General features: G+C 45.2%; 8 protein-coding genes and 1 long non-coding RNA gene across 18 annotated transcripts; 6 read left to right on the top strand and 3 right to left on the bottom strand.

Annotated features, from left to right (window-relative positions):
- Positions 1-50583: 50583 nt before the first annotated feature.
- On the top strand, positions 50584-199939 carry Epb41l4b (erythrocyte membrane protein band 4.1 like 4B). 5 transcript variants are annotated; one of them, XM_059254382.1, is made up of 26 exons: positions 50584-50889; positions 93753-93857; positions 105020-105062; positions 106111-106189; positions 108120-108164; positions 110379-110431; positions 115755-115875; positions 117592-117679; positions 117837-117925; positions 118243-118312; positions 118404-118573; positions 121483-121592; positions 123593-123623; positions 127063-127096; positions 130918-130982; positions 154214-154416; positions 156641-156759; positions 161592-161717; positions 166192-166259; positions 169493-169591; positions 173873-174050; positions 176939-177016; positions 184066-184182; positions 186667-186738; positions 194333-194478; positions 198507-199939. In XM_059254382.1, exons 1-26 carry the CDS (start codon positions 50584-50586, stop codon positions 198574-198576), a joined length of 2685 nt encoding a protein of 894 aa, XP_059110365.1. In that variant the 3' UTR covers positions 198577-199939. The 5 variants fall into 5 exon arrangements, with proteins under 5 accessions (XP_059110365.1, XP_059110367.1, XP_059110366.1 ...); XM_059254384.1 differs by lacking the exon at positions 184066-184182; XM_059254383.1 differs by lacking the exon at positions 184066-184182 and having other exon boundaries at positions 173864-174050.
- A 4089-nt stretch (positions 199940-204028) lies between these two features.
- Frrs1l (ferric chelate reductase 1 like) lies at positions 204029-235740 on the top strand. Its single transcript, XM_059254381.1, has 5 exons — positions 204029-204281; positions 216556-216640; positions 219790-219928; positions 225174-225420; positions 229926-235740. The coding sequence occupies exons 1-5, from the start codon at positions 204044-204046 to the stop codon at positions 230096-230098; spliced, it is 882 nt and encodes a 293-aa protein (XP_059110364.1). The 5' UTR covers positions 204029-204043; the 3' UTR covers positions 230099-235740.
- A 7037-nt stretch (positions 235741-242777) lies between these two features.
- Positions 242778-321169, top strand: Tmem245 (transmembrane protein 245). 2 transcript variants are annotated; one of them, XM_059254379.1, is made up of 18 exons: positions 242778-243344; positions 255018-255135; positions 256591-256692; positions 266664-266780; positions 269600-269836; positions 271620-271789; positions 276709-276813; positions 280065-280147; positions 283737-283827; positions 289859-289957; positions 291749-291880; positions 293230-293265; positions 299004-299126; positions 299268-299413; positions 308586-308686; positions 310633-310807; positions 314256-314450; positions 320630-321169. In XM_059254379.1, the coding sequence occupies exons 1-18, from the start codon at positions 242778-242780 to the stop codon at positions 320673-320675; spliced, it is 2643 nt and encodes an 880-aa protein (XP_059110362.1). In that variant the 3' UTR covers positions 320676-321169. The 2 variants fall into 2 exon arrangements, with proteins under 2 accessions (XP_059110362.1, XP_059110363.1); XM_059254380.1 differs by lacking the exon at positions 293230-293265.
- Positions 321170-327176: 6007 nt separating this feature from the next.
- Positions 327177-383421, top strand: Ctnnal1 (catenin alpha like 1). 2 transcript variants are annotated; one of them, XM_059254377.1, is made up of 19 exons: positions 327177-327414; positions 342022-342211; positions 347735-347922; positions 351766-351885; positions 354174-354263; positions 355349-355519; positions 358568-358768; positions 359766-359852; positions 363255-363413; positions 364963-365055; positions 366539-366689; positions 371866-371903; positions 376343-376393; positions 376490-376644; positions 377571-377619; positions 379614-379670; positions 380961-381074; positions 381661-381744; positions 381867-383421. In XM_059254377.1, the coding sequence occupies exons 1-19, from the start codon at positions 327274-327276 to the stop codon at positions 381924-381926; spliced, it is 2199 nt and encodes a 732-aa protein (XP_059110360.1). In that variant the 5' UTR covers positions 327177-327273; the 3' UTR covers positions 381927-383421. The 2 variants fall into 2 exon arrangements, with proteins under 2 accessions (XP_059110360.1, XP_059110361.1); XM_059254378.1 differs by lacking the exon at positions 381867-383421 and having other exon boundaries at positions 381565-381672.
- A 5121-nt stretch (positions 383422-388542) lies between these two features.
- Abitram (actin binding transcription modulator) lies at positions 388543-392519 on the bottom strand. Its single transcript, XM_059254376.1, has 6 exons — positions 392314-392519; positions 391171-391222; positions 390534-390663; positions 389032-389108; positions 388863-388932; positions 388543-388783 (listed from the first exon to the last, which is right to left on the bottom strand). Exons 1-6 carry the CDS (start codon positions 392426-392428, stop codon positions 388649-388651), a joined length of 579 nt encoding a protein of 192 aa, XP_059110359.1. The 5' UTR covers positions 392429-392519; the 3' UTR covers positions 388543-388648.
- Positions 392520-392640: 121 nt separating this feature from the next.
- Positions 392641-456237, top strand: Elp1 (elongator acetyltransferase complex subunit 1). Of its 3 annotated transcripts, none has more exons than XM_059254374.1 (37): positions 392641-392765; positions 395521-395683; positions 397369-397521; positions 401686-401767; positions 402794-402874; positions 405043-405128; positions 408886-408982; positions 409238-409328; positions 410226-410349; positions 411070-411163; positions 413834-414064; positions 415176-415346; positions 416174-416273; positions 419645-419827; positions 422219-422325; positions 423092-423195; positions 425765-425818; positions 425909-426014; positions 426993-427108; positions 427458-427531; positions 427800-427878; positions 427968-428047; positions 429276-429413; positions 429518-429603; positions 430024-430172; positions 431577-431700; positions 432837-432934; positions 434781-434982; positions 436945-437006; positions 443761-443823; positions 444365-444425; positions 446452-446565; positions 447270-447366; positions 448180-448307; positions 449112-449266; positions 451739-451844; positions 455701-456237. In XM_059254374.1, the coding sequence occupies exons 2-37, from the start codon at positions 395534-395536 to the stop codon at positions 455766-455768; spliced, it is 4014 nt and encodes a 1337-aa protein (XP_059110357.1). In that variant the 5' UTR covers positions 392641-392765; positions 395521-395533; the 3' UTR covers positions 455769-456237. The 3 variants fall into 3 exon arrangements, with proteins under 3 accessions (XP_059110357.1, XP_059110358.1, XP_059110356.1); XM_059254375.1 differs by having other exon boundaries at positions 392715-392878; positions 395524-395683; XM_059254373.1 differs by having other exon boundaries at positions 392715-392878.
- Positions 456238-463027: 6790 nt separating this feature from the next.
- Actl7a (actin like 7A) lies at positions 463028-465590 on the bottom strand. Of its 2 annotated transcripts, none has more exons than XM_059254370.1 (2): positions 465570-465590; positions 463028-464521 (listed from the first exon to the last, which is right to left on the bottom strand). In XM_059254370.1, the coding sequence occupies exon 2, from the start codon at positions 464479-464481 to the stop codon at positions 463159-463161; it is 1323 nt and encodes a 440-aa protein (XP_059110353.1). In that variant the 5' UTR covers positions 464482-464521; positions 465570-465590; the 3' UTR covers positions 463028-463158. The 2 variants fall into 2 exon arrangements, with proteins under 2 accessions (XP_059110353.1, XP_059110354.1); XM_059254371.1 differs by lacking the exon at positions 465570-465590 and adding an exon at positions 465112-465183.
- Positions 465591-469658: 4068 nt separating this feature from the next.
- Actl7b (actin like 7B) lies at positions 469659-471105 on the top strand. The gene has a single exon (XM_059255768.1). It carries the CDS (start codon positions 469760-469762, stop codon positions 471011-471013), a length of 1254 nt encoding a protein of 417 aa, XP_059111751.1. The 5' UTR covers positions 469659-469759; the 3' UTR covers positions 471014-471105.
- Positions 471106-500506: 29401 nt separating this feature from the next.
- On the bottom strand, positions 500507-505665 carry LOC131904713 (uncharacterized). Its single transcript, XR_009377807.1, has 3 exons — positions 505391-505665; positions 503057-503155; positions 500507-500686 (listed from the first exon to the last, which is right to left on the bottom strand). It is a non-coding gene; the product is annotated as an uncharacterized LOC131904713 (long non-coding RNA).
- Positions 505666-524620: the final 18955 nt, after the last annotated feature.

Here is a 524620-nt window from a genome sequence, read left to right as displayed (position 1 = left end):
TGAAAACGAATGGTAAGTTCTCACATCATTTATACAGAGCAGTGAAGTGGACACGGGAGGCAGCCATTGAAGCTATGGGTGAGCAGGCAGCCTGGAGTCACTGTCCTACATTGTCAGCAAGCCCCACCACCACACGGGAAGAGCAGGGCTCTCTGGCAGTGGCCAGTCCCTTAAACAGAACCTGACAGTCCAGTACTGCCCTCTGGAAGGATTCCTGCCCTTCCACAGTCACATTCAGAATGAGACTCGCAAATGGTGGCCTTGGGTCCAGCACAGATTTTCTAACTTGCCCACTTTTGAGGAAGACTTGGAGGTTCATCCCAGCTGCTCTCAGCGTTCTGGAAAACAGGGCTTTCAGATTTTTCACAGCCAAAGGTCTGGTCTTGATCTCATCCCGGATCCTCTAGCTGTGCCTCCTCCATTTGAAGTTGGTGGCCTCCTGAAAGCTCAGGTTGACAGGTGTGGCTTTGGAGCTACAAGGCTCCCACATTTTGACTGGAAAACCTTGCTTACTGCCCTTGTCTGGAGTCTTCCCACTTCAAGGCCGTTGCTATTGATGGCCACACTGGGGAGGACAGAGGAATTGGCACTTTCCAGTGTTTGGAGAAGTTAATCAGCTCCAAGTGCAGGCAGACTACCAACGGCCAGCTCCAGAGCAAAGCGCGACTCCTTCCTGTCTCTGACTGGCTTTAGTTCCTCTCACTTTCATGGGACCTTGTGAAAAGCGAAAAGGATCGACATCCACGCTTCTGCATCCTGCCACCATTGTCTCTGTTGCTGTGGTCTTAATATGTAGCCTACTTTCAGGGTGGCACAGAAACTGATTTCATCGTATGTATTTTGACATTGCTGACCTGCCAAGCCCATGAAGCCCCTGGCACATTGTAGATGTGATTTATAACGTTTTTTTGTTTGTTTTTGTTTTTTACATATCCAAAAACCAAAGCAAAGGTGGCTGGAGCTAAGTAGTTTACTTCTTACAAACTGGGGTTCCTGGGATTAGAAGGGGTTGTGAGCCACCCAATATGGTATTAGGAACCAAACTCAGGACCTCTGAAAGCAGCAAGTGCTCTTAACTGCTGAGCCATCCAAACGGCTGAGCCAGCCCTAAAATTTGGTTCTGTTGAATAGAGGGATGGTTATGGAGGCACAATTGGCAGCCTCCCCTGGAAACACCAGTCTCTTTCCATCCTCTACGCCAACTTACAAGAGTCAGTCTACATTTCTGACCACAGCCAAACCCTGGCTGGCCCAGGCCTTCCAAACCAGAGACAAGCATAGGACGGGCCTATGGGGAATTGGCAGCAAAGGTCCCCAGAAAGATAGATAGTAGCAGAAGGGATGGAGGTAAGCTGGCACCGCTTGTACCTGTTTCTAAGGAAGGAGTGATGGCCAGTCTGCCCCCTGGCTGGCAGGTGCTCAGAGGGAGAAGCTAACAACAGGACTATTTCTGGATGGCAGCTGGGTGGATGTGGATGCCGTAGACAAGAACTAGATCCTGGGAGGAGCTGCGTTGCCCTTTGGACCTGAATCTAAACTAAGGACTTGTGTAGCTCATCTCTGGAGCCTCAGTCAGCCATCTTTACATGAAACTCTCACTATAAACACTTCTGGGTGGTGTTCACCCCGGTTGGCCCCAGAGGTGATTTTTGCACCATTCTTACTTACATATTAATCTATTCAAATGGTGTTGATAGCCAAATCTAGCGATTAAAATGCCTCTCTCATAGGGGTGGAGAGATGGCTCGGTGGTTAAGGATGCTTGCTGCCCTTCCAGAGGACCCCGTTCAGTTCCCAGCACACACATCAGGCGGCTCACAACCTCCTTTAACTCATCTCCAGAGGTTCTGATGTCCTCTTCTCTCACACATGCTGCTCTTGGCCCCAGTTCTAGTCCCAGCACCCATGTTGGGTGGCTTACAACCTGTAACTCCAGATCCAGGGGATCTGACCACTCTGGCCTCCCATAGGCACTTGCCGTTAGATGCACATGCACAAAAATAAATAAAACACTTTAAAATGTAACGCAGCCTCTTTAGTGGATATGTAGTTGTCTTACTTGAAGAAGGCCTGCTGTAACAAAAATACCGGAGCTAGGTGCCTTGCGCAGTAGACACTGATTTCTCATCTTTCTAGAGGTTAGGAAGAGCCGGCTGGTTGTTCCCTGGCCGGCAGAATGCAGCCTTCACGCAGCATCCTTAAGTGTCAGTGAGAACCCATCTTGGTCTTTTCCTTTTCTTTTAAGGCTGCTCAGACCATCGTGAGGGCCCTACCCTACAACCTCATCTGACCTGTTCCTTCCCAGAGGCTCCATCCCAGAGCCGGTCTGTCTTAGTTACTCTCCTGTTGCTATGATGGAAATAGCCTGACAAAAGCATCATAAGGGGCAAAGTGTATTTGGTTCACAGCTTCAGGTTGTTGCTGGGAAGTCAGGGCAACAGGCACTGGTCATATTACATCTGCAGTCAGGAAAAAAAAAAGCAGTAAATGCATGTATGCTATACTCAGCACTCTCCTTTTCATTTAATACAGGAGCCTCAGCCCAGTTAAGAAAACCCACGGGTCAAACTAATCAAACTAGACAATTCCTCACACTGAGACTCCCATCTAAGTGGGAGATAGCTTCCATGTATGAGTTGATCAGTCTTCTAGCTTTTCTTAGTTATCCTAGTTATCTCTAGAGGCCCAGATTCTCTCTGACCTTCCTCTCCCCACCTCACCTCTGGGTACTGGAACTCCTAGAGGCTTCACAAGTGCTTGGGCGTAGGGCTCACAAGTCGACAGCAGGTGGGGTTCTTAGCCTGGGTCCTGATGTCCTCTGTTGACTGACAGTCTTGGCACATGCACTCTGTGAAGTTTTTTTTTTTTCTGATAATGCTCAGTTTCCAGTGTAGACGACCATATTTTCTTCCCCTGTGGGGGTGTAGGTGCATGCTCTCCCACCCCACCCCTGCCTGGTCTAAGTTATGGTCTCTATCCCAGACAAGTGGCCCCATGGCCAGCCTCACATTCTCACCATCTCTATTCTTCATAGACAACATTATGAATGTTGTCCCCCAGAGCTATGCAAGGTGACAGCTTCCTCACAGAGACCGTAAGAGGTACTAGGTCATAACCTGAGCTGTCCTGGAACCCACAGATGACTCAAGAGAGCTGGAGGGCTCTCCGGCCTAAAGAACTTAGACCTTTTGCCCCAGCTGGAAGGCCATTCATTTTGTTAATGAAAGGCTACTTCCCCACCCCCTGCATGCCTGAGGTTTGTTTTTGTTTGTTTGATTGTCTTTATGTGTATTTGTGTGATATGCGTGCTTGTATACATGTTCACACGGATGTGGGCACACCCATGTGAGCAGATGCACAAGTTTGTGTATGTGAACATGTGGAGGCCTGAGTTTGAACTTGGTAGCAGAAGTCTTGCTCAATCACTCTCCACCATATTCACTGAGACAGGATCTCTCATCGGAACCCTGAGAGATCTAGTCTAGCAAGCCAGCTTGCTCAGGAGATCCCTTGTCTCTTGCCTTCGCAGCACTGGAATTAGAGGCAGACCATCATGTCAGCCTGACACGATGTGGGTTCTGAAGAGCCAAACTCCAATCACTTGCATGGCCAATGCTTTCTCCAGAGTAGTCTCCCCAGCCCCTCAAATGTGTGTTAGTTAGTTTGTTTGTTTTAAAGATTGATTTTTGTAATATGTGTGAATGTTTGCCGTATGTGTGTCTATGTAGCACACGAATGCCTGGTGCCCAAGGAGGCTAGAAGAGAGCATTAGATCTCTGGAATCTGGAATTAGAGATGACTGTGAGCTGCCATGTGGGTGCTAGGAATGAACCCCAGGTCCTCTGGAGAACAGCCAGTGCTCTTCTTACCTGCTGAGCCATCTCTCCAGCCCTGCCTTCCATTATTTTTCATGTAGCCCATTCTGCCCTTGAACGGGTGGTAATTCTCCTGCCATTACTTCCCAAGTGCCAATGTGCCACCCTGCCCCGCCTTGATGGAAGGGGCTTTGAGGTCTTGATTGGTACTTGCCAATCTTTCAGAACTGGCAGTTGACCACAGCAGGTCCACAGTCCCAGCAGGCGTCTGCAGGATATTAGATCATTCCTGGCAACTTTAGCGTGCATTCCCCCATTCTGTGCCAGGCAGACGAATGCCAATAACATGAGGAACTTGTTTCCCCTGCCCTCTTCCATCTCAACAAACTAAATGGGCATGCCTAGGAAGGGACTTCTAGAGTGGTGTAGCCAGGAACAATGCCAGACCTGTTCCTAAGCCAGGAGCCCATGTCACTACCCCTAGCCACAGAGTATCGTGTGGACCACTGACACCTCCAGGCCGACCCTGCTGCAGACATGGAGAACTGTCCCAACATCTGCCCTCTTACTGTACACAGCTGCCACAGCTCCTGCTTCTTGTCACCCCTGAGTTCTGGTCAGAATTTGGGGGCAGGCATTTGTCATCAGCACCCGCTTACCTGCAATGGATACTGAAAATTCAGGCACTCACATTTCAGCATCTGTGATGGGAGCTATGGAAGGTGATTTCCACCCGTAGAGTTTCACCAGATGCAGAAGCTAGATCACCAAAAACCAATGTCCCTAGAGTCCCCCCTTTTTCTTTGTCCATTAGGCTATTGGTTCTGAAGTGTAGGAATGATTCTGACATAGAACCTTATATGAAATGGAAATCCATTTCCCCAAAGACCCAATGAAACCTCACCAATGACAATATCTGTCAACCCCAGAACTCTGTTTTTCTATGTGTTCGTAATACTGTCTCGTTTTCTTGTGCTTCATAACCTGAATTGCACAGCTGATAAAACAGTGAAAAGGAGAGGAAATACAAGAAAAAATACGCCTGACATTGCCAGGAGAAGACAAGGAGAAGAGCCCAGTGGGAAGGGCACTGGCTGGAGCAGGGCAGCTGCCGGGCTGTGTCCCCAGTATGACATCACTCTGGCCTAACACTGGCACTCTGGGAAGGAACTCTGGTCTTAGATTTCACTGAGACTGTAGAGAGAGGCCTGTCTGGCGAGCTTTGGGCATGTGGAAATGAGAAGGAGCATGATAGAGATCAAGGCCAGAAGTCAGGTTTCTAAACAAAACCCATACTACTTATGAGCCACCATTAAACCCGCCGTAACATGAACAGGAGAGTCTAGAGAAACACTTCCTTTTGTTTGTTTTTTTTTTTTTTTTTTGGTTTTTTTGGTCTTTCTTTGGTCCAGTAATTCCTCATTATGCTTGCTTCCCTATGTTTTGGAATGGGAATGTATATCCTGTGCCATTATATGTTAGAACTATGTGATTTTTTTATTTTGATTTTATAGGGATTACTGTTGTACCCAGATCTCAGGGGCCCCCAAAAGAACACCATGTAGACTGAATCCCACGTGTAAAAGCAAAGAGACTTTATTTCAAGCTCGAGCTTGAACTCTCTGTCTGCCTGACTCAGCAATGAGAGTAGAGTTGAGAAACACTTTCTTAAAAGTACTGAAACCCTAGGCCTTCCACAGTCTGTTGCTTGCACCCAGTCTATGTTGGGCTTAATTACAGCTAGCTTGTAGGAATTCTGCCTTTGACTTGGGTCAACGTTATCCAGAAGCATGGGAGTTCAGAGGCCTAAGAGCTGGCCTTTCCTTTGTAAGCACCACCCCCTACACCAACCTCTTGTGTTTCTCCTAACTTACTTAAGCACATCATCCTCAGGTAAGTCCTCCCAGGGGTGTGTGTGTGTGTGTGTGTGTGTGTGTGTGTGTGTGTGTGCCCATCTGTCTGTCTGTCTGTCCTACTGTGTGTACTTTTAAGCCTTTCTCATCCAGGAGAAAACTCTCCCCTCTGCTTTCTTCACACTATTTAAGAACAAAGGAAGATGTTCATAGCAAGATGCTTTGTTGTGGTGATATTTTATTTGTGCTGAAATGTGGTGATATTTTATTTGTGCTTTAATAAATAAAGCTTGCCTGGAGATCAGAGAAAAAAAAAAAAAAAGCATTATAAGTAAACAAAGAAGTCGGGCAACCGTAAAACATGCCCTTAATCCTATCACTTGGCTGGCAGGGATCTGTCTGGATCTGTGTGAATTCAAAGCCACACTAGAGAGAGAGCCAGGTGTGGTGGCACACGCCTTAAATTCCAACACTAGTTAACCATGGAGGTCTGGAGGTCTGTATAGACAGACAGGAAGTGACAGAGTTGGGCAGGAAGAGGAAGTGATGTAGCTGGACAGAAAGTACAAATCAGATGGCAGAACAGCAAGCCATATAGGCGTGGGTAGACAGGAAATATCTCGCATTTAGAAGCTGCCGAGTTGGTGAGGTAAAGTTAGCTGTGGCTTTCCCTAATTCTCTGATCTCTCTCAGGCTTTCACCCCTATATCTGGCTCCATGTTTTTTATTTAATAAGATCATTTAGAAATTCATCTACAGTTTGTAATGGCCCCCCAAAATGGAAACAACCCACCCATCCTCCAGTTGGTGAATTAGTAAATAAGACACAGTGAGTCTACTCAGTGGGGTGTCATTGCCTGGTCATTAAGAGCAATGGAATGCTGATCCATGTCACATGGACTGACCTTAAAAACATTTTCAAGGCCTGGGAAGATGGCGTAGTGAGTAAGAGTGCTTACGACCCAAACACGTGGACCTGAGTTCTAGTCCCCAGCACCCATGTAAAAACCTAGGTGTGGTCACATGTGCTTGTAATCCCAGCTCTGTGTGGGTGCAGAGACAGGAGGATTATTGGACTTTCTGGCTGCCAGCCTAGCTCCAGGTTCAGTAAAAGACCTTGTCTCAAGGGACTATGACAGAGACTAAACCCTTGATGTCCTCCTCCTGGCCTCCATTCATGCATACAAATGAAGCTCAAAATTAATTAATTATTTTTAAAAACATATTAAGTGAAAGAAGCCAGTCACAAAAGGTCACATGCTTTCATTTATAATAACTTGTCCAGAATAAACAAATTTAAGAGCTGCAGCGGTATCTCAGTGATTAAGAGCATTTGCTGATCTTCCAGAAGACCTGAGTTCGGGTTCCTAAATCCATGACAGGTGGTTCACACCACCTATAATCTCTAGGGGATCTAATGCCTTCTCCTGGCCTCTGTGGGCACACATACACACACACACACACAAACACACACACACACACACACACACACACACACACACACACACACACACGGCATACACAGACATATACATATAACTAAAATTTTGTAATGTTAAAAATGTAAGAATAATTTTAAAAATATTAAGAAAAATCAAACCCATGGGGACAGAGAGTGGCACAGTGGTTGCAAAGGACGCTAAAGAGCAAATTCATAACCAATAATCCCACATTTAAGGGTCTGACCCAAAGGAACTATGGTGATGTTTTATTTGTGCTGAAATGCGATTTTATTTGTATGTTAATAAAGTTGCCTGGGGATCAGCGCTAAGAGCAAGCCATTAAGCAGAAGTCTGGTAGTGGTAGCACACGCCCTTAATCCAATCACATGGCAGGCAAAGTCTGTGTGTTCAAGGACACAGCCAGCTTGGTGACACACACCTTTAATCCCAGTACTAACCATAGAGACCTGGAGGTCTGTATAGACAGGCAGTGACGAGGAGGTCATGTGGTTGGGTTTAGAACCAATGGGAAGGCAGAACAGAAAGGCAATAAAAAGACAGGACACAGGAAGAAGGTCTCTCTCGGGGAAGGACAGCAGCGAGTGGTAAGATAAGGCGGTCTTAGCTCTTGGCGACTGCTGGATCTCTGGGCTTTTAACTCTTTATTTGGCTCTGTGTTTCTTATTTAATAAGACCGTTTATAATTACATCTACAGGAACAACTATAGTGTTTGCCTTACGACACAAGGACAGTGTTTATTTTTAACTGTGTGTTTGTGTGAGTGCACATGTGTGTGGATTCCACAGGGGCCAGAAGGGGGCATCGGCTCCCAGGCAGTTGTGAGCTTCTGGGTTCTAGACCCACCTCCATAGAACATGACTGGAAGATGGACACAGAGAAGCTGGTGCTCAGAAGGAGGGAGGGCTCTTGTAGCTGGACTAGGTCCTAAGGGCCCTGACATTTTGCTCTGTCCTTCTGTGAGCCCAACACTGGCCAAAGCACCTTGGCACCCTCTCTCATTGCATAAGACCCTGGAGAGTACCCAGAAGCCGCTCCTCCAGCTGTAAGAGTTATCCTGGTCCTGGCCTGTACTATTTGCATGCAGATTCTATTACCCCAAGGACAAGTCTTCAAAAGGGACAGATTTTTTTTCATTCTGTGTCCCCCTTTGATTTATATTCCTACTGCAAATGTGATTATGAATTAAATGAATACTTCAATTTGGAGAGTGGAGGTCAAACCTTCAAATGGCCTCTTTTACCCCAGCTCTCTTTGCAAGGCGGAGAAAGCTTACATCTGCCAATACTTTAAGGATAAGTATTCTGGCCAGTACCCCACAGTATCTCCTTGCCCCTGTCCTACAAAGAATGTGACGGTGAATATCCTCAGGATGTCCTCTGCTGTGTCTTCTTTCCTCATATTCACATGTCCCATGCCAGCCTGGCCATCCAGGTCCAACTCAGATGCCTCCTCCTCTAGGAAGCCTTCCTTGCCTGCACTTTTCTTCAGCCGAAGATCTCTGGGTATCTACACCAACTCATGTTCAACTTCTCTCCCGCCTAGTAAGAGAACCATCTGTACCTAACCCCTGCCACACACACACACACACACACACACACACACACACACACACACACCCCTAATAAATGTCTACCAGATGCATGTAGGCTGCTATGTAGCAGAGGGTGACCTTGAACTTCTGACCCAGCTGCCTCCACTAACGGCTTGCTCCACCATGTCTGGTTTGTGCAGTACTGGGGATTGAAGCCAAGGTTTTCAAGCATGCCGAGCTCTATCAACTCTATTAACTAAGGTCAGCTCCAAGGCCATGATCTTTGTTTTCAATGTTATTTAACACTCTGTCTCCACTGGGAGACATTTTTAAGAGCCATGATAAGATAAAAGAACATGGTTTCTAAATCTGACCTCATCAACATTCAGAACACCACAAATACACGAAAAAGTCATCAAGAGACTAAGAAAAATATTTGCAGCCAATATGACAAATTAAAATGAGATTTTTTTTTTTTAGCTTAGACTTGGCAAAAACTGAAACTCGCGTTTTTGAAGCATAGTCAATGACAATTTCATGGAAAATATTTGGATTTTAAAAAGCTGCAAAGCAGCAATATTAAACCCAAACTGTGCGATGAGGGGCGTTTACTCTCCGTTTTGCTTTGCTGGTGAGATCAGGTCTCTCTACATGGCCCAGGCTAGCCTCAACTCATGATCCCTTTGCTTCATACCCCAGGTGCTAGGATTTGGGTCATGCCCTACCCGAGGGTTTACACTTTGTTCGAAGTTTTGTTATTTTACAATTGACTTTCAGAACAAACAAGCATTATACATATAACTAGAAGCAGAACTTGACAGAGTCAGGCTTGGCGGTGTATACCTGTGGTCCAGGCTACTCGGGAGGCTGAGGCAGGAGGATCACTTGTACTTAGAGTTCAAGACCATCTTAGGCAAGATAGACTCCATCTAAAAATCAAACAAATCACCTTTACTGATAAAACTCAGTATTGGTTAAGAAGTGAGAGGGTGGGCTGATTGGAACATAAATTGGCACAACCTTCTAGGAGGGCGATCTGTTTATTGCTTGATTGATTGATTGATTGATTGATTGATTTATAGTTTTTCGAGACAGGGTTTCTCTGTCTAGCCTGGGCTGTCCTGGAAATAGCTCTTTAGACCAGGCTGGCCTTGAACTCAAACTCGCAGTGATCTGCCTGCCTCTGCCTCCTGCATGCTGGGATTAAAGGCATGCACCATCATGCCTGTCAGTATTTTATTTTTTAGTTGTTTGTTTTTAAGAGAATCTCACTATGCAAACCAAGCTGGCCTCAGAAATGAGGCCATCCTTCTAGTTCCGCCTTCTTGGTGCTGAAATTACAGGCGTGTACAACTGTTTCCAGTTTAGGAAGGCAAATTAACAGTACTTATTAAGCACTTTGAAGATATTTACATTGCCTAATCCAACTTGTAGTCATTGACCCTAATAGCCCGATTAGAATATGGATAAGAACATTGTCTAGTGAGTTATTCTAATTACTAGAAGAAAAATGACTAAAGAATAAAGCAAATTTGAACAGTGATGTGCACCCAGACACTCAAGGCAGAGGCTTCTAAAGTATTGAAAAACAATGTAAGTGATTGATTAGTTAACTGAGAATTGTTATTTATTTCTTATTAATAAAGATGTAAGTTGATAAATTATGATGTGGTCAAGTAGTAAAAGATTATTGAAATCCTGAAAATACTTCATAGGTAGAATATTTAAGGAAAAAAGGAAAGTGGGGCAATGATGTAAAATTTAGAGTAACAATCTAGATTTCTTTTTTTTTTTTTTTTTTTTTTTTTTTTTTTGGTTTTTCGAGACAGGGTTTCTCTGTGTAGCTTTGCGCCTTTCCTGGAACTCACTTGGTAGTCCAGGCTGGCCTCGAACTCACAGAGATCCGCCTAGCTCTGCCTCCCGAGTGCTGGGATTAAAGGCGTGCGCCGCCACCGCCCGGCAACAATCTAGATTTCTAAAAGCAGGAAACGAGTGGGAGGCCCTAGGTGTGTACGTATGTGTACATGGACTCAGAGGCTTACAGCGATATGTAATGGTGAATACAGCTTCATTCATTCATAACTCTAGAGGAAGATGTGTGTCTTTTTACACACAATTGCCGGGTGTTTGTGAGTGCGTGCATGTTCATGTAGGGGGGATATACATGTGTATGTAGGGCAAAGAACAATCTTGAGTGTTACTCATCAGTCATCTGTAGCTAGAGTTTTCCTGCCTGGCCCACAGTCAGGACAAATCTCTCTCACCCGCCAGTCCCACGGCCGCTCAGACCCGACCAAGTAAACACAGAGACTTATATTGGTTACAAACTGTATGGCCGTGGCAGGCTTCTTGCTAACTGTTCTTACAGCTTAAATTAATTCATTTTTATAAATCTATACCTTGCCACATGGCTCGTGGCTTACCGGCATCTTCACATGCTGTTTCTCATCATGGCGGCTGGCAGTGTCTCTCTAACTCAGCCTTCCACTTCCCAGCTTTATTCTCCTCCTTGTCCCGCCTATACTTCCTACCTAGCCAACGGCCAATCAGTGATTTATTTACTGACCAATCAGCAACACACTTGACATAGAGACCATCCCACAGCAGTCATCACTTTTTTATTTATTTTATCTTGTTTTTTGGAGGCAGGGTCTGTGGTGGTTTGAATGAAAATGGCCCCCTTAGGCTCACAGGGAGTGGCACTATCAGGAAACATGGCTTTGTTGGAATAGGTGTGGCCATGTTAGAAGTGCGTCACTGGGGGTGGCTTTGAGGTTTCAGAAGCTCAAGCCAGGCCCTTAGGCTCACTTGCTCTGCCTGCTGCCTGCTGATCCTGATGTGGAACTCTCAGCTACCTCTCCAGCACCATGTCTGCCTGCATGCCACTGTGTTCCCTGCCACGATGACAATGGACTAACCTCTGAGCTGTAAGCCAGCCCCAAATAATGTTTTCCTTATAAAAGTTGCTGTGGTCATGGGGTCTCTTCTCAGCAGCAGAAACCCTAAGACAGGATATCTCATTGGCCTATAATTCATCAAGTAGGCTAGACTGGCTAGCCAGGCATTTGCCTGTCTCCATCTCTGCAGCATGGGGACACTGGGGACCACTATACTGGGTTCTGGGAATCTAACTCAGGTCTTTGAACTTGCAAGGCAAATGCTTTACCACCTGAGCCATTTCCTATTTCCCATTTCTTTGCCAAGGTTTTTGTTTGTTTGATCACCAAGGGCCAGATCCCTTTTTAAAAGGTCTCCGTGCCTTTTAAATAGTGACAGAGTCAGCTGACATCACTAACACACTAGACTTTGACCCCGCAACCCAACCACCAGGAACCTTGTGAGGTGGACCCAGCTGTTCACTGCAGCCCTGGGCTGGCAGCAGATTGGAAGCAACCCGATGCTCATCACCCAGATCTAAAAATATTTTTTATGGTTGTGTTGTGAGAGTTTGAATCCAGGACCTTGAATAGGCTGAGAACTCACCCTACCACTGAGTCAAATCAGTAAGGACTCAGACCTATACTAGAACACTCTGTCCTCACAAACAAGCCTGAGGAAACTTTTTCAGATTTTATCATGATTATTCTAAACTAATTATTGGTTAATAATCATAACTCTCCTATGAGGGTTAGTCACAGCTACCAAATGTTCTTGAAGAGAGTAACAAATGAAACGCCAAAACATAACACAAAGGGTAGAGGAAGTTTGTAAGTGTGTTGAGAAAATATCATCTGTGTAGGCAGATGTCCGTAGCTCCAGCCGTGGACACTCTCTTCTGTAGGTGTAATTAACTGGAAGGTCACGTGAGGCTGAATAGGCGAGGGACTGTTTTGACTCAGTCCATGACTATATCCAGTGACTCGTAATGCTAGACACTAGAATCACAATGGACAACTACAGGCTCTTGAGCATCCTGAGAAGCTTGGACAGTGTATCCAACTTGCCTTGACTTAAACCCTAAGTGCTTGACAACTTTCTAGACAGCAGAGAAATGAGGGCTGTAAGCTCAGTACCCTCATCCACAAGATGGAGATGATGTGACAGCGCCATAGAGTACCTGTGGAATGAGCCACATAAAATATTTTTGTTTCTATGTAACAATGCTAACAGTATTATTAGTCCATTGACTGTCCTGAAGATGGACACTTCTCGGGTCCATTAGAAAGACCCTGCCTGTGCATTCCAGGCTAGCCTGAACTACACAGGAAGAAACCCTGTCTCAAAAAAAAAAAAGTAAATAAATACCTAAGTTTAAAAGAACACAGAACTTCAAAGAGCCACTATTGAAGATCGAGTGTGCATAGATTTGCAAAGTATTCGTAGATCTAGGCTTGCAGAAGGCTCAGAAATGTCGTGAACAGAACACTTGAAAAAGGCCAAGTTCATTTTTCTCTCCCGTTTCTGATTTATGGGCTCCTTTTATTTTGATAATTGTTTATATCTTTCCTAGAATTTCTATGTAAATCGATTTTTTTTTTTTTGGAGTTGTTTTCAAGCTTGTCTGTTTTCATACTGTTCGGCTCTTGCCTTAAGGCTTGAGGCACTGCTTATCTCTTCAAAGATTTCAAACATGCTGGTTTCTAGTTCTCAAGATTCAAGATCTAATTGTCCCTGCTGCCAAATGTGTGTGCTTTATTTCTTCACACGGTTGTGTAAATGTATTGCACACTCATCTTTGCAGGCTTTATTCTTTCTTTCTCCCTTCCTTCCTTCCTTTCTTTCTTTCTTTCTTTCTTTCTCTCTTTCTTTCTTCCTTCTTTCTTTTTCTTCTTTCTTTCCTTCCTTCCTTTCTTTCTTTCTTTCTTTCTTTCTTTCTTTCTTTCTTTCTTTCTTTCTTCCTTCCTTCCTTCCTTCCTTCCTTCCTTTCTTGCTTTCTTTCTCTTTCATTTACTTATTTCTTTGGGAAGGAAGAAGATGTGCCATAATAAGCTTGTGGAGGTCAGAGGACAACTTTCAGGTGTCACTTTTCTTCCACTATGTGAGTTCTGGGGAATCGAACTCAGGTTGTCAGGCTTAGCAGCAAGCTGCTTGAATCTTCTTGACGGCCCTTTTCCTCAGATTTCTGTGAGTACCTATAAGCCCTGACAGGGAGTGACTTGGCTCAGTGAGTCTCTGAGCCAAGCAAACACCATCTTGTCGGGGAGGCATGGGGTTCAACTGCAGAGGATCATCCCAGATGGGCTTGTCATGAGCTCCCCCTGAGGAGCCAACCACTCCCCACCTTTAACCTGTTGTAGGCAACTCTGCCTTAATTGTATACGGCCTCAGGGAGGGGCTCATGACAAGGCTGGGCAGAGGTGGACCTCTATCTCTGTAGCTATGGGGAAGCCCTCATCCTTGCTGGGTAAAGGCTTTCCAGGTTTGGCCTGCTGTTGGGGGAGCACCCACACCCCCGTAAGTGACCCTCACTTATGCTCTGTCAGGAAGTCCAGTGAAGTCAAACTTTCTCCAAAATGAGCTTTGGCAGAATTGTGTCTCCGTTTGTTGTTGGGACCTAAGGAGATAGGGTAGATGTCGCTTACATCTCGCCCTGGGAAAGAATTTTAACAACCATCCTTATCTAGTGGCTTCATAGACCCTCAGGTCCTCTCAGTTTTATCTGCTCTGATCAAGTGGTTACTTTTTTTTTTTTTTCACTTAGAATCCCTATGTCACACAGCAAGTATGAATTCAGACCCCACATCTGTACATGGTCTGGAATAAATACATGGAGTTTTTTTTTTCTTGTCCTTCCTTTTTTCCTCACTAGACAACTCCCAATTCCCATCTTCCTAGGCAACCCCAGAGCCCAAGGCTGGATTTCTCTTACACAGAGATAGAAAATAGTTGCAACCACTCAGCTTTCATAGCCCATGCCCCCCTGGTTCAACATTGATGCCTTCTTCTTTTTTTTTAATTTTTTTATTGATTCTTTGTGGATTTCACATCATGCATCCCAAACCTACATTTTTTCACTGTCTTTTCCTAGTGGGAAGGAGGAATTCGAGTCTTCTCAGCTCTAATCCTGTTGATGTTGGCCCCACCCTCCTGACCAAATCACCTCCCAAAGCCCCACTTCCTAACACCGTGATGGTGTAGGACACAGGGATGTGCGGAGCACACAACCTCCAGACACTTCATCCAAACGTTTGATGAGTGAGGAAAGTGTCCCTGAACTCCAGACTGCCCTGATATTTGTAGAGAGAAATGGACCCTAAGGCTTTGAGATAAGACTAGGGAAAGAAAACAGAAAGCTTGGGACCTAAGTAAGTCGCTTCCTGGAAAATCAGTCTTCAAAAATGAATTTCACAACCCTTCAGAAAAAGAAAAACTCTGTATTGAAAGGCATGGAAGGAAAAAGCCAAGAGGGGCCGTGCTGGCTTTCGTGTTGAGGAATGCCTTTTCCTTTTCACCTTTCAACAATTTCTATTCCTTTTATCTGGAGGGGAAAATTCATAAGCCATTTTAGTGTGGTTTCCCAATCAGCTGGAAGATGACAAATAGGGACTCTTTCTTTCTGTCAGAGGTTGGTGACAAAGAGTGACAGCCACGGGAAGTGCCTGGGTATGGTCTGTGTTTGGAATTCCTGGAATTTGTTGGCATACCCATGGAAGTAACATACTCTAAGAACTTCCTTCTCCTCGTCTCCTGACGGAGATGTGTGTGTCAGTCATTCTTCTCATGTTTCTTGAACACGTGATCATGCCCTGCACTACTATAGCTCCTGTGGCTAAACAGAATTTTATCGCGATGGATGGACATGTCCCATATCTGTTCTTTCTAAGGTGGTAGCTTCAAGCCGTGCCTGCTCACTGAGCACTTGAAATATAGCATGATTGGCCGACAGATTTTTAAAATTTAAATGTTATTAAAAGACCAGTGGCTTCCACGTTGGGCAGCATCTCAAACAGCAAATAGTACCTCTGCCCCTGTCTCATAGAGTGAGAATTCTTGTGAGAACATTGAGGCAGTGCAGAAACAGGACTGTGGGGTATGTGGCTGTTTCATGCCGTTTGAGCAAAACCAGTCATGAGACAGCACTCAGCCAGAAGGATTTGGAAGGTCTGTGGCTGTAATGAGTGGGCATGGAGAGGTAATGGAAACACCCGTCGGCTGGGCACTGAAGCTATGGTAACTAAGTCCTGGCCCATGATCTGGAGCACCTGCTTTTTGATCTAGGGGCAACCTGAGGGCTGTGCATGAAGTACACATTGCAGGGGAAGGAACAGCAGGTTTGGCCCATGACACCTGGCTGAGGGCACGCTCCTTCTCTCCTGAAGTCTGCCCCATGGCCCTCTGCTGCTTCCCTCCCATGCTCCTCAGGCATCTGGAGTTCAAGTTCCCTTGAAACTAAGCAGGGCTACCACAGAGCTTCATTTTGAACATGCTCCCTTCTACTCTGCCTCTGTGAAACTTTCCTTCCAAATCAAACTGGATTTTTCCCTAACTGAGAACAGAAGGGCAGAGCCCTGACTCCTCACTAGGCCTGATGTAGCATTCTGATGCCTTCTTTTTCTTTTCACACTTTTTTTTTAGTGACTTCACTCACTCTGAAACCATCCTTTAAAATATACGGAGCCTCTTCCTCACATTTCCCCTCCTGCTGTTGTCCACAACACAGCTGACTGGCCTACAGGCAAGTCCCTGAATGAGATACCAGCTTCTGACCTGGAGGTGGTGGTGCACACCTTTAATCCCAGCACTCGGGAGGCAGAGGCAGGCGGATCTTTGTGAGTTCGAGGCCAGTCTGATCTACAGAGCGAGATCCAGGAAAGGCGCAAAGATACACAGAGAAACCCTGTCTCGAAAACCCAAAAAAAAAAAAAAAAAAAAGATGCCAGTTTCTAAGATGGCAGACAGTGGATTGACTTGCTAAGCCTGTCTTGCTCTCTTGCAAAAAACCCAAAGAAGAAGAGAGTCTTGAGAGACAAAATTGAAAAGTGTTTTAAAGGTGGCATTGGCACAACCAGAGGTCGTGAAAGCTGGACTTGACAGGAAGCAGTGGTGCAGAGGTGAAACAGGGAAGTATGGGGGGGGGGGGGCAATTCACTCAATGGTGCTCTAGCTCTGGCTCCAGTTGTAGTGACTGAAGACACGGAGAAACCACTTGGAAGGCCCTGGGATAGAAACCAAAGTACCAAGTGGAGGGAAGTACTTGATGCCCAGTACTAAATGGAGGGCCTATCATACATCTTATACTAAGTCTTCTCTCTGCTTCCCTCCCTCCATCCCTTCTACCTTTCCCTTCTTCTCATAAAAGCACACAAGTCAATCATGGGGGTGCCACCCTAATGACCTAGGCTGACATCACTTTCCAAAGTCCCCAGCTCTAAGCAGCATAGTTGGAATAGGTTGCCAACTTCAATACTTCACAAGGGGATTAGATTTCTGTACAAGAAGCTTTGGAGGACCCTCATCCAGACCATAGCAGAGTCCGAAGGAAGTAACAAAGGGACAGGTAAGTAGCCTTAGAGACAGATTGTAATTATATAATGTAGAGAGGAAAGTTAAAGAAGCAAGCAGTCATCAGAATATCAAGTGCCTGTTAAATGCTGTCAATATATGTCTATACATACATGTAACTGTGATACCAACATATCTGGTTGATGAGTTTGAAAGTGAAGTCCCAGACATAGAAGAAAGAAAGAGAATGGAAGAGAAAAAAAAATTTGAAGAGAATTTCAAAAAACGTCTAAATTTAAGTTACTGGATGGACACAAAGCAAGATGAGCCCAAGTGCGGCCTGTCGCTCCATGAACAAGGTGCAGAGCTTGATATGAAAGACAAGCACATCCTGGAAGGAGCGGAAGGGCCCCCCGGATTCCACTCCAGGACTTATGACTGGAGAAATGGCAGGCTTCCCATGCAGAGCTACGGTGGTCAGCACAGTGGAAAACACCTTCACAGCGGCTGCGGGAAAAACAACCCTCCCGAGACTCAGGCAGGAGCATTGAGCCTGCGGTAGTTAGAAGACCCTGTTCCAAAGAAAACACAGTACTATTCTTACGTGTCAAAAGATGGCTTCCTCCAGGCAAGTCTGTACTGTGGGGAATGCTAAGAGAAACTCAGACCTACATGAAAGATGAAATCTCAAATCCTAGGAAGGAAAAAAAAAAAAAAAAACCTTTCTGGGGTGGGGGAAAGTGGAAGCGGGAGCAGAGTTGGAAACTGAAAGAAAGAATGAAAACTCTAGAAGGAACACTTTCTTCCCTGGTACTGGGGATCACACCCAGGGCCTTGAGACTCAAGCATAGTCGGCAAACACTCTACCACTGAGCCACATCCCCAGCCATAAAACAAAGATATGCAAAGCTCATCTTTGCATCTGGAATGGCCGTGGTGTGTGTGTGTGTGTGTGTGTGTGTGTGTGTGTGTGTGTGTGTGTTATTTTAAATGTGTGTGCTTGAGTAATATGTGTGTGTGCCATGTGTACAGGAGCCCAAAGAGGTCAGAAAAGACACAGGATCCCCTGGAAGTGGAGTTACAGACAGTCGTGAGCTGTCAGCTGGGAACTGAACTTGGGTCCTTTGCAAGAGCAGCGAGTGCTCTTAACCATGGAGCAATCTCTCTAGCTCTGGTCTTGGTCTTTTTATTCATTTAACAAACTCCCATCTTAACATTCAAACTCAGAACCATGCTGGCTGCTAATGTACATCTTTAAAAAGATAAATAAATATTTAAAGAAAAAACTCCAAGATAGGCATTTACTCTGTGTTTCCTCCCTCTTTCCTTAATATAAAGCAAGTCCCCTGTTCAGGGACCCTCAGCTCCCTAAAGAATATCTCTGAAAAGACAGTCACCTCCTTTTATCCTCAGAGTGCCTCAGAGGCCGGAGACAATGTTTTCTGGCTTTCCATTTCCTGATTCTAAGCCCTTCTCTAAGCTCAGTTGTATTTCTAGAAATTGATTACCAATGATACCCTCAAACAAGCTATTAACACAGTTCAGCAGGTGAAGTCCCACGTGGTGGAAGGAGAGAACTAACTCTGGCAAATGTCCACTGACCTCCACACAGACAGTGGCAAGCGTGTGCCTCCCCCACCGAAGAAAGAAATTCTATAAGACAACCCCCAAACCCTTGAAATCTCTATGATTTCTTGTTCTATTTACCTTAACTCAAACCGGTTACTTCCATCCAGAGTCGTACTGGACATACTGGCCTTGCTTACTGAGGCCACAGCTTTACTGGCAGGGCCCCAAACAGTCAATGATCTTGAGTACCTGTGAGATTCCCTCCATTTCCCAGCCTCGATCAAAGTCAGTTCAGGGCTGGCCACGTGATCAGCTCTAGTCAGTGGAACATGAATGGAAGTGATATGTTTCACTCCGGGGCCCAGTTAAGAGCCAACGCATCTCCCCTACCTCTCTCTATCTATCGCAACAATGACGCACTCATTCCTACATGGTGTGGCTGGAAGAAGGAAAAGAGTTCCTAACCTACACTGGACTTGGCATGAACAAAAAACACACAAATAAGCCTTTTGTGTGTGTGTGAGAAGCCTTTGAGACTGGGGGGACGGGCTGCTTGCTGCAGTGCCTACTATTAATTACACTAACTATTATACACATTAAATTATAGGTAAGTTACTAATCCCTTTCATTAGAATCTGTTTAAGGTCAGGAGCAGGTGTGTGCCTCATAACTCTACCACTCAGCTGCTACAGGGCCTGGAACATGAAGTAGGCTCATTAAATACGTGTTGATTGAATTATGAGTCAATGAATCATTCCACTTGATGTTTCCGCACCTACAGCAAACACGCACTAAAACTCAAGAAGGAATCTAGAAACTTCTAGAGCTGGAACTTGAACCCAGAATCTTCTAATTCCAAGCCCAAGGGGTTTTGCATATCACCGTGGTGAATGAATGGTGGGAACTGTGAACGAACCCCAGTATGTGGCCGTTCGGTAGACAGACGGCCTGTGTGTAGCTTTCTATGACAATTATTCTGGAAAGGCATTTCTGGGAAAGCGCCCAAGAACTTACATACAGCAGAGAAAAAGACTTCTTTGGACAATGACTGTCATCATCGCCCTGGTCCTGAAAGGCTGAAAATAACGCAAGTCAGAAGCATCCTTGGGGACAGGGAGCATCTGTCTGTTCACAAATGTCAACATTCCTACTAAACAATTCCTCGGAAATTAGCAAAAGGGAAGCTGGGCGGGGCGGGGGGGGGGGGAATGCTTAGAATCCCACAATGGGGCTCAAAAAGTCAGCGCAAGTTCAGCGTGGGGAAGACATTTTGTGACAGCTTGTGTGACTGTCTGATTAACTGCAGGCTCAGAAATAGTAAAGATAAGTCTGTTTTGTGCTTGTCAGAGGGCGCAGAACTGAACTCCTCTGTCTTGAACTGAAGTGAGGAGGTGTTACTGCCATCCACATTTTATAAATAGAGAAACGGGGTTCATAGTAATTAGACTGCTTACACAAAGCCACCTAGTTAGAACGTGGTTGGTTCAAAATTCAAACGCCAGATGCTCTCCGTTGTCCAATGTGGTCAATGTGATTCTCTCATTTAGGAGTCTCAGAAACCCATTGAGAAACTGGTTTAGACAAAGAGACTTATTATTGACTCCCAGATTCCAGGAAGGATTGAATGACGGTCCCCTGGAAGGGCACTGATGGCACGAGGCTTCCACAGCACCGGCAACCAGACACCTGAATCCCACCCTCAGTCCTCTCTCTCCACTTTCTGCTCCTCTCTATCGCCGCCATTCACCTTCCTGTCCACGTCTTTCTGCACACAGGAGAAAGCAAGTCTGCCAATATCTCCCCTTCCTCGTAGCGCTCAGCTCCTGCCAGGGCTGAAGAGCATCTGACGTGCTTCAAGGCACCAGCCTGGGGGTCCAGCTTTGGTCTAGTGGTCCAGCTTTGTGGTGATACAACCTAGCCATGGGGATGGCTCATCTCAGAACAAGTCAGACCCTGGTTTGAAAGGAGGAGGGCACCTTAACAAACAGAAATGGTCACGGGAAGAATAAACGCTTTGCATGGAACAGAAAACATATGGGGGCAGGATTTTCATTCTCTTCAAACCACCATGAGGAAGAGTATTCTGGAAAAGATGGAGGATGTGCTCTGGCTCATTATGGGACCACTACATAGAAGCTTCAGGAAAAGCCAGCTGTGGTGGCTTGGGTCTAAAATCCTAGCACCTGGTAGGCTGAGGCAGGAGGATTGCTAGTTTAAGACCAGCCTGGGATGCTAAGTGGAACCCTGTCTTGAGAGAAAAAAAAAAGATCTTTTAAGCCTCTGGGAGCTAGGTTTTAGGTTCAGGTTCAATGGCATCACCAAGTGCCTCCTGTGCCAACTACTTTCAAGTTTCTTCCCCTCCACCGTGTCTCCTAAATGACCAAACAAATCTGTCATGAGAGAAATTTCCATGTGAGAAACGGACCAAAATTTTTAAAAATCCTGTTAGAATTATTTTATTTTAGATGTATAAATGTTCCATCTGCATGTATGTGTGTATACCATATGTGTGCCTAGGTGCCTATTGAGACCAGAAGGGGGTGTCAGACCCCCTAAAACTGGAGTTACAGATGACTGTGAACCACCGTGTGGGTACTGGGAACTGAACCAGGGTCCTCTGTAAGCGCAGACAGTGCTCTTAACCACTGAGCCATCTCTCCAGTTCTATTAATAATCATTTCTAAACCAAAAAAAAAAAAAAAAGCACTTGGGAGGCAGAGCCAGGTGGATCTCTGTGAGTTCGAGGCCAGCCTGGGCTACCAAGTGAGTTCCAGGAAAGGCGCAAAGCTACACAGAGAAACCCTGTCTCGAAAAAAAAACCAAAATAATAATAATAATAATAATAATAATTTATACGTGAAGAGTTGGACATTTCCAGGAGCAGGGAGCTGCCCATACCTAAAAGGGCCCCCCAGAAGTCAAATGGCCATTCTCCCAGGATTTAACAATGGTGTAGTCAAACTTTTATTTATTTTATTATAACCTATGTATTTATTTTTATATTTTTGAGACAGGGCCTCTCTATATCACTCTGGCTGTCCTAGAACTCAGTATGTAGACCAGACTGGCCTTGAACTCACAGGGCCTTACCTGTGTCCTTGCCTCCAGAGTGCTGGAATTAAAGGCATGTACCACCATGTCCAGTACAACCTACTTTTTAAATGAGTAAATTTTTATTTAGAACTTTTTTTTATTTAAAAATATGTGCACTTATACCTCAAAATATGTTTCTGTTTTGATGATATATGGATTCAAATTTCTGATCATAGTCATTGTTCTGGCACAGTCTACTTATGTATTATTATTAATTATTATTAGTAGTAGTATTTATCGTGTGTATGGTCTATGTATATGAATGTGTCTGTGTGCACCGAGGTGAGTACGTAGAGGAGTTAGTTCTCTTCTACTTTATGAGTGTTCTGGAGACTGAACTCAGGTTGTCACGTTCACACAGCAAGCACCTTTCCACTAAGTCACCTCCGCAGCCCAATGACACACTTCAAAATGGGACATAGGGGCGGACTAGAACTCCCTCAAGACACATTCCAATGTGGACTTAGTAATTCCCCAAGCATTCACAAATTCTTTTTTAAAAAACTCCTTTAATGGGCCGGGGAGATGGCTCGGTGCATAAAATCACTTGCTGCACAAGGCGCGAGGGCCTGAGTTTAGATTCTCAGAACCCACATTTAAAAAACAGACTGAGTGGCACAAGGGCCCGTGACGTCAGCACTGTGTCAACGGGCAGAGGGAGGCAGAGACAGGAAGATCTCTGGGGCTTGCTGGCTGCCTGCCTAGCTCAAGGCTTAGTGTGAGACCTTTTCTCAGGGAAATAAAGCAGAGTGTGACATCTAGGTTCTTTTTGTGGTCTTCAGGCTTGGGCACCGCCCTGAGAACCTGCACATGTACATGTGTATCACACGCGTGTGCGCACTCAACTTTGGACATCCTCTGTATACCACTCTCTCCCTTCATTTGCCTTTTGTACTCTGCTCTGGACCACACAGAGCAGACCCATATGCACTGCATCACAGTCTCCTGTCTGCGGGCTCCGAGTAGGGAGTCCCAGTGAGATCGGAGTTGGGAGGCCAGTGACTCTGTGAGATCACCTGTGACTGACTGGTTCCCCAATGGAAGGTCACTCACTATGACTGGGTTTAGACAATTCTTGCTCTTCCTAGGTTTAGCTAACCCTTTCCTTGCCTCTCCTTTTCGGTCTTCGATGGTCCTAGCTCTTGGGCTGCTGTAGCAATGGTCCCAGCATCCCTGTGGCTCCACCACACACTCATCTTGTTATTTACTCATCCCTTTATCACAAACCTTCTGAAGACCTTTCTGGTTTGACGATACTGTTGTTTCCTAGGAGACCCTGAGTGATACGACTTTTTCTTGATTTTAAAGTTGTACCCTAGTTACATTTTTCTGCATGTTCAGCATAGATTTTTCAGATATAGACTAAAAATTAAAGCCATCTATACCTATGTGTAGAAAGAGCTAACATTTTGGAACGTTTCTTTTCAATGTTTCCTCAGGCACACCCTGATATAGATTTTTATTGTATACATACAAGTTCAACAACACAATTGTGTTACAGGCATTCTCTCAGAGACTTGAGTATCATCATGTTTCATACCTGAATATTATAATGCATTGTGATTATTATTCCATGTCCATACTTAGGTATGTGTCAAATACCACTGCTATGATGACCATAATTCCAAAATCTTATAATCCAAATCTCTAATTCTCTCCATTGGTCTTTTAAAATTTTGATGCCTGAGTGATGCCCAATATATTGTCTACACTAGGGGGCGCTTTTGGGTTCTCCGGAACAATGGTTTTCTGTGGCCTGGTGAAGAATGAAAAGAACCTGCCAGGACTGGCAGAAATATTAAAGGCATTTAAGGGTTTCCCTCTGCCGCTGGGAAAGCTAAGCTTGATCTCATAGTAAAACAATGTGGGCATTCTCTTCCCAGGTCTGGATCCATCTTGGGTCAGGAACAGAGTTTGTTATTGTGGCTGACACAAGTGTGGTCAGGAATCTTTAGATCTGCAGATGACCAACGGGAGACTGCCAAGGCTACACTGGCTGACTGAAGAACGTCCCTGTGAGGAGGCCCTTGAAAGGAGCCCCACCCTAGCCCTAGGCAGTCACAGTCCCCAGCCCAGAGTGAATTCTCAGAGCTCAAGGCCAGACCTTGTTGTGGAACTCGCTGTACAAGTTCTTGGCAGCTGCTTGAGGGACTGTAGTGGGTAATTGTCCTTAGCCAAGGCACAGGGTCACCAGCAAACAAGTGGGTGGCAAGTCATGACCAGGACAGTGCTGAGGAGGAGGTGGGGGGAGAGGCCCCGGCTCCTGAGGTTGGGTTCCCCTCCCACTTGCTTTGAGATGACTCTTACAGAAGGTTCTGGTAAAGGGAGTATCTGCCATAGCCCATGGTCACTTGAAGACACAGTGGCAGGGCAAGTGCAGAAAAGAGTCGGGGTGGGGGTGGGGGCCGGGGCCCTCATCAAGTGACCTAGGGTGTGGGCTACTGGTGTGTTATCATGTATCTCCCGAGGATGAAGATGGCCTTATCCGTGACCTTTGGACTAAGCATTTTACCCTCTCCCCTGGATCCGTTTTCCCCGGCAGGAGCCCTTCCTGGTCTCAGCGTATTTCATTTGCTCATTTGTGTGGAAGACACACTAAAAGTGTTTCCCTTAAAACTAGAGTCATAGGAAGGGTCTGGGTTGTGTGCCAGATTATTTAGGTGGCCAAGGAAAGCAGTGGGATTTTCATAGTTGGCAAAATGGTCAGTAGTTAATGCAGAGACTCACAATTGGTCGAAGTGCGGAGAATAAGCCACTATTGAATATTCCGCCCTGATGGGGATGTCTATATTAACTCCTGTCCCAAGGCTCAGGGAACAAGGAAGAGGGATCGAAAAGAACGGAAGGACCAGAGGATTGGGAGGAGTGCTGTGGCATGCTGTCCTCTGGACACGACATGGCCTTCGCACTCAGGAACGAACGCACGGCAACTATGGTGACCTGCACAGGATCAATCAACGTTCCGACAGGCAGCACTGACTGGACTCAGTGGATGGCCAAGAAAAAGGGAGGGGCTGTGAGGAGGGGAGGGGCTGTGAGACAGGGGGAGGGGCTGTGAGACAGGGGAGGGGCTGTGAGACAGGGGAGGGGCTTGAGACAGGGGGAGGGGCTGTGAGACAGGGGGAGGGGCTGTGAGACAGGGGGAGGGGCTGTGAGACAGGGGAGGGGCTGTGAGACAGGGGAGGGGCTTGAGACAGGGGGAGGGGCTGTGAGACAGGGGGAGGGGCTGTGAGACAGGGGGAGGGGCTGTGAGACAGGGGGAGGGGCTGTGAGACAGGGGGAGGGGCTGTGAGACAGGGGGGGGCTGTGAGACAGGGGGAGGGGCTGTGAGACAGGGGGGGGCTGTGAGACAGGGGGAGGGGCTGTGAGGAGGGGAGGGGCTGTGAGACAGGGGAGGGGCTGTGAGACAGGGGGAGGGGCTGTGAGGCAGGGGAGGGGCTGTGAGACAGGGGGAGGGGCTGTGAGACAGGGGAGGGGCTGTGAGGCAGGGGAGGGGCTGTGAGGCAGGGGGAGGGGCTGTGAGGAGGGGAGGGGCTGTGAGACAGGGGAGGGGCTGTGAGACAGGGGAGGGGTGTGAGGCAGGGGAGGGGTTGTGAGACAGGGGAGGGGCTGTGAGACAGGGGGAGGGGCTGTGAGACAGGGGAGGGGCTGTGAGGCAGGGGAGGGGCTGTGAGACAGGGGAGGGGCTGTGAGACAGGGGGAGGGGCTGTGAGGCAGGGGAGGGGCTGTGAGACAGGGGAGGGGCTGTGAGGCAGGGGATGGGCTGTGAGACAGGGGAGGGGCTGTGAGACAGGGGAGGGGCTGTGAGGAGGGGAGGGGCTGTGAGACAGGGGAGGGGCTGTGAGACAGGGGAGGGGCTGTGAGGCAGGGGAGGGTCTGTGAGACAGGGGGAGGGGCTGTGAGGAGGGGAGGGGCTGTGAGACAGGGGAGGGGTGTGAGGCAGGGGAGGGGTTGTGAGGCAGGGGAGGGGATGTGAGGCAGGGGAGGGGATGTGAGACAGGGGAGGGGCTGTGAGACAGGGGAGGGGCTGTGAGGCAGGGGAGGGGCTGTGAGACAGGGGAGGGGCTGTGAGGCAGGGGAGGGGCTGTGAGGAGGGGAGGGGCTGTGAGACAGGGGAGGGGCTGTGAGACAGGGGAGGGGCTGTGAGGCAGGGGAGGGGCTGTGAGACAGGGGGAGGGGCTGTGAGGAGGGGAGGGGCTGTGAGACAGGGGAGGGGTGTGAGGCAGGGGAGGGGTTGTGAGGTAGGGGAGGGGATGTGAGGCAGGGGAGGGGTTGTGAGGCAGGGGAGGGGTTGTGAGACAGGGGAGGGGCTGTGAGACAGGGGAGGGGCTGTGAGGCAGGGGAGGGGTTGTGAGGCAGGGGAGGGGATGTGAGACAGGGGAGGGGTTGTGAGACAGGGGAGGGGCTGTGAGACAGGGGAGGGGCTGTGAGGCAGGGGAGGGGTTGTGAGGCAGGGGAGGGGATGTGAGGCAGGGGAGGGGATGTGAGACAGGGGAGGGGCTGTGAGACAGGGGAGGGGTTGTGAGACAGGGGAGGGGCTGTGAGACAGGGGAGGGGCTGTGAGGCAGGGGAGGGGTTGTGAGGCAGGGGAGGGGATGTGAGGCAGGGGAGGGGATGTGAGGCAGGGGAGGGGTTGTGAGGCAGGGGAGGGGTTGTGAGGCAGGGGAGGGGATGTGAGACAGGGGAGGGGCTTGAGACAGGGGAGGGGTTGTGAGACAGGGGGAGGGGCTGTGAGACAGGGGAGGGGCTGTGAGGCAGGGGAGGGGTTGTGAGGCAGGGGAGGAGCTGTGAGACAGGGGAGGGGCTTGAGACAGGGGAGGGGTTGTGAGACAGGGGGAGGGGCTGTGAGACAGGGGAGGGGTTGTGAGGCAGGGGGAGGGGCTATGAGGAGGGGCGGGGCTGTGAGGCAGGGGAGGGGCTGTGAGGCAGGGGAGGGGCTGTATGGCAGAGCTCAGATGGAACAGGACCAGGGAGTAGGGAGTTGGGAGTGAATATGATCAAGGTAATTGTTTACATGTATGAAACTCCAAGAATTAACTTAATTCTAATTTTTGAAAAAGGTAAGATTTGGAAACAGTGGGTAGACAAATTCCATCAATATAACAGATATCTGAGATAACTTATACGGAGGTCTGTTTTAACTCACAGTTCTGGGGGTTTCAGACCATTACTAACTAGTCTTGTCGCTTTGGGTCTATGGTGGCCCATTATGGCCAGAACATGTGACCAAACAAAGCATTTCACCGTCTGATTCAAGGGGCTAGAATCCTACTATGTCCCTTTAAGGTTATGCTCACAATTACTGGCAGACCTCCTACTAAGGCACCTTCTTGAAATTTCCACCACTTCCTGGTAATTCTAAACTGGGGACTAAGCCTTTAACATATAGTTCTCTGTGGGACAGTTAAGATTCAAATCGCCGAGCCATGCGTGGAGGCACAGATCTGTAATCTCAATACTCTGAAAGCTGAAGAAGAACTTCTTTCTTTCTTTTTCTTTTTCGTTTTTTCTTCTTTCTTTCTCTCTTTCTCTCTTTCTCTTTCTTTCTTTCTTTCTTTCTTTCTTTCTTTCTTTCTTTCTTTCTTCCTTCCTTCCTTCCTTCCTTTCTTTCTTTCTTTCTTTCTTTCTTTCTTTCTTTCTTTCTTTCTTTCTTTTTTTCTTTTTGAGGTAGGGTTTCTCTTGTGTAACAGTCCTAGCTGTTCTGAAACTTGCTTTTGTAGACCTGGCTGGCTTCAAACTCACAGAGATCTGCCTGCCTCTGCCTCCTGAGTGCTGGGTTTAAAGGCGTGTGCCACCACTGCAGCCTGGCTAAGAAGGATTTCCTTCCTTCTTTTTTTAGATAGGGTCTCACTCATCCCAGACTGGCCTTACACTTACTATGTAGTCGATGACCTTGAACTCCTAATCTTCCGGCTCCCACCCTTCCCCCCTGTGCTGAGATCATGTGTGGCCTGTCACTCCAGGTTCCTGCAGTGCTGGGGACTGAACCCAGGACTTTGTGCACGCTAGGCAAGCACCCCACCGACTGAGCTACATCCCCAGCTTGGTTCTCAATCTTAGTTGTGCATAAAATCACTTTTAAAAAAATCACATGATTAGAAAGCAACTGTGTCAAAACCTTGGGAGATGGGACTCAGGCTTCAGCGTCTTTTAGAATACCAGGTGATTTCCACATGTAGCCAAAGTGGAGAGCCACTGGCCTTAAAGTGCTAGTGAAAGACAGCCAAGGCTTTAATGCATCAGTAGTCCTATAAATTTAATGGCCATATGTCCTGTCTGTACTTGGGTGTTTTATTTCTTTAAATCTTAAAATGCATTCTGGCCACCATTTAGAAAGCCATTTAGAGGTCTATAAATAAGTTATCATTTCAGCACTTAAGTTTAATGAGGAAAAAAATCCTGTTACTTGTGCTCGGTGAGCTTCATCTGCTAGAGGAACATTTCACTGGCTGACAAACCCAAGGCTACTTTTTTTTTTTTGCAACTGACCATATGGATGGCCTGAAAGAATGAGAAGGTCAGAGTTCATCAAAGCGAAAACTCAAAGACAACGTGTAAAAGCCGATGGGTGTTTAGAGAAGCTTTAAGCACCAAATTCCACATTTTGGTTATAGGCAGCACCATAGCCTACAGGAGCTGGGAGTATGAAAGGGTCGGAGGTCACCCGGATGCTGCACCGACACTGAGCAGCTCCTCGGAGTGGGCTTTGGTTATAGGCAGGAAAGTCAAGGGTCATCCAGTCCCAGGGCCTCCGTTCAACCCTCTACATTCTGTCTCAGCCCTCCTCTGGGCTTTAAGAGGGAGGCATGTGAGGAACAGAAGGAGCAAGGAGCTTATAGCTGAGCAGATGTTAACTCACAGCTTGGCTCCATCCCTCGATGGCTGTTGGGTGGTCACAGGATCGATCTCAAGCTCTTATCACTTCATTTTGTATCCGTGAGCTCATCAAGTGTCCTGAGAGCATGCCGTGCCTCTGTGCTGACTCTGCCTTGTCCGTGGATTAGGACACCACCAGCTGTTCTCCTCAGGCCAAGGATTTTGTCTCTTCCACCTGGTTTCATCTTCCCCGGGTTTGACCTCTCCCGGCAACCATATTTGACGAGTTTATTTATGCAAAAGACCAAATCAAATAAACACTTGGGCTGAGGCAAGAGGGACCCATCTCCCTGCTCCTACCCCCTCCTCCCACCTGGTTCCTTTGACTACTGAGTAGAGCATTGTTGGTAAAGAACCTGCCGCTTGGAACTACTTCCTTTCCTAGACCACAATATGTGAGCCAAGATCCCTAATTCCCAGTCTAATTCAGACTGAGCTGTAGTGGGTAGCCATTCCAGCTTTGACCTGGAAGTTCCAACCCCCATTGAGGCTTCGGTAACTGTCATGCCTACAAGGCGGGGCCGAGAGAGGACGCTGAAGACCTGAGATCCAGATGCGCCGGCCTACTCTCTTGGTTCCTGGACCCTGAACGCTGGAGGTAGACCGAGCAGAGTTCTCCAGAGAATACCGCCGGACTGCGCCACACCTTTCCCAGACCCTGTAACCTATCCCTTCACTTGTAAGTTGCCCCACAAAATAAACCTCCCTTTTAACTATGTGGAGTGGCCTTACTAATTTCCCCAATACTGAGCCACTGGGAGCCGTGAGGACTGGTCCCACATTCATCTTCTTAAGGCTAGATGACACTGCCTGCCCTGGACTCAAAAGTGGGGCAGTGACTGGAGAGGTCACCACGATGGAGGTGGTCAGAGCAAGGGCATCCTACATCAGCACACTTGTCCTGGGTTGGTTCGAGATGTACTCAGGACCAAGAAGAGAGGCAGGAGCTCTCACTGCCTAGACGCAGCCAGCATAGAACTGGATGAAATCAACTGGATTTGAAGCTCGGTGGGGTGGTGGTGCACACTTGTTGGTACCACCACTCAGGAGGCTGGGGCAGGAGAGTCACCATAAGTTTGAGGCCAGCCTGGGCTTCAGAGTAGGATCCTGTCTGACAAAGTGTATGAATGTACACACAAGTAGATGCTCAGTAGCGATTACTTTTGCCTTCCTGGTTCATCAATACCATTTCTTAAAACATGAAGTTGTGAAAGAATTTCTTTCTTAGTGGGCCCCACCTCCTCTGCTTTGTCCAGAGTCGCTTTCCACTGTGTAGACTCACTGGAACTAGCTGATGAGGTGCCAGGCCTTTCCACTGAGATACTGATTAGTCAGTTGACTGGCCAAACAAAGCTCCCATGCCAAGCAGGAAGGCCAAGGCCCCTTCTGAAGTGCTTCTCGGGGAGGTAACCTTAGCGTGGGTGGGGCTTCCAGGCCTTCCAGCAAGACCTGGGGAGAGAAAACTGTGGGTATTGGGGGCTGGGATGATCTTTTTTTGGACACTGAAACCTGTCTGCTGAGGTACAGTGACCCGAACTTAAGAACGGTACCTGGAAAACCTGCCATGCTTCCTCAAGGGCGAGGGAAGGGCGAGGGGAGGAGGGAGAGGGCCCACTTACCTCAGTGGTCTAGTCCCCAGAGAAGCCAGGCTTCTCTGATAAGTTGGAACCAGCTAAACTGGTTCACTGTGGAGAGTGTATCTCAGACTTGTTGCCAGGCATAGACTGAGAGCTTTGAAAGTACCCGTCTAGTTTCTGCATTTTAAATAGTAGGATTATGCTAAGTAGTTCGAGAACAGGGCTGGGTAAGGGAAGGTGGAGGGGGCAGAATTTGCAAAGCACCACGGGCACAGAAGAGGTCCTGCACGTCGAAAGACAGTGAGCGGTGAACCCCAAAATGAGCAGAGGGTGGCAGGAAAAGCCTGGGGGCCGTGCAGAAATGACCTCTGGCACACTGATGTCACTTCATGGGTGACAGATGAGAATGCTCTTCAAATGACTTCATTAGAAAAGCCATCTTTAGATTTGGGGGAATTTCAAAACTGTGGTTTCTGAATGTTGACTATTTAATGTGTGTGTGTGTGTGTGTGTGTGTGTGTGTGTGTAAAATCTCTTGATTAAAATTTGAGTTTATCTGCTCTCTATATTTTTAAAAAACTATTTATTTACATTTATTTTATGGACATTGGTGTTTTTCCTGCATGTTATATCTGTGTTGGAACCCCTGGAACTCTAATTACAGACAGGTGTGAGCTGCTATGCTGGGACTTGAACCCAGGTCCTCTGGAAGAGCAGCCAGTGCTGTCAACTGATACTTTATTACATTTATTTATGTTATGTATGTTGGACCTCTTGATTAAAAATTGAATTTATCTATTATCCATATTTTAATCTGCCAAAGACACAAATTTGTTTCAAAATAAAGAAAAAAAATTTAATTAATTACAGTTATTTATGTTGGTGTGTGTGTGTGTGTGTGTGTGTGTGTGTGTGTGTATACTAACACATAATTTTGTGTATGTGAGTGCAGGTGCCCACAGAAACCAGAAGGGGGTGTCAGATCCCCTGGAACTGGAGTTATGGGTGGTTATGAGCCTCCTGACACGGCGCTGGGAGCAAAATGTGGGTGCTCTTAACCACTGAACCATCTCCCCAGCCCCTCTCCCAACCCTGAGCAAATGCTTCGAAGGCAGAAATTCATTTGTGAAGTTTGGTAATCCACCTAGTCCTAAAATAGAGCTTGTTGAGAAAAATCACCGCTCAATGAAGCACAGTGGAAACCTCAGCAAACTGAATAAATAAATCAATACTATTGCAAACACTTTCACCCCACTGACAGGCCCATGAGACCTGTAATTCTCAGAAAGGTGATACCGGCAGCTCTGAGCCCAGCCCTGCAGGGCAACTTCTTAAAGATCAGTCACACCCACAGTGCAGGAACATGTTCCCATCTGTTCTCTGACAAATTTTATCCAACGGGCCTGAGGATTAGCCACGCAGTGAATTCACCTCCAAGCCCATCCTCACCTCACACCGGCACACTTGATTTTGACGCTTGATTTTGACTCTGGCTTGCCCCTTGTGAATGTCACGTTGGCTCATTTCAATGAAGAAACACTGGTCCTTTTATACTTCAGGTCTGTACAAATGCAACATTGTTTATTTGCCAAATCCCCGAGAGACTCGAAGAACTAATTAATCTATTAAAGCTTCTCTTGGAAAAAAATCAACCCTTTCAGATGGGAAACCTGGGTGGGTACCATCAGGGTGTTTTGCAATGGGGCTGGCCAGATTGCCGCAAACGATTCAGACGGCGCTGCTCCTCGCGTCTGGAGGCTCATCGGGATGGGAGCACAGGCTAGGAATGCAAATGAGAAAGCAGCTGTTTTGAGGATCCAACAAGGGAGAGGAGAAGGGCTGGCAGTCTCCACCCGGCCAGTGACCATTGTCCTCTGCAGTGGGACAGTAGGCCAAGGCCTGTAGAACTCCACTAGAATAGAGGGGTGGTAGCAGCAGGTGGGACCTTGGAACCCCAGGGCCTGTCCCTGTAACCTTCCAAACAACACAGTTGAAGGTGGGGCTTAGCTCAGGTCAGAGAAGCTCCTATGGGTGGCTTTTGCTGGAGGCCACTGCTGATCTTGGTAGGAGGCTCACATGGTCCTGACAGAAAGTCTCCCAGGGATGATAAATCTACTGTCAGAGACTGACTGGTGAGGTAGGCTTAGTTTTGCTTATTTGTGTGTTTATTATTTTTCAGGGAGTTTTATTTTTGTTTCTTTCGAGACAGAGTCTCACTTGTAGCCCTGACTGGCCTGGAACTTGTTATATAGACCAGGTGGGGCTGAAACTCACAGAGACCTCCTCGCCAAATGTTGATATTAAAGGTACGTGTGTGAGCCATACCGGGCTTATTATTTTTGAGACAAGGTTTCTAGCCCAGGCTGGCTTGAACTTGCTATCCAGCCAAGAATGACCTTGAACTTCTGATCCTTCTACCTCTACCTCTTGAGCCCTGGGTTTATGGGCACTGCATCACCACACTAGTTTACGCAGTGCTGGGGATCAAATCCATGCCTCTACATGCTAGACAAGCACCCTACCAGGTTTTTTTTTTTTTTTAAGCTACAATCTTCCTTGCTTTCTCCAAACCTTAAAGGCATAAGAATCCTGGAAAGTTTCTCCCTTTCAAGACTTGACAGGGGCAAAGAAACAGCCAGCCAGCTCAGCCATCTCCGTTGAAAGGCTGATGACGGCCAGGTGCTGGCAGCGACAGAAATCAGGGGACCACTGTCCATCCTTGTCTCTGCAGAGGAAGAAAGCGTCATGAGAGCTTTCTCCAGGTTCCCTCCAGGGAACCTCCCGGTGGCACCTTCATGGAAAGGTGCAATGCTCTTCAGAGGACTAGATTATGTAGTTTGGGTCTCTTATGGCTGTAGTTGGGTTTTTGTTTGTTTGTTTGTTTTGTTCTCTCTTTTGGCTCTTTGAGGGGCCTGAGACCCAGCTCCCAAATAATCACACAGAGACTTAGTCTTTCTTATGAATGCCTGGCCTTAGCTTGGCTTATTTCTAGCCAGTTTTTCTTAACTTAAATTATCCCATTTATCTTTTGCCTCTGGACTTTTACCTTTCTCTATGTCTGTATATCTTATCTTATTCAGTGACTGGCTGTGTGGCTGAGTGGCTGGCCCCTAGCATCCTCCTCTCCTTCTTTTCTGGTCTTCTTGATCCTCCCTCTTCTCCTTTTCTCCTTCTATTTATTCTCTCTGCCTGGCAGCCCCACCTGTCCACCCCTGCCTAGCTATTGGCTGTTCAGCTCTTTACGAGCCCCACTAGGTGTTTTAGACAGGAAAGTGACACAGCTTCACAGAGCTAAACAAATGTAACATAAAAGAATGCAGCACATCTTTGCATTATTAAACAAATATTCCACAGCATAAACAAATGTAACACATCTTAAAATAATATTTCACAACATATGGCACCCAAGTTCAAATCTAAATTGCTCAGTGATCTCTAGATGGTTTTTTTTGTTTTTTGGTTTTTTTTTTTTTGGTTTTTTTTTTTTGGTTTTTCAAGATAGGGTTTCTCCATGTAGCTTTGTGCCTTTCCTGGAACTCACTCTGTAGCCCAGGCTGGCCTCAAACTCACAGAGATCCGCCTGGCTCTGCCTCCCAAGTGCTGGGATTAAAGGCATGCGCCACCAATGCCTGGCTGGGTTTTCTTTGTCTGTAAGATGGGCACAGTGCATAACATGTTAGGGAGACTACTGCTCATGAGTTCTGCCCAGAGGCTCTCTCTGCAGCAAGGAACTGACTGCTCCCACCTGCGCTGTCTCATACAGCATCCCCCAGACAGGAGTGGTGACTGCACACAGGATGCTGTCTTGGGGAACAGAGGAATGGAAGTTTACATTTTTGTTCCATTTAAGAGAAGGCAATGAGTCTAGAAAGATGGCTCAGTGGTTAAGAGTAACTTCTAGAGGCCTCAGCTTTGACTACCAGCTTGCACACGGTGGCTCAGAACTGTCTGTAACTGCAGTTCCAGGGAATCTGACACCCTTTCCTGGCATCTAAGGGCACCAGGCATGCAAGTGGTGCGCAGACATACACGCAGGCAAAACACCAATGCACATACGATAAAAATAAGTAAATAACTAAAATAAATAAATAGATTAGTTACAATGGCATGGCCTCTGTTGTTGTTTTTTTTTAATTGTTTATTTCAATTACATAAATAGCTAGTTGTGGAGGTGGCACGCAGCGGTAACTCCAGCACTCCCAAGAGACAGAGGCAAGAGGGTTGCTGCAAGATGAGGCCAGTTTTGTGAGTTCCAGGCCAGCCAGGACTAGTGACACCTTGTCTCACAAAACGGGCCTGCACCCCAAGTGCTTCCTTCCTTGATGGTCATAGGTGGTAAGTGAATGTCACACTCACACTGTAGGAAGTCTGCTTGCTTTGTGATGCTTCAGAAGGGCTCAACAGCATTTTTGTTTCTTCTTAGATTCTCCTTTTCCTTGCATCTTGGTCATTCCAGCTTCTTTGTGCCCGGCAGCTCCACTGCAGAAGGCCTCTCCTCAGTTAACCAGACTACGTTGGCCAGACTTCAGCAGGAAGACACATTGCACTATCCGCATCCAAAAGACTGCCTCTGAGCAGGATGAGGTTGGCATGGATCGCTGAAGTGGAGTGTGAGATTGCAAACTGCTAATTTGCTAAAATAATTTGGGAAAGTGCTACTTAAAAACCTGACAGGAGAAGAGGCAGCATTTCTGAGATTTGTGGGAGGCCAAAGTCCAGGCCCCTGGAGGTCATGTTTGCTAATTGCCTCAGTGGCTGTTGGCCACAGAATATTTATTTCTCTCTTGGCCCAGGAAGCCAGCCTTATTCGCTGAGAGTTTTCTGCCATCACTCAAGCTGAACTTTGGGTTTGATTTCTTGTCAACTAGAAATTTGGGGATCATAATCTTCCCCCTCATCAAGGATTCACGGGAGATTTTCATGATTGTGCTTGTAACCCAGGCCGATTTTCCGGTTCACAGGCCCCTAGGAGAAGAGAGGCAGGGAAGCGATGGAGATTGTATTCTGGACTACAGCCCAGGTACCTACAGCTGGTAAGATTAGGGCTGAGCACTGACCCCAGATCAGCCAGTTCCGTCAGCTGACCAGTGACCTATGACTTGGCACAACAGAATGTCTCTCATTTTGGTCACAGTCATCCTCTCTAGACCTTAAGTGGGGAGAATCTGACAGAACAGTTGAGGACAAGAGCAGGGAAAGCCAAATATAACAATTTAGGGAGTTCTGGGCCTGTATGGCTTTATGTCAACTTGACCCAAGGCAGGGTCATCTGAGAGGAAGGAATCTTAATCGAGAAAATGCTTCTGTGGGACTGGCCTGTAGGCAACTCTGCAGAGTGTTTTTTTGATTGATGCCATCGCAGGCACGTGGTCCTGTGGTGTCTAAGAAAGCAAAGCGAGCGAGCCGTGAAAACATGTGGTAAGCAGCACTCTTCCAGAGGCCTTAGCTTCAGATACTGCCTCCAAGGTTCCTGCCTTGAGTTCCTGCCCCAACTTCTCTCGGTAATGAAGTGTGGCCTGAGAGTTTTAACCTGAAATGAACCCTTTCCTCCCCAAGTTGTTTATGGTCACAGTGTTTCATTGCAACAATAGAAACCCTCCCTAAGACAGGGCCAGAGGCTGATTTTTATATAAATTGGATAGAGCCTGAGACGTTGTAATTTTCAGATACCTCAAGTAACTCAAACATATGACTATCCACCCAATTTAATTTAATATATACTTGATCACTTTGGACAAGGCACTTCTACCTCCCCTCATACCTCCCACTTGAAACTTTATCCTCTGCTGTGTCCTGGGCTATGCTATTGATGGGTGGTATTTGGTACACCAGAGTCAGCTTCCTATTCAATATTTTCTTAGGTAGATTGCTAGCACAGGGATTACCAAACCAAAGAGGTAGTTATCTTTCTGTTTATTACCTCCTGTTGCCTTCTATTGGGTTATATAAACCTAGTATCACTGATTAACTGGGGATGTCAGTTTCACCCCAGCACTATCAGCACTGGGAATACTATTTGGGGGCTGGGGAGATGACTCAGTGGAAAAGCCTTTACCCAGAATACAAGAGGCCGTGGGTTTGATCCCCAGTACTGATTCAAAAAGAAGAAAAAAAAGGAGTCAGGCTTGGTAGCATAGCACATAGCACATTACACACATAATAGTAGCATGCTGGAGGCAGAGGCAGAATCATGAGTTCAAGGCCAGCCTGGGCTATATAGCAACACCCCAACTCAATAACAAAACAAAACAAAAAGTCAGGCCTGGTGCAAGCCTGTCATCTCAGCTACTCCAGAAATGGAAACATGACTATCTCAAGTTCAAGGCCGGTTTGGACAACTTAATGAGACTTGGATGGAAAACAAAAAGCTAAAAGAGGACTGGGATATAGCTTAATGGTGGGCCTTGCCTAGCACTTTCCAGACCCTGGGCTCAGTCTTAATTCTGAAAAAACAAGCAAAGCCACCATAGGACATGTAAGAAACAACCTCATTTGTATTTAGTTAAAAAAAAGAACACACACAAGCCGAGCCGTGGTGGCACACGCCTTTAATTCCAGCACTTGGAAGGCAGAGTCAGGCAGATCTCTGTGAGTTCGAGGCCAGCCTGGTCTACAGAGCAAGATCCAGGACAGGTACCAAAACTACACAGAGAAACCCTGTCTCGAAACCCCCCCCCAAAAAAAAAAGAACGAACACACACACACACACACACACACACACACACACACAAAAAAAAAAAAAAAGCCTTATTATTATTTATTTCTTTTTAACCCCCACTACCAACAGAATATAAGTGTCCGAGGGCAGGAATGTCAATCCACACAGGTTGTTTTTCATTGGCTTAAAGTTATAGAATATGGGCTGGAGAGACGGCTCAACGGTTAAGAGCACTGGCTGCTCTTCCGGAGGACCTGGGTTCGTTCCCCAGCACCCACATGGCAGCTCACACCCATCTGCAACTCCATTTCCAAAGCCTCTTCTGGCCTCCAAGGGCACTGCACCACTCAGTACACAGACACACACACAGTCAAAACCTCCACATCCGTAAAATAACAAAGCTTTTTATAGGGTAGAGACTATGTAGATATAATAGACGACCCTTTGGTCTGCACTGTCGGGTTTTCTATTTTTAAATGTGTGTTTGAAATGTTCACCGTACACTTTTTTTTGTTTTTATTTATAGAATGCTATTTTCTTAAAACGATGTATGAGTGAAATATTTGAAAAGAGTTATAGTTGACCCTCATAACCACAGATTTCATATCCAAAGACGTAACCAGTTTGGAATAAAAAAAAAATTCAGAGAGGCAGGGCAGAGTACGTGCTTAGTACAGACAAGGCCCTGGGTTCTACCTCGGTACCCAAAAAGTTGTTTTTTATTTTCGGGGAAAAAATGTGTCTTACTTATAGACATAATGTATAGACATTATTTTTTGGTCATTATTGACTAGACAATTCAGTATAATAACTATTTATATGGTACCTATATTTTACTAGGTTCTATGTACCATCCAAGGATGACACTGTAGGAGAGGGTGTGTGGGCTATATGCAATACTGTACAGTTTTGAATTTTAGGTGTTCTTTCTATATATTCCTTTTTTTTTTTTAAAGCATATGTGGATGGTTTGCCTACACGTGTATGCATCACCTGCATACACTTCCTTGGAAGCCAGAAGAGGGCATCAGATCCCCTGGGACAGAGTTATAGACAGTTCTGAGCTGCTATGCAGGTGCTGGAAGTCAAACTCTGGTCCTCTGTAAGCAGTTTAGTGTTCTTAACTGCTGAGACATTTCTCTAACCCCTACATACATTCTTCATATACACATATATGTTCTGGGTGTTCATTTCTTTTGAAGCATGTATTTGCAAATATTTCTCGTCTTCTCTGGGCTGTCTTTTCACTTTTCACTTGGTGTACAAAAGTTTATCATTTTAACGTGGTTAATTTCTTTTTCTGTTCTTGTTGTTGTTTTTCACACGTACTTCTGGTGTCATATCCAAGAAATCACTGCCAAATCTGGTGTCAAGAACATCTTCTGCTGACGGGCTTTCTCCTAAGGCTTAGTGTTTACGTGTAGACCACTGACTCATTTAGAGTCAGTTTTTGCATATGGGATTAGGTGAGGATATGATAGTGTTCCACACACAGTTTGCTCAAGAGACTGTCCCTTTCCTGTTGAGTGATCCTGGCACCTGTAGCTGGAAGTTTTCCTGTGCCCTGCAGCCACTCGGTCCCAAATAAACACACAGGGGCTTATATTAATTACAAACTGTTTGGTCTATGGCTGAGGCTTATCGCTAACTCTTTTATCTTAAATTAACCCATTTTTATTAATCTATGTGTTGCCACGTGTCTCGTGGCTTTACCTGTGTTCTATTACGTTTTGCTCCCTCCCCGCAGTGGTGATGGGGAAGGGGGTGGAAGGCTGCAGTGGTTCCCTTGACTCTGCCTCCCTTCTCCCTGTATCTTTGCTTGGATTTCCCACCTGGCTCTAACCTGTCTTGCCATAGGCCAAAGCAGCTTCTTTATTAACCAATGGTAGCAACACATATTCACAGCATACAGAAAAACCATCCCACAGCAGGCACCCTTGTTGGAAAAGGGCTTCAACTATGCTTCTCAGGGACTTAGGTGAGAAAGCAAATCTGCAATTGAGTGTGGGCCGCAGTTGTCTCTAAAGCATTCATTGTCTCCTTCCCAGAGCCAGAAGGGTGGGGTGGGACCCCTGACAGCACCTCCCAGGTAGAAGAGGCCTCAGGCAGCACCCAAGGGCTCTGTGCTGGGCCAGGCTGCTCCCTCTGGATGCCAGCCCAAACAGCCTGGCTTGGGACTGCCCAGACCGGTTTGTAGGCTTCTGTTCCTTGGAGCTGGCTCACTTAGCCACAGCCTACAACCAGCACCACCCCCCTTCTTTCTCTTTCTCTCTGCTTCTTCCCCACTCTCACTTCTTCCTTTTCTCAATTCTTTTCTCTTAGCCCCAATGTAGCTGGTTCTCACCACACACCCCAGACCCAAGGTCCTGAGACGCTGACCTTTGTACTATCCTGCCTATCTGTGTGCCCTTCTTCCCCTGGGCCCCTTGCCAGGACAGTCAGGCTCCAACCAGAAGGTTCCTATGTTTTTAGTGGATATAAAATTATCGATAATAACACAACCAGTAGCACTAACAATAACAATTGCCATTTATTGGGTACTTACCAAACATAGTTTACATGCTTCGCATCGTTAACTACCCACAGCAGACCTGTGAGGTCAATGTTATTATCATATTCCTGTAACAGATGAGAAACTAAGTCAAGGGCTCACATTCTGTGCCCAAGGTCACACAGCCAGTGCGTGGCACAGTCAGGATTCATAAGTTGCCTGCCACTAATGTTTCTGGCCTAGACTCTGATGCCCACCCTCACTGCCTGACTTTGGATACAGCTCTGTTTGAGAGCCACTGTGTCAGTCAGTGTGTGTGTGTGTGTGTGTGTGTGTGTGTGTGTGTGTGTAAGAGAGTTGGGAGAGAGCTCCACCAGAGATAAGTGCCTAGACTTTCTAGTCCCCGCTAGACACTGACAGTCTCTTGAGGGGGCCATGAAAGGCTAGAGAGCAGACAGAGTTAGGCAGCCAACAACTGAAATTTCTGGAACACAGCACCCCACCACTCTCAGGCTGGGCTTGATTCTCTGCCCCTCCTGGCTAGACTCACTGATACTGCCTTCCCGGCAGGTTCGAGCCTGCCCGTTCTGAAGGAATTCCCTCCACTAGGCCTGTGTACAGCAGGGAATAAAGACATAAATAAGAGAAGCTTCCCCTTCAAAGCCCTGGTTCTACTTTGCTTTCTATTGCAGTGATAAACACCATGACCAAAAGCCACTTGGAGAAAAAAGGGTTTATTTTTCTCTTACCTCTTACAGTCCATCGTGAAGTAAAAGTTAGGGCGGGAACTCAAGGCAGGCATCTGGAGACAGGAACTAAAACATGCCCTGGAGGAATGCTGTTTACTGGCTTTCTTTCTTTTTTTCCCATTTTTTGAGACAGGGTCTTTCTACATAGTCCTGGCTGTCCCAGAACTCGATCTGTAAACCAGTCTGGCCTGGAACTCATAGAAATCCACCTGCTTCTGCCTCCAGAGTGTTGAGATCAAAGGTATGCACCACCACCACCACACTCAGTGTTGGCTTGCTCTCTTATACAGGACCTCCTGCCCAGGAGTGGCACCACCTGAAATGGTTTGGGCCCTCCCATATCAACTATGAATCAAGAAAATGCCCACAGACTTGTCTACAGGATAGTCTAATGGGCAAATCTTCTCAAAGGAAGTTCCTTCTTCGCAGATGACCCTAGCTTGATCATGTTGACAGAAAACCAATTACCAAAGTCCTCTTGATCTGAGTAGATCTGAGTAGAAACAGTGTAGGCAGCTATTGAGGAGGAGAGCATGGAGCCATGTTATACCTGCCTCCCTGACCCCCTGCAGACCATCCATTGCCATGTGATATGTGTGTGTGGGAACGCCTCCTTCCTTCTCTGCAGTAGTTCAAGACTCACCCTCTGTGACGGCTGAACACTGTCACCTCTTAGGACAGAATAGCAGCCTGATGTACACAGGAGATGCGTGTGTACATGGTACTGACAATACCACATACTGACCCGGAGAGGGCTTTCCCTGGGTCCAAAAGGTGAATAAGAATTTACTGTGGGAAGAAGAGAAACTGTATTTGAGAGGGCCCAGATTCACATGGAATGGCTGGGAAGGCGTCTTAGTGTGACTGAAGAACAACAATTTAGAGTTTAGGATGGGGTAAATGGTAGAGCCAAGTCCATAGCAACATCGCCAGACTAAGAAGGCCTTTTCCCCAAGGGTAGGTTAAGGGAGTGTCATCTAAACACAGGCCTCCAAGAGTGGGACGAGCCCTACCTTAAACTGTGTTCTGTCTCCTGGGGAAATGCAGGCCAGCTAAAATTCCATGTGGCTTTTGTCCAGTTGGCAACAGACAGCCCAGGTCCCCCTTCCAGACTACTACAACTCTGTCATCTTCATTGTGTCCCTGTACCTGCCCCATTGAATGACTGTGGGTAGGAGACTAGATTGGTCCATTTCCCTGGGGGGAAGGAAGAGATGATGGGCAATGGATAAGTTAGAAGGAAGAGAAGATGGGGAGGAGGGGGTTACAGTGGTCCAGGAGACCAAGCAGAGGTGTTGAAAATGCTAGGGGTGGGTATATAGAGGCTGGAGAATGAGGGAGAAGGAGAGAGAGAGATGTTTCTAGCTTAGCTTCAACTGTTGACAGAAAGGCTATGCCCAACTCCCCACAGCAGCAAGGACTCCTGCCCACCTCTCAGCTCTTCTTAAGAGGAGAGAACGTTAATCTGATGGGTTGGATGCCAGCACCAGGGTGAGGCCAAGTTTACCTGTGAGCTGGGTCACTAAGCGTAAAGGAAAAATGGCATTCAAGAATGTGGCCCTCTGTTCCTCACACCCACACCTGAGTACACTCGCCTCTGCTCTCCTAGCAGCTACTGACTGGAGGAGGAACCAGCCCCAAAGCGAAGGAAAGGTCAGAGACTGGGGAAGGGCACGGGGCAGATGCAGATCAACAGCACCGGTGTATCTGGTTGCTGCAGCCCACAGTGCCTTGGTCCCTTGGGAATCCCAAGGGCAGAGCAGGGAGTGACAGGGCAAAGCTGTCCTGCAGTGGCTCCCATTTAGTCTCATCAGCACGCCTGCCTTTATTTCTAACAGCTCAGACAGACAAAGAGAAAACAAGGCTGGAGAGATGAAGGGCCCTGTTTTCAGGGCAGGAAAGAGTGGTGCCTTCCAGGCCAGAAACTGGCTCCGGGGAGCAAAGAACCGGCCCCCATCCCCTCCCAATGAGTCAGTGCGGGAGGAGCTGGGTGTGGCCCCTGAAAGAGCCTGGTTTCAGTTTAGAGAGGCCACAGGCAGGGAAGGAGGCCCAGATACATGGCTGTGGGACTGAAGGACTCCCAAGCCAGCCTGCTGCTGCTTGGTAGCTGTGTGACCTGGGGCATCCACTGCAGCTCTGAGCACCAGTTTCTCGGTAGACGCCTCCCTGCTGGGATGGGGGATGGGGTGGGAAGAGTAATTAAGCCTGGCAATAAGTATCTGTGACAGCCCTTAATGAGCCATAAATCTCTGAAGGAATACAGAGGTGTTATCCTTTTTGTTCGTCCCTTGGGAATGAAAAAACAAAACACCTCTGATAAGCATTTGTCAGGGTCCAGTGCCACCCATCTCCTCTAGCCTGTCCTCCCTCCAGCTTCGGGGAAACACCACTCCTGTCCCCTAAGGCCCAGCCAGCCCCACGACTGTTTGTTAGAAAACCATCTCTTGCCGGGCGGTGGTGGCGCACGCCTTTAATCCCAGCACTCGGGAGGCAGAGCCAGGCGGATCTCTGTGAGTTCGAGGCCAGCCTGGACTACCAAGTAAGTTCCAGGAAAGGCGCAAAGCTACACAGAGAAACCCTGTCTCGAAAAACCAAAAATGAAAAAAAAAAGGAAAAAAAAAAAAAAAAAAAAAAAAAGAAAACCATCTCTTCCACTTTGATACCTTCTAAAATGTATTGGCCTTGTACATACTAAAATTAAAACCATGCCCAAACCTTTGCCCAGTCTTTGAGGCCCATCTGGGTGCTCTGTACCCATTTCTCCTGGGCTTACATTTGTATAGAGCTTTGGAGGTCTCGGTGTTAGCATTCAGGCATCTGTACTGGCCTGCCCTTAGGGTCCCGACAGGACATGTCCTCAGCTGCAGCCACTAAGAGCATCCCCTGTGCACATTCGCTACCTTCCCTTATAAAAGGCAGGCCCGGCCCACCTCCTGTCTCTTTCTCTTCCGCTGCTCTTATCCCCAGGGACCAGTCTCTGCCCCTTCTCTCTCCTCTTCCAATAAACCTCCCATGTGAGCCCTGTTGTATGGCATGACTCCTTCCCGCCGTTTTAAAATTATAACACATGGAACACTTATTTGGGGCCTTGGTTATCTGTTTGGCCATATAGTGACATCATAAAGAAACAATAAACTTGGTGGGATTATTTGACCATTTTATGTCTGACTGGAATCGGCAGGAAGTTCCTGTTCTTTTTTTCAGACCCTTCAGGCCTCGAACCTCAGCGATGCCTCCCTTTGATGTCAAGATGTTTGAGTGGTCTGGATCTACCGTCTACACTGCCCGTCTCTAGTATATCTCGAGTCACACCGTGCAGCAGGCCAAGCACAGGGTGCCTAGCAGGACTACTTCCGGGCTCTTCGTAGACCTGGTGCCCGTCAGTGCTTCCACAGACTGCGTCTGACTCTACCGGCCTCCTCCTCTTCCTCCAGCTTCTTTCGCTTCTTGACTTGAAGAACTTGAGGTCTCCAGTGGAGTCAGATGGGGAAGGTTGCTTCTGGATCTGTGTCGCCTACTCAGATACAGTGTGGCTGTGTCACCTGGGCTCGGGCCTCTGGAGATGGCATGCTGCTTCCATTGGGAGCTCTGACTGAGACAACAGTTCAAGCATCTCCCAGCAGCAGCAGCAGCAACAGCAGCAGCTGAGATGCTGAGGGCCTCCCAGAACAAGGGTCACCTTGTTTTGGGACTAAGTTGACAGCAGTTGGTGTGTGATTAAAAAAATATATAAATAAAAGTTATGTTGTTGTTGTTTTTTTTTTTCCAGTACTGGGTGTTAAGCCCAGGGCTGTGCATATTCGAGGTAAGTGCTTTATTAAGAGTATCCATAGCCTTTTTTCTTTTGATGTTACAGTCAAAGTTACCCAGACTGGACTCAAACTTACAATTTTGTTGCCCCAGTGCCCGCATAGCTGAGGTTAGAGGCCTGAACCACCGTGGCCGAGTAATCTGATACCAGGATTTTTTGTCTTATGACTTGGCCAGGCATCTGAAGGCTAATGTCAGCACCAAGGATCCCGTAAAAGGGATAACTACCTGGATCTAGACCCTTCCAACTGGAGTGGATCAAAGGCAAGGGGAATTATTTCATCTAAAGGTAATAGGATGAGGTGCTACGTAAGCCTGCTTTGACCAATATGATGACCAAGTTATTTGCGACTATTTAAGTTTAAATGAGATCAGATTAATATTTAGTACCTTAGTCATATTAGCAACTTCCCAGTGCTCAATGGTCATTTACAAATGGCTCTTAGGAGCTGGTGAGGTGGCTCAGTGGGAAAGGGAGCTTGCTACCCATCTTGATGACCTGGGTTCAGTCCCTGGAACCTACAAGGTGGAAGGAGAGAATCAGCTCTCCCTAAAGTTGTGCTCTGAGTTCCACATGCATGCTGTGGCACATATGTTGGTAACGCGCGCGCGCGCGCGCGCGCGCACACACACACACACACACACACTAAATAAATAAGTAAATGTAAAAAAAAAAAAAAAGGAGTGATTTTTTGTTTAGCTGGGGCTGAGGAGTTGACTCTGTGGGTTGGAGTACTTGCTACACAGGCATGAAACACCCAAGTTTGGATCTTAAGCTCCCACATAAAAAGCCAGGGCTTGGCAGCACACATCTATAACTCCACCTTTGGGGATGGGGTGGGGCAGGAGGCAGCTAGATCCTCGGGGCTTGCTGGTCAGCCGGTCTAGCTGAAAAACCCCCGAGCTTTAGGATCAACGAGAGATCCTGACTCAAGGGAATAAGATGGCGTGAGAAAGAAGGATGTCTGATGTCCCTCTCTGGCTTCGACACGTATGTGCATGGTGTTTGTACTACCCACAACATGTGCTCCCCCTGCGGACCCCCCTCCCCCCCCACCAGCTCTACCTGCTGCAGAGAATTCTATTGGGCAACACTGATTTTAGTCCAATGGATGGAAAAGAAGCAAAGGCAGAAAGTATTCTGAGAAAGAGCAAATGTTGTGTAGCGATTTTCTCCAGACTTAACCATTCCCTCCTGGAGGGAGAAGGGCACCTCCTAAGACTCAGAAAGCTAAGGCAACTTTACAAGGCTTTTGTGCTCAGAGAGTTAGAAGCAGAAAACAGTGGCTGGAGGCTGGGGATGGGCGCGGAGCTCCAGGGACGCAGCTTTCATGAGTTGTGACCTGTGCTGAGGTAGCTCTTCGGTGAGGCAGCTGCCTTTGAATCCCATGGAAGCAACCCCAATAAACTCACTGGTCTACCAAGCCCGACTTGGGTGGGATCATTTTCCTTAGTCTGCCCTCAGTATCTTTTCTAGGGTGAAAGACATTTGTTCACGTCTCCCCAGCCAGAGCCACACATCAGTAAGGGACAGGAGAGTTCACGAGACTTGTCTAGCAGGAGGGAGCCTAGCTTGGGCGACCCAAGGGCAGGGCGTATTGGATAGGGTGGCGGGGAGGCAGCAGGGTGAGCAGGCACTGTAATAAATGCCTTCTTTGACTCTCTTCGAACCTTGGGTTAGCCTGGAGGAGCCATCCCATCAGAGCCATGGGTGTTTCCCCAAAGCAGTATGCATAACCTTCAGGGAAGAAATGGCTCCTCAGTTGGGAAACCCATGCTCAGGCTGCCAGCAGGCAAAGAACAGGCACCATTGCCTTCCAGATGTGATCTCTCATGTCTAGACCTGGGGCTAGATAATAGGTGTTTGTAGTGGAGATCTAGGGCTTAGATGTTGAGGCAGAAATCCCAAATGTGATGTGGAGCAGGAGGAAAAGATGGGCCCAAAGCATGGATCTGGACTTAGTTCCAGACACCTGAGTCCTTCTGTCACATCTACTTCTGGATTAAAAGCTTAAGTGACTTATAACTACTCATTCAGTTCTTCACGATTCAGTGACGGGAGGTGCTGATTATTTGCTTGCAGTCAGGTTCTTCAAAGACTGAACAAACTGAATACATCTTTGAATTAATGACTATGACATCTGAGGCAGAAGATGGAGTCAGAGTCATCTGGACCAGTGGTTCTCAACTTGTGGGTCACAACCCCCCACTGAGGTCATCTATCCAATATTGTGCATATCAGATACTTACATTACAATTCATAACAGTAACAAAATTACAGTTATAACGTAGCAACAAAATAATTCTATGGTGGGGTCACCACAACATGAGGAACTGTATTAAGGGGTTGCAGAATTAGGAAGGTTGAGAACCACGGCTCTAGATCTTTAAGCCTTTGAGTCAGGACAGAATGGTTCTGCATGGCAACCAACTCAAGGAAGAAAACTGGACATTAGGTTGGTAGAAAGCATAGCTGTCCGTTACATGCTCCCACATGAAAGATTTTGTGGGAGCTGGGGAGAGAGCTCAGTTGGTAAAGTTCTCGCTTGTCCTGCAAGCACAAGGACCTGAATTTGATTTCCAGACCTACATTAAAGAAAATTTAAAAAGCCAGCAGTGGTAGCAAGTGCTAGTAACTCCAGTAGTGGGGACGTGGATCCCTTGGCCTCATTGGTCAGCCATCCTAGCCCAATCAGCAAGTTGCAGGACAGTGAGACAGTGTTTCAAGTGGACACTGTCTGAGGAATGGCGTGCAGTTGATCTCTGGCATAACCACCCCTCAAAGGCCCCGTCTTATGAGTTTTAAAAGGACACAGGCATCGGGGTTCTGAGGACTAGTTTAAGGATGAAAACGTCATTCAAGAGTGATGTGTTGGGGAGCAGAAGAAGTGGCTCAGGGCAAAGTGCTTGCCACATAGGCATGAGGACCTGACTTTAATCCCCAGAGGCTGTACAGAAAAGCCACGCATGGCAGTACCCGCCTGTAACCTCGGTGCCAGGGACGTTGCGAAGACAGGATCCCTGGGACTTCCTGGCTACTCAGTCTATCTCAGTCAGTGAGCTTCAGGTCCGGTCAGACAGCATCTCAAATTAGGAAGAGAGTGACTTAGAAAAACTGACATCAGCCTCTGGCTTCTGCATGCATACACATATGTACACACACATATGTACACACACATATGTACACACACATATGTGCACACACAAATATGTCCACACAAATAGATAAAAAAAAAAAAAGAAGGTGCACTCATATGCAGGCAGCTAGGGCTGACTCATATTACTCATAAGGGGGGGGGTCCAAGAAAAGACTATTAAAATCTTTGAGGGGCTGCTTACAGACTTTAGATAAAATAGTTAGGGACTTGAGGGTCTGCAGGCAACCACCGAGAAAGAGCAGCTGTTAGAACACACGGTCCTGTAACTGAGAAATGCAAGTTTGCTCACTGAATGTTGAAACTCTGAGGTTGAAATGTCAGTGACAAGAACTGCTGTTAAAGTAATGCCTGGATATCTTATTTCTCCACCATGTAAGAGCTAAATGGAATGAGATCCATTAGAGGGCAGGCCCTGATATATAGGAATCCCCATGCAATTCAGGATGACACTGTCAGTAGCCATTAGATCTGAACGGAGTCACAAGTGTGGGAATCTAGGCTCTCTTCGCCTTCATCTTCCACATCTCTAAGAGGAAATAGCATAGTGTACCCTACAGAAGCACTAGGAAGAAGAAGTGGGATCCTGTGGCCGTTCAACAAGCATTTGATGAGTGCTTACTACTTACCAGCCTGGGCTAGGTGCTGGGTGGGGATATACAGATAATAAGAAAAAGTTTTGCTTTAGTGGAGCCTGGAGTCCAACAGGAGAGAGGCTCTTAAAACCCACACACCCATACAATGCTCACGAGATGGGTGGCTTTGAAAGTTGTGATGCCCCAAACTTTCAAGTAGTACACCTGCTTCTGTTCCTACTTGGCTGACATAAAGATATGTATAGATAGCCGGGTGGTGGTGGCGCACGCCTTTAATCCCAGCACTCGGGAGGCAGAGGCAGGCGGATCTTTGTGAATTCGAGGCCAGCCTGGTCTCCAAAGCGAGTTCCAGGAAAGGCGCAAAGCTACACAGAGAAACTCTGTCTCGAAAAACCAAAAAAAAAAAAGATATGTACAGATACAGTGGTTTAAGACAACATGAAAAATGTTATTTTACCATTCTGGAGCCTGAGATGGATCTTACAGGCTGAAACCAACATTACATTCCTTCTAGACTCTAGGGCATAACTCATTCCCTTTTTAATCTTCTAGAAGAATGGTTCTCAACCTTCCTGCTGCTGTGACCCTTTAATAGGTTCCTCACGTTGTGGTGACCCCAACCATAAAATTATGTTCATTGCTATTTCATAACTGTAATTTTGCTACTGTTATGAGTTGTTATATAAACATCTAATATGTGACCCAAGGGGTCATGGCCCACAGGCTGAGAAACACTATTCTAGATGGTGCCTGTATCCCTTAACATCCGGACCCTTATTTGGACAATTGTTGCCTCTGTCACGGTCCTTCTCTCACTCCGACTTTCCTGTCTCCTAATAAAACCCCCTTTGATTCCGCCGGTTATAATAGTGAGCTAATCCCCCCCCTCCTTTAGCCTTTTTAACTCAATCATAGACTAAAGCCCCCTCGTGCCACGTCTGGTGAAACCCAACAATGCAAATGTAAAACGCAAAGGTGGACATCTCTGCGTGGCTATTATTCATTCTACCGCAGCATTCCTGGAGCCGTCCTCAGAAACCAGTCAGCTGACCCAGGCTACACCAGCTTGTGAATAATCTCTGTTAAATCTGTCATGGAGGGGGGAGCAGAGTGGATATCTAATGGCTCATTGTAGATGCCTCTCAGAGTAGACTGTCACATGGCTGGTCCCCATAATATCATAGAATGAATGCCAGGCAGCGCTCAGAGCCTGAGCAAGCATATTACATACCTAAGCTCCAAAAGCCGTCTACGTGAATGGCGATAAATGGAACTGTCTGGGAGAGTTGGAATGAGGATTAATGAAGACGCGAATGATGAAGTCACCTAGACAATGCCTGGTTTTCAATAAACGTCTGTTCTGGAATGACTCCTACATTCGGCCCTTGTCTTCTCTGTTTTGCTGAGGCCACTGCTTCCCCAACTGTCTCTCCAAAACTGTCACTTGCTTGCCAGTCATGTTACATGTCGCACTGACAGCTCTGAAGCCCAGTCAATGAGTCTGTATGACGGTCTCTTCAGCTCTCTAAACCTCAGTTTCCACCTTTGTACAACCGGGATTATAACCTGCATGCAAGCAGGCTAAATTAAGACGTATGGGAAGGGCTTAGTGTCGTGTCTGGCACAAAATTAGGGCCTGATAAACAGTAGCGTTATTCTCCCCAAAGGCCTGGCCTCCTTTCAGCCTCATTTCCCACATTCCTCGTTCAGCAGCACGGGACAACCCAACTTGTCTGCGGGCAAACGCTAAACCTGTGGGCATTGCTCCTTAGCAATTCGCTCTGTCTCCAGTTTCCTCCATGCGCCCTGTGCAATTCATTCTCATAGCCCCAGTTCTACCTCGCTTCCCAGAAGTCTATCCAACCTTGACCAACCTTCTCAGTAGCAATTGTTTATGCAGGCCCTTGCCTCAATTCTGGGCATGAGCGAGGTCCTTAAAGCAGGGTGTCTCCTAAGGAGTTCGGAAAAGTACTTCCCTTCCTCGTAGGCCTTAGTTTTCTCTTTTGGAGCGAGTCCACTGGAGTGGAAGGTTAAACTCACAGCCATGGCTGAGATTTTTAAACTGATAGGAGCAGGGGACCCTCTAGGTCGCCTACTCCACATCTTCTGCAGAAGGGGAAACTGAGTGCTGTTGTGTTTTCATTTTTCCTTTCACAAAGAGACGTGTTGTTCTCTGCCCCAGGAACAAGTTTTCCCAGGAAGGAGGCAGCCTTGTTTTCTTTATCCGATCAAGGAGGGGGAAACTCTGGGACTTCTCAGGGGGTCCTGTGCGCCCGGAAACACGTGTGTGCTCACCTACGTGTACACACGTGAGCGCACCTACAGCAGCAGGGGGCACTCGGGCCGGCAGGGGGCAGCACAGGCCCGCCCGGCGCAGCCCCGGGGGAGGAGGGCGTGCTGCAGTGCCGGCGGCGGCGGCGGTGGCGGCTGGAGGTGCAGCCCTCCCAGGTGGGAGGCGGGGGCTGCGGGCGCAGGAAAAGGCGCCCCGGGAGCGGGCGTTCGGCGGGGGCCTCCTCGGGCCGGGCGCGGCGCGAGTGGGAGCGAGCGCGCCGGGAGCACGCAGGCGCTCTGCTCCAGCTGGCCCTCGGCCGGCGCGCCGCGCGGGAGCAGCCCGTAGCCGGGTCCCCCTGCAGGGCTCTTCGGGGGGGACAGCGGCTACGCAGTAGCCGGCACCGACCGCCCGCCCCTTCAAGCGCGCAGCGGCGACAGCAGCGGGACGGTCCCCCGAGCCGCTCGCGCGCGCTCTCTGCCGCGCAGCTCCTCGCGGCGGGCGCTGGCTGGGCCGACGCGCCCCGCGGGCGGCCGGAGCGCGGCCTCGGCCTCGGCTGGGGCGGGAGCGAGCCCCGGGCCGCAGCCCGCGGGAGGCGGCGCAGCGCGGCGGGGACTGACGGCGGCGCCGGGCGCTCCCGGGCGGCGGCGCGGCGGCAGCGCAGGGGGCGGAGGCAGGGGGCGCCCCCGGCCAGGATGCTGCGGTTCCTGCGCCGGACCTTTGGCCGCCGCTCCATGCAGCGCTACGCGCGGGGCGCGGCGGGGCGCGGGGCCGCCGGGCTGGGGGACGAGCGCGACGGGGGGCCGCGAGGGGGCCCGGCCGCCGCCGTCAGCTCCTCGGTGCTGCCCGCCGCGCCCGGGGGCAGCGTGTTCCCGGCCGGCGGCGGGCCCCTGCTCACGGGCGGCGCGGCTGTGCACATCTCCGCCTCTGGAGCGGCCAAGGCCACCCTCTACTGCCGTGTCTTCCTGCTCGACGGAACCGAAGTGAGCGTGGACCTGCCGGTGAGTGACGCGGCGGGGCACTGGTAGTCTGCGCCCCTTGGGGCAGAGCCCCCTGTCCCAGTGTTTCCCTCTGGGAAGCTTCCCGGGCCGCTCTTGGGGGACCCCTCCCCCATCTTCTATCAGTACTCCGGGTCTGAACCCTCCAGGACCGCCAAGCCCGCGTATGTTGTGGGGCCCAGTCTTTGGCACCTTGCACCGCAGGGTTGCGTCTTCTTTGGTGCCCACCTAGGTTTTTGGGCCTCACCCCTACCCCATTGCACACTGTCCCCACATCCCGCGTCCCCTCCCCTTGGCGCAGGTGGCTGGCATTCCCTGCCAGGGTTGGCCTTCCGATGCTGGCTGGGTTAAGTAGAATTTTTTAAGCGATGCAGGGCTGCTCGGGGTATCTCGCTTTTGGTGTCAGGCCTTGATGAGACACTGGAGAAGAAATCTTTGCCTGCTGCCCAGCAGGTGCCCCAAGTTTGGAAAGAGGGTTAGGGAACAGTTTGCCTCTCTGTCCTCTGCTGATCCCTTATGGATGGCCTCCACTCCTATCCCAAAGAGCCCCCTGCCTCACAACCTCGCGGGGGGGGGGGTGGCGACTTGGGAGACAACTCTCAGGCCAGGTCAACTTTGAACCGGCAGGGGCCTTGGCCCCAGCCCCCTCTGGATTGGCCTTCCAACTCACTCCCACACCCGGCAATGTGCGTGGGACGCGCAGGACATCCCGGGGTGGCAGCGCCGGGGCCTGTGTCCGGGCCACACACCCACACAGGTGGTTGCACCGGGGCCCAGTTCCAGTGGCAAGCTAGGCCAGCGCCAGTATCTCCGGCAGGGAGTCCAGCCACCAAAAGAGTCTTTCTGGCCAGAGGGGCCAGTCAGATCCAATCAAACCGATGCACTAACGGGGCGCCCACTGTGCACTCGGCGCTGCGGCAGACAGTGCCTTCGGGAATCTTTGGCATGACAGAAGACACCGCAGTAATTGAGCCTTAGATGGGTTACAGATTGTCCGGAGCGTTTAGGCCTTCCTGGGTGGCAGGAATTGTTTAGATTTAAAGAGAGAACTCTTTAACCTGTAAGGGTTTCCGATGGCAAAAAATCAGCCTACCTGGCCTGGGCTCTAATGCTTCTTCGTGTGGGTTTAATTTGGAGACAGTTTCAATTTATGGTAGTTTAATTTTGTGGTTCTTGTGCTCCGTAGGAGAGCATTTTGTCATAAAAATATCCTTGCGGGGCCTTTTCATAGAAAAGGTGCCAACATTCCCCAGCCCAGAGCTGTTGTCTTTTCCAAAGCGTTCTTGTCACTGCTGCCCAAGAATGAGGCTCTCCAGCTCTGATGCAGCTGGGGAGAGGCAGCCTGAGATCGGGGAGCAGAGGCGAGGTGAGTGGGCAGCTTGGGTTGGGAGAGGATGTGGCGCAGTTTGCATCTGGCAAAGGAATGCTATCCTTGGGAACTTTGCTGGTGCTCCTTGCCGGGTGGCTTTCTTGTCTGGTCCCCAGGGATAATTGGCTTATAAAATGTATTGCTACTGTCAGGTTTGTGCGACAGGCTTAAGTGGTGTTTCTGAGATGAAAAATTGCACATGGAGTAAAGTGCCTGTGTGCTAAATAGATCCAAACAGGTACACAAATGAACAGGTTGGGATGCTGGCTTACCGCAGCTGGTGGGGCCGTGGGGGATGGGAACACAGGCGTCCTAAAAGGTTCCTTACCTTTTTATAAAAGGGCACAGAAGAATTCCTCCATCCCGGGTTTCCTTTTGATGGCAGATATTTTTGATGCGTTTTAAAAAGATGTGTGATTTAGTGAGCTCCGGCTTTTATTTATACATACAGACGTGAAAACCATGCACCGGGTCCATAGGCAGATAAAAAGCCAATGCTGGCTTTGTTGTGTGAGCTTTCAGGGAGGACAGATGAAGAAAAATTACCAGTAAACATGGCTCATTGATTTAAAGATTTATTAGATATTAGAATTGCATCACTCAGTCTCCTCCACCAATCTTCCCCGAGCTGAGTGTAAGTTCCTGTAATTAATTCTCCCAGTTCGGAGGTTTAGCGCCAGGCAGCTGGCTCCCTTGTGGATTTGTAGTGTTTGTGCTGTACCTTAGATCCACTTTCCCGGATTCCCTCTCTATGCCTCCTTCTAGGCATCTGACCCCACTGGGGCTTGCTCTGCTGTTTCTGGATTTTTACTACTTCCTGGGCTCTGGCCTTGCCTGGCTGCTTGTCCCACAGACAGGATTTACCTTTGACCTGATACCTCTAAGCTTCCTTCTGTATTGGATCACTTCCATAGAGACCCGGCTGGGGACCGGGCCAGTCTGACTACGACTCCTTTGTAATTAAAACCCTCGGGTGGCTTTAGCTTCAAGAATTCCTTTGCTCACCATGCAAAAGTGGTGATGTGCTGTCATAAACCTCTTTATTAGTCCCTCTCAGGACAGACGCGTGTGTTCTAAAATGGCCTCAAACACAGTAACACCCTGAGTATGACCAGGCTGTGGCACCTCAGTGCAGTTACTCATCATTTATGGGGTGTCTCGAATGGGCTAAACTACTTGTTGTGAACACAAAGGTCAGTGAAGTATGGCCTGGAGGCTCTTGGAAGACACATTTGGAAAGATAGTTTTGTGTTCTGAGTGATGCTAATAGGAGAAACACTCCCTAATGGGATGTTCCAGAAGGTTGAAGTGGGGTGTGTGGGGTGTGGGGTCAGAAGGACTTCCTGAAGTTTTTGACGCTTGGAATGATAGGATCTTAAATCCACTGTCACTTGGCAATGCCGTGGTCCAGTTGTCTTAGTTAATAAAGGAAGATGCCACGGTCCTTTTCCTGGTGAGCCCCCTCCAACAGACTTGGAGTTGGGTTGGTCTGGTCGGTTGAATCTGCTGGCATTTCTGGTTGTTCTGAGCCCTTCATGTAGATAGTCAGTACTTTCTCAGTTGTGGATAAAACATTGACAAGAAGGTCTTTAAAAGCCCCACCTATAACGTGCCGTCCAACGCGGGCTTGGGGTACAGGCCCAGCCTCCAGGTGACACTCAGAGGGCCACCCTGAGCCATTTCTTTTCAGAAGCCTGGCTCTGCCATGGAGGGCACCTCCCTCCCATTCGTCCAGCCGTGCAGCAGCCGTCCGGTGTGGTCTGGTCTGAGGGAGCCAGGCACTTTCCTTCTATGAATGTGGCTGCAGATGCCACTGATGGGTGTGCTTGGCAGTGTGGCACCGGTTGTTGACTCGTATTAGCTCTCTGTTGACTAAAACCCTGGCATCGCTTGTGCCCGGGCCGCTTGTGCTCAGCCCCGCCTCTGTTGCCTCGTGTGTGTGTGTGTGTGTGTGTGTGTGTGTGTGTGTGTGTATGCCTCCGCCTCCGTTCCATCTTTCAGCAGCCCTGTGTGCAAAGCTGTTGGGACAGTGGCCTGCCAGCTCGCACTCCCGCCATGCCCTGCAGGGGAAGGCTGGTTGGCCAGTGTAGCGCTTGGCGCGGTCGCTCTCACTGTGTCTGGAACTTGGCATCGACTCATTAGGGTACTGTGTAAACGTGGAGAATTTCAGTGTTACCTTAGAGCGTCACCGTGCCACCTTGGGCAGCTTCAGCTCTTCAGTGTTGGTTTCCCTGTTTTTTTTTTTTTTTTAAATGGGAAGGTGAAATGATTAAAAACAAATTACAGTGCCTCAGTAAGCCACGAGACACTAGAGGATTGCTAGAAAGTGATAATTTTATAAACTTCTCATCTTTTTCTTTGGGACGTGGAGAAGTCTTTTTAAAAATTGTAATATGGACTTTAGAAAAACACACGTGAGCTATACCAGGCAGGCTTCCCATTGTTTAGTGGAATTGGAAGCTGGATGATGCTATATGAGGGATGCTTTTTAAAACAACAACAACAACAAACTTCACTCTGGAAGAGAAAAGACGCCTCTGCACAGCCTCTTAGGGGCCCGCTGGAACAAACGTGCTACAGCATAACGATCACATGCCTTATTTGGGAATTGAAAGTATATACCCATCCAATGCATGATGGGCGACTGAATTCAGAGGGCATAAAGTGACCTCCCTTCAGTCGCTCCCTGAAGAGCTGCAGTGGGCTGCTCTGGGAAGGCACAGAGCAAGCTGGGTTGTAGGATGCAGGCATTGGTGGCACCTCCTCACCCATGCAGGACGGGGTGAGATGTGTTTCTGATGGTTAGAAGTAAGGCATGTTTTCTCATTCCCTGTAAAATTCTAGCAAAATGACTCTCTAACTTCAACACATGTGAAGTTCATCAGGTCCCAGTGATTCTCCTGCCTCAGCCTTCCTTGGTGCTGGGACTGCAGCCATGTCTTAACTGTTCTCAGTTCCTCTGAAGGGAGTGGTGCGTGCGTGCGTGCGTGCGTGCGTGCGTGCGTGCGTGCCTGCCTGCCTCCCTCCCTTCCTTCTTTCCTTCCTTTCTGTTTTCTTTCTCAAATAAAATTTTCAGAGCCCTTGGAGCTGGAGATGCTTCAGCAGAGGACCCAGCAGAGGTTTGATTCCCAGCATCTACCCGGCAGCTCACAACTCTGTAACTCCGGTTCTAGGGACCCACAGCACTCACTTGGGACACAAATGATGCAGAGACATACATGCAGGCAAAACACCTGTACTAATAAAATAATTAAAAATAAAATCCACAGAGTTCACCGCTAGCATTTGTGGTTCAGTGTTTCAGGGAACAGAGCTCCTGGCTGTTCATGGTCCTCCACTGCAGGTGAGGCTGATGACTGCTGTCCTTCACACCTTCCAGTAGACTCTGACTCTGGTGACAGACAAAGGCAACTGCACTGTGCATTAAATCCACTGTGGGCATGCATGCATGCATGCATGCGTGCGTGCGTGCGTGCGTGCATGCGTGCATGTGGTGGAGGTGGGGCAGTCTTGACCTGGGTATTGGCCTGTGCTGCAGAGAGCCTGCTTTTGCTAGAGTGGAGTGGAGGCTCGGCTGGAGGATGGGCTTGATACCAGCTATGCTGTGGCAGTACTGCGGGGGAAGGGTGAGGAGGGTGTGGCTGGGAGGAGGAGGGCGTGGCTGGGAGAGGGGGCAGAGGGCCCCGGGGCAGGTCACAGGTGGAATCAGGTGAGTATATGGGGAAAGGGCCAGGTGCCAACGTGGAGCATATGTGGAGGACAGGTCTCCCCTCAGCACAAAGGAACCCCCCAGGTCTGACTGCCTCAAGTGCCTTGCCTGGACCAGGTCTTTTCCTGTAAATAGACGTTGATGAGTCGTGGCCCTGAGGCACTTGTCCCGTCCTTTGCCACACCTTCAGTGGGACTCTGGGGAGCCTTGGGTGTCTGTCCACATGGGTCATGAGTTTGTGTTGTTTCTGTAAAGGATGCCTCTGTTATAAAAGGTGAGCTGAGTTGGGAATGAGAGAAGTGAGTGGTAGGCATCTTTCTCTGGCAGGATGTGGTAGAGACTAGATCCTAGAAGCTGGTGCCACACTGGTCAGTGTGAGGAAGTGGAGGGGGGTGAGTGTTGAGTCGGAGCTCCCCTGGTCTCTTCCAGAGCCAGTAACATGACTCCCCAGAGGTACAAAGCTCTGAACAAACATTAACTTGCTAAGTACTTCCATGTGCGTCCACTCACTGAATTCTGTCCCTGGTTTTGAAATAGCAGAAGGCCATGGGGGTGAGCTTTCCCCTTTACATTCTTGTGTGGAAACTTAGAAAAATTTCTAGCCTGGTAACCACAGAGATCCTCCTCCTCCACCAATATGTGTTCTTCCCACTACTGGACCTCTTTGGCTGGCTGGCTACAGATGGCTCCTTCTGCTACACTGCTCTACCCAGAGAAAACCCCTCTTCAGAAGGGGTCTACACTCTCTGTCCCTCACTCCCCTGGACAGCTTTCTGCTGCCAGGGTCACCTGCTGATTCTTCAGGGTATCTCCTCGGGCTGGTGCGTAGGTCCCACCCCCTCCTTCATCTCATATTTAGAACAGGTTGCCAGCGGAAGGATTAGAAAATGTGGAGAAGCCAAAGATGGTAAAACAGATTCTCAGATTTCATGAGAGGTTGGAACCACTGGGAACATTGTCCCGGGTCTCCGTCTTTGCTTTTTAATCTTTATATTCATATGGAAATGTGTAGTTTGGGTGATGAACTTAAATGGGCCAGTTGGAAAGGGTCCCTTGACCCTGATCTTGCAGTGGGCTCTGTACCTCCTCTTGTCACAGTCCAGGAATGTACTGCAGTGTGGTCGGTCCTTGGAGCTCACTCCCTGGGTGAGCAGCAAGCTTGGAGCCCTCCTGGTCTCCCACTCCTCCTCCTGTTGGCTGCTTAAAGGTTTTAGTGATACAGTCTCCAGTTCCTCGCCTCAGGGATCAGTGGGGAGAGGGTGATGGTTACTTTTAATTGTTAACTGACACAATGTTGAACAACCTGGGAGGAGCTCTCAGTGAGAGATTGTCTGGATTGGCTTGACCTGGGGGCCTGACAAGGGGAGGGGGATGAGGGGGACAGGGGGAGGGGGGAACACAGGAGGGGGGAGGAAGGGGGGAATTGCCTTGCTTACATTAATTTGATGCAGGAAGACCGGCCTAAATGTGGACAGCACTGTTCCCTGGATTTGGGTCCTGAACTGCGTGAGCGGAAGCAGTAAGCATGCTCCGGACTGTGCGTGGGACTAGTTGCTTCAAGTTCCTGTAACCTGGAATTGTGAATGAAACAAATCCTTTCTCTCCTAAACTGTTTTTGGTTCCTTAACCTGTCAGCTAAGCCCCGATGCTCTCCTGGAAAACTCAGGGATAATGACAGGCAGCCTTTGTGAGCATTCTGAAGGATAATCCCAGGACCCCTGAGCACGGAGCCAGGGAACAGAAGTGCCACTAGGCTAGGGAGGGCACAGTGTGTCAGCAATGCCCTGAAAAGCTCCAGCTAGAGCTGCTCTGTTGGGTGTGCCCCCTGCACCCCAGTGGCTCGAATCTTGTATCTTCTGCAGCCTCAGTGGTTCCTCTCCAGCTAACTGTGTCATCTCACCTGGCTACTTGATTTTAATGTGCATTTATGAAAATTGTTTTCCTACGTGTTTTTGCTCGCGTAGGGCACATTTTCTAGAGTCAACAAAGGCCTACGGAGCTCTTCCAGTGTGTTGGGGGAGGGGTGTTTCTTGGGTTCCCAGTCGTGGTGGACATGTAACCCCATAGGAAGCAGGGCAAGGGAGGAGCCACTGAACTGTGTGGGAGAGGTGGAAAAGCTTTGACGCCCACAGTGACTGGGGCTGTCCCAAAGGATGCACCAGTACAGCTGGTGTCCTTTGCTGGAAGGTCTCTTGGCAGCAGGTGCAAATGCATGTGGAATGGGAGGGGGAAGGGGGAAGTCACTCTTGGGGGGGCAGGTATGGAGGGCTGTGAACTCTGACTGTGTCCCTGGGTTTTAAAGGAGTGTGTGAGAGGCGTTTGAAGTCCATGAGAGCCTGCATCTGTGCTCAGGGCTTCTGGGATTATCCTTCTGGAAACTCACAAAGACTGACTGTTTCCCCCAGAGTTTTACAGGAGAGCCAGGCTTAGCTGGCAAGTTAAGAAACCTGCCTGAAGCCACACAGCTAGCAAGGTCCAGGTTCAGACACAGACTGGAGGAAATGTTCATCTGAGAACTCTGGCAGCTCACCTGGACATGGAATGAGTGAATGGCTCTGAGCCTGCCCCAGGGGTCCACAGGTGCCTGGGGACCCCAGGGTCTCATGAAGATTCCTGCTTTTGAAGGCCGCTTGGCACCTCCAGAACTTAGATTCACATTTGTGCTACACTGATGGAGTACAGTTTCTTAAAGATGCATTCTGACTTGAATGCCATCCTTCAACACCTGGGTCAAAAAGCAGTCTTCATGAAGAAGAGCCTAGTAGAGCAACATTAACACTGTCATCCAGAAAACCGGCTCCATCTCCCCGTCCTGCTGCTGTGTAGCAACTGTTGGGGTGCCCTTTGCTCGCTTCGGTCTTTGTGCTTCTGTATACGCGTTGATAAGCACGGCAGCTTTTGTTTTGATTTGTTTTGTAGCCTGGGAGTTGAACCCACGGCCCTGAGCGTGGCTAGGCAGGTAGTCTCCATTGCCAAACCTGCCCTTTTCTTAGCAAAATATTTTCCAGCTGTGCAGGTTTCCCGAGCTTCTCACCCTCTTGGTGCTGCTCTGGCTGACTTAAATCCACCCTGCCTCTCTCTGTGTGTGGCAAGTGAGTAATACCTGCCTCTGCCTTCTCCGTCTCCGGGGGTTGGAGGGTGATGTGTGGAGCATCTGCTCTCCTGCCTGTTAAGCACCCTGCCTCCCAAGCTCAAGGAATTTGTGTCATTTCTTTAACGGCCTTGTCTGGCAAGGCATTACCTTCGCCTTCCAGGGGGTCTCCAGAGAGCAGATGGCCACAGGCCATGTGCCTGGTAAATGTGGTCCATTCAGATTCTGTCTAGGTTTCCGGGCTCCTTTGACCTTGTTTCTCCAGCTCAGGTGCACAAGCGTGGCTCTTGTTTCCTCACTGTTTCTGGGTAGTGAACGCCCCTAGCTCTGCCTCGCCGCTCTGTCTTTCTTGCTCTGGAGTTTGGGTTCAGTGTGCTGCTTCTGAGCAGGTTTTTTTTTTTTTTTTTTCCTGGATCTTTCCCCTAGTCCTAGCTGGCGGTGTGTGCAGCATGTTCTTCTGATAGTTAAGAACTGGAAGAGTCGTCGGGACCCCCCCAGTGATTCCTTGGCACCCAGAGTTGGGCTTGGTCCTAGTGTGGGGTCATCCCCCTTGCTGTCCTCTCTGAGCATACCGTCCACAAGTGCCTGCAGAGGTGACATCCCTCGGTGCGGAGATGCTCTTCCAGGCCCAGAGCCCCGTCTGAATGTTGTCCTCCGCGCCATGGTCTTAGCTTTTGACAGGCCCGGAAGTGCCTATTCCCTGTCTGCTTCCTTCTTCAGCTTCACCCGCCCTGACTGGAACTTTTCAGAACTCATAAAGCAACAGAGAGCTAACCGTTTGAACAGTTTTTACATGTGTAGCCATTATATCATCCATCTCTAGAGCTTTTTAAAAATCTTCTTAAATGGAAACTCCAGCCCCATTTGAATACTAACTCTTCATCTCCCCCTCTCTCCTCTTCCTTTTCCCTCCCTCCCCCTCTTCCTGCTTATAGGTGCTGTTGAGATACTGGAAAACAACTTGGCATAGTATTTAAAAGGCCAAGCTTACCCTTCCTAGCTCCCAGGCCTGTATCCCAACTCCTTTCTACTTTTTGTCCTTTTGAAGTTGACTGCTCTCGTGTCCTTAAGTGGACCCTACAGCATTTGCTCTTCTGTGTCAGGCTTCTGTCACTTAGCAGTGACCTTCCCAGTTGTAGCCTGTACAGGCATGGCATACTGTTTATCCTTTTATCCAAATCAGAGAATTGTATGGGTTTTGGACCTCTCAGCCCTCCCATTCAGTAGTGCCACTGTCTTTGGAGCTGTGGATGCCCTTAACTCCTGTTTTTATTTGATTTTAAGTAACTAATTATTTTGTATGTGTTTGGGCATGAGAGGGTAGGCACACGCCATGGTGCATGTCTGGCAGGCAGAAGACTTCCTGCAGGAATGGGTTCTCTGCTTCTACCTTGGGGGTCCTGGGGATCAAAATCAGATCATCAGGCTTGGCATCAGCCACCTCCACCTGCTGTGCCCTTCCCTCCTGGTTGGTGGACTTCGGGCATCTATCTCCCTGGGGGCCTGCTCTGTTCTCATTCTCTTCTAACACTGTCTCAGTCGGGTGGTGGCGGGAGGTGGCGAGCCGGTTTCCTTACACACTTTTGTCAGGCTTGCCTGGGATCGGCAAGTCTTCTCTCGAGCACATTCAAGAATGAAATATAACTCCAAGAGGCGTTTCCTTTTGGCTTTTTGAGACAGGGTCTCACTCTAGCCCAGGTTGACCCAGAGCTCACTGTGTAGCCCATTCTGGTCTCAAACTCACATCAGTCCTCCTATAACCTATCCTCCCCAATGCTAGGCTTGTAGGTGAGAGGCACCATGCCTGGCCAGACATCCCATAACAGGAAGGATCTGAATGAAAACAGTGCAGTAAAGATCCTTCTGCTACCACCCAGCTTAAGCACAGACTGGTCCCCAGTTTGCATGGCTCTGCAACGCTTTGCTTGCGGACCGACTACATTCCTTCTTTCCCTCCCGAAGCTCGCCTTTCATCCTTCTTTTTGTTTAAGGACTTTCCCTAAGCAGTACATTGTTAGTTTCTTGTGCTGTGAGCTGAGGTGGTTTTTCATTTAGCCTGTGCGCATGAGACCCATCCATGATGATGAGGTACCTGGGGTGCTAACTGCTCTAAGTTACTCTGTTGCATAACTGTAATGGAATCCGTTTATCCTCTGGAGATATTTGGAATGTTTTCAGTTTAGAGCTATGTGGGAAAAAACAAAACAACACACACTTGGTCAGAGTTACCTTGGTCCCCAGGTAAGCATGTGCAAGTGTTTCCTGCAGGAGGCGTGGCTAGCAGGGAGGGTGGGCTGGGCCTCTTACTACTATGCCAAGTTGTTTGCCAGCATCCCAAGAGCATCTAAAGGCATCCGTGATCCTCCTTCTCTACCGTCACGTGTTCTGTAGCTTTTTGTTTTATGTCTGCAGTCTAGGGGGAGTGACAGCAATGTTTGGGGTCTTCCTTCTGTGGAGCTGGGGACTGAACCAGGTCCTCATGAATGCTGGGCAGGCATCCTGCTACTGGGCCAGGCTCACCCCCTTCCCCCCTCCCTCCACGTTCCCCAGTGATTGGTGGGATTAAGCTTCCAACGGTTGTTAGTCACGTGGACTCCTGCTGGAAGGCGCCGTGATTTCTGTCCGCCTTTGGTATCATTGTGCTTTCCCATTGTGTTGTGATCTTTCACCTTCATGCCAACTCCTCAGGGAGATTGTCTGCTAATCCCTTCCCTCGGAGAACACAACCGTGGACAAGCTTCCTTGGCGGCTTCTCCTCATGGAGGAGTTGTCACTGTTTGACTCCAGTGTCGCTCAGAATGAGCTGCTTTAGCAGCTGCTGGGGGCTTCGGGGGAGCAGTGGTGACACATAGAGTCTTGGCTTCATTCTGCAGCGTGTGTGTGTGTGTGCGTGTGTGTGTGTGTGTGTGTGTGTGTGCGCGCGTGTGTGTACATGAGTGCACCTGTATGTGGAGGAGACCAGAGGATAATTTAGGGTGCTATTTCTCAGGTGCCATCTACGTCTTGTTCTTTTTAAAAAAATGTTCTTTCTCTCTTCCCCCTCTACCTCCCCCTTCCCTCTTCCCTCGCGCGCGCGCGCGCGCGCGCGCGTGTGTGTGTGTGTGTGTGTGTGTGTGTGTGTGTGTATGATGTGTGAGCGCATGTGACGCAGCAAGTGTGTGGAGTGTGGAGGTCAGAGGACAACTCTGTGGACTCAGTTCTCCCTTTTGTGTTTACGTGGGTTCTGGGATCAAACCTTCAAGCAGGTCCCAGGCTTGCATAGTAAGCACCTTTACCCAGTGAGCCAGCTCTGAGGCCACAGTCTCTTATTGGCCTATATTCTCTTAATCTGGCTGGACAAGGAGCCCCCAGGACCCATACTTAGCTTTTTATACGTGGGTCTGGAGATTGAATTTTAGATCCTCATGCTTTTAAGGTAAGCGCCGTGCTGACTGACCTGTCACCCCAGAACTGTATAATGGACTCTAAGTGTATATCATGAGAATTCGGTGTTTACCCAGGTATACTGTTACTCGTTTATACCTATAGCTCTGGCCCTCCCCAGAGACTCTACAATAAGTTTCACATATGCCATTTCAAGCATATACTTCATTAGGTGTCTCTGGAAGAGAAGGCTATACTTTAAAAGGTATCCACAAGTCTGCTGAAGCATCTCAAAGTAACAATTGCATTTTAGTATCACGTATTTAGCTAATGTCAAGATTTTCCTTGGGTTTTTAGCAAGGTCTGTTTATTGCATTTTGTTGACAGTCTCCGTGAGGCAGTTGTTTAGACCTTTCTCCTCTTTCAGTTTTCATATTTCAGCATGTATCTGTTGAAGAAGCCGAGACATCTGTCCTATGTATGTCCCTTGTTTTCTGGATTTTGCTATATTCGGTCACCCTGGCAACGGGTTGCATTTGAAGCACCTGAGCCAGGACATGTACATCATTAGGATAAGTTTCTGATGCTCAGAAAGGGTGAGTGGAGATCAGTAACTACACCTGATGTAGATGCTCAGGGGGAAGGCCTAGGGTGGGCCTGCAGGATGAGAGAAGACTCCCGGATGAATGGAAAATACCACCGAGAAGCTTGGGGCCCTGAAGGCAAGCAGGGGATCAGCTTTCTTGGTGGCTGGAACAGCATATGCAAAGGCACTGAGGCTGGAAAGAACATGTCCAAGGTTCTGCTCCTTGCTGTACGCTTAACCATCTCCCACTGATCTTGCCTCATGGAAGAGGTCCAAATTCCTCTCGGTAGATGTGAGGAAGGAATGTTTTCGTTTCTTCTGTCTACTTTGGGTTTCATCACCAGCTCCTTGACACAAGGCACTCCTTTATCCTGTTCTCTCCTGTCTGGGTACCCTTTACCCTCCCAGGATGCCCTCTGCAAGCCCTTTCTGTCTCTCCCAGCTGGATACGCCAGCGTGTTTCCGGGAACACAGAGCAAAAGAACACTCCAGGGAGAATGAAAGCAGCTAACTACAGGATAGTTGGAATAACCGAGTGGTAGGCTTCATGGAGCCAGTGGAGACCACTTGGTCCAAAGCCTGGTTCTAGGTTGGATTCACTTTTCCAGCCACCTAGGAATGCTCACTGCTCTCGCCAGCCCATGATGAGAGTGTAAACAGAGTAGCTTCGGGCAGGTGGGTCTCTCAGATTTTCTTGGTGACACTCACTCACTCAGCCTCTCCGAGGCTCCACTGTCTGCCTCTTCTAAAGCAGGCAGGGTTCTTCCCAGCCATGGAAGGGTTCTCCAGCCTATGATATGGACACAGGCTTCCTCCAGGCACCTGATATTTGGTAAAGGCTCAGGAGGGTTAGTTATTAACCTGCCGGGAACCCTCAGCTGCCCATCCCAGGTGTTTCATCAGCCGCTAGCCTTTTATTGCTCCTGGCCTGAGCAACCCAGTCTGTATCTGTTAGTCAGCATCAGTACCTCTTTGATGACAGCGAGGGTGGCTGGTCAGAGTTCAGGGAGGGGCCCAGCTGGCTTGGAACTGGGGTCCAGGTCAGGCCATCACTGGCAGATCCAGTAGGATGAGAAGACTGTGGGATCAAGACTGTCTTAATGGGAACAGGAGGAATCTAAGGTTGGAAATGTTTTCCCAGGATACACTACTATTCGAGAGCTAGGGATTTGTTCAGCTTTGAACCCAGAAACCTCAGCAGTTTGGGGAGTGGAGAGACTCATTGCTCCCCCTTATTTTGCGGCTGAGCAAAATGATTCTGTAGCCTCAGCCAAGTGTGGAGGTGCATGCCTGTGATCTCAGTCCTGAGGAGGCTGAGGCAGGAGGACCATTCATTACACATTCTGGGGTAGCCTTAATGACATCGGGAGACCCAGTCTCTAAAAGTAGCGACATCTAAAGTAAAATCTACAGTCCCTTCATTAAAGAGGCTGCTAAAGGAAAGCAGAACGCTTGGGTGCTGTGTGTGTGTGTGTGTGTGTGTGTGTGTGTGTGTGTGCGTGTGTGTGCTCTGTGTGTTGTATGTGTGTGCTGTGTGAGCTGTGTGTATGTGTGCTCTGTGTGTGTGTGTGTGTGTGTGTGTGTGTGTGTGTGAGAGAGAGAGAGAGAGAGAGAGAGAGAGAGAGAGAGAGAGAGAGAGAGGGGTGCCCGTGGAGGTCAGAGGACAACCTGGGGTACTGGTTCTTGCCCTTCACCTTGTTTGAGGCAGAAACTCTTTACTGTTTGCTGTGTGTCTGTCAGGCTAGCTGGCCTGTGAGCTTCCTGGGGCTCTGTCTCTGCCTCCCCTCTCTCTGAGGGAGTGTTGGAATTGCAGGTATGTGCTCCTCTGCCTCTGCTTTTTCACGTGGGTTCTGAGCATTTCAACTTGGGTCCTGACACTGGCACAGTAAGAACGTTACCTACTGAGCCCTTTCCTACTTTGTGTTCTCTTTAAAAAAAAAAAAAAAGGATTGGCTGTGCTAGAATTACTGTAATGTGCCACTTAGTTTATTCACTCATGGAGAGATGAGCCTTTCCCATTCAGGAGTTGCCCAGATGGCCAGTGTATTCCATTTACCAAAGAGACCTGTTCTATTTTAGCTATCTCATTTATCAGAAGAAACAAGCCTCAGAGCCCCTCGCTTATGTAAGACCCTCTGTGGGGATGGCAGATGCTCAGAAACAGGGCTCTACTCTCCAGGAGCTCACGTAGGGCAGGGTCCAGGATTGTCCTTGACATGCTTTGTACATTCTCTGCCCCTCCTAAAGAGGAGGCCGGATGACTTGCCTTGATGTCCTAGGTGAATCTGTCCCAGACTCCAGGACTCTAGGTCTTCACTGAAAGGACAGAGCTCAGTGGTGGGTCTCCCCTTCCTAGTTGTCCCAGACTTCAGATGGTCTGGGCTCTTGGGTCATCTCCGTACAGTGTGCCAGCCTTCAGAGCAGCATGGCCTCAGTCCTTGCTTTTTCTGGAGCTAATGAGTTAGTTATGATGATATTGCTTACAATTTTATTTATTTATTTTATGTGTATGGGTATTTTGCCTACATGTATGTCTGTGCATCATGGGCATGCCTGGTGCCTGTGAAGGCCAGAAAGTGTGGAATTCCCTGGTACTGGAGTTACAGATAGTTGTGAGCTGCCATGTGGGTGCTGGGAATTGAACCTGAGTCCTTTGGAAGAGCAGCCAGTGGCCTTAACCACTGAGCTACCCCTCCAACCTCTGATTTTTTTTAAAGTTTCTTACATCCTAGACTCTCCTGGGAAGCTTTTCAAAGTCCACCTTGTGGAACACACCCCAGGTTCTTGGTAACCCCCAGGATGACTGGGGCAGGATGCTGTCCTCAGAATGTTTCAAGGCTTCTAGGCAATTTCTTGCACATCATTAAAATGAGAACTAGTGTTAGACAGGTCCACATTCCTTGCAGTTCTCTCTCTCTCTCTCTCTCTCTCTCTCTCTCTCTCTCTCTCTCTCTCTCTGTGTGTGTGTGTGTGTGTGTGTGTGTGTGTGTATCAGGTTCTCACCTTTCCCAGTTTTATTTTGTACTCATGGTATCTCTTTGGCAGAGTTGTGGATGTTCTAATTTTAGAGAGCACTCCGCAGTAAGAATTTGGCCCCATATCCCACAGCTGGAACCAGCAGAACCAGACCTGAAGCATTTTCAGATGCACAATCAGCAGCCCCATGGTCTCTGCCCGTCACCCCGAAGCCCCTGAGCAAGTTCCTGCTCCTCACCCAGCCTTGCTTTTGGTCTCTCTTTTACTGCCTGCCTTTCTCCTCTTCTTCCTTTTGGGAAAAGGTTTTGCTGTGTAGCTTAAGGCTGGCCTGGAAATCACTGTGTTATCTCAGGCTGGCTCTTAAGTCATGGCAATCCTCCTGCCTCAGCCTCCTGGGTGCTGGGATTCAGAGATCTATCACTGCAACTGGTGTTGACTTCTTTTCAGTTGCTTCTTCACGGCCCAGGCACGTCTCCAGGCTCATCTCAGATGCTGCCACGTTGATGGAGCTTGTCACTTGCCCACCTCGCTTGCTGCTTCCCTTTCCTGCCTGGGAACTTGCAGGATACTTTTGCTACAGGCAGACCTCACACTTTCCATACACTAGTTGTTCTTTATGTAGTGATTAGAATAGTATATAGCATTACTGGCCTTTTATTTTTGCAAATGATTTCTCATTGTGACAAAACTGGTATGACATAAAACTTGCTGTGAATGACATCTATTATATTCAATGTTGTGTACCTTGTACCCATTAAGCGGGCACTCCCTGGTGCTCCTTTGCTCTAGGCAACCTAATCTTTTGTCTTTGTAGATTTGCTGATGTTGGGCATTTAAGTAGAATCCTACAATGGGTAGCAGTTTCTGTCTGCCTGCCTTGACTTAGCACAATGGTTTTAAGGGGTACCAGCCATTTTCCTTGTTCAACCTCCCCTGCTTTTCTTCTGGCTTAGCGTAGTCCTGTGCCTCAGCTAGTCCTACTGGCACCCTTATTGTACACGTGAGGAGATGGAAGCATGGGGCAGTTAAGTGGCTCCTAGAACGCACAGAGTGAGCACACATAGTAGTGAGGGTCCCTGGCTCCTGCACTGACCTGCTGGTGTCTCCTTCTAGCCTTGACCCTTTGAGCCTGGGCCAGCTTTGGCGCTGTAAGCTCAGCATTTAAAGTTGAAAGGTAAGAATGAAACTCTGAAGAGAGACTCTGTAGCCTACACATAGCATATGATACAGCTCTGGGAGGAGAAATCACCCGCCATGTCCTGCAGGGAGCTGCTGAGAGAACTGTCAATTCAAGTTCGTGGATGGGGTCACTTTTGTTATAAGTGTTCCTCCAAGTGTTCGTTGTGGAACATTGAGCTCTGTGCGTCGTGTGGTAAGCCAGCTGGTTTGGAAAAGCACCGAGTGTTGAAAATGAGTGGGGAGGGCTCCTGAGAGGTAGAGGTTACCCCATAAAGGGTGTCTCCTGAAATCTGTGTTTGCTCTGTATCAGCAGAGCTCCAAGCAGTATGCAGATCCATCCTAGAGTCACTCCATAGCCTTCCAGTGCTTTGCAAGGCAGTGCATCCCTGTTTTATGGATGAGGCACCAGAGGTGTCCAATAGCGAAGAGTCTTACCTGGGATCTTGCCTCTAGAATGGGATTGGGCCCAGGAAGCCTGGCTCCAGCTTTTTGGGCTTTATCTTTAATTATTTTCTTTTAAAATTCTGGGAGGAGTTGGGTGATGTAGCTCAGTCCACAAAAGCAGTGGTTCTCAACCTGTGTGGGTCGTGACCCCCACAGGGGTCGCATATCAGATATCCTGCATTTCAGATATTTACATTATGATTCATCACAGTAGCAAAATTACAGTTATGAAGTAGCAATGAAATAATTTTGTGGTTTTTGCGGGGGTTCACCACAACATGAGGAACTGTATTAAAGGGTCGAAGTATTAGGAAGGTTGAGGACCACTGCAGGTGTTTGCTAAGTGAGTGTGAGAACCTGGATTTGGATCCACGATGCTGTGTAAAAAGCACAGGAGCGCCTGTCTGCAATCTCAGTGCCAGGAAGCCAGAGACAGCCATCCCTGGAGCTCTCTGGCCACCAGCCTAGATGACTCGGGGACCTGCAGGTTTAGTGAGAGAGCTCGAGTGGGCAGCACATTAGAGCCAACCCCACTGGCAGAGGTGTGGGTGAGCCAGTCCTGATATTGTGAGCATGGAAGAGCTGTCCCCATTACTCTCCTGTCATGTGGGGGCATGAGCAGGAGAGAGATGTCATCCCTCCCTCCTTGCCCATCAGTGCCCGAAGCCGGTGGGAGATCTGACCCTGAGGTCCTAAGAGTGGGAAAACCAGTCCTGCCTCTCATCAGCTGCAGTACTCGGGAGAGTGGCCCCTGTGCCATGCCTGGGCAACACAGTACAGCTGGCCCTGAAGGTGTAGCTGTGGGAGATCCAACTCTGAGTACATGAAAGCAGGAACACCAGCCCCACCCCTTACTCATCTCTGCAAAGGGTGAACTCACCCAGGCAATGCAAGAGAGTTCATCCTGGTGGTGAGGACAAGGGATAGCTGGTGGGCTGATCAACCCTGCAACTGCTCAGACCCAGAACCAGGGTTATGGCTTGGCCCATCCCAGTATCCACCCCACCTGTGATTGGCTGAAGCACGTGAAGGGACCAGCCCCGCAGACCAAAAGCTGCAGGATCTCCACAACACAGGGCAACAGCAAGATAACCAAGAGGAGTCCCAGTGAGGGCCCAGCATCGACAGTGTAGCAGAAACCAGAGGCCTCGAACCAGACCAATGGCTCTTTGTAATGAACACCTGCGGGTAAAGATATATGGATAAAAGGGTTTACTGTGTGACTCACTGTGTCACACTACAGCTTCCATGATGAGATCCCTCCTTTTTTCTTTTCTTTTTTTCTCTTAAATTTTATTTGGTGGTGGGGGGGGATGGGGGGGTGGAGCTGCAAGGGCAGAAGGCAGATACACAGGGAGGGGAAATGAATGGGACAGAGATGCATGATGTGAAAGACACAAAGAATAAATAAAAAGGAAGTTTAAAAAAGGCACAGGTTGAGAAATAAAGCAGGTAATGAGGAAGGGTGGGGTGGAGGGTGGGTGTGGCTAAAGGATGGGCAGAGGACATAGAGGAGATGAAAGAGGAGGCGAGACTGAGGGCCTATGAAGGGAAAGATGAAAGGGGAAGATGACCTACCAAAACATATTTGTTAAAAAATTTGTAAAGATGGGGCTGGAGAGACGGCTCAGCAGTCCCCGCCCCCAGAGGACTCAGGGCCTTTTCCCAGCACCCACATGGTGGGCTCACAGCCATCTCTAACTCTAGCACCACTGACTGACGTCACTGGGTGCCAGGCATGCACATGGTGCACATACATGCATGCAGGCAGAATGATCATACACATAGTAAGTAATTCTAAAATGTTAAAGGAAATGCCCTAATTATATCTAATACTTGGTATGATAATTTAAAAATAATGAAACCGAGTTTAAGAAGCGATGGAGGAAGAGACCTGATGTCGTAGTCTGACCTCCACATCCACATCCACCCGCAGTCCCCACATTTTTTCATACACCTACACATACATGACCATCCTCCAGCCCCCTTTGGGTAATAACATACATTCCTAAGACCATGAGAATAGAGCAGTCTGGTTGCTTACTAGAAAAAGGAGGAAAGGCCGGGTGGTGGTGGCGCACGACTTTAATCCCAGCACTCGGGAGGCAGAGGCAGGCGGATCTCTGTGAGTTCGAGGCCCGCCTGGGCTACCAAGTGAGTTCCAGGAAAGGCGCAAAGCTACACTGAGAAACCCTGTCTCGAAAAACAAAAACAAAAACAAAAAAAAGAAAAAAAAAAAAAGAAAAAGAAAAAGGAGGAAAATACTGCTTCCTATTAAAAGAGATGTTTATCCCATCATGACAGTTCTGTGCTTTTAAATCAAGAGGAAGAACATTTTCCCTCAGGATTACAAAACATGCAACCAGTCCTCCTGTTTATACCTTTAAGAAGTTAACTCATGGCAGCACATGCTGGCTGTCTTCATACTGCACTGCCTCTTGTAGTTTTGGAAAAGCTGAGGGAGTCTGGTCCTTGTCATGGAGAAGTGACCTTTGACTTGTCTCTAGTGATGCAGGAATCCAAAGGGGCCCTGGTAGAAAGGACACTTACTGGGTGCATATGACGCACAGTAGGGCAGAGGGTTGGCCTGCAGCCTACAAGTTTCTGTGGATCTTCCTGAGTGCTTGCAGCCCTCCTCCTGAGAAACCCATGAGGCACAGAGCACTCACTGTTACTCCCATTTGGCTGAGGAGGTCGCTGTCATGAGCTGAATCAAGCCTCTTCCTTCTCTCTCACGTTCATACATTGACATCCAAGTCCCCGTTCCTTAGGGGATAAGGTCCTTAAAGAGGCCATGTTGTTAAAATGAGGGTGTGGGGACAGTCCTCAGTCCATGACTGTTGTCCTCATTCGAAGAGGGGATCAGGACACAGACACTCAGGGACCAGTGTGTGAGCATTCAGGAGGAGGATGGGCTTCTTTAAGGCAAGGAAAGAAGCCCCCAAACTAGCCCTGTTTCCACCTTGAATAGGCAAGAAATACATTTCTGCTGTTTGAACCACAAGTCTGTGTTATTTTATTCTAACAGCTTGAGCAATCTTGAGCAAACTAGTACAGAGGCGGAGACCTGTATTCTCTAACTCCTGTGACTTGTGGGCTAGCTCTTTGGCATGTCACTGTGCTTTTCCGATGACCACAGCATGAAGCAGAGTGACAAGTACTGTCCCAGGTGGACAAATGAAGCTTTGTGGAATTCAGTGGAAGAAAAAGAGGCTTTGATCGGGGATAGTTTTTAGGGGCACGTGACAGAGCCGATGGTCCAGGCAGGTGTGGCCTCTCCGAGGAGACCATGTAGTAGTGCCTCCTGGAATCCCGAGGCTGGCGAGACGGGAAGGCAGGCAGTGGCCACGCACTGTTGTAGAGCAGTGGAGTTAGGAGTCCCAGGGTGCTAGGAAGCAGGCAGTCACGGTTGAGCTGATTGCAGTTGTCAATTAGTCTGGTGCTGGAAGGGTGGGTGTTTAGGGGTTATGGACTTGGAAGCCAGTGGATTTGGTGACAGCAGTTAGTGGTGGAACTTCCAGCAAAGGGCAGACGTCACCCTATGTTTTGCGCGTGGTAAGTTGCTGAGATTGAGAGCCCAGAGAAGGAACACCCTAAAGAAGGGTCCACTGGATCTTAGTTTTTATAGTTTGATGTGTGTGTGTGTGTGTGTGTGTGTGTGTGTGTGTGTGTGTGTGTGTGTGGTGTGTATGATATACACACATACATTTACTTAAGGTGTCACAAACCCTGGGTTTATACCTGGTTGGTTTACATGAGGACAGCAGGTCAGTGGAGGAAATGGAACCGGCACAACCAGAGCCGATGTTGTGAGACGCTCGCTCCCTGTCGGGCGCCGCCTAGCTGCCTCCTGTGACCTCTGAGCCCGGGGACCTGAACACAGGTGTCATGTCACCAGCTGGTACAGGTGATCAAAGAGAGGCTGTTTCTGCTCTCCGCTCTGTTGCCTTCAACCTGTCGACACTTTCCAAAGAGAGAGAGAAAACCAGACAGATATTTATTGAGTGGTGCGGTGTACGCAGAATCAAGCCAGGTACCAAACCGAGTCAAGGCTGGCTCTGTAAGGTTCATCTTTTCCCCCAAGTTACTGCCAATTTGTGAGAAACAGTGCCTTCTGCAATTGTAGAGAGCACTTTGGGTTTTATATGGTTTTACCTGTGAATTGCTGAGACAGAACACCAGAGGGAAAGAGACCATAACAGTCAACTTTGCTTTTTTGAGGATGGCAGAATCAGCTCTGTCAGAGTGCCGGGACAGATGCTCATGGGCGCCGCAGGTGCAGAAGCTGGAGTCTGACATAGACACAGGGAAGGCGTCTAGCTCTCGCGGTTCACTAAGAACCGTGCCTCTGAGTCCCAGTGGGGATTCTTCCTATCTGAACTGTGGATTTCAAGGCTTTATAGGTATTTATAGAGGTAAGCACAGGAAGGTGGTAGAGATGAGCTGATGCTAGCTTGGCTTAAACGCAATCTTGTCTTCCTTCCTTTCTTTTTTTAAAAATAAGACATATGCCGGGCGGTGGCGGCACATGCCTTTAATCCTAGCACTCAGGAAGCAGAGGCAGGCGGATCTCTGTGAGTTCCAGGCCAGCCTGGTCAACAGAGTGAGATCCAGGACAGCCAGGACTGTTATATAGAGAAATCTTGTCTCAGAGAACAAACAAACAAAAACAAAAACAAAACAAACAAACAAAAAAGATGTATGTTTCATTGTGTTGCCTAGGCTGGGCCCACGCGGTCATCCTGCCTTGGCTTCTATGGCTGGCGTACACCACTGTGCCTAGGCCAGAATGAATCTGAAAACTCATTTAGGTATTCATGCCATGGTACTGAGTGAAAGTGACCTAACTGGAAGGGTTAGCCTGATTCCATTTCTGTGTGGTTCTGAAGAGACAGAACTCATCTGTGGAGGAAGCTAATCAGAATAGCTTTGCCTCTGGGTGGATTGGGGAGTGAGGGTTACACAGATGTTTGCATTTGTCAGGCAGCTCAGATGTGTGCATTTCTATAGAAACACGACTCAGTGCCCATCCCAAAAAAGAAATGTTAAAAAAAAAAATCTCAATGGAGGGACAGGGGAAGAAATGATGGCGTGGAATGGTGACCGTGGCTAAAAGCCCAGGGACTGGTGTTTACTCTTCCGTTGACCTTTTGTCTGAAATTGTCCATGAGGTAAATTTTTTTAGTGGTGTAAACAGAGGCGGTTTATTAGGAAAGGAGAAATGCGGCCTCCCTGAGGGTGGGAGTGGGCTAGTGAGCAGGGAAGACAAACCCAGAGGAGCCAGTGAGAAGCTTTCGTGAGAAATAAGCAGTCCTCCACGGACTCCTCCCCGGAAACCTGCCTGCTGTCCCCAGAGGAGGGGTCATGCCAGTCTCCCTGGCTGTGCTCTGGGTTTGCTTGCTTTCTGCCTTCCTGGGCACCGTGAACTTTGCCCTCTTTCCACTGTCATCTGCCACTGCCCGGGCCTTTTTCTGTCCCTTTGATCAGGCACCAGACTCTCCCTGCGTTGACTTTGACCGCTGCACCACCCATCAATCTAGTCTCCTTATCTCCTCCCTGCTCTGCGGTTCCAGGTCTTTCTCATCAGCGGCTGAGCACACAAAGGGTGGATTCACTGGATCTCATGTCTCTTCCTTTTAGAATTGTGAAGTGCCACCTGTGCCTTAGGTCACGGATGCAGGCTGGGCTGGGGATCCGAGGGTGCTCTCCCTGCCTTCTGGGGGAAAGATAAAGGCCCTGTGACTCCGTGGACACTGACTTCAGATATAATGCCTCTCTGGTCCTGAGAGAAGGCAGGGAGGGATGGGACCTGGGACGAGGCACATGGAAGCCTCCAGCGTGTTGAAGTTAAGCTGGGGAAGGTTTTGGTTCCTGTCCTAGAGGGTGGCTACCCAGGGTGTTCACACTGGGGAAGGTATAGGAGTGCACCTATACATTTTCTATTCTATGTATTTCAGCTTTTTAGAAAAGTCAACTAAAGGTCTAAGCAAAATTTTTTTTAATTATCCATTTTATATGAAAATTTGTATTTCTAGATTTTCTTCAAACACTGGGAATATGTGATATGTCTGTTGCATTGCCTCAGAGTGGCAGTTGACTAGGTCTGTGTGGTGACCCCCTCCCATCCCTTCAGATCAGTTTTCTGTCTCTGCACCGTCCACTAGAAGTTGCTCAGAATGTGTGACAACTGTATTATTGATTGTCCCCTGTAGCTGGAGTTTTTCTCTCCGAGTCCCGCCAAGCCCCAGTAGTCCCGTAGCCCACTTATAAAATAAACACACAGATGCTTATATTATTTAAACTGTTTGGCCTAATGGCTCAGGCTTCTTGCTATCTAGTTCCTATATCTCAAATTAACCCCTTTCTATAACTCTATACCTTGCCACATGGCTCGTGGCTTACCAGTATCTTACATGTTGGTACTCATGGCAGCAGCTGGCAGCCTCTTCTGACTCAGCCTTCCTGTTCTCAGAGTTTTCTTCTCTGCTTGTCCCACCTATACTTCCTGCCTGGCTACTGGCCAATCAGCATTTTATTTTATTTTATTTATTTATTTATTTATTTTTTGGTTTTTCGAGACAGGGTTTTTCTGTGTAGCTTTGCGCCTTTTCCTGGAACTCACTCGGTAGCCCAGGCTGGCCTCGAACTCACAGAGATCCGCCTGGCTCTGCCTCCCAAGTGCTGGGATTAAAGGCGTGAGCCACCACCGCCCGGCCAGCATTTTATTTATACAGAGCGATATCCACAGCAGTCCCCCCCCCCCTAGGTTTCTTTTTGTTTTATTTTGGTTTGGTTTGGTTTTTCGAGACAGGATTTCTCCGTGTAGTTTTGGTGCCTGTCCTGGAGCTCGCTCTGTAGACCAGGCTGGCCTTGAACTCACAGAGATCTGCCTGGCTCTGCCTCCCAAGTGCTGAGATTAAAGGTATGTGCCACCACTGCCTGGCTTCTCTAGGTTTCTTAGAAGGCATGGGTGTGGGGGTGGTTCAAGTCTGGTTTGGTGCCAGGACCTCGGGGACCCATGCCATTCCAGGTATGTTCTGCCCAAACTGGTGGAAGTTGAGGTTAGTTTATGACCAACCCGGTCCGTTACTATATTTATTCTTAGGTGTTCAGTTCTGTCAATAATTTCCTACATGTGCATTCTATTTTAAAGTCACATTTCACAAATAGTCCTAGTTTAAGCTCGTGCCCTGCTTGGCATTCCATTGTCCCTTACAAAAATGCATATATAATTGGGATGTGTTTTGTCCTCCTTAATGGCCGGGCAAGGCTGACTTTGTTTGGTGAACTTGCAGCCAAGATTTTAATCACAGCAGCTCACATTAATTGCGAACCACATGCCCCAGGAAGACATTTTGATGCTCTCCGTGTAGACCCAAACCTAAGGGGAGACTCTGAGTCTCACACCTTCCTTTCCTTTTCTCCATTTGGACATGTGATTCTCTGTGCTCTACCACTGAGCTACACTCCTGGCTCCTCTCTGCCTTCTGCTAGATGGGTAGTAACTTTTTTTTTTGTTTGTTTGTTTGTTTTTATTGAAACAAGCTGTCCCCATGTAGCTCTGGCTGGCCTGGAACTTGCTAAATAGACCAGGTGGGCCTTGAACTCCCAAGAGATCTATCTGCTTCTGCCTCCCAAGTGCTGGGATTAAAGGCATGTGTCACCACCACCTGGGTACTTTTTTCAGTTTTTAAAGATTTATTTATTCTTATTTTATGTGTATACATGTTTGGTTGCTTGTATGTGAGTATACCACATGCATGGCTGGTGGAGGTCTGGAGAGGTTAGAGGGTCCTCTGGAACTGGAGTTACAGGTAGTTGTAAGCTGCCATGTGTGTGCTGGGAACTGAATTTGGGTCCTCTACAAGAGCACCAGGTTCTCTTAACAGCAGTCACCTCCAGCCCCTGCATTAAATAAACAAACAAACAAACAAACAAACAAAAAAACACTACAGATTCACCACTACCCACCCGAGAAAGAAAGATCAAACGTTAAAGCCCATCTATAAAAACAGCTTCATGTGTGTGTGCCTCCATCAGATGAATGGATAGAGATGCCTCTGGTAGTTTAAGTCTGTTTTAATAGCCAAGCTCACCACAGACAGTGTTAAAGGGAGAAATTCATGGGCTTCCCCACTCATTAACCTTTTTGAAACTTTTACTCACATACTCGGTACTGAGTAAACCACTCTAAATTCTGCATAACAATTGGCGTGATTCTGAGAGGACTAAATACAGGCTAACTTGACCACTGTGTTTATTACTCTCTTTTATATGGTATCAGAGAGCCAAGGAGCATCGTGTCCATCGTAGTCCTTCCTCCCCCTCTTCTCCAGGATTTCCTGAGGTCCTCCTGATGTTTGACTGTGGGTCTCTGCATTCGTTTCCATCGGTTGCTGGGTGAAGTCTCTTAACAGTTGGGCTAGGCACCGATCTCTGAGTATAGCAGGATGTCGTTAGGAATCCTTTCATTGACTGTTTTTTTCCTTTTTCCAGTCACATTTGGTTCTATCCTAGGTCTCCGGGCTGTCCAGCCTCCGGGTCCTGACCCTCCAGGCTACATCAGGGGTGGGTTCCCTCTCATGGTATAGGTCTCAAGCTGTATCAGTCATTGGTTGGCCACTCCCATAGTTCCCGTGCCACCTTTGTCCCAGCATATCTTGTAGGCAGGACAAATTGTAGATCAGATGTTACGTGGCTGGGGTGGTGTCCCAATTCCTCCACTGGAAGTCTTGCTTGGTTACAGAGATGGCCACGTCAGCTACATATCCACTAGTTGGCTAGGGCAGCCATAGCGATGTGCCGCCTGCTGGGAACCTTAAACCATAGAAGTCCACTCTCTTCCAATTCTGGGGCCCGGAGTTAAGACCACTGTTGAGAGCAGGGTTTCCTTCAGCTCCTTGTCCGGGATGGCTACTCCTACTGCCTTTTCCTGTCTTCCCAGGCGCTTTCCTCAGCTCGTGTACATCCCTGTGTCTCCCTGTGTGTGTCCTGTCCTGTCTTGTTCTACCCACACTTCTCCCTTTTTTCACACATACTTACTAATTTAATTTATGTGGTGTGTGTGTGTGTGTGTGTGTGTGTGTGTGTGCGTGTGCGCACAAGTACACCACAGCATACGTGCAGAGGTCAGAGAACAACTCTGGGGAAAAAGTTTTTTCCTTCCACCATGTGGGTTCTGAGGATTGAAATCAGGTCACCAGGCTTAACAGCAAGACCTCTATCTGTTGAGTCATCTTACCAGCCTGTCTCCTCTTTCTATAGACACACCAGTCAGGTGGAATAGGGCTCATCGTGATAGCCTATTCTAACCTAACTACTACTTTAAACGCTCTGTTTCCAAATACTGTGGCATTCTGAGGCCCAGGCTTTAGTGTAAGAATTTGAAGGGGTCAAAGTGCAGTTTGGCCCACAACACTGCTCAGTCACATAACCTTAAGAAGCATGTCCCCACCCTCTGCTGATAGACATGCTACCTGAGGTGTGTCCTGTGGGTAAACTCTGGGCAAGGCCCTGTTAAATTCATCACCTAGCTTCACAGAGTTGTTAGAACATCTTTACTGGCTATCAGACTCCACCCAAGCTGAACAAGAGTCAGGACTCAAAACCTAAGCCCATGTCCTCATTGCCCTGTGTTACTAGGCATTCAGTCAGATCTGAAAATCTTCCTTCACAGTTGAAAAGCGTGGTTGGACTCAGGGGTGGGGTTCCTGTGAGGCTGGGTTTAGGGAGTGCCGGGTATGAGGTGCCTTACTTTGTGTGTGTGCGCGCGCGCTTGTGCCTGCGTGCGCTTGTGCGTGCGTGCGTGCGTGCGTGCGTGCGTGCGTGCGTGCGTGTGTGTGTGTGTGTGTGTGTGTGTGTGATAGCCAGTAGTTGATGTCTGGTACCTTTCCTATAATGGTTCTCCAACTTTTTAGTAATTTTAACTTTTTAGACAGTGTCTCCCACTGAACCTTAAACTCAACAATTTCGTGAGGCTGCCTGATGAGCTTTGGGGATCCACCTGTCCCTGATCCACATTCCACACCCCGACCCCAGTGCTAGGGTGGCGTGGATGTACCTGGCTTCTTTTTTCCTTGTGCCTGCAGTACAGGCGCTTCACCGGCCAAGCCATCTCCGTAGCCCTCACAGCACATTTCCCTAGGCCTGAGTTGCAGGTCCGTTTGAGGAGACATCTACATCCACCACAACTTGGTTCTTTCCGCTCACGATTCTTGGCTGGCTTCTGTGGGGGATACGCTAGATATTTATTGATGTGGAGCTATTTGCTTGCAGAATTGCATGGGGAGGGAAGTGTCTGCAATCTGGCAGCAAAAAGTACTTCTGCAGTTTATTCTTGGGGCTGACCCTCTCCCAGCAGCTTGTTCCTGCCCCCCACGCCAAGCCGTAAAAAGACATCCATCATTTTAATTGCATGTTACTCTTCCATTGGGCACCAATTTATTTCATTTTATTTTTGCTTTTTCCTGTGGTGGTAGGTTGGCTGCCTCCCCTTGCCCTGCCTGCTGCTTGGGTGGGGTAGGGGGGAGGAGAGGAGAGGAGAGAAGGGGGAAAGTAGTTCTCCAAATCAAGCACTTCTTATAGTGATAGAGTTTTTAGCACCGAGTATCTGGTTTTCCAGTGTCCCATGTTTGGTTCTTAACCTCTTGGGAGCAGAAGGCAGAGAATACCTCTTGCCTGGCTGACCTAGGTAGCACAGTGTAGACTGTTGAAGACAGTCTTAAGAAAGGCTCTTGGTATCCTCAGAAGGCTTGCTTTCTATTCTTGGCTCCGAAGTAGCTACCTGGAAACTGTGGCCTACCTGCCTTCTAGGCTTTGTCTGTCCCATCTGTCAAATGCAAGTTTCTAGATCACTCCTGGGTTCTTAAGCTGGTAACTTGGTTGTTAGACCCAGGCCCAGATACTGTGGCCCTCCAAAGCTGCCCTCATGGGACCTTGTCCTGTTACACCTCATGATGTCTTACTCTATTTCATGAAGGATGATTGTACTTTAGTTCAGAAAGGTCAGAAGTCAGTCTTACATCCTTCAGAACTGTTCTGAGGGAGAAAGACATTGATTCCATGATAGGAGGGATAAGGAAAGGTAAACCCCATTGTGTCCAAAGCTAAACATTTATTGCTCTGCGTACTTCCTGTAACAGGACTTCATTTTGTGTTTGTGAAATTAAGCACAAAGTGTACAGTGGATCACTTGAATAGGCTGCACAAGGCAGTGGGCAGTGGATGGAATGTGACTTGAGGTACATTCTTGGGTGTGCATTCTTAGGTGTACATTCTTGGGTGCTAAGTTAGGTCCTCATGGAAGTCTTTGTACTATATTTTGTTATGATGATACGGAGTCAGATGAATTGTTCACAGCTTGGAGTAATTTTTCCTACCGGCATCCTACAACCTGCTCATCTTCACAGTGGTTATGGGAATCTCTTTTCCCAACCAGTGGCCCTGATGCTCCAAGACAGGGCTCAGCCTCCGGTTGCGGCCACAATCCAATCTCTAGCTCTGTTGTACCTGGTGAGATTTTGTTTAAATTCTTGCTCTGGGAAAATCTGAATATAAATAGAGACTACAGGGAAGTAACTATAATCTGCAGAATCTCATTTCTTATTTCCTGAATTGATTGATTTTGCAGCACTAGGAATCAAAACCATCCTACACAAGCCCCTCTACCTCTGTATCCACACCCCTGGCCCAGTTTCTGCACTATTTTAAAGCAAATCTCATAATTTGTTTAGCCTTTTATTTCTTAATTGGTCACTTCTAACAAACATATATGCAATAGATGCATCCATATGTCATTATCATGTTCAATACAAAATAGTGACTTCTTTTTTTTGGGGGGGGGGAGGGTTTGAGACAGAGTTTCTCTTTGTAGCCCTGACTGTCTTGGAACTCACTCTGTAGACCAGGCTGGCCTTGAACTCACAGTGGTCTGCCTGCCTCTGCCTCCCAAATGCTGGGATTAAAGGTGTGCACCACCACCACCTGGCCAAAATAGTGATTTTTTTAATGTCGCACAGCAAATAAAAACTTAAGCAGTCTTCTACGTTTGTCTACAAAAACCTTCTTACTGTTTTAGTTTTTTCCCCCCACTTGATTCAGAAGCCACTGTAGGTCACACGTTGTGTTTGGTAGATCTGTCTCTGTTAGCTGGTGCAGCATTCCAATTTATCAAGCTCTTTCCCTGGAGCTGGCTCATCGTGTATCTAAGGCAGCCACAGATAGTCAGCAGTTTTCTCCTAACCAGAGTTAGTGGCCTTCAAAAAGGTTCCTAGTTTCTCTTTTCTTTTCTCTTTTTTTAAGTATAAGTTTGTTTATCTTACTCTCCTTTGTTTCCAAGCAGGTGATACTCGAGTTAGCCTCACCATATGGTGTTTCTTGAGAAACTTGGCTTTAAATTTGAAAAAGAGTTGATAGGTATGAAATCTTTCCTATACACACATATGCCACACACACATGCTGTGTCTGTGTCTGGTTTTTGCTCCACTTATCATCTGTTATATAATAAACTTCACAGAGTGCTTTGAGCCTTAAATGGCCATTTCTTATGGGTCTTTTTTGTGGATTATGGTGGTCAAGAACCGAAGCAGAACTCAGCTGGCAGTACCTTCTGTTCCTCGAGAAATCTGCTAAGGCCCCTTCAAGATGCTCAGTTGAATGTTAGACCAGGATGGGGTGGGACCCTCATGTGTTTGGATGACTGGAAGGCTGACCTGTAGTCAGAAGGTTTCTCCAGTCCTGCCAAACCCCCACAGTCCTGTGGCCCACTTATAAAATAATCACTCAGAAGTTTATATTAGTTATAACTGCTCGGCCATTAGCTCAGGCTTATTACTGATTAGCTCTTACTTTTAAATTAACCCATAATTCTTATTTATGTTTAGCCGCGTGGCTTGGTACCTTTTTCTGAGTTCTGCCTTGTCATCTTGCTTCCTCTGTTCCTGGCTGGCGACCCCTGATTCTGCCCTTCCCCTTCCCAGCATTCTTCTCATCTGCTTTCCCTGCCTATACTTCCTGTCTGGCTACTGGCCAATCAGCATTTTATTTATCACCCAATCAGAGCAACACATATTCACAGCATACAGAAAGACATCCTCGACACTGGCCCAGCTGGGATAGTTGACAGGAACATCTAGATGTGGCCTGGTGAGCATGGCAGCCTCAGGGTAGGTAGACTTTTTACATGCTAGATGCATCTTCCTTCAGAGTAAGCATCCCAGAGGGGCTGTTACTTCACTTTGGAAAACACAAAACATCCATAATACCATGTTCATTTTGTTTGAAGCTGTGCCAGGTTCTTCCAGATTCAAGGGAAGCATTCAAAGGCCCTTTCTTTTTTTTTTTTTTTTTCTTTTTTTTTTGGACAGGGTTTCTCTGTGTAACAGCTCTGACTGTCCTGGAACTCTGGAACTCACTTTGTAAACCAGGCTGGCCTCGAATTCACAGAGATTTGCCCGCCTCTGTCTCCCAAGTGCTGGGATTAAAGGCGTGCACCACCTCCGCCTGCTCAGCTTCAAGGGCCCCTTCTTGATAGGAGTGGTATGAGAGAATTTGTAGCCAGGTTATAAGTACTACCATTTGGAAGGAGAACACAAAAACTGATACTGAGGTCCTTGCCACTTGGTACTTTTCAAGTCCCCATGTACTTTGCTCATCTTATTGTAGCTATTGTTGATGTTTTGAGACAGGATCTCCCTGTGTAGCCCAGGCTGGTCTCAAACCCCAGCTCTTAGGTCTCCAGCCTCTGGAGCACAGGGTCTACAAACACTGTCATGCCTGCTACTTGCTTGTGTTTTTTTGTGAATAGCATCGTGGCCTAAAACTAGGGACAGTCTTCCTGCCTCACCCTTTTGTGTCCAGACTTTTACCTGTCTTTTGGCAGAAGATAGAAACCCCTGTGTGGGAGGCATTGGCCTTAAGGTTACTCAGAGCATCTCCTGTCCCTGTCCCATTTGCTAGGGGACTGAGAGAAGCACTGTGGCAGTGACATGATATCAAGCAAATGGAATGCCCCCAGGCCATGGTGTTAGGGAGGTCTCTGTCAGTGGGGTAGTGTATTAGGTAGTGAGGAGTCCACGGGCAGTATGACAATCCTTCTGGAGAGTAGAAAGCATATTTGAAGTGTTTCAGGGCATTCCAAAAAAAAAATGAGCTTTGGGAATCCTTTACCCTTTTCCAGCATCTTGAGGAATAAGTAGGAGGCCCATTCCTCAGACTAACTCAGGATTTATGCACAGCATTTCTGGATGGAAGTATAGGCAGACAGACGTGGAGCTCACCAAAAGACATTATATGTCCTCATGGATTGAAAGAAGGCTCAGTGGGTTGGAGGTGTGGCTCAGTGAAGAACATTTGCTTTGAATATATGAGACCCTTAGTTTGATCCCTGACCCCCCACTCCCACCTCCCATCCAAGAAAATATCCATAGGATCCAGGCCAGTAGAATACTGTGGTCCTCACTGCATCTTGTGAGGGAGATGCAAAGGGAAGAGCCTAGAGCTTTGAATCTCTGCCCAGATCTAAATACAGCTTGGCCCAAAGACAGCTTATCAGCTGGGAACAGGCCGGTCAATAGTTGGTCGATAATACAACACAAAGCCTCCGTGTTCTCTATTGATCTCTCCATTAGTTGATGCTAGCATGGCTGAGGGTCTGTGGTAGGACAGCTCCCAGTCCCTGTCCAGACTCCCTAGCTCATCGAGGGCCTCATAGTGGCCCAAGAAGGTCACGTGGACCTGGCACCAATCCCCTTCCACTGACTGGCTGGCCAAAATGAAAGCTCTTTTAAAAGGATTCTTACTTCCTTGTTGTTCAAAATTAAGAGCAGTTGGTAATGCTGTTTCCTCTGATTTCTAAGAGATTGGTAGCCAGGCAAATCAGGAAATTAATAACATGTGCTCTGCTTTACCAGAATTCAATTTCTAGGAGCCACCCAGACGGTTGATGCTCAGTTCCCTGCAGTGTCTCGACTTCTGTGTCTGTGTGTGAGCAGATAATCTACTTTCTACACTGCTGTGACTTTCCAGCTGTACAAAGGGGAGTTTCCTTTCCTACCCTGAGATCCGTCTTTGTCCCAATAGAGCCAGACTCCTGTTTGCCGGTAGCATTTGGTATTCATGTATTGAATTGGGCTCAAGAAAAATTTCTGGTTTACTTCTTTTTCTTTACTTAAAAAAAAAAAAATCGGGGCTGGAGAGATAGCTCAGCAGTTAAGAGCACTGGCTGCTCTTCCAGAGGTCCTGAGTTCAATTCCCAGCAACCATATGGTGGCTCACAACCATCTGTTATGAGATCTAATGCCCTCTGCTGGCCTGCAGGCATACATGCAGACAGAACACTATACATAATCAATCAATCAACCAATTAATCAATCAATCAATCTCCTTTTCTTTTTAAGGCAGTCTTACTGTGTAGTCCAGATTGGCCTCAAACATGTGATCCTTCTGTGTAGCCCGCTGAGTACTGGTATTAAAGGCATGCACTACCATGCTCGTCAATAAATATTTCTTGTTTGCAGGATACTTAGCATGCATTCAGAGTCAAGGTGGTGAATCAGATGGCCCAGGAAGCTGTGGGTTAAGATAAAAGAACTCTGCACTTAAAGCCAGGAAGCCTTGGGTTCCAAGGCTTGTTTTGCCAGTTGGAAGCTGTATAAGCTGGCCATGTGACTTGTATGAGGCCCGGTCTCCTTTTTGTGGGGAGGCATTATTTTGAGAGAGGGTGGCCTGGAATTTGGGAACTTCCTGCTTTCTAAGTGCAGTGATTGCAGGTGTACAGCTTTCACTGGCTTAAAATCCAGTTTTTAGTCACCAGAACTTGCTAATGGCTGAAATAATAGTTTTCTTCTTTTTTTGAAATAATGACTTTGTTTTTTATTTTATGTGTTTGTCACACATGCATGCGCGCGCACACACCCACACACCCACACACACACATACACACAGACACAGACACACACAGACACACAGACACACACACAGACACACACACACACACACACACACACACACACACACACACCATGTGCATGTTTGGTGCTTTCAGAGGCCAGGAAAGGGCATTGTATTTCCTGGAACTAGAGTTTATAGACAGTTGTGAGCCACCATGTGGATGCTAGGAAACAAACCTGGGTCCTCTCTGCAAGAGCAGCCAGTGCTCTTAATCTCTGAGCCATCTCTCTAGTTGTTGAGATGGTATTTCTTCCTCCAAGGTGATTTATTTGGTAATTTTAGTTGTTTGTGTTTATGACATCCTTATCTTCTTTGTTTATGATAGCATAGCTATATTGACAACAGGGACTTTTCTAGTTGTTATATGTTATTACCACAAAATACTCAAAGTAATTACTTGCAGAAGAAAAAGCTCTGGTTTGGCCTGTGTTTGTGCAGGTTATAGTCCCAGAGCAGCTGGTCCCATTGCTTTGGGCCTGTAGTTAGCAGGTGCATGTCATGAGGATCAGGTGGCAGAGAAAAAACCCTTTCTATCATGAGACAGAAAGCAAAACCAATGGGAGTGAGTGAGGTAGGGTTCCATAAACTCCTTCAAGGGCAGGTCCCCAGTGACCTGAGGACTCCTGTCTGGGTGTCAAACCGACCCCCCCCCCCCACAAAGCCCTAAAGGTAAGCTGCTTCTAACAGTGTCACTCTGGGAGCCAAGTCCTTAACACATGGGAGAACATGTGTTTAGGGGACATGCCTAGGCCATTTGGGATGCGTGTGTCTCTAACAGAGAGCTAGTTTCTCACAAAGGTTCCTAGAAAACTGGTAAACTGGGGCTCAGTGGTGCTAGAACATCTGTCTAGCAGGTACAAGACCCTGGGTCAAGGCATCACACTCAAAAGGAAAATGGGGGGGGCATTGTAACTGTCTTGGCAGAAATGGAGATTCCTGAAGAGACATTCTGGCCTCTCTTTGGCCACCAGACTATTAAAATAGTGATCCCTAGGAGTTAGAATTTCCCCAGGAAGCTCAGGCTGGGAGAAGGAAAATGTTGAAGCCAGTGCCAGCCAGGGGAGGAGCTTGTGTCTACTCAGAAGACATTTCATACCTTTCTGACAATGCCTGGCAGGAGAGACTGTCCAACCCAGGGTGGGTCGATGGTGGGTGGGACCACATTTGACCAGATCTGCTTGGCTGTGGATAATTCTTGCCTCCCTACCCTATTTAAACCTAAATCTTATGTCAGGATCCTGAAGATGGATTTGGGGTGGAGGTAGGCAGTGTCACTGGTGCGCTCTGTTCTGATTAGCAGTGTGGCTACAATGAAGAAATCTCCTTTTTTAGGTGAGCTTGTTAGGGCCACTTGGGATCTGTGTGTCTAACAGAGAGCTAGTTTCTTACCCTAACAGCTCTGCTAACAGAAGGCAGGCAGGAAAGACAAGCAGACAGAGAAAGAAAACGGACAAGTATGGCAGAGGTTGGGAGGGCCCGTGACTAACCATGAAAGGCGTACTTCCCAGAAACTGTGGCCTCTAGCCTTGAGGCAGGGGCCTTCTGGGAACTACTAGCTCTGAAGCCAACTACGGTCCCAGGTAGGGCTCTGAGACAGGTTTAGACTGGGGGTATTAATGTGTTAGAAAAGGAAACTGATCTTTAGAGATCAAGGTAGGTTTACAAACATCCCAAACTGGACAAACCTCACTCTTTCTTTGGATGGGATTGCTAGACCTCAGGTACCTTGGGTTGTAGTATTTAACTAAAAGCACGTGGTGTTAGGCCTGTGTCCTGGCAGGGGACGGAGGTTTGGGTGAAAGTACTGCTCTGTTGGGGGGTGGGGCAGCACATGACATGCATGCCCACTTGCTTTTTTGTTGATCCAGCCATTGAGCAAGGTTGACAGAGCAGGTGAGAACATTGCCATCTTCTCCAGAGTGGCACAGGTCGTGTTCAGTGTGCTGGAGGGGGTCACAGAACTGAGATTCTGATCCAGCGTGTGACCCCACAGAGGCACAAGGCACAGGCCTATGTAGAACAACTGTGCATATCTATAACGGGGCTGGAAGCCCCTCACCACACAGGTGCCCTTAATGAGGCACTGTGGGCCCAGTACTCCAGTACTCCCACCCAGGCCTGCCTATGGCACTTCCACAATAGAAGAGTGAAATAGATAACCGAGAGATGGAGTAACGGGCCCCAACTCTTAATGTACTTAACATATAACAGGTCTCAGGCCAATTTCAGGATGAAACTTAATGGGAGCAAATTTGAAAACAAACAAACCAGCTGTTCATAGGTTCAGAAATCATGAGCATAGGGGCTGGGATGCAGCTCAGTAGAGCGCTTGCCTGGTTTGTTCAGGGCCCTGGGTTTGAGCTCCAGCATTGCAAAATTATATTTTAAAGGCTTTATTTTGTTATTTTGTTTTGTTTGTTTTAACCCTTGCATGGGAGCCTAAAATTTATTTCTATTTTGTATTTAAAAGAACAAGGTGGCACATGGCCGTAATCTTGGCACCTGGTGAGTGGAGGCAGGAGCAACATAGTTTCCTCCTGGACTACATAGTAACACCTGTCTAAATAAAAGAAAAGAAGGCATTTCCTGGCATGTGTAAGGCCCTGGATTTGATCCCCAGTTCAGTTCCACTCCCAGAACCACCCCCAAACAGATAAATAAACAGGAAATATGTAAATATTAGGAGAGGCCACATGGGATATGATTTTTGTTTGTTTGTTTTTAAGACAGTGTTTCTATGTGTAGCCCTGGCTATCCTGGAACTTGCTGTGTAGACCAGGCTGGCCTCAAACTCAAGAGATCCACCTGCCTCTGCCTCCAAGTGCTGGGATTAAAGGTGTGCGCCACCACTGCCCAGTGGGATATGATTTATAAAACACCCGTGTCATAATGTGTGTTAGCGATGACTGGGGTTCTGTGGTGGGGGGTGATGGTTGTACAAGAGTTTTACTCTCAGGTCCCAGCCAGCTATAGAAAATTCATAAGAGAATTGGAATAGGGAGATCAGACTTCTGAAACAATGGGTCATTTGAAAGTTTTTTTGGGGACTGGGGATTCTCCTTAATCTATAGCTAATGCGTGTGTTCACCTCCGCACGCCAGAGGGCAGTGGAGCGAATGATGACCAGGGAAGGGTGCTGGCCCCAGGGTTTGACTTGCTGTGGGTGAGGATGGGAATGGGGTAGGAGAGCACCTGAGGTCATGGAGGGGCGCAAGTCTGGCTGTACAGGTAGGGGCTGCTGTGGAAGGTGGTATGGATATTGTGTTTGGAGGGCATCAGACTTCAGAACTTGGCTGGAATTCAGGGTACTTGTAGGGCCCTAGGGAGAGGCAGAACTTGTTAGAATTTAAGCCCCTGATCAGGCTGGAGGGCACCCACACTTGCTTCCGTGGTGGGTACTTTGGAGCAGAGAAGGATGTCTTGAATAATGGCTTCTCTCAGAGACTCAGAGAAAAAGGGCGGTAGTGGGCAGACGCAACACTAGAGGTGTAGGGACCATTATTGTCTGGGTATGCAGTGATGCGCTCCTGCCTGGGACGGAGATGGAGGGGAAGAAGGGCACACAGGGACGTACCATGTGATGGATGTGGGGCAGGTGCATTGAGAGGGCTCCCGCAGTCGCTTTTGTCATTTAGACCCTGTGCTTTTCCCATTTGGCTCACCACTAGAACGCACACACTTAACTGAGCGTGCATGGCGTAGCTTACCTCTTCCTTTCAAGTCTTCCTGGGAAGCCTGGCATTTTCTGTTTTGGAGATGAATGAGATTCCGATGGTTGGCTCCTGCCATCTTTGTTCTACAACTGGGTTTGGCCTGTTTGCATTGCGGCTGGGGCAGGATGCAGTAAGACATTGCCAGTGGTATCTTATCTCAGGTCACGCAGTTCCTTTATTTAGGGCATGCAGTGAAGACATGGGCCGTCCAGCAGTCTCCCTTATCAGAAACAGGGCTGGGAACCAGTGAGTCAGCACAGTAGCCTCCCGACTGGCTAGCAGAGACAGCACAGAGTCCCTGCCTTTCCCTAGTAGCTGTCTGTTTGCCTGCCCACCCCAACTTTGGCTGGCAACTGTGGACTCTTAGGCAGCTTTTAACAAGCTTGTTATTTTCAGCTCCTGTCAAATCAGAGAGAGCTGCTACAAAGAGGCATACTGATCAAAGCTGCTGGTCCTTGGGAAAAATCATACATTGAGATGGGAGGCATAAGAATTAGGGCTGCAGGAACTCAAGGCAGAGCTTGCTACAGCCTGCTGGGGGGCAGCTTGGCATGGAAGCCTGGTGATAGGCACAGCATCACTGTATTCTAGAACCACAGGCCTGGCTACGGCCTCCCTTTCCGGACGTGCAGCCTCAGAGGGCAGGAGGTCCATGCTGTGTGAGTCCTAAGCTGCTTTGCATGACTTAGCTTCTCAGCAGGTGCTCATTCACCGAGGACTTCCTGCGGGGAGCAGGGAATAGCTATCCCCAGTTCAGACTATTTATTTAGGCTTTGAAAAAAGTTCCATTTTTTAAAAAAAATTTCTTATTATATGTGTGCCTGAGTGTAGGTTTGTGCATGTGAGTGCATTACCTACGGAGGCCAGAAGAGGGTGTTGGATCACCAGGAGCTGGAGTTGAAGGCACTTGTAAGCTCCCCAACATAGGTGCTGGGAACAAACTCAAACTCATATATTCTGGAAGAGCTGCAAGTGATCTTAAATTTGCTGAGCCATCTCTCTAGCTTGGGGTTTTAAGGTTTTTTTTTTGTTTGTTTTTTTTTAATTTTGTGACAGGGTCTTACTGTGTAGTCCTTGCTGGTGTGGAACTTGCTCTGTAGACCAGGCTGGTCCACAGATCCACCAGCCTCTGCCATACAGATACCCAGATACTGGGAATAAGGGTATTCACCACTGTGCTGCCCCCCCCCCTTTTTTTTTTTTTTTAGACATGATCTCCTGTAGCCCTGTCTGGCCTAGAACTTCTAGCAGAGCATGGCCTTGAGCTTTTGATTCCCCTGCCTCCACCACCCAGGTTAGATTACAGATGTACACAATCACACTCTCAACTTTCTAACCCCCGCTATATCTCCAGGACTTGGAAGGGTGGTTGGAAGTTGATGAACGATCAGCAAATGCTTGTTAAATGAGTGAATGACTGAATCTGGCACAGATGGGAGACTTCGTTTACTCTAAAGCATCAAGAATGACTTCCACAGTAACTCATCTCCTATGGTAACCGTTAGACAGCACTTCACATAATTGCAGCAAAATTGTGTTTAGGTAAATGGCCTTGCAAGTGCAGTTGGTTCCCTAGGTGCTGGTTGGCGGAATACAGAATTTGAAAATATTGTAGTGAGCATATTCTCGTGTTTAGATGTGCCGCTTATGATGCACCATTGGTCTGTGGTTGGTGCTGTAGCACAGCCCATCCGCTGCATTTCCTTCTTGATCCCAGACCCCACCATACACCTCCCTGGTTATCCACCTAGACATCACCTGTGTAGGTTAGGATATGTGACAGCTAGGCTCTATGCCTTGAAGGGATAGGGATGTGGTTACTCAGGTGAGCATGACTAGACTCTGTCCTCAGGGAGTGCTCACTTGGAAGGAGGAGTGCAATGGGTGGGGGGCGTAGACAGCTGCACCCCGAAAGTGATCCTATGTAAAGTTACAGGCATGCACCTACCTATGGGGTTGAGAGGAAGGAGCGTATTCTTTGCTCCATGTGATGAGATGTTTGACAGTAAAGAGAAACTTAGTTTTCTGGAGCCTCTTTGAGGTTTGAGAGCTGAATTTGCAGGGTAGGAGGTCTGAGAGGTAGTGGGGCTCCAGTACAGTGGCCTCAACCCTCCCATCTGGGTCCTTCTAGTGACCCTCTGAGCATCTGCTTTGAGGACCCCTCCAACCTCGCCTTCATTTTACCTCTCTCTGTGAAGCTGGCAAGGGCTGCTGGGAATTCATTATTCCAGAAGAAGATGTAGTAAGGAGCACAGTTGATTGTTTGCAGTACACAGGAGGCAGCCATGAGTCCACCAAGGGAGGGTCTGGTATGACAAAGGACCGCTTTCCCGTGGAAAGGTTCCTTCCCTGCCTCTACCTAAAGGCTCGAGGAGGAATAGTGTTCGGAACGAAGTAGAGTGGTGGTGTGCACTGACCCTCTTCACTGTGCATCATCAGTTCATAATCGGTGATTGATGAAATCATATATTGGAGGGTAAGTCTTGAACCCAAGGAGAGAGGCACAGGTCGGGGAGCAGACTGGATCTGGGGCTGCTTTAGTTCTGTGGCCATGCAGATACGTACAGGACAAGTTTGGGTTGGGGATAGGGGTTTGGAGGGGATTATGAACTGCTTCATGTCACAGTGGGTAGTCCATCTGGGCCCCAAGCACAGTCTCTTGCTTCCTCCCAGCCTAGGTCTTCTGCCATGTCCTGCTGCTAAAGCCTTTCTTAACTAGCCCTGTCCCACTAGGACACTCCTTAATGAAGCATCCGCTTCACAATAGCAGGTGGTGCTTGGGGCTGGCTGCATTGGAGAGCAACAGGGAATGTAGCCTGAGGGTTGTTGTTCACGGGCAAGAAGGCAGAGTGCCAGAGTTCCCCCCCACCAATCATATTTGTTGTCTGACGATTGTCCACAGGTCAGTTTTAAAGAGAAGTTCACAAGGAAAATACCCACCGTTTTCCATTTGAATATGTCTGGTTTTGTTTCAGCAAATACCCGGTTTTTACAAAGCAGTTCATAATAATACAGTGCATATGTTTTAACATGTTGTTTATGATTGTACATGCCTGCTGCACGTGTGGAAGCCGGAGGGCAGTTCTGTGGAGATGAGTCTCTCCTTCCACCTTCACTTGGGTTCCAGAGCTCTAACGCAGGACGTCAGACTCGTGTGGCAAGTGCCTTGACCCACTGAGCCATTTGCCAGTCTACGGCACACATGCTTTTCTGTAGTTGGAATCAAAGCTTATTTACTTCTTTCCACTGATCTCTCTCGTTGTAATCGTCCTCTCTACTGGTAGGGCCGTGTCTGGAGTGTTGGCATGCCACTGTTCTTTGTCCTTGTGCTTGGGGCATTAGCTGGCTTGTTCTCTCCGGTGGCATACGCTGTAGAGCACTTCAACGTACACTGAGCCTTCGGCTTCTCTTGCCATTCTCAGAGGAGCTGATCCAGAAAGGAGTGTGCAGTCTGTAGTCTTGCGGTAGATGCTGAGGATTGGAACCCAGGACCGTATGGTAGTGTTCTTTCCCCCGACAATGAAGCTTCATCCCTGCCCTTGAGTTTTTACTTTGGATATGCCCTGTAGATGGAGATGTGCAGATAAAACTGGGGTATAGTTTGATGAGTTATCAGAACACAAACACCCTGTCTCCTGAGGTAGAATGCTGCTTGCTGGTCAGACATGTCCTCCCGACCCCCTACCCCTGACCCTTGCGTGCCCTTCCCTTCGCGAGCAGCAGCTACCCTGACTTTATTGTGGTCGCTTCCTTATTCGCTGCAAGTTTCCTCAGCCAAGTGTGTATCCTAGACAGTGTGTGTCCATGTGTCTGTCCTGGGCATTGTGGTTTGACCTTGCCTTTTGGAAGACCGTCTTTTAGATCTTTGAACCTCGGGCTGCCTCTCCACACCTTGTCTCTTCTCCTTCCTATACTAGAAATGGGATAGTTTGCATTATGGGGTTTCTAGAGGTTTTTTTTTTTTCTAGGCTGGATCTTGTGGAGAGACTGTGAAGCAATTTGTTGACTCAGGAGGTGAGATGTTCTGCCACAGGGACACAGTGACTGGTTACCTGATGGGATGGGAGTTGCCATTCTGCTATTATTTAGGCTGTGAGATGTTGATGTTGCAACTTTCCCATTCCTAATTATTTTACATGTTGGTATTCTTTAATAAAGAAAACATACATTTAGTATGTGTAATAGCTTTGCTGGGGTTTACATGCTGTACATCACCTTCTAATTGTCCAGTCTGGAGGCTTTTAATAGATGCAGAATTCTGCATCTGTCAACACAGTCAGTTGTAGGACATTTCATTGGTAAAATACCAGCCTCGCTATCAACTCTCAGCTCCCTCAGTCCTAAGCAACCAACCCCTGGTCTAGTTTCTGTCTCTGTGGTTTGTCCACTCTGACATTTCTTAGGATAAGGCTGTACATGCTTGGTGCTTTGTGATCTCCTGGGACTGAAGCGGAAGGTTTTCTGAGTCCAACCCTGTGGTAGCATACATCAGTATTCCAGTCCTTTTCGTGGTGAAGTAATAGTCCACCAAATGAATATTCTGTATTTTGATCGTCAGTTGATGGCCATTTCCGTTGTTTCTGCCTTTTTGGTATAATGAATAAAGTTGCGAACAGCCCTGTATGTACAACATTTTCATGAGCATGCATTTTTATTTTTCTTGGATCTAGACCTCGAGGTTAGAATTCCAGTGTGGTTGCAATCCGTTACTCCATCAGCAGTATGTGAGGAGTCCAGTGTACCCACCACTTGTTGTTAGGTCTTTTTCCTCCCGGCCATCTGAGTGGGCATGGAGCGGGTCTGGTTGTTGCTGTGGTTTCCTGGGCTCTGTGGCTGCTCATGCTGCTCACCTTCCCAGGTGCTTACTGAACCCTTGCATGTCTTCAGAGCACCGTATGCGCCCTTCTGCTGGTTCTTAATTGGATACTTGTCTTTCCATTATTGAATTGTAATAGTTCTTTTATTTATTCCGGATAAAAGTCTCTATCAGGCATGGTTGGCCCTTTACATCAACTGACGACTGGAGCAAAACTACTGAAAAAAAATTGTGTCAGTACTGAACATGTATAGATGCTTCTATACATTCTATACATTTAGGTCATTCCCTAGACAGCACAGTGAAGCAAGAACAGCTCTTCACATAACATCTGTAGTGTCTCAGGTGTCATGAGTCCTCTAGAAGATTTAAGTCACGTGAGAGGATGTGCATAACTTATTTGCCATGTGTATGAGGGATTTGAGCATCTGTGCATTTCGGTCTTCTTGAGTGGTGCTGGAACATTTCCCCACAGGCTGGAGTGACGACTGTATGTGACTTACAAACTTCCCCCATGTTCTGGATTGCCTTTGCACATTTTTGACATCTCATTGCCTTTGAAGCACCGACGCTTCATACGTGAATATACAGTTCATTGTTCTCTGGTCACTTGGTTCATACTGTTATTGCCATCTCTCGTCAACTGCCGCCGACCCCACGCTCACGAAGTGCCTACATATCATCGGAAGTTTCATATTTCTCCCTCTTCCCCTGAGGCCTGGTCTGTCTTGAGCTAATTTGTGTGTTCACTACTACCTACCTACTCTTCCCCACTTCCCCATTGACTGCCAGTGTTGGTAACAAGGAGTGAGTTCTCCAGTCACTGTATGGAGTTGCTGTTTGTTTTCTTTGACACCTAGTTTAAATGTATTTGCTGTGGTGTAGATTTTATCAGAGACACATGCCTGCATTCTGCTCTGATGAGTACTAATAAGCCTCCTCGTTAGTTAGTCGGAGGTCTGAGTCTTCTTGCAGTAGCTTTCCAATGGAGAGCCCCTCCGTCTTCCTGAAGAGGCGGGGAAAGCATCTGCTGCCAGCCTGTTTTGCAAGGCAGAAGGAGAAGCAAGTTGCAGCTTTCCAAGGTCATGCCTGCTTCTAAGTAGCAGGTGTGGCTGCTGCCTGTGACTCCTCTTGTGTTCATGCTCCATCCGTGAACCACACAGAGCCCTGGAGGGAGTGACCCCGGGGTTTGGGTTTGAGTCCTAGCTGGATGGCTGTGCACTGTGGCAGATCTTCTGTCTTTCCTGGGCTCTGGTGGATTGCCCTGTAAAACCAGAAGGCTGGCCAGGCCATTTGACAAGAACTAGCAGAGTTGCTAAGGTGGCCTGCCTTGACATCCAGCCCAGGGGTGACTGTGCTGGAGCAGAGCCCACCACACCTCTTTGCAGGGTGCCTGGTCTGGGCAAAGCTTGCTATGGCATCAAGTCCTTCATCCAGAAGGCCTCCTTCTTGTAAGGAGAGAAGGGAGAGGGTGGACAGTGTTCATCTGGGTCTTTAACCTGATAGGATTGCATGGTATTTGAGAGTATCTTTAATTACACATTCTTACTTCACTTAAAACAAATTTGTATGCATGTATGCAATTGATGGAGAGAAAAGGACTTTTAAAAATGTTTTTGTTTCTTATCCATCTATCGTACCTTTAATTTCCACGTCCCCGTTTGTCTTCCAGAAACATGCCAAAGGCCAGGATTTGTTTGACCAGATTGTGTACCACTTGGACCTGGTGGAAACAGATTATTTTGGTCTGCAGTTCCTCGACTCCGCCCAGGTCACGGTATGTCTCGCTGTGATTCATTTCAAGAACGATTGGTTCTTCGCGCTAATTGCAGTGTCACAGCCGCTCACTACACACTGATAGAGAAAAGAGTGAAATTGAGATATTGTGCCAGTGATGAGCTTGGCAGGCGGTGCTGGTGCCTGAATGAAATGCATGCAGGATGCTCGTCAGCTCCTCCCACCCTTGAGGTAGCCACTGACCAGGAGGCTCTGCACAGAATGCCTTCTGGAAACACGGTTGAACACAGGGGCACGTGATAGGCACATGGCTAATGTAGGGGTGGAAGAAGAAATCACTTTGACATCTTTTCAGCGGTGGGTCTCGAGGATCCATCACCTTCTTGCCGATGGCAGGTGCTGTTAGCACAGCTGAACGGGAGGAGGGCTGGAGGGGATGATCAGAGCAGGCCTTCACTCTGGGAGGAGGTATTGGAAAGTCAGAACAGACTCACCTCACTCTCTGGAGACAGATGCTAGAGTGAATGACCTCCACAAGGCTCAGAGCAGTTCTTTCTTTTTAAATTAATTGTTTATTTAAAAGCTATTTATTTTATGTGGTATGGATGTTTTGTCTGTGTACCAGGTGCATACAATGCCCAAGGCCAGAGAGGGCATTGGATCCCCTGGGACTGGAGTTACAGACTGTCGTGAGCAGCCATGTGGGTGCTGGGACTGGAACCCAGGTCCTCTGAAAGAGCAGCTAGTGCTTCTGACCACTGAACCATCTGTCCAGCCCTCATACTTCTCTTTCTAAGAGCAGGAATGACTTTGTAGTGCTTCTTCCCAACAAGATACACCTTTGGGTTTCAAAGATAATGTATTCGGCACTCTAGACGTGTTTGCTAAGGGACTACTATACACCGAGCTCTATTCTAAGCATTGAAAGAAGATGGTGAATACAGTTGATGTAACGAACATGGCAGGGGGTGGAGAGTTAAAACTAATTAAGGATCCAGGGAGGTAGTTCAGCAGTGCAAATGTGAGGACCTGAGTGTGGATCTCCTCACCCATGTTGAGCAGTGTGACAGCGCATGTCTATAACCCAGCAATGCTATATCCCGGGGGAGGTGGAGAGAGTTGCACCCTGGAGCTTGCTAGTCATCTAGCGTAGTTAATCTGTGAGCTCCAGGCCCAGTGATAAAACCCGTCTCCAACAATAAGGTGAAGAACGACCGAAGAATAAACCCATCAGCTTCTACCCGCCACGTGTGTGCTGTGTGCACAGGTGTACATGTGCACGGACACATACCTACCACACACGGACTAAAACTAGAAGAAGTGTGGGGCAGGAGGACTAGGCTGCTAGGTGAGACAGTGTCGTGGAAGCTGGTTTTTCTGGGAACAGGTTTGAGCTGGAGAGCTGAAGCTCTTTGTACGTGGCAGACACTTAGCAGATGTTTCCTGGGGATAGCTATAAGCTGTAGCTGCTCAAAACTGGTGCCTGGTAAATGGGTTTGCTGGAGACTCTCAGGGGATGCTGAGCCCCGAGGAGATAGAATCTGGCTGTTGGTGCTCCTGGCTCCATCCTCCTGAGGGGCCGGCCATCTCTTGGGTGTCTGTGCACACCACCACCACTTCCCTTTGCACCTTAGGACTTCTGTCAGCTCTCAGTATAGTCCTTACCTTGCAACAACTGTTGCCTCCTTGACTGTCTGATTCCTTCTGTTTCTCAACTGGAGACTCCCTTAACCCCCAAGTTCCAGGGAGGCATCCCACCTTCTCCCTTTCTGCCTCCCTAGCCCAGTCTACTTCCTTAAATTGAGGTCTGCCCTCATGGCTGGCCTTCACATCCACCGAGGCCTCTCTATTTTTTTTTTTTTTTCTTCACCTGCATGAACTCAGGACTCAGTTGCTGGCTCTGACCATATTCTAGATACTGTTTTCCTCTCCTTTAAACCTCATTTCAGCAAACCTCACAGCTTCCCTTGTTCCTGTCCTTCTGACCATCTCCCATCCCCCAGTCTCCTCTTTTTCTTGTCTTCTTCCCTGCCCTGGAGGAAGCAGGCTTTAGTCCCCACTCAGTGTTTGGTCCTCCTGCCCCCGTGGGTGTTCCCTGGCCTCCCCTTGGCAACCAGGCCCATCTGTTTTCTCTGGGACTCTTCCCAGGCTGCCAAGCACTGCTGGAGATGAGCGCCTGTGTCTTTTGTCCGCCCCAGAAATGACAGGTTCAACCAAGTCCAAGCCTCCAAGCTGTGCCCAGGAGGGTGAGCTTCTCACTGATGCCTCGGTGCCCCTTGGTTCCTTTTCTGGTTCCTACCTCAGAACTCTAGTCATATCCTCACCACTTATGTCTAGCAGCTGTTCACCTGCAGAGAAGATGGAGGCCATCTGCCCCGAACTCCTGTGCTTTTTGCCCTGCACCTCCAAGCCTCTCTCTCTTCCCGTCTATTCTTACTCCATCTTTGGGTAAAGGGGTTGGCCTGCCCCTGCGTTGTCCTCCTTCTGCAGCGGCACCCCCAGTTCCTTTCCAGTGGCTTCCTGAGAACCACTGTCTTAGTTTAGGGTTACTATTGCTGTGATAAAACACTATGACCAAAAGCAGACTTTGCCATGAATCCCTGCTGACTTGGCTGGCAGGCAGTCCCATCATTGTGCCCTTTCACCATGGAGAAGGAGGGATGCTCACAGCAGGACCCAGGTGTCCTGCCCAGACTAGACACCCGCAAATGTCTTGGCTCTGCTGGTCCTGAAGACTCTCCAGCATCCTGCTCTGCAGATGTGAGAAACTTCCTGTAAGGCAGCTGTGGGATCCCCATCTGCTTTCAAGTCCAAGGATGTAAGAGGTGTGCTGCCGCCTCCAGGGCCCTTCCTTTTGCCCCTGTATTTGGTTTTTCAGATGATGCTGTCACAGACTGGTCCTGATTGTGCCAGCCCACATCTGTGCCATTCCACTGGGCCCTTCCCCCCACTGATACATCTCACCACTTAAACTCTGGATGGCCCTCTAGATTATATCCACAGACCAGCTCATGGTTCATGAAGTACGTCCTTAGCTCGCTGAATGTTTTTCCTCTATGTAAACCTTGGAGCTCATTTGCCTTCCCTGAAGCCTCATTACATGTCCTTGGGCTTGGTATTTGTAGATATAAACAAATGGGGCCGGGGACGTGGTTCAGCAGTTAAGAACACTTCCTGCTCTTTCAGAGGACCAGCTCCCACATGCGGTGGTTCCTAACCACTTATAATTCCAGTTCTAGAGGATCCTCTTCTGGTCTGTGGTACACCATAGGTACACATAATGTGTACACATATCATGTGCTACACATAATATATGCAAGCACTCACCATACACATAAAAGAAAAGTTAAATAGATCTTTCTGATTAATTCCTGAGACTTAATGACTTCCTCTTCTTTATTTGGGAGCAAGGCACATACCCGCTAGTGGCCATCATAGAAGAGGCATTTGTAGTTTTTTTTTTTTTTTGTGGTGGAAAGCCTTTAACAAAATACTTGATTCAGGATACTTTATAAAGGCAACAGGTTTATTTATTGCACGGTCTTAGACACTGAAAGTCCAGTGTGGGGTGGTTCTATCTGCATGGCTTCTCAAAGAGGGAAATGGTTGCATGCAGAAAAGGCCATGGGTGTGGGTGGTCTTGCTTTAGTTATAACGACACAGAATTGATTCAGTCCCCAGGAACTCAACCCAGAGAAGGTGGGACTCTGTAACCTAATTTCTTCCCACCAGGCTCTACCCCTTAAAGGTTCCGGTACCTCAACTCCACCACACTGAAGACCAAGCCTCCAGCACATAAGCCTCTTTGCTCTGGCTGGGTAGGGTTGGAGTGGGGCACTGGGAAGGAATGATTCATTGGAGAGGACATATTGCCCTCCGTTCAAGGCTCCCTCAATATTCCCACCCAGCCCCTGACATAAGCATTCGAGGGCTGGCAGTGGCGGGGCTTTGGGTACAGTTCTGTGTATACCAAGCTTATATCCCTAGCTCCTTGAAAAGAGCCAAGCCTGGTTTCCATGGTACCCTGCCCAGCCCTGAAGCAACTGTCAAATCCTGTTGGCATCGCCTATTTTTAGCAGTTGGAGCTGGGACCTCCTGTTTCCCTTTTCTGTGTCATAGGAAGGCCACCCAGGGACCCACTCTGCAGATCTACACTTGGGATCAGCTTAGAGCAGAGATTGGGAGTGTGAGTTTATGTAACAGAGCTTTCTGCAGAGAGCCAGGGCCTCTGGCCTGCGCTCCGGCCTTTCTGCTACCTGGTCAGGGTAGCTGCTATTGACTGAGTTCCCACTCTGATCTCACATTAATGACTTCTGCTCAGCATTCATAATCCATCTATGAAGCTGACCACAGAGCAGACTCATTTTACAGCGGGATGAATCTAAGGCTCAGATAAATTGGAAACTTTGTAAACAATAAAGTGAGGATAAAGCCAGCATCCAAAATTTGATCTTACTCCAAAGTCCAGTACTTTCCACTGGACTATAGAGTTATTTGTTCTTCACACAGTAAATACACAAATGTGCTCGCGCGCGCGCGCACACACACACACATATTCACACAGGCACACATGGAAAGAGAACATTTGCTAACCTTGACTTAGGGCATTTCAGGGTCAAGCTCTTTGGTTGCAGACATATCTGGACATTGTACCTGCCTGGTGCATCTGGTCATGGAGACAGATGAAGTTTCCCATGGAATAATACAGTGTGGTCAGTCCTCCAGCAGGAGGTGGCCAGGCTCACAGAGGAGAGAGTACCTGAGCATCAGATAGTACAAGAGGAGGAATAGGCATTCATGTGTCAACAGAATAGGAGAGGCGTTTTCTAAGCAGAGGGTAAACAGGGATTAGGGACAGGACTTGTAACAACAGTGTAGTTGGAAGTTTTCTCTGGCTCCTGCCAAGCCCCCATAGTCCTGCGGCCCGCTTATAAAATAATCACTCAGAAGCTTATATTAATTAAAACTGCTTGGCCATTAGCTCAGGCTAACTGCTGACTAGCTCTTACACTTACACTCAGCCCATTTCTGTTAATCTGTGTATCATCACATGTTCTATGGCTTTATCTATGTGCCATTACATGCTGCTCCCTGGACGGCGGGCTAGCATCTCCTGACTCAGCCTTCCATTTCCCATAATTCTCCTTATCTGTTTATCCCACCTATACTTGCTGCCTGACTACTAGCCAGTCAGCGTTTTATTTATCAACCAATCAGAGCAACACATTCATCACATACAAAAAGACATTCCCCATCACAATGGTCTTCACAGGAGCTGCCTCCCTTCCTATCCAAAGGGCAAGTGCTGTATAGGACATGTGTGGCCCTGGAGTCTCCTTCACTGGCTCCTTCCCAACAGGAATAGGGCCTTTTTAGTGGCAGTACGTTCTGCAGTATGAGAGCCAGGAAAGACAGTTTTGGCCTTTCCTTCCAGACAGTCCATGTGTTGTTTTTCTGTTCTTTCTGGCTTTGAATCTGGCAGGTGAGAGGCAGGTCTGTGCAGCAGAGTTAACACACAGTTGTGCTGGCTGCTGGAGATGCTGCAGGGCCTCTGGCTTCATGCTGCCCATGTCTCAGAAGGTCATTACAAGTACCTGTGCCAACACTACTGCACCTCAGGACACTTTGGAGCAGGGCTGAGGCTGTAGCCCAGGGGTAAAGAATTTGCTCAACATGTAAAAGGCCCTGGGTTTGAGCCCTTACCACTTGCCAAAAAAAAAAAAAAAAAAAAAAAAAAGAAAAAAGAAAGAAAGAAGAAATGGTTGTGTTTGAATGTGATCTGCGGGTAATATGTGACTATTGCAGACAATCAGACAGAACCTGTTCTTCTAACTGTTGAAATGGGTTGATCCCATAGACATATTGGGGAGCAGCACATGTTGAGAAAGATGAAAGAAGGGGTAAGGGAGAGACTTAGTTGTGACCACACACCAGAAAGTTGCAAAGCAGGAAAGGAACTCTGACCTGCCTCCATCTGTGGTAGAGCAGAGAAGTGTCCTATGGGCTGAGGGAGTGCCGCAGGCTTCCGGGAGCCCATCCCTGAGTATCAGCAGTGAGGAGCAGGTGTACATGTGCAGAGAGCAGTGCTTAGTGGAAAGCCATTGCGGGAAGACTTTGGCTCAACCCCAGGGAAACCTCCAGTCACCACTGTGAGTCTGAGGGGCTCCACTCTGGATGACGAGGAAGGGTGACCCCTCCCGCATGTAGGTAGAGATGGTGCTTAGCACCCATTTGGAATGTGATGGGCCTTGAGTTGGGGACGCTGACACTAACAACAGTGGGTTTGAATCTCATCATGGCCTCTTTATTCCCTTATCCCCACCCTATCCCCAGCCCTGAGTCAGATTTGGATAGTGAATCCCTAGTGTTCTTTCCCTCCCTTCTGTCTTCATCCTGGATATGATTTCCTCTTCAGATCCCTCTGGTTCCAGTGTCAAGGCAAAGTAGATACTCCTTATAAGCCAAGGAAATTTGTAGCTACTAGACCATGAGTCCCGTTGCTCAGCCTGCATGGCAGGATACTAACTAGACCATGAGTCCTGTCGCTCAGCCTTCATGGTGGGGTACTAGACCATGAGTCCCATTGCTCAGCCTTCATGGTGGGGTACTAGGTTATGAGTCTCATTGCTCAGCCTTCATGGTGGGGTACTAGAGTCCCATTGCTCAGCCTTCATGGCGGGGTACTAGACCATGAGCCCCATCACTCAGCCTTCATGGCAAAGGCTCCATGAACAGAGATTTTAGACTCTCTTTAACCTCTGAGCTTCAGTGCTTCCCATGAGGACTCGGAGCATTAAATTCTACGGCCAGCCTATGCTGGTCGTATTTTCAGACTGATGCTGTAGTAGAACAGATGGGCTCTGCCTGGATCACGTCCCACATCTTGATTTATGGACAGGGCTTTGCCAGATGGACTAGCATGACAAATTCAGACAAGAAATCACCTTGCTAACACCCGCTAGAGAGTTGAGTTCAGTGTCTTGCCATTTGAACTCAGAAATGCATCAGTCCGCCTGCGGTGACTGGTTTAATGGTCTGTGGAGGCGCTCAGGGGCTGTCTGCCTTCACCTTCACTGATGGTGGTCTGCTTTATTTAGCTAAGATGCAGGTGAACACACCTGACAGGTCTTGCTGCTTCTGGATACAGCTCTCAAGCTAACATGGGATATAATTCTAAATGCCAGGTCTGGCTTTTGTGGCCTTGGTATTCGAGTCACAGGGTGTGGGATTCTTGGGAGACACAGTGATCCAGCAGCTGGTAAGCCTTTGCAGTGGTGAAGAAAACCAGGTCGTTTTGAGCTGGTTGGACACAAGATAAGCTTTGTCATCTCTGCTTCAGAATCATGATAGGTTTCTTGTTGCCTCTAATGGAGCTACCAACTCCTCCTGTTCTGAAAATCCCCATGGGTCTGGGAGCTTCAGAATAATGATAATCACTTTTGATTCTTTTCTTGGCTTCAAAAGCCCCAAATATTTCGTGGCCTCTGTCTTGGCAAGCCTTGCTTTAGATACAAAGGATGAAGCCCCATAAAGATAGATAAAAGGATCCCCATTAGCAGTGAGGCCCCAGGGCAGAGCTGATTGCTGCCCTTAAGAGCATCTGGCATCCATCTGCCCTTATGTTAGCCCCGGCTGTGGACATTTGGCCATTTCACCTCTTGGGCTGGCCCATAAACCCTGGAATTGTTTGAGATTTTATAGACCTCACATAGAGCTGTGGACATTTTAAGATCCATAGAACATCTTCCTGTAGAGGAGGCTATGGAAGACTGAGTAGTAAATATTGAACAGGCCTACTAGGCACATCTGTGAAATGGATGCTTTGCAAGCGTGGCTGATGGGTCTTGGGTGACTCCTGGGTACCAACGTCCTTATTTTAGTTCTTCCATCATTATATTGTGCAATCAGTTTCCTTCAGGCCAAGGAAACCACACAAGTTGAACTTGGATGGAGAGGACAGTGGAAGGAGAGGGAAGGTGGTTTTGAACTTGGTCTACTCAGAATAATGGTAAGGAGACCTGAGAGAGGAAGGAAGAGTGGGTTTCTTTAAGCTGTGAGTGTCTGGAGCTGCCTAGACCAGAAGGCTAGCTGCAGAAGAACTCTCTGTGCCTGGGAATGGTGAATTCATTTAAGCACAGGTTTGGTCAGACATTAGCATGGTACTTGGCAGGAGCATAAATATGCTTCTGTCCTCTCTGTGTCTGTCCTTCCCAGAATGAGATTAGGGGTTTTCAGCATGCTTAAGGGCAGTGGTGAGGTCTGATTCTTGTCCTGCAAATTCCTAATCAAAATTGCCTAGCACAGAGCCGAGGATATAGCATCTTCATTAGTGTGCTTACCCTGGATGCACATGCAGTCTGGGTGTGGTGGTGCATATCTCCATTTCCAGAACTCAGGAGGTAGAAGAAAGGTGATCAGAAGTTCATGGTCATCCTTGGCTACATAGAGAGCTTGAGGCCAGGCTGAGATACATGAGATTCTGTCTCAGGAAACAGAACAAGTGTTCCTAGTAGGCAAACAATGAATAAATACAAAATGGACAACCAGCCCCTCCAATTAATAATCTCATTAAAATAAAGGGCTGTTCAGAAAAGCAAAAGAAAATGGCATTCATATTATTGTTATCCCTCCCCACCCCACCCCCAAATCCCCAACAAATCTTTCTGGACATATCTTGAGAGAAAATAATAATTCTCTATAAACAGGATCCTACCTGATTTATTTTTCTACCTTAACATTGTGCTGTGGCTCCCTTGTCACATCAGTAAATATCAGCCTACATCCTTTTAAAATAGTATTGCATTATACAGATGAGCCATTTTTGAATCCGTCTTTGTTGATGGACATTTAGGTCATTGCCAATTCAAAGCTATTAACAATGAGATGTAGCATCCCAGCCATGTGCCTTTGAGATAGGCATCCTGCTGTGGTGATCCGGTTTTATTACCCAGCCTAGGCAGTGTGGAGATGACAAAGGCCGACATCCTCCTCTCCTTAGCACTGCCCGCACGCTAATTGTATTCTAATTCATCTGTTATGTGCTTTTTTGTGTTTCCACCTCCCCCTCCTCCTACACAGTCCTCTCAGGCTTTGTGGTTAGGTGTGGAATACACTGTGCTCATTCAGCCCCGCCCTTTCTCATTAGTAACATGCGCATGGTGTAGATTGCTTCTGCAAGTCCCTGGCAGTCAGCAGAATTAGCCTCTGGTTCAGAACAGCTGGAGAGAAACCTACTTTGCCTGTTTCATTCCAGTTCTTTTTATAACAGTGAAGTTCTGGTGTGCATTGAGTTTACCTAACAGTGATGGTGAACATGTCTAACGCGCCCCCCCCCCCCTTTAAAAAAACAATTTACACTTTGGGCTGGGGAGTTGGCTTAGCAGTTAAGAGCACTGGCTGACATTCCAGAGGATTCAATTCCCCACACCCACATGGCAGCTCACAGCCATCTGTAACCTCAGTTCTGGGGGGCCAATGCCCGCGTCTAGCCTCATGGCGTACACATGGTGCGGACTTGTGTGCACCGTGCAAGCAGAATGCCCATACATATAAAATAAAATTCTTTTGAAAGTCACACTTAATATTTCTCAGTGTAATAAGAACATGCTGAGTACCACACCTGGAACCTCTTACAGGAAACACAGAAGCCATCAGCCACATGGTCCCTCGCCATTAGGGTTTGATCTGAGAGACTCAGAGTACAGCCAAGCCAGCTCCTGACTCGTGATAGTTCACCTTTATGATGGTACGAGGTTGATAAGCAGTCAGTGGAGACCAGACCTCAGGTTTTGATTTTTGACCTCTCCTGGGTTGTTGATTGGTAGTACTGTTCTGTCGTGAGATCCCAGGCACAACCAGGCAGTCATAGTTACTGCATAAATGAATAACATTCCATGGTCTGCTGTGTAGCCAAGCAGGATGCATGGGCCAGAGGGATAAAATGCATTTTTAATTCACAATGTTCTCTCTTTAGGATGGGTTTATCTGGATGTTATACCTCTATGGGAATCTCATATGTAGCTTTCTGGAGAAGTTAAGCTGCTGAGCATATGTCAGCAATCTTGACATAAATGTTTATATGAGAGAAGTGGCTTTGTAAACTCCTTAGGCAGATAAAACTGAAGTGGGTTTTATGGTAAATGTGAGGAGCAGTTGAAATGCCCTCACTGGCCGCAATGGAACCATCTGCCTCTCTTTCTCTCAGTGGTGGAGGCCAGGGGTGTAAAAGAGTAAAGGGTCCTGATCTCAGAGTTGAGGGAGTCAGAACCCAAGGCTGATGGATAATCAGAGCTTAGCATGGGAGTTTGTACTCTCTGCTAGATTAGTGGAGACCAGAGTTACCAGGCACCATCAGCAGCATAATGTATCATCAGTAGTGTCAGCCACCCAGAATTTTTAGAAGGGACTTTACAGATCAAATTTTTAGGGGTTTTAGAGCTTCCTGAACTCTGTTTAAAAGCTTAGGGAAAGTTTAGCTGTAAGAAAAATGCACTTACATAGACAAGCAAATTACTCGTTTTTCTGTTTACATGTGTGGTTCCTGTGTGTGTGTGTGTGTGTGTGTGTGTGTGTGTGTGTGTGTGTGTGCGCGCATGTTTGCATATGTGGGGGCACATATGGAGGGTTGATATTGCTTTACCACCTCATTCATTGAGGCAGGGGCTCCCAGTCAAACCCAGAGCTCACTGATACTGCCAATCTCATCAGCTAGCTTACTCTGGGAATCCTCTCTCTGCCTTCCTAAACTGGAATTACAGGCAACCACTACACATCTGCCTGGCTTTTACGTAGGTTCTGGGGATCCAAACTCGTACCCCTAGAGCAAGTACTTCAAATGTTTGTTTATTTTTATTTTATGGATATGGGTGTTTTGCTTGAGTATGTATGTCATGCACCATATGAGTACAGTGCTCACAGAGGTCAGAAGAGGGTGTTGAATCCCCTGGAATTGGATTTACAGATGGTTGTGAGCCACCATGTGGGTGCTAGGAAATGTAGCCAGTGTTCTTAACTACTGAGCCACCTCTCCGGAGTGAGCAAAGAATTTTTAATACCATACCTAGCGGCTTGCGGATCTCCAGTTAGGAATCCAAGGTCTGACTCGGTCTCAGGTCTTTGTGAGGGGAGTCACCCAGGTTTGTAGAGGAGGGGAGGTTGAGGGGCACATGCTTAGTTCCTAAAGATACCTCTTCTTTCTTTCAGCACTGGCTGGATCATTCGAAACCCATAAAGAAACAGATGAAAGGTAAGGCATAGACTCCCATCCACTCATGTTGTCTCTCTCCTTCCTTTCTTTCTTTCTTTCTTTCTTTCTTTCTTTCTTTCTTTCTTTCTTTCTTTCTCTCTCTCTCTCTCTCTCTCTCTCTCTCTCTCTCTCTTCTTTCTTTCTTTCTTGAAACGTGTCAGTGAACTCTTTTGTCAAAATTTTTGAGATCTTTTGATTTGTAAATAGATCCGATGTTAAATGGATGATTTTTACTCCTTTAAACTGGCCAGAGAGTAGAGCTTTAAGACTGAATGAGTGTTTTGGGTAGATCTTGAACCCCCCCTGTGCTCCCATTTCACACCAGACACCCCTGCCAATGAAAACTGACTAATGTACTATTCAGAAACCTGACACCCACTTTACTCACTTCCAAGTAAGTTTCACAGCAGACTCAGAGCAGAGAGTAGGAAGCAGGAGGGCTCCAGCTCATTGCTCACAGGTGTAGTAACTATATTTTTCTAATGCTGCTTATGCTTAGATCATTTGGAAATTACATTCTCTCTTTTTTTTTTTGTTTTTTTGTTTTGTTTTGTTTTGTTTTGTTTTGTTTTTCGAGACAGGGTTTCTCTGTGTAGCTTTGCGCCTTTCCTGGAACTCACTTTGGAGACCAGGCTGGCCTCGAACTCACAGAGATCCGCCTGCCTCTGCCTCCCGAGTGCTGGGATTAAAGGCGTGCACCACCACTGCCCGGCACATTCTCTTAAAAATACCTTAAGATATTTTTACTGTGTTTTGACTGGGCAGAACACTTTGCCTCCAGCCCACTTTGTACTTTGTAAAACATGGGTGCCAGTTTGGAGTAATCCCATCAGAGGATTACAAAATGCCAGCTCTTTTACCCACCCAGACCCTCAGGGGTTTCTGCCAGAGTGAAGTTCCCAGCTAAGCCATCCCGGTCAACCTAAAAGTTTGGTTCCATTTTTCCAGCTCCAGATGGAGCAGTGAGCCTGCTGTCTGTCTTTGTGATGTGTTTCCTTTTGTCTGATGGGAGACAAACAACTTTACCTTTCTGTCTCCAAATGTTTAGTTGGACCTGCCTATGCTTTGCACTTTCGAGTCAAATACTATTCTTCAGAACCAAACAACCTTCGAGAGGAATTTACAAGGTAGGCCATCACACAGGCGATTCTGTCCAGCAGATTTGCCTCAGCCAGATTTTGGGGTGAGGGGAGTCTTTTCAGTCGAAGACTCGATTCCTTTTTAGTTCTCTGTGTTTCTAAGCAAAAGTTACTAGCACTTTCCCCAGGCTTCTCTGCCCTGTTGAAAACCCACCAGTGTGCTTAATTTGATAATTTTCATAGGAATCTAATTAGATGGATTTTTCTTGGATCTTGGGAAAATGAAGGGTTCATCTATGGCATTTTGCCTTTGTCTCCATTACAAAAAAACAGAAGGAGATATTGGGAGAAGGCTTCTTAGTCAAGAATAGCTTTTTTTTTTGGGGGGGGGGTGTTGCAAAACAATTCTGATTGTTCAGTGGAAGGAGCCCTTCACTTCATACCACAGATTTTGTTAGGCCCCTCCTATAGCTCTCAGCCCCACTAGATGTTTTTATGTTGTAGGTGCCTATGTTTATCCTTTGAATTTCCGAAGCAATATAGAAGAAAAAAAGAATATAAACAGGGATTGGAGTTTGGAGCTTCCTTTCCGTTCATGGAATGCTTTGTCGAGTTCTTAATATCACCAGAGTGTCCTTGTCACTGGCTTTGTGTGTGATGCAGTGTACATTGATGAACGGTCTACAACTTGGAGAGGACCACCTAAGTGGCATTTGAAAAGCTATCACTAGTGCCCATGACAAGGGCCTTAGTGGCTTCTTCCGTTGGGTTTCCCTATGAGAATCAGAACTTTTGGCCACATGGACACCATGTGCAAATAACGCATGTCTGTGTCCTAAATGTCAGGAGTGGAAGTTCAGTTCTAGTTAAGGACCTGTGTGGAAGCGGAAACCTTCTGGAATGAGGTAGAACCTTTAGCCTCCCTGCCCACTTTGATTGCTGGTCATCCAAAGTGTGTGGCCTTTCTACAGGAAAGGACTGCCCACATGGCTCCCAAGGGTCAACTCATGAAGGAACTTCAGTGTTTCTCTTTGGAGGTCCTCAGGAAATGTGTTGTCCCTTGCTGTCACGAAAGCTAGTCGTTTTTAAGCCAGGCGTGTGAATCAAAAACACTAGGAAGTTTTTGGACAAATGGGGTTCCTGGGGACCACTCTGGCGTGTAGGATTCTGACTCCGTAGGCCTGGAGTAGAGTGTGGGAGGCTTTGGTTGGTACAGAGTGGTTCTGGTGCCCACATCTTCCTGGAAGGAAAAGGCTTTTTACTTAAGACTAAGACATTTCTTTTTTAGCGTGGTAAGCCCTGCTTAGGTTTTTTGCTACTTTCCTTCCTGTTTCTTATTATCCCTGTAATTATCTGTAGTGTAATTCTAGGATTTTTCGTGTGTGTGTGTGTGTGTGTGTGTGTGTGTGTGTGTGTGTGTGTATGTGTGTGTGTGTGTTGCATGGTTTGCATGTGTGTTTGGTTGGTGTGTTTTAAAGACAGAGTGGGCAGTTTAACTGCCCCAGGAAGAAAAGCCCCAAGTGGTTTCCAGCAGATGCTGCAGTCAGCTGCAGACTCTTTGAGAGAGTACTGGAATCTGCTAGGTGTAACTGGCCAAGTGCCGGCCCAGTGGTTCCATCCTGCCCATCTTCTTGGGTGCACTGCTTGCCTGTGTGTGAGTTCTGTGTGCCTGTTGGGCTAGTTTCTCCTGCACCAAAGCCATCCTGCAAGTCACATCAGACCGCTTGGTGTTGCATCCATATTCCATCCTACAAGTATCTTGCAAACTCCCCATATACATTTTCCTGCCCAGTGAGACCTTGGTTGCTTTTCCACAGGCTCAGAAGGAGGCTCCCACCTCCTCATTTGTTGGGACTCCCTTTTGACAGTGCAGAACGCCAGGGCATGTGCAGGGGTATTTGCGATGGGAGGCTGGGGATTGGAGGCGGCTGGGAAAGGCAAGGGTTCCCCTCTGTTGACTTTTGTATATGTTTGTCAGGTACCTGTTTGTTTTACAACTCAGGCATGACATTCTTTCTGGAAAGTAAGTATGTTTTCGTTCTCTTAACCCAGCATAGAGCATAGTATGCCTCAGTAACTCACTGTTTTAACTCTTTTACGCTTTGTCCTCTTTACCAAATTCAAAAAAAGTGCACCAGGTCTTGTCATGTGAATCAGATACTTGCACTGCTGTCATTTTTGTCCTGGTGTAAAATGACTTCTATATGGCTTGGAGCATTTCCAAGAGCATTGACTTTCTTGAATGATGTGTATTTGGGAACCACTTTCCCGCTGTCACATCACTGCCCCATTCATACTGGCTTCTTTTGTATTCGCAAGCAGCACACATTGTTAACATGTATACATGTACAAGCATTTGTGCAGTTTAAAAAGTCTCACCCTTTTACTGAAGCAGTGTAAAGAGGTCCTTATCTGACTGCTAAGAAGAGTGGTAGACCCCTCCTCTCACTTCCTGTCCCATCTTAACAGTGTTATTTAAACTCAAGGTATTGGGCTTATAGTGATCATTAACAAAACACATGATCATGTTATCACAAAACAGCATTGTGTGGTTGGTTTTGAGGGAGCGTTAATAGAGAAAGAAGGCTGACAAACTGACTTGGCAGGTGAAGGCTCTTGCACCCAGGCCAAATGACCTGAGTTCGATCCCCAGGACCTGAAAGTTGTCCTCTGACCTCCATACACATGCTGTGTGGCATGTACAGTCCCCCCTAACATCTGATCAAGTGTATACACACACACACACACACACACACACACACACACACACACACACACAATCATATCTATATATGTATAAATAAATATAAATATAAAATTAGCTTTCATCATTTTCCATTAAGAGTTATTGAATATTTTCTGTTACATTAAAAAAAACCGAGGTTGTATTAAGACTAAGAAGCAGTACCTGATGTTACCAATAGGAATATGTTCTGATTTTGAATGTAATCTGGAGGAAGTTTAATGGGTGATTTCTGCCATTTGTGGTGGTCCACACATCTAATCACAGAGCTGCGGAGACAGAGGCAGGTGGATCTCAGTGAGTTTGAGGCCAGCCTGGTCTACCTAGTGAGTTCCAGGACAGGCCAGAGCTACATAGTAAGACCCTGTCTCAAACAACAAAACCAAGTATAAATCAATTCTATAAATAAAAATGTAAATGTAATATATAGATAAGATGTAATTTCTGTGTTTGCAAATTCTTAATAGAAAATGCCCTCTAAAAATTTCAGTGTCAGGTAGGCCATAGGAGGAGTAGACTGTACAGTGTATACATTGGTCTTACTCAGCCATGCAGTACAGGATTTGATTGGTGTGTGTGCTGAGCATGTGTGTATTTTATCACTGTCGATTCTGTGCTCCTCATACTAAAGGCCCCGTAACTGTAGCATTTGTCTCCAGTTTGGCGAACGTTGCTGACAGTACTTCATGTATGTCTGGGCCTTTGCATTTTGTCTCCACTCCCACCCAACTTACCTCCTAACAAAAACAGTGCTCTGAGGCCAGCGTTGCCTCCTGTCAGCTGGAAGACCTGGGCCGAGATGCTGAAGACTCACTTTCTCATCTGGAAAATGAGAAGTTGGGTGGGGGGCACTGGCTACACCCATCCTTAGAGTTTACAGACTACACATTGACTCAACATGTAATACATGAGAAGACCTTAAGAACTATGAAGTTCTGTGCCAATGACCATCATTACTATTTTCCCAACTCACTTTGGAATTTGAATTATGAGTGAAATCACTGTATTTGCAAGAGTGCTTTCCTGTGGTCCTGCCTCAGTTGGACCTGTTAGAATGCTGAGCATATCTAATGGTCCTGGAAGTAGTATATACAGTGTTCGTGTGCTTATTTTTACTGTCCTGACTGTTTCAAGGAAGATTGAAGGCAGCTTGTATAGTCTAATGGACTGTATCAAGAGAAAATAAGTCTAGGATAACTAAACATTCCGAGCTCTTTTCAAATTCAGTACAAGTGTCTGCATGGCTGGTAGAACGTATACTTGGATAGTTTTGTCATATGTGGAGAACTGCCCTGGGAAATTTGTAGTGTATGTTAGTTTGTGTTCTTTAACATAGACACCAAAAATAAAAACCACTAGCATCAGAAGCCTTATGTAGACACGGCTGCCTTTTACACGGTGGTTTTTTTTTTCTTCTGATGTTTGTTACATAGTTCCAAATGTAGAGCTTCCTATTAGTGTTAATTTCTCTCTCTTTTTCTTTCTTTTCCCAAGACTGAAGTGCCCCTATGAAACGGCTGTGGAGCTAGCTGCCCTCTGTCTGCAAGGTACATTCCTCTTTAAAATCTTAAAGTTACTGCTTTCGTTTCAGTAAGAGAGACTCCCTGTATACCAGGCCCAGGGTCCTGCTTTCTCCCAGGATGTAAAGCAATATGATGTGACCTCAGTCCCAAGGAGCTTGCGGTCTGGTGGGGAAAATGCACAGAGCATATGGCCGTTTTCTAGCAACAGCAACACAGAGGAGGCTTGGGAGAGGGGGGCATTGGGGGACCGTGGCAAGGAAGGTGACTGGAAGAACCAAGGATTCTGAAAGTGTGAGGAGGAGGGGAGATGCAGCTCTTGCTTGGTGTGCACACAGCCCTGGGCTCCATCCTTAGTTCTTCAAGTGCCGGGTGGGGGTTTGTGTAATGAGGGGCTGATACAGACATCAGTCGGTTGAGTAGTGTGCACCACATAAAACCAGATGCGATAGTGCACACCAGTCATCCCAGAATCAGAAGTTCAAGGTCATCCTTAACTAGATACAAGTTTGAGGCCAGCCGGGGCTACATGAGGCCCTGTCTCAGAAAAAACAAAACAAAACAAAAAGCAAACAACAATAAAGTCACAGAGATAGTAATGGCAGTGTGAAATTCAAGAAACTGGATTGCCTTTGGCCCCACTTAAAGAATATGAACTTGGTGGGGTCAGCAGCAGTTCTTCGCATTAAGGAGGCAGGCCTGGGTGGTGGGGATTTGGGAAAGAAGGCATTGGAGTGGGGCTGATCATGGGCCAGAGAAGAGTGAGGGCTGTTACTGTAACAGAGATAGTAAGGAGCTGAGCAGGGCAGGTGGGTGTGCACACAGTGAGTGCAGCCGTGGTGGTGCCGGAGCAGGATTCCCTGATGAGCCCTAATGTGAGAAGGGAGTCGGGCATGACTCAGGCTGCTGCTGGGGGTAGGTGGTGGCATCGCTGAGTGAGCAGAGGAGAAGGAGGTTCCCGGGGAGTGAGTGGCCAGTGTGGACCTCGGCCAAGAGGTGCTGAAGTCACCAGCTTGCACGTGGGAACTGGGTGGCAGGAGTCCTGCCTGTAGGACCATCCATCCGCGTTGACTGTTCATCTGTGGGAGGTGCTGGTGGATCTTCATTTTAAATGCATGAGAAACACTTGCTTAATTCTCCAGCACTAATTAAGAGAATGGGGTTTCATTAGCATGTGCTTAGCAGAGTGCATTCGCTGGGTTATGATGTGTGACATACCCACTCATAGTATTTGTGAACACCCTAAGATTTTGCTTTGACAATTTTTTTATATTTATTTATTTGTGTGTGTGTGTGTGTGTGTGTGTGTGTGTGTGTGTGTGTGTGACAGTGTAAGTGTGGTGGGTTGTTGGACAGCTTTGGAGAGTGGTTTTTTCCTTTCATGTGTGGGTTCTGGACATTCAGCTCAGCATGTCAGGCTTAGTAGCAAGTGTCTAGATCTGCTGAGCCATCTCACCAGCTTATATTTTACTAATTTAAGAAAAGCTGATCTGAGAAGTGTCACAAGGTCGATCACATGATTACAGACTCTGGGTAGGACAGCACAGCAGTCAGGCAGGTCAAAGAAAGCACGTGACGTCCCATCTGCCACCCACCAGCACCTACATCCTCTGTTAATGAGTTTAGATTGATATTTTGTTGTTGTTGTTTTGTTTTGTTTTGTTTTTCGAGACAGGGATTCTATGTGTAGTCCAGGTTGTCCTGGAACTCACTTTGTAGACCAGGCTGGCCTCAAACTCACAGAGATCGACCTGCCTCTGCCTCCTAAATGCTGGGATTAAAGGCTTGTGCCACCACCGCCTGGCTTAGATTCTTTTTTTTTTTTTTTTTTTTTTTTAAAGAAATGTAGTTCGGATTATCAGAAATCTTTGTGTGTAGTTTCCTAGTATTTTTGTTACATTTTAATTTAGTGTGTATGCGTGCACGCACAAATACAAGTGTGCATGCTTTCGAAGAGATCAGAGAACAACTTGCAGAAGTTGGTTCTCTTCTTCCACTGTGTGGGTCATGGGGCTCGAACTCAGGTCATCAGTTATCTGCTGAGGCATCCCACTGGCCCTGCTTGCTGTTTTTAGTCATTGTATGTTGTCACATTGATAACCTGTTAAGATGTTTTGTTGGTAGTGGGTGTAGTCCCGGTCCTGGATACTTCCGGTCCTTTGTCACCTCCTCACGGATGCTCAGTTAGTGCAGAAGGAGGAGAGGAGTGAGCTTGGAGCCGACTGTGACGTACAGGGCAGCATGCTTCCCCTCCCTGTATAGTCTGATGCAGCAGGTCTCCTGGTGAGTGCCATGGTGTAGGCAGAATTGGAGACATGGCGGAGGCTCCTGGCTCCTTGTGTTGGCCAGATGCAGATTTTACCAGCGTAGACAGTAACCTTCATCTGCACTGGTTCCTGAGCTTTTCAAGAGGCCTAGTCAGGCTTGGCAGCCCCGAAGAATCTGTCAGGGTAGTGTTAATGAAAGGAAAGCACCCAAGCACCCGTGTCAGGCCTGGGGCCATTAATCACTGCAGAAGCTTCCTCCTGAGGCTATTGGCATAGTGTTTCAAGCCTGTCCTGTTGTCCTGAATGATTAGAAGAGGAGGCATGCCTCTGCCCTCGATGGTCCCGCTGTCCAGAGACTGTGAAAGCAGCCTGGCGAAGAGTACAACCACCCATAGCTGTAGGAAGATTTAAGGTGCAATCCTTATGTCAGGTACAGATAAATCCTGGGAAGACTGAGGGGGACACACGGGGAAAGCCTCATCACATTGTCATTCCGTTCCCGTGGTCTCACCAACTTTCCTCTGAAGCCCAGCCTGGAGCCTGCACTGGGATAACTGGCCTCGCTGTCGGTGTGAATAAAGTGAAGGGCAGAGTTTCCTCTGGTGGTTGAGCCTTTAAGGCATATCTTACTGTTGCTTTTGAATTAATAGTGCCCCCTGAGTTGAGCGACTGTGGCCTTCCACGGAGGATGTGCTCTTTGGGGAATACATTTGTGGTGCATTTGAAAATCAATCCAAGTGAAAGGGTAAAAGGGATTTGAGATCGTCTGTGGCATGGTATGTTCCAGTTTGGTCCATGTAATAACTCCCCTGTCTCAGGTAGAGATCACAGACCTGGAGCAGCTCAGTGATTTGCCCCGGGACCCACAGATAGGTACAGCAGGCAGGGTGGGAGCTTAGTCAGTCTTACAGCTGAGCCATTTCCCTTCCACAGTCTCCACGGAGCCAGAGCCTGGCTGCAGAACTGGGAGATTCTTGGAGTGCCAAGTTCTTTCAGCATGTTCTTGGAAGACACTGGTGTCCCAGGTGCTGCTCAGGCCTGCTTCAGGCCAGCAAAGGCTGGAAGGGACACTGGCCTCTTCCTCACTGGTGTCTTTGGCATTCTTAATCTTGACAGTTTAGGCCACCACTGAACACAGGGTCCTATTGAGTCATATTTGCCCGTGGGTACATGAAATACCATAGGAATCTCCTTTCAGACTGTACAAAGCTTAGTTAGCGCTTGCCAGGCGCTCACTGCACAGTGACCTCTAGGACTGAGGTCAGTGGTGGTCTCTGGCTTGGGGAACCCAATCCCACTCCCTTTCTGGCTATAGATTGTTTCTAGAACAGAATTTCATGTGTGTGCCCCTGCCCAGGGTCAAAGGCTGCTGCATGCCCTGACCCAGACTCTTCTACATCTTGGTCTAAGGGATGTGAAGGATGGCATTCAAGTGGAAAGGTATTTACCAGGTCACTTCTCTCTGTCAGACATTGCCTTGTAAAGGCAGAGTCTCCTTGAATTTGGTTTTATTGCTTCCTCTGCATGAACAAGAACTGTTTGGGTTTAGTGTTTTGAGACTGGGTCTCACTTTGTCTAGCCCAGACCTTGACCAAGAGAACCTCCTACCATAGCTTATCTCATTGACACACCACACTTGACCACAAGGACGTGTATCCATTCTGCACATCAAATGAAGTCCCTCTCCTGGAAAGTTGGGCCATGAGATTTGGGTCCTCAGAAGCCACATGCTGGCCATGCGTGGCCTAATGGGGTGGTAAGGTGGTCGTATATAGTGAGCTGCTGCTGTCCCTGCAGGTTCCTGAGCGTGTGTGGCTCCATCCACTGGTAGATTCGATGTCTGAGACAGCAGGTTCCAGGCTTTCTCCCATTAGCAGGCTAGCTATGTCAGCATCACATGGGAATTGGTTAGAATACAAATCAGATGGAATAGGAATATAGCCCAGTGGGTAGAGTGCTTGCCCAGCATGTCTGAAGTCCTGAGTTTCAACCCCCCCCCACACACACACACACATACAATCAGCCATAGTGGTGCACTCGAGGTGAAGGTAGGAGGATCAGAAGTTGAAGGTCACCCACAGTTACGTTCAGTTCTGGGCCTGGCTCCACATCAAGATCAGCAAATCTGGGTGTGGGGCCCAGTGATGTTCTGTTTTCATGAGCCCACCAAATGACGTTTTTTGCACTCTTAAGTTCAAAAACAACTGTTGGGGATCCCTGCCTTTCCAAGGAAAGTGCCCCAATCCCCAAGGGTCTTGTGAAATGGCAGGCAGTGACGACTGGGCTGTTCCTGGATGGGCATGCAAGTCTGCACGGTGATCCAGCCCCTAGGTGGCATCTCCTCGTGCTAACCCGAAGCCCACACTTACTGTAACCAGGTTGTAGAGGAAACTGGGGGATTCCTTCTTATTCTGAAGTCTGGAGGGGTCGAGTGGATTTTCTCGTTCATGCTTCAGAGGGATAGGGCCACCTGTCCTTGGGCCCTCTTGTTTTGCGGCTTGGCAAGAGTGAGAACCATGCAGTGTGCGTTGGGCTCTTCGCCGGGAAGGTTCCTGTTGCTATCCATCCCTCTGTCCCCCTTCTCCCCTTCTCTGTTCTGCCTGACTCATGGCTGCAGTTGCTCCTGCAGCCTGCTCACCACCCCTCCCTGCTTCTTTAGCCCTCCCTCAGATTCTGCATGCACCAAATTCATGATCCACCCTTCCCAGCCCTGCACATGCTAAAACATTGCTCTGACCCATGCTTAACAAGAGCCCTGTGCAGAGGAGGCTCTCGGGCAGATCCTCCTTGCCTGCAAACACCTTTTATTGCAAGTTTCCACTTCCCGGGGAAATGTGAGCCAGGCCTCCTTACTGGGAGAAGAAGTGAGGAGAAAGCCAGTAATGACTAAGGTGATGGTGTACTTTTCTATTGGAGGGTGTTAGAATGACTTCCAGGGATGCTGAGGGAAGCTGATAACAAGAGGGCTCTACCTCAGGGGCACCCGTACTTTCTGATCAGAAAGAATGCCCGTGGGTTCAGTCGCAGCCATAACCCCAAGTGCTCAGTGTCTTCTGTTTTCCTCCCTTTTATAAACTGCGCAGCGGAGCTGGGGGAGTGTGAGCTCCCGGAACACACACCGGAGCTTGTGTCTGAGTTTCGGTTCATCCCAAATCAGACAGAAGCCATGGAGTTCGATATCTTCCAGAGATGGAAAGAGTACAGGTACCTCAATGAACCTCTTTCGTGGTCTGAACTGCTTGTTTACTTGTCCTATGTGCTCGTCAGTCCCTTCTGAAAAACCGTTGCATGACCTTGTGCAGCACAGCATGCCCTTTGCCTAGCAGAGAGGTGTTCAGTTCATGACCGGGTTGTAGCCTCGCCCCTGAGCTTCACACCTGTTTCCAAAAGGCCCCCATGTCACCTCTCTTCTGAGAAATGTGCAAAGGTCAAGCCATGCTATTTTCTGTCACTGAAACACATAGTTTCTGTCTGATTTGATTGTTTCTTATCAGTGACACCCCAGGTGTGGATAAAACACTGCGCTTACAAGGTCCTGTCCCTCCCGAGCAGTCGTTCTCAACCTTCCTAATGCTATGACCCTTATACAGTTCATATTATGTGATCCCTAACTGTAAAATTATTTCATTGCTACATTGTAACTGTAATTTTGCTATTGTTATGAATGGTAATGTAAATATCTGATATGCAGGGTATCTGCTATGTGACCCCCAAAGGGGTCTCGACCCACAGATTGAGAACCACTGTTCTAGAGCAAACTTTTTAAAAAATACAGGTGGAGCATCCCTAACTCTCAAATACTGAATCTAAAATGTAAAACTTTTGAGCATTAACCTGGTGATACATTTGAAAAATGCACACCAGGCCTTATGGGGCAGGCTGAAGTCTGGTCATAGGGACAGTTTTTAAATACGTATGACATCAGCTCCAGGACCTTTATGGATCAGATGAATGTGACATAAGTGACTTATCCTTCAGAGTATCTCACTGTCTTCACGCTAGTTTTGAAAATCTGGGAAAGGAAAAAAAAAAAAAAAGGACCACAGATACTTTTGGTCTCACACATTCTGGGTCAGGAGGACCTAGCCTGTCACCCTACGGTGAAATGGTAAGACCATATGACATGCAGTATTCTTATATGTCCAAAAGGTGTGGTGTTTATGTCTTCCCTAATCTAACATACTTGTTTTTGTTTTGCCTGGACTAGTAAGGCAGTTTGCCAGTGATGTACACACACGCATGCACACACACACACACACACACACACACACACACACACACACACACGTTTGCGCGTGAGCAAACACACATCACAAAGCACCTGTTCCTAGTTACTCTTGGACCTGACTTAGTGTGACCTTCTATTGTCCCTCAGTCCTCCGATGACTTTTAAAATAAAAGATGGTATAAATGTCATTATCAAATGATAGGGAAGTTTGCAGATGTGTAGGGAACGTGTCCCACCTACTCTCATGTGCAACCTCCTTTCTCCCAGAGGAAGGCCAGGAGGGACAATCTTTCCCTTTGCCTTAGAGCACACTCTTGTTTTCTTTTTCTTTTTTTTTGTTTGTTTTTTTGTTTTTTTGAGATAGGGTTTCTCTGTGTAGCCCAGGCTGGCCTGGGACCCACTCTGAAGCCCAGGCTGTCCTGGAACTCACAGAGATGTGCCTGCCTCTGCCTCCCGAGTGCTGGAATTAAAGGTGTGCCACTGCCCAGTATACACTCTGGTTTTCCTAGGAAACACCATCCTGTGGTCTTCCTGTTCAGCTGCCATGGGTTCTTAGAGGTCGTTTCTGTCCTTACAAACTCGCGTTCTCCATTGCTGTAACTGTTGTATGACCTGCAGCTCAGGGGTCTCCTCAGACCCCGCGGGTGTGTGGGGCCCAGTTTACATGTGTCTCCGTTGGTTTGTTTTCTAAGGGGAAAGAGCCCTGCCCAGGCAGAACTCTCCTATCTCAACAAAGCAAAGTGGCTGGAAATGTATGGGGTGGACATGCACGTCGTCAGGGTAAGAGCTCTGTGTGTTTTCGTCATTTTATCTGGCTGTTTCTGAGAAATGCATAGTGTGCCAACCAAGTAAATGGTGGCGAGGAAACTGTGTTTGCATTCTTCTCTGTGACGACCTGTTAGAACCCTCTACCGACTGTCACTTCGTTTGTTTGTAGGGAAGAGATGGCTGTGAATATTCTCTTGGACTGACCCCGACAGGCATATTAATCTTTGAAGGAGCTAACAAAATAGGCTTATTCTTTTGGTAATTTTAGTTTTGTCTAATATTAAAAATGTCTTTTCCTATTTTGTGTTGGAAAGTCTATATGTGATGGATGATTCTGAGGGGTATTTGCAACACCCAGATTCGCTTTAAAAAAAAAAAAAATCACACCATCCCAGTGTCATTGTGCGTGTGTGGCCGATGCACTGAACCTCTCGATAATCCTGTTTAAATGAATGAATGATGATTTCCTTTTCTTAGCCAATCTAAACTGTCATAAGTAGAAAGGAGACTGTTGGATGTGTAGACGGCAGTTCGGCTGTCGACTGCCCTTTTTAAAACGCTTTCTCTCTGGCCAGGCCTAAGATTACCAAAATGGACTTTAAAAAGAGCAAACTGACCCTCGTAGTCGTGGAGGATGACGACCAGGTAGGCTGTGCTCCCCCGTGTCCTCCCTGTGGCCACTCACCCACGCCCCTGTGACACGGGCCCCCACGAGGACCTGTGCTTCCTCCCCCAGGGGCGCGAGCAGGAGCACACGTTCGTGTTCAGGCTGGACAGCGCACGCACCTGCAAGCACTTGTGGAAGTGCGCCGTGGAGCACCACGCCTTCTTCCGCCTGTGCACGCCGAGCAACAGCAAGTCCACCAGATCGGACTTCATCCGGCTGGGTTCCCGCTTCCGGTTCAGGTTGGCAGTTGCTTTAGGACATGGGCCAGGTGTTTCAGAGAGTGACAGCTCCTCTTTCCTGTGTGTGAATGTAGCAGTGGATTTGTGTGTGTCCATCTGTCCGTCCGTCCGTCCGTCTGTCCGTCCGTCTGTCGGTCTGTCCGTGTGTGTTGTTTGCCCCACCCCCACTTCCTTGTCAAGGCCTGCCCTTTAAGTCCAGTCACAGCCTCTTTTGGCTTCCGTCACTTTACTGATCACATGGAACTGATGTGGGGTGAAATCCTTGGTGCCGGGAACGTTTTGATGTTGACATTTTTCTCAGCTTGGAACTGTTTGCCAGTATTTGAGCTTAGGGCCCTGAACGTTTTGGATTGGGGGGTGAAGTGTGCTCAACATGTAATAACAAAATTTCCGGGCCTGTACCTATAGCTAGAGTCGTGCTGTCCGGTGCAGTGGCCACTAGCTACGTGGCAGCTACTGGAGTTGAAAACTATAGTGTGTTGGTCTCACCCAGCCTTGTCTCCAGTGTGCAGTGACCACATGAGGTGGTGGCTGCCTGTGAGTAGGGCAGACGCAGCGCATAGAGTCATTGGAGGAGGTTCTGTTGGATTCTGCCTTACTAGAACTCCTCACAACCCACTCTTAACCCTAGAGGCAGCCTTAACAAGGCCGATCAAGTGTCCCTGTTTTCCGGACTACACTGGGCTCAAACTCTCTGCCTGCCAAATGGATTAGAAGTGTGCCCCGCACACCTGGCCTCGGTGCTTCTATTTGTGTGCATGCGTATGTGCAGTGTGGTTTGCACGTCCTTCACGTGCAAGTTTTCATAGAGACCTGAGAGTGGCCTAAGTGTCTTCCTCCACTGCTCTCCATCTCATTTCCTGAGACAGGGTCTCTTACTGAGTCGTAGCTCACTGAGAGCTAGGCTGCTGCTGACCTCCACAGATCTACTTATTTCCACCTTCCCAGTGCTAGGATTACAGATTGCAAGACAGCACCCTGCTGTTGAGACGGGTGTGGGGATCTGAACTTGGATCTTCATGCATGTGTCAGTACTTCACCGACATCATCTTCCCAGCCCTGGTTCTTAAATTTCTCACTCAGTTCTTCACTGCCTAAACATCTTCCCAGCCCTCGTTCTTTCTTTCTTTCTTTCTTTCTTTCTTTCTTTCTTTCTTTCTTTCTTTCTTTCTTTCTTTCTTTCTTTCTTTCTTTCTTTTTGTTTCTCAAGACAGGGTTTCTCTGTGTGGTTTTGGTGCCTGTCCTGGATCTTGCTCTGTAGACCAGGCTGGCCTCGAACTCACAGAGATCTGCCTGACTCTGCCTCCCGAGTGCTGGGACTTAAGGCGTGCACCACCACCGCCCGGCCCAGCCCTGGTTCTTAAATTTCTCACCATTGCTAAGAGATTTGGTAATGATTAAGGATGAGAGCACTGTATGTGTGTGTGTATTTGAATCTGAAAAGAGCCTGAATAAATAGCTTATTCTCACATATTTTTACTTTTGAGTTTAAGACTAGCTCATGCGAACTCCTGGGGCATCTTTAAAAATGAAGATACACGGCCTCTTAACCAGAGTCTGTGAATGTGTGCATGTGGGTGTCAGCCCTTGGAATATGAATTTTCTTTCTTTTCTTTTTTTTAAATTTTATTTGTTTATGTGTATGGGTGTTTTGTCTACATGTATGTTTGTGCACCGTGAAGAGGCCAGAGAAGGTGTCAGATGTCCTAAAACTAGAGTGACAGACGATTGTGAGCTGCTATGTGGGTGCTAGAAATTGAACCTGGGTCCCCTGGAAAAGCAGCCCACAGAGCCATCTCTCCAGCCTGAAATGCACATTTTAAATACACTCCTGAGTCTGAGAATCTCAGTTACATGGTAGAGAACTTCACTTGGTTTCATAACCTCTGCCCACACGTGGCATGTCCCTGAACTCTGTTGAAAATGCCAGAAGTGTTGCTCACTTCAGATTTATCTACCGTGCAAGGAAGTGGCTGTGCATTTCTGTTTAAAGAATAGTTTTTGTTTGAGTGTATTTTTTTAAATGCTCTAAGGAAGGGAAAAAGAAGAGCAAGTCCTTGAGGAAAAAGAATCACATCTCCAGGCCCTGGGAGGATGGGCATGTCAGTGTGGCAAAGGTTTGCAGAACCACCGCAGTCTGCCCATACCCATGTGGATTTGGAGTTGGGTGGAGAGGGCAGTCGAGGAGATTGCCAAAATAAGTAGGCTTCTCCTTCCTGGGGAGATGCTCCAGGGATTGGCTTAGACCTAGTGACCTTTGTTCCTCAAGGAGAAATGAAGAAGGAAGGGAAGTTTGGAGGTGAGGCTGCCCTGGGAGGCATCTGGAGCAGGTAGCATTTGGATCCTTCCATCTGAAAAACCAGCCAAAAGCTGCTGGACTGGAGCAATGATGGGTGGATCAGCAAAACACAGCTTCCCCCACTGGAGCTGCAGCTGGCTTCACAGTGGTTGGGCCTGGAAAGCCAAAGAAGTTGGAGACATTTCCTTTGGCGCCTTGCAAAGGAGGCCAAGGTTTAGGGGCCTGCTACAACAGCCTCAGAGGCGATGTGAAATGCTGAGTGTCTCTATGGTGTTCCTTGAGAGGTTATTCCATGTCTAATCAATAATCTTCATCGAGTGATCCAAGTACTCGGACCTATTTGGTTTGTGCAACCAAGTGGTTGGTACTTAAATTGTAGGTTTTACCCTTTGGTAGAAGGAGATTTTTGCCCCTGTGCCTGGCTTGGCAAAGGAGACTGTATTTCCAAATAGAAGCTTTAAAATTAGCATGTCTTTACCAGGTGAGTTCATGCTAAGTTGAAATGCATGCTGGAGCTCTTGAAAAAAATGAAAATATTCACTTGCACTAGCTGTGGTATGTTGAGAGCTTGTATTGGCGCTAACGTGCACATCAAATATTTCCTTCCCAGCGGGCGGACAGAATACCAGGCGACACACGGCTCCAGATTGCGAAGAACCAGCACCTTTGAGAGGAAGCCTAGCAAACGTTACCCGTCCCGGCGACATTCCACATTCAAAGGTTATACAGTGTTCCTTCCTTGCGGACGTGTTGCAGTAGCGCTTGGTGGGTCGGTTGTCTAGGGGAGGAGTTACTGCCGGTACCGGTACCCTCTGGTGTTGGAAAGCTGTTGGAAAAGAATGTCCCGAGTCTTGGTGGACCTCGCCCTCCTGCTGTAATCTTTCTCCGACCCAGTGTGCTCCTCTGCCTCTCCTTGTCTGTCTTCCTTCAACTGTGCCTCTCCACCTCCTTTAGGCCTGGATCCTCAACAGTCTCTCACCCTTGTCCATAGAAGGTACTGCGTCCATTGTCTCCACTACCTTGCCATTCCTGGTGGGGACATCGGGCGCATGCTCACCAGAATTGTGGCCACAGAAGAATGGATGCAGAACCTGCAGAGACGTAGTTCAGGTCCCCCGTGGTCAGTCCCCCGTCCCTGAATACAGCTGCACCCTGTGGCGCTGCTCCCCTGCTCAGAGTTCCCTGACCCTCATGTCTGTTACGGCTCCCACCCGTGTGAGGCCTGAGACCAGGATGTGTCAGGCAGTACATGAGCACTCAATTCTACTTAAGCTGGGTTTCGTAATCGTAGCTTGAAGTCCCGTGCAGCTCACTTCTCTACACGGATTGCTCCTCCTGCGGGCACACTCCAGTTAGCACTGAATTGTTGGTCCTTTTTCACAGCAGGGCCACGGCACCCAGCCTCTGTCACCCTCCTAAACTTGGTATTCTGTACATTTTTCTTGCACAGCCAGGGATTTAATGGGCCTCTGTGGAAACCTGCTTATATACCTGAGCCTTCTAGAATCTTCATCCTTTGTCTCCCTCTACCCTGCTTCCTAATATTATGAGTTAGTAGCACAGTATGAGGACAGACAACAGGTCTTAAGTCATTCTCAGCTGCTTTAGTGGAGAAAAAAAAAGCCAAGAGCCCCCAAAATACGGCCTTAACTTTAAGAGAGACCAGGCAGCCAGGCTGTGGTGGCGCACACCTTTAATCCCGGCACTTGGGAGGCAGAAGCAGTCAGATCTGCTTTGTGAGTTGGAGGCCAGTTGGTCTACAGAGTGACTTCTAGAACAGCCAGGGGTACACAGAGAAAGCCTGTCTTGAAAAAAAACCAAACCAAACTAACAAACAAAAATCACAAAAAACAAGGGAGGTGGGTGGAGGGAAGGAGAGGAAACAGGGAGGGGAGGCTGCAGACGGGATGTAAAATAAATGAAAATTTTTCATTAATAAAAAAGAAAAGAAAAATTCACAAGCAAAAAGAGAGGCCGGGGGCTGGGAACATGTTCAAAGAGAAGGTGATACCTGATAAAGGGTGACTACGGGAAGCATCGGGCAGGTCTAAGGGAGCAGCAGGGGGCGAGAACTCAAACAGGACCATTGTCTCCCTTAGCAGAACCACACTTGCCTGATCAGAAGTTCAATGTGACCCTCAGCTGCATAGCATTTGAGGCCGGCCAGAGCAATAAAAAACTCTGCCCCCCTCAAAAGAAGAAAAGTGTGTAGGGCAAGTTAGGGATATAGCTCAGTGGTAGCAAGGCTATGGGTTCAATTCCCAGCATCACACAAAAAGAAAAGAAGTGTAGTTGAATAAATGTCTTTGTTATGCAGGCTCTGCCTCTGCCCCATCAAAAGTGCCTGCTCCAAGTTCTTCCCTAGATGTTGCTGGCATTTCATCCTTCATCATGTTATATTGCTTTTCCGTCTCTACCCAGGAACCCCAGCTCCTCGGGTGCAAGGACCGCCCTGTGGTTACCTCCTGGTGCTCTGTGGGCATACCGGCACACCCAGCCCTGGGAGCCTGCTTCTAGAGTTGTCTAGAGGACTAGGGAGGAACAGCGCGTATTAGCAGGAGGGCTCAAGTCCTCAGGAAAGACTAGCCAGAGTTCAGGACTGCCTGGTGTGAGATGAGGGCTGTGCCCTGATAGAGTGGTCTCTGCCCAGTCATTCTCCCGGTGTTATTGGGTAGCGAATGTTTTCAAGTTCTGCATAACTTCCCATCCTTTCTTTACAGCAAGCAACCCCGTGATTGCTGCTCAGCTCTGGTGAGTACCCCCAGACTCCCCAGCACAGCTCTCCCCTCTAATCACCACATGTGTTAGTAGTGTTGACTTTCTCCTTAATACAATTAAATCCAAGTGACTCACCTGATAACTTTTTTTTTCCTTTTTCTGCTGCCTGGCTACACCATCCTCCCAGCTTTCAAAAAGCATACAACAGAATGTTCCAAGGCTTTCTTGTTGCAAAACAGCTATTTTGTTTGAGTAGCATAGTGCTTTGTTTGTTGTCACTGTGGTAAGGTGGCAGCCAGGCATGCGTGCGGCACGTGCAGTAATCGTGCGGCAGGCGAGGGTGGGGACCGAAGGCCCCGCTGCTGAGCAAAGGTTCCCAGCAGCAGGTGCCGCCTTGTCCAGTGACCTGCAGGTGCTAGGAGACATGAAACACCTCCGGAGGGCTGGAGAGGTGGCTCTGTGGGTAAAGGCGTTTGCTATGCAAGCCGTGAGACTTGCTGTGCAAGCCGTGAGACCCGTATAAAGGTGGAAAGAGAGCTGGCTCCACAGAACTGCCCTCTGACCTGACCTCCACACGCGCACCGTGGCACACACACACACATCATGCACACAGACATACGATGACAATAAAAGCAAGCCAACAAATAAATAAGCCACCTCTAAGAGTTTCTGCAGGATAATAACTGTGTCACGAGACTGAAAACCTCCCGTATGGGACTTTGCAAGCTTCTCATTGTGGAGCAGATTGGAAATATTTTGAATTCTGGGCTGCGACATGTCTTTCAGAACTATTCAGTGCTGCTGTAGCAACACTGAAGCAGCTGTCGACAATATGCAAACGGATGAGCATGGCTGTGATTCAATAAAACTTTATTCATAAGTACCAGTCAGCCACATTTGGCCCTTGGGTCGAATTAGCTGCCTCTTCCCTAGCGTGACCCTGCCCCTGTGTCTGGAATTCCCTGATAAGCTATGAAACATCCCCCTTGGGCAGGACAGCCTTGGGCCATATGAATACTTATACACATGTGGGACATGGGCATTTGTCCTTCAAAGCTTCCCTGGTAAGGTTCGCGTGGCCCCTGGTAAGGGGAGAGCCACTGCTATACCTGTTACCTGCCTTCTCTGCCCTGTCTGGAACCAGTCCTCTTCCTCTGTAAGCGTGACATGCTAGGAGCAGCTGCCATGTGAGAGAGCAGCTGGTAGATCATTGGTTCTGAACTGCAGGCTGAGGCCTCAAATCTGATAGGGCAAAGGTGGTGGTGGCTGTTGAGATGGGTACACACGGCCTGTGCTGTGTACTCTCATCCTGGCAGACAGGGCATGAGGTCAGGGTCATCACTGCCCTGGCTAGCCTCCAGAGCTCCACCCGAGGCCTCAGGAGCCCTCTCCATAACAGCTTTTTCCAATACATGCCGGGCCCTCTGGCCTTCTACCCGCTTTGCTTCCATTTTTCTCATTTGCAGGCAAGGAGCTTGGACTAGGTCTGTGTTCTCCCCAGGTTTTTTTTTTTTAGCTTCTGATTTTTACCCTCTACCACCATCCCCAATAAGCCTGACTTAAAAAGCAAACAAAACAGACAAGCAAACAAAACAGACTTGTGGGTAGGGAAGGACTAAGGCCCACCTGTTCATTGGCTTCCTCCCCACTTCAGGAAGTACTGAGATCCCCTTCAAGGAACCTCAGGTTCTGGAGAGCAGAAGTTAGCATAGCCTCAGGTTCCAGGGTGTGTTTGCAGACAGGCTGGCCTGGCCATGCTGCCTGCCTTCTGCATCTGATGAAGGGGTGGGAGAATCCTCCTGAATGCTGCCCATAGTCCTCCGTGGTGGGGGGTATGGGGTGTGATACAGTGTTCTCAGGTCTGCAGGTGTGCCCTCTGCCTCGGGGTCTCTGGCAGTTAGGGTCTGAGCAGCATGCTGAAAACTGCTGACGGTTTTCAGCCCGACAGGTCCTGTTTTGAATTCTCAGGAGATTGTAAGCTACAGTATTTCTTGCTTCCTTAGGAGGTGATTATTTTGTTTGTTTGTATTTCCCTGATAAAGTGACATTTCCCTCTTAGAATCTAGGGGAGATTATACACGGGGGAATAAAAACAAACATAAAAAACAATCGCCACACACACACTAAAGTGTCAGTAAATATACCCTGTAGGAACAAATGAGTTAATAACCGCTGTTCACAGCTGTTCAATTGCTCTTCCCAGCCTGTGGGATCCTGGGTGAGTAGAATTGCTGTGGGCACTGTGGAGGAAGTTGTGCTGGGAACCTCAAAGGTACTGCTGGAAAAAGAGCACCTTGTGGAGCACTTTACCCACCTGCTGGGCCAGCCTAAGCTCTGGCGTAGAGCCTGGCTTCACTGCCAGTCCTCTCTGAAAACTGAATGCAGACCCAGTGTAGGACTCAGAACAAAGATGCCCCCCTCCTCTCTTAGAGATGCAATAAACCTTGATTCCAGGCACCCTAGCAACAGTGACTGCCCAGTGATTGTTCTGGGCTTGGGAGGTTTCCAGTAGGTACTGAGCTCGCATCTTATGCAACAAACGTTCTCTCTCTCTCTCTCTCTCTCTCTCTCTCTCTTTCTCTCTCTCACATTCTCTCTCCCTCTCTCCTTCTCTCTCCTCTCCCTGTGTGTGTTTGTGTATGTATATACATATATACACTACATATATATATATATATATACATTCATATATTTCACACCCATATTTATGCATGCATATGTGTTTATATATTTGCCAAACCAGTTCTAACTAAGATTCTAGTCAAATTAGACCCCACTTGAACTCTGAACTTTTCCACAGACCCTCCAAGAGCCCACTAGATTTGGTGGAAAGAAAACAGGGTTTGGGTCTGAGCAGATGTTGAATCAGCCCTGGCTCAGCCATTGACTGACCAGGTTAGGTTTCCTAACTCTCTGTGAAGCTACTGTTCCTTTGGCTGTGGGTTGAGGTGGTAGGAAACACCACGGACTTTGTCACCCCGATAAGTAGATGAGTGACAGGGCAGAGGCTTGACATGAATGAACATTCCCCACCAGTGCCCAGATCAGCTGCAGTGTCGTTGTGGGCCAGGGGCTCGTGTGGGATTCCTCCTCACAGTGGCTGTGGTAGGTGTCTCGGAGAAGCTGGTACCTCTCCCTTCAGCTGCCAGAGGCTCTGTGCCATCGCTAGAGCGCTAGCCTCTGGGGCAGTGCCAGGGAGGGCCTGCGGTGGGAAGGAAACCCACAATGTCACAGCTACACTTTGGCGTATTCCTGGGGTATTTATGCTGGTGAGCCTTAAGCTGGTGAGTGGAAGTCGCTGTGGTTTCCTGGATTATCTATGTTCATGTAAGTTCTAGGAACCAGAAAAGAAGTGGTGTGCAGACGTTCCTAATGGAGTAGAGAGTCTGTGGGATTAGTTATAGCTGTTAAATAGATCTATCGTAATGCCTCCTTACAACTGATAAAACGATGTTTTTCTTTTTCTTTTTAGCTCCAAAGCAAATCCTGAAGTCCATAATTACCAGGTGAGATGCTGTATTTGAGATGTTTCTGAAAGTTTCTGAATTCTGTGCAACGAGCAGTATGTAGGAACAACATATGCTTGTTAGGTTTTGGTTCACTCTTCTTGTTTCCCAGAAAACTTAGAGACAGATCCTCCTGCCCTGACCCCTGTTCCCTCCTAGTCATCCGAAGTGCCTGGTTTAACCTTGTTAACTTGCAAGTGCCAGGGACATGTAGTTATGTTTCTGGTTGGAGGCCCAGCCTCTCAGCAGCATTCAAGTGCATGCCTTTGTGAAAGCATTCTGTGGGCCTAGCGAAGGAGGCCTTTGAGACAGGCTTCCAGAAGGGAAGATTCTGCCTCTTCTTCTTGTGTCTTCCTGGGCCTGACTGTGCCTGCTGAGGTGCCAAAAGATTGAGGAAACTTGCAGGAAGGACGTTTGGCTTGTTGTTGCTGTTTTGAGACAGTCTGGCTCTGGCTGTCCTGGAACTCACTTGTGTAGAGTAGTGAGTTCTAGTCTTTAACTCACAGAAATCCTCCTGCCTCTGCCTCTCATGGGCTGGGATCAAGGGCCTGCACCACCACTCCCAGCAGGTGTTTTTTGTTTTGCTTTGTTCTGATTGGTCCTTCCCCCCACCCCTTTTCATGGCAAACCCCCTCAGACCAGTGGAGGCTTCATTTATTTCTAGAACCCATGTGTCAAACAGCAGACCTGTCGCATTCGGGGTCCATGTCCAGTGGTGTGTCATTTCACAGCAGTGCCGAACCGGAGCCCATGCCTCCTGCCTGCCCACCTGCTACAGCCGAAGCCCTCTCGGTAGCCCAGCCTGTAGTGAGCCAGCCCCTCCACAGCTGCTGTGGGCGGCCCTCTCTAGGCTTCCAGAGCCTGTCCTGACTTCTTACGCCCCTTCCCACGGTCACGAGCCTGTGTTGAGCTAGCTCCCAGCAGCTGCAGAGTGCTTGCCTTTAGGTTCTTGCTGGTGCTGCCTTGCCCATGCTCATGTGCCTGGAGTCCTTTGCAAACTCTTACCCGCTTGCTACAGTAGCCTCCACCTTGGTACTCAGCAGTCCCCGCCTCCTTTTTTCTTGTAAGTCGGAAGCTCCCAGCTCCAGTAGGATTCAGCCCTGCACCTTAAAACAATGTGGCCAGCATTAAAAGAATAAGCAGCAGTCTCATCCCTTAAGAGTTGAGCAGAAACTTGAGGAGGAGGAACTTGGCATCCATCCATAGACTTCAGAGATCCTAAGGTGGCGCTAATGAACAGACACTGGGGACTCTGGGAGGATGGTATGGGCCTTGCTTCCCAGGTGGTCCTTTGTTTCTGCTTAAAGGCTGAGAGACCCATGTCTGATGACTTCTAACTTGGAGCTCTATATTAGTCTTTTTTTTTTCTTCTGTTGCTGTGACAAAATACCCAGCACTGTGTACTTTATAAAGTAAAATAAGTTCATTTAATTCATGGCTTTGAAGGTTCAAAAGTACAGTACTGGCTTCCGCTCAGCTCTGGTGAGGGATTTGTGGCATAAGAGCAGGAGAATGTACATGGAGGGAGAGGTTGCCTGGTGAGATGGGGCCAGGGCAAGGGGTGGGACTGTACTGCTCTTCTCAGGAGAACTAGCCAGGGTCCCTCTCTGAAGACCCCCAAAGACCTCCTCACCTCCCACAGTGTCGTATTGTTGACCAACCTTGTCCTGGGCCAGTGCCTGAAGCAGGTGGTCCTCCCAGTGTCTGCCCTGATGGGTGGCTGTGAGTGTCACAAGTGACATTGCTGTTCCATAAACAATTTCAGTGTGAACCTTGTCCTCTTCCCTAGTCTTTCGCTGTTGTAGATACCACTTCTGCAGATGATGAAGATGCCCGTGTTTGTTATCCTTAGGAGGTTCCCAGATGGTTTCTGAAGAACTCCTGTGCAGGAAGTCACACTCCTAGCGAGCGGAGTGAGGAACCGGGGCTTTTGGGTAGAAGGGACTCTGAACCCGGTAGAAGGAAAATCATTTCCCCTGTCATCTTCCTTAGGGTCCTGGGCTTCTTATTCACACACTGCTTTTTGTTTAGGGATGTCAGGTGCAACTGGAGTGTTGTAGGGAAGAAAAAGAGCTGGTGTTGGCCAGCCAGTGCTTGGAGGAGAGAGAATGAGAGCGGAGGAAGTCAGGCAGCCCGCCTGCCGGGACCCCTGTCCTCTTCTGCTTCCTGGGTGCCTTCTGCTTACAGTGAACCAAGGCTGTGCTTGTTCACAGCAGATGTCCTGGCACTCTGGGCATGGATCTCTCCACACTGCCGCTGGGAGCTCCTTGTGCTTGGCCAGTCTTAGCGGCCCTGTGTTGCCCCATCCAAGTTTGGATGTAAGTGGACTGGAAGAGGGTGGCCCGATGAGTGGCCCGATCACATCATGGTGCTGTGAAGGATTGTCGGGAAGGTGACATGGCGGCATTAGCTCATTCTGCAGCGTCAGCCAGCTGCAGAGGATGGATAGCCGTGTTCTCCATGAGGACACTTGTCATTTGAGGTGGGGCAGTTCTTCATTGTCCCTGGAATGCCAGTAAATTTGGCCCCCCTTTTCCCTGTTATTGTGACAAGCAAAGAGATCCATATGTATTCCTCATTGTTGACAGAGCACCCGAGTTAACATTAAAGTACTTGAGAGTGTAGAATATGAACGAATTACCAGAGAAGATATACCAAGGAAGGTTCTGGAATTTTTCCAAGTCTGTGGATGAGGTTTCTACCCCTTTGGTGAATCTGGGCATATTTAAAAACAAAAGACTAGAGGGCCCAGTTGTAGGGTAGTCGTTCTCTTTTGTGGAGACTGCACCACGTCAGCGCGCATACCCTCCCGCACACCGACCCCTACAGGTTCTGCCCCCCACACTGTGTCCCCTGGGGGTGCAGCCTCGGCCGGCTGACAGGCACTTTGAAGAAGAAAAGAAAGACTACTGGAATACAGAATAGGCTGCGTGAGGGCATCTCGGGGCCATGAAAATTGGAGTTTCTGTAACAGAAAGCAGGCCACTGCTTAGTAACCACAGCAGCGGGGGTCAGGAGGAGGAAGGGAAGAAATAATTAGAAGATTAATAGTGGTGTGATTGCAGTGACCTTCGTGGGCGGGGTGCACATTTGCCCCATAGCTAGTTTAGCCTTGAGAAGCCCGTGGCTTCTGGCAGTGTCTGGGGCTGCTGCCCTCTGCAGGTGAGAAGTGGAATGGCAGCTGGCTACCCTGCCAGGCCGATCCGGGCTTCACACTGGTCTACTTTCTTATCTTCTTACAGCTTCCCACCTTCCTTCCTTCAGTCCATCTGTGCATCTCTCCAGTCTCTCTGGAACAATAGGTCTTCCTGATGATATTCCGGCTTATACACCCACAACGCCGTTGCTTTCATTTACCCTGTTCTTCCGGCCCTTGTCTGCATGCCAGTGTAACTCAGCTGTTACGCATGCCTGTCGTCATTTCAGAACCAACAAAAGTGGCTTCTGAAGAGGGAAGCCACTCACCCCATCTTCCTGGCACTTGCTTCCTTGAGAGAGAGGTGTTGTCTGACCAGGGCATGTTGGGTAGCCTCCTTTCAGTCAGATGTGGCACCTTGCCTCCCAGCCCCTGCTCTGGAGATGGTATTTGGTGAGCCAGACACTAGGTTCCAACCCCCCAATCCCCAGCCTTTGTTAGTGGGAGAAACAAGATCATCTGGGAAAGATCCAGCCGCCCCTGCCCCCAGGGCTTGGTTACAGCTTTCCCATTCACGGCCCCCTGGACTCCCGAGGTGGGTGCCATCGCAAGAGAAAGCAAATGACATGGCAGCCATTGAAATCCAAAGGTCACTGAGTAATCCAGTTTGGTGTTTCCTTTCCAGCCTCAGTACCATCCGAACGTCCACCCCAGCCAGCCCCGGTGGCATCCTCACTCTCCAAATGTCAGGTGAGTTGGTGAGCTTCTGGAGCCCTGCTTTGGGGAGTTCTCCTGTCCCCTCAAGTCCCCACTCTAGGCTGCAGGAAAAACCGTGCAGTGGGGCATGACCAGGGCAGAAACCTACGCTTTTCAAAGCAAAGGAAGCCAGTGACCAGTCTTTGCGAAATAACAGATTTAAAAAAAATATATATTCTGACCGCAAATATTTTGGTTTGGTTTTTATATCAGAGATGTTGCTTAAGGTTTCCAAGTTAATATTTTCTTATTCTGAGAATTTATTTTTATCTTCTTGGAATGTAATTAAAGCTTGGAGATTAGGGTTCCTTTTTTTTTTTTTTTTTAAGGGTTTTTACCCCTTAGGAATGAGGGCACTGTTAGCTTTGGTGGCTGGGGGCCTTTTTTCTCCTACTTAGGGGTTATTAGACTTTTTCAGCAAAGGAGAATCTCTATTTTCAGCTTTGTGGTCATTGTCTGAAGACAACAAACAGTGAGAACTTGCATAAGAATGCATGACCGTATTCCAGTGAAACTTAATTTACAAAATAAGTGGGGTTTGTCCCGATGGCTGTCAGTATCTCCTGCCACTGCCCTGGCACCTGCTGTTTGGAGTCAGGGCGACCCCTGGGAAGCAGCCATGTCCTTAAGACTTGCATTTTTGATGAGTCTTAATTGGCATTTTTGTGTCCGGCTATTTCAAAAGAATAGTTGGTGAATTCAGGTTGACCAAGGTGGAGCTGTGGGCCTTGCTCCTTGAGGGAGCCTGTAGAATCGGGTGGTAGAAGGAAATGTACCTTGAGCAAGTTAGGTAAACGTTTATGGGGCCCTTGTAACACAGCAGTGCAGTCTGACATTATTAACACTTTGGTACTCATGTGGCATTTTAGGGCAAGTCAGGTCAGTGATAATTCTAAAGCTTCGCAACATCCAAATGTAGTTTATTTTTCAGACACGACAAGTAGGTGAGGCTTAGACAGACTATCATCCTGTTAACAGTGCTTTAAGCAGACGTTATATCTAGTATTGCCTATTTTCTCAGTGTTTTCCCTCTGTAGCATGCCCTAGCCGCCTCTTCACCCAGAGGCAACTTTCCCTCAGAGATGGCCCTGCTGATGCTTCAGTGTCCCCTGAGAACCACTACTTAGCCCCATCCCAGAGCTGTAGCTGAACCCAGGTGGCACCCAGCACTCTGTGTGTTCTCGAGCTCTCTGGAGGTGCATCCCGAGGAAAGTTGATTGCTCCACTCTTGTGGCAGATGCAATCCAAAACCATCACCATGCACATCTGGTTTATGGAAGCTGTCCCCTCAGCTAGCTTTCCTTGGACTGCCCTGACCACCACACACCCCTTGCAAAACCCTGACTTGTCCAGAAACAGAGCTTTTCTCTGCTTTGAAGTTGGGCGATGATCACATGGGAGTTTTTAAAATCCTGAAGTCACCAGGCCACTCAGGTGCCAGGCGCCCCACTCGCTCTCCCCACCGCCCCCCATTCCCTTTGATGTGGTTGGCCTCACTCCGTTCTGAATTGTCTTCCATTCTCCCAGTAACCATTCCATCTGCAAACAAAACAGGCCGTCTTATCTGGATGACAGGCCGCACTGGAAAGCCTCAGCCAGTGGAGATGACGGCCACTTTGACTATGTCCACGACCAGAACCAGAGGAACTTAGGAGGGACCTACAGTGTCACATACCGGGACAAACTCATGACTGCCCTTTGAGAAACTGAAGTGCCTTACTTCCTGTCACCACCATGGTGTCTTTGCATTCCATGAGAAGCATCCTGACGTCACACGGGCGTCCTTGCACGAGTGTTGTTAAGTAGCGCGTTTAGTGTCCGAGTCAACATTTGAAGAGAACTGCCCTAGGTAGCCGTGATTTGCTGTGGACTGCATTCTCAATCAAATGAAGGTAGCTAAAGGCTCAGGAATCATTTTGATATTCTGATTTTAAAACTGAAGTGAAAGTTCCTATCATCATGCGGTGTACCTGACAATCTTGTGATTTAACCAGGGGGACCACATACAGCAAACCAACAAACCAAAAGCTTGGGGGAATAGCTGGGCCCATGGTACTGTTGTAGGTTTGGAGATTGCCAGGGCCCAGCCTCCGTTGCTGTGTGACCTTGGCTAGGTCATTCCCCTTTCAGTGGTTTCATTTCCTCCCTGAAAATAATGGGCTGGACTCAGTGATCTCCAGGGTCCTTTCTGTTCTGTGATTTATTAAGATTTCATTTCTCATCTGGGCTGAAAACATGCATTCAGACCAACTCCCCATAAAGACAACTGTAATACCCCTTCTGTAACAGAAGCTTGATGAAGATTATAAAACTCATTAGATATGACATCAGTACAGGGAGACTTGGAATTTTGCATCTTTAAGTGGGTTAGCGAGTATGGATTTAGGCCTCCATGCTAATCACCAGCTGCATAGCATGTTTTACTAGAATTTACTTCTCAAATGTAAGAATGATTTGCAACTTGCCTTAATGATTGGTGCTGCTAACCCGTGTGATTTCCGAAGACATCACTGTGACTACTGTCGGGGTTGAGGCTGGATTTCACTTGAGATGTAACGTCTTTGAAAAGCAGCATGCAGTCGAGATGAAGTGAGGGAGTGCACAGGAGAGCCTTCCAGCTTTCTGGAGGTTGTGCCAAAGCAGTCTGTCGCACAGAGGGATGCACGTGGCCCCTTCTTTCTGTAGAACCCCAGAGCAACATGCTGTCTTTTAGGGTGAAGCTTGTACCAAAATATTTATTGACCCCATTTCAAGTGGTGCACCAAACCTCTTTTTCTCTTGCTAGGCAGTCCCAGGATGTGCTTTCCTTTGTGGTTTTGTGCAATCAGTTAATTTCATGTCACTCTGATAGATGTGATTATAATTTGGTCCCCTTTAAACCCTTGGACATGTGTTAACATCCTTCCTTGATAAAACCTGGCCTTTTTGGTTCTATAAAAGTCTTGAGGAGGGAATCCTCTGCACACTTGCACAGGGGAGGAGACAGCCTACTTATCAACTCCCCCCAAGATGCTTGTTTACGGGTGTGTTCTGATCCCCAGGGTATGTACTGCATCTGAATAAACGTGTTCTGGTCTCTTCATCTTAACTGCGAACATTTTTACAGTGTGTCTCCACGTAAAGAATAAAGATTATTCTTACTTTTTCCTTTTTTTGGACTCCATCTTCATTTCATTGATTCTTCTGCCCAGAAGCCTCGCTTGGATCTCACTCATGGTACAGTTGACTCCCGGTGTCCGAAGGTGAACCTTCAGTTCCGTGGGATGGGACGGGACCATCCTACACTGAGGCTCTTCTTGGCACAGTGGCTGAGGTGTTTCTTCATCTGGGGTGACTCTGGCAGAGGTTGTAACACCTGGCTTCAGGTGGAAGCAGGGTGTTCCCTGATAACAGTCCCATAGCGATGGGCACATGCCCTTATGGTCACTTACCTCTTCCTGGCTGTGTCTGTGGCCTCTTAAAGATGATTCAGGACCCCCAATAAAAGCCTTTCTGCTTAAGCTAATGAGTAGATGGAGTTAGCTGCTTCCACAGTCTGCCTGTGAAGTGAAGTGGGCCTTTACCCCGCGTGGTGACTCCGTTCTTGCAACCTCATCTTCCTGGTCCCACCTGACATTGGGGTCTCTCAGGGGTCTCTTCTCTGCTCGCTCCTTTTCTCACTGAACCAGTCTGGAATCGCTGCCCCGTTCTGTCCTGTTTTATAATGCTGTTGACTCCGAAAGCCATTATCTTCAACTCAGACTCTCTGTATGAGTTTCTGTATTGTCACTTCAGCGTGGATGTCTGTCCCATGTGGAGTCCAAACTCCACGTGACAGAAATCAAATTTATCGTTGACCGTCTCTCCTGGAATGCACACTTTTCTTTCCCCCTCCAGTTCTCTTGGGCTGAGTGAGGATGCCACGGCTCTTCTCTCTCTTGCCGCCCATGTCCAGGCAGTCCACAGTTCTACTGAATTCTGCCTCCTTCACGGTTCTCCCCAGCACTGTCTTACAGGAATGTCTTCCCCCTTGTCAGGGGTGCCCGCTTTGGTTTCCACAAGCCTCGCCAAGCTTACTCTTGTCTCTCTGCAGCCATATCTGACTGTGTGTCATTCCAGTGCTGGCCGCTCTGCCTCTGTCTCTCTGCTCTAGCATGTTCCATCCGGACCCCTCACCTTTCCGAGCAAACAGTAATACCAACCTGCACGCGCCATGCCTCATGACTGTGCCTTCGCAAATGCTGTTCCTTCTGCCTAGATTTCTGTCACTCCCAACTCCCGCTTAGCCTCTAAGCCTCCGCTCAGACGTCATCTTCTCCAGGGACTCTCTTGACGGCCCCCACCTCTGCAAATTGGGTTAATTTCTGTGTTCTGTGTTCTACTACTGCCTCCCCCTTCCACCCCCAGATACGGGAACATTGTACTCACAACTTTCTATTAACACGACTTCTTTTGTTCGTCTCCTCTCGGAGCCTTAGATTCCTCAATACGAGCTGTGCCTTTGTTCCCTGGTGCCTGACAGATAGCAAATGCTCACTGGATGTCTGCTCAGAGAATGGATTCATCCCAAAGGGAATTTCTAACCAGGTAGCAGGCAATGATACGTCACCCCTGGTCTGGTCTGAAGGGTTCTGATGTACACCATCCAGTCTGGAGCATCACATTTTGAGGAGGACGTGGACCAGCCTGTCGTTTGTAGACTCAGCTTCATCGTGTGGACACTATTCAGTGTGTCTCATTTGAAACATTGGTGTGGTGTTGACCAGGGCAGAGGACCCACTGGACATCTGACATTGAAAACCCCATTAGGTGGGAATGATCTATTGTCATACGGAGGGGTTAATGGCCAATTTCATCCTCCGCATGTGTCATGTCATTTTATCATCCTGGTCACTCTGCAAGGTGGGTAATATCGTGCTAATAGGGAAGCTCAGGACTGGGGTTCTGTCAAGCAGTGCGTACATGTCATACAGCAGGTAAGTGGCAGCCTCTGGGCTCTCATGACTCAGTCCCCTGTCATCACCCTGTTGATCCACATCCCAGCGAGACTATTAGACCATAGGGCAGTTCACTACGTTGAAGTCTAACTGCTGCCTAGAGAGCTGCCCTCCTCTGCCAGCAACCTAGTAACACCGTCTGCCTTCTCCACCATCCCTACCGTCAGTGGGCGAGTATCTGCCTGCACCCACCAGAGACTAGGAACCCCATTCATAACCAGGACCGTCATAACAGCATGCACCCCCTACTTGTCTAATAACCCTCTCCATGCCTCATCCCACTGGGGTCCAGCAGCCCACACTACTACTGCAGTTCTCCGTTATCAAAGGAGCAGAGATGGAGTGTTATTTCTAATGAGGCATCGCTATGTGAGATGTTCCACATATTTCTTCCCAATAATTCATGATTTTTATTTTTTTTTGGACCATCAGGTGCCAGCAATATCAAGCCCACTTTTCCACAACTAATTAATGTTTTCTGGTTTTGGAATTCACAAGCTTAACCTCACGCCTCTCTCATCCTTTCGGGTTTGGTGTCAGTGTATGGTGTGGCTCATGGTAGTTACCCATCTTGGAAGTCTGCTGGGGCTTACATGCTGTATCCAGAACCATCTTGCTTCATTGCTTGCTCAGCCATTCCCACAGAAGTGGGCTCTCTTTAGCAGCAAAGACGGAATCAGGACAGTGCTGGGGTCCCTTCTGACTCTCTTGCCTGTTAAAACCATCCACTATCCTTCCAGGTCGGTGACTTCAGCCTCCTGGGTCCAGCTTGGGACACAACAAATAACAGCCTTTTTGGTGCACTTGACTTTGCAGCTTTTACCTAGTCCTTTAAAATCCGAGTTCATCAAAGAACTCTCTGGACAGCCATATTGATCTTTTTTAGATCAATATTTCTCAAACCGGGCTCGAAGTCAATTCTCTGACTGGCCAACTTTCTCAAGTGCTCCAGGTAAATACCACAAATTGGCCCAGGGTGACTGATTTCTGCCTCTCCCACCAGGAGGCCATGGGCAAACAGGAGCCAGGCCTGGGGGTTGTGGGTTGGAGAAAAGCCAATTGCTGTAAAGGAAAACTGGCACATTTTAAGAAGCCCCTGGGGTACCTAAAAGGCAAACAGAGTCGAAACTGGTGCTCAGCTGAGCCTAGGCAAAAGAAATCAATAATTCTGGAAATAGGTCCGCTTCTCTCCAAATTAGAAACCAAATGATAGCTCAGACAATTTATTTAAAAACGTTGAGCTTTGGGCCTGGAGAGATGGCTCAGCAGTTAAGAGTTCTTGCTGCTTTTTCAGAGGACCCAGATTTGGTTCCTAGCACCCACATTGAGCAGCTCACAACTGCATCTAACACCAGCTGCAAAGGGTCCAGCACCCCTCTTCTGTCTTTCATGGGCATCTGCATACACATGGTGCACAATAAAACTAAAACAAGCTCACTTCTTTTAAAATGATGGTTGCTGGTGAGACTGTAGGAAAATTTAAGCCAGTCCTTCTACATAGCCTGACTGCCCTGGAACTCTATGTAGACCAGGCTGGCCTCAAACTTAGAGAGATCTGCCTGCCTCTGCCTCCTGTGTGCTGGGATTAAAGTCACGTGCCACTGCACCAGGCTTAGGACTTACATTTTAACCATCAATGGATGGGGGTGAGCAGGGGTGAGAGCTTCTCTTAGTTAATGACATTTCTTGGTTTAATGATTTGATTTTAACTTTCACTGGTGGCAGTGGAAGTGTGTATAATTTAAGTAGACAGGAGGCTAAAATGTAAACAGATGGCCCCCCGAGATGTGTGTCGGTAGTAGAGCCCTTGTCCAGTATGGACAAGGCTCTGGCTTGAATCCTTAGCACTGAACCCTCCATCTGCCTAGTTAATGTTCTTTTCCGCTTCTGAATACATGGGGAGGCAAGAAGAAGTTGGATTCTAATTGCTTCTTATGTGGCACGAATTTCACCGTCCCCTCCCTTGGTCTATCAGGCCATTTGCTGACCATTGTTCTGCACTCCTCCAGAGACAGTGCTAGTGAAGTCCAACCATGGGACAAGGTGAGCCACATGACCACACCTGGCTAAGGACCTGCCTCAGAGTGAGAGCCCGTTCATGGGAACGGGTGCAAGATTGCAGAAGCTTGAAGACAGACATTTCGAGCCAGATGAGAGACAGACTAGAGGCCCACAATGTGGCCTTCTGGTGGTTCTGGGGGAAGAGACTCACGGGTCTCTGGTGAGATTAAATGTGGGAACTTTGAGTCTCACATACTTTGAACCACTCAGCTTTGCCACTAGCCATGTGACCCTTGCCAGTTTTCCCAACTTGTTTCATTTTCTTCATTCCAAAAAGAAACGAAACAGTGTCTTGCTCTTAAGGAGCTCAGGGCTGGGGAGATGGCTCAGTCAGTCAGGTGCTTGTTGCATGAACAAGAAGACCTAAGTTGGGATCCCTGGCACCCCCACAGGTTCATGGTCTAGAGAATGATCTATGATAGAGCTATACTTTTGGTTTCCCACGAGTGAGTTTATTAAGCATGTAGCAAGCAAAAAGTAAAAGAATAAATAACAAGTGACAGATAGGTAGGAACAGCAGATAGAGGGCAAAATAGGAACTCTGATGCTAAAAACATCCAGCAGAAACTGATCAGAGAAGCCTCATTGAGGCAGCCAGCTGTAGTTCCCAATAGAGAGTCTCTTCCAGTGAGGCTTCCAGGGAGGAGAACAAATAACAGCAGAAAAATAACATCATCGCATCAAGGGTTTGCAAACATCCCGTGCACACCAACTGGGGAAGCCCCCTGAGGCAGCCAGCTGGGGGTCCCAGTCGAGAGAGACCGTCCCTGGCAAGTGTCACCTCCAGATTGAGGTAACATCAAATAGATGCTTGGGGAAGTTGGAGTGACTGCTGGAGCTTTCCCTGGGTGAGCTTGCTACTGCAGAACTCCTGGCTTTTCTTTTCCCACTGCAGGCATCTTTTAGATCGTGGGACCGAGAATAGTAACATCTTTTGGAAGTGATTTGCCTTCTAGCTTTCTCAAGGACACCGTGTTTTTACTCTTGGGATGTTTTGCGGTTCTCTTTCTTCCCTGTTACAGAGTCAGGAGAGGTACAGCCCATTCCCGGACAAGGTGCCTGAGAAGACAAACATACTCAGGTCTGGAATGGTGGGGGCAACCCTGTTTCCAGAGCCAGCTTCTCCATGAGCTCAAATGACACATGACAATTTATCAATATAATGTACATTGTACCATGTGAAGAGCTGGATGTGGTGGCACACATCTGTAACTCTAGTGCTGGGGTTGGGGGCAGGGCAGAGACAGACATATCTCTGGGACTCATTGGCCAGTCAGCCAGCTAAACTGGCGAGCTCAAGTTCGGTGAGAGACCCTGTCTTCAAAAGATTAAAAAAAAGAATGATGGAGGACTTTAGTCCTTGACCTCTGACCTCAACACACATGTACAACACCTATGATATCTATGCCCTCACACACAAAGAACCAAATAACATTATGTTGTTAAGGTGTTGTGTACAGTGTTTAAGGCTACCTGGTACTATTTTCAGTGGGTTTTTGAACAGTAACATGTTGGCAGTCCATATAGACAGAAAAAGAACAAAGATAGTGTCTAGCTCAAGAAATGATGTGTCTCCTGGGCCAATGGGAGAGCTGTATATTCTAAGTTTAGCAACAGAGAGGGATGCCTGGTTCCAGGGGAAAGATAAAATGGAAGAGGGTTCACAGTGAAGAAAGACACCGCTCTTTGAAACAGCCTAAGAGCAGAAATGCCATGGGGATCTTTTGAGAAGGGATAAAAGGAGAAATGGAGATGGTATTTCTGTCTGAGACTCCTAGGAGCTAACTGCCCAGGCGCGGCATGTGACAACAATACTGTCCTCTTGTAAATGGCAAAGCTGATCTAGGGTGAAGGGTAGGTGAGAGGCGAGAATGCATTCTGCTGGTCCGGTAGGTCTTGAAAGTTTGGAGAGCTGAAAATGTCTGTGTGCTTCCCAAGTTATCTAATTTGGGGTTTCATCTCTGACAAAGCCAAGAGAGTGTTGCCCTGCCAGTACACTGAACAGTGTCACCAGGGAGCTGAGGAGATGGCTCCCTTGGTAAAGTGCCTGCCATGCAAATGTGACAAGCTGTCTTAGGGTCCAGGACTCACTGAGGCCTGACAGTAACCCCAGTGCGGGGTGGCAGGGGCAGGAGAATCTCTGCAGCAGACTCACTGTCCAGCCAGCCTGGCTGTTTCAGTGAGCTCCAGGTTCAGTGAAAGACTGTCCCAAAAAGAGGGTGGAGAGCAGCTGAGGCAGACACCCAACATTGACATGCAGGCACACCCACATATGTGCATACATCAATTTAGTAATAAAGGGAACCATTGTGCTCTTTTTAAAACAGGCGGTGCACACAGCGGTAAAAACTCAAAACGATGGCTGGGGAGATGCTTCCGTGGGTAAAGTGCTTGCCTGTAATCATAAGGACTTCGCTTTTGGTCCCCAGAAACTTGGAAAGTCAAATACCATAGCACACATATATAATCCCTGTGCTCCTACGACAGGATAGGAGGCAGCCAGGAGAATCCCCAGCTCACAGGCTAACCTGCCATATGCCAGAAACAAAGGAGACCCTGTCGCAAAGTGCAAGGTGTAGCCTGACACCTGACCTCTGCACACGTGACACGCTGCATTCATGCTTGCACTCAGACACACACAAAGAAAAGATGTTAAGCCTCAAAAATATCTGTTACTGCTTTGTATTCCCCAGTTCCCCAGTTCTGAGCTGCAAATACCATTGCCGTTTTTTGTCCACCTCAAGCCAGTCTACATATAAAGAGGCACGTATATTTACTTAACCAGTCAATACTGATAGACACACACACTTCATCCACTGTCCACGAGAACTGGCTGCCGTGCTTGGCATTCAGTTTGTGCACTTGAACAAATGAACTCTATAGGATAAATCCCCAGGGAGTACACTTGCTGAGCCCAAAGGCGAGTGCATTATAAGTCGAGCATTTTTATGTTGCTCCAATGCTCAGCATTTTGTATTCCCCCTGAGGAGATGTCATATGTTTGTTCCCTCTGCACGTAGGTGTGAGGACGGACAGAAGCAAGCTCACAGCCTTTGCTAACTTTGAGCCATTTTTGTTAGTCCGATGGGTAAAAGCCAGGGTTTCTGTCTTTATTGTATCTCTCAGTGGGCAAGGTTGTTCCCCTTTCACTGTTTATTTTATTGAGGTTTAGTCTTACTGCACAGCCCCTGATAACCTCAGACTCACTACGTAGCTTAGGCTGGCCTTGAACTTGTGAAGTTGATTTTCTGTGATCCTCTGGATCTTCTGTTGTTCATTCATGCTCTTTAATCAAAATCAGTTGGTAAAGTGACTGCTAGACAAGCATGAGGACCTGAGTTTGGCTCCCCAGAATTCGTATAGAAGAGCCAAGCATGGTGGCACATGCTTATAATCCCAGTAATAGGGAGGTGAAAACAAGCAGATCCCTGAGGCTTGCTGGCCAGCTAGCACATGCACACACATGCGTCTGCAGGCATGCACACACCGCACAAAAGCATGCATGCACGCACAAGTTCAGGCTGCTGAAGCAACATGAAGTGTGCCCGCTTAGCGTTGATGATAATGAGAAAGCTGGGAGTTGTTGATCATTACTAGATCTTTCTTGAAATTGATTTCGAGACATTCAGATGACCATCAGCATGCTGCCACCCTGGAGAACGGAGCGGGGACCATAGATAACATAAAAGTAGCTGAGATGAGGGAATTGATTTCAAGTGTCCGTGTTTCCTTTCCTGCTGGGGGTTCTGTTGAGAGCTTTCCACACAGACTGCTCACTCAGATGTGGTGACCTATCTGTGCCTTTGACCAAGGAAGGAGCTGCTTATAGTTATGATTTCATTTCTGATAAATGCAATTCAAAATTGCAGGTGCATCCCAGGGCTGTGAGTGGTTTTAATGGAAGGAAGACTGAAGCTCTTAAAAAATACCACAGTTGTCGTCTAGGCAACCCACTAAAAGGGGTTAGGATAATTAGAAGGACACCCCCTCACAGAAACCCACCTAATCGCTCCCTGCCTAAAGGGATAGTTCGAACATCCTCTTTGGTGGCTAAGACCTCATCAACAAGAGTTGCTGTGCTAATGACCCAGCCAGCCTTCCCTGGCTGCGTGATGAACATTGTGCCTGGAATACAGGCAATTAAGCCCAAAGCTCTGAACCCCAGCCAGTGTCTGGTCTCAGAGGCTAAGGATGCCGAAGATAGACACTTCTAAAGAGCCTATGAGAACTGGGGAAGGGATGGAGACTCATTTGAGATTTTTGTGCACTAATGAATACCAAAACAGACTCAGCCTCCTTTCTGTCTGCTCCAACACATACCCCCAGGTTTCAGCTCCAGTTCCAGCTCACACTGCTACATCCGGTAATTACACTGTCTAACCCCTGCCCTCCACCCGTTATATATTTTATTCATCTAACCGGAACTTTAATTCAGAATGAATCATGTTTTAATTTCATTCATTTGGTGAATTGGATGGTGTCCAAGGATTGGAAAAATATCACTCCCAGCTCATGGCCCAGTCTCCTATGGCTCAGGTAGCCAGGATGGTGAGAAATGGGCTGTTCAGAGGATTTTTTTTTACACTCTAGTGACCCAGACAATGATTAGTTGCATTAGGGCACCTCGAGAGTTGCTGTGTAATGGGGGCTTTTAAAGCAGCCACTGGGGACAAGTGTATTCATGCTGCTGCTCCCCAAAAGGATTTCACTTCAAGCAAAGAGCAGAGGCAGCGGGATTTAGAATGGGAAAGAGGTGGAAAGAGTAGAGAAGCCAGGGAGGGAAAACACAGTTACGTGCATTAGAAGTAATGCTGTAGGCAGAGCAACCCCACAGGAGCCTTTGTTTTCAGGACAAAAAAGACTGAATCAACTCCGAGTCGTGGGCCCCTGAGTGAAAATGAACTCATGAAATGGTCATTCTCTGGATCAGACCCTGGAATGCATCTGGAATTGCCAATACCTCGAGATGTCCCCCCAAAGTCATATGCAGCCCTTCCTGGAAGCCTTGTGCCACCTTAGTGGCCTGTGTACTTGCACAGGCGCACATCCATATGCAAACACACACACACATACACACCTGTGTGCACCCATGAAGACACACAGACATAAAAAAGACATTAGGAAGGATAATACCAAGACCAAATGCGTTTTCTGAGAGAAAAAATGTCAAGGACCCAGTGTTTACACTATTCATTGAAGTCAGTTGAAGTAACTGATTTCATCCATTGAAAGATGAATGTGCCTATCCTATGCCCCCTCATGTAGGACCATGGAATCTTCTAGGCTGTCCCTAAGATGAGCAGTGTTTTACTCTACAATTTGCAGGTGTAAATTAATGGTGTTACAAGCAACTAGGGAACTCGTAAGCAAAATGAGACCTTTACGAATAGACACTTGAAAATTACCTAAAGAAAATTAAAATCTAATGCCTTGGAACAAGTTCATTGAGCAAGCATTTACTAGACATCTACACTCTCCCACTACTACTGTGTTGAAAAAGACACTGTCTTTAACTCCAGATTGCTAAAATACTGGTTAAATTAAGAATCCCCCCCCCACACACCACCTAATTTGGAGCCACACATCACCCATGCTAATAGAATTAATTTGGAAAGTTGATTATTTGGAAATTTTCTTGAAAGAATTACAATTTGGGAAAATTCCCCTCTACCAGTGAGGGGTCTGTGTAAAGGAATTGAAGGCACATTTTAAAATGTAATGGGGAACTGGGTGTGGTGGCTCACCCCTTTAATCCCAGAAATTTGGAAGGCAGAGGCAAGTGGATCTCTGCAGCAAGTTCCAGGCAGCCTGGTCTACATAATGAGACTCTTGTCAAAAACAAAACAAAACAAAAGCCACAATGATGAGAGTGGAGGGATGGCTCAGTTGTTAGGAGTGCTGGCTGCTCTTGCAGAGGTTCTGAGTTCAGTTCCCAACACCCACGTCATGGCTCACTGGAACTCCAGTTCCAAAGGCATCTAGCCTCCTTCTAGACTCAGCAGACACTTGCGCGCGCGCGTGCACACACACACACACACACACACACACACGTGTACATATAGACAAGCAGACATACATACACACAAATACAAATAAAAATGTAATAAGTGGGAGAGAGGCACCAGGGATAGAACCCAGGGTTTTATGCACACGCACGCACACACACACACACACACACACACACACACACACACACACACACAGAGGGAGAGAAAGGGGGGGTGACCTTTCTAGTCTTTTTCCCTTTAACAAATGAAACTAAGTTTCTGTAAGAAATCACGTTAATGAACGCTCCTAACATTTGTAATGTGTCTCTCTGTAAGACCTTGAGAGTTTTCTCTTCAAACCCATTATGCACAGACTACAGTATTGCAATTATGCATTCTACCGCAACCCAAGTACACTTACTCTGACTTCAGTGAGAACTTTGTAACCCTGTGTTGTTCAGGTGATCACATGCCCCTTCTGCCGTCTCCGGTGGACACAGCAGTGAGCACACGAGTGACCAGAAAAACAAATGAGCCCCTTGGAGTGACATGAGTTCCATGAACTCATAGCACACAGCAAGCCCACAGTGAGGTGCCAGCCTACTTTCCTTTGTTCCCCTTAGGCCTCCTGTAATCCACAGGGCCAGGCAGCGACACTTACCCCTAAAGAGAGTACAGCATTCAAGAGTAAAGTTTTCTCTTCAAATCCCAGCTCTAATATTCTGTAGCTGTGTTACCATGGCAAAGTTACATAGTCTTTCTGTTCCTGCTTCCATATTTAGAAAATAAGGGTTAATAGTCTTTTTTAAAGATTTATTTATTTATTATATATACAGTGTTCTACCTGCATGTATCCCTGCAGGCCAGAAAAGGGCACCAGATCTCATTATAGATGGTTGGGAGCCACCATGTGGTTGCTGGGAATTGAACTCAGGACCTCTGGAAGAGCAGCCAGTGCTCTTAACCTCTGAGCCATCTCTCCAGCCCAGATTAATAGTCTTTAAATGATTGTTGGAGATTAAATAAATTGACAAATGGTACAGTGTTGAGCATTCAAAAAATACTAATTTGGAGGGGTCCCTTTGTATTTAAAGAGCATGATCAATGTCCTAGTTTTCTTGAGATGTACTTCTGGCTGATGACCCCAAACAACACCATGCTCGAGTGAGACACAGTTCTGGGTGAGGACACTGAACATGGATTAGGAATGGCCTTTCCCGGCATCTGTTCCACGGCACATGTAGAAAACGACACAGTACACACGGGACATGGTAGATGAGGCTGCTGGAGGCCCGAGACCCTGGGGGCCTATCCACTTAGCCCAGGGATTAGGAGGATAAATGGTTCCGCTCACTTGAGGCCCTTCTGAGGCCCATCCACTGACAGCTCTCCTGAGATTTCCATCAGCAGCATCCCACCTCCACCCCCAACACCACCCCCACCCCCGTGTTGTTAGTTCTGATGTGGTGTTTGCAGTTGTGCCCACATCAGCTCAGAACTAAAACGGGAACCAGTTTGCCCCAGCCAGGCTTCTCCAGAAAGGGTACAGAGAAGTTGTTGCTGCATGGGTGCTGCCGTGAGAATTGTGTAGACACTGACTCTCCACGCAGCACCATTGCCTACGCAGGCAGAGCAGTGCAACCCAGATCAGATGCACTGTGGGTAAGGGGCATGAATGGAGCATGCTCTTTGTGTTGGTCTGGGAGAGATGTCAGGCTGGCACAACACTTTTGTGGGGAGATTTCTTAGCCACCCGGGCGTTGGCATCTATTAAAAGATGAGCATCTGTTGATTCCCCAGCCTACCTGGTTGATGGGAGGGTGTTTGGAAGGTGGAAATGCCACAGGGATTGCTGTTAATTCTGTCAGCAGGGGAGACAGGTTAGAATGTGGGGCAAGGTCCTTGGAAGAAGACAATCCTAAAGTCTTGGAATGATTTGCATAAGAGAATAGGATGGGGGGGGGGAGTCCCCTGTGTATTCTATGCTTTCCCAAAGACATGTCAGCAAATAGTCTAAGAAGGAATACTGTTCACACAGGCTGTGAATGTAGCACAGAGAACCTGACAGGGAGGGTGTCAGTGGCCTCTCAAGGAAACTCACAATTAAGACAAGATTTGAAAGAGGAAAAAAGTGGGACATGGCTCCAAACAAAAGAGCACAGATTTAGGGTTTTTTTTTTTTCTTTTTTTGATGGTTGTCATTTTCATTTGTTTTGTTTTAAAACTGGATCTCTGACCAGCCTGGAGCTACCTGTATAGACCAAGCTAGCTTGGATTTCACTGCATACCTCTGACCAGCCTGGAGCTTGCTAGATAGACCAAGCTAGCCTTAGACTTATGATGATCCTCCTGCCTCCGTCTCTCTAGAGCATGCCCCACCATCAGACTGTTAAGGATCTTCATAGATAATTACTTTGGAGTGAAGAGATGAAGGTTTTCACAGCTGTTCTTGAGGGAGGCCTGTAGGATGAAAGGGGCAGAGCTCCCCGATGTCTATTTCCCCCCCCCTTTTTTTTCAGTCAGAATGTACAGACGACTGCAGAAGGTAGGAGAACAAAGAGAAGGAAATGGAAATGCAAGCTAAAGAGAGAGAATGGTCAGGAAATAGTTGACTGCTTCGTGATTAGTCTGAATCTTCAAGCTAAAAATATAAAATGTGCTCCCCCACCCCACCTCGAACACTGGGGAAATCTCCTTTGCCACTGCTGAGTCAGCGTCCAGCACCCTCTGAAAAGCCACGGAGCTGTGGAGAGACGCCAGAAGAAAAGGGCACTGTAGTGTGGCTCCTTGGAAAATCAATTCCCAAATGATAAGCTGGCTGGTGACGCAGTGGGGGAGTTTGAATACCATCTTTTTAAAGCACCTAGCTAGGGAACAGTGCTGATCTCTTCCGGGCAGGCAGCAGGCATGGCTCAAGGGTTTTAGCAACCTTGAAGTGGGAGGTCTGGGTCTCACCTGGTGAGTGAGGTTTGCAGGAGCTGCACTTAATGTTGAAACATTAGCCTGGGAACTCCAGAACAGAGACAGGGGTGACAGATGGCCTTTAGCGTCCCCCGATGTGTCCTATCGACCAGTGCAATAAGCCAGGAAAACAAAATATGGCATACTAGAAAGGATGAACACAATTCCCCTGACTATCTTAAACTCCAAGTGAGTTTCAGCTAATAAGAAAGGCAGACAAAGAGGCCAGAAGCAGAAATATTCTGAACTCAGTAGCTGTGTGTGTGTGTGTGTACATATGGAGAGAGATGGGGAGATGATTCAGTGGGTAAGGGAACCCACTCTGCAAGCGTGAGGACTTGAATTCAGATCCCCAGAACCAATGTAAAAAGCATGGCTGCGTATTCCTGTAACCCCAGCCTTTGAAATGGCCAGCCAGCCTAGCTGAAACAGCAAGCAGAATTCCAGTTCAATGAGAGACCCTGCCTCCAGGGAATAAGGAAAACGATGGAGGAGGACACTCGGTGTCCCAGCCTGAGCCCCACAAGTGTATGTGTGGGCGCATGCACCTGCACACTCATGTGCAAGCATCACACATACGGCACACGCATACACACACACACACACACAGCAGTAGGAGCAATGGAAGGAAAGGGAGGGATAGATATTAGGAGATATAATGACTGATGTTACTTTAAATTGGGATGAAACTAAAAATTACCTGGGATCGTGGTTAATAGTGTTTGTTCTATACCATCATGAAAAGAAACAAAACTCTGACCTAAGACCATTTTAAACCATCTTAATAAGTACAGAGAAGTATGTGCTGTATATATATATATATATATATATATATATATATATATATATATATATATATATATATATATATGCTCTTCTAAACCACAGTATTTAATGCTCCAAATTGGGAGGCCAATGGGACTTTTGGGCAGCCACCTTGAACTCTGGAGCAATACACGGAAGTGAAGCACAGAAGCTCCCCGACTTCTGGTTGGTTTGTTTTTCTTTCCTTTTCAACCAGAAGAGACTGACTGCAGACGGTAAGGAGAACAAAGAGACAGACATGGAAATCCAAGCTAAAGAAAGGGAGCACGCAGGACATATTTGACAGCTAAGAAAAAGAACGCTGTGAGAAAGGAAATCAGATTTGGGCTATCCTGCGAAATAACGTTAAAATAAAAGTAACTGTCCAATTCACTGCTAGTTCAGAGGGAAAGCTTGAGGAATGCAGAGCAGGCAGGTTAACACTGTGTATCGGGCATGAGCAGTCAGGGAAATGGAAACTAACCTCGGTCTTTCCTACAGAGGGAATTTAGTGCAGGGACGTGATTATACAAAGGATGGAGGAACGAAGGACCCAAATCGTCACTGAAGCAACCCCCAAAACGAGAATGATTGGAAAGTGCTTACCACCCCAGAGCAAAGGGATAAGGACAAAGGGAGGTGGCACCCAAAGGGAGGTGGCACTGTAGGCATCTGGCGTCAGTGGGACACAGGAGGCAAGCCTGGATGGGGAGCCCTGAAGAGCACTGAACCTCCTGGAGTGTGTGGGGGAAAGTGGGCAGCGAGCCTGCAATCACTCAGCACGGTGGGCAGTGGAGCAGAGAGGGCGCCTCAAGGTCCCGAGCTGAGAATGGATTGTTCCTTTTGGGAGACTGGAGCAGTTCTTCATTTCAAGAAAAGAATGTTGATTTCTCATTAATCACCATGAGTTTGTAGCCCAGATGGGAGGCGTGAAGAGAAACACCCACCCTTAAGCAGGCATGGAAGCTAGGCAGGCCCCCACCCGGACACCTAGTGTCAGCTCCAGGTCTTGGCAGTTGGAGAATCCTCCACCTGGAATGCCTAGTGTCCCTGTCCCTCGCTCCTCCACAACCTTCAGGACTCTCCTGCTTCAATCATCTCTACCCCCAGGAAGTCTCCTCTGACAATGCCCTGAGGCTGAACTGAGGTCCCTTTCCTGCCAACCGCCATGCCTAGCACACACAGGAGCTGGCCCTGGACTGCTTATTGAGCACACTGAGGCTTCTCTGGCCTTGCGGGCACCAGCCCTTCTTCCAGCACAGCGGGGACACTATTACACACGATGGTTTCTGTTTCTGCGGAGCTTAGTGGATGGTTGAGAACGTGAGTGGGTTCAGCCAGCGGCTTCCGAGAGGACTTGGATTTTCCTGATAACAACGCATGCTGCCTTAAGTAGAAGCTGAGCAGATGGCGAGGCACAGCAGATGGGCTGCCCTTTGGGCTCCAGGGCCAAAGGTGGGAGGCCTGGCTTGTGTCCCGGACTCAGCTGCTGGTCTCCGGCTGTGTGACCTGCTCACCCCCCTTCCCGTGGTGAGCCCATATGCAGAATGAGCCGCCTGCAGGTTGGAGAAAGGTTGTGGTTCCCCGGGCCAGTTTCAGGGTCTAGAGATAGGGGACTGTGTCTAGAGGAGGGCTGACATCGACATTTCTCAAGATGTCTAGCTTTGCTGGGATCTGTCTCATGTAGTGTACGGTTCAGCAAAGTGTACAGTTGGTTACTTTTATAAAATTGTATAGCATGGACTTCACTGTTTTAAACATATTTCACTCCTCCCTGTTGTTATTGTAACTCAGTAACAATAGTCTTTGACTCCCGATTGCTCACACCCTTCCCACCCCTGATAATCTCCAGCCTCTTCCCTATTTGTTTGTTCTGAGCATGGAATCACGTATGTGACTCTTGGTATCTGTCCTCTTTCAGACAGCATGTTTCCAAAGTTCCTTTACATTGTAACATGGGTTTGTAATTCACTTCTTTTTCGTGGCTTAGTAATTTTCCATTGTATCAATATACCACAGTTTGATTATTTGTTAATCAATCAATGGACTTGGTTATTTCTACCTTGGGGTGATTATGAATAATGCTGTTCATGAGCATTCAGGTGCAAATTTTTCATGGATCTTCCCTTTCCTTGGATGCTGATCTTGGTGTGAATTTCTGGATAATACAGTAACTATGTCTTTAACTCTCTTGAGGATCCAGCAGGCGTTTTTTTCAAACTGAATGACCCATCGTCTTGTATTCCCTCCAGTAGAATGCAAGGGTTTTCCTAATGATCTTAACATCCAGCTAGAGTTTAAAGCCACAGAACCAGAGGATAGCTGAGGAGCTCCATTATAAAATCTGTACTTTCTTATCCTAGCTTAGGTTCCCAGGGCCCATATGACCCAGAGCTTACCTATACTGCAAAGGTTATAAATGACTTCTCAAGAGCACCCTCACTTGGCCTTGCTTTTAAGAGAAAGCCCTGAATTCAGCTTCTCCTTTTCCTTGTTCTGCCCTGGCAGCATGTCTGGTGGTGGATTCTAAAAGTACTTGTGACCCCCTTTCCAGAATCCTAAACACCCCATGAGCCTCAGCTTCCTAATAGCAGTGAGCATGGAGTTGGCCTAGTATCCTGAGCCTTGGCCAGCTTCCCTAAGGCTGGTATGTTGCTGCATGTTCTTGGGCCCTATGCTGAGTTGATTTACCAAAGTCACAAGGTAGACGCACATCCTTGTAGATACCATTCACCTCAAAGTCTTTATTAATGTTGCCTCCAGGAATCCTGCAAGGATAATTTGTGAGCACAGGGCCTTGAAAAATTTCCTTAACAGATCTATAACCCAACAAAACCCATGTTTGGGTCTTTAGGATGATCCCTGTGTGTGAGCAGAGAATGCTCCCAACTCATTCCACTGTGACACTGTCCTAGAGAGATGTGAGCAAATGTCTCCTCACCCAGATGCCACTGAACTCCAGCTTGGTGAACCAATGAATTCATTGGTGTCACTCACAGGAACATGGTAACCCAAAGGCATCCACATCACTGAAAAGCTTACCCCAGCAAGGGTGACAACTCACAAAAGCTGGAACCCTGGGGCTCTCTGTATGACTTCCAGGAAGCTCAGCAGGTTGGAGTGTCTCCTCTCCTCATCAGTCCTTACTGCTTATATAACCTTGGGGAAAGAGGAACTTGTGAACCAATTATGTTTCAGGAACTTCCTGAGACTTGGGAGTTGTTTTCTTCCTGAGTCTTAATATCAGAGGGAATTGTCCTATGGTAAGAATAGTTGTTCTTCCTGCGATGCTCAGCTGCACCAGATTTCTTGCTCTAGCCCAGGCAGTTTCTCCCACTCTTGTCTAATCTCTTCCCATTTGTCTTCTTTTTACCCCAACCCAACCACTTAGGTAAGAGGAAAATCAAGAATGCATATTTTACTTGACATGTTATTACGTGATTTCTCATTCCTGGCATATAGGTGGGTTCTCTGGTTTGTTTGTTTGCTTGCTTGCTTGCTTGTTTTTACTATTTCACTCTTCATTATGAGTTTCCTTGAAATAAAAAAAAATGTGCACCATTTCCACATGTAGAGACAAGTTCATGATAGCGCCATAGCCTTCCAAGCCTGTGACCGGCATCACTCACCAATCCCAGCTCTTTTTCCCTGAGTGGGGCCCAATCTCAGAATCCTTCTCACACTCTGGGCAGAGGTGAAGATGGATCTGGCATCTGAGGTGGTATCTATTTGCCATCTTTCAGGAACTCTTCCTCAAAGCTCTCCAACTCTTCCAGGCCTGATTGCATGCCAGCTCTCTGCTCTTGGCCATGTTTCCCTGCGGGTGCTCATTCCCACACTCACTGTGAGCATTTGAAGTTCGTCAGAGCCTCCCTCACTCCCCACCTCCCTCTTTTACTGATAGTGTGCCATTTGCCTGCCATTTCCTCCCCCCTCCCTGTCTCCACAATCTCTTCTTGCATCCAGCCAATGGCCCTTTCTTGTCTCTCTGTCCTTCATGACTGGACAATCCTAATGCCACTCAGACTCTGAGCAGGCCAGAAATGGGGAGAATGAGGGAAGATGGCCAGCCATATACTGGGAAGCCTCTCCAGCCCCACAAAGGATGTCTGTTCTTCTGAAGGCCCCATCACACCCTTTCCCGGGAGAGGGCTAATATCTTCCAAACATTTGAAGGATGGGAAAATAATGTTGGTAGGCTTTGCAGTCCACAGAGTTGTTATAAAATCCTAGCTATACAGCTTCTCAGCTATGGAATTCCGGCGATTACTACCCTGTAGAACAGCGGTCAAGGGTCTCCTGCAGGGCCTCGGCAGGGCAGAGGAGAAAAGGACTTTCAGCTAACATGGTGTGCTTTTTTACTGCCCCCAGTAGGAAGGTGGGTACTCAGAACTATTTCTAAGGGGAAGAGGTGAGGGTGGAGCCCTCCAGGCTCAAAACCATGCCACCTTCCACTTCCCCCAGGTACACACCCAGTAAGAGTACCCTTGAGCGGGTCTCCACAAGGCAGCTGGGGTGGCTGAAGAATCCAGCAGCTGTGCCAGTGGTGACAAGCATACTTTTTCTTCTGGACTCTGCCCAGCCTCTGTAATGAGCCCACTCTCACCTCCTTCCTCAGTGTCCCCAAGCCCTGCTCACACTATCGAGGATATCCCAGAGGGCAGCTCATACCCTTCCCATGGTTCCTTGCTGCTCAGATGATAACTCTGTACACATCACCCTTCACACTAGTCCAGCTTGTCGTTTGAACTACACTTCCTCCTGGCTTCCTCCTCATGCCCTTCACTCCATACACTCTGCCCTTCCGGCTCCTAGGACCTTTGCCCATGGTGTTTCTTAGGCCTGTAATGGCTCCTTCTACCCTTCTTAAATTCCACAGCCATCTACTGTCTCCCACAAAACCAATAAATGAGTCCTGGTTTAGATCATAGATGAGAGAAACCCAGCTACTGTAGTCAACCTTTCAATGCATTCTGTGAACCTTATAGAAAGAGTTGGTGATAGTACCAGCTTCAGGAATAGCTGGGTCTAGGTGCTTAGATTCTACCATTAGAGTCTTTTCTTACTCCACCTACATTTAACTTCTGCTCATCTTCTCTCCCTTCACGCTTTAGCCTCTTTGCAGGGATATAACTACTTTATGTCTGGGCAAGATGGCCACAAGAAGCTTCAGTTTACATCCTGATGGCCAGAACTGACTTACTTATTATACACTTTGAACATGGTACCCTGGCATGACAGTACTTTATGAACACATAAAAATGCTTTAATTTCTTTTACAGTCAGAAAAAAATATTTAGTTGAAGAAAGTATGTTATGGTGTTATATCAATATACTTGCTTTAATATAAGCACCGCCAAGAAATATAATTTTTAAAAGTCTTTATATTTATGTATGTATGTATGTATGTATATATGTATGTATGTATTTTTGGAGAAAGGGTTTCTCTGTGTAGCTTTAGCGCCTGTCCTGGAACTCGCTCTGTAGACCAGGCTGGCTCTCAAACTCACAGAGATCTACCTGCCTCTGCCTCTGCCTCCCAAGTGCTGGGATTAAAGGCATGTGCCACCACTGCCCAGAAAAAGGTTTTATTTTTTAATTATGTGGATATGTGTGTGCGTTTGTATCCATGAGTGCAGTGCCCGAGGAGTTTGGAAGAAGGCAGTGGGTCCTCTGAGCCCAAGTTAGAGACAGTTGTGAGCCACCCAGAAGAGAGCTCCTATCCTTTCGATTTCAGCTGTTAGAAGTTAGGAACAAGTGAGGGCATCCGGGTAAAATCCCTCTAACCAGAATTGTGGGAGGTTCTGGCTGGCCATGCTTGAATTATAGGCTACCCCTGAGAAGAAATGTAAGGGCAGAAACATAAGAAGGACTTTCTGAATTGGGGTGGATAGAGAAGAGACTCTGGCTTATAACATAGGATGATTTAAGCATTATTTATTGTTTTTCTTTCTTTCATCTTGCATTTAGAAGATGCCTTTTTCAAAAGAAAAAATACGTTTATGTATATGAGCCTTTGGCCCCTGTATGTCCATCACATGCATGCAGTGCCTGTAGAGGCCAGAAGAGGGCATCAGATCCTGTAGAACTGGAGTTACAGATGCTTGTGAGCTGCCACATGGGTGCTAGGAACGGAATCCAGGTCCTCTGCAAGACTAGCCAGTGCTCTTAACCACTGTAGCATCTCTCCAGCCCCGAGGATGGCTTTTTAAAATGCAAGCCATTTTATTCCATTTCAAAGTGAAGACATTTTTAAGGTCGAAGATGGCAGATTGCTAATGTATACAAATGCCAACTTGGATCATCATCTTTGGACATAGTTTGGCCCAATGCCCTCTAAGTAGGGGTCTGTTTGTTGAGCCTCGTGGTCTTGGGGTTTAAGGTGTTAGCAAAATGCTGTGTTGTTCTAAATCCTGACTTTGTCGCCTGCCCCCAGCTACCCGCTCTCCTCCCCAGCGCTCAGCCCTACAGAAAGACTGCCTTTCGGCCTCGAGGAGAATGGGGGCACACCGTTCGCCCCCAAAGCTTCGGGGAGGCACCACCACCAGCTCCAACACCACTCCAACTATGGCCTTTCGCTGACCCTGGAGAAGAAGGAGGGGCCGCTGAGGTCCCCAAACTCCAGCAAGGCCCTCACCAGTGAGTGTGTGGAGGGAAGCAGGGTGGGGTGGGGAGGGTTAGTGGGGGGGCAGAAATGGGTGGTGTTGCCATGGCTACCGGGTTTGGGCAGCTTGGACTGTAGAGCCTGATGCCTGGAGGCAGAGCCATCTAGAGCGGTCCGCTTCCTGCTTGCACCTTGTTACAGATTCCTCTCTGCTCCCAAGTTTAGACTTGTGCCTGTGCAGTGCTCAGCACTGGCCCCGGCTCGCTCTAGCAGCGGAAAAGAGAAAAGGAGGGAAGCGGCTGGGGTTCCTACTGTCCTGATCACAGTAAAATCTCCTCTGCCCTTGGTGACCCCTGCCTCCAGCAGCAAAGTGGTGTAGGCATCCAGCGGGCCTGTGGTGTAGTTCATCCTGCAGACGTTAATAACAGTAAACAATTAGGCATGTGGTTGCCAATATGACTCATTTGGCCCCTGCTAACTCTAATAAGAAGGGGCTTGCATTTTTGCATGTTATATCATTTTCTAGAAACTCACTTTTACTCTCCTTTATCTGGGAATTTGTCTCTGATGAACTGAGGCAAATAAATAGCTTTTCCTTTTTCTTTCTTTTCTTTTTCTCACTCTGTAGACCAGGCTGGCCTTAAACTCACAAGAGATCCAGTTGCCTCTGCTGGGATTAAAGGCATGTACCACCACCATACATGCCCCTTACTTTAAATATTTATTATTTTATTGCTTGTCTAAATCTTTTTTTTTTTTTTAACTAGCATTCAGTGTTGGGTTTCAGTGTGGCTTTTTTCAAATCTCATTTCTGTTTGTTGATCTTCCCTCTCCCTGTCCCCTCCTGCCCCCAGGAGCCCTTCTCCACATTCATGCCACACAGCCCTCATACCTGCCCCCTTCAGGAACACCGAGGCAAGGCCTGTTAGAGGCAGGGATGCTGGCTCTTGCTGTGCAGCTCTCTGGGTTTGGGCCCCTCTGTGAGCAGGAGTCAGGGTGTACAGTGAGTGCCAAGGAGCCTTCTAGCCTGACATGGCAGGCAACCCGGAGCCGATGAGACAGGTCGAGCTCCTCAGCCCTCATCTTCAGACCACAAGAGTCATGTGAGGTTAGCTGAACGGAAGGTGGGCACTCCTGGCCCACTGGGGGTGAAGAATCCAAACCCTGGCCAGGCTTGCCTACATTCACCTCATCCTTTTGCATGGAGGCAGCTGTCACGGCCTTCTAACAGGACCCCTCCTCCAAAGCAGTCCCCATCTAGAAGCTGCCGATGTCAGCATTAAGACCTTCTGTTCCTCCCTGCCCCGGGATAAGTCCACACTTTGGGCACCGTCTCATTCATACAGGCCTCCAAAGCCTCACCCTGCGGTCCCAGACTCCCCGACTCTTCCCACACTCCAGCTGCACGAACTTCCATTCTTTAACCAAGTACTGTGCGATCTCGCCCTGTCCTCTGTGATTGCTCTTCACTCTGCCTGCAGTGCTTTTCTCTCTGCCCTAGTAAGCCTCTACGTCCCTCAGGAGCCGGCTCACATGTTATGAGCACGGCCTCCCCTGCACCCTCCCGCCATCGGAGCGTGGTGGTGGTGGTGTCTTCTCTCTTGTGCCTATGGATGAAATGATGAAAGCTCTTTGTGCTTTTATGTGGACTATCTCCCCCAACACACTTATACTAGAATCATGTTGTATTTGTTTATTTCAACTCCCCAGATGCCAGTTGCTAACAAGCAATAAAGCACAAGCTTTATTGTATAATGAATATTTGATATTTAGTGAATGTTTAATGCATTAATGAATAAATCCAAGCTAGAGGGAGGTGGGGTGGCAAACAAATGTAACACAATACAAAGAGCCAATGGCTTTGATTTGAGAAACATGATTCTCCAAGGTGCCTTGCTGTGCCTATCAGCCTGGACACCCATCTTTTTAGCATGTAAAGGGCCTTTCCACATTTAAGGCTTTTTATGAGAATAACCTCATGCAATAAATACTACAGCAACCCTGCAAGATAAGTGATTTCTGTTTTCACTTATAAATGGCCCAGAGGCTCAGAGAGGTCAAACAATATGCCCAGGGCCACCCAGCTCCTATCTGAGGGAGTAAGGTGTGAAACCTCGATGTCAGATGTTCTTGCTCAGCAGCATCAAGCAGGAGGAGCAGAAAAGGAACTGGGAGCCAGGCTCCTGCAGGCGTCTCTGGCCCCTGTATCTGGCTACCATTTCAACCTCCACTGTTTCCCTTCCTGTGGCTGTGTTGCAGAACTGAGTCCAGGAGCACCTGCCCTGTACAGTGAAGCCGCTGCTCATCTGAAGAAGCTGGAGCTGGAGACTGTGAAGACGGCGGGACCCTGGCCTGCCCTGCACATCAACATAAACAAGGTGTCAGGCTGGTTCGGCATGGAGTGCGCTGCCCCCGCACCCCTCACCCCGTGCCTGAACCTCAGGTGTTTCCATTCCAGCTTTGTGTGTGTGTGTGTGTGTGTGTGTGTGTGTGTGTGTGTGTATGCATGCTCCTGTGTGTGCTGGTATGCATGTGTGTATATGTATGTGTGCATGCTCATGCTTGGGCAGGTGTACCTGTGTGTATACATACACATACTCATGTATGTGCATACACTCATGTGTGCAGATGCATATATATGTATGTGTGTGCATGTGCATGCACACTTATGTATAGAGGTCAGAGCACAATCTCAGGTTTTGCTCCTCAGGTGCTATCCACGTTTATTTTGCAGGCAAGACCTCTTACTGGCCTCAAACTCACCAAGTAGACTAAGCTGGACTCACAAACCCTGGCCCCTGGGGCCCTACCTGTCTCTGCTGACATCAGGCACTACCATGCCCAGCTTTTTTTTTTAAAGATATGTGTGTATGCCTATGTTGGTATGCACACGTGTGTGTGCCTGTGGAGGCTGGAAGAAGGTGTTGGGTCCCTTAGAGCTGGCGTTCCATACCTAATGTGGGAACCAAATCGATGCTCTATGAGAGTACACGCTAACTGCTGAGCCATCTCTCCAGCTCTATGCCTGGCCTTTTCCCATGGGTCTGGGCCTCGAACTCAGGTCCTCCTGTGTGCACAAGTGCTTTACTTACTGCGCCAGCTCCCTGGCTTCTCCCCTGCAGCCTTCTTGCCCTTTCTGATTAGTCTGCCTCAGGAACAGAGCCCCACTTGCCTTCTTGATGAGTGAGCTGCGGGCAGCAGCAGCCTGTGTACGGCTGTCGGGTCTCTTGGAACTGGAGTTCCAGACGGTTGTGAGCTACCGTGTGGGAATTGAACCCGGGTCCTCTGGAAGAGCAGTCAGTGCTCTCAACCACTGAGCCGTCTCAACAGCCCCAACTTCCTATTCTTAATTTAATTACTTTCCCTACCTATTTCCAAGTGGTAGCCCAAAAGACAGCAGGAATTTCAATCTTATCAGATTTCCCATGTGTTAATTATCTGTACCAACAGTTTAAATACACATCTGATTGTTTCCTTGTCCCTGGTGATACCCCTAAACAGATGGCTGGTTCCCAGCTATGACACCAATACTCCATTGTCATTTATTTGTATGTTTTGAAATCTTTAATGCCATATTGGACAATATGGTTTCTTTTTACAGTTCACAATTGAACATAAAATATGGTGATTCAAAAAAAACAAAAAACAAAAAACCCACACAAGTGTTGGAGCCATGCTCTGAGCTGCAACTGTGGTCTTGTCATGTCCTGTGGAGCCACTTTTGTGTGTGTGCAGGCACGTGCATGCATTCGTGAGAGTGTGGGGTGCATGTGTGGGCATGGATGTATGAGTGTGTGGAGGTCAGAGGACAACCTGCGTGTTGGTCCTCAGGCAGCTTCCACCTTTACTGGAGACTGGATCTCTCAATGGCCTGGAACTTCACTACACAGGCCAGGCTAGCTGGCCCTGTGGGCACCCAGGGACCTGCTGGTCTCAACCTGTGGTCATCAGTGAGATGACAGAATGGCCCACACTACCCAGCTTTTTAATACAGCTCCTGGGGATTCAAATTCAGGTCCTCACACTTGTGAGGCCAGTACTCCACCTGGAGCAACCCCACCCAGCACTAGTGATGCCTTTTAAGCAAACAGTTCACACAAAGATGCACAAATTTTTACAAATTTCATGTTGGTCTTCAACAGAGGTGACTCAACATAAGCGAGCAGAACTGCTTTCGGCTTTGTCCAGCTGGCTCAGAAGCAAGTTAGCTTGACTTGTATGTCCCAAACAACGGTTTAGGTTGGCTAAATTTAAGGGGGAAAAATCAGTGCTGAATCCTTTTCTTATTTTAGCAGCATTCCATTATTTTAAGTAGGTCTTCATTACTCTCAGTATAACCACTTCCCCGGAAGCCTTTGTCAAAACCCTCCAAAGGGCTCCTAACTAATTAAATTTCTGTTTGCCAATATGCCACCCCCCAAATTAAAATCAACTACAAATACGTCTATGAAAAAATCCATTCAAGTATGAGATAAATATCTTAATGTAACTGGATATACAAACACAAAATAAATTACCCTAAACCCACACTGTAAACCTTCAAGATAGTAAGTTATATGTGAGTTACTTATTTCCCTAAAGGAAGATGCTCCATCCCTTGGGATAATGAATCCAGTGTCATATGCCATCCCCAAGCCCAGCACGATAGTTTAGTATCATTACTGTTCTCACATCTCAGGCATACCTTGCTGTATTTCCTTTTCTAACTATAGAGTCTAGCAAAAGAAAGCCATTCATACTTTTTTTCTCATGTTAAAAATTTTCTCATGTTAAAGCATCATTTTGTATGATCCTGAGCAAGTGGCTTCCCATGGCCCTGCATCGTTTTTTTCTCTTCTACAGACTGGGGGAAATGTCACTCTACTTTCTCTTCTGATCATGTAAATCTTTCCCCTTTTATGGAGGAGAGCTTGGAATTGAACCTTGTGCCCTCCCAAACTGTAGAACCAGCCCCAAATCGTCTGCCTTCTGCTGAAGTGGAGATGATGAAGGTACCAGCAAGAGAAGCCAACAGAAATGGCTTAGCAAGATGGCTGGGCAGGAAGACACTGCTGCCAAGCCTACATTCAATATCTGGGTCCCACGTGGTGGAAGGAGAGACCTGACTCTCCAAAGTTGTCTCTGACAACTCCTCCCTCCCCCCACTAAACGAATAAATAAAGACTTTAAGAAAAACATGCAAAAGTACCTACCTCCCAATAGGATGGACAAATGAGACTCCAGTGAGTCATGCACATGCATTATGTGGCTGATGGCTGGTTCCTGATACGTTCTTAGTACACATCAGCTACTGGCACTTTTCTTTGCCATCCCCATTATTACTATCATCACCACCATTATCATCATTGTGGTCATCATTATCACCACCACCACGGTCCCCATCACTGTGATCATCATCACCATCATGGCTGTCACCATCATCGTCATGGTCACTACCATCATTGTCATCTGTCATCTATTTTTGATGGTACCCTACAGAGAAACCACGGAGATTTTATTTCAGAACACCTGCCTTTGTCTCTTTGGTACTACATGGCATCGCTGAATCTTCTCTCCCAAGTACTCCTCTTGCTTGTTGGGAGGTTCCTTCAGTCCCTTCCTGGATTCCATGCCCTATTTCCTTATTAAATACATTAAATACTTGCCCTGCGCTTCCTCTGTGGCTTTCATAATATTCTTTTTTTTTTAAGATTTATTTATTTATGTATATAGTGTTCTGCTTGCATGTATGTCTGCAGGCCAGAAGAGGGCACCAGATGTCATTACAGATGGTTGTAAGCCACCATGTGGGTGCTGGGAATTGAACTCAGGTCCTCTGAAGAAGCAGCCAGTGCTCTTACCCGCTGAGCCATCTCTCCAGCCCAGCTTTCATAATATTCTTACAATGGAGACCAAGATGATCAATGGGACTTTTGGTTTTTCTGAAGCGGGGTCTCAGCATATGGCCCAGGCTCATTTTGAATTCATCGTCTTCCTTGTGTACCCCAAGTGCTGGGGTTGTAGAGGAGTGCCACCATGCCTAACCTCAGTGGGACTTCTGATTTAGAGACTAACAATTTCAGGACTTGAGGAAGTTGAGGATTTTAGAATGTTTCCTTCTTGCCTTGGTGCATGGTGGCTGGCCTGCCACAGTACCTCCTGAGACAACTGAGTTGGTGTTAGCAATCATGAGGTCTTGTGCCTTTCTTATTAAAGCACATATCTCTTTTGATAATAAGTGGGTGTCACCATCATCGTCTGTAGAAGGTATTTATTGGACACTGAGTCTGGCTCAAGTACCATATTATGCTGAGACGTGCAATGACCATGACCGACAGTATAGTAAGCCATTAGACATTATTTCCCCAAAGTGACACGTATACCATCCTAGATAGTTCAGGGCTACATGCAGAGATGAATTCATTTTATTTTAAGCACTGTGTAAATACCATGTCTGCTACAACAATAGTTACAAAGCCTTTGATTTCAAAGATATTATTCTTTGAACATGATTCAAGTATAAACACGTAGTCCCAGGTAATCCACCTTAATTGAGTCACATGAACTCTTAGGGACATATTCACTTCACACTTGGGAGATGGCAGGAATTGTGAAATTAGTAGCAAATTCCTGAAGTCCAATAATGTGATACAGGGGCTGGGAGTGTGGCTCCATGACAGAGCATGAGGCCCTGGTCATCCCTGCTGCTGATAAATGGAACTAACTAATAAGGTAACAGAGATGCAAATTCCTTATTGAGAGTCATGGTTTCCAGCAAGATTTTACGAACAAATATCAGCAAGTATTTTGTGTTCTTTCCTTGATGCTGCAAATTACAGACCTGTGTCTTGCTCTCTGAGGTAGCAGTCTGGGGGGAATAGCTCTAGGCTGGGCTGGGGAGGAGCTGCTGTGGCCTTAGTCTGCCACTGGTTCTTGCTGATACTGAAAGGCCCTTTCCTGTCTTGAACCTTCACCGTGGTACCTGGTATGTCCATTCCCTCCCTCGCTAGAGAGTTGGGTGGTATGTGGGAAGGCTCTGCATTGGAAAGCGGCAGCACAATGGAAGTGTATCAGGGGACAGACACACACACACACACACACACACACACACACACACACACACACACGCACAGACACTCATACCTGTGTTGTTTGCCATTGTGGTTGTTGGGGAGAGAGTTAGCATGTGTTTTTTCTGTTTGTTCACGATCTGTCACCTGCTGTATCTCAGGCCGAGGAAAAGAAAGTTTCTGAGAAGACTCTTCAGGCCCCGCTGCTGCCGTCTCCCGTGGCCGATCACGTGAAGTGTAACATTTTGAAAGCACAGCTGGAGAACGCCTCTCGTGTGAATGCCCAGGTACGTAGCGGGGAATGCTCCTTCAGTATCATGTTTCAGGAGTTCCTCTATGCCACAGAGGAGGTCAGTGACAGCGCCAGTCAAGGGCCAGTATGGAAACAGAAGCCACCTCTTGGTATGGGAGACTGGACTTTATTTTATTTTTTAATTACATTTTATTTCTTTGTGGGGAGAGATGCAGGGGCCCGTGCTGGTGCAGGTCAGAGGACCACATGCAGGAGTCGGCTCTCACCTTCTACCATGTGGGTCCCAAGGATTGAACTCGGGGTGTCAGACTTCACAGCAGGCACTTTGACCTGCTGAACTGTCTCGCTGGCTCTGGGGAGCCTGGGTTTTCGTGCGGAGAATTCCTGAGCAGTGTGGTTATTATTTATGCAAGCAAGTGGAAGACAGAGAAATGGGAGACAGCGGGTCTTACAGGCTCGTTGCATAAGGGCCCTCAGCAGAGCTGCATCCCATCCCGAGGGTTCAGTTAGTCAGTGTGGGGGCTGGCAATCTGCATGTCTAACCAGCTCTCTGAACTGCACTTTGAGTCACACTACTCCAAGGGACTGGAGGGGGCGACTCCAGGAAGCACTTTCCATCCCGACAGCTTGGGGAACAAATATTCTGCAAATATGGACATTTGAGTCCTATGAGGTGGAACTTAAGACTCCTGAGCTCAGGTCCCGTGGCCTGCTGTGGTATTTAACTTTCTGATGTACATGTGGCTTGGTCCCACACCCTGAGGCGGAGAGGGGGACTTCTGCCGACTCTGTGATGGACAGGATAACTCTGGATCTCCCGGTGCTGCAATACTGTAACCTGATTTAGATGTTCCTGTGGAGGAGTGGGGCTCCAGAGTTAAGAAGCCAGGTTGGGGTAATCCAGAACAGGAAGCCGTGAATTCCTCCTCTCTAGCGCCCCCTGTTGGCAAAGGAAAATTTGTTTGCTGGTTCTCAGCCCGCGTCCAAGAAGGAGGGGTGAATTTGGAGATAAGAGAGGATAGTGTCATAACTGCCATAAACCCATAGCACAGATCACTGACTCCACAATGACCACTAATTACACTCCCTAAATGAGGGTTCTAAGACAGCGACACCAGTCACAGCTGATATGCAAGGAGAAACCCATTAGCTATCCCTGCCCTGAAAACAGAATATAAAAAGCAGTGGTTGGGCTGACAGGATGGCTCAGTGGCTAAGGGTTCTTGCCACCACCCCCTGAAGGTCTGCGTTCAATCCCTGGGACCCATATGGTTGAATAAGAGAGCCAACTCCTTAAAGTTATCCTCTGACCTCCGCATGTGAACCATGACAAGCATGTCCCTGCATATGCACACACACACACACACACACACACACACACACACACACACACAAAGTAAAAAGAGAATATATTTTTTTAAAAAGCTAAGTTGTCCAAGAGCTCGTTAGAACAGTAGGTAAGAATAGACAGGCCTTCTGAACCCACTGTTTCTACTTACATTGCCAAGAGAAAGTGCTCAGCAATATCTTCATTCTCTATTTCCCAAGTAACAGTCTATATGATTTAAATCCTCCCAGAAGATGCCATGAGAAGCAAGAGCACGCTTGTAAGGTTTCTTCCACTTGGAGGCTGTGATGTAAACAGGAAGCAGGACAGCATAGATTACCTAATGCTGGGACCCTCTAATACAGTTCCTCATGTAGTGGTGACCACCCAACCATAAAATTATTTCATTGCTACTTCATCACTGTAATCTTTCTACTTTTATGAATCATAATGTAAATATTTGTATTTTCTTTCTTTCTTTCTTTCTTTCTTTCTTTTTTTTTTTTTTTTTTTTTGGTTTTTCCGAGACAGGGTTTCTCTGTGTAGCTTTGTGCCTTTCCTGGAACTCACTTGGTAACCCAGGCTGGCCTCGAACTCACAGAGATCCGCCTGCCTCTGCCTCCCAAGTGCTTGGATTAAAGGCATGAGCCACCACCGCCCAGCTAATATTTGTATTTTCTAATGGTGTTAGGTGACCCCTGTGAAAGGGTCATTCGACCGCTAGAGGGTCGCGACCCACAGGTTGAGAACTGGCTCTGGTTTGCGTCCTGATCTGTTTCTTAGTAATGTTACCTTCAACTTGTTTCCTAACTTCTCTGAGCCTCAGTAGTTTTGTAGGGAAAGTGGGGACTAACTAGCTGGGCCTGGTGGTATACACCTGTAGTTTGTGGTCCCAGGTACTTGAGAGGCAGAGACAGGAAGGTCTCTAAAGCCCAGGAGCTAGAGACCAGCTTGGGACCACAGTAAGATTTCTTCTCATAGGGCTGAAGAGACAGCTCAAGGTGAAGAGCATTTTCTTTGCAAGCTTGAGGACTGGAATTTGGATCCCAGCTTGCATACACATGCCAGGTGTGATCCCATCCACGCCTGTAACCCCAGCATTGATCGGGGTGGAGACAGGGGGATTGCCGGGGCTTGCTTGGTGCCAGCCTGGTTGTAAAGCCACTAGCTCCAGGTTCAGCAGGAGACCCTCAAAGGTGGATGGCAATTAAGGACTCCTTTCTCTAGCCCCTGCACACCTGTACACACTCACGCACATACACCAGTACACTTCATGCACTCACAAGTTAAAGAAACCCAACAAAACAAAACAAAAACAGATTAAAAGCCACTGCCTTCGGTAACTGTGGCGATGAAAGGATACCACAGAGCTTCTGACACAGTGTCCTACATTAGCTCATGGAAGTACCGGTCAGAACAACCGCAGGCTAAGGTGAGGGAGGTGCTGGGGATGTCAGTGACACTTTTTAAAGGACAGTCAGGTTGGCTTCTCACCTCCAACTGAGCGATTTCAGGGCTGTCAGGGTGGCTCAAGTGATAAAGGCATTTCGGGCCAGCCCTGATGACACTGTTTATCTGTGGGGTGGAAGAAGAGGATTAGCTCCCCCAAGTTGTCCTTTGGCCTCCACGTGCATACTGGGCAAGTGCACACATGAGCAGACACACACATATAATGTAATAAAAACATTTTTAAAAACTCAGCTGTTTCAAGTTACGGTCACAACTGATGATCTTAACGGCCCTCCTGGTGTTGTTTCCACGTATGCCATTTTGTACTAACACCAAACAAATAAACCTGGTATGTGCTCCATAGCTCACGAAGTGGATGTTATGCATATTAGGAAGCTCTGCCGCGTTCCCAGGGGGGCTCCTGCTGCAGGAATCCTCCGGGGAGGATCCAGGTTTCTGCTATAGCGAAGACGTACTATGTGTCAGCAATAATTCACGTTGGAAAGTGTGGGAAAGGAGAGGAAATAGACGCGAAGAAAAGAAAAATATCCTGCCTAGACAGTAGTGGAAGGGCCTAAGAGCAGTGGAGGGGCAGAGAGGCAGGTGTGAGATCAGCAATTCCAGGAACATTGGCCCTGCAGGGTGCTTACTGATCACCCTAGAAATGACGCACAACCACCCCACCACACCCTTCAAGGCAGCATGTGAGCCTCTTAGAGATTCCAAGAGGTTCTGCAGGAAAGGAATCTGCTTTATTTTCCGACGCCCTAATGGCATGGACCCCTTTGTAAATGGCTCCCTCTGACCTCCACACTAGTGTTCTCAGGAACCCAAGACCCTACCATAGGAATCCCTGGGTTATTGCGGTTTGAGAGTTTGTGGTGTAGAGGGGCTGGTATGCAGCCCAGCATCCTGCCAAGGGCTAAGCACCAGTTCCCTATGGAGTCCGTGCAGAGCACAGGTATATGGAAAGAAAGCCAGTGGTACTGACTTATGCTGACTCTGGAAAACACGGACAGGAGACAGGGCTGCATCCAGGTGTGGACAGCTGTGGCAGCCTGAGAAGGCAGTGCCCTCCAAGCCAGTGTCCTTGGCATCTTGGCTCAACACCTATTCAGAGCGAGGCTGAGCATGAGGGCTGTGGGTTGGGCATCTCCCCCACTGACTGCTGGTGTACATACTATTCAGCTGGCTGTGTGGGTGTCCCCTCCTCCCTTGTCATTCTCAGGGACTCACCAGAGGGAGGAAGATAAGACTTGTATCAAAATCAAATGACATCATCCCTTCCAGGTTTGTTCCTCGGATGTACAGGTTCCAAGTTCCATTTAAAGCTGTAGCTGTAAATGCTGCACGAGCCTGTAGCCCATTCTTGTTCTTGATACATAGAGTGATGTAAGGGATTGAACTGCGGGGTAGCTTTTCCCACAACATCCCTTTCTCATTCAAGCAGGAACTGACACATAGCAAGTGCTCAATAAAAGTATGGCTGCAAGGACTGATTGTATTTGAATGATCACATCTTAATCCTCAGCGTGAATGACTCGAGAAAACTTCGTTTTCGTTGTTGTTTACTATGTAAATAGAGTAAGTTTGTGATCGGCAGGACACTTGGTGAGTTACGTCCGTGGTTCCGTGGTCCTTCCCAGCTCCTCGATACTTTGAATGTGAAAGACCTGAAAGCATTTTACATGGCAAGCTAAGTTACATTTGACTAATTTGTTTTCTTTAACAGATTGTAAAGGAGGAGCCCACATTTGTAAATATCAATAAGAAATCGAGTCTTCAGGACACTAATGTAAGGTCTGTTGCTTCTTGTTTGAATGGGGAAATGATACTGTGCCCTCCCACTATGCTGGAAGGATCTCTCCTGGGGAAACGGGGTGACAAGAGCAGAGAGAATATGGGCCCAAGGAAACCAGTTTGAAGACTTCCTGTAAGCCTCCAGAAGGTTGCTTAGTCCCAGATTAACATTACTTCCTTCTGTGCTAGCACAGAACTCAGCCTCCTTGAGTGGTTCCTGGAGCACACGGAGCTGACCTTACAGTTCTCCAGCAAGACGCTCAAAAGCTCTGCTCTCAGAGTGGAGTCATCCTTGGTAACACAGGAAAGAGGAGCCTTCCCAATGGCTTCTGCTCACTGCTCTTCCCTGGGCCTGTCATTTCTCTGCTCCATCAGAACTGGAACCACGTGGGTTCACTGATGCTCTCAGCCACTATCACCCCACCCCATGCCCTGGAGGAAATCCCTCTCTCAGCCCCAGTGACTGACAACCTGTCATCATGGCAATCCTTTCGGCATCTTGGTGGTCCTCACAGGGCATCCTTGGGTGCCCCTCAAATGTACAACAGAGTCTCATACTGAAAATCCCAGATTCTGGCTGGGGAGGTTAACTCAGTAGTAGAGAGCATGCCCAGCATGTTTAAGGCCCTGGCTTCTATCCTCAACAACACAAAACAGACAAACAAACCAAAAACTAGACTCCTGAGTCCCACCCCAGTTCTTGAGCTCCTGTGTATTGGTGGATGGGAGTAGGAGAGGTAGTGAGGACCCAAAAAGGCATTTTAGTGAATGCCTGAGTGTCATAGGGAATTGTTATACCCGAGGCTCAAAGCAAAAGCTAAAGTTTCTCTATGTTGTCTTACGACTGCCAGTCTGTATTCTTATCCAAGTTTGTCCATGTTTGTCATCCTCCAGGGATACATTCCCACCTGGATTTTTTAGGGACTTAATTCAGGCTCGGGGGTAGGGGGTGGGGTGGGCAGTTGAGTTGGAGAGTACTTACTTTTCTATCATGTACAAGGGCCTGAGTTCCATCCCCAGCACTGGAAAAAGCAAACCAACCAAACAAAAGCCTTTTCCCACCCTGTCCACCATCTTCTTCACCTGTCTCCAGTCTTGGAGAACAGCATTATTATCTACTTCCTACCCAAGCTTGAAACTCAAGAGTCCTTGTCCCCACCCACCCACCCACCTCATCCCCTTGTCTAATTGGTCATCACCATGAATCAATTTGACTTTTTTATTATCTCCAAAAATATGTTCAGGAACATAATCCCTGTCCTTCCCTATAGCAAGCTTTCTCATCGGACTATCTTTGGATCACTAGCCCCCAAATAATGACTCAGAGACTTATTATTAATTATGAAAGCTTGGCCTTAGCTTAGGCTTTTTCCCACTAGCTCTTATAACTGAAATTAACCCACTTTTTTTTTTAATTAATCTACATCCTACCACATGGCTTTTACCTCTCTGCCATTCTGTGTGTCCAACTTGTTCCACATCTAGATGGTGTCCCCTCTTCCTCTCTCTGCCAGGAAGTTCCGCCTATCTCTCCTGCCTAGCTATTGGCTGTTTGGCTTTTTATTGCACCAATCACAGCAACACATCTTCACGTAGCTTACAAATAACACCTCCTACTCCTCATTGTCTCTAATTCTAGATCATTAATACCCTGGCTCTCCCACTGGTACACTCTTGGCTCTGAGGACATTTTTGCAATGCAAACCTGATAATACCACTCCTCAGACTAAAACCTTAGTGATTGTCATTGCCTCCAGAGTAAACTCAGCCCGAGGTTCCTCCTGACAGATCCCTCCCTGCTTTCCTTCTGGTCCCTGCCCCTTGCCCTGCTGCTGGGACCTCTTCTGTGTTGGGGTAGTGAGGATGGTACCCTGCATTCCGCCAGGCCTCCACTCGGTCTCGTACATTGATGGTCTTCCCTGCATCAGGCTGAGAACCCTAGGAGATAGGGTCGTTTCAGCGACCATGAGCAGCTACCCTGCAGTTCCAGCCTAGGGAACCATGAATGCAGCACATTGACTCCAATTCCTTGTTCATCCTTTCCTGTGTTTATTCAGCAAGCATTTACTAGGCACTAGCTGCATACTTCCCATGTAATCAGGTCATGAATAGAAGAGAAAATGGAAGTGGGGAAGTGTCCATTGCTTTGTCAGGAGGTCCTTGCTCAGGGCCTCAGCTTGTCTCCATGCCTCTTTGGTGTTAGGAGGTAATTACTGTTTTTTTTTTAAATATGAAATCAGTTATGACTGTAAGAATATATTAAAGACTTCTTAAAATCACTGTTTTGGGGCCAGGGAGATGGCTTAAATGACTAAAAGGCGTCACTGTCAAGCCTTCCAACCTCAGTTGAATCCTCAGACCCACATGATAGAAGGACTGTGTGTTCTCCAACCTCGGTACAGAGGCGTGCACATACACGGAGAATAAATCAATAAAATCTGATAAAGATCAGTCTTAAAAAGATCCATTGGGTTGTCATAAATGACTGAGGAAAAATAAAAGGGAAAAACCAAAAAGAAAAAGAAAAGGGAAATTTAATATATTTTTACTTTTATTTATGTGTTTGAGTGCATACATATAGGTGCCCTGAGAGGCTCGAAGAGAGCATCATATCTTCTGAGGGCATTATGGGTAGTCATGAGTGCTGGAAATTTGGAAGAGCATTTAAGCATTCTTAACCACTGATCTGTCTCTTTTTGAAAACATTTTCTCAAATACATAGTATTAAAATATTTTGGAAACAGTCCTAACGTTCTTCTGATTATATTTTTTCAGTTAAAATACAGTACTGTGGATACAGTATTTACTGTTCACTGTAGCTTCATTATAGACTACAGTTATAGCCTTTGTGGGCTATTGGGCTAAGTATCATGGCTACCGGATATTGGGAGCTAAAGCTGTGTTAGCCATGGGATTTTCTTCATTCATTTCACAGCAAGACCTGGCTATGGGGCCAAACCCTAAGACTGAGGTTGGAGCTTTTGAGCAAGGCAGCTTTATTTGGTCCCTCACCCAGTTATATTTAGTTCCCCACTTGCTACAGTCTCATATCTATAATTTTTGCTTATTTTTTGAACTTTTCTGGTTTTGTAATATAATATCAATTATTAGTTGTCAAGAGCAATTGGATTTCTGGGCCATCAGAATCAGTAAGCTGTATATTAACTGAGAATCAGTCCAGAAGGATAATACAAGAACATTAACCTTTTTTTTTTTTTTTTCTGTGTCTCTAGAAGCCCCATTCCTATACGCGTGGAAACAGCCCAGCCAGCTGTGGAGAAGCCAGAAATCAAGCCTCCCCGAGTGAGGAAGTTAACAAGACAATACAGTTTGTGAGTTCTGCACTTGTCTACCCCCCCAAGTATGCATGAATATTTAGTGATAGCCCTTCCCCAGGCACCTTGTCAGATGGCCAGCCACCAGACTCCATCTAATTCGCATTTAGGTTGTAATGGCCCCAGAAAACATCACACAGAGGCCACACTTGTCGTCATTGACTGTGGTGTAGTAAACTGTTCCCAGCATTCCGTGCTTACCACCTCACAGAGGATTGAGAGTCTGGCACAGCTTCTCTGTGCTTCTCTGTTGGGGTCTCCTGCAAGGCTACAAATTGTCCCCTAGGGCCTTGGTCACCTCTGAAGGCTCCTTTATGTGGTTGCTATCAGAATCCATGGTCAAGGAGGTTGATGGGCCCGGGTTACCCTAAGCTTACAGTCTTGTAAGGTTTCTCTGTCTGAGAGCATGTGAGAGGAGGCAGGGAGAAGGCCAGCAAGATGGTGAGTCTTGTATAGCTTCATCACAGAAAAGACCTTCTATTGTTTTCGACATGTTCTATTTATTGGAAACACGTTGCTAGGCCCAGCTCACACTCTAGAAGAGGATTACATGGGTGAATGATTAATAAGACAGGAACCACCAGAGGCCATAGGAGAAGCTGCCTCCACACCCCATGTCTTGATAGTAAAGTGCTTAGCATAATCAGTCAGCAGAGAGAAGCATGGAGCTACCTAAGATGTCAGGACCTACCCAGTTTTCTTCCACTTAATCCAACAAAAATCTCTTGGCTGCTGTTCGAGGCATTGTCAGGTATTAGCAAAACGGCAGTGACAATCCCCATCTGCCATCTCACTTTGTAGTCTCATAGCGTCCTGGAGGCAAAGACAGACTTGTAAATAACTGCCCAAACAAGACAGGTGAGCGCCGTAAGAAGGGCAGGTGGGCTCAGCCACAGGTTGGAGTACTGACTGCAGTGGCGTCCTCATTTTTGGCCCGGACTGTGACTCAGGCACTACACCTGGGTGTGACGTTTGTTAGAGAGCTGCAGAGGGATCTCCAGGCACCGTGGAAAATGTAGGCAGTCTCAGCCTCCAAAGATTTTAGATAATGTTCAGGCCCATTTGTAGCTCTGAGATCCTGAGAAATGAACACTTTGAACAAGCCTTTCTTTCTTTCCATTTTCTCGTGTGTGTGTGTGTGTGTGTGTGTGTGTGTGTGTGTGTGTGTGTGTGTGTTCAGTTGGAAGCTCTGCTTTGGCCCCCCATTCCAAACCCTGCCCCTCTTAGAAAGCCCTCCAAGTGGCCACTCCTCCCCTGGAGCTGCTCAAGACCTCACCTGCAGGGTATTTAAGCCCCGGTCCCTAGACTTGCCATGTGATTTCTCCTCCTCCCTCCCCCATCTCACTTCTAGGGGGCTTGAGAGTCACCCGAGAGTGCTTGGCTCATTAAACCTGGACTTTTAATTTGGCTTGATCTGGCTTATTGTGTCGGGGGAGAAACCCACTCCCGGGGATTCAAAACTACCTATCATGCATGTTTGCACGTGTACAGGCACTCGTGTGTATGTGTGCACCTGTGTGTGCATGCATTTAAAGGACAGAGGTTGATATGAGGAATCTACCTTATTCACTGAGGCAGAGTCTCTCAGTCAAACCCAAAGCTCACTGACATGGTTAGTCACTAACCAGTGTGCTCTGGGGCCCCCTGGCCATGCTTTTGGAGGCTGGAGTTACAGGCAGGCCACCAGACCCACCAAACATTTATGTGGGTTTCTAGGGATCCAAACTCTGGTCCTCAGGCTTGGACCACAAACACTTTAACACTGAGGCGTCTCTTTGGTCCCCCTTTCTGTCCGTCTCTGTTCTTTAGTTCCTTTCTTTTACAGTATTGGAGACCCAGCCAACACAAAGCGGGTGCTTACCACTGAGCTACATTTCTAGTCTGTTTTTCACGTTTTATTTTGAGAGAGGTCTCCCTGCATTGTCCAGGCTGACTTGGAACTTCTGGCCTCCCTGCCTCAGCCTCCTGAGTAGCTGGGATTACAGGTCTGCGACACCAGGCTGGCTCCCAATGTTTTTCCTTCATCTGTCTGTAAAGTGAGCTAATGCCCATCTCTAAGGGATTTTGTGAGGGGTCTGGCCAAAGGCTGTGCTTCTGAGAAAAATTGTAGGGATCCAGGATGCTAAGGGAAGTTGGGGTGCAGTGCCAGAGGCAGTCCCCAAACAGCCAGCAGAGATGTGCCATCAACTCCTTGTGGGAAGGCAAAGGGGCGCACTCAGGGGGTCTTAAGAGCAGCCACATGCCACCTCACAAGCCCTGATGGGAACTTAGGGGCATATAGCAGCAGTGTTTCTGGGAGAGCCAGAGTGGCTAGAACTCAGGTAATTAACAGCTCTAATGATCTCTGGGGAACAAATTAAACCATGAAAATCTTCCCCCCAGGACAAGGCTGGCAGGGCTTGCCTTCCCTTTCACATTTCAGAATTCAAAAATGTTATTACCACCCATTTGGGATAGGTAATCATTAAATAATGCCTAACTATAGGTGGCCTGGAAGGAAAGAAAATTTCACTTAATCACCAAATTGGCTGTTGTTTAGAAAAAAAGGAAAGAAAGAAAGAAAAAGAAAAGGAAAATCCTTTTTACCTTTGCATTACTGCACTTCGGGGGAGGGGGAGGGGGAGGGGGAGGGAAGGCGTTTCAAGGCAAAAATCAAAAATCTTCTCCACAAAAACTTGTTAAACTGTTTTGAAAGCCAGGTGTGGTGGCACATGACTGTACTCTCAGTGCTTGGGAGGCAGCAGTGGGAGGGTCAGGAGTTTGAGCTAGCCTGGGCTGCATTGGTAAAACAACAACAATATTTTATGAATTTATCATGAATTCCCTCAGAAACTGAAGTTGGGGACTTACTGGATTTTAAATATGTTTCTTTGGTATAAGGTCTAAGACAAAAGACTTTTTTTTTCAAATATAAGGGGGGCTGGGGAGATAGGTCAGTGGTTGAAAACACTTGCTGCTTTCTCAGAGGACCCCCATTCTTCAGGTGACTCACAACTGCCTGTCATTCCAGCTCCAGGGGATCTGATGCCCTCTTCTGGCCACTGAGGGTACCTGCACATACGTGGTGCACATACATACACAGAGAGAAATAAAAAATAAAAAAATAAACCTTCTTTTAGAAAGAAGAATTTGGAGCTTTTCCTATTTTAGGCACTCTGGGTTGACTTCCTACTATAAGAAATGAGCTATGTTTTTTTTTTTTAAATGGCTTTTTTATGTAAAAACAAATAGTGATTCTGCTTTTAGGGTTAAAGTGCTTTTATATAAGGTTAAAAAATATTCACCCACTCTTGTGTATCACTCACTGTATGACTAACTTTTTTAAAAAATTGGTAAAAACCTGGCTAGGCCGGTAGCTCAGTGATTTAGAGTACAGCTGTTCTTGCCGAGGCTTGAGTACCAGTGTCCAGATCATGTAGGTCTCCACTGCCTGTGGCTCCAGCTGTAGGGGAATCTGATACTTCTGGCCTCCATAGGCACACGCACACATCCACATGCATACACATAAATAAAAAAATCTTACAAATGAAAAGGGTTAGAGAGATGGTTCATGAGCTTGATTCCTGCTGCCTCGCAGAAGTGGAGCCTATAGTGCATACCCTCTGCATCTATTTGGACTTACTGTGACATGAGTGTCCAGCCAAGTGTCTACCAGCAAATACACAGCTAAGAAAATATGATATGGCCATGCAGTGGAGCATTTCTCAACATAAAAGGGAAAGGCATTTTGTTATATACCACAGTGTTGTTGGATTTTGAAAACATCACTTGCTTCCGTGAGGGCTCAGGAATAGACAAGCTCCTGGAGAGAGGGACAAGGTTGGGGACTGTATGGTGGGGTGGCTGCATAACTGTGAATGTAGGTCACGCCACAGAAGGGTTTGTATATAAGTGGTTAAAATGATAAACATCACGTTATGTGTGGTTTGCCGCAATCTCTCTCTCTCTCTCTCTCTCTCTCTCTCTCTCTCTCTCTCTCTCTCTCTCTCTCTCTCACACACACACACACACACACACAAACACACACACGCACACACACACGCACGCACGCACGCGCACGCACACACACACGCACGCACGCGCACGCACACACACACACACACACACACACACACACACACTAGCTTTTGGTCTTGGATCTTGTAAGCTTGCCGTTGAGTGGGCATCGATTTGGAGAGCCGTGTCCTCCCATTTTGGCCTCTTCTCCCCTCCCCGCGCCCCTCACAGGCTGTGTATTATTGTAATGAGCAGAGCTTCATGTGCTTTTAGTAACCGCAGTGATGAAGATGACCTCCCTCCAGACCTGGCTGAGGCAGTGGGAGCCACCACAGCCACAACCACAAACACCACGATGTCTGCCACTCAAGTCTCAGTGCCGCTGGCGTCCCCCAAAGTCCAGAAAGTCAGCTCTCCTCAGAAGTCAGAAGTCAAGAGCCCACTGTCCCCAGGGGCCAAGGTATGGGAAAGAGCCTGAGGCATAATACACACTTAGTAAATGGCACTCTGTTTGAGCACTTAAATTTTGCATAATCAGTTGCATGCATGCATGCATTAAAAAAAACAGTAAAACCAGACTGGTAATTTAACTCGGTTGGTAGAGTTAAAGCTACGTTATTTGATCCCTAGCACAGGTAGGCCAGGCACAGGGGCACACACCCATAATCCCAGTTCAGGGGGTGAAGGCGGGATCAGAAGTTTCAGGTCGTACTCCACTATATAGTGAGTTCGAGGCTACTGTGAGACCTGTCTTTAAAAAAGCAAAGCCAGTTTAAAATGATGAGATTAAGTTTGGTTCCAAGGCAAAAGAGTTGATAATTAAAAATAAAAGGAGCAGCTGGGCAGTGATGGTGAATGCCTTTTAATCCCAGCACTGGGGAGGCAGAGGCAGGTAGATCTCTGTGAGTTCCAGTCTATAATCGAGTTCCAGGACAGCCAGAACTGTTACACAAAGGAACCCTGTTTTAAAAAAACAATCCAACAAATTAATTAATTAATTATTATTATTATTATTATTATTATTATTATTATTATTTTGAGACAGGGTTTCTCTGTGTAGCTTTGGTGCCTGTCCTGGAACTCACTCTATAGACTAGGCTGGCCTCAAACTCACAGCGATACGCCTGCCTCTGCCTCCCGAGTACTGGGATTAAAGGCGTGCGCCACCACCGCCCGGCCCTAATTAATTAATTTTTAAAAGGAACAAAGTATATGACAAGCATTTATGAGAGACATTTTACGATGTAAAACTAAAGAGCATGCACTGTATTTTAGGGAATGTTTAGGAGATTCTTGGGGGTAGTGTTATTTTATATCACTCTGTGGCCCTGGGTGCCTTTAAAGCCAGGTATGGAGGCATACGTCTTTAGTCTCAGCACTTAGAAAGCAGAAGCAGGTGGGTGTCTATGAGTTCAAGGCCAGCCTGGTCTCCTGAGTTCCAGGACAGCCATCCAGGGCTACATAGTGAGACCCTGTCCTGCAAACAGACAAACAACAAACAAGTAAAATTCCCTCTTCAGGGCTGGTAAGAGAGCGCAGGAGTTAAAGGTGCTTGACTCCAAGTCTGGTGATCTGAATTGGGTCCCCAAGACCTACATGGTGTAAGGAAAGAGCTGACTCCCCAAAGTTGTCCCCTGACCTCCACACTCACACTGTGGCATATGTGCACGTGCATGTATGCACACATACAACAAATCAGTGTAACTTCAAAAGATAAAAAGTGTTTTAAACCATCTTAAAATATCATAAAAGTAAAGGGAAGAGTAGTGCCCCCCCCCCAGCCCCACTCTATAATGGACAATTTGGAGAAATAGAAAAACATAGATGTGTTCCCATCCCATGCCTTATATTTGGATAAGGTGTGTTCATTGTTTGAAAATGAGAAATACCACTCAGTTTGAAATTTCAGGAAGTTGCAAGTGTGAATGCTGGTGACAGAGGCCTTTCGTGAAATACTCTTTTGCTTTTCTCTGGCTGACTCTATCACCGGTCACTCTTCGGCCGTTGGTTCAAATACAATTGACTCTGTTACTGTCCCTGCTGAGCCAAAGATGGCTGTGGTCCATGCAACTTCCTGAGGAAAGATATATACAGGGAGCAGGTGCCCTGACGGCAAGATGGAAGCTCCAGTGGGTTCTAGCTCCCCCATTCACATGCCAGTAACAGCTCCCCAAAGGGCAATCTTTTTCAAAGCCCACATTCCTTGAGCCTTATCTTCCCCCACTCTTGAAAATGAGAAGCTCAGCACCAAAGCTCAGATCGGCACGGAGACCTCGCTGGGCCTCGTGATAGCCACTGGATCCCTGAGGCTTGTGCAGCTTCCAGGGTCACGATTCTTGGCGAGATCTAAACAGCGGTGTTCCAGGCCCATGCACTGTATGACGAGGTCCATCTTTCCCAAGGTCTTTTCTTCATGTGTTTAAAATAGACACCAGAGTGTGACTGTGTTGAGTAGTGCAGACTGGGGCTCTCTGGTGTTCTAGAGAATGAATCCTGGCATCTTTTTTGAATTTCGTTTTGCTTGAGGTAGAGTTTTGCCACATAGCTGGCTGGTCTGGTACTTACTCTGTGGCTCAGGATGGCCTTGAACCCATGGGAAGTTGTCTGCCCTAGCCTCCTAAGTGCCAGGATTATAGATGTGAGCCACCATACTGGCTTCACTGCCTGTAACCGGGACTCTTCTTACAGTTTGTCAAGTGGGAGACAGGTTCCTTTCGAGTATACCACAGCTGGTTAAAAACCAGGCTGCAGCATTCCAGTGTATGGAATGGGGAGCAACCACATCCTCCCAAAAGCTCCAGGGCTCCCTCTGCTGGCCATCTCTCTATTTTAGGAGCCTTATGTCAAATGGATGGGCTGTGAGTTGTGTTTTGCACTTCCTCAAAGGGCCTGGGATCTGCCTGTGCAGCTAGGACCCCAGAGCAGCACAAAGCATTTTCTTGAACACTCTTCAGAGGTTCCAGCGACCCTCCTCATGGTCCTCTCTATTATTCCCTGACTCTCCGTGAGGGATGGCTTCTTGTTCTATTTATGTATTCTGCAGACTCTTTGAAGCGGTTCCCCTAAAACCTAGTCAAGTAAAACCGACTCAAAGCACTGAAGGAAACTGGTTTGTAGCTTTAAAAAGGCCAGATCCCACAGTTTACCCTATTTCTATCCATCCAGATTTCAGGGGAAAGTTGGGATTCAGCCTGGCTATTTTGCACACTGCTGAGGGAAAGGCATGTTGTGGGGAGAAGTTGCACTCTGAGCAGCTCATTGTTAGGGAAGTGCAGTCCCCCCCCCTTTTGAGCCCCGTCATCTGCTCTGGGTATCACTAACCAGGGACATTTCTGCCTGCCTTTGCAGAGTCCCTCTGACCATGGAGGCACCTTCACCTTGGGGCCAGGCGACCTGCTGATGGACTTCACAGAAGCCACTCCTCTGGTAAACTTATTTTTCTAAAAGCAGAAAAGCCACAGACCATAGACGCGTCTGGCAGTGGGAGGATGGAGAGGTGGGCACTGCTGTTGGAGGGCTTCCACGTATTCTGGAAGCACTCGGGAAGGGTCAGACACCAGGGCCCCGTCAACTTCGGGGGCTCTTGATGGAGGGGTGCTCCTTCTCAGAGGGTGGCTGTCAGGGTCCTGCCTGTGCCTGTCCGCTGCTCCTCGAGTGTAATGGGGCTCCTCCATGCTTGGGTCTCAGCTTCCTGGCTTCCCAGGCTGTGCCCTGCATGCCCATCCATCTCTTGCTATTGCTTTTGGCAATCCATCTAGTCTGAAACACTGGCTCAAGGCTCTTCTCTGACTTTCCAGACCCGTTATGCCCCCTACCATCATCTCTCCTGTATACAAGTCTCCCGTTAGGGATAGTGGCCCTCGTGGGCCTCCTGTAGCTGAGAAGCCTTTTTTATAGGACAGAGCAGTAAAGGAGACAGGCAGGCAAGTTCTTACTCTAGTATCTGGCCACTCTCCACACACGCAATCATTTTGTGGGGTTTTTTTTTGTGGTGTTTTTTGTTTTTGTTTTTGTTTTTTGTTGTTGTTGTTGTTTTGAGAAAAGGTCTCATGTAGCCCAGGCTGACTTTGAACTTGCTATGTATCCAGGGATGCCCTTGAACTTCTGATCCTCCTACCTCTAATTCCTGAGTTCTGGGATACCAGGTGTCTTAGAGTTTCTACTGCTGTGAAGAGACACCATGACCATGGCAACTCTTATAAAGGAAAACATTTAATTGGGGTGGCTTGCTTAGAGTTCAGAGGTTCAATCCATTATCATCATGGTGGGAAGCAAGGCAGCATGCAGGCAGGCATGGTACTAGAAAAGGAGCTGAGAGTCTTACATCTTGGCTCACAGGCAACAGGAAGTGGTCTGAGACACTAGGTGTGGCTTGAGCATATATGAGACCTCAAAGCCCGCCTCCCCAGTAGCACACTTCCTCGAACAAGACTACACCTACTCCAATGAAACTATACCTCCTAAAAGTGCCATTCCCTTTGGGGGCCATTTTCTTTCAAACCACTACACCAGGTGTGCATCCCCATACCTGGTTTACGCAGTGCTGAGAAGTGAACCCAGGCTTTCCTGAACACTGTGCAAGCATCTGCTAGCTGAGCTGCATCTTCAGCTTTCTGCTCCCCCTTTAAGATTCTTGCCATTGGATAGTATCCTGTCTTCCCTAAAGCGGGGATGTCACGATATCTTTGTCTCAGAAGAGAAAGAGGAGGGGGGGGAATACACACACACACACACACACAGAGAGAGAGAGAGAGAGAGAGAGAGAGAGAGAGAGAGAGAGAGAGAGAGAGAGAGCCACATTGAGACTAGAGTGCAACACAAATGTGTTATTAGATAATACAGGCAAACTTGGAAATAACTTTTGGCTAGGCTCAGCCTGATATCTCAATAAAGTTGAGCATAAATCGTGGTCCACTTTGGGCTGGACATAAATCACCATTTGGGCTGTGAGGTAAAATATGAATTCAGTCAGAACCTATTTCCTGAGAGCTTTGTTCTTACTTACAGGATAGTTCCAGGTTAGAGGGCAGCTCAAGGGTGTCCAGGTTGATAAATGGCCAGGCACCATGTAAGAGCTGTGTAGAAGATGCTCAGGGAGAGGCCAGGAGGAAGAGTCATCAACTTGCAGAGAAAAGACTCTTCAGGAGGCTTTCAGGAGAGTCTGGGTAGACACAGTGCTTGTCATTTCTATAGCCATCTTTTTGTGCCTAGCAAGTTGGACCAGTCTAAAAGCAGCTGAGAGCTGCCAGGGAAGGCCCTGCTCTGGGGACCATCACAACTGAGCGTATGTCATGGTTACTCATGGTCTTCTTGTTAGATAAGTTGTCAAGACCAAAGTACCCTTTTCCCCTTCCCTTCCAACAGAGTTATCCCAGCTCGTGACCTTTCAGCATGACCTCATCAGCCTTTTGCACAGATGCAGAGACTGAGTCCCGGAATAGGCAAATCACACAGGACCACATGGGATCTGGAACCTTGGTATCTGGCCCCTCCTCCTCTGCTCTATGCATTGGCTTGGAAACAATCTGGCCTCCTCTTCGGGGAATTGGCCACTTTGAAAAGAAGTGATTTCCAGGATGAGGAAGAGAAGGAGGGCATGGAGGAAAGTCAGAAAGCAACATGCCTTGGTCAGGAGCTGCCAGATACATGCCAGCTGAAGCCTCTTGTCCAGGAGGGCCTTGTGGGAGATGGAATCCCTGGCAGCCACCTGAGAACATCCAGGCCAGCTGGAGGGTAGCTAGCCATAGAGATCTGGGACCTCTTAGGGTGCATCCTGAGAACCTATGAAGGAGAATGGAGGAGACAGCGAAGTTCTGAGGACCATGTGAAAGGAACTATGCATAGCAGGAATTAGGAGCCAGGGAAAGCTATGCCTCTGAGTTGGACTGATGGGCAACCTCCAAGCTGTTCAGTTATGCTGCAGTAGACACCATATGCGTTGGTGTAAGCTGCCGTCCCCTGTCTGGGGCCACTGGATTTTACAGTATGAAGAGGAGTTTGTTTGAAAACTAAAATAATCTCACCCAAGCATAGTAACACACATCTGTAATCAGTGTGAAACCCTGACTTTAAAAATAAAAGGCCTTTGCTATTCTATATCAAAAGCCAGCATGAAGAAAGTATTAATTTACTAAAGGGCCTGGTGGATCTAAGAACTATGGTCAATTTATTGACCATAATTAAGAACTATGGTTAAAATACATCATGACTTCTTACAAAAGTAATAGGATTCCTCTCGAAAACTTGTGTTCGGTCATATAGATTTAATTACTTGTAGAATCAAAAGACCTTGGCTTGGATATTGCAGGCTGGGGTTAGGAAGGAAACAGCATATGGTAGGGACTCCTAGAGATGTGCCAAGTGACTGTCCCCCTTCAGGGACGGTCACCCATCCGCTTTGGGGATGCTTCTCTACATCTCTGGACAACTCTGACTCAGCTGTGAAACGGGGTCCAGGATGCTGCACTGTATATGCAGCTGAGGTCCTTGGGCTGCACTGAGGCTGCCCCCCGCGAGGTTCACAGTGACTGTGTTCTCAGGATGCCTTGAGGTCCAAGTGCGCATGCACAGGTTCTGCAGAGGATGTGTCTGGGAGCATTCCTTGGCACCATAGGCTCTGACCTTTCCTCGTTCCAAATGAGTCCTGTTTCCGTGAGTGGCAAAGAGTGAGAGGGAAGGAAGACATGGCAGTCTGCCTCTTCTGTCGTCGGGTCCCTTTCACATCTCCTGTAGAGCAGCAGCATCTCTCTCACTTTGCCGTTGGACAGCTCAGGAAAGAGTGGACTCAGCACTCGGGACTGGGAAACCTGCTCTCAGGGACCACACTATCAGTTTGTGTCCCCTTTGGTGTCCTAGACTTGAGGTTGGGGTGCAGCCGTGAAAGCGAAGCTCCATGCCTGGCTTGTATCCAGCCTGTCAGTGTGCGTGGAGCTTCGGGGCCACTTCATCCTGTTTCTTCCCCTACAGACATAGAAACCAAGGCTCAGGCAGGGATGTGCACTTGTTCAAACTCACACAGCAGGTTGGCATCAGGCCTAAGACTAGAACCCAAGCCTTATGGCAGGTGACTTGAGTCAGGATGTGTCTCTTTTGTCCCCCTAAGCAGTCCTTGAAGCTTGCCAGGTCCACTGGCCTCAACATTACCTCCAGAGCCTAGGCTTGGAGGAAGCTCCAGGATGCTCGAAGCCTCAACTCAAGTTGGGTCCTGCAGTTCCCTTTTGAGGCATGAGAACGGAGGAGGTTGTGTCTGCAGTCTAAGAGACTCAGCCTGGATGAGGTGTGGTCTATTGGCCGCCAGACCTGTACTCTTGGCCCATGGCCACTCTCTGGATCTTCCCTTCAAAAGAAGAAGGTTGCACTTTACCAGACAAGAATGTTAAAATTCTTCTGACATCACACAGCAGGAGACCTCTCTCCTATAGTCACCTCCAGGCTCACAGCCTCTGTCCAGTTTCCTCTCTCCTCCTGATTGAGATGTCTTCAGTACCCTGTAATCCTCAGGCCAGCACTAGAAGGGAACTGGAAAGGGAAGAATAGGACCAGATGTTCTGGCATTCATTCAGGAATGTTCTACCAAGATTCTATGAGAACTAATATCATATTATGACTCTCCATCTTGGCCCAGTATCTGTGAGGTGGAGCATTTCAAAGTATCCAGGTCCAGAAAAAGAAAAAAAAAGAAAGAAAGAAAGAAAGAGAATAAGAGTAAGAAGAGTCAAAAGGGGACTCGAGGCACACAGAGCCCTGCCTCGTATTGGGTCAGCCAGTCAGCCTCCCTCCTGCTGGTAACAGACATAAACATCTGTCTCTCTCTGTTCTTGACTCCCCCCCACCCTGTGGAGCTCGCCCCTCCCTGAGCTCTGTGTCTTCTAAACTACTCAGCCACAAGGCTACAAAGAGAGCCAGTTCGTCCTGGGACATGGCATGGTAGTGAAGTGTGTACCTGACTGGGAGACATGGGTCTGGACTGAGCAAGGCCACGTGGGACATGGGATCAGGCCCTGGTCTGGCGTCAGGACTGGGTTTCCAGTTGGGTCAACCACTTAGTATTTGTTTTGAACTCCATTCTTCCAGGTGGGTTGACACTAAATCTGAAGTCTAGGTGTCCTCTATTTACCCGTGGCTTCTTCGTTGTCCCCCAGGGTTCAGGAGGGGTGTAGAAAAGTCTGGTCAGTGCACTGTGTTATCATTCATAGATACATCTGAGATACTCTCTGCATCTCTAGTGGGGCTTCTGGGGGGAATCACTGTTTTCACTTCCTGGCCATCATTCTGTCCTGGGATCTACTGCCTCCTAGCTCTACCTGACCAGGGACTCTGTTCTTCCTTGCTCTTTAGTTTCTGTTCCCAGCTTAGGCCCTAAGAGAGGGGACTAGCTCACCGTGGCCTCATTACTCAGTATTCTAGCTTGTCTTCCCATCTCTGTCGGAACGACTTTCTCTTCTCTACTCAGACTAGCAATGTTCTTTCCTGAGCCTATGAAAAAGAATCCCCCCCCCCCGTCCCGCCACCAACATTATTATTTATTGATGCCAAGAATCTTTCTATTCTCCCAAAGGGTCACATTTTAAAACTCAAAAGCTAATTATCTATACAAAAAAAAAAAGTGGTATAATAAATGCAGTAACGCCCCAAACAAGAAGGGAAGAGCCAGGAGAAAAAGCAGAATGGCATCCGAAGTATCTTGTTAGATGTGTTGTTGATACTTTGTTTCCTGCCCATTGACTAAGAGTCAAGGTTGTGGGTTTACTAGGAGATCAGGAACGTTCATTCGTTTACATCTACTCAGGTGACTATTTAGGAAGGTCAAAAGTATTGGAGCAATTACCATAAGAGTCCAGCACAGGACAAAGTCTTAAATCATTCCTAATCATCATCAGTCCAAATTCTGACCATTAGGTGATAGGATATTTTTTGGTTATTTGTGGCAGATTTTATTTCCTTCACTAAACATATGTTAAGTTCCTGTTGCTATCAGCAGGAGTAGGGGCCCAGGGGCTTATGTGTGGAGGTGTACGTGGAGAGTCCCTGGTGTGGCTGGTTCTAAATGGAGCATGGACACCCTGGGGTCTTGACGCCAGCCAGGCTCCTACAAGCATCATTTTGTAATTTCTTAAGCAGGTAGGATCTCTCCTGAGGACCGAAGAGAACAGGAGGAGGATTTTAAGTAGGCTGGTAAACTTTAACTGCAGGCGACTAATTTGGATTCACTTAGCTCTGAAGAAAGGCCTTAGAAACAATCAACAAAGAAGGGGTGGAACCTGGGATTCCGACTTGGACCGAAACAGTCTCTGCATCTCCCAAATGTGAATGGGAAGCAGGTCTGTTGGAGAGGTTACGGCTGTGAAAGCCCCTGGCAGCTTCTCAGCTCTGCGGTTGTCAGAGGACAGAATCGGACGGATTTAGAGAGGGAAGGCGGCCTGTAATTTCCTTGATCATTCTTTTTAGTGAAAGCTACCCAGAGGCTGTATTTTAATCCTCACTGTGGGATGCTGCCAAGTTTCCTGAGCTAAACGATGCATGTATTTGTTCTCTGGAGTGAGTGGTCCCTCCCTGAAGCCCACACTAACCCTTCAGCAGTCCTATCTTCCTAACACTGAACATCTTCTGTTTGCCATCCTCATCCTCACCCAAACAAGCTTTGTACCTTTGCTGGGCACATGGCACTCCTCAGAGACCTCCCCCACGGGGGGGTGGGGGAACTGGCATCTCAAAAGTGTGGCACTTTCTCCACAATGCTTGGTATGTCTTCCAGCTGAGCAGCAGGACGCCCCCACTTCCAGTAAGGAGATGCCTAAACCTGGACTCACGGATGAGGAAAGTGGGAGGTTCTGTCTGAGTTCTGAACGCAGATGGCAGAGAGCCAGGAGTATGAGACCCTGAACTCTGTGCTGCTTAGGGGGTGCAGCTCTCTCTTGGCATCCTCTGCTGGACACTCACTCCCCTGCACACCTTAGACAGTACCCTTCCTTGGCTGGGGGTGGTCCGGCACTGGGTGTGGCAGCAAATGCTCTCAAGTGTGTGGCCAGCCCACATATTGCTTCCATTCTGCCATTGCTAACTCGTGGTGCTGTTCGTGCCTTGGCCTGGGCAATGCTTCCGAACCCTGGCAATGCTGGGGGTGGGGGCGGGGGGCTGCTCCCAGTCCTATGCTCCCGGCACAAGGAGATAGTTTGGCTCTGCCATCCCTGGGAAGGGGTTTGGTTTGTCTTTCTGCTCATGGATTGGAGAAGAGAGGAGAAGGCCAGAGAGAAGAGAGGCAGAGAGAAGGGCAGTGGGTGGGACCGGCAGTGAGCACTCCAGAGGCTAACAGCATCTAGAGAGCAGCCGTGGGGATGCTGGCTGGAGAGGAGTCTGAGTTGCCAGATCTGTCTTGCACTGTGCTGTCTTTCTCTCCTTTCCCTCCCCATCTCCTCTCTCTCTCCTTCTGTCTCACCACCTCTTCCTCCCTGTCTCTCCTCCTCTCCTGTGAGCAGGCAGAGCGCGCCAGCAGCCTTCACTGTGCCCACTCTCGCTGCTCTCCTCCACTCTCTCTCCCCATGAAGGAAGAGACCACTGGAGTTTGCATGTACCCTCCAATCAAAACGAGGCTGGTAGGTACCCTGACAGGGTGGGGGCCTGCTGGGACTCGTGAGGTGGCAGGAGCCCCAGGTAAGGCAGTAGCTGGAATGATGGATGTGCAGAGGCGCCAGACCTTCAGAGAGCCCTGCTGTGGGGTACTCTCATCCCTGTATGGATGGGGGAACTTGGGGTCCAGCTGGGGTTGGCCAAACCAAGACACACACCCTGCTCCTACCCCTTCCTCCATAGCTCTCAAGAACCAAGAGCCATTTGCTTTCTGAGAACTTGGATGAGAATATACACTCTGGTAGTCACCTTCTGGGGTCTGAAGTGTCTGTCCTGTGGCAAATACAGTTTTACACTCACCTCCTTCTTCTATTTACTGACATCATGACACACCAGGAGTGCTACATGATGACTTAAAAGGAACCATCTTAACCATAACTGAGCATATTTTTTTATCTTCGCATGTTTCCCTTTGTTTATTCATGTTCATTCATAACTTTACCTGTTAAGTAATAGTAGCCATGTTGTCTCCAATTTTCCCCCTTTTATGTAGCACTGTGATGTTTCTGTCTTGTTCTCATTGCCACATCCTACATGGCCATTTATATCCCATCAAGCAAAAGGGGTACCACAAACCTCAGTCCCTCATGTTAGGAAGTGTGCTGTTTGCAGTCTGTCACTGTTTTAAGGAACATGGATCATTTTTTTTTTTTTTCGAGACAGGGTTTCTCTGTGTAGCTTTGCACCTTTCCTGGGACTCACTTGGTAGTCCAGGCTGGCCTCAAACTCACAGAGATCCGCCTGGCTCTGCCTCCCGAGTGCTGGGATTAAAGGCGTGCACCACCACCGCCCGGCAGGATCATTTTTGTGTCTGGGGTTTCAGTTCCTTAGTCTAGACCCTTTTGAGTGATGTAGGATGACTTTGGCTTTTGCCTCCTTCTGAAATGGCTCTGGAGTTGGAAAGTGTCACCAGAATGCAGTAGGTGTGCTCCGCTGTACCAGAGAGCATTGGGATATCATGAGAATGGAGCTTCTTAGACAGCAGTGTAAGGCCGTGGCTTGAAGCTGCTAACTTCCACGTTTCATTACTAGCCGTAAGGAAGTACTTCCTCTCTATTCTGGTTGGCCTGAGAACTTCTCTGCAGATTTCTTTTTTTTTTTTTTTTTTTTTGGTTTTTCGAGACAGGGTTTCTCTGTGTAGCTTTGCGCCTTTCCTGGGACTCACTTTGTAGCCCAGGCTGGCCTCGAACTCACAGAGATCCACCTGGCTCTGCCTCCCAAGTGCTGGGATTAAAGGCGTGCGCCACCACCGCCCGGCTCTCTGCAGATTTCTTATCGCTATGACATTTATTTCAGAATGTCAGGTCAATCTGTTAGACAAGGCAAAGAAAATGGGAGAGTGTACTGCGTAAGTTTTGGCTCAAGAGTCTTTGGGAGCTTGTGGCTCATTCTGGAAATTTGGGGACATTTATTTGAACAGATCTGACTGAAGGAAAAGTTGGGTTGGGGTGAACATTACCACATATACAGTGTAAAGATATTGTTATCCCCATATTGACTGACACCTCTTCTGCCTATTCAGAAAAGAGCTTCTGATTTGGGTCTAGTCTACAGTGTCCTGTGCCTCCTTTCCCTTTAGAACAGTGTGAAAGTACCAAGGGACTGTCCTGGAGTCCACAGACAAGATCCCATAGGACGCAAAGGGGCTGCCCCTTCCTGGGCAAGGATGGCCTCTGTGCCTTGTCAACAGTCCTTGCCTGCACAGGTGGTTTCTGGGCCTGAGGACCAAGACAGAGCTAGTGTCACAGTCACCGGGCCTCTGGCTCTCTTGGTATATACTGGCTCAGAGAAATCAGCCCTTTCATTTTCCAAGGTCTCTAAGAAGCCAAAGGCAAAATGAGCAAAGAGAGAGAGAGGCTGCCCTCACCTGCTGACTGGAGCATCAGCCTCACTGAAACTAACTTTCTGGATTGAATCATTGGTCACTTCCAAGCACATTACCTTCTATTCCCAAAGGCCATAGTGGCAAGATATTTTCTGCTTCCACGTGCTCTCCTCAGGAGTTCTGCTGCTCAGATTGTACAGGGGTTGAACAATGCAAGTCATCTGAAAGAGGTTGCCTTCTGGTTTAACAGGCCCCACCAGCTGAGATATGCTGTCTCCAACAGACCATTCAGAAGCCTCTTGCCATATCCCACAGCTGTGGCAAAGCCCTCAGAGGTTACCCCAGGTCCATTGGGATTGCCTCCTCATCTACCTTTAGTGTAGCCTTTTCTGGAGCAGGCTTGGGACACTGTCCTGAAAGTCCCCATAAAGGGAGTTCTAGGCAAGGCAAACATGTCATACATTCCATGTGACCCAGGCAGACAGGCCTGCCTCCTCCACTGCAGAGAGATGAAGGCGCCTAAACTTCCTGGGATCCTTCCTCTCAGTTCTAAAGGTAAAGACTTCAAAATGTTTTCTGACATGAAGGTAAACCCTTGTCTTTATTTTATTATTTTTTTTTAAAGATAAAGACGTTCCCGGCAGAACCGATGATGAACCCGTTTCCTGACCCCTTCACCACAGGGCCACAGTTCACTGTGAGTAGACCCAGATGGCAGGGCCGCATTATGAGCCTTCACTTCCCATGGGGAAGGCTGTGGGGGCAAGAGGCCCTGGGATTGGAGTCTGTTTTACTTTATTGAGATGAGATTCACAGAAAATTAACCGTATTAAGACCAGTCAGTAGCATTTACTGTGTTTATTGAACAATGACCGCCTCCCTCTCCTTTCAACCGTACTTTCTGAGAGAGAAAAAGCAAGTATTTTCAATCTTCCCTTTCCACTGCATTCCCCCGAGCATTCAGTACTCACGGAATTCACTGAGTGTCTGGGTAGTTTTAAAGATTATATAAGGCTTAGGCCTACTCTTTTTCAGTGTGGGGGTATGTGTGGTGTGTGGATACATATTTGTGTACAGGTGCACATGTGTGGAGGCCATAGCTTGATGTTGGGGGTCTTTTTATTTATTTATTTATTTTTGGATAACTATCCACACTACTTACTGAGGCAGACTTGCCAAAGCCAGAACTCACCAGTGGTTCCTCTAGTCTAGCTAGACAACTTGCCCCAGGGATCCCTTCAGTGCTAGAACTACAAGCCGGCCACCATGCTAGTCCAGCTCTTTTGTGGGTGCTAGGGCTCTGAGCTCCAGTCCCCACATTTACATGGCAAATACTTATCCACTGAACCATTTTCCCAGATCACTCAGGCTTTTTAAAATTTACATTTTAGTTTTAAAAAGGTTCATACAAGTGTGTATTGTATATTGAGTACACGCCCCTTGCCATGCTCCTCCCCGTTCCCACTAGTCTTCTGTGTTCCCTTAGTTTCATGTCTACTTTTAGGGTCCTAGTCTGTGGTCCAGGCTGGCCTCAGCCTCCCCAGTGCTAGGATTAAAGGCATGTGCCACCATGTTTTCAGACCCATCTACTTTGGAGTGTGAATCTACACCTCCTTTCTTTTTATGGTGGAATAACATTCTGCAGTATGGTTTTACTGCAGTCTGTTTATCCATTGACTTATTCATGGGGAGTTGGGTGGTGTCCACTTTTGGCAACTGGAAATAGTGCTGTCATGTGTGCAAGGTACTTGTTTTAACACCTGTTTTCAGTTGTTCTGGGTTGGATCTGCATCTTGATAATGGTGTGTGGTCTTAGGGAAGTCACTTTACCACACAGACCATCTGCCTTCATGCATGTGTTTGTGTGCATGTGTGTAGTAAGAGTGTGTGTGTGTGTGTGTGTGTGTGTGTGTGTGTGTGTGTGTGTGTGTAAGAGAGAAACAAAGAAAGAGAAAACACTTCAGATATCATTCCTTTGGTGCCATCCACTTTGTTCTGGACATGGTCTCTCATAGACCTGGAGCTCACTGACTTACCTAGGCTGGCTGGCCTCCAAGCCCAAGGGGTCCTCCTGTTCCCACCTCCCCGGTGCTGGGATCCCAAGCGTGCACAGTCACACATGCTTTATTTAACATAGGTTCTGGAGGTAGAGCTTAGGTCCTCATCTGCAACAAGCATTTTACCTACTGAGCCACATCCCTAGGAATAATAAGAAGAAATAGCCTGGTTGAAAGCTGTATCAAAAGGGTCTGGGATCCAAATGCACTTGCCCCATACAGATAGCTCCTAAATGTCTGTGATGACTGCTGACTCTCCAGACTGCAGAGATGGTGGTACAAGAACCAGGACCATGTCCAAGTCCTGGCCATGGGCTCCTCACGGCCACCTCTTTCCCTGTCTTCATTAGAACTCAGAAAATAGATTAAATGTGTTGAAACATTTTTTGAGATTTAGTTATTCTATTTTATGTGTATGAGCATTGTACCTGCATGTATAGGTTGTGCCACATGTATGCCTGGTGCCCACAGAAGTAAGAAGGCATTGGATCCCCTGGAACTGGAGTTACAGATGCTTATGAGCCACCGTGTGGGTGCTGGGAACTAAACCCAGGTGCTCTGTAAGAACAGCAAGTGCTCTTACCTGCTGAACCATCTCTCCAGCCCCCTTCAAACATTTTGAATGTCATATTTTCTTCCTCTCCAGAACGACAGCAGTGATTATTTCCATACTTATTTTTAGATGCCCAACCCATTCTTGCCTGGAAGTTTCTGCAGAATCCCACTTTATAGTGAGCTGCTACAGAGAGCAGAAGTGAGAGGCCACAGGCCGTCCCTACTTCCTCTCTCTCTCCCTGCTGCCAGGAGTCACTGTGACCTCTGAACTCAGATGATCCATGAGACCCTCAAGGGTTTCTGTCTTCCCTGAAGGGTCTCCAAGGGGCCTGAGGTCCGGCCCTGAGTACAATAGGGATCTAGCTGACGGTCACTACCTACGGAGGCATGGAAGGAGGGAGCACTGTTTCCCTTAGATTTCAAAAGGTGAGCAGAGGTGAGACAGTTGCTGGCCACCTCTCTGTGGAGGGAAACTACGTGCCCAGAAGATTTCTTTCTAGGGTCAAGAGCTTGCTTTAATGAGAGGACAGAGCTACCTGGGCTATGCCAAGAAGCTCAGTACTGTTGCCCTGACGCTTGTACAGCCAACCCACCCTGCAGTTTGCTGGACACAGATCCTCAGCTGAAAGCTCTGCTCCGCCTCCCTCAGTTGGCCATGATGGGGGCCACGCTGGTCTCCTTCCCAGTCTTGGCAGTGATGAGACACGCTCAGGGAAGCCCTTCTTGAAAGCTGGGAGCACAGATGGAGCTGGAAGCCAATGTCAGCAATCACACTGTGACTTTAAAGCCCTGGGCAAGAGTGGCTCAAAGGCATCTGGAGCAGACAGAGGGAACAGCATGAACCGGAGTCCTGGTGGGGGACAGGCCATCACACATTCAAGGGACTGAAAAGGACAGGGAACTGGAATACAGAAGAGCAGGAGCCTGGGGTGTGAGAGGAGAAAGAGGTACAAACGCTGTAGGAGCAAAGCCACGCCTGGCCCTTTCCCAACAGCGATGGGAAGCCTTTGGAAGATGTTGGAACAGGGCAGTGACAGCGTAGATGTTTTTAGAAAGCAGCTTTGTGATCACAGTGGGAGAACCCTTGGGTCCAGACAGAACAGGTTTAGAACAATAGTCTAGAAATAAATCTAGGGCAGTAGCTTAAGAGAGTGTGCAGAGAGCTTGCCCCTGAGTGATTTTGATGGCGGAGGTGGGGAGAAGTATACAGTTGGGGGAGATATTTAGGAGGCTGGTAAGATACTAGATTGTTGAGGAGGAGGGACAAATAGTTGCCCAATTCTTGCAGTCCAGAACATAGACAGACAGGAAGTCCATGCGCTGATATTCCTATCACTGTGATAAAGTCCCTGAGAGAAACAACTTGGAAAGGGAAAGCATCACCGGGGTCACTGCTTCAGAGGGCTCAACAGATAGATGGCCAGCTGGCTCCATTGCCTTTAGCCTGATACCGAGCAGAGATGGCGTAGGGCAAGGGTATGGCACAGCAGAGCTGCCCCTGCGGCAGCCAGAAGCAGGAAGTGGCCAAGGAAGGGCCCGGGAACACCCCCAGTGGCCCACTTCCTCCAACTAGCCCCCACTTCCCAATAGCCCACTCAGCTATGAGATTATTAACAAATTAGTCCCTTCTCACATGCTCCAGTCACCTCTTTCTGTATAAGGGGGCCAAGCCTTCAACACATGAGCCATAAGAGTAAGTGTCTGGAAGAAGCCTGGACTGTGGGAAAGGACAAATGGCATGATGTGCTGGCCTTTGAAAGACTTGGCTGGAGACAAGGACTAGGCTGTTAGGGAGTAACTCAGGGATAGGGAGTAGAAGAAAGTGAAGACAGGTGGTATTGGCAGCTGGTTGGCAGCAGAAGCCAAACCCGTGGCCTCAGGCTTCTAATTTTCTCACCCCTGCATAAGGTCGCTTCTTCTATACAAGGACATGACACTTAACACTCTCCAAGCCTCCGGGTCTGTCCTGGTTGCAGCTACAGGACCTTTAACAGCTCTAAAGGACTCTGCACAGAGCTGAACTAGCAATTGGTCCAGGCCCTGTTTGACCCTGAGTTTTCTTAATTGATCGAGAACGCTGGTCCATATCAACCAAGTGACCTCTCTCAAGCTGTGGAGTTAGATTTCCACACTCACAGCCTGAGGTCACTCCGTCTAGACCCACGTGTTCTCCCAGCGAGATCACTGTCTGCGTCTGGCCCAAGTTCCTCTTCCTAACCGGCCGTGTTCTTCTGTTGCCTGCTTCATTCCACTGAAAGTAATACACTTATTCATTCCATCATTTAAGAGATATTTTAAAAAGACAAGGGTTAGGTATTAATAAGAAAATTTACTGCTTCTTCAAGATCATTCTTAAGTGCGACTGGTGTCGTCCCCTCACCAAAAATGGGTGCACACCCATAATGAGTGTCATGACTGCTGACACAGATAGTTTTACTGACAGTGTAAATGTCCCTCAGAAGTGGCCCCAGAAGCCCACCCATCACCCACTCACTGAAGCAACACAACCTCCCATTAGCCAGCTGCCAGAGCATGCAGGCCAGGCTTTTAAACGCACGCAACTTTTCTGCACGTGCCGCCCAGCTCTCAGAGGCATACCAAAGGCTCTGCTCTGTGCTGCCCAGGTTATGGACCTGCAGCTGCTGTGTTGGGCATCCCCAGGCACGGTGGCAGAAAGGAAAAAAGAAGCAAGCCACATACTTGGTCCCTAAATTTTTCGGTGGAAGGACACACAGCAAAGCAAAGCACACGGTCACCCGTGACACAGGGAAGGCAGTCAGGTTTCATCCTGCCGTGTGCCTGGAAAGTGGTGAGCCAGGGTGACCTGATGAGCAGCGCAAGGGAGTGTCACCCGCACACAGGTCTCTGTAGCAAGCCTCACATGCTAGACAAGCATGTGCACAGCTGTACATGTGACATACTGCCATGTAGAGCTGCTTCTCCAAAGTGACGCTTTGACAGAGACCCCCAACAGCAGTCATTCCTTGGTGCGTCCCTGTTTCAGACATTTTTGTCTCCCTTTTAGGAGGGGACGTGGGACACAAACAGGGCTTTGTGCTTCTTTGCAGCAGACTTTTCAAGACAGTTCATCTTCTGTGCCATCACCTGGAGGTCGTTATGCACTCAAAGATCAAAGCCTCTGTAGAAAGCTGGGTGCTAAATTTCTCCAAATTCAGAGCCAAGAACCAGCATTACAAAAAAAAAAAAATCAAATATACACACACACAGTCTTTATATATGAACTTTTTTTTTAAAGGGGGGGGGGCTGAAGAGATGACTCTGTGGTTAAGAGCACTGGCTGTTCTTTCAGAGGACCTGGGTTTGGCTCCTAGCACCCACGTGGTGGCTCACAACTGTCTATAACTCCAGTTCCAGAGCATCTGACACCCATCACCTGGGCACCATATATGCACTAAAGCACGCGCGCGCGTGCGCGCGCGCGCGCACACACACACACACACACACACACACACACATATGCAAGCAAAACACACATGCACATAAAATAAAATCATCAAAAATCTTTAAGGATATAGAACAAAAACTATGCAGGAAAAACTACTCTTGACTAATATGTTAATGACAGCAATAAGGGATTATAAATGGTCTTCACTTATATTCTTTGGTTGTTGGTGTTCATTTTGGTTTTGGCTTTATTGGGAGTCTCCGTATGTAGTCCGCGTCCCCACCACTCTCAGCCTCCCAACATCTTCTTCTCTTCTTAAGCTTTCTGTGGAAAAGTAATAAGCATATTTTGTCTTTTTTTTTTTTTTTTTTTTTTTTTTTTTTTTTTAGTTTTCCGAGACAGGGTTTCTCTGTGTAGCTTTGCGCCTTTCCTGGATCTCGCTCTGCAGACCAGGCTGGCCTCGAACTCACAAAGATCCGCCTGTCTCTGCCTCCCGAGTGCTGGGATTAAAGGCGCGCACCACCGCCCGGCTAGGCATATTTTGTCTTGTAATGAAAATGGCAGGCGATTTCCCTCTCTGGACTAGGCAGAGTGCTGCAGGTCAGTGGTTCTGAAAATGCTGTGGATCAGAACCATCTGGAAGTCTTGTGAAAGCCTACTGGGTTGGTCTGTCTGGCTCCAGCATCTTGAGTGGAGCCTGAGCATTTTAACCAAGTATCAAACTAATGGTGATGTTGCTGGTCTGGGGACCATGTTCTGGTTCCACTGTGCACTCTATCAGTGAAGAACATCACTAATGCATTCCACAAACTCTGTTTCTGAATACAGTTAGTGTGGCATCTGTCTCTCTGTGTTATGTATCTATGTGGATATGTGTGCTTGTGTGTAAATATACCTGTGCATGTGTACATGTAGGTGTGTAAAGGCCAGAGATCAACATCAGGGGTCTTCCTTAATCACTTTCTACCTTTTGTTTTTAAGATTTATTTTTATTTATTTCTATTGATGTGTGTGCATGTGTGACTGTATGAGTGCATTCCATGCATGTGTGAGTGTTTATAGAGGCAAGAGTAACCACAGAGGCTAGCTGGGGGTATCAGATAACCTAGAACTGGAGTTTCGAGCCACATGACATAGATGCTGGGAACTGAACTCAGGTCCTCTAGGAGAACATCAAGCACTCTGAACCACTGGGCCATGTCTCCAGCTCCCTCCACCACAGTTTTTGAGAGAGAGTCTCTCACTGAACCTATAACAAGTCTGAGGGGTCCTCTTGTCTCTACCTTGTTGGGACAGTGTTGGGGTTACAGATGTGTGCTGCTGGACCTGGCTTTTCATGTGGGTGCCTGGGATTTGAACTCAGCTCCACATGCTTGTGTGGCAAGTACTTTTCTGACAGAGCCATCTCCCAAGTCCCTGAGCACTGTTCTTCATTATTTCTTGGAGCTTTTGAGATAACTCAGTAGGTAAAGAGGTAATGACCTAAGATCCACGTGGTAGAAGAAAACTGTCTCCTACAAGTTGTTCCATGGCCTCCACATATATGCCATGTCACGCCACACACACACACACACACACACACACACAGAATCAATTTTACTTACTGGGTGACCTCAATTGGAAGACTTAAACTCTCTAAGGTTCACTTTCCTTTTCCATAAAAAGCAGTTCTAGGATGTACTATTTTTTTCATCTTTTAATGCCATGAAATTGGATGTTTGTTTGTTCATTTATTTTCATGTTCATGTGAGTGTTGTGTGAGCTCATGTGCACCATGTGCCTGCAGTAACCACTGAGGCCAGAAGAAGACATCAGATCCCCTGGAAACTGGAGTTGCTGGCCATTGTGAGTCACCATATGGGTGCTGGGAGTTCAACCTAGGTCCTCCGCAGGAGTAGCAAGTGCTCTTAACCACTGAACCATCTCTCTGGCCCTGAAATCACAATATTTGCTACAAAATACAACACAATAATCTCTGAGTACCATGTTTTGCTTTTCCTGTGGCACAATGCAAAAATGATGCATCTTCCAAAGAATGGTTTCTAAGATGCGGTGATAGATGAACTCTGCCTTATAGGTTGTCAAGAGATAATGTATGGGAGGTGCTTAGCCTGGTGTCTGGCACAGAGTCAGATCATTTAAGATGATTTGAAAGTGCGTGGTGACTTTAGCTATTATTAAAACAACAAGAGCAGTACAGTGAGGCCTGGAGAGCCCTTGACAGGATGAGGATGGGCCTGATGATTGATCTTCCTTGTCTGTTTCCTCTCCAGGCAGACTTCAGAGAGAACCAATTACAGTACTGTCCTGGCCAGTCTTCCCCGTTGATTCCAACAGCGACCCTGCGGCCACTGACAGAGACCGTGTCCACAGTACAGACCATCTACACCTCCCGGAAGCCTGTCTCTCTGGCAGCCAGGTGAGTCACGTGAGGAAGCATCTACAGGTATCCTGGTGACGGGGAGCCAGACCTAGATGCTAGCTCACCTTGTCTGTGACCTAAAATCTCTCATTCATTCTTTTTTCTAGTGTGCGTGAAGGTGTGTGGTGTATGTACATGTTCATGTGAGTGTGTGCATACCTATGTGAGAGTGCACATGCATATGTATGTTTGTATGTATATATGGAGGCCAGAGGTCAACATTGGGTGGTATCCTGACCAGTTGTTTTCTATGTTATTTTTTGAGACACAATCTCTCATTAAAACTGGGGTTCCTGAATTCAGTGAGGCTGGGTGGCCAATGAGATCGAGGGATCTGCTTGTCTCTACTTTCCCAGCTCTGGGATTGCAGATACACACACATCACCAAGCCAGGCTTTCCTTGGGCGCTGGAGACCTGAACTCAGGTCCTCATCCTTCCAAGACAAGCACTTCACTGACTGAGCCCCTCCTATTCATTCTTCCTTTCATTTAGCCTGTAAGGAAAGGTCTCCAAGTGATACACCGTGTTCTAGGTGCTAGGGTTGGATACTGAACCAACAGATAAAGTCCATCCCTTCTGGAGTTTGCACTTTCGTACATGAAGGCGAGAGAAGCAGACAAACAACTGTGTGTGTGTGTGTGTGTGTGTGTGTGTGTGTGTGATGTCAGGGGCGGGGAGTAAACCGGGACAGTGACAGGCAATAGGACAGGTTGGGATGACTTCATCGAATTGACACCTGAAGGTGGTGGGGAGCAGGGTTGCACATAGTCAGGGAAGAGTAGGCTTGGCAGAGGGACTCGCCCGACCTGGGTTCCTGGACTTGGGCACACCTGGCATGATTTAGAGAGATTAAGGGGACAGTGTGTGGTCATGAGAAAAAGTTTAGATTCTGCTGTCACTTGAGGAGACCAGGGACTCAGGAAAGAGTGACAGGAGGAATACAGGAATTGCCACAAAGTAGCTTCTTGGTTCTGGAGAACTGCGGGGTTAAAGAGACAAGGCAGGAGTGAGGAGGGAGTCCTGTAGATAAAGGGAGAGACACTCATGTCTTTTCTGGGAACAGGCAGGGGGTTCCGAATATTTGTGCTCCTTTGTGATCTGTATTTCCAGCCATGGGGGCAAGCAGGTATTTTTAGCCTTAAAGTCAGGGGGAGACTAGGCAAATCTAGGTCAAGTCAGCCCTCTATTATAGTTCTGGACAAAACACTTCTTAAATGATCGGTGTGCAGAGCGGAGCAGATGCTGGCCCCAAAGATAAGGCAGCAAAGGAGACAGATAGCAAGCCTTCCTACCTGCACCAGGCCCCATCTGATATCTTCAGGCCCAAGTGAAGTCAGTGTTTCTACCAAAAGAGATGTGTGTGTGTGTGTGTGTGTGTGTATGTGTGTGTGTGTGTGTGTGTGTGTGTGTGTGTGTGTGCAGGTGCAAGTATGTGCACATGTATGCATGGAGGCCAGTGGACAGCTTTAGGTGCCATCCCCAGGACCATCATTCACCTCTTTAAGACAAGGCCTCTCACTGCCCTGGCACTCTCACTAATGGTTAGGCCAGGCTGGCTGGCTGGCGAGCTTCAGGGGTCCTTCTGTCCCTACCTCCCCAGTGCCGTGTGCCACATCTGACATTTTTACTTGGGGATGGAACTCAGGTCATTGTGCTTTACAAGACAGACACTTTACACACACCCAGCCCAAGACAGGTTCTCTTGTCCTTGAAAGGTAGCCTGGACGACCACCATCACCACAGTCCACTTGTCAGACATGTTATCCACAGCCAAGGTAGCGAGACAGGTAAATGATGCTCAGCGGTGGGACCTCCAAAAGTAAATCTCGAAACAACTAAGAGCTAGCGAAGCTAGAAGGTTGATTTAGGGTTTTCCTCAGTGAGGCAGGGTGGATGACAGCAATAAGTCACTACAGCTATACATCGGGGCCACGTTGTATGGGGCCTTGTGACTGTGGCAGAGTGAGATTATTAAAGTTACTCTTTGCCTTTAAAAATATACATTTTAGTGGCTGGAGTGGTGGCTTAGCAGTTAAGAGTGCCTGCTGTTCTCCCAGAGAACCCAAGTTCTGTTCTCAGCACTTACCTTGGGTGACTCACAACCGCCTTTAACTCCAGCTCCAGGGGATCTGGTGTTCTCTTCTGGCCTCCTTGGACACCTGTACACATGTGGCATGCACACACAAAATAAAAATAAGAATCTTTTAAAAGTATATACCTTGTAAGTCCTACGTAGTGGGATACACCTGTAGTTCCAGGCTACTTGGGAGTCAGAACTGGGAGAATTGTCTGAGGCTACAAGTTTGAGACTAGCCTAGGCAACCTTGTCTTTTTGTTGTTGTTGTTGTTTCTTTGTGCAGCCCTGGCTGTCCTGGAACTAGCTCTGTAGACCAGGCTGGTCTCAAACTCATAGAGATCCCCCTGCTTCTGCCTCTTGAGTGCTGGAATTAAAGGAATGCACCTCCACTACGGGGCTGGCAGGCCTGTCTTAAAAGGGAGAGCAAGAGAGATGGGGAGAGGGAGAGGTATCCATCATTTTGAAGAGGACGATGAATAGACTACACACCAGGGCTGGGAAAGTAGTTCAGTGCCAGAACGTTTGTCTAAGTGGCATGAGAGCCTGGGTTCCAACCAAGCAAAGTGTCTGTCTGTGTGTGCGTGTGTGCACACCCACACACCCACACCCACACCCACCACCCTTACACAGCTGCCTCTCTATGTGTATTTATTTAAGCAGTAGAAACAAGGTCCATAGGTGTCTTAGTTACTTTTCTGTGGCTGTGATGAAACATTGTGACTAAGGGCAACTTACGGAAGAGAGAGTTTATTTTGGCTCATGATTCCAGAGGGAAAGAGTCCATCACGGCAGGGCAGAGACACGGCAGCAGACAACCAGCACGGCCGCAGAAGCAGGAAGCCGAGAGCTCACATCTCCGCCTCTGACGTGAGCACAAAGCAGAGAGGGTGACTTGGCAGTAGGGTGAGACTATGTCTCTCAAAGCTTGTCCTGGTAATGGTGACACACCTCCTCCAGGAAGGCTACATTTCCATAACCTCCCGAACAGCACCACCGACTGGGTACCGAGCCTATCAGGGACATTCTGGCCCAAGGACCAAGCCGTCAAAAGCAGTCCTTCAAAGCAGCCAGTTTTTAATGTTCCCGACGTCCCTTCCCCTTTCTTTCCCTTTCTCCTTCGATCTTTCCTCTTCCCTTTATTTTACTCATTAAACATAAGACACTCTTGGTTAAAACATCACTTTGGACATTAGCCAACTTATGCTCTAGGAGAAAAATCATATAAAATGTACTTAAAGCATAGTTGAAAGAAAGCCAACACCCCCACCATTACCACCCAGGCACCAGATGACTCAGGGTCGGAAACACTTGCCCAGAAAGCCTGATGACTGGAGTTCAATGCTTCAGAGAAAGGAGACCTTTGACCTTCATAGGTGCACAATGGCAGATAGGCATCTGTGTGCATGGGTGTGCTCACAATTGCACATACATACAACAGCAACAATAATAGTTTGTTTGTTTGTTTATTTGCTTTGAGACAGGGTCTTTCTACATAGCCCTGGCTGCCCTGGAACTCACTATATAGGGCAGACTGGCATCCAACTCAGAGACCCATCCATCTCTGCTTCTCTTTAATGTGCTAGGATTAAAGGCGTGCACTACCATGCCCAACTAAGTTAAAAATTTTTAAAGGAAAAAATCTAGCCCCGGAGTACCTTCTCATTCATTCAAGAAACTTTCGTTGAGCAGATCCCCACACTCGGCTGTGAGATGGTAAAGATGAATGACATAAAACAAGTCCCCCAAGGACGCCCTCAGCCCCGGGGGTGAGGAAACCCCTCAGTAGCCAGACAGTTTCAGCTCACTGTAGTGCTAGCCAATGCCAGGGCGTCACAGCAGGGCCAAGAAGGCAAGTCCAAATGTCGGCGGCGCGAGGACATTTAGGTTCCGGCCACAGCGCAGATGTTGAGTCTCTGTCTTACCCTTTGGCCCCTTGCTCTTTCTCAGTGCAGAGACGCTCCGGCAAGAACTGGAAAGAGAGAAGATGATGAAAAGATTGCTGATGACCGAACTGTGAGGCTCTGCCCTTGCTGCCTGGAGATGGCATGGTGCCTTCGTCCGCTTCCTTTCCTCGGGCTCGGTGTGCTCACTGCGGCACGGCGTCCAGAAGTGTGCTCTGTCCGCCCAGGTCTCCAGGGTTAGCGGAAGCCAGCTTCCGGCTTGACTTCGCTGGGAAAGTTATTTTTATGTCTCCTGAGCAAGAGAGGTTTTTCTACTGCTCAATGCAGTGGAGACAGGGTTTGGTAGGAAGTTTCTAGAAGAAGGGGGATTTCTGTTCAGCGGATCCTGTGTGCATCTGTTAGTAACCCCAGGGGCTAACGCGGCACAGAATCCCCCGTTCATACTCTACTATGTGACTTTTTTATGATCGAAACTTGCACCAAGCTTTGGCTGTTTGTTAAAATGGATCATTTTTAATGAGAGAATAATTCTTTACTGCTGGTTTTTCCATTTACACTGGTAAATACACAGATCTTATAAAATCATTTATTTTTATTCAGACATGAACAGATGAATGGAAAAAAGGTTACATATTACTACAACTGAAAATACATCAGCTTAACCTGAAATAAAATTGAATGTGTGAACTCATTGGATACCACATAACCTGGGATAAAAGGAATTTATCTTGGAGCCCCATGTAGGAAATTCTAACTTACATCATCTAAAAATCTTGACAAGGTCAAGATGATTCAGTATCAGGAAGACTCATTTGGCTTTTCCATAAAGATAAATTATTTCTAAATTCTATCCACTCCTAACCATGTTGACAGAATCCTGCCCAGAAGAAACTTAACTCCCTTTTTATATAGTTTCAAGAAACACATTTTTAAATATTTATTATTCACTTGAATACCTTTGCAGGAATTAAGGAGCCCCTACTTACAGCTAGCTCTCTGAAGTTCTTTCTGATTCTCCTTGATATGCTCCGTTTTTACATAGCTGTGCTCAGCGAGAACATTCCTTTTGTTATATTTCCACCTAACACATCTCCTTACTAGACAGATCCTACTCTCACTAATTTAAAAAAGTCTTTATAATCACATGACATAGTTAACCTCACTTCTCCCATTATTAGACATTTGAGTTATATGCAAATTTTCACTCTTATAAATAGTGCTGCTATGAATGTCTTTGTAAAAAAAATATAAATAAATAAATATATATATCTATAAAATCCTTCTCTTGGATTATTCCCTTTGGAATATCTCCAAAGAGGGATTACAAGGTCAGAGAGCATGAAGTATTTTGTAGCTCTTGTTTTATATTGCCAGATTGCTTTCTAGAAAGATCCAATCTTTGGATTGGAAGGACCTTAAAGGTCATCTCATTTAAACTTCCCCTCCTCTGAATGCTTGAATCCCCTCTACAATTTATGATGCCACCAGCAGTGTGTAAGCATTTCTATTTATCAATAGCTCTGCCAATACTGGGTTTTGCCATTCTAATTTATTTTTTGCTAGTTTAATAGATGTGTATAGTTATTATTGAAAAGCTGTCTTATTTGAACTGCTAGCAAAGCTGGACACTTCTGTGTGATGAGTTACCAGCTGTGTTTCCTTGTGTGTAAACTGTCCACATCCATTTCTTATGACTGCTTGTTCAACGGAACTGATCTTGTATCTTTGTATCAGAACTGTATTTTTATGTTGTATTGTAGAGTTTGCTCTCTCCCTATCCCTACAACTGAATGGTGCCAATAATTTGATACTAATGACTATAAAAATTGCCTCATTGACTAGCTTTGATGCAAACGAGGTATGTAAACAGGTGTTCAGATAACCAAGGAGTAACTCTTTAAGTGCTGACTCTTTACAATTTTAATATTTTTGGAGGGAACTCTTTCTAAGATGTATGGCACATTTCCCTGCCTTAGTGCACAGAGTATCCTGGAGGGTCTTCAACCCTTTCCTCATGAGTCCTGGTTGTCAGTACACACACATCAGCCCCTCCTGTACCTTGATATGGTACAAAAGATGTCACCAGGAGCTATCAACACGTGTAGGGCTTGGTGTGGCCTTCTATAGGCCATGACTCTCTTCTCATTGATGGCTCTTTCTTGTCTGCTCTATCAGAGGAGCTGTCTGGGACAAGTGTAGTTCGGGATGGATACTTTTCACCCACACAGCTCCCAGATGTACTAGTAAAATAGGCTTTGGCTGTTCTCTCTCATGTGCACGTGACACAAACCCTGTTCCTGTTGAACCTGGGGTTGTCACCTCCTGCCAATCCGGCAGCCTCTTCCTCTTCTGAGCTGCTTTGTGAGGCGTGCACTCTCCCCACCTTGCTTTCTGATGGAAACCTCCAGAACACAGTAGAAGGTTCCTGGAGAGGTTCCTACGTCTATGGTTTTCTTTGTTTATAAGGAGGGGTGCATGGAGGTTTTGCCTGTTGTTTTCAGGAGACACACCGGCTTCTGTGTTGTCTCCACCTTCTCCCTAGGTTGACAGGTGTCTCAATGGGTTGACATCACTGCAAGTCTGAGCACAAATGTATTGATTGTTATTGTATATGAAAACCCAGTACCATTGGCGGTTCACCCTAACCAGTAAAATCCAGAGGAGTGCATTAATGCGGTGGTCATTATCTTTTGCTACTTAAATGTATGGTGGGTGCTTGGCATTGGGACCTGAGACTGTGAAGTTGCCCTGAGTGAACTCACAATGACTATAAGGAGTTGTGCAATTGTTTTTACCTTTTTCTGTCTACTTAAGACCCAAACAACAGTACTAGAGGGTCACATGACACCCACTGTGGATTCAAGAGGGGATGGGAGAGTCGAACATGATCATTCCAGAGCTGGCGCTCCAAACTGTGGCCTCAGACTCCTAGCTGGGAAAGTATTGTGAATTACTGCAGAGGACTGGCAGCCCTCAACCCATAGAGTTGATGGGTTGTGGACAGCACAGATTGTCAAGTGTGAAAAAGGAAGTCATTTACCAGTATGTATCAAGAATTTGATTTCCCAAAGAGCACAGGAAGATTCTGATGTCATTGTTATCCTTCACCATTTCAAAGATCACAGACCTTTAAAGTCCTTGAATAAAATCCACCATTTTAATGATTTTACAATGTACAGCTCAGTGTCTTTCAACATATCCATGATGATGGGCAAACATCGTAATCTGACTCCTCTGACTCTGACTCTGACCCTCCCCTGGCAACCACTAACCACCCCCTGTGGGTTTCTGCTTATGAATTTGCTTATTTTGGACACTTCATATATCTAGAATCATACAGTATGTGGGCTTCTGTGGTCAGCTTCTTTCATTTGAACAATGTTTTTAAGGTTCATCTATGTTATACCATGTATCAGAACTTCATTCTGTCTTTGTGAGTGAATAATCGAGTATATGGAGATACCATGCTTTGTTCATCTGATTATTCAGTTGATAGATATTTGGGTTGCTCTTGATTTGGGGCTATTATGAATGATAATTTTATGAACATTCATGCACAAATTTTTGTCTGAACATATGTTTTGGGTTCTCTTGGAATTGCCAGATCATATGGCAACTCTATGTTTAACTTTCTGAGGGACTTCCAAGATCACAGCTTTTATATCTTATGAAATCCAAAGTGAAAAATGACATACACCGGCAGTCAGAGACAGGCCACATCTGTTCCTGGTTGGAGACTGAGTGGTAGCACTAATTTGGGGATGTTTTTATAAGAGGGGGAGGGGGGAAGGTCCTTTTGAGAAATTATTTTGATGAGAAGATAAATAAAGGTTCTGTCTGTCTTTTTAAAATGAAAATGAAATGCTTATCCATTTAAAAGTGACTAACAGGGGCTGGGAGATGGGTTAGTGGGTGATATATTTGCTGCATAAACACGGAGTTTGGACCCTGGGCACCTACATAAAAGCCTGACACAGCTGCATTTGTCTGTAACCCCAGTGTTGGGGTGGGGAACAGAGAAAGGTGGATCCCAGGGGCTCCCTGGCCAGGCAGTTCCAGCAAGCCCCAGGCTCAGGAGATTGCTCAGTTGGTAAAGCGGTAGCTGTGAAAGCATGAGGTCCTGAGTTCAAATCCCTGGTACCCACATAAAAAGCAGTACTTGGCAGCATGTGTCTATAATACCAGTGCTGGGAAGCCAGGAGGATCCCAAGCTCACCTGCCAGCCTGCACAGCTGAGCTGAACTTCAGAGTCAGTGAAAGACCCTGGCAGGATTCACATATTTAAATTCCAGTTGGACAAGCTGATCTGTCAGCTATATCCGATAGTAAACAGCTGGCCTTTGGAATTCCCAAGGTCTCTTTCCTCCAGTAGCAGCTCCCATGTCTCCCAGCCACTGGGCCAAAAAAGGTTGAAATGACTGATTTCTCAGTATTTCATAATTTTGTGCTATGTCATGACATTGGTGACATTGAACCCTACAAACCTTTTCCTGCATGGTCGTATTTAATATGCACTGCATCATGGGAGTTATTGATCACTGGTCGTTACCCAGGCAGTCTAACTTCCGGGTCTATATTTGAAATCTGTTTTTCTGCCTCAGTAGCAATTTCCTTCCTTTATACAATACTTTTTTTTTTTTTAAAGAACCCGAAGAATCGGGTTCACATGCAGGTTCTGAAGTAGCAGCATGGAAGGGATAGTGTCCATATTTCTCGCAGAAAACAACTTGTTAGTTGTCACCACTCCAACAAGGGTCACCGGAAGACAAACCTGGGATCTGTGTAGATTAAGTTAGTAAATGAATTGGCCAGGTAAATAACCCCAAGTGTAAGTGGTGCGAACAGATGTGAAGACGTGGAGAATTCAGCGTACTTCCTCAGACACGGCAGAGTTGCTTGAGGTCTAAGCACTTTGCTCCTGGGGGAAAAAGGGTAAACCAGTTGCCTAGTTTGAAAAGCTCAGGTTATGCTCCATCGCTTGTGGCTTTTGCCAAGGCGTAGTTACACTTTCCTCGCTGTCCCTGACCTCAGTTTGGCTATCTGTATTGTGGTATTTTGTGATTTCATCTTCCTTCCGTGATGGTCTCCAGAAATTTATGAGTCTTAGTGTTTTCTGTGAACGCAAAGTGCAGGTGTTGGAGACAGTCGTTCTAATAAGGTGTGAAAACTGGATTGCTGGGGGTTTGAGTGAAAGAGCAAATCGCGCTTTGTGTGTCTGGAGTGGGACCTGAAGAGATACTAGCAAGCTCCTAGGTGGTGCTGATGCTGTAGGTCGGCGGGCCACACTGAGAACCCTAAGGACCAGGAGGTCAAAGCTGTAGGGGGACTGGGCAGTGGGGAGAATGGGAGGAAGGACGCGAGAGGGAAGCTAGGAAGGAGCGTCAGGCGAGGAGGGGGTGATGCTGAGAGGACTGGGGCAGGCTGCGGGGCTGGAGCGAGGATGCGCAGAGCGAGGCAGGGAGGCGGCGGGTGCGGGCGCTCCGCGGCTGCGCGGCGCGTGCTGGCGGCGGCTCGGTCCCGGCCCGCGCCCGCGGCGCCCCCGCTGCGGCCGGAGCGGCCTGGCTGCGGGATCGGTGCGCAGCGATGGCGGGGCAGCCCCGGCAGCGCCCGGCCTGGGCGCCGCTGCTCCTGCGGCTGCTGCTGGCGGGGATCGCTGCCTGCGACGCCAGCCCCGCGGACGACGGCGCGGGCCCCGGGGGCCGGGGACCCCGGGGACGCGCGCGAGGGGACGCGGGCGCCGACGAGGCAGTGTCGCGCCACGACTCCTCCTACGGCACCTTCGCGGGGGAGTTCTACGACCTGCGCTACCTGTCGGAGGAGGGTGAGGCTACCGGAGGGTGAGGGGCGACCTGGGGGACCGAGGAGTACAGGAGTGGGGTCCGCAAGGATGTCAGTGGAGGCAGATGTGCACAGCTGAGGCTAGGCTGGCGAGCCCGGTGCTCAGACCCCGCCTGCAAGAGGGAAGTCTAGAGGAGCTGTCAGAGCCTGCTCCCGGTGTTACACGTGGGGAGACTAGGGCCAGGAGACTCTGACTCAAGTCCTGCGAAGCTGTGGACAGGAGGTACTAAGCCTATGCTCTCCCAGTTCTCAGCGTCTGGCCTCCTCCATCCTCCCTGCCATGGAGGAGGCGCCATCTGGCCTGGGGTACCGGAGCCCAGCGCAGCAGGCAAGAAGCAGAAAACCCAACTTAAAGAGCCCGGTTGCCCAGTTACCTCCTAGGCGATCGGTCTGTATTGACCTAAATTTGCAGGTACTGGCGCCCCGTCTTTCTGTCGGTCTCATTGCCCAGGAACCAAAGCTGGGTCACAGCTCTCTTTCCAGTCCAACCCACATCTGCTCCCACCACACTTGTAGTCTCCTGGTGTGAGACACTATTGTCGGGACCATCTGGGCCCAGAGACTGGAGTTTCTCAGCCAGCTTCCCTGAAGAGCTGTTTCAAAGAGTACAAAGGGCAAATCTATTCTGATAAAAGGATTGGAAACTGGTCTCTTCCGCAGCTTTGGGGAGAGTTATTTTCCTTTACTTCTGCTAAGAGGAGCCAAGAATCAAGCTGGGGGTTGAAACGAGGATATCTGTTCGTGGGCGTATCCCTTAATTAGGATGAGGTTCAGCTATACGCAGCATGCAAATGTTAATATCTTCGATAAGATAGAATTCTCTCAGTCATATAAGGAAATCTAGAAACCCACAATCCAGAACTGGCATGAAAAGTCTCTGGTCTTCTGGGACTCTGGGGCTGGATCTTCTACTCAGGAGTAATTCTTAGCTTGTGACTTAATGATCCCAAGTAGATGTTCGAACCCTACTCATTACCTTCACATTCCAGATGATGAGAAAGACAACATGGGTTGAAAATGCTGACTGCCTACTTACTAAGGACACTATTCAGAGAGAAGTGCCCTCTACCAATCTTAGTTCCTTAGTCATGTGGTCACACATAGCTGTAAAGGAGTCTGGGAAGGGTAACCTTTTTAGCTAAAAAAGACATACTATATCCACTTCAAAAATGTAATTATTATACTAAGGAAGGTGGAGAGAATGGATTGGGGGGAAATATTTATTAGATAGAGACTGTTGAAACCCCTCCCTCCCCCACACACATTTAGTGGCCTAGAGTCTGGCTGTTCAGGGGTTGGTGAGGCAGCTCTATTCCAAGTTGTCACTCGGGGACCTATGTTCCTTCCATCTTGTTGCTCCACTGTCCTTTAAGACCTTGTCCTCATCTATGAAACAGAAGATTGGTAGCTTTTTGTGTGTGTTGTTCAAGATTGAGGGAAGAGTGCTGGAGAGGTGGCTGGGTGGGTAAAGCGCTTGCGGCACGAATGTGAGGTGCCTGAGTTCAGAGCATCAGGACCCATGTGACGCTAGGTGCAGTAGCTCATCGGTCCGTCCTCCCAGCCTTCCTATGGAGAGATGGGAAATGGAGTCAATCAAATCCTTGGAAGCTTGTGGGCCAACTGATAGGCAAGAGCAAACAAGAGACCCAGTCTCAAGGTGGAAGTAGAGGACTGGCACCTGAGGTTGTCTCCTGACCTCTGCCTGCACAGTGTGGCATATGCCCATCCATATACACATGCACACATGCGTGCACACACAAATAAAATTGAAGTAAAGAAAAAGAAAAGTTTAGGATAAGTAATTATCTTTTTTGGCTACTTATGTAAATCGCTGCTTCTCATAGTCTTTGGCAATTACAAGCATAATTAAGTAGTGACCTAGCTGCAAGGGAGGCCAGGCAGCCCTGGACCCGGGAAGAAGGGGCAAATGGTGGAGAAACAACAAGCAAAACAGAATCTGTCACTCTGGGAAAGGATAAATATTCCTAAGCATATTTTTCTGAAAACACGTAGTGTATATTTATTCTGTACATAACCAGCCTATACCTCTATATGACTTAAAGGTGGCATGTGAGCACCTATTGTCTCATTTAACTAATGAAGAACAAGCCAGATTCTCCGTGTCCATTTGCATACATGGAGAGAATGAACTGCCAGTTGTATAACCTGGTTTTATGAAGGCCAACATCAGGTGGACAGTAGCTACCAAGGAAAACTTTACAGTCACTCTGAGAAGTAGGTTTCCAGGCCAGAATACACATGTTGCCAACAACAGGAGAATATAAACCATTGGGTTACGGATAACTACTCTCTTCTGGGGCTCCTTTGAGGGAGAAGAGCAACAAGAACAGAGTGTTGCTTCAGTGTTAGACCTTCAGTGCAGCCCTGTGTTTCCCCCTGCTGTCAGCTGGCCAGGACCAAGGATCCTGCGTCTGAGGATGGAAGGAGCTGCCTTCCCTTTGACCAATAAGGAAAAGAGCCACTCATGGCCGCGTATCTTTAAAGCATAACGATGTTAGCATTGGCAAAACATGTGAATGAGCAGCTCACCACTGAGTTCGAGACCAGATTTTCCTGTTGTGGGAAGAGCTGGGTTGGAGGCAGGGAGAAGGACGGAAGCATGGGTAGGCCATCTTTCCTCGGCCTGTGTCCTTCTCGGGTCAGTCAGGTGCTGTGTGTAAATATGTAGCTTCTCTCTCTGTGAGTCTGGAAGTTCTTTAAAGCCACCAATAGATGACTAATTATCCTCTGTGTCCTCGGTGAATGAACTCTGCCAAGGACAATTGTTGGAGCTCCCTTTCAACTGCTTATTTATTTATTTATTTGTGTGTGTGTGTTTTCATATTCATATTCATGTGTGCAGAGACCCTAGAACAACCTGCGTGTTGTTCAGGACAACCTTGGGTGTTGTTCCTCAGACATCATCCTCCTTTTTATTTTTTTATTATTTATTTTTGGTTTTGAGACAGGGTCTTTCACTGGCCTGGAGCTCATCCATCCCTGAAGCTCAGGGATCTACCTGTCCCTGCCTCCTCAGCACGGGGTGATAGACACATATTGCCAGCAAGCCCTGATTTTTCAAGTGAGTTCTGGGGATCCAACTCAAGTCCTCAGGCTTGTGTGGCAAGCACTTCACCGATGGTGTTATCTCCCCAGCCCTCGCTATCTTTTATAAGTTCCCACTGTGTGTCAAACAGTTTTCTAAGATACTTTTACCTACATTCATTTTCACCCGTGCAGCGCTCCTGTGAGTTAGATGCTACCGTTCCCCACATTTGAAGAGTTAAGGGAAATGACTCTTTTTTTTTTTTTTTTTTGGCCAAACTCACTCAGCTAGAAAGGAGCAGGGAACTGTTGGCTCTGTGGCGTAGGTGGTGCAAAGTGTCCAGCCTGCCTGAGTGAAGGTCTGTGTTTGCAAGCGCTAGGAACGGTCGTGGACAGGAAAGAATGAAGATTTCTGTGAAGACGCTTGAGATGAGGATTTCAAAGTTAGTTAGAAGCTGCAGGTTCTGAAGGGACAACGTGCTACTGTGAAATCTCCTTTTGCCCTGGTGTAGGACTTGACAATCTGCTCTTCTCTCTCTCAACATCTCTCCATTATATGACTGATCAGTAGAAGGGACAGTTCAGGTAGCCTCAGAAAGAGGCTGATGCTGTGGTTCTCAGAGGTGAAGCTGAATGGGATGAGCAGCCAATCTGTGGTTTAAACTTCATGGAATCAAGGGCTAAATGAATACCTGAAGCGCTCTGATCCAACCAGTTAATTAGAAGCAGTTAATAAATAGCAAAGCAAAAGCTGTTAACCACTCAGGAGAGTGCCGCAAAATGGGCTCACGGGAGTGCAGAAGAAGGACCCACAGACCACAGATTAGATGAGAATGGAAGCCACAGAACCTCAAACAACAACCAGAGTGGCTGGAGGAGCCCTGTGATGGGGAGCTTGCTCAGCGTGGGTGTGACTGAGGGTTCAGCCTCCAACACGGCAAAAACAAACAAACAAACAAATAAAAATGAGAAAACCGACTCCATGTAGGAATGTCTTGATAGATAGAAAGGATAAAATAGAAATTAAGAGAAGAAAAAACTTACTGTAATTAGTCTCTAAAACAAAGTTACTAGAAAGATTGAGTCCGTGTGAGAAGGAAGGAGGAGAATTTTTGCAATTTTTAAAAAACTCCAATATAATGTTATTCATTTAGGTTTTGTATATATATATATATATATATATATATATATATATATATATATATATATATTCATGTATGGATTTGTGTATGTGTATATGCATGCCCATGCCATGACCAGAGGTCAGCCTTGGGTGTTGTTCCTCAGGTGGCATCCACCTTATATTTTAATTTTGCTTTGTGTGTGGGTGTCTGGGGGTGGTTTATATATGCAGAGGCCACAAGCAGACAGTAGATGTTAGTCCTTATCATTCTCTGCCTTGTTCCCTTGAGGAATAGTCTCTAACTGGATGGAGAGCTAGGCTGGTAGCCAGTAAACTCCAGTGAGCCTCCTGTACCCTGCCCCAAGCTGTGTTGCTGGATCACAAGCATGTACTTTTTACATGGGTGCTGGGTATTTGAACTCAGGTCCTCATACATGCACAGTGATTGCGTTTACTTCCTGAGCCATCTTCCCAGCCCCACCATGGTTTTTTTTTTTCCCCCATGGGGATGTGGGACCATCCAATTAGGCTAGTCTGGGTAGCCAGCAAGCTACAGGATCTACCTGTCCGCATCTTCCTGATGCTGGGATTACAAGCATACACCACCACACCTAGCTTTATAACATGGGTGCTGCGGATCAAACTCAGGTCCTCACGCCTGTGTGGCAAGCACTTTACTGAGACCTTTCCCCAGTGCATGATTTAGGTTTTTGTTTTGGAGAAAAATTGCATCGAAAGTAGGAGAAAGGAAATAAAGCAAGCAAGCAAACCGATGTAAGTGAGGAAGTGGACATGGCTAATTAAAAGAGACAAGTGAGCCATATCTGGGTGGTTCAATTTATATATCTCAAGATTGAGGAAGACAGATCAGTATACACAGGGAGACAGAATGCAGGGAAGGCAAAGAGGTACATTGTAGCATGAATTCTAGTTGGTTTTAATAATATAAACCCAGAGCCAGATATTGGGGTAAATGCTGAATGATCAGAGAAGCAGAGCAGCCAGCCACTAGTGAGTTCTTACCTCTACCAAATCCTCAGCCTGAAAGGGACTGAGTTCCTGTCTCCTCCCACCTTGTATTCCTTCCTCTGTCCAGCCATATCATTTCATATATATATGAAAATAGCAAGTGGAGAAGTTAATGTTGTGCATTGTTAATGAGGATGTAAAATGTTCCAGCTCTTTGGAAAATGACTTGGCAGCTCCTCAGAAAGTAAAATGTAGAGTTACCATATAATGTAGCAATTGTGTTCTAAGAGAGTTGAAAACACATCCACACAAAACCTTCTACACAGCTGCATGGTTCATAATAGTCCCAAAGTGGGAACAACCCCAAGGCCTACCAGCTGACGAACAGATAAACAATATGGTCTGACCATACAATGGGGATGGTATTCTGTCATCAAAAGGAATAAAGATTTAATGCATGCTGCATGGTAGATGACCCTTGAAAACATTATGCTAAATGAAAGAAACCAGACACCAAAGGCCACCTGATTCCCTTGACAGGAAATATACAGACCAGGCAAATCCACAGGAGCGGAACCTAAAGGATGCCATGGGCTAAAGGAAGTGACACACACATGCACAACACACACCACATAAGAAAAAAAGAAGAAAGAAAAAAGAAATCAAGTCAACTGAAAACAAATCTTCCCACTAAGAAGCTCCGGGCTCAGTGAGAGGCAGTGCTCACTCTAAAAATATACACACATTTAACATGTGTGGGACTGGAGAGGCGGCTCAGCAGTTAAGAGCGTTGGCTGCTCTTTCAGCGAGACTGCGTTCAATTCCCAGCACCCACAGGCTGGCTCACAACCATCTGTAACTCCAGACCCAGGGGATCAAACACCCTGGTCTGGCTTCCACGGGCTCAGCATGCACATGATATACAGACATGCACGGGGACAGAACACCTTTACTTCATATTTACAGAAGGTTAATTCTTAAAATGGATCGTGATAGTGTTTGCGTGTGTGCATGACTGGGGTGTGTTTGCGAATATGAGCGCCATGGTGCGTGTGTGGAGGTCAGGAGACAATCTGTGGAGTCAATTTCCTCTCCCCACCTTGACATGGGTTACAAGGATCAAACTCAGGTTATACAAAAAGGCACCTTTATGCACTGAACCATCTCACCAGTGCCCTGAGCGTAATTCAGGGGACAGGAAAAGAGGAAATAATCCCTGCTCATTTGATGTGACAGTGTAACTTTATTAGTGTGCCAGGCAGACAAGAGAGAAAGAGGGATTACAGCTGAATTTCAATCATGTACGTAAATATATATTGACTATACCAATATATTGGAAGAAATAAAAATGTTGTTTTAGGCAAAGGTGAATTTTAAGGAAATTGAGGTAATAAAGTCTGACAGAATATAATTGAAGATGGACTGTGAAGGACAAATATTGTCATACACTGATAAAAGAAACAATAAATCAGGAGCCCAACAAGTAAGTTTCCGAGGCTGAGGATGTGGCTCAGTAGAGTGCTTACTCAGTGTGAATGATGCTCTGGGTTCATTACTCAGTACTTCAAAAATAACTATCGATACATACATATGTGTACTATATATATATAATGTATACACATATATCTATAATAAACACATGCATGGTGCTTCCAAATACATGAAACAGTAATCTATTCTATGTTAATTATCTATTATACATGTATTAATAATAGATATTAATAAATTAAATATGTAGATAAATGTCAAAACAAAATCTTTTAAAATCAGCACACTACCCTTAACATTAAAAACCAAATTTTAACAATAAAAGATAAATATTGTTGACTTATATAAATAGTATTAGACAAATGAGTATATAAACAAATACAGAACCATACTCTTTTTGAACACCCAGCAAGATCCTCTAAAATTTGCTATGAATTAGATTATAGCAAGTTGTTGAATTACAAAGGATCTCTATCATATGCATAGATGTCTTCTGACTATGGTGAGATGAAATTTGAAGTTAGCAAAGGTATAGAAAGGGGTTACTGGGAGTGTCAATCAGTGGCAGAGTGTTCACTCAAAGCTCTTCATTTGATCCCCAGCCCTTAAAAAAGAAAGAAAAAGAAAGAAAGAAAACGATCATGGGTGATAATACCAATTAAAAAGAATATTGACCAAAGAGCTAAAGAAGAAACCATAAGCCTTCAATTGAACCATCAAAACATTGTATGTCAAAATATTGGCATTAGGGCTGGTGAGATGTCACACCAGGTAAAGGCACTTGCCACTGAGTTGACAACCCAAGAACTGACTCCCAGAAGTTGTCCTCTGATCTCCATAGGCACACGGTGGCATGTGTTTGTTCATGCACCTATTTAAGGCATGCTATGACATAATTCTAAAGTATGTCCACAGGGCTTATGCAGCTCTACCACAGTCATATTTGGGACACTTTGATCACCCTGAAAAGAAGTCATGTTTTCCCAGAGCCAACACCATGCAGATGTTTCATGTTTCCCTTGTCTCAGCTCTTGGCAACCGTGAAGCCTTCTGTCCCAATTTTTGTCTGTTGTGGACATTTCATGTACAGAGGATGGTACAACACATGGCCCTTATCATTTTGTTGCTTATTTGGACTTTTTAGGGTGAGCTAGAGAATGCAAAAGAAAACAAGATAACAGTTCAAAGTCCACAGAGCTCGGCAAGGTCTGATTTTATCTATAGAGAGAAACAATTTGAACTGTTAAGGGATATAAAGAATGTGAATAAAGAGATAAACCATGATCTTGGAAAGAATAACCTGATATTATGAGTATTCCAGTTCTCCATCCACTCACAATTCATCTCAAATGCAAGACAATTCCAGACAGAAGTCTGGTACAATTCTGAAAGGAACTTCACACATGACTTCTATGCTTTGTATGGAAGAATCAAGTCCCATGAACTGGTGGGATAGTTTTTCCTTGCTAGGTAATCAAGATACATTACAAAGTGAAATAATTAAAACAACATGGTCCTAGCTTACAACAATCAAAAAACAAAACAGAAAATCTAGAATAGGCCCAGTTTCATGAAAGAACTGATGGCTTGGAAAGGAGTTACCATAAATTACTACAGAAAGCATGAGTTGTTTCACAAATTATGTTGAGAAAAAAATGGGATCAACTTCAGTAGAGCTGGACATGATAGCACACGCCTTTGATCTCAGCACTCTGAAGGTAGAAGAAGGTGGATCTCTCTGAGTTACTTTCAAGGTAGATGGGTCTGCATAGGGAGTTTCAGGTCAGCTAGGGACACATAGTGAGACTCTGTCTTAGAAAATAAAGCAAAAAGAAACCCAAACAAATCAATATGAGTAGAAAAATAGAATTGATTTCTTGCCTCACATTAGATAATGAGTAAATTCCCAGTGGGTCAAAGCGCTCACTGTGCTATTGATAGAGAACTACAGCATTAGTAAGTGAAAATGAGAGAAATGTCTCATGCTGATGTGATAGAAAATGATCCCTTAAGACCCTGAAAAGCACAAGCCTTTAATCTCAACAGGTAGAGGCAGGTGGATCTCTGTGAGTTCAAGGCCAGCCTGGTCTACAGAGTGAGTTCCATGACAGCCAGGGCTACACAGGGAAACCCTGTCTCAAGAAACAAAAACAAAAACAAAAACAAAACAAAGATTGGGGGTGGGGTGGAGAGAGAAAAAAGCAAAAACCAAAAAGAAGAGAAATACTTAGTTTAACCTCATCAAAATTAAATATTGGGTCTAAAAAAAGAGCATCATAGAAAACAAACAAACACATAGAAAAACAAAATTGGTGGAAGGGTGGTAGGAAAAGATAGCAACATAGGGAACCAATAATTTTATGAATTGTATACAACCTTCTATAAAAAATTTGGATTCCAAATGATAAAGGAAGCAAAGGTTACAGAAATAGACATCACAGAGGCAGGAACCCAAGTGCTTAATACAGATATGATGAGACATTTGTGTCTATCAGTGCTTAGGGAAATCCAAATGAAAATAATAATGATATCATGTCGAGCTGGGTTGTGGAGAAACTGGGGCAGTCAATCATGTGGTGCCCAGGGGACTGCAAACTGTCATTGTTCAGAATAGTAATCTGCTCAAACTTTGCATAGTTAGAGAGGCAGTCTGGCCATGCTTCTCCTGGGTTACACAATAAAAATGTCCTAGATAAAAACCCTCAGGAAACATGGGTAAAGACGTTTATGTTTTCACAGTTGGAGAAAGCAAGCATGGAGAGGTGTGTCATTTACTTTTCTGTGACCATTATATCTACCAGAAACATATTAAGGGCGGGAAGATGTATTAACCCTACGGTTTCAACCTGTTATGAGGCAGTAGACATGGTAGGCCAGCTCAACTCAGGGCATCAGAAGTGAGTGGCAGAGACTGTTCATATCACAGTGAACCCAGAAAGAGAGGAGGGAGGGTTCTTCAAAGGCCTGTTCCTGGTGACCTCCTTCTGCCAGCTAGGCCTCGCTTCCTTAAAGGTTCCACAGCCTCCAAAAGCAGTACCACCAGCAGGGACCAAGTGTTCAGCAACAACAGCTAAAAGAGGCTGTGGGGACATCAAATTCAAGGCACATCAGGAGACGGTTCACATGTCCCCGTCTGAGAGGGTTTTATTTAAGCAAATGTATTTATATGCATCTTATCTCTTAGGACAAACTCATGTTCTCTAAGGGGCTCCTGTCGAGTAAAGACACACCTACTATAATAAGTCAAGATTCTAGAGCAGTGGTTCTCAGCCTTCCTAGTGCTGGGACACCTTAATACAGGTCCTCATATTGTGGTAACCCCAACCATAACATTATTTTCATTGCTACTCCATAACTGTAATTTTGCTACTGTTATGAATCATAATGTAAAGATCAGTGTTTTCTGATGGTCTTAGGCGACCTCTGTGAAAGGGTCATTTGACCCCCAAAGGGGCTGTGACCTGCAGGTTGAGAACTGCTGCTCTAGGGTGTCTTTTCCAGGAATCAGGGACAAAGCCCAAATGGTCTGTTTTTTTAGGACAGCTTACATAGTAATAAATAAATAAATAAATAAATAAATAAATAAATAAATAAATAAGTAAGTAAGTAAGTAAGTAAGTAAGTAAGTAAGTAAGTAAGTAAGTAGTGCCTACAGTCTAGTGGTATAACTCAGTGGTAAAATTTATGCCAAAATCGTTAATTCAAGCCACAAAACTGGGGGGGGGGATGTTAACTAGATGTGTAAGCACAGCTCACAGAACACAAGTTATTATTTGGTTTTATTTTAGAACATACAAAATGATAGAAAAATCAATGTTAGTGAGGCGTTTGCCAACCTAATGAACTTGCTCAGAACATTTGTATAGGCTCTGTTCTAAAACTTGCTTTTATTTGCTGTCTAGAAATCCATTTTTCTTTTTTTTTTAAAAATGCTGCCCAATGCTTATTAGTTCTCTGTTAAGTTTATAACATTTTAGTAGCCATAATGACCCAGGGATGATAATGACAGCTGGTGTTTATTGAACTGGAAATCTATCTTAAGCCAATATTTCTCCTGATGCTGGGAATGACTAAGGACTCTGTGATTGAAAAGTGGAAGAGGGAGTCTGGGGATGATGATGCTCAGTGATAGTGTTTCCCAGCTTTTGTGAAGTCCTGAGTTTAATTCTATACACACACACACATTTGTGCATATATACACATGCGTGTACATACATACACATGCACAGAGAGATATCGAAGGAAGAAGATTCAGAACTTGAGTCAGAAGTAACATTGAAGAGATTGTCACCTCTAGAATCTTTTCTTTTCTTTTTTCTTTATCTTTTTTTTTTTTTTTTGGTTTTTCGAGACAGGGTTTCTCTGTGTAGCCTTTCTCTTTGCGCCTTTCCTGGATCTCACTCTGTAGCCCCGGCTGGCCTCGAACTCACAGAGATCCGCCTGGCTCTGCCTCCTGAGTCCTGGGATTAAAGGCATGCACCACCACCACCGCCCGGCTACCTCTAGAATCTTAATGACATAAGGAAATAGTCATTGCATTCCTGGATGAATATTCTGGGGAAAAAAATAGCCTTGGAACTTCTGTGACAAGTAATAGTAAGGGCACAAGTGAAGACACTTACTATAATCTGTAGCGCTGATAAGCTGCTCAATAAATACAGAGAAAAACAAGCTTGTCCAAGGCAGAATGTTGTCAATAGTAGTGAAAATAGTGTAGGTTTTAGCACAAAATTGGATAAAACTAGAACCAAAGCGTTTGACCCAGTTACTTAGGTGATAAAAGAGGGCTGTTGTTTGATCCAGTTCTCAAACTCTGTGGTAGTAGAGACGGACAGATTTGTGCCAGGAGAGTATAGCCTGGAGACATTTGTGAAAAGTATAACGCTAATATAACTAAATAAAACTTCCCTGAATAAAAGCACTACAAATAGAAAAGACATGGTTTACATGGCTTAGGTGTATCTGTGGAAGCTTGCACTTCGTCACTGATTGTCATTTACTCATTATCCAGTGCCAAACATCATGCAGGGCAGAGAACACAGGATGAGGCACGTATGGCTCCTGCATACTTGGAGTAATCAGCCTAGATGAAAATGGTTTCCCCTGGAAGCTGGATGTCTCCATGGCATTCCTCTCTAGGGTTCCCTAAATGCATTGTGGTGTAAGAAGTAATCTCAGATGGACAATGCTAGAAGCTTTGTGTGGGAAGGACTTAGCATATGGGTAAGTGGCAGTCTAGAGAGATGAAATGGGAACCTCCATTCTATATGTGAGTAGAATCACCCCAGTGCCAAGTTAAAAGCTGGGCCCTTGTCAACTTTCTTTCTCCCAGAGCGTGTGCACTGTGTTAAAGTTGAGATTTTCTAACTCCTAGGGGGACAGTGATGAGCCAGTGGTTATGTAGAATGAGGTCCCCACTCAAGGTCCCTGGTTGCTTGCTTGAAAATGAAATAAGAACACATTCATTCCCAGATCCCACCTAAGGTGTGGACTCCCTCAGGAAGGGACCTTTGTTAAGTCCCTTAAACGTTGCTAATGATGATGATAGAAAATAGTCGATGCATTTTGGGGAAATCTCATTGTAAAAATTGTTACTGGATTTTTACGACCCCTATTTATTTTCACTGCCCAGGCTACCCTTTCCCCACTGCTCCTCCTGTGGACCCATTTGCCAAAATCAAAGTGGAAGACTGCGGAAGAACTAAAGGATGCTTTAGGTAGGTACAGCTTCGAGTCGGATAATTAAGGCTCAGACATGTACCGACTTCTCATGGTGGTATTTCAACCTACATGCATTGCTATGTGGGCGCCTGGGTCTGTCCCCCATTGGAACCTCCTCAAAGTTATGGAGAACTCAGACAAAAAAAAACAGTGTTCAGGGAGTTGGTTGGTTTGTTGATACAGGGTCTTGCTGGCCTTGAGTTCTGGATCATCTTCCCCCAGTTCCTCCATAATGCTGGCATTATAAGTGTGCACCACCATGCTTGGCTAGTGTTCAGTTTGAGCATTTCCTTCTTATCGCTGTGATAAAGACATAACCAAAAGGGTTTATATCCCAGTCCACCATTGAGAGAAGCCAGGGCAGGAACTCAAGCAGGGCAGGAACCTGGAGGCAGGAACTGAAGCAGAGGCCATGGAGGAATGCTGTTCCTTTTTCTTGCTCTCATGGCTTGCTTGGCCTGCTTTCTTATACCGCCCAGGACACCTGCCCAGGGCTGGTACCACCCAGAGTGAGCTGCACCCTCCCACATCAGTCGTTAATCAAGAAAATGCCCTACTTACTCGCCTAGGCAATCTGATGGAGGCATTGTCTCAGTTGAGGTTTCTCTTCCCAGATCACTCCAGCTTGTGTCAAAGTGACAAAATATAACCAAGACAAGCAGGTTCTCCTATAGCCCTAACTGGCCTTAAATTTATTATGCAAACAAGGTTAACCTTGAATTTCTGACTCTCCTGCATTCACATCCCAAGCTTTTGGATCACAGATGTGTGCCTAGTTTCTGTGGTGCTAAGGACTGAACCCGGGGCTTTGTGCATACTGAGTAAGCATGCTACCAACTGACCTATAGTCCCAGCCCCAACAATTCCTTTTCAAATAAATAGTCATGACTTGTGGATTCTGCCTGATGCTAACATTGGTTATTGTAGCTTCTTAGTTTAAGTCCCTATATGATTATTGGTAGCATTCTATCAAGACGTGATGGGTTCCAGATTAACATGATGGCAGATGTCTGTAATTTCCCACTTAGATGGCTGTGGCAAGAGGCTCACAAGTTTCAGGCCAACCTGGAATATTTAATGAAAAAGCCTGTGTCAAAGAAAAGAAGGCAAATGGAGGGAGAGTTGGAGACAGAGTGAAGGAGAAAATGAGAAGGAATGAATGCGAATTGGCTTGGTAGAAAGCGCTAGTGTAGAAACTTCCCACATAGAGGTTTTGATGAACCTGGCACTAAAGGTGCTGATTCTGGTGATTGTTCAGGGCTCAAAGTTTAAGGAGCCAAGCATCAACTACAGGGGCCTCAAGCCTGACTGGCTTACAAGTCTTTTTCAAAGACTTTTTCAAAATTCCAATACTGTTATCATTGAGCAAAATGGTCAGCACTGTTTAGTTCTGGTGGCGATGAGACATATTGAGAGAAGACAGGATTTTGATAGCCTGCTGGCCTCGAGTGGCTTATCTTTCACACTTCTCTGCTCTTTCTACCCTCCCCATCCCTTCGTTTGTTCCATCCCAGTCCAGGTTGCCTTCCCCATAGAGCTCTTCCCTGCTAGCCGGGGTATCCCTGCTAATACATTAGCATGACCTTGTCTCCTTCCTCATCACACTTCAGCACCCTGGGGCTCATTCTTACAGACACCTGCGTCTATGCTTTTATCCTCTCACCCACTGATAGAGTTTCCTTCTTGTCCCTTTCTTGTTCTTCCCCTTCCTCTTCCTCCCCTTCCTTTCTCCCTCTCTCTCTCTCTCTCTCTCTCTCTCTCTCTCTCTCTCTCTCTCTCTCTCTCTCTCTCTCTCTCTCATGCCTAGGGTTGTGTGCATCACAAACACATGCTTTACCAGGGAGATACACCCCACTGCAACACTGTGCACCATCCCGACACTGGTGGAATAATGTGTTCCTTCAATAGGGGTTTCTGATTACTAAAGGATCCAATAAGTCATTTGTAAGGATTTTTTGTTACATTTTTCTTTATTTTGTGTGCATGCCTGTATGTGTATGCATAAGCATATATAAGTGTACACACTTATGCCATGCACTCGTGTGGAGGTCGAAAGACAACTTGCTGGAGTCTTTTCTCTTTTAGCATGTGAGTTCCAGGGGGCAAACTCAGGTCACCATGCTTGGTGGCAGGTGTTCTTATCGACTGAGCTATCTCACTTGTTCCTCTGTAAGAGATTTGAAACTTCTGTTTTTTTCTTGGAGGTGCTCTTTAAAAAGATGAAAGTGTGTATAATCTTCCAAACTAGACAAAGACCTTATACTGTTATGTTTTTGTGTCTGCCTTTGTGATTATATTAACACCAAGTAAATTTTATAAATAAATCACATACTTGTCTTCAGCGGATACTGGATGAGATTTTCACCTGGTGCATTTGTACAAGTGTGACTTTTGCAGAAGACCAAGAGATTAAATTTCAGGAGTTGGGCCATCACTCTGTGTCAATCATAAGGATACACTCAACTCAAAAGACCCAATTGGTATAATCAGACACACCACTGCACCACTGCGGGAAAATGCTTCCAGGAAAGTTGCCCCATTTATCACCACACAAATGCTGTGACTTTCAGGATTTCTGTTCTTATTTCTAAACCTATGATATTTTTTTTTTTTAAAGATTTATTTATTTATTATGTATACAGTGTTCTGCCTGCATGTATGCCTGCAGGGCAGAAGAGGGCACCAGATCTCATTACAGATGGCTGTGAGCCACCATGTGGTTGCTGGGAATTGAACTCAGGACCTCTGGAAGAGCAGTCAGTGCTCTTAACATCTGAGCCATCTCTCCAGCCCCTAAACCTATGATATTTTAACAATAAAAACTTATAAGGAAAAATAGTTGGTATACATTATAATTAAGAAAAACTGGGCAAATTTCTAATTGAAGAAGAGACCCGGTTGAAGGCCTGTTGCAGGCACTGACTTCCTTATCAATCTTCCCTTCTCTGGACTCCAGTTTACATGTAAAGTGGAGCAGTTCCTATCCATGGTCCCTCCCGAGGAACCCGTGTTTCTCAGGTCCTGGGAAGCAACAACCGAATGTAGTTAATAGCATTGCTCAGAGCCTTGGGTTGCACAGTAGGTGTTCTCTTTTCTTATTTGAACTACATAGAAGCAATAATGTCTCTTTTGGCCTATCCTCCAGATATGGCAAGCCAGGTTGTAATGCGGAGACCTGTGACTACTTCCTTAGCTACCGGATGATAGGGGCTGATGTGGAGTTTGAGCTGAGTGCAGACACGGACGGTTGGGTAGCAGTTGGATTCTCTTCAGACAAGAAGATGGTAAGACACAAATCGCGATAGGAGCTGCTTTTTCTCTTTGCTTTGTTGTTCATCTTTAGATTTTGGAAGAAATGAATTAATCCAAGAATTAGAAGCATTGTGTTAGCCACAGCTCTCTAACTGCACGTTTAAAAAAAAAATCAGAGGCTGGAAAGATGATTCAGTAGCTAAGAGCACACACTGCTCTTGCAGAGGACAGGGGTTCGGTTCCCAGCACCCACATCAAACAGCTCACAACCGCTTGTAACTCCAGTTCCAGGGGATCGGATACCCTCTGGCCTCTGTGGGCACCTGCACACAATGCACATAGTGCATATGCCATATAAACTTATGCAGGCACACATATAAATGTACATGTAAATAAAAGTAAGTAAATATTTTTTTTAATTCAAGCAAGCTTTAGCGGAAAGATTTGTTATTAGGATACAGAGTGTTTAGTGCTACGTGTAGTGATCAGCTCTGTCCACATTATTTTGCACACTACATATCCTGTGCCAACTGTTATATATCTCCTGCTCACATGTGTGTGGATTGGCTGGGGTTCAGCTTGTTTCCTGTGGGCTCAGCTGGGCTTGGCTGTAGTCCATGGGTTGAGTTTGATTTCCTGTGTGTGCTTTAGTCTGGAAGGGGCAGCTACCAAGGCCTGTTCTCTTCATAGCAGAGGCAGCAGTGAAGGACCATTGTAAGAGAGTCGGCATGCTTTTCCTTTATACTCACAGACTCAATACAGAACACTTCTGTGACCAGATATTTCTCTCTCCTCTGCCCTGTCACACACACACACACACACACACACACACACACACGCACCAGGCAAGTCTCCAATGGACACAAGCCAGGTGTCCTTGTCCTCTACCTCAATTGGTTCTGACACAATTTATGTGGAGACAGTGGCAAATGTCACAAAGTAAGGGTTTAGTTCAAGACTGCTCCATTGTAGATGCCAATTTGTGATCTGACAAACTGACTGTACATCTGAGTCCCTGTGACTTCCTCTCAAGTTTCATTAATTTGCCAGATCTCAGGGAAACACTTCCCTTGCGTTCGCCCATTGTGTTCATCAGCCTTACATTACTATTAACTCATTTTCAAAAGGCTTTAAGGGCAGAGGATGTAGCTCAGCATTGGAGAACTTGCTTACCTTAGCATGCACATGGCCCTGGATTCCATCATCCAACACTGTCACCAAGTGAATAAATAAGCAAAACAAACAAACAAAAACAAAACCAGGAAAATAGACAGATATTCAACAGCAAGGTTTTTTTCTGGCTCTGACTTCTGAAGTTTCCATCCATGGTTGCATGGCCCCATTGCTTTGGATCTGTACTAAGATAGTAGATTGTGATAGGGAGTCTTTGGGAGAGGAAACCGTCTAACCTTGTGTGTGTGAGGGAACCAAAATCTTAATATCTGCACCAGAAGCACACCACCAACTGTCTAACTTCCTTCCATTAGGCCCCATCCCTCACATTTCCCACTCTCCTCCAATAGTGCCATAGACTGGGAGCAACCTTTAACACAAAGGCCTTTGGGAGACATTTGAGATCCAAATTCCAGCAACTGTTTATAGTAAGGGGTGTTCAAACAAAGTAAATGAACAGCCAAATGCAAGAGATATATGGAGAAGGTGTGGGGGAGTGAGGGAGGAGCTTCCATGCCTACTTAAGGTACATCACCTGCCAAGCTCCTCCCGGTAATTAGCAGTCAGGAAGATCATACACTCTCTCTGTGTGTGTGTCTCTGTGTCTCTCTATCTCTGTGTGCATCTCTGTCTCTGTCTCTCTGTATGTAGTTGTACATGTACGGGTGAGTGTGAGCATGCATGTGTGTTCACCTGAGTGTGGCTGTCAAGGACAGCCTTGGGTGTCTTTGCTCAGACACCTTCCACCTTTTATCTGAGCTGGTCTCTCACTGGCCTGGAGCTTCAGCAAGTGACTAGGCCGGCTGGCCAGTGAGCTTCAAGGATCCACCTGTCTCTGTGTCTGTCTCATCACTGCTGGGATTGCAGACATGCTCAGCCACACCTGGCTTTTTACATGGGTTGCGGGAATCCAAACTCAGGCTGTCATGATCGCAGGGCAAGTAGTTGACCAACTGTGTCATGTCCCTGACCCTTCTTTCGGATGTTTAAAAAATTGTGTGTGTGTGTGTGTGTGTGTGTGTGTGTGTGTGTGTGTGTGAGAGAGAGAGAGAGAGAGAGAGAGAGAGAGAGAGAGAGAGAGAGAGAGTTGTCCAGTGTGGAAACCAAATCCAGGCCCTCTACAACAGCAGCAAGTTCTCTTAACCTCTGAGCCATCTCTCCAGCACCCTCTTTGGAGGGTTTATAAAGACTTCATTATGTCGATATATTGTTTAATCGTTGCTCATGAGTGATAATTCAACCTAGATACTGGAGGGGTGGGGGTGGAGGGTGGGTGGAGCTGAAATTCTCAATCCTCTAATGACATTTGGTCCTCCTTCGGGAGACCAACTCCAGTCTGAAGCTATCTAGGGTCCCCTAGCCACTAGTTAGAAGCATACAAAAAACAGTCTTCATACTATTAGACTTCTATGAGTTTCAGGAATTGGGGCAGAGACCAAACGTGATTTCTTATTATATCACGGTACTGTAGCCAGAGGTATAGTCCAAACCTCTGTTCAGGTCACATCTACCAACATCCTATTGCCCCAAATACGTCACACAGCCAATCCCAGAATGAAGTGGCTAGGAAGCGCACCCTCCCTACTGGGAAGCCCTGCGATGGTGTGTGTATCTGACTAGACTACCACCACCACTACTGTTACTGGAGAGTGACGGATCAAATCCAACAAGCTTCATCTTCCACAGTATCCATTGGCCAGGAAATAGCTGTACCTCAGAAGGAACAGTGGCAAGAAGAGGGACAGGGACCAGTAGGCCAGGCTGGGGGCATATTGTCACCTCCGTCCCTCTTGTCACCTCTGCTGTATTCTATGTGGGGCCTTCCCCAAGCTGCTAGCCTTTATTAAGCCAGGGCTTTTGCATGTGCTGCCTTGACTCTCTAGAGCAGTGGTTCTCCACCTTCCTAATGCTGTGACCCTTCAATACAGTTTCTCATGCTGTGGGGACCACCAACCATAAAAATTATTTCATTGCTTCTTCATAACTCAAATTTTGCTACTGCTATGAATCGTAATGTAAATATCTGATATGTGATCCCTGTGGGGGTCACGACCTGTTGGTTGACAAAGTCTAGAGTCTAGAGTCTCAAACCACTCCTCTTCATCTGGCTGACTTTGAGCCATGAGCAGGGAGTGAGAAAGGGAAGAGAAGAGGGAGGGAGACCCAGACCAAGGCACCTGCAGTGGCCAGAGTAAGGAGGACTCATTCTGTGGTGTTTTGAAAGCATCACTTGGGGATGGAGAGACTGCTCAGTAATTCAGACTGCTTGCTGCTGTTCCAGAGGACCTGAATTTGGTTCCCAGCACCCATGACAGGTGGCTGATGACCTCCCTTAACTCTAGCTCCAAGGGATCTGATGCCCCTTCTGGCCTCCATGGGTATCTGCATGCATGTGGCATAACACACACACACACACACACACACACACACCATAATAATAGTCAGACTAACTCCCTGAAACTAAGCCAAGGTACCAGCATCCCTGACATATAAGCTGCCTACACTTTACAGGATGGAGGACTAGTTTTACATGGATGCCTGGGAAGCAAAGCCTAAAGTCCCTAACTGTTACCACCTCAGGATGTGGAGTGACGGCACAGGAGCCCCTGGGGTTTCTCTTACTCTCCTTGTCATGGATTCACTTTGGTTTTTCTCTTCATGTGCTGTGGAGCAGCTGTGGGGTCAGAAGGAGCAGCTCCTGGGATCAGCCTGTCATTCTTCTGGTGGCCAGGGGGTGGGGCTGTGCTGAGGGATGTTGCCGGCCGATCTCAGGCCCTGGCCTGTGAATCAACCCAATAAAGGAGTGTCCCAATAAAGGAAGAAACGAAAAAAGGAAGAAGAAAAAGAACATGAGTTCAAGACCATAGTGAGACTGCATAGTGAGACCCTGTCTGAAAATAAGGAAGGGAGGGAGGGAAAAAAATGGGTTGTTTTAGGACTCAGATAACAGAGGCAGACTAGGGAGCCTTTGAAATGTAATATCTATAAAGTACAGGCCCCTCCTTTCCTCTCTCCTCTCTCCACTGAAGCATGGACTAAATTAAAAAGCAAAAACTCAGCGATGTATACTAAGAGCAATGTGGATTCCCTTTTTAATAACCTTGAATTTTTATGGAATGGTTTTCAAATTAGATTTAATATTTTTTTAACAGCAACTTTGGGTTCCTATCTAAACGACATGCCTCACAGGCTCCAGACGCTGCCTCCTCCATCATCCATAGCCTCCACGAAACAGTACAATCAACCAATCTTTAATGTTTTTAACTTGTTCTAAACACACACACACACACACACACACACACACACACACACTGAAATCTCCAGATAAGCTACAGAAATAGTTCCTCAAACTCCGCTCCCTTACCCCATCTCTCTGTCTCCATATCTTGTGCCAGATACACCAACTGATAGCCTTTTTATTATGGTATCACTTTTGACCATTTTCCTGTGTATAATTCAGCGGCATCAATCACAATCGCTGCTGTGAAGTCACCACCGTTTCCTAGTTCCAGAACATTTTCTTAAATAACATTTTCGCTTCTGAGCCTTTTCAATTAACGAATGGATTAGCTAATGACTTCGGAAAGTTTTTCATAACTGAAGTTCTGTTTTGTTTTGTTAGAGTGAGCATCAAGATGGCTTTGCCTGGCTCTCTCTGCTCATCAGGCTACTTTAATGTGGTTTTGTGCAGGAATGCGTTCTCCAATTCATCCCAGCAGGAAGGCCCCGGATGTCAGTCATAGTGATGCTGACTTTGCTCACTTGCTTAAGACGTTTTTAAAAAGGATTTAAAAAATTTTGTGTATTTATTTGTGAGGGAGGTGTGCATGCCATGGTGCACTTGTGGAGGTCAGAGGACAAGTTGCAGGAGTTGGTTCTCTCCTTCTACCAGGTGGGTCCCAGAGATCAACTCAGGTCGTCCCTCTTGGTGGCAAGCACCTTGCCCTTGCTGGCTGAGCCATCTCACTGGCCCGGTTTAAGGGTTTTAATGGTATTTAAAATCATTTTCGTGATATTTCTAATTACAGAGGCTATGGGATATATATGCATATTTCTAAGTGAGAAGTTTTTACCTCCTTTCTTCTCAACCTTTTTCTCTGCTAGGGTGGTGATGACGTCATGGCCTGCGTCCATGACGACAACGGCAGGGTCCGCATACAGCACTTCTACAATGTGGGGCAGTGGGCAAAGGAGGTTCAGAGAAACCCTGCCAGAGATGAAGAAGGAGTCTTTGAGAACAATCGTGTCACCTGCAGATTTAAGCGCCCTGTGAACGTGCCCAGAGATGAAACGATTGTGGATCTGCACTTGAGTTGGTATTACCTGTTTGCTTGGGGTCCGGCCATTCAGGGTAAGCCTTCATTTCAGCCTCTGCATTGAACACCAGTCACCATTGTGTTCGTGCTCACTGTTAAGTGGAGTCACACTGTGTACTCTACAAGGGAAAGGAAATATGAGTCCTTCCTTCAGAAGGTTCTAAGGAACTTACGGGGGGGACACTTGGCACAGTGTACACATGCACAGCTAGAGCGTGTGAGAACACAGGATGAGGGTGCACTTCATGAAGCCACCATCTGTCTGCTGTGGAGTGCGGATGTCTGTATTCGCTCCTCACCTCTTTCTACAGAGGTCTAGACATCACCACCCTCGTGTTTACAGAGAATAAGGAACTTCCTCATGGCAGACAATTAATTAAAGGTAGAGATAAAACTCAATTCTGGATCTTTCAGACTCCAAAGTCAGCAAACTCTATTACCCATCATCCTTTTTAATAAGAATGTCCTGAAGAGGAAAGGGTGGTCTGCAGAGATTTCTCTAGAGCTTGACAGCAAACATGAATTCTTACTTTATGACTATTCCCATGGTCACAAATCAATCAAAATACCCATTAATTAGCCCATTAATCCTCAAATATTAAGGTACACAATAATTCTCCAGCTATATTGGTATGTTAGAGGTGGGGGCTGGGATTCCGTGTTTCTAACAAGTTCCCGGATGATGCTGGAATGGAGATGGTGTGAATGTGGCAAAGCTCTCCAGTAGCTTCCTATCAAAGACCCAAGGGCATTCTAGGAGACCTTTTAGAGGCTGCTTAATTCAAGTCACGGTGTGAGCCTTCCATGCGGTCAGTGGACCTAGCGGCCTGACCAGGAGTGGAGGAAGTTTGGTTTGCAGTCCTGTACTGAAAACTCATTCTCTCACTCTGACTCCTAGGACTTTTTACCTTTCCTCCTTGCTTTTTCTTTTTCTTTGAGCCAGGTGTCTACTATGTTGCTCAGGCTAGAGCAAGCCTCCTACTTCAGCCTCCCGAGTGGCTAGGGTTACTGATGTGTACCACTGTACCCACCTCGACATCTGTTTTTACTGTGTGTTCAGTAGCTTTTTGTTGCTTCAGCTGACCTGCTCCCACAGCCGCCCCCCCCCCCCCCGATTTTTTCCACTGATTTAAAGAGTACACCATCCCCCCTTCTCCTTCTCTTCCCCTTCTTACCCGTTGCCTATTGAGAAAAGAGTTGAATGCCTCCAGATTCGGGGTATTTTTCCATTAGCTGGTTTCCCAGAGTAACCTCACTGGATCTGCAATGATACCTTCAAGTCCCTTTAGTATCATGGGAAATAAACGATAATTTTGCCTGGAGAGATGAATTCATTTCAAACGATAAGATTGGTGTGTGAAAATGTGAGTTTTTAGTACTGGTTCTGCCCCTTGGTAGCTATGTGGCCGTTATCTAACATCCGAACTTCATTTCCTTATATCTAAAGTGGGGGCAATAACAATACCTACTGTATAAGGTTATTGACTAGTAGGTGAAAATAATTATGTAGAATTGCTTTAGCAAATTGAAAAATGCTGTACATTAGTCCCATTTCATCTGTTGGAGATGTTTACTGGGATTTCTAGTGTCTACCTGAAACTCCATATTTGCCCCTATACATAATGTATAAACTAGAATTCAATATGAGATTTACAGTGATGCTAATAATATTACAGTGATAATAATATACTAATAAAGCAGTCATAACAGTACATAGTTATATTAAAGTCATATAAAATACAATCTTAAGCTCTTTTTCAAAATATCTTGCTACCGCATACTAGATTGTGGTCATTGAAAGCAGAAAGAGGAACCTTGGATAATGGGGATTCTCATCTGTTCAGAAGGTTGTCTTCTTAGAGTCTAAAGTCCCAGATGTGGAGGGATCCATACTCATCTGGCTTTGCTTGATAAGCTCCTCCAGGTTCCTCTTCTCATTGTTCCCAGGCCAAACAGACTGATCCCCGCCCCACGTGCTGGCCCTTTCCCGAGAGTTCTTCTAACATCTGTCAGTCCTATTACTGTCTCTTAGCATAAACTTTGGGCTAAGGTTTGAAGGACTAGGGAGTCCATTTCCCTCAAGAAAGCCGTGGACTGGAGGTGTGTGGCATAACCCTAGAGGCCAGGCAAGGACCAGTGAGTAAGGTGCTGTTAGGTACAGAGTGAGCGCGGACCCTACGGAGAGGGGGACCTCCCTGCCAGCTGGGAGACTGTGTGTAGCAGATGCTCGCTGTGTCTGGCAAAGCTTCCTGAGAGAAAGTCTGTAAAAAAAAAAAAAAAAAAAAAAAAAAAAAAAAAAAAAAAACCCTCATTGCAAACCGGGCCTGGTGGTACAGGCCTATAATTTCAGCTACTCTGGAGGCCGAGGAAGAAAGATCACAAGTTCAAGGCTTGTTTGGGCTACAGGGTGAGTTCAAGGCAGGCCTGGCAAGTTTATTGAGACCCTATCTCAAAGTAAAATATAAACATAAAAGAAAGTTGGCAAGCTGGGCCCATAGCTCAGTGGTAGATATTTGCCTAGCATGTGTATGAACCTGCATTCAATCTCTAGTACTGTACAACAAAAACACTCCAAAAAACCCTAACTTAGCTCTGGTCCTAGGAAAGCCTTTACATTGAACTATCATGCCTCAGTTTCCCTAACCCAGCTTTAATACATTCCCCCCACCCCCCGCAAGAAGTCAGACATGCCTAATCAACTTTACCTCATTTAAGCATTAATTTTTTTTTTTTAAGAAAAGAAAAACTTGCTAGGCATGGTGGTGCTCGTCTTTAATCCCAGCACTCGGGAGGCAGAGGCAGGCGGATCTCTGTGAGTTTGAGGCCAGCCTGGTTTACATAGTGAGTTCCAGGACAGCCAGGGCTACACAGAGAAACCCTGTCTTGAAAAAAAAAAAAAACAACAAAAAGGAAAACTCTTGGTTCAAATAGTTCTCTTGCCGTAGTAGTTCTCTTGCTGGAAGCCACAACTACAGATGTGCACCATAGCTTATAACTTGAAAAAAGTGGCTTATTAACATTTATTTTATCTACTTTGTCATCAGCCCTTAAGCATCCCACACAAGGACTTCCTTACTTTTTCTGGTGGCCAGGTAGAGAAAAGCTCCATCCAAGGACTTGGTACCTTAGTCATTCTCCTGTCCAAACTGTTCTTCCCTACTCTTTAGAAAATCAGACATCCTGCATGCCAATCCCTTTTGGCTAGGGAAGCCTCTCCTCTCCTCTCCTCTCCTCTCCTCCCCTCCCCTCCCCTCCCCTCCCCTCCCCTCCCCTCCCCTCTTTTCCCCTCCTCTCCTTTCCCATTTCCCCCTTCTTTTTTCTTTCTTCTCTCCACTCCTGTGGTGCATTCATGTGAGTGTACAGATGTGTGATTAGAGGTCAGAGTAAGATATTGAAAGATATTGAATGTCTTCCTTTATTACTCTCTGCCCCCCCCCCTTTTTTTTTCCTGAGACAGGGTCTCTCTGCATCATCCTGGCTATCCCAGAACTCTTTATGATGCACCTACCTCTCAAGTTCTGGGATTAAAGTGCCCAGCTCACCTTATTTCTTGAGATATTTCTTGAGTCCCTCACTGAACTGGAAACTGGCCTTTTGGGCTATGCTGGCCTGCTGTCCGCTCTACCTGTCTTTGATGCCTCTCTGCTCAGGTTATAGACATGTACCTTTGCTCCCCAATGCTCGGGTTATACACACACACAGCCATGCCTGGCTCTTTACATGGGTGTTGGGGCCTCAGACTTAGGGCCTCATGTCCTCAGGCTTGCAGAATAGGGACTCTTACCTACTGAGCCATCTCTCCAGCCAAAGGCTGGCTAGCCCTTAATAGCCCACAGTCAATGAAAGAGGACTTCCATTTGTGTGGGAGACTTTGGTCTGGACTAGAATTCCTGCTCCATAGCTCTAAGATATGGGGCTGTGGAGGTAGCTCAGTGAGAGAGCATTTGGGTTCACCCATCCCCCAAAGATCTGAGGAGGCAAAAATATACTTTTTTGGTTTTTTTCCCCACTGATGCTGGAGAGATTACTCAGTGGCTAAGATCACACCCTGCTCTTGTAGAGGACACGAGTTCAGTTTCCAGTACTCACATCAAGTAACTTCATCTCCAGGAGACCTGCACCCTGTTTTTGCCTCTGTACGTGCACACAATTAAAATTAAAATAAATCTTTTTAAAAAAATTAAAAGTCTTACACTATTTTATAGTGAGGAGTTTAAATTTATTAGAGGCAAATAGAAATCCACACACTTTCTGCAAGGATAAATACTAAAACTGGCGGCCACAGAACAGAGATACCAGTAAGTTGTTCTGATTTGGAGAGGGGGGGGATGACTTCAGATGAGTAAAACTGCCGTTGGGAGTGAAGATAAGTGATCTCTGTGTTCTCTGTCACATGTGCAGTTGACTGCTGGTGGCGCTCCCTGATTGCACATCTTAAGCACTCACGTGATTGTGTTTGGCGGTGAGAACCTGTCTGTAGTGTTTCTGTCTTTAACTCTGTGCGGCTTTTGATCGGCCCTCCTCTACTTCTGTGTTAAAGGCTCCATCACCCGACACGACATAGACTCCCCACCGGCTTCAGAGCGCGTTGTCAGTATTTACAAGTATGAAGACATTTTCATGCCGTCAGCTGCCTACCAGACCTTCTCCTCGCCATTTTGCTTGCTTCTCATTGTTGCCCTGACCTTCTACCTGCTGATGGGAACCCCGTAGCCACAGCTGCAAGGCCAGCGGACTACATGGAGTGCAAAGCCTTCAGTATATATTTTTCAATAATCGCCTATATCATTTTAGCTTCTGTTATTTAAAAAAAACAAGTCGTGATTTCAACATTTTTGGGAAAAAAAAAGAACAAGCTTTTCTCCTAGTCAAACAGGATTGTCAAGGCAACCCTGCTTTCGGAAAGTACTTAGAACGTTTGCAAACACTTCACGTATGTTTTCTATTTGAACTTTACAATATCTGTGCATTGGCTTAGTAAAACTGAGAGTCATAATACCGATTGGGATTTAGACCCAGACAAAGGCTGCCTTTTGTTGGACTACATCTCTCATAACCTGGGCTAACATGATCAGATAACACATAGCAAGGTAGAGAAAGAGCTAGACGTGGAAAGCATATCTCGGAGCAGTCTTTATTTTGAGCAGTACTGCACAAGAGGGTTTACTTTGCATGTTGCCGTGGAGAACTTTACAGGATGTCACATGTGCATCATCAGCTCTTGATAACATTTCTGTGGAGCATAAATGCTTTTAGATAGTCACACAGTTGATGAGGAATATGGGAGAAATTATAGTGATATGCAAATGGTTTGTATTTATCTAAAGAATCTTCTCAATTATAGAGTAGTTATGAGAGAAGTTTTATATTGCTGTTAGGAAAAATGGAAATAGAACTGTGAATATTCCTGAAGATGTAGAATTTCTTTAATGATAAAAATAGGAGAATTCTTAGTACTTAGAATTTGCTTTCTTCTGGTCCTGTGTTCTACCAACTAAAGTGTTCATGGATGGCTCTAGCCAATGGTGTTGTTCAAGTCAGCATACATTAAGTATAATTAAATATGCATTATGACAGACAAGTCATCTTAAGGAAAACATACATGAACATTTTTAAAGAGTGTAGCCATCAGGAGCAAAAATGGGGAGAATTGACCCTAAGGTAAATTCACCAAGAGTATACATTAAAAATGTTCAATTCTATGTTTCCTTTTTCAAAAGAGCCAGATACTCTTTTAGTCCAAATACCCATGCTAGTAGCCTACCTAGAGGAGAGACGCTGTGGGCACTTACACTGGGGGCCATTCCCACGGTGGCGTTCCAGAATTTTCTGATTTGTTCCCATGGCTTCCAAGGTGGCTCCAACTTTGTAGTTGAGCAACATCAGACTATGGTTTCTAAACCTATCCCCAAGATTCTTAGAGGTGAATGTCTGCCTGTAGAGAGAATGTTCAGATTCTTCTGAACTGGCGCCAAAATAAAGTACGTATTGCTACTTTGTGACACTGCCCACACCCAGTTTCAAACTCAAGGTTCCAAGTTGGTGGCTCCACCTGACTACAACTGCCTCTTCACTAAGCCCTCTGATCCTGGTCAAGCTTGGCTCTAGTATGGCTGGCATATCCGCTTCTCAGCATTAGTAGTTGGTTTAGGAGTTAGGGTTGGGAGTATATAGAGATACCCGTGTTGTAAATAAGAAGCCCACTATTTTTATATCCTTTATGTGTATGTAGTTGATCTATAAATAGCAGAGCAAACAGAGACTTCAGTTAATAGTAGGAATGAGTGGCATTTCCCTTCTATGTGTATTTCAAATCAAGTCACAGTTTCATAGTCTTTGGACTCTAGTGACCAGCTCTGTGTATTTAGCTTGGGACGTTCAGAGTTATCCTTGCCCTTACAGTAGCTGCATACAAGCGACTCTGCTAAGCTCCGGTGTCTTCTGCCTCTTCAGGGCCACTGCCTGTCCCAAGAGAGTCTGAAGGGCCTTGAGTTCTTCTAGCCTGCTCTCTGTCACCTGTCCTGTCTTCCCTCCTGTGGATGACGAGCTCATCTGTAAGGCTCTATCTAACGTAACTCTCTCCCCCTCCAGTCTTCTGGACTACGTAGTTTTCGGACTGACTCAGCACTCCTGTAGCCTAATGGGCTTCTTCATCATACATGCCGGAGTTTACTGAATTTCTGGCTTTTCCCTGGCCAACCCCCTCATCAGGAGCCATTTCTTTCTCCTCATCCTTGTAACTGATGCTCCTTCTTAGTAGGGACTCAGCTGACTGATGGACCGAGTTGCAAAACCGTCCTGATGTTATGAGTTTACTTGGGCCAGAGGAATCTCTTTTATACACTTTACTTGACTAGCAAATGTTTTTTATATATTCTACTCATGATCCAACCATGTCTTCCAAAACATAAATGACAGAATCCTTAGTGACAGTGTGGTTTTGCCTTTCAGTGGACATCAGTTGGTACTTTAAACAATAATCGTTGTCCTAAAATAAGGATTTCAGACAAGGGATGTATCGCAGCAGTTGGCCATCATCTCAGAGAACTGTCCACTGATAGACATGTTAAAGCCCTATAGACTCCGAATTCATCCATTCTTACCTAATCTACTCCTGCTTTTATCTCCATTCATTCTCTCTCTCTTTCAACAGGGCTTCTCAATCCTCCTCCTTCAGCCTCCTGACTCGTGGCTGCTGCTCTCTCAAGCATGCACCACCAGGTCTGACAATATGTTTTCATTTTCTATACAGTGATTGTCCTGAGGGAGAAGCCTATCAGCGCTTTTCGGTAAAATGCCCAAGTGAAATGTGAGTGGTGGACAAATCTAGGTAGTGCTGTTTTAAGTGCTCCATGTGGTTGAACTCTTTCAATCCCACCGACCAGAGGAAGCATCTGTTATTAATCCAGCTTGACAGAAGGAGAAACTGAGGTCGAGTTTAGCAGTGCTGGCAAGACTTTAGAGATGCTAGTTCGATGCCCTTGTCATGCAAGAGGCAGCGGGGGCCGCGGGAGTCCATAGGACTCGCTGCACCTCGTGCAAAGGCTTTCAACCTTCCATGAAATCGAGCCTGCTGCTCATGCTCAAATCAGCGAGGTGCCTTCACCTGCCCCCTAGTACTTTACAGTGACTATGAGGACTTCTTACAGCTGTATTTGAGGAACCAAACAGATTTGTTTTGTATCATTTTATTTCTGCTTAAAACCTTTTGATTATTTTTACCAGTCATTTTAGTACTTCTTTTTTTCTTTTCCTTTCTTTCCTTTCCCTTCCCTTCTGTTCCCCTCCACTTTCCTCCCCTACCCTCCCTCCCTCCCTCTCCTTCCTTCCTTCCTTCCTTCCTTCCTTCCTTCCTTCCTTCCTTCCTTCCTTTCTTTCCAGTAATGACAGTCGTACCCAAGGCCTTGTACACATTAGCAGCGTGTTCTACCACCCAGCTACACCCCCAGCTCATTTTTAGTACTATTAATGTTTTTCATACTAATGTGTCAATTGGACATGATTGGAAGAGTGCGTTTTTCTTAGCTTTCAAACATGATTTTCTTAAAACCATGGTCTGTCTTACAACATGGAACTCCACATGCTTTTTTTGTCCCTCTATGGTCAAACATGTACTCCGACAAAATCCAGAAGCTTCATTCAGTTACCTTGGGTTGGTTTTTGTCCTTAAAGAAATCAGAAAGTTTGACAACTGAGGGATGGATTTCCATTCCAGTGTATTCATACTATTTTTTTGCAATCCAAGTTTACTGTTTGTATTCAGGATTTTGTCTTAAGTGATGTTAGCACTGAAGTTGAATGCCATTCTTAGCTCTATCCTGGGATTTCTTAAATTTTCCTTGTAAAGGGCCAGGTTGTGAACATTTTAAACTCTGTATTTGTGCTCTGCTCTGCCACAGACAGTTCATAAGTGAACAAGCAGGGCTGCACATTAATACAACAACTGAAATTTGAACTTCATATACTTTGCAGATGCCAAAATGTTATATTGAGTTTTAAAAAGCTTTTGGAAATGAAAAATTCATTCTTAGTTTGCAGGCTGAACAAAAACAGGAAGTAGGCTGGGCTAGGCTCCCGGACTTTGGTTTTCCCACAGTAGCTTTAGTCATGGGCATACTATCTATCCAGTCCATTGTAAATCATATCACCAGTAACTTACTGTTAGCTAGTTGTCAAAGTTAGTGAGTACTTTGTTTAAACATGATTTATAGTTGGTTTGCTGTTATAACTGAATATCGTAGTGACATCCTTACACATTTATGTTCTAATGTGTTTTCTGGAGTTAGCACAAAAGAGGTAACAGTAAAGAACCAATCTAGGTAAGTTACAGCTTTGTTTTGCCTGAAGTCTGGCAATCATGAACGTGTTTCACTGTTGAGCTGCTCTTTCGGTGAACATTTCTATGCTTTAGAGTAATTTATTTCTGTGTAGAAATTTTAAAAAAGTATCATAAGGGCATGAGAATGCTTTATACATCTTTCTCATATAGTGAAACAACGTGTGTGAGCCAGCATACTAGGCCACATGATGAGGTGACTGTAATTGATTCTTATACATCCTTACTCTCTAAACAGAACTGCATATTTAGTGAACAGATTGATTACCTTCAGTGTGTTTATATGTATATACACTTTGTACATATGTGACAGATAGGGGTGTATTTATACATAAACACACACACACACACACACACACCATTTGAGCATTAAAGGTTATTGTAAGGAATGGTTCTTTTTTCTGACCTCTTGTATACTTTAAAACCCAGAGATAAAATATTGCGTGTGTTACAGGCATACTTATCCTTGAATCTTTAGTAATTTAGTTTGTAGAAGGGATTCCTGGATCTTTATTATTAAGCCTTGCCTCCTCTTATTCAACATTATATGAATTGTTAAGAATGTATATGAATTGTTGTTTAATTTAGCTTTTCTATACCATTAAGAAGCCAAGACTCATATTAGTTAAGTAACTGGCATGTTACATGGCAGCCTAAACATGTTTTAAATTGCATTGGTTTTCTTACTCTATTCTATTATTTAATGAGCAATTTGTGTACTTTCAAGTTGGATTTCCTTGTGTTTTTATTTAACAGATGACTTGCATATAATTTCCTTTTCATGAAAATAGTAGTTAAGGAAATATGAGCCTAAATATGTCTGGCACTGGAAATTTGTATGTAAATCTCCTAGACTTGGGGGTGTGTTCCATTTAAGAATACACCAACGATTGAGTAATATTTTCAGTTTTCTCCAAAATATTTGCTGTTAGGTGAGTAACCACTCAGTCTGATTCTTCTGGAATATAATCATTCTCTAAGGTTGCTGAATGCTCAGTGGGTGTGGCATTCACCCAGGTCACTAGCCTCTTTCCTGCTTCATTGCCTAGAATGCCCTGACCCCTGCACCCTGGAAGAGTGAACGCAGCTTCTCCACATGCCTTATTCCCACTGACGCATTGACATGCTGGAACAATCTGACACCAGAAGTACTAATACAGTTTTTCTGAGACTGTCTACAAAATACTATTTTGTTAAAACTATGCCTTTAAATAGACACTGATGGGTTATATTTGTTTTATAAAAAGTTGTGTACCTAATGTTCAATTGTGATTGATTTTGAGATTATATATAAATGTATATTTATAAGCCTGTCCTCTGTGGATTTTTACTCTAAGATGTGTGACACATTACTAATAAAGATATGGGTTTCTATTTATGTAAAGTAATTGTGGCAACACTCCTAACTGCTACCCAAATGATTATCCCATTCATTGGCCTCCACACATACTTTTATCTTTAGAGGATTAAGTTATACTCAGAATATATTAACCAGGATTAAGCTTTAAAAACATAAACTCTCAACATAATTTGAATTCTTCCTGTTGATGTAATTAAAACTAGTTTATAATTCCTTATTGCTTTGCTCTGGTGCACTTTTTGATTTTCCATTTCTTTTTTTTTTGTGTGTGTTATTTAAATGTAAAATGTTTCTCCATTCTCCTTGAATCATTATAGACCTTGGGAAAGATGGCAACCTGTCTTGTCTCACAAATAGGAAAACTGTGCTGCTTTAGTTACCTAAAAGTCCTTGTAGAAAAGCAATAAGCAAAAATCAGCTTGTGGAGGCTCCAGTTTGGTATCTTATCAGGCAGTAAGTGGTGATCTATAATCTCATTCCGAGTGTATCAGCTACTTTAAGAATTTCAATTAAAGTCCTTACTGGTGACTAAACCATATAGTATCACTTAAGAATAAGTAGAGGGGCTGGTGAACGGGCTCAATGGGTAAGTGCTCTTGATGCCAAGCCTGAGGACCTGAGTTTGATCCTGAGAGGCCACATGGTAGAAGGAGAGAACTCCCATAAGTTGTCCTCTGACCTCTGTGCACCTCCATGTGCGCACACACACTAAGTAAATGTGGTTTTAAAAGAATGACTAGGTAGAGTTAGCGGTAGCGTCTACTGAGTCAGGAGGAAGGAGAGAAACTGCAGTAGCTGAGCTGCTGATTCTACTGGGACTGGTTTGAGAAGATACAGTGGCTACATCGGTAAGGAGAAGCTCTTGTGTAGCTGAAACCTAGAGCCAGGGTCCTCCCCTAGCCTGAGGGCAACCAGAAATGCAGGCAAGGATACTGAGGTTGAATTAAGATATAAGCTGTGCAATGAATGTGTTCCTTTAGTATTCCTATGCTGAAGCCATAATTTCCACTGTGGAAGCCCTTGGGGATTCAGCATGCGCGTGCGTGCGTACGTGCGTGCGTGCGTGCATGTGTGCGTGCGTGCGTGCATGTGTGCGTGCGTGCGTGCGACTAGGTGGTGGTGCTGGGGAAGCCATTGTGATCGAATTAGTGTCAAGACGGGATTGGGACAAGAGAACCCTTGCCAGAATTTGATCATGCTGGTCCCTTGGTTTCAGACCTCCTAGCTTCTACAACTATTTGAGCCATCTAAAGTAATTTGGAATAGCAGCCCAAATTCACAAAGACAAAGAGATGGACCAAATTAGCAGAGTAGACAGAGGCATCCCCAAGAAAGGGAAGGGCAATGCAAGGAGAAAGTGATGGGTATACAGTGCTGGTTGGTGGCGCTGGTTGGTGGCGGAAAAGTCACCGGCCATGGCCCCGAGTACCAGAGTTATAAAGAGCTTTATTAGAAAGAAGAGGGGATAGGAGGGAGGAGCCAGGCCTGGCGGGGGAGGGAAGCGGGAAACAGAGCAGAGAGCAGAAAGGAAACAGAAAGAAGGGGATGGGGGTCTGCCTCTGGCTTTTTAAGGTCGGGATTGCATAACCACGTGGTGTTCGCTGATGATGTAAGATGCAAGACGCCAGGCTCCGAGCTGCGCATGTACAGAATCCTAACAGAAAGATTAGCAGGATGCATGCTGGCCCCAGCTACCCCTGACAAGGCTATTATGTCTGCAACAGATGTCCACAAAATTGGTCACTTAAAACAACACAAATGTATTGTCTCATTGTTTTGGTGGCCAGAGATCTCAGTGGAATCAAGATGTTGGCTAGACTTGTTTCTTCTGGAGGCTTCACAGAAGAAGACTCGTGTTTTGGTTTCTAGTTGTTGATAGCTGCCAGCATTCCCTAATCTGTCATTCCAATGACAGTCTGAGCTTTGGCTATATGGTATATGGTATACCATCTCCTTTCATGTCATTTAAACTCCCTTTCTTCCTTTGGTAGACATACTTGTGATTATATTTAGCCCCTCTCTACCATAACCTAGAAATGATCTCTTTGTCTCAAGAACCTTAGCTTAGTTACAATTGCAAAGTGCTTTGCCATAGTGGGCCACACATTGCACAGGGGTCAGGGTATCTCTGGAGGACCGTTCTTCATTCCTTCCTAAAACTGAAAGACAAAGGGTAAAGTGGGGAGTAGAGAGATGAGGTAGAGTGAGCCTGTACCTGATCACACAAGACTTTGCAAGTTGTAGTGAAGTGCTCAGATGCCTTTACACGGGATAAAGAGGCTTGGAAAGAGGTCAGTTTGTGTCTTAAGAAGATCATACTGCCTGCAGTGTGATAGATCAGAGTACATGGAATGAAAAGTAGGCTGAGAGACCTGCTGGAGGCTGAGGTGACATCATCATAGTGCCAAGTGTGCAACCAACTGTGCAACACATAGGACTCAAAGCATCAGGACTTCATCTGTAGATGAACAGTGCGGTTTAGCTGGGTGAGATAACATCTCTAATCTCAGCACTGAGGAGGCTGAAGCAGAAGGATCTTGAGTAAGAGGCTAGCTGAGCCACGTGGTAAGACAGTATCCAGACAAGCGGGAGGTGGGGGGTATTGACAGCTGAAGTCAGTGGTAAAAAATTATGGACTGGATGTCAGAGTTACCTATCAGAAGGGAGTAGTCATAAATGCCCTTACCTGGTGGCTCGTGGGCTTCAGAGGAATAACTGACATTTTCTCTGAAATGGTTGACTACTGGGAGTTAGGGATCAGGACTTGGAATACTGGGCTATCTCTTCTTTGGCTGTGTCTCTACAACACACAAAGGTTGAGGCCATCCGGTGGCATAAACACCTAGCCTTCCACTCTGTGACTCTGAATAAGACTGAAAACAGAAGACGGTGGGTGCATTCCAAATTGCCCAGACTCACCCTTCTTTAGTCCTAAACTAAACTATCTTTTTTGTTTGTTTGTTTGGGACCCATGGGGGTGGAGGGGAGGGGGAGAGCGGTGTTATGTGTTTGCTTGTCTCTCCTGTGCTGAGCATGGATGTAGATGTGAACACACAACATTCAAAATATCGTATGGACTTTGTACAAAAGCAAGTTGTTCTGAGAAGATGGTGGTTGTTCTGCTCAGAGGATAGTGTTGTGCAACCCAAGTGCTTAGCATATTCGTTTGTAGAAACACTTGGAGAATATGGTGTTTGTAGAGACACAATGCTGGGTAAAGCCTCTCCCTGCTAGCGTTAGACCTTGGAGGTTGTTGTATTCATAAAAGATGAGTGTCTGGGACACAGATTGTTCAAGAGATGACTCTTGGCAAGGAATCATTTTGAGAGCCACTATCAAGGTCTCACCATGTCCTGGGCCAAAAAGAGTAACTACAACAGATGTCCCAATGAGAAAATACCTTGATTCCTATAACTGGAAGGGCTGGTGCAGCCTGGTCTCAGGGTCCTCCACTGTTTCCAGGGTGCCGAGGAGACTGGTCTCCCCTGAGGGCTTTGTCAGGTGATGCCACCAAAGAGAAACTAAGAAACATAGCATTTTAGAAGAGATACCCTAGAACTGATGCTCCATGAGCTTGAGATTGGAGTGGACTTGGGTCCCTTTTTCAGATTTAGTTCTTAGGTCCTATCAACCCAAAACACAGCACTCATCTCAAAAGGAATAAGACATAATTTTTTCTTAAGCAAAATGTGAGTGACTATGGCCTAGGAACATGTATCCCAGTTGCCTCAAGAGACGTATTCTAGCATGGAAGTGGTTACAAGAGATTTTATTAGTTAAAGGATAGAGAAAGTCAAAATTAAAGCATTAACCACATACATTAATAGGGCTACTACTGTTAGGTAAGTTATATCAAAGAAGGGAAAATTCAGCTATGTATTTAGATACTCTCTGGTGACATTCTTAGCTTTTGGGTGGGTGAAAGCTAGAGGGCCACAAAAAATGCATTTTCAAGGTTTTATCTGATGGTCAAAAGGATGTTAGGTTAGACAGCAGTGGGCAATGAATGCCTGTCAAGGGAGGGCTAAAAATAGCCCTGAATCTGCGGTTCCCAATCTTGGCAATCACCAATCCCAGTTGAGTTTTCAACCTTGCACACGCATCTTCAACACAGGCATGGCTTTTTCTTGCTGTGTCTCCTTGCCCCCAGAACTTTAAAGTTCTACATCTCAGTAGTCAAACTTTGCGTGCAACTAAATGAATACTCAATCATTCTCCACCTGTAGGTTGCAATGCATGTCAGATATCCCGCGTATCAGACACTTACATCATGATTCTTAACAGAAGCAAAATTACAGTTATGAAGTAGCAATGAAAATAATTTTATGGTTGAGGTCACCACAGCATGAGGAACTGTATTAAAGGGTCGCAGTATTAGAAAGGTTGAGAACCACTGCACTAAGGTTTCAGTATCACGAAGTAAGCACAGACAGGCTGTTGGGAAAGGATACCATTCATTCATTCTCTTGCTCAGTACACATTGAGCTCCCATTCTGATTATGAATATCCTTTGCTGTGTCAAGTCCTAGACACACAGAACTGAAGCAGGCTTAGTCCCTGCTCTCTAGGAGCTCTGTAGGGAGACAGATACATCAACCAGCGACTCTGGGAGGTGAAGAAAACCCCAGTGTAGAGGAGGCCATACAAATACTTCTCAGTTTACACTGCCTCTGTTTCCTTTCTGTTAGAGTTCTCTCCTTCACCAGAAATTCTGACTGATGCCTGTCAGTGCTGTTTGGCCATTAGAACCATTTTGAAAGGCTCAGCAACTTTGCTTTCCACTGAGACTTGGGAACAGAGTATGGTACCGTGACAGAGCCTCTTCCGCTTGCTGAACTGGGGCCCCGACACAATTCAGACAACACTCACAGGCCTTTCCTCCATTGGTGAAGAGTTTGTTCCACGACTTACTTTTCATGGGAACTTAATTTTTGTAATTGGAGAGCGTTGCAGGTTTGAGGAGTCATTTGGATGTGTTTTGAACCCCTTTTGTTAGAAGATAGGAAGCTGGACCCAAGGGAGCTGTTCACGGAGGAGGCTTCACCACTGGGTGCAAGTGACTGGTTCAGGGCTTGAGTGAAAAAAGATGCAGATTATCTAAGCTGTGCAGAAGGACTTCTTCCTCTACTCTGAGTGGGACCCAGGTCTGCTTTGGCTCTGCAGGGGTTAGAAATTTGGGGGAATGGAGTGACTGAGGCACTGGTTATTTTATGATTAATGGGCACTAGATTCTGTGAGTTTTGAGCAGCAGGGTGGCATGAATGATTGACTTGGGCTCTGAACAAATGGGAAGCACCCCCCACTCCCGTGTTTTTTTTTTTTTTTTTTTGATGCTGTTATGTAAAGAGCAGCTCAAGTCAGTGAATATGCACGCTGACAGTTAATAGGACTAAAATGGGCAGAGGTGATCTCAGGTGGTCTGAACCAAGCAGCTAAGTAGCTCCGTAAAATGTAAGCACAACTGAAGCAAACATTTGCTGAGTCAAACTCCAAGACCCAGACACTGAGAACCAGTGGTCCCAAACCTCATAAGCAAGATGGAAAGGAGAAAGGAATTGCTTTTTCTTTTTCTTCACTTACTGAATCCTTTTATCTCCAGGACCTAGTTAGCAACGTTTCTTCATGTGAAAACTACCTTATCTACATTAGAACAGAAAGAGAAACAGAAATTTCATTCTGAAATTAATATGAAAATTTGTTGAAAACAGGAAAGAGATAATAACTCCTGGTGGAATCCTCCCATATTGAGTATTCAACTAAGGAGTAAAGACCAGCTTTCCCTCTTTCTTGGCTCTCCTTCTATCCCTCTCTCCCTTTATGTCTCCTCCTTCCGTCTCTTTCTCAAACAAAAAGGCTGTTTCGAGTATTTTATGGGAAGCAGGCTTGGATTCCAAAATGTTTTCCTCAGGGCAGAAGCACCTTGGACTACCCGGGGCTTGCTCCCCCCCCCCCACCCCAACAACTCTATAGTAAGAACTATGATTTCCAGAACTATGTTCTCGCCAGCGGGAACATTTCGGTGGGGAGCAAACAGCGCCAGTTAAACACTGATACACGTACTCTGAGGCGTTTAGATTGCTCCCTTACCGAGGCTCCTACTCTGTATTAGGAACAAATGGCTAACAGTGGCTGCACATTATGGTTCTCCAAGGAGCTTTACACAGAAGCCAAAGGATCCCTTGTTCAGATCAGTTAGCATAGGACATAAGCGCTACGGAATACGGGTCCAGAGTGTGAACCCCGCCTCACCCACTTGGCGGCTGTATGAAGCTGTACTGAATTTTTCTGCTCCCCTGTTTTCCTGTTTGCAAAACAAAACTAGTGACATCTCTGGAGGGATGTTCTAAGGATACAATGAGCTGATAGGAGCCAACCTCCTAGAGACTGTCACATGGCAATAGCTACTTAAAATCCTGTCGTACACACCAGAGAGCACTTTAAAGTGTTTAAAAGCCTCTTCCAGAGGACCAGAGTTCTACTCCCAGCACCCAAGTCAAGTTGCTCACAACCACCTGTAACTCTAGCTGTGGGGATCCGACGTTTCTGGCTTCTTTGACCACCCACACACGTTGCATACACACGATTAAAAGTAAGTATTTACGGGCTGGAGAGATGGCTCAGAGGTTAAGAGTGCTGGTTGCTCTTCCAGAGGTTCTGAGTTCAATTCCCAGCAACCACATGGTAACTCACAACCATCTATAATGGGATCTGGTGCCCTCTTCTGTCTTGCATGCAGGCAGAACACTAGGTACATAATAAATAAATAAATCTTAAAAAAAAATAAGTATTTACTAAGTAAATCAGTAAAACTAAGTCTGTGCATCAGTGTTTTTAGAAATACTTCCCAAGCATAAAGCACAGCTTGTGTTTTCTATCTCTGACAGCGTCTCTTTTGGAATCCTGCCTCCGGAAAAATTGACACCAATCAAAGAAGGGGAGTTTTGTACTGTGTGTCTCCTACTTCGCGTCCTTGGACCCCTTCAAAACTTGTTACCTGGTCCATAGGGACCATTGGGCCCGAGGGCGGAGGCTTTTGTGCTCAGCCTCTTGGGAGTTGTAGTTTCCCTGGGTTCTAGCGCATGCGCTCCCCGCAGTCTGGGTACTACAAAACCCACAAGCCCTCGCGGCACCGTCCTCCTCCGCCCGCGCTCCTCCGCCAGCTCGCAGCCCCGCCCCTCGGTCCAGGCAGAGGCTCGATGGCCGACCGCGGCGGTCCTTCCGAAGCGCCCAGCCCGCGGGGCTCTCCCCGGCCGGAGCCTCGGGCCCCGCGGGTAGCCGGGCCGGGCGAGACCCCGCGAACCGCGGCGCTGGCGCTGCGCTTCGATAAGCCCATCAAACAGGCTTTCTACAACACGGGCGCGGTGCTGTTCGTGTGCCTGTGCTGCGGGGCGGCGGTGCTTGTGTACTTCATCCTCGAGGCCTTCCTGCGGCCGCTGCTCTGGGCCGTGCTGTGCGGCACCTTCCTGCACCCGTTCAAGAGCTCGCTCACGCGCCTGGGCCGCCTGTGGCTGCGGCGCCTGCACCGCGCGCACACGCCCATCGTGCTGGCCGCGCTGCTGCTGCCGCTCTGCTTCGCCGACTACGGCGTCGAGGCCCTGGGCGAGCAGGCGCTGCGCCGCCGTCGCCTGCTGCTGCTGCTGGGCGCGGGTGGCCCTCTGCTCTACGGTCTCTACTGCCTGGGCAGCTACCTGGGCGTACAGGTGCTGCTGGCGCACGCGGGCGCGCTCATCTGCCGGGGCCTCGACTACTTCAGCAGCCTGTGGGTGAGTGCCGGCGGGGGTTGGCGGGACCCGGGACGCCCGCGACAAGGAGGCCAAAGGTCCTCACCCGTGCTCCAGTGAGCGCGGGTGACCGCCCTCCTTCCCACGCCCGGGGAACTTGGCGCGCTTCCTTCTAGAGAAGCGGGTGTGATTTGAAACCGGCCCTCTTGTAGGGAAAAGGGCCCTTGGCTGAGACGTGCTGACCCACTTTGCACATCTGGCAGGCACGTCAGGGTGTCAGATTTCGAGTCCAACTCGCCTTTGTACTGACTTCTTACCAGGCTAGGGGTTATTTAGAACTGGTTAACTGGAATTACTCAAGCTCTCAAACTAAAGGTTTCGTTTCATGCCGGTGATGTCCCAGCGTTCAGTTCTTTCACTATATATAGTTCGGGTGTGACTCTGGGTGCTTTTCTATGACTACTGCATTTATTATGTGTGGACCTTTGCACATCCCTTCTGGTCTAGGTTAGCAGTGGACCGGTAAAGAGAGGTAGGTTATGGTTGAATCATAAGTGTCATGCTTAGGGAATTGAGGAACTTCCGAATTGAAAGGAATTTCAAGGATACTCTTAGAGACACATTTCCTGACTCAGACTACATCACAGGCCAGTTTGTCCACATATTTATTGGGCAAGGTTAAAATGAAGTGGTTATTTAATGGTTAAGAGTGTTAAGAATATGGATCGATAAACTACCACAGGGGTTGAATGTATTGCAGGGATAGAGAACATCCTAGAGTGCATGAGGCCCAGTGTGTACACACCTTATACAATTTCACTTTTATTCACTTCATTTGTTAATGAAATAAAGTTAATATGCCCTGACATTATTAAGTTACAAATATATAGTTGCCTTTATTTGTTAAGCAGATTTCAACTTGCCAAAGGGTGTTGGTAGAATGCTAATTGATCCTAGGACCATCATTTCACCTCTTGGTTCAAGTGTAAAGTTGATTGAACACAGGGTTAGGTACTCTGTCTTCAGGGTGCATATAATTGTATATGAGCACATTATTTTTTTGGTGCTGGGGGTTGAACCCAGGGCTTCATGTGTGCTACAGAGTTATACCTTCAGACTCATAAATTAGCAATTCCTATTGGAACAGACATATGCAGAAGTAAGTGTACATTCTCACAGTTATGGGCCACAAGGATCAGACAGCGTGACTGCCTTAAAGATAGGTATCCAGTGGACAAATTTGTGGTACACTTTTTACAAGTTGTACTGGGGACCAAACCCAAGTGTTAGCAAGCTCTAGGCAAGACTCAAATACTGATCTATTCCTCTAGCCGCATGGTTCACTCTTAAGTTAAATTCAGGGCTTGGAGAGATGACTCAGAGGTTGACCACTTGCTGCTCTTTCACATGATCTGAATTCCTTCCCAGCAGCCATGTTGGCCATTGACAACCTCCTGTAACTCTTTAACTCCAAGGATCCCAATATCTTCTTCTGATTTCTGTAAGCACCTGTATACGCACGCGCGCGCGGCTGTTTCTTATGTACACAAACATAAAAATAACAAAAATCAATCTTTAGGAATAGCTTGAAAAAGCCTGGTGTGGTGGTGCATGCCTTTAATCCCAGCACTCAGGAGGCAGAGGCAGGTAGATCTCTGTGAGTTTGAGGGCAGCCTGGTCTACAGAGTGAGTTCCAGGACAGCCAGGGCTACACACAGAAACCCTGTCTCGGGGGTGGTGGAGGGGAAAGCTTTAAAAAAAAAAAAAAGAAGCTAAAATTAGTGCCCCTTTGTTAAACAAGTCAGCTACATGGATTAGATTCCTCATATAAAAGACCATTATGTACCTATAAGAAAAGTCCTCAAGAAATTCAGACACGATTACAGATTCTGTAATATAATATTTCAACTGTTGACAGGTGTCATCCATTGAACTCTAGGAAATGAGAAAGGAAAGGCCTACCTTATATGAATAGTGTGTGTTTTCACCTGGAGTAAGAGGTGCTGCTCGGGTGTAAATTGGCAGGGAGGAGAGGAGGCGGGGCATTTCTGTGTGTCCCTCACAGACTGGATTTTGGGCTCTTAGGAAGGTGTATGTGAAACTCAGTGTTTGTACCGTTGAGGATCCTTTTACTGAGGATACCCTTCATGTTTGTGTTTACATGTGTTGAGTTTGGGTGTTGGAGGGCAGAAAATCAGATCCATGCTTTTTGCTTTATAGGGGTTCTGAGAGTTGGATTCAGGCTCTTATATGTGCCAATAACATGGTTTACTACTATTGGTCTATATGCACAGCCCTTTAATAAATGCTACTGAAAGGCTCCTAACTCAGCTGGTCACAGTGATGAGAGAAAGGTAGATGAGAAGGTAGATAAAAATCACAGCAAGCACGCCAGGCGGCGGTGGTGGCGGCGCACGCCTTTAGTCCCAGCACTCGGGAGGCAGAGGCAGGAGGATCTCTGTGAGTTCGAGGCCAGCCTAGTTTACAGAGCGAGCTCCAGGACAGGCACCAAAACTGCACAGAGAAACCTTGTCTTGAAAAACAAAACAAAACAAAAAAACAAAAACAAAAAAAAAGAAAAAGAAAAAACCAACAAGCCCATTATAAAAGAAATTTATGATTGAATTAGAAGAGTGTGGTACGTGGTAAGAGTACGAAAGCTGAGTGCTTCCCAGTTGATCGCAACTGGAGAAAAACAAGAGTCAGCTGAGTTTTGCCAAAGCTGTATCATATAGGGGCAGGAAGTGGCGTGAAGTGAGGCGTGTTAGCCTTCACCTGACAGCACTGGTTGAGGCTTACCATGTGCCCTGGGCAGGGGCCTACTGTACGTTTTCTGTCATAGACCACAGTGTTTGGGTTTGTGAGCCCAGGCAGGGCTGCCTGACACAAAACAGCGGCCGTCATGCTTTTAGATGTGAGCCTGCATGAGGGAGGCAGAGAGAAGTACCCTGTGAGCTGACACACATTCGGTGACCTGGTGATTCATACATTCAAGATCCACCTTTGTATTAGGCCCTGGACTAGCTTCTAACACTGGTACAGTTGCCTTGTTAGAACAGCCCTGTCCAGTAGGAGGAAGAGATTTCATATCTGGGAAAACTAGAGAGTGATCTGTTCATACTCTGAACCTGTTGCTGACAGGCAAAGATCGGCTGTCATCAGAACTCCCTGGTGCCCTTCAGTAAGGGCGAAGAAACTTTCCCCAAGCACGTGTTTGAATCTTTAATTCAGAAAGCTAAACTGACTTCAGTTAAAAGGAAAAAAATCTAAAGAATATCAAAATTGGTCTAGTCCCAGCTGTTCCCCTGGACTCTGCTTCTTTAGAAACCCATGTTGTCTGGTTATCCTGCTGTCTGTGCAGTGTTTCAGGAAAACTGTGGGGTTTTCCTTTCTGTTTCTACCTCTGTTCATTTTCCTTTGTTACCATTTACCCTCAATGGTTTCTTCCTCTCTGTCCCACTCTGGATTACTTAAGCTCTTCTCTTTACCCTGGTTCCCTCCAACTCTGTGCCCTGGTTACAAGTGAACGATACTCCTTCATGCTGCCAGCAGACCTCTTTCAACAGTTTCAAGTGTGTTAGAATAAGACTTAGTCATTTCAGAAGGCTTAAGAAGATTGATCTGATGCTTCGTGCTCACTGTAACTCTTCTGGTGATGCAGGGCCGTGCAGGATAAGTTTAATAGTGTCCCCTCTTCTCTCTGAGAATGCTTTGATCCCCTTTTCCCCTTGGTTCAGACTTGTTAGGGGAGTGGGGAAGGCCATCTCCAGTTTGCGCAGCAACGGTAGGTTTGATTTTTCCCTGGCCTGCCTCATTTTTATAAAGAAGTGGCATTGGAAACAGTGAGGGCTGAAGGATTAGAAGACCTTGAGTTATAAACTTGGCTGTAGCAGTGACTTGCTTTGTGACCTGTGACCAGCGCCTTACTCTGGGCCACTCAACCCTTCGTAGCTGTGCAAAATGAAGGTTTGGCTTGGGTGATGCCTCAGTCTCCTTGAGGTCTTGGTTCAGGGCCACAAGAGACCCTAGGAAATGCACCCTGGCCGGCCTTGCATGCCACCATTCCACTTGGAAGCCCTTGTGAGGCCTGTTGCTGCTTACCTGGCAGCAGCTTAGAGGAAGTTCTTTCACAATTACAGATTTGCCTATAAGAACTCCTGACCCACGGACCATATGACAGAGAGAACAGTTTTCAAAGTAGGAGAAAGCTTGAAGGAGAAGGAAGTACTTGAAGCAGTTGCTGCTCCAGCAGCGATTAGGGGAAGTCTGCTGCCTTCTGTCTGAGAGACTTAGGAAAGGGGGCCAGGAAGATGGCTCGGTGGGGAAAGTGCTTGAGAACCTGAGTGTGACCCTCAGACTCAAATAGAAGCCAGCTGTGGTGGTGCATGGGCAGGAGATGGAGACTGATGGAGCCTGGTAGCTTGCTCCAGGTTCTGTGAAAGACCCGTCACAGAAAAACAAAAGGGGGAAGATGAAGAAAGAAAAATTAAAGAAATGATTGAGGCAGACATTTCAGCCTTTGTTCTCACGTGGGCAGGTGGGCCTGCATGCACACATGCACTTTAACCCACTGAGCACTTACTGTGTTATTTAACAGAAAAGTATGCCATGTGTGGTTAATTGTGTCTCGTGAAAGGAAAATGTGATTGCCTTCCTTGGAGAGCTAAGTAAATGCTGCTAAATTTGATGCAGTCTTATATAATGTCTAGCACATGGGTGCTAGGAGATGATTGGATTATGTATTTTGGAAAGGACATAGAATATTTAAGAGGATAAATGTGGTAAGTATGCCCTCGGGTCAACTGTGGTTCAGTGATTTATGCCTGGGAGAAAAATCCCACACAAACAGGTTCGGTTGTAAGGCTAAATGGATTTGAAGTTGACTTCTGGGCTAGGGAATAGAACACTGATGCCAGGGATGGTGGCTCTGTAATCCTAGTGCTTGGGTAGCCCAGACAGGAGGATTGTGAATTTGAGGTGTGCATGAGCTACACAGTGAGAGCCTATATCAAACAGAACAACACTCTAAAGGGATCCGACACTAGAACCCAAAGGCTGGAAATGCAGCTCAGTGATAGTCTCTGCTTGTCCATGTGTGAGCCCTGGGGTTAATCCCCAGGCCATAAAACAACCCCTTCCCTCCAGACAAAACAGACTTGCATGAAATGTGATCATTAAGTTATTTTAAAGAGTGCTTTGGGATGTGAAAAGTTTATCAAGGAGAACAGGCTTGTTATATAAAGAACAGTTAAGCAGCATAGAGATTTATATGGTCAGAGTCAATTGTCCCCCTTCTGCTGTCACTCCCACACACAGATGCTGTTGTTAACTGACTTAGCTTTCTAAATTTGTTTCTGAACAGGGGTGGACATACCAAATGCGTTTTTGTCTTGTTTCATGTATACATACATACACTATACTGTAGAAACCTTTTTCTATCATCCAGATCTTATGTCATGATAGTGTATATTAAAACATGGAATGCTGTGCATCACTGCTCTCACTGGGCTGTTACCTGGCCTCCTCTTGTGGACCCTTTGCTGGTACTGCTTGCAGCTACAGTTCTTTCTTTTTAATCCTGCTGTGGCATAAATACTTTCGTCCCGGATGCCTATGTTTATGATAGATTTGTGTGTATTCCAACAAATTCAGAGGTAATAAATGGTTTTAACCATTGGGAATTATATTATCCAAAACTCAAGTGTGTGCTCTGTCTTTTGAACTAACAGTATTTTTGTGAGTCTCTCTGAAGAAATACTTGAAAATGTTTGTAAAACTGTATAAGACCCAAGGAAGCACATTTTAAAGGAAAAACCATTTCTTTTTCTACTTATGAAGATATTAAATATCCGTAGAAAATTCAGCAAAGACAGCAAGCATAAAGAAGCACTGTCCTGGGATCCAGCTACCCAAAGATGGTTATTTTCATTTTTTTAATTGTTGCTGAGTATATTTTCACCATTATACTTCACATGCATAAATTTACACCATGCTCCTGAATATAGTCATCACACTTTTTCAATTCTGAATGCATTTCCATTTTTGGAGCTGTATTGCAACCGACACCTGAATATTTTGTATTTATCTGCACACTAGCGTTTCTGTAGAACAGTCCTGGAAGTGGAATTGGGGACCTGTTTTAGCCAGAAGCAAGGTAATCTGTGAGCTTCATGTTTGCTGGATAAAAATAGCATGCTTTTCTTTAGATCAAAATTTCTCTTAAGAAATCTGGTGTTCAGTTTCTTTTTCTTTTCTTTTTTTATTAGTGACACAGATTCCGTGTAAGTACAGATAACTTCTCAGATAGACTTAATCTGGAGATGCATACTCTTTGTAGTTCTGCTTGCTGAGGGCAGCCTTTTCTAACACCTCATGTTCAAACATCATTACAGATAGGTGCTTACTCTGTTTTTAGATGGCTATTGGTTGCTGGAAAACTTTATTCTCATATCGGACTGAAATATGTGGCTTCGTAATTCCACAATTATTTCTGCGTCAGCACCGCAGACAGTGAAGCTGCGTGTCTGTTCCCAGATGATTGTTCCTCACTATCCTGACTTGTTATTGTTAATCAACTTGACAAGCTAGAGTTATCTGGGAAGATGAACCTGAACTCAGGAAATGCTTCCATCAGATTGCCTATAGACAAAGTGTGTAGACATTTATTGGTGATATGGGAGGGCCCAGCCTACTGTGGGTATTGCCACCTCTGAGCAGGTGGTCCTGGGGTATATAAGAAAGCAAACTGAGCAGGCCAGGAAGCAGCATTCCTTCATGGCTCCTGCTTCAGTTCCTGTCTCCAGGTTCCTGCCTTGAGATCCTGCCCCAACTTCTTTCAATGAGCTGTGATGTGGAAGTGTAACTAAATAAACCCTTTCATCCCCAAGCTGCTTTTAGTCATGGTGTTTGATTGCAGCAATAGAAACCTTAACTAAGACACCCACTATCTGAGAATAGCTATCAAATGTTGATATTCTCTACTTTGTAAGCCAGAGAGTTCACCCATCTAGTAATGTCTTTTGTAGCTAGAGTTTTCCTGCTTTGCCCACAGTCGGGACAAATCTTTGTCACCCGCCAGTCCCACAGCCGCTCAGACCCAACCAAGTAAACACAGAGACTTATATTGGTTACAAACTGTATGGCCGTGGCAGGCTTCTTGCTAACTGTTCTTATATCTTAAATTAATCCATTTCCATAAATCTATACCTTGCCATGTGGCTCGTGGCTTACCGGCATCTTCACATGCTGTTTGTCATGGCAGCAGTTGGCAGTGACTCCTTCCACCTTCCTGTTTTTTCTTTTCTCCTCTCTGTTAGTCCCGCCTATACTTCCTGCCTAGCCACTGGCCAGTCAGTGTTTTATTTATTGACCAATCAGAGCCATTTTACATACAGACCATCCCACAGCAGTCTATATCATATTATAATTTTCTTTCACTTTCTTAGCCTGAATTTCATTGCTCATATAGTTTGTTGGTGCCAAGTTTCATTTTTATAAGCAGACATTTATACATTGACTATTGAATTTAGGTGCTTTCTCCTCAGTCCCTGTTTGGTACATTGGGATTTGGATGTGAAAGCACAGCTCTGCATTTCTTTTCATTAATGTGATCTGCCTTGAGTTAGCACATTGTTCTAGCTGTGGGTACCTTAGGTTTGTAGGTCGGCAGATCTCTGTTCCTGCTCTTCCCACGTTTGTGTAAGCTGTGGGTTTGATTAGAACTTTCCTAGAGCTTTGCCAACTTTTCACTCATGACCCCTTTTTGCCTGAGAAAATTTTATGTGACCTTAGCTCTGTAGCTATATAAAATAGGTTTATAATCAAACATTTAGAAAATCTTAAGTATATATAAATTTTTAAAATTTATTTTCATTTTATATGTATGGATGTTTTGCCTGCATGTATGTCTGTGCACCACCTGTGGAGGCAGAAGAGGGTATCAGATCCCCTAGAATTGGAGTCACAGATGGTTGTGAGTCACCATGTGGGTGCTGGGGATTGAACTCAGGTCCTCTGGAAGAGCAGCCAGTGCTCTTAATCACTGAGCCATCTCTCTAGCCTCATAAACATATCTTAAGATGATTCTTTGGTGTATAGATAACCTTAATCATTTATTAAAGATAAAAGCCAGTTTTCATACTAATGAGATGAATGTGCTTATTTTATTTTTTGCATAGAGATTTAAATCTTGGCCACATATTTAACCTGCAGGCACAGCATTTTCAGTATTTTTTTTATTTTTTTATTTTTTTTTTGGTTTTTCGAGACAGGGTTTCTCTATGTAGCTTTGTGCCTTTCCTGGGACTCACTTGGTAGTCCAGGCTGGCCTCGAACTCACAGAGATCCGCCTGGCTCTGCCTCCCGAGTGCTGGGATTAAAGGCGTGCGCCACCACCGCCCAGCATTTTCAGTATTTTTTAAATTTAATTAATTAATTAATTAATTTATTTTTGAGACAGGGTTTCTCTGTGTAGTTTTGGTACCTGTCCTGGATCTCATTCTGTAGACCAGGCTGGCCTCGAACTCACAGAGATCCATCTGGCTCTGCCTCCCAAGTGCTGGGACTAAAGGCGTGCGCCCCCGCCGCCTGGCACATTTTCATTATTTTTAAGAGTTGATTGATATTTCGATTTTATAACCAGTGCTGACAGTGTCACTTTGCATTAGCACACAGTGCAAATGTCAAGGCTGTTTTTTAGGGCCATTTCAAAAACTGCTGGAAAGTCTGTCATGGACTCAAGCCAAAAATCACCTGAATTTATTTATTTATGTAAGCAGTTTCAAAAATCAACAATTCTAACAGTGCACTCCATGGATAGAATAGTCTGGTACCTATGTGCTGTGGAGTGATGCCGAGAAAATACTTAAAAAGTCGTTCTTTTTCCATAATTAAAAAACACTTTGTGTAGGAGCAGTGAGTGCAAGTGTGCACTTGGGCTAGAGCCAGGGCTTAGTGAAATCACGTGACTTCACTGCAAGAAACACCTCAGACTTGTATGCATCAGATTTTGGATTAAGTTTTCATGGTTGCATGTTCAGAACTTGTGCTGTTGACAGATTTTTCAAAATCCTGACATTCATTTGTGGATCACAGCCCATAGGCTTAGAAGCTGGGTTCTAGCCTTTCTGTTTAGTGACTGACTTGTCTGGGGACTAATCACCATTGTGTGCAGTAGTGCTGAAGTCCATCCCTTTCCTAAGGGTCATTCTCTCCTTAGGAAAATGAGCAGACTCTGCTTTCATTTTCTAGCACCACTTTACCCTATGGCTACGAAAGCAGACTGTTAGGGCTGGACTCAGCAGTTAAGAGATTGGCTGCACCTCCAGAGGGCTTGAGTTTGACTACCCACATGGCAGCTCACAGCTGTCTGTAACTCCAGTCCCAGGGGATCCAACATCCTCTTCTGGCCACTGAGAGCACCAGGCATGCACATGGCACACAGACACACATGGAGGCCAAAAATCCATACACACAAAATAAAACTTGGAAAAAAAAAAAGGAAACCATGCAAGCTGACTTTGGGCTAGAGAGATGGCTCAGCAGTTGGGAATGCTTCCTGTTCTTCCAGAGGACCCAGTTGTGGTTCCCAGGACTTAGCTCACAATCATCTGTAACTCCAGCTTCAGGGGATCTGAAACCCTCTTCTGACTTCCAAGGGCTCCTGCACACATGTGGTCCACAAAACCTGTACAGGTGTGCATGTGCACACACACACACACACACACACACACACACACACACACAAAGTAAATATTAAAAGAAAATAGACTTTGGTGTCAAAATTCTAATTCAACTTCAGACTGTAGGCAAGTCATTTTCCTGGTGGAATACTCATCTAGAATGTGTGAGGCCCTCATTTCAAATCCCAGCACACAACCTTCCCTCTCCCCTAAATTTCAGCATTTGGCAGATAGAGGCAGGAGGATCAGGAGTTCAAGGTCATCCTCCACTTCATAGCAAGTTCTGGGCTATGTGAGACCCTGTGTCAGGAGAAAACAAGAAGAAGAAAAGGAAAACACATTTCTCTTTTCCCTATCATGTTGTAGATTATTATATATGAGTTTTTCTGTCTCTTTTTTTTTTGTTTTTTGTTTTTTGTTTTTGTTTTTCGAGACAGGGTTTCTCTGTGTAGCTTTGCACCTCTCCTGGAACTCACTTGGTAGCCCAGGCTGGCCTCGAACTCACAGAGATCCGCCTGGCTCTGCCTCCCGAGTGCTGGGATTAAAGGCGTGCGCCACCACCGCCTGGCTTTTTTTTTTTTTTTTTTAAACTTAATACCATATTAGGAATTGAAAGCTGTGTGATCTTTGAAAACAGTACTCATGTAAGTCTGGAGAGTGACTCCTGGAAAAGTGTGCAAGCACGAGGACCTGAGTCGGGATCCCCAGCACCTGTGTATAAAGAGGGTTGTGGCGGAGCATTACTGTTAACTTCAGCACTCAGGCTGGAGTAAGGAGACAGTCAGAAGAGCAGACGTTGATTGTCCAGCCTATGAGCTGTCACTGGGGGACCCTGCTGTAAAGGAAAGATAGCTGACCCTCACAAGCACATGTGTGTATACACTAGGCCCCAGCCCCTCCAAACCCATTTTAATGGTTGAATAACCCTGTATTTGTCAGTCACCCATAGTTGGTCTTTACTCCATCAGCCTTTTACGTCATCACTTTCCCTATCAATTCTCAGGAGTTTCTTTATATCAAAAGCTTTTCCAGAATTGTTATTACTTTGTAAGGATTAGTTCTGGATCTAAATTCTCAAGTCCAAGATTGCATGTTTCAAAAACTGGATTACTTTTATTGATAGATGATACCAAAATAACACAGAGGGTCTGGCCCTTCCCCTGTCTTTTGTGGTAATCCTTTTTTAAATTTTTTTTTTATTTTTAAATTTTTTTTCCCCTTTGTGCTCTGAATTGGATCATTAAGTCCTTTTTCATTTTACTTTTAACCCGCCCCCCAGGTTCAAGCCTACTTGAATTTTACATTCACAAACTCATGTTCTTCTCAGATTGTTCCTTGTAAGTGTTCTCTTGAAAAGAGTTCTGTGTCTATAGGGACATTGGCAGCTTTGTGATGCTAATTTAGTGATGGTCATTTAGCTGTAGGGGAGGGGAATGGAGGAGGAGAACTAGACTCCTGCCTAGTTCTGTTTTCAACTTGTGCTATTTCTTCTCGTAATATTCTTTTCAGACACCTTTTTAACTGGAGTATATAACTCTAGGTTAGGGTCTCAACATCTGTCACTTTCATTGTCAGCAGGCTCATACTTCAGCTAGTTCTTTTAGTTTTACAAACAATGACCCTCATACTAACATTTTATAAGCTAAAATATGGGGTCTTTTTACCTGTTGCTTTTTATCCCCCCCATCTAGACGTTAATCAACATAAACTTGTAGGAATTCCGCAAGAACAGCTTTAATTTAAATCTGCTATTTATATATTAACTATTTTATCTTTTTTAAAAAAATGTTAAATGAATTTTGAACTTTGGTACGTCTTAAAACAATGTACTTTATTAATTATTTAAGTATCACTGCCTGAGTTTCAAATGCCTATTTAAACATATCTAGATAGAGGGGAAGACCCAGGCCTGCCACCATAGCGCCCATCTGTACTGTGTCTACAGTGCTTACATTATACAGATGCTGCAGATGTTGTGGAATACATGCACTTTGCTGTTTGTCTTTTATAACTGTGTCTATTTTGTTTATTTAAGATCTGGACATTGGTAGTTGGCTATGTGCTGATGGTTTCATTCAAGTGGAATGCAAACACTGAACGCTACTTGAGAGCAGTTTCGATTCCTGTCTGGATGATACTGCTTTTTCATATAGGTGGGTCTTTTTTTTCTTCTTCTTCTTCGTAGAACAACCTCCCAATAACTGAAGTTTAAGGTCAGTAGAGGTTGACCAATGAAAGTGAGTTCTTAGTGTTCTGTGTTACATTTAAAATTCTTCGACATAATCTATAGAAAAGGTTGAGCTTTGAGCTTTCACTAATCTTCAGTGAAGATGCTCTGCTTCCAAATGTTGATCTCTAAGTTCCTTACACATTCTTTTAGTAAGTCCTTGAAGATAAGTGCACCTCAGACTGCAGCTGTGGGGACCCTCTCGCTCATTTTGCTTGTGGCTAACTTGGGAAGGAGATAGATAAGCACCCAAGGATGATAAGAGGCGCTTGGGCCCTGTGGAAGGACTGGAGAAGATTTTTATTCTGGCTAAGAGGAAGGGCCTGGGTCAGGAATTGGGGAGGAGGTTGGGCAAGAAGAGTGCATGGAATAGGAAAACTGCTTCCTAAGAGTTGAAGGACTGTCCATCCTGTGAAAGAGTGCCTTAAGCAGATCTGTGGTCATGAGGAGAGATGCCAGAACTTCAGGAAGCATCAGAAAGACAGCTCACTGCTCCACAGAGATGTTCCATGGCAGGGCTGCTCAGTCATGAGTTTCCTGCTCTGTGAAGCAGCTCACTGTTAGCTGGGGTGGTGGTGCTGGTAGTGCTGCTGCTGAATGCTCTTGAATGGCTTTTCAGCACGACTCACATGATTGGGCAAGACCTGTTTCTGAGTCTGAGTTGATGGGAATAATAAGTTGTAATTTAAAAACAAAATAATGGAGCAACCTGGAGCAGCAGATAGCCTCAAGTAGCTTTTAGAATTAACCTTTTTTGTAAGTTTGCCCCCTCCACCCCCAAGAAAGCAACAGCTAAGCCCAGCTGACTGAAAACTGCTCAGGGTCTGATTTTAAGAGAGCAGTACTCTGTAGACTTGTGGAGTTGGAACCATGAGGTTTATCTGCAGGGTCCCCTCAGGTGACTCACTTGAGTTTGCAGAAGGCAGAGGAGGGAGTCTCATGTGAACTCAGGGAAGGCAGGTGCTTGGGGACTTAACTGTCTGCTGTGGGAGCTTTGGCTATAGCCTTTGGCTTTGTTGGGCTCTTTTTTGAGACTGAGTTCAAACCTAGTTCCATTTTCAGGAAATTAGGCTGGCTTCCTGACTTCAGGATCAGTGCCTGACTAGTATTAGGTGCTGTGTAGGTTGAACTTGAGTTTGGGGTGACCTGAACCCTATGAGGGGTGTGTGTGTGGGTGCCTGTAATGGACGGGGGATTGACCTCTTAAGAGTAGGTTGGCACATGCCTTGATCCTTTGAGAGCAAGAATGAAACTGTCCTTGAGTTGGAGTTTACCTGCAAGGATCTTTTAAAAACATTTTCCCCTGTGAAATGATTTCTTAATTAGCATGTATATCTAATTGCTCTGATAACTAAAAATGTTAATTCTTAATAATTTTCAGCATCACTGGCTGGCTCATGGAGAATTCCAGTATTCCTGGTTATTGTTTTCCTGATGTCTGTGGGCACCCTTTATGAAAAACAGAATGAGAAGGAGTCTGCTGGTAAGAAATAGTCTATTATGAATATATTCTTAGTATTTTGAGAGGATAACTGTCTCTATTGCTATGATAAACACCATGACCAAAAGCATCTTGAGGAGGAAAGGGTTTATTTCATCTTACAACTCTCAGGTCAAAGGTCACACTCCATCACAGAGTAGTCAGGATAGGAACTCAAGGCAGGAACTGATACAGAGACCATAGTGGACTGACTTGCTCTCCATGGCTTCTCAGCCTGCTTTCTCATGTAGCACCTAGGACCACCTGCACAGGAATGGCACCACCCACAGAGAGCTGGGCCCTTCCACACCAATTGTCAATCAGGAAAATGCACCACAGGCCAGTCTGATGGGGGAATATTTTCAAGGTTCTGTTTTCCTAAATGAGTCTACTTTATGTCAAGTTGACATAAAACTAACCAGCGTGATAACTTACAAAAAAAAAAAAAAAAAAAAGAGCCAAGGCAAAATCTCTTTGAATATATTTAAAAACCTGAAGTGGTTTCTAAACAGAAAATCAAATTATCTAAACTGTTTTAGGTTTTTTGATTTGTTTTTTGTTTTTAACAAATCATGTTACTATTTTTTTTATCTTTTTATTATTATAGTTAATATAAATAGTCATCAGCTATTATAAAATGGCATTTAGTACTTCCCCAGTATTGTGTATCTATCATTTCTGTCTAGTTTTATAATATTTTTTATCACTCTGAAAGGAAAACCTACCTGTACATGGATTCCAGCATACAGATAGAACACATTCTTTCACAAATATTTGGGTTATTTTCATCTTTTGGGTATTGTGAATAGTGCTTCTATGAAGCATTTATGTACAAGAAGCTGTTTATTCATTTAAAAATTTTGAGACTCTTAACTAGGTTTAAATTGATACATAAAAAGGACATATTATGAAGTATCATATAATGCTCCAATGTATGCATGCCATTTGAATTTAGGGTATTCACCTTAGAGCAGGATTCCTGGGTGATGGTAATCTATGTTTGTTTCAGGAACTACGAGACTACTTCCAGGGCAGCTCAGCAGTTTACATTCTCACACCCTTGATAATGTTTCCTGATTGCTCTGGATAGCAGCAGTCCAGAGTGTGTGGAGTGGCTTCTTACTGTGGCTTTGGTTTAGGTGCTCTAATGACGGGTAGTGTGAGCATCTTTTCATGCGTCTGCTGGCTGTTTGTTCATCTCTTTGGGGCGATGTCTGTTTATACTCTTTGTCCTTTTAAAAATTAAGTTGTCTTTTGTTGCTGAATTACTGAATTCTTTAAATATCTTGGATACTGAGCAGATACACACTCTGTAAACATTTTCTTCTATGGGTTGTCTGATTCTTTTGGTAGCTTCCTTTTATTTTAATTTAATTTTTTAAAATTTAATTTAGGCCGGGCGGTGGTGGCGCACGCCTTTAATCCCAGCACTCGGGAGGCAGAGCCAGGCGGATCTCTGTGAGTTCGAGGCCAGCCTGGCTACCAAGTGAGTTCCAGGAAAGGCGCAAAAGCTACATAGAGAAACCCTGTCTCAAAAAACCAAAAAAAAAAAAAAATTTAATTTAAAAATTTTCTATTTTTAGATATGTGTTCTTGTGTGTAGGTTTGTACGTGTGAGTGCAGCACTCAGAGAAGCCAGAAGAGGGCATCAGATCCCCCAGAGCTGGAATTACAAGTTGTTATGAGTACCCTGAAGTAGGTGCAGAGAACTGAACTTGGATCCTAGAAAAACGGTACATGTTCTTAATAGCAGAGCCATCTCTCCAGACACTTTATTTTTAAAGCCCAATCTTTGTATTTTTCTCTTGTGCTGTTGTCATATCTAGCACATTCTGGCTGTATCCAAGGCCATAAGTATTTACATCTTGTTTTCCTTTCAGAATTATATTTTTGTCTCTCACATTTAAGTCATTGATCAGTTTTCAGTTGCTTTTTGAATGTAGCATGAAGAGTCCATCCTCTCTTGCATGTTTGATACCTAGTTTCTCCCAGCACAAGATGCTGAAGTTCTTTCTTCCTTGAGTGGTCTTGGTACCCTTGTGAAGAAGCAGTTGAACATGGATGTGTGGGTTTATGCCTGTACTTTGGTTCTCTCTTGGCATTGGTGTTTGTCCTTATGTCATTGTTTGGATGAAGCAGGAGTGTGAATCCTCTAGCTTTCTCTTTTTGCAGACTGTTTCAGTGGTTTCTGTTCCCTTCATTGCCATGTGAGTTTTAGGATCTTTTTTTTTTTTTTTTTTTTTTTTTTTTCTATATTCACATAATAGTCTGTTGGGATTTTGATAAGATGTTGAATTCATCAGTAATTTGGGGAACATTGCATTTCTCTCTCTCTCTTTTACACACACACACACACACACACACACACACGCACACCCCAGTAATCAACCTCCAGTTTGTGAGTGTGGGATGCATCTCTCTGTATTTATTCTTTAATTTCTTTTAGCCATAATGTTGTATAGTTTTTAGTGTTCAAGTGTTACATCTTCTTGCTATGCAGTGTTTTTTGAGTTTCCATTTTATATGATTCATTCTTAGTATACACTTAGAAGTATAACCTATTTTGTGTTATACTGATACTGTACCTTCATCTCTGCTGAATTTGTTTCTTGGCATCAGTTTAGCTAAGGCTTCTTTAGCACTTGCTAACTAATGCTGTCTTTTTAAAAGGGGTGTGTGTGTGTGTGTGCGCGAGCGCATGAGAGAGAGACAGACAGAGAGAATAATATGCCACAGATGTGCAGGTGCCGTGGAGGCTGGAAGGGCATGTCAGATGCCCTGGAGCTGAAGTTTCAGGCAGTTATGAGCTGTCTGACATGGGTGCTGGGAACCCAACTCTTGCCTTAGTGCTTTTGACCCCTGAGCCATCTCCAGCCGCTTAACTGATGGTTTCTGTGCTGCTTTAGATTTTTTTCTTTTTGGAACACAGGGTCTTGATGTATATATAGCTCAGGCTGGTCCTCCAATATGCCACCACACTTGGCATCAGCTTTTAAAAACACACAGAAATTCTGGGGTCACCATGACCATTTCCTTTTGTCACACATATGTTAGGCATATTCATACCAAGGATGTCTTTGTGTGTCCGTGAACATATTATTATTTTTAGCATTTACTGTAGGCAGAGCAGTGTGTGGCACTCCTGTATGGTGATCGTATGTCTTATGAAATTTTTTTTAGATTGTTTCTATTATATTTGGTGAGTATATCTGATGACTGTAAGATTTCTTTTTCTTTTTTGAGATGAGCTCTCACTGTGTCGTCCTGGCTGTCTGGAACTTACTACATAGACCAAGCTGGCTTTAAAATCACTACAAGGAACCGTAGTTACACATCTCTCTGACAGTAGAAAATCAGGAAGATTTTATTTTCTGTTTTACTGTCTTTCAGCCTCCTCCTGTGGCCTGGGTACCCTTTCTCCTCTTCTGGGTTGGCGTCTCTTCCGGCTACTCTGATACAGGGTTAAGTCCAGTCAGCCTTATGTTTCTACAGGTTTCTTGTCTGTAGATTCAACCATCTGAAAATCAAAAATATTTTAGGAAAAATGACATCTCACATTAAGACTTTTTTCTTGACATTTCACATTACAAGGCAATATTACTACAATTATGTGGCATTTATACGTTAGGTATTCTGCATAAGCTAGTGTATGTGAGGATGTGCATAGGTTATGTGCAGATAGTGTCATTTTATAAGGAACTTGAACACCCATGGATTGGTATATATAGGAGGTCAACAATTGTTCCCCTGTGGTGCAGAGGGCTTCCTGTATATGAGTAGTACAGGTCTCCACTAAAGGATTTCAGGCCTCGCTCCCCTGACCAGGTATAAATTTTAGTCACCCAGTTAACAGCACTTAGAGTACTCTGAGAACAAGAACTCGTACCAGGTTTTGAGTGTGTGTGGGAAAACTTTAAAGTAAGAAAATCTAGGACTGGAAGGTGGTTCAGTGGTTAAGAGCATGTACTGCTTTTTTAGAGTTTGGGAGTTCAGTTCCCAGCATCCCCATTAGGTGGCTCACAACTGCCTATAACTCTGCCTCCATGGGATCCAATGTCTTCTGGCCTCTGTGGGAATCTGCATTCACATGCATATACCCACATACAGATACACACACACACACACACACACACACACACACACACACACACACAGAGAGAGAGAGAGAGAGAGACAGAGACAGAGACAGAGAGAGAGACAGAGAGACAGAGAGAGACAGAGAGAGACAGACACAGAGACAGAGACACAGAGACAGAGACAGAGAGAGGAATTGAAAGAATAAAAATAAGGGGCTGGAGAGCTATCTGTGCAGTTAGAGTACTGGTTCTTCTTCCAGAGGACCTGAGTTCTATTCTCAGCACCCACATGGCAGCTCACAACCATCTGTAATTCTAGTTCCAGGGGATCTGACACCTCTTCTGGCCTCTGTGGGCACTGTATGCATGTAGTGCAAAGACATACATTCAGGTATAATACCCATGAACGTAAAGTAAAAATAAAATGAATGAAAAATAGTAAAAATAAATCTTTTAAAAAGTAGAGAAAACAGGCTTCAGCTGTGTCTCTAATGTCAAGATGCTTGGCCTAGAGCAGTAGTGCAGAACCCCTGGCCACCGATCTGCTAGTTAACTGTTAGAAATACTTTCACAGGGAAGCCCTGGTAGTTGCTTCAGGTGCCTGAGAGAGCACATGCTATGAATGAACACACTTGATCAGTGAAGAAGCCCAGACAGAGGAGAGGAACAAAGTCAGCTTCTCACTCCTCATCCCCTACTCTCCAGTTTAGTTCTGTCAGCTTGTAGGCTTAGAGGAACCTGTTTGTTGCTCATACCCAGGGTCCTGTGCCCTTGCTGCTGAGAGGGAGGTATATTCTATGTTAATGGGGGAAATAGAAGCCTTCTTACAGGTCACTACAGGCTAGCAGGTGTCCATGTATGCAGTGCCAGCAGCAGTCATGTTTGGTGCCTCACTGCTGCTGCTCTGGGAGAACAGAGCACACCAAGAAGTAGCTCCTTATTTAGACTTGTATCACCTTGTATTTTCTTATCAACATCGAGAAATTAATCTGCTCTTTGTGGACTTCGTTGTATCAACAGATTTTAATCCGGTGTTGTGTTTGGTTCCTTTGTTTCAGACTCTGAGTTTCTGTCTTGTCACTGGCCTTCTTTAGACTTGTGTAGCTCTTCTCATACCGACCCTGACCCTGGGTAGACTGATACTTGAAACCTTGAGTGCGCTTCCCCACCCCCACCCCAGTCCTTGAGCCCAAGGTTATGTACCCTTGTTGATGTGCCTATTTTTAGCTGGTTTTTAAATCTAGTGCCATGACTTTACCCAGAATCTCATTCCTGGCGTTCATCTGTCCAGACCTTGGGTTTTGAAGTGCAGAAACAGCACATAGATAGAGCTCACTAAAATGTGTATCTCTTTGATAAGAGAAGTTAACAGGTCTTGGGTCCATAATTTTCAAGTGCCTTTTGTTGGTTTTCTCTGCATGGTACTCCTTTGATACGTCTGAAGTGTGATGCTCTCTAATCACTCATGCGTGACCCAGAATGTTAACGCACAGTTTTGAATATTTTCTGTGTATTTTACTGACACTAGCAAATTGAATAGTCTTTACCTGTAGTTTTGCTGGTTTTAGTTCTCATATCTGTAAGTGTCTATGGTGTGCAGCATGTTACTTAACTCTGAAAGACGATATCAGTGTGTCTGTAGGGAGAATATGACTTAGGGCATAACTGTATTAGTGTGAAAGGGATGGAAGCTGCAGAGATGTTCTAGATAACTAGAGACTCTAGTGATTTATGCTTACAGTTTGTGCTGTCAACAACAGTACTTCATTGTTGACAATAGCTAAGGAGTGCTCCATACCTCTTGTATACCAGGGAGCATCCAGAGCCTTTTATATCTTTTCACTCAGTCACATACAAAATAGGAAGTCATATGGAGCTCATTTTGCCTGTGAGGAGACTGGGCTTGTTGGCAGGGATTCTCCCACCACTGCTACATAGTAAGATCTGGGGTTCAAGCCCAGGTGCTCCTGCTTTCTCACCTGCCTCCCCAGCCCTCAAATTATCCTTCCTCCACATACAGAAACTCTGTGGCCTTCCACTGATCTCCAGCTTCCTGTTACTTGTCCACTCCTCTCATAGACCTGTGTTCTGGCTTCCTTGACTGCTTGAAGCCCTTCAAAGAGGACACTGCTTTTCTTTGTGGCTTTCTTCGCTTTTTTTTGTCTTGGAACATGTAGTTTCTATTACTATTTAATCTCCAATCTCTCCTTCTCCAAGATAGATTTGTTCTGTTCCTTTATGTGGCTGCTGTTGTTTAAGTGAGTTAGGAGGAACTCACCCAGTGACAAATGGACAGATCACAACCAAAGGTGCCCACCTCTCCAGATTATCCAACAGGGAACTGTAAGAGGCCAGGGTGAAGATTTTGGAGAGTGGTGTTTTAGTAAGACTTGCAAATAGAAGTTTCACAAACTGACTACAGCAGAGATATCTCAGGAGACCCCAAATGAAGTAGCATGATCTAGTATTCTTGAGAGAGCACTCCTTTGGAAACTCTTGAGCTCCCAGCATGGATTAGGTTTCCATTCTTTCCTCTCTCTCTCTCTCTCTCTCTCTCTCTCTCTCTCTCTCTCTCTCTCTCTCTCTCTCTCTCTCTCTGTCTCTCTCTGTCTCTCTCTCTCTTTCTTTTGAGACAGGATTTCTCTGTGTAACCATGGCTGTTCTGGAACTCACTCTGTAGACCAGGCTGGCTTCCGCCTGCCTCTGCCTCCCAAGTGATGGAGTACTGGGATTAAAGGCATGCACTCCACTGCCTAGCTTAGGTTTTCATCCTTTGTGCTCCTGAAATGTTCTACACTATTTGACATTAGTTCTTAACTGATTGTAACTGCTAGTTTTAGCATCACGTTGGTTGTGAGTTCAGGGTCTTGTTGCCTGTGTTAGCATATGGCCCAGGCTCCTCTTAGATGAGTAAATTTAAAAGTCACCATGGAAGCTGTGTTTTAGGATGTCTCAAGTGAACCTCTTCTCATTAAATTGATTATGCAGAAATCTATTTGTTCAGGACCACTGACAGTTGCTTACTTCAGAGGAGAGAGTCCTGGCTTATTTTGCTTTTTACCTGGAAATTATCCCACCTACCTTTTTATTTTCCTGCTTTACTGTCCAAGGTTATTAGGCGTCCCCACACTGATTTCATTTGGGGTTTCCTGAGATATCTCTGCTGTAGTCAGTTTGTGAAACTTCTATTTGCAGGTCTTACTAAAACACCACTCTCCAAAATCCTCACCCTGGCCTCTTACAGTTCCCTGTTGGATAATCTGGAGAGGTGGGCACCTTGGTTGTGATAGTCCATTTGTCACTGGGTGAATTCCTCTGAATCCAGCCACTTCTACCCACTACAGACCACATCTAGGTTTCCTTTCGTCCATCCTCCAGAAAAGCCAGAGTGATCTTAGTACATCTCGGAACTAGTCACTTACATAAGGGCAGGAGGCAGCTGCATGGATTCTGAAAGGGCAGGGGAAGGATGCTTGTACTGAGGACACTGTTGTATGGCTCATGTCCCTGCTGCTGTCTGGACTGGACTATTACACTACAGTTTTGAAGATGTTGCTGTCATGAGAAACTGAGTAAAAAGCCCACAGGGGTCACTTCTTAGAGCTACATCTATATTGTACTGTATTTACCAGGGGAGGTGGAGATTACTGCCCTGTTTACAGTGCTTTTCTGGTCTTCTTTGGATAAAGAGTAAAGCTCTCTATATAATCTCTGTGCCTCGTGTCATTTGGTGGACTGTTGTAGCTGTTTGTTCGGTCGTGGTGTCCCACTAGCCGTCTGTGTTCTCAGTCCTCTGACGTTCTTTTGTGTTGTATTTTGTATTCAGCTGCTTTTTATAACCTCACTGCTAGGTTCCTTCTACTCTGGCTTATTCTTGGCATTTGTTTGGTTAATTCCCTTTCCTCTCTTACAATATCAATTAATTATACTTTCATTTTTAAAGAGACCCCTTCCCTTGAAGGGTTGGAGAGGTGGCTTAGAGGCTAAGAGCGTTTGCTGCTCTTACAGAGGACTTAAGTTCAATTCCCAGCACCCACATGGTGGCTCACAAGCATCTGTAACTCCAGTTCCAGGTGATCCGGCACTCTGTTTTGGCCTCTGTGGGCGTTGCACACATGTGGTATACAGACATGCATTGTAGGGAAAGCACCCATACACAATTAAAAAAATTTTTTTAAGAGAGAACCCTTCCCGGATTTGCCAGATTATTTCAGGTTTCTTGTCTTAAGAGCTAATAAAATACCTGCACCATGTATAGCAGTCATAATTTGTCACTTACAGTTTTTGCATGGTTCTTTAATGCAGGTAGGAATGTCTCTTCACTAGACTCTGGGAATTGGGTGTTGTCTTTATCCCTAACACATGTACTAGTAAACAGAGTACAGAAGTCAGACCCGCCTTCCTCCCTCAGTTGATGTTTGCCTTTGTATACAGACACGTGTGTTGTATAGACTACTGTTGAAGGCCAGGAGACCAAAGTCCCAGCACAGACATGCAACTTACCTCTTCTTCCCAGACTGTGAGCGAGAATTTCTCTCTGAGTGCCTTAAAATTAACTTCTTTCAGGTCACAGGGGCATTTGTTGGGGGATGGAATAGGACATGATTAAGCTGGGTGGCTCTGCTCTTCAATGGCTTATTGACCGAAGAGCCACTTGAGGCTCTGGCTTCTTATCTCAGGCAGGTGGCCAGTCTTCAATTTGTTGGGTGTAGGGTTAATTGGAGCTAAAAATTCTTTGACTTACTGAAGAATTGTGTTTTATTTTCCTTGATTGACAGACTTCTCCATTGTCAGGCTTTCCAAAAGTAAGGTCCTATCTGTGTGAGTGGTGTGATTTGGTGATCTGAATGGCCAGTGTCCTTAAGTTGTAGAATCCACTTCAGCTGGTGTGAGTAGGGGGTACTCATTAGCATCGGGAAATTGTGCTTATACCATGGCTGCTGCTGCTTGCCATTAACTTAGAAATCAGACTTAAGAAACTCTGGAACTTTCACTAAGTTGCTGCAGAAAAATCACAGGCCTGCTTGTTGTGGGAACTGTGTGGCTTCCAAATTACAGTGTATCATTATGTTACTCAGATCGTGCATAGGTGTATTTACTTGATGGAACTGCTTTGCACATGACATTTTGGCTGCTGAGGGAATCTTAAGAAATAGCCTCAAGTGTGTAAGAAAGTATACTAGAACCTGGTGCTGTATGAGCTAGTCTGTCTGCATAGCCTGTCAAGAGACCGACCATCAAAGACATACCTACCTTGCCAGTAGATGATTGATTTGAATCCAGTGTAAATGATACACTTTGGTATTATCCAGAAGGAATTTTGCATGGGACCAAACACTGATGTTGTTTTAGATTTTCCAAGGTGGATTTTACCTTTGTTGAAGTTTATACTCTGTAGATCTGTGTTTTTGCACAATATCCATCCATATATTTACATATTCATTTATGTTACATCATTACTGTGAACAGTAAGTGTGGACTGTCTCATACTGTATTAGAACGTAATAATACAAAATAGTATAAGACAGTTTAACCAGAACGCTCTCAGACTCGGTGTGCAATGTTTTTCTGCAGAAGTGTGCATTAAAATCATCTGGTAAAGTTAAAAAAATAAAAGCCCAGCATTTTGAATTTATTTGTTTAGGCGAAGTATCTGGCATACTTACCATCATTGGGTTCTCAAATGAAGAAGACAGAATGTCTAGGGACTTGCAACTGGCAATTTTGAAGTGTTCCTTTTTGGTAAAGACCCACAGTGACTGAGAAATCACTATTTTGGTTTGTTGCTATTGAAAATAGTTTTGGTTTAAATTGGCAGGAGTTAGTTCCTGCTTTTTTTATTTGTTCGAAGGATTTAAAAAACGTGTGTTTCTTCCTCTCCACCCCCACTCTTTATAGGGGCAGAGTTACCTGGACAAGTGATCTCCATGGCAGCTTCTACTCTCGCAAACTTGGCCATCTCCATCACAGGGTATGAATCAAGTGGTGAAGACCAGCCCTCCACTCACCCTGCAGGTGACTGACGTCATGAAGGCGCTCAGAACATTCTAGAAAATGAGACAGAAGTAGGAAATAGAGTGAAGAAGGAGGCTGGCAGCATAAAATGGACCTCAGACTTGCTAGTCCTCCACTATTTTATTCTGATTCCTGTTTTTATACCATAATCCTCATGTGTTTATTTTCTTATGCTTCTGCTTGTTTACCTTTTTGGGTTTCCTATCCTGGCTCCTTCCTTTGCCTTTAAAACGTGCTGTTCTTATGTCTTGCAGTTGTACTGTTTTTCTTCCCTTAGTGTCCCATTTACCATATATAGTTCCACCCCGACTCTATACTGTCCTTATCTTGTTTTTTTATTTTGTGTTCCTTTTTTATCAGTCAGTTCTACACTGTTTTATTTTTTACTATTTTTATGCATTTTCTTTCCTTCCCAACTCCCTGTCTACAGTGGGATGTTTTTCTTTCCTTCCCAACTCCCTGTCTACAGTGGGATGTTTTTCTTTTCTTCCCAACTCCCTGTCTACAGTGGGATGTTTTTCTTTCCTTCCCAACTCCCTGTCTACAGTGGGATGTTTTTCTTTTCCACAGTTTATGCATTCATTTTTATTATTACCCGGCCTTCTTTCTCTTGTCTCAAAGTAAAAGTACAATTTAAATGCCTTATGCTGTATATATTTACTGTGTTCCCAAAGCAGACCCTCTGGCTGCTCTGTAGGGCCTGGCTTCTGTGAGATCCAGCTGGTAGATTCATACCAGGTTTGGAGCCATCACATACCATACTTTCACAGAGTTCAGAAGTGTGTAGTCTGTCCCAGTTTGTACTGAGATCCTATTAGTGCCTAGTAGAGGTGGAGAATATTACAGTAAACGCCCCCTTTTTTTTTTAGTGTGTATGCATAGTTAGTGTGTGTATATTATGTGCATATAGTGTATACATGAGTATGTAGAGGCCAGAGTTTGGTGCCAGTATTTTCTTTAGTCCCTCTCTGTTTAATTTTTGAAATAGAGTCTTTCATGGCACCTGGAGCTTACCAATTTGACTTGGTTTGCTTGCCAGCAAGCTCCAGAGATCTCCCTATCCCTACTTTTCCAGCACTGGGATTTCAGACATACACTGTAGCCCCTTTTACATGGGTGTTGGGGATCCAAACCCCAGGTACTTGTGATTAGGTGCCAAGCACTTTGCCAGTTCAACCATTCTTCAATCCTCCCATATAGGAAGCTCTTCTTGAAGTACTGACTTAGTACATTGTAAATGGAGTTTCTCTGTCCTGTCCCATTGCACAGCCGCTTTTAAATAATCACTCTGAGGCTTATATTAATTATAAATGTTTGGCTGATGACTCAGGGTTATTACTAGCTAGCTCTTACATTTAAATTAACCCATATTTTAATCTATGCTTTGCCACGTGGTTCATTGCTTGTTACCTCATTTTCTACAGATGTTGCTTTCTGGGCAGCTGGCTGGCGGTTCCTTGACTCCACCCTTCTTCATCTCCATCTTTACCTTATTCTGACTCACCATTGGCCAGACAGCTTTATTATCAACCAATGGGAACAACACATGTTTACAGTGTACAGGATTCCACAGCATTTCCCCCTTTCTGTCTAATCAAAAAAGAAGGTTTTAACTTTAATGTAGTAAAAGTACACAACAAAAACAGTTATCAAGTAAGAATCAGTTACAATATCCAGTTATTTGCATTTGGCAAAATTAAAGAAAATACTCTATCATCTATCCTATCTTTGTGAGTCTAAAGTTTCATATCTAATTTACCTTTTATCATAACTAAGGAAAGCTATAATTATAACTATCTAGTTTTCAACTCCATCAAAGACCCCAGAAGGAGATAATATTACCTGAGTAAACAAGAAGTGCATTGCAAGCAACTTCTAAAACTCTAGAAATGGCAGAGACATCTGGCTGCCTGGATAGTCACCCAATGTTCTTCTGTAATTTTGGAGCATCCATCTTCAGCCTATAGGCCTAGAGTATCTGGCAGACTTTTTAGTGAAACAGGAAATTTGAAGGACTCTCCCTCCTATATTGGCAAAATTCATCAGTTGCTTTCTTCTGTGCCCTGCGGAATGTCTGGCAGTTTGTTCTGTGAAGCAGGAACCTGAAGGACCATCCTGCCTTGTTTTGGCAAAGTTTAGCAGTCACTTTGATGGCTAAACATAGATAAGAATTATGGGTTAATTTAAGTGTAAGATCTGGTTAGTAATAAGCATGAGCTACCAGGGGATCATTTATAATTAATATATGTATAAGCCTTGGAGTGATTATTTAAAAGTGGCTGGGATAAGGGCAGGACAGAGAAACTCCATTTACAGTACTTGTGTTAAGGAAGGCATAATTTAGGAGAAAGCATTCAGAGTAGTAGAAACACATACTGTTCTTGAACAAGAAACCATGTTTCTGAAGCAGAGAAGGATGATACTTAGGTTGTAGAGTTACTGTTCTTCCAGCATTTATCATTCCCACTGACCTGAGTTTCCAGATCAAACAGGCAGAGCAAAGTCAAACGAAAGCATGTTATCATCAGCTTCACTTTTAGCCTTGACCCATGAGCACAGACACAGCAGGCAAAACATCCATACAAATACAGTAAAAATGAATCTCAAAAAATACTTAACTCATATAGAGTAAAAGGTAAACCTGATTTCCCTAGATCAAAACTCTGCTGATGGTAGTTTCCACAAGTTTGTTTCAGTGCAAATCTGCTGTCTCTTGAACTCATGCGATCCTGCTACACATGCCAGTGCAGTGCATTTTATATTGTTCTTTTCTCATGTGGACTAAGACAATGTGTGACTTTATGTCTTCGTGTTTTTAGAGCCCACGGACAGGGGAGAGCCTCCCCCAGCAGTGTCTGCTTCCTCTTCATCCTCCTCCCGTTCCTCGCCCTCTTCTCCTTCACCTACTTTGGGCAGACAGAGGCCTGAGATGGGGACATTTCTCAGGAAGAAGAAAACCAGCGACATTTACTTCGTGTCTCTCGTGTGGGCCATTATTGCTGTCCAGCTCTGGCTGAATCTGTGGATCGTGCAGCTGCTGCCCGTGCCTGTTGCAGGTTGTTGTTTGGTTAAGTACGGTTTTGTCTTGTTGCCACAGACTTCCTTCTCCTTTCTTGCAGTGGGATTTTAATATTTGATATAATCTTATTGCCATCTTACTTAAAATAGTTGTATGTTTGTATTTAGGTCATGAGAAAAATATTTATTTTTATTTTATGTGTATGAGTGTTTGCCTGCATATATGTGCCTTTAGAGGCCTGCTCCACATAAAAAGGGTATTTGGATCCTCTGGAACTTTGGAACTTGAATTTCAGACATTTGTGAGCCACATGTACCCATGTCCTCTGCAAGAGCCATAGAGAATTCTGGGGCAGCTAGGGATACATAGAGAGACCCTGTTTCAAAACTAAAACAACCTAATGAAGGAATTTTTGAACTGTTACGTCATACCGACTGTTTTACTTTTCTGTTGCTGTGACAAAACACCATGACCAAGGCAACTTATAAAGAAAACATTAATTAGAGGCTCATCATTGTTCCAGAGGGTTAGAGTCCATGACCTTCATGGTGGGGAGCAGGGCAACAGGCAGGCAGACATGGAGGTGGAGCAGTAGCTAGAGCTTACATGTTGAGAGAGCAGCCACGAGGCAGAGAGAGATAGAGGCAGAGACAGGCAGGCAAGCAGGCATGTACACATGAACACACAGTACTCCCTCTGGGAATGGCTTGGGCTTCTGAAACCTTAAAGTCTACTGCTAGTGTCTACTTCTTTTAATGAGGCTACACCTCTTAATCCTTCCCAAACAGTTCCACTGACTGGGGACCAAGCATTCAAATATATGTGCCTATGGGATCCATTCTCATTCAAACCACCACACTGACCCTGCAAATTACAAGGATAGGTTTAAGAATATTGGTCCCAGGAGTTAGAGACATTGTAGTGGAAAGTAGCAATTACCTAGATCCACCCTTACTGGCCTCTTCCTAGTTGGCTTTAACAGTTGGTTTCTCTGTAGAACAGAGAGGCCTCTCTTCAGATGCACAGAGCAGCATCATGTGAGGAAACAGGAGCACAGTTGAAAATATTACCTGCAATGGTACAAAGCCCCTGGGGAAGAGCAGCTGTAATAGCCAAGGAAATCAGTAAATGTTGGGGTTCAGTTTTCCTTAGTCAGATAGAGGGAAGCTATGAAGGCCATTGTAGTTCATGATGTTTGTAGGGTAGACAGTGAGTCCTGACTCATCCTGGGATTTAGCTCCAAAAAGAGGATGATATTTAGCTAGTGGGGCTTACTTGAAAGTATGCTTGGTGTGGTGGTTTGAATAGGAATGGCCCCCATAGATTCCTGTGTTTGAATGCTTGGCCCATAGGGAGTGGCACTATTTGGAGGTGTGGCATTGTTGGAGGAAGTGTGTCACTGGGGGTGGGCTTTGAGGTCTCAGAAGCTCATGCCAGGTCTCATGAGTCTCAGCCTCTTCCTGTGGCCTGTGGATCCAGATGTGGAACTCTAAGCTTCATCTCCAGCACCATACCTGCCTGCATGCCACCATGCTTCCCACCATGGCTGTAATGCACTAAACCTCTGAAACTGTAAGCCAGCCCAATTAATATTTCCTTTATATAGAGTTGCCATGGTCATCGTGTCTCTTCACAGCAATAGAAACCCTAACTAAGACACCTGGCCAGTTCCTTCTGTTTAAAATACCTGTGGTCCTCCTCATTCCTTTACTACACGATCTTGTTTTAGTACTGGCTTTACTGCTTAGAATGGAAACTAAGGAACCTTTTCATGTTCCGCCTAGAAATCTGTGTCCTTTGTGTTTGTATCTTCTCTATAGTCTGGATAATCAAAAAGCTCGTGATTCACTTTGGAGTGGTGGGCTTCCTGGAGAAACGCTGCCGTGTGTGGTGGCAGGTTATCGAGTGCTTCCTGAAGGAGCGGCAGGAGGCTTTAGCACCATGGCCAATTATCGGGCTTGGAAAGTTCTTACTAAAAGTTGATAGTAAGGTATTGTATGATTGGCTGCTTCCGGGGATTTTATGTGTTCCATAGCTTGAAATGACCCATTTCATAACATGTGTTAGTTAATGATGTACTTCATATCTAATTCTCCATGAAAGTTTAAGGCTTAGAGTTATGTTCATATGAGGATAGGGTGGACTTAATGAAATACAGTTGTAAGGAGAAAGCACCTAGGTTGACTTCTTCTCTTGTTAAGAACCAGAATGAAATCCAGAGAGCTGAAGTGACTTGTTTAAGATTAGGTGATATGGTGGCTCAGAATGGGGATATTTTTGGAGTGATTCTTGTTTGTCAGATACTGTGTTGAGTTACAGGGGAACTTAACCAGTCCTGGACCCCTGAGACAGCTGCTCGACTTACTGTCGAGAGGTAGTCATTTCTGAGACCTTGTTAAGCTGGTTAAAGGACATGGAATCTAAATCCACACTCTGCCTTTGGCTCCCAATTTGGTTATTTACTAGCCCTGTGACCTTGGACAGATGGCTTAACTTCTGCGCCTTGGTTTCATTATCAATGAAATGGGTATAATAGCACTTACCTCATAATGTGCTTGTGTGTGCTGAGTTAATATAGGCAAGCTCCTATGGGTCTGATGTATTCAGTGCTAGCCAGGACTACAGTTTGTATAGTGAAGTATCTCTGTGACACAAGGGGAACACTCAGTGGAAATGCCCTCTGTGGCCCAGGTGGTAGAAAGGGAAGCTTTGGAGAAGTCAGCAGAGCAAACTGAGCACAGCAGGCGTTTATTAGGTAGAGGGACTGGCTGTGCAGAGGCTCTGTCCTGAGAGAATATGGCTGTCAGGTGTTACAGTAAGGCTTGTGGTTGTCATTCCAGCCATCCTGGTTGTAAAGCAGCACCGTGTTAAAGCTCTGTAATGCACTGTTTCTTCCTCTCCTTTCCTGACACCTTCCTCCCTGCTCTCAGAGACTTTCTCTCCACACTGTTGTTGCATTCTCTAATGATATCCCACTGTTCTTATCTTCTCTCTCACCTCCCTGTCCTCCAGCTCTGGCACTGGCTAAATAAGAAGGTAATAAACATGTGGGTGTGGTTTTCACTACTGAATTGTATACCCTGCCCAGCCCCTCAACATCTCCTTTCTCATTCTGTGTTTCTGTCCATGTGTCAAACTAAGATTTGTTTGTAAAATTCTAACTATAAGCTATGGAAGGTCGTGAAATATGAATTCTGCCATAGAGTCATTTACTAAAGCCTCCACAAAGCTCTTAGGATATGAATGGCCCCTTTGTTCAAGTATTGAGAAGTTATGTCTCATAGCCTTTCTGTCCATATTATTGATTTCCTTGTCTTTTCTCTTTAATGTGGTGACTCTGGTCTTTTTCTCTTTTCTTCTTTGAGTCAAGGTCTTGCTTTTAAAGTCTAGGCTGGCTTCTAAACTCCTGGCTCAGTTTCCTGAGTGCTAGCATTGCGGGCATCTACCAGCAAGCCCAGCTAGCTGTAGGTTCTTTTGGTTTGTGAAACACATTAAGCTAGAGTTATAGTAGAGGAAGAAACTCTTTATTGCTACTTTTTCTGTAAATAACACAGTAATTTTTAAAAACTGACAGATCTGTAAAACACCTGTTAAATTTGTCTTTTTTTTTTTTTTTTAATAAAAACTAAATTGTCTTAGTGTGGGCTTCTGTTGTTGCAGTAAAACACAACTTGGGGAGGAAAGAGTTTATTTCAGCTTACATGTCTCAGTGGCAGTCCATCATGAAGGAATACTGCTTATTGGCTTGCTCCTCCTAGCTTGCTCAGCCTGCTTTTTTATGCAACTCAGGACCACCTGCCCAGGGGTGGCACCACCCACAGTTGGCTAGGCCCTCCTACATCAATCACTAATCAAGAAAATGCTCCATAGGCCTGCTCACAAACCAGTCTGGTGGGGACATTTTCTCAATTGAGGTTCCTTCTCCTCAAATGACTCTAGCTTGTGTCAAGGTGCCAAAAATTAACTGTGACTCCAGTATCCCAGAAACAGACTATCTTTCTTTCTTTTTTTCTTTCTTTCTTTTATTTAATCAACCTGTAGTCATGATCTATAACATCTAATTCTGTGTTTCATGAGTCATAAGGTCTGTCTATGGGAACTGCTTTCCATAATTGATAGGGCATTGTGATAGACACATTTCATATCAGTTCCTAAGGCCAAGCTACATATATGAGGAATGCTGTGCCTTCGACATTTAGTCAAGTATGGCAGTGTTTGCAAGAGGTGGCGTCATGTATGTGCATCCTGTTTAAACACAAACAAGACTAGGTTCAGTAAAAATATTGTAAGAAACCTTAAAGATGTGGAAGTAGATCAAAGTCACATTTTGATTTTCAGTTTTTATTTACTTATTCATGTTTGTTAATTATTCAGTGTTTGTTTTTGTGGTGCTGAGGGGTCAAATTCAGGCCTGGAGCATGGCAAACTATCATGTACTACTAGACTCAGATATCTGGACTGTTAAATGTGGAGATTAGAATTTGCTCCCCCCACCCCATTGAAATGAAGAAATGACAACATCTAAGGTTTTAAAACTGGATTGCAAGTAAGCAGTGTGTAAAATACATTGTCTACTTCATCCTACATCTACATGGTTGTTATTCCCTCATTCCTATAAACCTAGTGTCAGGATGTGAGTGTAATTCCTGTCTGTCTGCCTGCCTGCCTGCCTGTTCCTGTCTGTCTGTCTGTCTATATTTATCTAGATAGCTAGACAGAATATATACAAAGAGATTATAACACACATTTTGTTAACTGTAATCAAAGTAAAGTGGTTATGTATGTTTCCCCAGTTGGTGTCTATTGAAATGAATTGTCCTTAAGATAAGATAGAAAGAAGAATTAAATTTCATTAAGTTTAATTTGATCTACCCTCAGTGGACTAAATGAGATTGGAAACCCTCAGTGGACTAAATGAGTTTGGAAACCCAATTTATGAGCCTAATGTATAGCTGAAAAGCAGAGTTAGTTTTAAAAGATTCCTGAGAGAGCAAGTAACTGCTGTCTTTCATTTTGTGTAGTGTGTTCAAAGCATTGGTGTGTAGTTGGGATGCAGTCACCTGCATTTCTGTGTGTGCTGTAGAGAAATGCATTAGGATATATGATACTTTTTTGTTGATTCTGAGACAAGATTTCCCTGGGTAATAGTCCTGGCAGTCTTGGAACTTGATCTGTAGACCAGGCTGACCTCGAACTCACAGAGATCCACTTGCCTCTGCCTCCTAAGTGCTGGGATTAAAGGTGTGTGCCACCCCCGCCTCAGCTTATGATATCTTCTTCATAGCTTGATAAACAAAGCCAGTTGTCTTAGAAGTTTTAGAGTAGAGCTTCGTGTAATTAAGTCTTAAAAATGCATCCCCTTCTCATATTTGAACTACTTAGCATGCCATTTTAAAACAGTTCCTCTTCTTTTAAGAACAAAACCTTAAAGGTTATTAATTGGTCATTGCCTAGGAAGATTGGAGCAATTCTTAGATACTGTGTTGCACAGCCCAGCAGTGATGGTGACAGTTTCGTTGGCTTTGCTCACTGTGAGCATGTGGAAGATCAGCCTCCTTGGAAAGAAAGCACCTGGCATTCCTATAGAGACCCCAGCGTCCTCTGTCCGTGTTTCTCTTTGCTCTGGTTTACTCATGCACTCAGCAGTTGCTGCTTTTCCTTCATCCAGATTTACTGTCCTGATTGTTTGTTTGAAATGTGTATGAGTGTTTTGTCTGCATTACGTATGTGTATATGTCTATATGTGCACTGTGTACATGTATGCCTGGTGCCCCTGGAAGCCAAAAGAGATTATCAGGTCCACTGGAACTGGAGTTAAAGACAGTTGAGCCGCCATGTGGGTGCTGGGGACTGAACAGGGTCTTCTGCAAAGCACCCTTCAATATGTGGCAGGTTGGAAAGAACAAGAGTCTCTCATATCCTAAGCAAGTACTTTGTACTGAATTTTTGACAGAATTGGAGTTGGGAAGATTCTACTCTAGCTTAAAACTGAAGTCTGATTGTGTGATTCTGGTGGGCGTATCTGTGGGAACCCATGTTTGTATGTTAATAGTACCTGATAGGAGGTTAGGGCTCGGTGCTTGTTTCTATTTAAAAATATGCTTTTAAGGATGCTTTCAGAAACCCTTATTCATGGAAACAAATCTGGTTGTAACTGAACTACTTTGTGTGTGTGTTGTACAGCCTGTACTCCTGGTTTCCTGGGTTTTGGAGCTGTAGAGGGAGGAATGAGGCAACCCTTCCTTCATTTGGGGAGCTGCCTCAGGAACTAGAGTCCTGATGGCAAAGCTTCTCAGTTCCTTGATTTTAGAACTTACCTTCAGAGTAAGACACCTGACCTTCCATATCTTAGAAACCTGTCCACCCCCGCCTTTTTTTTTTAATTTCTGCTTTGTCTCTGATGCTTTGGTAGCATGCATTGAAGCTTAACTCTTCTGTTTGAAGCTCTGAGTGTCAACATTAGATTAACTTTTGTGTCTGAGTTCACTATGGCACTAAATGAAGGGCAGTGTCCTTCATGGAAAACATGAGTTCAACTTTTGCAGAAATAAGTGTTGTAAAAGTTGAGGTGTTTTTTAAAAAGAAAAACGGTGCTTTTAGTTATTTAACTCACTGTGTAGAAATGTGGATGTAGCATAGTGAAAATTCAGGGGTACATGTGGATAATGTTCTGATTGACTGTCTTCTCATAGCTATGACAATAATGAACTCTCCACATAACAGCAGCAATTAATACTATTAGTTAATTTTCTAAAGTTAATTTGCTTATAGCTTTTACTGCTTTAATCAAGATGCTGTAGTTTGCTTTGCAATGCTGAATATCCTGTATTTGTGATATTTGAATACATACAAGTGTTGATTAACTGATACTTTGAAGATGAGTAATCATCCTTTCTCATTTCTGTGCAGATGATCATCTGGCTGGAGAAGATGTTAGATAAAATTATTAGCATATTCATCATATTCTTGCTAGTAATAGGAACCCTTCTTTTAGCCCTTCTCCTGACTGCAAAGGTAAAGTACAATCACTGGTTATCTTGTTATAACAAAGGCCTTGTTCTGCTGAAGCTAGCAGAAGCAAATGGAAAATATTATTTGGCTTATCAGAAGTACCTCTACCCATTTTATACATTAATAATTTTGCTGTGAGTCTGCCTAGTATGTTTTCTCTTTAAATTGCTTTTGCACACATTTTATTTTGTCATCAAGTCTTCAGGAGAAAATGCAGTTAAAAAAAAATCCTCCCCCATCCCCCAAGCTGGCCTCATGACTCCTAAACTAGTAGTGCAGTGCTCCCCGCTTCCTCATCTCCTGGGGTTCAGAGGCCTTCCGCTGGCACTGCACTTCCCCTTCCTCATCTTCTGGGGTTCAGAGGCCTTCTGCTGGCACTGCACTCCCCCCTTCTCCATCTCCTGGGGTTCGGAGGCCTTCTGCTGGTACTGCAGGTGCTGGCCTCCAACTCCTGCCGCGGTCTTCTCCATGTGCAGGTGTGCTGGTGTGCCTACCTTCAGGATCTCTCTCTGCATTAGCTCCTCCCTCCTGCCCCTGGTCTTCCCATGGAGTACTTAAGTCTGGTGCAGTTCTGTGTGCCTGTTGTCCTTGTTGCCTGGACTTTTGCTGTCTGTTGTGAAATGCTGTCCTCTGGCCATGGCATATGTGGCTATTGTTGTCCTTAAGTCAGACCCATAAGAGACCCTCAGAAGACTATGACCACTAAACTTCCCTTCAGAAGGGGAGAGAGGTCTCACTAGAACACATGGCAGCTCACAGAGGCTCTTTATTTTTTTGCTTTTCAGATTCTTCCACCTTAAGTCTTGTTTCTAGTTCAATGTCATGGAGAAGGGCACTCCCCAAAGCACGGCCACATTCTCTCTTCACAGTGGTGTGCTTGCTGAGGGTAGTTTCGTACACTCTTTCAGTGCATTTTTATCTTTATTTCTCTACTTGACTCCACTTCCAGGTTTTGGTGGTCTATTTTCAAAAGATTGTGACGCATACCTGAAATCATGGGTATCTAACAGTCCCGCAGAGATTCATTAGTAACTGTCACCCCTAGATGATCCAGGGTACTGCATTGTGCTTACCAATAGTAGTCCCAGCCACCTCCCGGGAGCAAGTACTTCAAGGTCATAGGGAACCAAACAGTTGGTAAAAGTTTTCTTACTGAGAAGTCCTACCAAGACAAAGCGATGGAGTTCAAACCATAGAACAAGAAGCCTGACAACCAAGAAATTTTTCTTTAATGAAACTGTTCTTTCAAAATAAAGGTTAGGGAGCTGCAAGTATGGCTGTGTTGCCTAGCATGTGGCCAGTATGCCCAAGACACCGGCTTCAGTTCCCACTTGATTCTCTTTCCTTCAAAAAAGTAAAGGAAGAAGAAAACCGTTTCCAGATAAATTAAAACTGAGAGGATTCATTGGTGGCAGAGGTGTACTGTAAGGAAAGTTAAGATAATGTGATAGGGCACACCTATCATCCAGTCAGAGCTACATAGTGAGACCTTATCTTTAAAACAGACACAGACCAAAAAATGACTTTCAGCTGAAGAGAAAGGACTGTGGAGATTCCCCCTTGGTTCCATAGGAGGGAATGGGAAAACACATAGGCACATGGAAAAGTTATATATTTTTCTCTGTGTTCTAACCTAATATAAACTATATACAATAGGAACGCTTATCAAGTATTGTCCAGGAGAGGGAAAAGGTAAAATAACCTAAATAAAAATAGAGTTACAACCAGCAAGAACATCATCAAACAAGAGACACATACTGAAATCCAGAGATGTCCAGAACATAGGTAAATGGCATGTTACAGAGATTACTCCCAACGTTCTTAACTAAGATATGACAGGATCGTAACTGTAACTATCTAGTCTTCAACCCCATCAAAGACCTGAGAAGGAACATAATAATACCTGAGAAAACAGAAAATGCAGGAACTTTCTTATTTAGACAAAAGGGGGAGATGTAGTGGATAGCTGTTCGGTCTATGACCTTGAAGCACTGCCCCTAGAGATGTAGCAGGTAACTGCTCTACCTACCTGTGACCTTGAAGTACTTGCCCCTGGGGCGTGGCTCAGGGCTACCCTTAAGACCAGAGACACAGTAGACTCTCACTTCTCTCCCTTGTGGGCTTGGATGCGAGACTGACTTTGGCAGCCATTCCAGAACCTGTGACAATTGTGTTCTGTACAGTGACTTGTTCTCCCCTAATAAATTCCTTTGCCCTTTAAGTGGACTCTGTGAATTTCTCACTTTATCGCAGCTATCCACTGCATGTCTTAGTCATTGTTCTCTTGCTGAGAAGATACAACATGGTAAAGGCAACTCTTACAAAGGAAAGCATTTAATTGGGAGCTTGATTACAGTTTTAGATTTAGTCCACTATCATTATGGTAGGGAGCATGGCAGCATGCAGGCAGACGTAGTGCTGGAGCAGTATCTTAGAGCTACAGCCTGATCCACAGGTAGCAGGAAGAGAGCCTAAGTCTGGTTTGGGTTTTTGAAACTTTAAAGCCCACTCCCAGTGACACACTTCCTCTAACAAGGCCACACCCCCTAACCCTTCTAATCCTTTCCAACTAGTGCCACTCCCTGATGACTGAGCATTCAAACATATGAGCCTTTGGGGCCGTTCTTACTCAAACCACCACAAAAAGAAAATTCAGTTTCAGTTCCCAATGGCTTTTCTACATGCAGAACTACACAGAAGCATACTGGTGGTTTATTTGCCTGTGTATCTCACCCTGCACAGTCACTGTATTAGCTCACAGTTTTGTTATTGCATATGAAGGTGCATAAGCATACATGTAATCTGTACTTATGTATATACGTGTGAACTAGATGTTTATGTCTATGAGTTAAGTATTTGGATTTTGTTTTGTTTTGTTTTGTTTTTCGAGACAGGGTTTCTCTGTGTAGTTTTGCGCCTTTCCTGGAACTTGCTTTGGAGACCAGGCTGGACTCGAACTCACAGAGATCCGCCTGCCTCTGCCTCCCAAGTGCTGGGACTAAAGGCATGCACCACCACCGCCCGGCGTATTTGGATTTTTTTAAGGCAGATTGTTGAGCTTCTTGAAGGCATGGAAGGTATTTCTTTTAGTGCATATCATAGACATTACTATAACAACTTGTAAGTACCCACTTCTAAATTAATAAAAACCAAGATATATAATTATTTGATCTCACAAGAGTAGAAAAAGACATTTTATATTAGGTTTATTACTTACTGTTTTTTTTTTTTTTCTCTTTTTACCTATATTACAGGTACATCAAGAAAGTGTACACATGATTGAAGTCACAAGTAATCTGATTAATGAAACTCTAGCAAATCACCCAGAGTGGGCAAAGTAAGAATACTATTTTGAAAAAAGATACACTTGGGTGACCTAGTTTCAGCATCTGTGTGCCTGGAACAGTGTTCACTGATGCAGCTACAATGGAAGAGAAGAGACACGGTTTGCCAAAGCTTTGATAAACTAGAATAATGTAAGGAGTAAGTGCTTGAGATTAGGGGCAGTTTCTGATAAGACTCTGAAGGTCAGACTGACCTAACACTCAGACACTCTTGCCTCAGACTCCCAAATAACGAGAATGCAGGTACACGTCCCTATGCCTGGGTCTACCTTTTAATTTATTGACATTTTCTGTTATTTTTTTTTCTCTTTATAAAAGAACATTTTTCTAGACATCTTGACTTTTGTGGCTATTGACAGCAATCAGCTTCTTGGTATGATCACCTTATATGTACACATCCATGAAGCTGCTAAGAGTGAGGCTGTTGGCTGTAATAGTGTTCTGACTCTTTTCCATGTGCCAGCTTGGATCTCAGGAAAGTAAACACATAGGTATTATTGCTTTGGCCTTTCAGTGTGAATCATGGATAATTGAAGCCAGAACTATTAAATTTGTGAATATCACTCTCTAGATTATAACATGGATGGACAGTCTAGAGAATATACAAAATACCCACGGTAGTATTTTGTATATTTTATGGAAGTACTTTCGGAAGGCATTAGGTGTATGAAAAGGTGTCTTGGCTAAGGTGTATTGTGCAGCCTGCTTAGCTATGAAGGCGTGGAGAGGCCTCTTACTGGAAAACAAGTGAAACCTAGAGATGCAGTTCTTAGCATGGCTGGAGAGACTCCATATCAAAAGATCAGTGGATAAAGATGGAAAATAATTCGTTCACCCTCTTATTTCTGGATTCTTCCTAGTTCTGCACTTCCTTAGACCTGTGGGTCTCAGATAGACTCCTGCAGGGCTTCTTAGGGTACACATTTCTCTTTCAGAAGGTCTGGGATTGGGCTTAAGCATTTCCATCCCTAACAGGCTCCCAAGCAGGTTGAATGCTGCTTGTCCATGACCCACACTTTCAGAATCTTGTCAGATGTTGAATCTCTCAGTCTGTGCTGACGAGGCAGGAATCTTAGTGAGGATTTTCTATTGCTGTGAAGAGACACCATGACCACGGCAACTCTTATAAAGAAAACATTTAATTGTGGTGCCTTCCTTACAGTTTCAGAGGTTTAGTCCATTATTATCATGTTAGGGAGCATGGTGGCATGTAGGCAGATGTGGTGCTGGAGCTGAGAGTGCTACATCCTACAGGTAACGCGAAGTTGACTGAGCGTTACACTGAGGGTAGCTTGAACAAAAGAGATGCCCCAAAGTCCACCCCCACAGTGACACACTTCCTCCAACAATGCCACATCTAGAAGTGGCACTTCCTTTGTTAGACATTTTCTTTTCTCTTCTTTTTTTTTTTTGTAAGATTTATTTATTATGTATACAGTGTTCTGTAGGCCAGAAGAGGGCACCAGATCTCACCACGGATGATTGTGAGCCACCATATGGTTGCTGGGAATTGAACTCAGGACCTCTGGAAGAGCAGCCAGTGTTCTTAACTGCTGAGCCATCTCTCCATCCCAGACATTTTCTATCTACCACATTCCACTCCCTGGCCCCCAAAGGCTTATAGCCACATCATAATGCAAAAAAGCCATTCAGTCCAACTTCAAAAGTCCCCATAGTCTATAACAGCCTCAAACTTGTTTCAAAGTCCAGAGTCTCTTCTGAGACACACGTCAATGTCTTAACTGTAATCTTTTTGTAAAAATCAAAATTAAAAGCAGATTATATGCTTCCAACATATAATGACACCAGATATACATTACCATTCCAAAATGCAAGGAAGGGAGCATAGTGAGGAAATACTGGACAAAAGCAAGACCAAAAACCAGCTGGGTAAACTCTAAACACTGCAACTCCATGCCTGTTGTCAAAATTCTCTTCAGATTTCCAACTCCATTCAGCTCTTTTGACTGCAACATCTTTCTCTTGGGCTGGTTCTACTCCCTGTTAGCAGCTTTCCTCAGCAGTATCCCACAACTCTGGCATCTCTAACATCTTGGGTTCTTATCCAAGGCTTCAACTTCACAGCTTCACTTAATGGCCTCTCTGCTAGACCTCCATTCAGGGACACTCCTGACACATGCCTGGCCTCAGTGGCTTTATTCCCATAACTCCTTTCTTTTATTCTTAACTCTAAATCCAGAACCACATGGCCAAAGCTGCCAAGTTCTGTTGCTTGCTGGGGCTGGAACATGGCCTCCTTGTTTAATTACATCACCAGCTTTCTGTTTGCCTTCACTGCCTAAGCTTGGCTGTCCTTGAACTTGCTATTTAGACCAGGCTGGCCACAAGCTCAGAGATTAAAGGTGTTCCCCACCACACCCAGCTCTAAACTTTCCCTTAGTTCCTTTTATATGTTGGAAATTTAGATAGGGTGGGATCTTGCCCTGAGGTCACCACTCCCTTTATTCTATTTCTTAATCCATTTATCTCCTTGAACTAGAATTTAGTTCTATTCCAATTCCTGGTGTTCTTCTCATAATTTTCATTTTGTAATTTACCCTGCTCATCTTCCTCCTTTTCATTATAAACCTTCATTAGCGTTACCACTAATATCTGCACGACAGAGTCTATACTAGGCTGTTTTGAGATTTCTTCTGCCAATGGATCCAATTAATCTGAAACACTTCACTTTAGCCTCAGCAGACTCTTCGGACAAGGGCGAGAGGCAGCCACCTTCACAAAATTATCAGAACGATCTCTAGGAAACATCCTAAAATTCTTTTCCTCTGAAACTTCTTGAGTGAGCCCCCGACAGTTCAAATAACTCTTACTACCTCTGTCTTCTATGTTCCTACTAGCATGGCCCATTAAGCAGTGCTTAAAGCATTCCACGGCTTTCATAACCCAAAGTACCAAAGTCCAAATTCCTCCAAATACACACATGGTCAGGCCTTATCACAGCATTACCCCAGTCCCTTGGACCAACCTCTGTCTTAGTTAGGGTTTTCTATTACTGTGAAAAGACACTATGACCATGGCAACTCTTATAAAGAAAACATTTAATTGAGGTGCTTTGCTTATAGTTTCAGAGATTCAGTCCATTATCATCACGACAGGGAGCATGACGGCGTGTAGGCAGATGTGGTGCTGGAGCTGAGTCTGCTGCATCTTGTCTTGCAGGCAACAGGAAGTCAACTGACTGTCACACTGAGGGAAGCTTGAGCAAAAGAGACCTCAAAGCCCTCTCCCACAGTGACACACTTCCTCCAACAAGGCTGTGCCTCCTATAATAGTGCCACTCCCTTTGTTGGCCATTTTCTTTCAAACCACCACAGTAGGTGACCTAGGACATATGTAGACAGAACAGAATGAAAAGGAGGCTGGTGGGGGTTGGGGGGTGGGTGGGAAAGTAGATCTAGATCCTATGGAGAGATGGAAGGGAGATCCTGAGAGTTAGGATCAGGATCATCAGGCCTGGGCATCAGATGTTCTCTGTGTTAATGATTGATCAATAATTTGTTATTGATAGCTTTAGTTCAAAGCACTGTTAGAAGAATATACTCTTTCTGTCTTTTCTATCAGTTGGCTTCCTGAGGCTCAGGTGGTCCAAAGAGCCCTCAATTCTGCAGCTAACAATGTGTATCAGTATGGACGGGAATGGATAACCCACAAGGTAAGGAGTGAACCTTTCTCGTGCCTTTCTGTGTGCAGGATTTTTACAGGAACAACTTCTTCCTTTGATAGAGGATATGTAAAGATGCTGTTTGGAGCAATTTCCATTTGGGAAATACATTTACATCTACAGGTGGACAAGTACCATAAAGTGGAATCAGATTCTCAGGATATCACACTGAAGAGTGCTCGTGGCCTGAGCAGTCTTGAGAAGTTGACTGTTTACTTTCTTTCAAGATTATAGATCTGCTTTATTCGTGCTTTGGGATAGAGTGGCCAAAGGTGGCTTTTTGGAGGAAAAAGTAGTCGTGCGAACATGTTGAATCCTGTGTCTGCTGCTCACTGTGCTTGGCAGTTTGCAGTTTCATTTAAAATTCTAAGCTTCCTGTAGTACTTTGAACTAGTTTACTTGCCTTCCAGATGAGAAAACAGGCTGGGCAGGCCCAACAGATCCCGATGGCCACCTGGTGTATTTGCTTCACAATGGTGACTGACTCTAAATCCCTGTTTCTTTCTGATGTAGCTTTCTGTCAGTGTGTGTCTGGCCAGAACTAGAGTAAGTGCTTTCAGGTGGTACTTGAGATAAACCCAGAAGGAATGGCTGGTCAAGGAAGAGTGTTTAAGAAAGCTATTTGTGGAGTGGAGAGACAGAGGCATGAGTGTGCTTGTGCTTGAGATGAACTTGAGTAAAGGGGACAGAGCCTGGTGAAGGGAAAGAGTGGTAGAGGAAAAGACACAGTTGTTGGACTTAAGGAATAGCTTTCTCAGTATGGATTTAGGGTGTGCCTCTCTCCTACTATTGCCCAGAGAATACAATTAATTTTCAGCTTAATATACCAAAGTAGTTAGGATCATACAAGGATCGACAAGATTGAAGGCACTGGAATTTATGCTCCTCAGATTGCATGAGCAATTAATTTCTTGTTTAAAATTCAAAAATAGCGTGTTGCAGAGATGGCTTGAAAGTGGTTAAGAGCACTTGCTGCTCACGCAGAGGACCTGAGTTAGGTTCCCAGCACTTGGATGCTGGCTTACAACCTTCCATAAGTCCAGTTCTAGAAGATTTGGCATCCTCTTCTGACCTCTGCAGGCACCAGGCATGTACTTGGTGCACATATATACATGTAAGCAAACACACTCATAAAATAAAAATAAATCTTAAAAAATAATAAAATTCAAAACAGTACACCCCAATTGTGAAAAATATGCTCTATATACATGCATTCCTATCTGCTAATCAAAGATGGAATTATTGAAAGTTGAAAGTTTGTCAGTTGGTTCTATCATATCTGCCCAAGACAGTATGATTAGTTAGCACATGATAATATTGAAAAAAATTGATGAATAAGCAAAAGATAAATATGTATATATAGATCTCAGAACTGTCATAGGAGAAAGAGTCAGCTCTTGGAAAGAGCTTGCAGCTTTTTATACATGTGTTACTTTGCTAAAAATATAGCATTTTATTCTGATTTATATATTTGGAAGAAGTTTTTATTCTGACATTCTTGTCTTTTAGGTAAGAAGATAAAGGAAATTTTGGGTAAATAATACATCTTAGATTAAAAACTAAATTTCAGACTACCAACAGAAAAGAAATTGCTATGTAACCTCTTGTTCAAGAGTCTAAAAGTGAAGGCACTTGAAGACATTGATATCAGAAGTTATGAAATATTTGTGGTCCTGACTTAGAAGACAGAGGAATAGTATATAATAGCCATCAAATGTCCAGCAACTGGTAGATAATCAACTTAATATGATAAATTTATTCCATGTATGCATGAGTGATATGTGATTGTATGAGTATCTGTGCATGCTTGTGTGAGGGGTGTGTGTATGAGAGGGGGGGGGGAGAGAGAGAGAGAGACAGAGACAGAGAGACAGACAGACAGACAGATAGACACAGACAGACAGACACAGAGAGAGTCAGAGTGACAGAGACGGAACAGCTTTTGAGTTGCAGCCCTTGCCTTTAAGGTGGTAAATTTGATGAAGAAATGAAATACTGATAAATGTTACAACATGTATTAACATGAAAATATAATGCTAAGGAAAAGATAGCAGTCACTGACTGGTGAGGTGCTCAGTGGGTAATACACTTGCTGTGCAAGCCTGCTGACCAGGGTTTGAATCCCAGAACCCACACGGTGGAAGAAGAAAACCAGTTCCGTAAGGTTGTCCTCCAGTGTCCACATGTGTGCATGGCATCCCTCTCAACATACCTAATAGTAATAATAATAACTAAAGGATCAGCCATAAAATACATGCATATGATTCCACCAACATGAAATGTCTTCAGTGGCAAATCTGTAAACAGAAAATAGAGTAGTGGGTCCCAGAAACAGGTGAATCTGAAGGGAAATGGGAGTGATTACTTAATGTTGTAAGGTGTGAATCATGCCTCAATGCAGTTGTTAAAAATACCATTGAACTACAGGTGTAACTTTAATAAGCCTTACCCTTGAACAGCTAAGAATCATAAGAAGTGGGGTGCAAGAGATAGTCTAGAAAAGTTGAAGCTAGGAAAGCTGCCATGCCCAGAAAGAGAGAAGGGTTAATTTTTATTTAGGTAAAAGCAGAGGCAACTGAAGGTTCCAGCTTCCCCAGCCTGTCTTGTCAGGCTGTCCTGTGTCCTGGTCTGTGTTCCCTGAGGGCCTTCCGTTGGCTGCCGTCACCATCCTTGCATGAGCTGGTCCTTCCTGTTTGGTGTGTCCCTTTCCAAATTTCCAGCTGGACAGCAGAAGAGTCAGTACTGTTTCCTCTGTCCTTCTGCCTTGACCTTAAGAGAAGGAAGCACCAGTCTGTACCCAGTTCAGGACAGTGGGTGGGGGGCAGGAGCCAGAGTTAACAGCCTCCTAGAGTCCTACACTGGTGAGAGGAGATGAGTAGTAAGCATATAAACAAGTACACATTGTAGGTGCTTAGCCTAGCGTGGTGGTGCACACCTTTAATCCCAGCAGAGGCAGGCACATCTCTTAGCTTGAAGCCAGCCTGGTTGGAGAGGAAGTTCAAGACTGCCAGGGCTACACAGAGAAACCCTGTCTCAAAAAACAGAACAAAAAATTTTTTTTTAAAGTACTCAAACGAGTGTGTGGTAAAGGGTGATGCTTTAGTTGAATGTCCAGAGAGTTCTGTGAGGCAGCAGCATTTCTATTAAGACACTAATGAGCAAGCAGTTGGTGAAGGTCTGGAGAAAGACACATCGACTGTGAGTAGATTCCATTCATAGGCTCTTGAGTGGTAGCAAGTGGTTGAAGGGTGAGGAGGGCCAGTGTGAAGACAGGATTGCTGCAACAGAGAGTGACCCAGTGAGCCAAAGAGGACTCTAAATGATACTCGGGCTTTAGTGAGTCTGCCGACAGTGCTAAGGACATTAGACTCTAGTCTTCCTGTGTCTCCCAGAGTGTATTGTAACATAGTAGGCAGTGTTCTAGGTCTCTTGGTGATGTTCTGCTGGGTTGACAGCACCATGGGTTTCTAGAGGGTTGTACAATATGGTATACAATTATGCAATATTATTTTTTACTCACAGTGTTTTAGAATCCTTCATTGTTAGAATCATTCATTGTTAGGGTTCCAAGCAAGGTGGCAGTATAAAGTAGTGCTTCATTGCACTGAGGCCACTCTGTGGACAGTGTCTCCCAGAGGCCGACTAACCACTTTAGGCCTTTTCTGGTCAGGGGGGTCTCAGAAGTTGTCATGGAGAATTAGGAGGAGGCCTGTGAGTATCTGACAGTCATGTCCTAAGAGACAGAAGTAACTAAAGGGAACATGTATGTTTGTGCTCAGCATCGGCTGTGAGGTGTTCTTTGTGTGTATTGGTCACACAGGCTACACTTGAAAGAGCTTTTCATTTTGTGAGACAGTCTCATTGTATAGAGCAGTCTGGCTTGAAACTTGCAGTCCTCCTGCCCAGCCTTCCTAAGACTGGGCCTGTTGGATTACATTTCCATGTCCTGTATTAGGCAATTTCAGTACTGGCTCTGCACACCTAGCTATGACCTTGAACTTCTTAGATACTTTATAAAACTGTCTTCTCTTCCTAGACTGACAGAAGTACCTTTCTTTTGAGTTGCTGGTCTGAGCCTAGGAAATCATGAAAGTACTCTGTCATTGAGCTATACCCCAGACCTACAAAGTCATTTTCTCTTTACTCTTGGGTGCTTGCAAAGATCACACAATGTAGGTAAAAACCACTTAAAATTTTAAAATGCTTTTCAGAGATAGGTGGCTTTTATATTTATTATGAGCAATTTGTGTCTGATTTTACTCATTAAAATGAGTAAGTCATTTTAATAAAACGTTAGATATCTGCACCAGATATGGATGATAACTGCTTCAGGTATTTATAAGGCTAACATTAGGTGGGCAAAGGAGTGCCTAAGTGCATATAATAAGCCAGTTTGGAGAATCAGCTCTCTCATTAAAGGAACAAAGAACAGATAATTGGTTCCCATTTAATGCTTGCTAAATTATCTTTAAGGTTTTCAGTTAATTCATAATGCCTTGGGAAAATTGATTTCCATATAGTGCTCAAAAGTATTACTTATACAACCCATTAGAAAGTTGTTGGGCAGTGCACAGTCAGCACCATTTTTTCCCTTGACTCCTGTTCATTTATTTTGCAATTGGTGATGTGAAGAATAAACTATATGAAAAGACGGTGACTGCCTTAAAAATTGGGACTATTTGTATATCCACCTGTGAGTAGTGATTAAGTAGCAGTGCATTTAATAAATGAATAAGAGCCATTGAATTTAGGAAGTTTACAAACACTAAAGATTAGACGCTTATGATTCAAAACACACAGAGATTTTAAATTTCATCTCTGTAAATGGAGAGGAAGTTGCTGAGGAAATGGAAAAAATGAAGTTGTTTTAAGAAAATAAAACTACAAACTAATGCTTATCTTTTAAAATTGTATTTTGGGCTGGGGAGATGGTTCAGTTTGTCAGGGGTTTGCAGTGCAGTGTGAGGACCTGAGTTTGCTCTCTAGCACCCACGTAAAGAAATCCCGATCCTCCGCATCTTTAATCCCGGTACTCTGGAGGCACAAGCAGGTGGATCTCTGGACTACAAATAAGAGAGACCTTGTCTCAAAGAAAAAACAAAAAACAAAAAAAAACCCAAAAAACAAAAAAAAAAAACAAAAGAAAAAGCCAGTGTGCACATGTGTGGCAGTGAGCTCTTGTAATCCCAATGCTGGGAGGTAGAGGCAGGAGGCTCTCAGGGCCTTACTGACAAGCCAGTCTAGTTTAATCTGGTGAGCTCCAGGTTTAGTGAAACTCCCTAAAAAAGAAAAGTGGAGAGTGACTGACGGGGACTCCTGGTGTTCACCTTTGGTTTCTACACTCATGTGCGCATATGTCCTTGTGCCTGCCCACACACATAATGCAAAAATAAAATTGTCTTAAAATTTGTTTTTGCCTGTGCTAGAGATTGAACCAAGTGTCCTACACGTGCTAGGCAAGTGATCTCCCACTGATCTGTTTCCTCAGATCTTTAAAACTGGCTCTAATAAGGAAATAGGATGAGATACTACAACGAGTGAAAGTTGTACTGCCCCGTGTCGGGTTCCCAGAAGCCTGTCCTGCCAGTCCTGGCCTGTCTCAGCCGACTCAGAAAGAGTCGTGCTTGTGTGTCAGGTCCTGAGTTCTACTTAAGAGTCTTATGGTAACCCTTATAATAGAGAGGAGTAATGCAAGACTTGAACTAGTAGATGAGCACTAGGCTTGCCAGGACAAGGCTTTCCTCTGGGTGGGAGAGGTCATATAGGTCATTAACTATGTTTTCATTTACGTTGTTCTCGTGTGCCCTGAGACCTAAGAAGAGAAGTGAGAGGATGAGGAAGAAGATGGGGAATTTACTGGAACATGAAAGCATCTTTTAAGAAAATAACATACTGTGACTAGAGATTTTAAGTACTTGAATATTTTAATTTGATTTGGGACAAATAAAGACTCAGCATGTATTAATCATACCAAATTTTCACGTAAAATATTAATCAGATTATACTTGTATTTTCTTCTTAGCTTCACAAAATTCTAGGAGATAAAGTGAACAATACAGCTGTGATTGAGAAGCAAGTTCTGGAGCTGTGGGACAGACTCTATCACTCTTGGTTTGTAAAGGTGAGTTCTTTTAGCTAAGAGTTTCCATAGTAACTGAGAACACTGTTTTGCTTCATAGACTACTTGATTACTTAACTTTCCAGGAGCAAGAACTCAAGCCTTTGTCAGCTTCCATTGGTGGTTAGTTAGTCTCTGTGGCATAACCTGTTAGTCTCTCTGGGGATCAGTGTTCCATCCTTTGTGCATATCATAGCACCTCTTCCTCTGCAGCAGCTTGGTACAGTACAGATGTAATGCAAGCCACATCTATTTATTTATTTATGGTGATGGGGATTGAACCCAGGTCTCACATAAGCACAAGATCTGCCAGTGAGCTATACTCCACGATTCTGCAAGCCACATATGTGATACTCATTTTTCTAGTAGCTGCATTAAATAACTGAACACAGACAAGAATATTAAATGACTAAAGATAGATTAATTTTAATATATTTTATTTAACTCAGTGTTCCCACTCCCATTTCAGTATATACCTAATAAAAACAAATTTGATATTTTATATGCCTAAAACAACTAAGTCTTTGAACTCTATAATGTGCATTTTGCATCAGCAGCACAGCTCATTTAGTGCAAGCCACATTTTGAGTGTTTGGTAGCCACATGTGGCTAGTGGCTCCTGTTAGGGGCAGGTAAATTCTAGACATTGAAAAACCTTTCTCTTTGAGGAGACAGAAATGTTCAGAGACTTTTTTGTTTCCAGTCAGCTTTGTGTATTGCTTATACTTACATAGTTTATTGGTAGAACAAGTGCAGCTACCACTGAGCATAACAATGATTTGGAAAGCAGTGGGTCAGCTGAGCTAGTGCTGTGTATACTAGGTTTAGTGGGCTGTGAGGGCCATGTTCTAGGAACAGTGGGGCAGGAAGAGCATGCAAGAGGAGGGTGGCTGAGTTCAGTTTCTTGCTTAGTGACGTGTTTCCCAATGTGTAGTCTTGCCCTGAGATGAGATGAGGGAATGATACTGCCTTTGGTGGTAAAGATTTGAGAGCTAATAGTGGTGTATGAAATAAAGTATTTTCTCTGATTCTCTCTGAGGAGCTAAGCAATTAGGACGATTTTGCTAGTTTCCTGTGTTTACTCTGGAGCTTCCTACCAGGTAGCTTTTCTTGCCCCTCACCCTGTTTGAGCCCCATTCTTGTTGGAGTGCAGGATTCTTGAGCGCAGATCTGTACATGGGAAAGTTCTCTTCCCTACTTTCACAGTGTTACAGACTGAGAAAGCATGCTGCACTCCAAGGTGAAAAAATGGAAGGACACACAAATATTAAGAGCTTGCTTCTGAATTTAACCTCATTTTGTTTCTTCATTTCCCTTTCAAATTCAGTGTTTTGTGCCCATGTAGATTTCTTTCAGACAGACAGACAAATTTGACACCCTGCGCCATGTGTTTGGTTCTTTGAAATGGTCTCTTCTCTTTCCGCTCTTACCTTGTGTAGATGATTGAGAAAGGAGAAAGAGGCAAAGGTAGGAAACCAAGGAAAGGTGGAGGTGCTGAGGGAAATGAAGATGTATGTGAACTCTTTGGGTGCGGTGCACATGGTCCAGTATTGTGAGTTCAAAACTAGGAGGGAAGCATGTGTATCATGCTAGACATAGTACCTAGAATGTAAATACAGAAATAATGGACTCCCAGTCTTTATGTGGAGCCTTTACTTGTTATCTAAATTTGCAAGGATTTTCATAGGTGAGTACTTACTGAAGTATGTATAGGCAGGTGTAAAACAAAAAAGACATTTATCTTTTGGATGCGGTAAGATGGCTATTTCACATGTCACTGACTTTCTTCCATAGAACGTGACACACTCTGGAAGGCACAAAGGGCACAAGATGCATGTGAGTCGTCAGAACAGCTGGCTGGGAGATATTCTGGACTGGCAAGATATTGCCTCCTTCGTTCATGAGAACATTGAAACGTTTCTTTCGGTAAGACATAGTAGTAATTGTTGAACTGAACGTGGGAATAAAAACAGAAGTTGTAATTCTAGCTTTTCTTACATCAATCTCTTCAGCTACTCTGTTTTGGATACTGTGAAATGTGCAGGCTCTGAGAACTTTAAACTAGAAAGCTATCTGGAAGCTGCAGTCCTCAGGCGTGGTGAGAACACCTGAGAGAAGCTGAATCCTGATGCACATGAGCAAGATGTGGGCTGGGGGTCTTAGATGGGTGTCCTCATCCCTCAAGGTCACCAGAATGTCCTCAGCTGGACCATTTAGGAATAGACCTGTTTTTTGTTTTTTGTTTTTTGTTTTTTTTTTTTTCTGGTTGATAAAACCATTGACAACTGGAAATAGGGTCCAGTTCCATTAGAGGGACTTACTATGTCTTAGGGTTTCTATTGCTGTGAAGAGGCATCATGACCACAGTAATTCTTATAAATGAGAACATTTATTGGGGCTAGCTTACAGTTTAGAAGGGAGGTCATTAACGCCCAACAGTGGCGTGAGGGTACGAGGTGAATGGACCACGGCAGGAGCTGGGGAAGCCAACCGTCTAAGCCTTTACAGTCTGTGGTGGTCTGAAAAGGAACCAGAGGCTCGTGTGCTTGAACACTTGGCTCATAGGGAGTACCACTGTTAGGAGGTGTGGCTTTGATGGACTACAGTTTAGTCTATTATCATCATGGCGGGAAGCATGGCAGTGTGCAGGCAGACATGGTGCTGGAGAAGGAGCTGACAGTTCTGCATCTTGATTCACAAGCAGAGAATGAAGACTGTGTCACACTGGGCATAACTTGAGCATATAAGACCCCAGAGCCCGCTTCCACAGTGATACACTGCTTTCAACAAGGCCATACCTCCTCCATCAAAGCCACACCTCCTAACAGTGGTACTCCCTATGAGCCAAGCGTTCAAGCACACGAGCCTCTGGTTCCTTTTCAGACCACCACAGACTGTAAAGGCTTAGACGGTTGGCTTCCCCAGCTCCTGCCGTGGTCCATTCACCTCGTACCCTTACGCCACTGTTGGGCGTTAATGACCTCCCTTCATTTTCCAGAGCCGATTTTGTCAAGTGTCTTAGCACAGGACTTCTCACAGAGAAGACTGTTTTGTGAATATATGTGTGACTTTCATTGAATTAAAACGTGGTACTAGGTTTTAAGGAGTTTAAGGTGAGTGAAGCAATCCATGAGCACAGCTGAAGGCAGGGCCGCCGGTGTCTCCACACATTGGGCTCAGGAAGAGCTGTCTGCTGCAGGGCAGTCCTCTCTGGTATTTCCCTCTGGATTGCTAAAGTGATGTTCATGTTGCTCTTTCTTGTTTTGCCATTTTAGATATTATCTTTTGGCTTCCAAATATGGAAGATGAAGGTAAAGATGTGACTTTCTCCCAAGCCCTGCAGTGCTTTCCAATACTTCTCTCGGGTTTCTCACAGCTCCCTCAGCCACCTCCCTGCACTCACACGCTTCCTTTCCTCTCACTCAACTGAGGTGCTTCACAATCTGGACTGAAATCTCAAAAATGATGTCTTTCTTGTTTGTAGTTTAATTAATAACTTAATTAAGGAGTGGGGACTTATGTTCCCAGGCTGACACTGAACTCATGGCTTCAACCAAACCTCCTGCCTTAGTCTCCAAGTTCTTCAAATTACAGGCACTTGACAGTGTACCCAACTGTTCTGTTTTTGATAAGCCCTTCCCTCTGCTTTTACTAGCCTAGTGGTTCTCAAAGGTTTTAGTACTGGACTTCAAAGTGCATATTTTTGTATTCATTAAATAATTTTTCATTATAACATGAAAAACATACTTTAGTGTGTTAAAATGCTATTTTCTGGGGCTGAGGAAACAGCTTAGTTGGAAACGTGCTGCACCAGCATAAGGACCTGAAATCCAATCTTCAATACCCATGTAAAGTCGGAGGTGGAGGCACACTCCTTTAACCTCAGTGCTGGGGGCGTGGAGTGGAATGCCAAGACAGATCCTGGGACTTACAGCAGGTCTGTGGAATCAGTGCACTGCTCTGGTGCAATAAGGGACCCCGTCTCCAAACGGTGGAGTAGAGAGTAAGGAGGACACCTGATGTCAGCCTCTGGCCTCCGTTCTCTTGCATACACAAGCACATGCATTACACACATGTATGTGCACAAACACACAATACTGTTTTCTAAGATGGAAAAAATACTGGGGAGTTCTCTCTGTAGAAAACTGTCTGGAGGAGAGTTAATTAAGCCCTCTTAGTTTGCACAGACCAATTTGATGTCTGGATTTCATCTTCGCTCTATATTCAGTCTATTGGGATTTGTTAATTTTGACCAGTGCATGGGAAGAACATCCTTTCTCACACAGTAGGGCAGAAGGAAGCTCACCAGTGAGACCGGGAGCTGAGCACCCCACTCAAGAGCTTATCCAGATAGGTGAGAAAAGGAAGCTTTTCCAGCTTGTAGTTGTGGGTGGTCTTTGTTACTATCCAGAACTCAGCAGGTGCTGTTTTCACAAGACCTGTGGAGTGTGAGGTGTGAAGCTGTTAGTAAGCTTTTTATATTCTGGTTTCTTTTTTTTTTTTTTTTTTTTGGTTTTTCGAGACAGAGTTTCTCTGTGTAGCTTTGCGCCTTTCCTGGAACTCGCTTTGGAGACCAGGCTGGCCTTGAACTCACAGAGATCCACCTGCCTCTGCCTCCCGAGTGCTGGGATTAAAGGCGTGCGCCACCACCGCCCGGCATATTCTGGTTTCTAAGAAGCCATTGGCCAATGTTGATTAAAGATGTTTCTTTTACCCTTGTGTGCTTTGGTAATATACATTGTTTATTCAGGTTATTTATTTGTTCATATCTGTATACCTTCAAAATACTGAGAGTTTATTGAACAGTATTATAAATCACATTCTTGAGAGATCACCACCTCTCTCTTCAGAACAAAAGAACTTTTTAACACCACCTATTCAGATTTCTAAAACAGTGATTTTTTTTAAAGGGGGAGTTCAGATTGTATTCAGTGAAAGCTCTCAGTGTCCTTCCTTAAAGTGTCACTGCGCTTTTGAGGAAGTGTCTGCCTGGAGCGAGGCTGTTGTGTGTCTTTCCTAGACTTGATGTCCCCACTCACTCACAGCCTTGCCTTTCCTCTGAGCTGAGCGTTTCCGCAGAGTCCATCTCTTCTGTCACCTTTTACTCGGCTTCCGGGGACCCAGACTGGGTTATGCACTTTATCCACCGAGCCATCTCCTCATCCCTGGTTTATGACAAGTACCATGCTAGATGTTTTATCAGTATTTTCTAATTTACTCTCCTCAAGTTCCTGGGGAACTGATGAAATGGCTCTTGTTTTAGTAACAGACTCAGCGATAGTAAAGCAGTTCACATTTATATTCAGTTTTTCTTTTCTTGTATAGCATGGTGTGATCTTCCAGAATGTATTTTGTCCTCAGGAAAGCTCTGGATCTCATTTCACACTTTTCTGGCTTTGTTTTATCCTTTGCTTTACTTTTTTTTTTTTTTTTTTGAGGCATGGTCTCCTTCGTAGCCCTGGCTGGCTTCATGCTCAAAGAGATCGGCCCACCTATGGTTCCCAAGTGCTAGGATCAAAGATTTGCTCTACACACCCAGTTTTTGTTTTCTTTTTGGATCTTTTGGCAAGTTCCTCAGCTCAGAACACATGTAGGTTCCCTACATTCAGATTCCTCCTAGGTCATTGTTTTCACCCTTATTTGGTATTTGGGTATATTTTACCCTTTTCAGTTTTGATGCTCAGTCTTTCTGAACGAATGAAGTTTTAAAGGTTTATTTTATTGTATGTGTATGAGTGTTTTTCCTGCATGTATGTTTGCATTACCTGTGGAAATCAGGAGAGGGCATCAGATCCTTTAGAACTGGAGTTACAGAAGGCTGTGAGCTACCATGTGGGTGCTGGGAACCAAACTTGGATCCTCTTTAAGAGCAAACAGTGCTCTTTTTTGTTGTTGTTTTTCTAGACAGGATTTCTCTGTCTAGAAAAATCAGCTTTGGCTGTCCTGGAACTTGCTTGTAGACCAGGCTGATCTAGAACTCAGAGAGATCTGCCTGCTTCTGCCTCCTGAGTGCTGGGATTGAAGGTGTGTGCCACCACCGCCCTGCTTGCAGCCAGTGTGGTCTTAATCGCTGAGCCATTTCTCCATGTCCCCAGACTAGCTTTGAAGTTCTTTTGTTTGTTTGTTTGTTTCTTTTTTTTACCCAGAGCTGAGGACCGAACCCAGGGCCTTGCGCTTGCTAGGCAAGTGCTCTACCACTGAGCTAAATCCTCGACCCCTTTCTTAATTTGTTTTTTGTTTTTGTTTTTGTTTCTTTTTTTGATTTGAAGTTCTTTATCACTACTTTAGAATATAGCCTGGTGTTAGCTTGTCAACTAAACTAGTGAAAAGAGCTATATTACAGCTTGCCTTTATTATTTTTGTGCCTAAAAGAACAGTGGCAGAGCTGAAATGGTATATTGAGATCTCCAGGTGCATTTCTCTTCCTATAAGGCTGGAGCAGGCAGATGAACCAGAGAAGGTCAGTGAAGCTCATGTAGCCTGTGTGTCTCTGGGCTCCTAGACTGACAGGGAGATAATGCCATCTTTGCAAGAGAGAGATGGTATTAGTTAGGGTTTCTATTGCTGTGAAGAGACACTTGGCCACAACAACTCTCATAAAGGAAACATTTAATTGGGTCTGGCGTACAGTGTCAGAGGTTGGCATCATCATGGCAGGACATGTTTTCATGCAGGCAGATATGGTGCTGGAGAGATAGCCAGGAGTTCTACATCTTGATCCATAGTCAACAGGAAGTGAACTGTGTATCACACTGAGCATAGCTTGAGCAAAGGAGAACCCACACTGGCACACTTCTTCCAACAAGGTCACACCTACTTTAAAAGCCATGCCTCCTAATAGTGCTACTCCCTATGGGGGCCATTTTCTTTCAAACCACCACAGATACTCTCTTATTTTGACCGCTGCATCACTGCAGTATTCTATTTTCCTGCTTCTTGAAGCTGCCTCTTTATGCTTCTTGGGTTCCATAGCAGGTGAGCTAGAAGTACCCGAGAAGCCAAATGAGAGGCCAAGGGTGATTGGATGGTAGTAGACTTGAGGAGGGAGGCAGCAAAGCAGGAGGGTGCTGAGGCTCCTTCTTAATTCTAACTGCCTTCCCTGACCAGGTTGCTTAACTGCTTGTCAGTCTCTTCTGGGCTTATACTCCATGGCCAGGGACTTGGTTCTAGGCATCTTTTTGGTTATGTTGCCACTGTTGATTAGATTAATGCCAGTCCTGGCTCATGTTTGCCATTTTTGAGTTGGGATGCATTTTTGCCTCTATGAATCTGTTGCACTCTTCTGAGTTTTGTGGGCTTTCTTACTGATCCTGCCTTTAATGATACCCTCCTTTGCAAGCCTGGTGATTAAACTAAAATTCTACTTTGATGATTGAGTTAACATTCCAGAACTGTCCTCTCTGATGTCTGTAGTTGATCTCCTTTCAAGTCAAAAAGGTTACTGGATTGTTGTTGGAGACTTCCAGTCTACAATTGCTGTATTCAATTAATTTCTTAAGAATTGCAGGAGGGTGTTTTCTATTCCTGTGACTCAGAAACTATGTAAATTTTTTCTGATTAAAAATTCCAGAGTGACTGAGGCCCCTGAAAGGATGCTTGCCAAATTACAAATACAGGCATTGTCTCTTAGAATCAGTGGCTTTGTTCATTCATTCTTTATCCCACAAGGTCAAACAGTTAATCATGCATATTTTTGTAGGCATAATGAAGTATTTTCAAGATTTTTTTGTAAGGAGTTTTTGTAAATGAAGCCTGCCTGTTGAATTCTCTTATGAAGACTGAACTGAGGCTTGCAAGACACTCTGAGAGCAACAGAATGTCCTTTATAAATGATATATTTGAGGTGGGAAAGGAATGGACAGGCCTTGCATAGACTGCATGCCATAACTCGAGCATGTGACAGGACCAGAGCTGCCGTCTTAGAAAGGCACTAGAGTGAAATGCAGATGTCAGGGTTACTGCCCCAGCTGCAGCAGACCTCTGTGATTAAGTTCATATGTCTGTAAAGCTGAGATAAAGCCTTCCTCATTGCTTCCCTCACAGCACTGTTCACAGGAGCATCTAACAATTGGAACAGAACATGTCCTCTTTATCATTTTGCTTCCATGTTTTTATCAGGAGGAAGAATAGAACAGACTTTATATAAGGGGTTTTAGTTGATGAAGGGACAAGAAATGAAAACACGGAAGCATGATGAGACATTGACATCTTCCTTTAGTCATATTTTACATCTAATGTATGCAAAACCATTTTGATAACTGGCTCTCATGAGTTGGTAGGTAATAGATGAATTGAGTAGTCTCAGTCTGTCCCAGGAAAGGCTCTGTCATGCATTGATCCTGTCTGTTCATCTTTTCCATTGTGACTTCAAGTCATTGGAATAATACATTATATTTGTAGACGAATCTGAGTTGGAGATGAGATGGTAAAGCTAGAGGATAGACAGCTAATCTGATGAGTGTCCTGCACTTACAATCCTCTAAAATAAATGGAGTCATAGAATGTGTGCTCGCATATTCTTCTGTAGACACACACATGTATTCTGTCTTGTACAGTTAAACATTGTAGAATATGTAAAAATTCTGTGTTTTAAAAACAGCATAAGAGAAGTTGGGCATGGTGGTACACACCTTTAATCCCAGCACTCAGGAGGCAGAGGCAGGTGGATTTCTGTGAGTTTGAGGCCAGCCTGGTCTACAAAGCAAATTCCAGGACAGCCTGGGCTGTTACACAGAGAAACCCTGTCTTGGAAAACCAAACCAAAACAAACAAAAGACAGCATAATAGAATATAAAACATAATAAAATGTCTCTGATAGTTGCCTTACTATTTTAAGTGTTATTTGGAGTGAATTCACTGTAACTGCTTAGCCATTTTCTTTACTATTGAGCAGAGATGTTTCTGGTTGTTTTTCTACCTTCAAGGTAAGCATCAGTTTTTTACCTTTTCCATTATGGCTAATAAGACAGTGCACTAAAAGCACACTAGATGGCTGTAGCTACTTCCTTCATGAGGATTAGTTCTGAACCCAGCTGTCCCTCTCCGTCAGATCTTGGAGTCCCTGTGGATTGTTATGAGCCGGAACGTGAGCCTGCTGTTTACCACGGTTACCACGCTGCTGACCATCCTCTTCTACAGTGGCACTGCCCTTCTCAACTTCGTGCTTTCCCTGGTATGTACACCTAGATAGCACACACTGTATTTCCTTAGGCATTGCAGCCTTTTTACAGCCTGGGCTCTGTATTTGTGCATGTGTTTCTTCTGTAGGTTCCCAAATGTGATCTTTTAGGAGATACTGTCCTTTGTTTTGCAGATAATTTTCCTGACCACACTGTTTTATCTGTTAAGTTCCAGTGATGAGTACTACAAGCCAGTGAAGTGGGTGATAAGCCTGACACCACTGTCTCAGCCAGGTCCTTCTTCTAATATTATTGGCCAGTCTGTGGAAGAAGCTATCAGGTAGGGACAAGGCTTATGCTGTTCTCATTCCTTTCGTAAGCTTTCCATGACATCCCAGTTACCTTCCTTGTATTTCATGCACATGTTCAGTGTTAAACCAGTGAAGGATGTTGGTGTTTTTAAGACCCTTATCCCACTTGAAGAGGGTCCTAAAAGCAGTGCGCATGTTTTGAGGAAAAGTTCAGGAGATTGCCACTCTACTCTGCTGCCTGGGATTTACAAAGATACGATGTCTGTCTGCAGATGGGCTTTTTATCAACAGGCCCTGAGGCTGCTTTCCATCATCATGTCCCTTGCTCAGACCCCCGTCTTTCATCACACAGTCTTCACCCCCTTCGGACCCTTTTCTATTCTCAGGAGTTCTAGCTTGGATCTAGGCTGGGGATGGATGACCCTCCTGTGTCTTCGCTCTTTTTGTTCCAAGCGGTGCCCTCTGCAGGGATAAGATGATTATTAGAAATGCAGTGTTTAGTTATCTCCAAGTCTGTGCATTGCATCTGGCCAAAAACTTCTGTGAAGCATGCCTCTAGAGTCCTTGTATTACAGGCTGTTTCTAACTGAGATTCTTTCTCTTTTACATCCCTTAGGCTCCTTGGTCCTTCTCTTTTCCTGTATTTCTAGTAGGGTTTTGCCATTTGCAGCCTAGGCCTCTTTAGCTCCTTCCTTGCCCTGTGTCTCATTGCCTAGTAAGAGGACACTATTACTTACTTTTGTGACTACCTAACTACTTAAACAGTTGTGCCACCCATCAGACCCTTCTTTCTACTAACGTGTATGCAAACAATTATGAAAAATGCAGTTTATTTCATAAATGCTCAGTGACACCATGTCGTTAGCTAAGTGCTCTTAAACTCCGTTACATAGTGGAATCTTTGGTATTTCTGTTTCTACATACTTCCAAAAGGTGCCATTGTTTGGAACTAGTCATTCACAGATACTTTGATCTGACCTGCCAATCCTTTCTGAGTTCTCCTTGGCTACCTTTCCACTGTATTCATGTTACAGCTAGGGAGACACCCACTTTGGTCTTTGGAGACCCTCAGTTATTGTCCAGAAAAGTATGTGTACTTCTAAAGTGTGTCATGTCTGGAAATGCTGCCCGCTTTTCTTCTTATTCCTACTTGTGAAGCTTGGGGAAGGTCTTTATCAGTAATTTCCCTCTTTGATCGAATTGGATGTCATTTGGCATTTTTTTTTTTTTTCCATCACTAGAAGTCCAGTGCACTATTGTGCCACACAGCCACATGTCATTTGGCATTTTGAAAAATTGTTCTTATCACCTGTCTGGTGCCTTTGAATGTCCGTGCAGAGCCATCATATGAGGATTCCACGTTAGGAGTGCATCATCTAATAGTGCAGCTTCCAAAGTGACTGTCCTTAGACAGCTTTAGCATCTTCCAAGTCTGTGTGACCTGGCATCCTTACTGGATGAGTAAAATGGTGAAAATTGCAACAGTAGGCTAGTTTTGTTTACCCACTTTTGAAAGGCCTTTTGCAAATACTCTTCTCTCCAAAGGAAAAAAAAAAAAAAAAAGAAAACGAAACAGACCCTGCTCTCTTCCCCGTAGCATAAAGCCACTGGAATAGCCTTTTCAGACTTGGACTGGCACCAGTCCTTCTGTCTGTATGACTGAGGCTGAGGTGTGTGGGAAGACAGGTGCATTGCCCAGGAAGACCTTTTAAAGACCAGCAGCGCTCCAGCTTCCCACAGGAGCCTCCATTGACACTCTTGTTCTCACAGAAACTTTGCCTTCCTCAGATTACAGTTCGGGAATGTTCTTAGGCTGCTTTCTCAAACGAGCAACTTTCTGACTAATACTGAGTTGCTTAATTTTATGCAGGATACTTCTTCACCCTCCTTACCCCAATCTCTCTTTTTTTTTGACTGGCTTTGAACTTGATATCCTCCTCTCTCTCTGTTTCCTGAGTACCATGCCAGTTTTCATCATTGAATACGGGGGGAGTAAGGGCGTTTTAGTGTCAGCACTGTAGTCCTGTTGGGTCTGAACGCTAGTAAGTAGGCGGGCTTAAATCTCAGACAGCATTTTTCAGCTGTGACTAAGATGGGCTTTCGCAGGCTCCAGCCCTGTGTGCTGTTTCTTCACAAGCTTATAACTGGCTCAACATGTTCAGGCTCTGCATGGGATCCTCTCAGCCGTCTTCAGGAGGGAAGATGGCAGGCAGGGAGCCATGTCTAAGAGCCTGAGTAAGAATTTTCATTCTGAAGGATTGTTCAAGCAGGAATATGATTCTTTGTAGATGAAGATTGCAGTTTATTCTGTAAATGTTTAGTGACACCGATTTTATAAATAGTGATTGCTCATCAGTGTACGGTCAAGTGAAAAATCATTAAGTTAATTATGTGATCCTTTAATGAGTTACAAGTGGAGTGAGATTGAGGCTTCATTGCATGATCAGGCAGAAGTGTGTCCCTGGAGCCTTGCCCTCAGCTGTGTGGTTCATTTGTGCTCATTGTGGTCTTGACATTTGGAACTTATCATTTTAATTCTAAATCCACGTTCTTTTGAGTACATTCGTCATTGAGTTTCCATTGCCTCTCAGGATCTGTGAGTTAGTGGCATGCATCCTGGATCCCCAGCCATTCTCCTCCCTTTGGCAGCATGCTGTTCCCCGAATGTCCACATCACACCCTTCTCCCCGATGCTCCCATTCTGCTTGCTCTGGTGGAGATATTGCACATTACTAAGTTGCATGTTGTCACGGCCTCAATGCAATTTAGTGTGTGTGATATTTTCACGTGAGTGCATGCACACGGGTATAGCTCTTGCTTGCTGGGATTACAGCTTTTTCGTGCTGGAGGGTGGAACTCCTGGTGATGAATTAAATGTGAGAATATACATTGTGTAAGATTTGATTCAGAGAATGGACATCTTCTACCTCTTCCCCCCAGTTCTGAAAATTTGAAAGTGTTATTTTTAAGAAGTCAGTGTTGTTGTTTAAGTAAATTGATGTTCAAATTTGAATGAATTGTTGATTGAATGAAATTCTTACAGATTTAAAAGTGTAAATAATACTCATTTAGAATAAAATGTGCAACGAGTATAAAATTTATGTATATGTGTGTGTAAATGTTTGTGTATATATATATTTATTATATATATTATATATATAATATTTATTATATATTAAATATATATAATATATTATTAAATAAAATATATATTATTTATTTATTTATTTAAAGACAGGGTTTCTTGTTGCAGCCCTGGCTGTTCTGGAACTCACTCTGTAGACCAGGCTGGTCTACAAACCACAAACCAAACTCACAGAGATACACCTACCTCCAAGTGCTGGGATTAAAGGCACATGCCACTACCCTCCGGCTAAAGTTTTTTTTTTTTTAAATGTTTTTCAGCTGGATGTGGTGACACATGCCTGTAATCCTATCATTTGGGAGGCTGAGGCAGGAGGATTGAGCTACATAGTGAGTTTAAGATTAGTTTGAGCTACATAGCAAGACCAAAGAAAATCTCAAAAAAAAAAAAAAAAAAAAAAAAGAAAAGAGGGTGGGATATTTATTTGTTTGAGATGTTGTAGCATTGAAATAAAGAGACAGAATTTATTATGCATATTTGAGGAAATTAAATTATCTGGAACAAATAATGTCTCTTAACTGAGTGATTAAAGTTAGTGTAATATACTTGAATGTTTATTAATTTCAAAGGAAAATATCCTTAAAGTCTTTGTCTTGTATGTGGTTTTTCATTGTGATACTTGCTATATTTGTTTTATTGAGTTTAAAATAAAATTTTTTGGCACAGATATCTGCTATTATTTATGTAGTTAAAAACCTTTAAATTTCTAAACATTAATCATTCCTAATCAGTAAGGCTACAAAATGTATATTAGTAAGTATTAGTGATATAAAAGTTCTGAAGGAGTGTATGTCAGAGTTGAACACTTCTGTCTGTGACTCTCAGCTGTTCTTGTGCAAGCTCTGCTTCCCTGGACTGCTCGGCAGCATCTGGGTCCAAGTGCACAGCCGTGACCTTGACTCTCACACTAGAGATCTGTTGCTGGATTTCTGTGCGTTGATGTGGAGCTGGTCTCTGAGGCAGATGAAGCAGGAGAGGGGGGAAAGGGGCTGTGATGTCAGAGGTTAGGTGTACAGGTGTACTAGGAGATACTGGGCATCTGCTTCCTGACTGTTGTCCTAAAGTAGATACTGCAATAAAGCAAGAAAGGGAGTTTTGGGTTTCCCTCTTACCTCTACAGTATATGTTTATTCTATAGCTTATTAATTGTGCAATAGCATTGCCTCTTAAATATAATTGTTTCTATTCTAATTAAAATATTTTGTTAGAAATACATTGTTGCTCATCCGAGTTGAGAAAAATGGGTCTGATAGACTGGCTACATTCAGGGTTGACTCAAACCTTAAATTTGTTAAATCTAAAATTTCTGCTTTGCAGTATTTGAATTGGAAGAAACGGTGGTCCACCCATGATCAAGGGAGCTGGCGCCATACCCAGTCAGAGTGTTACATGCTGTTTCTTGCTGCTCTTGGTCCCTCTACTAGCTAACTCTCTGTTTGAGGCACATTGTATTGTACTGGGGATAGAGTACCCATGGTGGATGGTAGCCTAGGTGGAGTACCCATAGGTAGGTGTTTCCTGGGGAAAGGATAGTTTGGTGCTCTTTCTGTTTGATCTTGAGAGGAAGGTGGAAGTAATGTACAGAAATGCGGAGTAGGTGGGCGTGATTTTGGACTGCATTTTCTGTTTGTTTTCTTAGATGTGAGCTTCCTTGTCTGTATACTCCAAGTACATAGCGATTCTGAGCTGTGGTTTGCCCTTCGTATTCTACAACTTGCTTCAGATTTCATTTCATTGAAAGCAGGTTGACTGATCAAAGTTGTCTTGTCTGTTTCTTCTTAGTTTAGAAAAATGACGAGTTCCTATTGGTCAGGAATGGGAGAGGGCTCGCAGCTGAGACATAGTGTGTGAATGAGGCATGAAAAGACACCTGTAGTGTCACTCAGTACAAATATTCTTAGGATCATTAGGGAGAAGCAAAGGTGCAGAGAGGAAAGGAAGGCTGGCTGTGCACAACTCTTCTTCTACAGCGATGTTTGTGTACATGGAGCATAGCTGCGTTGGAGTACTATGTCCTGTCTTTGAGAAGCAAGGTAGATAGAGGAGCCTGAGCTGTCATGTCTGCGTGGGTGGGACCGGGGATCGTCTGTCAGATAAGTGTAATGATTGAAAGTCTGAGGGAGGGAAGTGGTCTTGTTAGAAAAGACACCTCAATGGCTTATGTCAGTTTCTTCTTCCATTGGTAGCTGAACTGTCAGAGGAGGGGAGAACCTCCAACATATTCTGAATTTGATTCTTGTCAATTGTTGAGTGCTAGGAAAGCCTAGAGACACAGTTAAAGAACTAATTTCCATTAATTCCATAATTTCCATCAGAGATAAAATGGTTCCAGAAGGCTGAGCACAAGCAACAACTCTTTCCGTAAAAGAAGGCTGAAGTCTGAAGGGACACTGGGTAGCACGTGATTATTGGGGTGGTGACCATGATGCAGACTTTGTTTCAACCTTTACAGGAGGTGTTTGGTCATGGTGAGTAGTTTAGAAGGGAATGCCTGTTGGTACCTTGACATCATAGAGCACAGGTGTTACACAGTTTGTGGTTAAGAAGTGCCACAAGTCTGAGTCTGGTGATCTTTAAAAGATTTAAAAGATTGTATGACGTGTATCATACCGTTTTTTTTTTTCCTTGATAACAAGGTAGGAATGTGTACATTGCATTTGGCTATCCAAAAAAGATGTGGATTAATTGGCACCAGTGATAGAATGAAGTGACTTTTCATTATAAACTTTGTTCTTACAATGATGAAACTGTATTCTGCTAGTTCATTTAACTGTATTGTGCACGATTGTGTGCAGTTCATTAGTGCCAGATAAACTTTTCTTTGACTAGGAGAGCAAATTATTATCAGTCTTTGAGTGTACGCACGCATACGCACCTTACACATGTTCTTCACAGGTTCTACTATTCAGCTACATTCCCTTGTGTTTATGAAATGTGCTTCATCATATAATAGATGTCCATGTGCAGCTCTAGACTGTACTTCACATTTTGTTTTTTGGACTGTGGTATCTGGTCATTGGTGGGTACTGTAGTGGTTTAATTATAAATGCATTATGATTATTTTTAAATGTTGGTGATTGAACCCAGGGCCTCATGTGCTAGGTGAGTGTTCTATCTCTGAGCTATACCTCCACTTTTCAGCTTCTGAATCTGGGAGATGAGCATTACAGGTTCTCTTGTTCATATAACCTTTACTTTACAGTGTAAATAATAAAGTTGTAGTCGCTTCCTGTTGATAGTATACCAAATTATCATGAACTCAGTATTTAAAGAAAAAATACATTTCCTAGCTTGGGAAGGCAGAAGTCCTAAAATGAAGACAGGAGCAGGACTATGGTTTTTCTGAATGATGTAAGGGTGTAGATGTAATTCTAAACAGTCTTATTAAATAAGAAACACAGTGCCAAATAAAAGAGTTAAAAGCCCAAGAGGTCAGAGCACTAGCGAATAGACTTTAGCTTACCAGCCACTTCTGTCCTTCCCCTGAGAAAGAGATCTACTTCCTGTGTGTCTGTATTTTTTATTGACTTTCTGTTCAGCCTTCTCATTAAACCCAACCACATGACTTCTTCATCACTGCCTGTCTATACAGACCTCCAGGTCCTCTATGGTTGGTACTTGGATTAAAGGCATGTGTCACCAAGCTGGTTATGTCCTTGAACACACAGACTCTGCCTGCCATGTGATCGGATTAAGGGCGTGTGTTACCACTGCCAGACTTCTGTTAAATGGCTTGCTATTAGCTCTGACCTCCAGGCAACTTTATTTATTAATATACAAATAAAATCACATTTCAGCACAAATAAAATCTCACCATATAAGGGAGACTTGAGGGCATTAAAACTTTCTCTCTCCTGGTAAGTTTGTAGAGTGTGCTGCTCTGCTGTTTGTTAATGCATATGTGCCAGGTCATGAGCAGTGCAGCCAGGCAGGAGGTCTGGCTGTTATCTTGTCCCCAGTGCGTTGCAGAATATGCATGGTAAGTGAACAATGTGTAGTGCGGGTACTTAGGGTCTACAGATCAGCTGAAAGTTGCTGTAATGACTGTTCCATACGACCCTGGTTCAAGGTGGAACCACAAGTGGTCTGTTTCGGGGTGAGCTGGTGTTAGGGCCTCAGGTGAGATACTTTACTGCATCCTTGGTGCTAACCTAATTTTACTGTGAAAACTTGTGAAGTAAGGCCACACCCACACCCTTTCCCACTGGCTGCTCTCTAATTCTAGACAAGTTCTGTGGCCTACCTTCCCCGTAGTGGTGGATGTGGTTATTTCCCCTCCCCAACTTCCTTGTCCCATGGCCTCTGACAGTGCTGCACTCTGGTGACTTTCTCCTACCGCACAAATGGTTCCATCCCTTCTTTGGCCGATGTGTCCTTGTCCGTAGGTCTGCTGAGAAGATAGCCTGCTTCCTCTTCCTCTCCATGCTTGCCCCTTGAGGCTGACCTTTCCCCTCCTGTGATTAGACTGCTGCACCTCATGCCTCCTAAGCCTGTCTCTGATTTCAGCCTCCTCCCAGTTGTTTCCATCATTCTTTTGATTTACATTTCCAGGCCGGACGTTCTCCCTATCTTTATTCTCTCCTTACCCATGCTTCAGTGACATCACTGTCCTTTCCCTATCCTTTCTTTTTCTCTTGGGACTCTTCAGTTCCTATGGGGTGTCTCCCCACTTTTGCCTTTTTTATATATTTAAATCTGGGTCTTTGTTGTGAGAGTCACATGACACATTCTTGAGTGAGGCCATTGGCAAAGGTGGCAGTGATTTCTCAGATGGGGAACTATTCTTTAACACCATGTCTCAGAGTCCCAGCAGATGACAGCCACCAGACTACAGACCTAGCCTTTGGTCTGGGAGCCGAGCCTGCCTCCTGGGAGTGTTTGCTTTGCTTTCTTCTGTGTGCACTGCCACCTTTGCTCTCCTCCTCTTTTTCAGGGACAGCTTCACCTTCTTGGGAATGTCCGCCCCTACAGAGCCCTGGCCTCCATGGTTCTGTGGTACCTAAGGTTGCTTGAGGTTGCTGCCTTTTCCACCCAGGGCTGCCTTATTCTCTTCCCATGGAGAAGCAGAAATGAAGCACCCTCATGTACGATCCGATGATTTAACTGCACGATACATGCCTACTTTTACTCTGCAGTTAATAATCATGCGTCTCCCCAGATGACTTGCATTATTTGATACCAGAAGTTACTTTGTAGTCGTGGTTGCATAAACAAATGTATGAAATGTTGTTAAAAGAAAACTTGTTAGAGTATAAGTAGATTATTCGTCACTCCTCTCTGGCCTTCCCTTTCCCCTTCTGTTACCTCCCTGCTCACTCTCCTCATTGCGTTCCTCCTCTTCATCTTATTCCTCCTTCCCTTCTGTGCTGGGCCTTGCACCCAGGACCTGGAGTGTGGTAGAATAGTGTTCTACCACTGAGCTGTATTCCCAGCTTCACTTGTTCTTTCTAAATGTGGACTGGATGCAGCTTGGGTTTCTTAGAACTTAATTCTGTCTTTAGACACATGCTATTTATACTTATGAAATATAATTGTTACCCAGGAAATACTTGCTTTAGAAGTAGAAAGTTGACAGGGTGGCCTTTAATCCACTCAGGAAACAGGCAAGCGGATCTCTTGAGTTTGAGGCCAGCCCGGTCTACAGAGTGAGTTCCAGGACAACCAGGGCTACACAGAGAAACCCTGTCTCAAAAAAAAAAAAAAAAAAAAAAAAAAAGTGGAAAGTTGGGGCCTGGGTTTGTAGCTCAGTTGAGTGCTGTGTAGCATGCACAGGGCCCTGAATTTGACCCCCTACCCCGCCAGGAGTATAAAGTTGGTGAGTTATCTCAGTGAATAAACTATTTTAGGATTGTTGTTTGCATATCTTCACATCAGAGAGATATGTAAAGAGCAGCTTAGTATACAGGTTCCAGTGTAATAAAGTAAAGAGCATTTTCAGAGCTGAGCTGTTGCCAGATTTGGAATAAAGTGACCAGAAAGCCAGAGGTGATGATTTTTCTGGACCATAACATGATGCTGGGGTTATTTACCTTTTCTTTTCTTTTTGGGTCTTCTAGAGGAGTATTCGATGCTTCCCTGAAAATGGCTGGCTTCTATGGATTGTATACCTGGCTGACTCACACTATATTTGGCATCAATATTGTCTTCATACCATCAGGTAACAACCATATACAGAACTTCCTGGCTGTCTAGTTAAGGAAAGTTAGACCTTATATTAGAGTTGCCTTCTTCCTCAGAGTTAAGATACACAGTCTGGTGGCTGGAGGTCTTGTCTAGATCAGCCTGTCTGCAATGTGCTTGTATTTTGCTATAGCCCTGTATCCGGAACCATACACCTTGCACAGAAAGTCCTGTGCAAGTGTCGAAAGAGTAAATGTCCTCACACTTTGCACAGCATTGGGCACATAGATGGCAATCAACAAATTAATTGAACTAATTGGCAGGCAGTGAGCAGGTTGTTATCTCATAACTTTGTCCCATGAGGGATACCATCCCAGGGGCAGGATGCATGTTTCTGTGCCTGTTGCGGTCTGTTCTGAGAGCAGCACTTTCATTCTACAGGCACTACACAGACAAATAAATGACAAGCTTGTTCTTTCTCCTTTGTTGATGAATTCAGAACCCCCTTCCGCTTTTTCCTTCTGTTTTTGTCATGTTTCTTTAACTATCCTTCCTGTCTTCCACATTCACCTCTGCTGTCACTCTTCTACTTTCGTCTCCCACTTAGCTGTCTAGGAACTTACCCTCTGAGTGTCATGCACCGAGACCACACGAAGCTATTTCCTGAGGCAGGCAGGAAAGGTGACAAATAGATGAAAACCAATTATTCAAGATCACCCAAATGGTTACTGGTTGAACCAGAACAAGAATCCACATCTGTGTAGCTCTTAGTCTGAAGGGAGCCAAAGAGAGGAGAGTTCTTGGACTGCTTTGGAACAGGGGAGCTTGAAGTACAGTTCTTTACCTATGGGACTTTGTTATATCTAGTTACTTTTTTTTTAGTATCAAAGTAAAGAACAAGAATTCAACCTGAGATTTAGATTAAATTGAAGGTCAGGACTTTTTGCTAAGTGTACTACAGCTATATTTATAGAACTGGATTTTAGCCATAGGACAATAAGATTTAACACTTAAGAATAACATAAACTATGGGCTGGAGAGATGACTCTGGGTTTAAGAGCATTGACTGCTCTTCCAGAGGACCTGGGTTCAATTCCCAGCACCCACATAACAGTTCACAGCTGTCTGTAAGTCCAGTTTCAGGGGATCTGACACCCTCATACAGACACAATAACAATGCACAGAAAAAAATTAAATCATTTAGAAAAGAAAAGAACATAAGCTAGACACATTAGAATAATTTAGAACAACTTTTTAGATAATGAACTGTTAGCTGGGTGGTGGTGGTGCACACCTTTAATCCCAGTACTCAGGAGGCAGAGGCAGGTGGATCTCGGAGTTTGAGGCCAGCCTGGTCTACAGAGTGAGCTCCAGGACAGCCAGGACTACTCAGAGAAACCATCTTAACCTTGCCCCCCCCCAACAACAAAAAAATTGTGAACTGTTATTTAAACTAGGAAGTTCAGTTAAACAGGCTCTACCAGTCCTCTAGAACTGAAGCTTGTATTCATTTACTTGTTTGGGTGGATTTTTGTGTGTTTGTGTGTGTTTTTTTCAAGACAGGGTTTCTCTGTGTACCCTGGCTGTCCTAAAACTCACTTTGTAGATCAGGCTGGCCTCAGACTCACTGAGATCCACCTGCCTCTCCCTCCCCAATGCTGGCATCAAAGGCATGAGCCACCACTGCCTGGCTGTTTGGGTGGTTTTTTTAAGATGATTTTTTTTTTTAATTTTATGTGTGTGGCTGTGTATGTATGTATTTGTACCACACGTATGCAGTGCCTGCAGAGACCAAAAGAGCATGTCAGATCCCCTGCCCTGGAGTTACAGTGACTGTGAATGCCATGTGGGTACTGGAAACCAAACTTGGGCCTCCAGCTGCAATGGGCTGTTTTGGGGAGGGAGAGGCAGAGCTTGGGTTCTGCTGCTTTGTTACTGTTTTGCCAGGGACTTTGATGTGCTTTTCTTTTACTCCTGTGTTAGCTTTGGCAGCAATCCTTGGAGCAGTGCCATTTCTGGGGACATACTGGGCAGCAGTACCTGCAGTTCTAGACCTGTGGCTGACACAAGGCTTAGGATGTAAGGCCATCTTGCTCCTGGTCTTTCATCTCTTGCCGACATACTTCGTAGATACTGCAATCTACTCTGACATTTCAGGGTAAGCGGTTCAAGTTCTTGCTAAGTCATAGGGGATTCGGTTTTGGGAAGAGATGGGGAAGGACTGGTGGCACAATTTTTCTGTTGGGTAGCCTTCTGTGATCCCTCTGACAGTGAAATTTGGATGTAGAATGACATTGCTATAATAGGGGTATGATTGTTACTATGTAATTAATATGTAAGTGTTTATTAAGCCCCAAGTTAAGATAAAATTATGCATAATTCTGTTTTGATTTTTGTGGCATTTGGCCTAGGAAAGAAATATTACCAGGCATACCTAAAATACTTTAAATACAGTAGAGTTAGTTATTTCAGTGCTGTTTTGCCTTTGGAGAAAATGACTATGCAATTGTGTGTCTACAAATATGTGTGTCCAGCATAAGGTGAATCTCAGAATGCTCTAATGACTGTGCTCTTCATTCATAGAGTATCTACTATGTATGGTTCATGATGAACACAACTTCAAGTTAAAGCTAGTCAAAATTGGGGGCACTGGAGAGATGGCTCAGAGGTTAAGAGCACTGACTGCTCTTCCAGAGGTTCTGAGTTCAATTCCCAGCACCCACATGGTGGCTCACAACCATCTGTAATGAGATCTGGCACCCTCTCCTGTCTACATAATAAATAAATAAATCTTTAAAAAAAAAAAAGCTAGTCAAAATTTGATGATATGATTAAGATCTATATTTCTAGGTTTTGATACCTGTATAGAGATTTCATCCAGTCCTCAAGCAGGTTGTCCCTTAGACATGTGTCCAGATTCACATTGTTCATTAGAATCTCAGTCCCAACCAAATGGATTTCCATCTGTGACTTAAAATTCAGAATATGGCCTATGAAACCCACCCAAGACAGTTAATGCATTTATTATCTTCATTATTATGATGTTTATTGTTTTGAAGAAGGATCTCACTGTATAGCTTAGCTAGACCTCCCAATTCACAGTCCTCCTGTCTCAGCTTCCTAAGTTCTGTATTTCCATTTGGGGCTCACATCTGTCCTCATTCGGTGGACTGTCAATAAATAAAAGATACAGTGGGGTTGAGTGCCTGTGGAGTGGGAGATGAGGAGGAGGATTTAAAACCATACCAGGCATGGTGATACACACCTTTAGTCCTTGCTCTTAGCCTGCAGAGGCTGGTGGATGATCTCTGAGTTCAAAGTGAGCCTGGGTTACATAGCTGGTTCGAGGCCATCCAGGGCTAAATAGTGACACTCCATCTCAAAACAGGAAAAACAAAATCTAAAGGCTTCTAGAAACAGCTGTCTTCAGCTATTTTAAGTTTCCTGAATTTAAGTTGTATGGTGACTTATTTCCTCATAAATAAGTTAAAGTTAGAAAATAATTTGGAACCATGCAGAAACCCCATTGAACCAGAGTGAAATGAAACAGGCAACTTCCTATCCATCCTAGAGGGGAATTTATATGCCTACAGCTTGAGAAGGAAAAGTGAAATTGCCGAAAGTATCACCGGGGTCTGTGATCCCAGCAGTCAGGAATCAGCGTCCAGTTGGAGGCCCACTGGAGCTACACAGCAAGATCCTGTCTTAGCATCAAAAGCAGAGCCTGAAGCTGGAGAATTGTCTCCAAGGTTAAGATGTGTATTCTTCTTCCAAAGGACCTGAGCTTGGTTCCAAACACATACACTGGGCAGCTCACGACTGTCTGTATCTACAGTTCTAGGAAATCCAAGATCTTCCTCTGGTATACAGCCATACAACACATACACACATAAACAGAAGTCAAAATTTTGAAACAAACAAAAAAACAAACAAAAAGCCTGCCTTAGTGGTGCACAATTGTAATGTCAGCACTTGAGAGGCGTAGGCAGAAAAGTCACCAAAAGTTCAAAGCCATTTGTTTTATATTGTAAGCTGCAGGCCAGGTAGGGCAGCAGGGTGAGACCCTGCCTCAAATAGCCAACCACAGAACCAATACTGTGTGGTTTTAATGGGTTTAAACAGGATATGATTTACACTTGTGCTTTATATATTTAAGCTTTGCCGTACGTTTTTTATATTAAGAGTTATAATTTAAGATTTATGTGTGATTTTTTTTTTTGATAAATACTTCATTTGGTCAGTGTTATTAGGAAATGAAAAGTTTGGTGTAAATTTCTTATATATTTATTTTATGTTCATTGATTTATTTTATGTTCATTGATGTTTTGCCTGCATGCATATCTGTGTGAGGGTATCAGATCTTGGAGTTACAGGCAGTTGTGAGCTGCCATGTGGGTGCTGGGAATTGAACCTGGGTCTTCTGGGAGAACAGTCAGTGCTCTTAACTGCTGAGCCATCTCTCCAGCCCTAAATTATATTTTTAATTAATTTTTTGTTTAATTTTCTTCAAACATATTGTTTAGGGAAAGTCTATGTGACATATGTGGGCCATTGCTATAAATCTATTTTTTTTTAAATTATTTATTTAACTTTATTTTGTGTGCATTGGTGTGAAGGTGTCAGATGCCCTGGAATTGGAGTGACAGACAATTGTGAGCTGCCATGTAGGAGCTGGGAATTGAACCCAGGTCCTCTGGAAGAGCAGCCAGTGCTCTTAACCACCAAGCCATTTCTCCAGCCCCTGTAAATCTATTTTTGGAAGAAGGAAGAGAGCTAAATTACGAACATCATGTTTTTGTTTCCTGAAGGCTGAATTAACACGGTGTCTGTTTGTAAACTGTGATGTATTATCAAACATCCTTCCTGCGTATTTAATTATTTACCCTCATTAAAATGTTCCACTCATTTGTGTTATTTAAAAACTGGAAACAAACAGACCATGACCATTTCTTCATCCTTCTTACGTCAGTGGTCAGGGCTTATCTATGCTGTGCTGCTGTATCTGTCTCAGTCCATCCCGTCATGCCAGCGATGCCGTGATAAGCTGCGGGACAGTTCTGACTCCTGGGAAATAAAAGTCTTGGCCTTTGATGACAGACGCCTTCCTTATGTGGCCTTTTATTACACCTGTGCTAACCGTATTTTAGAAGGTTGCCAAAGGTCTAAACTAAGAATAGGAATATTGACGTTACTATTTTTTACAACTATAATTATTGTTTTATTAAAGAAGCCATAGTTAACTGAATGCATGCTAAATTGTACTCACTGTTACCTTTAAAGGAAGTAAACCTAGCAGGCATCTTAGGTGACCGGTCGTTAGCCAGCAGTAATCTTCAGGAAGCCGTGTGGAATGTTACAAACTACTGATAACAGCTAGTCCTGTAAAAAGAAGCGTGTGTCACTCATTGGTACATACGCAAGAAAACCCTTGTTTCTCAGTATTATTATACTGTTCTGATTCTGCATTGACGTAATCTAAAGAAGCTAGTGGTGGAGTAAAGCCTGAAATCTGAGAGAACCGACATTGTGTAGAAAGTAGTACTTGGGTTTACTCCACAGCTGCTGCTCATTAGAAGTCGCATGAACTGGTGTCCGCTTTGTTTCAGAGGAGGCCATCCTTACCTGACGGGCTTAGCCGTGGCAGGCGGAGCGTACTACCTGGGCCTGGAAGGAGCAATCATCGGGCCCATACTTCTCTGCATCCTTGTGGTTGCTTCCAATATCTACAGTGCCATGCTAGTGAGTCCTACGAATTCAGTGCCCACACCAAACCAGACACCTTGGCCTGCTCAGACTCAGCGGTGAGTTCAGCAGCATTGTGGGAACCATGTGTAGTCATAGGCATGGTTACCTGTCTCTTGTTTTCAGTGATTAGCTGTATCTAGACTTGTCAGGGTAAAAGTCTCTGAGCACTCATTATCCTTGCAACTTTTCCGTTAGTCCTTAAGGTTTCCAGAACATTCTCAGCATCAGATATTCTGCTTATTGATATTCAGACTACTGTAGTCACTTCAGAATAGCTTTTTTCTCTCTCTCTCTCTTTTTTTTTTTTTTTTTTTTTTTTTTTTTTTTTTTTGGTTTTTCGAGACAGAGTTTCTCTGTGTAGTTTTGGAGCCTCTCCTGGATCTCACTCTGTAGACCAGGCTGGCCTCGAACTCACAGAGATCCACCTGGCTGTGCCTCCCAAGCGCTAGGATTAAAGGCGTGCACCACTATCGCCTGGCCAGAATAGCTTTGAATATGGTCTGAAGTGTACTGTGTACTCCTGAGGCAGGCCTTGTTTGGTCAGTGTTTTTTTTACCTGTGATACTCACTGTATCATTGTATTTCTTTCACTTATTCTTTTTCATTGTTGTCTGACATACAGTCAGTATGGTTTTTTTTTTCCATTTTTCTCATTTTTTAGTGTATTATTGAAAGGCATCAAATAGTTGTCATTTTATGGTTGTTAAAAGACAAGATTCTGGGGTGGAGAGATGGCTCAGAGGTTAAGAGCACTGGCTGCTCTTCCAGAGGTCCTGAGTTCAATTTCCAACACCTACATGGCAGCTCACAACTGTCTGTAACTCCAGTTCTAGGGGACCTGACACCTTCATACCAATGCACATAAGTAAAGTTAAATAAATTATTTTTTTAAAAAAGACAAGATTCTGTTAGTTATCTGGTGTGTACATCCTGGTGGTTGTGAATTGTGTTTCACTACCTTATATACCTAGAAGTGGAATGTCTACTGTGTATCAGGTTTAATGTTAGAAACTTGCAAAGTAAGCCAAGGGTGTTGGCTCATACCTATAACCCCAACATTTAGGAGACAGAGGCAGGTGAATTATCAGTTTGAGTACTCTGACAGCAGCTTGGGCAACATAGTGACCACTGTCCCAGAATCAAACAGTGAAAACCTTACAAAATGGACTTTCTGATAGTTAAAATGGCGCTGGTTGGTGATGCTGGTTACCGGCAGAAAAGTCATGGGGCGGGGGCGCCCAGCTGCTGCTGACGGCTGTTGATGATGTAAGACACCAGACCCAGAGGAGTGAGGGCAGGATCCTAGCACTTTTCTATGTAAAGTATGCGGCTATACAGCCTAGCAACAGTTTCAGGGTGACATTTTTAAAACTTCTAGATTCCTCATTACGTTGTCCAGCTTGTCTTCAGTGGGAAAGCACCGATTTCCATGTCATTGTATATTCTAATGTATTTGAGTACTCCAACTGACAAGTTGGTTCTGACAGACCACTTACACTTTCGTATTTCTGTGTAAAATCCTTTTAAAGCATGGTGCTACTCATTTCGTTTTAAATAGCATATCTTTAAATTGAACATAGTGGCTTCTGAGTTGGAGGCAGCTGCTCAGGAGCCCATTGGAGATAATAATTTTGAGACAGGATCTCCTTATGTCACTGTGTATCCCTGGCTGGCCTGGAATTCAGAGATCTACCTGCCCCTGCCTCTAAATGCTCATTTCATGCACCCTTTAATGATGGCTAAGAAAAGTCAATTTCCTTAGGTGACTGACGAAGGCCTTATCAACTGGGTCTGGCAACACTTGGACTAGATCTTTTCTCCCCTGTTACCCCCTCCCTTCCCCTCCCTCCTTCTTTTTCTTGAGGCAGTCTCACTGTGGAGCCCAGGCCAGCTGAATTCACATTCCACCCTTTAGTTCCTGAGTTATGGTGTGTACTATACTGCCACATCACTTTGCTTTTTGCTTCAGTAGCAGGTGCTCGGGAACCTGCAGAGTGGAGGATAGATAGCTTCTCCAGAGCACTGGGGAGGGAACCACAGATCTTGTTATCTGTTTTGCTGTTATTTTTTGGGGGTGTGTGTGTCTTCTAATGATTTTTAATACATAAAACAAGAGTTACTTTAAGATGAAACAAACGAGTGTATAGAGACAAGAGACCTCTTTCTCTTCTCCTGAGAGTAGGAAGTTGTATCGTCAAGCAGGGGTTGCTGGGAAAGATGATGTGAGGACTAATAGATAGCCACCATTATTTATTTCCTTCAGTCATTCATGTTTGTGGACAGTTTTGTTGTGCTTATTGTGAAAAACAAAGGCTTTGACTTTTCTCTGCACAAAAGGTATCAGATCGTGAAGGTTTCTGAGTTTTGGCTCATGTTAAAAGTGAGCCACTGAAGCTGTAGGTTAGTTATTATGTGCGTGACTTATCTGACAAGTCCACTGACTTGTGCAGCCCTTGATGGCTATGAGTTTTGGTCCCTTTTGTGGGGTGATTGACTCCTCATAGATCTTCAGATCTGCTGGTTGGAGGCAGCAAGCCCAGCTGCAGCCAGGAGCAGGGAAGGGCGATGGGTTGAGATGCAGAGATGCTGTAGCTCAGCACCCTGTGCTAGTGCACAGCCCCACGTGCAGCTCTGCCTACCGTTCCTAGTCCAGAACTCTCCCTTCTCCAGAGAAAAGAAATGAATTTCTGCCAAGGAGAGGGCAAGAAGGGACTGCTGCTTGGTGTGGCGGAAGTGGGTGGGGACGCGGGAGGGGAGGTGGTGTCTTAGGCTTTCTTAGCAGATGAGTGGCAAGTCATTGCTTAGCTCCACGCTCCATTCTCATGGCTAGCTCATGGTACCTACTTCTGAACCTTAGGGGATTTTGCTGAGTGAATTTAGGTTGTTTTAGGCTCCTTCTACTACTGGCTTGGAATTTCTGCTTTTCAGGGTGACCAAGTGCCAGTGGTTACCTGTTGGATTCACCCCACCTACCCCTAGCTATTAATGGGTGCTTGTACTGGCATTCTGTGTTTGATGCACTACTCTTTTAGTGGGCAGTTTTAAAGGGCTGTTTAAGTAGTAATACACATGACACTTCTAACATTTATTGAGACTTACTGTGTGCTGAATCCCATGATCAAAACTGTGTGTCTTTTGAGACAGGGTCTCTCTATGTAGCCCCAGCTGGCCTGGAACTCACTGAGATTCACCTGTCTCCATCTCCTGAGTTGTGGGATTAAAGGCGTGCACCAGGCCTGGCTCTGCAGGTGTTCTGTTCTGAACCTATTAGTGTTCCCATGATGCTTAGATGAAGAAGTGTAGAGATGTTAAGTTGCTCTGTGGTCACATCGTTCCAAGCTTGCAAGCTGACCTGTTTGTACTAACGTTGTCTTTGTCTTTGTTTTTCCTAAATTCTCTGTCACCCAGAGCAGATCAACCACTGAGTTTTCCCTGTGTGTCCTCACTCAGTAACTGTCCCCTTTGACCATCTATATCTGTCTTTGCCCTTTACCCCTGAGCCACCAGCATCTGAGCTGGCTTGTCTCTTGGGACTGCTGTAGCTACCTGAGCCTCCTGTCTGTCTGTCTGTCCCTTTCCTCCTGTTGTCTAGTCACTGTTTGGGAACTGTTTTCTAAGTTTGTTTCACTTTTGTTTTCTTTCCTGGGAAAGCTCCTCCTTTTCTTTGCCAGGAGGCAGCACTGAGTAGTAAGTCACCAGGGTAACCACAGTCAACCACAGTGTTCAACTTTTTTTATACATCTTTGTACTTCAGGCAGACTTTTCATTCATAAATGAGAGAAATGAACAGTTATGTTTCATTTAAACTTGCAGATTTCTCTAAAACTTTTAAAGATGCCAAAGGATAAATTAATCGGTAGGATTTTGAGAAATGTTATAGATTATTGTGAAAACCTTTTCAGGGCTTTTCAAAAGCTCTACCTGAGTTTGTTTGTTGGAGAAAGTTTTTAGCTGACTTTGCCTTTCTTCAAATTCAGAGACACAAACTTGAACAACACCCAAAGAAATATTTACATAAAGAGTTGTTTGCAGCCATGGTGGGGAGTGCCCCCCACCCCTACCCCATGTACACATGCTCACATGCATTGTTAGAACTCTGGATAGAGGCTGGGGATCTGCCAAATACAGTGCTCAGAAAGGGGGACAGTGTCACCGCTGAGAGATGATCAATACATAGATGGGTGCAAATCTTTGTTTTACTTTTTTTCAAAAGATGATAACAGAAGTATTTAAGGAAACTTCTGTTTCAGTGTTCAGATCTGTCACCAGGTGTTTTTGTATTCATGGTGGATTTGGTCATATAACACGAAAACTCTTTCCAAGCCCTGGGCTCCACAGCCAGGAGTTGTGTTTCTCCCTCATATCTGTGCCTTTGAAAGAGGAGACGTACTAGTCCTCATGTTCTGAGGTCCAGGAGGCTTAGTTCACTGTCTTCGAAGCCTCCAGACAACTGAGCATCGTGAGTGCAGTATCTCTTATGTAACATTTGCCTCTGTTCCCCTTGACCTTGAAGGACTTTGCATTGTACTTCAGCCTTTTCCTCCTTTATCTATCCTGTGTATTTGTGTGGACTGAAAATGGTTAACACTAAAGGCGTCTGGGAGGAGGTTGCAGGATTGTGGGATTGCTTTTGAAGTTAGATTTGCTTTTTAACCTGTTAAGGAAAAGCCTTGTGCTGTGCATGCTTTGTTCACACTGCTGCCTGGACTTAGTGCACTTAACCCTGTGAGGTCTTTTGGTTCTGACCAAACATGGAGCACTTTGTGATAACTGATGGCTGATTTGCTATAAAAACAAAATTCACTCTGTTTGGACTTTGAGGAAAATGATCTAAAAAGGAACAGTGATATAACATGCTGTGTTTATATGGTCACAGACTAAATGTAAATTGGAAATTGCTCTTGAGGGCCTGGAGAGATGGCTTAGTAGTTAAGACTAATTGTTGCTCTTGCAGAGAACCCAGCTTTAGGTCCATATGGTTATCCACAACCATCTGGAACCCTGGTGCTAGGGAATTGGATGCTCTCTTCTGGGTACCAGACATGCACATGAGGCATCTACATACATCAGTCAAATTTTTTTGATTTTGAAAAATGCTAGTGTTTTAGGGTCAGATGTCTTTTGTATTCCTACCTAGTGATTCTGTTAAGGAGAAGTAGTATGGTTTCTCTCTAGATGGGTGCTAATAAACCATCCATTTATATTTCACTTCAGGTAAATTTGCCTCAGTAATAGTAACAATGCTAATAATAAATCCTATCACCCATCACCAGCTGAACTCAAAACAACATAAAGAAGATAAATTATTTTTTACTTGTTTAAAAGAAGTCCAGAGGGGCATTCCAGGTCTAGTGTGTTAAACAAATGCCCAAATCCAGTCTCTCCCTATCAGAATGCTTTGCGAGCCTTGACTTGTGGCTTTCTAAGGTGGATACTGGAGCTCATGTTTATTAATAAGCTCTACCTGCCCATTTGACTGTCTGTAAGCACCTCAGCTTTGCCGGGTGACATTATGACTCAGGCCAGTCAGTCATATCAAGGGCTGTGTAGCCACCACTGTCCTGAGGTAGAAGCCTTTGTGCAGCAGACCTTTCTCTCCAGTCAGGACACCAGCTGGCACGTGGCAGTGTTCGCTTGGCCTGTCTGATGTAGGACAGCCATAGTACAAGGCAGGTGATAAAAATGCTTGCCCACGTCTGGCTGGAACTCCGCCCTGCAGCAGGGCTTGGCTTCTGTGCTGCTCCAGGGTTCCTACTTCCTAACAGGAGTCTAGCTACTCAGCATTTATTCCGATCTGCAAGACTTAATCTCTTTAATATCATCATCGCTATTTTCCAGCTAGTTAGAAGTTCTGAGAGCCAAGACACTGCCCAAAGTTTCACAACACTTCTGAACATCTTGTTAGCCAAAATTCAGTCACATAGCCATGTGTGGTTTCAAGTAAGTCTGGGGAAGTCTTTTGGATAAAAAATAATGGATGCAGCCCAAAACTGGGCTTTTGTTTGTAACGAATAAGGGCTAACTAGTAGATTTTGAAACAATCTTGTAAAAGTACTAAAAATAGTGACTGTAATCTCATCTACCCTCTTAAAGGTTATGAAATAAGGTAATGCTGTATGGTAGCTGGTTCGGGGCTTGCCCCTCCCTCCTTCCTTCTAACATTCTCCTTGTGGTTTTACTATCCCCGCCCCTTCCCAAAGCAAATGCAATCATTCTGTCTTTTTTTTTTTTTTAGGACTTTCCGTGACATCTCTGAAGATCTGAAATCTTCAGGAGATTGACATGGCTTCACTGCAGTGACTTCTCTGGGGAGTTCCACCTCGACAGCGAATTCTCCAGTTGTGGCCTCTGTCCTGTCAACTGTGTCTGGCAGGCAAGGGGCACCCAGAAAAGAAGCAGAAGCCTCCCAGCCTTACATGCAGAACACCAAGTGAGGAGCACTTGCTCTAGGCTGCTTTGCGTTTTAAAACACAGCTTGAGTTGAACACTGTGTTAGCTCACAGCTCATGCTAAGATGGCTTGAAAAGGTGCAGTTCATGCACTGGTACCAAGGCTTGAAATTGCCCTCACTGATTGCCTACTGCAGTGTGTATTTATTAAGTTACCGTAAGGGTTCCAAGATACCTGCTATTGAAAGTGTATTAAGTGTAATTTTCTTCCTGCCTTAGGAGTTCTCAGCCCCTTTTCAGTGATGAGGCTTTTACTTGGAGTAGGCTTAGTAAGCAGGAAAATGAGTCTGATTCCCTTTTAGAATAACATCATCCCCTTCTTGGAGAAGAAAAGAGTCTTAGGGGTGAAGGGGGTGTTAGTGTGCTGTGACCAGAGGAGAAGCCAGAAATCTGAGGAGAGCTTTCCTCCCTTCCTCCCCTTCACCCCTCCTTTCATTGTTGCCAAATTTCTACAACTTTCCTGACCACATTGGATGACGATCCTGTTGAGCTGCTATGAATAGTAACAATGTGATAGAATCCGTGTGTCAGCTTCTTCTTTTAACTGTTTTACAAGAAAAGACTCTCAGGTGTAGTGGTCCTGTGTTTGTTGTGTGTCCCCCAGTTCCATACTCTACCAGTAAGTTACTTAGCAGCAGAATTTGTTTTTGTTTCTGCCACTAGCACAGTGCCTTGCACATGTGACTCTAGACGAGTGCTTGCTGAGCTGGGCTGTGACTTTCTGCGGATCTCAGATACCAGCACAGTGCTGTACGTTTCCAGCCTTGTGCATAGTCCTCCCCGTGCATTTCCCGTCAGCTCGTGCGGCGGCTTTGTATTCTCAACAGTGTCACACTGGTGAGGTGCTAAGCTTCAGGACAGGCCAGTGCAGGCCAGTACCAAGTGTTGTAAGACTTGGTCTCCTGTCTTCTGACTTCACATCTGTAAACTCTGTCGCAACACATTTCTTAGGGCTTCAGCAGTTTCCCGGTCCTGTGACCCAGGTGTTGTCATTCATTCCTTACAAGTGACAGAAAGTTTGTCCTGTTTCATGACATGGCCAGAACAGCCAGCTCCTAGTGCTGTGCCCTTCCTGGCTGATCAGTCACCAACCCCGCCTGTGCCCCAAGGGAATGTAGAGCAGAAGGGATTTGTGTTGATTTTTTTTTTTTTTTTTTGAAAGCATTCAAGACTAAATTTAATTTTCCCTAAAACATCTCACTAAGTTTGTAAATTTATGTCAGGAGTAATAAACCCCACATACTGCTTGGCTTGGCTGTGTGTAGTACAGCACATGCAGGTCTCCTCATTGTATCATGAATCCCTTAACATTTATGGCCTGTTACTCCATTGCCTGTTAGATTTGACCACTAAATCACTTCCTTTGTTCTTTAATCAGTTGCTCATTTGCTCATTAACACATTTCTTGAGTGTTAGTAAACTCTAGGCACCGTGCCAGGGACTGAACAGGGAGCTCTGGGAGATACCTCCTGAGGCAGCCTCTCTCTCACCTTAAGCACCAGCCAGATCATGTATCATACGAAATCTAAAATTCTTGTATTAAAATGGCTGAAGAGAGAAACCAAGTTTGTGTTTGTTTACTATAATCTGATAAGTTTATAGCTATAATTAGCACATACTCCTAAGAGGCAAATATATACAGCAGTTTGTGTGCATATACAAATTATGTTGCTCCAATGTGCTTTTAGCCATGTAAAAGCAAAATTGCAAAAACCTAAGTTTGAGCTAATTCATAGCTGTTGGTAGGATAGTTCTTAATTTGAATGTGAAGTTGTTTGAGGGAAACTGAACTCCCTAAAATAGTGGCAGTGGCTTAAGCCTGTCCTGAAATTTTAGGAACAGAGGTCCCCACAGAGGCACACAGTCCTGATCAGGAAACTGGAACCACTCCATTGCTACAGTGTATACAGGAACGCCACCTGTTGGGTTGGTTGGAACTAGAAAAGTACCCTGGCCTGTGTCCGGCACAGGGAGGAGGTTTTACAGTATTTTCCTAGGATAGATAGGGAGCAGGTAGCATGACAAGGAGTCTTTAGCTTAAGTCTCTAACTTACCCTGAAGAATTTGCATGAGAATTTGACCCGGGAAGAAGTTCCCCTGGAGGTCGGGGCAGACAGAGACAGAGTCAGAGACAGATGAGTATGTGTATAGAATGCATCGGTGAAGCAAAAGTAGCTTCTATGAAACTGAGGATAGAGATCTGCCTTAGCATTGTGGAATGTAAAAAAACATAAAGGATTAGTTTCAAGTTTCCTTCCCTGACAGTTTTAAACTGAATGGGTACAAGGGGAGCTGAAAAGCTGTGTGCACCCATCTGCTCCTGCTTTTGATAAGAGAGAACAGGTGCAGGGCTGGAAGCATAAATTCCATGTTATGTATGTCCTGCCTGAATCCCACACTCTTATATTTAGACATGATCTATGGCCTCTTTGGCTGCCAGTGTTAGATATTATTAAAACTGCAAGTCTCCTAATCCTTCTTCTTCAGGAACTGGCTGCTTTCCTTTGGACTCTGGGATGAAGTCTGTGTTGACTCTTGACTGTGGAAAGGTGCCCAAGATGTGTTATGTTGAGACCCTGTGTCCAAACTCTGACTTTAGGGATGGCAGCTGCTTGTACCAGTGTACAGGCAGTAAAGCAGCACAGGGCCAGTCTTCTAGCTAACCTTGGCCTTCAGAAGAACTCACCATGCTTTCTCAGGACTTCTGCATTCCTCCGTTTCCCACTGGGGTTAGGTACCTGTTTCAGAAGTGTGGCAAGCAATGCTGAGAATTCAAGGCCGACTGGGCTTAGACTAGAATACATTCATTTAGCTGACTATCAAGAGATTTTAACTTAGTTGATGGGAAAATGCCCTCGGGACTTCCCGTACTCAGTCCTGACCTTCCAGTTAGTATCTTCTGAGGGTCTCCCACAGCCTTTCCAAGAGTATCACAGTGGGACCTTGAGTGCCCGTTTCACAGTGAAAATTGCATATTGCAACATACCTTCCAAATTCTTGTTCCTGCAAAGAACAACTATTATTTATTTATTTACTATCAGCTTTTTGTATTTGCTAATCTTGCCATCAAATGTGTTCATTTTGTTAACTCTCTAAGGTCTGGGAAAAACACCCATCTGAAGCCACTAAGCAACTTTCTTGATAACTTAAAAATACACGAGAGAATTGCAGATGAAGATTCTTCTTACCTGTCACAGAAGTTTGGTGCTTGAATGGGCTGTTGTAATGAGATGATGTGGTTGGTTTAGAGAAGGAAACAAATTTATGGGTAAAGTAGCCTATGTAACAGAGCCAGTTAACAACAGAAGTCAGAGTGGAGTACAGATCGTCTCCCTCTCAGCCCGCCTTCTGCTTCTCTTCCCTTTTCCTCATAGCTCAACCACGTTTGTCAAAAAAGAAGAAGAGAAAGTTCTATAATAGCAGTTGTTTGCAGAATTAATGGAGTTGTAAGAGAAAAACTGCTGGGGTGGGGAGATTCTATGGTCAATTAAAATTGAGGAATGCTAAGGTATTTCCTTTCCCTGAGATGTCAGAGTGTTTATTATGCCATGACACATTGTGAACTTAGGAGGGACAGAGTTTCACTGTATGTTGTCCCCTATCCGTCTACCCCAACCCCCTCTCTGAGCATCTCAAAAGACCTGGGGTTCTTTTGATCAAGTGTACAGGTCTTGTAGAAGACAATTGCTAGTGAAAATACTGGCAGTGCATGTGTTATTGTGGTACCGAGGGATGGCAACAAGTCCCAGCAGTCTGGTGAGACACCAGAAAGAAGGCACATTGCTGCCCAGAGCTGTGCTTCCCGAGAGGACGTCCTTTCCCACCTGTGGCACACAGGCTCAGTATCCAAGTTATCCAAGAATCACTTAATGTGCAAATACACTGGTGGCGTTGATACTGCATCTTAGCAGGCTTTTGTATGGCACTTTATATTTTCAGGCACCTTTGGGTTCAACCCTGTGAGCTATAGTGTTACAGTCATTGTACAGACGAGGCACTGGAGAAGTTTGTTGTTGTTGACTCCTTCTCTTCTCCCTTCTCCTGCTCTCCTCTCTCCTATGTTTAGATCACGAAAGGATGGAGCCAGAATTTGATTGCAGAATCTCTGACTCCAAGTCCAAAGTTCTTGATACTGGTCTTTCCTTCTAGCTTTATGTAGATGATGAAGGTATGGAAACAGATCTAACCATGGTTTTGCTTATTGTGAAGTACACATTCTCTTGTATTGGAGTGACCCAGAAGTGTAACTCTTACCATAGTTGTCCTAGAGAAAACCCTTCTTTGACCTTGCAGTCCTTGCTCCTTGTTCAGGTACTTGGTTTGTACTTCAAATACTGTTTGATTGTGAAACCAAGATGGAACATATCATGGTAATTATTTAACTCTGAAAATGTATCACCTCTGCATTCTCAGGTGAAGGAGAGAAATGGTTTGACAGGAAAAATAGCATTCAAATGCAACAATAAATATCCTTTATTACACAGATGCTGTTTCTTAGCTTTAATTTGCTTTCACAACTTACTGATGTAACAACATCTTTGTAAAATGTAAAATATTTATATTTTGAAATAAAGTCACAAATGTTGGATGAAACGGGTGATAAACTTAGTCTCTTATTTTTTGAGAAATCTGATCTTTATCCAGACTCTCCCTGCATATCCTACCTTTGGCGCCAGTATAGATACTGGTGCCAGTATTTTTATGAAATTTGGTCATCTTAAATGAGGGAAACTGTCTGGGAGTAGATGTTTGCACCTTAAAGAGGCCACAGGGTCCATAGCTGAGGCAGAAGTCCTCAGTGCATTGGAGAGAGGCAGCTTTGTAGATTAAGTGCAGGATTGTGGTTGAAGGTAAAAATGGGAAGACAGGGACCTGGAGAGGGGGCTGAGGAGTTAAGGGTAGATATTGCTCTTCCAGAGGACCCCAGTTGGATTCCTCATACTCTTATTGGGCAGCTGGTAACCACCTGTAGCTCTAGCTCCAGGGGATCTGATGCCTCTGCCCCTACAAGTACTTCACTCACATGCACATTCTGACATATAAACACAATTTAAAAGAAAAGAATTGGAAGACGAGTTGAATTCAGGAGCTCTTTTGTGAAGAACAGCCTAAGTTTTGCTGTCTCCATTACTGGATGCCTGTGCTGCTTTGGCAGATGAAGCCCTGCAACTTTGCCTTCAAACACTGCAAGTTGAGCTCCTTCAGTCTAACTTGATGGAGAAAGCCAGTCTCAGATTCCTTTTTGCCCCACAGATGCGCATTAGTAGCTATGGTCCTTCAAAAATACTTTCTTATGCTTCTCAGTCAGTTGCTTAAGTTTAGAATCCTTCCTAAGGTGCAGGCTTCTAAAAGCCTTCCTTGGCTTTATTCCTGGAAACCGGAGGAAAAGGAGTGTTGGCACTCCCTCATCACAGGGATTCTGTGTGAGCTCATGGTTGGGCTGAGAGAATGGATTCTTAGCCTTAAGTGACTTCAGTCAGAAATAGACACAATCTTTTCATTCAAGGAGCAGTTAACATGCTGCTATTTCTTGGCTAATATTAAAAATAATTCTAAGAAGACATTTTTAAAAGATACAGTATTTATCAGTGCACACTTTTGTTTTTAATTCTCTTGAAGGTGAATTCTAAAGATACTGCCTGCAAGATCCACTACCACCTTGCTGAGTATCAAGATAACTTATGTGAATGTATTATATCAAATGTTTCAACTCCTTGTAAGAGATATGTAATCAGAAAATAGGAATGAAGGGGAAATGGGGTGGACCTTCCTGAGAAGCCACGGAAAGATTAATTATAATTGCCATCTCAGGGCAGAGGTTTCCTACCATTTTCAACCCCATCAAAGCATGTAGAAATATGAGAATACAGGCATATGGATTTGGTGAGAAGCTTTGCTGGGGACAATTGTCTTCTGGTAAGAGGCTACGTGAACATAGGGAGTCCCTCCGGTGTCTTGTTTCTCCTGCTTAAGGTAAAATATGCTTTGGAACACAACACGGAGGAAAGAGACACTGGTGCGGCCCAGGGGGCGGGCCTGCAGAGATGGAGCTCGAGGGGTGGGGCAATAGCGGGTGGGTGGGGCTTCCATGGATTGGGGTGGGGTTAGTGGGGGCGTGCCGCCCTAGAGGCGGAGCTGATGAACCCCAACCGCTGCGCTCCAGACTATGGGGGCAGGTGGGAAGGGCCGAGAGGGGGCGTGACTGGGGCGGAACTAGCTAGGCTGGGGTGGGCCTCGGGGGGCGGGGCCGAGCCAGTGGTGCCCGCCTGGGGGCGGGGCTACCGGGCCCGGGGTCGCGTGGAGGCGGGGCCGAGGCGGCGGCACAGGGCTAGGGGTGGGGCCTCGGTGCCGCGAGGCGGCAGGCGACCGGCGGGCTGGTTGGCGGGCCCGCACTGGTGCGGAGAGCGGGCTGTAGGACCGGTGGAGGGCTATGGCCGCTTCTCCGGTCTCTGGTGGCGGCGGCGGTGCGGGAGCTGTCCACTCCTGCAACACGTCTGGCTTCGCCTTCGACTCGGGACTGGAGATCAGAACGCGCTCGGTGGAGCAGACGCTGCTGCCCCTGGTTTCTCAGGTACTGCGGCCCCGAGTCCCCGTGTGCGCGGCCCGCGATGGCGGCTGCCGCTTTTCCCTGGCCCGGCATGGCGGGGCGGGAGGCGGCGCTGTCCCGCATTCCGTGAGCGCGGCGACGGCGCGGCGGGACTGGCGTGGGGGCCCGGGGCGGGGCGGCCGCTCCTGGGCGCGCGGTGAGGCACCCGAACCCAGCAGGTGCGTTGTCCGGCCTAGGTGGCCCGACTCGCCTGGTGCTGCGGCTTCTGCCCAGGGAGGCCCAGCGGCGGGACGGTGGGATCCCTGCGGGGTCCCCTGGCTTCTAGAGCCGCGGCGGCTGCAGCTGCGCAGTCCGCCGCCGCCGCTGTCCGCATCCCAAGCCAGACCCCGGCGTTGGACGCAGGCTGGGGCACTCCAGTTTGCCTCCCACTCCAGCATGTTCTCCAAGGCCTTTGTCCCGTTCCCTGGGCCGTGTGTGGGCTCGCCCAACTCCCACCCACTCTGGCCACCTGTCTTGTCCCTCCTGCCTGCCCACCTCTGTCTACCTGGACTCTGCAGACTGACGGGAAGTAATGCTTGAGGCTTAGTCCCGATGCACACGCTTTGGCCAGGTCTCAGTTGGGATTAGTGCATTATTATATTTGTGGGTTATAAAAGAAGTCTAGAATCAGCTAAGTGATGTGCTTAATTAAAAAAAAAAAAAGTTTTGTTTCTCTGAGCTGAGGTATACATAACCCGAGGGCTAGAATTCCTCACCTACAGCTGTGGTACTATGCCAAACACCAAGGGAAGAATTTTGTCTTTGGCGGCGCGTTGGCGATGTGTGACTCATACTAAGCTGTAACATCTTGGTGACTCATGCAGGATTACCAAGATTTTAGAGGTAGAAAGAATCTTAAATTATCTGACTCTAAATTAAAAAAATCATTTCTTACAACAACCTCAACACCTGGCCACCAATGCCTTACATAAACGCTTTTAGTGAAGGGGAGTTGTCACTATCCCATAGACGTTGAAATGTTGCCTCTGTTCCAGTCTTGTCCTGAAAATATTTGAAAATTGTAGTTATATGTGTCCCCTAGGTTCTTGTAATGCTAATTAAGTAAATGCCCCTCTTTTCCTCCCTGCATCCTGTGATTAGTGGAGCAGTGGTGACTAGCCCTGGCACTCCCCGTGGCTTTTCCTCTTCCTGAGTAGTGGATGTATGGATCAATGGAAAGAGTGCTGTCATTTCTTTCCAGTGTCCACACCTCCTTCCACCCCGGAGCACCCCCACACCCCCATCTGCAGAACAACCACAATCCGTAAGTGGTGAGAAGTGCCGAAGCATTTTTACAGGGGAGAGAGAGGAGAGTGATGGACTTGAAATTGATAGTGTTTTATCCATCCACTGTATACTAGCTGTAGGCTGTGTTCTAAGCACTTTGCCAGCGCTAACTCGTTTACTTCTTGCCCACCCATGAGGTGAGATACATGCATATTCTCATGAGGCAGATGAAGAAATGGAGGGTTAGACCAATTAACCTGCTATTAGGGATTTCAATTCTTAAATGACAAACTGGGGTTTGAATCCAGGCAGCTTGGCTCCAGTAGTCAGCTTTTAGCTGCTCCTGTGTCCCTTCTAGAGATTAGAGGAGGTGGTGAGGTCAGCGCAGAGTAGTTACAAAGAAAAAGTTCCACAGTAGAAAAACTAGCCAGAGAGCTGCAATCTGGGAAAACAGTAACTTTGTATAGTATCGTTGCTAAAAACTTGCCAGTACTACAGAGCTTTTTTTATTTTTTTATTTTTTATTCTGGAGTATGGAGAGAAGAGGAAACGTGCTAAAAAGTAACTAGAAGGGAAAACACCCCTCCCCACTTGGTTTGAAGCCTTATTCAGGCTCATAGCTGAGGTTCTGCACACTACAGTTATATCTCTGTCACACTTCCACAACTGATAGGCTTAGTGGTAGGCTGTCCTCAACCAGACATAGTTAAGTTCCCCTTAGTATCAAGAGATGCATAAAGCATGGTTACAATGTTTGATTAACAAGTCAGGGAAGTACATAAAGATAATTTAGACTGATTTTAAAGTTTCAGTGAGTTTAAGATATTAAAACTGGCTGGAGACTTAGCCTCTCTTCAAGGATATTTTGAGTACTTTAAGCAAGGATTTATTGCATACTTAATAGTTTGCTGCTCTTTAAAGGGCATATATTTTAGTTGGGAGGTAGGGAATGTATAGAACAGCAAGCACATGCCAAGTATCAAATACACATTATCAATAATAAATGCTCTGAGAGCGCAGATGCTTGAATCAGGGATGGCACTGTGAAGGAGACAGGGTTTGAGGTAAACAAGATTAGCACCGTGCAACAGAAAGTTGTATTACTTCACTGCTGACTCTCCCAGTGAAAGTCTTGACTTTTGGGTTTTATTCTAGGAAAACAAGGTTTTTGTCAGCATCAGAAAAACATGTATCTGTCTTCACAGACTAGAAATGAAGTATTTTTATAGCAATAGATATAGAAAGAACCTTTGCTTCCCATCCAGCTTCTAATTATGACAAAATGATTTTGTAAACTGATAGAAGGAAATGCTTTCCTTGCTGGGGATGTAGATCAATGGAAAGACTGCTTGTCTAACAGGCAAGAGGTCCCAGGTTCAGTCCTCAGCACTGGGGGGAAATGTTGCTGAAGGGTTGGCGAAATGGCCTATGGGAAAGCACCTGCTGTGCAACCATGAGGACCTGAATTTGGATCCCCAGCATCCAGGTCTAAGCTGGCAGGGGTGTGGAGTTGGATGCTGAGAAGCTCGTCCATGAACTTTAGGTTCATTGAGAGATTCTCTTAAAGAACAATGTGGAGAGCAGTTGAGGAAGACATCTGATGTTGATCTTTGGCTTCCCCACACGCATGCACAGGCATCAGTACTTGCATAGATACACACACACACACACAGGCATGCAGGCGCATGAGCACACAGTAAACACGTTGGGGGAAAAGCCTTTGTTAGCTGATAAGGGTATCTACAGGAAACATTATAGCAACAGTGAAATTTAAAGATACATTTCTTTTAAAGGTAGAGACAAGAACTGGTGCCTGCTATCATAGATCCTATTCAAACTATGCCAGAAATTCCATACCTTCTATAAGACAAGGAGAAGGAACAAAAGGTGCAGAGACAGTAAAAGAAAAATGAGAAGTCCCGTTGTGTTATAATTATCACTATAGAATCTCAAATTAGAGATAGTTAGCAAGTTCATAGAATATGAAGTACTAAAGTCAGTTGCATTTCTCTACATTAATAAACAGACAAAAATACTAATTATAGTAAGACTGTAATATGCGAAGTTAGTAGAAAGATATGCATGTATATGTAGCAAAGAGGATATCAGACTATGGAGAAAATTTTATTGAAAGCCAGAGTGGATCTGAGTGACTTGAGAGAAAAGTACTGCATTCATGCCTAGATCAATAGAATTCTAAAGACACAGCTCTTGGCTTTTCCCATTGATTTGTAAATTTAATCCAATTCCAATGAGAATTCCAACAGATTTTGGAATAAGATCTGACTAAAGTAATTCTAAAAATTTATATGAAAGACCAAAGAACCAAGAATAGCCAGATTAAAGCAAGATGTGTAGACTTATTCTACAGGGTCCAGATGTGGTGGCATATGCTTTTAGTGCCAGTATTTGGGAATTGGAGGCAGGCGGATCACTGAGACTTGGAGGCCAGCCTGGTCGACGCTGCAAGTTTCATGCCGCCATGGCTACATAGGGAGACCCTGTCTCAGAAAAAGAAAAACTGAAGTTAGAGGATGGGCATAATGGTCCATGGCTGTAATCCCCATACACATGAGACTGAGGCAGGAGAATTATTAAATTACAGGCCATCCTGGGTGACATAATGGTACCCTGTCTAAGAAAAAGGTTGATACTACCAATGGCCTAGCTATTCAGCTCCTTGCAGAGAAACCCTGTGTAGTAGAGAGGTAGAATACAAGTATGGATAACATTTTCCTTTGGAAGGTCCCAAACTGAAAACTACCAGATCTCTTTAAATAGGATGTTTAAATAAACTGGGCAGGGCTCAGCTAGTGAGAGTCTATGAGTAAAATGACCGAGCCACAGCTGTGATTCCATTCCTGTTCTCTTTTTGTCTGTTGTGGGTCAAACCCAAGGTCTTATGAGAGCTAGGTAAGCACTATACTACTGAGCTACACCCCCAACTCTTAGTATTTTCAAACAGGATATCTGTATAACCCAGGCTGGACTCAAACTCACCACCCTCCTGTCTCCACCTCCCAAATGTTAGGAGTATAGGTGGGTACCACCACAGTGGATTTTGATATCGCACATTTTATAATCTAAACTTTTTTAAAGCTCCAGGCTGAGAACCAGGCATGTTTTCTGTAGAGTTACTCCCACCCCTTTTATATCATTTCATTCTTCCTGTCACCACTGCCTCTGGAGTTTTATCCATGGGAGGGAAGAAGGATGCCTCCACCCTGCTGCGGAATGTCACTCTTCTGCCCTCAGCCTTCCCTCCAGACAGCCTGTCAGAGGACCCTTTTTGTGTCTAAGGTAGCTTCACTTGGTTCTTCCCATCTTTCTTCGCCTTGGGAGTGTTTCAGAGTCTTTGTCTCAGTACAGTTTGTGGAAGAAGAGAGTAGATAAGTGGCTTTCTCTTCCTTGCTGATTGAGGCAGTGGATATGAGTGTGTTTTTGAGAGCAAGGATAAAGGAAAACTCAACTGATAAAATGAGGCTGGAAGCCAGTGAAAGTGCCCGCCTCTGCCTTCTTGGAAGAATCTGACCTTGAATGGTGTGTTCACTTCCATGCTTTGTGCAGCTAATTAGCCAGTTCACATTTTTAATTCTGAGGACTTAGTGAGGAGCTAAATCCAAATAGGATTTAAATTATTCTTCAGGTCCTAGAGAAATGGACTTTATATTTGCTTTCCTCCCAGCTTCCCATTTTACTTGCTTTCTTGTCTCCCCACTAAGCAGGTAAAGAAAGCCACTGTCAATCAAGTATAAATGTCAGTTCTAAAAATTTAGAACATCCCAAACCATGAGGACAGAACAGAACTGACACTATTCTTTCTTTTTTTTTTTTTTTTATGTAAATGACACTATTCTAAGTACTCTGGCTTACATTTACTCCTTTACTTCATAGGGTAGCCTGAGCATGTTATTGTCCCAGTTCTTACAGATGAGGGTTGTCACAGAAAGGCTGATAACTAGCTGCATCCTGGCCGGGACTCCAACCCAGGCAGCATGGTTGGAGTCCATGTTCTTAAGTGCATGGATGCGCTTGTTTATCCTTCATGAAGCTTAGGCAGATGGTCTCAAGTAATCCCTGGTTCATGTTTCCTTCCCTACCTGAGTTTTCACTGGATCACATTAGCATCCTTCCCCCACAGAATGCCTTCTTTGCCTTCTGGCTCATTCAGGCATTTTCTGGAACATCTTGTAGATATGTCTGTCAGGGCAACTCTAAGTGGTCACTCTTACTGTTCTTCCTAGTTTTCAAGAATAATAGCTAGCTTTTGTATCTGGCATATTACAACTTTGGAAGCTCTCTCACTGTTTCCCCCTCGATCTGAGGAGGTAAGAGAGGCATGGTGATTAAGAGTATAGGCAACTTTTGGCTCTGTGACTGTGGGCATATTCTTAACCTCTTCCAACTTTAGGCTTTTTATCTGTATAATGAAGGTAATAATAGGTAGATACCTAATAGAAGCTAGAAATGTAAGCACTAAATGAATGTATGCAAAACATAAACACTAGTACTCACTCTTGTGCTTAATAAATCTAAGATAGATAAGACTATCTTAGATTTTGCATAAGGGTATTACAATGCAATCTCAATTTTTAAAAAGTATATTAAGTACATATAAAACAGGATTGGAATAATTCAACAAAAAACCTTCACAGGATTATAGGATTACAAGTTAGTATTTGAAGTTTTTCTGCATTTATGCCCTTTCTTGTTTTGGGTGGGAATAATCAACACATGTGCTTTCTCTTATTTTTAAAGTGCATTTTTATTATTTTTAACTCTGTGTAGGTGTGTGTGTCTGCTTATGGGTATGCACATGTGAGGAAGTGGAAGTGTCCAAGGAGGCTAGAGGTTAGGATTCTTTAGAGCTGGAATTATGGATGGTTGTGAACTGCTTGACATAGGTGCTGGGAACTGAACTCATCTGCCCCGGAAGAGCAGCAAGTACTCTTAACCACTTAGCCATCCATCTCTCTGGCCCTGAATCTGTCTCCTTAAAAGTTTGAAAATGTTAGGATTAAGTAGATGTTTGGGTAAAGATTTTATGATTTACTTAGCTCCTCTAAATATCAATTTTCAATGACTGTATTTGGAATAAGCATTTTCCAGAATGCTTCCAGTAAGAGGAAGACAGCCACACCTAATAATGCACTAGGGAGGATGTTTGGAGTGAAAGCAAAACGCTCGTTTGGGAACTGAACAATAGTTGGCGCTTTAGCCCAATTGTAGGATCTGTTCTTTATAATTGGAAAATTTAAGCATTATGCAAATACAGAATTTAATGAGCAGAATGTCTTCCTCTGGGCTGCTGTAATAGCAATACTAAGCTAAAGCCCAGCATGTGGGATGCACTGTTCAAACCTCAGTCCCACAAACGAACAATAGAACCACACACATCTCTAATAACAGGCATTTATTTTGGCACAGTGTGGCAACTGGGTGGTCTAACAAAAAGGTGGTCAATATTCAGTGTTTGGTGAGACTACCTGCTTCCTAGACTAGACTGATGTCTTCTCCCTGTCCTGATGGGAGATACAAAGGGGCAGGGGCCCTTTGCTTTCTCCTTTATAAGGTAATCCTGTTCATGGGCGCTCCGAATTCATGGCCAACTCACTTTCTAATAATTGATGTTAGGATTTCACTTTATGAATGGGGCCGGCACAACACTCTAAGTAGCCACTTCCATAGTTTTCATGCTTGTAATCTCTTATGTGAGAGCTTGAAATAGTGGTCAGGGTCTCTGTTCTATGTGTGGTTCTGAGAGTATCCTAGTGTCGGCCAGGTATGGAGGACTAAAGTGGTACGGATGGAGTTCGTACCCATGCCCCCTCCTTTTAGACAGTCCTGAACTCCTCACAGACCTACATTAGTCCAAGCTCGGGCCACACTGGTGTTTTTCCTATTTACCATCCTGCTTTGCAGCACCATAGCCCAATCATCCTCACAATTTACTCTAGTGATTCTTCTCGGATACAACTACCTAATGGGCTCCTAGGTAACATTTATGCTGAAGAAAAGATCTGCCCCTCTGAAATCAAGAAATGAGCAAGAATAACTGGACATCTCTCTGGACTGGTGGGGCTTATTTGTTTTTTAGATGTATTAAAAAGGCGCGGTGACACACACCTTTAATCCTAGTATTTGGGAGAGAGATGCTGGCAGATTTCTGAGGCCAGCCAGGATTACAAAGTGAGACAAAAAAAAAAAAAAAAAAAAAAAACCAAAACAAAAAAACTTGCAAAAAAAAAAGCAAAATTAACCATACCTAAACTCTATATATCTTGGTGAACTTCTCTATACAGTTAGAATAGCCATTCTGAACGTGTGGAGTGTTATAGTGGATTTTATACATTCACTATAAAATATATTTTATTCACTTATATACCACCAAAAATACATAAGTGAATAAAAAATCCAAATCAGTTAGCTTTTTATCCTCTTCTGTGACTGTGAGAATTTACTTCAAAACACACATTTGAAATTATGTTTACTTTCCCCTAACAAAATACCCCCAAACTTAATGGATTACAGTAAGTCAGTTCTGAGAGTAGCTTACTTGGGAGGCTCTGTGGCTCTTGCTAGCTGTTGGCAAGAAGCCTTAGTTCTTCATCACGGGAGCCTTCCCATGGAGCTGGTCAAGTGCCTTCCCGTCTCACCTGGCTTCCCCTAGAGTAAATATGGTAGAGAGCAGGAGATAGAAACTGCAGTGACTTCGTGCTTTACCTTCTAGAGTAGCACACTGTCTCTATTGGCTGAGGTAGAAGATATCCCCCTGCCTCCAAGTCTGGAGTGCTGGGATTACAGGCCTGTTCATCACAGTGCTGTTGTGTGGTGCTGGGAATTGAACCCAGGGCTTAGGGCATGCTAGGCCAGCACTCTACCTTTCAAGCTCCATCCCTACTTTATTCTGCTAGAAGTAACTAAATTAGCTTGCCCTCAAGGAAAGGGGTGGAGACTTTGCCTCTTGTAGGCAGCAATAGCAAAGAACTCAGTTCTCTAACCTCTGTGGTAAATTGTTTACCTTCTCCCCTCTTCACACAACCTCTCCAGAAAGCATGACCTGGGAATCTGGTCCAGATGAGCTTTTTAAAGATAGCCATATTCTAAGTGCAACTCTCCCTAGCTATAGGAAAAACAGGAAGCACAGGGTATTTGTAGGCTTATGCTAAAAAACCAAGGAAAGAAAGAACCACTGGTTTACAGCTTCCTGAAGTGCACCTGACCCAGGTTGGCAGTTCCTTAACTAAACTCAAGTCCCGGGGATTGGCCTAATGTCTCGGCATCGCCTTCTCAGTCACCCTTTTCACAAAGGACAGTGTTTGTAGCGAGTTTTCTCAGCCTGTGGAAGCTTGGGAGAAGGAAATCCTTCATTTCCTATTCATCCTCTTTGTTTTTAAGTCCAAGCGGGTGGCGTTTCTGCCGGTGTATGTAATTAATTTTGTCTGTTGTCCTTTGAGTCATGCTGTGCTCAGTGCGTTAGACCACAGCCATCCCCACGAGTTGTGCGAGGTCAGCTCTTCTCTGACTTTGACTCCTTCAGGACAGCTGAGGACAAGTGCCTAAGCTCCCCAGGCTGAGTTTACAGTCACTCCCTTAGTGCCATCTTTAGACTTGACTTTCTTTCTTTCTTTTTTTTTTTTGGTTTTTTTGAGACAGGGTTTCTCTGTGTAGCTTTGCGCCTTTCCTGGACTTGACTTTCTTGACTGGGCTTTAGGTGTCGCTTTGCCTGTAAGCCATTTGTAGTTTTATCATGGTGTGCCATCTGGTGAAGAATTTTCAGAAGCAGCAAGTTTTGGCTTGATCTTGTTTAACAGTGTTTTACTTAACTTCTCTCTGTTCTCTTATATTTTACTGTAACCATCAGCCCCTTCAAACTCCTTCAAATCACCTTCGCTAGACCACCTAATTCTTGAGGGATATTTTCTATTTTCCCTGTTATTAAGGATGATTTTCTGCCATTACCTAATAAAGATCATTTTGTTCTAGTTTCTAGTGAGGTTTTTTGTTTTGTTTTTAACCTTCTTTAAAAAAAACAAAACAAAAAAACAAAAACAAAATCCCAAAAACTATGTGTGTCGGGGGGAGGTGTGCATGTGATACAATGTGTGTGTATGTGTGTGAGTGTGTACATGCATGTACCACAGTGTGTATGTGTGTGGAGGTCAAAGGATAATCTTGGATGTCTGTTTTCACCTTTCATCTTGTTTGAGATAGGGTCTCTTATTGTTTGCCTTTGTGTGGGCAGGCTACCTGACCCGTGATCTTCAAGGAATTCTGTGTCTCTGTTTCCCATCTCCCATAGCAGTTTGGGGAGTGCAGGTGTCCTTATTACTACACCTGGCTTTGCATGGCTTCTGAGGATCCAAACTCAGGTCCTCACACACTTTACCTAGTGAGACATCACCTTAGTCCCTTTCCTGCTCCCCCTCCCTCTTTTCTTTTTTTTTAATAAGCTTTTTTTGTTTGTTTCTTTTTGTGTTTCGAGACAGGGTTTGTCTCTGTGTAGTTTTTGGTGCCTGTCCTGGCTCTCATTCTGTAAGCCAGGCTGGCCTCGAACTCACAGAGATCTGCCTGGCTCTGCCTCCCGAGTGCTGAGATTAAAGGCGTGCGCCACCACCGCCCGGCTTAATAAGCTTTTGCTTACACTTTTGTTGTGGTCTGAATGTTGGTTTCCTCTTAAAATCCTTATATTGGAACTTAATCCTTTGGGAGGCATTAAGTTGTGAATGAAACTAATGCTTTAGGGTGGAGCCTGAGGAACTTGTTTGCATGGTCTATCAAGTGAAGAGCCAGGAGCACTATCCATGAGGACCTGCCCTTCACCAGACACTGAGTCTTCTGGAGACCTGAACCTGGGCTTTGTAGGACTGTAAGTAGTGAGTTTGTATAGGACCAGCTTAAAGTATTTGTTTTGGTAGTCCAAACTGACTAAGAGTGCTTCCCCAAAGTCACCTGCTTCCATACATTAGGAATGCTTCCTAAGCATTCCTGGGGCTTTTTACTCATCCTCCAAAGTCATTCACACAGCCTAATTTCAAAGTTCCTCTCAAAGTTTGGGTTTTGTTACAGCATCTCTTCAGATCTGGGTACCAAAATCTGTATTACCTATCTATTGATGAAGAAAAATGCCTTCAAACTGGGTAGTGGTGGCCCACGCCTTTAACCCCAGCACTCAGGAGGCAGAGGCAGGCAGATCTCTGAGTTTGAGGCCAGCCTACTCTATAGAGTGAGTTCCAGGACAGCCAGGGCTACCCAGAGAAACCCTGTCTCAAAAAACCAACCAACAAACCAACAAACAATGCCTTCACTAGTTTTCTATTGCTGTACATAAACACCCTGATTAAAGCAACTCAGGGGAGAAACAGTTTATTTTAGCTTACAGTTCCAGGAAGCCCACATGTCAAGGAAGGAGTGGCAGCGGTGGAATGATGTCACATTGTAGTGGCAGTCCCTGATGGTTATGATAAACAGCACCGGTGGCGGCGCTGGTTGCGGGCCACAGTCACGACTACCATAGTTACAAAGAGCTTTATTAGAAAGAAGGAGGGGATAGGAGGGAGGAGAGCCAGGCCTGGAGAGAAAGAAAGATGGCGGGAGCAGAGCGGAGAGCAGAGAGAGAGAGTGGGGTCTTCGTCTGGCTTTTAAGGCGTTTACGTAGTTGCCAGCGCACACTGATGATGTAAGACTCAAGACCCTGAACTGCGCATGTGCAGGAGTGAGGGCAGGATCCTAACAGTCCCCAAGTAAAGAGAACAAGAAGTGGGACCAGAGCATAACATCGCAATGCCAGCCTGGTGTGGTGGTGCACGCCTTTGATCCTAGGCAGAGCTCTGCAAGTTCCAGGCCAGCCAAGGGTACATAGTGAGAACCTGCTTCAAATAGACAGACAAACTTCGGTGCCTACTCCCAGTGGCATACTTTCCTGAGCAAAGCTCCTTCTCCTAAAGTGCTACCAGATAGGGATGAAGTGTTCAAGTACATGGGCCTGTGTGGGACATCTTACATACCTAGCAAATCACCCCAAACTTAGTGCCTCAAAACAACAAACATTTGTCTTAGTTTCTGTGAGTTAAGAATTATGTAGTAATTTACCTGATGGTTCTGGACCAAGTGCCATCACAAAACTGAAATAAAGATATTTAGCTGGGCCTGTGGCAGTTCAGAGGCTTAAACTGGCCTGGGAGTCTGCCACTGTGTTCACTCATCTGACTGGCAAAAAGCCTCTGTTCTGCTACAGCTGTTGGCTGTGGTAGCGATTCTGTACCTCAAGGGCTCCTCAGTGGCTCCATGTGGGGCAGCTGTGATGGGGCAGTGAACTTCCTGTCCCTGTGATTGATCAAAGAGAGAAGTGGAAGAAGAAGGAAAAGAAAAAGAGGAAAGAGAGAGGGAGGGAAAGACAGATTCACACACACGCACGCACGCGCGCGCGCACACACACACACACACACACACACACACACACAGATAGACAGAGACAAGGAAAGAGAGACAGAGACAAAGAAGACATCACAATATCCTGAAACCTGCCCAGAAATGCACCATGACGTTCATTGTTATCTGTTTATCAGAAGTGAGTTTATACTTGGGAGGGAAACAGAGTTCCTTCTTCCTTGAAGGAAAAGTCTGAAGGAGTTTATGAATGTTTCAAAATCACCACAGAGATTATACTACATTCCCATGTAAAAACCTTTCTGTGGCTCCCAGTAATGCACAGAACAAAACTTTTTTGAAGCAGGATCTCATTCTGTAGCTCAAAATGGCCTACAGCTCACAATCCTTCTGCCTTAACTTCTCTGGAATTGCAGACATGCGCCACCACGCCCAGCTGAAAACATGAATTCTTTGCTCCAGTTCCCAGCCTTACATGGCCAGGTCCTGGCCATCCATCCCGGGGCACTGGTTTATGCTTGCCCCTTTGCTCACTGTTTTAACCATTTGTGGCCTTACTTCATTTCTTGACAGGACAGGCTCGTCCCCAAAGCCTCTCACCCCTTAGTTTCTGTTCTTTGAAATACATCATCCCCTGGTGCTGCCAGCCTGCCACTATCAGTTTGATCTCAGGCTAAAGTACCACTTCCTCAGAGAAGAAAGAGCAGTCAATCTCAGGTGGCTTCGTGGGTACAATATCATATCATATATTTTGTATAGCACATACATTATAGTTATTTTTCTATTTATAGGGTTACTGTGTTTCAACATTTGAATGTAGCACAGACCTTTTCTTTGAAAAACATTCATTGATGTTTTTTCATTGCTTAGAATTTTACTTCACCTAGGAAATATATTTTGTGTGACTGAACTGTTATTCTATTATACTGCAAACATTGGAGGTAGGATTGTATGTCTCAATCACTTATGCGTCCTGTCTTAGTGACTGTTTATTGCTGTGAAGAGACCATGACCAAGGTAACTCTTATAATGGAAAATGTTTAATTAGGGCTTGCTTACAGTGCAGAACATTAGTCCATTATCATCATGGCAGGAAGCAGACTGGCCTGGCTCTGAAGCAGTAGCTGAGAGCTTTACATCCTGATCCACAGGCAGCAAGCAGAAAGAGAGAGACACTGGGCCTCTAACGGACTTTTGAAATCTCAAAGCCCACCCCCCAAAGACCTACCTCCCCCAATAAGGCCACAGCTTCTAATCATCCCAAACAGTTCATCAACTGGGACTAAGCATGCAAATATATGAGCCTGTGGGGGCGTTCTCATTCAGACCACCACACATCCTAAGAACTTGGCATCTAATAGATGTTAAACATGTGTTGGAGAACAAGGTTTTAGATGAAAATATTTAGTGGCAGGGCTCCGGAGAGATACCTCGGTGGCTGTAGAGCCTGCACCACCAGTATAAGGGCCTGGGTTTGGATCCCAGCACCCAGTTAAAAACTGGATGTAGTGGCACACTTCCAGAACCTCAGTGCTGTGGAAGAGGATGAGACAGTAGGATCCTTAGAGCTCACTGGCCAGCCGGGCCAGAGGAAGAATACTCTGAGTTCACTGAAAGACCCTGTCTTAAAAAACAAGGTGGAGAGCCATTGAGGAAGATACCCCAAATCGACCCTGGCCTCAACACACATGCTCATACATGTGTGCACATGTGAACACATGAACACATACACAAAAATAAGAAAGATTTAGTGGCGTTCAGTACATTTCTCTGCATCACTTAGCTCATCTCTAAGTGTGGTACCCACTTCAAATTTAGACATTTTTGTTCATTCTAAGCTCTTAATACCTTAACTTAGAAAATGCTTGGCGCTTATATTCTGTTTCGAGTCTTTTTGAAATTTAAGTTTTGTTTTATGTGTGTGGATATTTTCTTACATGCATGTTTGAGCACTATTTGTGTATCTGGTACCCATAGAATCTAGAAGGCGTTGGGTCCTCTGGGAACTGGAGTTACAGACAGTTGTGAGCTGCCGTTTAGGTGCTGGGAATTGAATCAAGGTCCTCTGGAAAAGCAGACAGTGCTCTTAACCACTGAGCCATCCATCTCTCCAGTATTTTGTTTGGGTCTTTGTTATCATTCCACATAACTTATTTCAAAACGAAATTCAACATACATTCACTAGTTGGTATCTGTTTTTCATCTAACATTTTTAAATAAGTATTTTGAATGTGAGTGTTGTATATGTGTTGTTTTTCTAAGATACTTTAAAGATTTTCATTTGTCTTAATGATCTGTACATGCCACCTTTTATACTGTATTTCAGTGCTTAAAACCAAATGATAAACTCTTGGTATTCGTGTAGTGTAGGGCTGCTGATATAACAAAACTGGGTTAAAAGAGTAGATTACCCTGGTCATTCTAGAGCTGCTAGTGAGTTCAGTAAACGTGTGTGGCTCAAGGATCATTTTATAGTGATGGGGATTGAACCTCCCATGTGCTGGGCAAGTGCACTGCCACTGAGCTATATCTCCAGTGAGAAAGGCATCTTGTGTACCCCACTTAACTTTGTGAGCAGTAGGGTGGAATGCAATGGGAGGTGATGCCCTTACTCAGAGCAGCTGGGTGGAGCTGAGGAAACGTCTGTGAGTGCTGAACCTGTGATTTGCCCCCTCCTGTTCTTATGTCTCTAAGATTTGTTGGACTGTCTGGAGAGCATCTGGAACTGTATGTTCCAGATAACCGCCCTCAGGTGAACTCACAATCACAATTAATAGAAGCATTGTCCTGAGAAATGATGCAAGATGCTTTGCTGGCTGGCCCCTGGGTTGCAATATCTAAAGCACTGATTTAGTCTCTTGAGTTAGGCTGATTAAAATTAAGCTGGGTTTAATTTTCTTGACCTTTGTGATATATTTTTTTTTAAGTATTGGGATAAAAGTTTTAAAAGTTGCTTCATTTTTTTAAAATTTTTAGATTACCACACTTATTAACCATAAAGATAATACCAAAAAGTCTGATAAAACTCTGCAAGCAATTCAGCGTGTGGGACAAGCTGTCAACTTGGCAGTTGGAAGATTTGTTAAAGTAGGGGAAGCTATAGCCAATGAAAACTGGGATTTGAAAGAAGAAATTAGCATTGCCTGCATTGAAGCTAAGCAAGCAGGTATGTGAATGTTTATCTACCTTTTATTTCTTTATTTGTTGTTGTTGTTGTTGTTTTGTTTTGTTTTAGGAGACAAGGTTTTACCATGTAACCCTTGCTGACCTGGAACTTTCTGTGTAGGCCAGGCTGGCTTTGAACTCATAGAGATCCACCTGTCTCTTCCTCTGCCTCCCAAGCACTGGGATTAAAGCTATGTGCTACCATGGCTACTCTTATAAAGGAAATATTTAATTGTGGTGGTTTGCTTACAGTTTCAGAAGTTCAGTCCATTATCATCATGGTGGGGAGCATGGCAGCATGCAGGCAGATGTGGTGCTGGAGCTGAGAGTCCTACATCTTGCAGGCAACAGGAAGTCACCTGCACACTGGGCGGTATCCTGAGCATAGGAAACCTTAAAGCCCGCCTCCACAGTGATGCACTTCCTCCAACAAGGCCATACCCACTCCAACAAAGCCACACCTCCTGATAGTGGCACTCCCTGTGAAATTATGAGGGTCAGTTATATTCAAACTACCATACACACCCAGCTCTTGTTTCCTTCTTGAGGCAGGTCTTACTACATAGCCCAGGCTATCCTCAAACATAGTGGGAGTCCTTCTGCCCCAGTCTCCCTGGTGCTGGAGTGCATCACCATGCCCAGCTGTGAATACTTATTTAAAGGTTATTTATACCAATTTCATTGTTCTGGATATTATAGGAGATATTTTATTTATTTATTTGGAGGCAGTCTCACTATGTAGCTGGTTGTTCTGGAACTCACTGTATAAACCAGGTTGGCTTTTACCTTGAAGTGATCCTCTTGCCTGTGGATCTCAAGTGCTAGGATTATAGGTGTGTGCCGCTACACCCAGAAAAACTTAAGAATTTGTTTGTTTTCTGCAATGCTGAGGATTGAACCCTGGGCTGTTCCTAGCTCATCAAGCTATCACCAAGCTACATCCTTAACAAAATACTTTAGTTTTGCTTTAAGTTAAGATAGCCTAGAACATTAGTGACCTGAGTTGGCTTTTAGGAATGTTGGGTCTCTCTTGACTCCAGTCCTAAGCCTGAAACACAGGATTCCTTCACTGGTTAGAATAGTGGCATGCCACGCTGACCATTAGCAACTGAGGTGGGCGATACGCAGAAGAGAGGTTGAGAGAGAGGGTTAAGAAGGCAGGTAGGGAGATTTCATAGGCTGTGTTTACAGCAGAAACAGCCTAACACAATGTGATCGAGTTACAGAGAGCAGGAAGAATGCAAAGCACACTTGGTGATGTTGCTGAATAGATAGAATGAGGGTGTTCACTAGAGGAATGGGGGGACTCGGGCTTGACTCTCGGGCTTCTAGACATTTGTTGGCTTAGGAAACCGTTTTATGTGAGAAGCAGAGGAGAAGGCCTTACCCTATTTGTAGTTTATATTTTTCCCATTACAAAAAAGGATTTGAATTGGTTTATAATAAAAGAGATGGTAGATGAATCTATTAAAATAAGAGGAAAAAACATATTTAATTAAGCATGCAATTTATCTTTGTGCTTCCTGGAAAGCAAGACAAAAATGTGAGAAACAGAGGGTTATATAATCCTCATTGTTTGCTGAGAGGAAACAAACTAGTTTGTAAGAGGAGAGTCCTATTTTCCTGGCACCACATTATTCCGTGGGCACTTAAACAGCATGTTACCGAGTACAGTGGACAGTGCGGAGAAACCAGAAGGGCGTTCGTTCTCCAATTGTTCCTGAGAAGCAAGAGGGGAGGGATACAGGGAAGGAGCAGCGTGAGGTCCTGTGCTTCCTCAGCCTTGTCACCTGGCCTCAGTGTGAGCTGGCAGCCCCAGCCCAGGCCCAGGCAAGTCCCTCTGGTGGTCTGGGCCTCACACACCATCTCCTCTAAGCCGACAGACATGCCTCTTGATCCTGTGAGAAACCCCTTCCCCCAACCGTGAGCCTCCTGAGGTTACATAATAAGGAATCTCCATCCTCCAGACGACTGCAGATGAAGATGGCACTCCTGAAGGCTTGCTGGCTCAGTCAGCCCTCAGTGGCCGTTTTCTCCTGGGTGGTGTGTGCACACTTGAGGGCAAGAATATGAAGCAGTGATCAAAACCTAGAGCTTCTGGGTTAATGGCTTACATTCCAGTCCTACCTCCTCCAACAGGCAGAGAGACACTGAGCAAGCCTCAGTGTTCTCAGGGGACAATGGGCCTATTCATATTTGTAGAGGCATGATATGATGTGTGTGTGTGCATTTGGTACAAATAAGTGTTCAACGGATTTTCATGTCATAATTATTGCATTTTATTCTTTCTCTCGGGTGAGTTCCTGTGTTGTTTTTACTTTTTACTTGACTACCTGTCAAGATTTATGTTTTATATGGCAGCTCAGTAAATATTTTTGTTAGAGTGTCTTAGAGTTTTCACTCTAAGGGACTATATTAGTTCATTGCTTATAATAAATTAGAAGTGACAACCAGGAAACTGTAAACTTTGTGCCTTTTCTGGGAATTCTTTGCAGTCTACACTTGGAAGAGCTATGCTGGGAAGGAGACACTTGACCCTGTTCTGCAAGGGACCAGGGGTTACCACCCACTTACTGATTTGTTGAATGCCCATGGTTTAGTCAGAAAAAGGAATAATTAAACAATGCCATCTGCGCAGGCTCTTCTGCGGTGCCTTTGGTGGCCAAGAGTGATAGGAAAAATGGACATTTTCCAGGGGACAAAGAAAACATCTTTTCTTCCAGCTGTTGCTGCTAGACCAGGACCTCAGCCGTTTCCTCTGCTCCTTCCGGCACAATAAGGGTTAGTTCCGAGCACATTTGTCCTCTGCAGATGTTGCCATAAAAACTTAGTGACACAGCAGTGTCCATTGCTGTGTGCAAGTTACCCTCCATGCAGCAGAGTCTCAGACCGGAGTCGGGATGGGGCTTTCCTGGCCCATCCTGAGTCAGCACATCTTAGGATGCTGGGTGGAGGTGTCTGTCCGGCCTTAGTTATCTGCAGGCCTCACTGCGCTGGAGATGTGTTTTGCACACTCCCAATGGCACTGGCAGGCTTCACTTCCTGGTTGGTCACCATGTGGGTCTCTTTGTAGTAAGGCTGCCTGTAACCTGGTACTTGGTTTCCTTCAGAGAGAGAGAAAACAAGATGATGGTCTCGGTTTTTAAAAATTCGTGTATGTATGTGTATCTGTGGCCACGCACATGCCACAGTGCATGTGTAGGTTAGAGACAACTCTTAGGGGTCAGTTTTCTTTATCGTGGTTCTAAAGGTTAAAGTCAGGGCATCAGACTTGCATGGCAAGTGGTCTTGCCCACAGCCATCTCACTGGCTTGGCCTGAGAGGATTTGATCACTCATTTTCAGAAGTGGCGTCGTACCTCCTCTTCTGCCCACCATCTGAGGACACTTGGTGGATATGGGTACCAGCAGGTAGAGCTCTTTGGAGGCTGGCTACCATAAACTTTGATTTATTGGTAAAGCATCAGTTAGCTGTCCATATTTAGTGACCTGTGTTTTGTGTGTACCTGTATCGTTTTGAATTTCTGCTGCCTAAAGCTAAATTTGTCATTTCCTTCCTGAGTCTTTGACCGCCTTTAAACAATTTGGTTTATAATTTTGAAATAGTTTTTTCTTCCTTTCCTTCTTATCACTGGTCAGCTCCTAGGTTTCTATTGTCTTTCCTCCCTGTCTCCTAAATCACTTTCCTTTTCATGTCCTGTGCCTGCCTCTGTGAAGTCCTCTCCCTGCACTGACAGCTGCCCTGCTCTAAGTCTGTTTTTTCCAGTCTGTTCTACGTTTTGTTCTAAGTATTAACTGGTTTATATCCTGGGGTTTGGCCATAGAGATTTTAGTATTTTTTACTTAAGATTTTTTTATGTTACCGGCCAAGACATTATTGTATGTATATAGTAAAATTAACAACCTTTTGTGAGAAACTCAGTCATTAGACATACATATTTTTAGGACCTCAAAATTTATCTTAAACAAAATTATTTTTAAAATCTTGCTAACTGTAACAGTAAGGAGTTTTAGAGAATCACATTGTATTAATTACTTTTCTACTGCTGTGATAAAACACCATGACCAAGGTGTGGTAGTTGAATGTAACCGGCCCTCATAATCTCAGAGGGAGTGGCACTATTAGAAGGTGTGGCTTTGTTGAAGTGGGTAAGGCCTTGTTGGAGGAAGTGTGTCACTGTGGGGTGGGCTTTGAAATTTCCTACGCTCAGGGGACTGCCCAGTTACTCAGTTGACTTCCTGTTGCCTGTAAGATGAAGCACTCCCAGCTCCAGCAGGTCTGCCTGTACGCTGCCATGCTCCCCGTCATGATGATAATGGATTGAAGCTCTGAAACCGTAAGCCACCACCTCAATGAAATGTTTTCTTTATAAGAGTTGCCCTGGTCATGGGGTTCCTTCACAGCCATAGAGACCTAACTGAGAGAAGAAAGAGTGGAGGACTAGATCTAGTCCGTGGTGGTGGAGTGAAGGCGTGACGGCAGGAGCAGGGAACGGGGGCTTGCGTCTTGACCTGAGGCAGGAACCAGAGCGGGTGAAGTAATAAGTCGGAGGTCTTTTAACTCTCAAAGACCACCTAGAGTGACAGACACACTTCCTCCAGCACTTCCTCTGATGTGGCATACACATACATATACAAGCAAAATATCCTTGCACATCAAAAATCAATACAAGAATCTTTAAAAGAATTAAGCTGGGCATGGTGGTGTACACCTTTAGTCCTAGCACAGGGAGGCTGTGAGTTTGAGGCCAGTCTGGTCTACACAGCAAGTTTCAGGCTAGCCATGAAACTTGGCTACGTAGTGGTGAGGAACCTGTCGTAAAACAAAACTGAACTAAAGGAAAACAGTATCAGTTGCCAATGACGAACCCGAAGGTCAGCCAGGGTGTGAACTCTCAAGGGTAAGGGTCTTACTTGGTTTACTTTCCCTACCCTGTCTCCAGGCAGATCAACAGGCAGATTCCTTAGGTATCATTCTTCCAGCCCCACCTCCCCTTTTTCAAGATGTTAGCCCCAAAGCCTTGTCTCTCTACTGTCCTTCGATGTCCCTCCAAATCCAGACAATGGTGGTGATCCACAGTGCCCCTCCTTCCTCACCCCCCTCTGGGGGCCTCATCTAGGCCTGGGCACCTGTGTCCTGCTCACTGCTCTGGATTTAGGTTTCTGGTTCTTAACTCCTGGGAATTTTCTTTTGTCTTGCACAGAGGCAACTTTTAGATTGTGTGGTTGGCCAAACTACTAGAAAGACAAATTGTGTTTTTCTGACCAGGTTAAAGTTTGTCATGGTTCTGAAGAGTGTACTTTTTTTTTTTTTTTTTTTTTTTTTTTTTTTGTGTGTGTGTGTGTGTGTGTGTGTGTGTGTGTGTGTGTGTGGTTTTTCTGCTGGAAAGCATCCCAGGAGCATCTAAGGCAGGGTTGTTTCTTGTGCCTGAAGTTCCCATGCATGCTGTAGCCACGGTGAGAGAAAAGTCTAGCTTTTTGTTCGAGTGTTTTATTCCCAACAGAACATTCCTCTTTCTTGTTAGGAGAAACAATTGCAGCACTCACGGATGTGGCCAGATGGAATCATCTGGACTCGGATGGCCAGAGCACAATTCTGACAGACAAATCAGGAGTTGTGCAGGCGGCCAGGCTGCTGCTGTCCTCGGTGACAAAGGTGTTGCTGCTGGCAGACCGCGTCGTCATCAAGCAGATAGTGACGTCCAGAAACAAGGTATTCACTTGTGTCTGTGCTTGTGTCTCAGGATGGCTCAGAATCCTGTGGAGGTGACATCCAGATCGTTGGCTATGCGTGTTAGTTCATTATTTATAGCACCCATCGTCCAGAGTTTAAAATAGTGCGTTCCTACACCTACCATCTCCAATTTACCGAGCTTACTTATTTCTGTTTTTAAAAAAATATTAGTTTTTTATGTATATGATTGTTTGCCTGCATGTAAGTCTGTGTATCATAGGTATGCCTAGTGCTCACAGAGTCCAGAAGAGGGATTCAGATCTCCTGAAACTGGAGTGACAGATGGCTGTGAGCTGCCATGTGGGTGCTGGGAATCGAACCTGAATCCTCTGGAAAAACAGTCAGTGCTCCTAACCACTGAGCCATCTCTCCAGCCCCAGGCCTAAACTTTGAAATGCAAATAATGTTTCTGATTTAACAGCAACAACACAGCAAAAGTCTTGTTGAGGCTTACTGCCAATGTATGCAATTTGGGAAGAAAAGCTAAGCTGATGTTGGATGCGGTAGAGACCTAGTTAACAAATATTCTGAGTCCTTCAGTACTTTTATCCAGTCAGAGAGTAACCATTTATAAGCTAGAGACAAATGTAAATCACTGGGCTCTGGCTATAGCCCAGTAGGTAGAATGCTTGCCTAGCATGCACTAAGCCCTGGTTTCAATCCCCAGCACATATAAAATGGAATGTCGTGTACACACCTGTAATCACAGCACTTGGGAAATGGACGCAGGATGATCAGGAGGTCAAGGTCAGCCTCAGCTACACTGAAGTTTGGAGACCAGCCTGGGCTACGTGAGACCCTGTCTAAAAAAAAAAATTATCTGAAACTATAATTATCCACAACTACAAAGCTCCCATAGTTAGAGCCCTTAAATATTTCTAAAGAATTGCAAACGTAAAGAATGGATAAACCCTTGCCCTCCCTCAGACAGTGACCCTGATCACTGAGAACTAAGCAACATTGCTTTCTGTTGATGCTCCCCTAGGTGAGGTGGACAGCAACCAAATCAGCCAGGGAGGAGGTGCATCCTCTTAGTAGGATCTGAGGGTGGCCCTGTTGACCCCCCTACCCCCCCCCCCCCCAGGAATGTTCTAGAGAGGAGATTCATCCTCTCAGTAGGATCTGAGGGTGGTCCCATTGATCCCCCTACCCCACCCCAGGAATGTTCTAGGGAGGAGGTGCATCCTCTCAGTAGGATCTGAGGGTGGCCCCGTCGACCCCCCTACCCCACCCCAGGAATGTTCTAGGGAGGAAGTGCATCCTCTCAGTAGGATCTGAGGGTGGCCCTGTTGATCCCCTCACCCCCCCTGGAATGTTCTAGGGAGGAGGTGCATCCTCTCAGTAGGATCTGAGGGTGGCCCTGTTGACCCCTCTACCCCACCCCAGGAATGTTCTAGGGAGGAGGTGCATCCTCTCAGTAGGATCTGAGGGTGGTCCATTGACCCCCCCCAACCCCCCAGGAATGTTCTAGAGAGGAGATTCATCCTCTCAGTAGGATCTGAGGGTGGCCCTGTTGACCCCCCTACCCCCCCAGGAATGTTCTAGTGAGGAGATGCATCCTCTCAGTAGGATCTGAGGGTGGTCCCATTGACCCCCTCATCCCCTAGGAATGTTCTAGGGAGGAGGTGCATCATCCTCTCAGTAGGATCTGAGGGTGGCCCTGTTGACCTCCTCACCCACCCACCCCAGGAATGTTCTAGTGAGGAGGTGCATCCTCTCAGTAGGATCTGAGGGTGGCCCTGTTGACCCCCTCCACCCCTCAGGAACGTTGAGCAAACCAAAAAAGTGTAAGTTTAAAGAGAAAAAGAAATTGGAGAGAGTGACAGACAAAGGAAGAGTTTCCTGTCTTTCGAGGTGGAGGCTGTGCTCAGTGTGCCGGCTTCCTTATCTGTGGAACTGCTTGTGTTTCCTGAGCTGCCTGGGCAGGTTAGCAGGCCAAATGCTCTCCATAGCCTCAGTGAAAATGAGCAAGCACAGGATATCTGTGTTTTTCTAACCTATCTTGCTCTGGCCAAAATTCAGTAGTTATTTTAGAAAAAAAAAAACTATCAGAAAATATGTTTCACATTTGTCTACTGTTTTTCTTATGTCAAGGAAGCAGCATTTTAGGCTGGTTGTACTGTTCATGTTCTGTTCCCTCTTCGCTGCCCGAAGTTTCTTGGCAGTTGATCTAGTCTGCACAGCAGCGCCCGACTGATCAAACTGTTTTTCAACTGAGAATTCCTAAACCCCCATCCTACTCCTGGCTCTGTGGATTACTTCCCCTCCATTTTCTTTCAAAACTGGGGTTCCTCTAGTCCTAGTTCAATGACCTGTATAGTTTCTGTATGTTTTTTTTTTTTCCTCCTCACTGCCTTCTTAGTTCTTATGCTACCATTGTCAACTGTCTGCTGCTGTAACAAAATGCCTACAGCTAGGTTCTTTATAAAGACGAGAGGTTTATTTAGCTTGCCTCATCTCTTCAGCCCCTGACTAGCCAAATAGGTGAGCTCCAGGTTTAGGACCCTGCCTCAGTAAATAAAGAGAGGGATTAGTGAACACACCCAACGTCCAGCTCTGTCCTTCACATCTGTGTACACATGTGTATCTGCACACACATTTATTCACACACATGAATGTATACATACATATACCAATAAATACTTCAAATGAAAAAAGTTCAAGATCATCCTCAGTTCCATGGGGAGTTTGAGGTCAGCCTAGGCTAGGGACTGTGTGTCAAAAAACAAAACAAACACACAAAACCCCCAAATACACAAAGGAAGATCTCATTCGTGAAGCCAAGTGTGAAGAAGCAAAGAATGGGCAGAACTGCTGTTATTGCTATGCTCAGACATGCTTTGAAGGAGCCTCCATGGCCCTGTGCTGGGGGCCCTGGGCCCCCGTGTGTTCATGTGAGAGTTGGTGGAGTCTTCCGAAGGTGACATCTATTCAAAGGCCCATAAGTCACTGCAGGTGTTGCCATCAGAGGTGATTAACACAGCCTGCACGGAGCTCCTTAAGAGTTACTATTATTAAAAGATAAGATTGAGCTGGGGGTGGCTCTCATGCCTGTAATCTCAGCTCTTGAGAGGCTGAGGCAGGAGGATCACCATGAATTCAGGACCAGACTATGGGACTACATAGTGAGTCTAAGGCCAGCCTAAGTCACATTGAGAGACCCTGCAAAGTACAGAATCTACCTCTAGGTAGAGACACGCCCTTGTCTCCTCTTTAAGGGTTAATCCAGCAGGGAAGGTCAGGGACCTGCCTAGGAAGACCCCTAGAAATGCAGGCTCACCCAGGACAGTGTGCTTTTCCTTTTCAGAATCCCTTGCCCCGCCGTGCAGCCCCTAAGCCCAGAGGTTCAGCTGGTTCTGTGCTGAGGCTGCCCTTTGCTTTTCACCTGTCTTTTTCCTGCAGATGCTTTTAACTCCCTACGCACTATTTAGTCAAGAATTTTTTTCTTCCTTTGAATATAAGCAAACTCACATCTCCTTATCCTAAAACCAAGTCAAATTCCCTAAGTGGTTCTAACTGTTGAACTTTTATGTCTTAGAGGTCTCTCTCTCTCTCTGTGTCTCTCTGTGTCTCTGTCTCTCTTTGTGTCTCTGTGTGTGTGTCTCTCTCTGTCTCTCTCTCTGTCTCTCTGTCTCTCTCTCTCTCTCTGTCTCTCTCTCTCTCTCTCTCTCTCTCTCTCTCTCTCTCTCTGTTTCCTTAAGATTTCTCAGCTTTCCCATAGAATTTAGAGCTTTTCTTCTTTCGCTCCACTCTGCTCAGCTCTGGAAGTCTCAGTCTGCGTCTTGTTGATTGCCCAACAGTAATGTATTTTCTGTTTTGCAGGTTCTTGCAACCATGGAGAGACTGGAGAAAGTGAACAGCTTCCAGGAGTTTGTGCAGATATTCAGTCAGTTTGGAAATGAAATGGTGGAGTTTGCGCATCTGACGGGAGACAGACAAAATGTATGTCCTTACCACACTGAAAATTCTTCAGATAAATGTGTACCTTTTACTTTGGGTAGAAATATGATCTTTTTAATCACTTGAATTGACTTCTTTACTCACTAAATCTATGATATTGGTCTTAAAAACCTTTATAATTAATCTGGGGTATGTAGTAGATTAATGTGTCTTTTTGTACATATATGGCAATTAATAATGCCTGCACTAGGAACAGTCTGGCTGTGTGGAAGGCCAACTTTCCCTTTCATGAGGTGTTCCATTTGGCTCTTCTACCAGGGCTCAGGCAGACAAGTTGAACTAGTACGTGTAATTTTAGAATATTTTCTATATATTTGTTTACTTACTATACTAGATTAATATTAAGAACACATACTATTGTTCTATTTGCACTGGCTATATTACATTAGGTATTTAATATACATGATTGCATTTAATATTCAAAGCAATCCTACAAATTGAGTATTGTTATTAGTGTTTTATACATAAGGGAACCAAACCTGAGATGGATTTCTCTAAGATCACTCTGCTAGTGGATGGAATTTGGTTACATCTATTCCTAAAGCCTGTCATTGTTCAACTGCAGCTCAGTGTCTGTTCTTTGAGACCTGCTCCCCAATTCAGACCAATGTTTCTAAGTTTGAGGAGGTAGAAGACCACAGCATGTCAGAACAGACTCTCTCTGGTTGAGATGTTTGCTTATGAACCATCTTGTCAGCAGGCCTGACCTGTGGTCCTGAGATCTGGACATCCTTGCTCAGGCCACTCCTTCAGTTTTGGACATGAGCTTTCCTGGTTGCAGCTACAGTTGGGAGATGGCCATTGGCCTGGAAAATGGCAGGCTGGGGAGCAGTATTTGTCTCTGAAAAAACTGAATGTTTAGGTGGCTGGCAAGCTGGCTGGGTGGGTAAAGGCACTGGCCTGAGTTCAGTCCTCAGGATCCACATGGTGGAAGGAGATTTCAACTCCCGTAAGTTGTCCTCTGACCTCCACAGGAATGCTATGACATGCGCATGCCCATGCATGCATGTGAGCACACACAGATACACAGACACACAGACATACCCACATATGTGCACTTGCACACAAAATCAACAAATAAATGAAATACAAATTTTGGAAAGTCACCTGAGTAACACCTTGTCTCATTTTCTGTTCTGCCACCATTGTTCTTTCATACTTTGGTTTCTTTTCTTTCTCTTCTTCTCTCATCAACCTTTCCCTCTGCCCTCCCCATACTCTTCCCCTATAAAGATTCTTAGCCTAAGTATTTTTATGACAGTTCATCATCTAACAGTTTTCGATCACTTGGGCCAGTGTAGTGTGACTCCGATTCCAAAGCCTGTGTAGCTCTTTTGGCTGTGTTTCCTGTTGGCCACACAAAGGGGAAAACCTCCACTGTTATTCTGATTTGTAGTTAGGAATTCGGTATGGAGCCAGGATGGTGGCCTGCTCCTGTAATCCCAGCACTTGGGATTCTAAGGCAACAGGATCACCATTACTTTGAGGCCAACCTAGGCCTGCCTGGTAACTTCCAGGATAGCCTGTGCTACACGGCAAGACCCTGCCTCAGAAATCAAAAAAGAAAATAAAATTGGTCTGTAGAATATTGGTGTAGAGAATATTTCTCCAGGGTCCAATAAGACTGTGAACAACTCTTTTAAACTTGGGCATTTGGCTGAAGGATAGCCCTAGCTGGCTTGGAACTCACTGTATAGACCAGGCTATCTTCAAATTCATAGAGATCCTCCTGTCTCTGCTTTCCCAGTTCTGGGATTTAAGGCGTGCACCACCTCACCTGGCAGGAATACCTATTAAATTTAACTCATCAGGTAGAGAGTAGTAGGTATTTTCCCCACTGGGGTTTGGTAAGTGCTGTGCCTAGCTTACTTTCTTAGTGTTTGTTTCCAGAGTTTGAGCCCTTTCTTTCTTAATTTGGTCAGAATGTGCTGAAAATAGCCATCAGCTAGTCTCTTCAGACTCAGCAGATTCTCCTAACTTACTGGGAATTGGAGTACTCTAGGTACTGGGGACCTAACAGTAAGGAAGCCAAAGTCCCTGCCCTATGGAACTTCTGTTTCAGAGGGTGTGGGAGGAGGCAGACGGTAACACAGACATGTGGACTGCAGTACGTGACCTCAGAGAGGGAAACCAGCCGTTCTGCCTCCTCTCTTTTCTGTACTGAGCAGTGTGACTGGCCTTTTGGATATTGTTGTTGAGTGAATGGTTTTTCAAAAGATCAGGTTGCTGATATGATCTTAGACTACCCAGTGATTTGATTTCATCTTTAGGATTTGAAAGATGAAAAGAAAAAGGCCAGAATGGCAGTGGCAAGGGCCGTGCTTGAAAAGGGCACAATGATGCTCCTCACAGCTTCAAAGGTAAGCGCCTGTGTTACTCATCTGAGTCAATGATGAGAACAACCTGAGCAAATGCATCAACCGTGCGAGCCTCACATTTTATTTCATTTATTCTTTTCTTATGCAGAGGACTGCACTCAGTGCCTTGTGCCTGCTAAGCATGTACTCCACCACTCAGCCTCCCCCCAGCCCTCCCTACTTGGCATTTTTGAAGTGATGAAAACAGTACCTTAGAACCAAGTCAGATCTGTTTCTAGTATAGTGAATGCTAACCTTCCTTCCCCAGCTCCTGAATCTGAGCTTGCTTTGACTCAGCAGTTAAGCAGAAGAGAGGGGATCAAGTATTGTGAACAGAGGCTGCCAGGCACCGTAATACACTACAGAATTTGCCAGGCCACACGATCTAGTAAAAGCTGAGCAAGTCAGGATTGGTTAAGCACAACTAGGGGAGTATGTGGAATGAAGCCTCCGTTGGTTTCTTCCATGAATTCACAGCCTCTCCTTTCTATTTCCACTTTTATAAAATGATGGCACAGCAGTGTGTGTTCCCAAACCCCAGTTGGTACAGTTCAGGGATGAGCTGGTAAATGTCTCCATAGGAGTTTATAGAGAACTGCCTTTTCCTCTGGAGTATTTACTGATACCCTGGGATCAGCAAAAGCACAAAAGCAGAGGCAGATGTTCTGTTCAATCTAGAACCTGGAGTAGATGCTTGCATCACGTTTTAAAAGGGAACGATGCAGCCACAGTCATCTGTCATTTTGCTCAGTTTCCCCACTCCTTTCTTGTTCTTGCATGTGTGAGGCAGCTCTTAACAGACACTTTTAATCATGATAACGATGTCGGGTTTTTCCATCATTGAAATCAAGACGAATGCACTGTTGACGTTTGAAGATGCAGCTTTTCTCTCTGGTCGTTCACTTAACCTTGCTGTCGCTTTTTACTCATCCTGCTTCCACACTAGTGAGGAGAGGCAGCTGGGGGAGCCGGGGAGCCAGGAGATTTGGGTAAAGAACCATTTTTATTAGCATGGCATGTTCTCTGTAAGATTTTAATGTGTTATGATACGAGTTATTATTAAAATAAACCCCTCAACTGTTGGGAAGACATGTCTCAGGCATCCCAGCTGTGACTCAGCCCATAAAAACAAAGAAGGAGTGTTTGACCGGATGAGAGTGGCCCTGGATAAGGTCATCGAGATCGTGACTGAGTGCAGACAGAACGGAGGGACTGACAGCTCATCTATCAGCATTTTCGCTGGGATTAAAGAGTTGAAGGTAAGGAGGAAGAGTAGCTGTTGCCCTGTTCCCTTTGTCATTCCTGAGAGCATTATTGTGTATAGTGATCGGGTTTCGTGTAATGATTTGGAGTGCTTCTTCTGGGGTCGCGAGATGGCTCAGTGGTCGAGAGTGCTTGCTGTTTTTGAAGAGCACCAAAGTTAGGGTCCCAGAACCCATACTGGGTGCCTCATAACTGCATGAGACTAGCTCCAGGGACTCTGACACACTCTTTTAACCTCCCTGGGTGCCCATACTCATGTGCATCCCTCCCCACACACGAACACCATACACATAATTAAAAAAAAAAACCAGAGTGGTTCTTCACAGAAAGCAATATCTCTCAGGGGCTGCAGAGCTGGCTCAATGGTTGAGAGCATGGACTGCTCTTGCAGAGGACCAATTCATTTGTTAGCACGTACATGGCAGCTCACAGCTGCCTGTAACTCCATTCCAGGGGATCTGATGCCCTAATCTGGCCTCCCTGTCATCAGGCATGCACTTGGTGTACATATGTACATACAGGCAAATCACATATGTACATACAGGCAAATCACTCATACACATTTAAAAAAAATCGAATATATTTCTTTAATGTAATACCATTTTCTGTGGAAATCTGACAGTGAGCAATATGGGCTCAGGGTTAGGTTGACAGACAATACAGGTCCTTGTTTATAGCAGCAGCCCTGTTGAACTGCTGGTTTAGACAGACTCCTTCGTGTAGAGCCTTCTGCAGCTGATCACAAGCAGCATACAATCTCTGCTGGGATCCTTGCTCTTCCTTGTATGATAGGATCCACATGTGGAGACTGTAACAGTAGCAACAGCAACAGTTACAGCTCTAAAAGAAATCCTACTAACATTCAGGGTCCTCACTCTGTGCCAGCTCAGTCCGAGTGCTTTAAATGTGTGGACGCCTGGGATCCTCACAAGTACTGTTGCCATTCTCTTCCTGGTGCTGTTAGGGAGTCTGAGAGACAGAGATGAGAAGGACTTCCTGCCTCAGTACCAGAGCTGAGATTTGACTCCAGGTGGTCCGACTTCTCCTCAAGAGGGCCCTATAGCATTGTCTAATGCAGCATCATTTACCAGATAAGAAAATGGAAGGAGGCCCTGAAAAGTTACCTGATATACTAAGGGTGGCACACCTAGAGTAAGCAGAGCTGAGTCAGGCATGGTGTTCTTTCTGTCTCACTGCACCGTGACCTTGAGTGAAGATCCAGGTCAGAACAGGGAGTGAAAAAGCAGCAGGGGAGAACTGTTCTCTCTGCTGACCGTGGCGTAAGAAGGTGCTCCCAGAATGGGACCCAGCTGTGTAGCTCAGGCTGATCTCAGAATGCCATCCTCCTGCCTCAGCCTCATGAGTGCTGGGATTACAGGCATGGAACACTATGCCTGACTTGACACTGGTCTCTTTTTGATGGCAAAAATAATCTGTAGAGAGAAATTTAATACTTTTTATTTGGTATTGTAAGTGGCCATATCTTATGTAAACAGAACTTAATATCTTTCAAAGGACCAATATAACTCTATTAAGTTGCTTTTTAAACACATACACAGACACACACAGACACAGACACGCACGCATGCACGCACGCACGCACGCACGCACGCACACAGAGCCTAAAATGAAAATAAAGATCAATAACATAAATAATGTGAGTTGCACATGATTAACTTTTAGGTTTCAGTTATTGAAATTCTCAGGTCATCATTGTCTGTTCCTTACTTATTATCCATGTTATTTTAAATTTTTTTTATTACATTTATTTAGTGTGTGTGTGTGTGTGTGTGTGTGTGTGTGTGTGTGTGTGTGTGTGAGGTCTGATGACAACTTGTAGGCATCCATTCTCTCCTTCCAACTTGCAAGTCCTGAAGACTGGACTCAGGTCATCAATCTTGGTAGCATGAATCTTACTTGCTAAGTCATTCAACAACCTCTATTCATGTTACTTCTTAACTAAAAAGAAAATTCCCCAGGATGGAGTGATGATTGGACACAACTCAGGCCAAGACAAAGGGCAGCACTCGCTTCCCGTCTGGCCTCGTGACTTTCCCCAGCTGGTATTTCACAGGTCGTGCTAAAATGGGGCCTGTGTAAGGATTATTTTGAAATAACTGTGGCGGGAATTTAAAGTGCAAGGTCTACATCGGTGTGCCTGTCAGTGCATTCACTAATTGTGACCACAGTCGTGATCATTACTGCCTTTTGTCTCTGAGTCCAGGTTGTGTCTTAAAAGAGTTCATGGGCTAGAAGCTAAGGTTGCGGTGGCGTAAGTCAAGAGAGAAGGGTTTCCCATGAGTCCATTACACACTGGAAGAACTCTACGCACAGAGTAGGTGGAGCGAGAGAACCCTGAGAGTCTCCAGAAGAAGGATAGGCTGCCAGGGTAGTGCATGCAGAGAAGACTATGGAGACCTTTATGCCAGACATTAGCCCTTGATTTTGCAGCCGGGGAGGAGCTACCGAGAGGTCATGTGGCATTATCAGTTCAGAAAGGTGATACGGTCCTCCTGGTAGAGGATGTTTGTGCCAGTGTGTGCTATTAGGGACATAAAACAAAATGCAAAATCTGTTAGGAGATTGGGAGAGGTTCTGGGTGAGCAAAGGCACGCCTGATGCCCTTTCTAGCCCCGTCACCCTCAGCACTGTGCTCTACCTCCTGCGATTCAGCACACCACACTTGAGTGCAAACTTCCTTGGGACTTTGCCTAAGTATTTTTCCAGCTGCAGACGCTTCACCTGGAGGCTGGTTTGTTATTTCTACCAATTCGACACACCAGTGCCTTTCTGCCTTGGTATTCTCTGATGGTGTGGCAATGTCATTGTATTAACAGCTGTTGAACAAAGGCCTTGCGTGGCCATTGATGACTCTTGAACAAAGTGGCCTTCCAGGTAACTGGAGAATATAGTGACAATTGGATGGAGGCTACAATACTCCTAAGCCTGGAAAAGGACTTGCTAGTGCATCTCCAGGACACTGTTAGAACTTGTTGCCCATTTTGGAGATACTTAGATGGATTTTCCATGCCTTTTGCCCTCAGTTGAACATTGAAGCTCTTCGGGAGAATCTTTACTTTGAGTCCAAGGAGAACCTTTCTGCTGCATTGGAGGTCATCTTGGAGCGTGTGGAGGACTTCACCGATTCTGCCTACACCAGCCATGAGCACAGGGAACGCATCTTGGAGCTGTCTACTCAGGCGAGAACAGAACTGCAACAGTTCGTTTCCGTGTGGATGCAAGCTGTAAGCACTGTTCATTAGAGTAAATCTTGGGCAATAGCTTTTCACTTAATGTTTAGAGAGGTGTGGGAGGTAACACAACCAACAGGGCTATGAGTTTGGTTGGTACAGGACAAGCATGCCTTATCCCTTTTCTCCATCCGTGTGGCTCACAGCACCTGCCATGTTCAGGCTGCCGATTCTCCTCGTGGCCAGGCTGGATTCTGTGCCGTTCTTACCATCTACAGTTTCCCTGTTTTCCCCATTCTTCTGCCATATTCACTTCTGGAAAATTCCTCCTCCTAATGCTTCTTTAGTGTGGAGAGCAGAGGAATAAACGTATTAGAGGTCCTTGAAACGTGAGTCTGCTGCCGGTGCCGTTCAGATGTGCAGCGTGCTGAGGACAGCTGATGTACAGACAATATTTCAGAATGCTTATTGGGGTCTGGATGCAATGAAGGTCAGAGCAGATCTAGTGTAGGTAAAAGAGTCTGTCACTCTCGTACAGACTCCTGGACTAAGGCAGCCAGCAGCCACTTAAGAGGCCTGAGTGCATGCTTCCAACACGGGAGGCTGTTTGAGCAGGATGGGTAAAACTACAGAAGTGTGACAACACAGGAAGTTTGTCCCAAGTCTCATAGCAGTGAAGCAGTGCCGGGGTGGAGGGGAAATAAAAGACATTAGTTTGAGACACAAATTTATTAAGAAACTTTGGTTCTGAAAATTCACCTGTTTATAGTTGGTGTGGAAAAGGCAATGGAATAACTCAAATTCTATTTTCTGCTGTAACCTTAAACAGGTAAATTAAAGAAATGCTTCAACCAGGTCTGGGAGTATACCTCAGTGGTAGAGCACTTGGTCTCCAGAGTTTGATCCATAGCACCACAAAAACAAACAAGAATACTTTTATTATAGATAGTCGAGTGGTATTAAAATGTACTATAATTTATAGTGAAAACTGAATTGGAGTAAGAGATTAAGAAGGTAAAGTGACATACGTGCCTACTTCTCAACATTTCAGCAAAGCAGGAAGACCAAGAGTGCTGCCGAGGAGCTGGAACTCACTGTCCTGAAGGTCAGCCATGGGCTCAACGAGCTGAGGAAAGAGGTGAGGAGTCTGACACCTAGCCTCATGCTGTAGGACACATGTGAAGCCCGTGTGCACTAGTGCATTCCTGTGGCCACACAGTGCTTGACTTTCCCCTCCGGTCATTAGTGTGAAGTCACACTTATTAACACTGTCATTCATTCTCAAAGCTCACACATGAGTAGGCATAGCAGCCCTTTTCACAATAGCTGGGAACCACCTGGATGGCCAGCAACAAGGGTTACTGATAGGCGAATTGATGAGTGCTCTACCAAATACTTTGCAGCAGTAAGATGACGCCCAAAGCGCACTGCACACGGAGTGCAAGAGGCGGGCACAGAAGACCACCGTGCAAGCGTGTGCTTCCATTTAGAAAAGTCCGCGGTGAGGAAGAGTCAGGCCAGTGGCTTCTTTAGAGATTTTGAGATATTTGTTGCAAAAGGGCAAAGGTGATCATTTTGGAGCCATGGAGATACTTGAAATATTGAGTGTGGTGGGAGTTGTTCTATAGCTGAAGTATCTGCAAAACTCATCAAACTGTGCCTTTAAACTGGGAGCATTCTGTGTGTAATTATGCCTCATTGAAGTTAAAGTTGGTTTTCTTCCAACGTCCTTGAGTTGAGGAGATTTCCTTGTTCCAGAAGGAAAATGTGTTCATCCATGACTGACTTGGGCACTTGGAATTTCAAGTCCTATGGTCACTTTTTAGCCGGGTTTAATCATGCTGCCACTCAGCCATCTGGTTTTGTGCCCACTGTCCGTGAATGCACTTTGCACGTTTGTGTGTATTGTATCTACTGTTCTCTCTCTGTGACACACAGCTGTTCTCTCTCTGTGTCACAGCTGCCTCTGTGTCTGCAAAGCCTAAATATTTGCTGTCTGGCCCTTTGTGAGAGGGTCAAGCTCTGGTTTGTTTTCAGAGAAAGAATCAGAACATTTCTTCTAGTGTCAGCATTTTTCATGTGGCTGTAGGACTTCCCCACAATTCCACAGCACCCCAACCCCTGCTGGAACCTTCATGGACCACACGATCACTTCCTTTTGCATTCCTGTGCTGTCGCTGTGGGTCCTGGTTTTTGCCAGGCTGTGGCACAATAGAGAAGATAGGAAGCGGAGGGTGGAAGGTTTTCTGTGACCTGTGCTCTTACGTGTAGTAACTTAAAACCAGGTTTTGTTGTTTGTTTATGCAGATCTGGGAATTGAGCATTATTCATGTTAGGGAAGCGCTCTACCACTGAGCTATGGCCCAGTGACAGATGCCATCACACTATGGCTTCATACTGTAGCTATAGTACACTGACATTCTCTCTTATGAATGCTTTTTGAGGTTTTTCAGAAGTTCTATGTTCCTATAGCGCAATATTGCAACTCCATGTCAAATTGTTCCCTCAGACCCTCCTCACAGAAACCTCTCCACCCTTATCTCTTCTTTGTTTATTCTTTTGTGCTTTTGAAGCTGGTCCAAGTCTGTGGAGAATGAAATGGGTTCTGGGCATTTGTTTCTGCACTGTATACAGGTGACCTTTTTCACATCTTAATCAGAGACAGCTCTATTGAGACTTCCTTTAAGCTTCCTGTTAAATGTGGAAGGATATGATTTCCCCAAGTGTTTGATTTCATCGTATTAAGATTAAATTAAACGCTGAAACACTGAACTATGAGTGCAGCCTGAGAGCCTTCTGAATAGGATGCCTTCCACCAGTCTGCTTCCTTGCCACATCACCCCTGAGTTCTCGTAAGGTCAGATTAAGAGACCCGACCCCTGGGAAGCTGCTCTTGGACATTGCAGGCAGGGACAGAGTATTTGTCCTGATTTCTTCCTTTTCCGTTGTGAGTGAGTTGTCCTCAGGATGTTTCTAAGAGCTAGAAGACCTTGGCAAGTCACTCAGCCACTGTGGACGGTTGCACAAGGGCATGTGGTTAGATAGTCACTAAGGCCCTGCGGCTTAAGCAAGGTCCTTTGAAAGTCTTCTGTGGCATTTCATTTCTACAGGAAAGGACATTTGACTGTCTCTCTGGCTGTGATTATTCTGATAGTTGATAAATGCAGACAGCTCCACTTTATTCTATACAAAGTCCCGTCATTTGAATTGACATCCAGTTACTTCCATGAAAAAAGGAAGTGCTTCTTTCTAACAGGCTTAACTCAAAGTCAGATTTTTCTTAAAATAATGTTTCTATTAAAACTTACTTTTCTGGACAAATCCCAACCCACCTGCCATACAGTTTACACACACACACACACACACACACACACACACACACACACACACACGGGATTTTAGAGTTAAGCTGTCCGAAGATACCTAGTGCGAGTGAGAGCTGAAAATGAGGCCCACCTGTGTGTGTCCACCACCACTTGAGGACTATGTTGCCCTTTATGTGTTGTTTCTGCCGGAACCCAGAGTTCTTGGAGAACAACTGCACACAGAATGTTCCTCCTGAGGGCAGCCACTGGGTCCTGCTTGTCAGGTGTCCAGTCTCTACAAGCTCCTGTCATGGAGGTATCTCGTAAGGTTTTATCCAGTACCTAATTGGCTAGCTCTCACAGTGATGCTTTTTCAGAAATGTCCTTACATGGTATTCTTAACTGCTAGAAATTGGACTGAGGGCCTTGTACACATCAGGGAGGTGCTTTGCCACTGGGCTGCTAACCCCAGTGTTTCTCCTTCTTTTCTTTACTCAATACTGGAAATTAAATCCAGGCCTTGATTGACTTGTACTACTAGCCCCCCTAAAAACCTGCTTCCTAATCATAGGTCACTAGCAGATCTTCCTTTAGTAGTCTGAACACTAAGCTTTCTTTTAACATTGAAAAAACATTCATTTTGTGTCTCTGGGTGTTTTGCCTTCATGTATGTGTGGGAAGCAGTGTGTGCATGGTGTTTGAAAAGACCAGAAGAGGGTGTCAGATCCCCGGGACTGGATTGACAGATGGTTGTGTGCTTCCCCGTAACTGCTGGAATCGAACCCAGATCCTCTGGAAGATCAAAAGTGCTTTTAACCACTGAGCTATCTCTCCAGCCCTTGAACAGTAAACTCTTAATACTGTTCCATTTCTCACCATCTTTGTTGATAGCCAAAGCATTTCAACGGGAGAGAAGCTATGTGAGAGAGATCTCGCTGCTTAGAATGAAGAAGGGCCCTAGGCCTCTTCACTGAGTGGCCAGGGCATCTTCTTCACACAGCAGTGCTGCTGGCACCAATGACTTGTGTGACCTGACATCCCCCTGCTGTGTGAGGACTAAGATGTTTCCCAGTGCTCCGGGGCTCCTGTGCCCACAGGGCATGCTTCACTTTGGACAGATGAGGTGGAACGCTTTGGGTTTCTCTTCTGTAGTTATTAAAGCTCTCCTCAGGGGCTTGGTCATAAACGTTTTTGTTCGTTTTCCTGCCCTGATTGCCTTTCACCCTCCTCTTCAGCTTCATCATACAGCGATGCAGCTGGCAGGCGACCTGTTAAAATTCCACGCTGATCATGTGGTTTTAAAAGCATTAAAACTTACTGGAGTAGAAGGAAATTTGGAAGCGTTGGCTGAATATGCCTGTAAACTCTCTGAGCAGAAAGAACAGCTCGTTGAGGTGAGTAGCAAATTTGCTTATTAAACAAGTTGTAGTTCACAATACAATAGCAAAATTAGGAGAGAATATTAACAGATACGGGTTTTGGCTAACTTATCTGAGCACTCTCTCTTCTCTTTGGAATCTGAAAAATATCACATATCTGTCCTGTTTTTACAATAGTTTGACCTCTAAAATAAAACAATAAAATATGTTAGAACCCCAAAATGCATTGTAAATCTTTTCTCTGTTCTCTCAGATAAGTCTCTGGGGTAATGCAGTGGAGTAACACAGTTTCTGTTGGGATATGGTGAATTCTCAGCCAGAAAGAGATGAAGTTAGGATGCTGTGACAAGTGTTTACTAAGAGAGCTGGGCTCAGGATCTCGAGACAGTTGTGGGCAGCTTTAAACAAGAGTGCAGAAAGTGTAGCCAGCGATGCGGAGCCAGCCCAAGTTAATGGAGGCAGAACCTGAAGTCCATCTGAGAACTCCCTCACAGGGAATAGATTTTGGGCTAGGCACATAGTTGGCCCAAGATGACCCAATAAACATGGAAGGGAAGTCCATTTCTTTCCTTCCCATTGGCCAATCACTATGGACAACCCAAGTTAGCCTCCTGAGGCAGGAAGCAGGTTTGAGAAGGGAGGAAGTCGGTAAGGGATGACAGAGGAAAGACACACTGCCCCTTCCCTGAACCTCTCTTACCCTGCCCTAACTCTTGTTGAGTGTCACCTGCCACTGCTGTATAATTCCAGTTCATCTTAATTATGTTCTAATTCTTCTACCATTGAAAATGTCACCATGTATCTGCTAGTTTACAAAAAAAGAAAGAAGGAAAAGAAAAGAAGAAAACCACTTAATCATGAATGTATGTGTGAGATCTGTCTGCCAATGTATACAAATAGTCAACAATCCTCAAAGGGGATGGATGCTGTCACTGAGCCTGGCTCTCTCTCTCCTTTACTTGTCTATATAGCAACCTGGAAACCTAAGGAACATTCTCAAAGTGGCTATATATAATTCCTTTATTTAATAAGTTTGATTCTGCTCTATGTATTGACCAAATGTTATGGCTGTAGAGAAACTAACTTTAGGAAACCTATAACAAACCTTTTAAAGAGTAAAACAAAATTTAAAAGTTTCCTTTTTAAGCCTCATGATGCTCATTAATTTTCTCTAAAGGAGGCTTTCTGCTTCTTTATAACCAGTCTGCCCAATCCATTGCCCTCTCAAAGAAGAAAGGTGTGTGCATCTAGTTGATCCTGATGAGATCAGCCCTGAGAGAATGGTAGCTTGTGATAATTGACAATTTAGCAGCAGGACTCTGGAGCCAGATGCAGCAAATGCATGCCCTCTGCTAGACCTTTTAAAGGATCCCTGTGGTTCTAAGGTCTGGTGACCACCTTGCCTCAGTTGACTAGGAAGCAGAAACAGTATGCTCTGCCCATGTCTGTTCCTGCTTTGGCCTTCAGTCATGTACGAATTCATTCTTAGGTTCGTACACTTCATTTCCTTATCAGAAGGGTGAGGAGGGTGTGGAAGGTGAACTGTGGACATGCTCTCTTGCAGATGTGTCGGGTGTTGCGGCATGTGTCTGGCACGGAACCCCTTGAAATAACCTGCATTCATGCAGAAGAGACATTTCAGGTGACTGGGCAACAGGTACGGACATGGCAGCCTATTCTTTCTGTTGGTGTGTTATTTGACTATGTAACAGACCGTAAGGAGGCAAGCAGAAGGGTCTACTTCAGTGAGCCACGTCTCTGAGAGGAAGAGGATACCGGGTTTTTGTCGGTAATGCACTGGAAAATACTGCTCTTCCACTGGCCCATCTGTTTTCTGCCAAACTGGAAATTGCCTCATTTAACTGAAATGCTAGATTATATCTATTTTAAATGAAGCTGTTTGCAATGCAGGTCACTATAATACACCTGCCGACAAAGAAAGATATCTATTGTGGGTTTTTTGTTTGTTTGTTTGTTTTTTGTTTTTATTCTTTGGGGGCTTGCCACCCCACTCTCAAATAAATACATGGAGACTTATTCTTACTTATGAATGCCTGGTCTTAGCTTGGCTTATTTCTAGCCAGCTTTTCTAAGTTAAATTATCCCGTTTCTCTTTAACTACGTTTTATCTCTGTTTTTTTTTTTTTTTTAACCTCTCTTTATTCTATATATTATTCTTTCCTTCTCACTCTGTTGCTGGCTGGGTGGCTGGCAGCTGGCATCCTCTTCTCCTTTTCTCGTTCCTGCCCCCTCTTGAGCCTAGATTTCTTCTCCTGCCTGGCAGCTCCACCTATCCCTCTCTCCTGCTTAGCTATTGGCCATTCAGACCAATCAGGTGTTTTAGGGAGGCAAAGAAACACAGCTTTACAGAGTTAAATGCAACATAAAAAAACGCAACACATCTTTGCATCATTAAACATTTATGCTATTCCACAGCATAAATGAATATAACACATCTTAAAATAATATTCCACAACAGAAATCAGTATGTAACAAGCCACGCAAATACATTTCAGCTTAATAATTCTTAAGGACATTGATTGTAAAAGGACTAATCAGGGCCAACTAGGTGGCTCAGTAGGTAAAGGCACCTGCTGACAAGGCTCATGACATCCCCTGGACCCACACAGTGGAAAGACAGAACCAACCCTGTAGGTAATAATCTCCACATTATACACCACCATGTGCACGCACACATAAAGTTAATAAATAGCCGGGCAGTGGTGATGCATGCCTTTAATCCCAGCTCTCGGGAGGCAGAGCCAAGTGGATCTCTGTGAGTTTGAGGCCAGCCTGGTCTACAGAGTGAGATCCAGGACAGGCACCAAAACTATACAGAGAAACCCTGTCTCGGAAAAAAAAATACACACACACACACACACACACACACACACACACACACACACACACACATATATTCGAAACCAAACCAGTGTTTGCCTCAGTGTTAGTTTTAGAACGCGATTCTGTTGGATGCAGAATAACTATCTCAAGTTAGGCAGATGACACATTAATGATATTAATGACTGATAACCATGACCGCCATGTCAAAAGTCAGCAGTAAAGGCTTAATCAAGTCCAGTCTGATTCTGAGGGCTGAGATTTTAGAGCTCGCACCCATGTTTCTGGTGTCCCTTTAGATCATTTCTGCTGCGGAGACATTGACGCTGCATCCATCTAGCAAAATCGCTAAGGAAAACCTGGACGTGTTTTGTGAGGCTTGGGAGTCTCAGATTAGTGACATGGCAGCGCTGCTCAGAGAGATCAGTGACGTGTTTGAAGGAAGACGAGGTGAGAAACTGTCCACTTGTTGAAATGGTTCAGCTCTTACTTGTGTACTATTTAATATAACTCTATTCGTGTTTTGTTTGTAATGTTAAGCCCTGGATTCAAAATTATCTTCTTATATTGCCCAGCTGGGTTATTTTTATAATTAGATGTCTCCCATAGAAATGACGAAAGTATTGTTTTGTTCTTATTTAGTATCTAATCAATACAATTTATTAAGACTACAGTGTAGTAGATATCTAAATTGGCATTCTAGTTTTCCTACTGAAATCAAGCCAGATTTTTGTTTCTTTTACATTTTTTCTTTGGTTTTAGTACAAAAGTTCTGTACAATACAGAAACTCTAATTTAATTCTACTGAATTCATAATGAAATGAATGTATTATTTAACTTTCGAAATGCCTCCCTTCTGCTTGGGTGGAATCTCTCTCCTTGATGACTACATAAACTTGGGACATTGCCCCTGGTGGGTAAGTTCAGTGGTATTTGTACACCATGTAAAGCGGCACTGCAGTGTATGGGAAGGCATCATTATACTCCTTATGTTAATATCAGCTGGGAGTTTTGGTTACTGCCCATCATCCCATGTCTAATGATTTATGTTTATGTGTCTGTCTATCCGTATGTATAGATTTTCCCTATGATGGCTTCTGTTAGCATTAAAGCATGACTTCTTAAAAATAAAAAGTTATTTAAAGTCATAACATCAAATTAAATATTTTTTTGGAGATGAGCACTTAAATGTTTTATGTTAAAAATGAGCACATAGGATAAATGTTGACTGACTTAAAAGTTAGAGAATTCTATATCATTTATTCTCTTTCCATGTCCTTGGGAGCAAGCAAACCATCCCCGGAATGTAGAGTGAATCTAGGTTTCTCTCTTTTGCTGATCCCTCAACTGAGGGCCTGTGCTGCCTTTCTCTGTGTCTGGGATCCCAGTTTCTAGGCCATGGTGTTTGACCAACACAGTGGTCTGTCTTTTCTCTTTTATTTGCCTAAAATTTAGAATAACCTTTTCCCCTCTTATGCCGGGCCAAATTTCCAATGGAAATTAGAATGGTAAAAGGAGCCTAAAGCAGAGTGACCCCAGGAACACAGAAACCTTTGTGTCCATAAAATGATAGACATGGTCCTCAAGAGGTCTGCAACTGTATTAATACAGCCATGCAAACAGCAGCATCTGCTGTCTAGTGAGATTCTCTGTGCATTCATCACATTTAATCTTCTTAGTGACCCATGAGACACATACTATTTCTGGAGTTTACTAATGGTGAAGTGGAAGTTTAGAGAAGTTAGTGTGCCAGTGTCCCACAGTGGGTGAGAATCTGAGAGCTAGGTTTTTACTGAGTACCACCCCCCCCAAAAAAAAAAAAAAAAAAAAACCTGGCCCTTTGAGTTGCCCTTTCTTTGAGCATTATCTTACAACATGTTTTAGGTTTTTTTCTTTTTTTTTTAAACCATTTTTGTGACCTTGAATAAGTCCTTCCATCTCAGGTTTCCACCTTAAAGCAAGAATTTAGAGTAGGTAGAGCAGGCAAATGTATGGTATAAGTGTTACCATTCTTACCCATAAAAAATAATTGCTGAGCTGGGCTTTAGTGGTACATGCCTTTAATCCCAGCACTTAGGAGGCAGAGGCAGACAGATCTCTGTGAATTGAGGCCAACCTGGTCTACAGAGTGAGTTCCAGGACAGCCAGGGCTACACAGAGATACCTTGCCTTGAAAAACAAAACAAAACAAACAAACAAAAAATTGCTGGTATATGGGGCTGGAAAGATGGCTCAGCAGTCATGAGCACTGGCTGCTCTTCTCCCTAGCACTGAACTCTGCTTCAGTTCCCAGCACCCACATGGTGGCTCACAACCGTCTCTATCTCCAATCCCAGTTGGTCCCACACTCTTCTGGCATAGGTGTGGTACAAAGACTACATGAAGCCCAAACACTCCCACACAAAAAGTAAATACATATTCCTTTAAATTGCTGACGGGGGCTGAAGTGTTCACACACGTGGCCTTCTTGTCCTCTCCCACTATCCACCGTGGACAGGCTGCGATTAAAGCAGGAGGATTCTGTACTTGGTTTTGGATGGTATAGTCGCGGTGGTTTCTTTTCTTTTTACACTGGATTAGCAAAGAAATAAGAACTAAGAGATCGCAGGGGCTGACCGGGTGGCGAATACTCTAAGGTGGATGGTGATGGTGGCGAACTAACTTGTGCCAAAGCTCCTTCCAGTGTGCTTAGTTCTCCCGACACTGTAGTCTGCTTCAACTCTGTTGTGTGAGAGACACAAGAGCCGTGGCGACGGGGCCTCCGTCAACTCTTTGGGAAAGCAAATGCCAGCGTTTCAGGGCTGTGGCAACAGTGGAGGATCACAAGGTTAGACCACACAAGGTTACTTGGTAAGCCAGCCTGCTGTGCCTAAGTAACCACTGCACCCTCTCTATGGTGTCTCAAGACTGAGAAGAGCCAGACTCGAATTCCAGTGCTGTCAATGTTGAGATTCCACGAGCCGTAAGGACCGTCTGCGGTCAGTCTTCTTGCAGTTCACCAGTTCATGTCAGAGGCTGGAGGCAAGGCAGGAAGCAGCGCCTTCCTCCCAATTCCAAGGCCAGAAAACCATTTACAAATTCCCCTGCAATTCTGAAGTTCTAAAGAACTTATCCAAGTGATCATGGTTTTTTTTTTCAAGTTCCACTAACTGGCCCTTAATAGCAATTCATCCTGTAGACCAGCCTCAGCCAAAGGAAACAGGAATCAAGCTGCCTGGTAATAAATTGGCCCTGGTGAGCACAAGAAAAAATTTTAAAGGTGAAATTTGTTTTAATACTAGAGTTTTAGTTAACACATTCTACCCAAAATGTTATCATTTCATGGATTGGAGATGTAGCTTACTTGTAGACAGTTTGCCTAAGATGCGCAAAGCCGTGGCTTCAATCCCTAAGCTTTGCATATACTGGATGTGATGGTGTCTGCTTGTAAATCCCAGTGCTCGGGAGATGGAGGCAGGACAGTCAGAAGTTAAAGGTCATCATTGGCTACATAGTGAGTTGGAGGTCAGCTGAGCTACATGAGACTTTGTCTTAAAAAAAAAAAATAAAGTTAGCCTGTCTGTGGTGTCACAGGCCTTTAATCCCAGCACTGGGGAGTCAGAGGCAGGCAGATCTCTTTAATTCGAGGCCAGCCTGGTCTACAGATTGAGTTCCAGAACAGCCAGGGCTACAAAGAGAAACCTTGTCTCAAAACAAAACAAAAAAACAAAACAACAACAACAACAACAACAGAACTAGGAAGTGTAGAAATTTTGGCTGGGCAGTGGGGGTACACACCTTTAATCCCAGCACTTGGGAGGCAGATACAGGTTGATCTCTGTGAGTTCAAGGCCAGCCTGGGCTACAGAGCAAGTTTAGGACAGTCAGGGCTACAGAGAAACCCTGTCTTGAAAAATCACACACACACACACACACACACACACACACACACACACACACACAAATTATCATTTCAATCTAAAGTCAGCATTATATATAGCTGGAATATACCTTGTTTTTCCTTGAAAAGAAGAGGTCTGTGAGCCAGACTGGGCTGCCGACACAACTTAGCACTTGCCACCAAACCTGATGACCAAGCAGAAGGAGGGAACTGATTCCCACAGGTTGTCCTCTGACCTCTGCATGTACACTCACACAAGTAGATAAATGTTTAAAACAAGAGGAAAAAGAAGCCGTTACCGGCCCAGCTTCGGGTTAGTTATATAGTTGGTTTGTTTCTAAAGGCTGTGGGTTTAATCCCCAGCACCACAAGGAAGAACAATAAAGCAAAACCAACAACCAAAAACCTCAGTGATTGCTTTTCAAATCTTTTTAAAAAATTTATACTCATTTATTTTATTTTCTTACCACTAAAATATTCTATTAAATAAAGATGGTTTCTAAATGTCTTAGGGATTCTATTGATGTAATAAATACTGTGACCAAAAGTAATTTGTGTCAAATTACCAAAAACACCCAACCAGGACACTCAAAGAACTGGCTCCCCCCACCCCCCACTAAAATGTTAATGCTAAGCTGGGCATGGTGATACCTGCCTTTAATTCAGCAGGAGGCAGAGGCTAGTGGATCTCTGTGTGTTTGAGGACAACCTTGTCTACAAAGCAAGTTCCAGGATAGCCAAAACTGTTACCCAGAAAAACCCTGTCTCAAAAAACCTAAAATAAATAAATAAATTATAGAAATGAATAAGATAAAATGTTAATGCTAAGTGTATTTAAAAAGTAGCAACATAGGTGAATGTGGGTTTCTAATCTTGATTCTTTATGGTATTTGGTTTGTTTTTTAAATTTATTCTTTCACAAATCTTATCTTAAATTCTTACCTAAGCTATCACAGACTAGCTTTAAAAAAGAAATCAAAGCTGAGTATTGTGGCCCATACCTTCAATCCCAGCACTTGGGAGGCAGAGGTAGGCAGATCTCTGTGAGTTCGAGGCCAGCCTGGTCTACAGAGTGAGATCCAAGACAGCCAGGACTACACAGAGAAACTCTGTCACAAACAAACAAACAAACAAACAAACAAACGAACGAACAAAACCAAGAACAAATCATGCATTGTAAACTGATCTGCAAGCCAGAAAAATGGCTGACAGGGCAGGGGTGGAATGGACATTGTAGATTGCCCTCCTTTCCTGTTATCCGCTTCATGCTGTGTGTCATTTCACAGCCCCCAGACCTGTGTGCTTTATTTCATTCTCCTGTTTTGTTCACGGGGTTGTCCCGTCCCTGAGTGAGCACAGTTGGAGATGATGTGATTTGGTCTGTGGAGGAAGGGAAAAAGCACAGATACTGGTCCTGATGAGAGGATTCTGGTTTTGGGAGCACCAGACTGGGGGAAGGATCACTCTGAGTGAGGCTACCAGGAAATGGAAGTCAATCCCAATGACACATTTTCCTTTTCCTTTGCTTGGGATGAGCTCTGGCGTTGGAGGTGCCTTAGAGATGCAGGAGTTGACAGTCTTCATGTTTGCAAGCCAAGTCATGCTGTCATGTCTGAATAACATATAATCGACAGTGTAGATTATCACAACCAATGTGTCATATTTGTTTGCTATTTTAAAAGCCAAATGTGAATAATAAAACTGTATCAGTAGAAAAAGTTCTTAAATGATGTATGTTATTTGTAGGAGAGAAGTACGACCATCTTTCGCTTCCAAAGCCCATGGTAAGTACAGGACCCCTGCACGCTTCAAAGGCCGTTTTCAGAATTTAAATTGTGCTCTTTGCTTATTGCTACTCCCCTCCTTCAGCAGTGGGGAAAGTTAGGAGAGTCAGTGTCCACTATTCCATTACTGCTCTGGCCAGCAGCCTACATGTGGCCTGTACTCTTACTATTTGTGTTTGGCTTTGTAGTTGAGAGAATAGTGGAATGTGGAAAGTGGAAAGTGGCTTTATTTTCATATCTTTGGTTTAGTTTGCAAAGTAATGTTGAATCATTTTCTGTATATAAAGACATTCATTGCTAGACTTGGTAGCGTATGCCTTTATTCCCAGGATTTGGGAGGCAGAGGCAGGCAGGTGTCTGTGAGTTAGAGGACAGCCTGGTCAACATACTGAATTCCTGGGCTACATAGTTGAGACTTTGTCTCAAAAAAAAAATGTTTTTATGCTTTCTACATAGGCAAAAACATGCCATGAGAAAGAAAATGAAGAATAATAAATTAGCTGTACAGTGGTCCTAAGATCCCTTTTAGCAATTAACATTTCTATCTTTAGGCTGATAGCCTTTTAACATCATGTTATCTATGTAACATTTTGGTGAACTCAGTGATTCATTTGTAAATAACATTATGGCATTTATAATTGTGAATATGATGCAAGATATTTAGAAAATAGAGACTTTGGAAAAATATCAGTTATCATGAGGACTAGTCTTTTAAAGCAGTCAAATACCCTGATAGCCAAACTTCAGAATTGGGGGAGCCACAAACAAGTAAAACCAGACTGCAGAAGTAGCTCCTGAGAGAGAAGAAACCGTGGTGGCAGACGAGAAAGTGAAAGACTTAAGACTCCACCCAGCATGAAGTTAAAACCATGTCCCCAGTCACAAAGAAAGGGGGACTCCGGTGTCTCATATGTAGAGCAGGCCACCACAGCCAAATGAATTGGTCATCAAATGCTCCTTGATCAGTTCCTGTTGCCCAGGTGTCCCATGGGGCACTGGGTGGAAAAAGTGCTAATGATGAGCCACATGGGCGAGGAGTTGAAACGTCCTGTTTGCTGTGTAGTTCTGTTGCCTAGAACTGTCTGGCCCAAATTTGATAATCACAAAATAAATTAGGTGAATCATTACATCAGTGAAAAAGACAGGATGGTCTTTCAGACACATACCTAATTAAAAATTTAGGTAGCTATGTAAAGAAAAAGAAATTTGTGAAGTGGATTTCATATCATATTTTATTCTCAGTATGTCCCAAACATTATCATTTTACTACTCACATGGAACTGTGGAAAACTTTTTAGCCTCTTTGTCATCTTAAATCTTCAAAATCTGGGGTGTATTTTACATATATAACACATCGTAATTCAGACTGGCCTTACTGTGGCTACCAGCTGCTATATTAGATAGTACATATTTAATCTTATATAATAAGAAAATGAAGAGAGGAGAGAGAATTTATTAATTATTATTAATAGTAACAGTGGTGATGAGCACATGGTTTCAGAAGACAGTATGGACAGTAACAAGATAGGTGATGTCTGGGGATGGTGATAGCAGTGGGAATGACTGAGATGGATACATGACAAACCAAATCCTCACATTTCAGGACAAGGGCTGCTGAGACGGCCTAGTGGTTAAGAGCTCATACTGTTCTTTCAGAGGGCTTAGGTTTCGTTCCCATTACCCATGCAGGGTGGCTCACAACCCCCTGTAACTGAAGCCTAACAGTATCAGACACCCTTTTCTGGACACTGTGGGCACTTGCACACACACATACATGTGTACACAGATACACACACACTCGCACACTATGGGTGTGCTGAAATACTTTTGTAAACTGAATAGAGGTAGAAGAAAAACATAAAACTGCAAAATCATTTTGTGAATTTTTGGGAAACAGTTTTCTGTGTCTTAGTTTATCATCAACACAGTTTGGAAGTAAAAGTTTTATCTAATTTTCCTATTTTAATCGCCTTGACGCCAATAGATGACAGTAGTTAATATCCTGCTGTATTTAATCAAAGGAAGATATGTTGATTGTCTTTTAAGTGCTGTAATAAGCTGGGGCTTCTGTAAAACAGTTCAGGATAAGGAAAGACATCATACAGCTGGACAGGAAATGCTCACCTGAAGCTCTAGCTCTTGGAAGCCTGAGGATCATGAATCTGATGCCAGCCTGGGCTGTAAGACAGATTCCCAAAACAAGTCAAAACAAACCAACAAAGGACAAAAGCTGCAACCACAAAACAAGAAAAGAGAGAGCTCATGCTGTAGCTCACTGAGAAAGCACTTGCCTCCCATGCAGAGGCCCGAGCTTCATCCCCAGTGCTGTGGGAAAGGCAGAAAAGACATCTCAGACCCTAATGAGCTGAATGGAAGGACCATTTTATTGAACTTAGTGGGGTCCCCCCAATCTTCAGTAACATCATTTTAAAATATGAACTATTTCCTTAGTTGAATATAGCACAGCTAACTATATTTTTAGAAAATTTTAGCTCCTTTTTAAGAGAGCAAATATAGTCTTGTGCTATTTATACTTGGAAATCTTCAGCTTTATATAACAAACTGCATTTCCCAATAGTGTCCACTAGGTGGCAGGCTTGATCACATTTTTATTTGTTCATTCTTTATACCAATATTTATTTTTCTGGGCAGGGGTGGGAGTAGTGTGAGCATGTGCTGTGGTAGGTATGTGCAGGCCAGAGACAGTGTGAAGGAGTTGGTTCTCTCCTCCTGATATGTGGGTCCTGGGGACAGACTTAGGTTGTCAGGCCAGGCAGCAAGCAAGGGCTTCTGCCCACTGAGCTATGACGCTAGTCCCATGGCCACATTTTAAAGATGGCTTGTTTACCTTTTCTGCAATTCCCCTTAATGTTCATTAAACACTTTTGCAATTAAATTTGTAAAAATAAAAATCATGTAACAGCTAGTTTATATGTAAAAGATAAGGAGTAAAGTCTAAATAAAACCTAAAAGCATTGAGAGGGTGCTGAGTTTTCTTCACATATTGCTTTGTGGTCTATTAGGCCAAAGAAGAAACTAAAGACCAAGTGACACCCAGGAGGAGTCAGTTTAGTTCTCATGCGCACAGGCTTGTGCATGTGTGTGTAGAGCAGCACAGTTTCTCTATGCCAGTATGTATCCCATTATTAAATTGAGGGGTACCTGTACATGTACTTGAAAAGTTTGGTGATGAGCGCTGGGGAGATGGCTTAGTGGTTAAGCACAGTGGCTGGTGTTATATACTACAGCTATAACTCCAGCTCCATGGGATCTGTGCCTTCTCCTGGCCTCCAATGCCACCTGGCGTGCACATGGTGCACAGACATGCATGCAAGCAGAACAGCTATACACATAAAGTTTTAAAAAATTAAAAGTTTTGATCTTTTTTTAAAGCTAGATGGGCACATGAATGTTTATTTGACTGTAATTCACATCTTGCATATATATGTAAATACAAGTGTGTGTGTGTGTGTGTGTGTGTATGTAAGTAAGTAATTTGGATATGTGTTTTCACTGGACCAATAGCTTTCTCCAGCTATTGGCCACTTTGTCTCTCCTGTCCTATCCTGTCCTGGAACTCTTGCTCTAAGTATGGGAGCTCCTAACATGTCTCAGAGTAGGAGAAATTCTCACTGTGGGCTGTCATCTCCAAGGAACTTTTGAATATATAGTCCAAAGAAAAATTGTTATAGTTAGTGGTAGGGCATATTGTGGTTCTCTGTTCTTCTTGATGTTAACTGGTATGCATCTCTGAACTAGCCTGGTGACCTAACTATGATAGGTTTCTCCACTTCTAGAGGAAATGCACTGAGTTCTCAATAGTGATGTGAAAACAAATGTGCTCTTTCTGAAATAGGAGCCCACTGAGCGCTGGTTCACCTTACATCCTAAATCAAAGTGTAATGTCCACATCCTGGGCTTTAGGCTTAGCAGCTGTGGTGGCTTTGAAATTAGGCTGTTGGAATTCAGAGAGTGGAAGGCATTAGGTTATAGAGTCCGAACCAGTAGGAAAGTGCTTACCAAACCTTTAGTGATTAATTTTAATAGACAGTTCACCAGAATCATTCAAATGTTACAGTATTCTTATTATAGCAGAGAAGCCAGGGAGCTTTGGGGGACATTATCAGTGGATTCTGAGAATATGTTAGGTGTTGTCTCGAGGTCCCTAAAGACCTCATGCAAAGAGGAGGGCACCTTGAAACAGAAAACAGACTACTGGACCTGACCCTTACCTTTGTGCTCCTGGCCTTGAATTCCAAACTGATGACTTGCTCTGAGCAGAAACCACCTAGCAGAATATTTACAAGTATAGCTAACTGCAATTTAACTACCTGCTGGGTCTGGTAAAGTAAGGATCCGTCACAAGTTCATATGTTTTCTATTACTGCCATCTTTCCTCACAATTAAATGCTAAGATTTTCTTCTTTTTGTTGTCACAGAAGAATAACACAAATGTGAAATCCTTAAAGCCTGACAAACCTGATTCAGAGGTAAGCTCCTTGGTTGTGTAACAGTCTTACATCAATAACGACAGAGTTGTGAAATTTCCCTTCCAAGGACAGACCTGTGATCGAATGTGTTCGTAGGAGCAGGCCAAGATAGCGAAGCTGGGGCTGAAGCTTGCTTTGCTCACCTCCGATGCTGACTGTGAACTTGAGAAGTGGGAGGATCAGGAGAATGAGATTGTTCAACACGGCCGGAACATGTCCAGGATGGCCTACTCTCTGTATTTGTTTACTAGGTAATGCAGTGACATTTTGATTTGTTTCCATAGTTGCTTATTCAGGTAGTTCTGAGACAGGGTCTCACACTACAGCCCAGGCTGGCCTGGAACTTGCAGTAATCTTCTGTCTCAGGCTCCTGAGTACTGGGATTATAGGCATGAACCATGAATAAATAAATCTTTGAAAAGGTGAGAAAAGACAACTCCATGGAGGGAGAGAGGCTAGCTGAAGCTCTGTGAACTGGGATATATGGTTTGGGAACAGAAATACTAAGGTTCAGGAAAACAGAATTCCTATAGTACATGAATGTATAATGCCTTGTTCACTTAGGAATGTCTCTGTAATAGAAAAGTGCAGTTGTAGCTACTGGAGTGTACATCCTCTGATTTGTGTCTAGACCACCCCCCTCTTATGCATTCTGTTGGAATTTACCTCTCATTTTTTTCAGAGTTCTTAACTCTTGGTAGCTTTTAAACTCCTGAATAAAACTGTCCACACAAATTGTATTATGATTACTTTCTACATTTAGAACTGGAATTTTCTATATGCTTCATTGAAGCTGCTGCTGAGTTCCTGCCAGGGCTGAAATTAGAATTGAGGACTTCCTGACCTTGGGTCTGCTTTTTTGATTGCATAAGAAATGCGTTTTGGTTGAGATGTATTATCAGATCTTATATATTTACTCATGAAGCAAAATGAAAAGGACAAAGAGCTCTATTAAGTGGCCAGTTTCAGTTTTCTTTGCATTGTGAAATTAACATATAATTTTAACTTAGGAAGTAATAAAGTTGTTTTAAGAATAAAGCCACAATATTATCAGTGTGTTCATGTTATTCTTTAAAAATCTGAGTTCTGATAATATACAGAATGCTCTAAGACATAAATGTTACATAAACCAATGTCCAGGTAATATTTATCTTCTTAATAACTCCTTCTGTTTTAGAGGAGAGGGACCACTGAAAACATCACAGGACTTAATTCACTTCCTAGAGGTACGTTTTATTTTCACAAGTACTCAGAGTGATAAGATCATGCAGGATAAAAAGAGGAAGGTGAGGGGTGGTTGGAAAGACTTTTCTGAGGAGCCTTTGAGTAGGCGCGTTACTGAAGGGAGAGAGTTGGAGGGGAATGGGGGGCAAGAGTATTTCTGAGGCAGGACTCGTACAATGGCCAGGATGCGAGATGGACCTGAAAGAGTCAGGAGGCCATGCAGACGAAGTGCGGAGGGAGCCACAGTGATGTGGCTGGCATGGCATCTCTGCAGAACCTTAATGTCCCTTTGTTTGCAAGTGTGGTGCTGGTGAGCCACTCAGGGCTGGGAAGCAGTGGTATGATATAACGTCTAGAAGGGTTGTGACCCACCCAGCGCAGTAAATGGTAGTGACACTGAGGTGGGGAACACCAAGGAGAAGAGCAGGTTTTAAGGTGGAAATCAAGCATCTTGTTGGATGCAAAGGCTAGTGTCAGGTTGGACAGTTTGGGCAGTTCTTGGCTTTAATGTGCTTTTACAAGAGTGACATTCAATCAGACAGACACAGCAGAGAAGCTGTGAGAACTGTGAGAATGTGGAATGAGGAGGGATGGGGGGAAGTGAATCATTCAGTGCCACCCGACCTAAGAGAAAGCCTGCTGCTTCCCCTTTCAGGGCTGGGGACAAATGCAGAGGGCTACTGCACCTTGAAATCTGTTAGCCAGCAATGGCACGGTAGTAAGCTGGGGACTAGCAGGTCAAAATCCACCCTTTCTTCTTCCATACTCTTTATCTAGCTTACTACCAGGACCATTTTTCTTCCTAAATCATTCTGATATTTGCCTTATTACTGTTCCCAGGTACACCTGTCTTCATCCCTTACTGCTGTGGTAGCATTTTAAAAAGATTTATTATGGTTGTTATTATTTGTGTGTGTGCGTGTGTGCATGAATGTGTGTGAATGCCACTGTGCAGGTGTCCCCAGAAGCCAGAAGAGGGTGACAGATTCCCTGGAGCTGAAATTACAGGTGGTTGTGGTTGTTTGGTGCTGGAACTGAGTTTGGGTCCTCAGAGAGCAGCACGCGCTTTTACCAGCTGAGCCATGGCTGCAGCCCAAGGTGGAGTTTTAAAGGGAAATACGTCTTCTGTATTTTAATGTGTCCTGACTGTTCCTCGAACTCGTCTGGCCCGGATCTTCACTCCTCTCCATAGTTCTGTTCTCTTCAATGTAAAATGCAAGGTGAACAGACAAAATCTGAAAATTACAACAAAATGTAACAGTCTGGATTGGTCCTCTCAGCCGGTGTGGAATGTGTCTGGAAGTAAATTTGGTCATGGTTGGGTAGAAGTAGCAGAATTCTAACTTGTCCTCATTCTCCGGGATGACTCGTGACTCTTATACTTGAGGATTCAAAAAAATAGTGTCTTACTTATTTTTTGACCATTTTATACATGTATATAATGATCTTGACCTTATTCTTCCCCTGCATTCCTTTCTCTTATCCCCCTCCCCCTCCCCCTGGAACTCGATTTTTCTTCTTCTCAGGTCATGCCCTTCCTACTTTCATGTCTTTTTTTTTTTTTTTTTAAGCTCCACTGTTTAATTGGGGTTACTTGCATGTGTCCAGGTGTGAGGTTATTTACTGAATCATGGGCAAGTGGCTACACCCTCAAGAAAAATGATTCCCCTCTGTAATTGGAGATCTTAGGAACTGAGCCGGGGATCCCTTCAGAAAGGAACAGAAAATTTGTGTGGCTGTGGGTCCCAGGTCTGTGTAGCTCTGCAGAATAATGGATGTCTCTAGGTACAGAGGTGCCTCTCTTTGGATTTTGTCTTAGGTCTGGCACAATTTCTGATTCCAGCTCTTCCTGTGGTACAACGAAAAATGTTAGGAGCTCTGGGGCTGATTCTTAATGTCTGGGTTATTTTTCAACTATGTGAAATAATTGAGAATTTGTTTACCAACCATCCAGAAGACATTGATCTTGAATAGCACTGTTTTCCTTCTCTACCAGGTTTTTGCTGCAGAGGGATTAAAGCTTACCTCAAATGTACAGTCATTTTCGAAACAGGTAATCATGTCTGTCTGTCTTCACATACCCACACTGGAAGCATATTACTAACACATGAGATAGGCGAGGTGCAAATTTAGAGAACATTCATTTGTTACCCTGTTTTTGTTACATTGTGTACATTTTTGTGAGTTATATGTAGCATGAATCTTAAAAGGCCTTATTAATAAAAACAAACCCAGCGCCAGGTATTGGGGTGAATGCTGGAAGATCAGAGAGACAGAACAGTCCACAGCTAACCTCACCTGGCCAACTTCTCAGCTGATCCTGTTTCCTCAAACTGGAAGCCTATGTGTCCTCATTCGAATGAATCTCAGTTGAACTGCTGCTCAAAAGCCTAAAAGCTTAACCAGCTTTAGTTCCTGGTTTTCACGCCTTTTATACCTTTCTGCTTTCTGCCATTACTTCCTGGGATTAAAGGCATGAGTCACCATGCCTGGCTGTTTCCAGTGTGGCTTTGAACTCAGATCCAGATGGATCTCTGCCTCCCAAGTGATAGGATTAAAGGTGTGTGTGCCACCATTTTCTGGCCTCTATGTCTGTCTAGTGGCTGTTCTGTTCAGATAAGTTTATTAGGATGCACAATATATTGGGGGACACTATATCACCACAGTTACAAATATTCCTATGGGGATGGATCTAACCCAGTGGAAGACCTTCTCTAGTATGCACAAAGTCCTGGGTTCTGTCTGCAGTACCACAAAAGACAAAGAATAACAAATATTCACAAAGAATAACAAATATTCATGATTTGTGGAAATTGTACATTATTAACAAACACACACTGTTTCATGATTTTGTTAGTGACATCCTATGAGATTTGAGTTATTTCTTATTTTTATATTAAAATCAAGCACTAGCCAGGCGGTGGTGGCGCACGCCTTTAATCCCAGCACTCGGGAGGCAGAGGCAGGCGGATCTCTGTGAGTTCGAGACCAGCCTGGGATACCAAGTGAGTTCCAGGAAAGGCACAAAGCTACACAGAGAAACCCTGTCTCGAAAAACCAAAATAAATAAATAAATAAATAAATAAAAATAAATAAATAAGTAAATAAATAAATAAATAAAATCAAGCACTAAGGAAAGAAAAGAGATACAGGCTAGGTGTGGTGTAACACTCAGGAGACCAAGACGGGGTGGTCTTTATGTGTTTAGGGCCAGCCTGGTCTACATCATGAGTACCAGGTCAGCCAGGGCTCCATGTGAGATGCTGTCTAAAACGGAAAAAAAAAAAAGTATACAAGATGGAGTTTTGTTGGGGTTGCAATAACTTCCTAAATTACATTTCAGCTGAAAGATGATGACAAACTTATGCTTCTCCTGGAAATAAACAAGCTAATTCCTCTATGCCACCAGCTTCAGACAATAACTAAGACATCTTTGCAGAACAAAGTGTTCCTAAAGGTAAAGCAGAGGGTGGGTTATTTGGGGAAGACTTGAGAATATTTTACGTCTCTTTATCAGCCCTTCGTGCTAACGTGCACAGCAAGTGTTTCATGCTTGTCTGAAAGCAGCTGCTCTCTAACTGATCCCAGAGAGCAGCAGGTCACCAAAATTAGACTGGAGGCTGCAGCCTAGTCCCTAGCATGCAGCAGCAACCTCCGCATGCTTCTCTTGTCCTTACCTCTCTATGGCATAAGTGCCTTGGAGTTGAGGCTCCTGAAATATATCTGAGGAGCTTGGGTGGAGTGTAAGGAATTGCCAAGTAGGGGATGCACTGTAGTGTGGAGTGTTTTAGAAGCTCATGCATAGCCTGAAGGAGAACAGTTGCCGTTCCACCCTCCTTCCTGGGGTTCCATGAAACAGGCATGAGACCAGGCAGTCAGTGCTCCCCATGTTCTGGAGCCTCAAGTCACCTCGGGTATCCTGATCTATACCTTTGATGATTTCTTAGATTTCCATGATGGAGAAACTTCACCACTGTAAAACCAAGTAGATGATGTTTTTGAAGTACTGCTTTTAGGATGACACACATGCTTTGTCACCATAGGTTGACAAGTGTATTACAAAGATAAGGTCCATGATGGCTCTCGTGGTCCAGCTCCTGTCACTGTGCTATAAGCTACTGAAGAAGGTGAGCTGGTTTTTCTGTATTCAACTTTTTTCTTAATGGAAAATGACAGTGTGTGCACCAGTCACTTTGAAGTTTGTTTTCAGAGCACAGCACTACCTAATTGTCTCACCTCTTTCCTCCAGGTGGAAAATAACAAGTGGGTGTCAGTGGCGAATAAAGATACCATGGATGGTAAGACTTGAGCAGCCTGCAGTTCATCTCTGGAGTTATCATGTGGCACAGCTGACCTTTCTAAAAAGCAAATGATCCTTTGTATTTTCAGAAATTCATCGGGTTTTTTTTAAAGAGAATGCTGAAATCTTTCTTTCTTCTGATCTTCAGGTTAGAAAGCTTAACGAGAGTCACTGCCGTGGCAGTTGCTAAGATTCTAATGGCAATGCGATTTTAAAGTAGGCATTGTGTTCAGGATGTTCTTCAGCACATACCAAATGTCCCAGCTGTCTTAATGACAGCTGAATCCCAAAGACGCAATCGTGAATGCATACTCCCCTTTGGCATCCTTAACTGTTTTATTTAAGCTGATTATCTACAACACTAATTTCAGCAGAAAATATATAGTGACCTGGTTGAATGCAGAGTTTTTCTTAGACCTGTGGACTCTTCTTCAGTTCTTGTTAAAGCAGGCTAAGGGTCCCTCAGATGCCTGGTCACATCCCCGCTAGCAATGTTGCTTCTAACAAGCATCTCACTGAGTGAGGTCATTAGGCCACATCTGCCCCTCCCCTGCTTCAGAAAGGAAGACAACAGAAGTCACTCCAAAGAACCGTGGAGCAACATCAGAAGAGGAAATGGCTTTTTATTCTAGCTGTAGTATGTATAGCTGACCATGTAGTCCTAGATAGTAGATGGAATCCTAAGTATTTTTTTACTGGTTTAAAAACAGTTTTGAACTATCCTTCTCAGTATTGATGGAATGGCTGGGGCAGAAGACCGAACATTAGAATCAAGAGGCTGTTTAAATTCCAGACACCTGTGCACTGTGTTTTATGTATATGGCATTGGAATGCTCATTTTTAGACGTTTTAACTCTAGGGTTTAAACTTTTTCTTGGGCTGGGTAATTGACTCTGCTGGTAACCTGTTTACCTTATAAGATGTGTTGTAAAGCAAGGACAAGATCGCCTAGGAGATCATTCAGCTGATCTGCTGTATTTCCGAGTATCAGAACAAGGGCTGAGGAGGGAGATGCACAGTACCAGCATGTGCTGCACGGATCTCTCATCTCTTTAGCTCCCATCAGAGATGTTAACACAACCAGTTTTTCAAAAGCAGTGGAATAATGTTGCAGACTGCTGTTAAGGGGAATGATTGAATGCAATCATCTCCTGTGAAATAGTCAGGATTGTTACCAACTCATACGAGTGAAAATTCTGTGATTTCTTTTTAAACTGAGAAGAAGGATGCTACCTTCACTGGATTCTCAGTGTAAATATTTTAGTAATAAAGCAGATCCCTCAATAAAACTGTTAAGGACCATCGGGTATGTGGTAACAATGACATTATCTTTGTTAACAAAATAGGGATTATTAACTAGTATTAAACATGTGATAATGTACACTTAAATAAAAATTATGTTCAGTAACTGAATTTGTACCAACTAGTTTAACTTTGATCCATTAAGCAAATTGGGGTGGGGCATACTGATCAGTAATAACATTAAAAGTGCCCTTGCAACCTGTACTGTTTTATGTGTCTGTATTTTCAAGTACTTGTAGCATGGTTTTCCGTCTGTGAAACAAAACATCCTTTTAACTTGCAATAAAACTAGTGAAGAAACATAAAACCTGTGAAACACATACAGACTCTCACAGCACCAGTCTCTTAGAATCCTTCTGCCACTCAAAGTCAGGATCTATTGCTGTGTGCTTAACTTACATCCCTTCGTGGTCCCTGTAGACAGTAACTCACAGCCTTTGTCAAGTCTGATGGTGTAACTAAGGGATAGTCATGCTGACACTCAGGTTATAAGAGGTTTGTCTTATGAATTAAATTTATTTTTAAAAAAATTTTCCCGGGGCTCAGTGGTTAAGAGCACCGACTGCTCTTCCAGAGGTCCTGAGTTCAATTCCCAGCAACCACATAGTGGCTCACAACCACCTGTAATGAGATCTGGTGCCCTCTTCCGGCCTGCAGGGACACATGCAGGCAGAATGCTGTATACATAATAAATAAATAAATCTTTACAAAAAATTTTTTTCCTTATATTTGTAAGGAAATTACAAATACCTTTATACACTTGACAATAGAATTAGCGGTGCCCAGGGGGTTGAAGCAACAGGGTAACATGACGTCAACAGCACGAGAGGACAGAACTTCCAAGTCAGGTTTTCATCTGTATAAAACCATTTTATTGAAAGGAAATTCAGTTTTAACCCCTCCTAGTTACAGGGAGCTACTTCTTTCTTCTCAATAAACTTGGTTTGGTTACGTTAAAATCATTTCATTAAAAACAGGAAAATGACAGTCATTTCATGACTTAAGGTCTTTTTGTTTTAAATTCAGTGTAAACATCTAATCTAAACCCAGAAGTTCACAGCTGTTTTTTTCTAAGCTAGATAATATAGAAACCTTGCTCTGCTCTATGCTGTGGATATCGCTCTGTATAAATAAACACCGATTGGCTAGTGGCCAGGCAGGAAGTATAGGCGGGACTAACAGAGAGGAGAAAAGACGAAACAGGAAAGGAGAGGAGGGACTGCTTGGAGCCACCGCCAGGACAAGGAAGATGTAAGGTACCAATAAGCCACAAGCCACGTGGCCAAGTATAGATTAATAGAAATGGGATAAATATAAGAGTAAGAGCTAGACAATGATAGGCCTGAGCTAATGGCCAAGCAGTTTAAATAATGTAAGAGTCTGTGTGTTTATTTTATAAGTGGGCTCTGGGACTGGTGGGACTTGGTGGGAGCTGTTGAGAAATTCTCCAGCAACAGCTCTAAGACATCTGTGCCTCTGGGTGAGACTCGAACACCTTCATTACTACAAAGCGGTTGTCAGTAAAATGTGTAGATGGAGTCACTGCCATGCGTTTGCAGGAGCCCGCTCAGCATTGCAGCGTGATTCTTCCATTTGCTAGAAGAGGCCTTGCACATTTTCCAAGCTTTTCCATGTAGAGTAGAAGGCAGACTCCACATTCCTGCCCCTCCAGCAGCCTAGAGGGAAAAAGCCACAGCAGAGGGGGCGAGGCTGGGCTTTCCCATTGCACTGTGAAGCAGATTTGGGAAGGATGGACAATTAATTTTGTTTTTTCGAAGTATTAAATTGTTTAAAAAAATAATTAAGGCAAGGGGCTGGAGAGATGGCTTAGAGGTTAATAGTACTGGCTGCTCTTCTAGAGGTCCTGGGTTTACTTCCCAGCACCTACATGGTGGCTCTCAACCACCTGGAATTCCAATTCCACGGAGTCTGATGTCTTCTTTTGGCATCTACAGGCATTGCATGAATACAATGCACATGCACACATGCAAGAAAACACATTAAAAAAATCTTAAAAAAAAAAAAAGTTGAGGCAGAAGCAGTAAGTGTGCCCTACACAGCATTCAAGCAGGCACTATTTATTCCCAGGTAATAGGAATGCAAAACTCTTCAAAATGTTTCTCCAAGAGCTTGTATTTTTCAATCAGAAAAATACTCCTTCTTTGCTATTTGTTAGAGAAATGCGAGGAAGAGAGTGTGCTGGGAGAATGGTTCAGTCAGGAAAGTGCTTGCCTCCTGTTGTAGACTGAATGAGAAATGTCCGCCATGGTCTCATGCATTCGGAACAACTGGTCCCTAGCTGGTGGCACTGCTAGGGGGATGCATGTCCCTGGGGGCAGGCTCTGAGTTTACAGCCTCCATCCACTCCCACTTCACTGTGGGCCTCCAGGGTGTGAGGGTCTGACCTCAGCTTCTCCTGGACAGCTAGCACCCTGGAACTACAAGCCAAAAAAACCCTCTTAAGTTGCTTTGGTCTTGGTGTTTTATCATAGCAACAGATAGGTAACTAATATAGACCTTCGTACCAAGAAGTGAGGTTGTTGCTGTGAAAAAATGTGACCATGTTTTTTGGAAGAACTTAGACTGGAACTCTGGGCCAGAAAAGTGGTTGAACGCTGAGAGCACTGTGAAACAAGACTTCCTGATTTGAACCTAGAGGCCTATAGCGCTACAGGTAATGGAGACAGTACAAGCTGGGCTCCTAGGCTTTGGAGAGAAACAATGTCTCTAGAGGCCATTTATGTGACCCTTTGACAAAGAATCTGGCTACTTTCTACCCAAGTCCTGAGAACTGACATGAAGCTGAATTAAAAAGTAATGGACTACTTTCTCTAGCTTTAGGTATTTCAAGATAGTGTAACTTTTTGCTGGGAAAGGCTGTCATTACTAGAGATTAGTGCTATTGAGAAGTGTGCTCTAGGGCTGGAGAGATGGCTAGGCGGTTAAGAGCATGGTCTGCTCTTTCAAAGGTCCTGAGTTCAATTCTAGCAGCCACATGGTGGCTCACAACCATCTATAATGGGATCTGATGCCCTCTTCTGACATTCAGGCATACATGCAGACAGAGCACTCATACAAAAAAAAAAAAAAAAAAAAAAAAAAAAAAATCATAAATAAAATTTAAAAAAAAAGGCTGCTCTACACTGGAACAATGGGACAGCTGGCCAAGGCAAGATTCCACCCAGATAAACTTCCAATCTGTGAAAGACCACCTAAGATCCTGGCTGTTTGCTCCTAGAAAGCAACAAACTACAAGAGCCGCTGTGGATGTGATCAAAGGAGATGAAAGCTGGTAGTCTAATTTTGAAGTATTTTCCACATGGTACGAGCATGAAGGCATAAAAGAATTAAAGGAGCCAGGCAGCGGTGGCGCATGCCTGTAGTCCCAGCACTCGGGAGGCAGAGCCAGGCAGATCTCTGAGTTCTCGCCTGGTCTACACAGTGAGATCCAAGACAGGCTCCAAAGCTACACAGAGAATCCTTGTCTCAAAAACCAAAAAAAAAAAAAAGAAAGAAAGAAAGGATGCTGGATTCTTCCTTCTTGGCTTCAGAAAGCCCGAGGCCAGGCAACATGTGGTAGAGATGGAGTTTCTGCAAGAAGGCCATGAGAGGGAGGCCACTGAGTGTAGCTGTGATGGTGAAACCTGGGTTATAGTGCAGGCCCCAAGACACTGGAAATCCCAACGCTGTGAGACATGTGCCAGGGAGAGCTGCACAGAGCAGAACACTGCAGACAAATTCCTGTGTTGCAGGCAGCAATGCTGGAGGGCAGCCAACGAATCCCTCTGAAACCAAACCTAAGAGAGTGGGCATGCTGCTGCAGGGTTTGGTGTCTCACGCTGGCTTTTGTCTTCCTTTGTTCGGTATCTCCTCACTATGCCCATCATTCCTTCCTTTTGGAGTGGGAATGTGTATTCTGTGTATTCTGTGCCATTGTGTGTTGGAAGTGTGTAACTGGTCTCTTGATTTACAGTGGGACATGAGACTGCACCAAGTCTTAGAAGAGACTTTGGACTTCAGAACAGTAATAACTATGGGAACTTTTGATATTGGATTAACTGCATTTTGTATTACATGGCTATGGGTGCTGTGGATATCATTCAGTATAAATAAAACACTGATTGGCCAGTGGCCAGGCAGGAAGTATAGGCGGGACAAGGAGAGAGGAGAATTCTGGAAAGTGGAAGACTGAGTGGGAGAGACACTGCCAGCCGCCGCCATGACAAGCAGCATGTGAAGATGCCGGTAAGCCACAGATTTATGGAAATGGATTAATTTAAGATATAAGAACAGTTAGCAAGAAGCATGCCACAGCCATACAGTTTGTAAATAATATAAGCATCTGTGTGTTTATTTTATAAGTGGGCTGTTGGACTGCCGGGGTTTGGTAGGACCTGGAGAGAAGCTCTCCAGCTACATATGGGTGTAAAGGCATCATGGGAAGAATGTGGAAGAGTGATAAAAAATAACCCCCATAGACTTATATATTTGAACAGTTGGTCCCCAGTCGGTGGAACTTTTAGGAAAAGAAGCCTTGCTGGGAGAATTACATCACCAGGGGCAGTTAATAACCTCACCCTACTTCGGGCTTACTCTCTGCTTTTTGTGTATGGTGGAGATGTGATCTCAACTTCCTGCTCTTGCTACCATGCCTTCTCGCTAGGATGGGCATCCAATCCTGTGGAACTACAAACCCATATAAACTCTTGGGGAAGTTGCTTTTGGTTATGGTATTTTACCACAGCAACTGAAGAGTAATATACCTTGAACACGTAAGCACCTGAGTTTGGGTTTTCTGGCTCATATAAAAGTTGGGTATCCAGGAGTAAAAACCCAGAGTTCAGCCGGGCGGTGGTAGTGCACGCCTTTAATCCCAGCACTCGGGAGGCAGAGCCAGGCGGATCTCTGTGAGTTCGAGGCCAGCCTGGGCTACCAAGTGAGTTCCAGGAAAAGGCGCAAAGCTACACAGAGAAACCCTGTCTCGAAAAACCAAAAAAAAAAAAAAAAAAAGTTGGCTATGGTGTGTGCACTTGTAATACTGGCCTTGCAAGATGGGAGGCAGAGGTGATGGGTGTCTCCCTGGAAGTTCATGAGCTGTCTGGCAAAGTTCCAAGCCAATGAGAGACTGTCTAACACAAGGTAAAAAAGCATTCAAAGTTGTTTTCTGACGTACATATGCAGGCGAACACCCACAACTGCACATCCCAACCCAACGGTACCTAGGTAGGGCAGAAAACGGGGAGTCAAGGCTTGTGACGTTCAAAGGAGGGGACTTAGGTGGGGTGAAGAACGATGCTTCTCCTGTGGCCGTGTGAGGGCTTCTCCTGTGGCCGTGTGAGGAATGCTTCCCATACGCTGGCTTTCTTCAGTGCAGTGAGGGTTGAGGCCAGGCAGGGTGAGACTCCAATGCTGTCCCTCCATCTCAAGGCTCATGATGTGGCTGTGGCATTATTCCGCTTCACCACGACCTCCTCATACTGTTGCTGTGTCAGCAGCCCTTCTGTTACGCTTTTACTTTCCTCGAATTTGGGTAACACAACTGCAATGTAGCCTTCGGTTGATGGCTGGGGAAACAGCACGTAGGACTGTGAAATGATCTCAGAGGCATGTGGACAGGGCTTGCTTTCCCCACCTCTCCTTTACCTTCTCTTGAAGAAGAGATGGCTGGTGAAGAATATTTTCATTCACTTCCATCAGTCGACCTCTAACACAGCTATTTTTGAAAAAGAATTTTAGGACAAAAAATGTTGTCAGTAATTTTTACTATAGTGAACACAGGCATTTGAGTTTCGGTGGTTAAAACACTGCTTACCTAGATATGGTATATTCTTCTCCATCGGAACAGTATATCTTACACAGCGGGGCGAGCTCTGTTAGAAACTGTGCCCCCTGGGTAACGAGAGGAAAGCAGCAAATTAATTGTGTATTTCCATTTCCACTGATATACCCCTCACTATTAAAACAGGATTCTAGTCTTGGAACTCTGGTGTCTTACAGGAAAATGATATAAGTACATAAAACTACTCATGTACTTCAACATAACAACCTACTATGTCCTAGGTACCATCTTTTAATGAGTAGTTTAGTTATAGTCTAATAATGTATTTTTTCAATTACAAATGAGAAGTCTATATATGGCCAGGCATAAAGATTTCAACCTATAGGATAATCCACTGCAAGCAATATACAATTCAATATGATATGGCAGCGATATCTTACATAGTTAGTTTCATTAAGATCCCTGTCTTCTGTGGGATGTGGTGGTATATACTTTTGGTCTTTGTGCTCAGAAGACAGAGTTAAGTGAATCTCTGGTTTGAGGCCAGCCTAGTTTATATATCGAATTCCAGGTTAGTCAGGGTTACAGAGTGAGACCCAGTCTCAAAACAAAAACAAAAAACTAAAGATATCCAAAAGATCCCTATCTTTTATATTAGAAATTAATAGGTAAAGGAACTTCTTTACAGGGTCAACGTCTAAGACTTTTTGAAGAAGGAGTACATTTCTAACTAAAAGATAAAACTAGTGGGCTGGGGAGATAACTCAAAAGTTAGGCTATTTACTGCCCTTGAAGAGGACCCAGGTTCAATTCCCAGCACCACATGGTGGCTCACAAGTACCTGTACCTTCAAGTCTAGGGTATCTGCCAAGCTCTCCTCAACTCTACAGGCTCCTGCACATGTCATACATACGTCCACATAAAAATAAAAATAATTATGTTTAAATAAACCCCACAAAACTAACTGAAATACATGCCTTTTAAATATTAGTGTCATATTTAATGAACTACCTGACAGCATGTGTGGTCATTGTTTCAGAAACTCTGGAAGGTGGGTGAATCAGGGGCTGTTTGACAAATCTCTATAAGCAGGCAAATGAGTGTTTCATGCACTGCCCTCTTTTTTACAAACTTCTACAGTGAACACAGGCAGTTGGAGCCACGATTCTTTTTGACTTTCCAGAGTTTGGGTATGTAGCCTTGTCTAGCCTGGTACTTACTATACAGCACTATATAGCCTCATACTTCCTTCCAATTGTGCTACCTCAGCTACCCAAGAGCTGGGATACCAGTAAAGGCCCATCTTCCATCTCATGTCTTTGGGGATAAGAATGTGAGCACAGAATCTCCTATGGTAGACAGTATACCCCTCCTGATGTTCCTTTGTTTTTGAGTGGGGGTAGGTATTGTTTTTACTGAAAATAATCACACTGAACTGCCAGAAAGTCTGCTCACGGCTAACTGGATCCTTTATAACATGAGTATAGAACATTTCAGCAGGAAGAAAGAAAAATCACAGAATTCCAGGAACATACCCGCTTAAATTTCCCAGAGACTTTGTTCTGAAGCCTGCTGCAGTTGGTACTGATCTGATAGGAAATACTTTGAATAGTTTTGCCACTCTGAAGAACGGGATGGGATCCTGCCAGTGTGATGACACATATTCTACGAGGAGAAAACAGTCAATCCTATGTTACTGCGTGGCTAGACACCTCCTCCTGCATCAGTATGCCTATAGAGAAGTGACTAGCCAGACTCCCTTCTGTCCAGTCTTCATCTCTCTTGGCTGCGATTGGAGCCTAAGTGTAGCATGGGGAGTGTAATAACGGAAGAGGAGAAAATAAGACTGAATTTCCTTCCCAGGAAAGGGAACAGTACCACAAGTCTTTAGGTAATCCTGGGGTACCAGAGAAACAAGGCATGACTGTGTACACAGGACATGGCATATGCCTCCACAGTGACCCATTCCATAGGTTCTGGCACTTCAGGGGTTGGCACAGGTTGGCTAAGCAGTAAATGACTGAACAAGACTTGTACCTGCCACCTCACTCCTATAATGCCATCTCAACACAGTAGAAGACAATTTTATGAATGCTCATATCCACCTCAAGACTACATCAGGCCAACTACCAGAGAAAGGTGTTGATAATTTACAATTCCTGATTTGCTTACCGGTTGGAGTGTTGTAGTATACAGTGGTCCTCACAGGGTTTTCCTTTAACATCTGGAGGAATAAATGAGTTCTTGAATTGGTATTTACTATTACCACGGGATTACCTTCTTTGGTTTGTGGATAGTTCATGCTGACAACAGAGGTGAAAATAAAAGGCCATGAAGTGTTTAAGTGGCCTAATCCAGATAGAATCATTTATTCAATGTTAAGGCAGGTAAGGTTATTAACGCCTCCATCTTGTCACTTTAAAATGAGTGAGTATACCCATTATTTCTATTAGAGAAACACTATTACATGCACCACATTGCTTACATTATGGTGTTGTTTTATGGGGCCGCCTTTTCTTAAAAATGATTTATTTTTATTTTATGTGCATTGGTGTTTTACCTGCATGTATGTCTGTGTGAGGGTGTAGGAAATCCCCTGGAACTGGAGTTACAAGCAGTTGGAAGCTGTCATGTGGGTGCTGGGAATTGAACCCAGGTCTTCCGGAAGAACAGTCAATGCTCTTAACCGCTGAGTCATCTCTCCAGCCCCAAGGGCTGTCTTAGAGTTACGCAAAAATGACCTTTTGGGAAAATTCAGTCCTGAGGAGGGTTGCTTGTCCTAAATTTGGCCCATATCTGTTCGTGTGTGCGTCCACCAGTTTCCCTGAATTAAAATGGCTAGTAGTGGTAAGAGAATTCCCAAAGGTGGCAACGATATCTCCTGGGCACACAAAACAGAACACCTGGGAAGCCTACTTCGAAACTTCGAGGTGGACAATACGAGCGGTTTCTTAACAAAACACTAGATACTGCTTCCTTAACTTCTCTTAATGCTCTCTCCACAGCACGGTTTCTTCCCGCCTCAGGCTAGGATTGATCCCCACAGGCACACAATCACTAGGCAGTGTAAGCCCAGACAGACCAACGCGGGGTTCCTTAGTTTAGTTTACGTCCTCTCCTGCAAGCAACCCACACGTTGCACTGCGCTTCCCACGTCAGATGCGCCTACTTCAGTTCTCCAACAGTGCAAACCTGTATTCCTGGTGCTAGGAAGCCCAGGGAAGGGCCCGGGTGGCTTCCACCGTCGCGAAGCAGGAGTCCCCGCGGCATCCCGCCTGTGCGGTAGGGCAGAGCTCACCATCATTCGGCACTTACCCGCTTTATACCAGCGAGTGAAGTATCGATCCACCAGGGAGGGCACCGCGGGTTCAGTAGCCACGGCTACCTCTGGCCCCGCCAGCCCTGCCTCTGGGCATCCGATCTCTTCCATGCTGAGGGTCCAGGCCAGAGGGATGGACTTCCCGCGTGGTAGCTTGTGCGCACGCGCGCAGCTCGCCGATCTTACCCCACCCCCACCCCCGCCCCCGCCCCACCAGTCCCGGGCGCTCTGGGACCCACGCCCAACAGTGGGACAAATACCACCGGGAGCCAGAGGGCTGAGGAACTACAGACTGCACGGCCGGACTGCGTCTGCACTGCCGCGAGCTCCAGAAGAGGCGCGCTCGGCCACGCCTACGCGGTGACGTCAAGCCAGCGCGCCCGGCTGGTGACGCCGCGTCCGCGCCGCCTCGCTCGTAGTGCTAGCTCGCGGGTTTCGCCCCTTTGTGGTGCGTGTCTTTTTCTCCCGTGTGCGGCGGCGGTTCCCTCCCAGACCTAGTGCGTCGTGAGGGCTCGGAGCCGCGGGCTGAGGCGAGGGCGCAGTCTCGGGAGGGCGTCTCGGGTGAGCGTTCGCCGGAGCCAGTCCGAGCCGCTGCGCGCGGCCTGGTCCTGCTCGTCCAGGGGCTGTCCTAGTGCAAGGGGAGATCCACGCGCTCGTGCGTGTGCGCGCCGACTGGGCGGCGGATGCTTTGTGCACACTTATTCCCCGAGGCTGCCGGGGATGAGGGTCGGGTCCTCCAGCTGCGGGATTCCTTGCAGCGTGTAGCTAAAACCTCTATCAGGAATTGGTTAGCTCGCCGTGGAAGGTGATAGGTAATGGAGGCTTCAGTGCTGTGCTACGTGTCCCTTTTGTCACCTGACACTATTCTGTGGAGTAGTGTATCCCGTGCTTCCTTAGCTGGCGTGATTTCTATGGTGGCAGTAATTGTGTGGTCTTTTGTCTTCAGGGCCTAACATTTGGCAAATTTTGATGTAAGTCACATAACGGATCGTAGATATTGTGTAAAGGATTCGTTTGTATATTGAGAGCCGCGAAGACAATCAGTGAATACCTCAGTGTGAAAGTGAATGAGAAAGAGGCAGACAGTTTTAGCTTGTGGAAATAGAGAGGTGACAAACCAGGGTGAGGCGGTTATTTGGTTAAAGAGTAGCGGATTCTCTGTTTTTCAGGTTGCATTGCATGTGCTTGTAAGGGCCAGCTTATGATAACATTAGGAGATATTGAATTTAATGCTCAGTTTGGACTTGTTCAGTTGCAACTAGGTATATTTAATCTTCCTCTTATCCTTCTAGTGTGTGTCCTGTTGAGATGATTAGCCTGAAGGTGGATAGAAGAAGAGCAAGGGGAGAAAATGGAACAATGGTCAGAATATTAGGACATGGTCAGAGTTGTATGATAGGACCTTTAGCACATATGTGGATGGGGAAAAGGTGAATTCATGGAGCCAGGGGAGTTGGAGTTGGAGGTGCCAAAGAGAGGATATTAACAGGTTATGATCTTAGAAGTGTTTGGAAGATACTCTTTTCCTAACTTTGAAATCACTGAGGAAAGTACACAGCTGTGTTCCTTTGAGAAGTCAAAGGAGTGGGGTGTATGGGTATGTCAATTCAGAGAAGTCAGTTTTGATGTTAAAAGGATTGGGGCATTAGGGAGATTAAGGGGCTTGCCTTGTACATGTGCATGAAGTGCCCCTGGAGGCCAGAAGAGGGTATAGGATCCCCTGGAACTGGAGTTACAGATGTTAGTTACTGTGTAGGTGCTGGGAATTGAACTCAGGTCCTCTGGAAAAGCAGCCAGTACTCATTAACCTCTGAGCCATCCTTCCAGACCTGAATATAGCGCGATCCTAATTAGTCTTAACAATAAAAACCTGGAGTCAGATATCCGGATGAAAGTTCGAAGATCAGAGAAGCAGAGCAGCAGCCACTAGAGACTTCTTACCTCTACGAAATCTCAGACCGAATTGGAGGTGGAGGTGGGCTGTCTCTACAAATCCTCAGACTGAATGGGCTGTTGAGATCCTGTCTCCACCTCCTGATTGTGCTGGGATTAAAGGTGTGAGCCAAGCCTCCCAAGTGCTAGGATCAAAGTTGTGAGCTACCATGGTCCAGCTCTGTTTCTCTTTCAGACTGGTTCAATTTTGTATGGCCCAGGGTGGCCTGGAACTCTGGTCTTCCTTCTCCCAAGTGCTGGGATTAAACGTGTGTACCACCATGGCTTGGCCTCTATGGTTAACTAGTGGCTAGCTCTGCCCTCTGATCTCCAGGCAAGCTTTGTCAGAACACAAACAAAATATCATACAACACCTGAACTCAGTGCTTTTTAAAAACTCAAATTGTTTTACTGTGTTTATCAGTTGGGGTCCAGTCAGAAAAGTAGAGGCCACACAGTATTTCAGCAGGATTTATTGTGAAGAATTAAACAGCTATTGGAGAAAAAAAAGTGAAGGAAACGCTGAAGTAATTTACAAGGCATGCTGAAGGAAGCAACCCCTGTGGGTAGGGATCGACACTTGCCAGATGTTGGCATCATCAGGACCTAACATTTGTAGAAAGTCCCTGTAACACTAGTAACCAGACTTTAGATCGATACTCAGAAACTCAGGATGAGGCCTGGGGCTGGATTTCTGTGTCTGGAGATGTGGCATGCTTGATTAATTAATGCTCCTGCCTCGGGTGGCATGATGATGCTGGCTTTGGCAGTACCAGAGATTGGTACCCAGGGTCCCTGTAAAGTAAAAGCCCATTGCTGGGATGGTAGTCATAGTTACAGATGGATAATGGGAAGAAGTGAGTTCTCTTAATTTGCTATTACTCTCTCTCATTTATATCCTGGATTCTATGGATGCAGAGCAGCACAGATTTTGATGACTAGAATCCAAGTTCATGGAGAGGGATGTGGAATATGGTGACTGGATCATGGCAGCGGTAATAGCCTGTGCTGTGTTATCATTTGATTATGTTTCCTTAACGTGTACTTTCATCTCCATTCTAGCACTGTGTAAAGCTGGAAGCTTTAGGAAGTAAGAGAGTGATTGTGTATATGCTGGTGTGCTCAGACAAATAGGACTCCTGTTATTCTAATGACCACGCCTCTACTCCCTGAATCATGCTTGCTATGTGTGTGGCTATTTATCATTGTTAAGGTAGTCCTTTCTCTTTTAGGCATTCATGTTTCATCAAGGGGGGTTTGTTTTTCCTCAGAAGTTGCTTCATCATGAGAAATCTGAAGTTGCTCCGGACACTGGAATTTAGGGACATTCAAGCACCAGGGAAACCTTATTGTTTCTCTCTCCGAACTGAACGGGGGACAGTGCTAATTGGCTCAGAACGTGGACTGATTGAAGTAGATCCTGGGAAAAGAGAAGTAAGTCCCTGATGATGATGCCAGCTCCCGGCCTGGCCCTGGGCTTGTTTTCTTCCAAACCTCCTTCTCCCTGCTAGTACCCTCTGCAACCAGAGTAATTTACGGGTTCCTACGTGGTCGTCCTCTTTGCTGTTCGTAGATGGTTTACTAGGTAGAACTTAGTAGTAGCCAACTCTTAACTCTGCTAATTTTGTAAGGTAAGTTGGCAAAGCTTTGACCTGATATTTTATGTGGATGCCTACTCACATTTTACCCTGCCTGCTGTGAATTTGCAGTATAATAGTGATCAGTTAGGAATGTACATGAATATTGTCCGTGGAGCTTTTATGTCATTTGAAACTTCCCACCCCAGACTTGTAGAGTTTTTTAAGCATGTTTAAGCTTTTAACCCAAACTGACTAAAATCCCAGTCCTTAGTGCTAGAACTAACCATGAATATTTCTGGAAATTGTAAGTTGATTCCGATATGTTGCTTTGATTATTTGTTGCTACTCATGTGTTTTATTTAGGTGATTTATTGTCTTTGCCCACATTGTAGAACTCTTAGGAAACCGCATTTAGGAGGCTGGGCTTGTAGCCCAATGGTTGAGGCCCTGGATTTGATCTCCCCATTGAAAAACAAATGTGAATAAAGAACATAGTCATTAGCTTTATTTTTTATTGGATATTTTTAAACAGACTGTATTTGTTTTGCAAAAAAGGTTACATTAGCTATTCTTTTTTTTTTTTTTGGTTTTTCGAGACAGGGTTTCTCTGTGTAGCTTTGCGCCTCTCCTGGAACTCACTTGGTAGCCCAGGCTGGCCTCGAACTCACAGAGATCCGCCTGGCTCTGCCTCCCGAGTGCTGGGATTAAAGGCGTGCACCACCACCGCCCGGCTCTTTTTTTTTTTTTTTTTTTTTTTAAGATTGATTTATTTATTATGTATACAGTGTTCTGCCTGCATGTATGCCTGTAGGAAGAGGGCACCAGATCTCATTACAAATGGTTGTGAGCCACCATGTGGTTGCTGGGAATTGAATTCACGACCTCTGGAAGACCAGCCAGTGCTCTTAATCTCTGAGCCATCTCTCCAGCCCAGCTATTCTTGTTAAAGATAATAGAATTGTATTTTTTCTGAAATGAAAGTGAGTTTTAATCTACGGAAAATACTTGGAAAGCTTTTATGTTATAAAAGAATCATTAGGGACTGGAAAGATGGTTCAGCGGTCAAGAGTACTGGCTACTCTTTTTTTTGTTTTGTTTTGTTTGGTTTTTTGTTTTTTTGAGACAGGGTTTCTCTGTGTAGCTTTGGAGCCTTTCGTGGAACTCACATTGTAGACCAGGCTGGCCTCGAACTTACAGAGATCCGCCTGGCTCTGCCTCTGTGCTGGGATTAAAGGTGTGTGCCACCACTGCTCAGCTCTGGCTACTCTTAAAGAGGACCCCAGTTTGGTTCCCAGCACCCATCTGGCAGCTTACAACCATCTGTAACTCCAATTCCAGGGAATCTCACTCTCTATTGGCCTCCGAGGGCGCCAGCTGTACACATGGTGCACTTACATACATTCAGCAAAACACTCATACACATAAGCTAAAACTAAATACATTTCATATGTAAAAAGAGTTCTTAGAAACATTATTTCTGGAAATCCACTGGCTCTTGACTGTAAGCACTAATTTGCTTCCATGTCTGTTTTGGGAAAGGTGAAGACTGAAGTTCTTCTGGTGGCAGAGGGTTTTCTCCCAGAGGATGGAAGCGGCTGCATTGTGGGTATGCAGGGCTTGCTGGATCAGGAGTCCGTGTGTGTGGCCACTGCCTCTGGGGATGTCGTGCTCTGCAATCTCAGCACACACCAGGTGGGTTCGGGACCAGTGAGGAGAAGTGTCAGGTAGCCTGAGCTCAGCTACTTGCTTTGTGTTGAGGTCTTCTAATCTATAGCCACGGTATTGAACACTGGAAAATTAAATGGCCTTACCTATATTTCAGGAGTTAAAAAACAAATTTAGTTTAGTCTACTGCATCCATTAATCAGACAGGACAATTGGGATATCAAATTAGAACTTAAAAATTGAATAAAAACTTACAATTCTTGTGGTGTGCTAACTCTTACCTGAATTTCTCCATTAAGGAAGTCTGACTTCTTTAATTGACTTATGTTTTCTGTTATGAATTCTGACTGGATAGTTTAGAGTCCCTTCATTCAAGCACTATAATTTACTGTAATCTATATATGTAATATATTACTATACTAATATAATATGTATTTATATTAATTACATTATATAGTAATATACTGGAAACATAGTCTAAGACTTGAGGGGAGATAGGCTGCAACCTATTGCTTTTTATCTAGAATAAGGCTGATTTTCTGAATTTTATTCCTTCTTTTTTCACTTCATTCCTCTCACCCCCTTTTTTCTTTCTTTCTTTGTGACAGGGTCTTCCTATGTATTCCTGACTGGCCTCAAACTCACAAAGATCTGCCTTCCTCTGCCTCTCAAGTGCTGGCCTGCCTTTCTTATCTTTTTTTCGAATTCTCCACAGGTGCCTGCCCTGAGGAGATTTCTCCAGGGTCCAGAACAGAAACTACAGGTGGCTAGGATTCTAATCTGAGGGATGTTCAATGAATCTAAGCACACCAAGCTCTCTAGTCCATTCACTTTATTCTTCTTAGTCAAATTTATCTACACAGCTTCTTTTCTGTTCTCATACTTAGCTCCTCTCAGCCCCTTCTGCTGTTCTCTCATCTCTCCCTAGTTCTTTCCATCTTCGTTCTCATCCTTGTTCTTCTAAATCAGTTCTTCCAGTGCTGTGGGGGAGCCGGTATATATACACAAGCAGTAATGTGAGGCTTGAAGTTTTCAGGGTCGCAGAGAGAGGTGATGAAGATCCACACATAAGGCAATAATTGTCAACTTCCAATTACAACCCAAAAGGGGAGTGACTAAAGGGGAGTTCTCTGCTAGGGTCAACTAAAGGCTAAAATAATTAGGTAACTCTATAGTTTGAGCACACAAGTTCCTTTTTAATTTAGAAGTGGTTAGGTAAAATGTTAGCAGTCTATAAATGTCAATAAGTCACTAGTAAAATAAAACTGTCTTTTTTTTTTTCTTAGCATGCTCCCCGCCCCCTTTCTGGTAGGGCAGGGGATGTATGCTCAGTTGCTAAGCAACCTATGCTCAGTTGCTAAGCAACCTACCTACCGTCATAGCATGTAGCATTTGGTTAGTAAAAGCACTTTTGCTCTGAGTAATTACTAAGGAGGAAATCTAGGAATAGCATCTGGTTGAGATAAAAGCGGGAGGATTACATCTTAATTTGCACAAAACATGAAGGTTGCTGCCTATTGCCCCCTGGCCTTGTGGGCAATCTCTTTTGGTCAGTGGGAAGTAACTGCCTAACTCAGTAACTAGCAGGTGACTAAAACATCATCCCAGAAATGTGAGCATTAAATCTCTTAAATTAGGGTCTTGTGTAAATAACCCGGGATGAAGGTAAAGAGTTGAGGATTTAATTGTTAGTGGTTATTTTCTCCTATCTGTAAGTGAGATGAGCTAATGTTTATCTATGTGCAGTTTCGTCCTTGGAAAAAAGTATCTTTGCTGAAATACTTTTGTCCGGAGAATGGCCTTGGCCAGATGAATAAACACAGCTGGGGAAAGTTATCCAGTTACCTCAAAAGTATAGGGGAAGTTGTGCCCATAAGATTGAGATGCAGTCGTGAGATTGCATGTACACATAACATGGAAATGCATGGTAAATGGGGAGAATCATAGCTGTTATTGCACAAGAAGTTTACAACAAGAAACAGACAATTCATTCAAAAGGCAGTAATTCCGTAGCACCTTGCGTGATAGTTTCCTCTAACAGAAGCCTTAGTTCTGATAGGTTGACCTTCTGAACACTAGATGGCACCTGCTCTATACTTCCATGGTCTTTTGCTACCAAGCAGCTCTCAGTATCTTTTTTTTTAATTTATATGTATGTTTTCCCTGCATATGTCTGCACCACATGCATGTCTGGTGTCTGTGGAACAGATCCCTTGGAACTGGAGTTACAGATGATTATGAACTGCTATGTGGATGCTGGGAATTGAATCCGGGTCCTCTGGAAAAGCAGCCAGTACTCTCTTAACCTCTGAGCTGTCTTTCCAGCCCCTTCTCTTAAAAAAAAAAATTAATTTATTAATGTGTGTAGTGTGAGTAGCAGAGGGTCGAAGACAAGCGTGTGGAGTCAGTTCTTTCCTGTACCATGCAGGTTCCTGTGTGTAGAGGACAAGCATGTGAAGTCAGTTCTTTCCTGTACCATGAAGGTTCCTGTGTGTAGAGGACAAGTGTGTGGAGTCAGTTCTTTCCTGTACCATGCAGGTTCCTGTGTGTAGAGGACAAGCATGTGGAGTCAGTTCTTTCTGTCCCAGGCAGGTTCTGGGGCGTGAATTCAGGTTGGCAGGCTTTTGCAGTAAGCACTTAATACCCACTGAGCTTCTATTCTTACCTTCTTAATAATATAATTTCCTCATCTCCTTTAAATACTTCTTGGAAGCTGGGGATGGTGTTTCATGCCTACAGTCCCAGCACTTAGAAAACTGAGGCAGGTGGATTGCCATTATTTCAAGAACAGGAACAATAACAAAGATTACCCCGTTAATTTGATCTCTCTCTTTCCTTTTTGTTTTTTATTTGTTTGGTTGGTTTGGTTTGGTTAGGCTTTTTTCAAGGCAGGGTTTCACTGTGTAGCTCTGCCTGTGCTAGAACTCACTCTGTAGACCAGCCCGGCCTTGAACTCAAAGCAGCCTGCCTCCTGAGTGCTGGAATTGAAGGCATGTGTCACCACAGCTCGGCAGTTGTGACCTCTTAAGCACTGCTTGTGTCGTAGGAGTTACAGTGTTACTAACAGTGAGATAATAGTTACAGCTTGCAATTACTAGTTGCTTTTATTATGCCAAGCCCTTTGTGAGGTTCTTTAGTGCAATTTATTAATTTATTAATTTTGTTTTTGTGAGACAGGGTTTCTCTGTGTAATGGCTCTGGTTGTCCTGGGCCTTGCTTTGTAGCCCAGGCCGGACTTGAACTCACAGAGATCCAACTACCTCTGTCTCCTGAGTGCTGGGATTAAAGGCATGCGCCACCATACCCAGCTAATGCCAATTTTTATTAACTCTTCACTATGGTCTTCTTAGCTAGCTTGTTGTTTCTCATACTCAGAAGTGCTTGAAGCTTAGAGAGCTTAAGTAGCTACGTCAGCATCATAAAGTTATCAGGTAGAGTTGGAACCCTCCCTTGTAGTCTGCACACCTTCACTCCTAACCATTTCCTGGAATTTGTTAGGAAACTCGACTCTTCATTCATGGTGAGAAATGTCAAAATCGATAATGGATACGGCAACTGGTATTTCTCTCATTTAAAAGTTAGAGCTTTCCTTCCAGGTGTTTGAGAGGCTTCTGGTTCCTGAGCCAGCCCCAGTCTGTTCATCTCCATTGAGATCCCTCTTCTTTGTGGTTTCTCACTGTCACAAGTCAGAGTCTATGTTCCCTACTTACTGATGAGATCGGTTGCTTTTCCCAAATCCCTTTCCCCTTTGACCTTCATGCCTGTGTTTGTGTCTTTAGGCTGTAGTTGTAGTTGAGTTTTAACCTCTCTTTGAGCCTTGTGGCTGGTCTCCACAAGGTTCTCCACATGGTTCTCTCTCCTGGTCGTACTGCTGTGCTTTGAGACCTTCACAGAGCTCTCTTAGACTCCCCAAGCCTTTGCTTGCTCTTAGATTCACTTTATTTCCCAAGGACCTTGATAGTAGCAGCCTTTTGTAGAGTCATTGTTTGACCTCATTCATGAGATCGTGTCCCTTCTACTTACTATGTTTAATTTTGTGTCTAGTTTCTCAACAACTGTTCCTGAATGCACATCTGGTGGATCTTTCCACCTTTGGGTTCTTACATTTTGGTTGTTGTGGTTGAGTCCATAGTAAATCTTTATTGAGACAATGGTGTTCTAAATATCCCTTTACGATATTCTCTGATGCAGCTGGAATGTGTTGGGAGTGTGGCCAATGGTATCTCTGTTATGAGCTGGAGTCCCGATCAAGAACTGGTGCTTTTTGCCACAGGTAAGCTTTTCACTGGTGCCTGACTGACACTGTAAAACTTGCTTCTACTGTCATACAGACGCTTTAGTTCAGAAACTTCGTGGAACCAGGGATAGCAGATTCTAATGTCCAGTTACTGTATTCTTAAGTCTCATCCCTCTGCTGGCACACCGGTTGTTTGGGCAGCGTTGTAGTCTTGGGGGTGAGGGACAGGTGTGAGAGCTGCAGAATCGGCTGAGTTCACAGTTGGAGCAATCAGTGTAGGCAGTGTTTAACCCACTCTAAAAGCAAGGGTTGCTATGAGCAGGTTTGCTTTTCCTTCCCATTGATTTTGTATGCATGTTGCAGCTGAGTTTTAACCTCTTTTAAGCCCTTAACTCCCACAGATTTTCCCCCTTTTTCATGGGCCTGTTTCGATCCTTTGGGATACATTCACAGAACTTCACTAGAATGTGCATGAGCCTCTTAGATTCATTTTACTAATCAGGGACCTCTACAGTAAGCCCAAGGCAGTGGGTGTGTGTGCCCATGCCACGGTGTGGAGGTGGAGGTCACAAGACAACTTGCAGGAGTCAGTTTACCATGGGGGCTCAGGGATCGAGCTCGGGTTGTCAGGCCTGTGGCAAGTTGAGCCGTCTGGCCTGTCTAGTAAACAGCTTCTTCACAGCTCTTTTGTGTGCCTGGTTTTCCTTTCCCTTGAGATTCTTTCTTCCAGATGAGTTCAGTTTATGTCTGCAGAAGTGTCTTGGAAAACTAGGGAGTTTGAAAGCTGTAGAAGAGGGCTCTGAGGACTTTTATGTGGGTTTTATACAGTCAATAGCTAAGAATAAGCACGTGGTGACTGACCTACTAGAGCTTGTGTTTCAAAGCATTTTGTATATATGCATTCTCTCTACTCTATTCTAACGGTACCTCCTCTTATTGAGACAGTGGTGTTCGAAATATCACTTTGTCTTCTGCATCTTCTGTGTATCTTCCAATGCTCTAGACACTTGGAATGATTGATTTGTTCCATGAACAAAAAAGTTCTTGATTTGTTCCCCTAAGGTCAGCAGACCCTGATTATGATGACAAAAGACTTTGAAGTAATCACAGAGCAGCAGATCCACCAGGATGATTTTGGTGAAGGTAAGCATTGCTCTGAAACATTCTGTGACCTGAAGTTCCAGAGTTTTACTCATTCTCTTATACATAATACTTGTCAAAGATCTTCAGTCTGTCCCAGTTCCTAACAGACATACCTGTAATGTGTCTTCAGATCTGAGAGGTGACTTTCTTAGTATTCTGTGCTCATGGTTTCCTGGATTCTACTTGGACTAGAATTACAGGAAAAGAATTATTGAAGCTAGAATAAGGAGAGCATATTTGGAGTACAGTTTAGTAGACCGCAAGAAAGTGTGGGGTAGTGTGGTAGAAGGTGGTGTTTTCTTCCTGCCAGCTAGATCAGAATCTTCATTTTTCCTGCAGCTGTCAGATTTTCCTCTTCCTAAGATTTGGCCAAGGTCATTTGGCCACTGAGGCTGTGAGTGTGTTGCTGGGGTAGAGGGAGGAGGTACTTAGGACTGTAAGGAGCTCTGGCACTTGAAGTCCCTGGGCAGCTGACCTGATTGAAGAGGGACTGTGAGGGATGGTATCTGAACTGTTACTAAGGTCTAATTTCATACCTCTCACTTCACCACCTCCAGGATAGCATTTGAACACTGCTATTTTCATCCCTTCAAAGAAAACCTTCAGAGTTGGGTGGTGGTAATGCACACCTTTAATCTCAGCAGTCAGAGACACAGGCAGGTGGATCTCTGAGTTCCTGGCCAGCCTGATCTACAGAGCATGTTCCAGGACAGCCAGGACTACACAGAGAAACCCTGTCTTGAAAAACCAAAAACCAAAACAAAACAAAGTATTAGAGGTGCCTTCTGACTAAATCTTCAGAAACAAACTGAGGAATGCTGTGGAGGCTAGAAACACTATTAAGTCCTTCACTTTTTCCATAGGGCATATGGCACAGATTCAGTAATGATTTGATGTGTAAGCATTAGAGTAACCACAAGAGAAGAGAAGGCGTCACTGGAGATTGAAGGTTTCTAGATGCTGACTTGAGCTGAGTCCCAGTTATCTTGTGATTGATAATTGATAGACAAGGGTTAAGAGTAGGGGACTAGGCCAAGGCAGTTGTTCCGTCTAAGCATCATGGCTTATTCAGGGACCTGGGCATAAGGCAGTATGATAAGGTTCTAGGACAGGAGTGCAGGATTAAATAGTTTGGGCAGGGTTCATATGCCATGGTCATTTTGTTCGTTTGTTTGTTTCTTGTAAGGCTGCTCTTAGTGACGTGTGTGTGTGTGTGTGTGTGTGTGTGTGTGTGTGTGTGTGTGTGTGTTAAGATTGCAGACAGGGTGATAAGGTTGTAGGTTCCTGTAGGTGAGTTTGGGCCTAGAAGAGGGAATGGATTCAGGAAGAATCTGGTGCTCATTAAGCATATCAGTATATTTTTTTTTTACAATTAGCTCAGAAACTTCTGTAATATACATTTGTGGTTTTCCTTTTATCCGTATCTAACATGAGAAATACCAGCATAGGCTTTGGATATGTGATAGCAGAAGAAAAGCGTTTACTATGACTCCACCCTGAAGTTTGTGGGATGAGAATATGGATGCCATGCCAGTAACCGAGAAGGAAAATGGCGACCTGCTGGTATGTAGGTGGTAGATGGTGAAGTCTTCCGTGGATGTGTTTCATGGCTGAGAAGGCTTGCTATGTGGAGTACATACATGCAGTGCTCTGAATGCACTGTGGTGTATAGATAATCCCTCCAATCTGTGACCTGGTTTAGGGATCAGATACAGATAGTGCTAGAAGAGTCTAGGGTCTTGGTGGAACTCTGCAATTTCCAGTCTCAGGTAAGTCTACTGGAGGAATGACATTTGATGACCTATAGCCCCTTCCACCTTCAACACAAAGCTTAGTTTGTTGGTTTAAAGCTAAAAATCAGAATTTCATTCCTAGCTATTGTCTTGAGATATTTGTGTTGTGATTCATGGATGTATGTTATAAATTTTCCCTGTTCATTCTGACTGATCATTTGGGAGACTTCTGACTTGTGTCACACTTTCCAAGATAAGGGCTTTTTCGCTTCTTCCAATCATTGCTGTATATCCCTGGGAAGGTCGGTTTTTAACCTAATGACTGATGCTCAGCTGACTGAGTTGTCAGTGACCACCTTCATGAAGAATGAGTGAAACTGTTTGATTTCATTTCATCTATTTTTGCTGTCTTCTTGTTCTTGAACTCTCCTTTAGGCAAGTTTGTCACCATTGGATGGGGCACTAAGGAGACGCAGTTCCACGGCTCAGAAGGCAGGCAAGCAGCCTTCCCGGTGCAAATGGTAAGGTGGGCTGGAGAGTTGTTCAGTGCTACCATCCACTGGAGCACTGCATAGCCAGTTAAGAGGCTGGTAACGCCAGTATCTCTTCTGTTTAATAAAGTGCTAGCTGATAGTACCTTCAGGAAGTGAGGTAGCCTAAAGAGATACTGTTCTCTTTGTTTCTAGTTACTGTACCCAATCTTACCTACTGCCCAGTAGATACTATAACTTCTGCTCATTAACTTTTTTTCTTAAAGGCCTTGTCTTGACTTAAAATTTACAGCTTTCAGAAAACAAATTTAATTTTGGGGCTGGAGAGATGGCTCAGTGGTTAAGAGCACTGACTGCTCTTCCAGGGGTCCTGAGTTCAATTCCCAGCAACCACATGGTGGCTCATAGCCACTAATAATGAGATCTGGTGCCCTCTTCTGGCCTGCAAGGACACATGCAGACAGAACACTGTATGTATAATAAATAAATAAATCTTTAAAAAAAAAGAAAAGAAAACAAATTAAAAAGCCCATTGCTTACTCAGAAGCTATACTTATGGAGATGGTTTGGTATTAGGTTGTGCTGCCTTGACCCTCAGTGTATTCCCTGCTGGCACTTTGCTGAACTCAGTGAAGTCACTTCATGTTTTCTAGCTTTCTTTAATGAGTTCCATCTCTAAGTAAAACATGTTTACTAAGGATTTACATATGCTGCACTTAGTGGGAGGCAGTGAATGCATGATAGGAAATGAAACTGCTACCTGCATTGGCATGTGCACTCTGGGAGAACATAGATACTAAGCTGATGGTAATTGTCCTGGATATTTTTATGTCAACTTGACACAAGCTAAAGTCATCTGAGAGGAGGGAGCCTCAACTGAGAAAATGCCTTAATAAGATTGGGCTGTAGGCAAGCCTGTAGAGCATTTTCTTGACTAGTGATTGATGGGGGAGGCTCTAGCCTATTGTAGGTGGTGCCATCCCTGGGCTGGTGGTCCTTAGTTATGTAAGAAAGGCTGAGCAAGCCAGTAAGCAGCACCCCTCCATAGCCTCTGCATCAGCTTCTGCCTCCAGGTTCCTGCCCTGTTTGAGTTCCTGTCCTGACTTCCTTTGATGCTGAAAGCCAAATAAACTCTTTTTCCCCAAGCTACTTTGTTTTGGTCATGGCGTTTCATCACAGCAATAGTAACCCTAACGAAGACAATAATATATGACATTCAGGGAGTAAAGACTACTGTGAGGGAAAATGGAGCAGAATAAGGAGTACTGGATAGCAGCAAGTGGGAAGTTGGGTTATCCATGAAGAGAAGGTGTGTTTGGTTATGGACCTGGAGATGTGAGAGCATGAGCTTGTCAATATGCAGGAGGAGTGTTCTAGGCAGAGGGAACCACCTCTACTAAGGACGCTAAGAAGACTTTGAGGAAGGACGGAAGAGGAGAGTCAGAGAAGGGGGAGGGTGGGCATACTTGGAGTCCAGTGGTACCACTTTTGTCTTTACTGCATGTGACATAGGGAACTGTTGGGGATTTCCACAGCAGCAGATTCTGGTTCCTGTTCCTTGTTGCACTCTGTCTCTTGTGGTCTGTAGACAGGGCATCAGGAGTGGTGTGGGAAGCTCTTTTCAGAGTAGGTGATGCGAAGTGTCGGCTCTGGAAACCTTTAGAAGGAGCAGCTGTAGGATAGAGATCAGATAGGAGTGTGAGGAAGAACTACAGACTGTCAAGGTTTGGGCTGAACAGTAGGCAGCGTAATCTCTTGTAGTTCTTAGGAGCTATTCCTCTAGGATAGCTGAACATCCTGCTTGCTCTTTGCATTTCTCTGTCCTGATTTTTGTTTTTATTGTCTATATGTGTATGTGAGTACAGGAGCCTGTAGAAGCCAGAGATAATGGGTGTTTAGGAGCCAAAGTTACAGGTGGTTGTGAGCCATGCAACAAGGGTGTTGGAAACCAAACCCAGGTCCCCTGGAAGTCTAGTACATACTGTTAACCCTCATATTGTGGAGATTAACAAGGCAACTCCATGTAGTTAAAAAAGAGGTTTATTTTGGGGGTAACTTACAGCCAGTAAAGGGGTTGGTTACAAGATCCAGGAGAGGTGAGGTGCAGTCCAGCTGGGTTCTCTGGAGAACTCTGCTCAGTCTGCCATCCAGCATCCAGGATAACCAGGAACCAAGAGAGCTGTCACATCCGGATCTTGGGTCTTAAGGGCTCCCATCTCGGTCCCCGCTCAGGGGCTCATCATAGGTAGGCATGGTAGTTACCAGAAGCCTCACTAGGGGTAGCACTTCCAGGTTAAAGCTGGAACAGCTACCCACTAATCTCCCAAGCCATTTCTTCAGCCCCTTCTTTGATTATATACAGGTGCAGTCTTTGTTATACATTCCAGTCCTCAACCTGTTGTATGACAACACTTCTTAGGGAGGCACAACACATGTCTACTCACCCTAGATAAAGATCCCACAACAGACTGAAGTATGGATACCACCAAAGTCCAACTGGGGGAACCAGTGAATTTTAAAATTGTTTTTTAATGTTTATTTTATGTGCATTGGTGATTTTGCCTGCATGTATGTTTATGTGAGGGTGTCAGATCACTTAGAGCTACATTTACAAACAGTTGTGAGCTGTCATGTGGGTGTTGGTAATTGAACCTGGGTCCTCTGGAAGAGCAGCCAGTGCTCTTAACCACTGAGCCATGTCTCCAGCCCTGAACCAATGAATTGTATTGGTTTACATACAGGACTAGGGGTAAGGGGTTATTTACAGGAGCAGAAATGACTCAAAGACAGATGCATTACCAAGGTCCACCCTAACCATTCACAAAAGCTGGGAAACCTGGAGCATGCTGGGTAGCCTGCAGGTGGCTCAACAGCTGGGGGAGTGTCCACTCCAAGTGACTAGTCTGGACCTTCTCCAGGCAGTTTAGCTGCTTCTCCTTTTCCCAGCAAGCTGGTCTGGTCTCAGAGTCGTCTTTGTAGCTTGGCTTGTCTGAGAGAGACTTTCAGCTTTTATTGCTGGGAGGGAGGGGCCTAGTGAATCTAGTCAGTTTCAGGGACTACCTGAAGCTATTTTGAGTTTTAACATTTTCTGCTGAAGGAGCTTCCTGCAATAAGGAATGCTTTGTCTTGGAGGAAACTGTTACACAACAGCCTTACACTAGAGGAAGTTTGTGTTGCCTTACCAAAGGACAGCATTGTAGTAAGATTTGGAATAGTCTAGCCAGATCTAGTCTGTGGCCGGGCAGAGCTAGCAGCATTTTGAAATGGAGCAACCACTGGGATGTGAGGTATGCCCTGGTGTTCACCGTTCTCTCACCCAGAGCATTGGCTGCTTCATGGCTTTGGATAGGGATGCAAATGGCAGTGGGGGCCTCTCTCCAGCCCGTACCGCAGAGGGCAGGGTTGCTTTATCCGTGTCCTGCGGCGGGTTCTTCTCTACCCCGTGTCCTTACTCTGTCCTGTCAGGAAGTTTACACATGAAATAAAACCATGTCAACAGAACACTAATTCCTTGCCATAGTTTCCTAACCGCTTCCTTTGCTGACTGTAGTTAATGCCTGTCTTTGTAGCACGTCTCATGCCCAAAGAAGGAAGGCTGTGTTTATTTTGTCTTTAAGTTATTCTTGATTTCTAGGACTAAGAGCCCTTCTAGAAGGGTTCCTAGAGAGTCTCTGAAGCCATTTTCTAGATAGCTTCAGCATCATGTAAAAGATGACTGTTTGGTGACCAAGGGTTGTTTGACTTGGGAGCATTGGTTCCCCAGTAATACTGGTGTTTCTCTCTTCAGCATGAGTCTGCCCTGCCCTGGGATGACCACAGACCACGAATTAGCTGGCGTGGGGATGGGCAGTTTTTTGCTGTGAGTGTTGTTTGCCCACAAACAGGTATGGAACTAAATTACACTTAAAATTTTACCTAATTAAAATTTAGAAAAGTTGTCTTTTTTTGCTTTGAGTAGAGTATTAATTACACAGAGCAGGGAAAGAGATGCTGCCTTCACTGGTAACGGCTCAGGGATTAGAAGAGTGTTCTGAGGCTGTCTGGTCTGGCTGCACCACTGCGTACAGATTGGAACGTGTAGGAAGGTGTACATGGGCATTATGTTTGAGCGTGTGTTTGTTTACTCACCTCCCTTGCAGGGTCGCGGAAGATCAGAGTGTGGAACCGAGAGTTTGCTTTGCAGTCAACCAGTGAGCCTGTGCCGGGACTGGGGCCTTCCCTGGCTTGGAAGTGAGTGTGAGAAGGAGCCCAAGGCTCTTCCTCCTTTCTCATCCCTTCCTCCTGAATTCAGCTAGATGTGTCTAGTCCTGGTGTGTGAGGCTCCCTGGGACTGGGGGGCTTTTGTGAGACCCGGGTAAAATGCTGCTTTCCTCTGGACCCATTCCCACAGCAGGTGGTCTACTGGCTGAGAAAGCTGCAGGCTAAGCTTGAGTGTCCACCTTCCCTAGCTTCCTTGGTGCAGATCACAACTCGCCTGCTGCCATTTTGGCTGCATGCAGTAGAGTGGAACGAGTGCCCCTGTTGCAGCAGCACCTCATGCAAATCCAGTCGGCCTCCTAGGCTGCAGACATCTTGTTCCCACCAGGAGCAGAGTGGGACTGGGTGTTACTTAAGCATTTGAGTTAAAACACTGAAGAGAAGTGGGAATGAGGCAAGTGGACTAAGATGATTTCAAGAGAGAAATGCTACTGTCTCTACCTGAGCAGGAAGTCATTTGACTGAAAAAGAAAAGGCTTACTTAGGAGATTATGCCTGAAATGGTGTAGAAAATTTACTTTTTTAAAAAAAAAAATCACTCAATTGCAGTTTGAATCAGAAAGACTGTGTGCACATGGTGCCTTGGGACCAGTTAGCTTTTTCCTCTTACATGCTGGCGTGAACTGCTTGCCAGTACACAAATGGTGAGCTTAAAACTTCCTTGGAATCACACACACACACACACCCCAGACCACACCTACCCACCTGCGCACCCACCTGCCTACCACCTACCTACCTTACTGGAAAAGGGGGGTTTTAGTTGTTTTTTTTTGTCCTGCTGAGAAAAACTAAGAACCTTTTGTGTCAATCTCCCCTGTGCTTAGTCTGCTGGATGAACTTTTGACAGCTTTACCTTTGACTTTGCTTTAGACCCTCAGGCAGTTTGATTGCATCTTCTCAAGACAAGCCCAACCAGCAAGATGTTGTGTTTTTTGAGAAAAATGGACTTCTTCATGGACAGTTTACACTTCCTTTCCTCAAAGATGAAGTAAAAGTAGGTGTCTGAACTCTACGTCATCCAGTTGAGAGCACTCTTCTCAGCTGCAGACGTTTGTATTTGGTAAAGATTATGAATTGAGGCTACGGCGTAGAAAACAATGGCTTTTGACTTTAGAACAGAAATGCATTTCTTCTCTAAGAAAAACCACAGAAAGGAAGTAGAAACACTAGTGCTTACTATTTATTTTGATGACTAAGTTTCCCAGTGATTGATATTTAAACATTAAGCAGCTATGTACCATTAAAGTCTTGGGTGGAGATACATGAAATCTTTAATTATGTAAACTTTTAAAAAATTATGTAGGATAATATTTCTTGTGTAAATTTTTAAGAGAGATTTTCTTTTTGGAACTACATTTTTTTTTCTATATTATACCATAATTAGTATTAAGTATTAATAGAATATGTATAACTAATATAATAATGGATTTAATATAGTATAAGATATTACTATGTCTAATTGTCAAATTTCTTGATGTTACATTGCTTTTTGTTACATTTGTATTTGAATCTTTAAGCATAATGCATATTTTAAGTCTTTTTTATAAAAGCAGTTTCACAAATTGGTTTAACAACTCTAGGTTAGTAACAGAGCTGGAGGTCCAGCTCTAGTATTGTAGAGTGATGGGCTTATGTGTGCAAGGAATTCAGCTATTGTAAAGAGTTTGATGTAGACAAATAACTGAAAGTCAGGGGTGTCTTTTGTCCTTACCAGGTAAATGACTTGCTATGGAATGCAGATTCCTCTGTGCTTGCTGTGTGGCTGGAAGACCTTCCAAGGGAGGACAGTTCTACTCTGAAAAGCTATGGTATGACAGCTGTTGAGCTTTGGTTCATGTTCATGTGTTCTATCAAAGTAGAAGATTGTGGAGTTTTCTTCCTCCTTCCTCCTTCAGCCTTTGGTGAACTCAGTGTAGCCTGAAGTGGGTAGATGCTGATGGAGAGGGGTTCAGTCATGAATTATTCAGAGTTCTCTAGAGAAGCAGAACCAGTAGGTTATAGACAGAAGAGGGGTGTGGCTGGCTCTGTTCTAAGGAACTGGCTCGTGTGTGTAGGGGAGGAGAGGTTTGAATTTCTGTGGCAGGCTGTAAGTTCAGGCAAGATTTTGTGTTGCAGTATTGGGACAGAATTCCTTCTCTCCTGGGAATCCTGGTTTGTTTTTAAGGCTTCATACATCATGGGGGTAGTCCCTTTATTTAAAGTCTCTCAGAGCAACATCTAGATTATTGCTTGACCAGGGCACTACATGTTAGCAGAGCAAAGACAGACTATAACCATAGTCATCAGGGCAGAAAATGAAATGCTATAGGAGTGAATGGATTAGGTTGCACATGAGACAGACTTTTTTGTAGCTTTTAAGATATTTGGGTCTATATATTTAAGTATAGACTTAGGATTAAGTCTGTTGTCTTTTTACTCCCCCCCCCCCCCCCCCCCCCAGTGCTGGGTAACTTAATCCCAGGGCTTAGACTGCCTAGGCAAGCCCTCTGTCACTGAGCCAAGCCCCAACCCTGTTTAAAGTAAATGGTGCCTTCCTTCCTTCCTTCCTTCCTTCCTTTTTTTTTTTTTTTTGTCTTTAAGCACATCTTATTATGTGGACCTGGCTGGTCTCTAATGTAGTTAGAGTTTTCCTGCCTGGCCCACAGTCAGGACAAATCTTTGTCACCCGCCAGTCCCAGAGCTGCTCAGACCCAACCAAGTAAACACAGAGACTTATATTGCTTACAAACTGTATGGCCATACCAGGCTTCTTGCTAACTGTTCTTATATCTTAAATTAATCCATTTCTATAAATCTATACCTTGCCACATGGCTCGTGGCTTACCGGCATCTTCACATGCTGTTTGTCATGGCGGCGGCTGGCAGTGTCTCCTTCCGCCTTCCTGTTCTCTCAATTCTCCTCTCTGTTAGTCCTACCTATACTTCCTGCCTGGCCACTGGCCAATCAGTGTTTTATTTATTGACCAATCAGAGCATTTGACATACAGACCATCCCACAGCACTCTAATTCACAGAAATCTGCCTGTCTGCTTCTGCTGGGATTAAAGGTGTATGCCACCATGCCTGGCTGATACATGCTGACTTTTTCTGTTTGTTTTATTTTGAAATTGTATTTTAATTACACTGTTTCTCCCTTCTTTTTCTTCCCTCCGTACCCCTCCCTACCGATACATGCTGTTTTATGACTTGCTTTGACACTGTATCACAAGCAAGGTTCCATTCCATGTGCACATCTATATCATTTTAGATTACTGTGTCATTTTCTTCTGTGTCAGTTAATTAACTCTTTGCTATTAGACATTTATATCTCATGATCAACAACAGTGAAGTGAACGTGTTCATAAATCTTTTAGCTTGTTTATTTTCTGAGTTTCTTTCAAACTCCTTAATCAGCAGGACTTTTAATCTGAAATGTAATTGAGTAGTTTGTTCATTTATTCATTCATTTTAGGAGTTCTTAACCCTGGCTAAGCCTTCGGCTCAGAATTGGACTCATTGTTTTGGGAGAGAGAATATATATTGACATTAACTATTTATTTTTGGTGATGTTCAGGATTTAATCAGGGACTTATAACAATTTCAAAACCAAACAGACCCAGACTTCCAAGTTGTTTGACTATGCAGCCACTCAAAGACCAGTGATTCCCAGATGTAAAGCGAGGACACTGACAGACACAGGCTAACAAGAGTACAGGAGTCCTCCCAGTATCTGCCCTCCGTTACATAAACCTGTGGTTCAGCCTGCTAGCCCATGGCTTCGTAGACACACTGTAATGGTGTGATTAGAGAGCTAAACATCATTTTCTGTGATCACTAAGTTAAGAATTAGTGGCAAAGTTCAAATAAATTCTTTCATGTAATTAAAATCTTAATTTATATGTGTTTTCTATTGACAAAGGCCAGCTTGGGACTTAATTGGTTATTTTAATACATACTGGGATGATTGAGTGCATATTAATCTTCAGGCAGCTGAATATTGGTTGATACTAGATAGCCTGGGACATAACTGCATACAAAGCACTGTGAGAAAACAGGCATTTTAAACCCACAGTGATGCTGGTCCAGAACCTGCCTAGAGTACCTTGGCACAACCGTGTGCAGCATAAGGACTTTGTCTACAGCAGACCAAAGGTTAGGCCCTAGTCTCACTGGACTGCATCCCCAGGGCATTGTAGCTGTCTTATTCTGTGTGAGGATACTTTGCAATGCTTGTACTTGATGATAACTAGGGACTTCACATTTCGCAGACAATATCCCTACAGTGTGATGCATACTGTATGTTTAGTCTGGTTATCTTGCTCAACTTTGCATGGGGAAAATGTCCTGAAATATTGTCTTAGCTATCTTTTGACATTGATTATTATATAATTATTTTGGAGAGACCAAACAGGAAGAATTCTTGGAAAAATACAAAGCTACCCCTGTCCCCTCTTGGTTCCCTGGTCTCTGATGGCCTTCCTTTCCTTTTCTCCACACAGTCCAGCTTTGGACCATGGGGAACTATCACTGGTATCTCAAGCAAAGCCTGCCCTTCAGCACCAGTGGGAAGAACCAGATTGTGTCTCTGCTGTGGGACCCGGTGATGCCGTGCCGGCTGCATATTCTCTGTCAGGGCTGGCGTTATCTATGCTGTGACTGGCACTGGACCACTGAACGGAGCTCCGGAAATAGCACCAGTGACTTGGCAAATGTGGCTGTTATTGATGGAAGTAAGCTTCTGTGAAATGTGCCTATGAACATGTGGGTCCCAACCCAGGGCCTGCAGATGTGCTGGTTTAACCAGAACAGTGGGGAAATCGTCCTTTTGGTTGTTTGGTTTGTTTGATGTCTGATGACCAGGAGTGTCATTAAATAGAATATGTACTCTCCTGAAAACCCAAGTTCCACCAACCCCACTTCCCTGTTGAACCATATTTATTTATAGCCTTATACATTGACTTGTCTGGCTTTTGAAGTTGAAGACTGACGATTTTCTCCTTTTGCAGAGAAGAGTGAAGCCATGTGGGTGGGACAGTGGGGTCTGTTAGCCTTGTATTGGCTGTGCATTCCACTATGTTTGGCTTTGTTTTTTATTTTAAGCACTGTAAACTACCTCTTTCTCTAGGATTCTCAGTCAAATCCTAGACATTTATCTCCTGTGAGGAAAATTGGTGTTTTTAATTACATGTAGGCATCAGTGGTGGAGAGCTGGATTGTAGAATGAAATAGCCACAGACAGTTTGTTGATAGCAGATAGACACACTTGCCACTAAATGTTCTGGGTAGTACTTTTAATACTGGTTTCTATAATCATGTTCTGTACAGAGAACTTAGTCATGCCTTATTACCAATTTATACATAGAAAAGTACTTTTTTATTGGAGGGGTCTTTTTTAGATGGAGTCTTGGTATATATCCCTGGTATTCCCTGTGTCGAGCAGGCTCCTTGAACCCATGGCATCCCTCCCTGCTGCCTCAGCCTCCCAATTGTGGCCCTTAAGCTTTTGGAGGTGTAGATTACTCTAGTTTAGTCTCTCTTCCTTACAGACCCAGGTTTAAAGCTGGAACGTTGAGCTCTTGGTTGTTTTGCCCTGATCCCTGGCACCTTAATTTTTCAAGGGCAGTGTAGGTCTGCAGGCCACACTAGCCAGGTGCAGACAGAGCTCTATGTACCCATACTGTTTCTAAGTTTAGTTTCTAAGTTTAATGAGAAAACACCAGAAGTTATTGTGAAGAGCTACTGCATGCTGCCTAACACAGTTATTTAGGTTTTCAGTGAGGCTTCCTGTCTGCTTTTACACACTGAACATCCACATGGCTAATCCTCCTTTTCATTGTGCAGACAGGGTGTTGGTAACAGTCTTCCAGCAGACTGTGATCCCACCTCCCATGTGTACCTACCGGCTGCAGATCCCACATCCAGTGAACCAAGTTGTGTTCTGTGCTCACCTCGGAAAGAGCAATGACCTTGCTGTCCTCGATGCCAGTAACCAGATTTCTGTCTACAAGTGTGGTAAGTGGAAACACCCTGACCAAGGAGCTCAGTGCAGTCCCTGCTCCAGAACAGAAGTGTAGCTGGAGTTTTCTCCAGTCCTGCCTGGCCCACGGTCAGGACAAATCTCTCTTACCCTCCAGTCCTGCCGCTTAGACCCAACCAAGTAAACACACAGAGACTTATATTGCTTACAAACTGTATGGCTGTGGCAGGCTTCTTGTTATCTAGTTCTTATATCTTAAATTAACCTATATCTATTAGTCTGTAAGTTGCCATGTGGCTCGTGGCTTACTGGTACCTTACATCTCACTTTTCATGGCGGCGGCTGGCAGCATCTCTCAGCCTCAGCCTTCCACTTTCCAGAATTCTCCTCTCTCCTTGTCCTGCCTATACTTCCTGCCTGGCTACTGGCCAATCAGCATTTTATTTATACAGAGCAATATCCACAGCACTTCCCCTTTTCTTTTTTTTTAAAAAGGAAGATTTTAACTTTCACATAGTAAAATTACAGATAACAAAACAATTATCAAGCAAGAATTACAGTTACACTATCTAGTCTATTTATAATATCTAGTCTATTTGTATTTGGCAAAATTAAAGGTAGCCCCTCCCCTGGCCCTGCTAAAGAGTTGTCTTTACTGGTGAGAACTGTGGCTGAAATGGTATTGATGGAAAGCAGGTTTTGATTGAGCCTGAAAGGTATGTGGCGATTCGAGAAGGAGGTTGAAATGTCATTATTTCTTAGATTGCTTCATTTGTCTTCTAGAACCCACTAGTCATAAGACCCTACATTCTTGGTCTTCAGAGAAATAGCATGCAATGATGTTTGCATTTTTGTTTTCTAGGTGATCAGCCAAACATGGATCCCACTGTGAAACTGGGAGCCGTGGGTGGAAATGGATTTAAAGTTCCCCTTAGAACACCTCATCTGGAAAAGAGATACACGTAGGTTCCTAAATATTTTGCATCTCTGGGAGTGGAATTAGGTAGCATTCTGTCCTGAATTCATCCAGCCTGTATCCTGGGGAAGGTGAAGTAGGTACACCAGCTGAGCTTGGTGAGGGAAGCCAGTCACTTAGTTTTACTGTGTGCCATATATTACGGTGGCAAAGAAACTCTTCTTCCCACAACTGCTTTGTTCTCTAGGGAGACTCCCACAGGAAGACGGAGGAACAGACACCAAGGCACAGTTACATTCCCTCACAAAAATGGCCATATACAAGGCGCTAGTATGTGGATGACCCAGTTCAGCTTCTATCCTGGTCTTAGTCCAGATTACAGGATTTCTTTCTGGGTGTTATCATTTTAGACTCTCAGGTTGAAATCAGAGCACACTTTCCCTTTGAAACAGCAGTACAAATGAGTGGGTGTAATTTACTACCTCGGGCCCACTGGAGGCATTTGCAGAAGGGCATGGAAGCCACATCTGGCTACAGAGCACCAACAAATAAGAGAACAGAGTTTACCCAGGATCGTGGACCTGCTGACTGCAGAAGCCAGGGCTTGATTCTGTTCAGTTCAGAGTGTTCCTGTTCTTAATTATCAGGGACACCCAGTACAGAATTAACAGAAGCAAGTACAAGTGAGAGAAACTAGGAAGGGATTTTAGGTATGAGTCGTATATTTAATACATACCCAGTTTTCAAGGAAGTGTATGCTTTGCTGCCTGTGTATGGAATGCTGATAAGCTTTTAAAGGGCTCGTGTTCCGTCATTGTTCACTCTGTTAGGCAGCTCTCCAGTTCCCACAGTAAATGCTAGACATCTAGCCGCTTAAGAAGGAAAGCTTTAGTCTGACTCCCAGGGTTTGGGGTTTTAACAGCCTGTCGGCCTCATGGCTTTGGCACAGGCTTCATGATTGTAGCATGTGATGGAAGAGACCCACTCACCTCAAGGCAGCTGTGGGTAGAGAACTAGAGTCACACCTCTCTGAGGTGAGGGCATTCTTTTAGTGATCTAAAACTTCTAGCCTCATCTCCTTATCATTCTGTTCTTTCAGTGTTACAGAGGTTAGAGTCCAAGCCTAACACAGGGGCCTTCTGGGGAGTAGTCCAGATCCATTTTCGTTTGTTTTTATTTTTGGAGACAGGGTTTCTCTGTGTAACATCTCTGGCTGTTCTGGATCTCACTCTGTAGACCAGGCTGTCTTGAATTCACAGACATCTTCCTGCCTCTGCCTCCCAAGTGCTGGGATCAAAGGCATGTGCCACCACTGCCCAGCTCCAGATCCAAATTTTAACATATTATTTGAAATCACTAGACAGAGATATAATTCAGATTAAGAGTGAGGCAGTTTAGAACAGGGCTCCTTAACTTCTTCAGTTCATGACCCTTTTTTTACTAAGTAGGTTTTATGTGACCATGGATATATAGGTAGATAAAGTAGTGTACAAATCAAACATTTACTGATAATCATAAACTTATTTTCAAACAATTCCTTGGGACTGGGGAGATAGCTCAGCCAGCAAAGTGTTTGTCTGGCAAGCTTGAGGACCTGAGTTTGATCCCCAGAAACTACATAAAAATGCCAGGCTTGGTGGTGTGTACGTGTAATCCTAGTTCTGGGGAGGTGGGAAGATGGGAATCCTTGGGCTCGCTGGCCAAGTGGTCTGTCCTAATTGGTGAGCTCACAGCTAGTGAGAAACCCTGTTTTAAAGGAGGCAAATGGTATTCTTGAGGATGACACCTGAAGTTGTCCTCTAACCTGTACGTGAACACACAGGACAGATAGACACATAGAAGAGTACAGCTTCAGTTCCTTGTCATACATATAATTTTACCATTTATTTATTTATTTGTTTGTTTGTCTTTGCAGTCCTCATGTGCAGTAATGTGACCCCATGTGATGCTATGACCCATCATTTACACAGCCTGGGTTAGAATATATTAAAAATCAAGAGGAAGGGCTGGGTGGTGGTGGTGCACGCCTTTAATCCCAGCACTCAGGGAGGCAGAGCCAGGCGGATCTCTGTGAGTTCAAGGCCACTCTGGAGTACAGAGTGAGTTCCAGGACAGGCACCAAAACTACATAGAGAAACCCTGTCTCAAAACCCACTCCCCCACATAAAAACAAAAATCAAGAGGAAAGTCAGTCAGTCATTCAGAGAAAATAGGAGACGTGAGTCTTCATTTTGATCCTTAGGGAAGAACTGATTTGGATTGGGAAAGAATTGGGAGGAAGCTAGTGAGAACCAGAGCCAGGAAGGCCTGTGTGGCAAGGACTCTGGGCTAGCTGTGTACAGTGGAGACAGTGTTGAGGGGGGCTGACTGAACAGGCAGATCGTACTACAGGCCAGCTTCTTAAGTAGCTACTGCTGACTTCTACTGGACCCAGGGACGGGAATTCTCCTTTGAGAAGTGACAAAACAATGCCCAGATCAGGAAAGTGTTAGAAGCAAGGAAGCTGTGCCAGTTTATTAGTTGTTTGGATGTGAGGTGCTTCGGGAAGGGCCCTGTCTTCTGAGGCAGATACCTGCCAGTATACGGTTTATATGCTGGTCATTGTTGACTTGGGATGGCCCTCTGATTCAGTAGCTTAGGCAGAAGGGTGGGGAATTTTCTTACATAGCCAATTTCAAAATGATACTCCTCAAATATAGAGATCTAAGGATATGAGGAAGTGTACTTAAAATAAATCCTACATTCTTAAGTCAGACAAACATTATTTTGGAGGGCTCTGGTATTTGGTTTTAGCATAGGGCTTTTTTCTTTATTCTTGAGGCTTTCGTGCATGTATCCAATGAAATATGGTCTTATCTAGCAAATGGAGGTTTCCCTCCAACTCATGCCTTGCCATTCCCTCCCCAAATGTAATCCTCCTACCTTTATGTCTTCTTTTGTATAACAACTAAGTCCAGCTAGTGATGCCCATGTGTGCATGAGTACAGAGGCATTCCCTGGACCATGGGCTTCCTACCTGGTGCTACATCCTCAAAGAAGAGCAACTCTACTGCTCCAGCTACTGTCGTTGCCACTGTCTCCATAGGAGGGTGGGGCCTAGGGATCGCCCATCTCCTCTGTGCTGCAGGTATGACAGGCAGCCCTACTGCTGCTTGAATCCATGATTGCAACAACCACGTCGTGTCCAGAAGACAGCACTCCAGCTCCTTTCTTCAGGCTCCTCTTCCATGGTTCCTCGAGTCTTAGGGAATTAAGAGTGGCAGTTAGTACAGATGGTTTATTCAGAGCTGTAGCTCAGGGTCTGTTTCTTTAAGGAATAAGGAGTTGGCTGTATTTTTCCTTTATAAGGAAAGGTTTTAAAGTTCAGTGAGTTAAAGCTTTATTCTTATCGTGGATATTCTTGAATATTTGAAACAGAATTCAGTTTGAGAACACTGGAGATGAGGAGGTGAACCCACTGCAACTGAGCCTTCTCACCTGGATTGAAGAAGACGTTTTCCTGGCCGTAAGCCACAGCCACTGCAGCCTGCAGTCTGTCCTTCACCGATTGACTGTGGCCCCTTCGGAGGTGGAGGAGGAGCAAGGACAGCTGAATGTCAGGTATGATGGTTCATCCCTGTATTCAGTCTGTAAAATTGACAGTGATGTTACACATTGTGTGTATGGACGTGGACAAGGCTGAGGAGGAGGAGGAGGAGGAGGAGGAGGAAGAGGAGGAGGAGGAGGAGGAGACACACAGCAAGAGGCCTGGATGTAGTTTGTGTCGTGTCAAAACAATAGATCAAAGCTGTGTCAGGAAGTAGTAAAAAGGAGCATATCAGAAGCGCAAAACATTTGTCAAGTATTTTAATCAGTTATCCACGTATTCGTCCAGTTATTCAGAAAGTAATCATTAGAGTTTACAATTGATTTTAACAGGTAATTACAGTGGTCAGTTCTCATGGGCCAATGTAGTAAAGAAACATGCATAACTACATTTATTTTTAAGTAGTAATAGCAAACTTGGCCCCCCTCTTCTGTGTGTGGCTTTGTTCACACTAGAAGCCTCTTTCTTTGTCAGTTCCTATTCCCTGGGCCTGAGTTTGTTTGATTCATGACTTCACCTGTGTCATAGAACAGTGTTGACAACTGCAGAATCTTCTGTCATTCAGCCTCTGGGGGATAGTTGAGAAAGTGTCTGGCCAGCTCCCAGAATACTTCAGGTTTCCAGTGGAAGACTGGCTGCTTAGTCTTGTGCTCATGTTAACCTTCACATTGATTTGTAACTAAAGGCCTACCTGTTAGATCACATTCTGATGGTAACTCACAAAGCTTCATGCTATCTTGAAGAAGCCTCCTGTGAAGATCTCCATGTTGACTATGTTCTGCAGTAGATACGTGCTGCCCTGAATTCGGCAGAACCCTGCTTTCTGATAAACACAACAGTTTGGATTAGAAATGTCTACATTTCTGTAGTTTCTAACTTCTTCAACATTAGGGATCTAAGTAAAAAAGTCATTTATGATTCTGTTGTTTTAATTTTTGTTTCTCAAAAGACTGCTTTTTGTTCATATAAATACTAATAAATACTAATGTCTTTAGAGATGGAATGGCACTCAGTCAGTTAAGAACTGTCGGTAGCCTGTGTTTACTGTGCTGCACACTGTAAGCATGCCCTTCTGTGTGCTGTACCCGTATGAGTTCACTTTTTCTCTTTGTATACACACTCTTTGACATGTGCTATCAGCACTTTCCACTTGAGGACTGGCCTCTGAGGTGTAAAGAATCAACCGAGTTGTCTGCTCAAGCGGGACCCAGTCCCATTGTCTGGCTCCGTCGTCTCATAATCTCTGGAAGGTAGTTTGTCCCTCACAAAATTCGAGGTCGTGGTGGAGAAATGAACCTGTTTTTAGAGTTTACTTCTCTTCCCTCTTTTTTTTTAAGATTAGTTAAAAATAAAGTAGCTCCTTGAATAGAATCCTAGCATTGGCTTTGTATTTATAGGCTCCTTCTCCTTTAAGAAATTGTATTTTTCTCCATCATTTATTTATTTATGTATTTAGTGGTATTGAAGGTTGAACGTGAGGCCCTGAATATGCTAGGGAAGCATATGTCCTCAGCCTTCTTTTTTTCTTTATGTTTGTGCTTATGTTTATGGGTGTTTGGAATGTATGTGCACCATGTACGTGCAGTGCCCATGGATGCCAGAGAGGGCATCAGATCTCCTGGAACTGAGCTACAGGTCATTGTGAGGAACCGAACTTGGGTCTTGTGGAAGAGCAACCAGTGCTCTAAATCTCTTTGCCATCTTTACAGCCCCCCTCAGTGTTCTTTTATTTTTTTAAATTTGAGACAGGATTTCAATAAATGGCCCAGGCTGACATTGAATTTACGCTGTAGCCCAGGCATCTCTGGAACTTGCAGTTCTCCTTCCTAAGCTCCCTAAGTAGCTGGGAGATTACAGGCTGTTCTCACCAGGCCCAGCTGATATAGTTTAAATGTTAGAATACATAAGGAGGCTGAGTGTAGTGGTGCACGCCTTTAATTCCAGCGCTCCGGAGGCAGAGGCAGGAGAATCTCTTTAAGTTCGAGGCCAGCCTGGTCTACATAGTGAGTTCCAGGACAGCCAGAGCTACATAGTGAGACCCTGTCTCAAAAACAAACAAACCAACAAACATACCAAAAAAGAATACATAAGGAAATCAATAAACTGCAGTACATTATAATGAGCTACTACCTGAGTGGGAATGCTGTTCCTCTAGGGTAGACAGCCAGCTTACTGGCTCTGGAGAAGTGTGTCAGTCTGTTTGTCTATATCTGTGACTCTTACACTCTGTGTGTAAAGAGTTTATGTATTACATTGACTCAGGCAGTGTATCCCCAAAGGATCATTGTTAGTTTTCACTATGGCAAAAATCAGTGAAATGTCTCCATTTTAAAGAAAGATTACCTCTTTTATACTTACCTCCAATTTTTTTGTTTGTTTGTTTGCTTGCTTGCTTTTTGCTTTAGTTCATCTGTGACAGTGGATGGGGTCATCATTGGTTTATGTTGCAGTTCTAAGACCAAGTCATCAGTGGTACAGCTAGCTGATGGCCAGGTGCTCAGATGCCTTTGGGGTGAGTATCAGAATTTTAGGAAAGCAGACTTATAAATAAATAATTCTTGAGACTATGTACTTGCGAGTATCTTGTCAGTGCTACTTGGTTATTGGAGATTGTTTATTCCCAATCTTTTTTAGTTATTATTTTTAGCATACAAAGTAATAGTTTTCATTATGGCATTTCCATGCATTGTTTTTGTTGATCATCCTTCCCCACTCCTCCTGCTGGTCTCCTAACTCCCTCCTGCTTTTATGTCACTTGTACTCTATTACCCTCTTTTTTCTTCCACCCTTCCAGGACTCTTCTTCCCATCTTTTGATCTCCTTCGTGGTATCATGACCTATACCCACACTCCATACATTATAGAGATTAAAGTCTAGTGTCTGTGTATAAGACAGAACGTGTGGTGCTTGTCTTTATGAATCTGACTTACTTTACTTGGTTGTTAGTTGACTTTTGCTTATTTGCCATGCTGAGATTCCAGCCTAGGGCTTCATGCACACTAGGCAAGCACTGTATTGCTGAGTTACACCTCAACCCAATGGCTAAGCCTGCTACCCCAGGATGCCATGCTGGAGAGCAGTGTTGGCGGGCCTAGTCTGCTCCTGTTTGGAGTATCCTAATGAATGGAGAGAAATCCAAATTGCATGCTGTGTTTTGTTTGGTGTTGGTTTCCTTTTTGGGAGGTGAGATGGGGATGTTATTTATTTTGTTCTTTCAACGCCTCACAAGAAAGAGCTGATGAGCTATTTGTAAACTAAATTTGCTAATCTTAAAACAGAATCACCGTCTCTGGCTGTGGAACCATGGAAGAGCTCTGAAGGACTTCGTGTTCGATTTGCTCATCCATGCACACAAATGGAAATGGCTATGATTGGAGGGCAGGTAAATAAAGCGCAGGAAAATTGACTATGAAGAATAAATAGTTAGTGCCAAGGACATTGGGTGTAAAAGCATGGGTCTTGTAGCTGGACCTATGTTGCCACTGAATCCCAGGGCAGTGACAGGAAATTCTCTTTCTCTCTTGACCTCCACCTTCTTCATATAGTAAAGGGGAAAGTCAGTCTTTCAGCGTTCAGGAGAGAATTTAGGGAGATAATATGTGTAATTAGCCAGTTTCATATCTCACAGAGTACTCAAAGCTTTATTAAATACCTTATGATGAAAGAATACATTCTGAAGAATAATATTCACCAGATTGTGATTCATAAATATTAGAATATTTGTATTTGATGAGTTGTAGGATATAGTAGTTATAAAACAAAACAACTTCTGTCTTAGTTACTTTTCAATTGCCGTGGTAAGACACCATAACCATGGGAACTTATAAAAGAAAGCATTTAATTTGGAAGCTTGATATTCCATAGGGTAGCAGAATCCATGATCATCATGGTGGGGGTATATCAGTAGGTAGGTAGGCATGCATGGTACTGAACAGTAGCTAAGAGTTTACATGTTGAGACAACCACAAGGCAGAGAGAGAGAGAGAGAGAGAGAGAGAGAGAGAGAGAGAGAGAGAGAGAGAGAATATATGAGAATACAAGTGAGAGAGCGTGAGTGAGCGCTCTAACTGGGCTTTGGAAACATCAAAGCCTGCCCCCAGTGGCATAACTCCTCCAGTAAGGCCACACCTCCTAATCCTTTCCAAACAGTTCCACCAACTGGGAACCAAATATTCAGCTATATGAGCCTATGCATGCCATAGTCATTTAAATTACCACATATGGTGATATTTTATTTGTACTGAAATGTGATTTTATTTGTTAATAAATAAAGTTGCCTGGGGGTCAGAGCTAATAGCAAGCCATTGTAGAAGCTGGGTGGTGGTGATGCATGCCTTTAATCCCCGCACTTGGGGAGGCAGAGCTAGGCGGATCTCTGTGTGTCCAAGGATACAGCCAGCATGGAGACACACGCCTTTAATCTCAATACCAACTATAGAAGACCTGGAGGTCTATACAGACAGGCAGTGATGAGGTGGTCATGTGGTTGGGTTTACAACCAATGAGAAGGCAGAACAGAAAGTCTATATAAAGACAAACACACAGGAAGTAGGTCTCTTGGCTGAAGAGGCTAGCTGCAGCAGTGAAGGGTAAGGCTCTTAGCTCCGACCTCTTGGGCTTTTATCTTTGCATTGGCTCTGTGTTTCTTATTTAATAAGACGGTTACTTCTACAACCACACCTTCTATTGATATACATAGAATCATTCCTTTTGACAGGAGAGTGAAGGCAAGGAACAGTGTATGATGGTAGCAAACAGGGAGGTGTTTGGGGATAACTAGAGGATGATAGTTCTGATGATGATAGTTCAAGAAAGCCTCTGAGACTGCTGTGGTGAGTGTGCTGAGACACAGAGGAGAAAGCTGGTCCTAGAGAGGGAGAGTGGTCCCAGGAGAAGGGTCTTGAAACCCCTTGAGTTTAGAAAGATGGGCACAGTACTTGGCAGGTCAAGGCAGATGCTGCAGGCCACAGCCTCCTCGTATTGTGCATCCTGGCTCAGGTCTTCTGCTTGAGGTATGATGCTCTCCTTCCCACTTGAGGTGGCACAGGGCAGAGTCCAGGACTTTGTCTGTAGATGTAATTCAGTGTAAATGTAGCCAATGGTTTTATCAGACAGAAAACACAGAGCCGATTCAGAGAAGAAAGCCAAGAGGTCAGAGCCAAGAGCCTCACCCTTCCTGATTCAGGGATCCTCCTCAGCCAAGAGAGCTCTCCGAAAGAGGGGCCCTCCTTCCTGTGTGTCTGTCTCTATAGTCTCTCTGTTCTGGCTTCTGGTTGGTTGTAAACCCAATCATGTGACTGCCTCGTCACTGCCTGTATGTACCGCCCTCCAGGTCCTTAAAGGCGTACACCACCACTGCCATGCACTTGCTATGACTCTAATAGCTCTGACCCCAGGCAACTTTATTTATTAACATAAAATACCACCACATTTGTCCCTGCCAGGAGTATAAGTCACTGTTCAGCAAGACTCTTCACTTGGCCTAGATGTATAGAAATGTTGGGAGTGAGGAGAAAAAAGCACTACTTTTTCTTCTTAATATGATAAATAATTAAAAGTGAACCCCCTTACCCTCTCTGAAAAGGATAAAACTACTTGTATTTTTTAATCATCAGAGAGATGTGTTCTTCATGTTCGATATGTGGTTCTAGCTGCTCAGAGTAGGATGGAGAGGAATGGAAATAGGATGAGAGATCAACATAGACTTTTGGAGGTGGAGTCAAAGAAGGGGATGAGACAAATTCAAAATGAGCGCAGTAGATAGCGTGGCCTGCTTGATTGGGTGCTGGTGTATCCACTGTGCATGGCACTAGCCCTGGCTTAGCTGTCTACATCCGTCCTGATTACAGAGGCTTAGGGAATCACAGAGCGCTAGAACTGTATGGTGAAGACCATAGGTTTAAGTGCTTGTGAGTAGAGTTGCTTGTAATATGAGTTTCATTTCTTTGCAGGAATGTGTCCTTGGTCTGACTGACAGATGTCGCTTTTTTGTCAATGGCACTGAGGTATCTAGGCTTGGTTTGGTAGCTCCTTATCACAGTGTTGTTTCCAAGTACAATATCTAACTTCCCTTGGGCCTGTTTTGTCTGTTGCAGGTTGCATCAAATATCACGTCATTTGCAGTGTGTGATGAGTTTTTACTGTTGACAACCCACTCCCATACCTGCCAGTGTTTTTTCCTGAAGGATGCTTCACTTAAAAGTAAGCTTTTCTTTTACAAAATGGAGATATTCCCTTTTTCTAGTGTCTTGAAGTCTTGATGACTTTTAAATTCTTTGTCTACTTTGGCTGTTTACCACAGAGTCATAGGCTCACTTATTAGCTTCTTTGATACAGTATTTTTTTTTTTTATACATTGTGTCGGTGTATGTGCGAACATGAATACCCGCACCTATGTATGGGTATGTGTGTGTGGGTACAGGCCTCTGAAAGCTGGAATTACAATCAATTGTGAGTTACCCAGTGTGGGCATTAGGATCTGAACTTGGGTCCTCTGAAATAGCAGTGCACACTCTTTACCCTGGGCCACCTCTCTAACCTCCTCAACATAGTATCTTTGCTAAATCATTCTGTTTCAGTTACTAGAGACTCCACAAATAAATTCTAACTTAAGTAACACATTCTAAAAAATTCTTCATGAAATTTTATTATCCAGCTCATCTAATACTTAGTTCCCACACAGATCCCCTACTGGCTATATGCTCTAACTCTTCGTAATGGTTCTTTCTTATTGCTCAACTACCATTGTACTTCTGGACATCACCTTGAGATTTGTAGGGGATTAGTACTGAGTTTTATTACATTACCTTCCCCTCTCCCCAGTGTGTCCTTATTCCAAAAGGCCAGTTTGTTTTCTTGGTTGCTGACTTGGAAACAGGAACTCTTTCTGCCACTAGTCTACCATAATGTGAAGGTAATGCTAAGAAATAGAAAAGCTGCTCCAATCCCTATATTTTCGAATTGCTTAAGAAGCTGTGTATGTGAATGTGTGTGAGGGCTCTATAAAGAGAGGGCCCTTCCCAGAAGTGAGATTACAGGAATGGCCAGGAATCTTGAGGCTAAGTGGGAGAGCAAAGAACTGGACATTAACTGAGTTTCAGATGCTGGGCAGCTTCAGTGGCAGTTAATGGAATGTGGCTTTCTATGTCATTCTCAAGTCTCAGGCAGTGGTATTTTTAGTGTTACAGGCTGGTCTGTGTGGTAATAATGAGGCCAATAGAGAAATTCTACGGAAAGTGGAGAGGGGTTCACGGATTGTCACAGTTGTTCCCCAGGACACAAAGCTTATACTACAGGTAAGCTCGATTCTTCAGACTTCCTGTTATGGTCCAGTCACCACCGCAGAGTACTGACAAGCTGCATTTTAGACTATGGCATTCTTCAGCAGGTTAAAACCCTTTTTTCTTGGCTATATGTTGGTTTTATGTGAAGGAGTGTCAATTGATAAAAGCTCCGACCAATAAAGTTTAAAGGGAAACTTGCTTGAAAATCAAGATAAACATTGAGCACAACTGGATTCTATTAATTTTATATTATATTTATATTTATTATGGCATTGTGGTGGTTCAGGGCAAATTAAATAGAACTGCATTCTGCTGCTTCAATGGTTTCCAATTGACTAGAGATGTTTTGGTTTCTTTTGAGATGCCGAGGGGAAACTTGGAAGTTGTTCATCATCGGGCCTTGGTCTTGGCTCAGATTCGGAAGTGGCTGGACAAGTAAGCTGTGTGTGACTGTACCTGTGTGCATGTAAGGACATACAGTCCAGGCTCCTGTGGTAACTAAACTATACATTTGGAAAGGAAAAAAAATGTACCACCTTTTATTTTTTCCTTCTGTAATTTCAGACTAAAAACGAGGAGAACTTGTTTATTATAATGGCTGTAATCATGTTGTAACTGGTCTGTGTTGTAATGAAAATACACTAGGCCAGGGAACTAGTTTCTCATGAAATATGCTTTTTATCTATTTTCTCTGTCTTTGCAGACTTAAGTTTAAGGAAGCATTTGAATGCATGAGAAAACTGAGAATTAACCTCAATCTGATTTATGATCATAACCCTAAGGTAGTGTGTGCATCTGACTTGTCCTCTAACTTTATTCTTGAGTGAAGACGATCTGAACTAAAGTGCTTGTACGTTTTGTTGTTTGATAGGTATTTCTTGAAAATGTGGAAACTTTCGTAAAGCAGATCGATTCTGTAAATCATATTAACTTGTTTTTCACAGAACTAAAGTAAGTATTTTGATAACACATGAGTGTCATATTCTAAGTATTGTCTCTTGATAAAGAAATCAAACCCATGTAGCTGAAGAACAAAAGTCTCTTTCATATAATAATAATAAGTCATTGTAACAGTGAAGGCCCAGTAGGGTTTTTGCTCTAGACCCTTAGCAACAGCAGTTTTAAAACTGATTTTACAGCTCTCTTCCTGAATTGTTATTTGGCTTGTTTCTTAGGTTTGCTGTAAAACTATTCTTCTCATGAGATTGGCTTCAGATAGGATCCTTTCTCTGTGATGATTTTTCCCACCAACTTCTTAATGAAACTTTCTGAGCTAGGAAGATGTTGACTGTTGGAAACGTCTAGAGATCCCACCCAGTTTCTGTAGTTCCTGCTGTCCTGCTCTTATGTGCCTTTATTGCTATCCATGACCCACCCACACTTCTTGGTGTAGATAGATGGCAAAGGAAGTTGAAGACAGTGCTCCATTTACTTCACCTTGGGTCGCATTTTATACTCTTAGTGTGGGGTAGTTAACTGCTGCAGAATGTCTAGTATTCCATCCAGTGAGTTTCAGCACATGCTTACATATCATTTAATCCAACACATCTATTCTCTGTTAGTCCTTGTGCCCCAGCTCTTGGGCAGTTACTGTTCAGTGTTTCAGCACAGGTCAGCCTTGTCTGTTTAACTACATAATGTAGCCAGAAAGTATTTACCATGGTGTGAACACAGCTGTTTTCACTTTCAGAGTTGGGCTCAGCCATGTTTTTGCATGCATCACTAGTTCATTCGTTTTTAATTGCTTAATAGTATACTGATGTGTTAAATTATACTACCCTTTCTTCATTCTCTGGTTACCTGGATACCTTGGTTGTACCCTGCTTTAGGTTAATGTGAGCAAAATTATGAACATTATTGTTTTCGTTTTTGTTTTTCGAGACGGTTTCTCTGTGTAGCTTTGTGCCTTTCCTGGAACTCACTTGGTAGCCCAGGCTGGCCTCGAACTCACAGAGAACCGCCTGGCTCTGCCTCCTGAGTGCTGAGATTAAAGGTGTGCGCCACCACCGCCCGGCACATTATTGAGTAAAAGCCTTTTGTGGATATGTTTGATTACTCACTACTTGAATAACTTTCTAGGTCCTTTTTCTTTATTGTCTCACAAGCCTGCCTGATATATGTTAGTAGTTGGATCACCAGACTGTTTGGTAAGTGACCTATTCATACCTTTGGTTCTTAGGGAAGAAGATGTCACAAAGACTATGTACCCTCCACCGGTTTCCAAGGGTGTCCAGATGTCCATTGATCCTGATAGGAAGAAAGTTGACCTTATTTGTGATGCTATGAGAGTAGCCATGGAGAGCATCAATCCTCACAAGTGGGTACTATTTTATTGTTGGCATCTTTGGAATAACAGGATGTGGAGATGGCTTTGTCTAATTTATTCTTCCTGTCATTCTGGTGTTTCACTTACTACCTCAGATACTGCCTGTCGATACTCACATCTCATGTGAAGAAAACGCCCCCGGAACTGGAAATTGTGCTGCAGAAGGTACACGAACTTCAAGGTAGAGACCTGCACACAGACACTTGTTTGACTTGGCCTTGGTAGTCATTGTTCTGCCGGTGACCATTGCTGTGTCATTGCACTCCATAGAATTAACATATGGCTTTTTGGTCACCATTTTCAAATGTAAAAATGTTGGGTGTAAAGCATTTATGAATGAGTCGAAAGCATATGTTCATCTTGTCTCCCAATCTGTCATATATATGCAAGGTCTCATGTAGCCCATTCTGGCCTCAAACTCACCATGTAGCTACAGATGACCTTGAGTTTCTGATCCTCCTTCCTGCACCTTCTGAGTACTGAGATAATAGGAGCACACCTGGTTTTATATGGCATGGGGATCAAACCTAGGGCTTCATGTGTGCTAGATGTCACTTGACTGTGCTCCACCTCCAGCCTGTGTTTTCTTAACCACCAACAGGAAATGATCCCTCTGTTGCTGAGTCTGTGAGTACAGAGGAGGCCTTGAAGTACCTACTACTCCTGGTAGATGTCAATGAATTATATGATCATTCTCTTGGGACCTATGACTTTGATTTAGTCCTCATGGTAGCTGAGAAGTCACAAAAGGTATGTGGAGTTCATACTTTTTACACCGTTTTGAAACTTACTTATATAATCATACTAGTGTAGGGCCCTGCTCTTTAGAGAGCAATACTTTTTCTAATGCTATGAGTGGATACAGATTTGGGTCTCCACAGTGTAGTTGGGTTTTTTATTCTTTGAGGGCCTGCCACCGAGCTCCCAAATAAATACATAGAGACTTACTCTTACTTATGAATGTCTGGCCTTAGCTTGACTTGTTTCTAGCCAGCTTTTCTACGTTAAATTACCCAGTTTCTCTTTCATTACATTTTGCCTCTGGGCTTTTTGCCTTTCTTTATTCTCTGTGTCTTTCTTTCCTTCTTACTCTGTGGCTGGCTGTGTGGCTGGCACCTGGTGTCCTCTTCTTTTCTCACTCCTTGCTCTCTTTCCTAGATTTCTCCTTTTATTCATTCTCTCTGTAAGTCAGTCCTGCCTGTTTCTCTCTCCTGCCTACTATTGGCCATTCAGCTCTTTATTTGACCAATCAATTGGCCATTCAGCTCTTTATTTGACCAATCACTTGGCCATTCAGCTCTTTATTTGACCAATCAGGTGTTTTAGACAGGCAAAGAAACACAGCTTTACAGAGTTAAACAAATGCAACATAAAAGAATGCAGCACATCTTTGCATCATTAAACATATTCCACAGCATAAACGAATGTAACACATCTTAAACTAATATTCCACAACACTACAGCTAGTGTTCCTAAGCCCCATTCTCTGTATATTTCTATGTGTAGACACTTTTCTTTTTGAGACAGGATCTCTCTTGACCTGGAACTCACTAAGTAGAGTAGGTTGGCTGACTGGCCTTAGGCCTCAGGGATCTATGTCCCCTTCCCTAGTGCCAGAATAACAGGCTCATGCTACCAGGCCTGGCTTTTTATGTGGGTGGGTTCTGGGGATCTGACTCAGCGTCCTTCTGCGTGCACTAGCCTGTGTCCCTAGCCAGGAAGCTGCTCTTTAGGAAGAAAAACCCGCTTCCTAGGCATGGTGCAGAGCAGGACATTGCAGGCCCTCATAGGTTTGCATCTATCTCAGTACACTGTGCCTTTGCTGTGATGTGGGCTCTTCATAATCTGCATGTTTGCCGTGTCACAGGAGGCCTCGAGAGCCAGGCCTGGCTCGTTAGGAGGGACTTAGGGTCATTGTTGACTATCTTCCAGATTACAGGCTTGTTTCCATATCAGCCCATGAAGGAGTTGAGGTTCATGATTACTATTCCAAATTTTAACTAATAACTCTCAAATATGAAAGCATTTTTCCCAAAATTTGATTTGACTTGATGTATTATATATAATTGATACATGAGTGTAATACACATTTAGAACTATGTTCTCCTATGTTTATTGTCTTACATAACTATCACAAGTAACTCTTTTTTCTAGGATCCTAAGGAATATCTTCCATTTCTTAATGCACTTAAGAAAATGGAAACTCATTACCAGCGGTTCACCATAGATAAGTACTTGAAACGATACGAAAAGGCCATTGGGCACCTCAGCAATTGTGGTAAGTATGGGGGATAGTGTTTATTACTGCTTCAAGGCTTCTTTGGAACTAGGCAAGCTATAAGATACAAGGTTATCCTAGACAGATGGGTTTCAGTTTCCACTCCAGAAAACTTGGTTGTTGCCTGTTCACCTTATTTTGTCTTGTGCCCTGAAAGGTTGAGGGTAAAGCAGGTCTCTCTTCATGAGCTGGGGGTACCCTTGCTGAGAACAGGTTCTTTCTGGGGTAGGATTGAGCACTTCCTAAATTTACTTCAGTGCCTCAGTCAGAACTACTGCATAATCCCATTTCATAATGTTTGTCAGTATGGAATGGAAACAGACCCCTGCTTGCCTATAGTGAGCGGTTTGCAGAACCACAGCAGCACCTTGTGGGCTCCTCCTCACCGCCCCTGTCCTGTGCTGGAACAGTTGTGACTTGTCACTGAGGACACCTGTGGTGCTTGTTAAGCGTACATTCATCTCCTACTCCCATGGAGATTCTGATTCAGCTAGATGGGAGTGAGGCCTGAGGGGAGCATTTAATCAGCTCCCAGGTATTCCTGTGGAGGAGCGTGAGGAAATATTGAGCAACAGAGTGTAGCAAGAGTTCCTAGAGTAACCCTATCCAAGTGGATCTTCTTTTCCCTCAGAATGCAGAGTGATGCTCACCAGAAGTTCAATTCGAAGCTGTTCTTTAGATGAAGTTGTAGAGACTGTAAAGGCTCATGGTTGGGAGGAGGCTAGAGCGATGCCTCAGGTAGTACAGTGCTTGCTTTGTAAGCAGGAGGACCCGAGTTCATTCCATAAAACCCTCATGGAAAAGCCTGGTTTAATGGCGTATGCTTGTAATCTCAGCTCTAGGAAGGTGGACAGGAGGATCCCAGGCTCTCATTGGCCAACCAGCCTAGCTTACCTGACAAGCTCTGGACAGCGAGAGCCCCTGTCTCAAAAAACAAGATAGACAGTGCCCTCTGAGGACTGTCAGCTGAGGACATGAGGAACAAGACCTCAGGTTGTCCTCTGGCCTCTACATGCATGCTCATACATGAGCACATGAGCACACATACAAAATATTGCTTAGGAAACAGGCGTAAGTGAAAGCTGTTATACTTCCAAAGTGTTATACCTGCGTTTGTGTAAATCTTACCTTTACAGGACCTGAGCATTTCACAGAATGCTTAAATTTGATAAAAGATAAAAACTTATATAAGGAAGCTCTGAAGTTATATCACCCAGAATCACTGCAGTACCAGGTATGTGGTGGGTAAAATGTGAAATGCGGTCATCTGATTTTACTTTGGGAATTAGTTGGAAAGTGAGGACATGTTGAGTCTAAATACTGTCCTTGGCTTCAAGGTTTGTCCTACATCCAGTCAGTCTCCTCTTGAACTTGTTAGGAAAAGTTAGCAAGGACAACAGTATTTCAGGAGTTTGGGATCTTTGTTTGTTTATATAAACATCTCTTTAGGTTTTCTAATGTACCAGGTACTTTGCTTCTAAGTGAATTGTGTTACGTGGTTATCCTTATCCCCTGATAGGGGGTTGTGCCCAGTTTACAGATGGGGCCACAACTTGCAGAAGTGTCAGAGCTGCAGAGTGGCATGCCTGGGGTGCTGAGGGCAGGCTTTGTGACCACCAGGGGCCATCCATTCCTCACTCTTGTACTCGGCCATGCCGCTGCATCACCATGTCCATCTGTCTGCAGAGTGCATGCATGCTCTTCTCGTTTACTTTCTATGCTGTGGTCAAACCCTGGCCAGAAGCAGCCCGAGGAAGAAAGGGAGGACCTTGGCAGAAACCGAGGAGGAATGCTGCTTGCTGGTGTGCTCGGTGGCCCTTGTTCAGCCTCCGACTTACACAGCCCATGCTGACATGCCCAGCGATGACCCTGCTCATAGTGAGCGGGTTTCTTCTACATTGGTTAGAAATGAAGAAAACGCCCCACAGACCGGCACTCTGATGGAGGCAGTTCCTCAACTGAGGTTCCCTCTTCCCAGGTGTTTTGACAACCAAGATTGGCCGTCATACGTGTCTCTGTGATAGAGCTCCTGCTAGCTGTTTATTACTATTACTGCTGTCATTATCATTATTCTTATGTATGTGTGTGCTTCTCTGTATGTGCCCCAGGTTCATACAGGTGCCCATAGAGGCTGGAAGAGAATGTTGGCTCCCCTGAAAGTGGAGTTACAGGCAGTTGCCAGCTGCCTGATAATGTGTGTTGGGAACTGAACCTGGGTTCTCTGTAAGAGCAGCAAGTGCTCTTGACCTCCGAGATAGCTCTCTAGCCTCACATGCCAACCTCTTTAACACCACTTTCTGGCATTCGTATGTTCAGTTACCTGTAGCTTGTGCCCAAGATGTGGTATCTCATGACCTGCCAGCCTTCTACTGTGTTCTTTCCTGAGTCCACCTGTCCATAGAATTTCCGAGTCTCCCTTGAAAACCATCCTTAGACTAGGGGTCAGATAAACTGACAATGTAGTGCTCTGTCTCTGCCGGGCTGTGGCCTGCAGAAGGGATGGGACTGTGTGTCGTATTCCTGTGTCTCTGCTTCACCCCAGCCTTGGCAGTGCAGGGTTTAGCATGTGGCTGCCTGGCGGTTCTTGTTGCTCCAGCAACACTAACCTCATTATTCTCCAAATCTTCCTTGCTCATTCTTGCCACACAGCCCTTGTGCCTTACCTGTCTTGTCTGACTCTTCACATAGCTTCATTTCCTTGTAGCCTTCAAAGGTGGCGGCATACCCCTCATTCTCGGGGATTTTATCTTCCTCTACCACTTATTATAGGCCATGCTGTGTTAGTTAAGTCCATTCTATGTAGCACAAAGGCTTAAATGTGCTGCTGTTGTTTTTGTTTTGATATTTAGTTAGTTGTTTGTTTATTTTATGTGTCTGTATGTGTCACTGTTATTCCCAACATCTAAAATCATGCATATGTAGGTACTCAGTATATGTTGAGTGAATAAATCTTACATCTTTAGTAAGGTTTTGAGTAGAAAAAGGAAGACGCTCCAGTGTGCCAACTGAAGTAGCCTCCATTGGAACTGTAAAGAAAGGACTATCACATTTCCTCACCACATCTCCCTGTCTTGTTGCAGGCGGTCAGTGTTACATATGGAGAGCACCTGATGCAAGAGCAGCTGTATGAGTCAGCGGGCCTTGTGTTCGCCCGATGTGGGGCCCACCAGAAGGCGCTCTCCGCGTTTTTGGCTTGCGGCAACTGGCAGCAAGCTCTCTGTATGGCTTCCCAGCTTCACCTAACCGAAAACGAGATAACTGGCTTTGCTAGAACTCTGGCAGGTAAGCAGAGCCATTTTATGTTCACTCTTCAAAAGGTTTGCATTTATTGCTTTGTTTGGTAATTCTGTAAATAAGTTTAGGGCAACCTTAAACAGGCTCATTCTGGTCAGACTTACTTAGAACATTCTTTTAAATAGAACAACAGTCCCACAAACACCTCCAAATGTGTTGGCATATTAAAAAAAGCAATTTATTTCTCTGACCTGGGTATTGGTAGATCTATTATGTTGCTTTGCAGTCTCTTAAGACAGGAAATTGTGCCTGCAAATGGCCTCAGTTACACTGTGTTAACTAGTCCATATTATTCACTGACTTAGACATTATGGTCACACCTAACAGTGTGGCTTATTTGGCCTTTCAAGAAGATAAAGATGAAGTTTTGGATGGAGCTTTTGTAGTGTAACCAATATATGGTTATAAACCATAATAGTTGCCTGGACTGGTGTGGACAAGACCAGATGCAGAAACAAAAAGTAGAGGCAGCTGAGTGGCTGGAATTGAGGAAGTTCCTGATGTGGGGGCAAGGCTAGTACTTCTGACTTCTGAGAGTAGAACAGAGGTTAAGAACCCTGTGAAAAGCAAGTAGGTTTCTGGTTTCCGTAGTGCTTAAGATTAAGAAATGCTGGTATTTCTTTTTCTCCTTTCTGTTCTCCAACATGAGTTTTAGGGACGAGAGATAATTCAAACCAGAGCATTCTTTAACAAAGTCTTGTATACACTGTCAATGATCTCAAGAGCAGTTCTGAAACAAGCCTCCAAACTTATAGGTAGGGTGTGTGTGTGTGTGTGTGTGTGTGTGTGTGTGTGTGTGTGTGTGTCTGTCCCCTTCTTATAGTTTAGCTTCCCATTCATTATGTCTTATTGGTAGAATATGCATAGTTATTGCAGATGTTCATTGGCAGAAGGTGCAGAGGTCATGAGCTAGAAAAGTCATTGTTGTACAGTGTTTTAGTCACTGTTCTATTACTGTGAAGAGACACCATGACCACAGCAGCTCTTGTAAAGAAAAGGTTTAACTAGGGCTTACATACAGTTTCAGAGATTTAGTCCATTATCCTCATGGCAGGGAGCATGGCAGCATGAGGTAGAGATGGTAGCTGACAGTTCTACATCTGTATCTGCAGGCATAACTGGCTTGGGCTTTTGAAACCCCAAAGCCTACTCCCGGTGGCACACTTCCTCCAACAAGGCCACACCTCCTAATAGTGCCAGTCCCTAAACATTCAAATATACTAGCCTATGGGGGGCATTCTTATTCAAACCACCGTATACAGTACAGTTACTTTGTATACACATTTAATTTAGGCAATTTACACAAGCCAACAAAGGTGGAAAAAATGTAACCACTTCACTAGTAGAGGTAGTTATGTGGCCTTTTTTCATTAGTAATTGTCCTGGAGTGGGGATAGGATAGAACAGATGAACCTCCCAGCCTCTTACTAACACTGAGGTTTTGTGTGCCTATTGTATGTAATCTATTTTTTCCAGCTAGAGTGATTGTAGGAGCTAAGGACTGCATGACTGCCAATAGTACCAGCTACCTCCATCTAGGACCCACCCAGAGAATCACAGTTCTTTCTTGCCAGAGGAAGAAATGTGTTAGTGAGAGATACCAAGTTAGTTGCCAGATGCATGCCTCTGGAAGCATTTTTTTTTTAAGCTAATTTTGGCTAAATGTGATTTTTCAAATTCTGTGATTAATTTAGAGTCCTTTACTAGGCAGGGTAGCATACCTCTGTCATCCCAGGAGGTCACAGCGGGTGATTGCGGCTTCAGGATGGCCACCTAGGATACACAGTGAAACTGTGGATGGGGTGGGTTGGGGTGTGTGTGTGCTTCATGTTAGTGTAATACTACTGCTGTCCTCAGAGAAACTCAGAAGCTTATAGTTGGGTGCATCTTAGGGACAGAAGTGGAAGCCAGTCTCCGTTTGCTGTCAAGTGCTTGTTGCTGTCTTTGCAGGAAGGCTGGGTGAGCAGAGGAAACACAGTGAGGCAGCCATAGTCCTGGAGCAGTATGCCCAGGTGAGCTCTTCCTTGTCACCCCACATTAACAAGAAAGGACTTGCCTGTACCTACTAATGGTGAAACTGATGGAACCATGGTAATGGTTAGATCTTGAGGTGCTGTTGGTTCTAAAGGTCTGATTTGACTTGAAAATCTTAGTCCAGTGTGTCTCATAAGTACAGACTGCTCATCCTATATCCAAATCTGAAAAGCCTCAAAATCTGCAGTTTTGAAAACTGATAGGAATGACACAGAGCTAAAATCCTATTCCTGTCCACATGTGACAGGGTGTATTCAAATTACAAGATTGTTTTGGATATGAGTCGTGTGTAAGGAACACACATGAATGTCTTACTTAGACTTTCTTTCTGTCCCCCAAGATAATGCACTGTGTGTGTGCAAATATTCTAAAATCTCAAAAGAAAAGCCTCAAGTACTTGGGATCCTATGCACTTCTGATACACATTCTTAGCCTGTAATTATAGACTGTGGATAGAGTACTAGAGAGCTCTGCTACAGTGTGTGCTAGTGACCTGACTCTGGAAAGCACATTCAGCTTCCTGTGTTAACTTTGCCAAAGCAGAAGCAGTGAGCAAGGGCCATTAGAAGATAGGCCACTGTTGTTGGTTGTTTTTTACTCTTTGACTCTTTTGGGGGGCCCGCCACCCAGCTCCCAAATAAATCACACACAGAGGTTTATTCTTTTTTTTATGAATGCCCAGTCTTAGCTTGGCTTGTTTCTTGCCAGCTTTTCTTAACTTTAAATTATCCTGTCTATCTTTCTGTCTCTGGGCTTTTACCTTTCTCTATTTCTATGTATCTTTTCTTTTTTTCTTATTCCGTTTCTGGCTGTGTGGCTGGCCCCTGGAGTCTTTCTTTCCTCCTTTTCTCATTCCTTGATCTCTTTTCTCTCTTTTTCTCCTTCTATTTATTCTCTCTGCCTGCCAGCCCCACCTATTCACTCCTGCCTAGCTATTGACGGTTCAGCTCTTTATTAGACCAATCAGGTGTTTTAGGCAAGCAAAGTAACACAGCTTCACAGAATTAAACAAATGCAACATAAAAGAATGCAACACAACTTTGCATCGTTTATGCTGTGGAACATTTGCTTAGTTGCATACAGCATAAACGAATGTAACACATCTTAAAATAATATTCCACAACAGGCCACTAAGCAGTGGCCACTCTTTTGTACTTTATTTTTCTTTTAAAAACAGTAGCGCGGCCGGGTGGTGGTGGTGCACGCCTTTAATCCCAGCACTTGGGAGGCAGAGCCAGGCGGATCTCTGTGAGTTTGAGGCCAGTCTGGGCTACCAAGTGAGTTCCAGGAAAAGGCGCAAAGCTACACAGAGAAACCCTGTCTTGAAAAACCAAAAAACAAAAAAAAACAAAAAAAAACAGTAGCACGAATCCTAATTGGTCTTAATAGTAAGAACCCAGAGCTGGATACCGGGGTAAATGCTGAAAGATCAGAGAAGCAGACCAGCCAGCCACTAGAAAGATTTCTTACCTCTACCAAATCCTCAGCCTGAAAAGGGGGTGAGATCCTGTGTCTATGAAACCTCAGACTGAATGGGAGCTGAGCTTGTCTCCTCCCATTTTATATTCCTCTTTTCACCCAGCCATATCATTTCCCTTCTCCACCTCCCTAATGCTGGAATTAAAGGGTTGGGGTCAAGGGTGTATGCCACCACTGCATGGCTCTGTTTCTCTTTTAGACTGGATCAATCTTGTGTAGCCCAGGGTGGCCTTGAACTCAAAAGAGATTCAACTGCCTCTGCCTCCTGAGTGCTGGGATTAAAGATGTTGGCCACCATTGCGTAGCCTCTGTGGCTGACTAGTTGCTTAGTTCTGCACTTTGATTTTCAGGCAAGCTTTGTTTGTTAGATCACAAACCAAATAATCACCACACAGTTCTTTTTAACCAAGGCAGCTTGGCAGTTTCCTGTGTTACAGCAGATTGTATGTGGCTATGTGAGGTTGTGGTAGAATTCCAGAAGTTACTAGGTAAGTACTGAAGCTGTACTGACCCTGACCACAGGCTGTTAGGACAGAGGCACACAGTAGACACCAAGTATTGCTACTGTGCATAGTTTTGGCCTTTTGTAAGCGAAAGCTTTTTTTGTTTTGTTTGTTTTTATGTGTGTGCATGCAAACACACATACATGTGCACTTGTACTTATTTGGCCTAGAACAGCTTTCAGGGGGTGCTTCTCTCTTTTTACCATGGGTCCCAGGGAACAAAGGTTGCAGGCTTATGAGGAAAGTGGCACTATTATTATTTTTATGATTATTACTGTTTTATCTTTTTGAAACAGGGTCTTAGCATAGGCTACGCTGTTCTTGAACTCCTGATTCTTCTGCCTCTAACTCCAAAGTGCTGGAATTACAAGTGTAAGCCACCACATCTGGTTTGTGAGAGTTTTACAATTGCCACTGGTTGTATTAGGATTCCTTAGAGAGACAGAACAAATAGAATTAATATATATTAAAAGGAAGGGACACTAGGTGACCTTCCTCAGTACCATCTGGGTAGTTAACAATAGTGGTCTTCATACTGGAGAGGGTGAGAACCACTAGCTGCTCAGTCCACGAGGCAGGGAGCACTGAAGGTCTAGAGGCTTCCTGAAGTGGCACTGGTCTTCAGTTCACGCTGGAAGCCCAAGGGCTAGGTTCTGATAGCAGTGAAGGAATGGAATGTTGGGGTAGCAACAAGGTGGATTGTAGCCAGAAGTTTCTGTGGTCCTGCCCTGCCCTGAGGTCAGGATGAATCTCTCCCACCTGTGTCCCGCAGCCACTTGGTCCCAAGTAAACATACAGAAGCTTATATTATAAACTGTATGGCCTGTGGGTCAAGCTTCTTGCTGGCTAGCTCCTATAACTTAACACAACCCATTTCTATTAATCTATGTGCCACATGGCCATAGTATTACAGGTCTGTGGGCATCTTGTTGCTCCTTGGGCGGTGGTCTGGCATCTCCCTGACTTTGCCCTTCTTCTCTCTTTATCTCTGATTGGATTTCCCACCTGGCTGTAAGCTTTCTTGCCATAGGCCAAAACAGCTTTATCAACCAATCAGAGCAACACATATTCACAGCATACAGAAAGACATCCCACAGCGCTTTCCCTTTTCTGTCTAATCAAAAAGGGAGGTTTTAACTTTAACATAGTAAAATTACATATAATAGAACAGTTATCAAGCAGGAATTTGGCAAAATTAAAGAAAATATTCTATCATCCTGTATTTGTGAGTCTAAAGATCTAATTTATCTTCTATCATGACTAAGGAAAATGAATTATAACTATCTAGTCTTCAGCTCCATCAAAGACCCCAGAAGGATATAATATTACCTGAGCAAACAAGAAGTGCATTGCAAGAAACTCCCATAATTCTAGAAATGACAGAGACATCTGGCTGCCTTGACAGTCATCCAAAGTTCCTCTATAACATTGGGGCATCTATCTTCAGCCTACAGGCCTGGAGTCTCTGGCAGACTTTTTAGTGAAGCAGGAAATTTGAAAGATTGTCTTACTTATTGGCAAAGTTTATTAGTTGCTTCTCCCTGTGTCCTGCAGAATGTCTGGCAGTTTCTTCTGTGAAGCAGGAACCTGAAGGACCATCTTGCCCTGTCTAGGCAAAGTTTAGCGGTCACTTTACCATGGGTCCTGCATGTCCAGTCTGTATAACATCCTGTCAAGCAGTAGATGTAAGGACACGTTTTTGCCTAGTGACTAACTTTTGCCACAAAGAAAGCAAACTCCACAATGAGTTTCTTCAGTGCTCATCATCATCTTTGAAATAATTGGTGCTGCCAGGAGCAGACATGTCCCACTGTCCAGAAAAGTCTAAGTTCTTAAAACATTTTAAACGCCATATTCTGTAGGTCTTTGAAGTATTTGAAGATTACCTATCTAATTGAAACATATTTTGTATACCTAAAAAACTTAACTAACATGACTATAAGTTTGATTATCATAGATGACTAATTATTAATCTGTATTTCTTTTTTTTTTTAGATTTATTTATTTATTATGTATACAACATTCTGCCTGCATGTATCCTTGTACACCAGAAGGCACCAGATCTCATTATAGATGGCTGTGAGCCACCATGTGGGTGCCAGGAATTGAACTCAGGACCTCTGGAAGAGCAGTCAGTGCTCTTAACCTCTGAGCCATCTCTCCAGCCCCTGTATTTCTTAATTATACATTATAATTTTAAATGAGTTGCATAAATATAATACCTTAAACATAAATATATATACAGTATAATAAAATTAACTTTAAATTTGTATCAATAAACTAAAATCCACAGCAATGTAAAACATTTTAAACAAGTTGTTGCTCTTTAGAAGTAGATTCAATAATCTACCCTTTAATCCTCTTATATCTATATTATCCCCTTTTCTTCTTTAGAAAGATATTACATTTATAATCAACCCCCGTTAAATAAAAATAAACATTTATAAACAATATTTTGGGAATTTGGGTAAGCCTTGCTTGCCGGTTCCTCCATCAGAGTTATTTATCTGGCAGGTCAACATCTGAATTGTTAATTGCCATCTGCTGTAATATGCCATGGACTGTGGCACTTGCTTCACCATCCGTGGACAAAAAATCTGATGGTGCTTAATTTGGGGCTTAAAAATCACTGGTGGTTTCAGACTTACTTTCCTTTTCTAGTTTTTTGTTTATTTGTTTTGGGTTTTTTTTTTTTTTTGCATGTATGTTTTTGTGTGAGTTTATGCACATGTGTGTATGCTTGGGTACTTGTCAAGGCCAGAAAAGAACATTGGGTGTCCTCAGTCACTCTGGCTATTCCTTTGAGGCAGGACCTATACCTGAACCTGGAGTTCACATCTTAGCTAGGTTGGAAGCCAGCATGGGGGCTCCTCCCATCTCTATTCACTCTGACCTCTAGGCTGTTGTGTTTGTGGGAATGCACCGCCTGCCGGTCCTTATGATTGGAGAAGCACCCTTAACGACCGAGCCATCTCTCCCGCCCCCTTCCTTTCTAGCCTAAGCAAATATTAAGTGTCATTGTTTTAGTTACTTTGTGCAACTTGTTGTGTGTTGAGCCTCTGTTTTCTAATTTTCCTTGTGATTTCTTCATTGACCTGTGAGTGTTCCAAAATGTGTTATTTAACTCACAGATATTTTTTGAGCCATCTCTTACTGTTTTGATTAGATACTTTAAAAAATAAGCATTTGATAGTCCAAAATATGGTCTCTTTTAAAAGTTGTGTATGTTCATGGTATGAAGTTCTCTTAGTTACATTGTGATGGTCAGTTGACTGTGCTGTTCTGGCTTTTTATGTCCTTATCGATTCTCTTAATACTCTGAGTTGCTGGGAGGAAAATGTCTGTTTAAATTTCCAGTGTTTTTGCCTGTTCTTTCATTCTGCAAGTGTTTGCTTCCTGCATTGTCAAGGCCTGATGGAGGTAGATGCCTGCTTATGGTCATGACAGATACTATTCCTTTTTATTTCTGTTAAAATTCCTTAAGTACTTGATTCTGAAGTTGACTTTGTGTGTTGGGAATACAGCCCTTCCAGCTTTTTTACAATTGGGGCGTGTTTTTCTATTGCTTTGATTCATCTCTGTGCAGTTTCATTCTTAGGTTGAGTTTTTTGTTCATTGAGCTATGGCTCCTGTCCACGCTCAGCACTTCTCATGAATCTCTCTTGTCTCCACTGTTGGTTATTAAGTGTTCTGACGCTTGCTCTGGGATTTACAGTAAATACCAGTCACAAACTAGAGCAAGGATCCCGACGAGGGCATTTCCCATTGCTTCTCCTTCTCCTTAAGAACATTCTAACTTTACAGATATTGTAACTAGGAAATTTTTAAATGACACAAAAATATGTTTCCTGCTTCTTCTCTTTCAAGAGAAGCTAAAAATGTGAATTTTTATTTGGTATTTTTTGAGCTGTAAGAATCTTGAAGCTGCTAGGCAGTGGTGGCACAGGCCTTTAATCCCAGCACCTGGGAAACAGAGGCAGGTGGAGCTCTTGAGTTCAAGGACAGCCTGGTCTACAGAGTGAGTTCCAGGACAGCCAGGGCTACACAGAGACACTCTGTCTTGAAAATAAAAATTAAAAATTAAAAAAAAATCTCGAAGGCACTCAAAATATATTGACAACCTAATCTCAAGAGTTGAAACCATAAAATGCTTCGAGAAGAGAGGAGTAGCCATGTCAGTACCTTGGCAGTGTATTCTTAGATCTGACACCAGAAGACCAGCAACTAAAACCGAAACCAGTAAATGGGATTCCATATAAATGAAGAATTATCAAGAATGTACAAAGACAGCTTAGAGAGTGGAAGAAAATATTTTCAAAGTATTTATTTGATAAAGGTTTAATGTCTTAGACTATGTGAAGAACTGTAATTCAACAAGAAACAAGCCAACTAGGAAATTACTGTTTAGTTCACCATATTTTTCAGGGTATAGTCTTGTTTTCAGTTAAGCCTGGCAGTGAATCTGGAGAAAGAGCCATTTTTGACAGGCTTGTCTTATGACTTTGATGTTCAAGGATATAAAGAAAACTTGCTTGCCTTGTGTTTTGTGATCATTCAGAAGATTCACCCCCCCTTTGTCTTTTATGCCTATATTTTTGGAGGTTAGTATCCAGTAGATACTTGGACAGGAAAGAGGCTGAGAACTGGAGCTGTGCGGACTGAGGCTGCCTGGGAAGGTGGAGGGGCTCTGCGTGGCGGCTTCTGAGGCTGCTGCGTTCACCTGTGTTCTTCCTCACTCTTCCCTTGTCAGGATTATGAAGAGGCTGTGCTCCAGCTGCTGGAGGGAGCTGCCTGGGAAGAAGCTCTGAGACTGGTAAGAGAAGTTCTGAAACGCTTCTGCTATGCTGGGTGCTGAGGGAGAGGGCAGCTGGGGGTCAGTTGGAACTCCTTGTCTTCTGAGTAAGTGACATTAAGTAGAAAGGGCTCAGCTTCCCAGTCCTGAGGATAATCGGCATCTAAAAAGCCATTTAAAAACGTGGCCTTAGCTGGGCGTCAGTGGCGCATACCTTTAATCCCAGCACTTGCAAGACAGGAAGGTGGATCTCTGAGTTCGATGCCAGCCTGGTCTAAAGAGTGAGTTCCAGGACAACCAGGGCTACACAGAGAAACCCTGTCTCAAAAGAAAAACAAATAATGATGATAATAATAACCTATCCTTGTTAATGTTTGGAATTGGGCCTTCATATGCAGCATACTGCTGTTTCTTGTTAAAATGAGTTGAATTTCCCTGGCAACTCTTAGGAAGCCTGCTTCTCAGGAAAATGTCCTGTCCCCTCTAGCAATGGTTTCTGTCTTAACTCTCTATTGGGTAGAAATATTCTTGCCTTAAAATACTGCATTTATTTCCCTCTTAGGTATACAAGTATGGCAGATTGGATATTATAGAAACCAGCGTAAAGCCTTCCATTTTAGAAGGTGAGGATTACATCTGGGTGGTGTTCTCTTTTAGAATTAAGGAGAAAGGGAGAAGAGATGGATAGGACAGGGCTCTTTATATTACTGCATTTTAATATGTTCTGCTCACTCCATCATAGTTTTTAAGAATATGTTAAGCTGTTAAATGATGACATTGAAGAGATTTGAGTATTGAAAGCTGTGATATCTTAGTGTCCCTTGCTAGAGAAAACTTTGGCCTCAGTAGCCTGCCTCTACCTGAAGGCTGCTGGCACTGAGGTGGGTCACATGTTGGTAGTGGTAGTTGTGGGGAGTCTTTGTGCTTGTGGTAGTTAATAAACTTGGATATGCACTGTATTATGTAGTAGTAGTTTATCAGTGGTGACATCCCTGTATTTTATTCCTGTGTTATTATTTATTAAGATAAGTGCCCACCTGCAATTTAATTTCACGTTCTACAGAAGTTGCAGGGTGTATGTGTGGACACAATCATACGCATTTATAGAGAAACAGGAAAGACAAAATAGAGTACAATGTTATATATGGGTAAACATAGATGGAGAATGGTGTGTTCTTTTGCCTAGGACAAGCTCTCATGTAGGCTTGCAAGTTTTTAAGATAAGATAACACTTTTTGCAAATAAAGTGCATGGCTCTAGAACACAGAAGAATGTTCCGTTCTCTGGGCCCCTTAAGTAGGGAATAGCATCAATTCCACCTCCAAGTCTTAGGGAGTTGCTGTTGGCTTTGCTGCAGTTTTAAGCAGGGCTGCCTGGTGAGTGACGTTTGTGTGCACCACATTCTCACCTTGTCTGTTTCCCCGTCACTGTTCTGATTAGAGCTGTAGGTCCTTTTGCACTGTTTGCTGTAGTCATTCAGACTGAGTATAGAAAGCAGCCTCCCCGACCCTGCGCCATCATCCGGGCAGTTCTCACCATTGACAGCAGCGAGGGATGCTGATAATTCTTCTGCAGGAGCCTGGTTTCTATGCCCTTAGAGAGTTAATTTATTTGTATTTCCTTTTCTGCTAGTGCTTTTTCCACTGGGCAGTAATTCCAGAGTCATTAGAAGCCCTTCTTCCACACCACAGCCATTTCCATGGGCTAGGTTCCCTCCATCCTGCCGTGGTTAGCACCCCCCTGTATACTCCCTTTGTTTGCTCTTGTCTTTTTGGGTTAGGTATCAAGTCTTCACTGATAGGATTTTGTAAATTTCGTGGTTGAGTATTCTGGGATGGTATTGTGAGGGGGTCTCTGCAGGTGTCAGGGCAGACAGCGATCCACGAAGAGGTGAGACTGAAAACTCGGTTCAGATTGATTTCAGGGAGTCTGATGCCAGGTGCTCTATTGCCAGTGTTTAAACACAATATAATTTAGGGGGAAATTTCCTGGTATACAATCTCTAGTGCCCATAGGAGCATAATTACATCAAAGTTCTCCTCGGGGTACATGTCATTTCTTCCAAGAAGATGGGTTCTGGAGATGGGCTACTTGTATTAGCTTCAGGGCCTAAGGAAGGCTCTGGCCTGGTCTTGGTCATACAGCTAGTGTAGGAGTCATTTGGGCTATTAGCCACCTCTAGTCCTGGTTGTGGGAGCTTGGGGAGCCCCTGGCTATACAAGTAATGTAAGGGTCATTTAGATTAATTACTAGCCACCTCTGGTCCTGGTTGTGAAAGCTTCATACAGCCTAACCTAACAGATAACACAGATCTCTGGGCTATTCATCACCTCCAGTTCCCAACTTTCTGGATGGAAGAACAGGTTTTATATCTTTTCCATTGTAAAGACAATCCTGAGTGCTTAACATTTCTGGTTTCCCTGGAGGGTCTGTGGGTGCAAGGACCTTCGTGTTCCCAACAGTATTGATGAACTCTGAGATTTGGTATCTCCAACTCATTAATGGAATGAAAAAATCTTGGTTGGTAGACCTGGATACATTTTTTGTTGCTGTTGAATTTTAAGCCGCCTTCATCACACCCCCTTCACTTAAGTTTTATCTCTTTGCTTAAAAATCATGCTCAAGGTATTTTTCATTCTGCATCCTCAGCCCATAAAAATTACATGGCCTTTCTGGACTCACAGACAGACACATTCATTCGCCATAAAAAACGTTTGCTGGTGGTTCGAGAACTCAAGAAACAAGCACCATGGGTGCATGCGGGTGAGTGCCTCTGAGAAGCCCGTTGAGACTGTGGTGGTGTGTGGGAGATGACGCCGTGCACCTTGTCTGTGCTGCTGGCCTGTGTCAGTTTATAACGAGAAAGGGATTGTTTGGGCTCATGGTTTGGGAGGTAGAAGAGTATTGGTGCCAACATATGTCTGACATTTAGGGAAGGCATTGTTTCAGAAAAGCAGGCTGACAAGAGGTACAAGTGTAAGACAGTGAGGAGGACACCAGTCTCGCTGCACAGACCCACAAGAAGCAGGACGCAGGACTGAATGTCACGGAGCTCTTGCTTTCATGTCCCATTGAGGGTTAAACCTCCACACGAGTTGCTGAGTGGGGACAGACCACTCTAGTTGTTTTCTTGCTGTGGTGTAGCTGCCTGAAACTCCACATTGCAGAAAGTCTATGTTGGAGAAGTGCTTAGGGCCAGAGCCAGGCAGAAAACCAAGTAGTCCAACCTTTACCCATCCAACCAGAGCAGTGATGTCTTCAGTGTTCACAAAATGAGTTCCCTAATTCCTCTCCTCCTACCGCCTAGAAAGGAAAATGTGGAAAAGTACAGGTTTGTAGTGAGAATAATTGGTGTATTTAGTGTTGCCTTATTGGGTTTGAGATCCACTTGTACTGTCCACCCACTCTTCAGGGTGTGCTGATTGAGTGTGTAGTCATTTGTGTCTGCACTGGTTTGTCTTTTCTAGATCCCCAGGTGGCCCGTGCTCCAGAGTCGGAGCTCTTCTCGGAGAGCGGCAGTGAGATGAGTAGCAGGCCGTCCCACAGCACCTCCAGGGTGTCTGCGTATGTATGAGAGCTAGTCGGCGTGCAGACTGCGCAGACAAACAGACCGGCTTTCGACAAGCCTGGACAGTGCAGGGGGAGTGGGAGAGTGTCCCTCAGGGCCAGTGTACACTGTGCAAGGACTTCCAGCCCCTCCTTGAAATGAGGCTGCCTCTAAAGTTCGCTTTTTACAGTAGAATTCACATTGTTTTCTTCTTCTCCTTCTCCTCCTCCTCTTTTTTTTTTTTTTTTTTTTTTTTTTTTTTGTAAGAGAGTTTCTCTGTGTAGTTTTGGTGCCTGTCCTGGATCTCGCTCTGTAGCCCAGGCTGGCCTCAAACTCACAGAGATCTGCCTGCCTCTGTCTCCCGAGTGCTGGAATTAAAGGCGTGCGCCACCACCGCCCGGCTTGTTTTTTCCTTTTCTTCATTGTTCCAATGTGCTATCAGGTGAACCTTATTTTACCTTGCCCTTTATTTTTTAAGACAGAGTCTCACTATGTAGCCCTGGCTGGCCTGGTACTTGCTATGTAGACCAGGCTGGCCTCTCATGCATAGAGATCCACCTGCCTTTACCTCCTGAGTGCCGGAACTAAAGGCGTATGCCATCACCCCTGATCTTACCCTGCATTTTAATCCAAACTGAAGGGAGAAACAGAGCTGTTTAGCTTTCCTCATTTGCCTCTCCCTAGACTCCACTGGTTACATGTGGCTGTAACACCTCTTTACTAACGTCTCCCAGATAGGAATGCTGTTTGTAGATGCCCTGGTTTCTTAGAAAGTGGTGGCCAGCAGGTACAGGAGGAACCTCCTTTTCAACATCTCTCATTTCTGACAGGAGGTCATCTAAAAACCGGCGCAAGGCAGAGCGGAAGAAGCACAGCCTCAAAGAAGGGGGTCCTCTAGAGGACCTGGCGCTTTTGGAGGCTCTGAAGGAAGTGGTACAGAGCATTGAGAAGTTGAAAGGTATGGTCTCAGTGCTCATCATGATTCTTGACCACAGAAAGTAGCAAGCGGTACCACAGACAGGCATGCTGTGTACATGGTGAAGATGCAACATGGGCTGCTGAGATGACTCAGAGGATAAAAATTCCTGTCACCTAGCCTGAAAATGATGTCCATCCCTGGGACCCACATCATAGAAGGAAAGGCCACCTCCCTGAAAGTTGCCTTCTGATCTCACAAATAAAATGTTTACAAACCAACAAGCAACAGTGATGCTGTGTTCGAGGTAGAGCAGTGATTCTGTGACCTGTGGGCCAGGACCCCTTCACGGGGTTGCATGTCAGACATCCTGCATAGCTGAGGCTTACATTATATAACAGTAGCAAAATTACAGTTCGGAAGTAGTGATGAAAATAATTTTATGGTCGAGGGTTACCACAACATGAAGAATTATATTAAAGGGTTGCAGCGTTAGGAAGGTTGAGAACCACTGAGTTAGAGGGAAGAAATAACCAGTCAGTGGGAAGCTCATGTCCATACACATTCCTGAGTCAGCCCTTCCCAGCCCCTAAAAGAGAAGCCTTCCTGGGAGCTAGTTAGTAGTGCTTAGGCCAGGACCCGGGACTGCACAGCACAGCTTTCTGCTCATTCAGTGAGTGTCTCTTTCCTTCTCATGTGCTGAATTACTTCACTTTTGGGAAGAAGAGGGTGGAAGAATGCATCTGTAGGGTGGCACTAGACACTGTCACCTGGGAAAGAAGTTACTGTATGATTCTAGCTGGAGCTGGGGCTACAACTCACCGCTTCCATATTTCTTCTCTCCAGATGAAGTGCACACTGTTTTAAAGGTGCTCTTTCTCTTTGGGTTTGAAGAGCAAGGAAAGGATTTGCAGAAGGCCTTTGAGAGCACTCTGAAGCTGCTGGAGAAGGCAGCTCCAGAGATCTGGACTCCGGCCGGCCAGGAGAGTGCAGTCACATCTGTAAGTTTCCTCGGGCACCTCACACGGTCTCACCCTTCTCCCCGGCATCCCCAGAGTCAAGAGACAAAGAAGACTTGCTCTGCAAGTGTCAGAGTCAGATTGCCTTAGCTTTGTGCTCACCTCAGCAGTCTGTTTGCCTGTTTCGTGCTAAGGTGAAGTAGGTTGTTATTTTCCTTTTCAGATAGAGCAGCTCTCTAGGGATGATTGGAAAATCTTCAGTGACAGTGGAGTAGGGAGGGGAAGCTAGCATTAGAGTTGATGGCTCCCTTCCTAGGGAGGCAGTCACGGAGGGGGGTCTGTGAACTCTGTGTCCCATGAAGCATTCCCATGTATTGTCATCCATCTGGTTTTTAGGCCTCTGCCGGCTACTTGAGCCCTCAAGTCTACTGTGGAGTTTTGATTAGGATTTAGAAAGGCTGGTTGTCACTCAGAGTTCAATAAAGAAAACAAAATCCACACCTGTTAATTTCCCACGGAGAGTTTAATACCTGGTTGATTAAATAAGCATTGAAGGGCTGAAAAGGCAAAAGAGGTGTACAGGAGATTGAGAGAGAAACACAAAATGACTAGAGAAGTAGCTTCTACCCCTGCAGAGGGAAGAAAGGAAAGAGCTTGGGGATGGTGACAGGTCGGAAGCCCAGGGTCTGCATCCTCTGGAGAGGCTGCTGGTTAGTGAGAGTTGAGGTGAGGGTGGTGGTCCTGATGAGGCTAGTTTAAGTGTTCCGAGATTAATGGAAACTGGAATGAATAGCCCTTAAAAAAAAAAAAGTTACTCTCCCTTCCAGCTTTGCACTCTCTCTCTAGTCCCCCCCTTGTTGGTGGAGCATTGTAGATGTAACCAACCGCCTTATTAAATAAGAAACACAGAGCCGATTCAGAGAAGAAAGCCAAGAGGTCAGAACTAAGAGCCTTACACTTCCTGCTTCAGCCAAGAGAGCTCTCTGAAAGGGAGCTACTTCCTGTGTGTTTGTCTTTATAGTCTTTCTGTTCTGCCTTCTCAATGGTTGTAAATATAAACACATGACTGCCTCGTCACTGCCTGTATGTACAGCCCTCCAGGTCCTCTATGGTATTGAGATTAAAGGTGTGTGTCTCCAATGTTGGCTGTATCCTTGAACACACAGAGATCTACCTAGCTCTGTCTACCAAGTGCTGGGATTAAAGGCGTGCGCCACCACCGCCACGCTCTTGCTATGGCTCTAATAGCTCTGACCCCCAGGCAACTTTATTTATTAACATACAATTAAAATCACATTTCAGTACAAATAAAATACCACCATAGAGCATAACAGGGAAGGAGCCGGTGAAGAGACGTGTGCATCATGCCCCAGCCCTGGCCTCCCTTGCTGGGAACAAGGGTGGGTTTGGTGCTTCGCGACAGGAGGTTGCAGTCATTCCACTGGCTAGAAATGTGTTGGATTCTAGGTTTTAATTTCCTAGGTTACTGGGGATACTTCCCTGGGTGTTTTACCTGAATGTTTGGAAGGTTTGATAAGAGGGTGGATATTTGTAAAGAACACTTTACAAACCACAGCAAGAGCTGGGCGGTGGTGGCGCACGCCTTTAATCCCAGCACTTGGGAGGCAGAGGCACAGGGATCTCTGTGAGTTCAAGGCCAGCCTGGGCTACAGAGTGAGTTCCAGGAAAGGCACAAAGCTACACAGAGGAATCCTGTCTCAAAAAAAAAAAAAAAAAAAAAACCACACACACACACACACAGAACAGCAGCTAAAAATCTGGATGCTGCAAATGTTTGAATTTACTATAATGGGTGTTGCCTAGAAATAAAATTATCTTCAAAACTGCAGTGTTTTGAAGTCAGTGATTTAGAATGCCTCTTCGCTTTTGTTCAGATCACATTACTTTCTAAGGTACCAACTGTGTGACTCTTGTAGGGAAAATATGCATATTTGCTTTGTTTGTTGGTATGGAAATGGGCATGTTCAGGGTGCCGTGAGTCACTTTAAGTGCTCTTGAGCTCATGGTGTTACTGCTGACAGTGTTCGGCAGGGACACAGGTAAAGGTAAATGAGAGCAAAGCAGAGGGCTGGTATCTGCCAGAGGCTTGCTGCAGCATGGACCCCAGTGAAATCCACCTGTGGATCCATCTATGTATCTCTTTTAATATAAAAATGACTATTTCTTACAGTTCTTTGAGTAGAATGGATCCTTTGCGTGTCCCATAGACTTTGATTTTCCCCTCCCCATAGGTTATGGTCTCCTCCTTTAGAAAAGGCCAGGCAGGTCTTGTTGAGAGCCCTCCTCCTCTGTTACCTGTTTCTGGAGTCGGGAGACTTAGAGGTCTGAGATGAGAGTGAAGAAGCTGGCGTGTTGCAGCCACACAGGAACGGAAAGCTGTCCTGTCGGTACCGTGGCCGGGAAGACAGCAGGGCTCAGCTGCTCCTGGTGGAGGCAGTAGGTCTGCCCCATCTAAGGCACAACCTCTGCTCACATAACCTGTGTTCCTCTTAGGTCCTAGGCCCGAGTTCCACGGTGAATAGCATCACTGCCTCTTACCAGCAGCTGCAGCTGCAGCAGCAGCCACAACAACAACAACAGCCTTCTGTCCCTGTTCTCGGTAAGTGACTTCTCTCTCCACATGGTCTCAGTGCTGCACAGGGCTGGGTGACTGGGGCGGTCAGCTGTGTAAGGGATCCCTTTCAATTCTGAGGCCACATTTAAGTGGCTCTAATACTTCTAGTGGGTGGTGGCTTGGAGGGGAGGATACAACATGACTTCTATTTGTTTGTTTGTATTTTTGGAGACAGGGTCTCACTGTGTAATTCTGGCTAGCCTGAAACTCACTCTACAGATCAAGCTGGCCTTGAACTCACAGATCCCTGTCTCCTGAGTGCTGGGATTAAAGGTGTGCACCACCACTCCTGGCACAGCATGAAATTTTATTTATTTATGTATTTTTAAGTTAACTCTTGAGAAATCTGTGCCCATTCTGTCTCTAACATCTCTCCCCCTTCTCATAATGCCTGTATTTCAATCTGAATTAAAACCTTTTCTCAACCAACTACAACTTTGCTTTAAAAAAAAAAATGCAGTGACAGTTGCATGCCCGTGTATCCATGCACATATGCACGTCACAATTGCAGCATGAGCCTAAAAGTGCACACCTGTACACATGGGAGACTTCTGAGTTGGAGTTTTGGCTATTGTAGTCACCCTTCCCATCTTCAGAACATTTTAGGAGATGGATATTGTATCACCTTGCAACTGATGTTAGAACTTGAAGGCACATCTAAATATTATCATTTCTGTACATTTCCTGCTTAGTTCAACCTAAAACTTTGTTTGCTGTGAGAGATGGTTCTCAGTTACATGACATATTCCTAAAAGTTTGAAACATCAAAGCTTCATCTTGAAATTCACTGGCATGTATTTGGCACCTAAGTATGTGCGCTTCCGGTGGATGCTCCACCATCCCAGCCTCCCTGGGCTCTGGGAAGCCGCTGCTAAGTTCGAAGCTAACTAACTGCCTTTGAAAACTGTCGTTCCCGCTGGGTGGTGGTGGCGTACGCCTTTAATCCCAGCACTCGGGAGGCAGAGCCAGGCGGATCTTTGTGAGTTCAAGGCCAGCCTGGTCTACCAAGTGAGTTCCAGGAAAGGCGCAAAGCTACACAGAGAAACCCTGTCTCGAAAAACCAAAAAAACAAACAAACAAACAAACAAACAAACAAACAAAAAAAACAACCCAAAAACTGCCGTTCCTTGCTCAGGTGTGACAGGCAGTGGTCTGGAATGGTTTTCCTGGAAAAGCTGTGCTGTGATAGCATTTGGATGACATTTGGAGTAGGCCTGCTTGTTCCCAGCACCTTGGGTGTCATCTTGTCTCATCTACTGGGAACTGTGGTCCTTGTTCCTTTCTGCCTGGGATTTGACAGGCCGCCTTTGCCAACACTTTCACACGAAGACTTGTCCTGTGAACAGAGGCTTCGTCTTAGACCTAAGGCCGTTTTACTGTTCTAGTCCCTACGCCCATTCTTGCTGCTGGCCTGGTGATGACCTGCGGGACAGCTCCTGTCACCCCTTGCCCTGGGTTTTTCTAATGGCTGACCAGCATCAGAGGACACTTCTACTTTTCTCCGTAAAGTCTGTAACATGTGAGGGCTCCTCATCTGAGTTTATAACATCAGTGTCCTATGGTCCAAGGTTGGGAGGTATTTAATTACATTTCTTGTCACTGTGACAAAATTACCCCATCATGTCAGGGACAGCGTGTTGGTAGGAGCAGCTTGCTGCTATGGTGGCAGGGTTGTGTGGCAGCTGATTGTAGCATGACACCAACCAGGAACCAGAAAGGACAGGTTCAATCCAGGCAGAAGCATAGCAACTCATAAACCCCACTTCAACTCAGCTCCTGTGTCTGCCAGCTGTGCCCCATGTCCAAAAGGTCCTACAACCTCCCAAAGCACTGCCACTAGCTTGGGATCAATTGTTGAAATACATAGGTTATGTGTAGGTGTGGTGGCTTTACATTCAAATCCTGACAGGTAGAAAGGGGGAAAGTTGTAATTCAAAAGCAGCCAGCAAAAAACTACTCACAAAATTGGTTCCATTCAAATAACCCTGTTGCCCTTCCCCAGCTAACAGTGGTACGGATATACTCACATTACTGCAGGTGTTGGCAACACCTGCAGGTCATTCTCTGTGGGATACAGACTCATACAGGTCATACAGCAGCACTGATTGATTGATTGATTGCAGGTCTTGCAGAAGTGGAGGATTTCATGACATAGCTTGTAGTGGTGTTGGGAAAGCTCCAGACTTGAGGCTGGGTATTAGGGTTTTAAGTGCTTCCCAAGGGGATCTGACTGGTAAAGCCTCGCTGAAGAGTCATCAAAGTATTTATTAAAATGATTCTTCTTGCCTCATGAAAGTCAAACATGAAAATGTAAAACATGTCCTCTTTTGCTATCAGTTGGCCAGGTTGTCACTCTCCTGCCCAAAGTTTGACATTTTATACTTATTCTTGGTTAACTCCAGAATCAAATATAGTTGTAATTATGTCCTGTTTTTAAAAGACAGTAGATTCTTTTATAACTTTTTTTTTTTTTAAGATTAAAATCTCATTCAAGCTTTAACCACTGTGAAATTATGGACCTTGTTTAACCCTGTTTTGGTACTGATGTTCTTTTATAACCACAACTCATGGTGGGCTTTGTGTATATAGTTTGGCTTGGTGGTGGGGGTGTATTTCTGGGAAATGATGGGCCTAGTAAACATGGGTAATTAGAAACTGTATGGTCAATAGGAAAATCTGGATTGCAAAGTATATTGAAGAAAATTAAAATTTGATCCTCACATGATGACACAAGCCTGTGATCAGGCAATTTGTAGTTACTTTATGTGTGTATAAGCATGTGTTTGTATAAAGTACAAAATCATGGTTTAAAAATTCTCTTGAAGGTTTTTGTTATGTTGCTAAATATTTTAAAATCATTTTAATAGTTCATATGTAGATATACTGCTAGAAATTTATTAGCAAATAATGAGAGAAACAGCTTTTTATATATATATTTTGTTGTTGTTGTTGTTTGTTTTTTGTTTTTTGGGTTTTTTTTTTTTGTCTTTTAAGACAGGGTTTCTTTGTGTAGCCTTGGCTGTCCTAGAACTAGCTCTGCAGAACAGGCTGACCTCGAATTCACAGAGATCCACCTGCTTCTGCCTCCCAAATGCTGGGATTAAAGGTATACACCACTACCATCTGGCTCCTTATATATACTTTTTTCATGTCTGTGCTTCCTATATATGATTCCTTGTCAGATGAGAGACTCCTAAAATCTAAATGAAGAAATACCAAAGTTTTAGGTTATAATGACAGAATCCCACCTGAAACTACATCCTACTTTACTTTTAAAAAGTTAGAGTTTTGCTGACTATCCTGTTCATAGAATTCTATTATACTTTGTCATTCGCTTGACTTGCTGTTACATACTGGCATGTTTTATTTTATTCTGAAAATTCAGAAAATCTTCACACATAGTAAAATGTAGATCTTAGGTGTACAATTTGACAATTTTTTTAAACATGTACACTGCATGGTTGGAGAGATGGCTTGGTGGTTAAGAGCATTCATTCTTGCAAAGGACCAGGGTTGGTTCACCTATGGTGCCTTACAAACCATCCAAAACAGTTCCCTAGGATTCAGTACCCACTTTGACCTCCACAGGCACTGTGTGCATATGGTGTAGGTACATACATGCACATAAAACATTCACATATATAAAGCACATCTAAAAATTAACAAACAAAAAAGACTACTACCCGTCCCTGTTCAAATACTGAATCTCCTAATGGGCATGCCTGAAGCCTGATGCCCGCCCTCTTCTCTGGGCAGGGCTTCCAGGCTGTGCTTGCTTTGACCCTGTAGAGTTAGGAAGGTAGCAGGCCCATTATCACTTCTCTTCCATTCTTGCTTTCAGATGTTGGGGTTTGCCTGCCACCGAAGATTGACCAGAAAGGCCTGTGGAAGCTGAGCCTGCTGGAATGACTGGCCTGTTAGGAAGGACCACTGGGAAGACCATTTGCCCACTCCCTCCTCATTGTGCTTCTGGCTGTCGCTCCTTCTCAGAGGCCTGGCTGTGAGAACTGGATAGAGGGTGGACTGTCTTCGCGCCGCCTGCAGCTGCTGTGCGCACCAGCCCTTAGCTAGCACTCGGCAGTCTGGGTCTTACTTGAGTGTGCATCTGAAGTACTATCAGACCTTTGTTTTAGCCGACATATTACAGTCTTTTTTTTTTTTTTTTTTTTTTTTAATTGCTATTTTTAGTTGGGCATGGTGGGGCATGCCTACAATCCCAGCAACTCAGGAAGCTGAGGCAGAAAAGATTGGTGCAAGTTTGAGACCAGCGTGGGCTACAGCAGGACCTTATCTCAGAACAACCCAACTTGCTGTTCTTGTATTTAGTGCTGTTTGATAACGTGGTTACTAAAGCAAAAAATCGTGAACTTGATTCTCATTCAGATCCAGGCTTGGTTTCTCTTGCAACCTTGGACAACTCTCATTGATTTGATCCTCAGTTCCTGTTGTTTATAGGGAATGATATTTCATTCTACCTCAAAAAAAAAAAAAAAAAAAATGAAGACAAGTGGAATCACGTTTCTAAGTTGTTTTGCATTGCATTGCTAGCATAGTGTATTGTATGAAAACAGGTTGTTATGCTGCCAACATTTAGTCGATGTGATTGCATGCACTGCTGGCATCTTTTCACCCAACTCCAGAATAAAAAGTTCAATGTGTTTGGGTCTGGAGCGTTGACTCAGCAGTGAAGAGCAATTACTGCTCTTGCAGAGGACCTGGGTTTGATTCCCAGCACCCACATGGCAGCTCACAACCCTCTCTTACTCCACTTCCAGGGGACCTAATGCCCTCTTCTGACCTCAGTGGGCACCAGGCAAGCATGTAGTACACAAAGCTACATGCAGACAAAACACTCATACATACAAAATAAATAAATCTTAAAAAAAAAAAAATTTCTTAATTAAATGTGTCATTCAGCCAGGTTATGTGCTACCAGCTTTAATTGGGCTAAACCTCCTTGTGGTGGTTTGAATGAAAATGGACCCCATAGTTTTAGGGAGAGGCACCATTAGGAGGTATGGCCTTGTTGTAGGTGTGGTTTTGTTGGAGGGAGTGTGTCACTGGGGACAGCCTTTGAGGTTTCAGATGCATAAGCCAGGCCCAGTGTCTTACTGTCTGATGATCTGGATGTAGAATTCTCAGCTACCTCCTAGCACCATGTGTGCCTGCACGCCACCATGCTTCCTGCCATGATCATGTTTCCCACCATGATGACAATGAACTAAACCTCTGAACTGTAAGTCAGTCCCAGTGAAGTGCTTTCCTTTATAAGAGTAGCTGTGGTCCTAGAGTCTCTTCACAGCAATAGAACCCTAACTGAGACACTCCCCTAACTGCACTGTTGTAGAGACTGTTTTATTGCCCGTGTATATTCTGCTAGAGAGTCATCAACGGTAGGTTGGGATGGACTGGAAATTGCTGACAGTGTCCTGCACTCCAGTAAGGGGTAGACAGCGGGCGTAGTATGGTAGCAGGGTTGGGGTTACTTTGTTCTCCAGACACTGCCTCCTTGCCTGAGCCCTGTTTGTCTGTCCAGGCAGACTTGTTCACTTTCTGTGTGGTGGTTAACTGACCTGCTTCATTCTGTTTCCAAAGGCTTTTGGAAGAATGAGATTAGTTTCTCTTTTTTGTCGTCTAGAAATTGGTCAATTTATTTTAATAAGAGGTTTTTTAAAAATTCTCTGACAGTTTCCTACATGAACATAATGAATTTTAGTTGTTCTCATCCCCTATCTCTTCTGCTGAATTCTTTTTTTCTTCCCTAGAAGCCCCTCTCCTGCTTTCATTATCTTTTTAAAGTTCACTCCGGGTTTCTTGTATGAGCAGTTGTGGAAGGCTAGTTACTGGAACACAGGGAATTTTTTTGTGGGTATACCACCTAGGAAAATAATATCCCTCCCCAACAAGAATTTCATAGCCGATCCTGGAGTACAGTTAAAAATCTCTCTTATGCCGGGCGGTGGTGGTGCACGCCTTTAATCCCAGCACTCGGGAGGCAGAGCCAGGCGGATCTCTATGAGTTCGAGGCCAGCCTGGGCTACCAAGTGAGTTCTAGGAGAGGCGCAAAGCTACACAGAGAAACCCTGTCTCGAAAAAAAACCAAAAAAAAAAAAAAAAAAAATCTCTCTTATGCTTTTAATGTCAGAACCAGGCTTTCATTACTATGTGTAAACTAACAGAGAATGTTGCTTTTGGCCTTCAGTATATAGATTACCCAAAATTGTAGTTTTAGAAAGACTTACCTAAGTTTGCTATAGAATTCAGCTTTTCTATATATTTTTTAATGTTTCACTGAATAGAAAAAGAAGACAATGTACTATGCTTTGGAGAGATCTACTGTTTGATTCACCCCGTAATAGGTTTACTACAATTAGATGCCAGTTTCAAAAAGCTGTGAGTACTTTATAATGATTCTTTGTCAGGGATCAGTGAACACAGTAACTTACTTATGTGACATTTATTGTATTTGAATGCTCTTGCTTTGGATAACAGTGAAGAATCGATGCTAACAGACTAGAAATGGGGGTAAATGTGCCTGCTGACAATGGTATAAATTTTCACAGATGCTCAGTTTCTTTAATGTTACAGCATCTAAGTGTGGTAGTAATTGCCTTTAATCTCAGCACTCAGGTGGCTGGGGCACTGGGATCTTTGAGTTCAAGGCCAGCCTGGTCTACATAATGAGTTACAGGACAGACAGCCACAGTTACTTAGAGAGACCCTGTCTCAAACAAACAAAAAAAAACAATACTACAGCAACAGGAACTAATTTGTACCATTTATGGCCACTCTTATCTGTGCAGGAGTAAATTTTGCTGATTTAGTAGGCCTAGCAGGTCCTCTGTATTGAAGGCTGAGACACGGAGGGACCTGTAGGGTGTGGGACAAGAGAAATGAGAGCTAACTTTGGGGAAAGCTGTCAGTTAGAAAACACATGGTTCCCCTAGGCTCTAGCTCAATGCAGATTCTCAATACAGTAATTAAAAACTCTTGATTTCTCTGACTCGTGTTGAGTAAGGGTTGTTCTCTGGCCTGTGTTGTCCTGGAGCTTTGTTCAGTGCTGTGGCCATCAACAGGTAACTTGCAGAGAGCTGTCTTCCTCCGTCAGGAGACTTCACATTCACACTCTGAAATCTGGGACGGAAGCCAGTATTTGGAGGTGTTGAGGGATTTTCATTCTTAATATGTGGTGCCAGGTCTTGAACTCCTCAGTGCCCTGTACGTGCAAATCAAGTGAGCTACACTCCCAGTCCTAATGTTTTTGTCTTTATGAGTATAAATTGTATAACTTAGCACTTCTACACATTTTAAATAATTTGTGTCTCTTTATGTACACACACACACACACACACACACACACACACTTTTGAAAAACTTGTCACTATTACATTATACCTGAAGAGTGTGTGAAACTCACTCACTGTGCAGACAAGCTGGTCTTGAACTGGCTGCAGGCCTCCAACCTCTCTGCCCTTGAATTCTGGAACTAGCGTGCACTACTTACCCTAGTCGAAGGGCATTTAGAAACAGAAAGCAAAAACCTGGCAGTTCTTAGTAATTTAAGGTGATTGCAAGTTGGAAAGCAAAGTCAGATTTTTTTCCCTCCTTGTCTGAGTTACTGTTCTAGTGCAGTGAAAAGATTTCGTGACCAAGGTAGCTCTTATAGGAGAAGCATTTAATTGGGAGTTTGCTTACATTCAGAAGATTGTCCATCACTGTTATGGTGGGGAGCATGGGTGTAGGCAAGCAGGCATGGTGCTGGAAAAGTAGCTGAGAGCTTTACATCACTGGGCCTGGCATGTGCTTTTGGAACCTCAAAGCTTACTCCCAGTGACACATCCCCTCCCACAAGGCCATGCTCCTAATTCTTCTCAGACAGTTCCACTTACTGGTGACTAAGCATTCGAACATAAGAGCCTATGAGGACCATTCTCATTGAAACCACTACTCCTGTTTTGCTAGTCCATACTGCATAAGCCCACGGGAGTCTTCAGCTCTTGCACCTGCGGATGAGGATTGACATCTCCACATATAGCTTACTAAATGCTCAAGGTAGAGCAGTGGTTCTCCACCTTCCTAACGTTGCTCATGTTGTGGTGACCCAGCCATAAAATCATTTTGTTGCTACTTCGTAACTAGTTTTGCTACTGTTATGAAATGTAAATATCTGATACAAAGGGGTCATGACCCACAGGTTGAGAACCATTGCTCAAGAGGCCGTACACAGCTAAGGCTCCCTTAGTGCATTTGGCAACACTGAATGGTGCTCTTGACTCCTGAGCCCTGTGTTCTCTGTGCTTGTAAGCCCTTTCCTGGGCCCTAGGCCACCTTTACTCTTTTTACTCAAAAACTTCAACAGACATCTTGGTATAAAGACGAGGGTTTAGGTTCTGAATCCACAAAAATGAACACATTTAATTGAGGGGGTGGGGCTCGCTTACAGTGTCAGAGGTTCAGTCCATCATCTTCATGGCCGGGAGTTTGGCGGCATGCAGGCAGACATGGTGCTGGAGCTGACTCAGGCAACAGGAAGTCAACTGACACACTGGGCGGTATCTTGAGCATCGGAAACCTCAAAGCCCGCCCCTACAGTGACACACTTCCTCTAACAAGGCCACACCCACTCCAAGAAAGCCACACCTGATAGTACCACTCCCTTTGGGGGCCATTTTCTTTCAAACCACCTCAGTAGTAGTACGTATTTCATCCCTGTAGTAACAAACTTGTTGTGTTACCTCCAGTTAACTGTTAAATTTAGATGACATCAAAAATACTAAACTGTTACATGTTTCTGTGTGTGAAGCCTGTCTTTTCTACAGGGACAGGTGGATCCAGTGAGAGAATTGAAAGTGCTTTGAGAAGGAATGCTGTTGTATTAGCTTTCCATTGACATTTTGTGTTTAGGCCTGGAGCTTCCTGGAGACTCCCTTCAGAAGACATTTCCCATCCCTCCCTCATCAAGACCCTTCACCCTTTTGGGGCTCATTGACTCGGGCTCATCAACCCCTGTCCAGAGATAGAAATGATTTATGGTTGAAAAAAAAATTTTTAATGAATTTTAGAACACTTACTCTGAGGGTTTATAGGCTTTGAGAGATGGAGATCTAATCAACCTGACTTGTCCCGTAGTGAGTGCTCATGGGTTGTTGCCAGTAGAACAGTCTAAGAAGAAACTGAGGTAAGATGTATGGTGTACTCAACTCTTGTCTGATCTCTGACTCTCCAGGGCAAGGCTTAGTCACCTTGCCAAACCATGGGACCTCAGATGTCTTTCCACTGCTCTGTCTCTTCCTCCCTGCTTCAGCTTTCTGGTGTCAGATATGCTGACCCACCAGTCTGGGTCTAGGCTCTGACGTGTGAGGCTTTCTATTTGAAGACATCTAGGGAGACCTGGAGTTGGGTGAGTGGCTCTTGAGTCTCTGCATGGTAAAGGTGCCTGTTTTCTAGATGTTCAAGGGTACAAATGTGACTAAGAACCCCAGTAAGACTTAAAGCCTCCTGCTTAAGAGCTGAAAGTCACAGTTGTAGCTATTGGGAGCACTTCTGGGGACCAGATCCTGAAGCATGTATCTGCTTTCCACCAGCTGTGAGAGAAAGCCACTGGTCAATGTAGAGAAACTGATTGGGGTGGCTGGGCTCTCCAGCCACATTCCAGACCTGCACTTGACACCACAACCACTGGTGTTGCCACAACAGCAGCAGGTGCTGTGGCCACATCTTGGGGGCAGCAGTAGCCATGGTCCCCAGATGGCTCGTTCCCTCTCCCATTTTAAGCCTGTGTGTCCAACCAACAGAAACACACAGACACATAATAAAGACAACCACGGGTGGCTACCACACATTCATACACCTGAATGGACCAGGGGAGTCCAGTGATGTCTCACATGGATCCCAGACACTGGGTTTGCATCTGCAGCCTTCCTGTCCTTTATGTTCTAAACAGAAGGCACCTTAACCAGACTTCCTCTGGAGGTGACAGACCGGGTGACTGTATTTTGTTCCCTCCAAGGCATTAGGCAATGGTTAATCAGAGAGTGTCCTGGAACCCTGGAATGTTTCAGGTTGTATATCCCCTAGATCTCCTCCCTGCTCCAAGGGGCTCTGAGACCCCCAGTGTGTTGAGGTCTGGTCTCTGGGGATCTCGCTGGGGTCCCCAGAAATGTTGTGAGGTATCCACCAGAGAAGACCACTTGGACATGGATTCAAGCCAGAAAGTCTTTATTAGCTGACAACTATGCTGGGTGTTTGGGACCCGAGTGTAGCACTGAACCTCTCTCAGGGTGAGTTTTTGAGCACAAAAACCACATCTTGTGTTGACACAGCTCAGCAAGAACAGTACACCAGAAGGGAACTACAGAAGCCAGGAAAGCAAGGTTAGTACATTTAGGGACCCTGGCAGAACGATGGACTCTGATGGATTAGTTCTTTGTTTTGGTTTTGTCAGGAGTTGCTGCCTGTGTCCTGGGTTCAAGGACTGAATGGTACTTCCATCATGGTGTCCATCAATTGTGCCAAGGTCTGGGGGCTTGTTACAGCCAGTCACCCTGGTGGCTTACTATGAACCAGATTTGAGACATAACTGGGGAGTAAAAAGGAGGTTAAAACAGGGTAGATTATCTTCACCAGCATATTCTGCGCCTTCTGAGTTTGCTGTCAGATGTGAAATACAGTGCTGCTTTGTGGGAGACTAAATTTATTCAGTATTCTGTGGGAAATTGTGGATGGGGATCCCCTTGTATCTTTTTTTTTTTTTTTTTTTTTTTGAGACAGAGTTTCCCTGTGTAGTTTTGGTTCCTGTCCTGTAACTCTCTCTGTAGACCAGGCTGTCCTTGAACTCACAGAGATCCACCTGCCTCTGCCTCCCGAGTGCTGGGATTAAAGGCGTGCATCACCACTGCCTAGCTCCTCTTGTATCCTTTAACATCATTTACTCTTAACTTGTTTTATCACATTTTTCCTTAAACATGTTTTAACAACAGAGTAGTTCCTACAGTGGGAATCTCACAAGGGCCAGAATAATGTTAGAGCAAGTTTCTTCCAAGAGAAACTGAGCAGTCAGCATAGCGCATGTCTGATCCTCATATCCCCCTCCGCTCCCAGGTTTCTGCATCATTTAAGGTGATGTTCCATCTGTGTGGCTCTTACTATGTCAGGAAATAGACACGCTGTCAGGGAAGGGGACACCAGGGAGTTTTAATGCTACAGGAATGAACATGCCAGCTCAGCACCATATATAGAAGGTGTTCCCTCATGTAGTAAAGCTGACACACTGTTACCACAGTGGCCATGCTGCATCAGTTCAGAAGCACCTTCTGTAGAGGAAGAAAGGCCCGTGTTCCTCATACTCAAAGCGGTGAACCCACAGTGGTTGGAAACCCTGGAGCGAGGCCAGGATAGAGCCACCAGTCCACACTGCAGTGTCTCTCTCAGGCAGAACGTTTACCTGTGGCATGTCATTGGGACACATGCTGCTCAGTTCCTTCTGCAGACGGTTAGGGAAACCCTTGAGCATAGTGCTTCCCCCACAGAGCAGGATGTTCCCCATGAGGTCTCGTTTGAGTGCGATGTCACACTTGTTAAGGCAGGACACTGTCTGGGTGTGGAGGCCCAGCTGCATGGACTTGATCAGAGATGGCTTGAAGAACATCTCTGAGCAGAGGAACCTCTCCTGGCCCAGACGGATGTCTTTCCCATCAGGCAGAGTATAATGGATCTCATGTTCATTGGGAGGGATTTTCTTCTCCTCAATGGGGTCTAGGGCCACGAAGCAGCATTTTGTCTTGATGTTCTCCACAATACTGATATGGTCCTCAGTGAAGTGTTTTCCAGAGCTGTTCATCAAGCTCATCAGGTAGGCCGTCATGTCAGATCCTGCATAGTCTAGCCTCCCCGTGATGCTAGGCAAAGGATAACCCTCATAGATGGGAACCACATAGGACACGCCATGGCCAACCTCCACCACCAGGCCAGAGGTACGACCGTATGAGTACATGGACAGGCGGGATTGGTACGCGATGTGCATTGCAGGTGTGTTGAAGGTCTCAAACAGCATCTCAGCATACTTCTCTCTGTTAGTGTGAGGGCTCAGGGGTGGGTCTGAAACCAGGACTGCATGCTCCTCTGGGGCGATCTTCATCTCCTGTCGGAAGAGGTATTCCCAGATGTCCTGTACTGTGTCCCAGTCCACAATGATACCATGACGCAGGGGGTTGACCAGCTTGAGATGTATTTCTGGGTTAAGGAGCTCATGCCCCACGAAGGTCTCTTTGCGATTATCCCCAGTCTTGGCTGTCTCCATGTAGGGCTTGCCCACTGTTGTTGAGATCCTATGAGTGGGCTTTGGCAGGCCAGCAAAGCCACATTTACAGAAGCCAGTGCCAAGATCCACAACCACTGCTTTGGTCACCCCTAACTTGGGCCTGTCCTTCGACACAGTTGACTTCTCAGAGGCTCCTGTCTCAGTATTGTCCCGACGAACCCATACTGCCCGCTTTGCTGGGCCATCCTTTAGGGAGGCAGTCTGGAGGAGCTGTGTCTGCATGGAGGCCTGGCTGCCAGCTTTCTTGGCAGGCCCATCCCCTATGTCTGCTGCCTGTGGAGCCCACATGCTCTCCAGAGACATACTGCCCTCAGAAAGCTCCAGATCCTGCTGGCTACAAGGCCTGAAAGGCATAAATCAGAGAACAACTTGAGAATCTGCCCAACAGTGACATCACTGATTGTGACATAATCCAATGACCAAAGACTTTCTAGATACTGGAGACCTTGTTAGGGTACATTAGAGATATTTATTATCTTTGACCCCCCCCCCCCAGTTTTGTAGTTAAGCTTGATTTATTCATTCAGTTAATGTTTGTTGAATGCCTGTGACATGCAAGGAATCTAGGAATACCACAGTGAAGAAGCAGCAACAGAGTCCTGCCCTTTCTTGTCTACATTCTAGTTGGTGTGTGCTGGGGGAAAGACACAAAATGTTTGTTGAACAAAAAATAAAATTTAGAAAAATTTTTAGAGAAAAATCAGAGGAGAGGGTGGCCATGCCGATGTGGCTCAGGCATGTAGCTGGAAAGCTTCTCCGGGTCCACCAAGCCAAGTTCTGCAGCCTACTTACAAAATAATCACTCAGAAGCTCATATTAATTAAAACTGTTTGGCCTAATGGCTCAGGCTTCTTGCTATCTAGTTCTTATATCTTAAATTAACCCATTTCTATTCATCTATAAGTTGCCACGTGGCTTGTGGCTTACCGGTACTTTTACATCTTGATTCCTGTGTCTGGCTGGTGACTCCTGACTCAGCCTTCCTTTTCCCAGAATTCTCTTCTCTGCTTATCCCGCCTATACTATACTTCCTGCCTGGCTACTGGCCAATCAGCATTTTATTTATCAACCAAATTAGAGCAACACATTCACAGCATACAGAGCGATATCCACAGAACTTCCCCTTTTCTTTTTTTTTCAAAAAGGAAGGTTTTAACTTTAACATAGTAAAATTACATATAACAAAACAATTATCAAGCAACAATTATAGTTACAATATCTAGTCTATATAATATTTAGTCTATTTGTATTTGGCAAAATTAAAAAAGATATCCTATCCTATATTTGTGGGTCTAAGGTTTCATATCTAATTTGTCTTTTATCATAACTAAGGAAATCATAACTATCTAATCTTCAACTACATCAAAGACCTTAGAAGGATATAATATTACCTGAGAAATGGGAGAAGGATGCAAGCAACTTTTGGGAGTTTTGCAAGAGTAGACAGACAGCTGGCAGCCTGGACAGTCACCCAAAGTTCCTCTGTAAAGTTGGGCATCTGTCTTCAGCCCACAGGCCTAGAGTCTCTCAGTCACTTCTCTTTGTGCCCTGTAGAATGTCTGGCAGTTTCCTCTGCGAAGCAGGAACCTGAAGGACCATTTCACCAAGCAAAGTTCAGTAGTCACCTTCCTATGGGTCCTGCAAGTCCAGTTGATATCATTTTGTCAAGCAGTCCAGGCAAGAACAGATTCTTGCCCAAATGACTATTTTGGCCAAGAAGAAGATAAACTCCATATAGAGTGTTTTTGATGCCCATCCTCCTCTCTGAAGTAAATTGGTGCTGCCAGGAGCAGACATGTCTCACTGTCCAGAAAGTCCAAATTTTTAAAACATTTTAAATGCCATATTCTGTAGGTCTTTGGTGTTTGAAAATTGAATTATATCTATGTATACCTAGAAAATTTAACATGACTATAAGTTTGATTATCATAGAAGACTAATTATTAATCTGTATTTTTTAATTATCCATTACAATCTAAATGAGTTACATAAACATAATACCTCAAACGAGAGTAGAAATATATATACAGTATAACAAAATTAAGTTTAAACTTGTATCAATAAACTAAAATCCATAGCAATGTAAAACATTTCTAAACAAGTTGTTGCTCTTTAAAAGTAGGTTCATTAATCTACCCTTTCATCCTATCATATCTATACTATCCCCTTTTCTTCTTATAAAGAGATTGCATTTATAATCAATCTGCTTTAAATAAAAATAAACATTCATAAACAATATTTTGGGAATTTGAGCATAGCTTCTTATACTACTTCCTGCTGGATGAGGTCACTAACAATCTAATGGGAATCCTGAGAAAATTAAGAATTATGGGAGCTGGAGAGATGGCTCAGAGGTTTAGAGCACTGACTGCTCTTCCAGAGGTCCTGAGTTCAATTCCCAGCAACCACATGGTGGCTCACAACCATCCGTAATGAGATCTGGTGCCCTCTTCTGGCCTGCAGACATACATGCTGTATACATAATAAATAAATCTTTAAAAAAAAGAAAAAAGAATTATGGTCAAGTCCTGACTGTAACAGTCTATGAGGCTGCATTGTCTGAGCCAGTTACCTTGAAACCATTCTGGATATTGGATGATCTAGGCCATGGTGTCGTTGGAGACCTTTCAGGGGGTCTTGGCTGGTCAAACCTGATGTATCTTAACCTGGAACAAATCCATAGCCTCTTGTTTCCTGTGGAAACAAAAATAGAGCCTCCTTTCCAAAGCAACATATCCTTAGATCTAAATTTTGAAGTCAAAATACCTTTAAAATATACATATTGGTTTAACTGAGCAGCTTTTGCAATCAAATGTCTTTCTACAGTTAAAAATATCAAAGATAACACAATCCAGATTCTCTGTGTAATATCCATCTTTACGTGGCTTATTTTTTATATTACCTTTACTGTCTCTTTAAAGACTTTATCTTTTAAAACTATTCCTTTATATAACTGTCTATATTCATTTTCTTCTCTCTTCCAAGCCTACATACATTTTTATACATAATGTAAACCATTTAAAGTCTTGTTCCATCTGAATCTTCCTTATTGTGAATCTATTGCTTTAAACTGCAGCATTCTCCACCCACCTCAGCTTCCCAACATGGCAGAACTACATTTACCACCAGACTCTGGGAGGCAGTAGGTCTGTGCCTCTATCAAAGCAGCGTGTAGCCCAGAAACCTTTTCTTTTTTTTTTTTTTTTTTGTTTGTTTGTTTGTATTAGCGAAGGCTAAATCCACCACACAGTGTAATGTGCAACTTGCAGAAACCTTTGTGTAACTGGGCGGGAATCTGCAGCCATGCCGTAGGTCAAGCCCACATGCCATGAACCCGCCATACTGTAGCTCAAGCTGTCATGTTGCAGGGGCTCACCACATGCATGAGACATGAAGCAGGAACCTGTTTTTGGCTCCGTTTAGAACTGATTATTAAGTATTTTCAGGTTTCAGGTGGGAACTTGAGCTGTTGGGCGCCATTTGTAGCTGGAGGTTTTCCTGTGCTTGTCCAGCACCAAGGACCCCACAGCCGCTTATAAAATAATCACTCAGAAACTTATATTAATTAAAACTGCCCCAATGGCTCAGGCTCCTTGCTATCTATCTATCTGCTCCTTATCTAGTTTTTATATCTTAAATTAACCCATTTCTATTAATCTATAAGTTGCCATGTGGCTTGTAGATTACCGGTACTTTTACATCTTGCTTCCTCTACATCTGGCTGGCGACTCCTGACTCAGCCTTCCTCTTCACAGAATTCTCTTCTCTGCTTATCCCACCTATACTATACTTCCTGCCTGGCTACTGGCCAATCAGCACTTTATTTATCAACCAAATCAGAGCAACACATTCACAGCATACAGAGCGATATCCACAGCACAGTCAAGGCTCCCTGAGCTGATAGTAGTTGTGTAAAGAGCTGAAGGAGGTGACCAAGGGACGTGAGTGTTAGGGATGCAATAGGTACAGAGGACTAAGTCACATGACTGGGGAGTTAGATGCAGCCACGTCCAGCCTGTGGCCTGTGGTGGTATATACATTTACTAAAGCAACCATACCCATTCACTGATGAATTGCCCATGGCCATAAAAAACAGAGTGCAATCAGCATCCCAAAGACTGGCCCAAAAGCTCAATGGAAATAAATGTGACTGTCCCCTTATAGAAGTTTGCTGACCTCAACTGAGAGAAGCTGCACAAAGGCCTGTGTGACCAGGGGAAGAGCCTGGAAATGTCGATGGGGTGGGTGGGAGAAGCAAAGCTGGTAGTGGAGAACAGACAAGTGCTGTGGATATGGCTCTGTATAAATAAAATGCTGATTGGCCAGTAGCCAGGCAGGAAGTATAGGTGGGACAAGCAGAGAAGAGAATTGTGGGAACAGGAAGGCAGAGGAGTAGACACCAGCCTGCTGTCCAGGGAGCAGCATGTAAAGGCAACAGGTAAAGCCACAGAACTTGTGGGACATGTAGGTTAACAGAAACGGGCTGAGTTTAAGTGTAAGAGCTAGTCAGTGGTAGGCCTGAGCTAATGGCTGAGCAGTTTAATTAATATAAGCTTCTGAGTGATTATTTTATAAGCAGTTGCAGGGTCTATGGGGCTGGGCAGGACTGGAGAAAACTCCAGCTACAGACAAGTCTTATCAGGCCGTGGGCCATTGTAAGGACTTCCGTTCTAGGTGAGCAGGACTAGGAAGCACTAGAGAAATCTGAACAAATAGATGCCATCGATCCGAGTTAGTTTTTACTAGGATTTACTGCTGCTGTGATGGCTGGCAAGCACTTCTGCCTCATTTTGGGGACTAAGGTAATGAGTAGATAACCTTATGAAGAATTAGTTTTGAACATAGATTTTCACTCTTTCATTAGGGTCATAGAGTGTGCATTGAAATATGACCCAACTGAGTCCCACCAGTGTGAACATTGAGGCACAGGTACACAGCTTTCCCAAGGATATCCAGTAGGAGTAGACAGCCTTCCTCCCCAACATGTGCTGCATACACACCTTGACACCTAACATGCATGTATGAGGCTGCTTGGCCATTATCTCTTCAACTGGACATACTGATCCATACCCACCACACTTAGTGCAGAGGTCTTTAGGAGACCTTGTTAATTGGTGTTAGGTGAACTTTGGTTGAAGTATTACCACTCTTAAAAACTGTTTGCTCTTGAATTCTGAACCTCTATGCAGCTCTGCCCAGTCCCCAAGAGTCCACAAAACAACATGGGAAGCACCCGGTACTGTGCCCGGCTTTCTGTATGGGCACAAATTATCAATGCCAAGGAGCAGAGAAGGAAAGGAATGAAAAAATCGTCACTAAATGGCCAGACATGGACATGTGAGAGGGAGCAGAGAGCACCAAGGCCCAGTGTGGTGGGTTCTAGAGCTGCTGGTCATTAGCTCTGTCCTGGAGCAAACCAGTTAGGAAGGTGGGGTGAAAAGAGCAAACTCCCCCCATCTAAATGGACCATTCCTGGTGACATCACAACCCTAAGTGGTTGCCAAGGCACTGCTAGGTGGGCTCTCATTTTCTCCCCAGGAGCTCTAGGGTGTGGATGTAAGAAGGCGAGGAAGGGAGGCAGATGGCGACAAAGAACAGCCCTAGCCCTAAGCCCATGGGCACAGCCCAGGGCGACCCTGGAGAGGCAGGAACACTGCCAGTCCCTGAGGCTAGCATCCGGGACACAGGTTCCACTCAACTGAAGATGAAGCCCAAGAAAATACGCAAGATCAAGGCGCTGGTCATTGACTTGGGTTCCCAGTACTGCAAGTGTGGCTACGCAGGAGAGCCAAGGCCCACCTACTTCATCTCCTCTACCGTGGGCAAGCGCAGCGCGGAGCTGGCAGCAGACGCTGGAGACACCTTCAAGGAGACTTACGTGGGCCATGAGTTGCTCAACATGGAGGCATCTCTGAAGCTGGTTAACCCACTGAAGCACGGCGTTGTGGTGGACTGGGATTGCATCCAGAACATCTGGGAGTACATCTTCCACACCGCCATGAAGATCCTGCCGGAAGAGCACGCGGTGCTGGTGTCCGACCCTCCGCTCAGCCCCAGCAGCAACCGGGAAAAGTACGCGGAGCTCATGTTCGAGACCTTTGGCATCCCCGCCATGCACGTGACCTCCCAGGCGTTACTGTCCATCTACTCATATGGCAAGACCTCCGGGCTGGTGGTGGAGAGCGGGCACGGCGTGTCACACGTGGTGCCCATCTCTGAGGGGGACCTGCTGCCGGGCCTGCCCAGCCGTGTAGACTATGCCGGCTGCGACCTCACCAATTATCTCATGCAGCTGCTCAATGAGGCAGGTCACAAGTTCTCGGATGATCACCTGCACATCATAGAACACATCAAGAAGAAGTGCTGCTACGCCGCGCTGCAGCCAGAGGAGGAGATGAGCCTGGGCCTTGAGGAGCTGCATGTAGACTACGAGCTCCCAGATGGCAAGGTCATCACCATCGGCCAGGAGCGCTTCCGCTGCTCCGAGATGCTCTTCAAGCCCTCTCTGGTGGGCTACACCCAGCCCGGCCTCCCGGAGCTCACGGCTGACTGCCTGGGCCGCTGCCAGGACACTGGCTTCAAGGAGGAGATGGCCGCTAACGTGCTGCTGTGTGGTGGCTGCACCATGCTGGATGGTTTCCCTGAGCGCTTCCAGAGGGAGCTGAGTCTCCTCTGCCCGGGGGAGAGCCCCACGGTGGCCGCTGCTCCCGAGAGGAAGACGTCGGTGTGGACCGGCGGCTCCATCCTGGCCTCCTTGCAGGCCTTCCAGCAGCTTTGGGTCAGCAAGGAGGAGTTTGAGGAGCGGGGCTGTGCAGCCATCTACAGCAAGTGCTAAGGGGCGGGCCCCACAGGCAAGAGCTGGAAGCAGAGGCCCTCCAGGGGGCTACTCTATACCTTTACAGAATTTCACATAAAAGTTTAACCTATAACCATCATGTCTGGTCTGGAGTTCTTGGTTGAATCCGTTAGCAGGTGGTGACAAGTTGAGTTTAGAGATAACTGCCTTCTCCTTAGCCTGAGTGTATGTGCCTCAGAAGTGAGACATACCTTCTCCTGGGAGGCAAGATGGATGCCAAGCTGTCTTAACAGCTGCTGTGGCAACGTTTCTTTCCAGAGAGGAAGGTAGCTGGAAGGTGGCCCATCCCGGAGCAGAGAGAGTCTCGTTAAAATGGCTGGTGCCTGAGTCAAACCAGAGTGAACTAATCCCAGATCCTTTAGGTCTCTGAGCCCATGCATTCCACTTCCTGGTGCCAGTTCCAGTTATGTGTCCGTCCTCCAGCTGCCCTTTATAATAGTCTCCTCTGCAGCAGAGGTGCATGGAAGGGCCAAGTTTGGAGGGGCCTCTTAGTGAAATATTAAAAGCAGTACCCATTCCCCCCCCCCCACAAAAGCACGACTACGTGAGAATTTTGTTCAAAGTTTTAGAGAATGTCTGAAACATCCTAGCACAGGGGTGCAGAGACCTGTGAACCTCCATCTGATATCACCGTCTTGTATGTTCACTTCTGACCTGTCCCTGGGGTTAGGCTTGGAATGCCTTGAGAACAGCAATTGTGCCTCCCTCATTTGAGTTTTCTCAGAACCCAGAGAAACGACTCCCTGTTGTGAGACAGATGGTACAAGTATCTCCCTCATCTTACAAATGCCGACAGGGAGGCCCGAAGATGCCCAGGCTTGTCTAACATCCACCTGCCTACAAAGAAGGAGTCTCCTATTGTGTCCAAAGTGGCCCCTTGGCTTTCTACCTTCAGGCAAATTACCAATCCCTTTCTTTTTAAAGTATATAAATTGCTTTCATATAATGAGAGAAAAATGGGTTGAAATTTTTTAGTAATCGGCTTTAGGCTTTAAAATTAAGGTCAATGTTTTAGCAAAGGAGATGCTTGTCTTCCCTGAGGCTTCCAGAGACTTGAACAAGTATCAGAGTGACACAAGGTGGTGAAGTCCTGCCCCTTGGGCTTGGCAAGATACCTTTACTGCCTGTCCAGGCTGCCTGCTCGCTCCTCACCAAACCCAGGTGTGCACCAAGTGTTATTTGTGTAAGGATTTTGTTTGTTTGTTTGTTTGTTTTACTTGGTTAGTTGGTTGGGTTTTAGTTTTAGTTTATGTGAACAGTTTATGTGCCCTGTATGGCCTGGAACTCACTATGTAGACCAGGCTGGCCTTGAACTCACAGAGATCCACCTGCCTCTGCCTCCCAAGAACTGTGAAGATGTGACACCACACTCAGCTTGTACAAGATGTTTTAAGAAATCAACCTGACTTCAATACTAGTCATTAAGAGTTTTTTTTGTTTTTTTTTTTTTTGAAGTCTGGAGAGGTGGCTCAGTGATTAACATCATATGCCGTTCTTTCAGAGGCCCCAAGTTTGGTTCCTAATAACACTTATGTTGGGGCAGTTCATAACCACCTGTAACTAGAGCTCCAAGGCAATCCAGTACTTCTGGTGGGCACCTGCCTTTGTGCACACATACTCACATATACATAATTATTGAAATCTTTATTAAAAAAGAGTTTTATGGTTGACTATTACATTTTTCTGTCTGATCAATGGGAAGTGAAGGTAGAGATGTGGCCTGTGGTTTGTATGCTGGGACTGTTTTTAACAGCTCATCAGAGTTGATAGTAAGTATTGAGGAGTGACTTCACTGGCCATGGCGGGAAAATTTACACCAACAGAGCCCATCAACCTCCCCCAGCTTATTTAAAGGGTGAGATGGGTATGAGTAGATCAGCATCTGTGGAGGTAATTACAAAAACCACAACAGAACCCAAACCTGAATGGACCTGCTCTCTGGTCCAGGCCTGGGGAAGAAACAAGGAACCCATATTTGAAAAATCCTCTGAGCAATTCTAATGGACACTCTATTAAATTGTTCAGAAAAGTACATGGTACATCCTGTGCATATTTCATGCAAACCAGAAAATTAATTACTTGACATTAGTGGGACAAGCCAATAGTGCTGGTGACCACTCCCTGCAGTCAGGACAGCTTTCTTTATATCCAAGCTCTCCTTCTTCCTGGACACCACTCATCTGTTTGCTCTCCTGGACTGTGCTTCCGGATATGCCCAGGTGTGCTGGCTAGTTTTATGTCAACTTGACACAAGCTAAAGTCACCTAAGAGGACTTCAATTAAAATCCCCCATAAGATCAGGCTGTAGGCAGGCCTGCATTTTCTTTATCAATGTTTGAGGTAGGAGGTCCTAGCTCACTACAGGTGGTGCCACTCCTGGGCTGGTGGTCCTGAGTTCAATAAGAAAGCTGAACAAGCTAGGAGAAGCAAGCCAGTAAGCAGCACTCCTCCATGGCTTCTGCATCAGCTCCTGCCTTCAGGTTCCTTCCTTGTTTGAGTTCCTGTCCTGACTTCTTGTAGTGATGAACAATGATAAAGTGTAGGCCAAATAAACCCTTTTCACTTCAAGTTGTTTTGATCATGGTGTTTCACCACAGCAATAGTTGTCCTGGCCAGCGGGATCTTCAGCAGAGACCCTAGAAGGGGGAATGGTGAATGAAAGGGACAAGAGACACAAAGAATTGACAGCAAGACAGTATTCTGATCAAGCTGCAAAATTTTATTTTTCTCAGGTGGGTTTTATAGTAAGCAGACCAGGAAACTTTCTTTGGGAAAAGATCAGGGGACTGTTGAGTTGCCAAGCAACCCAACCAAGCAACCTAACCACAAAACATTGTTACTAATGGTCACTGTAGCAGAAAGATAAGGAAATGTTAAGTTATTTTCTAATAACTCAGGACTTGTCCAGGCATGTCAAAAATTTCTGGTTAGTGGCTCAATACTGGATAACAGAAACTTAACTCAGGCAAGCAATATGGCATGGCTCTTAAAATTGTCCTCAGCAAATAGTAAGCTTAACTAGGACAGAAATTGGTATTAGGATAGTGGGGTATTGATGTGACAGACAGGACCTGTTTGGGGAAGGTTTGTGGAAGGACTTTGGAACTTTGGGGGAGAAAAGCCATTGAGTGTTCAAAGATTGGTGAGCTGTTCTGTGGGCTCTTGGAAGAAAAGACGTTGAGAAAAATGCAGATGGGGAGGCCTGGCTTGTGAAGTTTCAGAGGGAAGTTTAAAGACTCTATCGGGGGCCATTTGTTATTTTAAATTAAGATTCTGTGGTTCTGATTAGCTGGGGCTGAAGAATCAACTGCAATTAACAAGGTGCGAGAACCACTAAAGTGAAACCTTTGATTTGCTGGGATACTTGATGGAGCTGTAGCTGAAGCTTGGCACCGGGAGAGGCCAAGAGAAGCCATTGATGAAGGTGCAGGATTAAAGGGGTCATGCAGAGTTGAGGTTGGTACTATGAAGAGAGCCTATGTGTTAAGTAAGTCCACAAGAGTCTGGTAAAGGGTATCAATGGATTTATTAAAATATAAAACGAGGAGAAATACACTCACAGATACAGAACAAAGTAAACAGCCATCATCATCCTGCATTCTGCCCAGGGGTGAATGGAACTAGCTGTCCAGTCTCCAATCACCTCAAAAGAATGAGAGCGTGCACCCCTTCCTCAGTTTTAAGCAGTCATGTACCCAGAAAAATCACGCCTCTATCGGGCTAGATACCTCAAGGTCATTGGCGGAGCAAATTCCCATAATACTTCCCCTTTTTGTCTAAGTAAGAAGGTTCTAAACCTAATACAAAATTATATATAATAAGAACAATTATCAAGTATTGTCTAGAAGAAAGAAAAGGTAATAACATAAACAAAAATGGGACTACAACCAACAACAACAACATCAAGCAAAAAACATAAACTAAATGCCCAGGGCAAAGGTAATTGGCAAGTTACAGAGATTATTCCAATAGCTATCCTATCCTGAAGAATCTAAATCTTGTACCTGATATGCTCTTAGCTAAGATAGGAGAGGACTGTAACTGTAACTATCTAGTCTTCAACCCCATCAAAAACCTGAGAAGGAAAATAATTACCTGAGTGAGTAGGAAGTGCAAACAAGAAACTTCCAAAATAAGCAAGAAATGACAGAGACAGCTGGCTGCCTGGACAGTCACCCAATGTTTCTCTGCAATATTGGGGCATCCACTTTTGGTTACAGGCCTAGAATCTGACAGACCATTTTCAGAAGCAGGAAAGTTTGAAAGATTGTCCTACCTTGTCTTGGCAAGGTTCAGCAGTTGCTTTTCATCTGTGTCCTGCATAATGACTGGCAGTTTCTTCTGCAAAGTAAGAACCTAAAGGACCATCTCACTTTGTTTTGGCAAAGTTCAGTGGTCACTTTGCTATGGGTTCTGCATTTCAAGTTTATATACCTATTGTCAAGCAGTCAAGGCAAGGGCACTTTTTATGCCCAGTGGCTAACCTTTGCCACAAAGAAAGTAAACCCTATTTGGAGTTTCTTCCATGCCCATCATCTTCTCTGAAGTAGATTGATGCTGCTAGGAGCAGACATGTCCCATAGTCATAAAAAGTCTAAGTTTTTTAGAACATTTTAAATGCCATATTCTGTAGGTCTTTGAAGTGTTTGAAGATTACTTATCTATCTGAATACCTCCTATACCTAGAGAACCTAACATGACTATAAGTTTGACTATTAAGATGACTATTAAGTGTTTTTAAATTATATATTACATTTTTAAATGAGGTACATAAACATAATACCCTAAAAAAGACTAGAAATATACATACAGTATAATAAAATTAACTTTAAATTTGTATCAATAAACCAAAATCCATACTAATGTAAAATATGTAAGATTAATAGTTGTTTTTTGGATTAAAGTAGATTCAATAATCTACCCTTTTTTCTATCATTTCTACATCATATCCCCCTTTCTTCTTTTAGAAAGAGATTATGACCAATAACACTTTGTAATCAAATACCCTAAACAAAGACAAACAACCATAATCTATTTTTTTTTAAATGTGGGTATAGTTTTCTAGGCTACTTTCTGCTGTGTGGTGGTGTTGGTAATCTTTGAGGGACCCTGAGAAAATTTGGGATTATGGTCAAGTCCTGACTGTAGTAGTCTGTGAGGCTGGATCATCTTAGCCAGCTGCCTTGAAGCTGTTCTAGATGTTGGATCATTTGGACCATTGCTCCCACTGGAGACCTCTCAAGGGGTCTTCCTTGATGGAACCATATTAACCTGGAAGGAATCCACAGCTTCTCATCTTCTGTGGAAAGAAAAGCAGAACCTCTTTTCCAAAGCAACTTATCCTTAGACCCAAATTTTGAAGTCAAGGTAACTTAAAGATATATATGTTGGTTTAGCTTAGCAGGCCCTATACTCAAATGTCTCTCTGCAGTTAAAAATCCCAAAGACAGTACAATAATATACAGTATCCAGACTCTCTGTATTGTCCATCTTTACATAACTTTTTATGTTTCTTTATTCCCCTTTTAAGGACTAATTTTATTATTTTAAAACTACATATCTCTTTTTTTATGAGCAGGACCCGCAGGTCAATGCACTGAATGTGTGAACTTCTGGGGCAAGTCTGAGCAAACCTGCTACAGGTGGGAGAGTCGTGCGAAAGGGTGACTGGTGGCTGATTGCTGGTGTGGGAAGTGTGCCAGCCGCTGCAGAGGCTGGGGGCAGAGGCTATGCCAGTATCGACTGGCTGGCAGAGGTTAATAGAGCTGCGTGTAGCTGTGTGGGGCACACTGCCTCACATTGGGTGCCACCTGTTAAGTGAGTCCAGAAGAGTCTTTTAAAGGATGTCAATAGATTTATTAAGATATAAAATGGGGAGAAATACACTCACAGAATCAGAACAAAGTTAACAGCTCTCATCGTCCTCTGTTCTGCTTAGGGGTTAATGGAACCAGCTCTCTGGTCTCTGACCACCTCAAGAGAGTGAGAGCACATGCCTCCTCCTCAGTTTTAAGTAATAATGTACCCAGAAGAACCACACCTCTGTCCGTCCAGATATTTCAAGGTCATTGGTGGAGCGAATTCCCACAACACCTATGAGAGGTTATTGGTAAAAGTGTAGCACAGTTGCAGCAAGGGACTCCAGCATTTGGAGATGCCAGTACCATGGATTGACCACCAAGGACAGCAGCAATGGTGGGGTGGAGTGGAGCTGGCCTGACCTTAGGAGATAGCCTGTGTGTGCTGCAGAAGGTGGAGTTGAAGAAGTGACCCAGACCCTTTGGAGGAGCCCAGAAAATCTTGAGTGAATGCCAGACATTGGACATTGAGTTATTTACAAAGTTGGAGATTGTTTTTGCTTTGTTCAGATTGTGGCTATGCCCTGGTTCTTCCCTCTTGAAGTAAGAAAGTATTTAATTTAGATTTTATAGTAGCTCATAGTTGAGAGACTTTGAACATTTAAAAGACATTTTGATTTTTAAAGAGACTGAACTTTTTTATTTGAATTTATTTTAAAAAAAATTTATGTGCATTAGTGTTTTTGCAATTGGATTTTGGGTTCCCTGGAACTGAAGTTACAGACAGTTGTGAGCTGCCATGTGGATGCTGGAAATTGAACCCAAGTTCTCTGGAAGAGCAGTCAGTGCTCTTAACTGCTGAGCCATCTCTCCAGCTTTTAATGTGAACTTTTAATGTGTTTGAATTTGTAAACAATGTGGGACTTTGATTTATGTTTTGTATTGTGGTTTTAATATTAACATGCCATCTTTGGGATAAATGAGAAAGGAAAGGTTCTAATAGAAAAGTGATGTGTTAAATGGGTGGGGGTAGCACACACCTTTAATCTCAGCACTCCAGATGCAGAAGCATGTACATCTCTGTGAGTTTGAGGCCATCCTTGTCTGCAAAGCGAGTTCCAGGACAGAAAAGTGATGTGCTTATGTGTCAAGGTGACAAGGGCTCAGTTGTGCTGGATAGTTTTAGGTCAACTTGACACAAACTGAATTCGTCTGAAAGGATGGAACCTCAATTAGAAAATGCCTCCATAAGATCAGGCTGCAGGCAAGCCTGTAGAACATTTTCTTAATTAATGATTGATGGAGGAGAGCCACCCCTGTACTGGTGGTCCTTGGTGCTATAAGAAAGTAGGCTGAGCAAGCCAAGATGAACAAGCCAATAAGCAGCATCCCTCCATGATCTCTATATTAGTGCCTGCCTCCAGGTTCCTGCCCTGTTGGAGTTCCTGTCCTGCTTCCTTCCATTATGAACAGTGATGAGGAAATGTAAGCCTTTTCTCCCTCAGTTGCTTTGGTCATGGTGTTTCATCACAGCAATAGTAGCCCTAACTAGGACACCGGGCAAGCAGCTTCCTCCACCTATCCCTTTCTTTACACTACATGTCTACCTTGGCTTCTGTCACCTGTACAAACTCTGTAGAAAGGACAGCGGCCTCACTTGTTCATCTCAACATCATGGGTACAGGCTTGATCTTGGCCTGAAGCAGGTGCTCAATACATTTCTGGTAGATCTTATAGGTATTTACTGAGAGCCCCAAACTTGGCTACATGTTACAGTCACCTGGGGAGTGCCCAAGTTTACTCTGAATTAAATCAGAATGTTTGGAGTGGAAACAGTCACCCTGGTGTGATATCAGAAGCCCCCAGTTAATTTTGTGTGTAGTCCAGTTGAGAACCAGTGCTCTGGGGAAGCCTTCTGGGCCATCTCTTCCATTTTCACAGGGAAATGAACTTCACCTAGCTGGTTTGTGACCAGAGTGTGTGAGTCAGCACCTCACCGTTGCTATGGAAGTGTCAGTGAGGCAGGGTGGGGAGCTGAACTTCCAGCACAAATGGTCATTAAGGTTTACCTCAATAGGGAGGAGGTGTTCAGTGTGTGTGGGGGGAAACGTAAATAAGACTTACTCTTACAATATCAAAACATCCAGAACTCAATCTTGTAAAAAAAAGGAATTTGGCCTTGCTCCAAGGCAAGTCTGATCTTTGCCTTATCATGTGGAAGGTAACCTATGTCTTACCTCAAAACAATGCCATTCCTTAGGGTTTGGCTGGCCACACCCAAAAGTCTTAGGGTGATGATTAACTATGCCAGAAAGATCAACATTCCTATTTATGGAAGGGACTTGGGGCTAATGTGTCAGTCAACCATATGGGCATTTGATGAGTTATGCCTACCTAATGGAGCTTCAGTAAAAACATTGAGTGCCAAGGCTTGGGAAATCTTTCTTGATGGGTAAGACTTGTATGTTTTACCAAACATTTATATTGGAAAGTGATGTGATATCAGGAGAGAGAATATTGGAAATTTTGAATTTGAACCACACCCCAAAGTATAATATCTTCTAATGAGTTGGGTCCTTCAAGTGACCTTCAGTTTGTGTAAGATGTGATAATGCCACCTACCATTGTAGATGAGGACAACTCTAACAGCCTTTGTAGTTGGCTGAAACTTCTCCTACTTGTCTATAACCAGGAAAACTGCAGTAAGCATGAGAAAAGGCAACAGGATAAATCAGGTATGGATGACCCGACAGGGGTTTTTAATCAGCCATCATGAGATTATTCAATAAGCTATTGAAAATTATCAGCAAATCCAGAAAATGCTGGCAAAAAATAAGCTATTGAGCTAATCATGCAGGGATGGGGAGAGGGCCCAGTTGGTAAAGTGCTTGCTGCGCATCTGAGGAGATGAGCTCAGATACCCAAGCACATGTAGAAAAGACGGTGTAGCAATGAAAGCCTGTGCCAATAGGGCTGGGAGGGACAGAAAGGAAGGTCCTCAGTGCTTGTTGGCCAGCCAGTTTAGAGAGACCCTGTCCCAAACAATAAGGCAGAGAACTACAGAATAAGATGGATCCACTTCTAGCCCCTACATGCACATGCACACATTAGCAACTCCACACAAATGTAAATACACATGAATACACAAACACAAATAATAAAATTAAAACAGCATATAAATTATAGGATAGAAAAATATAGCATCCAAACTTTAAAAGCTCACTGGATGGGCTCAGAACCTTGGTAGAAGACAGTCAGTGAAATTGAGGACAGATCAATGTAATTTCACTAATAGAAATGGAATACAGAGAAAATTTATTTTTTAAAAATGAATGGGGCAGGGTGGGGAGAAAGTTCATCAGGTAAAGGTGATAGAATTCCTAGCCATTCCCTCATGACCGAGCATGAGCTGGCAAGACGCTTAGTCATTCCGGGGCCTTACGTTCTATGTAATCCATGTGCCATGTGGTCACATAATTTGTGTGCAGCGTGATCATGTAATCTATGTGTGTACATGGCATAGCTGTGTAAGCCCATATGCGCATGTGCGGGGGGAATCCATTAAAGCAGATCCCATACACTCTTCCCACCTCTTCCTGCACAATTTTTCAACAGGCCTAAGCACGCCCTTCTCTCCCCCTTCCCTTAATAAACTCTTATAGTGGGTTTTGTTGTGCCTCGTGGCTTTTTTTCTCATGGAAGACAGCTCCTCATAATAAATAACAAAAGGTGCTTGATGTCAAGCCTGATGACCCAAGTTTAATCCCCATAACCTATAACGTGGAAGGAGAGAACCAACTCCTGCAAGTTGTCCTTGGACCTCACCTATTCCACCCACTTTGCCATGTGTAACACACACACACACACACACACACACACACACACACACACACACACACACCACAATATAGAAATAAATGTAAAACAGAAAGTAAAAAAATGAGTGCTAAGAATCTAACATTCCTACCATCAAAATTTCAATGAAAAAGAGACAGAAAGGGTGTGATCAATAGTGTGCTTAAAGAAATAGTGGTGGAAACCCCCCAAATTTGACAAAAGAAAAAAAGATTCAAGAGTGAGTCATGGCCAGGTCTAGTGGTACACACCTGTACCCCCGGCACGGAGGAAGCTGAACCAGGAGGATCAAGAATTGCTCCAATTTCAAGGCCAGCCTCGTCCATAGAGTAGGTACCAGACCAGTTTGGGCTATGGAGTAATACCCTATAAAACAGAAACACAAAACAATAGCAAATCAAAGAAGGGCGAACCAAACTACTATTAACTAAACAGGATCTATAGACTTGGGGGATACCTGTTCACTGTGGTCTGTTATATATGCTTATGTTGTATAATAGAAAATTACACAAACGTATAGAAAAACATTATAAGTAAGACCAAATTCTTAAAAAGTTTATGAAACCCACAGGCAAGGTAAGATAGAGAGGGATAGACAGTAGAGGAAACATATTATGTATCCTATAACGGTATTTCAGCCCATGATGGACTGCATGCTCAGTAGTGATCCTATGATACATCACCCAGCAGCATCACAGCCTTCTGAATCTGTGTAAATTTGCTTCATATGTTGTCTATGCAGATAACGAGATAAGGATAATGTCCTTGGTGATGGCAATGGGATGGAAGGAACCTGGGTGCCTCAATGACTATTGGAAGCAAAAATACCAATCTGAGCCTTGAGACCACTACTGACAGGCCTCCATCTGCTTGGTTAATATCAGTTATTTTTATGTGTATGGCTGTTTTGCCTGCATAGTGTACCACATGAGTATAGCACCTGCAGAGAGCAGAAGAGGGTGTCATATTCCCTGGTGTTGGAGTTATAGACAGTTGTGAGCTGCAATGTGAGCTCTGGTCCTCTGGAAGAGCAGCCAGTGCTCTTAATGGCTGAGCCATTTCTCCAGGCCCCTCCTATCTGCTTTAAACCACTTGATATTGGAGGGGGGGGCTTTGGGATATTGCTGTGGAACAGTCTTTGTATACTGTAAATATGTATTACTCTCATTGGTTAATAAAGAGCTGACTGGCCTATAGCTGGGCAGGAAGAGATTGGGCAGGAGAGACAGACTAGGAGGATGCTGGGAAAAAGAGGAGCAGAGCCTGAGTTGTCACCAGCCAGACGCAGAGGAACTGTACAAAATGAGCTAATGAGTCATGAGCCACAAGCCATGAGCCATGTGGCAGCAAGTAAATAAATAGAAATGGGTTAATTTAAGTTATAAGAGCTAGTTAAAAACAAGTCTAAGCTATCGGCCCAGCATGTATAGTTAATAATAAGTCTCTGTGTTGTTATTTGGGAGTGGGCCTTGGGACAGAGCTGACTGGCCATTCTGATGAAAAACTCCACTTAAAGGATATAGAAATGAATCCTTTAATTTATCACAGAGGAGTACAATAGGAATTGGGTCATATTTTAGGACAGCACCAAAGGCCAGTCCAAGTGGCAAATTTTGGCAAATTACTAGCCAGCCCTAAGTTTCTCTATGCTTTGTTTTTGTTTTTTGTTTTTTAAATGATAGTTTCCTAAGGGATGCTTGTAGCTACTTCAGTGGTTCTCAAGCTGTGGGTCATACCCCCCTTGGGAATCACATATCAGATATTTCCATTATGATTCACAACAGTAGCAAAATTACAGTTATGAAGTAACAACAAAATAATTTTATGGTTGGGGTCACAACATGAGGAAATGTATTAAAGGGTTGCAGCATTAGGAAAGTTGAGAAACACTGGACTAGTTGCAGGTGTGGGGTCGAGGGTGTCTGAATTGTTAGGTGGATTGTTTGGAGAGGGGTGTGTGTGTGTATAGTACATGCAGGTAAAGGAACAAAGCTGCCACATGTATTATTATAAGTGGAAGGTGTCTATTGGTATCCTTTTGGAGAGCCTGCTCCAAGACTGCCTCCAGGGTATGCAAAAAAAAAATCCACAAATATGGTGAGGACTAGACTTTTTTATCTGAGGGGTAAATAAGGAAACACACACTTTCTGATGGTAACTTTCTTTTTTACTTCATCTTGAAAAAAATCTCTTTCTGAAAATTCTCTGTCTCCTCTCAGATACATTCTTTACATACAGCTACATATCTCTCTTTACGTACATACATCTCTCTCCTGCATAGCTACACATCTCTACACACAGTTACATCTCTTTCACACAGTTACATCTCTCTCCCCAGCTATATCTACCTTCTACACAGTCACACATCTCTATACACAGTTACATCACCTTTTTACATAGTTCCACATCTCTTTTCTCCATATATCTCTCTTTGCCCACACTTCTCTCTACCCTGCTACATTTCTTCACTCATAACTTGCATTTCTTTTCTAACTCACTCACTCACTCACTCACTTACTCACTCACTCACCTCTTCACACACATCTCTGCCCTACATATACATCTCTCTCTCCACAGCAAAAACTCTGGACAAATATGAGTTACATTTTAAGGGTCACAAACATTTCTTGAGTAAACAATAAGAGACAGAAAGCCATTCTGATACACATAAGGCATCACAGTTTCTCTCAGGCTTAGAATGTCACACTGACTGGGCATGGTGAGTAAAGCAGGCATGTAGCTCTGAGTGGTTAGGGTTCCCAGACAGAGAGTGACATTAAAATTCAGGACTTAAACAATAAACAGTTAGTTGGATGAACCTTGGGGTTAAGAGTATGTGAAGAAAGTCAGTTGCCTCAGGGAATTTATGTCTTAATGTTGTCAGCCTGACTTTGGTTCAACAAACAGACACCTGGGAACTTGTCCTTGTGTAATTCATCTCCTGGGGCAACTAGTCTATTTTGGATTTGAAAAAGCTGACTTTGTAGCTGAGGATATTGTCATTTTCTTATGTCAGTCTGAGTAATAAAAAATATCTTAGTATTATTTCTATTCATCAAAATTACACAGCTTAAGCAGAAATCATCTTTCTGACCATCCACAGCTGTATGCATGCCCAAGTGATGGAATATATACATGAGATAAACACACAAGCAGTGGGAAAACACTCTAAGCTGTTTTTAAGGAAGAAATGTAGTGGCACATGAGAAAAACTATAGACAGAAACAACCAGTCATTTACAGTCAGTGACCCCACAGTCTTTGCTAAGTGGCGTTCCCCATCAGAGAGTTATTCAGCTGGTGGGTCAACCTGTTGAATACTAGTTGTCACCTGCTATATACTCCCAGGGTGTGGGGTCCCACAGAAGCTCCCTAGTAAGGCCTTACCAAAGGTCAGAGAATCTGAGCTTGCTTTACCCAGCAGGGCTGCACAATAGAATGATTTGACCAGGGGTGTGGTTAGCAGGTGTTTTGAAGGGTCTACACTTGGCTGTATGTTGTGCTTTGATCTTGAAAGGGGGAGGTATTTTGCCTCTCCCCTTGGCAGTGTATAAAAATCCCATTAGAATAAAACTCAGGGTGACTCGGTATTGACCAAGGGCCCTCCCTTGTTATCCTGTGTCTCTGTGTTTCTCTTTGTCTACATCTATATTTCTATTTAATACTTCCTCATTCCTCTTTCCTCCCCACAACAACCCTTTGACAGGTCAGAGTTGGACTCCCACACCATGGCCTCTAGCAGGTGTCTATAACCCAAAGAAGATGGGAGTCTCCAGATAGACTGTTGTCTTCCATGCTTCTCTGCTTCAGAACTAGCCTCCATCTACCAGCAAGGAACAAATACTTAATCTGATGAAGTCAGGTTATCTGGTCATTAAAGTAAGAACATCTACCCCAGCAGAGGGACAGTGGGTGTGTCAACAAGCAAGGGGAGGCTTATGACATGATTTGGGAAAAGGGAGCTGTTTTGGTGAAATTTAGGTGGAATGGTGGCATTTTGATAGGTTGAGGTGAAGCGGGGCTGTGTGTCCGGTAGTAATATTAGGAATTATGGCAAAGCAGAGATGGTGTCTCACCTCTTAGAAGCTGCACATGAAGACATGGATTGTTAGGTCCCTTAACAGCACCTGTGTCCGGGGTGCAAACCCAGGCCACTTCTCTTTGTCTTAGTGAGTTAGACCTTGTAGCCAAGAGCTAGTTCTTACTTGGATGCTTTAAAAACCTGCATTCTTGCCAGGCGGTGGTGGCACACGCCTTTAATCCCAGCACTCGGGAGGCAGAGGCAGGCAGATCTCTGTGAGTTCAAGGCCAGCCTGAGCTGCAGAGTGAGTTCCAGGAAAGGCGCTAAGCTACACAGAGAAACCCTGTCTTAAAAAACAACAACAACAACAACAAAAAAAAAAACAAAAAAACAAAAACAAAAACAAAAAACAAACAAACAAACAAAACCAAAACCAAAAAAAACCCCTGCATTCTTTGAAGAGGAGGTGGAAAGACTGTAAGAACCAGAGGGGACAGAGGACACCAGGAGGACAAAGCCCTCTGAATCAACTAAGCAAGGCACATATGAGCTCACAGAGACTGAAGCAGCAAGCACCCGGCCTACATGGGTCTATGCCAGATCCTCCATATACATATTTTATAGCCATTAGCTGAGTATTTTTATGGGTCTCCTGACTGTGAGAATGAGTGGGTCTCTGACTCATGTGCTTGCTCTTGGGACTCTTTTCCTCCTATTGGGTTGCTGTGCCCAACTTCAATATGGTAGTTTTTGCTTCATCTTATTATATTTTCTTTTGTTAAAGAAAGGAAGAAAGAAAGAAAGAAAGAAAGAAAGAAAGAAAGAAAGAAAGAAAGAAAGAAAGAAAGAAAGAAAACTTGTACTTCATTGTGACAATGAGAACAAAACAAAACACCCTGCCTTCCTAGCCAGGTGTGGTGGCACACACCTTTAATCACAGAGGTGAGAGAGTCTCTGAGTTTGAGGGCAGCCTGATCTACAAAGCAAGTTCCAGAACCTCCAGGGCTAAATGGAGAAACCCTGTCTCAAAAAACGAACAAACAAACAAAAACAAACAAAAAACCACCCTGCCCCACTCCATCCCTGAACCCGAGAAATGGCTCAGTTGGTGAGGTGCTTGCCTCACAAGCATGAAGATTACCTCAAAACTCACAAAAAAGTCAGGTGTGGTGGTATGCATATAAAGCCATCACCAAGGAGGCAGAGAGAGGTGGATCTGTGGGGCTTGCTGGTCAGCTGGCCTCCAGGCCAGTGAGGTACCCTGTCTTAAACAAACAAGGTAGCTAGCTCCTGAAGAACAACACCAAAGGCTGTCTTCTGGTCTCCAAAAGTATGTGCATATGTACATGCACACCTCTACACAAGGGACACCCCCCCCACACACACACACCACACACACACACACACAGGAAGTCTCTATATTTCTGTTCACCCGTAATTTCAGAACACTGATTTCTCAGGACTCAGGTAGCAATCTCCCACACTGAATTCAGCATGAGGCTGGGCAGCTGCAGAGCCTTTTTTGGAAAACTATCCTTTTTCTGTGGCCTTTGCAGCTGGCTCTGTGTTCTTCTCATTACCGAGCTTGACCAATTGCATTGCAGAGTTTCATTTCTCAAGTTCAAACCAACTCTTCTGCTCTCATAACCCAGTCTCCTGCCCAAGGCTCTAGCCAAAGAGAAGCTGCGGTGGTGTGGGACTTTGTCTGGAAGTAGTTTCTGTTTCTCTCTCCTTGCAATCTGGGGGCTGCCATGCAGCCTGGACTTATTGCCAAAGGAGAGACTCGTAAGGGACTGGATGGGGAAGAAGCCTCTGGGTGAGGGATGATAGGTATCATGAAGATGTGGGCAAATGGCAAGGGGCGTGCCTCAGGTTCCTGCTCTGTTCCTGGCTGAAGCCTGCAGCCAGATTAGCTGTGAGTGCAGCTTTGGTAACTGGGTCAGTGCAGGCAGAGATGCTAAAGAAAGCATGAGTGTAGTCTTTGAACTTCTGCTTGGCAAGCCTGGGAAAGATGAGGGCCCTTTGGCTCCTCAGCTCCCGTGCCTGCCTTCCACAACCCTGGCCAGCACCCTTTCCCAGCCCCAGTCTGAGTCTTCCTTGCTACTGTCACCAAAGGATGGCAGTGCTGTTGTGGTTTTTAAAGTCTAGTGTTCACTTTAGGACTGCAGTGAAGGAGCTGCTTTTGTTTGAATGTGAAGTGTCCCCATAGGCTCATGTGTTTGGACACTTGACACCCAGCATGCGGTGCTGTTTGGAAAGTTGTAGAACCCCAGCCAGGCTCGAGGCAAGGTCTCCAGCAGACAGGATGGAACTGCAGGTCCCAGAGTCTCAGCTACTTCCAAAGAAACTCAGGTGCTGGCATAGCCAAGCGCTTATTAAGGGCCTCAGGTGTGGCAGGTTCTGTGATAGGAACTCCAATTATGATGGTGTTCCCTGGAGGTGGAAGGGGATTATTTTTTAAATATCTTCTCCTCCTTTGATGAGTATTACATAGCAATTTTAGAAGGATTGTCTTGCAAATAACTATCATGAGAAAGATATCTTCTTAGTAGATAGAGTGGAACTATAGATTTCCAACTGCAAAAATACTTATTGCTAACATCTTCATGTATTTTCCCTTAGACTTTGCTGTTCATATTTAATAGTCAAGTCATTTATAATTGTATGTTAAGATATGCACACATATTTTTAATGGTTATAAAAACACAATACCTTATCACAAGCACTTTCTACATTATTTTACATGTTCTCTAAATATTTTCAATGTCTACTGTATTAAGTTCACTTTTCTTTGATATTTAAGTGATTCCTTGTTTGTTTGTTTGTTGTGAGACAGAATCTTACTATGTAACCCTGGATGACTTGGTCTATGTAGACCAGGCTAGCCTTGAATTCACAGAGGTCCATCTGTCTCTGCTTCTGAGTGCTGGGATTAAAGGTATGCATCACCATCCCTGGCCTAAATTCTTGATAGCGTAAGATGTGACTTAACATCTTTGTGAATAATCTTACCTACTAATGAACAGTCTCATTTCCAAATCATGAAGCTTGTCATGACCCTTCAGCTTAGGGCTCTACTTTTGGGTCTCTTCTCTCTTTGTGGTGATCCACCCTTATGCTCCAAGTGTCTTGTGACCCAACTTACACAGGATGCTTTTTCTACACTCTCTGTAAGAGCTGTGTCTTTTTCAAGTTAATAAAAATGTGATTCATAGAAGATTATTCTTTGCACAGAACTATTAAAACATCTCACATAAATTCCCCTCGACCACCCCCTTCCTTAGGTAAACAACAAGACTAGTTTGGCAAACATCCCTCCGAACCTTTGCTGTGTATTTATGTTCATTTGTGTGAGTAGATATTTAAAATATGTGTAGTTTATTTACTTACATAGAAGATAGCATGGTGCGTATCATCTTACAGTGTGTGTCTTTTGTTCCACAATGTGTCTTGTTGGTCTACCCCTAGTAATACATCCAGGTTGTCGTCAGCATTTTGAACATCTTTATGGTATTCCCATTAAGTCGACTTCCCAGTGTTTTGTTAAAGGGGCGTTTGTGTCTTACTCTCCATCACAGTCTACCGTGCTGGAAGAAAGGGGTCTCTCAACATGCCTTATTGTAGACATTTGCAGGTATCTGCCCAGAGTACACACCTGGAGGTGGAATTAACTTCTGTAACCAACCCTCCAGGGAAGAGCAGAGGCAGAGTGAGGCCTAGAGGGTCCTAAGTGAAAGTTAAATTGGAATTCATAGGTGGTGGCCAAACGCACAGGTGAAGCTGAAGGAATGTGAGAAGGTTGAAAGCCTTGGGAAGTTTCTGGAGAATCTTATAAGGTAATGGCCTCACATTTGGAATCAAGGACTTCCGGGGGAACATGAGTGGATTATTATTTTTATACCTTGGGAACAAAGAAGACACATTTACTTCATCAGAGATAAAGGGTCTGCTCAGAGTCATACAGATGGTAAAGGGCTTCTTGTTACCTCATTGTGGAGTGAATGGCAACCTAGTGGAATTGTGAAAGTCACTGTGTCTACAGGCCTGCTGGTGATGCACAGTCACCATTCACAAAGAAGCAAGACCTCGGGAGGTGAGACTCACTCTCTCATCTTGAGCCCTAAACACTAATATATTTTACCCTTGCTCTAGGAGGCCGAACAGCAGGACTCTGCTGTACCCAGAGTCCCCCAAAGACCACCAAGAGACCAAATCCGATGCAAAAGCAAAGGATCTTTGTATTGTTATGAGTTATCTTGGGACTCTCTGTCCTTCTGACGAGCAGCAGAGCAGGAGAGACCCTGAGTAGCAATGGGGCAGGGTATTTTTAGGGAGTAGAGCTGAGGAAGCTGTAGTGGGGGCTAAGAGGCAGGGGAGTGGACCACATGGCTGCCACCTCCACCCCCCTTTCAGCCCACTCTCTTCCTCTCTCCAGATTCCTGTGGACTTCTTTCTCCAGCAGCATCAAAGAAGTCCAAACGAGAAAAGCAAACAATCCAAATTATAGGATAGCCGAGGAGACCCATTTCTATGTAAACATTACCAGTCTGCCGTGAAACAAACACTGCGGAAACATAGAGGCTTTGGTTTGGATCTGAGATGTGCGAGATGGCCATGCTTATAAATAGCCTCTCAACCACCCAGTGGAGCCTCCTCTTCATGCCTGTAGAGGAGGAGAGCCGGGCACACTACCCGCATGAGGCTGTTCAGAAAGCCATCCAGGTCCGCTCCATAATCATTAACTTCAGGCAAGAAAACAAAACAAGCAAATGGAAACAAAAAATAGCCGAGAGTGGAGATGGGTCATCCACACAAAAAGTTGGCATCGGGAGGATTTCTTAGAGCCAGAAAGTGACAGAGGTGACATTGGAAGTGGTGTCTCTGCAGGCACTTGCAGGCTGTCACAATAGGAGTCCTCATAGTGGCCCGTTTACAGACAGACACTAGAGACTGCAGCCATGTGAGCTGTCTTCTGAGGACTTGGGAGCCAAAAATGCTTCAGCCTAGAGGGGTTCCACTGAGTTCACTATCTCCCTAAATTGAAATGTTTGAGATGCCTCTTAAAAAAGGCAGATCTTGAAGAACTCCACCCCAAGTCCAGCATGGAATCAGGGAGGTCCTGGGATTCAGAACATTCAACATCATTCAAATGACTTAAAAGTGCTCAGATGCCTACCTGCCTGAGGGTTTCACCCTTCCCCCGCCAATTGTCCAGTTACTTTGCTATGATGGTGGCATGTCTTACTGGACAACACTGCATACGTTTTGCTGAATCTTTTCAAGTTTTGCAAGTCATAAAAGTCAAATATTGGCAATTTCCCATGATTCAACTTAGTGTATTTAGTTTTTGTTTCTTAAATTACAATGGAGGTCTAGAAAATGAGTTACTGAGATCATTGACTGGATACGTTCAGGGTGAAGGGTCTCCCAGGAGTAAACATTAACTGACATGTGACCTAGGCCAGAGGTTTCCATGCCTGTAAGTTTAGAAAACATTTCAGGGGAAACTTTAGAATTGTTCTTTTAAAGAGGGATGTTATTGCTGATGGTGGCCAGAAGAGGGAGTCAGGATCCCTGGAGTGAGTAACACTTCGGGTGCTGGAACCAAACTCCAGTCCTCTCAGGCCAGAGCGGCAGGCGCTTTCATTGCTAATCCATCTCCCCAGCCCCTACTCAAGAATTCTCAGGCATGATTTATGAGGAAACAGGTCTTCAGGTCTTAGAGGTAGTGTCGTTGTTTTTATGTTTCCAGCCTGACGTTCCCCACCCAGGGTCTCCACAAACCTTGTGGGAGAGGTTTTCCCCTAGACTGGAAAAAGGATGCTGTTGTCTTGAAACAGAGTCTCTACATGTAGCCTTGGCTGGTTTGGAACTTGCTGTGTAGACCACTCTGGCCACAAACTCATAGACATCTACCTGCCTCCACCTCCTGAGTGCTGGGATTAGAGGCGTGTGCCACCACACACTGTTAAAGGGGCATTAAGGCGGCCATCCTAAATCTTTTCTAAAATGAGGCACTTCGTTTTCTGCTGTTTAACAGAGTCTCTGAGACTGGGAAATCAATAAAGTAACAAGAGCATGGCATGAACATCTCGCTTCTGGTGAGGGCCTAGTGCTGGGTTAAACATGGTGGAGAACCGAAGAGCCTGTGGGATCATGGTGGAGAGCCAGTGTGAGGGGCTAGGTTTGCTTAACACTTAACAAACGACTCCTTTGGTAGTTAACCTGGTCTTTAAAGAAGTACATTAAGCCTTTTTACCGACCTACTCACCTCTGGAAGACCTAACCTTCCAAGGCTACCTTACTGGAGACCAGTTTTCCAATATTAATTTTGGAGGACACACAGAGTACAGCAGCCATCAGTCAACCAATGAGAAGAAAACCGAGTGGCTCACAGATGTAGCACACAGGTGAATTAGGCTTTGAACTTGAAAACAACCTGGTACTTTAAGAAAGACTATACATCAAACTGCGTTTTGGTCCTTAATTAGGGTTGTAACTTAACCAGTCAAGTTGCATGATCCTGGTCAGATCAAGTGACCTCCAGCTATCTGCAGCTCTAAAATAAGGAGGATGTTGCAGAAGTGTGTGAGGGCCTGCTTCTGAGGAAGGCGTAAGAGACCCTCAGAGCTGCACATGTCCGTCCACAGGAAGGTCTCAGTAAGCGGTTACTGTGAGGGAATTCTAGGCTGGAGGTTATGCCAGAGTCACATAACAGCATCTCAGATAACAGAAGACTTGCAGATACAGAACCCCAACCCAGATCCGGATCCAACAGCCCGTCCGCACATTCGACTGTCCTTGGGCATTTGTTCCAAAGGGGAAAATTCTTGGATGATGTGAAGCTGGCATATCCACCTCGAGCGCCAGCAGGTGCCAGTACAGGCTAAACTTTCAGAAGGGCTGGCTGCTCTGATTGTCACATCCTTCTGTCCCTCTGTGTGAGTCATGAAAGCCCAGACTTCCTTTCCTTTCATCCTGAGAGTGATTTCTGTCTCCCACAGCTTTTTTTTTTTTTTTTTTTTCCTGTTGACTCTGTGCCTGGGAAGAAAGGCTCATGGTTTTACTGTCAAGGGTCAATGAAGAATGACCTTCTGTTTAGGTGACCTGGCCAAATCAGTGACTACATTTACAGAATGCTTTACAGTTTGCAGGTTATATCCTTATCCAGTAGCTCATTTGATAACTGCTAATCCCTGGCAAAGCGGTGTGATGTGAGGGGCTGGACACTGGAGTCCATAGGTCACTTTCAAATTCCCACCTCCATGTGGACAAATTGTCTTTGACAAGCGATGTACCATCTCTACATATCACAGATTTAAGTCGCAAGTACTCACAATATAGAAACAGAGTTAACTGATATTTTGTTAGCTAATACTGCTATTTCATTTTCTCTTTTGTGCTAAATCAAACCCAGAGATTTTTGCCCGTTAGCCAAGCTCTCTAGCACCGAGCCACATTCCAGCCTTCATGCAGTCATTTCTATTGTGTTTTTTTCACCAAGTGACTTCAGCTGTTCCCAGAATAACCAGCTTAACCTAACAGGTCAAATCTCACTCTGCTCCCGTATGCCCTCCCATCTTCCCTCGCATCTCCTGTCTTCACACCCTTCTCAGAGGCTCTCCCATACGTAGCCTAGACCAGGCTTTCATTCTCCTGGCCCTTGAACCTGTCTCAGGCCTTTGAACATACTCTGTTTTGAATACCCACCACTTCTGAAATCCTAGCAATTCTCCACCATCTTTTCGGTCAGCCTACTCTTGCTTGTCCCCCGACCCCTGGTTCACTTTCTTCACACTTTCCTTGCAGTGGTTTTGTGGACCGAGATGGTATCTTTCCCTCTAGGTTTTCTCATTAAACTGAATGCTCCCTGATGACAGAGACCATGCATATCTAGGAGGTGCCACATACATTTGTGATACTGTGTAAGTGCTGGTCTGAGTGAATGCATGTCGTAAGATCTGTAAGTGCAGCTAAAATCATCTTAGGCAAGCATTAATCATTGATCTCAGAGGCTGTGGAGAACCCAGGTTCCCATGCCCACTCCCCACATTCTCTGGGAACTCCCCAAGCTGCCTTTGAGTAAGGCTACCGAACATTGCTGGGTGATATTTTAGACAAAAGCTGGACATAAAAAGACAAAAGCTATTCATACGAATGCACCAGACTTCATATTTACAGCCCAGTAGAGACTGCCAGTGGCATCAAACAGCCAGTGTGCAAAGGCCTGCTTTGAATGTATCAGAAAAGATGAAATTACAGTATGTCTGCCTTTGATGTCCCGTCTGTTTCTCCTTCCCAAATAAAAGGGAAACTCTGGCTCCAGGCTGATTTTTCAATGGCAAAAATAGACTAAATTCCAACCCTTAAATTATCAAAAGTGCCACATACTTGACAGGCAGCTAAGCAGAGAGCAGAAACCACCAAGTTAGTAATTAAATGAGCTTAAGTCAAATTAACAGAGACAGACATTCTTGTCTGGCGGCCACAGTCACAACAGAAGTCCTGGGAGCCCTGGATCTCGCTCTGGTGCCTGTGTGCATCAGACTTGAATCCTGATATATGACTATGGTTGTGCTGTCATTCTACCCCCATCTGTCTTCTTGGAAAGGCTCCAAGGGTTGGCAGGATGACCCCGATCAAAGATGGGGAAGAAGGAAGGTCTGAAAGGAGTCAGGGATGAAGCTAGGGGGCTGGAGCCTCTCTCTTCAGAAGCTGTTTTCTAGATTCTGTGAGGGCCTTGGAAGACTTGCCTTTGTGTAGCCTGATTGGTGCTTAGGAGCCCTTGTAAGTACTTTAACATAAATTGTTATCCTTTCACCCCCAAATACTGAATGCTCACAACAGCGGTCAAAGCAAAGTCCTCAGAGAGCCACATGCTGGTGGTGGAAGGCAGACATAAAAAGTTAATAAATACATGGTCCTCCAGGTGAATGGTGTCGTGGGCATAACTTCTGTGGAAGCAGGAAGCTGGAGCAATTAGGGGGCCATGGAGAGGAGGAAATTGGAGCTATGTGTGTGTGTGTGTACAAACATGCACGCATGTATATGTGCGTATCCGTGCGTGTGGAAGATAGCATCAATGCTGGACACTTTCTTCAGTCACTCTCCAGTGAACCTGGAGCTCGCTGCTTTGACTAGACTGGCTGGCCAGTGAGCGCCAGGGATCCGTCTGTGATCTGTCTCCTCAGGGATGAGTTTATAGGGAGCCACAGCCACACCTGGCTTTTTATTTAAATGGGAGTCTGGGAGACTGAACTCAGCTCCTCACGATTGCATTGCGAGTCCTTTACTGACTGATCTATTTTCTGAGATCTGAAGTTGCTGTTTATTTTGGGCACGAAAGGGAGGCTTCTCTGACAAAGTGATAATTGAACAGAAACCTAAATGGGGAAGAGGATTTCAGCAAGTGCGAAGAGTTGGGAAAATGCTTAGCATCTCTAAGGGAAAGCAAGGGGTCCAGAGGGGCCAGATCAGGGCAAACAGGGAGTGGGACAGGGTAGGTAGTGAAGTTGAAAAGAGATGGGGCCTCAGTCATCAAACATTCTGAGGGTGTTGGTATTTTATCTCAGTTAAAAATGAAGCCCTGAATGTGGTGGCCTGGGGTCTGATCAGCCACCTGGGACCATGCAGTACCCAAGGGCTGTACTACAGCTGGAGCCATACAGATCTGAGTGGCCTGTGTTGCTACCTGATGCCATAGAGACCTTCAGATCAGAGCTGAAGCTGAGGGTCATGTCTGGGTCCAGTGATCTTACTGCAGTGAGGGTCTGTGTTGATGTCTGAGGCTACTGTTACCACTGAAAGCCATTTGGATGCTAGAGATCTGGGGCCATGTTAGTATCCAAGGGCCACGCTGGCCTTGCTGATCTGAGAGTCCTGCACTGACACCCTGAGCAGTGGTGATATCCAGACCCAGGTGCCTAGTACCATGTCTGGGTCTGTGGTCCTACTGCAGCCAGAGTCTGTGTTGAAGTCTGAGGCCCATGTTGCACCAAAGGTCACTGGGAAGTCCAAGGTTGGGGCCACAACCTGTGGCCTTGTTGGTGTCAGGCGACTGTGGAGGCCCAAATTACTCAGGGGTCCATGAATCTGAGCTTGCCTTACCCAGCAGGGCTGCATAAGGGGATGATTTGACCATGGGTGGGGTTATCAGGTGTTTGGAAGGGTTTACACTTGGCTGTGCAGTGTGCTTTGATCTAGCAAGGGGGAGGCCTTTTGCCCCGCCCCTTGGCATTGTTATAAAAAGCTCTTTCAGGCTGGAGAGATGGCTCAGAGGTTAAGAGCACTGACTGCTCTTCCAGAGGTCCTGAGTTCAATTCCCAGGAACCACATGGTGGCTCACAACCATCTGTAATGAGATCTGGTGCCCTCTTCTGGCCTGCAGGGATACATGCTGTATACATAATAAATAAATCTTAAAAAAAAAAAAAAAAGAAAAAAGAAAAAAAAAGCCCTTTCAAAGAGGCAGAAGGGGCCGTTGGGTATTGACCCAGGTACTCCCGAAGCTATCCTGTATTTCTGCCTTTCTCCTCTTCACTATCTTTCTAATATTTTCTTATCCCTGCTCCTCCTCATAGGAAACCTGGAAAATGTGGGAGCTGGCTTCCCACAGGGGACCTTGCTGCCACCAGAGCCATTCTGATCTGAGTGCCTGGTGCTTCCACCAGGAGCCAGGATGCCCAGACCTGAGCTGCTGCCGAGGACCATGTCTGGGTCTGTGGTCCTGATGTAGCTGGGGTCTGTGTTGATGTCTGTAGCCTGTGTTACCTCAGGGGGCCATAGGAATTGTGTGTGAAGAAATCAGAGGGTCATGTTGAGCTGGCCTGCCCTTGGCTGGCTCTGCCCCTCACTGGACACTGAAGCAAGAGAGCTGCTCCCCACCCCCTGCACTTGGGAGAGATGGTCCCACCCCTCGCTATGGGCAAGGTAGAACTGACCCTGATGGTGTGGGCATAGGGGAGCTGACTCCTCCCCCTCACCTGATGAGGGCGGCCCCAGAGGCCTGGACTGACCATCTCATCTAACACCCAGGCCCACAGCTGGGCCTTGGGTTGGCCTACCCTAATACCTATCCCATCTAGGACCTGCTGGAGCTTGTGAAGGGACTGGTCCTGTAGAATGAAATCCACAGGATCTCCATGACTCAGGGTGGCCGAGGGATATCCAAGAGGAGTTTTGGTGAGGATCCAGTGATGAAACTAGAGGCCTTGTACCAGACCAGTGACTCATTGCAATGAACATTTGCTAGTAAAGCTGAATGGACAAAAGGGTATACTATGTGACACACCATGGCTCCCAGTGTCACCAGGATGAATGAAAAGGTGTCAGAGAGATGGGAAAGATGGAAGAGCGAAAAGGCTTTGTTTGTCTTTGTTTTTTGTTTCCTTGCTTGTTTTGATTTTTTAAAAATTTTCTTTTGGGGCGATGCCACAGTGGGGGAGGGGATGGAATATGGGGGGACTGGGAGGTGCGTGGAATTAGGGTGTATGATGTAAAATTCCCAAAGAATCAATAAAAAACTTATATTAAATTAAAAAAAAAAAAGAAACCCGGAAAGATTTGGAGCAAATACACCACGACTTACAAGTGTCATTGGGGTGTGGTGTTGAAAGTAACGTTGAGGGGCCAGGATGGAGTAGGAAGCCCTATCCTGAGACTTAGTATCAAACCTGAAGAGACATTCCTGTGGTGAGACTGGAAAGGAGGGCTGATGGGACGGGCTGGTAGTTTGAATGGAGGACCCAGGAGGGAAGGCTGCAAGGATAACAGTACAGATTTTAGCCTGTCCAGCTGTGAGGAGCTAGGGTAGATCAGAAGCAGGTTTGGGAGATGGACATCAAGACGTTGTCTTTGGCTGTGCTAGTCTGAGGCACCCATGATACTAACCTGGGTAGGAGGGTCTCCTAGTTGTCATCTCAGCTGAAGATGGGGATGCAGGACAAGAACTGATGCTAAAAGCCCTTGGTGCCATTGGAGGTGGGGACAGCTTGCAACGACAATCAGGGATTCAATGGCTCCAAGAATGAATGAGCTGGGCATGCTTGCTGCAAGACAGCTCCATTTATCAGGCCCAGGCACAAATGTCAATGCAGCAACAGGAAACTGCTTCAAACTCCTGCTGAGCACTCTCAGATGCCTCCCCTCCCACTGCCTAGGCTGGAAGAAGAACCATCAGATTGAGAAGTTACTCACTCAGCTTTGGGCCGCCTTTTGCTTTCTCCACCGATGTTTGACAGCTTTCTCCTGATTGGTCCTCATTCTGCACCTCATTTGCATACGCACACCCAGAAGGAGTTTTTACCAGACCAGCTCCCAGCCAAAGTCCTCTCTGCATGGGCTAGGGGCCAGGCTCCCCAGCATTCTTGCAAAAAGAATGAAGACTTGAGAGTCTCTTGGCTAGGCACCCCAAAGCCTGCTGAGGACTTACAGCTGTAACAGCACTGGCTTCTCGGGATTGGTTGGCATCCTCCTTCTTCTTCCCCACTCAAGTTTCCTTTCTCCTGCTTAAATTGTTCCAGGCTGGATAAAAGTCCCTCCTGTTTATTTTCCCTTCTGTCTGCCCACTCAACTCTTGGAGGAAGGGCAAGACAAGCATCTTACTGGAGAACAATTTCAGTAGCACCCTCACAGGTGCTGTGAGCAGAAGAGCTCAGCCATCTTACTGCTTAGAAAGTACTAAGCCACTGCCATGCTATTGACCGCACAAACCCTTTTGTGGGTCAAAGAAAGCAAAGTTCATGGAACATCTGCTTGCTGTCAGGGGAAGCCAACGTAATGCTTTCGGGTGGATACACAAGAGCCTGAAACTAGCAATGGAGAGCTGTCTTAGGGCTGTTGCTCTGTAGTACGCAGTCACGAGACCTGCTCACTGGAAGCCCACTTGCTCCTTGCTAGATTCCTGAATCCCGTCCTGGGTGGCCCTGAGGGGAGGCCATATACACATACGTATTTTCCTTATGAAGACACTCCTATAGTTTAGGGGAAGAAAGTACAGCTACAAATAAACATTTATTTTTGTTCATTCCTCTAAAGAGCACTTTCTTGGCCAAGTTCACCCCATAAATCAAGATGATGAAGAGTATGGGATAATTGTCAAGCACAAAGAACTGAGGTGGAGGCTCCTGTGAGCCGCCTTGCCCTGCTTCCCAGTCCCTAGTCCTATACCTAACATCTCTTGGACGGTGATTGAGGGCATATCTCTGAGATCACAGATGAGCATGATTGATGGCCTACTTTTTTTTTTTGAGACAGGGTTTCTCTGTGTAGGTTTCTCTTTGCGCCTTTCCTGGAACTCACTCTGTAGTCCAGGCTGGCCTCGAACTCACAGAGATCCACCTGGCTCTGCCTCCCGAGTGCTGGGATTAAAGGCGTGCACCACCACCACTGCCTGGCGATGGCCTATTCTTATCACAACTTGTTAAGCCATGTTCGGTTGATGTTACTGGGAGACCTGCTCTTTTCTGAAGGAAATGGAGGAACAGTGGATCTGGGGGAGAAGAGAGGTGGGAAGGAACTGAGAGGAGTGGAGGGAGGGGAGGCTGTGGTAGGATGTATTGTATGAAAGAAGGAAAATAAAAATAAAAAATTTATTCTTTGAAAGTTCCATCTATTTATACAATATATATTAATCTTGTTCATCTGCTAGTCCCTACCTCCACCTTGTTGTACCCTCCAGCCCATCTTCCTCCTAATGTCATGTCCTTTGCTGTTTGTTATTAATATTTCCTTGAGTCCAATCACTGTTGCCCATAGGTACATGGGTGTGTGGCCATCCACTGGGTCATGAACAACCTTCTAGAAGCCAAGTCTCCAAAGGAGAGTAACTCTCCTTACTTCAGCAGCCATTGACTGCTGATAGCTCCTCTTAATAGAGGTGGAAACTCACGGTCTCCTCCCCCCTTCATGCTGGAATTTTAACTGGCTGGATTTTGTGGTAACCGCAGCTGCTGTGAGCTGATGTGTGTGACAGCCATGTTATGTCCAAAACTCAGCATTCTGCAGGTCTCCTCCCTCTCTGGCTCTTAAATTCCTTAATCCCCCTATTGTATGAAGTTCCTTGAACCAGGGATGGTGAAAGCTTGATATAGATGACTCGTTCACAAGTGAACACTCAGAGTCATGCTCATCACTTTGCCCAGTTAAGAATCTCTGTATTTACTATAGCCCACTGCAGAAAGAAGTATTTCTGAACCAAGTTGAGAGCAGCACAGATCTGTGGCTATAAACATAAATATTTAGACTACAGTTTGGCAGCCATGACCACTGGAGTGGTTTGAATGACTACGGTCCCCAGAGGCCCATAAGGAGTGGCACTATTAGGAACTGTGGCCTTGTTGGAGTAGTATTGGTTGTAGTGGTAAGGCCACTCCACGTAGTTAAAAGGGAGGTTTATTTTGTGGGGTAACTTACAAGTGAAGGGATAGGTTACAGGGTCTGGAAAAGGTGTAACAATCTGGCGGTGTTCTCTGGAAAACTCTGCTTGGTCTACCTCCAGTGTCCAGGATCCAGGAACCAAGAGAGCTAGCCCATCTGGACCTCAGGTCTTAAGGGCTCCTGTCTCGGCCCTACTTTGTAGGCATGACAGTTACCGAAGCCTCAGTGGGGGTAGTACTTCCAGGTCAAAGCTGGAACAGCTACCCACTACAGAGTAGGTGTGATCTTATCAAAGGAAATGTATTACTGAGGGTGGGCTTTGAGGTTTAAAAAGCTCAAGCCAGGTCCAGTGCCATTCCCTCTTCTTGCTGTCTGTCAATCCAGATGTAGAACTCTCAGCTCCTTCTCCAGCACCATTTCTGCCTGTATGCTTCCTGCCATGATGACAATGGAATAAACTTCTGAACTGTAAGGCAGCCCCAATTGGATGTTTTCCTTTATAAGAATTGCTGTGGTCATGGTGTCTCCCTAACTAAGTCAACCACTTGGCAAAACAATAATAGCAGGATTCCCCCTAGAGCATAAGATCTCTCCAGCTGTGGGCTTTGACCAGGTTTACAGTATCAGGCATGAAATCCATCCTGTGGAGCAGGTCTCATATCCAGGCAGAAAGCAGTTGGTTACTCCCAACGCCATCATACCACTATTGCACCAGTAGGCACAGATTTCAGGCAGAGTCAAGTGCTGGGTAAGACCATTGATGTCTTTTCACCTCTAGCAGCCTGTGAAGCACCTTTCAGCATTACATGAGCTAGGCAGCAGGGAGTGAGTTTCTTATTCAATTCAACAGTGATTTCTCTATGTCCCAGTGACTTTAGGAACACTGTCTTACCATCTAGTTATGGTAGCCAGGCAAGATCAATGCAATACCTTGTGTTGCTTTTTGTGTCTCTGGGACCTCTAATGACCAATAATTCATGAAGAGGTAACCCATGCCTGGTACTGGGATTTTCATTTACTAGCTCATGTCTTCTGGGATGGCGTTCTCCTTAGCACATCGGGCAGAGGGTGAAAGACTCAGTGACTGCCCTTAGCACTTCCTGCAGGGTATGAGTGACATGAGGGGCCATTAGGAGAAGTGCTGCATGGAATCTGGGAGTGAAGGAACTGAGAGTAAACTCTTTCCCACTTGAACACATTTCTTTACCGTTTGCTGTTATTATTATTTATTTTGTCAGCAGCCTTTTGTCTCCAGGGAACTGGAAGTTTGGGCACTTTCCAAACGCTCCTGTGGTTGTTTTCCACAGGAAAAGTAAAAGCACACATTTGATCTTAGCTCACTTGGAAACATTTCAGGAAAGCAGAGCTACTGTGGAAATAGGTGAGAATGAATAAACAAATAACACTCTAAAAAAATCAGGAAATGAGTAATTTCTTGTGATTTTACTGGGAACCAGTGAATACTAGTTGTGACTACGGTTATTTGAAGTTCAAATGTCTCTGGAGGGCAGCATTGCTTGTGAGTCCGGTTTGTGGGGTCAGGTGTTGGCTGAGAGATAACTTCAACCAGGACCCCAATATGGGGACATTGAATTGAGTGACACTAACAAAGGAAAAAAAAATTCCATTAATGGATAGAATGAATTCATCACTTTTAAAAACTGTGTGTGTATGTGTATGCATGTTTATATAGATGTGAATGTACATGTGCGCCACGAGCATGTATGTATATGAACAGGGAGATCAGAGGATAACCTCATGTGTCATTCTCAGGATCATCATCTGTTTCCTTCAAGGCAGGATCTTTCAGTGACCTGCTGCTTACCAGTTAGGCTGGCCTCTGAGCTCCAGGGGTCATGTTTGTCTCCGATTTCCCAGCTTTGGAATCACAAGCATGTGTGACCATACTGTACTTTTGTGTGAGCTCTAGGGATCAAACTCAGGCCCTCATGCCTTCAAGGCAATGCTTTACCAATGCAAGAGAACATTACAAACTGCTGGCCATTCTGTGTGTGTGGGAGACATGTGGCATGTTAGTTGATTAGCCTCACATATATGATCGTGTTTAATTCTAATTATGTATGAGCTTTAAAAAACATGGTTTTGTTCTGAATGAGAGTTAATACCCACAAATAAATGGAAATGTTAAACTTCTATGCACTCAGTTTGTGTCTCTATCATATAAATTACAGCTGGATCCAAGGTTAATTAATTACCTTGACACTTTGGATCAGGAACTTTTTGCCTAAGCAGGGATAAAGTGGTTTTACAATGGCAGTGTAAATGGAATTTTAAATGTTTGCTGACCCACCGAGTCACTTCCATCAGGTCAGCCCTATAGAGCCCATGGGGAAAGTTTCAACCGTCTAAATTGAAAATATCAACAGTTAAGGATGCCTCACAGAACCCCTTTCACAGATCCTTGATTGCTTCCTTCCCTTCCTTCCTTCCTTCCTTCCTTCCTTCCTTTCTTCCTTCCTTCCTTCCTCCTCTCCTCCCCTTCTTTCTCCTCCTTCCTCCTTTTTTTTTTTTTTAAAAGAGTCTTGCTACGTAGCTAAGGCTATGGTAGTTGTTATGTAAGTAGCTGAACTTGAACCCAACCTCTTGCCCCAGTCCTGCCCCACATCCTCTCTGATGCTGGGATTATAGGCATGTGCCATCATGCCTAACTAAAGATTTAAAATGCAGTTAAATGTACATTCAGAAAAGCATAACATATATTATGGCTGAAATTTTTGATTGTGAGCCTAGTCTTTAATGGCTGAGCTATCCCTCCAGCCCTATGGCTTGAATTTTTACACCCCCCCCCATGGCCTAAAGACTCAGTATAAGAAACACAAACATTGTTAGGACCCTAAGATGTTCCCTTGTTGTGGAATATTATTTTAACTAGGCAAGGATGTGTTACATTTATTTATGCTGCAGAATATTACTTTAACTGTGTAAAGATGTGTTACTTTTGTTTATGCTGAATTTGCTTAATGATGTAAGGATGTATGTTTAACTATGTAAAGATGTGTTACATCTGTTTCACCTTGCCTGCCTAAGGCACCTGATTGATCTAATAAAAAGATGAACAGCCAATAGCTAGGCAGAGAGGGATAGGTGGGGTTGCCAGGCAGAGAGATTAAATAGGAGGAGAAAGCCAGGCTTGAAGAGAGAAAGGAGGAATGAGAGGAGAGGGAGGAGAGAGCATGGCAGACGCATGGGGCCAGAAGCCAGGGAATCGCCAGCCGGCAGACACGAAGTAAGACACACAGAAAGAAAGTAAAAGTCAAAAGCCCCGAGGCAAAAGGTAGATAAAGAGAAACAGATTAATTTAAGGTAAAAGAGCTAGTCAGAAACATGCCTAAGCTAGGCTGAGCATTCAAAACTAATGTCTGAAAACTAAAGTATCCGGGCCATGATTTTGGAGCTGGTTGATGGCCCCAAAGAAAAAAGCCTGATACATTCCCTCATGCCTCCTTGAAGTTTGTTCACACAACTGTACTTTTCCTTAGGCACAGAAGGGAGGAAATCCTCGTTGTCGCCATCCAGAAATAAATGAGTCCTACTAAAGGTAAAGCTGTAGCTCAACTTATTCTGTAACAGCAGTGACCACAGCATGTGTAAAGATGTTCCACTACATTTATAGTACTCTGTCATCGGTTCTGCATGTGTCTTCCCATCAACTTTGCAGCCACCACTGCGGTATGGATCTTATTCACCACAGGACACATGATGGGTGGACATTCGGGGGTCCACACAGCAGACGGCCCAATCCGGCCAGTTTCCCACCTAAGACATAGAGCTCTTTGGTACAGTAAAGTTATGTGACTACCATCCCATCCCTCCAGAATGTGAGCAGGCCTCAAAGGCCTTGAGAATCCCTGGAAGGATAGACTAAAGAAGGAGTGTCCTCATCCATCCTTCCTTCCAAGACATGCTAGTCCTCAGGAATGTGCAACAGGACTGGAGAAAAACCATCACCCACCAGTCCACTCTTTGGTCACTTCTCTTGGCCAGGTACAGTATGGACAGGAGGGATAAGGCATGTGGGGTTTTACTGTAAGTTTCTCTTGGTCCTTAGAGCCTAGAGGAGACAAGAAATAGATATGTGAGCTGGCACATAGACACATCAGTGGAAGACAGAATGTCACAGAGACAGCTAAGGAGACTCAGTGGGAGTCAAGGAGTGGGGAGCATGGTCAGGGCTGTCATATACACTCAGCGCAAATGGCAAGCCTCACCAGAAGTCTCGTTTATTAAGTTCTCAATGAGTGTTGCTCATCGAAGGACGTATTAACAATTTTAAAGCATACCATTTCGGCTGAGCAGGTGGAAAACTTGAGGCTGCTCCCTCCTGCAGCCTTCCTCACTATCGCCTCTGAGATGTTTGCATGTGATTCTTTTCCTGGTGCCCCTGTTGTCCTCTGGTAGGTACATGCCTTCCAAAAGTTTATTTCTTTACTTGCTTCTTAGGGATTAAGCTGGCCTATATGCAAATGTTCAGAGAACTTGGGATTTCCAACACATGGTCATGATTAATGGTACAATATCAAGATCCAAGGCCAGGGATTTGGACAAACCAGCAGGAGACACTCTTATTTAGTGAGTTGTGATGGGAGAGCAATGGACTGAGAGGAATCTGGGTGTGTTGCAATGAGAGTGATTAGTAGCTTCTGTGGATGATGCGGTGTCTTCAATGGGCATGGGTATGCCCTGCCTTTGATGTGGTGACAATGCCCGATCAACAGACTCTCCTAAGGCTTTCCTGCTAGGCACATTCTACTCCGTGCTACTGTGGAATCCTAAGGGCCCACCTTACTGATGGGTGGGTCTGGATTAACAGTTACTATTATTATTTTTTAATGTATATGTGTGGTGTATGCATGTATGGGTGCACATGTGGGAAGCAGATTGGTTTTAGTTATTGCTTGCCACTTTATATTTTCCATCAGATTTATTTTTAATCTTTTAATTTTTAAAATTAAATAGGATTATATCATCCCACCACTTCTCTTTCCTCACTTCAGCCCCTCTCATGATGCTCCCTATCCCTCTCAAAGTCGTGGTCTCTTTTTCTTTAGATGTTATCGTTACATATAGATGTACACATATACATATATAAATGCATAAGTACGAACTGCTGAGTCTGTTTAATGTTGCTTATGTGTATATGATTTCAGGTCTCACCACTTGTGCCTTAATTATTATTCTACTGATTTAAAGAGACACCATGACCAAGATAGGCAACTCTTACTAAAGAAAGCATTTCGTTGGGGCTTGCTTACAGTTTCAGAGGATTAGTCCATTATTATCATGGTTTGGAGCATGGTGGCATGCAGGCAGACATGGAGCTGGAGAAGTATCTAAGAACTACATCCTAACCTACAGAGAGAGAGACAGAGAGAGACAGAGAGAGACAGAGAGAGAGAGACAGAGAGAGAGAGTCAGAGAGAGAGACAGATAGACAGACAGACAGACAGACAGAGGCTGGTCCTGGTATGGGCTTTTGAAACTCCAAAGTCTACCCTCAGTGACACATTTCTAATAAGACCTCACCTCCTAATTATTCCAAATAGTTCAACTAACTGAGGACAAGCATTCAAACATGTGAATCTGTGGGGTCATTTTCATTTAAATCACTACATACAACCTGCTGAATCTGTTTAAGATGCTTGTGTATATGATTTCAGGGATGGACACTTGGTACTGGATAACTATTAAGAGGCTCACCCCTGGGGGAGACTAATTCCCAAGATCTCAGCATTTCTTAGTTGCTTGTGGTTTTTAATCTAGGTATAGGGCTCCTAGATAGTCTCCCTTCCACATTTATCATGTCTTAGTAGAGTTGTCCTTGTTCAGGTCCTATTTAGATAGCCATCTTGTTGAGGTTATCATGGGGGAAGCTTCCCTGTCTTTTCATATATTTGAATACTTGGTCCCCAGACAGTGTAACAGTTTTGGGAAGGATGAGGAGATGTGACCTTGTTGGAGGAGGTATGTCACTGGTGGTGGGCTTTGAGGATTCAAAAGCCATACTAGGCTTAGTCTCTCTCTTTCTCTGGAGATTAGGATCTAAGCTCTTAGCTACTGCTCCAGCACCATGCCTGCCTGTCTACTACCATGCTCCCCACCATGATGGTCATGAACTGACCCTCTGGAACTGTAAGCAAGCTCCCCACGACATGTTTTCTTTTATAAGTTGCCTTGGTCACAGTGTCTCTTCACAGCAATAGACAATGATCTAAGACAGTGATTTTCTGTAATTGTCTGTCTGCTTCAGAGAGAAGCTTCGTGGGTCAGAGGTAAGAAATATACTTACCATGCAAAGCTGGTAAGCAAGCTGTGGGTCCAGAGCTTGCCACCTTAGTTTGTGAGACAAAGTCTGTTTCAGCTGGACTAGTGGCCAGGAATTCCCAGGGATTCACCTCTCTCTGCCTCCCAGCCCTCATTGCTGGGGTTATAGATGCATGCTGCCACCCACGCCCAGCTTTTATGTGGGTATGCAGGTCTCCTGCTTGCACAGCAGACACTTGACCCCCCTGAGCCATCTCCTTGGCCCCAGACTAGCAGTTAATAACCATGGTGATACTTTCTTTCCAGACCCAGGCTGGATGTTCTGGGTTGTGATTGCATCACAAACACAGAACTCAAGTTTTGTTATGTTCAGTCAGTAGACTGGTACAAGCTGGTCTTCCTTCCTCTCCTCTACATGCCAGGTCTTCCATTTGCCTCCTCAATTATTTTTGTTATGTTCAGTCAGTAGACTGGTACAAGCTGGTCTTCCTTCCTCTCCTCTACATGCCAGGTCTTCCATTTGCCTCCTCAATTATTTTTGTCTTCTGCTGAAACACTCCAAACGCAGGCTTTTAAGAAGCTTTTAGTTTCACAGTCAAGTCTCAACTCAAGTATCACCTCCTCAGGGCACGGAAGTGGCTCTAAGGCAGCTGGTCTCAACCTTCCTAATGCTGCCACCTTTCAATATAGTTCCTTATATTATGGTGACCCACAACCATAAAATTACATTTGTTGCTGCTTCATAACTGTAATTTTGCTACTGTTATGAATCGTAATGTAAATATCTGCTATACTGGATATCTGCTATGTGACCCCTGTGAAACGGTCGTCCAACCCCCAGGTTGAGAACCACTGTTCTAGGGTGTTAACAGTGTTTTATATCTTGGTTGAAGAATTTGTAAACATTTATCCAGTGGTACACATACTGTGTGCAGTTTTTGATATGTGTTCATATTTTACAGAAGTCGCCACCCCCAGTGGATAGTGTTTGGTAAAGCATCCTCAAGTAGACTGAAGTGATTGGCTTGGCTAGGTTGCTGATCTACTCTGTGCTTGTCTGAGCATGGCTGTGGGTCTTCTGCAGTCGTGGCTGCCATCATGAGCCCTTTGGGGCCAGAGGTACAGAGGAAATAGCAGTTCCCTCTGGTTTGCCGCAGTCTCTTCTGGAGGCCTTACAGGCAGCATCTTCCCTTAGGACCTGTTCTGTTCGTGCAGACATTTGTCATCGGTCAGATACTCCCTGTCACAATCATGTGTGCCCCAGAGGCCTGACTCTCAGCCTACATTCAGCTGGGTCTCTCTCTGGGCAGCTCCACAGCCTGCATGTGCTTCATCATGTGGGGCAGGGTCTTGAACTGGGAGCCCTTACCTCTTCTTCCAACATTGTGTTCACTGCTCTTTCAATTTTTAAAAATCCCCCAAAGCTGGACAAGTCAGTGTCCCAACAAGAGCAGGTGTTAATCCCACAGATTTGAGGAGAAAGAGCAGCAACCTAAATCATCACGGTCAAGTTAATTAAAGCAAACTTTTTTATTTGTGTACACAGGTGGGCTCTCCCTAAAGGTGGGATTTAAGAGATCAGCATTGGATGTGGGTAAGATAAGGTTTTTATAGTTTAGGAGTAGGGGTTCCCAAATGGGGGGTTTAGCAGGTAAATAGATTACAGAAGCAGAACGTAAGTGTAAGTTGGTCATAATAACCTCTTGAAATATAGACATGGTTTCAAGGTGGTCACAACAAGGTAGTCACAACAAGGTGGTCATAATAACCACTTGTTGTTCAGGTTACAGATGGGGCATAGCCCAGTTCTTCTTCTTCTTCTTCTTCTTCTTCTTCTTCTTCTTCTTCTTCTTCTTCTTCTTCTTCTTCTTCCTCCTCCTCCTCCTCCTCCTCCTCCTCCTCCTCCTTCTCCTCCTCCTCTCCTCCTCCTCCTTATTCTTTAAAGTTTTATTTATTTATTGTATGTCCATGAGCACTCTATCTGCATGTATGACTTTAAACCAGAAGAGGGCATCAGATCCCACTGTAGATGGTTGTGAGCCACCATGTGGTTGCTGGGAATTGAACTCAGGACCTCTGGAAGTGCCGCCAGTTCTCTTAGCTGCTGAGCCATCTCTCCAGCCCCATAGCCCAGTTCTCGAGAAACAGATTTAATCACACACAGGAATGAGTCTAGTTGGTCTTTACTCTAAGATGGCTTTCAAGTCTAGGATGGAGCCAGGCTGATTTATCACAGGCAGGGCTTGCAATGAAGCCTCCTCATAGGGACCATTCCTTAGCGCATTCTTGTGAGCCGGGATGGGAGAAGGCTGCAGGCCCCTCTTCAGCTCCTCTGAGCAACATCTGACTCCTGTAATTTATGTGTGTACACAGGGCCACTCCAGGGGCTCTTCCTAAAACACCAGTCCACACTCTTTTCAAAATGACCAATGCTTGCCGGTCGCTTGGTGGCCAGGTTTTTTGTCATGACTGACAAGGCCCTCCCTGACATCAGCACCCCCTTTTCCCGTCATGTGTGTTCCTGGCCACTCTGGGCTGCTCCAGTTCCTCACAGGAACCGTGCCTTTCCTCATGCCACAGTCTCCATCCCTCTCCCCATCCCCTCCTCTGCCTGGAGAGCCCCTTCTCCTGAGGCGGTTCCCTCCCCCAGAAGCCCCTTCATTTTACCACACAGGCTTACTACCCAGCCTTTGTCCCTGGTAGCCACACAGGGCCTGGCTTACAGTTCACCTCAGGGACTGGTCAGGCGGGGTACATTTGTCAGGTGAGGCACAGCTTGCCTCTCTACAGGCTTCTTCCTGGTGTGCAGTCGTAAAGCACCTTTACTCCTTGTTTGCACGGCAGCGGGGAGTTGCCTGTTCGTGAGAGATCATCAAGGCCCTTTAATCCTCCTTTGTTACTGAATGATGTCAGGAGTCACCGTGTGCTTAAGACTTCTAATTTTAAAATAATCCAGAGATGCTCTAGCCGCCTCCTCAAAAGTCCACAACAGCATATTTATTTCCTAACACTTTAATAGAATTACATACGGGGAAGAAACCGAAACAAAAGAAAACAAAACCCTAAACTGAAGAGACAGGGGATTCACTCAGGGGACCCAATGGCCCTTAGACCCTCAAGGAGGGTGAGTCCCCTTCCTTGTGGGACAGAGGACAGGGTGTCTGGCTGACTTTGGGGAGGCCATTAGCAATAGGGTCCTTAAGCCTAAGCTATTATCACTCTACCTGACTTAAAGCAGTAACAGCCAGTTGTGGAGGGTGGCGGTGGGTGGGGCAGGGGTGGAGGGTGGCAGTGGGTGGGGCAGGGGTGGGGGGTGATGGGTGAGGATGCTTCTTGCTAAGTCAGAGTTAAGCAGTTAGGAGCCCAAGTCTCTGGCTTGTATCACCCATGACTCTCCTGTGCTCAGAATGGTCGTTGCTTGCTTTTTATAGCCACAACCACCTCCCGCTCTCCCCCTTCCTAGCCCCTGGCAACCACTAATCTGTTTCCCATCTCCACAATTTTGTCATTTCAACTATGTTATAGAAATGGACACATGTAGCACCAACTTTTTGAACTTGTCCCTGTCACTCGACATGATGTCCTTGAGGTCCATCTAGGTTGTGCTGTGTCTTAGAGGTTTATTGTGTTTTATTGTCGGGCAGTGTTCTGTGTTTTAGATGTACCATCGTTTGTTGAGTGATTCTGTTAAATGCTAGTAGGAGGGATCTTTGTGATGCCATACTGTGGATCTGAAGTGTCTTCCAAAGGTCTCTGTGTTAAAGGCTTGGTCCCAGGCCTGTAGTGCTGTTCGGAAGTGCTAGAGTCATTGGGAGGCAGGGCTTCCTGGTGGCGGGGTGGGGGGTGGTTAGATCCCTTTTTAGAGTCATGACATTGAAGAAGATTGTGGGACCTTGGTTTTTCTCTCTCTATGAGGTGAATAGGCCTCCTATAACATGCTCTTGCCATGATGTATTATATACTGCCATGAGCCCAAAATAATGGGGCCAGTTGGTCATGGACAGAAACCTCCAAACCTGAGCCAAAGGTCTCTGAACCTTTTCTTTTTGAAGTTTATTTATATGATATATTTGTTGCAGTAATGGTAAAACGGCCTGACACAGACATCTTGCCCGTGGAAGACATAGAGCCTGCCTCTTTGCTAAAGGGCCCAGGACTGAATGCATGCACATACAAGTGAGCACACGTAAGGCTGCTGAACCAGGTGGGCAGCTGTCAGTGCCAGTTCTACAGAGTCACACAGAGATGTCAGCTTTGTATGTCACTGGATAAAGGGTTCTTCTGTGTTCTGGGGCTGTGTATTTCCCCCCTTGGTGCTGGAGAACGACCATAGGGCCATACTACACCTGTGGTCCCTTCTATAACAGTGTTTACAACTGCCTGCCGATCTGCCAATACCTTACAAAAAGTCCTTGGTGGGACGTTTTTGACTGGAATGAAAGCCCTGCTGCTTTGGGAGGTGAGGCCAATTCACATTGTGGGTCCATGAGTCTGGGGTGATTTGTTAATATTTTACGTCATAATGTGTGAATTTTAAAAAAAACTTTTCTTTAAGCCTCAAAGTGTGTACACACACACACACACACACACACACACACACACACACACACGTATATGTATGTCTTTCTTTCCTTCTTTCTTTCTTCTCCCTTCCTCTCTCCTCTCCTCCCTCCTCTCCTCCTTCCTTCCTTCCTTCCTTCCTTCCTTCCTTCCTTCCTTCCTTCCTTCATTCCTTCCTTCCTTCCTCCCTTTTTTCCTTCCTTCCTTCCATATTTTCCTTTTTCCTTTGTTGCTTTGAGACAGGGTTTCTCTGTGTAGCTCTGGCTGTCCTGGAACTTGCTCCATAGACCAGGCTGGCCTCAAACTCACAGAGATCTACTTCCCTCTGCCTCCCAAGTGCTGGGATTAAGGCATGTGCCACCACTATCCTGACACATATTTTTTCTTTCTTTTTGTGTATGCAGGAGTGCATGTCTGTTTACATGTGTGTGTTGGGCGTGGGTGGGTGGGTGGGTGCACATGCATGTGGGCAGGGAGACCAGAGGTTAATGTTAGGCATCTTCTTGCATCACTCTCTATCATCTATGTTGAGAGGCCGGTCTGTTGCTGAACCTAGAGCTTGCTGTTTGGGCTAGCCTTGCTCCACCTCCCAGGTCCTGCTGGGATTGCAGGCCAGCTGCCACCTCTACCTGGCTTTTACATGGATTCTAGGGATCCCAACTCTGGTCCTCATGATTGTTATGAAGCATTTTACCTTCAGCTAGGCTGGCCCACCCTTCGGCTCCAGGGGTCCCCGCCTCCTCCCCTCTTCCCTAGTGCTGGGGTTGCAGGTGAGCACTACTGCGCCTGTCTTTTTATCTGGGTGCTGGAGAACTGAGCTCAGGTCTTCATGCTCACACATGAAACGCTTCACTGACTGAGCAGCTCCCTGGCCCTGCTCATTGTGGTTTTTTTTTTTGCTTGAGTTTCTCCCATGAGCGGGCACAAACTCCTGTAAGTATCAGTTGTAACCATCATGCCTTGCAGTGCGCTGTAGAGACGCCTCATCTCTTCTCTCTGCCTATTTCCCCTGGAGTTCGTCCAGCCAACTGCCTCTAATCTCGGTTTCATCCTCAACCACCAGCATTTAGTGCTATTCGGAAACTATGGAATTGGGGGAAAGTGGAACTCCTCTCTGGCCTCCATGAGCTTTCCTGATGGGGTAAGTGGGCAGAAGTAGATTCGAACCTAAAAGGGAGTCTGCAGGCACAGGGTGATTCCCCTGGGTTGGGCACCAGACAGGACACAGAGTTGGCCTCTAGAGAGTGAAGGTGGACCTTCAGCGAGCTCCCCAGAAGACCAGGCAGCCAGTGTTTTCAGCCTGGGCTTTGGCAGGAACCCCCCCCCCCCCCCCTAATACCCCTAAGACCACTCCAGCTTCTGGCTGTGTCTTTGTTCCTTCACAGCCACTTTTCCTACCTAATTGAGTCCAAATTGCTGAAAACAATCTTTCTCAGGGTTGGTCACATCCTGCTGGGTATCAGCTTTCCATAAAACCAAAATTGCTGCCTAGTCTAGACCTGCATGCACATTGTTCTATTTTCAGAGGAGCCCCAAGTTCACACCAGCACAGTGGAGGCCACAGTTCCACAAAGGCCTGCCTCCCACACAGCACCCTCTCTCAGCCATGCTGGCTTTGTACAGCGTGGCTCCTGAGCAGACTTCTGTTGCTCTGGTCCTGCCTGGGGTAGCGGTGAAGACAGAAATAGCATGTTCCAAGTGAGAGAAGAGGAAAAAAAAATAGGATCTTTTTCAGGCACAGAAAAGCAAATGTGAGACCTGAGGGTGGTCACCAAAAAGCCCTGGTCACAGAGGGCTGGGGGCCCAGGCTGTCTTTCCCTCAGACTCCATGGGCTGCAGTTGGCTCACCCTTCCTGCCTGTATTTCCTGTGGCTGTTGGAAGCATTTCATTCTGCTTTTGCCCCCCTCAGGACAGTGTTGGTTAACAACTGACTATGCAGGGAAACCGTCCAGTTTGCTTGTTTGCTTGTTCCCATAGGGTCAGCTTCTGGGCTGTTATTATTCTAAGCATCTGCATGATCTAGCAACCAGAGGTGAGTGGACATGCATGGCAGCATGGCTTTGCAGGGTTCCTACCTTGTAGATGCAAGTCTGTTACTTGCTGGTTACAATATCGAGTCTGAAACTGACCCGCGTATGCATGGTGAGTCGGGATTGGCTTTTCTTGTTGTTTTGTTTTGTTTTTTTTCAAGACAGGGTTTCTCTGTGTAGTTTTGGAGCCTGTCCTGGATCTGGCTCTGTAGACCAGGCTGGCCTCAAACTCACAGACCTCTGCCTGGCTCTGCCTCTCGAGTGCTGGGATTAAAGGTGTGCGCCACCACCGCCCGGTGGGATTAGCTTTTTTACCTTAAAAAAAAAAAATCTTGAAATCTTTTGGGAGGTCTTTTTATATTCTGTGTAGATGGAACACAGGTTGTCAGGCTTGGTGACAAGTGCCTTTGCCTGCTGAACCATCTCCCAGGCCTTCCCGGAAACTCGACAATTGACTCCCAGAAGCTGGCCAAGAGCTGACTTCAGCTCTCACTGCCCGAGAGACTACTGCTATTCCAGGCACTCCGAGGGCTCCAAGCTCCCACATTATAACTGGGGAAACTGAGACTCGAAGAGCAGGACGATTCCGCAGCCGCGAATCCCTGTCAGAGCCGGCTCTCTGAATCTGCAGTCTTACCCTTATACATTCCGTGCTGTGCAATGGACACCCAGGGTTGACTCCCCGCTACTGCTGCCACTGTTTCCTCCAGGATTCCCGCGGATGTCCACGTCAGTCAGGTTGGCTTCAGTGCGAGGGAACCTGGTGATGCTCTGTGGCTGATGCTTTGAAGAGACTGTGTGGTCTCAGGGCAGCACACAGTGAAGAAAGGAGGCTCCTTGCTGACTGAACTCTGACCCCAGTCAGTTTGTGGACTTTCCCAACATTCTGTTTAGTTTGAGGCTATACGTTCATCTTTTCTCCCCGGAGCTTTGCCTCGGAACTTTGGTCAGCTGACTTTTTACTTGTTCCCACCTTGGCTGCTTTCGACAGGTCTGTCTGTGCTCTAGGTTGGCTTCCTTGAGCCACCCTTCTGCCCTCAACTCTCTCCAGGCTTCGCTTCCCTCAGACTCAGGCCTCAATCCCCATGATAGGAGGTTGATGTTTTCTGAGGGGATGAAGTGTGGTATTGTATTCCCTCAAATATTGTGCATGCTAATAAACTTATCTGGGGTCAGAGACAGAGAAGCCACAATATTAAACAAAAAGGATAGGCAGTGGTAGCACACGCTTTTAATCCTAGCATTCCAGAGACAGAAATCCATGTGTTCAAGGAAACAGTCAGGCATGGTGACTCATCACGCCTTTAATCCCAGGAAGCGAGCCTTTAATCCCAGGGAGTGGTGGTAGAAAGCAGAAAGGTATATAAGGTGTGAGGACCAGAAACTAGCAGCATTTTGGCTGGTTAAGCATTTGGCCTGGTTAAGCTTCAGGATTTCGAGCAGCAGTTCAGCTGAGAGCCGTTGGGATGAGGACACAGAAGCTTCCAGTCTGAGGAAACAAGACCAGCTGAGAAGTTGGCAAGGTGAGGTTAGCTGTGGCTTGTTCTGTCTCTCTGATCTTCCAGTGTTCACCCCAATACCTGGCTCAGGTTTGATTTTATCAATAAGAACTTTTAAGATTCCTGCTACAATGAAGTAGGATGAGGGAGGGAGCAGAGGAAGCCAGCCTGGGTTCCCGGGCACATGCTGCTCTAGGGTGTTGGGGAGGGGCTGGCTGGGCTCTGCCCCTGTGAGATATTGATATGGCATGTGGATCAAGGTGCAGAGGAAGGAAGAAAGAAAGAAAGAGAAGGAGGACAAATGGAGAGGGAAAGAGAACTGTTTTTACATCGATTGAGTGTGTGTGTGTGGGGGGGGACAAGAAAAGACACACACACACACACACACACACACACACACACACACACACACACACACGGGGTTGGGGTAGAGAAACTGTGAGCAGTGTTGGAAGCCTGGGTTCTATAGTTTCCTAGTCCTCCTGCATACTCAGATGAGCTAGTCTCAGCAGAAAGAGACCAGGCATATCATCTGCATCATCCTTACATATCATCCAAATTCCTTTTTGAGGACTAGCCTCGCCAGCTACCGAAGTGGATGCAAATTGACCAGCATCAAGCTTTATGGTGTTAGCATGGTAGGCATACTGGGTTACAACAGGATACTTAAGGGGAATCGGAAATGTACAAAATAAATGCTTACAAAGAAAAAAATATATTTTTTAAAAAACAAAAAGCAGCCCAAAGCACAGCATGGAGCAAAGGGGACTGAAATAAGAGAAACAATCAAAGCCCCCGGGTGGGAGAGGAATGAGGTCAAGGGCAGAGCTCGGCCTTTTCTACATCTTTAGCTTTTGCCTGGCTGGCTGAGGCAGGGCCCCATAGGGGCTCCAGGGTTCCTTTTTCCAGTTGCCAACTCCCAACTTTCTCCCTGGTCCCTTGCAGGGCTCCCTGACTCAGTTGTTCTCTGTCCCCCACCCTTAAGGGGACAGGTGTAGCTGCAGGGAGTGAACAATGCCCCCTTTGTAAGTCCGGCTGTCACAAGGAATGTCCTGCTTGCCTCTACCCAGGACCTGCCCTCCTCTGTTGCCAATGCCGCCATCCCCGTCTCTGCCCACCATGCTGAGGGCAAACAATGTCTGGCTGTTTCCCTCTCTGTGGGGGCTGCCCACCTTCCTTTGTAGAGTGCCCTTTGGAAAGCAAGGCTCCCTGGACACAGCTGCATCCTTGGCACTAGAGGAGCGACAGACACTTAAGTTCCTGGGAATCAAGTTGAAGTGATGTGGGCCTTCCCGCTTTCCGTGACGCTTCAGTGGCTAACTGAAGGGGATGTCCTGTAGCTCCAGAAGAGCTCTTCTGGAAACTTCCATAGTCTCTACAACAGTCCTTAAACACTGTGTACCAGGACAGCCAGTGTATCTGCAGCTTTGACTGAATTCAAATCAAGCACAAAACACTTTGTGCCAAGTGTAACTACGTCTGAGTGTTCCGCTGGGGACAGGTGATCCATATCTTCGTCCCACCGTCATAGGCTCAGGGAACTTCATGGAAGAAGGGGCAGAAAGGAGGCCAGAGTCAGCGGATGGGGAGCAGAGCTGGGAAGGGCTGACTTCTGGAGGTGAGCTGTTTCACACATCAACTCACAGCGGCCATGGTGACTGGTACAAGACCTGCTCAAGATCAAGCCAGTCAGAGTTCTAACATGGGTGGGAAAGGTGCTCCCGAGGCCATGCTCCCCATCAGAGGAGCTATGGGCAGTTGGTGGCTGCTGAGGGAGGGGGAGTCACTCCCCTCTGGGGATGTGGCTGCCAGTAAATGGCTCATGTCTTACTGGATGGCCACACACCCCACCCCACCACCCCTGCGCGTAAGGGCAGCACTCATTAGGCTCCGGGGATTATTAATAACAAAAATAAATAAGTAAAAGTGGAGGCACTAGGGAGGAGGGGTGGAGACATATGGTAAATGTTCATTGTATAATTGTTCAAAACTTCCAGAGATGAAAAATATTAAAATTTTGTGAGGATTTCCACATCAATGCTGTCTGGCTTCTGCAAAGCGCATTCCCACCATCTTTACGACAGGGGCAGGAAGTGGGGAACACTAGGGTCCGGGAATGAAGAGTAGTTACTACGTATGGGAGGTAGGGCTTTAGGATGCAGGCTGTGGATCTCTGGGAAGAACTATGTTCTTGCCGCCCCAGCACTCTGAGTTCAGTAAAGAGCAGGGTGTAGGAAGGGAGGCGGAGGAGAAGAGGGCACAGGTAAGTGTGGAGGGGCTGCGGAGACTTGCTGGATGGGGGCCATGAGGGTGGGGAGTTTTCTGAGTTTGGTTTGCACCAAAACTTCATTATGATGATCCTCCAGCATCCTAGGTCTCCCTCCATCTGTGTGTCCGTCCGTCTGTCCCTCCCTCCATCCCTCCATCCCTTTCATTCCCTTTCCTTTATTTTTTGTTTTGAGGTAGGATCTCATGCAGCAATGGCTGGCCTCATAGCTGAGGCCGACCTTGAACTCTTGACCCTCCTGTCTCTAGCTCCCAAGTGCTGGGATTACCAATACGTGCCACCATATTTGGCTTCATCTGGCTTAGGTTCTTCAGAGAGGGAGGGCATCCTCAGCTAGGCATGGTGTGTGTGCCTTTGGTAGAAGCTACTGAGCACTGGAGGAAGATGGCCCCTGGACCTCAGGTCTCTCTGTTGGGGATCCATGGTGAATATTTCTCACTTCTGTTGAGGTCTCCATCATCAAAGGAACCATTTACATAATGTCTTAGGGTTTCCATTGCTGTGACAAAACACCATGACCAAAAACAGCTTGGAGAGGAAAGGGTTTATTTCACTTTGGAGTCCCATATCACAGTTTATCATTGAAAGAAGTCAAGGCAGGAACCTGGAGGCAGGAGCTGAAGCAGAGGCCATGGAGGGATGCTGCTTACTGGCTTGTTCCCCATGGCTTGTTCAGCCTGCTTTCTTATAGAACCCAGGACCACCAGCCCAAGGGTAGACCTATCCAGTGTGCTGGGCTCTCTCACATGAAATCACTAGTCAAGAAAATGCCCTACAGACTTGCCTCCAGCCCAGCCTTATGCAGGCAAGTCCTCAATAGAGGCTCCCTCCTCTCAGATGTCTCTAACGTGTGTCAAGTGGACAAAAAACTAGCCAGGACACCAAAGGCTTGAGGACAAGTCCAGGCCCCGTGAAACGGTGCATGAAAAGTCCAGGTCTTTCCAGACCTCTGGGAGGGGGTGGGGTGGGGGCAGGGCTTATCAATCACCCCTTCCCCAACTTTCCTGGTTTCTTGTCCAGCCTCTGTGTTCGGTTAGGAGCATTTTCCCCCTCAGTGGGGCGTCCCCTGAACACGCTATGCAGCCACAGCTCCTGTTGGAGCGAGGCGCCTCTCCCCAGCTGTCTATCTTCTTCCTCTCCAGATACAGAAGCTCCAGAAGGAGAGGTGTCAGATCCAACCATTCTGGTCTTCTTGGTGAGGCAGGAGTCAGCAGAAAGGATGGCAAGGACCTGTGGTGGATCGTGAACTAGTCAGAAAACCCTAGAGCAAAAAAGGGCCATGGCTTGCTACCATGTTTCTAACTGGACAAGTAACATGTGATCACCTCTCTGGTTGGGACCAGGGAGCATGCATAGGGCATATGGACTCCTCACTGGTTCTGTCTGTGATGGGCCCCAAATCGTTTATCTCAGTCTCCATCCAGTTCCTGCCATAAGATCCAAAGAGGCCACTGGGCAGAGCAACACAGCAGCAGCCTTCCTGGAGCCCCTCCACCACTGGGGGTCTCCTTATAGCCCCCTAACAAACGTACGTTTACTCTGCTTGCTCCTTATCCATGCTTCCTTATCCTTTGGTGTGAGACACTGAATCTGGAAGCCACTAGTTCAGGGCAGCTTTGGTGACTGCTGATTGCTGGGAACTCTAGCTCCTGAGTTGAGCTCATTAAGCTGAGAAAGGTTCTGTCACACTCACAGGATCCACATCCTTGGCACTGAGTAAGGCCAGAGCGTTGTTGAGTGACAGCCAGCCAGGGACTTTTCTCTGGGCTCCAGCTCATCTCTATGCAACAGGTGGGCATCCTCTGAAAACTGCGGGTGGCTCCATGTTGCTCACGTGCCCCAAACCCCTCAGTGGCTTACAGCAGTGCACGGGGTGAAATCTTTGCCTTGGTGGCACAATTCCTCACAGCCCACTGCCCCTGTCACTGGGGCCACACTGGGTCTGTCCCTTGGACATTCTTTCCTGTATTGACACTCGTAGCATAGACTCTTCTACCTGCCGGCTCCTCCTCCCTTTGGGCATTAGGGGTAACCTGGGTATAGTTCAGTCCACGTGCCTGTGGGCCATCAGCCAGCTTCAGGACGTGCAATTGACTTTGGCTTAGGCTTGCACCTGTGTGTCCAGGCTCTGCACCCGTCACCGCCGTTGCGTCAAGTGACGAGCAGAGAACAAAGGATGGACTGGAAGAGGGAAGAGGTGAGAAGAGAGTCAGCTGTTGTCAGATAGACTGGCACTTACAGTCTGGCCCCACCTGACCTGGCATGGTGTGCGAGATGTTGACCCGCTCACCTGATCCCACACCTGTAAGACAGGGTTGTTAATGCTTTTTGCCACTTGCTGTGGTTGTGAGGTTTGAGTTGATGTCTAATGCAGCTCAGCACAGTGCCTGCCATGTAGTAGTTTATTAATTATTTAATTTTTCTTATTATCTTAATGTTTATTCATTAGAACACAGAGAGTGTGTATATGAGCATTTATTCAAAATTCACATCACTCAGATGATCTCAGGACCAACATGGACTGCATAGTGAATTGAGGCCAGCCTGGGCTATATAGCAAGACCCTGTCACCATCTATCCCTCCAACAAAACTAACTCACAAAATTACTTCAGCATCTTTCTTTTTTCTCTTCTTTCCTGTCTTCTCTCCCTCCCTCTATCTTATCTCCCTCTTCTCTTCCCCCCCCTTTTTTTATATCATTGAATCAACTTCATTTGGTGCCTACTGTGTGTCAGGCCACAGCCCAGAGTGTGGGAAAAGATTCTGGGGAGAAGAATGTGAGTTTTGTTGTCTTTTCTTGTACATGTCCCCGAGTGAACTTGGAGTCTGTCTATATGACTTGGCCTTAAAGGTCAGGCCAGCAAACCAGGGATGTGGGGGAGGGAAGCGGGCACAAAGAGCCTTGAGGATGAAAAAGATCTGCCTCCCTCTCCGGATTCAGCCCTCTCCACCCACGGCCCAGCAAGACCGTCCCCTCCAGCTCCCTGATATGGAAATGTCCTTACAGCCGCAGCAGCCTGGGCGCTCAGATGTTGGTAATCATTGCTTCGTTTTAGGAGCTGAAGTATAATTTTCCAAGCTGTGACCTCTCCAGACCCTCCAAACACTCTGAACGTGGAACGAAACATAAACCATGAGGTCTGAAACTCTTGAAACTGAAAGGAAAAAAAAGTCATTTCCAGGTTCAAAGGAAAAAAAAATCTTCCACTGTATTTTTGGATGAAGGGGCTTGTCCAAAACAAGATCATCTGAAAATAATGTTCTCAAGTTTCCTTTAGAAAAATCACATGCCCGTGGGTGAAACTTTGCCACCGACAGAAGGGCAAAGGTGTAGCGCAGAGTAGAGGCTGTTCTGTGATGTCGACTGCTCAGAGAAAATGAAATGCTGTCGTGATTTTTTTTTTTTAACATTGGAAAAAATTTATGGCTAATTGTGCTGGCTAGGTTTATGTCAACTTGACACAAACTAGAGTCATTGGAGAAGAGGAAGCCTCAACTGAGAAAATGACTCCATAAGATAGGGCTGTAGGCAAGCATGAATGGGAATTTTCTTAATTAGTGACTGATGTAAAGGGGCCCAGCATACTGTGGTGGTGCCATCCCTAGGCTGGGGGTGCTGGGTTCTGTAAGAAAGCAGGCTGAGCAAGCCATGAAGAGCAAGCCAGTAAGCAGCAATTCTCTATGGCCTCTGCATCAGCTCCTGCCTCCAGGTTCCTGACCTGCTTGAGTTCCTGTCCTGACTTCCTTTGATGATGGACTATGATGTGGGAGTGTAAGCCAAATAAACCCTGTCCTCCCCAAGTTGCTTTGGTCATGGTGTTTCATCTTATCAACAGCAGCTCTAACTAAAACAGTTAATAGATGTGGAGGCTTCAGTCTCCAGTTAAATTGTTTACACTTTAAAGATGGATTTCAAAATTATCCCTTCCCAACTTGAAGAAGACTTAAAAGGAGTTATGCCAAAAGCAGTTAGTATAGCTTGAGGCTGATTTAGGGACCATAATAATCGTGGGTTATGAAGTGTAGTTACACTGGTGTAATGTTATTGACACTACATTATAACATAATAATATTTTCTTACCATTCTTCAGATTTCAGCTCTTTTGTATACCATACACACCCTGTCTCCCCCCTCCCCCGTATGTGCTCATGTGTTCATGTGCATATGGAGCCAGAGATAGACTTTAGGGTCTTCCTCAGTTGCACTGTACTTTTAGATACATCTATGAGTGTTTTGTTTGCCTATATGTGTACTATGTGTGCGCGATGTCCAAAGAGGCCAGAAGAGGGCACCAGACCTCCTGGAACTGGAGTTGCAGGCAGTCATGAGCCACCAGGAGACTGCTGGGAGCTGAACTCCTGCCCTTTGCAAGAGCAGTAAGTGCTCTTAACTGCTCTCCCAGTTCCGCAGTCAGTGTAAGGGTCCTTTATTCCTCTTCCCCTAGCTCTGCTTGTGTATTCAGCAGTTAGAGACCATGAACCTACCATTCAGGGACAGTCATAGCTGACTCGGCTATGTGCCCAGGAACCTTTTGATGGGATAGAAGAATCTTCTGGAGAAGTATTAAGCCCTCAGACCTCTGTAAGCTGGTGGACTTAGCCTTAGGCAAGAGAGGGGAGCTTAGGCTCTCTGAGGCATGACCTGCCTGGCTTTTGGCCTCTGGTTTCAAGGATACAGTTTATTCTAAGACAGGGCCATCTGGAGTTCTCAGCTGCCTCCCTCCCGAGAACCTTCAGGCTGGCCTGGCTCAGAAGGACAGGAACTCATGTTGTCCATCTGGCAAGGGACTTCTTTTGGTCTACAAGGACCTAAATCATGGGCAGACAAGGAGAAGTTCTTCAGTCTGGGAAGTCTGGGGCTCTCTTTTCCCCTGCTCCTGACTGCACTAGTGATGGCAGGAAGGGGGATCGTCACGTAGCGCCCTCTAGTGTTGCAGTTCTCATCCAGGCCTGAGTATTAGGACCCTGAGTCCTACCATTGTTACAGCTCTTCTATGTGCCAAGGAAGGCTGCATTCCTTAGCCCTTAGCTGCAGCCGGTATTGTAGCTTCCAATCATGCATAAATATTGGGATTCCTCAGCCCTTGGTCATAGCCAGTGCCACAGCTGGGGAAAGCAGCTTTTAGGCAGTGTTACAGCCCTTGGCCTGGGATATGGACCCTTGTCACTAAGATATATCAGCTCTCAGGAGCTCCTGTCGTGACCATGGCTTGTAAACCCTCCTACCACCCCTCCCCCTTCCCAGGCTCCTTATAGACTTTGTCCTTCAGCTCTTAGCCCTCTCTTCAGTCTGTCTTCTCCTGCTAACCCTTCTCCTGCCCTGGTGGTTTTTGAACTGTCCTGTTACCACGTCATCTGTGAGGCAGCCAGTGGCTCTGCTGCTTTTACAGCTAGGCCTGCCGCTGTCACTCACCTTTGTTATCTCTGCTGCCGCTTCACGTAATGACTTCAGCCCTCGATAGTAAAAGTAGTCAAGAGTTTCTTGAGAGAAACCCTTTACTGGGTACAATGTGGTAAAACTGGAGGATGCAGTACTTGGGGCTCATTCACTGAGCCTGAGTGGCCAGTTTATGGAGCTTAAAGGGGGTACTGGATCAACCACAGCTATTTGTTTTGGACTAGTTATAACCTTGCCTCTTGGTACCAATCGAAGCCATTGAGGTTCATGTTTTGGATCAATCATAGCTTGCTTCTTTACTAACGATCCCTGCAGTCCCTCTGTTAGGCCGCCAGGGGAGGTGATCCCTCTCTGGACTAGGTGGACATGGTTACAGGGTTATCTGGAGCTCACTAGGGCTTGTGATAGCATAAGCCTGGTACAAAGCATTTCAGAAATCACCCCCTGAGCTGCATCTTCATGGGCTAGGGCAATGACCAAAGATCTTTGTGTAGACTTCTGAAGGTGGCCATGGAGTGTTCTGGATGGCTGGCTGTGGTGTAGAAGAAGTCCAGCTGACTGCTTGATTGATGGTCTTTTTGCTTAAGGCAGCCAGGCCAGAAAACGTCTAACCATTTCTAATTAGGGAGTCAAATTGCTCATCCACCAAAGTCTTTGCTTATTTACAGGAAACTGAGCACCATGAGGGTGCATGCAGTGAGGATGTATCAGTCTCTTTCTCGGGAGTCTTTACCTCAGAACCTAGGCTTCTGGGTTATTAGGAAGCCCAGGCCCAAGGAGAAATCATGCGCAGTAAATCACGGTATACCCAAAATGCAGACCATCATGTGGGCATTAGAAATATTTTTTTAAAATAATTTTTAGAAACTTGAAGACATATTTTATAGTGATAATATTTAAATAAGACAAAATCGCATATATAACAGAATCCTAATTTACTTTAAAAACTGGTGCATAGGAGAAGAACCAGCAGGAAACACAGCTACATACTGATGTAATAGGATTAGAGGTAATCTTAAATAATTATTGCCCATTCCAAAATTTCTATAGTGATCATATGACATTTGTATAGTCAGAAAAAGTGATAACTTCTAAGAATGACAACCCTCTCCTTTTATTTCCTTGCTGGTGTGTGTGTGTGTGTGTGTGTGTGTGTGTGTGTGTGTGTTTTCCAGGAAACAGCTACAGATAGATGATGGTAATTGGAAAGTTGGCTTTCTCAGAACTAATCTGGAACAAACAGGCTTCTGGTCAGGTTTCTCAAGAGCCAGTTCAGCCGTACTTTCTTCTCCTCTTAAGTAAACTTGACCCTCAACCTTGTTTCATCCCACTTACAACTGAAACTCAAAGCTTTCTGGAACAGTCTCCCCAAGTCTCCTCCTTGTCTAGTTCTGGCTTTCATTCCCAAACTTAGGACGTTTTGCTCTCTTAGGAGCAAGAAATGTCTTTCTGGAATGGTGTCTCTGAATAGCACATGTGCCAAGCAAAAGCAGCTCCCACATGAGATTCATATCCTTTCTCTCTCCCTCTTTCCTTCATATTCCAGAAGATAGTGCATGAAATCCAGGAATGTTGGATTTGGGAGAAACTCAACAGATCTTTGGATTTCACCTCTCTCTTCAAGATCCAGGAAGTTAAATGAATTCCTGAGATTATAGGCGAGAATTAGAAGCTAGTACAGGGCTCAGACTTTTCTGTTTGTTTAGTGGAGCTTGTTAGAAAGAGTATGTTGGCATCAGCCACTCTTGAGTTCAGGTCTTTGCCCTGACAACTCATGAGTAAAATTATTTTGTCTTGTCTAGATGCAGTTTCCCTATCTGTAAAATTATACTGGAAATACTGTTTTTCATCTTTTTTTTTTTTTGTAGATGACTGAAGGGAACATTATTATTACTAGCTTTATTTGATGACACAATTTCTTTTCTTTTTATTTCTTTTATTTCTTTCTTCTTTTATGTACAGGGATGTTTTGCCTGTATGTATGTATATGCATCACATGCATGCCTGGTGCCCATGGAGTATAGAAGAAGGTGTCAGATCCTCTAGAACTGGAGTTACAGCTGGTTGTGAGTTGCCATAGGGGTTCTGGGAATGGAACCCGGGTCTTCTAGAAGAACAGCCAGTCCTTATAACCACTGAGCCATCTCTCTAGTCCCTGATCACATAATGTCTTAGAATTTTTTTTGATCACATAATTTCTTTAAGGGAACAAGATTCATTTTATACATTTAGTGTGTGTCTGTGCACGTATGTGTGTGTGTACATGTGTGTATATACCATGGAATGCATGTGGAGGCCAGAGGACAACCTTATAAGTTCTCTTTATGAGAGTTCTGGGATCAAACTCAGGTCATTAGGCTTGGCAGCAAATGTCTTTACACATTGAGCCATCTTGCTAGCCCAGGATACAGGTTTTTAGTGTTATTAGGGTATAATAAGACAATTGTAAGAAAAAAAAACATTCTTTATCCATTAGGCTGGCAAAAATGACAAAGCCTTCTATACTGTTTCACAATTTCTTTGATGAAAATGACCATGGGTGGAGCCTTTTTGGAGGCCATTTTATTGAATTTATTAACATTTAAGCATGCATTTAGCCTTTATTTATATATGTGCATGAAGAAGCGTGCCTAAGAATGTTCACTGAAGCGCTGTTTATACTACAGAAACACCAGCGATCTAACTGTTTCTACACAGAGAAAAGATTAATGAGCTGCTCTTTCACTTTATGGAATGCTCTGAAACTGACGAAAACAATACACTTCATCCACATTTGACTAGGGAAGGTCTGTGAGACATAATTATGTCAGAAGAGCACATTTGTGAGCATGACACATGGTTTGATACCACATGTTACCATTCAAATCTAACTGTCGCCAATTCCTCGTGCACTGAAGCCTTGGTCCCTGGTTGGTGGCATTAGAGAGAGGGCATTGGATCATGAAGGTGCTAACTTATGAATGAATTAATCCACTGACGAGGACATGGCTGGATGGGTATCAGGAAGTGGGGCCCAGCTGGAGGGCACAGGTCACTGGGGCATGGCACTGAAGGGCACCCTTAGTCCCTGGACTCCTTTTCTCTCTTTGCTTCCCCCACCTGCTTTCTTTCTGCTCTTTGGCTTTGTCTTGGGACCATGGGCCAAACCTCTGAAAGCGTGAACTGAAATACAACTTTCCTGTTTTACTTTGGTTTTCTCAGGAATTCTTTTCAAGGTTTTGTAGAATATATTATTGGTGAAATTATTAAGGCCACTCCACGTAGTTAAAAGGGAGGTTTATTTTGTGGGGTAACTTACAAGTGAAGGGATAGGTTACAGGGTCTGGGAAAGGTGTAGCACAGTCTGGCGATGTTCTCTGGAGAACTCTGCTTGGTCTACCTCCAGTGTCCAGGCTCCAGGAAAACAAGAGAGCCGGCGCATCCGGATCTGAGGTCTTCAGGGTCCTCTCTCAGCCCCGCCTTGTAGGCATGATCATTAC

The sequence above is a fragment of the Peromyscus eremicus genome, chromosome 2, assembly GCF_949786415.1.
Source record: "Peromyscus eremicus chromosome 2, PerEre_H2_v1, whole genome shotgun sequence".
Lineage (NCBI taxonomy): Eukaryota > Metazoa > Chordata > Mammalia > Rodentia > Cricetidae > Peromyscus > Peromyscus eremicus.
This window is presented reverse-complemented; position numbering and strand designations above follow the sequence as displayed.

Excerpts from the sequence above, each read along its gene's own strand:
- Elp1 (XM_059254374.1), top strand. The coding sequence starts at position 395,534 with ATGAGAAATCTGAAGTTGCTCCGGACACTGGAATTTAGGGACATTCAA. Across the intron at positions 397,522-401,685 it reads GCAATCTCAGCACACACCAG|CTGGAATGTGTTGGGAGTGT; the intron begins GTGGGTTCGGGA and ends TCTCTGATGCAG. Across the intron at positions 408,983-409,237 it reads TGTTGTTTGCCCACAAACAG|GGTCGCGGAAGATCAGAGTG; the intron begins GTATGGAACTAA and ends CCTCCCTTGCAG.
- Actl7b (XM_059255768.1), top strand. The coding sequence starts at position 469,760 with ATGGCGACAAAGAACAGCCCTAGCCCTAAGCCCATGGGCACAGCCCAG.
- Frrs1l (XM_059254381.1), top strand. The coding sequence starts at position 204,044 with ATGGCGGGGCAGCCCCGGCAGCGCCCGGCCTGGGCGCCGCTGCTCCTG. Across the intron at positions 204,282-216,555 it reads GCGCTACCTGTCGGAGGAGG|GCTACCCTTTCCCCACTGCT; the intron begins GTGAGGCTACCG and ends TTCACTGCCCAG. Across the intron at positions 216,641-219,789 it reads AGAACTAAAGGATGCTTTAG|ATATGGCAAGCCAGGTTGTA; the intron begins GTAGGTACAGCT and ends CCTATCCTCCAG.
- Actl7a (XM_059254370.1), bottom strand. The coding sequence starts at position 464,481 with ATGTCTCTGGAGAGCATGTGGGCTCCACAGGCAGCAGACATAGGGGAT.
- Ctnnal1 (XM_059254377.1), top strand. The coding sequence starts at position 327,274 with ATGGCCGCTTCTCCGGTCTCTGGTGGCGGCGGCGGTGCGGGAGCTGTC. Across the intron at positions 363,414-364,962 it reads AGAAAGAACAGCTCGTTGAG|ATGTGTCGGGTGTTGCGGCA; the intron begins GTGAGTAGCAAA and ends GCTCTCTTGCAG. Across the intron at positions 366,690-371,865 it reads CGTGTTTGAAGGAAGACGAG|GAGAGAAGTACGACCATCTT; the intron begins GTGAGAAACTGT and ends TGTTATTTGTAG.
- Tmem245 (XM_059254379.1), top strand. The coding sequence starts at position 242,778 with ATGGCCGACCGCGGCGGTCCTTCCGAAGCGCCCAGCCCGCGGGGCTCT. Across the intron at positions 291,881-293,229 it reads ACATTGAAACGTTTCTTTCG|ATATTATCTTTTGGCTTCCA; the intron begins GTAAGACATAGT and ends TTGCCATTTTAG. Across the intron at positions 299,127-299,267 it reads TCAACTTCGTGCTTTCCCTG|ATAATTTTCCTGACCACACT; the intron begins GTATGTACACCT and ends TTTGTTTTGCAG.
- Abitram (XM_059254376.1), bottom strand. The coding sequence starts at position 392,428 with ATGGAAGAGATCGGATGCCCAGAGGCAGGGCTGGCGGGGCCAGAGGTA. Across the intron at positions 391,223-392,313 it reads CACTCGCTGGTATAAAGCGG|ATGTTAAAGGAAAACCCTGT; the intron begins GTAAGTGCCGAA and ends TTATTCCTCCAG. Across the intron at positions 388,784-388,862 it reads CATCTCTTCTTCAAGAGAAG|CCATCAACCGAAGGCTACAT; the intron begins GTAAAGGAGAGG and ends CTGTTTCCCCAG.
- Epb41l4b (XM_059254382.1), top strand. The coding sequence starts at position 50,584 with ATGCTGCGGTTCCTGCGCCGGACCTTTGGCCGCCGCTCCATGCAGCGC. Across the intron at positions 115,876-117,591 it reads CAGAGATGGAAAGAGTACAG|GGGAAAGAGCCCTGCCCAGG; the intron begins GTACCTCAATGA and ends TTGTTTTCTAAG. Across the intron at positions 156,760-161,591 it reads TGCACATCAACATAAACAAG|GCCGAGGAAAAGAAAGTTTC; the intron begins GTGTCAGGCTGG and ends GCTGTATCTCAG.